General features: G+C 41.4%; 9 protein-coding genes across 15 annotated transcripts; 3 read left to right on the forward strand and 6 right to left on the reverse strand.

Moving 5' to 3' along the window:
• The first annotated feature begins 6,602 nt into the window (after positions 1-6,602).
• Positions 6,603-7,622, forward strand: LOC131558769 (collagen alpha-1(I) chain-like). The gene has a single exon (XM_058806788.1). It carries the CDS (start codon positions 6,603-6,605, stop codon positions 7,620-7,622), a length of 1,020 nt encoding a protein of 339 aa, XP_058662771.1.
• PPFIA1 (PTPRF interacting protein alpha 1) lies at positions 7,427-60,743 on the forward strand. The gene is made up of 27 exons (XM_058807951.1): positions 7,427-8,176; positions 9,263-9,526; positions 28,182-28,283; positions 28,788-28,952; positions 29,770-29,844; positions 30,275-30,376; positions 30,626-30,847; positions 31,557-31,703; positions 32,241-32,375; positions 33,451-33,534; positions 34,041-34,172; positions 35,543-35,605; positions 36,606-36,685; positions 36,936-37,068; positions 37,700-37,923; positions 38,493-38,718; positions 41,920-42,071; positions 42,675-42,847; positions 42,971-43,064; positions 48,975-49,056; positions 49,165-49,365; positions 52,114-52,289; positions 52,373-52,470; positions 53,386-53,561; positions 54,063-54,131; positions 55,557-55,722; positions 58,347-60,743. The coding sequence occupies exons 2-27, from the start codon at positions 9,263-9,265 to the stop codon at positions 58,370-58,372; spliced, it is 3,567 nt and encodes a 1,188-aa protein (XP_058663934.1). The 5' UTR covers positions 7,427-8,176; the 3' UTR covers positions 58,373-60,743.
• Positions 60,744-62,398: 1,655 nt separating this feature from the next.
• On the forward strand, positions 62,399-82,960 carry CTTN (cortactin). Of its 5 annotated transcripts, XM_058807930.1 has the most exons (17): positions 62,399-62,484; positions 65,240-65,323; positions 65,577-65,650; positions 66,927-67,056; positions 69,602-69,712; positions 70,387-70,441; positions 70,950-71,060; positions 71,846-71,956; positions 72,232-72,342; positions 73,592-73,702; positions 75,324-75,379; positions 75,875-75,944; positions 76,434-76,582; positions 79,496-79,585; positions 79,677-79,866; positions 80,764-80,835; positions 81,125-82,960. In XM_058807930.1, the coding sequence occupies exons 2-17, from the start codon at positions 65,240-65,242 to the stop codon at positions 81,259-81,261; spliced, it is 1,662 nt and encodes a 553-aa protein (XP_058663913.1). In that variant the 5' UTR covers positions 62,399-62,484; the 3' UTR covers positions 81,262-82,960. The 5 variants fall into 5 exon arrangements, with proteins under 5 accessions (XP_058663913.1, XP_058663914.1, XP_058663915.1 ...); XM_058807931.1 differs by lacking the exon at positions 73,592-73,702; XM_058807932.1 differs by lacking the exon at positions 70,950-71,060.
• An 11,059-nt stretch (positions 82,961-94,019) lies between these two features.
• Positions 94,020-349,860, reverse strand: SHANK2 (SH3 and multiple ankyrin repeat domains 2). Of its 2 annotated transcripts, XM_058806933.1 has the most exons (26): positions 349,789-349,860; positions 337,592-337,811; positions 331,408-331,611; positions 329,742-329,813; positions 329,501-329,609; positions 329,102-329,253; positions 328,146-328,313; positions 325,949-326,065; positions 322,478-322,555; positions 306,196-306,262; positions 268,096-268,390; positions 266,991-267,003; positions 264,459-264,481; positions 263,480-263,631; positions 251,742-251,855; positions 221,169-221,244; positions 204,898-204,980; positions 203,127-203,251; positions 129,997-130,132; positions 128,158-128,238; positions 127,759-127,767; positions 125,000-125,020; positions 107,985-108,109; positions 107,368-107,500; positions 103,936-106,336; positions 94,020-95,217 (listed from the first exon to the last, which is right to left on the reverse strand). In XM_058806933.1, the coding sequence occupies exons 2-26, from the start codon at positions 337,793-337,795 to the stop codon at positions 94,644-94,646; spliced, it is 5,532 nt and encodes a 1,843-aa protein (XP_058662916.1). In that variant the 5' UTR covers positions 337,796-337,811; positions 349,789-349,860; the 3' UTR covers positions 94,020-94,643. The 2 variants fall into 2 exon arrangements, with proteins under 2 accessions (XP_058662916.1, XP_058662917.1); XM_058806934.1 differs by lacking the exons at positions 306,196-306,262; positions 322,478-322,555; positions 325,949-326,065; ... (5 more) ...; positions 337,592-337,811; positions 349,789-349,860 and adding an exon at positions 271,746-271,782.
• Positions 349,861-393,531: 43,671 nt separating this feature from the next.
• Positions 393,532-399,409, reverse strand: LOC131559479 (uncharacterized). Its single transcript, XM_058807830.1, has 4 exons — positions 399,193-399,409; positions 398,284-398,412; positions 393,732-393,958; positions 393,532-393,562 (listed from the first exon to the last, which is right to left on the reverse strand). The coding sequence occupies exons 1-4, from the start codon at positions 399,193-399,195 to the stop codon at positions 393,538-393,540; spliced, it is 384 nt and encodes a 127-aa protein (XP_058663813.1). The 5' UTR covers positions 399,196-399,409; the 3' UTR covers positions 393,532-393,537.
• Positions 399,410-401,196: 1,787 nt separating this feature from the next.
• Positions 401,197-436,005, reverse strand: LOC131558708 (golgin subfamily B member 1-like). Its single transcript, XM_058806683.1, has 30 exons — positions 435,917-436,005; positions 433,407-433,464; positions 432,607-432,750; positions 431,627-431,773; positions 430,436-430,558; positions 429,688-429,855; positions 429,268-429,453; positions 428,874-428,996; positions 428,617-428,730; positions 428,187-428,508; positions 427,735-427,844; positions 427,230-427,347; positions 427,048-427,139; positions 426,419-426,569; positions 422,847-422,956; positions 421,926-422,049; positions 420,946-421,076; positions 420,081-420,128; positions 419,672-419,781; positions 419,229-419,397; positions 418,702-418,806; positions 407,600-418,435; positions 407,164-407,315; positions 406,925-407,084; positions 405,514-405,666; positions 404,873-405,040; positions 403,905-404,002; positions 403,411-403,545; positions 402,689-402,803; positions 401,197-402,237 (listed from the first exon to the last, which is right to left on the reverse strand). Exons 2-30 carry the CDS (start codon positions 433,449-433,451, stop codon positions 402,079-402,081), a joined length of 14,616 nt encoding a protein of 4,871 aa, XP_058662666.1. The 5' UTR covers positions 433,452-433,464; positions 435,917-436,005; the 3' UTR covers positions 401,197-402,078.
• A 4,022-nt stretch (positions 436,006-440,027) lies between these two features.
• On the reverse strand, positions 440,028-446,644 carry CD59 (CD59 molecule (CD59 blood group)). Of its 2 annotated transcripts, none has more exons than XM_058806995.1 (4): positions 446,569-446,644; positions 444,292-444,369; positions 443,463-443,564; positions 440,028-441,606 (listed from the first exon to the last, which is right to left on the reverse strand). In XM_058806995.1, the coding sequence occupies exons 2-4, from the start codon at positions 444,353-444,355 to the stop codon at positions 441,413-441,415; spliced, it is 360 nt and encodes a 119-aa protein (XP_058662978.1). In that variant the 5' UTR covers positions 444,356-444,369; positions 446,569-446,644; the 3' UTR covers positions 440,028-441,412. The 2 variants fall into 2 exon arrangements, with proteins under 2 accessions (XP_058662978.1, XP_058662979.1); XM_058806996.1 differs by lacking the exon at positions 446,569-446,644 and adding an exon at positions 446,115-446,257.
• A 3,673-nt stretch (positions 446,645-450,317) lies between these two features.
• Positions 450,318-462,235, reverse strand: FBXO3 (F-box protein 3). Its single transcript, XM_058806676.1, has 11 exons — positions 462,091-462,235; positions 460,102-460,191; positions 459,495-459,658; positions 457,830-457,944; positions 455,686-455,890; positions 455,388-455,433; positions 454,216-454,300; positions 453,443-453,565; positions 452,934-453,049; positions 452,408-452,598; positions 450,318-451,351 (listed from the first exon to the last, which is right to left on the reverse strand). Exons 1-10 carry the CDS (start codon positions 462,198-462,200, stop codon positions 452,411-452,413), a joined length of 1,242 nt encoding a protein of 413 aa, XP_058662659.1. The 5' UTR covers positions 462,201-462,235; the 3' UTR covers positions 450,318-451,351; positions 452,408-452,410.
• Positions 462,236-470,381: 8,146 nt separating this feature from the next.
• On the reverse strand, positions 470,382-477,384 carry LMO2 (LIM domain only 2). The gene is made up of 4 exons (XM_058807056.1): positions 477,172-477,384; positions 476,894-477,071; positions 474,123-474,338; positions 470,382-471,325 (listed from the first exon to the last, which is right to left on the reverse strand). Exons 1-4 carry the CDS (start codon positions 477,176-477,178, stop codon positions 471,106-471,108), a joined length of 621 nt encoding a protein of 206 aa, XP_058663039.1. The 5' UTR covers positions 477,179-477,384; the 3' UTR covers positions 470,382-471,105.
• Between the last annotated feature and the right edge of the window lie 34,937 nt (positions 477,385-512,321).

Below are 512,321 nucleotides of genomic sequence, written 5' to 3' on the forward strand. Positions count from 1 at the left end.
ATGTCACTCTGCTGCTTCAGGCTGCTGGTAGGTGGTCTGAGCTGAGTGGTTACCATTAGCTGGCTTATACCTATGCTCATTTTCTGTGTCAGATCCTGACCTAGTAACCTTCTTCTCCAAGTGCCAAAGGAGAGATTTAGTCTGAAATGACCTGGTTGTCTAGGCGCAATTGCTACTAGTCAGAACAAGAAATAATATTGGGAACTGAACTCTGGCAGCCCTTTAATACACCATATCTATTGGCAAACAATTTCATCTGAGCCTTGGGCTCACCTTGAAACTGGAGATGGTTTTTGCCAAACACACTGTTGCCATTGCAAATGTCCACAGTTTTTGTAATCTTTATCTGTTGTAGTTTGCTTTATGACTTCATTCTGAGGCCAGCTTGGTTTTTAGTCACCATCTCAGCCAATTCATTTTAGCAAATTAATATTCCTAGTAAATACTGTGAAGACAGTGGGGAGTTCTAAAATGGTGAAAATAAACATTTTAACTCATGCATAAACTGGTGATTCACTGAAAGTGTTATTTACATTTTCATTTGCCTGTAAGCTGAAGCTAGTTGCACAAAAGTCCTTCAGCCTTGTCACAAACACATGATTTGGGACTACTACCTTCCCAACATTATTATCTTCACACACTGGTTAATGCTTCAATTCAGTGTGCATCTGAATAATGAAGGTGGTGATTGCTGCAAACAATTTCATGCAGGCAATGTGCATGTAATGAAAGGTATGTTATCACTTGAAATCTAGTCAGGTAAGGATTAAAAATAGGCTTAAGTACTATTTGAGGTCTCTTTATTTTTCAAATGCTTTTATCTACTTTACTACTCTACTAATAGTAGAGGACACTGAGTACATAGAAATTGTGATCCACATTGCTTAGTGCCTACTCCAAAGCCACTTGAAACAGCAGGAGCCTTTGCATAGCAGACAAAGCAGAAAAAAATTCCTTTTTTTCCCTTCAAACACTGATTTACAGGAACAGAAATGTTACTTCATGTGCAAATTCTTTTTGTAGTTGGACTGTTTATAAAGTTTATTAAATATATTATTAAAATAATGCAATCTTTTTATCTTTTTCTCTTACCAGGTCTCAAAACATTCTAAAAGCTGAAGCCTCAATATTGAAGTGATCCAGGTAGAACCTAATGGAAGGGAGAGGAGAGGAGAGGAGAGGAGAGGAGAGGAGAGGAGAGGAGAGGAGAGGAGAGGAGAGGAGAGGAGAGGAGAGGAGAGGAGAGGAGAGGAGAGGAGAGGAGAGGAGAGGAGGGGAGGAACTCAGTGGCTGTAGACTTCCCTCAGCAATCAACCTGTCTGTATACAGACAGGTATTACAATGCTGTTATAAAAATAACAGCATTATTTTCTCTTGGAATGAAGACAGGCTGAGGGATTTGGGATTGCTTATCCTGGAGAAGAAAAGTTTTGGGGAGACCTTAGAGCTCCTTGCAGTACCTAAAAGGCCTACAAGGGAGATGGAGAGAGACTTTGGGCGAGGGCATGGAGTGACAAGGGGGAATGGCCTTAAGCTGGAGGAGGTGGGTTTAGGTTAGATATAAGAAATAAATTCCTTGCTGAGAGGGTGATAAGGCACTGGCATGGGTTGCCTAGAGAGGTTATGGACTCCCCACCCCTGGAGGTGTCCAAGACCAGGCTGGACAGGGCTTGGAGCAGCCTGGGATAGTGGAAGGTGTCCCTGCCCATGACAGGGGGTTGGAACTGGATCATCTTTAAGGTCCCTTCTGACCCAAACCATTTTGTGTTTCTATGATTCTCTGCCCTGAGAGGCTGCCATGGCTCTGAAGCTCTAGGCTTCAGTCTTGCAAATCCAGTAATTGAATTGCAGACCAGTTAAAATTACTGAGACAGACAAACCGTGGGCTGCTAAATCCACAGCAATGAAGCCAGGACCAGCCCTGCTCATTTCTGTGGACAACCACATCCATTTCCCTTGCTTTCCTACAGCAGCAAGCTGTGCTGATCCCACACGTATCCAACAGCCAGGTTCATCTCTTGCTGCTTTAGACATCTGAGCACAGCTCCCACGGCAAGAGTGCAGCTGCCCTGGGCTCCCTCTGGAGCCAATGGGAACAGACAGGCACCTGGAGCAGGTGATTCATGGACCACACCAAAGGTCTGAATCACTCCTCCCATGGAGTGGCTCTCTTGCTCCACTGATTACAGAGGCAAGCCAGGGTAAATGGGTTCATGCTGTAGGTGGTCAGCCAGGTGGAATGTATCCAGACCTGCTCTAGGTAGGCAGGAGCTGCATTATCACAGCTGGTTCTGAATCCTTCAGTTTCTTCTTCCAATATTATTCACAGCTATGTCACATGGATATGGTCTTTCTGAAAAATACTATGTTTTTAAAAATGTTTAACTAAATAATGTGCAGCTCTATTGCCCTGAACTGAATGCACTTTTAGCTTGATACCTTTCATTGTAGCTATAAACTATTGGAAGACGTGCTGAAATCAGTCTACACGGAGGGAATGTACTATGTTTGAATTGGATATTAGGGGTGTACTTCATTTCTGATTGAAATAAATGATACCTGGCTTTAGAAATTCTTTCTAGCTCAAGGGGATTTCTGCTGCTGTAAATCCATACAGAAAAGACAGCAGGTGCAATAATTCTGAACTGCAGATTGCACAACTGAAGCTGAAACTAAGCTGAAAGCCTTTTCGAGTTCAGCAGGTTTGTACTTGAGTGAGAATGTGTGGTTTTGGTTGTGGGAGTGACAGCTAAATTTGAAAAACATTTATGGTCTTGACATAGGTATGATTCCCACTAAAACAAATTGTGTAAGTTCATCTGGTCTTTTAAGAGTCCTCCTCAGGTCTCCAGTTGCATTGTAGAGACTTTTCTCCAGTTGCATTGTAGAGACTTTTCTTCCTAAGTCCAGTCCAAAAACTCTCTTCAGTTTCAGAGCAGCCAATTCCCATTCGATTTACACCTCCCTGAATCCAGCACAGATCCGTGTAGACCCACATGAAATAAATAAAATGTTGATGTGAAGGACTGTGCTGTGTGAAGTGGTGGCTTCCATCGCCCAAGGGCTGACACATTTACTGGTGCACTTATCTTATACATAGGCATAGCCATTAATTACCTCTGTCCTCTTCTCCACAGGCCACCTTCCAGCCTCTTCCCTCTCATCCCTTCTCCCTCAGGCAAAGTGTCTCCTCTGTCTAGCAACCTCTGGAGACTTTTTTTTTATGGCAACAGAATGGTCCAGGTCACGTCTGTCTACTGACAAAAGGATAATCAGTGCTGCTGGCAAAAATCCTGTTCTTGTATCTATTCATGTCATTCTGAAATGCCTGAAATGTGTTCAAAATGCTGTCATTAAGTCATCTGTAAAGGACAAGGAGTAAATAAGGTACCATCAGCTCCACTGGGGAGGGGAGAAAAGACTGCGTGAGCGATCTCGGGCTATTTTCAGCAGAGGTTGTGTGCTGGTGTGGGGTGGCTGTGAGGCTCACCGAGGAAATTTGGGCACAAACGAAGCGTGGAGCCCTCAGTGGGCAGAGCAGAGCTGCGGTGGGCAGCAGGTGTTTGTCCTCAGAGCCCGCGGGCAGGGCAGCCCCGGCCCGACGCCACTGCTCACCCCAGCACGGGCTGGCAGGAAGAGCTGCCTGCTCTGCTGAGCTTGGATAAACATTAGGATCTAATTTATCATGTGACAGGAAAGGAAACCTTCCCCCCACCCCGTTTTTAACAGCCTTTGTTTGAATTTCAGCGTGTGGTTTTTGAGATGCAAAGAGTGGAGAGAGGTTTAACCTGGGTCTCTGGACTGATTGCTGTCAGCTGATGTATGTGGGGCTCTTTCCAGACACATCCACAAGTGTTACATCTCACTAAATGACATGGACAGGGAGCCAGACCTCTTGCTGAACTTACAAAAGAGACATCACACTCATTTAATTAAAAAGATCTGAGCTGCTGGTGCTCTTCATGTCGGATGGTATATCCTGGGTTACATGCCCAGGAAGAAAAAAAAAAGAAATGTTTTTCTTTGTACTACCAAGTAAATAGGACTGAGAAATATTTTGCTGTTTGCAGAGCCTGGGAGTTCTGGGAGTTATCATTCCACGTGTATTTAGTGCAGCAACAGAGCATTATGCAAAGATCTGGTTATTCACTTCTTTTCTCTAGAATTTCAAGTCCTGCCCTTGCCCGCTGATCTGGTCCCAGCTTTGGTGGACTGCACATGGGAGTAGCAATCAGCTTTAAAGTCAGGCCTTTCAAATATTTTTGGGGCACCTCAGAGACTCTGTATCCACAGTCTGTGTGGCATTCACAGAGTGTGGTACCTAAGGAAGGTATCTGCAGTGTGCCACATGGGAGGCACATTCCTTAGCTAGGATATCCTGGCTGTAGATTCCCTTCTGGACTAAGCTGTGCTTTTGGGCGTGAAAAGATACCTGGCTCTTTACAGTGCCCCCTTCTCGTGTAGCAGACATTTATATGCTCTGGGAACTCTGTTCCCACCTGAGGCTGAAACCCATTTCTCAAGAAAGTGCCTAACCACTGGCATTTCCACCCTCCTCTGAAACTGGTGTGCACAGTGATTTGAAGGTGACAGAGATAGAGGTGAGGCTGAGGAGGGTCTGCAGCTAAAACCTCCTGCCCCGTGGATGGGAAATCCAAACACGGATGTGAAGAGATGAGCACGCTGAATGCAAGTGTCTGTGCCTTGTTAACAAACTGGGTGAAGTGAAAATTAATTAAAGTGGAGTTCATCCATTTTTATTCTCAATTCAGGATTGTGTGCTAGGTTTTTGCTTTCATAATGAAGCAGGATTATAGCATGGTAGAAATCTTCATTTTTTGGTTTTAACTATTTAAGGACAAAACAAAACTTAGTTTCAAAAGAGAAACACATTCCAAGGCATCCTAGACTGAGAGAAAATGTTATTCCATGTTTTAGGATCTACATGAATACTGAGGTTAATTAATTTATTCCACATGACCTGGCTTTGAGATCAGTTAATTGGGCTGGATATATTGCAGTGTCCACTTTGAGAGAGATTATCAACTCTGTGCCCATTACAGTCTTTAACCTTTTGCCCTTTCATCCACAAAGTCTCCATTTGACTCACATGTTAAACACAAATCTAATCAGTCTTTCTACTAACATTATTAATTTTAATTTTTTCTGTGTGATGAGCTGAAGTGGAATGGTGTTTGTTCACACAGCCATGAACTCCACTTTATTTTCCAGCCTTGCTTTGGTACTGCTGGAGCAGGTTATTTTGAAAATGCTGCCCTGGCAGCTGCTTAGCCTGAAGTCTTCCACTGAAAATCTGGATCAAAGCTTATAAATAAAAGCATTTACCTATGTACATGTTAATTCATAGCAATTCATTTTGGAATCTTTTTGCTACTCTTCCTATATAGAAAAGTCAGACCTCAGTTTTTCAGACATTCAGCACGAAATCTGTGCTGATCTGTTTGGCAGAGCTCATGGTTTGAATGTGCCTCATCATATTTGGCTTTTTCCTCAAAGTTCCAGTTCCCATAGTCATGGGATTACATTAGAAACTTCAGGAGGAAAAACAAAAAAGTAATCTAGACTTCACGGCTGTACGGGAAAACTTAAAAAATGTGACTTGAATTCACTCTAAAGGCTCAGATACCAAAGGGAAAGAGCACAGTGTAGTAAACTTGTAAGGAATTTCCTATGTGGAAAAGGAAGATTGACCCATTAGTGATCCATTCTATCCAGTGCTAGGTGTCGAGATGTTGTGTTTACAAATTAATCCACATAATCCGGCCACAAATCTGCTAAACCTTCTGTGCAGGGACTGCTGCTTTTTGGCATGACTTGTCTCTGCCTAACTGGCCCTTGATGCCTTTTAGAGCTTTCCACTGTAAAGCAACAATAGGGTCCAAAATGCAAATACTTTATTCAGGGTGGTAGCACAAATGCAAAGAGAGGAAAGGGAGTTTTCTAAACTTTGCCTGGCAGACCTCAACTTCCAACCCATGGGCATGGTGAAGGCTCCAGAAGAGAGTAAAAGTTATAGAAATGCAAGTGGAAAAACACTTATATGGTGTTTTGGAAAAATAATAGTCAATGTAGCCAAACCCAGTTTCCTGTGGAGAACAGGCTATGTCAGAGAAGTCACCCCTCACTGTGCTGGGGACCTGGCAGCTCTGCTCCACAGGATCACAGAATGGGTTAGCTTGGAAAAGACCTCTGGGGCCATTGAGTCCATGACCAAACACCACGGTGTCACCCAGGCCATGGCAGTGAGTGCCACATCCAGCCTTTCCTTAGACATGCCCAGCGATGGTGACTCCAGCACCTGCGTGGGAGCTCATTCCAACATCTCATCAGCCTTTCTGTGAAGGAATTCTTCTTAATATCCATCCGAAACAACCCCTGGCAGCTCAAGACTATGTCCTCTTGCCCTGTCACTGGGAAAAGAGACCACCTTAGCCACAACCTCCTCTCAGGGAGCTGGATGGAGTGACAATGTCCCCTGCTTTCGTCCAGGCTGAGCCCCTTTCCCAGCCCCCTCAGCCTCTCCTGGCGCTTCAGACCCTTCCCCAGCTCCATTCCCTCCTCTGGACTCGCTCCAGCCCCTCATGGCCTGTCGAATGGAGGTGCCCAGAGCAGGTCCCGGCATCCGGGCTGGCCGAGGCACCGGGAACGGGCTGGGGCGGCCGGGCCCGCTGCGATCCCGCCCCGCCACAGGCAGGCCCCGGCACGGGCTGCGACTGCGGGGCCGCTCCAGCCCTGCCCTGTTCCAAGCCCTCAGCAAGGACGCCTCCCGCCCCGGGGCTCCGCTGCGGCTCTCCCGTCCTTTCCCCCGGGGCGGGCAGCGTGGGCGGCGGCGGTATCGCTCCCAGGGCACGCAGCGCAGAGCGGGGCTCGAACCCGGGTCCCCGGCGGCGGGGAGCGGGTCAGGAGCGGCCGCGCCGCCCCGCGCGGTGCATTGTGGGTGCCGCACTGATTTATGCGGGGCCGCGGAGCGCGCCGGGAGCGGCGGGAGGCGGTGGCGAGCGGGGCCGGGAGTGGCGGGACCGCGGCGGCGATCGCGGCTCTCCGGGGGTGCAGCGCTTCTGCCGCCCCCTGAGGCCGTGGCGGCACCGCCGGGCGGCCGGCACCAGCCACCCGGCCTCAGCCGACCCCGCGCCGGCCACCACGGACGTGGAGGCGGCGGGCGGAGCCGGGCCCGGCCCGAGGGGACCGTCCCGGCGCGGCTGAGCCGCCGCTCCGTAGGGGCCGGAGCCAGGCCGAGCTCGCCGGGGCCTCCGCGGCCGCGCTCGCTCCGCAGGGGCTGCGCGGGGCCCGGGCCGGCCGCGCCGCTGGGGCCTCCGGCGGGGAGCGAGCGAGGCGAGCAGCGAGGCCCGGCCCGGTGCTCTCCCTCCGGCGAGAGCCCCGCGTTCTCCGCCCGCAGCTTTGTTCGCCGGGCTCTGCGCAGGGAAGCGCAGCGGCGGGACCGGGCCGGTGCCCACGGAGCTGCCGGTCCTTTCTTTGCCCGCTCTCGGGTGCGGAGCATCGTCTGCGGGACTGGTGCGGAGAAAACAACAGGTCTCGCTCCGTGCTCGCCTTCCAAAGCGACGCCCGCGCCTTGCTCTTGGGATTATAAATGTTTGAACTAAGACGCAGGGAACTGGAAGGAGAGCTTCCCGTTGGAATTAATAGAAGAGAAAAGAAGGGAGGCTTTTCCAAATCCTCTACAAGAAAGCTCATGCTGTTTTCCCCTGCTGTCCGTACTCTGTTTAATAATGCGATTGTGACCTGAGTGGAATTTATGAGCGATGAACTGTTGAAGCTTGTTGCATCTCTGCATCGGACGACTTTGGGGTTTTTTTCGGTCAGCACATGATTCCTCTATCCCAGCTGTTGCAGGACCTGTGGGCCAGTAATAGAGGGATGGGAAGCTGAGACAGTTTATTTTCACATTCTTCTGTGCCGGGGACTTGGCGAGTTAGCTGAAGCTGCTGCATTTTACTGGATCTGCTCTTTCCTCGGCAGGTTTATTATTATTTTTTTTCATGTGCTTCGATTAAACAGTCATTGGACTGGATCTGGATGGGTGCTTTGCGATCCAAAGGGTTTTGGGGGATAACAGAAAACTGCTAAAACAGAGAAGAATTGGTGCTGCAGGAAACCTGGGGCCTGTTTTCCAAGCCTTTTCGTTTTACTGAGCAAGGTAAATAACGTAGTGGTGAACATTCAGGGCTTATCCTAATCATGTATGAAAATGTTACAAAGCACTTGAGGTTGTTCCAAGTCTTTAAAAGCATGGAGAGGACCCACTGTAAGGCTAAGAATGAGCTATTCTTTCAAAATTTCCAGATGTGAGTGTGAAATTTAAGGCTGAGAACAAAGTTTGTGGTACCTGAGAGGTTTGGGGAGCTGCTTTTCCTGATTTTGCCTTGCATTCTTCTAGGTTTGTGTTTTTGAGAGAGGTTGCCTGAACAGCTTTGTTGTTGGTTCAGTGATTATAGGAGTGAGTTTTTTCCATGGTTTTTAAATCTTCAATGCCTGAGCTCTGGTGGGGATCTGTGAGGGTCTCTCAAAGGTGCTCACTTCCAGTAGTGCAGTGCTCCCATTTGCATTGTTAACCAAATCCATCCTCTGCCTTTAATTACTTTTTGCTTACCTTTACTTTTGCTGTCCCCATTGACAGCTGCTACTACTTCATAATGAATTTTTTGCTTTTTATCTTCCTTTACATGTTTTTATCTCCTGAATTGGACTGTTTGGACTTACCACTCATTTAGCATACATCACTTTCACCACCATAAAACTTTTACAGCCAACACAAGCTCAAAGCACTGTTGTAGATACAATCTTTGTGCGTTTGAAGCAGTGGAAGAAGCAGATAATGTTTCCCAAAATGTGCAGTGTAATCATTTGCTGGGTGAAGTGTATAATTTTTGGTGTCAGGCTGCATGCCTTATCTTTGTTTTTTTTTTAAAAGATCTCAGCAGCAATTTACTCCTCACAAAAACATAAATCCATTAAAATGAAGTCGCAGTTTGAGACGTAGCCTGCAAAAATCTGGTTTTGCAAGAAGTCACAAGATTCTCATTATGAAGCAAAGCCTTGATTAAGTTGACTGTACCTTTTCTCCACTCTTAATGAAATAGTGGCAAACACCGAGGTGCTGGCAGCCTTTGCTGATGCTATCGTGGGGAGAGCTAAGTGGGTATTACGGGCAGCACTCAAAGTTCCTGTTTAGATCCGTTTGACCGAGATTTGTGGCCTTTGTTGTGTCTCTTTTTGTTTCAAGATGATGTGTGAGGTGATGCCAACCATCAGCGAGGCCGAGATTCCCGCCGGGGGAAATGGAGGCCACGGTTCAGGTTCCCCGCTGCAGTCGGATGCAGATTCCCACTTCGAGCAGTTGATGGTGTCCATGCTGGAGGAGAGGGATCGCCTGCTGGAGACGCTCCGCGAAACTCAGGAGACGCTCGCCCTCACCCAGGGCAAGCTGCATGAGGTTGGCCATGAGAGGGATTCCTTGCAGAGGCAGCTCAATACTGCTCTTCCACAGGTATGAGCGTTTGGGAAGGGCTTTGTCAATGATTTTTGTATTCTTTGTTGGCTTTTTGTATGTTTGATTTACTGAGGAGTCGAGTTGTCTCAGGGAAAGATGAATCTGTCCTGAAGGATCTTTTGGTGCTTGCTCACTTTGAGAAAGGTGCAGAGGCAAGGAAAGCAGGGAAGAGCAGCCCTTTCCCTCCAGTCTGCTTTCCCAGTTTCTGGAATTTCCTTGGCTTGGCATAAATGTGGAATGGTATCTACATCCTTTTGTGTAATAGAACTTGATGGACTTTTTTCTGCAACTAGTACTTTTTAATTGCTATTTCTTAATTGCCTGATTCATTCATGTACTTGAGAATTAATACCTGGTCTAGTGGGAGGTGTCCCTGCCACTAGAAACCACTTGGAACTGGTCTTTGAGTTTCCTCCCAACCCAAACCATTCTGGGATTCTGTGAATTCCATACCGACCATTCTGACTCCATTAAAGACTTTGATTTAAAGCCTTGAAGACTGCCTGTGAATGCATGCTGAGTTGTCATGGCAATATAGAAGTCTGAGTGTGTTGTTTAACCTCTTTAGTTATTTTTGAAAAGTTTGGATTTGGTTTTTTGAGGCTTTTTTTTGGTCGTGCTAGGAGTTCCTAATTAGTGCCTTGTGGAGAATGCACGTGGCCTGCAGTGCTGGTTTGTTACGTAAGGAGCATAGTTAGGAAAGGTGATTGGTGTCTGCAGAACTCGTTGGGTTTTATCCATTCCAGTTAAAAATAATACAACTGGACTTTGAACATGTTGAGAAGCATTTGGTTGTAGGCAAAGCAGGGGCTGCTTTGAGGTGTTGGTTAACTGTTGACAGCCTTGTGCTTTCTGGCATGGTGGTTGCTGTCCCAAGCGTGGCACAATGATGCTGTGACTTTTACAAATGTTCCCATATCCTTGAATGTTGTAATTACTGTTTATACCCTTTCAAACAGTGGTGTTAAATCCTCCTGTTTCACTGCTCTCATTACAATGTAATCACTGTATGACTCTCGGTATGGTAATTGGTGCTGGTAATTACTGAGGGGTGGAAATGAAAATGTTACATGTGTTAATCTGGTTCTGTTACAATGATGAAAATCAGAAAGGAGAAGTTTCTAACCTTTGCTGCTGTCCGTGTTAAATCATGTGCTGGAGGCAAACATCATTCTTTGGTTTTTTGTTGTAATAATTGTAGCTTCTCATCCTCTGTGTCAGGTCTGCTACATTAATGGAGGCCATTAACCACTTGCATGACCTGCAGACTGCTAGACCTGAGTTTGTGGCTGAGCAGAATCGTGTCAGCTCTCAACTCTGCTGTTCCCCTTTTGCCTTTTCAGTTCTCAGCTTTCCTTCCTAAATCTAGTAGGCTGCTTGCATGTAACCATCACTTTCTGAACATTTATGGAAAATTAGTAAACACTTCCCCTTTTCAAGAATGCTATAATTGCATGGTTTCTTGTGAAATCTTTTGGAAAAGCAAGTCAGTTGAGGAAGAAATTTTACTGCAATTTTATGTAAACGTACATCAGTGTATGGATTTTTGTAGACTGCTGTTGGAAAATACTCTTTTCATCCTGTGGAACTCTGCTGCTTTTGTCCCCAGTGGTGCTTAGCTCAAATGATGGTGGTGCTTTCAAAAATTAGAAATATTTTCATTATTGCTGATACATAGAAATAACTTCTGTATTGGGCAGTTTTTGTTGTTGTTATGGTAGAGTCAGTTACTTCATGGCTGCAAGTTTTTGATGAGGGGAAACAATATTTTCATTCTAATATGTGTTCGCTGTCAAAACTTTGTAGTGACGAATATTTGAAACTATTCAGACTTTTTTGTTAATTATTTCAAGCTAAGCATTCTTTTGAACTACTGCCTCAAATGCTCTGTTGTTAAGCTGTGAATTTCAAGGAGGGTAAAGTCTTTAAATTTAATAAAATAACAGCTGTGTTGTATTTTTTTCAGCAAAGAATGGATAGTAGTGTAGATTTAAATTTTTTTTTTGTCATAGTAGTTCTTTTCAGTTTAGTGGACCTGCAGGGTCAATTAAACTAATTGCACAAAGACCTGTGTAATTTCATTAATTGCTAAATCACTCTGTAAATAATACCAAAGTATTATTTCCTTCTCAGACTTGGATTGTTACAAGTCTTTGTAGTTGATTTTAGACTACTTTATCTTAACAGGTATTGGATTGAATTGTTTCTATGTGTACTTCTCCTGTTTTAGATCTTTAGCTGAACCAGCCAGTTTTAGACTGTTCTGATGACTGATGGCAAGTCCTGGTCTAAAAGCAGGAATGCCAGATTGATTTCTTCTGTACCAAAATGCCTCTTCTGGTTTTGCTATGAAGGCAGTCAATTTCTGATGGCATCCCTGTGCTTAATTCCTTACATTCACTGAGTTTTCTGTGTATAAGAAAGAAGCTCACACTGGTATATAAAATACACCATATATATATTTCAAAAGTAACTAACGGTGGATGTGATCAGTTTCCAAATGGCAGTATTTTCAAAATCAGGATTTGCACCTCTGAGATTCTAAAAGTAAATGCAGTTTTTTCCTGCAGCAGTGATGCACATTTCATGGTCACATTTCTTAGCTGGGAATTCAAGGCATTAAGGTTCTAGCTCCATAAACCTGGGACAATTATTTGGTTAAAAGCAACTTTTGTGGATGTCTAATTCACTGAGAGGAGTGTATTTAATCTTATATAGATGTGCTTTGTCTGTTACATTTACTTAAAGTAAATACTTAAGTAATTTACTTAAAGCTGACTTTTTCTGGGTTTTTAGTGTGGACAGCTGGAAGTGAAATACATCACCACTGCCTTGATAAAATAACTAGATTCTTGGCAATGCTCTTTGTTTTTTGGGAGTTTCCTCTATTACAGATTACCCTACTCAAACTGTACTCTGACCTTGGAAAACGAACTTGAGGAAATCAAAGTGCTGTGCTAGAACTTAATTTTATGCTTTCTAGAATTTTTCACAGAAAAAAAAAAAAAGAACATTAACTTTTTACTTGAAGAGCTTTATAACAAACACATTGTTGTAATTCTAATGATGGTCTTAGTGGATTTGATTATGCCCTTTATGTGCCTTTTAGAGTGCATTCTACAGAATTCAAGATTTGTGTGCTTCAAATTCATAAGTTAATCTGTAAAACTGCATTTGAAGGTTAAATTTTGGACCTAAGGTAGATGAGGCCCAAGTTACTTCACTTCTTTTAAAGTGTTGCAGGCCAGGGTTCATTTTGCTGATAGAATTTCACTTAGATGTTTTCTAAAACATGTTGCTTGTTTTGGATGGTGAAGACCAGAGTTTAATCTCCAGTGACTCTGGTGCTTATCACAAACAAAAGCACAGTCAGTGAATTCACAGCAGTTGTTATCAGGATGAAAATTTTAATATGTATGTTAATTTTATAAGCTAATAAATACAATACAAATATGAGGCAACACATATTAAGATCCATCTTAATCTTGCACCTCTGATCTTTTGGCCTTAAATTTATCATGCCTCATTTTTTTCTCTACAAGGTAAGCAAAATAGTAGGTTAAAGTAAAAGTTGCTTTCTACCCATTGTAAATATTTTATCACTACTTCACCCTTCAGTTCAAAATGGTGTGTGTCTGTTCATATTTCTATTCAGTGAAGTTCAGGTATGTCCCTGTACGGTGATGTTCCTTAGACAATCTCAGAAATACTCAATGCCTCACCTGTAAGAAATAACAAAACACTTGGCCCAAAGACTGCCCTGGCATTGTCTGGAAGTGATGGACTTAAGGATTTCATTGCTATTTTATGAATAGTGGTATTTGGATTTCCTCCAGACAAGTTTTGAGTAATACAGGATGTCGTAGATGTAGAAATGAGGCTTTGAATTGTACCTAATAAGAAGAACACAGTGGCAGAACACACAAAGACCTGGCCAGACTCTGCAGCAGCTGAAATTTCCTCAGCACTTCCGTGCAGCTCCATTTGCAGCATTCCCAGATGTTCAGCCCTGAGGTGCCATGGCTTGCACTTCTTACTCTGCTGCTGCTGACTTCTGAATAACAGCCATGAATGTCAGAGAGTGCCCAGGAATGCTGAAGTGCCATAGGCTTTCACATGGATGTCAGGGCAGGCACATCCTCCATTGCTCCCACCCAGTTCTGACAGCAGAGATGAACAGGACTCTTCCTGTTGCATTTTCAGACATCTATGTTGAGTTTCAGTTGCTAAATCATACTTGGCTCTTAGTAAATTACTGAACTGATTTGGCTTTACACTAGTTTGTCAGATGGAGATAGGAGTTAACATTCAGAATTCTTCACTGATTGTCAATAAATCTCAGCTTCCCTAGCATTTCTTTGTTTTCAAGACATAGAAACGGATACCTTTTGCTCCAAACCTTCAAAGTATGAATTTGTCTGAAATAATGCCCTGTGTTTGGGCAAAAAGGAGTAGCTCCACTTAAATGATGCAGAGGAGGATATTGAGCACTGAGTCTCCAGCACTGGTTCTGTGTTCTTGGTTTCTCATGTAGATGTGTTTGGGTTTGTTTATTGAAACATCCTACCCCTGCCCAGCAGACATCTGTTTGCCTATTGTTAGCAACTTGCTGTTTATACTGTGCTTTTAATTTAGGTTAAATTTAGGTTAATTTAGCTTGATGATAAATAGACCATTTAGCTAGATTAAATTTGGAATTCATTTTGGGTTTCCTTGTATTTGAGGGTGAATTTGACTGCTGTTAAGTTTGGGGTGAAATTTCCTGCTGCTTTACTGCTGAGTGGTGTCCCATTCCTATCCCTCCCCTTAACAAGAAGATTTGGTGAAGTCCGAAACTATTGTTTTTATTTCCCTTAGTTTATTTGTAGAAAGAAGGTTTTGGTGACTGCACAGAAATGCTTTTTATTTGTTTTGGTAGTGGATGAGGCCCTGAAACAGGAGCTAGTGATTTTTCCCTACTCTTGTGCTACTGTGGGCAGATGTCTGTCAGTGGGTTTATTAATGCTTGGCGTGCTCTAGTCCAACCTGCAGCCTAAAAACAGACTGGGTATGAGGTGGAAAGAACTATAATCAAAACAAAGTATTTAAAATATATATTTAGAACCAGGTGAACATCACATGTATACCCTCATCAGTTGCCTGTAGCCTCTGGTGCAAGAGGTAGTGTCTTTTGGTATTTAGAGAATTCTTCCTCTGTTACCTTTTATTTTTTTCCTCTGTTCTTTTATGAGAGTAACTAAAAAGTGCTTTGAAGATGTTTAGTTGCAAGACTTGAAGATTCAATGTTGCTACATAATTGCAATACCAGAAAAAAATCCCTTTTTCTTTTCTTTTTTTTTTTTAAGATAAATATGAATTAAGAACACAGTTCCCTACTCCCTTCCAAATTCTTAGGGTTTTAATGTCCACTGGCCTAAGACTTGGTTTCATCTTTTCTGTAATATATTTAGGAGAGTTGAATGTTGGTTTTATTCACTGTAGGTTTTGATCATGGAATTAGTAGGACACATTGTATTTTAATATATGCAGACCCCTTACAGTTAAAAGTGTTGTCAGAGATCTTGAATTTTTGGAGAGAACGTTTTAAGTGCCTATTAGTAATTGTTTTTCCCTCTCCCTGTGTTACCATTGCATCTCTTAACTGCATGAATGTGCTTCACAGTTGAATTTGGGGATTTATTTTTTAGTTTTCCATTTTTAAAGGAATATGACAGAGGTCTTTGTGTAAGCTGCTTGTGGCAATTTAGGCAGCTTAAGTCACTTAAAGTCTTTAAAGCTGACTGGTATCTGTTGACATATATTAGAAAATAATATAATCTCTTGTGTATATACATCTCAAGCTATAAATACTGAGAAGAGATAAATTTGTGTTGTGTGTGTCAGGTAATCTGGATGCTCATAACTTTCCAAGTGTCTTTTTCTAATAATCTTGCCTGTGGGTTCCCCAAGTGCCTGTGGGTTCCCCAAGTGTAAATGTAATGCAATTCCTGCCAGGAAAAATGTTTTCACATTCTCTGGGCTGAAAGAAAAATTATTATTTTGCTACTGAACTGAGTGAGTTTTTTATTCAACTTGACTTTTTCACAGAGGCACAGGGAAATCATGTTTCCACATTTTGGAAACTCCAGATGATTGTGTAGGAATCCATATCTGTAGGTCACTTGAGGAGATTGTTCTGGGAGTTTGGATATTTAGAATTGGAGGGGTGTGATTACAAATCCAATTTAATGCTCACTTTCATTGCGATGTGTTGTTTTCCTCTAAGCTGATGTGAGTAGTTGTTCCCTTGGTTTTTTTGCCCGTGACCTTTATCTGTTTCAGACTTGCCCTTTGGTTTCACATGGAATCAGCTCCTTTCCTTCTGATCAGCCTGGCAGGGCTCTGTGGCCTGCTCCTGCAGTGGCTGGGGCTGCTGCATTTTTCAAAGGAGAAGCTTTGTTGCTTAATCTCCTCTTTTGCTGTTCCACAGTGGCCTTGAACTTTGCTCATGTGTTTATGCTTCTGTCTACTGAGGATATGGTTTTTGGGGATGGTGATGCAGGTCTTAACAGCAATATAATTTTGGTTGGATCTGAAATGTGCCATGGCTGTTGATGGATACATATGAATTCCTGTAATTCATCTCTCTTCTGGTTATGTTTGCAGAAAGATAAATACCTAGAATTAGTCTTTTGTTTTACAAATTCTGTGAAGTGCACCAAAGTTCAAGTCCAGGCTGGATGGAGCTCTGGGCTGGTCTGGTGGAAGGTGTCCCTGCCCATGGCAGAGGTGAACTTTAAGGTCCCTTCCAACCCAAACCATTCTAGGATTCTGTGATTCCTTAATGAAAATGTCCTTACGTGAGCAGTATTGTGCATAATCTGATAGCTTCAGGACAGATTTTAAATAAGGACTTGTTTAAAGGGCTGCTTGGAAAAAAGCTTGAAAATTTTGATTTGTGACCTTTTGAGTTTTGTTAAGGAGAAAAAATAACTTCTTTTTAGAAAGTAAGCATTTTTTTCTTTGTTGTTATAGGAAAATGGGCAACTCTTGATTTTGTTTTTAAATCTAATTAACATTTTTTTCTTTTTTTTTCCTCTCTGTAGAGCAGTAATCTCTCTTTGGGCATTGTCTGAGTAATGGTGTGTTTTTCTTCTATTACTAGTACAAAGTAGAGTTGGGTATCTAATTGTAGAGAAATATTCTGAAGCACAGTGCTTGGTTTTTTTAATTCTACCTCTTACATAAATGCATATAAAATTTGGTTCTATACATTTAAAACATTGGTTTTGGAGGTGTATTTACCTTTTATATAGAATGGCAGGGTAGATTATGTGGTAAAAATGAGTAAAGCATGGAGATTGTTAAACACTGTACTGTTGAGAGAAGTGAGATTTTATTTTCCTACTTCAAATTTACAGAACAGTGCACAGTATAAGGATTTAATTATATAATCCCATGGAGCTGAGTAATTTACATAGTTAAAAAAGCCAAACAAAACAAAGCCACCTTAAGATGTGCAGTTTAAACAAAGAATTTCTGTGTTGGCCTGTACAGAGTTGAGACTGGCTTGATGTATGGTTGAAAGATCTGTGAATGTTCTTGTGAATAAACTGCCTTGATGAAGTCTATTGATCATTGTCTTCAATAATGACAGTGTCCACTGCTGAGAAATTTGGTTTATTTTGAATTACTTCAAAAGGAATTTTGGCCACCAAAAAGCTAAACAAACATTTTTCAATGTGGAGAGGCCTCATTCAATAATGAGGATCATAAATTCCTGGTTTTTTATTGGTGCTATATCCATGGTTATCTCCATAAATAGTGACCAATTTTATTAAGCTAGTTCTAAATTTCCAAGCACAGTGATGAAAAGGGAGGGAGAGATCTCAAAGTGAAATTGCTCATTTGCCTTACAGAATGTTTGATATGAAAGTTTTTTCACTGTGCAGCCTCAAATTGCCTTAAAAAAACAAAATTGGGCAAAAAGGGAGTTTTGTACACATGTGAAGGGACTGCCAGGGTTTAAACTGTGGATTTGTGGGTTTGAGTTGTGGATTCTCAATTGTCCTATGTGAGCCTGTCACAATTATTTAGCAATATATACTTTGCCAGTAGAATGTTGGGGTCAAAACTCATTTTCTTTGCATTCCTATCTGTAATTGGGAAACCTGTGAGCTAAACATGCTGGGAGTCATGGGACTCTGTCAACCTTGCTGAACTAATAGTACCAGAGCTAAATTCTGTTATTTGCTGTGCTTTTCACAGTAGCTTGTGCTTGTGGATTTGCTGTTCCCAGTGGGAAGCTGGACTCTGTAATTTTATATTCTTAAAGGCTCTCTTGTGTAGGGTATTTGAAGTCCTGGATGCATCTCATGCTTGAACCTCTTGCTTCTACTGGGATTTAAGGCATGGGCTGCTTTGGAAACCCAGCAGTAAAAGAAACTTCTGATCCAAATGAAACATTTAATGAACAGGATTCTCATGTTTGGAGTTCCTCAGTTAATCTAATTTGGACGTAAGGAATGGTGTTGCACTCAGGAGACCCAGGGCTGGAAGAGCAGAGCCCGTGTGGAGGGTGATATTGGATGTGTGGGTGGATCTGGTTGGGCTCTCCACATGTTTCTGCTTGTGTGAGGTGAACTCCCTTCAAAGCTCTCTATTTTCTGTACTACATTTGGGGGAATGACTAAAAGTTTGGTTTAGATAATTTCAGGGATGCCCTGGGATACCACTGTGAATCTTTTTGTTATTCTTAAGTAATCATACAGCATGATCACCTTTTTGTAGTTCATGGGAAAGAGCTTGGAAAGTCTTAACATTCTTGTAACCTTATGTTAAAGAGCACGAGGCAGGTGCATCCAGTAATTTATTTTCTAAAACATGCTGCTTGAGTTTTCAGAATGTCTTTGCAGGGTGTGGTTCCACACCATTATCTTCCAAAAGCTGAGTCTTTGTCTCAAGAAATCTGGAATTACTTTGCTTCATGTAAAATGGAAATGGAACAGCTTTTAGGGTTTTAGCTGTCCTTTTCCCCTCCCAGGGTCTCTTTTATGCTGATACTGACATTGGTGTAACTCTGACCCCGTTGGAGCTGCAGTTTGTGGAGACTGCATAACCCTCTCCTGAATTTTGTACAATGGTTATAAAAGATTAAGTCCTGGGAAGCAGAGGAGGAGAAACGGGCCAAGCATTTCTTTGTCTCAGTGGAGTAGGAGGCTGCAGGGCTTCCCTGTTGCATCATCTTTCCCTTGTTTTAGTCCAGTGTGGAACAGGAGCTTCACAGGTTCCCCACCAACCCATCTTTCACTTCAGCATTTGGTAGTGGTAACACCATACTGACAGCCTGCCCCTGTCTTTTATTCATTTATTTATTTTTCGATTATTTACGATTTATTGATTGATTGGTTTTTAAAAAAAAATATTTATTCTCTGCATTATAGCCTTGCTCATCTCCCTGGTTTCTTTCTACTGACTGCATTCAGGTATCAAGTTTAGAACTGTTCATTATGAATTTTTTTTTTGTTTGTGGCAGACACAAAAATGACTTTGAACTTTATTTAAAGCTTAACCCCTCCCCCTAAAACAGCCCTTCAATGTTTAATCTATGTTGCTGATTTTTTTCCTCGGCTTTTTTCTGTGTTTAGATAGCAGACGTGTCAGTTGTAGGACCCAGGATTGTGCTTTTTTTTGTGTGGACTTTGGAATTGCTTTGTTTTGGAGTATTTGCTAAAATGAAGCAACTTTTCCATGGAATGGTTCCGTATAATTTATTCAGAATATCACAGATTTGGACATATTTAGCTTCAGTTAGCCCAATAAATGCACTCAGCCTGTAAACTGGGGTGATAGAATACAGAGGAGTAGGGAAAAACAAAATGTGAAGAGCTGAAAGTTGAATTTCCTGCTGAAGGCACGTATCTGTCCTCAATGAGTATTACTTGCTTAAACAAGTTTGAAATTATAAGACTGAAGTGTTCATCACTTGGCAAAAATAATAAATACATATATATATATAATAGGAGAGCAGTGAGCGGGAGGTACATGCTGCTGCTTGTTTAATGAGGGTGGCTTGGCCAGCCTTATTCAGATATTCCCAAGCATTCCCTCTTAAGAGAGTGTGAAAAATGTACTTTTCAGCTGCTAGCCACAGAACTAAAGCTGGCAACCACAGGCCAAGATGAACGATTAGAATAGGGCAGGGCCTCAGCTGTTGCTCAGAGTTTTTGCAAGCAGGAGTATCTTGTCATTGAAATAGTTGTGCATGATAGGTCTTGTCCTGGGTCTGTTTGTAAAAAACTGTGCAGTGTTAGTCATGTAACGTGACTAGAATGTAGCATGTAGGGTTAAATAATTTTTAATTCATAAAAGTCATAGAAATTTAATATTTAATGCCAGCTGAGCTAGAATTGTGCTGTTTCTTGTAAGTGCAGTATGCTTAGAGTATATTTTTCTTGCCCAGGTAAACTTACAATTCAGTGTTGTTTACAACTTCAAAGATCTTGCTACAGCTGCTTAGTCTCCAGAATGGGGGTCCTAGGAAAATTAGAGAGCTTCTTAAATCTTCTCAGCACATCTTGAAGTTGTTCTACAGTTTGGCATCTCCAAGGAGGATTGCATGCTGTGCTGTCCAGCATGGAATCCCAGGAAATCTTCATCAGCTTTGTGTGAGGAGAGGACAAACTTCAGTGAAATCCCTCTACTCTCATATTAAAGATGGAGACTGCTTTTGGTCCCATACCTTGTCAAACTGGTAATGCAAGATTCTTGCTCTTTAATTAAGTACAAGTGTATTCTCCTTTTGCCATGGTGGGTATGGGTGTGGGTAGGTTTCTTCACTAACATGGACTCCAAAAATGGAGATGCCTAAAGCTACACCTAAGAAGTTGTGCTGCTGCTTTACTGTATTAGTTCCTCATCAAAATAGACTAGGCTGAGGGTGCAGGAATGTGGTAACTCTGATTGTGAAACCCTCAGAATTCATTGATTCAGTGTGTCACTGAGAGGCTGTTGTTTTTCAGACAACCCCCAAGTACTGTAGCCTTATTCTGTGTTAAGTTAAGCTGTTATTCTGGAAATCTTGGTGGTTGGAGTGGTACAGTATTGGCAAGGATTAGTTTATCAGCTTTTCTCAACAGTTACTGCTCTGCACAAAGTAGCCATCCCAAGTTGCAAAGCCCGTTTTTCAACGATGACTAAAGTTTTCCTGATGCATATTTTAGCTGATTTGGACATTTTTCCAAGGAAAACAAGCTCTGTATGCTTCTGAATGCTTTTGTTCCTTATCTGCCCTTTCAGGGGGCGTATTCCTGTACACTAAGGAGCAGCTAAGGTGGAACTCTTTGCATAGCCACACCACAGTGAAGTGATTGGAAGGTTTTCTGCTACTGTTGCATATGAATAGATGCCAAGTTTCATGCACGTCTGAAGGCTGCTTCTGTATTTCCTGTGCTTGCTCTTGTAATGCTTCAGCTTTTGAACTTCCTTACTGAGGAGATCCATGGTGTTGCCTGAATAGAGGCAACATTTCATAAGTATTTTTACAAAGACAAGTGAAGAAAATAGCTTCAAACTGGTATTTCAAGTCAGTGCTCAGTATGTTCTTTTCTTGTTAATCCTCTGTGCATGCTGCTAACTTGCAGGGTTTGCCCTCTCAGTTGAATATTTGGAGAATGCCCTGGGGGGAGAGCCAGGTACTTTGGGAGAGTTTTCACTGGTTGATTTGATACACATCTGTAGCTTTAAAAGGGGTTTAAAAGGCTGGCATAAAAACGGGTTGTGTCTGCTCTGGTTAATTGATCATCCTGTGTGATCTGCCCTGCTTTGAACAACCTGTGTTGATATGTTAAGGCTGGTGCAAAGATTAACAAACTATCTGGAGAAATTAGAGATTCTGAATGCTGTGATGATCCCAAGGCTGGTTACTCTACAGAAGATGCAGAACAAACTGCAGGTTATAACAGGAGTGACTGGATGAGGTTTTCTGACTTACTTAAACAACCTCATGTTGTCTTTCCTTATTTTCTCAGACTAGAGAGCAGTTGTAGGGTGCAGCTGGGGCTTGCCCACATCAGCTGCAAACAGGTTTGTAGGGACCATGTGTTGTGTCACATGTGTGACTTGTGCTCCCAGTGGTGGATGGATGCAGCTCTGGCTGTAATGGAGCAGCCTGGAAGGTTGCCCTTGGTCCCTTCAGTGCCAGGCATGGTGTGTGACCAGGGAATGCTGGCTCTCCAGTGCTGCACAAAGATCTGCTTTTGCACCAGGCTTTGCCCTGTCCTTGTGTACATAACAGCACAGTTCTGCTGGGTTTGGGGAAAATGAGTTGCAGGAGGCCAGGCAGGGAGGGCTCTGCTTGTCCAGGATGGACAGGCTGCAGTTAATGATTCCAGGGCTCTGAGCACAGGGGTTTGCAGGCTCCCACTCCAGACCTTGCTGCTGTGTGTGATGTCTGAGCAGGGATTTGTGTGGTGACAGGAAAACCCCTCATTCTCAGAGGAGCAAGAGGCTGGATCCAGGTTTGGGCTCCAGTTCTTTTACCCCCTGCACCCCAAACAGGCCATGTCTGGAATGTGTTGGTTGGATCAGGGAAGGGCAGTTACATGGAGCTGATGTGTTTCTAGCTCCCTTTTCCTGCTGCTCCTGCATTCTTTTTGCCAAGCTGCCCAATCCTACCTTTCCTCACTTAGGTTTCCTTGTGCTTCCGGAAGCTCCCAGCTCTGAAATCTGGATTTTTGTGCTTTGTAGTTTAAGCTCAGGGAACACTGTGCATAAATTTGGACAACTCACTCAGGATGGTAACTGGAAACTCACTTATTGCCATGAAGACTTGGGCTTGCTGTATAAGCTTTTCCATTTTGCCCTTGGGCACACGTTTGGTACCTGCTGGCTGTGAGTGAGGAGTCCTTTGGCTCTTGGCTTGTCAGATGCCAGGCAGTGGATTCTGCTTGCAGCTCCAAAGTGGGCTGGGAACAGCCAGAGTTTCATTCTAGAGCAGTAACATTATGCAACTGTAAACACGTTAAAACTTAATTGCCTGTTTAGGACTGAGCAGCGTTAATGACAAAGCCTAGATAGGTCAGTCCAAGGGGGACACTTGAAGCAGACCTGCTAAAAAAAAAAGGATGGAATGGTAAGAACTGACTCAGGTTTAGTATTGATCACTGGCTGGCAGCAATATTCACTTGGGTGTTTTCATGCAGTTCTTGACAGAGGAGAACAAAATAGGTTTTTTTTCGAAGAAAATACAGATTTTTGAGAGTTAACCAAAAGTGGTATTAAACCTTTTCTATATCTCAGTGCCACTAGTTAGAAGGGGAGAATTTTTTTAGACCAAAAAGAAACCTGAACCTCTGTTTTGGTGCTTGTGTGTTTTGAGTTATAAAACATCTTATGCATACACAGAAATAGGAAAGGAGGCCAATACACTAATTATGTAATGAGCTCCAGTGTGTTCTCACTCTGGTGGGTAGTTAGCTCCACTTGGAAAAACAGCTACTTTGAGACTGAAAAGCCTTCCAGTGTTCCAAAACACAAGATTTTGTCATATCCATGTTTTAGTATTACTTGAAGTATTCTCTTACACTCCCCTTTAAGTTCTGGGGGTTTTAAGAACAAAAGATAAACTTGCTTCATATAATTAATTATATTAATGTTTGAAATAAGTTTTATGTTTCTAGCTTAGTCATTTCAGCTGCTCAATACTTACTGGAAATTATTTTCATGATGTGAAAAGGAAAATATTTTTCTTTGCACACTCCATGCTTATTTTTCTCTTTCCCATTAGCAAATGCCAGAGATATGGAAAGGTTGAAAGCAATGTGTTTTACTACATGGAACAGGCAAAGCATAATCTGTGTTGGTGTGTGACTGTGTTTTTTTCCAAGGTTGGATTTAATGGTGAAAACAAGTCAGTTCTCCTCAGTTTTAACTCTCAATATCCTTGAACTGTTTCATAATTTTATAGTTCTGATTCTTAGCCTAAAAAATCCCAAAACAAACCTGTGACTTTATAGGTATGAAAATTTGCTTGCTAGGAACTTCCAAATATATTGGGACTCTCGGTCACTGTGTGCTACTTAAACCCCTTGGATTTAAAGTGAATTGAGTGTGAAATACCCTAGAAAAAAACCTAGATATTTAAGTTTTCTTTCTTTGTTTGTTTTTTTAACTGTATATTTGCCATTTCCATGCAGTCATCATTTGGAATAATTGTGATTTATATGTAGTGCAAACATCATGATGGAAACTTCTCTCAGATCCCATTGGTTTTCACCCCTGATGTCCTGCACTTCCCCCAGTTGTTCTTTTCCTGCTCTCTTCAGATTTGTGAGTGGCATGCTTGATATTCAGTCTGCAGACCAGAATGAGAACAGTAAGCCAAAATATCACTTGCAGATTAAACAGATAAATTCCAATCAATATTTGAGTCAGAGATGTTCCTAAAGATGTAACAGTCACAACTTCATCTTCTATTGCCTGAAGTTACTACTTTACAGCATTTAATATTTGATGGATTCAAAATATTTCTCTTTTTTATTGCATATATTTTCATAATTTGTATAAATTTTCTGGCCATGTGATTGCGTGTAATTCATGATTATTTGTGCACTTGAGTGATGATGCATTTTCTTGTGGAATAAGGTTTTTTTTGTTTGACCAAATTCCAAACAAATTTAGTTATTTATAGAGCATCCCTAATACACAACTTATATTAACAGACTTTCAGGAATTACCTCTGTTTCTTTCAAGTGTTCCCCTAGGTTAAATACTATCTTCCTGTCATGTAGCATTTATTGGTCTGTGATGTGCTGTCTGTGAGACCTATGAATTATGTTTGTAATGAGCATGAAGGGAACCTGTTCTCTGAAAGCTGGAATGTTCCTGGATTGGGATCTTGGAGTTCCCAAGTGTGTCAGCTCAGCCCGGCTTGACAGCTCAGCCCTAATGGATCCAGCTTTTGGAAGGATGTTTATATTGTGGCATCTAAATACTGAAGGTTGAAGGTCAGCTCTGAAGGTTGAGGTAGAAGAAATGCTCTTGCTTTAAAAATCCTGGAGCTTGGGGACAAAAAAAAACAAACCCCAAAAAATGAATTACTGAGCAAGAACCAACTTACTTGCTCAATGGGACTTTTTGTTGAGAATATTTATTTCTGGCAGTGATGTGTTTGGAATGATTCAGTTGGGTCAGAAAGTTACTTTCTTCAGTAAACATTTCAGTTTAGTGTAGAGTATGGGTGTTTGCCAGAATGTTCTAATCAGCAGGGAGTATTTCCCTGTAAATTCAGCACTCTCCCACCGATCCATGTGAGGGCTCTGAAGTGCTCATTGTGAGTTCCATTCTTGTCAGTCCCCAGTGCTGTGTATTTATTATTTTGATGGCAGCCAGAGACTGAGCAGAACTTCATTCTGCTGCTCTCAGTCCTCTCAATTAGAGAAAAGTGACACAGCTTTGTGGACAAGTGGGAAAGTCTCTCAGGATTCTTTCCTTTTTCTTTTAATTCTTTCTGTACATTCATCCAATGCCAAGGAAGAAATTGAGACAACTGGAATTTTTTTGAGATGATAAAGGTGCAAATAGTTTCTCTGCTTTTGAACTGCTTAAGGAAATCACAGATTGTCTCCCATTGAAGGTAAGTATTAAAACTAGAAAGGACATGTCTTTTGGCAATGTCAGCTGAAACTAAGGACATTCAAATGTTCTTTCTTAGGCAGCTCACGGGACTCAAAGCAGCTCTATTATGTCAAAACAAACAGCACTGGAGGTGTTATGCAATGGCAGCAATCCCTGGCAGTGTGTTTATGCAGCAGCAATATAAATTCCTGTGTGCACTCTTGCTCTGGGTCATCTGACAGTGTGATGGTTCATGTCACAATTGGGATCTATTTGTGCCACAATTTATATTTGCACAGGAGTATGCAATGGACTGGAACTCTGTGTCCTGTAACCATCTGAGGAGTGAATAGCTTTTCTTGAAATACACAGCTGGTTTTCACGTGGGGAAGCTCATACAGATAAAAGATATCCATATATTGATGCTATGCAGCGATTTGAAGTTGAAAAAGGATGATGGGACAGTGTCTGGTAGTCCTTGCTGTGCTCTTCATCCTGTTCTCAAGACTTGAGATAGAGGCAGGAAAAATATAAAACTTCAGGCCAGTGTAATCTGGAGAATTGGCAATTTTTAAATGTTGATGCTGGCATTTGTAGGGTTTTAAAAATTACTCTTCTTATATTATTATTAATTTGGAAGGGGAACCACACCAAGAAATACCAAGCTCTTCTCAGTATTACATAATAATCTAATCTGTACAGATAAGTGGGGACTGCCCTTGAAAAATGGAAGCTTTGGTTTCTGGTTTACCTGAGCTCCTGTGAGAGCAAAAGGGGAATGTGCTGCCAATTCCCTGGGAGTCTTGGAAGCTCCCACAGGTGGGATGTTGAAGGTGCAGGAAAAGCTTGGGTGTGAAGGAGCACTCTGATGGGAAAGCTCATGATAGAGTCAGTATTTCTGTCAGCTCCAGTGAAGCTTGAAGTAGGTTTTTCCTCTCTTGGTTTACCTTGCACTCAGGACTCTTTTGTAACTTGTTTTGTGTGTGTAAAAGTTCTGGTAGCTGTATTTACAGACCAGGTTGTTTTGGAAGTATTTCCTAGCCATTTTGAAAATAATAGGCCTTTTTTTTTTTTTTTAAGAATGCAATTGAAATACTGCAGTGAAATGTTTATATGAATGTAATAATTGTGTTAGAGAAATAAAATAATTTACAGTTAAAAGGAAAATAAATGAAGATGCTTTGCAGTTTTTTGCTGATTAAGCAGGGGGACTGAAACTTTTTTCCAATGAGCAGGATTTGATTTAGGAAGAGGGATTATAGGGATGGATTCTGCATCTGTGGTGGTTGTATTGCTGTCTTTTTCACAGCAACTTTTAAAAGCTTGATATATTAGTAATTCCAGAGTTCACTCCAGGTGTATATTGTGCAATGTATTTTTGTATTTCCAGTCATGTGTATATTTTAGAATAAGGTTTACCAAATGATTATTGGAAATTGCAGTGTCTTTTGACCGTGTCTGCTTATTTTAGCTGCATGTTAGAATTTGCAGATGTGCTTTGTATAATTAATTGGTTGATGTGGCCTTTTGTTTTTAAGCATGTGCATTCTGTCACTTTGAATTTTGCTGCAGAACAGCTCCATCTTAAGCTTTCACTTCATATGCAGCTGCTGGCTGATAAGCAGTGTGTCTTGCAGAGTTTGGAAAAAGCAGAGAAGCAGCAATTGTGTCTCCACTTAGCTGGATATTTGTGTTCACCTTGTCCTGCTAATCACCAGTTCAGCTGTACAAATCCATTGTTTATTAGGCAAGGATCTTGTTTATGAGTGTTTTCCTTATTTTGGAGAACAGAAAGGAGTGTTAATTACTAGCATTTTGATGTTTTCTTATCCAAATGCTCCTGGTGTGTTCACTGGCCACTGGAGTGACTGAAGCATATTTATTTTCTCATTGTAAGTTGCATTGACAAGACATGAGGGTTGCTTTCTTGCAAGGCTCTTTTCTAAAAGGTGGACTTATTCACATTCACACTGTCAATTCTCATTTCTAGTGCAGTTCAGATTACAATTTAAATTTTTCCAGGGTGCATTAAGTTATGCTTTGGGTTTGCTTCTAAATGTGGTGTATAGTTGTACCTCTTGTTCTATTCAGAGTATGCTCCCTGAGTTAACAGAACATTTAAATGTCTTTTTTATTAAGTTAAGTTTTATATTATTTTATTTTTAGTGTGGCTGTTGATAGAGAGGGGAAATGGTTTAGGCTGCAGTGGCTCTTGCAGATATTAGTACAATCATTTCCTGACAGAAACCCCTGACTGTAGGAGGATATTCTTCCATACTGACTGTGTTCACTGCAGTAATAAGCATGCAGAAAGTGATGTGAGTTAGCTCCACTCCTGTTCTTTGTTGACACTTCACTCTGTACTGTTTCACTTTGGTTGGGCTTTGTTTGGTGAAATCTTTATTGAATTTGAAGGATGAGCCTTGTGAGGGCTTTGAGCCCCTGGGCTCACCTTTCAGAAAATTCTGATTCTAATCCTCAGAGATTTCTGGCAGAACTGTAGGGAAAGGACTGCTTCATTCCCTTTTGTGAGATTGGAAGGAAGGCTTGAATGAAATTCCTGTATTTAGCTGTAATGTGGTATATGTTAGAATTATTCATTGTTGCTCACAATTAAATACTGACTTGAAATAAGTCATGTTTGTTGGTTTCCTTATTTTGCTGTGCTTAGTGCTCTGTTTTTTCATGTCTCCCTCAGCAGTTGTTAAAAAAAACAACAAACCAAAACTCACAAAATTAACAACTCTTTGAAACTATAACAAAGCATGTTACAAATATGTTTTTCCTTTAGCTTACCAGGGAAACCCCAAGTCAAGGCAAGTATATTGCCTCCAGACACAAGTTTTCAAAGTCCTGGTCAAACATCATTTGTCTTTACAGCTGGCAGCAGAAAGGTTTTAAATGTTTGAGCTGAAGGTGGCTCAGTATGACTATACAGTTGTATTGGCTTTGCACATCTGAAATGAATGCTTCAAGGAACTGTCAAGTGTTCATATGAATCCACTCTCACTGTGTGCTGATATTTGATGTGCTTATACTTCTGTCTGGTTTGTTCCAGGAATTTGCAGCGCTCACAAAAGAGCTGAATGTATGCAGGGAGCAGCTGCTTGAAAGGGAAGAAGAAATTGCTGAACTGAAAGCAGAAAGGAATAACACAAGGGTCAGTTCCTTGTCTTCTCCAAGCTTACCATTCTTAAAGCATCCAGCTACAGGGAGGAAAACAAATGTTGAATTTGAAAAGCTAGAAGTATTTTTTCCCCTGATACTTGTACATGAATCCCCATGGAAGTGCAGATGTGTGTGTGTTGATCAAGAGGGTTTGGCAGCTTGTGCACAGCTCCAAGTGCTGCTGTGCAGAATCAGGAAAAGCTTGTAAGACTGCACTGCTATCTGCCATCCAGATTTCTTGTTGTTAAAGTTTTGTAATCCTGCAGCTCTGGGATCAGAGGAGCAGAGTGGGCAGGTTGTGGTGATGTGTTTGAGCAGCTCACACTGCTAATACAGCTGAAATGTTAAAAACAGTCCTTACACTCCATACAATATCCTTTGTCTCTGAAATTTGATATTTATAACTCTACACTTGCTGTTCTAGGAGGCAGAGTTTTCTGCAGCTGTACAAAACAGGAATAAACATTATTCCTTTCTGTTTTTCCTTTTGCTTTAGCTATTACTGGAACACTTGGAGTGTCTTGTCTCCAGGCATGAGCGATCCCTCAGGATGACTGTTGTGAAGAGGCAAGCTCAGTCTCCAGCAGGAGTTTCTAGTGAAGTAGAAGTTCTCAAAGCACTAAAATCCTTATTTGAGCACCACAAAGCCCTTGATGAAAAGGTAATGAAGTATTGTACCTAACACCTTTTCATCCTCTTTCCTTTGTGTGGGCCAGCCAGTTTTTGTACTGGAATTGTAGAAATCTCTGCAGTGTAACTACATTGGAAAATGCTCTCCTAAATTAAGGTGCTGCACTTAACTAAAGCAAGGTGCTGTGGTTTATTCAAGCACTTCATTAACTGTGTTAATGTAAACTCAGCATGGTTCAGGAGCAGCATATTTGCTGTAGGAATGCACACAGCTGCTTACCTATACAACATCAGGATTTATCCTTTTGATTATCTAATAAAAGAAATAGACTAGAGAGGAATCTGCTTACACTGGGATAGAAATCTGAATTAAAAGAACTCCTCCCTTCAGTTGTGCCTGATATTAACAGCAGGATATGCAACCGCTTAAGTTCACTGTAAATTTTGTTGCCAACTTCCAGTTTACCTGTCTTTGTGACCCTTGTATATAAAATCTGGCAAATAATTTTAAGTGGAATTTTACTTGTTCTTTCATGTTGTAAATGAGCAAACACTGTCTGTGCCTTGCAGAAGGACAAGCAAATTCTGGCTATGTTTAGCTCTTTAGTGCCTAAACATACAGTTCATGTTGCTTATGATAGAAAAAAGGAAAAGCTAGATTATAAAAGAAACATTATTTGGTTATTTTTTTGGTAGCATGTGTTGTAATTAGGACTGACTCCAGATTAAGAAGGTTTCTAAGTGTAATGGAAACAGTGTCATTTATTGTCTGTAAAGGCATGGCATCAAGTAAAATTGATTTTTTTTTGACTTGAATGATTTCAAGTAATTTGAAATTACCCTTTCAGGTAAGGGAGAGATTACGAGTAGCACTTGAAAGGTGTAGCTTATTGGAAGAAGAACTAGGTACTACACATAAAGAGGTAAGTTTGTCTTAAAAGAAGACTTCATGTGTCCGTTGTGGGTGTTTCAGTCAATATTTGTACAGAGTAATTTATTAAGTTTCACTTTCACTTCTTCCTTTTGATTTCTTGCCAGATGGAATAATTGTTAAGTTTTAACTTAGCTGCTTTGAAAGAGCAGGAGAGGAAAAAAACCAAACCCTCAACCTCCTGATACCCTCTCTGCCCCCAAAAAACCCCAACCAAACCAACAAAAAGAGTTCCTGTGCCTTTAAAATAAGGGTTTGCAGTGGCATAAGGTATTTGAGTGCTTGTGCCAGATTTTATTAATACATACCTGGCAGTAGAATCAGTAATTGTTGTTTTGCTCCTTTGCTTTTGCAGCTCTTCCTTATATTATTAGTGAAAAAGGAATTGGCTTGAAACATGTGTCTGTAAACTTTTCTTTCAGTTAATGATTCTGAAAGAGCAAAATAATCAGAAGAAAACACTTCCAGATGGGATGCTGGATATAAATCATGAACAGGAAAATACACCAACTACAAATGGGAAGGTACAGCTATTTACTTGGCTTAGCAGACACGTGGGTTTTGATCATTAACTATAACATTTTAATTTTAAACCATAATGAAATATTTTTGTATGATCATCTAGTTAAAAAATCATAGTTACTGAAATTTCAGCTTTTGCAGACTGTTCAATAATAAAATAATCTTTGCGGAGGGATGCTTACAGGTGAGTAACAATTTGTTTTTCAATCTAATTTGCATCATGCTAATACACTTTTTTTCCTGTTTAATAGAGATCCTCTGATGGTTCATTATGCCACGATGAAAACCTTGCTAAAGTGATTGAACTCCAAGACATCATAGATAAGCAAAACAAAGAGCAGACACAAATGAAAGAACGCCTCACTGCTTTGTCCAGCAGAGTAACAGAGCTGGAAGAAGATCTAGACACAGCAAGGAAAGACTTAATCAAATCTGAAGAAATGAACACAAAGTTACAGAGGGATGTACGAGAGGTGAGGAAGGAACTGTCAGGATTTGGGGAGTCACAAATGCCATTTTCATAAAATTTTAGTTTCACTGGTGCTCAGTTGAACCTTTGTTTTTGAAAGTCTTTGGTTTGATAGATGAGAAGAAAATGTTTTTTTAGGACATGATGGGTATCTGGTTTTTGTTTAGAAGACCAAAGGGTCCCATTGTCCACTTAAAAAAATCTGTCTTCAGGATAAACCTATAACTAACTAGATATTTCATTAATAGATTGGAATTTAGCATTGCCAACTTCAGCATGTTCTGGAAGAGATGCTTGATCCTGTCATACATGCTTAGCTTATTACTCTTGCTTCCTTTTCTAAAAGATGCACTTGGTTGAGGAATCCCTTTAATTTCAGTGGTGTGGTTGACAGTTCCTGTCACTGCTGAATCCCTAATTGCCAGGGTCCCACATATCCTTTTTAGAGAGCAAGGGAGCATAATTAAATCCCAGAATTCTCTGACCACCCCAGCAAGTCAAGATTTGCTCTCTGTGTGCCATTGGAAAGTAGCAGATCTGTGGTGTAAGGTAATAAAGACCAGTGTTTTTTAATCATTAACTGTTTTAAAAAGTCATTTCTTTCCACTTCATTTTCTACTGAGAAAAATAACCTGATTAAAAAAAATTTTTTTGAAATTATTTTATTTGAAATTATCTCTCACATTCTGACTTGTGTTGTGTGTCCTGCCCAGACTCTGGCCCAGAAGGAGGACATGGAGGAGAGGATCACCACTCTGGAGAAACGCTACCTCGCTGCACAACGTGAAGCTACATCCGTGCACGACCTCAATGATAAACTTGAAAATGAAATTGCCACTAAAGACTCCATGCACCGACAGGTTGTGCTTTCAAATGAGATGAAGTACATTTTGCTCAGCGTAAAGCTAATGGAGATAATTAATGTTCATGCTGTGCTCAAGCACTTTGCTTTTAGGGAGATAAATATCAGCTGTAATGTGCTGTTATTAGTGATTGTTTTTCAGGAGCTGGAGTCCTACATTGCAGAGATTTTTACCCTGGGAATAAAGATGAGACAGCTTTACTGGGAAGGGGAAATGGTTTTGAGAAATTTAGTGCACTTTATCTTGGGCAGCAGGGCTGTTGTCCCTATTAATTGTGGATTTTAAAGTTACTGCGTGTGTATCCAAGCATCTTTAGTTTTGTGGGTGAAAATTACTCATTCTGAGCTAAACTTTTAAGATTTGAATAGCATGTAGTGGTTTTTACAAACTATTGCCTTAGTGGGAGAGGAAGTTTGAGAAATGCTTGACATAAAATAGTCCAGCTTCATAAGCCAGAAATGGCTGTTTAGCCAACCACTTTCTAACTAATCATTTCTCTAACCCTCAACACTTGCTGGCCATGACCCTGTGCAGAGTGAAGATAAGAACAGGCAACTGCAAGAGCGACTGGAACTGGCTGAGCAAAAGCTGCAGCAGACCCTGAGAAAAGCTGAGACATTGCCAGAGGTGGAGGCTGAGCTGGCACAGAGAGTGGCAGCGCTTACAAAGGTGAGGTGGTGGCACAGTGTCCTCCAGACTCCCTCCTCCACTGGTGTCCCACTGCAGGAAATCTGTTCCTAGTGTTGGTTTGGTTACATTTGATTTCCAGTTTTCCAAATTTTTTACAGAAAATGTTATTTCCTACTTTTTTTTCCATTCATCTCTCTGAAGACACTCTGATTTACTTTCTTTTTTTTTTTAATTTTTAATCTGTTTTTAAGTTTGTGCTCTTTGGAACTTAAGTGGGTTTTCTGTTAACTCTTCTACATCATAAAAATATCTCCCTGAATTATTATTTTGGTACTTTTTATTAAAATTATTCAATAATAGGCATAGAGTCTTCTCAACATGAACCTAAATTTCTCACACTGCTAAGTGAAGCAAGTGGGGAGAGAGAGAAGTTGTGGTACTATCAAATACCAGGATTTTTAGAGGGCTGCAAATGGAGTAATGAAATCTAAAGCATTATATTTAGTTAACTACAAATGAGCCTTTTCAAGTATGTGTGTGCATGTTTTCTTTCAAAGCCTTAGTTTCATTTTTTTTTCCCTGTTATCTTTCCTGTCCCTAACTGGCTCTGTAGTCTGACCTTTTGTCTCCTGGGAGCTCTGCTGCTAAAGATGCTAAAGTTTTGGAACTTGCCACCAAGCTTAGGAAGGTAGAATTTGTATCTTAGTCCTTGTCTCTGCTTGCTGCTTTCTGCTTTGCCATGATTACTAACAAAGGGTCCCATCGTCCAGGCTAGTGAGGAGAAGCTGAAAATGCACTCAGTCTTGACTTTTTTTTTTTTTTTGTTTTATTTCTTGGGGATATGAATGAACTTTGCTGTTGCAAGCTTGTTTGCAAATAGTTGTAGTTGATTCATGATGGTACTTAGGGGTGAGAGGTTTCATCATTTTGCCACTTCCCATCTGAACTCTTGCTAGGTCCTTTTGGTGACAGAAAAACATCTGTTCTGCATTGTCCTTTATCATAAATGGCAGTTGTGCAAAGCATGTTAGAAATATTCCTGTGCCTCAGTGTTTCTGTGCTTTTGGAGCCTATAAAACCCACCCAAATTCTAATTTTGCTCACAAATTGACAGGCTGAGGAGAGACACGGCAATATCGAGGAGCGGCTGAGACAGATGGAGGCACAGCTTGAAGAGAAGAATCAAGAACTGCAAAGGGTACTGCACATCATTTTGACAAATATAAAAAGCTGAAAGCAAGAACCTAATCCTCTTTGTTTCTCAGCTTTCAAATAAAGCTAGAGTTTAGGCTGGCTGCTAGTGAGTCACTGTACTGTGGCTAACCTTAAATCTCAAGGAGAATGTGCTGAAAGTCTCCAATAAAAGTTTGAAGAAACTTGGTGAATTAAATGACCATGGAAAAATTGGTTCCTGGGTTACAGATAATGGAATCCATTCTGAATTGTGCCTTTTAATTTTTTTTTTTTAATGTAGGCTTGGATTTTTGAACTTCTGATCTTGGGTCACTTATTGAAGACTGAAGTGTCCCTTAGATTCCCTTTACAGAGCCCTGGAGGCACATGCAGTGTTCCTCTGCATGTGTGAAAATATTGCTGTTAAAAAAAATGCATTTGGATTAAAGAAAGATTGCTGCCTTCATAACCTGGAAATTGTTAGAGATATTGCAAATCTGAAGTTTTTTCAGCAGCTTCTTTGTATCTCAGGCTAGACAGAGAGAGAAGATGAATGAAGAGCATAATAAACGTTTGTCAGAAACTGTTGATAAGCTCCTGTCTGAATCCAATGAAAGGCTTCAGCTTCATCTCAAGGAGAGGATGGCTGCCCTGGAAGACAAGGTAACATTCCAGTAATGAATGTGTAATTCTGTCATGATTCGTGCCTTTTGCAACATGTCCAAAACTTCAGCAAATAAACACAAACCCCTTATTAGTAAGTAGTTGCTGTTAAGGCTCTTTTTTAGTGTGGATTTTGAAAAATCTTAAAAATAATTTTTGAGATTGTCCCTGGGCACTGCACAGTGGTGTTGAGAAGGCAGCTTTTAAGAAGCTTTGTCCTTTATTTGACTGGTGCAGATTGTATAAATAGGCTCATCCAGTGTAATACAGGAAGCCTAAAGCATTGGAACTTTGACCTTTCCAGTTCAGTTTCTTTGTTTCCCACTGCTTTTGGCTGTACCAATTCCTCTGAAGTCGTTGTGGGATTCCTGCAATTTGCTTTTCTTCTCAGGTAGCTCATTTTGGGACTGGTTATATGCATGTAAATGAGCTTTTCCTGCAGTGTCAGTGCATATATTGGAGCTTTCCCTGCACTCAATTCATCTCTTCTGACACACTTTTCACTCCTTCTCTTCCCTTCTGCTTTTGGATCTAGATCCTTTTGGATTATTCTTCCATGCACAGCTTGAAGTTAGATCCCTTATTCTTCATCCAGCAAAGCCATGTCTTCTGAAGTGACACTTTGCTTGGTGCTGACTTTGAGTTGCTTGGTCTTGGATTAAAATATATTTGGTTTCTTTTACCAGAGGGTGAAATGACCATCTGGGGAAATGTTTCAGGAAAAGCTGAGTGTCTTTGGTTTTAAAGTCATGGCAATAAAATGCTTTGGAACACAAATGGTGTTTCCAGACTTGTACTGAATGTTTGCTTCCTCTTCCTTCATGCATAATGTTTGAATAATAGGCGATGTCTCAGGGTTGACCCTGACTCCCTCTTATCTTCCAAACCATAACTACATTTGCAAATAATGAGGAAAATCTACTTGTCCTTTACTGTAGTTAACAGCTTCTAGAAAAGTGTTCTTATTGAGACTTCCAGCTCGTTCTTTTATGCTAAGTTGGGAAGAAATATTCAGGTAACATTAAGACTTTGTTCTGATCATGTGCTCTTTCTTGAATTACTTTGAATGATTCCATAATTATTTCCTTTTTTCACTAGTTAGACTGTGAAATGGAGCTTTAAAAGGCTGCTATTGCTATTAAAGATTTATGGAACCAGTCCTATTACTAAATCCATTATTTAGCAGGCTGTACACCTGGAAGGATGAACCTTCAACTATAATCAAAGTGAAATGATGGAAGCAATCAAGGATGTGTAATTTAAGATGCATTTGTGTAGTGGTGACTGCATTTTTTTTGATAGTCATCATGGTTATGGTTTAAAAGTGTAAAGCTTCTGAGAAACTTAATTTGTGATGCCTTTAATTTCAGAATTCACTTCTACGAGAAATTGAAAATGCAAAAAAACAAATAGAAGAACTTCAGCATGAAAAGGTAAACTGCATTTCTGAAATATTATCTTGGAACTTAATTGCTGCCTTGCCACATAGCAGGATCAGATTTTAATTCCTCATAAAACTTAACATTTCCTGCTCTGTTTAAGAGAAAGGAGTTGTTATTGCTTATTTTATGGTATTGTGTGCCACAGTTTTAGGGGGACTTTATAGATAATACATAACCTTTTAGTCCAAGACTTAACACACTTTTAAATATGTGAAGGGCCCGGATATGTTGGCAATTGGCCAAAGTTTGGAGGTTGTGTAGAATTTTTATACTGTTGTACATGTGACCTTGAACAGCAAAACCAAATGAGAAATACTTTTAATGTTGGGTATTTTGCCATAAGGTGTTCTCAAGGCATTGAATATCACAAAATGCTTGTGCAACTGCTAACATTTTTTTAAGAGTTTTAAGAGCTGTGGAGCAAAGGGAGAAATACTTATTAGTCTTGGCTGCTCCTCAGTAATAGCAGCTTGTATTCTGCTTGTCCTGGAAATGACAAGTCCCTCATTACAAATGTTTACTATCAGCCACTTTTTATTTTATTTAGGCTTTTGTTGGTTTCATATTCATGTATTTCTCTGCTGTTAAATTCAGACTTTCTAGAGCATGTAAAAATGTCCAAGTTAAAAGTGAATGCTTTTAGATGCTACTGTGCAGAAAGCTTGAACAAATCTTCTTTCTCATCATCACTTAATTATAATTAAACTTAGTAGCATCTGAACTAATAGCTGTTTTTAAAATACATATTGTCATTACCAGAGTCAGGGTAGAGAGGCAGCAGAATTATTCTGGGATGCCCTTTTGTGACAATGCTGTATTGTGTGTAGCAAAACCAATGTTTAAATAGGTAAAGCCTGTATCTTAAAATCTGTTGTTTCCGACTTTCAGAGAAATTAGATAAAAAGCCTAGATGTGAGTTTATAAATTTGTATTTGACACTAATTTTTTTTTTAAAAAGCATATGATATATTTTTTCTATTTATTTTTCCAGGATCAACTTGTATTAAATGTTGATGCATTGAGGGCTGAAAACGACCAAGTGAGGCTCAGAGCCACATCAATTCATCATAGGTACCAGCAGAAGTTTGTTTTTTTCCTATTTTCTTTAAAGTCACTGTGCTAAATACTATCTTGTAGATTATAAATGAAAATATTTCAGTCATAGCTATAAATTCAGTTTTATAGAGCATGTAAAATAATTTTTATACTGCTTAAAAACAACTGGCAGTGGTGGGACAAGAGAAATCCTTTTGGGTGATTTTTTTTTTTTTTTTGCTTCTTTCTCCCTTGGTAAAGATGAAGTGTTTGCTTTGTGTTGCAGCAGAGCAGATTTCAGATTCCCTGTGCCATCCTCCTCTGTGGGGGACAGTCACACAGACTCCTACAGCTCCTCCTCCGTGCTGAGGCGGCCCCAGAAGGGGCGGCTGGCTGCTCTCAGGGACGAGCCATCCAAGGTGAGGAGGGAAAACACAGATAACACAGATTTGTTCAGTGCATGAGCCTAATCAGGTGGGAGGAGGTTTTAGAGTTGGGAGCACCTGGCAAAAAACTCCCGAGTTTTATAGATCCTGTTTTACCAACTCATGAACAGCTGCTGGTACTTTTAATTGTTAGCAAATAGTTGCAAGATTGTGGTTTGGAGCTCCTATTTATTTTTTTTTTTAATTTTTTTTTTTTTTTTTTTTTTTTTAATTTTGACAAGCCTGTAAAGCACAATTTGAAGCAGTCCTACTTTTGTGTCTGTACACTCTAATCTAACACATTACTGTTCTGCAAGCAGTTTCCATTTCCTTTCAGGATGCATGAGTGCCCATTATATAAAACTGATTCCATAGTTCCCATGGAATTGATAGCAAAATTCTACTGCAATTAAATGTGTGTTCTGCATCTTGCAGTTAAATTAAGTTTAAAGCTTCCTACATTATAGCTTTTTTTTTTACATTTCTCTAAACATTGCTGTCTTGATGGATGCATTCAGCATGTAAGTGGACTTACATAAATGATTTTAAACATCTTGATAAGTAGTAGAGATGTCACGTTTTTTCCATTAGAGCTTGGATTTATTTCTTTAATGGATTCTTGTAGGTTCAGACCCTGAATGAGCAGGATTGGGAGCGGGCCCAGCAAGCCAGTGTGTTGGCAAACGTGGCACAAGCATTTGAGAGTGATGTGGATGTGTCTGACATGGAGGACGACAGGGAGACCATTTTCAGCTCAGTCGATCTGCTGTCACCAAGCGGTCAGGCTGATGCTCAGACTTTGGCCATAATGCTGCAGGAACAGTTGGATGCAATCAACAAAGAGATCAGGTATGGGCTGTCTGCTGTGCAACTTTGGATAAAAATATGCTGAGAAATGGTAATTTCCCCACATTTTTCTGCTAAGTGCTGCTTCTGTTTGCGTGGTCCTTTGTGGTATTTTCTGGGGTCCCCTGATGAGGGGAGGAATGATGAATTTGACTCCATGTTCTTAGAAGACTAATTATTTTATGATGGGGGCACTATAGGATGGGGGCACTATATGAAATTATACAATATGAATAGAGAAAGGGTGCAGACAGAAGGCTACAAAGAATGATAATGAAAATTCATGACTCCTGCCAGAGTCCTGACACAGCCGTTACCCCATGATTGGTGATTAAATTAAAACAATCACACGAAACCAATCAAACAACCACCTGTTGGATAAACAATCTCCAAACCACATTCCAAAGCAGCAAAACACAGGAGAAGCAAATGAGATAATGTCATTTTCATTTTTCTCTGAGGCTTCTCAGCTTCCCAGGAGAAGAACTCCTGGCAGAGGGATTTGTAAGAAAATGTGACGATGACAGTCCCTGTTGGAATGTCACATCGCTGTGAGGCTGTTTTTCCCTCAGGCTGATCCAGGAGGAGAAGGAGAACACGGAGCAGCGCGCGGAGGAGATCGAGAGCCGCGTGGGCAGCGGCAGCCTGGAGGCGCACGGCCGGTTCCGCTCGCTGGGCTCGGTGGCGCTCGGCGGGGCCCTGGCCGGCTCCTCCCCGCCCGGCAGCGGCCGCTCCACGCCGCGCCGCGTCCCGCACAGCCCCGCCCGGGAGGCGGACAGGCTGGGCATCATGACTCTGGTGGGTAACCACGCAGGCTCCTCCTCGGAGCGCTCCTGTTCTCTAGGAGATGCGCTGTTCTTTCCTCTCCTGCTTACTCAGCTGTATTTTTCCTTTCTCTAGGTTTTTCTACTGCTTCCTTTCAACTTCTATAAAAAGTGTAAGATACATAATGATTAGGAAAAACGTTCAGAGCTCGAGTCTATTATTTGGTCAACATCTCGTGCCTAAGTATTTATTCCTTCTGTTGTTATGGTCTTTCTTCAGACTCCTCTTTCTACAAGAAATAATGTTTTCTTTTCAACCACTTTCTCCATCTGCTTTAAACTTTATTTTTAGCAGTCCAGTATTCCAGTAAACACTCAGCCAGAAAGTGATTTGCATATTAATCTTGAAGACTGGGATGGTATCACTGCTGTTTGAATATTAATGAGTGCTAGTGTCCTGTTTTAAGCTATTAAAGCCTGATAGGTAAAGGAAATACCTGTTAGACCTTGTGGTTGATAAAGTAGTTTAGTCTTAGGTGTTGAGAGAGTAGAGAAAGATGTTTTCCTTCTTTTGACATTCCTATGACTGCTGAGGAAGATTAATCCTTCTAGGAGCTGTTTTATGCATGTAAACACATCTGTAAAATTAAGATACAAATCTCCCCCCTTCTTGTTTTATATAAATGTTAAATAAAACGAACAGTTAAAACCAAGTATTTCAGCTAGGTAGTTTTGCTGACGTCATAAAATTAATGTGCACATACACCAAGAAGTATTTTTTCATAAAAGGGAATAATTTTGCCTTCTTTGCATTAAAATAAAAATAATTGTACTAGCTCTAGCCATATGTCTATGGGCAAGCAGTCTTCTAAAACAAAAAACTATCAAAATTCAGATTGTGAAGTGTTTCATCTTCGAACATTTCACAATTATTAGTTAAGCTAAATACTTCTCATGCAGAAAACCATATACAAATTTAAGTAGCTCTTTTCCCCAAAACTAGATCAGGAGAATTGTGTCTGGTCTGAAATCCAATGCAATTGAAGAAAGTGAACTGTAATTAAGTTCCCTTTAGGTCCTAATTGTGCATTGAAGTCACTTGATCTGGTGTTTGTGCTGTATTTGATGAGTTTTGTACCTGGCAATGATTTGCGAAAGCTTGAAATCAAGAATTAGAGAACAAGAGCTTTCTAGAAACTTTAGGAAGAGCTATCATGGATTATTAGACTGAGTTCTGCCATGTCTTCCAACGTTTTAAAAGAGAGTTGCATTAGGTTTTGATCATGTAGGCAAATTAGTTTAATGCCAGTGGTTATGCAGCTCAGTCAGTTGAAAGCCCCTCATGATTAAAAAGCATCAACATGATAAATGGTGAAGCCTACAGCTCTCTTGAGCAGTCCTTGTGGGCAGTTCATTCCATGTGGTGAACACTTTCATTTTTATGCTCATCAGATTTAATGGATGAAAGATCCAGTAATGGTAAAATGAGTCTGCAGTGCCTTGTCAAGAACTTGAGGAGGAACTAGATCATCCTTAAAAGTCCCTTCTGTGATTCAGTGAACTTATGGTTTAGTAATGTAGTACTCTACAGTCAGATTGAACAAAACTTTCCATATTAATGCTGCAAAATTTACATGTATTCTAAATAAAAAACAATTAAATGTTATCCTTTGTGGGAGGGGAAACAACATCTCTCCCCGCTGTCCCACTTCAAAGGGGACCAACTTTATTTTTGGTTACAGGCTTTTTAAATAATGAGAGCTATTAAACAAATTATCTAAATTTAACTTTTGTCAGCATCAGTCTGAATAAGCTGTTTGTGTAACTCTTGCTCTGTGCACTGGCAGAGGTGAGCACTCCCTGGGGAGTGAGCTACAGTGGATGGAGGATAAAATAAAAGTGGTGGTGAATTCCTGCTCAAACATTCCAGCACTGGAAAGCTGGAAAAAGAACAGAATTCTGTTACTGTATAGAAATTGGCTATTGTTGGCACTCTTTGACATTATTAAAGTCTTGGCTGCTTTTTGTGCAGTGTAGGAAACAGCTGCAGGAATCCCAGGGTTGTGAGGAGGGATGAGTGCAGATGATTTATTAAGGCTCCTATAGCTGACCTGGAGGTTCAAAGCAAGTTCTCACCTTTTCAAAGCAACACCTTGCAACCCCCACACTTTACTGGGGTTTTTTGCTGCACATATTTTGTGCTAACACACATCTCTGGTACTTTTGTAGATAACCAACTAAGTGTTTATTTTTTGCTTCCTTTTCCTCACTTCAGGGATACATTTACTAATCTGTGATTTAAGGAGTACTTCATACCCAGTATCTCTCTGTGCCATTGTTGTAATTGTTATTGATATTCTCCCCAAGGTGTTTTGTCTGTACTAGTTGTCTTAGTCTGTGCTACAGTTTACAATAAATACAGCTTTTCCAAATTTCTTTTCTTTGCATGCATCTGTCAGCCTAGTGATTTAAGGAAACACCGTAGAAAGGTAAAAATCTTTAGTTTATTTCATGGTGTGCCCCTCCATCTCCCTCCCTGTCCCCAAACTCATTAGTGGATAACAGGAACATAAAGCATTTGCAGGGTAGCTCTGAAACAAAACAAGATTATGGTTTATCATTTTAGCCTAAGTGTGGGTTTGTTTTGTGGGTTTTTGTGTTTGTTTGCCTGTTTTTGCTGGTGTGGAGGACTGCTGTGCTGCTTTCTGTTTGCAATCACTGCTTTGTAGTCTTCATGCATCAGTGCTGAATTTTAAAAGCTGTCAGTGCACACAGAAGTTAGTCTTTCTGTTACTCAAACTTTTGTAGCCACAGGTGTGTAGAAACTGACTTCACAGAGTCAATGATCTTGCTAATAATTCTTTCCACAGGTCTCTTTAGTTTTTCTGTCTTTGCACTTGCTTGAACTGGGGACAGGTATATTTATTTTATGGTGCTGAACTGGGGACAGGTATATTCATTTTATGGTGCTGAAGGCATTACTTTAGTTCTTAGCCCTATAAATGAATAAGAGATAAGTGCTACTTTCTCATTTCATGAATTTAGTAATTTGTCACTGAAGGTAACAAGAAATTCAGAAAGAAATCAAGCAAAAAATAGGCAACTGCAGAATGGTAAGGGCAAGAGTGATCCTTTGGCACTAAAATAAGATTCTTCCTTTCACTGTTTTGTGTAGTGTTGGTATTGCCTTCATGTTTTGGCATTGCCCCTGAAGTTTTCCTTCCTTTCCCATCAGTCTCCAGCTTCCAGAGAAGAGGTACGAGATGACAAAACCACCATAAAATGTGAGACATCGCCGCCTTCCTCACCCCGCTCCTTGCGCCTGGACAGAGTCCAGAAGGGAGCTCTGCACACTGTGAGCCACGAAGATATCAGGGACATCAGGAAGTAAGTGAGCTGGGAATCACTCACACCTACCAGCAATTCAGTGTTCCAGCATCAGGGTAAAACCCCAAACTGCAGAGCTGTTCAGCCTGTAGGATTTTAGTCTGAGTGTTCAAGTGTTTCTCAAAGTCAGGAGTGTGAACACATAAATGGGTGACTGTTACATAAACGTTAGGAATGTAGATTTTGCTAATGCTTGGAAGTGGCTTCATGGGAATACTTTTGGTACTCAAAGTCTGTATTAAGTCATCTTCATGCTTGGGATATGAAAAATGTAACTGTTAACTCTTGAAGTGTTTATTTAGCTATAAATTGAGAAGTAACTTGCAAAATTGCCACTTTGATTGACAGATCTTTTCAAAGTACTCTTTTCAAAGTACCTAAGTATCTGAGATGGATTCCACTCAAGTATTTTGAATTTTGTCTGCCCCTTTCAGCCAAGAACTTGTGCCATCAACATTTCTTTTCATAATTCATAAAATTAAATTAAATTAAATGTCTTTAGTGAGCTACTGAACTTCTATTAACTTGCACAGAACCCTGAACTTATCTGTGATGAATTTGCTGTACATGGGCTCCTTTATGATTTTTTTTTTTTGGGTACAGTTCAACAGGTTCACAAGATGGCCAAACCAGTAATCCCAGTAGCAGTAACAGCAGCCAAGATTCCCTTCACAAAGCCCCCAAAAAGAAGGGGATCAAATCCTCCATTGGCCGCCTGTTTGGCAAGAAGGAAAAGGGACGACCTGGACAGGGAAGCAAGGAAGCTCTGGGACAAGGTTGGTTTGCTTTTTCTTACACAGTCAGAGAGATGGCCCTGGGGCTTGTGTTTTACACATTCCTGATCAGTAATATTACAAAGCATTAAATTGAGAGTGACTTGAGTTTGGGGTTTTTCATAGGTGGCCTGGGAGAAGCAGATGGTTCCTCTCAGGATGCATTAGGCCTCAGCAAACTTGGAGGTCAGGCAGAGAAAAACAGGAAAATGCAGAAAAAGTAAGTTATCAAATATTTTTAAGACTGTGTTATTCGTGTGTTGCTTTGTTTAAAAATGCTGTGGTTTTATTTTTTAGTTTGGTTTTGGGGGATTTTTGCCTAATATGATGCTATGGCTAATAAGCCTCTGTAGATCTTATCTTTTTTTTACTATTTTTCCAGAACATTAATAGCAGCATAGGTCATGGTAAATTTGAAAGGAATTTAAGCTGAAAACTTACAATTGGACTGCTGTAATGAAGAAATTTGGAGATAGAAGTGGACTCTTAACAAATTCCCCCTAAATTTATTATATTTCATACCTGCATTGGGAGGTATTAAATGTAATAAATTATAAATACCTTTAATTCATATGGGAGATTTCCCAAAGTTGTCCTTGGCTGTTTTTTGCTCCAGATTGTGGAGGAAGGGAAGCACAAGATGCTGTGGGCAGACATCCTTCCCTGTGTATGAATTTGCCAGCTCCTTTCTCTCTCCCTTTGTATTGCAGCTGCGGGCAACTTCTCTCTTCACTAATATTTTCACTTCTGTTTAAGATTGTCTGTTGAAATCTTTTTCTTTGCACCACATTGCCCTGGTTTCTTCAATTTTTTTTTTAATCAGTTGTGAATATTTCCTTTTTTATGGCACCTTGTATGCAGTTACCCTTTCCTAGTCAAGAGAATTTTTTCACTCTATCCCAGAAAACCTTTAGTTGGCTGCTCACCTTTGGAGTTTCTGTTTGCATGCTTTGTTGTTTCCAGACTTGAAACAGATGAAGCAAAGACTAATCATAGGTGAAAAAGAGACTAATCATAGGTGAAAAAGAGATATTGCTACGGGTAGAAATTCTGACTTGATGCTTATATGGGAATACAGGAAACACTCAAATAAGTAGGATCAGGCATTCCTTGCATTTTTTCTTTCAATGCTGAGCCATATACCTTAAACTTCTGCTGCTTCTGTTCAGCTGTGAAAAAACTGATGAAGGTCAGACTTTCCTTGCTTTCTGAAGACAGACAGTAAATGTTGAAAAGCAAGGGTGCTAATTTTCCCTTTGAGAGGGATTTCTTGCAGTACCTAAGTTCTATTAACTAATAAGAATAATGCCTGGTGGCTGCTAATGAAAACCAGCAGTGTGTTGGTTTGAAAATTCAGAATGGAATGTGGGTTTGTTTGGATAACAGAAAGCTCAGCTGTTTTTCTTCAGACTGCTGCTCTGAAGGCAATCATATATTATTATGATCTGGTATTTTCCCTTTTCTACAGTGCTTTAAAGTCATACCACATCTTGGTTGAATAAATAGTTTTAGTCTGGTCATATCTAAGGAGTGGTAAGGTCTGTTCTTTGAGCAATATAGGTATTTCTCAATACCAGCCACAAGTTTCATTCTCAAGTGAAATAATCCATACTGTCTTGCTTTAAGAAATGCAAGAAGTGCAGTTGCAGATAAATCATGGCTTTCCTTGTAAACATTCTGCTTTTCAAAAATGTGCTGGTATTACTTAAAGTATAATTTATGGCTGCGTGTTGCAGATTGCTTAAAAGGCAGCTGTCTCTATGAAACAAATGAAAACTTTTAGTTTGGAATTGCCTTCTTAGCTCTTCCAAAGCCCCTCTCCATCTCTTCCACAGCCCAGTTAGGTACTGGAAGGGGCTTTAAGGTCTCCCTGGAACCTTCTGTTTTCTACCACTCAATGAAATTAAAACAATCTAGATCTATCATTTGAACAATCCCAAGTAAGATGCTGTCATGCCATTGTTCAGAATCCTGAGGGGTGTTCTGAACATGGGAAGCAATATTATCACAAGGGGTCAAAGATCCCTTGCTGCCTCCTTGAGATGCTCCTTATCAAAAAGAAAAAGTGGCAGAGCTGCTCTGAATTGCTTTTCACTCTGATATTGGAGGAGGGTGGGTTAAAACACATTCTGCCTGGCTGTTTGCTTACAAAACCTTGTATTCAGCAAAAAGAATTCCAGCTACCTGAATGCTTGGAACAACAAGAGCTCATTCTATTTATAGCTGTCTCTAATCCCTATTTGCTCATTTATCTTTCTGATTTCTGCTTGCATGTGCACAAACAGGCTGAGGGCAGTGTTCATTGTCTGCTAACAAAAATGTATTTATAGTTACAGAATTAAATTACAGTACACATTATTTGTCTGGTTTTGTATGCCTTTGAGTTCAGTTTAATCCTAGTTTTATATTTGTTTTTCATTATTTTATTTTCCTTTTGTTTACCATTTGATGTGGTAGTGCAAAATCAGGGTAAGTTTGTATTTGTTTTTATTTAGGATTGTTGTGCAAGTATGATAAAACTAGTTTGGATTTTTTAGCAATATATTAAAACCTTTATCCTTTCTTCAAAAAAGTCTCATCATGAGAGGAAATACTAGATTCAAAAGAATATATTATGAAAATGTGTTGCTGAAATAAATCCAGTGTCACCTAGTTCAGTGTGAAAGCTAGTTTGTGTCTTGTCTAAATCTGCATGGTGTGAGCTTTTACAGTAATATTAAACCCTCTTAGATTAGTTTTGTAATCTGGGATTTGAAAGCTGTTTAGCAATAGTAGGTATTTGTGTTTCCAAGGTAGATGTATTTCTGTAAAAGTGTTGTTTGGTGTTTACTAAACCCAAGTGGTTGATAGTGCTGTGTTCATCTCCTGTGTGAGCTGTGGTAGTGACAGTGTTTGCCACAACTGTGTTTGTGCTTTTCTGGCTACAGCACCAGCTTAGTACTGTATTCACCAAAAAGGAAGGCAACCCTAAATTTAAGAGAACTCTCACACACAAAGCACTTACTGCATCCCTGAACTCAGTCTGGAATAGGGATATTAACTTTCCCCTGATGCTCTGCCTATTTCCATCTCATGTTTTACAACTGTTGCTTCTCAGTTTTTACACCCTGAAGCTCTGTCACTTCCATCACTATCACTCTCTTCCCCACACTGCAGTGTTTACTGTTTCTGAACTTCTTCCAAATCAGTCCTCTTCAGTTCTGTCCAAGAAATCTGGGATGCAGCATCCCCCTCTGGCTTTGACTCTGCATGTATCCATTTCCATGCTGTCCCAATCCAGTGGCCAGGTGATCCAGGCTGCTTTATTTTCCCTGTGGGGTGAGCATGTGCTCCCCTGCCAGGAGCCCTTCTGAGCACAGCTACTTCACACAGTCTGTGCACTCTCTGCTGCCCCAGGCACCACCTGCAGCTTTGCCATCATTTCTCACTCCCTGTGACCACAGCTTTTGTCCTCCCAGCTGCTGTGAGATGCCTCTGGAATGTGTCTTAACAGTGAGCCTTCCCCCCTTGCAGCAGCATGTTTGGGCTCCTGTTCCAAGGGAAGCTCAGCCAGGTTTTTTATTAAGTCTCCAGACATCTCTCCCTTGGTTTTGTCACCCAGGAGTTATTCCAGTAGCCAGCTACTCTTTTGGCTCTCTTTTATCCCTCACAGAGCCAGGTTTGTACCAGCTGTTAACGCTGCTGACACCACTGCAATATTTTTTTCCTCACAAAGATTCTGGATTTGGCTCCTATTTCCTAACTGGTGTAAATAATGGTTGGGCTGTGAGACTCAGTTGTGATCTCTCAGGGATCTATCTGATCACATTTTACTGGAATGCAGTGAGTGTCTTGAAGTTTGAAGGGAGTAGTGGGAAAAGAGAACGTCTCTGCTGTAGGAAGAAAACATCAGTGCATCATTTGCAGATGAAACAGCAGCTGCTTCTGAATCTTCCTATGAGATGTTTTGTGCCTGGGCTACATCTTGAGCTTTGGGGTTAAGGATTTCCTGTGCAAGCAAATTTTTAATCTCTCACTGCATATGAACAAATTCTGCAATTAATTTTCCGCTTCATGGTTGCTTTCCTCTTGGATCCATTGAATAATTTCTGCATAAACTCAGCTAATAAACATTTTTTCTTTGTTTGTTTTTATTTTTATGTGTTTTCTTCCATCACACAATTATTTTCTTCCTACATTACCACCATGAGTTTCAAGTTGGCATCATAACCTCTCCTTAAATTTTTAATGTATTCCTTGTATTTTGCTTCAAAGGATTCACTGTTTCATGGTTACCATGGAGTATACAATGAGACTTACAGAGCTACCAGAAATGACACTGATATTCTCTGAACTCCACACAATACAACCACCAAAAAGGAAGGCCTAGACACCAATTTAGAAGCTAAAGTATTTGAAGAAACTTTGTGTTCCTTTCTGGCAAATACAGTATTAAGCACTTTATTCTGTTCTTACCAAACAGTGTTTCATATGATCTTATAAATTTATTTTTCTAATTTTTAAATCTTAAACAACAAAGAGAAGCAGAACAAAATGTGTTCAGGGCTAATTAATTGTAGAGTGAATGTAACGTATTCCACAGTAGCAGGGAAATAGCTGATCCTTTATTCCACATTCAGAAATATGTGTCTTTTTGAAAAGTACAAATATGTCTAAGCTTTTATAGTCTTTTTTGGTAGGGAAATTGAGCTGCTGACTGCTGAACACTGTTCCACCTTAATGGATGGATCCCAAAATGGTACCTGAATGATTATTTGTAACCAGTTGTCTGGCCGTGCCTTCCTTCCTCCCCCTTTCCCATTCCTGGGAAGCACATTTAATTAGCACAAATTACTGGGAGGTTCTCCCAGAGCAATAGGAATTTATTGGTGTGCAGGTGATAAAGCAGTTGCTAGTATATTTATTGCTTCATTATTTCTTTTTAATATTTAGTTACCTCCCAATATAACATGAGGATCCCAAATATGTCTAAAAGAGCTGAATGCTGCATTTCCATTTTGTAGGAGTAGCAAAACAGCTCCTTGTCTGTCAGTAATCACTCTTCAAGGTGCCTTGTATATTTTAATACCTATAACTTCTAAAACTGTTATTACCTTAGATCTCTCCAGTGAGACAGTTCAAAAGGCAAGGAGATTTTAATTGATTGAAATAGTGAGAAAATGGTAAATACATAATGCAAGGTCTTGACTCAGTAATATTGCTGCATATCTTAATTCTACACTTGCAGGCATGAATAAAGAACAGTAAAATCAGTCTAATTAGGTGCAGTTGTTTTTTCACATTTTCAAAGGAGAATGAGTGGAGATTTAACCATATATAACTGGCTTTCAAGGGCAGTGTAAAAATGCTTTTTTTAGGCTTTCTCCATGTTTTTAGCCAGGCATATCCAAGCAGCATTGCATACTTATACCCACAGTGCTAGTTTTTGTCCTTTGGTTTATTAAACATTTTTGGCAGCTATTTATAGGGACCTTGTGAGCTTCCATTGTCTCTGGGAGCTGAATTGTCGATATGAAACTTCAGGCGCTTCTGTTTCAGCACAACAAAGGAAATGGTGTCATCAGGGGAGATGAAAGCTGAGTTTCAGTACACAGCCTGTCAGGATAGAATTGCCAAACACAACTCTGGTTGTGTGAAGCTGTGCCAGACGTTCTGACAGGCTGATGTTCACCAGTGGAATGGTCACTGTCCCAGTGTCCAGCCCTGACAGCTTGATGGACAGGCGTGTCGGATGTGCTCATGTGTGGCCACAGGTTTCAAATCTGCACATGCTGAGGAGAAATGACTGCTTTGGTTCAGCTTTGCTGGGCAGAAAACTGAGCAGCTGAGAATCTGCCTGCCAAATAAGCCTGACATCTTCACTTTGGGCTGGAAGTGTCAGTAGTGACTTCAGAAACTGGGTTCTGAAAGGCAAGATCTACATCTCTGCTGCTCTCAGATTTCCTGCCCAGCTCAGCTTTCATCCCTACATAGTCCCTGTACATGTGCTGTACCTGCCTGAGGAGGTGTGTCATATAAGGCTGGCTGGGAAAGGAATGAGTTAATTATTGGAAAGAAGATAGTGAAGTGAATGCAGTGCTGGAATTGTAGCATCCATTATTATAACTAATGACTGTTTCTGTAATTGTAGGCACGAGTTGCTGGAGGAAGCCAGAAGACAAGGTTTGCCTTTTGCACAGTGGGATGGGCCCACTGTGGTGGTGTGGCTGGAGGTGAGTGCTCCTCCCAAAATGAATAAAAAGCCCCCTCAATGTAAAGCCTGTGTGGGTTTGGAGGCAGGAATGTTTTCCACATCCTGTTTACTTCCCTGTGTGTTGCAGCTGTGGGTGGGGATGCCAGCCTGGTACGTGGCTGCCTGCCGAGCCAATGTGAAGAGCGGTGCTATCATGTCAGCGCTGTCTGACACGGAAATCCAGCGGGAAATCGGCATCAGCAATCCCCTGCACAGGCTCAAGCTCCGCCTGGCCATCCAGGAAATCATGTCCCTAACCAGCCCCTCTGCCCCTCCCACCTCAAGGACGGTAAGGAAACGTACTTGTGCACAATAAACAGCTAGAATTTCCCCATGCTTGACTGTAAACTTAGAACTGAACTTGTATTAAGAATTTCTGGAAAGGAACACTTTATTTAAATATAGGCTGTTCCTTCCTTTCATGGAAATTAACTAAAGGGATAGCTGCAATTTACTTTCTTGAGGAACAGAGAAGTTTATTTCAGTCTAAGTATGTAATGCAAAGTATTTAGAGTATGTGTTATTTTGGCCTCCAGAGAATTTAAAATACAGCTGAAGTCTACAAGTGTGTACAGAAATTTGTAGGCTAGTCGGAGGCTCTTTTAATGTAGCTGTAAAGCCATTAACTCCAAATAATGCAGACTACGTGATCTAGGAGGCACCTGTCTCTCTCTAGTAAATTTAGGCACTTAGTGGGAATTTTCTCTTCTGAGTCTGCCTGCTCTGCAGTCTAAAGTTATTCCTGGGGCTATGTGCTAGGCTACAAATGTATTTTTCGGTTTAGAGCAGAGCTGAGTGTTTACCCATTAATGAAATCCTGTCAGCTGTTTCTGCTGCTCAGTTTTGTTAATATCTGTGAAGGAAGTTGATCCCTGTGAGTAGGCTTTTATTGCATGCCATGACTGTCAGTAGCTGTAGCTGACCTAGAGACCATTGCTTTGCCCATGCCTGCTCCTTACATGTACCGATTGCTTATCTGTTCTGCAACCTCTCCTCTTTGTTACTGCTTTCCTTTCACTGGATGGGATTGATTCCCTGTGGGCTCATGTTAGACCACGGGAAATGTCTGGGTAACACATGAAGAGATGGAAAATCTTACAGCCACACAACAAACGGTTAGTTTACAGTGTTGCCACTTCTCTTCCTTAGAGTGCTTTTTCCACTTCTTGAACATTTGAATCAAGTACCTTTTGGTCTTTTTTTTTCTTTTTTCTTTTTTTTGTTTCCTTCAAATTAATGCGCTAAAATTCTGGATCATTGCTTCTTCTAACTATTAACCTTGCAATCTGCATCTTGATAGCTTTTTTCCCAGAAGGGAGGAAGAAAAAATCAATGTTGATAAGATTGTAAACAAAACTCTAATCTGTAAAATGGAGCTCTGACTTGATTGACAAATAGACAAATTGAAATATTGGTGCAGAAATTTCTTCTCTCCAGAGAACTTAATCAGTAGATGGGGTTTGCAACTTCTCATAAGTGCCTTGTGTATAATTTTTTACATTGCATGATGCTTGGTTTATCTAGATTTTTTTGGTATGCAGTAGATTTAGAGTCTTGCAGTGCACCATTAACTTTGACCTCCTTACTAAACTTAACCACTAATATGTGTGTGTTCTTTTGCTTTCCTAACCACCTAACAGGAAGATGAGGAGGGAAGCTGGGCTCAGGTTGGAAACTTTATCTCATATTACAGACTGTATGTAAACTGTCACAATCATTAGAGCATGAAAGAATCTGTTTTTCCTTTAGGCCAGCATCTTTTAATGATTCTGGGTGTGACCTGGGGATTGGGAGAGGGGGAAACTGCAGCCTTATCTCTCTACAATGCACACTTGGGAAATACATGTGATTTAAATATTTTAATGTTTTGGTTGGGGGTAGCTCTCTGAGGAAGCCAGAATTCCAAGAGGAATATCTGCTCTGTGTAAAATGTCCCTGTCCAACCCAGCCACCATCCCAGGTGTGCCACAAGGTACCCTGGGCCTGGATGGTTAAGTAGATTTCTATGCACTTATTCTGTAATTCCCCTTGACTGATTGTTTTGCCTTAAAGTGGTGGCAAATCCTTAATTGTATTCTCAGACATTGATGTAGCTGAGTATGTATACAGGGATAGAAAGGTAACTTGGGATTTACCCATGATCCATATCTTTGCACAGTGTGGACTCTTCTTTCTTGGCTGCTCTCCAGCTTAAAGCTGGTTTAAGTCCCAGTAACTACATCTCAGCTACTCATTTGTTGATTGTCAGTGATAACAAGTCCAGAGTAAGGAGCTCTTTCACTTGGCTTGGAGAGGTGCATTTCCTTGTGGCCTTGCTCCTTTCTGGAAGGTGCTTCCTTTAGAGGAGAAATAAAACTTTTGCCTTTTAACAGAAAAATCTGAATTATTATGCTTTTGAAAAAAGGAGCTCCCTGGTTTTGTTGCCCAAGGAGTGATTAGATGTATGATTACAAACTCTTATTTTTATAGATGTTTTCTCTAAAAAAATGCCTGGTGATTTGCAGATCAAAACTGTAATGAGAAAAATCTCTTTTAGGATAAAGACTAGCATTTAGAATGGCTTGTTCTTTGGTAACAGGGTTTTATCAGTTTCTGAAAACAGCTAACTGTATATAAAAAGGCCCGCAGTTATTTTTCTGATATGTTTTCTTTATAAAGTCACCAGAAAAATAAGATTCCCCCTAGTTTTCAAGGGCGAGAGTATTTACAACATCTCAACACAATGAAATTCTATGGCTTTTGCTGTCCAACCATGTAGATTAGTCTTTCTTTAAAATTTTATTAGCTCTTGCATATTTTGTCATGCCATTTCTTGATATAAATTGAGGCAGTTTTACTTGCTGATGTGAATATCTGCACTTGCTTTTCTCCATGAGGATGACTTCTTTGGAAAACACACACGTAGTATTCAGTATTCTGATGTGCTTATCTTTACAGGCTAAGAATCAAATAAGCAATTTCTTTAAACTGTGCTGTCTAAAACAGCTTTTCTTTTCTCATGTCAATAAGCATGTCCCTTAATTTTTTTTCAAACCAGACACTAGCCTATGGTGACATGAACCACGAGTGGATTGGCAATGAGTGGCTGCCAAGCCTGGGGCTCCCTCAGTACCGCAGCTACTTCATGGAATGTCTGGTGGATGCTCGCATGCTGGACCACTTAACCAAGAAAGACCTGCGTGGGCAGCTGAAAATGGTGGACAGCTTTCACAGGTAACGAGGCTGAAGATGGAGACCTCACCCACAGTTAAGTGATTCCATTATCTCTAAATATTTTTTTTCTCTGCTCCAAACAGGAACAGTTTTCAGTGTGGAATTATGTGCCTCCGAAGACTGAATTATGATCGAAAAGAACTGGAAAGAAAAAGAGAAGAAAGCCAGAATGAAATTAAGGGTTAGTGCATTGTCCTCACCTCAGTCTGATTCTGCCATGTTTTCACTGATCAGCCTCAAAGATCCATAAACAAAGAACAGGCTTTAGAGGGTGGAACCATTTATAAAATAACAAGTGTTAAATGCACAAGGCGTGTCTAGATGTAGGCCCTGAATGATAAACCACATCATTAAATCACTTACTTATGCTACAAATGTGAACATTTTGGAAACTCATACTGCTCTGAAGTTTGAAATGAAATGTTTTAGGAGAATGAGAGTTAAGAACATGTTTGGGGAGGGATGTCCTTATTTTCTTCTTTTCCCCCTGTTTTGACATAACTTTACATCTGCATAATTTTATTGTTGCTTGTGGTTAGTAAATTTTATTGCCCAGCAGTTGATGAAAAAATATCCAAGTGACTTAGGTAATTGTATCTTCCAGATTCATGATGATTCTGGTACAAGAGAGAAGGAGTAAGAGAAAGTAGGGTGGGAATTCATGATTTTCCAAGATTTGCTGTAGTAATTTTGTTCCCTGCTTAATATCAGAAGCATTTTCTGATATCCGAGTCTAAAATCTTGCTTAGAAGGTTCTGTCCCTGCTCTTTCCCTTTCCTTTCAAATCATGGATAACCTTTTGGTGGTTAACTTGGTAATTGTGCCTGAGATCATTCCCAGGAGTCACAACTGATTGGCAGCAAGCAAGCCAGGGTTGTGGCTGGTGTGTTGTTTTTCACCTCCCAAATGGAATGGGTGCATCTCTTGCATATAGAGAATTGCTCCTTGGAATATTTAAGTTATGGTGTGAAATGTCTTCCAGCAGACTTGTAATATGTTTACTTTCCACTTCAATCATCCAGTTCATGACTGTGGATGATTTGGCTCAAAGAAGAGGTGTTGTAATGAGTCTGGCACTATGTTTTTGCCTCCCCAGATGTCCTGGTGTGGAGCAATGAGAGGATGATCCAATGGGTGGTGTCCATTGGCCTTAAGGAATACGCCAATAACCTGCAGGAGAGCGGCGTTCACGGCGCGCTTGTGGCCTTAGATGAATCCTTTGATTACAATGCATTGGCTCTCCTGCTGCAAATCCCCACTCAAAACACACAGGTAACCAAGGATGAGGCACCTTAGGCCTCCTAGGAAGGTTAAAAATGGATGCAAAGTTGTCCATTGTCACACGCGACAAAAACTTAAAATCATGCTTTTCTGATGGTTTTCTAGTTGTTAATAACAATTCTTATTGATAAATTTGCTTGGGAAAAAAATTGCTTGAATATTTTCTTCACAGCCCATCTTCACAACAATAGTGTGAAACTCATCATTTTTGTTTGCCAGTTTTTACTCTGAAATAATTAAGTTAGAGGCAGAGTCATGAACTTTCATATCACAAATAGAGGACAGCTGTTAAGTTTTCCTTAAATTTTTAATAAGTTACAAATTAAATTGTAACTTTTCAAGTACTGACTTTTCAAGTATGAAGCATGTTTATTAATCTGATAAGAAAGCACTAAACAATTTGGGTCCTATTAAGTTTTTAAAATCATTATAAGTTACTAATTACTAATCTTTTGGAATCAACTTCCATTTCTTTCGTACCACAAACTTCAGGCTCGTGCTGTTCTGGAGAGGGAATTCAATAACCTCCTTGCTATGGGCACTGACAGAAGACTTGATGAAGTAAGTTACTTGAGTTGTTGACCCATTTTATGGTTCTGGAAACTTTATCAGAACTGCTCAGTGAAAGAATTTAGCCTGAACCTCTTCAAGCTTTTGACAGAACAATGACAGAAACTTTAATTTGAAACTCCTTGTCTCTGAGGGTTTCTAAATACAGCAGCGTTTTGTGTATTTTGGTAAGATGACTTTGAATATGAAAGTATTGGGAAGATTTGCAAGTTTGGTTTACTAGCCCGTCTAATAGCAGCACTTTGGGCTGAATCCTCTTGATCTAAAATATGTGAAAATTAGTGACCAGCATTGCAATGAGCAAGCTGTGATAGAGAAAGGCACTTTATCCTAAAGAGCAGTATTTCAAAGAGCTTTGAGTGCTTTCAAGAAATCTTCTGTTAATTGTGATTCATACTGGTGCAGAAGACCACCAGGTGTGTTTACACATCAAAGTAATTTTTGTTGGGCAGTCTGTGATTTTATTGTATAACTGCATTGAAATGAGTGTAAAACTAAGTGTGAAGCTATTCTGTGCACCAACATCATAGAGGAGAGAGTGTTTCATCTTTAACCTTTTAGGTTGCTCAGGTTCAAGCTGATGTTACTTCCCCAGGAGAGCCTTAATTAAGTCCATGCTGCTTCATCCTTGGTGCTGATGAGATTTGATGTGGTAGCACATGTAGGCAAAAGTGTTGCAGATTAAGGCTGAAGTGACAAAACCCTTCTGTGGTTAACCAGCTCAGGAAACCAGTCTCAGAAACATTGGTGCTGGGATGAGGAAGAGGACAGGGGAAGCTCCTGACAGCTCTGTTCCCTTGTGCATCTCTACCAAGGTTTTAACAACCCATCAGAAAGCATTGATGGTTTTCTAAAGTATTTTCCTTGGAGATTTCAAACTGCAAAAGGAGCTTTAAGGCAACAGATGTTTGCTCTGTTCTAGTAGCACAGGGCAGTTTGATCATGAAGATCTCTCCAAATAATGGAGACACTTATCTCCTAATTGTACAAGGGAATAAATCTGAGCATTGAAAGGATTTAGCTGGTTCTAAATGGGAAGCTGGCAAATGGAGCTGCCCAGTGGATACATTTGCATTGACACAATACATTCTCTACCAAAGATGTTTTTGGAAGTGTATTTAAATGTATTTACTAAGTGTAGCATTATGTTTCTGAGGTGGAAATATTGCTTGAAAGATGCAGATATATTAATGGGGGAAGGAAAATGCACTTGGGTAATTAAATTACATTTACCCAAGTGCTTAAGGAAAGCCTTGCTTGGCAATGCAGTATTTAATACACTTACTTTTTATTTCCTCACAATTGCCTTCTTCAGTGGTGATACATTTACTTAAGTTTGTCAGTAATCCTTTTAATGTCAGTAACAATCCCCAATAACACTTTTTGCACTGCTAATGTTGTTTGTCAATATGACAGGATGATGATAAGAGCTTTAGGAGAGCACCTTCGTGGAGAAAGAAGTTTAGACCAAAGGACATAAGAGGTTTAGCTGCTGGATCAGCAGAGACTCTTCCTGCAAATTTCAGAGTTACAACCTCAATGTCTTCACCCTCTATGCAGCCAAAGAAGATGCAGATTGATGGTATTGATTTTGTATAATTTTAAGCATGACATTCTTTATTTTTTGCCTGAAATTCCAGGGGAATTAAGTCCAAATGACCTTTTTGCTGCATAAAAGCATCTGCCTTGTGCATGGTTGTTTTTATAACACTGTATTTAACCATAGGGTGCTTTGTCATTTCAGGAAGCTGTACTAGAGGTGAAGTTTCTATTTTACATCACTGGAGTAACAAAATGAGAATCATAGCTAGAAATAAATGTAATTTAGGAAAGTAAAATGATAGCTTAGTAGGAGTCTTTTAATCACACAATGCAGAATTTTTGATTAGCAGCAATTAGACCAATATGAACCCCACTTCTGAAATGCAATAAAATGCATTCAAAAATGATGTGAGTAAACCCCCTCAGATAATTTTGAGATGAGTAAAACTTCAGTAACAGGTGCATTACCCCCCCTGCAGTGATCACTTCATTATTGACCAGATTTGAAATCACTGTTTTATTCATTGCTGTGTACTTAATGATCTTTGGGTATATGTGTTCACACACAGATATGAGTTAAAAAAAACCCAAACCAACAAAAGCAGACCCCAAAAATCCCCAATGGAATTGGAGGTTGATCACCTGTCACATGAGAGATCTTGTCTGTTTAAAAACTGTACCTGTAGCAACATAAGAACCAATTTTGGCTTGAATTTAGTTTACAAAAGATACACAGAAGCAAATATGAAATGTTTTTTTATTGGAACAGACAGAGTGAGAACACAATCTGTTAAAGTTGCCTCAGGTTCTGAAAACTCTTATTTATTCATAAAGCTCAAAAAACCAATTTTTGCATCTGATGCTACTGTCAGTATGCTCTTCTAAATTTTAGGTACTGTCACTAGCACAAAATATTTACCAAAATTCATGTGGAAAATTCTGTAAATGAAAGTAGATTAAGCCTTTACCATGTAAAACCACTTTCTTTTTGAAATATTAGATATTTACAAACTACATAAAGTAGTAAATAACTTAAAAAATCACCTTTGCCAATTTCTCTGTGCTAATTGGCAAGCAGATTTTTTTAGAATACATTTTGTTAGCCTATGGAGCAAGAAGTGGTTAATATACAAACTGTGAAATAAATTCTGCTTTTCTAACTTGTAACCTTAGAGTTGGGTGAGTACCAAAGCTGTAATCACCATTGCTGTGGAGGGGTTTTTTTTGTTTGGAAAACTAACATGCATGCTGTGTTCTGCATGTCTTCCCATGCTTCTTGGAATAGGCAGTGTATCAGGAACACAAAGATTGGATTCTGCCACAGTAAGGACCTACTCCTGTTAAAGCCTTCTCCTGGTGAGTAAAGCTGATAGGAATAACACTGAAGCAGCTATTTGTGCAATAAAGCAGCAGGGATTTTCCTACAGTGGTTTTACACACTTAGAAAATAGTCCAGGTTTTCAGGGTAGGTCATTCTATTGGAAATCCCAAGTTTATTTCCTACAGTAAGACTGAGTGTTGAAATACTGGGTTTTGTCAGAAATGTGTTCCTGTGAGGTTTTTAAAACAGCTTCAAAAAGGACCTGTGCTAAACAGTCCTGTAAAAAGTGTTGAAATCAAGGCTGGATGAAGCACAGCTAGTGGAAGTGGGGAGGGAGGGAAGAGACTAAATTAGGGATGAAAAAATCCAGTGTGTGACACTGCAGCTCAGATTGCTGATTTCTCACAGTCTTTGCTTGATCAGAGCTGTCCCACTAAAACATGCTTCAGTACTGAATTGTTACTGGGATAATTGCACTTTCCCAGTTCCTGGACACTCCATACCCCTGTGATTGCTTGGGCTGGCTGCTTGGATTTAGCTACCTGCAGCCTCAATCTGGGGAGCAGTGCTGTTGATGTGTTGTAACACAAAATCCATGTATTCTGGCTTCTGAAAGGGCTGTAGTCCTGTCTTTCTCCAGGATCTGGAATGTTTCTGCAGCAGCCTCTGCTGTATTTTCTCATGGCACAGTACTTCTCTCATTTTGCAAGCAAGCCCAAAATTTTTTTTTTTTTTAAATTACAATGAATTTTAAAAAATCAACTCAGTGGCTCTTTCCCCCTCACTGATATCTTTCATGGACTGTAAATTGCCTGTCCTTCTCTGCTTGCACTGTCTTTCTTCTTACTGGTAGCATCCCTTCCAATTCATGTATTTGCTTCCTCAAATTCAGAACCTTTTGCATGTATGAGTTGAGTTCTAAAGAGTTTTTACATGTGAACTGCTGACAGAGGAAACTCCTGCACGTAGCAGCTGAGACCACATGAGTGTCAGTTCATACATAATCTCAGGGGCTCTCTTTAAAGTATTTTTAGTTGCAAGAAACTGAAGTTTTAAGTCTTTCCCCCAGATTCTCCTCCCCGGTTCAGGATTTTCTGTAGTCAGGTGATGTGGGATGGAAATCCTCGAGGCAGAAACATTTGCCCTCATTGCTTTATTTGCATTGCAGCTGGAGATTGCAGGAGGCAATAAAATGATATCCAGCATGGCATGGCAGTAATTCAGTGCATCACTGCTGAGCTGTTTGTGACAATCTTGGAATGCAATGGTGGTTAAAACCTGCTAATGGAATCTTCTGTGTTTTTTTTCTTTTTGTGTGTTGTTTTTGTTTGTTGTTTTTGCAGTTTACCCACACTATTTCTACCGGTGATATGCAGCATTTTGAACATTTGGAACCCTTAACCTGTTAATACTTGTTAAATGGACACTTTGAGATATTTTATTACAGAGTTTTTAATTAGCAAATAAATTCATGAGTACTATAGAGAAAATATTTTAGAACCTAAATGTTTCTTATATTTATGTGACTTGTCATTTATATAGTTACTTACTTTTTCTGTTTCTATTCAGTCTACAAATCAAATCATTGCTGATTTTTTATTCTAATTTTAGTCTTTCCAGCTGAATGTACTGTAATGCTTGTATGTATATGTCCCTATGAGCAATATAGGGTTTTTGTAAATTATGCAGTAACTGTAATTATCATTGTTTTTTAATAATGAAACTGAAGGTGAAAAGGATTTTAATACCTTTGTAAAAGTATCACGACACCGAGCAGTATATATTTTGTCTTTTGGAGCGCTTAGCTTAGATCTGAAAACAAGTCCAGCTTTTTTTCAGGTGAGCCTTTGTTGACGTAGGAGGGACGGTACTCGAGTGTTGTTCTCCTCAGAGCTGTACCTTTCCACACAGAGGATGTGTCAAGTAGTGGCAATTTGTCTTTATTTAAAGTGGAAGTGGTTGGAAAAGCTGGGAGGAACTCCTCAGCCTGCAGGACGCGTTGCAGGAGCGATTGCCTCAGTGCTCACACCCTCTGCTGTGTTTGTGCAGCGCCTCTGCGCAGTGACTCAAAACAAGCCATAAACCGAGGACTCTTTTTGTTTTTGCTTTTCCTTCCCTGAGGAAGACAGACTTCATAATGATTCCTGGTTGTGAGCCACAGGCCACAGAGAGGTTTTTTTTTTTTGTCCTAGACCTTTTTGCTTGAAAACACTTGGTGGAAAGATGCTGGTGGAACCAGTTTTAATGGACCAATCCTAAAGCACTGCAGCCTCCTGTCAAATGAGTAGTGAAAGATGAAGGTACAATGGGCTGAAAACTAAAGCAGTGCATCTTCTAATAAAGGCCTTACTTTTCTTATGTAAGTCATCCTATGTGTTTTGTAAACTTGTTCTAAAGACTTGTCTGGACTTTAATTTGGATGGTTGTAGCCATTTTGGACTGTATGAGTAGAAAATGTATCTGACACTTGTAAATGGCATATTAAAAAGCCAGCAAGAATCTGTTCAGATGGTGCATTATTTATTATGCAACAATATATATAGCATGTCTTTTTTCTTATTGTTTTCCACTTTTAACTTGCTTGTAAAACTGAAATTCATTGTTACTGTTCTGTTTTTCTATTAATCTTTTGTGTATTTTCAGATTATGTAACAATATGTACAGTCTACTTTTGAACTATTTTTATCACAGTATTATTTATTGCTTTCAATAAAGTACTGATGCATTTCCACTGCCAATAAAACACTATGGAAAAGCTAAGATCTAATTGTATGCAGGCAGAAACTTTGCAGTGAGTGGATATTGTCAATAAAGCATCTTAATGATTGTTTGCTGCCCTGTAGATCTGGTTTCAAATGATGACCTTTTTCCAGGAGCAAAAATATTCAGTTAGATGATGTGACATTTTCTTTGGAATTGTTCGAGTTCACATGCATTAATATCAGTTTTCTGGAAAAAAAAAACTGCTTTATTGCCTACTTCTACTCATCTTTAGAGCTATGATTTGCTTTTTAAAATAATAAACCAGACCTGACACACAACTTCAGTGTATTCTGGTCCACATGGTGAAAATGGAAATGCTGTCCTAGACAGCAGCAATGGTTGCTTTGGTAATAAAATGAAATCTTGGCCATAGTGATATTTGAGGAGAAACATAGGAGTTGAGGGAACCAGTGCAAAATGGGGTCACAATAGGGCTGTTCATGTCAATGTTGATATATTTGTAAACCATTTCATTGAGTAGAAGACAGAGGAATAAAGTTGCAGAATGATGAAAGGAGTAGTAAAGCATATTTCATCATGTCCTCCAGATCAACAGCAGGACGTGGAAGGCCTGGAGAAACACTGCCATGGATGATCTAAACCTTGTTCAGTGGTGCATCTCTGTTTGTCTGGCTTGTCTGTACGAGTTGCTGTCTGTCCATTTGCAGTCTCTTTTATATTCTCAGAGAATCTATCTTTCTAGAAAAAAACTCTAAAATGGAACTGCAGAAGGAAATCCTGACTCACTGCTCAGCTAAACTTTGCTGTTTAGAGAAACCTTGCCTAGGCGTTGCTGGTCACTGATGTGAGTGATAGTAGGTGTTCAAAGTCATGTATTGTTGCTTCTCAAAAGTGAAACCAATGCGGGATAGACTTGTAAAATGTGAACAGAAAATGCGTTTATTATTTTGAGGCTGTAAAACGTTAACTGTTATGGAACAATGGAACTGACATGAGAGGTAGAATAAATGAGTGAAATGGCAAAAGCTTTCACAAACTGGCAAAAAAACCTGTGTGTGGTGACTTCCTTCTGAGTTACACAGCAGAGCTGTGCTGGAGAGATCAGAAAAACTTGTCTTGCTCAGTTTTAATAACTCCCACACACCCTGCTGAAAGAAAACTGCACATGGAAAAGGCACCTGGGTCTGTTACAGTAAGCTTTAGGTAGTGCTTGATTAGATACAACATTTTGTAAATTGCCAAATGTCTTTAAAAGCTTTAGTTGGAAAGAGGGCTGTAAAAAATAAACTATGCATCCTATCTGCATGCTTCAGAATTATCTGAGTGAACTTTAAACTTGCAATTTTTGCATGTTTAAAGGACAGAGACTCTCAAAACAGATGTTTTAACTCTGTCTTTTAAACTGCTGTAGCAGTGTCTTCTTTTGTGGACAGTAGTGATTTATCATGCCAAGATTTGGAGAACAGGTTAATTAGTTCAAAGCAGAATTTATTTTTGGGGGTTAGTAGGCTAAAAATTGAGAGGGAGTGGCAGCAAAATTAATTTTCAGGTAAATAAAAATTGACACTATATGTTTGAGGGTGGTACTGTTAAAAGGAACTAAAGTGTCACTTTGCCTTTAAAAGGAAAGTTTTTCACTTCCCACTGTCAGGGTTATAGCTTTGGTGCACAAGTTACTCTACATTTTGTTAATTTCATTGTTTGTTAATTTCATTGTTTGTTAATAGTAGGGGACTTAGGAGGGAAAGGGCAATTGTAGTTACCTGGGGTGGCAGTACCTTTTGATTTTACAGGAGATGTTGGAACAGATGGGTGAAAAGTGATACATAAATGTGGCTGGTATTTCTACCTGTACATGGAGGGACAGGTGAAGACTCCAAAAAGACACAGAAGAGACAGACAGAAGAGACAGAAGTAATCCCTAAAGGATTGAAGTTCTCTGTACGTGTGTTCTCCTCTAGCAGACAGAGTTTTCAGAATAAATTCAGCCCTTTTCAAATATACTGTATCCAGTTTTTGGGATAAATCACACTGCATGTAATCCAGGAAAAAGTAATGGACCTATTTATGGCATGAACTGGCTACATTCAGAATTAAGTTGTTCTTGTGTTCACCTGGATTTTTTATCATCTTGCCCTCTATTACAGCTTGAATTTGTGTGTTTATCTGTAGAAACAGCGTTCCTTGGGGTCTTCCCCTCCTTCAGAAGACGCGAACAAACCATCACCTCATTCCACAGTGTTTTAAACCCCCGCAGTTCCCATTTTGGCATCCGTTTCATTTGGATCGGATCCCGGCCACGGGGGAACCTTTTGCCCGCTGATAAAAAGCGATGAAAACCCCTGGGGATGAAGTAGACGCGACTTCCAAAACATGACGGTGCGAAAGTGAGTGCTAAAAAAAAAAGAAGGATGTTCTCAACTGCACCAGCAACTCCCCTGTGGCCATTTTAAAACTACTGATGCTGCATTTTTTGAAAGGGGGGACGGAGCAGCTCCAGAAATAAGCATTTATGATAGAAATAAGCATTTATGATGGTCGGGGCGGCTCGCAGGCCGCGGGGGAGGCGGTGTTCCCGGGGGCAGCGGGCCCCTCCCGGCGGGGCGGAGCGGAGCCCGTCCCGCTCCCACCTGGAGCCGGGAAGAGGAAGTGGGAGCTCGGGAGAAGCGGAAATTGCAGCAGCAGCAGCCGCCGCCAGCCCGGGAAGCACCGGCGGGGAGCCAGCACCGAGGAGGAGGAGGCGGCGGCAGAGGCAGAGTAAGCGCGGCGGGGCCGAAGGGCAGCCGGGCCGGGAGCTGCGGGCACGGCCGGGCAGCGCAAGGCAGAGCCGGGGGGCGTCGCGGCTCCGTGTCCTTTTTTTTTCTTTAAAAAAAAAATAATTTAAACTCCAAAGCTGGGAACTTGAGGACAAGCGGCAGGATCTTCCCACAGCGCAGGGAAGAGCCCCCGGCCGCGGTGCCAGGCTCAGGCCGTGGGGCCCGGCCGGCCTGGGAGCTGCTCCCGGCTCCCCTCACATCTCCCGGCTCCCCTGGGCGCTGCTGCCCCGAGCCCGTCCCTAGGCCCGGGCAGCGGGGAGGTGCCCAGGCTGCCGCTGAAGGTGCTGGGTAGGATGATGTGTGCCTGATTAGTCATAGCAGCGCCGGCCAGCGCATACATCCCAGGCATATATATTTAGCTTGGGTTTGTGTTCGAACCGTAGCGTTCGCTCCTTCCTTCAGGAATCGTGACCACGTGAGCCAGTGAGTCATGAATAGATCGTGTTTCTCCTCGTTCTGCCCTGGAATCGGTGCTGGAATAGCAGGCGGAAATTGGGCTGATTCCTCTGGCTGCGGGCTGGGAGCCCCGGCCGCTGGGGCTGCTCTGCTCCTTGTGGAATCCACAGAGTGAATTCCACCGCTTTGCTCTGTGAAATTCACAGAGTGCGGGGCTGAGCTGTGGAGCATTGGAAAATGTTGGCTTTTGTGGGCATGATTTGTAGAGAATCGTGGTGGGTGCTGGATTTTGCACGGGGGTGCGTGTGAAATCCTTCTTCCCTGTGCTATTGTTTGTGAGAGCTTGAGGAGGAAGCAGTGAAACCTAGACTGAAGGATGCAGCTTTTGTTCTTTCACATGTCCAAGCACAGCTGAATGAACAAAATACATACGTCAAGTGAGCTTAAGAAACGAGTACTTGAGGGGAAAAAAAGTTGTGTTTGGCACAAAGCAAATAGAAATTCATCATACACAGCACCCGAGTCAGCTCTCATCACTTGAATTCCATTCCTAGACATCCTTCACAGCGTGGTGGAGCACATAAGGATGGATACGGAACATCCCCCTTAGGAGAAGTTAGAAATAACTTGGACCCGTGTTGAATTTCATTATTGAGCTGGTTGGGTTCTGCTTTCCAAGGCTTTTGGGGTTTTTTTGGTGAGAGATGGATTTTAGTAGGAAAGAGTAGGACAATCAGACACAATCATGTGAGAGAAGGCTTTAGACAGAGTATTTTAAGGATGACATTAAACCACCTGTGCTGGGTTATAAACTCATAGTCTCAGAAGCTTTTTGGATATGAGGTACTATTATAAAGGTTAGTTCCTTAACTGCCAGAGGAATTGGAGATGGAAGACCTCAAAAAACATGAAGGGAAATGTGCTAATACTGTTAGTATGTCACCTGCTCTGCTTTTACACCCTCCTTCCTGGCTACTCCAGCATTTGCTACCCTGATGTTTGACTGTCAGTTTTCTGGCTGCTCTCACTCACATTACCAGTCCTGAAATTTCTGAAATGCTCCATAAAAGTGGCTCATCAGCTCGTTCCGCCAGGCTGCAGAACGAGCCTGACAGAATAAGCTGTGGACTTTACCCAGGGATTATTAGTTATGCATTTAAGAGGAAGTGAGTTTTCATCCCACCCACTGAATTATGCTTGTGTGAATTAAATAGCCTATGATAATTATCTTTGTAATCTGTTTTTAATTAGAAGGATAAAGGTAAGCGGACAGAATGCTGGTATGTTAAAAAACTGAACTCTAGTTGAATAGCAAAGAAAAAATAAAATAATTTCTCTGAAGTGTATTCTGAAAAAGCTGGGAGAACAGGTAGCTTGTAGTTTGATGTTTCACTTTTGCTTTCTAGAATGTATTTGTTTTGATTTATGTAGAATAAAGGGTGTAAAATCCAGCCAGTAGCACCAGGAAGATCAGGAATTCTGCTAACTAGCTGAACTGTTAGTTAAAAGCATTAACTTGATAATGGGGGAATAAAGTTTCCAGAAACTGAGAGGCCCCAAATCATTAACCTCTTGAAAGTGCTGGGTGTCGTTTCTAGAAGCCATTGTTTGCTTTTTTTGTGAATCTTGCTTCCTGCAGTCGCCCTCTGTTTCCCCTGGAAGCCAGACAAGGTGCTGGGTTTGTGAGCACCGTGTCTCACTGGGGATTACCAAGGAGCAGAGCTCCTGTTCTCTGTTGTTGTTGGAGTTGTGTGCAAATTCTTAGAGTTGTTGGGATTTCTCTCACCCTGCTGGAACTCCCTGCATGGCAGAGGAGGTTGTGCAGGTGTAATGCAGGTGAAGAACAATGTTGTGCTCATCACTTATAACGCCTGGGGGGGAAAATAAATCACCTATTCCTACACCTTAATTGTAGGCACAGGATCCAGAATTAGCAGCAGTCTTTGGAAGTGCATGTTGGCTTGGAAACCTGTGTGAGCAGAAGTCTTTGAGTGCAGTGACTGCACCAAAGGCACACATTAATTTGAGCAAAGAAAGGTGACTTTGTTCTTTTGAAACAGCAATTGCTCCTAATCTTTTTACAGTGCAAATGGGAGAGTTAAACAGGTTTGTAAGGCAGCTTGAGAAGACAGCCTGAGCTCCAGTGGTCAAACCTGTTTTCACTGCAAGCACAGCTTTTGGTCATGTGGTTAAATAGCATGCTTTATTGGGAATTTTGGATTGCATCTCCTGTGTCAGCTCCTGCAGGAATCACACGAGCTGGCAGGTGAGTGACCCTGCTTCTCCTGCTGGTGTTGCAGATGTGGAAGGCTACTGCAGGCCACACCGTGACTGTCAGCCAGGATGATGGAGCTGATGACTGGGAGACAGATCCAGACTTTGTGGTATGGCTTTGGGGTTTGCTGATCCACCAGGAACTTGTTCTGGGACAGTTCCAGAGGCGCTCTGGGCTGGGGGACGTGGCTTGGCCAAATAAACTGCCAGGAGTGTGTCCCTGGAGTGGAGGGGAGGTGAAGCTGCTGTTCCAGCACCTGTGGCCTCAGTGACTGCTGGAAGCTTTTGCTGTGAGCTCTGAGGTGTGTGTGCCTGGTGATTGCTTTGGGTTTTTAACTCTCTGTTGGTGTGTGTCCTCCACAGAATGATGTGAGTGAGAAGGAGCAGCGCTGGGGAGCCAAAACCGTCAATGGGTCCGGCCACCAGGAGCACATCAAGTAAAGCATTTCTTGTGAAGTGTATTAACAGGCACAGTCCCTGGCAACTTTTAATGTGATCTCAGTTACTTGTGTCTTCATAATTAAAACAAGAGTCCCTGTAAGAAGATTGATTGTTTGCCAGATGGCTGGTCTTTCAAATCTGTCTGTCTTCAGAGCTGAAATTAGAGCAGAAGTATGGTGCAGGGACCCTTAAATCTTTCTTTGTCACTGGAAATGTGGTTTTTCCTGCCTCTGTATCTGAAAAAGGGTTTTTTGTGCTGTTTTGGTGCAAGAGCAAGTAGTGCCAGGGGAGAAGCTGAGGGATCTGAGCAGTTTCAGTTTGATACTTTAAGGAAACGTTTTGTCCCTTAATTCTTACACTTTGATTAGAAAACTGCTACAACCAAACTCATAAAAACCCTTGCAAAGTAACAAACTGAGCTCTCTGATGGAAAAGGAAATAAGTGCATCACAGAGGCATATGTGAAACAGAAATGATGCATCTCTTCTGAATCCTGTATTTCTTACAGAAAGTGTCTAGAACAGAACTTTAAAGCAGTTTTAGGAAATGTGTGATGTTGCAAACAGAGGAGACTGAACTCTGGTTACTTCAGGGATCAGTGTTGCTCTGCTCTATTCTGAGGGCAGTGGGAATTCCTGCTGGCTGAATTACACCTGAGGGAGTTCAAAACTCATGTGGGAAGTGCTTAAAGTGCAGATTACACCTTGGGTTACTCTTCTTTTTATAGCCTGCACTGCCCTCAGTTCAATTCTGTACATTTTAAGGGATCACCTTGGGAAGAGGAGGTGCAAGTTTCCTTACGTCTTTATTTTGCAGTACAGTGCTGTCTAGAATGCTGTGTTAGAATTAGCCCTGATACTACAGGGACTGTGTGATGAGATGATGCCTGTTCTGAAAAGTTGCCATCCAGATAGAAAGTAGAAGAATTGGGAAGAATTTAAATTAGGACACAAGGAAAAAACCAATATGTTTCAGGCTCAAATCAATTCTAGGTAAAGGATTGCTAAAATAGCAAAATTCCCTTCCACATTCTTCTTAAAACCAGCAGTTTCTTTTCTTTTCTTAAACAACATTTTGCAGTGGGACAAATCCAATGTCTCAGAATATGAGGAAATGTTTCATATACTGAAAAAATGGGAAGGGCTTGAAAAATCCAAGTGATCCAGCTTCTCATTAAGATGACAGTTTTGTCAGCTTTATATTTTTGCATCTTTTTGAAGTTGCTTGCTGAAACCTCCTTACTAAAAGTTGCTGCTTTGTTGTCTTTTAAAGTATTCATCAGCTGAGGGAGAATGTATTCCAAGAGCACCAGAACCTCAAAGAGAGGGAGCTGCAAACAGGACCAAAAGCTTCCCATGGCTACGGGGGGAAGTTTGGCGTGGAACAGGATCGCATGGATAAAGTAAGTGTGGATGGGGATGGGGCTTCCTTGGGATGGAGGGAGCAGGGAAAGGAGAAGCCTGGCCAGCAGCACTCCCTGTGTGAGCTGAGCTTGTCCCAGCTTTGCTCTGGGCTGTGCACTGGCCCCACGTGGTTTTGATTGATGCCAGGTCTGGAGATGATTCCCTTGGAGTCGGGATTCAAGTTTTTAAATTTATGTTTCTAAATGAACAAAGGGCTTGGTGCATTAATAAATCCAGTATGATCTTTTTATTTGGATGCTGGGCCAGCTCTTCTATGCATATAGATAGAGACTGCCAAAAAAATGAAAAAAGGATGTGCTGCTGCATTAAAATCAGAGTGCAGCTCTTGTGAACAAACTGTGAACAGTGACAAAGAATGCAAGTATTTAAAATACAGTACTTCAATCAGATGGTAGTTTTTTATATAAGGAGTTGATGGCTGCTTATGTTACACTGTGAAATTCTAATTCTTAGTATAACTCCTTTAGTCATGTGATAAATAGGCATATCAACTTCTGGCTGCTTTCTTTCATGAGCTCTGCTAGAATAAGAGTCAAAACATTTCTAAATCAGAAAGTTTTCTTACTTTGTTTTCTGTATTCTTGGTAACTTGACGGCCTTAAATTTTTGCTGGATTCTCATATTCCAGAGTTAATTGCTGTCCAGTTCTCAGCAGGCCAACCTTTGAATCTGAGAAAAGGAATTGCTGAGCAGATTCAGGCCTGTTCTGCTGCTGCTCTCTAGTGTCAGCAGTTTATCCCTCACCTGTGTCTGTGGGAGAATGAAAAAGGAACAAAAGTCAGCAGTGTTTCCCATAGGCCAGAATTAATCGTGGGGAAAAACATGCTGGTCATGCCCATGTGAGTGATGCTGGTGGCAGGAGGTGTTCACAATTTCTGTTTGTAACGAATCTTTCTCCCTTGTAACTGTAGTTCTGAAGCCTTGTGGCTGAGATGTCTCCTTTGCAGGTATCTGTGCAGGTGTGCTGCTCCTAAAGCTTGGCTTTAAAGCTTGGCCATTCAATCAGGGTTGCTGTAGCATTGTCATGCTGCAGGGTTTTGCTGCATTTAGGGCAAAACCTTGGTTCTGAGTTAAAATGAACATTTCCATCACTCTGTGTGCCATACCTCCTGAGCTGGTGTAAAATGTACAGAAAAGTTATGAGGGTGTTTGACTCTGAAATACAGATTACCAAAAAGTGTATTTTTCTAAGGGGGGTTTTGTTGTAATGTTTGGTATTTGGTGAAATGCAGGAAGTCCTCGTACCACCAAGAAAACACCACACTTATACCTCAGTTGGTGTAACAAAAGGGAGATCAGGTAAAACCACATAAAACCTAAAATTTTCAGAGCTTCATATTTTTCATAAATGTAATGGGAAGAAAAAAGGGAGGTGGGAGCCTTTTCTGACACATTTCACAGCTACTGTACTACAGAACACCTGAAAAATGGACAGGAGCGTGGTTGTTTCAGTCAGGAAAAGAAGGAAGCTTTTTTAATGCTTTTGAGCTAAAGTAGTGTCCTGGTATTGCCATCCTTGATCTGTTACCTGGCAATGACTTCATCCTTTGCTTCCCAACCTGCTGGGAATGTTGCCTCCAGCCCCTGTGTGGAAGAAAAAGAGCAAACAGTGTAAAATCCAAGGTGTGCAGACACCTTGTGTCCTCAAATTAATTCACCTTGGCCCAGCTGCCTGGCACAGATGATGCAGTGTTGGGTTACTGGTGAGTTGCAGGTTGCTCTGGCCAGTTGCCAGTGTTGGCACTGGGCAAGGAAAAAACATTTTTACTCGAGGTGTGAGGCTCCAGCATCAATAGCAGGAGCTGGAAGGGCTCCCCAGCACTAGGTCAGTGTAACACTAGCAAGGGCTGTGTGGAGGCACTTCCAGGTGTGTAATTTCATATCCCTGTGTCCTGCCAGTGGGATGGATGGAGCTCAGCCTCTGTTCAGCTCAGCTTCTGGGGTCAGGATGCAGGGCTGGATGCCTTTGGCACAGGTGTGGATGCATCTCCTCATGTTCAACACCATTTTGCATGTGAGGAAGATGCCTAATTGTGATTTATGCAGGAGACTTGGGTGCCTCCCTAAACCAATGGCAGCTGGCTCTGGTTGTATTTGTATTGTTGTACAAAAATATTGTTGTATTTGTTGCAGTCCCCTGTCAGCTAAAACAGATCCCTGAATAAACACAAGGCTGTGTGTTTCACCTGAAACTCACTTCAAATTCTGCATGAATACCATCAAGACTCCCTCTGTACCTGTCTTGTTTTCATTCCTGTGCTTTTGAAGTGCAAATGCAGGGCATAAAATAGTTCCCATAAAATGCAGTCACTTCCCTTGCCTAGGCTGGATTGGTAGCATGGCAGCGTCCGTGTGGAGACTTCCCAAGTGAGCAGGAATTTCCAGGGAAGTTGGTTTCAGCAGGAGGAGTGGCAGTGGTGCATGTTGGTAACAAAACTCACCCTCCAGTTGCTTGGTGCAGTGTTTTGTCTGACACACAGGACTGTGTAGAACTGCTCTCTGAACTGCACCAATTTCTTGCAGTCAGCTGTTGGACATGAATACCAATCCAAACTCTCTAAGCATTGCTCCCAAGTGGATTCAGTGAAAGGGTTTGGTGGCAAGTTTGGAGTACAAACCGACAGAGTTGACCAGGTGAGTGATTTCATCTCCTCCTGCAGCCACCCACAGTGGTTGGTTTTTTTCCTTTTGTACATAAAACTGCAGAATTCCAGTGCCTTAGGATGCTGGTGTGGGCTGCTCTTCCTGCTCTTTTTGAAGTTTAGCAGAAGCTAACACTGACTGTTAGGGAGATAAATTGCTGTTTAAAGCAGAGTAGAAAAAAGCCCTCATGGGAAATTGAGATGAATTGAAAAGAAACCCTAAAAGAGATGTTAAAATATACTTTTTTGTGTTCTTTGACAAGGTCAGTATGAACACTGTAGAATGTTTGGGAATGGTTTGTCCTGTATCACAGCATGAGCTACTGGCCAGGATATCTTGTTCCAAGACTGTGTAACAATCCCTGCATGGAAATGCTGGATTTCTGTCATACTGAGTTGCTGGACCTGGCAAGGCCAGGCTGGAGTGTGCTGCTGGCACAATTTGCCTTGGCAAGGGAGGGCAAAACCCTGGCCATGAACACATGCACTGAATTGCCTGGAAATGAATATGGCCCATAAGTTAGAGGTATTTGTACTCCCAATCCAGAAGGTCAGAGCAGTATGGAGAGACACAGGAACTTACTGTACTCTGTGTCAACTGAGGTGCATGCAGTTTTTCTCCTAATGCCTAACACTGTCACAGTTGTCATTTTATTTCTCTTCCAGTCAGCTGTTGGGTTTGAATATCAGGGCAAAACTGAGAAGCATCCCTCCCAAAAAGGTAAAGTGGGGAGGTGTCACTTCGGTGGGCACATCTTCTATAAAAAACAGAGTAGATTCTTTCACTGTGGGGGAAGTACCTCCTTTAGTGGGACCTCTGCATGACATTCCCAATGAATCAAATAGTGGGTTTGGTGGAACAGAGGAGGAAAAAATGAATTTCCTAGCAGTTTCATAAGTTGATGAGGTTTTAAGACACAGAAATAGTGGAGTCAGGAGTCTAATTTTTCTTTCTGAAGTGAGGTTCAGGGGCATGTCAGGAGGACTGGGAGTTGTTCTTTGCTGTATTGCACCCTGTTGGAAATAGGGAAAAAAATTAAAGGGAACCATCATAAGCTGTAGGACTATTGCTTATCTTATGTTTAAAATTAAACTGAATTTTATGTGCTAAAGCCCTCATAATGCTTGAGTTCTGAAATAACTTGTTTTTCCCCTCAATTGCTAGGCTATGCTGTATCCATGACAAGTTGCTTTCATGCTGTTTTTATTGTGCTTTACTCTCAATGCAGACTACTCAAGTGGTTTTGGTGGAAAATACGGAGTACAGGCTGACAGAGTGGACAAGAGTGCAGTGGGGTTTGATTACCAGGGGAAAACTGAGAAACACGACTCCCAGAAGGGTGAATAGTGAATAATAACATGTGTTAGCAGGCTCCTTCCCTAGTGCTGTAGGCACTGCCCATAGCCCATGTTGTAGAATACTCGTGTTTTACACCTCTTGCACTCCTCACCTGCTGAAAGGTAATGCTGGGTAAAATTTATGTTGCTGAAAACCTCAGCTTCTGGGGAAAAAAAGGCCAAAAAATCTGCCTGGTTTTAAGGGATAGTCTAGGGCACACAAGTTTGTCTGGGGGTTTTTTACAGCTCCTTTTGAAAAGCTGTAAATCAAAGTAGTCAGACTGTGAGCAGCCTAATCACCACAGAGAAGTGCTTCTAAAAGAATCAACTGTTGTGGATTAAAACACTTAACAGTGTTTATCTAATCAAAAATGGACCATTTTATGGAAAAATGGTGACACTTCTACCATCTGTTTTCTGTTTGTCCCAAAGAAATGTTTGAACTCTAGAAACACTGACAAGGAGCAGGGGGTGTTTTAAAGCATCCAGGCTGTTGCTGATGTGGGTTTTGAAGTTCACTTCCCCATAAGTGTCTTCAGAATTTTACCAAGGAGTCAGGCAGCTGAACTGCTGGCGTTGCCCAGCAAAATGCTGTTTTATTTTCCATCCTGGAGAATGTGTTCTGAAGGATTTCTGACTTCAGTGTCTGAAATCAAGTTTAGCTGTGGGTGTCAGTGCTTCTTTTAAAACACAGTGCAGTGCTAGCAGCCCTGATTGTCACAGTTTCTCAAGGTGATGGTGTTGTTGCTGAACACTTACAAACAAAACTCTTCCCTCTTATCTCTAGATTATTCCAAGGGCTTTGGAGGTAAATACGGTGTTGACAAGGACAAAGTGGATAAAAGTGCTGTTGGCTTTGAATATCAAGGCAAAACGGAAAAACATGAATCACAGAAAGGTTTTTATCATCTTCTTTAAAAATAGTAGCTCTGATCCTTTTAAACCTGGGAAAAATACTTTGGGGGTTTTTTTGGGTGGGAGTTTTTAGTTTGTTTGGGGTTTGTTTTTGTGGTAAATGTGTGTTTACCCCATGTGTGTGCAGATTTTGGATACCTTTAAATAAGTGAATGTATTATTAACAGGGCAGTTAATCCCCTAACATATTCCTGGGTTTTTTTACTAAATGCCATTTGCAGCTACGAATTGCAATAATGCTTTCTGAAAACTTCACAGATTATGTAAAGGGCTTTGGAGGCAAGTTTGGCGTGCAGACAGACAGACAAGACAAGTGTGCCCTTGGCTGGGACCACCAGGAGAAGGTGCAGCTGCACGAGTCCCAGAAAGGTACCTCAGCCCTCAGCCCCTTGCTGTCCTTGCTGCCTGCCCTCGTTTTGGCCTCCTGTTGCCTGTGTGAGCCCTGCCCTGGTGTCTTTGGGCACAGCCCACAGGAGCTGACATGGGGCTCCTTTCCTGTGTCCGGTTTTGCTGTTGTTGGGTGAACTGGGTGCTGCAGAGCAGCTTTGGCACAGCTGACACCCAGCCCCTCAAAGTCCAGGCTCAGGACTAAATTTTCCCTTTATGGGCCTGCAAGTGTGCTGGATTATTTTCTTTTTTTCAGTTGAGCTGTGCAAACCACAGGTTAGGAATTCCTTTCCGCAAATAAATTTTCCCGTCTGAATTCTGTTGTGTATATCCCTATTTCCATGCAGGAAGAGTCTAAAATCAATTGCTGATCATTTTTGTGGCCTGTGGGCTACCTGTTCCTGTGAAATATTTGGTTCACAGTAAAAATCCAACTTCCTGTAAAATGCAGCTATTGCTCCTCAGCCCTCTGCCTGTCACTGCTCTTGACTTAATGAAATAAATATTTTTTTAAGTGATGAAATTAATATTGTTCTGTTGGGTGCTCCAGCAGATTTGTTTTGAGATGATTACCTGAATCTCTTTTTTTCTGTGCCATCCCTCATTTTATAGTACATATATATATTTATATAAATAATTATATATATAGATGTAGATGGCTGCTCCCTAGGCAGCAGTAGGGAATGATCAGCTCTTAGCTGAAATCTTTTCTCCCTCAAGCTATGTGGCAGCAGGAACATTCCTCTTTCCTTTAAGGAGTATCTGGGGGGTGGTCTCTGTGGAGCCCATCTTCACACCTCTTTAAAAGTCAGCTCTCTGTACAAATGTTAACCACCCTGATGAGGGAAGCTCATTTGATTCTCTTGTACTGTTTTGGTGGTTTTTTTGTTTGTTCTCTTGTATCTGTTGTTGTTTTGTTTGGATGAACAAATTACCTGTGTACCTGTGTTCATACCTTTGATCAAGTGCAAGTGCATTATGCAGTATGGATGAAAAATGTTGAGAAATGTTTTTTTTCTGTGACTTCAGAATGGTGTTCTTATATCTGATAAATCACCTCAAGTTGAGACTTTTTTCAATTTACTTTTGCAGAAGTGTCTTGATGTATTTCTTTTTTTTCACCATCCAAAATTGCTGATAATTGAAATTATTGCAAAAATTATTTTGAGTGTCTCTGACTGAAGTTTGTTTCCCTGCCTTGGTTTTAACGTATCCCGTGTGGCTTTTTCAGACTATAAGAGTGGTTTCGGAGGGAAATTTGGTGTACAGACAGAAAGGCAGGACCCATCTGCTGTGGGGTTTGATTACAAGGAGAAACTAGCCAAGCATGAATCTCAACAAGGCACCGTTTTCACTTGTTACTTTCTTACCAGTGCAGCCACTTCTCACACAGTCTGAAATAGTTCTCTGAGTAGATCAATGCCAGGAATGTGCAGACACACTATTGCGCTTCTGTTCTTCCATGATCCAGCTCTTTTCTTTATTTAAAATATTACCTCAAGCAAGCCTGTATTCAAGAAACACTCAGTGTTTAGTCAACAGCTCTGCAAAGTCCTCAATTAGTTATAGCTGTACATGCAGGGGAATAATGACATTATTGTTAGTATGATGTTAATGAAATCAGATTTATAGACTAAACATAAAGTTTTGCCTGGGTAAATTCGTGGAAAAATATTCAGATAACAACCATGCACGTAACCATTAACAAGAAATGGGCTGTGGCAAGATCATTTAAAAATGATTGTAGTCTTTGAAAGAAGTAGGGAATGTTTGTTCTTGGGTGAGCAAATGCTGTTATAATGCTCTGTTTATTCATTGTGAAATAGTTGGGGTGCAACCCATGAATTCCTGGTTTTCCATTATCTTAAAGTGAGGAGTCTGGAGCGGGAAAATGTAAGTGTAGTATATTTATTCTGGCTGAAAATACCTCCAAAGCTGAAGAAAATGAGGTTGTTCATTGATAGCTGGCATTTCCCTGTGCTCTAGTGACACATATTCAGACTTTCAGAGCCCCAGTGCAAGCACTGCAATGGCTGGCAGGGAGAGCCAGTGGTTTGGGGGCTGAGAGGAGAAGGGATGGATTCCAGGGATGGATAGGAAACATGGGCAGTGTAAGGGCACATTCCTACAGCTTACACACACCACAAAGAGGGCTTTTTCCAGTCACACACTCTTGCTGCTGCTGTTGTGCTGCTCTGGTGCTCCTCAGACGTTCCCATGAGAGCAGGAACCCCCTTTTGTCTGGGTTTGTTGGTTGTTTTTATCAGTGTCACTGGGAGTGAATTTGGGAGTGTGACAAGTGCTGAGGGCAGCAGCAGCTGGGGGGAAGAGTGTGCAGCTCAGGGCTGGTATGGGATAGCACAGCCACCTCTGCTGGTGAGTTGCTTAGGCAGCTAAAGCTGGCCTGTGTAATTTCCCCTTTCTGTGTGTAGAGCAGGAGTTGCCACCAACGGCTTTAATGTTCACCAGCTGAGTATCTCAACCAAAACCACTGGAAAGAGAAAATTGTTACATTTTCCTGCCATTCACAAAGAGGGAAAAAAAAGCCAAAACCAAAACACCTCTGTGGTCACTGAAGACTCCTTTGAGCAAAGCAAAATGGCTCAGGCTCCCTGGTCCCTGCAGAGGGCTCAGAATTGGTGCTGTCAAAGGCTGTGTTACAGAAGTGATGCATCAGGAGGGCTCCTCCCTTACTCCTTGCTTGATACCTGTTCTATCCTCAGCTCTGTGTTCACTCAGGGAGTGCATGTGGCCCACAGTCTGTCTTTGCTGCTCTTCCTGAGGGCTCCTGGGTTTCTGTGTCTCTCTGCATCATGGCCAAGTTGCATTTTCTCTGGTGGCTGTCACTGTGGCTCTGCATGAGGCTGAAATGGCTCTTTGCACCTGAGGTGGCTTTTGCATTTGGCAGCAAGGGGGGAGGGATACCCAACTGCCTGCTCTGACCTTTTTTCTCCTGCTTTCAGATTATTCCAAAGGATTTGGAGGCAAGTATGGTGTCCAGAAGGATCGGATGGACAAGGTAAGTTGCTTCAAAGAGCCATGACTTCTGACCATGAGGCAGAACAGCCTGTTTAGATCTGCATTGCTCAGCTCTCTATTTCTGGACACTTCTCCAGTCTAAGGGCAGAGTTTTGTGCTTTTCTAAGCCTTTAAGAAGCAAATTTATACACACAGAGCTGATGCCAGCTTATGTGGATTAGATCAGCAACAGCTACACAATGTATTTTTATTGCCTTCTTTTTAGTTCTGATGAGTCACTCATAAACTTTTTTATTTTTAATTAATAGGATTTTGATGTGTTCAGAACTGCCCCTTAAGATTAATTCTTCCCAGCTTGACTTACAGAAAGGATTATTCTGTTTGTAAAGTTTTGATCCTTCCTGATTTGGTTTTGATGTTCTGCTAAAAGCCTTAGGGACAGTACCACAGTAAAATATCTCAGGTTGAGGCTGTGTGAATATCCTCATGAATTTGTGGGGGTTTTTACATGTATCCTTTTTGTCCTTACTGATAGAATGCAGCAACTTTTGAAGATATTGAGAAACCATCATCAACTTATCAGAAGACCAAGCCAGTAGAAGCTGGTAAGGCATTGGCCCCAAATCCTTTCTTTGGAGGTGATTATGTCTGGATTATTGATGTAGCAGTGCTGAGTAAAGGTCATCCAGACAGAACTGCTGTATTTGCAGCTCTTTAGCGCCTCAGATATTCTCCTACTTCCATTAGAGGTGGTTTTGCTTTGTTCCAGTTTGTTTTTTTCTCTTGAGACTCATCAGAGTTAAGGAAGGGAGAATAAAAAGCGTGAGAATAAGGAAGAATAATTGTGTAGGGTAATGGTGGGGCCTGTACCATGAAGGAGAGGAGGGAGAAGCATTACAGAGGATTTTTGGAGGAGAAATGAGATGTGCAAGAAGTTTGAGCTGGGAAGGGAGAGGAAGAAAGAGGGATGGAAGGATTTTCCTGACTGAACTATAAACTCAGAGGGCAGAAAAGCAGAAATTTGTAGCAAAAACTCATTCCAGGCTACTTTTTATAGAACCATGATTTGACTTGAGTTCTTTCCCCTGTTACAGTTGCCAATAAGACAAGCAGCATCCGAGCTAACTTTGAGAACCTGGCCAAGGAGAAGGAGCAGGAGGACCGAAGGAAGGCAGAGGCTGAGAGAGCCCAGAGAATGGCCAGGGAGAAGCAGGAGCAGGAGGAGGCTCGGAGGAAACTGGAGGTCAGTAACATTCAAATCCCATTGGAGCAGCCTGCTTTCAGTGCGGTGCTGGGAGAGAAGGGAGTCTTTGAGAAAAGGCTCCTTCTTCCCAGCTGGCCTTTAAAGCTCCAGCTGTGTGTTTGTGCCTGTGCTTCAGCTGTGTCTGACTCCAGCCTGGCCTTTTCCTCCTGTCCTTCTGCCTTTTGGCAGTCCCACATTCCCTTTGGGCACAGAGGAGCTCATGAGGGGAGAGCTCTGGGGTCCCCAAAATCCCCAAAATGTGAAAGCTGGTGATGCTGTTCCTTTGGGATCAGTGTTTTGGGAGATGGAGGTGGTATAACACACAGCCAGGAAATCAGGAGAAGATAATCTTCCAAATGTCAATTGAATCTTAGTAAGGGAATTAAAAAAATTGACTTTGCATTGGTATGGTAAAAGCTTCATGATTTTTGTGTTATTCATAAGCAATATAATTCCAGGACATGTTTAGTCAGAATCTGTATCTTATCTGCCTTATGGAATTTGCATATTTGTTTGTATTAGTTTGTGTTACAGGAGACTAAGGCTTGATGCAATTAATTTGTTTTAAGAGTACAAAAGACTGCCTGGTAGGCTCTCTTCCTCTAAAGAGATTGCTTTTTAAATTTTCTTATTTTTCCTTGTTTCCCCCTTTTCTCTCAACTTATCACCTATTTTCCCTTCTGGCCCCACGCTGTGCAGTGTGAGCATATGTTCACTGCAGAAATGTGTCACGAGCTGAATGGGAGCTCATCCTCTGTGCATCATTCTCATGCTGCCTGTCCTCCACGTGGACTTTTAGTACCTTCCCCAAACACTCCTGGGGTTTCTTTACTGTGCTGGAGAAAAGCTGGGAGAGGAAGAGGTCATGGAATGGTTTGGATTGGAAGGGACCTTAATTGCTTTGTCTTTTTTTTGTTTAATTACTTTGTTATCTCAGTAATTATGTTATTTCTCTGCTGGTATTTTTGCTGTGAGTGTGGGTTAAATCCAAGCCATTTTGCTGGATTTTTCTTGTGCTTCATCAAAGATTCTGTTGCCTGGACACATTTGAAGTTTTTTTCCCCCAAAGCTGGTATTTAGATTTCCCTGTAACCAGATGATTAATGTTCTTACAGCCTGAACATCGCCACGGTTAATTGTGGGATTCTGCAGACACAGAGAGAGGGGGATGAGGTTGAGGGGAGCTGAAATGGCTCTGCTGGCACTGCCCCTTGCTCCCAAGCAGAGCAGGAGAAGGGCAGAGATGTGATCCACAGCATCCACAGAGAGTGCCAAGGGCAGGGATGGGCTCTGACTGGAGTGAACTTTATTTCTGTCACTGAACTTCTTCACTTCCAGAGCATATGTGGGCATACAGCCTCCCACAATGGGAGTGTACATATGGACTGCATTCCTTCCAGAGCCCTGGTTGGTGGCAATCCTTGTTCTGGTTTGCTTTTCACAAATGTCACACAGGCAAAGAGTGCTCAGGGAGCTCTTCTTTGATGCCTGGGTTGAGTCAGTGCTGCCTCATGATTTCACTGTGCTCTGCTGCCTTGCAAAAAGAGGCAGGATGCTCTTTCACATGGAGCATTTCACTATGGAACAAAACCCAGCCTGAGGGAAACCATGCAATTTAAATGTTTTATGGCAATTACATTGTGTCTATCCTAAACTATAATCTGGACTGCAGACCCATTTCCTAGGAGAAATTAGTCAAACTGTTGCCACATTTACTATCATTAATGGATTGATGCTGCTTAATTTGTCCCCAAACTTATGTTTGACTTCTAATACTCACTTTGTTGGTGCCTTTTTATCTTTTCATCTCTAGGATTTAAAAGTGAGGGAGGGTTTGCATCAGGAGAGACTTTTCCCAGAAAGCACAGCACTGAGCTTTGGATTGTCTTCAAAGCTGGCTCTGCTCTCAAGACACACTTTGCTTTCTTTGTTGGATACATATTTTTTTTGAGCTGTGACAAGCAAAGGAAAGGAAGAATTTTTTGCGAGAGTCCTACCACTACACCTCTGTACTGCCATCTCCTGAGAATCCTCTGGGGTGTTAGAGCTTGATGGGCCTAAACTACTGGAGTGCACAGATTCCCATTGCACACATCCTCTCCTCCTTTTTTTCAATGAAAAAGACAGTTTGGCCCTGGATTCATGGTTTACTTTTCACCTGTGGTAAAGAGAGGCAAAATGGAAGTTACCTATGAAATAGTTACCTTGTTTTGTGTCACATTAGCAACACAGGATTTCTTGCATTTCCATGTCCTGCCTCTCTAATGAGTGGCTTTCCAATGATTGTGCAATTGCCCTCACTGGTGGGATGGCACTTGAGAGAAGCATGAAGCACTTGAGTGCCAGAACAGATCCATGTTCTTTGTGTCTCAGAACACAAAAGCAGTACTGCTTTTATTTCTACCACATTTCTTAATTCCTCTGAACATTGGAATCCTGACTGTCACTGTACAGGGCCCACTTTTGTCTGAGCTGTTCAGTCCTTTGCCTTGGCAGGGTGTTTTGCAGACCTGCTGGAGCTTCACAGCCATTTCTCACCAAAGGCCGTTCATCAGTTGTGCCCCCAGAACACGTGTGGGCTTCAGGTTCTTTAAACTCAGCCTGAAATGGGACACGAGGCCCAGCCAGCTGATGAGCAGAATGAATACACTGAGCACCAAAGCCCTGCAGTTCCTCTGGAGATGGGCCAGACAACTCTGGGGCTGTTCTTAAACACAGACATGCATATGTGCCATGGGGGTTTTGTTTCTTGCCTTTTTTTCCTTCTGCTGTGCTGCATTTCTCAGCCCAGTCCTGTGACCTTGAGCAGTTCATTGCAGGATGTATTGCCTGTCCTTCGTTCTGAAGGGTTGTTTCTTGGTCCCCTCATCAGTGGCTGAGCTGCACTGAAGTTTTCCTTTCTCCTGGGTTTAGGAGCAAGCCAAAGCCAAGAAGCAGACCCCACCACCCTCTCCTGTGGTGCAGGTGGCAGAGCAGAAGGCGCCCTCCAGCCCGGTCTATGAGGTTTGCTGGGATTCCTTTGGGATGTGGGCTTTGATCCTGATCCTGTGATCTCCTCACAAAGCCCTGACAGAGCTCCCCTGTCTCCCTGCAGGATGCAGTTTCCTACGAGGCAGGGTCAGCCTACAAGAGCTCCAGCCCCTCCTACCCTGCTGCCCAGGAGCCAGAGGCTGGCTACAAAGCGGCACAGCCCGAATACCAGGAGGCAGTGAGCCAGAGGGAGGCAGAGTACGAGCCTGAGACTGTCTATGAGGTGGCAGGAGCAGCAGACCACTACCAAGCAGGTTTGTGTCTCACAGCAAGCCCTTTGGAGAGGGATTGTTTCCTTGTGCAAGAGCTTAATGAGCAGCTGTCCTGATAGCACGCTGTCCTGGTTTGCTGAACTCTCAGTCCAGTGAGACTTTCTACATTCCCCACCAGCAAACTTTAATTAGGAAATTAATAAATGGCTGCAGCAAGGTGTTGAAGTTAGTTAACTTTTGTGAGATGATGTTGGAGTAATTACAGTGCTCTCCAGGGTCTCAGTTCAAAAAGAAATTCAGGGGTAACCATTCCCACCCTGCGGAATGTAGCTCAACATGAGAAGAAAGCACTGAGCTAGAGATTAAACGTGCTGCACCAGGAAAAAAATCCAATCAACAATTCTTGGAGTTTGATATTGAAGTGTTGGGTTCTGTTCCTGTGAGGGAGTGGAGTAGGGATCTCTGAAGCTGCAAGAGTAAGATTCTTTTGAATTCCTGTTTTTTTTTTTCTCGCCTCTTCCAGTTATTAAATGAGCTGTGAAGGATGAAACTGCTCTGGTACAAAAACCTGGGAATTTTAAGCAGGCACCTTTCTGCCCCCCCAGCATACCACCACTTGTATTAATTATTGTCTTACACAGTGATCTTGAGCTCAGCTGTCCTGTCACATTTTACAGAAGCAGTACAGGGCTGATTGGTTTTATGTAGTCCCATACTCAGTGTCTCCTGTAAATGCTTCTTTTCATGCTTCAGTTGTGTGTGATTGAGGGAGTAAGTCCATGCAGAAGGAATGTCAGCACTGCTGAAACCTAGCATGGGCTGTTGCCTGCTTCCTGTGTGGGTTAGCAGTGCAACTGAAGGAGCAGCACCTCAGAAAAAAACTGAGGGTGGAAATGTACTTCATGTTTTAATTGTTCTCCCCTCTCCTCCTCTCTTCAGAAGAAAACACGTATGATGAGTATGAAAATGAACTTGGGATCACAGCCATAGCCCTTTATGATTACCAAGCTGGTGAGCAAACCTCTTGTTTTCACCCTTTGGCTTTGAAAACTCTACTCTGCATGAGATAAATCTGGATTTTTCCTTTGCCTTTCTATGTCTCTTGTGGTGGCAAATGAAAAGTCAGGGATTTGGGGGTTTAACAAGAGCGCAGATTGCAAATTTCCGGGTGCGTGTTGCAAATTACCGGGCGCTATTTGTGGGGCTGGTGGCAATTTCCAAAAGGCTCCTCCAGCCCGGTGCTGGGGCTTGGTGAGCACTTGGCAGGGTGGGTGCTGACCCCGTTGGGCTCTCCCTGCAGCGGGTGACGACGAGATCTCCTTCGACCCCGACGACATCATCACCAACATCGAGATGATCGACGACGGCTGGTGGCGCGGGGTCTGCAAGGGCCGCTACGGCCTCTTCCCCGCCAACTACGTGGAGCTCCGGCAGTAGGCACCCCTGCTGCTGCTCATGCCTTAATTCCCCAGCCCACACACCACTGCTCACACTACAGACACACCACGAGGCTTTCCCGAGGATGGAGGGGGTATATGCATATGGCTTTTATATTTAATACTTTGCTGATGCTTTTTAAAACACTTAGGCCACAGAAATCGCTAATATATTGTAACTGCTGTGTCTTTCACCGAGGCTCTTGGGATTTATTTTCATCTGGGAATGTTTCTTCTCTGCCAAATTAGCCAAGCCTTTTGGAGGACAGGTAGCTGTCTGCTGTAATATTGCATGTTTTACTCCTAAGTGAGCAGATTTAGTCAAGTGTTCGAGTCTAGTTAGTCTTCCACGAAGCGTTTGCAGCTGAGAAGGTCATGGCTATGCAGGCTGTTTGCATTTCCACCAAGTGGAGAGGACTGGGGAGGTGCAGAGTTGGTGATTTTTCTTATTTTCCTTTTTTTCCTTTTCTTTTTTTTCCTTTTCTTTTTTTCTCTCCTTTTTTGTTTTCTTTTCCAGATAGTGCTTGAAAAAAATGAAGAAAATGTTTTACAATTGCAGTTAATCAAATACTGCCCAATATTTATGGAATATTAATGTCATGAAGGAAACAGTCTGGTACTTTTTCCTTCTCCTTTAAAGTGGAGTTTCTTTGGCTCTTAAATTAATTTTTTTTTCTTCTTTGTTAATTATTGTTTCTTGGTCCTGCTCCTCCTGCTCATGTTATCCCAGAGGAGGGCTGCAAACTCTCTAGCACTGATTGTCCCAAATTCCTTCACCCTTTTGTTTTTGCTTCACCCTCCTCTTTTCCCAGAGGGAAAACTTGGAAAAGTTACTGTGCAAGTGTTAAGTCACCCAAAGAGATTCCTGCTTGTTCAGAAGGAAACTGGCATCCAGATCTTCAGGAATATTCCCATTGCTTTAAATGGGAGGAAAAGGCAGGAGGGGGGGGATTGCAGTTGTGTTCTGTGTGCAGTGCATCCCTGCTCACACAAGGAAGGAAGGAAGGAAGGGCCTGCTGTGCAGTAGTGACATTTTATGGAACCATTTTCAAGTCAAGGAATGTTAATGATTGGATTGGAAACCCATGTAAATGATCCCCATTTTTAAACCAGACAAGAGACTGTTTTTTTTGTATGTTCAAGAGAAACTGCCAGTACTGTTCTACTAAACAACACAATTAAACCTTGGTTTGGTTTTTGGGGTTTTTCTTGCCAAAACTGAAATTCCTGTCACTGTAGAAAGCTGACCACTGCAGATTTAGGGTCCCTACCAAAGATAGCAAGTTGCATCCAATAGTGCACATGTTCAGTGTCTGTACTGTCTGTTTCCACCTTCTGATCAAAAGGAAAATGTCAAATCTGGTGTAGAAGCCAAGAGAGAAGGCAAAGACTTCTTATCAGATCTCAGTTTGGACCAATGGAATATGGAAGGCCTGTACAAAATGGTGAATTGTACAGAGTGTCAAGGGAGAAGGCATCATGTTGAACCCGTTCTTGGATGGTTGGGACAATCCTTCATGAATGTCACATGTGTGTCATGATTATTACTATTTTTTTCTCCTTTCCATGGTCTCATATCTGTGTTGTATTTGCATTACTAGGGTTGGGTTTTATATGCAGTTTATTTTATCCAATTTTAGAACACCTCATAGGGATATGATTTTTGTAAATTAAATATTCAATAAACTTTTTGAACCATTTGCATGGAATATTTTTTTTTCATTTTCTTTTGAAAAATCTCAGCATCAGGCTTTTGTTTTACGTGCTTGTTACTTCTGCTAAAAACACCAGAGGGCTGCAGGGTTTGTGGCTGCTCCTGGATTTTGGGAATGCTGGTGGCATCGGGGCACTGGCTGCTCTTGCAAACAGAGATATGGGTTACATCAAATAAACTTTTCCATCCCTTTAAAGCTGTTCTGCTCTTGTTCCTGGCAGGGTGGGTTGTTCCCAAGACTTTGCTCCTCTCAGTCCTGCCAGCAGGAAGGTCCTGCCTTGCTGTCCAGATTTTACCATTCCAACCCTGAACTTCTCTGGGAATCTGGTGCTTGATGCACTGCTGGAAATGTCGAGGAAGAAAATCCCAGCAGCCTTTTTTGGATTCTGTAGTGGTGCTGATGATTAATGCTAGTTGCTGTTCATGGATTGCCTCACCTGCTGGAGAAGGCTGCAATGGAGTGGAGAAATTCTGTCATGAGACACCCATGGCTGTCCAATCTGCTGATCTGCTGCTGGCTGTTGATTTTTGATTTAAATAGATTTTCAATAGCAAGAATCAATCAAACTGGGTTGCTTTTTTTTTTTTTTTTTTTTTTTTTTTTTACTTTTACCCAAGGAAGGAGGAGCAGGAGTCAGGAGAAATCACCAAGTGAAGCTCAGGGAGCACTCCCAAGTGCTGGTTTGGCTTTGCAAATGCAGACTTGAAGCCACCTGTGGTTTTCTGAGACAATCCAGTCTGCACCAGGAGCTTTTCCAGTGCAGCCTTTGGATGTTGAATGCTCCAGGTCAGCTCCTGCTGGGGTGCAGTTCAGGAACTCCTCCCCTTGCTGCAGGTGTTTCCTTGTCAGAAAGGGATGTGGAGCCCCCAAAACTCAGGCTGCAGTCCCGTCCATATCTATCAACAGGATGCTCGTGGTGTGGAGCTGGATTTGTACTAAATTTGAAGAAGCTGCTTCAAATTCCTCTCACGTTGAGCACGTTTCTACAGGAGCTGCTGCAGAGTCCCTTGGTGAAGGACAAAGTGAGACATTAATCCCTGGGCAGAGGAAAAGAGCAAGAATTGATCGATCTGGAGGCCAAGTGTAGAGTACTGCCCTGGATCACTTCCAAAAAGGGAATTTGGATTGATCAAAGCAGCTTCACTTGATAGATCTGTCCCAGGATCCGGGAAGCTGGGACAGAAAAAGAGGCACAGCATCTTCCCTTGCTTGGGAAGGGCCTCATGCAGCCTGAAAGGAGGAGTGTGGTGCTTTGCTGCAGCTTCCCCAAAAACAGGGTCTAATGGCCAGGTGGAGTCAGGCAAAATTGATTAAATAATTAGGTAGCCAAAAATTTTAAGTCATGCATTTCAGCTGTTTCTACCAGAATTCCCACTTAAAAAAAAAAAGAGAAAATGATCCTTAGAGAGTTGGGCTTATGTGACTTCCCAGGCCAGTGATTGCAGTTCCTGATGCCAGGTTTTGGCTTCTGGAAGTTCCAGCCAGCAAAAGTGCACTGTGACAGGGATTGTGCAAGATTTGTTAATTCTCTGGCCTGCAAACCCCACTGCACAATCCTAAGTGAGGAATGAACATCAGGCTAGGAGCGAGTCAGGAGCTGGGGCATCACTAGGAACGTTATTTATTTGGGTTTTCTTTTAGGAGGTTTAGGAAGGCCTAGAGAAGCTTTGGAGAAACTCTGTATTTTGCTTTCCTGCCTGCCCAGTGCCACGATTATTGCCACCAGTAATTATTGGCCTTTTTTTGAAAGCAAAGCACAGCCAGAGTGACCATGGGTAGGTCAGTAGGAGTACAAAGACATTCCCAAACAGCTTTTTGTTGGATCTTGGCTGGGAATCAGCCCTGGCTGAAGCTTTGGAAGGGAGGGAGCTGCTCCCTGCCAGATCCAGAGCCAGGATCAGCTCTTTGTTCCGTGGGTGGGTTCACCCTGCCAGCACCACTCGGAGCTCTCCTGTGTCACCCCAGGGCCAGGGACAGCCAGGGGAGACAGGGGAGCTTCCTCTGCGGGCCAAGGAGAGGGCAGGAAGGTCAGCCCTGGAGCCAGGGCTCCTTTCCCATGGGCTGGCTGTCCTTTCCCTGCTCATTCCCTTTCCCATGGGCTGGCTGTCCTTTCCCTGCTCATTCCCTTTCCCATGGGCTGGTTGTCCTTTCCCTGCTCATTCCCTCTGCAGGGTGTGCTCATTCCATCAGGTGCACATTGACACTTGTTGGCATTGGTGGCACACCCCTGCTCCTCTGTGCCAGGCAGCCCTGGACACTGGCGCAGCCCAGCCTGGGAAGGAGCTCAAGCTCAAGCTCAATTATTATTGAAATTATGTAGAATTATTACATTATTTAAAAGCCACATAGGTGTAGCACTTGGGGGCATGGTTTGATGGAGGGCTTGGCAGCTCTTGGATGATCTTAGAGGACTTTTCCAACCTAAACAATTTTCTGATTATTCGCAGGCACACAGAGTGCTACTACAGTTCCTGGAAAAATACAAGCTGCCATCTTACCCTCAATTCATCTGTGTGGCAGCTACAAAATAAATTAAAATTCCTCATTAACCGAGCCTCTAATGGCTCTGCCTCCCCTGTGTTTGCACAATAGTGCAGAAAACTTTCATGTGGTCAGCAAAGCGCTGATAAAAATAAAGGCCATCAAAATCTCAGACTCAAACACAGCCTGGGAGTATTGCAAGGTGATAACAAGATTTCTCTATTGAATATTGGGTGTTATTTCCAGTGCAAGCTGGAAACAGATCCTCCAGTGAGTTCATTCTGTGTTCCTCTGCTTTTAAAACTGTATTGCTGCTAATTTGCACTGGAATCACCTTTTCCTTCTGTAAAGCCCAGATATCAGTCTTGGCCTTTGGCTTTTGTAGCTGGTAACTGCAAACAAATCCAAATGTTCTTGTGTTAATGTTGGATATCATGAGGGAAAATATGGAATTTCATCTATCCTCCAGGAAGAACAAGAGATCAGTCAGGAAAAGGAAGGTGTCCTGAGTATTAAAAAAAAAAAAAAAAAAAAAAAAAAAAGACAGTGATACAGCAAAAATATTCAACAGTTCTGAAACTTAAACCCCAGATAAACCAGGCCTTGCTTCTGTGGGAGGTTTTATTTGTGCCCCTTTTACAGTGCAGGGATAAAACCAAGCCTTCTAATAAACCCAAGAACCTCAAATAATGAGATAAAACTTGTGTTTTCAGTAGTGCAAGTAAGCAATATAATGAAATATTTGGCACAATCCACTGGTGTCCTGACAGGTGGCCCTGTTGTCCTTTAGGGGACAGTGAATCATCCATAACCACACATTTGTTTCTGGGGTTTTTCCAATGAATATTGGTTTTGCCTTTCAAATCTCTGAAGTTCTTCACAGGGTTTCTTGCTGTGGTTAATTAGACAGTTTTTTCCCAGTCTGATGGAACATCCTTACTTTAGAACATTTCCTTTATCTGTTATTTATTAATGTCAAAAAAGAAAAAGGAAATGCATGTGTTTTGCTAAAAATTTTAGATGTTATAGAAACTGCTATAAATTTTCTGGTGTCCTTGCAGACAAGGACAATGAATAAATCCCCCAATGCTCTTTAGCTGTTTTCTTTCTTTCTTTAAAAAATAGAAAAAGAACAAAACAAGCCATGAAAACAAACAGGTAGGTAAGGACTAAATGGCACTTGTTAGCAGGAATATTGGGGCTTGTGCAACCTTGAATTTAATCTCTAAGGAGCTGCAGATCACTGTTTTATTTTATTTGTTTTATAGCATCTATTTTGTGCTGACAAGACCATGGAAATTTTATCTTTCCTGAAGAAACTTTTGCCCCTTTTCCCTGGAGTTCTTTAATGCTGCAGCCAGGCTTTAAGTTTGGCATATTTTAGGTGCAACGTCCCAGGTTTTCTTTCTCTGCTCCAGAGCTTGGTTTGGTGCTTCAGTAGTAATCTAATAGTTCTCTATAGAATCCTAAACCCCTGGAATGGTCTGGGCTGGGAGGGACCTTCAAACCCCTCTCATTCCCCTTCCCTGCCATGGCAGGGACAGTTTCCACCAGCCCAGGGGAGGCACCTGGGCTCCCTCCACCCCGTTTGTCTCAGCCCACAGCTCTGGCAGAAGAGCTCACAGGAAGGTGCCCAGGATCCGCTGTGTGCCACAAGGAATAAATCCCGGGCTGTTTCCTACAGGACCTCCCAGCACAGCCCCATTCTCCTCCCCATTTGGGCTCCCTCCTGGTTTGCAGCCTGAATCCCTCCCCAGCTGGGGCCAGGTCATTCCAGAGCCAGCATTCCCTTAGGTCACCCCCTTCCCTGGCAGTTCACCCTTCACGGGAGGGGAAAAATCAGACAGCTCCTTCCAGCCTCCCATCTTGGGGTTAAACAGAGCGAGTCCTTCCCAGCCCTGCTCCAAGCCCTGCTCCCAGCTCATTCCCACCCTCCAGCTGTGGGCTGACATCTACAGAGGTTTATTCCTTGGGATAAGGAATTTCCATGCCCTTTTTTGTGGCTGGGTATTGTGCATGTCTCTGCCAAGCCAAATTTCTCTTCTTCCCTGTCCCCTTTGACAGAGCGGTCCCGTGGGATTCCTGGCAGGATTCTCCACTCCCTGCATGTGCTACAAACAAATTTTCCCTGTTCCCGTGGCTCTGGGCTTTCCAGCAGGTTTTCCCTGGGATAAACCAGCCTGGCCAGCAGCACAGACAGACAGCACCCAGAGGAGGAGCTCTGCTGGGGGTGGCTCTGTCCCCAGGGGTGGCAGAACAGCACCAAGGTCAGAGGCTGGACCTGTGCCCACGGGACAGAGCCAAAGGTGTGTCCAGGGTCTGCTCCAAATTTGCCTCTGCAAGAAAACTCTTTTCCTAGAAACTGAAAACTAGCTTCAGGGAGTCACCTGCCCTTGCTTTGTGCCCTCTCCGTGATGCAGCAAATGAGACATTTCAGATGGCCTCGGGTGAAGGGTGCACCTGCGAATGTTCTGTTTCTGGGGCACTGAGAGTCTGACAGGTCAGCCAGCTGAGCCTACAGAATGCAGCACACACTAAAGCTGACACCCACTGCTTTGGAAGGAAAGAAAACTGCTGAGACAGAGCAAATGGAGATGGGATGCAGCACAGCTTGGAAAAGAATTCTAAACACAGTAGTATTTCTCTGCACTATTTGACTATGCCCAGATAAAAATGAAGTGATTGTTGTTCACTTGTCCGCACTGCGACAAGTAAATGGTAAGTGATAAATACATCAATAACAGAAATGAGGAAATGAGAAGGGAGCTCTGTCTCAGTCCCCTTTCTGTCGGATCTCTTGGAGCTCTCACCTCGCCCTTGGCACTGCAGGTCTGACCCCAAAGGAGACCCCAGGCTGCAGCACAGGGTCACAACAAAAGGACAGAAGAATGACAGAGCCCCGGCAGTTCCTCACTCGGGATTTTCCAGGGGTGGATTGGGTGGGAAGAGCCAGGCTTGGCCATTCCCTGCACCCAGCAGGGAATGCTCAGAGACATTCAGGTAACAGGAGAACACCAGTGGAAAAGAACCCATTAAAACATGAGGTAGATTTTGAGGTTTCTGTATATTGTATTCTCTTCAGATTTCCAAAGCAAACAGGTACACGGCGACATTGATTCCAGTACAGGTTTAAGCACATGCAACACTGGTGTCCTATCTGTACATTGGTTTCTAAGGCTGCCCAAGGACCTTTACATTGAAAGCGTACAAGAACTCACACACACGTGCACGGATTCCTCCTGGCATCAGTCCTGAAGAAAAAAACAACTGGAATTTTATTGGAGAAACCAAACTTCAGCACTGCAAGCGCATCAGGGAAATCCCCCCCAGCTGTTCTGAACTGCTTCCTAACCTCAAAACTCACTTTTTTGTTTTTTTCACAATTTGGAACTGAACAGGCTGTTGTTCATCAAGTTGTAGTGTCAGAAATGGTTCAAAACAGTCCAAGGTTTACAGTACTGGAGACAAAACCTATATTCCCATTAAAAACCATGCCGGATGCAAATGAAGTATCACATGGAGATGCTGACGTTCAAAACAGAAAACTGAGAAAACATAAGCACAGAGAGACCAGAAAACACATTAAAGACTTCTCATTCATGTATAATTTGTGTAATTATACAGTCAGCCTTTCTGTAAAATACTAAAGGCCTAAATACTCAGGCCAACCTAAATAACAACAATACAAAATTTTCTAAAACGGCTTCTTGTAGAAAGAATGACAGTAGTTGAAAGTAAATAAATAAATAAATAAATATTTTTAAAGGTCTGATATTGCTCTGAGACAGTGTCCATCAGGTTCCACTAGATGTCAGTGGCACAGAACCAGTTTGTGGCAGACTTAATGGCATCAAGTCCGCTTGGTTTATTTATTTATCATCGATATCTCGTCTGTGAAACACAGCCCATGTCAATTGCACCACCCACCCAGGATTTATGGCAGTGAACTGAACCCAAAATAACAGTCTCATCTCATTTCTTTTCCCCCTCTTTCTTGCCTGATTTGAATAGAAGACTTGAAATCAGGCTCCCAATGCCAAAACTGTGGCGAGATAAGGTCTGAGTCACTGCAGCTCCTCAGCGTTTCCTAAAGCAGCGACACGGAGCTCACTCCAACCCCAGCACTCTCTGTTTGTCAGGTACTGAACACCTTGAAGATAAAGCTTTTTATGTGAAATACAGTGTAGCTGATCCAGGTGGAAAATTATAAGGCACGTACAATTTTTTTTGTTGTTTGTTTTTCTCTTTTTTTTAAAAAAACCACACATTCTGAAGCGTTGTTACAATCGTGCTACTCTGGGTGGCCCAGCCAAGGACAGAGGGGATGAAAATCCACGAAATGCAGGAAAATACAGGAAAAAAAAATACAGAAAAAAATACAGAAACCAAAGAATAAAGCAGAACACATTGATACAATGTACACAATGACAGCAATGATCAACTTTTCTCATTTCTTTGGCCAACAAGCAGTGACAATTGCAAAGCATTCTTTGTTTTCTTTGTTTTGCACTGGAAATACCTGACTTTATTTGGATACACAGATGTTTGCCACAATACCTGAAATAAGTAAATTTTAAAAAAAAAACCCAAACAGGCTGGTTCTAGTTTATGTTTTTAACAAAACAAAGCTGCCAAGTAATTGTTGTTGGGAAATCATGAGAGAAATAATAACAGGGAGCTACAAAAATGATGAGCTAGAACGACAGCTGAGAAGAGATTCATAGTTAAGGAACGTATGAAACCAAATGGCAACGGTTATAGGCATTTATTCCAATATCTTAGAAAATAAAAATAAAAAATACTCTTCATTGCATCACCATTTAAAGACAGAAAAACAAATCTTTAACTCAAGCCAAAAGAAGATGAGAATTGTTTCCTCGTTTTTTGTTTTCTTTTTGTTTGGTTGTTTTGGTTTTTTTTCCCCCATTTGCAGCCTTGTTTATTCACAGTACAAACAGAGCCCGCTGGTACAGATTTCAAAGTCACAAGATGCACAAAGTCGGACAAGGAGCTGTTCCCTCCTCCCCTCTGCACAGCTGCTCTGCCCCAGAGAAAACCCAGCCCCAGATGAAAACAAAATCCCTAAACCCCCTCTTCTCAGCGCCTGTGAAATCGCAGAGCAGCAGCAGCACTGCAGCTCGGGACAAAGAACATTCCACACCTTTAGGAATTCCACCTTAAGGCAAAAAAAAAAAAAAAAAAAAAAAAAAAAAAAAAGTAAAATGGGGTAATGCGGTTTTCTACCTGTCCCCTTGAAAGTTTCCTGCTTTTCCAGATTTCAAGCGTGACCCCTGAAATTCAGTAAATGAACAGAACAACATCAAGCATAAGGAATGCTTTAACAAAAAAAAAAAAAAAAGGAATAAAGAGGAAATGCTGTTCCCAACAATAAATCAATACATTTCCCTTAGTTCTATCTACATTTCTACATTTTGTTAAAGCATTTTATGCGTTTTCAATAACAAATTGCAAATATTTTTGGCAACTTTTTTTCTTTTTCTTTTTTAATAAAAATCCAGACAGTGTTCTCTGTTTGCAATCAGAACCACACCCTTAGTGCAATATTATATTTATTTCTTACAGTAATTTTGGTTGCCATACAAGAGTATTAAGGATTGGGGAAAAGTGCAAGTTACAGGAGCTTGATTTTTTCTTTTTTAATCAGTCAAAATAAGAGGAATTAAAGCACAAAAATTACAGCAACATAGATAACGTGAACACAAGTTGTTACACAAACTATAGCGAGAAACATATTAGTATCTAGAAAAGAAAAGAAAAAATGTAATGGAAAAATTATCAATATTTGTGGCTCATACACATAATCATCGCCAGATCAACTGGGTAATGCTTTCTAAGAACTGAGAGGAAAAGAAAAAAAAATCACTATTTTTTTATTAACTTAAGTACCACAAATAATTAACTTCTTTGTGATATGTAAATTCTGTAAATCAACAGTCACATCTAGTCATTTTATAATATATGAATTAAACTTAAAATGTTCTCAGACACCTAGGGCAAGGAGTCTGTGCAGTTATACACAATTTACATCTTGTAAGATTTTGGTATTGTATACACAAATATTACAGAAACTAGGCATGTAAATGCAATTTATTTAAATTACAGTATATAAACAAAAGTTGATCCTAAAACCCAGAATATCATAGATCTCTAATGACTTTGTTTTTCACTATCAGAGTAGCATGAAAGAAATGGGTCTTCTCTCCTCCCCCCTGGTGAAAATACTCGGAGGCCACGGCGTTATCTGTTACTATTGCTTTCTTTTTTTTGTTTCAAACCACCCCTCAGAGCTGGAGACCGAACTCGACTTGGCAGAGGTGCATTCTGGTGCTCCAAGGAGGTCCCCTCAGGTCTCCTTACCTGTTTGCTTCACAGGACACAAGGTGAAAAATAAAACTATTCCCTTTCAGCTCTTTCACCTGCTCCTTTTCGCACCTGCCCTTGGAGTACCTGAAGAGATGCCCGAGCAGGAGCCACACCTGTGTGAGGAAGGGACGGTCCCACCCGGGAGTCACTGGGTGTGTCAGCCTTGCTCAGGGCAAGTTCAGCCAACAGGAAGGTTGTGATCCAAAAAAAGCAGCTTTAAAAGTCAACTTCTACGGTTTTGTTTTTTTTTTTTTTTTTTTTAGTTTTACTACTGTATTTATTTCCTAACGTATTTCTGGCACGTGTTATAGAGGTAATAGCAACTGTACCCAAAGAAACAAACAAAAAAAAAAATTAAAAAAAAAAAAAAAGAGAGAGCATGGCATCAGTGGTTTATTTACTGAATTCTGTTGTATCACCAAATGGAAGACAAAAGATGGCTAAATTACCTTTTCTTTTTTTTTTTTTTTTCTTTTTTTCACTTCTTAAAGTGTGTGATGGCCTCAAGTTGCCTGCATCGACCTATCTGAGTGGAACTGCCATTTTCTACACCTCCCATGGAAAAACTCAGCACTCCTCGACAGGAAAACAGACTCAGTGCTTCGTTTTAATGTCAAGGTTCCTTGGAACTCCTCAAATACAAACAGAGCGCAGTAACAGATGTTAAGTCAAAAGATTTGCTGTTCCATAAAGGGGGCAGGAGGCTTAAATAAGTTGATTTTTATGAGTTTCCAATGTGTTGGTAACTGTAACCACTTTTGAAGAAATATTCATCCTCCTCTGTAGAAGTTCTAGCAAAGATAGAAAATATAACACAGCTCTGCTGGTTCAGATGCATCCAAATGAGGTTGATTTTAAAAAGGTCAAGACTTTATAATTATTCCACAGAAATAGTAGTAAACCACAAAAAGTTTTTTTTTTCTTCTTTTTTTTTTTTTTTTGTTTGTTTTTTTTTTCTGTTTTTAACTTCCTAGCACTGAAGTGGCACAAAGGCTGCCCAGTAGACCAGCCACTTATTTTCTTAAAATATTGTGCTTATAAACTATCTGTACAACTATTTAAACTTGCAGTAAAGAAAGACATTTAAAATGCTAAACTTTATGTACTCATACTAGGGCTGTTGCAGACCTAATTAGACACTTGTTTGTGAGCAAAAAATAATCACAATAATAAAAAAATTAGAGATAGGCTGGACCATATCAAGGACCATATCAAGGAAAGAAAGTTCAGGTACCTTGCAAAATGTAAGGGAACCTGAAAGTTTGGTAGGGAGGCAGTTTAGCCATCCACACCCAATTTACCCACCTTGAACATCTTGAATATTCTGTCCAGAAAGCCCTACAAAACTCACAGATATTCAGAGGTGTTAATTTCAAAGGGGAGTTCAAACATGCAGAGAGAGACTTGTTAACTTGAAAGTTGAAAAAAATAATAATAATAATAATTTTTTTTTAAAAAAACAAAGCCGTGTAAAGCAGCCATGGGTGTTTCTCCCCTGCTAACAGAAGTCTCCCGGAAAGTTCTGTCTGCCCCGCTCCCAGCCCCGGGTTCTGGCAGGGTGCTCCCACCTCTCGTGCCAAGGAATGGGCTGGGGGCCAGTGCCCGGCCCTGGGTCCTTGTTCAGAGCGAGTTCCTGCCAGCAGTGACAAAAGGAGAGCCTGGATCCCTCCCCGGCCCTCGCACCCCGAGACACTCGGCAGCTCTTTCCAGCTTGGCATCACCTCTCTGCCTCCTCTCAAGGATCTGAAGCATTTCCATCCTAACAGGCTGAAATCCCTCTCTCACTTCAGATCCTGGCACACTTCCCACTGACTTCAATGGGAACATTCATCTCTCTTCTCTTTCCTTCTCAGCCTGCTGTTCAAAATACCCAGGCACTTACCACTCACTGAATTAAGCAGCACCTCCCAGGGCTCAGCCTCTCTCAGTGTCTCACTGTCAAGTCCCAAAGCTGTGCCCAAAGTTTGTCCTGGCTCGTGGAGTTCATATTTTGACTCAGCATCAGCTGAGCTGGTTGAGAACTGGGGGGAGGTCTCAGGTTCAAACTGGCTTCACTTTGCTGTACCTCTAAGTGTGGTCCCTCCTCAGCCTTTACTCAACGTCTGCACCGTCCTGCAGGCCACGTCAATGGAGCGTGCACTGCACTTGTTCTGCCACCTTGGAAGAGTGCTAAATACCACTGCAGAAATAAAGAAATACTAGGTAAAACAGAGCAAGGTTACCATTGGACTGACCCCAGCAGAACAACCAGCTTCACTGCCAACAGATCAGGGAGCTATGCCAGTAAAAAAAGAGGAATATGAACTCCTGTGCCTGCCTCAAAATCCCTGCTATGGATAAAACTGGGTTTGAGTGGTAATGGAGCAACCTGTCCTCTTAAAATGAACAAAGGGCTGGGGAAGGCAGCCTGCTTGGAGACTGAATGTCAAGAAGAGAATAAAATAAAATGCATTTTCTTTTTCTGTCAATAAAAGAAACCCTGAAATGTTTGCCATTTTAAAAGAAAATCATCACGCCACGCTCCCGGCCAAGGGCAGTATCAAGAGTTTTAAAGTTAACAATTGTCTCTCTCTCACATCTCCCCACAGCTTTGAAATAAAATGGCCCCACTTCTTCAGCATCTTTAGGTTTGTGTTTGGGCATGTAGCAGACAGTCTACATCTCCTGAGTACCAGGAATTCATCTGTTTTCCCCCTCCCCCCCAATTTTGCTGGCACTCGCAGACAGACAAGGCATTTGGGGTATGTCAGTACCAGCCCATCTCTAGTTATCAACAGAAGGTTGTGAGGCAAGATAGCTATTCTTATCTGTCCAGCAGCTGCTTCAAAGCTCTTTCTATGTTCATTCTGTGCCCAACTCTAGTCACTCCAAGGTCTATCAGATCTTCCTTCTGTAGATTTGGTAAATGTGTGCCATCTATTTCATTGTCCATAAATGTTTCTTTATGTTCACCTAAGTTTAGACTTTCCAACCAATCTGCCACATCTGGTTTAGTCCACAGGTGGACAGGCTTAGTTGTAAAAGGCTTATTTGAGATTGGCTGTTGTAATATGGAGGGAGAAGGAGACCTGCTGCGCCCTGTGGTCAAGCCAAATAAGTCCCCAGAAGGGGGCTGGCTGGGTAGGCTAAATACATCGGACAGAGTTGGAGAAGGAGATGAGGCTGAAGCAGAAGCAGTCAGAGGAGCAGGCAGGATGTCTTTATTAATCTCTGTTGGTGAAACCACAGGGCTGGGAGCGTGCCTCGCTCCTGAGGTCCTGCTGTCATAGTCTGGGGACCTGCTCTGCAGTGTGATCGGCTGGCTGGCTCCGGGTCGGACAGTGAAAGTGATTGTTGTACTTCGTGTACCTGAGACAGTACTCATGACTTCCGTGCTCCTGCAAGGGCAAACACACAGGCACAGTTAGAGCTGCTGGCCACCAGCACGGCCCCACCAGCACGTGGTCATTACAGCATGGGAATCATCGAGGAGTTTCACATTTTAACCAAAAGTACAAAAGCAGTATAATTGACTCTTTCCCAGAAAACCAGCACTAATGGTAAGCCATTGTTAAGTTAAAGTTAAAGACAAATCATTTGCTTATGAGCAGTCCAGGAAAAAACACCTTCCAGAGCACACATTCTCTCCCTTCTTAATACCTGTTCCCAAATTAACTCCTGGTTAAATGAGAAGTGCTGAGTGGAACAAGCACATGAGCATTTTGTACTCTCAGCAAAGCACAACCAGGAGTCAACCTTCCCTTTGCTACATGGAGGGTTGGAAACTTTCAGTTCTGGCTTTACAAACACTTGATATAGATACTTTCTACTAGATATAGATACCAAATACAAGATATAGTACTTTCCTGTCTTGTAAATACAAGAAATTAAGGTTTTGTATTTACACCCATATACATAACATAGCCAATAATAGTAGTGGTGGAAAGTTTCAGGAGCACTGGATTTTGGATCTTTGGGCTTTCACTCAATTAATTTTGCAGAATGTTTTTAATTTATAGAACAAGCTGCTCTTATTTCCCTTTCTATCCATGCTTTAAACATAAAAGAGTTCTTCTAAGGTGCCTAAAACATCTCAGTGTCTATTTCCTTCCACACAGAAATTACACTCTGGCAGTTTCACCACAAAATTAAGGAGACAAAATTCTTTTTCCTGTGCATGACTGGAGGTGGTGTAGCTGGGGTCAAGTTCTGCCTAAAGAAAATGAGTTTGAGATTAGGACTGAAGCAGGCATGAACCTCACTGAGAGGCTCGCTCTGATGCCCAGCCTGACAGGGTGGGGGAAGGAACACGACCCTCTGCTTCTGCCTGCTGGCTACAGAAGCAAATTTAGAAGGTTTGGGTCTGTTCATGTCATCAAAGGCTTGACCCCACAGCCCTCACTCCCATGGGAAGAGCCTGCTGGTCAGCATGCACACTTCAGGATGCTCCACAGAGCCCTTGCATGCCTGGAGCTCCAGGGTTCTTCACTTCAGAAACAACCTGCCAACTGGGAAAACCTTCAGACAACTAATTTAAAGCCCTTGCAGACCAAAGGACGGGTTTATTTATCCTGGGAGCAATGCCATGGAGTCCAGAGGACCATGTGGCTGATGCTGTACTGAGATTTGCAGTGCAGACCCTGACAGAAGCCCTCTGTCTCTGAGTTCTGTTTTTGAGTGCCACAGTGTCCCCAGGCCTGGCCTGTCCTGCCTGGGCAGGACTGAGGATGCCTTGGGTGCATGATGTCAGATGGAAATGCTCCCATTAATCCAGCACAGCATTAACTCTGCACTGCTGTGCAGAAAAGAACTCAGGGAGATGAAGGAAAAGCGGGGTAATGGCAACATGGGGCACTGCTACAAATGGGTTATTAATCCCTGTCTCCCCCAGTGCAGCCCTGAGCTGGAGACAGCGATTCCCTGGCTGGTGCTGCCTGTGGAGAGCCCTGAGAGTGTTCCCTGAGTCACCCCTGGGGCTCTGGCCCTTCACACCAGCCCAGAGCCCAGGGAGGTGCAGCTCTGCCACGCTCACAGCTCAGCAGGTCCCCTTCAAATAAAGCTCCCTGCCATGAGGAGAGCACTGAGAATCACTTTTGGGAGAGCCCACATCTAATTCACACCAACATTCCCACTGATTTCCCACAGGCTGCTCCACGGATTTCAATGGGAACAAGGGGATCTCTTTGGAAGATTGGTACTTCACTTAAAACCCAGTAGGAGCAATGCTTCCAGCACTTATGGCTTTGTAATTTAACACAGAAAGGAAACACTTGGCAAGGTTTTGAGTGTTCCCTGTGATGTTTTTGGCACCTAATGGCTCCCATTGTCTTCCAAGGCTGGAGCTAAGCATTCTTATAAATAAAAAGTCTGTGGCAAGAGACTATTAAATTCTACTAACCAAGGGGAACAAGTTATTTCCACCCCCTTTACCTCAGCACTAGCAGTCTCACACTCATTACTAAGGCATGATATAACTTAAAACCAAAAAAGCCTTCTTTGAAAAAGACTGGGGTAGTGCTATCCTAGTGATGGCAAGAATGAGTTTTGTATAAATAGGGAAATGAATCCCTGATCTTTACCTGCAATCACCCTTCTACTTAACTTTCCTGTCTTGCAAATACTAGAAATTAGGGTTTTGTATTTGCACCCATTGTGGCAGGATCAAATGGATGATGAAAATACAGCTTCTTTTATTCCAGATGATGAAAGATAATTTTTACTGCTTGACTGACAGCTCCAGGCTCAGTGCTTTGCAACTCACTTTTGCTGCTTCTCCTTCAGACTGCTCCTCTTAAAGACTCCCTGCCCAGCCTTGCTCAGGAAATTAAATAAAGGATGTTAAGACAGAATAAACAAACCCCCCAGAAGTAAACTCTGTGCTCTCATTTGAAGTATTCCTTGGCTGGTGTTCCCTAATTTTCTCAGCCCCATGGGCAAGAATAGCCAGGGTGAGCAAAGCATCCCAGGCATCCTGGTCCTTTGCTTCCTGTCAGCCTGGATCAAAGCATTGGCCTCACATGGCTGCAAGCAGCAGCAGGAGAACTGAGAGCATCTTGATTTTTCCAAGCCAGAGGTTCAGGGCTGATGATTATTAAAACAAAACTCTGAGATAGTGATGAGATTTTTTTAGCTGATTGCAGATGTTTCAACACCAACTCAGTTCAGAGCCATGTGAGTGCTCAGATCTCATGGCATGGGCACAGCCCTGGTGGAGCTCAGGGAAGTCTGCCAGGCTTTCAGTTCCATGCCTTTCCCTCCAAGATTACTTTCCCATGTTCTTTTCCCCCTTTTCCACCTGCCCTATCAACTCCACTCTTTTGTGCTGCTCTGCGATTGTAATCCAAGGGGAAAAAAAACCAACAAACCTAAGTATATTTATGTAACTCCTATGCATCCTAAATTATTATTTATGACATCTCTCATGTGATCTGGGGTGCAGACACAGCCTTGAAACCATCATCTGTCTTGCATTTTATGGTTGGTTGGCAGCCTGGTCAATAAGGAGGGAGCAGGTTCCAGCTGGAGAGCAGGCAGGGTTTGTTTTGTTACGGGGTTTCTGGATCTTTAATCATTTTTAATCATAATTTCTTATGCCTTATTTGATCATCTGTTATCCTAAACATGTCAAATCCATATTAAACCTGCCAAACCCCAAACTTCATTTTAAGAAAAAGGTGAAAAGTCAGATAATTATTTTAAATAAATGTTGCTCTGTTGGAATCAGCATATGGTGGTAATTTATAAACATTTGCTGCTGTGAGCCTGCACTGATTGCACTGCCCATTATGTTGCTTCATATTAAAATCAAAATATATAACCTATATGTCACAACCACATGGCCTCCAAGTACAAAAGCCATCAGCACAGCTTGTAGCCAAAAAATTCTTTTAAATTTTAAATTATATTTGCAAGATTCAAATTTACTGTTAACTTAATATCAGAGGCAAATCAGTGCAGCAGCTCCCATGGAAAAATAAAAACCCGATATGATTCTCAGCTCCTGGGAGCTGTTTTAGCCTAGAACTTTCCAGAACACTTGCTGGTTCTGACACAGCTTTTCCATTGTATCAAAGGAAAACACCTTAAAAACCAAGAGGAGTAATAAGTGAAGTCACTGTATAGGGGCGCTGCTGCAAGAAATTAAATTCTTACAGATCTTGGAGGATGCACAAATCCCAGAATTTGCCTTCACCTCTTAAATTTTTACTTTGTTGTCAGAGGCAATTTGCATGGCAGGAAAGTGAGGGAAGAATTGTGTGTTTTGGGGGCAGGTGAAGAGCAAGGGCTGACGCGATGACTGGCAGGATGCAGAGCTCCTCACAGGGGCGTTGTTTTATTCTGGGGAGAAGAATGGAGAGCTGCTCGGTGTCTGCTGCCAGTGAGGCACAGTCAGGGAGGTCTGTGGGAGTCTGTCTGTGCAGGAGCAGGAGCTTCCATGTGAAATGTCTGGAAAGCAGCAGGAAGGGGATGGTGCCAGGCCAGCAGGCAGCCTCAGCCCTCTCTGCTTGGATAACTGCAGGGGAAAGGGAAGCTGGAAGGAGAACCGCAGGAATTCCACATCTTTCGAGGACAAGACGACTACACAGGCTGGTTTGTCTTTACTTTTGGCCTCACACAGGTGTGTAAAACTGTATTAATCATCCCTCCCCACCCCTCCACCTCCCAAAATCTGGCAGAATCTGGCCATATCTGAAAAGTCCTGCCCCTAGTTTAGGTGCTCAGACACATTCAGGAATCTGGTCTTATGTGCTCATGTTACCAACACATTTTCTGAGAACTCCTCTGATGAGTGTGGCTTTTATTTCACCTTGAGATGACATCCTAGGTCCCATTTTAGGATGGCTACCATTTCTGGATTAGGATGATCTAATCCACACTGCACTGTGAGAAACACAGTCACCACCAAAGTCACTGAAATGCAATAACAATGGGTGAGCATCAGAAAGCAGCAGAATGTACAACACAGAATAGTCCATGCTTTATGGTTGGCACTTACTTCATGGCACTTCAGCATGGCCCTCCTCTGACAACAGCAGTCATGACAGCAAATAAAAATGACAAAATGGAATGACTGAAACACTGCAGAAATCACTGACAAAGCAAGCAATCCTGTGAAATTGGCTGGCAAACAGTTAATGATGTGAAATGAGTCTAATGGGAGAGCAGCAAGTGAAAAATCAAGGCACTTATGTCATCCTCTGCCAAACCCAGACATCCTTTACCATAAAACCAAACACAGGACCACTCTCTGTAAAGGACTCACCACTAAATTCTGTTCTGCCTTACCTGCTTGTGGAAAAATAAAAGGAACTTCTTCAAATATTCATGAAAAAAAACTAATTCATTGATGGCCAAAATGACTGGCTAGTTTCACTTTAAAAACTTGTTCTCCCAGCACAGTGTGGGTTTATCTTCCTAGAGGACTCAATTCCACAGCATCCTCCATAACTCCCACATTTATGATGAGTATTTCCCACCACCAGCAGTCATGCCAACGTGCCCCAGAGGCCATGGGATTGTGCAAACACAGCTGGACAAATACAGAAAAACTGCGTTTCTCCCTCTGGCCAAGCCATGTATCATTTTTGTGTGGTGCTGGTGGAGAGCAGCAGGAGCTGCTGTTCCTTACCCCTTATCAGTGCTCCAGAGGCATGAGGGAGGGAGGATGCTGTGTTCCCTGGGGCTGAGCTGTGTGTCCCTGGCAGCCCCCAGGTTTATCCTGCCTCAGGCCCTGCTCTGAAAGTGAAAGCCCTGCTCTGCTTCTTTCATCATCTGCCCTGTTCTTTCATCAGCTCCTTATAAAAGCCAGGGGCCTCTCAAGTGGATTTATAGCACTGCTGCATTTATTGTGGTTGACACGTCCTGTCCTCCTCGCCTGCTGGAGGACATGGATAAACCAGATTAAAACCTCTGTCACCACAACTGATGGCCATAATTCCTCAAAGTAAATGGTGGCCAAAACTGGGAGTGGGATCTGGAGCTCTCTTCCTGAACCTTGTGATCAAACCTTTTAATTACACTTCAGTTAGTACAGAGTAAGCAAGGGCATCCTCTCACTTCTTCCTCTTTTCCCTTCTCCTGCTGGGCTCCTCTTTCCTATCCCACAGGCTGGCCACTACTACTGAGGATGGAGGAGCAGATGGTTTCCAGCCAAGTGTTTCCACACTCTATTTAAAAATCTTGAAGCTCGGTGTCTCCATAAGAACCATGGGAAAACTATAAATACACCATGGAAAATGATTGATAAACCAAGATGCAGAGAATAAAAGCAAGTTTAGGGTAGTTTCAATGTAATAATTCAGAAATGCTGTTCAGGACCGTAGAATCATCTCTCCCTAATCCCCATTTATCAAAAACACACAAAGAAGGTGTTTTTATGGGTTACTGCAGCCAGTCATTACCCCACTGTCTGTAGTTTAATTCACCCCTGTGCCACCCTAACAGGGCAATTGCCTTCAGTGAATCCCAGTTTTGCATCTACTGGCTGTGCCAAGAGAATTCCTAGTGGGATTTAGGATTCCAACCTGGCCCATAATCCCGTGTATGGCCCCATAAGCAGATACATATTTTTAATTTCATCAGGCTGCCTGTGCTGCGAACACCGCCCAAGCGAGCCTGTGAATGCTCTTCCTATTTATAACCCTTCCCAATCCTTCTCCTTGGCTGAAGGATAGGAACAGGCCCACTTATTATCACTGCTCTGTTTGCAGAGCTAACAAGTTGTTCTTTAATTTAGCAGAATCCCTGATTTTTATGAGCCAAAATTCCTTGGTCCCTTTCTAATGCTACCTCACAGGGAAGGGCTGCAAGATCAACAATTGGTTGTCCTAAGCTTTAGATTATTAGGGGGAAAAAAATACCAAGGAACTCCAGGAATTTTACCTTTGAAATTTAAACATTAGCTTTTACACTTGAAATTTTCACAAGGTGGTATTCCTTGGTCATAATATTTGACAGCTTTGCAAAAAAACTGTGTCAGTCGTGCAGTTGGGCTAGAAAGGCTGTAATTTATTTAACTTTCAGAGAGATAAAGCTGGAGTAAAAGCAGTGAAAAAAACCCAAGGGGCTTCTGATTCCACAAGTGAACATCTCCACTTCCATCTCTCTGCCTTACCCTGGTTGAGATGAAAAGACTCTGCCTGCAGCACCTTTTCAAACACACTTAAAGCATCTGTAGATTGCTGGCTCTCTTCTGCTGTCTCCTGGATTATTATCTGCTTAAAAAATAAATCCTTTCCTGGTGGTTTTAGCAGCTTCAATCCAGCTCATAATTAAGAAGCAATCACATCAGTGTGGAAAATGGCAGGAAACAGAACCCAGCCCTCTTGTCTCCTGCTCCCACTGGGAATGCTGTGGAGGTGTCATTTTCTCCCACAGCCAAAGGACAGCCAAGAGTTTTGCTGCTCTTTGCCACTGCCACCTCATCCCATTTATGCCCTCATTGCTCTTTGGGCTCTGCTACATCCCAGATCCTCTCTCCAGCTTGCAAAGACGAGTGTTTGTGTTTACTTTTCAGGGAAGAAGCAGGATTTCAGCCCCACTGAAATAATGCTTTGGGTGGGGTTCCCCCACCACAGTTGAGCCTCTATGTTCCATAATGAAGATGCAGTAATTTGCCAAAGCTGAGTTTGAAAAATTAAAAAACCTCAAGGGCAGAAAAAACCCAACATAAATTTGTAACACTAAGTCAGCTCTTCCTCTAAAAGGTAACATATGGGGCTACTTCTGCTTACATAACAGTTTGCTTTTCTCTAGTGAAGTATAGTTTTTCAAGTTTTCCGCACCCTTTACACCTTTAAAAATGTATTTTCACAGAAAAAAAAAATTCAGTTTACTTCTACTTTTCATTTTGCTCTCAGTAATGAGAGTTCTTTTACATATTTACAGTGCATTGTAGTCCGTAGCCTTGGTTATTTTCTAATAAAATAGGGATGCTAAAGATCTCCACTGTAACCTGGAAATACCTTTCAGTTTAAAAATAAAAGCTGATAAATAATGTTATACACATGAAGCTACAGACAACATGTTCATGGGGCTTAACAAGAAACATGATCAACATCTAGCAAAAATAATGTGGGTTTTTTTCATGTCTGAAAGCTTTTCCTGCAGACCCAACTCAATTTCTTCTCCGTTTAGTCAAGTGCCACTGAGAGGAATTCCAGAATTTCTATGTTTTATTCCCATTTCTCAATTCTAAAAATTGAATTCCCTCACTGTCACCAGTTTGATGACTTCCATCCTGCAGGAAATAATATCTAACTGTGTGATGCCAAGGCTGTGGATCACACTGTTTTCTGAATGAGCAATCTTTGCAATCAGCAGAGACACCTTCCCTTAAAAACAAATTATCTTCATGCTTGCAAAGTACATCAGCTTTCCAAAGCTGATGCTATTTATTAACCACCAGATTAATTCTAATAACATTTACTTAGGTGGCATGTTTTTAAAAAAATCTAAGCCAGCATGGTGGTTTTGCAAGAAGAAATACCTCAGTCTCCTAATGAAACAAATAAAATTAGCTTTCTATTTTTAATAATTGTGGATTTCAGGATATTATGTCCACATTCCATACAGATGTGGTTTAGTAATAACATGGACAGTGCAAAGTGATTTTTAATGAGCAATTCTCTGAAATACTTTATGATTAAGTAGATTAGGAGAGGTCTCTCAGTATGAATCAAATGAGACCACACAGTGAATGCAAAGCAACCCTTGGCAAAAACACTTTTTACCTGTTTGAAGCCAAAACACCTCATAGGACTGAGGAAAAATTAAATTATCACCCCATTTTAAAAGGGAAGAAACTAAAGAGAAAAAAAATTGAAGAGAGAAAAAAAATTAAAGAGAAATCTAAGAAATTCACATCAAAACAACAGAAAGATATGTGCAAAACTTGAAGTTGAAGGCTGAGAAAGCTCTTGTCCTACCGTGTAGGCAACACAAATGTTGACAGTGTAAGAAATCCTTGTTTGACACAGATTATTCGTTAAGCAAATACAGAGTACACTCCTCTTTTATCTATGTGATTTACAGGAGAAGTTAGAAAAGAGATGGCAAAAAAAAAAAAAAAAAAAGATCAAGCCTTTTTGGAAAATGATTTGGTTAATTACTTTTACCTTGTACTGAGACTTGCAGTTTTCGTTCCAGTTGGCGACTCCAATCCCTCCCCTGGCTTTGAGGATTTCTCTCTGTTCATTTGCTGGAGTATTGAGTTCAATTCACTAATGACATTAGCCTTGGGGCCTGAGAGAATCGGGCTTTTCACCTCCGGCACGTCCCCCCAAAGCTTGGATGTCCTTTGGGGGACAGCTTTCGCCAGGTTGGGCTGGGCACTGATGGGAGGCGGGGGCGGAGCGGGAGGAGGGATCACAAAGCTGTCTACAGTTTCCTCGATCAGCGCGTCCTTGTAAAGTGCATTGCTTTTGTTGATTATGGGCTTCATTTTTGGCTTAGGAGGTACTGGGGGTTTGTCCACCAGAAATGTTTGCCCATCTGCATAGACTGTACAAGTATCCACGTTCTCCCCCCCTTCTGAGGATAAGGTAGAGATGCTGGACACCGTTGAGATAGTGCTGGTTGTCTCTAGGTGATGGTCACTGCTGCTCCGACTGTCGACCTCCTCAATGCCAGAGTCGGCGACGTTGTCGAAGCTGTCGGGGGGTGGCAGGAAGGATGCAGGCAAACAGTTTGAGAGACCCGCTTGCTTTTTGCCGTCCAAGGAGTTTGCTGGCTGGCTGGGCGAAGGGGTGCCGTTCTTCCTCTGCGCCATCAGGTCTGTCAGCGCCGAGCCGGGCACCGCGCGGTCGTCGGGGATGTCGAAGCTGTTGGCAAACTCCAAGGGAGGGGGCAGCGGCTCAGTGAACAGGAACTCCTCGTCGATGTCCACCGAGGCCAGGGGCGGCGGGGGGATGCGGAAAGGCAGGATGACAGGGTCGTCCACAGAGCTGGCGGCCACGATGGTTTTGCATGGAGAAGCTGGGGCCTCGGGCGCGGCAGGGACGCTCAGCTCACTCTCCGCTTCCTCGCTGCCCTCCGGCCTCTCCGGCGGGGAGTTCTCAGGGCTCGGCTCCATCTCAGCTCCCTTTTCCTCCTCATCCTCGGGCATATCATCTGACTTCGCCGTATCCACTGTGTGCACCATCAACAAGCCAGCTGATTTTTGCTGCGAGGTATCCACAATGTTTATCAACATGTTCTTCTTCTCCTCAGCTTTCTTTTCTTTCCCTGCATCCATCTCGTACTTGTTCTCAGTCTCCTGCCGTCTCAACAGGCCGCGGGTATTTTGCCTGGTGACAGTGGCAGTAACAGGAAAAGTCGTTTCCATGTTGGGTCTCAGCTTGGTGTCGATGTAAAGCGGTTTGTTAAGGTCGGTTTTGACTGCGTCCCCTTTGCCTGGAATCTGCTGTGTCTGCTCTTTCATGGCTCTGTCCCTGGCAGAGAGTGCAAGGGCAAGTGGAGAGTTTGGATCCAACAGCTTCCCTGTGACCGGGTGGACGTAGCTATCCGAGCTGGGAGCACTCGTGGGCTTGGCTGCCCCCATGCTGTTGTCAGTGCCTTTCGTTTTGGACGGAGCGTTCAATGTCCTTGAGTCGCTCTGGCTGCTGGGCTCGCTGCTGTTAAAAAGGTTTTCAGGGGGCTCCCTGGGGGTGGGGATCGGAGATGGCGACATGAGCTGTCTGAAACCATCCTCGCCGCTGAACATCGCCTCCTCGGTGAACTTGGACTGCCTCATCCGTGGTGTCGGTGGGGTCAATCCAACGTCCTCGTCTCCCAGGTCTGTGGAGAGGAAGGCTGGGGAATTGCGCCTCGCCTCCAGCCTCTTTTCCCTGTCCCTCACGGCCCCTGCGATGGCTGCTGCGAACGGGCTGCTGACTCCCAGGCTGTCGTCAGGCCGGAGCTGTCCGGGCTGCTCCGAAGACTGGGGATCGATCTCCATGCTGCTCCCTTGGCTGCTTTTCCCGCTGCTGCTGGTGGATGGCTCTTTGACGATGATGGTTGGGATTGGAATAGAGCAGGTCTTTTCTGGACTGTCCTCCACGTTGGATTGTTTCACCAGCATCCCCTTCCTCCTGGCTGGCTTGGCCGGCACGTAAACGGCTTTGCTAGCGATCTTCCCGACCTCGGAATAGGGGTTTTCTGGCATCTGGCCCCTCTTGCTCCTGAAATTGGCCTGAGCTGCGGCACTCCGGTTGTACAGGTCTTCCGAGTCCAGGGAGTACCGGTCCAGCTCCCGCCGGTAATAGATCCCTTTGTCCCTGATCATCGTCCCCACGCTCTCGGGCCGAACCAAAGAGATTTTTGCACCTGAATTCTGGTTAAATGGAGGTTTGATTGTTCCGTAGCTCCGGGAGGTCAGGGATTTGGGGGAGTTGTACAGAGAGGGGGAAGGTGGCGGTGGTGAGGGAGGTAATGACTGTGGTGGCGGTGGGATATCTTCAGAGGTGTCAGGCATGGAAAGACTCCTGGTAAACTTCAGCATAGGAGGGGCCAGAAACTGCCGCTCTTCCTCCGTTATTCCTGAAAAATCAGAGAGTGCTTTTAAAACATTGCCACATCCACCAGGATCCCTCACAATTTCTCCATCCAACCCAAAATTCCAGGGTGCATTCCCCATGGAATGGGGAGTATGCAAAATTCCAAAAGAGGCCTTTAGGTTGATTCCCATCATAATCATTCTTTCCTGTTGGACATCCCAGGTGCCAGGATTGAAAGGGATGTTATGGAATTTTAATTACACTGATGCATAAGCAAATGTTTGGGGTTTTTGTATCATTAAGGTGGCTGTAGAAAAGCACATTTTCTTTGAAAACTATTGAACAGGGAAGATATTCTGTGCAGAGGAGCTGCTTCTGCCTTGCTCCAGTACTCTACAATGCATATAATAGAACAACTCAGAAACTTAATGAATTTTTAAATGCAATTAAAATTTAGCAAGGGGACTGTGAAGATCCTATTGGGAAAAAACCCCATCATGTTGCATTTCAAAAGATGACATTATATGGCTTTTAACATAAATAAACTGGGTAATACTGGGATAGTTTTGATGCTAATTTTACATCAGCATAATGCATTTCTAAATTGATAAAAGTCACTGCTAAAATTACTAACAAGAACAAAGAAAGCCAAATTTGGTGTGCTCTTTGTTTCTTTGTTGTAAAAACATCTATTGACATCATTTCACATGAAAGAAAAGGTGAATTTTAGTCCATTTGATCAACAGGATGTCTTTGTAAACTACACAGCATTACAATGCTTTCACCTCAATAACAAGGGAAAAAAAGGATCATATTTTGCCCTAACATTTTGCAAAAGGTTTGTACTGATCTCTTTTTTTTTTGTCCTTGTTGGAAGGAACATTCTAAAGAAAATAACCAAATTATAATTCCATACTTGCCAAATGTGGAAATCACATCACCTTACACACAAACTTCTTTTCTCATGAGCTTTGTAAAAAGATTAAACAGCAACTCACTGGGGTAAAGATGTTGGAGGAACACACTTTAGGAAAGAACCAAAGTTACTAAAAGTATGCCATTAATGAACAAAACCATACAAGAGAGGCATTTTACCTATAGATTTTTGTCTTCTCATTGTACCCCGAGGTATACCCAGAAAAGGACCTTGAGGGCTCCCTGGGACAGTGGGTGTCATCACAGCAATACCCTGTCTCTCATACATGGACTACAAAAGAGCAAACAGAAACCCCAACAGCATTAAAGCATGAAAGTCTCTCCCATGTGGAAATAATGCCTTATCCATTACCCCTTTCACTGAGAATTCTTATGGAAAAGAATGAATCTGGGGTTATTTGTGGGGAGGAGGCGGAGAGAAAGGGAAGGCTGGGCTTTGTTTAGACACTCATGAAAGGACAGCAGCTGTAAGTGGAGTGTGTTGATATTATTTACAAGGCAACAGCTTAAGGTGGGTTATGGAAAAGTATGTCCAAAATGCAACAAAACCATATTTTAATTTTTTTTTACCTGCAAAGTTTTGTAAGATTAAATTCTGCACTTGAATGATGCAATTTCAGAGTTCTGGCATTTAATTTTTAGTACGTGCTATAGTATTAATGTCAATTATTCCCTTACAAAGCATTGGGCATTATTTAATCAAGGAATTAGATACATAAGTAGGAATAAAGCAGTGCTTCGTGGCTCCCACTCACATTCATATCTGAAGGAAAACATCTACTAGAAGGCCGCTGTTTTATAGTTGCCACTCTGGAGTCCACAGTTGCATTGTCTGCAATTCTTGATGGCTTGGAAACTGGCACTATTTCATCCACCTTATCTGTAATATAAAAGCATTCAGTAAAATAAATATCACTTGTTCAAAGAACTGGAAAAGTTAAGTATTGCAAGGTCAAAGGAAGAGATTTACTTTTCAAAAAATGCAAAGAAAAAGTTTTTTTGGCATTTTAACAAGGCAACGCTTGAGCATCATAAGTCGTGCAAGCCGAGCACTTTTTATTGCTGCTACATAACATGCATGCTTTAGTTTTAAGCCTGCATGCATTTAATGTTTACTTAGTGTGACTCGAAAAACAATCCTCTTCTTCAAACCTTCAAAATGTGAAGGGAGAATATCTATATAGAAATGGAAAGAAGACCTTTAGAAATAGTGAATCCGTAGAGCACTGTTTCAAATAGAGATAAGCAGACTGTACTTAGTCATCAGAATTTTCAGTGATATTTTGGACAATAACAAGTACTCCAGAAGTGCTCTTTCATGCCTATGCTCCTTAAATAATAACATCCTGATTTGTTCACACTCTTGGACTTGTAGGCTAGCACTGCTAACTGAATCCTTTGTTTAAATTAAACTTTTATATGCATTTCTGTTGCTTTGGTTTTATAAAAATTTCTTTTAATAACTGGACAGTTTGGGAATGCATTTAGTCATGGTCAGAAGTAGACCGAAAATAGGCAAAGTCCAAATCTGAATGAGAACTTCAACATTTGGATTTGGGACTCTGATCTACTGCATGATGTGATGGTAAAATACAGGGATAAGTTCAATCAGGATATTCCAAAGCTGAGTGCTGGTGTTAGCCCCGTCTCCAACTTTGGTCACAAACAAGGTTCATCAGCATTAAATACAAAATGCTACTCCCTCACATGGAAGACCTCGAAGTACAGTATAATCCACTAATTATTGCCTGACAGCTCCTTTGTTCGCCCCTTCTACTGCTATGAAACCAAGGCACAAAGAAATTAAATCACTAGCCCAAGCCACCAAGAGAGTTTGAGTTTGGAATCTCTACTAGAATCCAAACTGGAATCACACCAACACCTTTCCTTGCTACACCTTCCACTGCATTTGCTTGCCTGCATCATGTTAATTTAGAGTCTTTTCCTTTGAAGTTTCACCAAAACTAGGATTAGTTTCATAGCCTGTGGCATTTCTGTGAGTGGAACACCTCAGCCTGGCTCCTAGGCTTCCACAACATGAGTCAGAGCAATGCTACTTTTCAGCAATTAGCTCCATCTCCCAGTTAATTGTTTATTTGCCAAACAAGGATAGTTACTTCATTAGGATACTGCAGACTTGAAAAATCCCCAGGGTTTTGGTGACCTAGAGCTGGTGTTACTACCCCAAGTATTGTATTTAGGGATTTAAATTTTACCTCTCGCTGGAGAGCAGCACACTCAGAACCCTGGATATTGATATGGATGGGAAAAAGGCAGGAGGAAAAGAGCTTTTGATCCCTCTAAACAGTAGATCTGGCTGATGCAAGGATGATATTTTAAACAGGAGAAGAAGAGAGGGAAGAACTTTTAGCCTTCGGGTTAGGAAGAAGGTTGTCCTAGAAGTGGGTATTTCAGTGTCACAGGGGGTCAGGGAGCAGGCAGGAAAGGAAAGGCTGAGCAGCACCAGTAGGCTAAACACTGCTGAGAACTGTCTCACAAGAGTAGTGTTGATGTTTCTTTTCAACTGAAGTTAGCATTCAAGTCTTTTCATTGGTCTGCTTTTTTTTTTTTTTTTTTTTTTTTTTTTTTTTTTTTTTTTTTGTGGGGTTTAAATCATCCAGTGGAAGGAGAAAAGGAAAAAAATTCTTAAAATTGTCACATGTATTCAAAAATAAAAAAAACAAGTTTGTGTCACATTTCATAAGGCTTTTCATAAGGGGATCTATCACCAAGAGCTTCAACTGGGCAGAGATTTCCTCTTAAGGCTCTCCCACCCTTGTTCTCATCCCAGAAGCCAAACAACTAATCTTTGGGATACAGAAAGAAGGAAGCCTTGGAAACTGAAGCACTCAAAATCTGCACATAAGAAATAGAAATACACCACGTAAGAAGTGATCCCCTTTATTTTGAACAGACACATGTAGCCAGATACCCATTCAGACAACAAAAAGCTACAGGGAAAAAGTGATGAGGCCATGACAGACACTTGGAAAAGCATGAAAATTTTTGTTGGGGATGAAACATACATACCCTCCAACTGCACTGATTTTGCTAGACAATCCTAAAAGTCAGATCCTAATTTTGGATCTGACCAAAATATCAGTTGGTACCCATTCTTAAAACCATGAGGGGAAAAAAAATCCCTGTTTTTTTTTTTGTGAGTTTATTGCAGGTTTCTTGTATGTAGAGAGGTTTTCAGTCCTTCTCACCCTAGAGCTGCTCCCATTTGCCACATTTAGCCAAAGCATCCAGAAATGGGAGAGGAGGGTGGGTTAAAGCTTGAGCTGCTTTGCAAGGAACCCTTTAGGGCTTCCAATGGCAGCACTGCACAGCTTTCTCTTGCTCTACTGTCTTTGGATCAGAAAGCAAAGGTAGAGTGGAACTTGTCATTTTGGAGCTACTACAACAAAAAATGTGAGGCCACAGAAGCAGCCAGCACGTGGAGACTGATCCTAAATGGCGGCAGCTACATGGCGGGTCCTGTGGGAAATGTCAAAATCTGAACGCCTGGCCACAACTGCCCAATCCTGCTGGAGTGAAAGCATGACATGAAACAAAAACATCCTCACTGCCCTATCAAACGTGCTCTTGAGGCTGAGGAAATGGACTGTCTGAACCACAGCTAGCCTCACTCAGACTCACCCCAGAGAAAGAAGACGTGGTGGGCCAAACCTCCACTCGCCTGTGCCTTGACAGCACCAGAGAGCAAACCCCTCCTGCATCCGAACCACACATTCCAAATATACTCCTACTGGAATCATTTGTCAGGCTCACTAATTAGTTCTCCTCCCAGTCTCCTTGTGAGCTCAAATTCTCTACAGCATGCATTTCTCATACCACCAAGAGGGGAGGCTCACAAGCTTGTGTTGGAAATTCTCTGAGGATAACTTTACAAATAACCCTGACAAAAGAGAGAGAAGAAAGTCACAAAACGGATGCAAAAATTGGCACCTGCTGTGAGGTGTGTAGACAGTGTGGCCCAAAGAAGCCTGCCTCCAATGGGATTTTTTAAAGGAATGCAGCTGGATGAAGGTCAAAAGGAAGGAATGTGGGAAAAGCCTGCACTGGAGGTTGGCCATGCAAGCTGCATTTCCTCCTTGAACCAGTTGTTAAGCAGAGTACAGCCACAAGCACACACGCACACACACTTTTACAGGAGAAGTTTGTGGCTGGCTGGTAGAGTAACAAACTCTGATCTGCTCTGCCTCACTGGAAGACAGGGAAGAAGAGTCTATGTCTCACTAGCCAAAGAGCATGGCTCGGTTGTAGTCACAGAAGAGGATTTTTAAGCCTACGATTATTCCCTGGCATTTTCCATAGAAACTGCTCTGCACCTTCCCGAGAAGTTGCAACGGCTTGTTGAGAGTCAAACACAGGAGCCATGCTACACCTGTGAGAACCTGTCCCCACTGCTCCAGGGCCTCCTGGGAGCAGCATCCTTCCAGAGAACTGTCAGGGATACCACATGTAAAAGCCAGTCTGATGCCTCTGCATGCATATAGCAATTTGAGTGCCACTATATTAAATTCCCCCGAGAGAGGCAGCACCAACAGATATAAAGTAATTTATTGCCAAAGTGCATTTCCATCTGCCCTGTTGGGTTACCAATGGGACCCATGCCCTGCTCAGGGTGCCAGCCCTCAGGAAATTGGATGGCCTAAAGGCACAGAAAGTAGTTGTGTTTTATCAAGATGCAGATCTCGTCTCTGATGAAAAGCTCTTAATCACAGACAGAGTAGCACAGTACCCAACAGCATGTCATGACTTTTACATTCTCAAGAGCTCTGGCTGCTAGGCAAGTTGCTTTTTTCTTTTTTTTTTTTCTTTTTCTTTAATAATTATTATCTGCGATAATTACAGGGGACAGTCTCCTCCTAATAGATTTGTTGCAGGAGATGGCTCTTATCCCCATAGAACACATTGCTTAGTGACTCCTGTTCCGAATACCCAGACTCTCTCAGAGGAAAAAGTATAATGCTGCCCATCAAGCCACCAGATCCATCATCAAATGAACTTTGAAAACGAGAGTCAGGTGCCCAGATAGATCTGGTGGCACATCACTACACAGCCCCCAAAAAGAGAAATATGAGGTATGATCCTGGCAACATTACTTATTGTACGACATAGCCAAGACACGTGGATTAGCTCCACCGAGGGTCTTAGGAAGTGAGCTGGTGAGACCCACAGAGGATAAGAATGGTCATGATCCAATACAGGCTATACCCCAACACCTCAGGCTGGCATGCCAGAAACACCAGGCAAAGACTGATCGAACACAGTTTGGGAGGCGAGTATTGCCAAGACCTCTATACTTACCACCAAGTCCCGCGTGCTTGCTCAGAGGGGGTGGGATAATGGAGAAAGAAAACTCAAAAAACAGCTGCCTCAAGAAATGACTTGTATTTGTAAGAAAAGCAATGAATGCCTGGCACAGAGTAAAAAAATGCTCATATGAAGTTAAAGTGAAAGAACAGAGGCAAATGTTCTTCAAATACCAGCAGCACACATCGTTAACAGTGCAAATATAAACTACAAAATGTTAGACTAATCTAGTCAGCCAGAATACAATGTTAGCCAATGTAGGAAATGGTTGAACTCTGCCACCGATGGCCTTATGGCTAAGAATTAAAAGGACAGGCACATTAAAAAAAACCTCTAAAAATCCTATGGAGTGGTTATTTTTTCTTCCCTCCCCCTTTTGCCTGGCGTGGAGGCATGGGCAGCGAGGCCCTCTCGGTTATGGCTCTCTGCAGCCGGCCACTGCGACAAGGCAGGGTGGCCTGCGGCGGGTCGCGAGAGTCGCTCGTCCCTTCAGCCCCTGGTAAGCACACAGTGGAGGATGCCACTGCGTCCTCACCAGTCCATGTCGAGGCACACGTCAACTCGACATGGGGGGTGGCTCTTTGGGAGATGCGCGTTTCGAGGACCTGCGTCCTCGGCTGCTTGAGGAAAGCTAAAATCTCTGACAGGTAGTTATGGATGGCTCTTGTGGAGGTAGCCACAATGCCCAGCTGCAGCTCCATACGGCCCATGGACTGGGACATGAGACCCATGGACTGTGCATGCTCCCTCTTGATATTTTCCAGCAGCTGCACAATCCTACTGTTGGTTTCCATCAACAGCTTCTCTCCCTCTGTTAGCTGGGGCTGCCCTCTCCAACCCCGATCCCTAGGGACAGGCTCAACACCGCAGCGCTCTTCATTCATTTCATCATTTCCCTCCTCCTCAGGAGAGTCACTTTCAAACTGAGGAGTCCTACTGAGTGACTGATCCCCGGGAGACTGTATGTCCATGGTGCACTCTGGAGTCCGCGCCGGTGTTTGAAATCCCTCAAAATCCTCCCCAACGTTGCTGTGCGTTTCAGATGAGGACAGCGGCCACTGCCAGCTCTCTGTGGTCCTGGCTGGCGAGTCTTCGTCAGAGGCAGGCACCGAGGATTCCTGTTCTTCAGCCGGCGTGGACAGCGAGCTCCCTCGGTGATGGCTGGCTTGCCCCGAGGATCCAGGAACCTCCCCATCTTGCTCCCCAGTGACATCTGGCAATCAAATAGAGGAGCAACAACCACTGTATCTGAGGCCAGGCAGATGGAGGTATCTACATGCATTGGACAACACATAGAAATAAGCCAGTTGGGAAGCCAGAGTGTATGTGTTTGGGCAAACGGAAGGGCGGACTAAAGTTTAGTGACTGCATTGGGCACGTGGCAATTGGCGTCATTAAGCACTTTTGGTCTCAGTGCACACTGTCCTGTACCCAGAACACACACAGCCCTGCTGCATCCCAAGGCAGGAGCTACCAAATTCCCCTCAGCGTGACTGTGACAGGAAATGTCAGTGAACCTAGTGAGAAGCTCACCTATGCACTGCAGTGGTGTCAGTCAGAAATCCCTGGGACGAGCTCAGGGCCAAGGGTCCAATTGAGCTTCCTGGGGTGCCAGATGTGCTCCACCACTGGCTGAGGGCAGCCCTTTGTTGCTCTGAAGCACTGCTGGCTATCTTCACTTTTGTCCGACGTCTCACGTCACCCCACCCAAAATCTCTCCCAAATAACTGCTGCAGCGTGACGGTGGCCGTCCGTGGGGTTATCCCGTGAGCAATGCCCTCCCCAACATTTGCCAGATTCTCCTTGCTCTCTTCTCCAAACAGTAGGAAATGCTATCTGAGGGCATTGCTCGCCGGGATCTCTTTGTCTCCTGCAAATGAACTGAGTTTTGCCCTCCCCTGGCTACCTCTTCCCTTGCCTGAGGGTGCGTGGTGGAAATCTGGGTGCAAGTGCTTCCCCATGGCAACTCTAGAGAAAAATGCCCTCCCAAAGAGCAGGAAAGGCTCAGGCTTTTGCACCCACAGGAATCACCAGCTCACAACAGAGTGTGATCTACCCAGCTCTGTCCCGCACCTCTCTGCATTATGTGAGGCTGTGGCCAGGACTCTGTACATTTTCTGTTACTTCAGATAAAAAAATGAGCCCACTTCTTTTTTTTTAAATTTTTTTTTTCTTTGAGGGGAGCCAATTTGGTCATGAGAAATCACTCTGGGGCAGTGTGGCTGAAGGAGGCAGCCCAAAGCCCAAAGGCCAAAGCCCAAAGGCCAAAGTCCTGCATTCCCCACGCTCAGGCAAGGGACAGCTGAGAGAAGCACTGCTCTCTGTAGGGTTGTGACCCAACCAGGCTGCTGCTGGTCTCACCACAGTGGCCTGAGTGCCAGATCAGTGCTATGCCTACTCTCTGGCATCCCAGCCTTGAAAAAAGCTTTTTGGTTTTTTTTTTTTAAGGATTAATTTCTGCTTTATGAAATACTGCTCTGCAGACCTCAGTGGAAGCTGTAAGCTTATATCTTATATCTTATATCAAGGTGTTGCTGAGGTCATGTTAAACCACACTTTTGGTTCTGTTTATGAATCAGGGCAGGGTTTTGTTTGATTTTTTTAATTATTATTTTATGCGAAATATAATGAAATGAAAAGCTTTTTCTGACAGACCCTAGGATCCCTCCTCCTATATCTCAATCCCTGTCTACCACAGTGTGGTACTCATTATTTCTACACCTGTCTGCCTACAATATTATGGTGCTCTAAAAGGGATTCTGTGTGACTTCATTGAATCATGACTTTTAAGTGCTAAAATAATGGATATTATTCGTGTATTTAGCATATTCACTACTTCAAAGTATTCACATTCAAAGTATTCATATTCTCTCTGCGTCTGGCTGGACTGTCCAGTTGCATGTTTTATGGAAAGTGAAGATGAAATTGTATTTGTAAAAGGCATGAGCTCCTTATGGAAATGAATTCTAGGGACAAACTATCATGCAATCATTGGCTCTTCCACTCCATGGAGGTTTGAAAGGGACTATATCTCACCCTAACTAAGAACTGGTTCTTTCTTGGATATTCTTCTCCTGCTTTGTCTAATACAGCCATAGCTGCATTCCTTCATTAGCAAAGCTGTCTTAACAACTACAGTGTAGGATCATGAAATGATTTCTCAGCATTTTCCTATTTGAGTACACATGAAAAAAAAAAAAGAACAAAAAAACAGGGGACCTAATTTTACCACACAAAGCAAACACACACTTCAATTAAAGTCTATGGAATCAGAGTGAGGTAAGGGATCATAAATACTCATTCTGGTAGAGCTACTGGTCATACTGAATGTCTTGGCATTTCTTTTGACATGTCAACAGAAAATTCTCCATATTTAAAAACCCATTTAGCTGGCAAGTGTTCTAAACAGAGCCCACCTAACAACTGGTAAGTAGTAGAAACAAACTATACTGGAAGTCAAAAACAGAAGCAAAATGAAATCAATAACCTCCAAACTCCACACTGATTAATGAGTACTTCTGTAAATGGTATCACTGTCTAATTTCTTCAGACTCAGAGGGACCAGAATACCTTTGTTATTTGTGCATGACTACACATTTGCCAGAGGCAAATTGCCAGAGAAAAATTTCTCTGAAAAATCGCAGTAATAAATTTTTGCAAAATTCCTTCTGTCCTATCAAATGTTACCACTTGCCATTCTCCCAATCAGTCTTTTCAGCCTTTCAGAGCTGAAAGAACAGCATCTGGCAATCGGTGACCAATGACACAAATGACAAAAAAGCAAAAAGTCTGTGAAAACTCCTAGGCAGAAGGTTAATTGTGGAAACTCTTGGCGAATACTTCTGAATAATGAATACATGCACAGGCTTTAGGTTAGGTTGGTAAACTTGGCTGGCAATGAGAAGGAGGAACAACCATCACTGTTATTATTTGTAACAAGGAGTTCAGCACCTCTCAGCAACTCAGGTTTCTGGAAGCTTTGGGAAGCATTGCCATGGGCATGGGGAACCGAGGGTGTGTTACAGGCATGGCCCTCCACAAACTTTCCTTCACTAAGGAGCAATCATGGGAAAATTGCTTGGAGGCCACTGGCTGACACCACCTGGATGAACATGTGAGTCTCTGCCCAAGAAACCCATTCCTTGGTGGCCAAAAGTCACCCTGAATTCTGGGTGGATCTTGGTCAGGTTGGTTACACCAGTGCCTAGGCTGGGGCTGTGGGAGAGGTGTGCCAGGCACAGCAGGGGCACTGCAAAGCTGGCTTCAGCCAGAAACCATCCTTATGTTGGAACAGCTGTCAGGGTGACCTCAACTAACTGCTTTTAACTCCTTAGAAAAGGGGCCACTTCCAAAAAAAGAGAAAGAGAAGGCCACTATAATGTGAAGTCAAAATTGGCCATGGATCAAAGCATGCACCAACATGGCTGACCTCACCTTGTTAATTTGCTTTAAAAAGAAGAAGTCTCTTTCTTTTCAAGCTTTAAATAGAGTGGGTACAAAGAAGCACAGCTGGCTTCCTTGGGTGTGAATCAAAGGGAAGAGGTCAGATTCCCTGATCTTTCTAGCAATTTCCACCTGACACACCATTCCTACATGCAGCATTTTGCTCACAGTGATAGATATGACTTACAGGCAAAATAGGTCACTTCTGTCTTTTCCAGGTATCTTTATACCAAGTGATAGCAGCCATCAGACCTGCAGCCTCCAAGGTTCATGTTCCTAACCTCATGTCCCTTGCTCTGCTGGGGCAGGACTTCCGTCTCCATCCTTAAATGGCTGAGGAAGGGACTCAGGGAGGAGCATGCAAATGTGCTAAAGGGAGCAGAAACATCTGGAAGCCAGTGACCCACTGCACTTCAGCTTTAGTGTTTGATCACTGTGGGTACTGTGCAGCTGTTTCCAAAAGCCTCCTGGGATTCACAGGTTTCTGAAGGCTGTTTTTTGTTTTACCTCAGTGACTCTGCTGTGTTTAAGGAAAAAAAAAAAGAGATCTGCTATTGAGGGGTTCCATGCAATAGGAACTGGTGAGCCTCCACCAAAGTCCTGGCTATCTCCCTTTCTCCCCTGTTGGACAGGTTCTCTGTTTCTGCAGAGGAGCAGAATCTGCCAGACAGATTCTCTGTTCCTGCTGCCTATGCAGGTGATTCCCCTGGGCTGACACAGAGCCTGGTCTGACGTGGTGGATCAGCAGGTGCTCCTGGAGGCCACAGGAGAGCTGCTCTAGGTGTGCCTGCAGGGGAGAGTTGTGGTTTGCCCCATCCTGCCCTGAGCATGCTGATCAAAGCCAAGTTTATTCCAGCCTTTAGGTACATGAATATGTCCATTATTTTGGAGCACTGCTATTCCGTGCTATTCCTTGCACAACAACGTTCATCACCACTGAGAGTCCTTTGTGTTGGTCATTAGGCATTTTTAGGATTGTAGCAATTACTGGGTTGAGATACACAGAGAATTACTGAGTGGTTGATTCTGCTGCAGGGGTAGAGGACTGAGACAGAGGCCAAGAACAGAGCAGGGCTTTGGATATACACAAACTTTAGAGACATCAGAAGTATTTCTTTAACTTTTGGTCACTGAAGAACATTTGAGATTTATGCCTGTGTTGTGCCTTACCTGCCACTTGGACTGGCAGCTGATCCCTCCCCTGAGATGTGCTGCTCTCTTTAAGAAGCCCTCCTTTTGAAATCCCACCATTCCTGTTTCACCTCTGCTACCGGGTCGTTGCCTTTTCTTTCCATTATCTTTCCTTTTCAGCCTGCCCCCCAGCGGAGCTGCACGGGAGGGCTGGGGCAGGCACCGTCTCTTCCTGCTGACAGACAGGTGGCTGGAGATGTCCCTTGGCCACAACAAGGGGGCCAGGAGCCCAACAACAGCGGGAACACAGCGGGGGAGCCTCCCGGGCCCTGCCTCTGCTGCTCTGGACCTGGGCCTCTGTCTGTATCTCAGCATCCCTCCTGGGGTGGGTGCATTTCTCAAACTGCTTAGGTACCAAGGTGATAGGTGCCTTGTAAATACCTAAGATAGATACAGACAGAAACTGTACCAGGCGCATTATGCAACACTTCAGACAATGCCAATGGCACCTCGGTGCTGTAGGATCACCCACCTGGTCCAGCATCTGCAGGCAAATACTGGGCACATGCATTTTTCCTTTGGAAAAGTGATGGGAACACAGGACATTCATTCTTCCTTGGTGGCAACAGGTTTGGGCACGCAGCCCTGAGTGTCAGGCACTGCACATGCAAGGGTTTTGTTCCATCGCCTCCCCTAAATACGAGTGTGCAGGTTTGGTTTAATTTCCTTCGTTGACCAATAAAATTTGCTTCCTTGTCAATAATCTGCAAAAACGGGTTACAGGAGCTGCACCAAAACTAAAGGGGTGGTCTTCACATGTGCCCATTTGAAATGCCTTTTAAATATGGCTGTGGTGCTGCTTTCATCTTTTGGATTCATTTTTTTATCCCAATTTATTTTATTTTTAACTACAAGTAGTTTGTTTTTAGCATGATGACCAGGAGTGATTATGTATATAATTAAGTTTCCATGTCTGGGGGGAAAAAAAGAACAGCATCTAAATCAAATAGGTGCAATTATTTGCACTGCATTCCTTTTAGGTTTTTGGCACTTCCCATATATATGCCAAAGGCCTTGCCCTGCTTAATTTGTAAAAGAATAGCTGGGAAGTAACTGGATAAAAACTTCAGGGGGAATGTCTGTGGGTGGGAGAGCTACTAAATGACAATTTGGGCAAACAGTGGGTCTGGGGATCTGGGCAAGGCTTTCAGAGAAGCAGATGGACAAAAATTCTGGACCACCTTCCCAATGCTAATGGGCAGGTGAGAACCCACTGATTTCAAAAGAGAGCTTGGTCAGAGCACAGGAGTTCATTGATAAAGTTGCTTGGCACAGAAGCAATTTCACCTGACAGCATCCCTGGGGGAAAAACAGGCGATTCATGTTTGGTTAAAATGGTTAAAAATGGATCTGTGCCTGCTGAGAACAAATGGCTTTCTTTCCAGCTCTTCAAACAGGATCAGATGTGTAAAAATTCATCAAAGACCAAAAGTAGGTAAAGTATAACAAGGCCTTCAACACATCACTGAGTATTTAAAGACTAGCCTTAGCTGAAGCATGGATTCAGAGTAAGAACATTAAAGGTAAAGTTCAAAATCCAAATTAGTTGTTTATGATCAAAATTAGAGGAAAGAAACAACAAGTTCAGCCTACAGCTATTTCCTGTAAATATATAGTTAAAAATATACAGAAATGGAATGACCTGAGTTTTCATGTGGACAATTAGGCTAATCCTCATCAATCTGCCACCACTATATTTTAATCTGGAATTGCCTTTTTCCAGCCCCACCCCAAATTAACAATTTGCAGGATTGTGCTTGAATCACAATGCCCAAAGCACACATTTAACCATACTGCAAACAACAGGCAGAGAATATTATTTTAGCAGTCAGTAAAATGAGGAAATAATAAAAGCGCTTTGCAATAGAGTCAAACACAAAAGGCACTTAAAACACTTTCCTTCTATGAAAATGAACTAAAAATAATTGTCTGTTCTCTGGGATACTGTAAATTCTACAAAGTACTCTAAAATTAAATAAAATAATCAAATATATAAAATAAATATATAAAAACAAAACATAAAAACTTTAGTTACTAAAATTAATCATTTAACATTGAGTATCTATAAACATCATTACATGATTTATGAAAATGCTCTGTAGGTATTCACAATAAAGAGCTCTCAAAACTTTCTTGAAGGAAAGCCTTATTTGTGTTTCTAGGGCTGAAAATAGCTTCACATTATTACACAAGTCACATTTACACATTATAACCACACCATCAAAAGTAATTTTTAAGGAAGGCAGAAAACGGATATGTTCAATTTCTTTCTAGAGATATAATTTTCAAGTACCAGCTCTTTAACAGCATGTTCATCATTAAGGAAATAATGATACAGGCATTTAAAATACACCTGCAATGCTGAAGCCTTGCAATTCAGCCTACCTTGAAAGAGGAATGGTCATTGTCTAACAGTGGTTTCTGTTCAAGAACAAAAACAAAGCAGAGAATATAGTCAATACCCACTCCTACCCTGCAAGCCAGGTGGAATTTAAATGGCAACTTGATGTTCTGTTTAAGAGACAGCATTTGAAAATTTGGCCTAGTCACAAAAGAAAGGCAACCAAATCAAAGAAACTAAAAAGAAAGTGGAGGATCTAAGACACTTACAGCATTCTCTGGTCTTACACTTAACTCTCACGCTTCCACACCGAGGGGAAAAACCAAACAAACTATGAGGAATTATCTAAAACAATTTATTTTTAATTAGATCAAAATTAATTAACATGGGTATGTGAACATTTGAAGGAAAAAGGAAAAAAATAGCAGCAAAGGGAGTTTTGAGATGAGGGAGATAAGTCCTTCATCTCCCTGGCTCCTGAAAAAGAGAGAGAACACATTAAAAGTGCTGAAAGAGTTTTCCACTGCCCTAACTGCCATATTGGGAAACACATGCAATTTTAACTGTTCCTCAAGCCCTCATGATTTTGAATACATGCTTAGATATTAAATTGATAATATCTGAGCATAGTCACACTCACATAAACCAACGTATTTAATGTGTCTCTTTGAAATGCCACAAACCCCACATTTTCTGTAACACTTACAATTCCTTTTCCAACTTCTTTTGTACCATTGTGTTGTTTGGCTGATGCAGAAAGGTTTTGAAAACCTTTTCAATTACAGTCCTGTAGTAAGAAAAACAAGTATCATGACAGGGCACTACATCTCAAGAATAAGCTTATAAATTCAAAATAATAACGGTGTAGATGGGAATACCCATACAGACTCAAGCAGCCTCTACTCGGGATTCCCAGTGTTTCCAAAATGTTAAAGCATTTCATGAAAGGTAAATCCTGGTCTGAAGAACTCTTTAGTACCAGGAGTTACCTGTTAAGTCTGGATTCTGTGGCACAAATTGCTAATCAGCACGTTGTCAAGTTATTTTTTTGTGGAAAACACAGGTTTAGCATTGTTCCCTTTTTGAAACATGCCAATTTTCAATGCTTTGCTCTCACAAAGTGTTTTACAAGTACTTCTATTATAGCCATGGTCCTAATCCTACACTTACACTGCTGTGGACTCCCCAAGTTACACTACAAGCCGTAAAATCTGCAGCCCTGCTGCACCAGCCATAAATGGGGCTGGCATTTCTTCACACAGACTTGACAAATTCCACCCAGAGTCACTGCTTTCTGCCTGAGATAAATGACAACCCGATGACAACCTCTTCCTCATTACTACACTGCCACTTCATTAGAATTTCAAATATGTAATGTGAATCAATTACTTACAAGGGATAACCTTCAAGAATTCTTCATGAAGCCTGATGCCTTTTGCTCTCATCTTCTGAAACAGTGTCTGGCGGAGATCTGAAAACCTTCTTCCTGCAGAGAAGTGCTGCAGGTGCTGGGAGCTACCTCAGGAGCTGCCGTGGTGAGTGCTGTAAAAGTTGCTTTGGTGGTATTCCCATTGTTCCCTGCAGACAAATCTCCATCATCAACTCCACCACAGTGAAATAAAGAGAGTGAGTTTTGAACCCAGACGGCTTTGGGAGTGGTCTCTTCAAACAGAACAGAACACTGTGAGCTAATCCACTGCTTGGCATTCATTTATATGTATTTGCTCTGCAATTTCATTGTTTCAGATGCCATTGGAAGGTGCCACCTTTGAAACAATGGACAACAGGAATGGGATGAAGTGGGAATGCTTATTGCAGACAGAGCTAATAATATTTCTTTTGAATGCCATCAACTGATATTTTTCTATTCAAATGCCGGTCAGACTTGATGCCAGGTAACAATATTCTGTGTTGATGATACCACAGTTACTGTGTATCTGTGAGGTGGTGATAGAATCTAAACCCTTCAAAGGAGAAAATCCTTTATTTGTAGTTGGCACTGCAGCCCACACCAAAGCCCAAAGACCAGGACCAACACACATACTTTATCAGTATATGGTATATATCAATATTTTATATTGATTACCATATCAAATCTAAGAACAAACAGCACCACCCCAGCTCACAACTGACACCCATGTGACACTGCCAGCAGATTATTTACTAATGCAGAAGGATTATTTGTCATTTCCATTTCGCTGTGGAAATTTAACCTGCTCTGTTCTTCACTTTGTCCTTTCTCTTAGAGGATTTTATATTAGGTATTTTAAAATTCAACACTGTCCACTTCAGCTTTCACTGAAAATCCAAAATTACTCACTAAATCAAACCCATTTCCTGGCAGCAAAGAAAGCTGAGGAGCAGGAAACTTTTAAATCATGTATCTAGACATTTACAGATCTTAGCTTATGGATGTGTTCCTTAAGGATCATATAATTTTCAAATTCTCCCCCCACAAGGAGTTATTCATAAGTCAAAGCAAAAACTGAAGGAAAAGCCATTTAAAACCAAGCTCTCCACCAGCTGCATAAACTTATTATGAACAGAGTTAAAGTTTTAAAATACTAATTTTGAAGCTCTAATGACACCTATTTTTCTGTCAATGATGAAAATTATGACCTCAAATTTTTGCCTTAATCTTTCATTTTCAGAGTGTTTTCAAACCTTCATTTCAATTTGCTGCAGGAATATCCTGGTTACTGTTCAGTATTAATGGAATCACATTTTAAGTGCTGCCTCCAACAAGTTGCTGCTACAACTCTTGATTTACACATTGCCATAACTTACTCATACAACGGTTCTTGGAAAACTACAAGGCACAGGAAAGAAGAACACCTCTCCCCCCATCCCAGGTATCCCACAAAATCCAGAAAGTAATTTGGAAACACAACCCTTCCACACACACATTTCAAGGTTGGAAGCTACCTCTGAGTCAGGCAACTACTGCAAGCAGAAAGTCAGTGTCACAGATGAAGTTAAATTTTAGTTAAATTCATGCTATGTAACTGCAGTAAAATGACAGAACTGCCTATGCCATGCTGATCCAAACCTAAGGATTTTATCACATTTTTACACCCAAATACCCTATCTTCTATTCTGAGTATCAAAAAATACAGCCTATGTCCTGTCCTGCCCTGCCTTTCCCCTGCTTTCCCAATGAACCAGAACTCATCTCCAGAGATAATCAACAAGACCAGTCAGACAAGAACCACAGAAGCCATTATTGTTATCTTAATGCCTCCCTCATCTCTGACCCAGAAAACTGAATTTGTGGTTGACAGAAGACTCTACACAGCAACACAAAGATTTTTTTTTATATGCTGCCAAAACATATTTTTCAGTAGCAATGTGGTTTATTCTGTCATAATCTCTGAACAGAGAATGGCAAATATCCCTAGCTGGAACCTCTGCTAACCACCTGAAAGGAGGTCAGGAAAGAGCAGGAAAATAAAAGAGTGGAAAATAACCCAATTCCATCCTATTAAATGTCAAAAAGGAAAAGCTTCCCTGCTGAGAGAAGACACTGCCTACAGCCTAGATTTCCTTTCCATGACACTGAACCTCATCCAAGAGCAGGACACAGCCTGTTTTTCACCAGCTACCACCCAGGGGCTCAGGGAAGTGGGAGACTCTTCCTTGGGCCAGGCTCCATGAGAAGGTGGAAATGAACAGCCCCTGCTCGGGAGAGCTCACAATCTAGGGAAGCAAAATGACGCACAGGAGCATGGAAAAAGTACAGCTCAACACAAACAAACTCTCTGTACACAAAAATACATTCATGAAAACTGTTAAAATAGCACTGCTATTTCTACCTGCCCCCCTGCCTCGCCATCAGTGCTGGGATGATTGCTCAGTGGGGATCTAGGGAAGGTGGGTCTTTGGGAGAGATTTCAAGGAGAAGGTGGTAGGTGGCCTCATGAATCAGTCCAGGGAGGGCACTCCATGCATACAGGACAGCGTGGAAGATGTTCTACCAGACAGAGCAGCATTTCTGAGGGTGAGAAGCTCAGGTGTGGTGTGCAAGATCCCTGATTCCTGAGCCAGACACAGTGTGGGCGTGGGAGAACGTGTGGCCACTGGGGACACGAGCGGGTCACTAATGTGGGGCTGCACTGGGGGGGTCACTGGCCACTAATTCTCTGTGGCTGCCACTCAGCACAGGAACTGTGAGGAGATGAGATGGAAGGGGTTGGAGAAGAGTCGGGTACAGAGAAGGAAAAAAAAGGCAAGGTGAAGGAAAGGAGACAAAAGGAAGAAATGCAGGGGATATTTTCGAATGTGGTCTTCTGTTTGAGTTTCTTAAGTGTGTTTGCAATTTATTAACTAAATAACTAAAAAAACATATACAATAATTAATGTACATTTGACACCATAAAATAAACTGGACCATATGCCAACATTTACATTGTTATTATCCTTCACTATGGAAAGGTGAGAAACAGGTTAAACAAGAGACAAAATGCTTCCCCTTACCCTTCTTCTTCCGTACTGAAGCTTGGAAATAGAAAGGGAAGGAACTGTGAATCAATTCTGAAGGTAATTTTTTATATGCTAAATCCTCGTCTGTTATTTTGAGTGCAAACATTATCCTTCCCTCTAAGATGTCAGTCTCTCCCTGCTCATCTCTGCTAAACAGGTATCTTTCAAACCACAGTAGATAAAATCTGCTTTTGCCAAGCTGTTTATCAGGGTTTATGAGGATTTTCTCCCCTGCAGTTATTAGGGATACATGCAGAATTTTTTTTCTAAGTTCTTTTTTAAAAGCAGTAATTGGGGCAGCTTATTGATACCAGGGCTGTCAAACTATGACAACATCAGGCATTCCCAAATCTTTGCAGATTGAAATGGAAAGGAATCATTAGCACACTGCCATCTTTTGGATTAATTAATTTCAAAGAGAACAGCTCAGATGGTCAGCTCTGTATTGTGAAGAACAGAATAGCTCAAAACATGTCAATAAATCTGTAAGTAGGGTTCAGAGCCAGGTAAAGGAAGTGACTCTAATGACTGCAAGATGGATCATTAAAAAAAAAAAATTATGTTTACCTTAGCTAGAAGATATTACAAAACTATGCATTCTAAGGGAAAACAAATGGGGATTTTCTATTTACATTTTTCTTCTACTACATAACAAGGGACAGTCAATAAAATTAAATGCATCACATTCAAAACCAATAAAAAGGAAATACATCTGTACACAGCACATAATTAGCCCGTGGGATTCTTTGTCACTAGACATTATTGAGACCACGAGCTTCTCCAGCTCAGGAAAAAGGGTTACACATAGGTATTGATGAGAACATCCACAGTGCTCATTTATAGGTTCTTCCTATTTGCTTTGCCCATATATGGCATGAAAGGAATGCTCATTAATTAGAGAGTTTAATGGTTATAAAAATGTGGGTGTTCTCATAGCTCTCACAGATGTCCAATATATACACAAATACATAGAGGGGTATATAAATTATAGATAAATACACACATACAAGCTGTGTTTTATGTTAGGAGACAACTTTTAACTGATGATAGGGAGAACACTTTCCCTGTGGAAGCTTGTTCACTTGCTGTGCAATGTAAGAATTCTTGTCCCTTCTGATAATAGCCCTTTTCCAGGACAAATATGAAAATAGGTAGACCACAGATGTTCTTTGGAACAGCAGTCACTTTGTTTGCTAAGGTGGCAAGTGTTCAGAGTGTCACAGGAGTGGCATTTACAGACTTTTTTAGGAAGAAAGCAAATTTCTGCCACTACTACAGCTTTCTCAGGGCACAAACACCTCTGGAACATGGCACAGGACTATTTCTCAGAACAGAAAACTCCTGCCACTGCAATGTCTGCCCCATCTGGATAAAGGCATGAATGGGAAATGCGCTTAAAAATGGAAATTTGTCCCTTGGCTGCTTGTTAAAGGAGTTGTAGTGGTTTCTGCCACTTGGTGAGGACAAAGAGCAGAGCAAGGGCCACAGCTGGAGCAGGGGTGTGGGAAAGCTAAAATAGGACGGTCTCCACTGGGGAAATTATTATTAACAAGCTATTCTCCTCTAGGAAAGTGCTGCTTCTGCTTTAAGATCAATATCTCCTGTGGAGGATTAAAAAGTCAGAGAAATAGAAGAACATCCTCAGCTTGAAAGCAATTGGCAGAAGAGGATAACAAAGGGGCAAAAATGGTGCTTAAGTATTGCTGTCCCCTTGGGAAACGTGGTTGATAAACCAGCAAAGTTTTACAAGCTCTCAGCACTCCATGAAAGAAAAGCAAATGAAAAACACCCAGACCCACAAAGTGTGCTCCAGAAATAATATTTTACATTTTAATCCTGGAAGAAAAATGATGGAGCATTCACAAGCTGATGATACCTTGAGTTAAGCTCCTAAACTTCCTTGTACATAAAACCCAAATTTTCTGAGACTTGCTGGAGCTAAATACTCAGACTGGGGTGGTTTTTTTTGGTCTTCATTTGGTTGTTAGACCATAGAGAAGACACGACCTACTTCAGCACCACTTTGCTGGGAGACTTCCCACTGGAGTTACGTGACTTGACTCACTAAAGATGGATGGGGTCCATCTGCCCCAAAAAACACTGACTTACAGGGGAAAAAAAGGGGCCACAAGGCTATGATTCCTTTCAGTTGGCCTTCTGATGAGTCCATGTCAGGAAAACCCCAAGATGATAAAATTAACTATTTAATTGTAGAATTACATGGGAAAATGGTTTTATTGTGTGGATTATTATCAGCTATTACTCTGCAGTGAGGGACGTGGTTTGGTTTCATACCTATTTCTCACTTGCTAAACACACTGTTTTACTGTTATAGCCACATAGAAATATGCACTGGGCTTTTCTCTTTTTAGATATGATTTATTCATATTTCCATGTCTTAGTCTAGCTGCAGAAATTCTACCTTTTAATGACCTAACAGATTAAAACCAGGAAGAAAAGGACAATTACCTTCCTCATTTCTAGAAAATGAATACAAATTCCTGAAGAATTATGCATATCTAGAATGTGGATGATCAAGCAAAGGAATCTACAACCACATTTCTCAAAACTAGCAAATAAAAGACTGAATGCTCAATAATTTTTATTACCAGTAGTGAGAGGAATTAAGTTTATATCATGCACAGAAGTCAAAGTGATATCATAATATGCACTTTTTCAGATCAAATGAAACAAGTTGAAGTTGAAGCTGCTTTAACACTGTCAGCTTTTAATAACAGCTTCTGGCAGCTTACCTTTATCCACTAATGAGAGGCCACAGAAATTTAAAATAAAACAATATTAGATGAACTGAAAATTTAGAAAGCAAAGCTAACAAAACATGATACAGCATTATTTTCTTTTGTTCTTTTCTGTTTTTTTTTTCTTTTTTGGTAGAGGTGCCAAACTTTGATGATGCATAAAATGTATCAACATTCCCTTGCGCAGCAGTAAAGGCACAAGTCTCCACAAAAATCATTCATGCGAGTCATGCACATTTTGAACTCTCCAAAGATGCAGCATTCTTAAAACCTCCTCTGCTCTAGACACTGTACACACTGTGCAGCTCCCTTCATCAATTTCACACAGAGACATATAGATAGATATTTACATCTCCACCAAGCCAGCATGCTTGCCAAAAAACACTTTCTTACCAAGCTCTTCAAGCTCTGAGGTCATGGACTTAGAGCGCAGGGTCAGTGCAGTGGTTGGAGCTCGCTTAGGAGGTGGTGGGGCTGTGCATGGGACAGAAAAACACACAGGTGTCAGCCAAAACACACCCTCTGGAAGCCCTGTGCTCACAGCCACAGCTCCACAGCCATTTAAAAGAATAAGCTCCATGAAATAAGGCGAGAATAAATACCTACATGTGGAGGAAAAAGCCCTGAGATGCTTTTCATGGACTGAATTTCTCCACTGTTTCTGGCTCTAGCGTAGGTTGCTTGACACATCCGCAAGCTTTTATGTAACAGGATACATAGAAACATTTAAAGCTAAATAACTGTGCACTTCTGTTTCCCAGCAGGAAAAGGACTTTCTAGAGAAAGGACCTCGCAGCAGTGGTGCCCCTCTGAGAAACATGCAAGGCTAAAAACCTCCTGGGCACCAGCCAATCTCTGGCAGATGAATTTAATCTTTGAAGAGACTGTTCAATCTGAGAAATACAGGAAAGAACATTCAAATGGATCTGAATTGTTAAGGTCACTCTAAGGGAAATGGGTGATCCTCAGAATATATAAGGTCTTAAAATATCCAGGCAATAATCTAGCACAGAAACTACCATCTGTGCTTTAGTATCCTGGTAACAAATATTTCTGGTGGTCAGAAAAGATAATCTCATTCCAACCCCTCTGCCACAGGCAGGGGCACCTTCCACTGTCCCAGGTTGCTCAAAGTCCCATCCATCCTAGCCCTGGACACTTCCAGGAGTGGAGCAGCCACAGCTCCTCTGGGCACCCTGTGCCAGGGCCTCATCACCCCCACAGCAAAGAATTTCCCACTAATATTTAGCCTAAACCTGCTGCCTTTCAGTTTAAAGCATTGCCTCTTGTCCTGTCACTACATTTTAGGTCAACATGATACATACCAAAAGGCAGAGGCAAAAAGGTTTAAAATGTGTGAACAGTATTTCCATCAAGCCAAATATAATGCAGGACCATGCTGGGACATGATTTAGTTTAATACAGCCTTTCCCCTCCACCCCACAAGCTGGTCTCACTCATTTTTGCTTTTTAATTATCACTGTTTTTAATAAGCAGTGGATGTGAAAAGCACTTCCAGCAGAGACAGAAAGTTTTAATTTGGTGGAGCAGGAGGGATCCTGCAGTGCCAGCCCCTCACCTGCCCCGTGCTGAAGAGCCAGGTGTGAGTGAGTGAGAGCTCAGGGCACTTTGGCAGCAACAGGAACTTTCAGCAACGTGCTGCAGCTGCAAGGAGCATCAGGGAGCAGCAGCAATCTCTCCTGCTTAATGATAATTATGGGGGCCTAATGACTTCCCAGCATAGCTGGGAAACCAAACCCTGGGGCATCTAAGGTGAAGGAAACAGTGTAAATTCCTTTTTTGTTTCCTCTTTTTTTTTTTTTTTTTTTTGGTGAAGTTTTCATGGTGGTTTTTTTGGATGGGTGTGTGAGAAACACTGTTAAACTACCCTATTTCAAGGACATTTGAGATTAATAAAAGGTCATCTCTTCTTAGTGCTTTTCCTCTCTCACTAGTGCAAGAAATTTTTCAACAAGATCCTCAAACATATACATGTGAAAAACTCATAAAGATTAATACCAAGCATAATGAGAGAATGTTGCTCTTTAGGCCACATGTTAACATCTAACCCAACAGAATTAAATCACTCCAAATTAAACAAGAGCAGGGCATTTCAAATTTGAGAAGCAAAGTCTAACAAATCAGAATTTAGAAAACAGCAATTTCATGCACATATTTGGTTTTCTGTGAAGGAAGAGCAGAAGAGTCCATTAGGAAGAGAGAAAAATGTACCTTTCTTCCTTGCTGTGTCATCGGGATCAAGATTCCTGGTTACTGTGACAACCTTCAGCACGAGGTGATTGCCCCCCTGTCGAATCATGTTCACCACCTGCCTGTGGCCAACTTTCACTACATTCTCATTATTAACCTGCAGAAAAAGGACCAAAAATGTAGAAAATTTTTGTTCCATCATTTTTATAAAAAGAGCGTGGAAGGAACAGATAGAATGTCTAGTTACTACCTTTTAATGAAAATATGTATTTAAGGAACAGTGCATAGCTGATGTGATGATCAGAAAACAAAACTATTCCTTTGGGAAATGCACACGTAAATAAATTCAATGTAAATAAATTCAACCAAATCCTGCCCTTTACATTTTATTTACAATTACTAGATTTTTTCCTTCTGCAAGTTTCTGGAAGGATCTCCTGTCCTGGAAGCAAAGGCAACAAGGCCATAGGAAGCCCAAAGAGTGTCCATGGAAAAAGAAAAGTTAAATGCATGAAGAGTTAAATACATGAAGTCCTGAGCAGTTACTGTGGTCATGACAATTAAACTTCCAACTGCACTGCACTGCAACATTTAGCTTAGGGGAAAAAAAATAATAAAAAAAAAAATCTATATATTCTCAGTAATTTCTAGTGCGAAATCATCCTTTTTGCTGGATTTGTCTTTCCATAATATCAATTATTAGACATAGAAGAAAGCAGAGGCATAAAAGCTGTAAATAAGCACAGCTAAAAGTAATTTATTTATTCATTCAATCTATAAGGAGTCACTGAAAGTTATCTGAAATTTGAATGATGACAACATGTAAGACTGAAGTGCTGCCTGTGCTATTTGAACATAAAAGATATTGAGGAATGGAGGAAGAGCTGCTGCCAGGATACATGCTGGGAAGTTGATCTCTCTCCAAAATTCCACTGACTCAGTAATATTTCACTGAGATCACTCAATGCCTCCCAAAATGAACAGTCATTTTCAAAGTAAGTGTTTTTAGCCTCCTCTATTTATTCTGAGGCTGAGCACCTCACACTCTGAAGGATTTACAGTTCAGAGCAGAGTCTCTCATTAAATATTATTGCTGTTTAGCAGAACAAACAGCACGAGCCGCCCCACTCCAACCTGAAATCATTTTCCCATCCATTGTCTGGAAGGAAAACCTTCCCTTTTTTCAGGCTTCAGCTGAGCCAAAATGCATTTTAATGAGGCAGTGCATTGGTAAACCATCTTTTCAGCAGAGTGCTGCAGTGGGGAGCCTCCAGGACGAGCTGTGTGCTCTGTGCCTGAGCTCAGGGTGCTTTTGGAGATGCTTTTTTGGTTCCAGGCACTGTGACGTAGGTGGAACACATGCTGAACATCCAGACCTGTTGAGCAGGCAAAGACGAAGTTCTCTCATTCTGTAGGTGGAGGGTATAAAAGAATATTGATTTAAATAGGACTCTTGCTGGTTTCCTTTATTTTACACCTCCTTAGCATCTGGTATTTAATTCCAAGAGATATTTATTTAGCTGGACCAATGGCATCTAAATTTAATCTGTCTAAAATACTGAAGCAAACGGCGTTATCCATTTACTTCTGAATTCCTTCCAGTATTAAAGCCTCAACCAGGTAATTCTTTTTTTTAAAAAAATCATGTAATTAAGAATTATGGAATGCTTCCACTCTATTTTTACTGGAATTAATTTTCAAGCTTGGAAGCCAGTAAGGATTACCATGTAATCCCTAATGCTGTCAAAAAATAGAGCCCTCCAAATAAATCAAAAGTCAATATTAATCAAACACATGTACACTTCACTAGTGTAAAGTGATAAATGTGTAATATGATAAACAGCTTATGCAGCATCCCATCTGTTCCCATCGTTCTGTGCAATGATATTTAACATTTAGAGCAGGAGCAAATATATACAACACATTTTTTTAAAGCTGCCTCAGAAACAGAACCTGTAAATGACTGTTTATAGCAGCTTTGTTGAAAAGGCACAGTTACAAAAGCTGGGACTGAAAAGATTGATCTGAAAATAAATAAAATAAAAATATTGATAGGAGAGCTGGAGGTTCTTTAACCCAGAGTCCTATGGAAATACTAGGGAACAAAAGAACCATGGAACCAGCAGAGCAGAACCTCATCTTCACAGTTTTTAGCACCTCAGGGGGTAAAACTGGAGCATGCTTACAAAGTAATAACTTGGGAATTGTCAATAGCTTATAAGGGACATTATTTCTTTTACCCTTCTTCAATATTTCATCCAGAAGCCAAAAGTCTGCAGGAAGGGTTGTTAAGCAGTGAGACACCAGAGTTCAAGCAGGTTTGTCTGACAGTTTTAGTTCGATTTATTCAGCAAAACTTTTCCAGGTGTGAGTAATTTGAGGCAAATCTCTCTCCACTTCCACTTCAAGCTTTGGCAAGGGGGAATTTGTAAACCTGTAAAGCAGGTATCTGTTCCAACTGTGCCAATTCATGTCATAATCACCTGTGTTCTCTGTATGAAATGTAATATAAACTCTTTAAAACACTCAAAAACTATTTTTTTGTTTTAGCAGCTAGGTGTTTGGCAGGAAGCTCTAGAAATAAAGAGTAAAGTTGTTTTGCAGGCATAAATTTATGTCTTTCCCTCTTTTTCAACCCAATCTTTCTGCATATTTTCTGCAATCTTTCACTGCAAAACCTGAGGTTGTTATTTTCCTCCTACAATTCCACAAAACATTTTTCTGCCATGTCCTTTGCAAATAAGTGAAAATAGATAATAGAAATAGACATGTGAGGAGGCTGGGTCTATGCTACGTCAATGAAATCTGGTCATGCAAGAAACAAAATCTAAGGAAAACTGTCCTTTGGGACACCTCACAATTTCAACAACTCTCCTCTATCCACTCTGGACTCTTGGGAAAAAACCTCAGAATTCTGTATTTTTGAAAATCATCCTTTATTATCATCTGGTTACTGGGTGGTGGGATGGAAATTACTTTGAGAGAATTAATTGATGAAGTAATATGATCTCATGAATGTCTTTAAAAATAGTCTAAACAGGCTGAATAACTTCTTTTCCCCTGGAATGCAGTTATGCAATAGGTTGAAAAATAATAGAATATAATAAAATGTAATATAATATACTACAATATAATAGAATGTAATTTAATATACTACAATGCAATGCAATGCAATATCACATCACATCATATCATGTCATATCATATCATATCATAGTAAAATAACCTGCACATTGTAAGCTGGCAGATGCATGAGCTAGAACACATTCACCAGAGCATCCTTCCTGTAGGAAGGTGCAAAAGGAAAAAAATAACCACTACCAGAGAAATAGACTTTTGCAGACTTCGTTCTATTAATTAAAAAAAAATAATCTTGGTTTCTTCAATGCATCATCCTAATCCTTCCATTACCAAAACATTCCCTCAGTGGAAAAAGCAGTCAATCATTTTTAACTGCAATTAAGTAAACAGAACTCCATCTTTATGCTTGGGCTGCCCATTGCAGAATGGTTGAAGTTGGGAATCACATCCTCCCAGAAGAAGCCTCTCAGAAGTTCTTCCTTATCCACTGAACTACTTGGAAAAAAAAGCCCAACAAACCCCCAAACCCGTTACACACACTTACAACCCCTGCCTACACACTTTTTAAAATTCACCCTTTTTGATAAATATTTCACACACACAAACCCAATCACAATTTGTACCAGCGAAAATAAATAGCTCCCAAGTGATTTTGCAGGCTCAAATGATGCTTCTGCATTTCAAGTAACCACAGATCTGTGCACGTGGCCCTGCCTGTCAGCAGCCAGTAAGAGTTTCCCATCTGGAGACTCAAATGTGAGAGGAAGAAAGACACAGTGACCCAGAGACTTCTGGGGAAGTGATTTGTGCTCTCAGTGCCAACCCAGGGGTCACCCACTGAAAACCAGCAAAGGCTTGTGGTGTTTGTGGCCATACTGGGAGGGGCTGGAGCAGCATTTAGCACAAACCAGCACAAATGTCCCAGATTTGCACCTGAAAAGCATATTTTACGTCAAAAACTCTATTACTTGATCCTCTAAATTCATTCGAAAGCTGGATTTAAGGGGCTCATGGGCAACACAAGGGTACATAGTGAATCCAGAAAAGTTTCTGTGAAAGTAAATTTGAACAAATTCTGTTGGCAGCAAACTTCTTACTGAGCATCCCAGGAAAGGCCTGAATGCAAAAATAACCACAGATTCAAAGGAGGAGCCAAGTTAAAAAGGTCCAAAGCCAAAAGATGCTTTGGTATCCAAAGCCAAAAGATGCTTTTGTGCAATGACATTTTATATGCTTACAAGATACACTTCATCACAATTGATATCAAGATTCACTGTCTCAAAAAGTTAGCACATGGTTTTAACCTGTGTCTTAGATTAAAATAGAAAGCAATAATATGATATATAAATGAGTCCAATAATAGAAATTAATATGTGAATTTGTCTATGCAAACCCAATTATTCCCATCCCACCACAGAAGCTTAAATAGAGAGAAGCAAATGGCTTCAGTCCACCAGGCTCCAACTATTCATTTATTTCAACAGTTTCTGAAACAGACCTTGAAGAGTCTCTGGAAAATTCCTGATGATTTTCTAACACAAATGGGAAGTTTGTTTACATTCTGATCTCCCACATAAAACATCACTGATTCCCACGGGTGTTTGACCATATCCCATTTAATCTACTCTGGTGTAAAAGATGCTTCAGAGGCTTCATGAACTCTGTTGATCTAAAAGGTGCTTGAAAAAGAAAATAAAAAAGAAAAACAACAAAAAGCTTCACAGAAGCAGGGATACAAGAATGTGGAAATTCCAGCTGTCATCTTGCATTAATGATGTTTTTGCAGTAATCCACTTGCTCAAGATTTGCCTGCCCTGGTGGCCCTACTGCAATGGCATGATGCAAAGATGAAGCCAGTGAGCTGGAATTGGACTAGGTGATCAAAGGAGGCAACTTCCCACCTGAATCCTGTAATTTATGGGGTTTCTCCAGAAGAAGAAATATTATAAGGAGGATTTTGACAGCCTTTCAGAAAAAAAAGTACAGATGAATTAAGGGAAAACCATCAAAATATGCGTAGCCTTGCTACAGTGTCTTGGCATCAACTCCAATATTGGGGCACACAAATAAGAGATAAGATGCCTGAAAGAAAACACCCTGTGGAGAGACAATGTGCTGAAGTTCTGGATTCCATCCTGTCACCACCTTTGCCCCTGCTGGCACATGGGGAATGTTGTGCCTTCCCTGCCTCAGCTCTCGTGGCAAAGGGAGATGGCACTGCCTGGTGCTCCAGCAGGACAGGCTGGAGCCTGCTGGAGCCTGGGATCTGCAGGGCTGCCCCAGCCAGGCAAAGACTTTTCCCTGGGCTGATCCAGCAGTGGCAGAAATGCTGAGGGATGTGGTCTCTGCCTGGAGACAGCAGAGCTGTCGAGGAAGGGCTCAGCCACTCCATCCCCACGAGTCGCACCAAAGCTGCAGTTGTGCTCAGGAATATCTATTTCTGAGAGAGGCACTGGAAGGAAGAGGCATCTCAGATCATAAACTCCAGACTCCTTGGTTGTCATGGCAACTGCATCACAAAATTTGTTTCTTAACATTTAGCCAAGCTCCATCTTGGAACTTCTCAGTTTTCCTGTCCCTGCTATTCCTGTTAGGCCCAGAACCTATGAGAATAAGTGCGATTTTTTTGTAATTTCTCTCCTGGGTGTATCCAGTTTGCATTATTTTTTTCCTGTGTAAAGCTACCAAAAGCATAAATAGACTTTATTTTCCCCTTACTTTCCCAGCATTCTACAAACATACGTGGGAGTAATGTCTTGCCTTGGTTAAACACATGTTTTAATAATATGACAGAGTTGAAAACCTGAATGGAGCATAACAGCAGTCAGTCCTTCAAAGACCTTGTTAATTTTTTAAAAATGTGTCTAACTTAAGTCAAACCAGCCTATAAAGACGGTCATACATTCATCTGTGTTTCACCCAGCTAAGACTGACCCCATGCCAGTGTCTGACTTCCCTCAAGGGAAATGCACAACTTGTTTTTTTCTAATAAGTACAAACTCACTGGATTACTTTGGGATCAAAACTGATAGCCCAAAAAAGCAGCTGGGTCAAGGGCTGCTTTTCCTCTCTTATCCATGGCATGATCTAAAAGGTAGGACTATGTTAAATTAGCACTCTTATCTAAAATTTTGGATTTTGCATACTTATATCTAACCTGAAAGCTGTTGCAAGTAAGTGACTTCCATCCTCATGAGACTACACAGAACATTTAAACATCATTCAATTCCTTGGACCCTGTCCTATTAAAAATAATGGCCTCCATTAATTAGTACCTGTTCCTGTTTTGAATCTTTTGGTTTAAGTCACATTTCATTGGAGAGGTTCAATTAACTTTATTGCAGTTGATTGAATTGCAGTGTTCTGCAATCAATTAAGTGGCACTTAAGATGAATTTGTCCAATGTCTGCCAGGTGCAAGAGGTGGAAGCTTCTCATGTTTGAACTTCTCTCAGGGAAAAAAATATCCAATGAGCCGGGCACATCTGTTTTGCTTCTTTTTTGCTTAAAATAAACTCACTGAGGATAAGTTGATAACTATTTTTTCCCCACATTCCAATGCTCAAAAAAAAATGTACTAGCTTAAAATTCTGTGAAATGAAAAAGAAGTTTGAAGTGCAACAGAGAGTACCTTTACATTATTCATCTTGTGAACATGCCTCTTATACTGAATTTGTTCTCATAGCCTATAAATTATGGTACATAGACAGCACCAAAAATAGGGTACCAAAAATAGCAAACTAGAGGTCACCCATATGGTAAAGAAACCTCTCTAGCATGTCTGCCCTTCACAGATGAAAGCATGCACGACAATCCAAAACTGCTCCACCGCTGCAACCAGAGCTGCTTCCATCTCATTCTCCTGGCAAATCCAGTCATCCTTCTCTGCTGGGGGTTGCTCCAAGGTGGAGGAAAGAAGGGGAAAGGGGAAAGGGGAAAGGGGAAAGGGGAAAGGGAAAAGGGAAAAGGGAAAAGGGAAAAGGGAAAAGGGAAAAGGGAAAAGGGAAAAGGGAAAAGGGAAAAGGGAAAAGGGAAAAGGGAAGGGAAGGGAAGGGAAGGGAAGGGAAGGGAAGGGAAGGGAAGGGAAGGGAAGGGAAGGGAAGGGAAGGGAAGGGAAGGGAAGGGAAGGGACCCAAGCTGCTCATTCAAGCAGTGGGAAAACAAACTCCCAGCCCTGCATGCTCCTCTGCTGCCCAGCCACCCACATCCCAGTTTGCTGCTCCCCCTGCGCAGTAGCTGATGCTTCATGAAACCCTTCTGATAAATTGACTCCAGAGGGGAAAAAATAATCAAAACTTGACAGGATAATTTTGCTCTGGGTCACAGACTGTCACTGTGATCTGAGAGCTTGGCCAGCTCAGGGCAGCAGAGCAGGTGTTTTTTCGGCCCCTGTTGCTCCCGTCAGCTCCTCTGGGACAGCTCCTCCAGGGCAGCAGCAAGAACAGGACCCCTTTGGGCAGAGTGCATGTCCAAGCCAGGCCCATCCCTGGAGCCGCTCCATCCCCTCCTGTGCTGCTGTGTGGGACGGGAATGGGGAGCAGAGGGAGCTGAGGCAGCACTGCCATTCCCGCTGTGCCCTCGGAACAGCGCCCACCTGCACTCCCTGCCCCCAAAGGGATGGAGTGCTTCAGACCCCCACAAAACAATTCCCACCCCAACGCTGGAGGAAAACAGGAGGCTGTGTTCCACCCTAAAAATATCATATTTTTTCAAATGGGGAGTTGCAGTGCTGTTATGCAAGCACAGGGAGGACAATGGATCTTTATTTGAATTCTGAATGAACCACTTGATAAGTATTTACAGGAGGTAGAAGCTCTCAGGCTGAGCCCTTCTATTTTTAAAGCTGTGCATACCTACACTAAAGACCATTAGGCAGAGAATTCTAAAATATGGATCAAAATATAGATCTCTTTATGAGCATTAATAATACAGCCCAATATTCATTTACATTAGGTAAGCACCCTAAGTCAGGCAACACAATTTAAAATTAAACCCTGTACATGGAATATAAACTGCCTGGTTTTGTACATTTCAATGATTTTCTGTTAAAACGTTCCCAGAGATTACACAGATATATTGACAGAAAGTGTTGTCATCATGTGTTGATAATCTATATTTCCTCCTCCCACATACAGTCACTTTCCAGAAAATGCATCTGCTCTAAGAACAATATTAAAAAAAATGTATTGCTCATGCATCCCTCTTTATGCAGGAAAGTCTAATCTTAGAGCAGATGGAGATAATTCTTTCTTAAAGCCATGTTAGTTTTAACAAGGCTGCCTTAAACTTGGAATCCCTTGGAAGATTAATTTGGAGGCCATGGGAATGAGGACTGAAGTCTGGGCCTGAGCAGTGTCTAAGCACATACAGAATAATCAAACTCACATAAAAAATGTTTTCTGCGTTAGATCAGAATGAAGAAATACCCATCAGTCAGCTGGTGATGTGCAAGTGTCCTATTTCAATTTAGAAAATTACTGATTGCACCAACCATACTGCAGCTTTGTGTGTGTTTTATGTCAGACTTCCCACATTGGAGATAAACCCCAAAAAGAGATATCAGGGGTGGCGCCATTGCACAGCACAGTTACATGGAAATGTTTAGTTTAAAGCAACCTCAAAAGAGCATCCAAATCTATAGGCACAATTGTAATGTAAAACAGACAGGAGACACAAATACCGTGTTACACAACATTAACTCAACAAAAGCAGCCAAAGACAACTTTCACAGCTCTTTTTAAAGAAAACAAACTTGTTTATAAGAGAAACTTCATTAATTCATAATAAGGCTTTTTGTTACCACTTCAAACAAGCAACGTTCTAATTTACGTATTCTCCACACAGAATAACCACTTTTTATCTTCTCAGGCAAGAGTACAAGTGCAAAAAGCTCCTCTGTTAAGAGGGAATGATTTATTTTGGTGAGTGAACAAGCATCAGAGGAGGATAACAGCAGATTCCTCAGAGCATTTTGTCACAGCGAATAAGAATCATCGACAAACCTTTCATTAGGTTTGATTTTATTTGTAAATAATTTGGAAATAAAAATCTATTTTGGGACGATCTGGTGACTCACAGAGCACGAGGCGATTTCCTGCCCTTTAAAGAGGCCCCACCTTGGCTGCAGAGAGCTCCAGTCCTGAGGGAACCCCCTCCCAGCCAAAGGCAGAGGCAGTGGAGCAGGGCTTTGCCTTCTGCACTGCTCCCAGCCATAGCAGCCAGAGATGCTGCAGCCTCTCCTTCGGGGACATTTGCTCCACAGTCTGGTTCTGTATCCAAGCAAAGCTTTGGAAACTCCTTTGGAGACACTTCCTGCCTTCAAGTGGCCAGAAGGAAGCCAAACCTGTCACCTGCTTCCTTTCAGCACCCGGAGCCAGCAGCACCATGGTCAGCTGGGGGATGCTGGGGGTGAGTCTGTGCTGTTGCACACTGACATTTAATTCCATTTAATTTAATTTCATTTCCCTCAAGAGCTGCACAACCTCGTGCCAACAGAGCAGCTCAGCAGAAGAGTCTTGTGGAGATAAGCATGCCCCAAACCTGAGCACAGGCACCAAAGAGAGGGGGACAAACAAAGCACGAATGCCAAACAAAGCCCAAGCAAGGACAACATAACAGGATTTTCAGTCAGAAAGCAGCAGCTTCATTTGTACCAACAGTAATTTTAGAATCACTTGAAAACATGTCCAAAATCACAATTTTGCAGACTTTTTCTCCTGCCACCTAAATTTTCTCTGCAACCCAACTCCCAATATTAACAAACAGCAAAGCCCCACTGAGTTTGATTCTATGCAAAATATTTTGGAATGTGAACTAAGTCTTAAGCACACAAGGAAAGATCAGAAAAATAACATAGCTTGTTAAGAAGAGCAGAAAGAGATGGTACTGCTCCACACCAAAGGGCAGAAATGCTATGTGCTTCCAAAACTAAGGGAGGGGAACTTCGATTTGAACACCAAATGTTATGGAAATCCCTTATAATTCAAATTAAATTTGTATCTCGGTGTTGCAGAATGGAGTTTAAATGTTAACCAAGCTCTTAGGCTAAAGTTTAAAATTTGGAGGCCCTGTAGAAAGAGCTAATATATCCCACAAAGTTGGAATTGTCAAAAGCTGTGTCAGGGTCACTTGGATACTGCCCTTGAAGGCTGAGCTCAGGGAGACCCAGGAGCCCAAATTCCCGAGGTGCTCACCAACCTGCCTCCCCCTGCACAGCAGATTAAACCACCCCAGGTGTTGGAATTACTCCTGCGAGCCCCTCATGTGCCAAAACTTCATCCTAAATCCCCATCCCAGGAGGGCCAGGGACAGCAATGGATGGAATGTCAGACAGATGGAATGTCACCCACCTCATCCAGCCCCTCCTGAGCCCTGACTCTCTGCTGGGCTACCAAATCCTACCTGGCCAGCACCTCCAAGGGCACTCCCACTGCAGGATTTGGGAAGCAGCAAAGGCTGGGGACCATTTCCAGGACTGGGTGGGCGCAGCTGCCGTGCTTTGGAGCCTGACTCCATCTGTGTGAGAGCACATTGCTCCCTGCCAGCGGCCACACATCCCCCCAGAGAACCTGGAGTACTTGAATTTCCCAGCCTGTGTGAATTCTACATGCTGCAGATAAACCTGGGAAAAAGAACTTTGCATTTTGCCAAACATGTACCAGGTAACCCTGTTGGAGGTTACCAATTTCATTTCCCAGCTAGCAGGAGCAATTCCTTTAGTGCCACGTTGCTCACATGGAGACTGAGCTGTGAGAAGGAGGCAGCTTCTAATGTATAAATTTTAGATGACTTTAAGGTAGTGATTGATTCTCCTTGAGTGCCATCCTCTTTTTTATTCCAGCCTCTGAGCTCTTTGCCTAATTGCCCAAATTGCAGTAGCATCACATCAGATTTCTCTCCAAATACCTTGACCTAAATCAGCTTTGTCCCAGTTACTGGCATCGACAAGTCTGGCAATGGCAGAGGGATAATTTCAGTGCATCCTAATATGCTTTTTATTGATTTCCAGGTGGGTTTTTTTTAGACTACAAGAAAGACAGCCATGAAAGACATGATTTAGATTCTGGAGTCTGACTAAGGCAACATAAAAGCTTCAGCTCCAGGAAACATTCTAAAAAGCAACCTTAGTGTGTGCTACTCACTCCTACTGCTGCGTCCCCCAAATCCTGCACAGGCAGCACTCCTGGAATTGCACAAATCCAGGGCAGAATGTCTTCTGCCACTGGCTTTGATTGGTGCATGACTGTCAGCCTTCAGAGCATCTTCCTGCAGAACGCAAGGAATGCCTGATCCACGACCAAAGCTCCCGACAGTCTCTGAAATTAAAACTATTTTTAGCCACCCTAAATATATGCTGTCTGAAACAGTTAAGTGAGCCATTGTTGCTAATACATAGATCCTTTCACACACATATAGAGTACATGCTTATCACCCAGAGCACATTCCTTACTGAGGGAGCACAATTTTGTCCAGAGGAATGGAGAAAAATAGAAGTGTGTGCACTAGAAATAACTCTGCTAAAAGGCATGGGGACAGAAAAAAGCTGGGGGGTACCAGGGAAGGACTTTAAAAACAAATAAATAAATCAATCGGGCAGAAAAAAAGATGCCATTAATTAGTCCTTCTAATTTCTAAGTGGGGAAGAGCAGCTCTAACCTGATCGAGACTTTACCGACTCCATCAGATGGCCAATGTTGGTACAACAGGCAAGGGCTACTTAAAAATAAAACAAAAGCACGAAGGACTGGGAAAATCATCCTTTTAAGCACAAATTGACTCCAGTTTAAATGTTTCCTCAGCAGAAAGCTTTAAAGCATTTTGCTTATGTCTACATGGCAGTTCTTGCTCAGAAGGAAAGGGCTGGAAGTTTTATGCTCCTGGAGAGACTGAATCTCATTGTTTAATTCAGGAATTGGCTGACTAGTTTTTCCAACACTGGAAAAACTAATTTTTAAAATTCACCAGGGTTTGTATGCCAAAGTTAGAGCAAATAATTTGGGTTTCCTGTTTTTCTGTGCTATTCCTGTGGGCCTGGTGGCTGCTTGTTTGGGAATTCCTGATCTCTGTGGACAGAGATATTTTCAAATAACTCAGGTCCAGAGTTATTTTCAAAGAGAAAAGAAAAGTGTCTCACAGAGCAGTACTTAGAAATTGAGGATATGGAAGAAAGTAGCAGCAACTCTCTGGAAAGTTTTCCTGCATCTATGGCATAGGCATGTGTAGGAAGCTGTGTGGATGCAAGAACTCTAAAAACAGACATTTTGTCACTTTGGTTAGAGATCAAAGACCTAGAAAACAGGATGCAGCCTCCTCAAAGTATCAGATTCTCAAGTTACTATCTAATATATTTCCATCATTCCACAAAAATAAGTAATTTTATCATAAAATCCCAGCACTATGGAATGGTTTGGGATGGAAGAGACCTTTAGAGTCCAAGCCCTCCTGCCATGGGCATGGACATCCTTCAGTAGGTTCAGGAGTTCCTTCCCATAAACCCAAACCTTAGGACAGAAGCAAATAAATGTCTCTGTTGCAGATAAAATAAAGCAAATCTATTGGAACTTTAGAAACCAAGCCAAGATTGCATCTTAGAACTCTATCATTACCTATCTGCACCAAGATTAAACTGATAATAGCTCCAGAATAGACAGGATCTTGGGGTTAGTTGCTTAGCAATTGAAACCTCTCTTTCAGAATCCAAAGGAGGCCTAACAGCACCTTTTGTGATTATAACTTGAAGTTCTCCTTCCTGACAGTGCAGCTGTGATGTTCTTAGCTACAAATCAATCACCTAAACCTTTACTTTATTTTGATAACACAGCTCCTGCTATGCATGGGAAATATTTTCCTGTCTGCCTGGATTCTGAGCTCTAAGAGCATTTCATCAGAACCCTAATTTGGTGCCATTAAAGTCTATTCCCACTGAGGGTGGCTCAGCTTTTCTGCACTGAGACACTTCACAAATTCTAGATCACCCTTGCCAGGCAGGAATGTGACAAATACAAATCTTTTCCACCCACTTCAGTAAAATCAACTAAATAATCAGTGAAACAGGGATGGAGCAAGAATTAGGATCTCATTCATCCTTTAACTATGGAAAAGGTTTCTGATAACACTGAGGAGTTAAGCCACTGACAAAGCATAACTCAGAACTTGGACAGAGCCTGTTCTTTTCAGCCAGAAAGGCACATGCCCAAACAAGTGAGTGAAATGGATAAATTTTACAAGCCAAGAAGGAAGGATGGGTTGCTGACTGTGATAAGAAATCAAGATAAGTTTCCTCCATCTGAAAAGACACAAAATTATCTTTTATTTTTCAAACCAGTGTGGTCCAAGTCAGATATTTTATGGTTTTGCTTCTTGTTTTGTCTTCTAAGCAGAAAATGCAGTATAATTTTGAATTTTTTTATTCAGGTCTGGAGTACTGAATTCATCACAGCTCCAGCCAAAACATTAGCAAAGTTCTCTTAAATATTTCCATTGTGGAATCCTAATTATCAGCTGTGGCTTCAATTGCCTTCTTTGCTCTCCCTGGAAAAGTGACATTCATTTTGCCTTGAAGCATGTGCTGTTTTTATATTTTCCTCTCCATGCCTTTGAAAATGAGGACCACCTCTTTCCACAGCTCATGGGCAGCTTCTCTCTCCCTGCTACTGCAGCATCCCACCTTGGGTTAATGAAGAATGCCCTCACTTAACTATGCATAACTGGATTTATTTCTCCTTTTTTTTTTTTTTTGGCCTCACCCTGGGGTTATCACATAATTTATCAAGAAGAGATGAAGTATTTTGTTTGACATAGCTGCAGCCCATCTGGAAGGTTGCAGGAGATGTAATGTGGCCGAGAGCGATTATTTCATCCCGCACCATGACAGCCAGCAAGAAGCAGCAAACAACAACAACAAAAAACCTCACTGTGAATTATATAGGTGCAGAACTTTCACTGTAAAAGCTGGATTAGTTAAAAGCTTCCTAGATAATACTTAGTCACAGAAAGAATAAACTCTGGTTACTTATTTCCTTCCCTTTGTCATGCAGCAAGGCACAGATTAAAAAGACAGACACAGGGAGGCCAGGCACTTTGAGGGCTCGCCAGTATTTTGATTAGTGACCAAAGTCAGTGAACTGCACTTTGTCTTGTCTTTTATGTAAGAATAAGGATGAGTCATGCAAGACTAAAATAAACACCTTCTTAGAGGCAGCCTTGCTAATAATAGCAGCTACATCTTTAGTCCTCCCCAGCTGAAACTACTCTATTACTAAAGCAGTAGTATGGAGCAGAGCATGCTCAGGGAGGAATTCTACCTCTGCTGCCTGCACCTTCCTGTCTGATGGCATCAAAACAGACAACTCAGAGCAGACACTTCCTCTGGGCTTGTGTGGCACAGTTTGGCAGCAGGGAGGGCTGGGTGGGTGGCTGCTGTGAACATGAGAACTTGCTGGAAAGTTCTGCTGCAGCCAATGGCAGGATGGGCTCCATGCTGGCCATGGCCAGGCCCACCAGCAACAGTGCGAGCACCTGAGTGAGAAAAAGTGAGAGAAAAAGCTCTGCAGGCCCCCAGGTCAGGGGAGGAGGAGAGGCAGGAGGTGCTCCAGATGCCAGAGGCACTGCGTCCCTGTAGCCCATGGAGGTCCAAAGGGAAGCAGAGATGCAGCTGCTGCCTGTGGAGGAGCCCAGGGGAGGCTGTGACCCCACAGAAGTGAGAGGAACAGTGGATTTGTCTCCACAAACATGCTGTGGGTCTGCTAGATACAACTAGCACTGGGAGATAAAAGAAATAATGGGAAGGATGCCACTGATTGATGAATGGAAAAAGGATATTTGCTTTTACAAATAAACTTTAGGTTTGCTGATAAATGAAATTAGACATTGAAAGATGAAAGAAACGATGGGGAAGAAAAACCCCTAAATTTGTAAGAATTAAAATTTTAAAGGGAGGGTTATACCTTAGAGGGAAATCTTCAGTATCAGTAGTTTTGGGAAGTCTGTACCTCTCAAGTACCCCAGCCAATGGGGAAAGAGAGAAGGGAAATGCAGCTGGGAAATTGGGATAAAAAGGGAGGCTGCATCCTCCAAAAATCTGAGAGATCCTAGGAGAATGCTCCATGGCCTCACCCTTTATTCAAATGAAGTCAAAGGACTCCTCAGTCTCCTTTTTGGACGTGAATCTCTGGTGTTTGTGGATTAATTTTCCTAACAGAAGTCTCCTGCAATCCTGCAGGAGATCCATGCTGGAGTGATCTGCTCCTGAAGGACTCACCCCAAGGACGGGACCCACATGGGCTGGGGCAGTCTGGGAAGAACTGCAGCCCATGGGAAGGACTGATGCTGGAGAAGTTCATGGAGGATTCTCCTCCCCTCCCTGGAGCAGGGAGAGGTGTGAGGAGTCCAGCCACTGAGGAGGAAGGAGCACCAGTGACCACATGTGATGGACTGGCCACAGCCCCCAGTCCCATCCCACTGTGGGGGAAAATCAGGAGGAAGCTGAGCCTGACAAGAAGGGAGGGGTGCAGGGGAAGGAGTTTTAAAATCTGTTTTGCATTTCTCATTACCCCAACTTGAGCTGCTATAAATTAAATTAATTTTTCTCCACATCAAGACTGTTTTGCCAGTGGCAGTATCTGGTGAGGGATCTCTCTCCGTCTTTATCACAGCCCAGGAGGTTTGTGGGGTATTTTCTCTCCCTGAAACACTGGTAGATCCATGAACTCTGCATGCCACTGATACCAAAGGGAAGCTCAATTTCTGACTAGAAAACAGGAATACTTCCTATTCCTAAAACATAAATCATATCTGCAAACTATTCTGTACAAAGAGAAAATATTTTCAACGTATGCATCCCATAATAAACACATGAATTATATTTTGAAACTTTGAGGAAACTATTAAACCATTACATGTCTTTCAGGTGCCATTGGGTAGGAAGGAGTTTAACCATTTTTGTGGAGAAAATTCAAAAATTTGCTATTTCTCAGGTGCAGAACACCAGCCAAGGAAAAAACCTTTCCACAGCACAACAAAGCCCAATAAACCCAAGGAAAGGAAAACTTCCCTGAGTTACAACTGCACCATGAGGAACTCTTCCCACTTATCCCAACAGGCAGGCTCTTCCTGCTTGAACGTGCCTCAACAACTGCACTGGATTTATGTTTCCCTGGAATTAAACAGTTTTCAGGTGCTCTCAAGCCTTCCAACCTCTCCACAACAACAATCACCTCCTGTTCTTTCACCTGAGCAGTTAAAACAGCTGCTGGACAATGAGCCTGATATATTGCTGGTTATCCTTTGAGACATTATGGACAAGAATCTTGTTCTGGGTTGGATCAGCCCTCTGTACAGGGAAGACTTATCCCAGTTACAGCCTACCTCTGCAGCAGAGCTGTTTTATTTCAAGATGGTCAGAATGATAATTATTTTAAGCACATTTGATAATTGTTCAAGGGGGGAGAGCAATTTTTAGAAAAACTAGAGAATGCCCTGCAGGTTCAACACAACTGATCTTTCATTTATAAGCCTCAAACTGTCAGGTCACTGAATATTGTCCTTCAAAACTGACAACCAAGACTGGCTCCTATTAGAAAAACGTTGTTGGTGGCTTCTCCAAGACTTAAAAATCCCATTTAGCTTCTCATTTCCTTTGTTAAGTTCTTTTAATTACGAAGCCAAGCTTGGAAAGGCCAAACAACAACAGATTCTTCTGTGGTTCTCACAGTCCTCTGGCATTAGGAACATATGTCAGTTGTGTTTTATCAGACACCAAAGGAACATAATCTTGCTTCTTGGGCACTTCTGAATTATTTCTGGCAGAGAGGCATTGAGATTAGAAAGGGAATAGTCTTGGCAGCAGGAGCAGTTTCTCTGCAGCCTTTAAACCATGCTCCCCTTTCCCTCACACTTAGAAAATATTCCAAGTTTCCATATATTTATATAAAACTTGATTCTCCTAAGTTAATTAACTAAGTCAGTGCAGTGAGTTCATAGGTTATTAGAAACTTTTTCACAATATAAGTCTGGATCAAATGGCAATATTCCAGTGGAGCACTACCAGGTGTGCTCTCAGGGAGGCACCTGCATGGCACAAAGGAGTGGGGATTGTATTCCTGGTCCTGCCTTTCCAAATGGCTCTCCCAGCACACCATATGCTCCACACACAGTATCCCACATGGATGCTTAAAGGGTTCATTAACTCCTCAAACCCAGATTTCTGAGGGTCTGGACAGCTCATACCTTTGTAAAAGAGGGAGGGAGAAGTAAGAGCCAAAACCTAAATTAGGGGAAAGGGAGTTAAATTAAGATGTGTGCAGGGATGGTGGGGAGCAGCTCAGAGTTCCTTCCTTTGGATCCAGGGCTCCAGGACTGTCTTGTTCCATTGAAATAATCATCTGTACACAAATGACATTTTAAAACAGCTTCACTCTTGTGACACCAGGCACAACTTTGGAGGCTTTGCTTTGCTCAGAGTTGCAGACTGCATTAGTCATAACATGACTAATGGACTAAGGCTTAACCTTTAAAGGAGCAAATCCATGGCCCACTAACATTTTTGGAGGGAAAAATTTCATAACATCCCAACAGCCGGAACAATCCATCAGGGCCTCTCCAGTTCTCCTTTTTGCTTTATTCTTTGGAGGCACCACTGTCTGCTTTGCCATCCTGGCATTTTTCTCCTGCCTCAACACAGGGTTGTGATGAATAATATTCATTCCCTCCCTCCCTGGGTGTGGGGTCAGATTAATGCTGCATGGAACATCTAAAGATTGATGAATGGGATCCTGGAAACTCTTCCTTCAGGACCTGTGCTCAAATCCTACTGCATTTGGAGGTGGAAGATCATCATGCAAGCTGTCCAACAGAGGTGGAAACAAGAGCTGAAAAATCTAGGAGGAATCAAGCCAAGAGCTTTCCCTGATGTACACATGGAGCACAGAAGGACCTCTAGTCTTCCTCATGCAAATGAATTGAAAATTGCATTTCAGGAAAAACCCCACAAATTTGTTGGAATACAAGTAAAAAAATCCCTTGGTGGATGGCAGGAAAAGAGAGCAAAATTTGTAATGCAGATTTCTGCCTCCTTCTATTGTCATCTAAAATTTTGCTGGTGTTATTTGACCTCTTTTCCAGCTTTTCTCTGGAAGAACAGATGGAAGTCAAGTGAAAAACGTGGAAAGGAACAGCACAGTCTTGTACCCCTCTGAGAACAACAAACAAGTGGTAGAAATTGAAATATTTTCTTTCCTTAGCAATGATTTTTTAATAGATCTTTCCTCAGACACACCCTTTTCTCCACAGCCCCTGTAACTGATAAACCAAAGAAGACAGCTTCCATTAGAACATTTCCTAAATTTCCTTAATATTTTTTTTACCTTGTCACTGACCCAGTGATAAAAAGCTCTGACATTTCACACTGAGGAAGGCACAGATGATCTATAATCCATTTTTAACCTCCCTCTCTGCAGCATCTGGACAATTATTATCCATATTAGAAGCCTCTGGAGTCAAAAAACTAACAGAATGTATCTAATCCATGAAAAAATAATAAAAATACCTATCCCCTGAAGTATTGATCCAGAATTCTGTAAAGTCTGTGGCTCTGAAAGATGAAAAACGTGAGAGATCATCCATTCCAGAAGAACATCTTAAGATGCTCAAGGGGGAATGGCTTCAAGCTGGCATTGGGTGGGCTCAGATTGGATATTGGGAAGAAATCCTTCCTGTGAGTTTGGCAGGCCCTGGCACAGGGTGTCCATGGAAGCTGTGGCTGCCCCTGGATCCCTGGAAATGTCCGAGGCCAGGTTGGACCTCACTGATGTGAGCCTGTTGTGGATCCAGGAGCATTTATCAGCCTTTTCCTGCTTGTCCTGCTTATCCTGCATCTCATGGATTCATCTGATCAAAACCTTCAGCTATTTCTGAGCTGATTTTAATGGGTGATTCTGTCTCTGCCCTAATAATGCCAATGATGGTGCTCCTTTCATCTGAAGCAGCGAGATAACTTCATTAATAACTCAGCATGATGTCATCCCTACATTCCCTCTGCCTGTAGCATTTTTAGACCCTTGTGATCTAAATTTTCTTCTAAGGCTGGCCCCTACTTTTGTAAAAAAAAAAAACACTTAGAAATTTTCTGCAAAAGGTTGAATAATTTTTAAAGTTATTTCTCTTTCAGCTCCCCAGACTTTGAAGCAAGAGGGGCTAGAGGGGATATCAAAATTATTTTTTGAAAATCCAGCCCTTAGAACATACAGATAAGATATAATATACATAAGATATATATATATACAGATATACTTAATCTGTAAATTGTGGGCATAAAACTCAAGTTATTTCCCAGAAACACAAAAGGGATCAGGAGGGCAAAAGTACAGCAACCTCTTCTTAGAGGAGCAAGGAGAAGTTTTGAGGGTCAAAGCACATTAAAAAATTGAAGTCTGTTACTCCAATTAGTGTCTGTGCAGTGGATAGACTGGATAGAAATACAGATTTTCTGGAAGTGTCAGAGGTCTGATTTTGACTGCCATCACATTAGGAGGAAATACAAGAAAACACTGTTCAAGTGTGTCAAAGCAAGCCCGCAGATTATAAAATACCATGTATTTATTTGTACCCCATCTCTTGAATATTATTACAGACCAGTCCTTGTTTCCCACTACAGCACATTTGACTTGTTAAACCCCACTTTAGTTAGAAATTAATGACAGCAGCTACAGCAAAGCATGTCATATCAACTTGGCTACATCAGCTTCCACCACAGGAAAGTGAAGGTGTCATTTACAACAGATTAAAAAAAGACTGAAGTCCCTGAGGTATTGACTTAGGAAGTAACTGAAATAATTTGCAGCTTTGTTTCATCTTCTTCCAGAATATGACTTAATCCTCTTTGCAGATAATTCTCCATTTACCAAGCAAGAAAAATTGCAGATAATTCTCAATTTACCAAGCAGGAAACATTTGAGACCAGGATTATGCAAAATGTGCCTTGGACCACAACAACTTTATTTTCCAAAAGGCACAACTGAATCCAGACCTTCATGGAAACCCAGAAAATATCCAGGTCAGAACTTTTTTGATGGGAATACTTCTGACCTATCTAAATGGCCAGTTACAGGTATGTGCATTTGCCTATTACTGTTTTCAAATATCTGATACCTACTTCAGTTCAGCATTCAAGTAAAAAGGTCAGAAGAAACATCAAGGGAATGTTTGTAGAGACAAATTCACTCAGAGAACCAAGTCAGAGAAGGAATTTATTCCACAATTTCTTGCAGTATATTAAGTAAATAATTTATTAGCTTGAAATTATGAATACCTTGAAAATAAAAAAATATAATGAAATTATAATCAAAAGGATTTTGTTTGGGTTTTTCAGCTAATGAATTCTTAAAAATAAAAACAACAATATAATATTGTCTAGCTAGATTTACTTGGCCTACAGTGATACAGTAATGCTGCATTTACTAAACTCTGCTGGGGAAGGAACAAAAAATTGGAACTTTCCCATGTTGATGAATAAAGTCAGAGATATTCTGCTGAATAAATTGACAGAAATGCAAATAACAGCAGGATTTGCATGAAGGGAACCCTCCTGTGCAAGCACCAAAATGTAAATTTTAGGCTTACTGAATACACAATAATTTCATCATACAGACCTGAATTATAATTATTTTTAAGCAAGAAAGTTCACCTAGTTATTGATATGTTAGGTAGTCATTAGAAGCTGATCATTCTCTTGTGAGTTGAAGTTTGCTAATCCTCTTTTTTAACTAATCTAAATTTAATGAGTGATGGCAAGAAAGAGTCAATAAGAGCTAAAAATAAACTAACAGCAAAAAATTAATGAGGCAATGATTTATTTATCTTCATGCTGATGAAGGTGTGTGGAAAAACATTGAAAAAAGCAGCATTTTTGTGGGTCAGTAGCCAAACCAGTATGTGGCCAGTCAAATAGCCCTGGGTTCTCTTTCAGCATGGAATATTGCAGACTGATTATATTTCAGCAGAGCAAAGAATCCAGCTGGTGTATTTTGATTATCCATTTTAATTCAGAAACAGAGAACAAGCTTGGCTTGCTCAACACTTCTTTGATAACTGTGTACCTGTATCTCTATTTAAAAAAATCCCAATTTTTGCAAATTTTTTATATGATGTAAATCTACAGAATTCATATGTCTGCATCACAGAATCATGGAATGGCTTGGGTTGCAAGGGACCTTGGAGCTCAATTAATTCCCACCTATAATTATAATATATATTAGCATTCCAAGAGGATGATGGCAATATTCAGTAATTATTCTTTTCTCTGTTAGCAGTCAGGAAAAAGTTAAAACTAGTACTGAAACCAAATGCTAAGTGCATGACTGAAGCCTTAAGCAAGCAGCTATTAGCTACTGCTATCAGCAAAATAATCCCCTGCTGAATGCTGTTAATTAGAGCAAACAGTAAAACCATGGGAAAATGGAAATGCTCATCTTTGTCACAACAGGCTGCAGTTTCCTTCAGCAATGGTCAGAATCTGGGCCACACACTGAAGCTCCTCACCACTTAGCATTTTCCAGGAGGAGCTGGAAAATCCAGCAGGTGATTCCCCAAACCGTGATGGTTCCCCACTATCACCTGGGTAACCAGGACCTGTGAGCACAAGGATGAACATATCCAAGCTTCCTTTCAAATCCATCAATAGTTAATGGCACCTCTGGCACCCCGTGTGTGGGTTTGAAATTACCCCCACATAAACCAGAGTGCTTCTTTGGTAACACAGACTTTAAAAAACTTCCATTATCCAAAAAGTCTTGGAGAATCATGGGATCATTTAGGCTGGAAAAGACCTCAAGATCACTGAGTCCAAACCTTAGCCTGGCACAAATATTCTCTCTGTTTTCCTCAAAATGTGGGGTTCAGTCATTTTAGGTGCATTGGCTTCTCCAGAAGAACCTCCCTAGGCCATTTTTCAATGCAGTGGCAAGGAAAAAAATCCGTTTTCTACTCAAAACCTCCTTCTGAGATAAGCTGAGTCCAAGGAAGGAGCCCCACCTGACTCTGTCAACACACAAATGCTGAAAGCAGCAGATCTGAGAGAGAAAACAGAGGTCACCCAGCACAAGGGAAAGGGCAGCATAAGAGACAGAATGCAAAAATACAGATGGTCACGAGTGAAAAATACTCAGAGAAGCAGTAAAAGCTGAAGGTTGCTCAGAGGACAAAGCAGAAATGCACAGACAGAGGAAGAAAAGCTCTAAAGTGAGGCAGGAATTCAGCCAGAGCTGCCCAAGGGTCAGCAGAGATCTGGCCACAGGAATTTATCACAGAGATGGGAGGCAAAGAGACAGAAAACCTCTGAGAAGAACATAAAGCCACAACTGCTCATTCTGGATACGAGTCAAGGGCTAGAAAATATGCCAGTCAAGATAAAGGGGAGAAGATTTCTGAATATTTGGAGGTGAAAAACAAAGGTGTTGGTTGGTTGTGAAAAAAAGAGCAGAGTTATCAGGACAAAAATATTGACGACACACAGAATTGCTTGAAGAAAAAGACAAAAGACACATTCAATTTGCAGTGGGAAGCTGATTGCATCTCCCCAAGTGAGGATTCAATCCAAGTGACAAAGGCAAAATTGAATATTATTCTGTAACTGCAGCATGTGAATTATTTTAGAGATGTCAATAAAGCAAAGAGTAAACACCAGCAGAGAACATGGGTGTAAAAAAGATACACTGAAATGGAGGGGATTCAAGCAGCGATAACATCTTTCATTTTTGATATTGATTTTTTTCCTCCTGAATCTTATTAAATTAATACTATTGGTCACAAGACATTGATCTTTAGAATCAAAGCAAAAAAAGCTTGAAGTCCATGTGAGGCAGAGGGAGACACAGCATTGGTTTCTTGAGCCCTGGTGTAATGAACACATTTCAAACTGCATTCATTTATTAAATGGAATAAAATAGATTTTTTTTGGTCAAGATTAAGGTCAAGGTAAAATACTAGTGAGATGCAAAGCAGTGATTTAGTGATATTTTGGCAGGAACTCAGCACTAACTTCTAAAATCCAGATCTATAGAAAAATATCTGGGATATAGAATAGTGTGCCATACCTTTATATTGGCATCAGTAGAGGTAAATTTGGGAAATGGGTTATAACAGCCCATGCTGTCAATCCCTCCATCACCCATGGACATCTTTTCCCTTAGTTGATTTAAACAAGAACCTCTCTAAAAAGGCAAATGCAGACAGAACGACCAAAGCCATTTTAGTTTTTGAGATGGGCAATCTATTTTAAGGACTGTGACTTTCTCTCCTAAATTTAATAATTCCTCTATTCATCATCTTAGCAGGATAGTTCCAGGAGAGTCTGTACTTAAAAATTGCTTATATAGAAATCCACAGGGTCTAAAGGGGACTTTCTCCTTTGAGGTCTGCTCTCCCAACAGTCTGAATTTAATATTCCATGCAAAGTGCCACAGGTCACTGTAATTTTCCTTTCCCAAAGCTGCTGCATAGAACATTATTTTATCTGATGCTTAGAGCCTGGTAGATTCACTTAAACAGAGATCAGTCTAATAACAAAAGGCCTAATGCAGAAAACCAGTTTCCAGCACTAAATACAGATATATTTACTCCAGATATATGGATTTTATCCAGATATATGTATTTTTCATCATTCCTATTCTTATCTATGCCTAATGAAGACTTCAATACATCTTAATTTGTGTTGGAAGAAAACAGAAAATAATATATTATTTTTTGTGGAGTCATCTTGCCCATTGGAACTGGAAAGCACCATGGTAACATGATAAAATACTTGGGGTCCTATTTTCCTTCCCAAATTCCCTCTACTCTAAAACCAATTGATATTCCTGTTGCTGACCCCATGGTATCTGTAAAACAGAATTCAGAGTATTTCATTTCATGTTGACATGACTGTGTCTAATAACTGAAGGTTCTTTAATCCCCCAGAATATGTCAAATGCTTGAGAAACCATCTGATGTCTGGAACAAATGAAAAATATCCTGGTCTCATTTCCTGCCAAGCAATGAACTCCAGCTCTCTGGCAACAGCACCACCAGGTTCAGCATTTCCCCCTGGCTCCCAAAGCTCCCAATCTGCAGAGCTTGCTCTCGTTCAGGAGTGTTGCTTGTTAGGAGGGAATCATGGGCAATTCCTTAAAATCAGAGATAAAAATGCCACAGAACATCAGCGAGCACTTCAACTCCTCTACTGTAATCACAGAATAGTTCACATAAATTTCATTATCTTTATTACTCCTGAAATCACCAAACTGTCTGAAGAGCACTTAAAATATAATTTAAGAAAGGGAGAGGTAGCAATCACTCTCTCACAGCAAACGTGGTCCTTTTAGAATTATTTTTCACCTCAGAAAAGGTGAGATTTTCTGTACAACATACATTTCAGCTGCACTCCATGATCCTGATGGGTTCCTTTCAATTTAGTATATTCTATGATTCTGGGATTTGTAGCAAAAATAATTTTTGCTTCAGCGAAATCATAGAGATACAAGCCATTAAAAAAGCCATGTAAAAATGAAGCTGTGAATTAGTCAGATGTGGAAAAGTAGAAAAGCCCCATTATCCATCCCAGCCAGAGTTTTTCTTCAGAGACAACACTCAGCCTTCCAATTCCTAGCAATACCAGGAAACAAAATTGCTTCTCTAGAAGTATTCACTAAAATATTCCTTCACTTCTACTGTTTATTGATTAAAGTTCCTGTTGCAGTCTAATTTTTTCCAGCACAAGTATTGCTGCCTCATAGCTCAGCAGCTGCCCCGACTGCCTTATCCAGGGGTTTCTCCTCTGCTGCAGGGCTTTTGTCTGGCCAAGTCAGAGGAGCCCCCCAAGGAGGAATCATCTCAGTGGCTCAATCAGAAATGAGTTTGGAGAGGCAGGTAATGATTGGGATTAAATTCATTCCTGCTTACAGGCTCAAAATACATTTTAGGCTCATTCGAGTTAAAGAATGAGTAAAAGAAAGGGATTCAATATTTTATAAGTGTATCAAGGCCCCAAGAAAACCCAAAAAGGTTTCTATTTTTGTGTGCTGTTGTTAATGTTTTAAGAAGTTCAGTTCAGCCTAATATCTCACATGCCAAGGAGATGGAGAAAACGCCACCTCTGCAACAACTTCCTGCTCCTAACAACTTTGTGCAGCCGTTAAGGACTTCCCACAATTTTGTTCTCTAAAACCTGACGCAAAAGCAGAGCACAACAATAAACTTGTTTATTTACAGCTCCAGTGACAATGAACAACTGAATGTTGCTCAATAGCAAGAAAATATTTAATGTTCTGTTTCATCTCTTGTGCTGCTCTTTCTTTCTCCAGCTCAGCCCTGCATCTCTATGACAATCACTACACAAACCACATCATCCTGCAGCCCACACAGGCAGTTAACAATTTATCCCTGTTGTCTCCATCACATCCACTTAGGAGAGCAGCAATCATTCCTGCTTTAAGGCTCTGCTAATATGAATAATTAATTTAATCCCTTAAGTCCCAACACCAGTGTCCACTGTCCCTTTAATTACTTGGACAAACAGATTGGGATCTTTTCTGTGCCTTTTATGCCACATATCTTTTACTGGAATCAAAGAAACAGTCAGAATATTCCCCATTAAATGTAAGTTAGCAGTGAATCATGTCACAGTCCTCCACATCACACACTGCACTGTGAAATTCCAGATATGTCTCAGCTGCTCCACCAGCACCTGCTGAATGTATACTTGATGATCACTTGGGGGTTCAGCCCTGTTAAAAACTCTGCTGCTCTTCTTGTTAGGTCTGCATAAAATCCCACACAGAACATGGACAATTCAACCTCCAGAAAAATCAATCCAGGTTTTACTTGAATTCAGCTTTTTTGCCCTCATTCTCCCTTCCAATGGAAAGATTGAAGCTGTTCCTCAGACTCCCCTCAAACACCAACCTGTCATCTGTCACTGGACACCTTGCCTGGCTTTCAGGCTGACACTGGGATTTCCTTTAAACTCGGGGCCACATGATGTCTCAAAGGGCTCACCTTCACAAAAAGAGAGAATATCCTGTGGTTGGTTTAGCCAAGGTCCCCAAACAGAGGCACAAAAGAAACCTAGGATTCAGATTATCACAGCTCAGGGAAGAAATGATGTGAGCCTAAAGCTGAATTTCAGTACAAGCAAAGCACCTTTGATTATCTCATTATTGGACCATGATTGCATGGGAAACATTTTGTGCCAGGAATAGCACAACAACAGCATGAGTAATTCAAACTCCTCTCCTGAAGTTAATATTTAACCTGAAAAATTCACTGTAATCCACAGAAATTCACAACAAATCCAAAAGGGCTACTTTGTCTCACAAAGAAAGAATTAAGGCATGAGCTGTCTTTTTTTGTTATTTACAGAAAAAGCAGAAACATTCCATTAGATCATTTATGGGCTTTAACTGGGATAAACCATGATGCGTCCTGAAAGGACTCTCAAAGATTCCAAATAGGAGAATTACAGTTTTCTATTCATTATGTCTCCCCAGCTCACAGAAGCTGCAAATATTATGCTTTCTCACATCTTACTGCCAAAGCTGAACCCCAGGTTAAGTGGATACAGCTTTCTTTAAGAGCTATGCCGGATCAACACTAAAAATTGTATAAACCTAATCCCAAGAGCATGTGTTTTATATGATTTATAAGCTTTGTTTGTGTTTATAACAAATCACTGCAAATTTTTAAAAAACCTCTTATTTTGCACTTATTTTTGCACTAAAAGCAGGACATATGTGTGATGTTGTTATATGATACACATCAATAGCTAATTAAGTCAGCCACATATATTTCATTGTTTAACACTGCAGGTGGTCTGAACAAATCATTTCCAGCTCACATTCCAGAGCCTTGTAGCAGAACTGGGATCTTCATTTCTCCATATGCATTTCCCTGTTCCCCCTCAGAGCTCCACTACAAGTGTCAGTCCCTTTTGAGGGCACTAAGAACTTCCTTTCTTTCATGTATAGGATGATCTGACAGAAAATCTAAAAGAAGTGAAAGAATAAATAATAAATCAGGCTGCCTGAGGCCTCTGAAAGACAGGGTCAGCCTATGCATGGAACAATCCCAGTTCCTCCCATGTCAGTTCAGGGTTTGATTTTCTGTTAATAACTCTGTGGATTTGTGACAGACTAAGAGCATAAAGAGGTCAGTGTGTTACAAACAAGCTGTGAATTGACTTTGTTTGATCATCTAAATATAACCACAATAAATACCTGACAATGAGGTAAAATCATCTGAAAAATCCAATGCACTAAGTGCAGAAATTAATGAACATGCAAAATTCACTTTGTCTGTCACACCTCGACTTCTGTGGAGCCAGGATCCCATCTCTGCACTTTCAGTGACAGGTATTAACCCGGGATCCACGGATTTAGTTGGGTAAAGAACCATTAAAAGGGATGAACTGAGAAGAAAGCCACTTTTGCCACTAATCACCCTATACTCACTGTCAGGAATGCAGAATTTTAAAGATTAATTTGATTTCCAGCAAAATTTTCCCCTGTGCATGTAATCAGCATGGCACAATTCAGGTACATTCATTGGAAGATGGAACGAGGAAGCAAAAAGGAGCTGGGACAACAACTTTTTAAAAGGCGTCATTGATCTTGTTATTTCACCCGGGACAAAACCAGTGGCTTTAAAGCAAGGTGCACAATAAAAGAGGACTGGTATTTACATTTATAAGCACAGGGTGCTTGTGAAGCAGTGACAGTCAGCCCACAGACTTACTCACTTTGCTTAAACAACTGGGAGAGAGATAAGGAAAGTCAGAAAAAAAAGACTTTGGCAGAAAGCATTCTACAAAGAAGCCACATCTGAAAAATCCAGGAGTCACCAGGGATTTCTTGATAGAAAACCCCATATATCCTACAGGAGCTATATAGATTTAAGGGTTTGGCCTGAAAAAATACTATTTTTTTCTGAACTTTCTTCTAAGAGTTTCTAAATAATCTGCAAGAATACCTCCAGTGAAGCTAAATAGGGAATTTAACATTTTATGGTCCCAAACACTTTCTGAGTGTGTGCCAACACACAATAAAGAAAGCCAAGCCCATCAGAAATTACTATTCTCTCTTTTTCTGGGTTAGTACTCCAGCTATTCAAATTTATACACTCATTGTGGTTTATCACAGACTATTATGGCGCAGAAGGGCAAACATAAACTGCATTGATTACCTCACAGTATTGATAGGCAGAGTCAGCAGAAGCTGACAGTGAAAAGGTAATTGGGGCAGTGATGAACCTCACTGTCATGTCTGCCTAGAAATACCTTGCTATAGTATATTAAGAAAACCAAAATTATCTTTCTTTTCAGAACTAGATTCACTTGATTATCCTTTTTTTTTTTTCTTTTTTTTTTTTTTTTCTTTTTTTTTTGCCAGGCCAAGAATTAAAACCCCACAAAATAACCAAAATCAGACTGACTGGGAAAGAAAATCCTACACAAAGGCCAGTTTTGCTGCTGTTGAAATTTTGCAAGGACTTCTTGGTTAGTTATTCCCTGAGGAACCTGTTAGGAACAGGGATTATGAACAGTGAGGACAAGTACCAAAAGGGAATTGGAAAGCCTGCCACTCTTACCAAGAAGAAGACTAAGAAAAATAAGGATCTTGGCTGTTACAGAAAACAATGTTCAGTAAAATATTTCCCTGTGCCAGCTCCAAAAATGATGCACACAGAGAGGCCAAGTGGCTGCTGCCCATCTTTACCCCCCAAGAAAATGTAGTACTTTGGGTCTCCATCATCAAACCAACCACCAGTTTTTATGAAATTGGTAGGAATCTTATGACTAATGACTTAAATATAATGACTAGATCTTATGACTAACGATTATATCTAATGACTTCTGGCTCTGTCACATTTGCATTAAATTAACCAATGTGTTGAAAGCAGGGAGGAGGCTGGGTAGTGATAAATGGCTGAGCAGGCAGACATGGAGCCTGCAAAATTTGTCCCCCAGGAAGCCAGGCTAAAAATAATAAAAAAAAACAAAAAAAACCAAAAAAAAAAAAAAAAAAAAAAAAAAAAAAAAAAAAAAAACCCCACTAACTAGGTGAACAATCAATTTATTTTAAGTTTCTCTGGCAACCATTTCCCTCCAGAGCAGACAACAACTCCCCAGTTGAAGTGTGTGAGCAAACAAAGTTCAATTTACAGCAGTTCCATATCAGCAGGAATTAAGCCAACCTGCTATTTATGAGCCTTTCCACCCTTCCTCATTGCACAGAGTGTCTTACACGGTGCATCCCAAATCCTTTCTCTGCTGAAGTAGGACACAGATGGAAATGGGAAATCTGGACCCTGCTGGAGAAGCTGCTGCAGTGGAATTGCACTTTGGAGACTGGGTAGAGATTATTGGAGGTGGAAAAACACGTTTGGGATGCAGGGCACAGGACTTGTAATGAAGAAAAGATGTTTTCCACTTACCAGCAAACCCTGGCTACGCATTTATCTCTCATACACTGCATTTCATTTGTTCATACTGTCACAGAATTGGGAATGTTGGAAAAGGGCTTTAAGCTCAAATCAAAATGGGTCCTTTGGAATATCTGAATCTACCTGTGAAATTGTAATTCTAATGTAAAACTTAACTAAAATTTTATCTAAATGAAGTAAATTCCAATATTGATGCTTAAAAGAAAACAAAACAAAGAAGTGGAAGGATCTAGATAAAAAAATACTCTGTAGACATCCTCAGTAAGCCTGAATAAAAAGCAGACTCTCTTTTTGCATGAGGAATCTCAGGCATTAAAAATTTAGACGGGAAGCAGAGCAAGAGACTTTCTGTGCAGAGAACTGAACATTGGAGTCTGTTTCTCCAAGGTGATTTGCTCACCAGAGCTCTCCTGTGATGGAAGGCTGTTTCCCCAGGCCTCCATGTGACAAATGCCACAAAACCCCCACTTTTCAGTGGGTATTTACCACGTTTCCTCTGAACCTACAAAAGACGCTCCATGGTCCTGCCTGGTGTTCATTAACACACCAGGAGAGACTCTGGGGACAGACCAAGTGAATGGTGGAAAACTGGGAGGAAGAATGCAGATGTGGGGGAGGCCTCCCACGAAACATGTGGAGGAGCTAATGGCATCGTTAGCACCAAATTAAATGGAGTTTTAATGAGCATTTTCCCCACAGGAGAAAAGGCAATAAAAATGCTGCTTGCTACAAGTAGGAACTATGTGAAGGGAGACTTTTCTGAATCTCTGAGACACGGTTTGTGTCAATGGAATCTTTTAGTAAAATGCCATGATATAAATACTCAGTATTCTGTAATCTGCCAGATTTCTTCACCACCCAGAAGCACAACTTTTTATCTCAATCTCTCCCTGTGAAGGGGCTGGTAAAACAAACATTTGAGATCTATTGTACCATATTCAAAGTCAGGTTGAAAATTGGGGTTTGGATTACATAGCTGAAGGCTTAATTTTTTAAAAATATTATTACTTGGAATTCTAAGCATCAAAAAATCCTTAGTCAGCTATTTAACCCCAAATTTAAAAGAGGAGTCACCAAACTAAAGCAACTTCTCTCCAAAAGTAGTGATAGAACCGACATTAGTTCAGATTGGTTGGATGAAGGACAGAAGGGGGGGGCATTGCTACTGAATTTTTCTCCTGCTGATTTACCTGTGGCTGAGAAAGGAAACTGTGAGATGATCTGTTTTTGGCATGGAAAAGGGATTTAAGTAGTGTCTCAATGCCAGAAATTCAAAAGATACCTACAAGAAGAGTGGCCAAAAATAGCACACTCTAGATGATATTAAGCACTTGGCCCTATCCATGTAGACCTTCCATTAACTGGTTTCTTCAGAATTGAATTTATACTTCGAAGGATTAGATTTTCAGGTTGCCATTTTAGCACAGTTAAGTTTTCTAATATTAATGGCCATAAATTAAATCTGGTTCAGTTCAAAATCTAGTTATGTATTTAATTTCATTAACTTCCTGGCACGGAAAATGTACCCAGACAATTAGATGCTCTGGACACTTGTAACAAACAGCAACATTTAAAAGTGTTTCCTAAAAAAGTCCTGTCTCTTTCCCCAAAACCAAGAGAGTTTAATATTTTTTCCTGGTGCCTTTTCCTATTTATCTCTTTGCTCCAGAACCACAAAGAGTAAAGATGGATGGAGCCAATCCCCGTGTAGTTCTTAGATTTGTCTTGCAGCCTCTTTCCTTTTTATTTTGCTTATTTGAATGAATTAAGTTAAACTTGCATGCAGCTGAGTAGAAGCCCAATCATTTTATGTCTATTCTATTGTAAATTATTAATTCTTGTGACTTATTAATGCATATTCAATGCAGAAACCTTTAGATGCTGAATAAACATTCTGCAGCTGGAACAAGATTTTAAATGCTGCTTTTCTTTAAATGCAAAACAAAAATATCAGTTTCCATGTGGTATAGGAGCTGTGGCATAGTAACAATGGCCTCTTTTTGTGTTTATCTGATTCTCATCTATCTAGGCAAAAAAAAAATAAAAATCACATTACTTGATTTCTTTTGTGAATTAGAGATACATAATTAATCTGCAAATCCATTCGAAGCACTGTGATTTAAAAACACACCCAAGGCACTGGGTGAGACAAATGTTTCAGTAAATTCTGGCCCCTGGACTGTCAGGTAACAGACCCTGGTTGGGAGGCAACCATGCAGAATCCAAACCTGGAGTTCCTATTCTGGCTTGGCAGCACCACAACTTTTAAAGGGAAGTTGTTGTGCTTTCAGTCTTCTTTTGCTCAGAATAATCTGGTTGCACTGATAAGACACTGGAGTTTTAAAATTCACCAAAGAGAGGAAAAATATCAAAGTGATCTCTACAAATTCTACCTTCTGGAGTTAGATTGGTTTTATCCCATATTTAATAAAAAGATTACAACCATCTCTGTGTTTAACACTCCTCTGGCACAACTAGGCCAGTTTTTAAGCTGCTGGAAAACCAAGATAAAGCATTTTAAAATCATAACAGTGGAGAGCTATCATAGAACGTGACGAGAGTAATAAGTGGTGGTACCAGTGTGGCAGAGAAAGGTCACATTTCTTCAGATGGAGAGGAAAAGCACGCACGTACCACTTCAGATGTACATTATTTATTGTTATTGAGGGTGGTTAAGTGAATCAACATGTAGAGCAGGCCAGGCCAGATGCAGGAAAACATAGCACAAGAGATTGCAGCTGCTGCTTATTCACAAAGCAGCATGCAGGTGCTTTTTAGCTAAAATTCTAAAATTCCCTTTTAATTTGGAAGTGATCTTGGCTCAAAGCACTCAGGGACAGCATCTGTACACAGACAACACCCATGCCAATTGCCTCCTGTGAACTCAACCACTTGCCTGGGCTGGTGCTGCAAAATGCACCTTTCATATTTAAAATATCTGCTTTTAAAACCCTCTGTTTTGAAGCAGAGCATCAAAACCTGCAGCACTGAGTTTTACTACAACTGCTGGGCTTAAACACACGCACTGAGAAGGAAAAGGCTCCTTTCTCAACCTTCCCCCTGCAAGGTTATCCCAGACAGGGCAGTGAGACACCTTCAAGCTTGAATTTTTGGGAGATTTGATGACCACTGTATCACACACACCTAAGAGAGGATTCCTTTAAGGTCTCATCTAAAAGAGTTGGGAATAAATGTGCTTTTGTCCCCTCCTGTTGCATCTTCCACTTGCTCAGACTTCAGGAAAAATGAAAACCAGTGCAAACTCCCATAGACCTGAAGCTGTGTTAAAAAAAGGACCCTGGATTGCCTGTCATACACTTTTGCTTCTACTCACATAACATGTGAATTACATCCACACTTCTGATAGCAGGAGAAAGGAAAGGCTGGTTATGAAGGAAAAATTGGGACATGGAAGAGCTTATTTTTCATTTAATAGGATGCTCTGAACACTGCAATTTCTGCTTCAGCATCCTTTTAACCTTCAAATAAAGAAAATTATTAGTGGATTATTACTATTCCTCCCTCCCTCCCTCTTCCCTCAGAGATGCTACTTTGCAGCTATATTCTATATATTATTTCTAGTATGTGAACACATCCACACACCTCAGAGCCTGAGCTCCAAGCTTTCCTTCAAGGCCTTCAGTTCATTTTCATGCCAAGTTGTTTCATTAGGTACAGTTTCATCCCTCCTTGGGGCAAGGACATACCTCCCTGACATCCACAAAAAAGCTTGGAATTAGTCTCCATTTTTTTCTTACCTTTTGGGCTGGAAACTATCACCCTGGAATTAGTAATATTGGGAATTAGTAATACTCCTCAACCAAGGTGATTGAATGAGTGAGAAGCAGGAGTGGGTTTCACAGAAGTTTCACCAGAATCCCAGAATCATTTAGGTTGGAAAGGCCCTCTGAGATCCAGGAATCCAACCATTAACCCAGCACTGAACCCCAATTCTGTGCCTATTAACTAAAAAGGCACAGATGAGTTCCAGTGTGTCCTCTCAGGGCTGTTGGAGTTTTAAGGTATTTTTCCTGCTTCCAGAAGGAAATTTTTTAACATGCATTGTGATTCTGTGCAAGGAAAGATTACTAACTCAGAGAGACCTGATGAATTATTTAAATCTGTTCTGAAAACAACTCAGTCCATCAGCATTTAGGCAGATAAATATAACACAGGACATTTTTGTAGCTTCACCAACCCTGTGAAGTGACCAAGCACTAAAAGCACCTCCCAGCTTTCAAATACCAATATTTAATAGCAGTTTTTAATATGTTTATTCTAGCTAACACAACACTGGGCTGAGAGTCAGTAGACAGTAAAAAAACTCATCTGCATTTATATGATTTCTCAGTTTCATGATGTGCAAAGCACTGGGCTGCACTTCTCCAGTGGCACTGATTGAATAAAATTCCTGCAACTTCACCACACAAGCCAGAACATGTGCCTTGACTTTCAGATGTGCATCCCCTCTCAGAGGCAGGAAGCAATTACTTCTATTTCTTCCCTTTCAATACCACACTTGCATCTGCATAATGCAGTTCTGGAACAGATTATTGAAATTCCTTGACACAGCAGCAGCAAGCACACAGGCTGGTTTGGGCTCAGCCTCTCCTGCTGATCCCACATGCCTGTAATTACACAGGAACCATAATTAACCTGCTGGGAAAGATCAGGGATCTTTCAGATTCCCATTCTGCATTTTCCTGGTTTACCCCAGGCTGCTGTCAATCTTGTCACACTGCACAGGTCCAGGAAGAGTCAACAGCCACAAAACTCAAGGGGTGAGGAGGTGAACACCAGAGGAAAAAAAGGAAAAGGAAGCATTCTGTACATAGAGGATATCCTCTAGCTGGTAAATGTTCTCAAGATCTGGGTTTGGAAGCAGACTTTCAGCACTTTTTGATAACCAGCTCGATAATCTCAGAGATAAGAAATCTTATGACCTTTAAATATTTGTCATTTAGAGCTGAAGGGAGAAATTTAAGGCCACAGCAGCCACATTTATCAACCTAATAAAAGCACCTGAAAGGAGCTGCAATATAAAATTTACAGCCAAAACACACAAATGGCAAAAAAATACCATTTCAATCAGAAAGGTTCTTGGCAGCTAGTATCTAATTTGGGGTATTCAGCCAGCTTTTTATGAGCCTATATTTCATTTTGTCACAGGATTTTCCAAATTGAAAATGGTGAAGAGATCATTTAACATACTACAACAGAAAAAATTCTTGATATTGTTGTTGATTCAACAGTATACTGGACCCCTGCCAAGACCAGAAGCTATATTCAATTAGTTTAGGAACATATGTCTTCATGTGTTGGAAAGAACTGGGGTGCAATTAAATTCACAAAAATTATTCAGCAGATGGAATCAAATTAATGTGTTCCTGTGTCTCATGTTCACAGAATTGTGTTTATTTTTTGCTTTAAAAAACCCCCAAAACAACCAAAAAACAGCCATAAACCTAATAATTATAAATATATATATATATTATGTCTTTCTGTTGAGATGCAAAGATGAGGATCAGAAGTTGTTTTGAACACAAGGAATAAATTGGTATGGTCTGTATTTCCTCAATTCCAATGTGCACAGCATTATATATATATATATACACACACACACACATATATATATATATATATATATATACACATCTGTATACAATTCCAACGTGTAGAGCATTTCTAGCCAGGGGAAGCAACAAGTAAAAGTCTTTTGAAATGTGCAGGAATAAAGATAATAAAGTTATGCATGGATTGAAACCCTGCCCCACTCCAGGGTTTTTGCAGCTTAAAGTATTTTAAAATACCCTCAGCATTCAGACCACTATGCTTCACCTGGGACCAGAAAACTGATTAAAATAATTAAGGATAAATTAAGGATGTGTGGCCGCATCCTCAGAAAATAAAAGCAGTGTGTGTCTACTCCAAGTCTGGAGCACGTGAGGAGAGTGAAATGCAGATGGCTGAAGCTCCCCGAGTTTACTCAGAGTTTAAAACCCTTTTGACAAGCTCTGTTGAAGTCTACTGAAGCAGGAGGTGAAGCAGTGCAGCAGAAGCTGGTGAAGGAGCAGACAAAAGAGGAGCAGTGAGTCACCCCTTTTAGAGCATTGAAAGAAAGCGCAGTGTCCCACTCTTCCCGATGGGAATCAGCCAGCCTGAGAGGGAGAGAGGCAAACCAGCAGAGCAGACAATCTCTCTCAGTCAGAGCTCCGGCTTGCTGACATTCCAAGAGGAGGCTGAAAGCCGGGAAAGTGAATTCCCAGTCTGATAGCAGGGACATTTTCATCCGGGGGAGCAGGGGATGGTCAGCTCTGACTGAAGGAGACCGGGCTGCACTGCACAGGTCCTTCTGCTCAGCTGAGCTCCTGAAGGAACAGGAAGCACACCTGAAAGTCTCTACTTTTATTGCTGATAGGTAAATAGATGATCACAGAAGTGAAATATGTCTGTTAGTGAGTTCCAGACTGTGGGGAGGCCCCTGCTGGCAGCAGGAGGGACCTAAAAACCCTTTCAGGAGTGCTCTGAGGGCTTGTGGGTTTAGCGTTGCTTACATTGAAAGCATATTTTCAGGTAAAAAAAGGGGGAAAAAAATTAAAAGGTTTTTTTATAGCACAGACCAAGCAACTCGTAGGCCTTTTCTCAGAATGCAGACTGAGAAAAAGAGGGCATTAGGCAGGGCAGAAACTGAGCTGTTTTATGAGGAATTGCTGCTCCCCAGGTTCTGCAGCTGCAGCCCCCCCAGTATCTCCAGCTCCAAAATCTGCCCAGCCACCACCCAGTTTGTAATTCTCATCACTGGGGCACAGCCTTGACCAGTGCCCTGTAACTCTTCCATATCCACCTATCCAGCTGGCAATTCCTTTGTATTTGCCCTGCATGATGAGTTTTTCTCCATCTGAGCAAAATCCTCTCAATTTCACATTAGCCAAAATTTAATGAGCAAACATCTAATAATATCTTCTAATCATGGCACAAAATCATTAATCTCTATCCATCCTGAAAATTGTATTTTGTTCACAGCTGCTTGTAGTTGACCCCTTAGCCATCTTCCTGTGTAATTTTTTTCCACCTTCAATAATCATTTCCCCTGGAATGCTAAAGTAATATTTTGCTTTAAACCAAACAGATTGACTCTCCTGCATTAATCTTGTTTTAAAAAACAGCTAATCTCTGCCATTAGTCTTCCCAAACCAGCATGAAAAAAAATCCATTTATACCAGTTCCTGTTTGCTTCCCATCCATTTTCAGGTTCCCACCTATCATTTTTTAAATGCTGGTTAAAACTTCCCACAGGATTGACCATCAGAAAACCAGCAGCTGCCTCACATTTTCTCTTTCTGAGCACAGATGTCATGTTCACCACTCATCTCTCCTGCTGGCCCACACTCTGACTCCTGTGAAACCCAAGCAGCACAAATGCAGTTTACCAGCTCTGTGCTTGGCTGCCAGGCTCATTTTCAGCAGGCACCTGATCACCCACATGCACCACGTGAACGCCATGGAACACTGGCACAAAGCACTCCTTTTTCTCCCCACACTCACAGAACAAGTGGTCCTACATGTTTGGAGAGGTATGAATGTGTTACATGTACCTCAAATATCAACAGGAATGAACATTTTTTAAAATTTCCCCACAAATCCTACAGATGTCCACAGCCTCCATTGCTGAGTTTCTAATTTTAAATGTACTTTGCACCTTTAATTTTGATGCCTGATAATCCTGCAGGGCAATATTTAGTCTCCACAGAAAGCTGCCATCTCTTCCTCAAGAAAATAAAATATCCCAAGTCTCTGCTAGCAGTATCATTCTTTTACAACTACATTCAAAACCATTTCACAACTCCAAGTTATTTCTCCAGAGGAATCCCACTGAAGTTCACCTAAGCTGCAATGGCTTGGAGCATTTTTCACACCGTGTCATACCTGTTCCAGCAAGACTCTGGCTGTACCACTTGTTCCAGCAGTAATAACAATAAATTGCCTCTTTTCTATTCCTCAAACACAGGCTTGTATTGCCTCCTTTAGATGTCAACACTGCTGTGTAGGTTTTCTCCTAACAAATCTATCTCCCCTTGCCAGGAGCCCCCACTGACTCAGATCTCTCAGGTGGTTCTAAGCCTGTAAAGTGATCCTCAAAACATTTCCAGCTCCCTGTGACTCTGATGCTGGACATATTTAATGAGTTCCCTCTTCTCATCTCCGTGAATTGGTCATTCTTTCCTTCCACACACCAGGTGCTTCTGGTTTTTCCATCTCATTTTTTATAGGAGCAGGACTATTCCATGTGCTCCACAACCAAACACAGCAGCAGCAGCTGCTCTGGAATTCCCACACAGTGGAATCTCCCTGTGCCATTCAAGTGTTTATCCCTGACCAGGAAGAGGAGAAAATGGAGGAACGCTTTCTTTGCACATCTCCTGGTCTGTCAAAACAGTTGCTCTGCCTGCCAGCACTCGCTACCTTCACGACTGGCAGATTTCGCTGGTGTCAGCGAGACCCAAAAGCCACCAACTGCTTGGGAAAAAAAAAAATTTAAAAAAAAAGTATGAATGGAAAGGAGGTTCACAATGGCAAAACAAATTCTTGTATTTTGCCATCATGTTGAGGCCCATGCAGGAAATCCATGGCTCTGGTACACTTTTAGAAGACCTGTCAGAGGACTGAGGGAAAAGCCCTGCAGGGACTGCAGCTCTCTCTTTGTCCAGGCCCCGGGAAAATGAGGCAAGAGGCTGGGAGAGATCCCAAATACAGACTAAACTGCTCTCTGCCATTTTTCTTAGCTGCCGTTTCAGCCTCTGAAGATACTTCATGCCAAATTTTATCCCAGGCAGTTTCTCATTCTAGAGTCATATTCTTTGCTTATTCTCCATTCCTAAGACATTTTAGCACAGGCTTAGCCTCCATCTTCTGCCAAGTCCCAGTCCTCCCAGTTTATCCTCAGTCCCATTTATCTTCTACACTTACCCCTACTTCCTTTTCTTGGTTGTGTGAGCATTTCACCTGCTCTACTGCTCGTGATGCATCCCATTTCTCTTTATCCATTCTTCCTCTTTCTTCCCCTCATTCAGGCTCTCTCCTTCCTTAACTCTCCCCTCCATACAGATATGGTTCCTGGGTTATCCCTGTTTCTCTCCAGTTCCTGTCCCTGTTCCATGGCTGTTCATAAGGCCATGCTTCAGCCCAGCCTGCTTCCTGACTCCAGGGGTACCCACCATCCTTATTAGCACTGGAGAAAAATCTCTGGGATTTCCACCAGATTTTGGAAAGTCAGCTGAGGAAGCAAGTGCAGTTAGAGAAGTGACAAACAGAACCAAACACAGCACATAATTTGGGCATGTTTTCAGAAGAAAACTTCTTTCTCAAAAGCACAGGAGCACTATCATCTTTCTAACCAAATCTCACCAGAATAAGAAAAAAAAACAACAAAAGGAGGAAAGCCAACTAAAGTAGAAAACATCAGCTCAGCTTCAGCAAGTGCTTAATAACTTAAGCAAAGTTTCTAATAGTGGCAAGTATCTGACAACAGTTTTATCCCAAGCAGTAGAAGCATTTTTATTATCACAGAATGATTTAAGCTGGAAGGGCCCTTCAAGATCATCAAGTCTCAAACCCCCAGCATGGGCAGGGATGACATCCACCAGACCAGGTTGCTCAGGAACCCATCTAAGCTGGCCTTATCTTCTAATCAGGCTTAAGTAAATATTAGTTGTGATTGTACAACATCCATGAGCCATTTCAGTGCCTGAGAATCTCACCACAGAATTTATTAGAGGATGAGCAGTAAGGAAAATGCAACTTGGTTTTTTCCTGCATCCCAAGCACTGAAATAGCCACATTGCCTAAGAGAGTAAAGCACATCCCTAATTAACTGAGAGAACATAATTACCTGCTTAATATACTTCCAATGAATATTTGTAAAGCCACAAGAAAGCAGCTTCTTTATAAATTACAATCTGACCTGTTACTTGATGGTCCTTCAGGAAAAAAGGTGGAGAGGTTTTTGGCATATTCATGGAAGATATTTAATATTTGCTGTTTTCAACTTACCCCCAATTTACTTAGCATGTGTTACTCCATTATGATTTAATTTGGACAAGAAAACTGCATGGCTGCTCAAGCAGTAAATTTAAAGTGTAAATGGATTCTTGGCTGCCAATGGCCCAGTTTCTGCTTCTGTTTCCATAGAAACCCATGTAGGAGTGGCAAGGAGGCATCACTTAAAATATGAACTTAAGGGTTTACTTCTCCCTTTTTCCTCCCTCTCATCTCCAAGCAAATGGGAGGTAGTTTAAATTTTCAACCCCTTCTTTCTCACCCTTTGGTTTTACTCCTGTAAGCATATGAAGCAATAATCCCACTGGCCAGCAATTTCCTCTGCTAAATTACAGATTCTGGGTTGCAGGAAGTGTGTACTTGGAACAGGAGGAGGAATGCCACACTCTCACACACCTCACACGTTTGGTACTGTGCCACAAACTGTTTCTGTCCAATGAAATTCATCCTGATGAAGGGATGTAAATATAGAAGGTAGAAAAATCATCTTTAAAATGAGATGTACAACACTAAGCCTGCATAAGAGGAAACTGTGACTCCTCAGGACAGATGCTACACACAGCTAAATTCATCTGCTAGGTTAATAATAATCCCCTCATTTATTAACCATCACTCTCACAAAACTTTCAACCCAATGTTAGATTTATGAATACCTGTGACGAGTCCCAAATGCAATGTATTTCCTACACGAATATGTCCTGTAATAAAAATATCATTTCAGCAACAAAAAACTTTAATGAGTTTGTTCATAAGAACTGGTTAAAGCCCTCAGAATGAGTGATAGAGACAAATGGGACCTGAAGCATGATTTCATGTTAAGTAAAATACAAAGATATAGAGATAGGCAGTGTGTCTCAATCCCACCTCTGGGGTTTTTTTATTGCCATCAAGATCCAGTGCACACATTCTGAGCCTGCTTTGGGCTTCACTTCAGCACTGAAACTTTTCAGGCTCTTGCAGAAATGAGCCCCACATGAGAAAAGCAAAGAACCAAATCCCTCCTCCCCTGAACCAAGGCAGCTCAGGCAGGGAGACAGAGGAGGAACCAGTGAAGAAGTGAAGGCCACCATCCCCTCATCCTCCTCAGTAGGTCCTTTCCTACTCCCTAAACACATTTTTTCCTCCTTTCCAGAGAATTCTAACACAGTAACCTACCCCGACATAAAATCCATGAGGGTTTGCAAACTTTCCTTCCAGAAACTCAGGGGGGGAACTCAGTCACAGGGCACGAACCCCTCTTCACATTTACTCCACAGCAGATGTCTGGAGTCTGAGCCACTGGTCTTCCATAAAAAGCACTTGCAAATAAAAACCTTATCTTTTCCTGCTGGTGTTCTTTGGTGGGCAACAAGGCCAGAATCTTTCTTCTCCCAGCATCAAAAAAATTTAAAAAAAGAAAGCAGCAACCAAGGGGACATAATTTCAGAAGCTAATTAAGCTTGCTCTCCAGAACACATATGCCTTGTTATCATCAAACCTGCTGCCACATGGAAAAAGGAACAACTTGAGAAGGAAAGAAATAAATGAAATGTACATTTTCTTTACATGATCCACATTGTTCTTGAAGCCTGATCTCCCTGTTAGACACGTGTTTGCAAAGGATGAATTACATTTATGGCTCTAAGAAAAGCCGTGGCTTACACCTTGCCTGCCCATTTAAAAAAAAAGGACAGAAACAAATCTTAGTCGCATTTCTCAATATTGTATAGATTTGTGTTGCAACAACATAATATTTTTTGATTCACAGAATCATTTTATCATAAAGCAGCCCGACTGTTCAGCTGAGAGCAGGATTTCTAACTATGTTTTGCCTGAGAATTCCAAGACACCTAAATCTTATGCAGACTAATGGTAAGGATGTATTTATAAATTGCCTTTGGATATTTATTTTTATTTATGCAGTGCCTGTGGTACTTCACAATTAAAGTAAGTGGGGCATCAAAACCTATTGGGGTATGAGGGAATAATTATGCATCAGAATCTAAGGAAGCCAATTAAGCTGCAAACATCCTTCAGAATAAATCCCTGATGCTCCCAGACAAACAGGCTTCTTCCATATTTGTGCAGCCCAAATGAGACAAACAATCCATTGGAAAAATCCTTGAGATGCCATGGCCTATAATGCAGCTCAAGCTAACAACATAACTGACTGTTCAACATAAAAGGCGCTTTCTAAAATTTTGGCTAATCTCCAGGTGCTACTTGTTGGCTCTTCTGCTGCTCAGCTGTAAGATAATGACTGTGACAAGTATTTTTTCTTACATCACTAGTCCTAAATAACACAGAGTTGTACAAATCCCTTCCTGTTGGATCCATGCTAATCACAGTGAGGGCTTTGTTGTACCTATTTACAAGCACAGCAAATTTTCTGGTGGCACCTCTAAGGCTCAGGAGGCTTAAAAGGCTGATTGCTGCATTTGGATGTAACATTTTCCTTGGCTCCTGCATGTAACAGAGGGAAAAATGTCCTTTGAATAAAAAGCCACTCTCCACCTCAGATCTAGAACTGAAGGATTCCAAATCTCACCCATCAGCAATTTGCAACTCTATCCAAAGGTTAGATGATAAAGCAGAAAATTTAATATATTTGAAGAAAATACAGTAGTAGGGTATTTATTATCTCATATATCCATCCTACACATTTATTAAAGTGAATTCCACTGGTTTATAAGCTGGGTCCTACATGAAGCTATGCTGAATACCTCACACTGATCACTGAAATCAGGGTTTTTTTGCTAAAAATACTTTGGTGGATACAATAAAATGAGAATTATAATTTTGGTGCTCTTACACAAAGGTTATGACTCATTCATTAAAATATTTAAATTAGCAAGCCTACTGCTAGCTAAGATGGCAGATGCTAACACAGCCAAAGACTCAACACTCTGCATTATGTATGACTAACAAATCTTTGTGTAGAATGATGTGTAAATATTTCATACCAAGCAAATAGGCTTTGTGGAAAGTAGCATGATCTGAAACACACACAGATCCCATCCCAAGTGTATTTAAAATACCCCTGATTATGTCACACTGGCAGGGAAGAACCAGCTCACACACACTGAGTTCAATTCACCATAAATGAGGATTTTTGCCATCCACTGGGACTGAAATTGAGCTTCCATACTGAAATTCCTGTTTGCATCTCTGATTTTGAATCTCTACTGCTATTTGTGTTCTGAAAAAAATACCAAAAAGTATAATATGAGCAGTAAGTCATCTAAGAACTTTACATACCCTCAGGAATGCAGATATAAACCAACAGGTCAATAATCAATGTCCAGATATGAGCAGAACTTCAGATAATTCTTTCCATAATTTATTTTTAAATTTGATGGTATGAAAATACAGACTGCTTCATATGAGACCTTCAAATTTACCGCTTGGTTTTTACACTTTTAAGCTTTTCCTGCCCTCATTCTTTCCCACAAAAAATAAAAGCATTTTGAGTTCAGGGAAGGCTTTCCTGCACGCTCCAGTTCACACTCCATTACCTCCTGCACAGAGATAGAAACACAAACCTCTGTTAAACCTATTGGAACAGCAGCACAGGGCAGACTTTAATCTACCACTTATTTACCACTGAGCTGCACTTTCCCTAAAAATTCTTCCATGATCTTCTAATTTCCAGTTTAATTTTGCATGTGTTCCATTACAGGGTTCACAGCGCCAGTGCCACGTCAGCAGAGCCCCTTCAGCAGAGAGATGGGAAATGCTGATAAGAGGAGCTTTTCTGCTGGCTCTGGAGCATCATCTCTGAGCAAACAGCTCAGACTCACTGAGCAAACAAAAGCTCCTTCACGTCAGCAAAGTGGCCACTGCAGCAAAAGTGTGGCTGCTGCATCAATGTCAAGTGAGGGGCAGGACTGTCCCTGTCCGTCTGCTGTGGCCACAGCATGAGGATGCTGAAGGACAGAGGAGAAAATACTGAATTTATTCTGCGGAACACCTTTGACACCACAACGGGCACAGGAGCACCACGCCAGCAGCAGGAGTTTCCTATTCAAATTCGAGGCTCACCCAAGAATTAATGCTGGTGTTTCTACACTCGCTGAGAAACAAGGCTTGGAGCTCAAGCTAATGTCACAACAGTTTTACAAATGTCTTGGATGTGTGGAAGAAGAATCTGGGGTTTTAACAACATCACATGAACAATCCAAACCTCAGCCACTTGAGAATGCTATTTTTTCCAAAACCAAGCTCTTAATGTCTTTCTTTTAAACTACTAGTCACTGAACTAAAGCAAAAAGCCACCACAAGAAGAAATGCCATAATCCATTAACAGAAGTGCATTTCAATAATGTCCCCTACCTCTCAATTTCCCATAAAATGGCAAATAATTGTGGGAAACAAAAATAATAACAAGTTCTCATGAAAAGACCAAGAAAATATACTAAAATGCAGACCAATATTAAATGGCATCTCCAGGATCCAAGGAAAGGTCTGTAAGGTATTTTCCTAGGAAAAAAAGTTATTCTGGAAATACTTGTTTATATTTCCCCCCCCCTTTTTTCTATTAGGTGTCAAAAAGCTTTCTGTTCCTGTGAAATGATTTAAGTCAGACTTCTTGGTAATAGGAGAAGCAGAGCTCTTAGCTTCAAAATCTAGGCTATAATATTCCAGAGAAGTCACATGAAATTATGCAGCTGAGTGGAACTATTACTGCCACAGTAGCAGTCAGGTTCTAAGAAATGGATATTAGAAGTAAGCATTTCATTGTCAGCTTCAGCTTTGGGAAATCTGAAGTACCTGACACATGAAGGAATGTTTGATTCCTTTCCTTGGATTAGAAACCTGCTTTAGAGATGGTCTGTATGTTCCTCTGGGCTCCATGCCTACTTAGCTTTTATCAATAAAATCACTACAAAACCCACCTTCAGCTCTAGTAGTTATCCCCCAAAGAAAGAAAAAGTCTGATTTTTTTTTTCATTCAGCAGTGAAGAAAGTTGTCCCAGATGCCTCTGTTTCCTCCATCCTTCCCTTCCTGCAGCAAATATCTCACTCCAGGACACAGAGACAAGTTGTTTTCCCCTAACACTTGGCAAAATGTTAGAAAAGACAAGACCCCTGAACACAGACCACACCTGCCTCAGGGAACAAGTGTGAAACCAACCCAAAAAACCCAGCAATGAAATTCAAACCTGCCTCTGACTGCTGGAAGGAAAAGCTGCCAATTTAAGCTTCCAACACAGTTCCTTTCCCTACAGAAAAATATGAGGCTCAAAAGCTGCAAGGAAATGAATCCCCACAGCTTCAATACAGCAAATAAATGAAGTTTCCCAAAACTCAGCTCCAGACCAATGTCCTGACATTCACTGCTGCTGCTGTGTAAGGTGATGCATGAAACCTGAAGATGCCAATCCTACAAATTCTGCTCTTGCTGAAATTTTTGTTTCCTTAGAAAGCAAAGGCTTGTCTTCCCACCCATTGAAAGATGTTTCTAAGCCATGAATAACATAAATCTTCCCCCCCCCCAAAAAATAACTGTGCAGCCTCTTCAGAGGCTGTAGAGCATCTATTACAAGAAATATCAATCCAGATTGCCTGTTGACTCATTACACAAACCAGGTATCAAGATGATCACCAGCAGTGCAGGTGAGGGAAGAGTAGATGCTGCCAGAGTTACTTCCTCATGTTCAAGATGTACTCAATCATCTGTATTTAGCAGTCTAAATTAAGCCTTTTGCATGTTCCATTTGGAAAACAAGGGTTTTTTTATAAGGAATGACAACAGAAACATTCCAAAACCTCCACATGCAAAACACTCTGTGCATGAACAGAATGTAAAACCTCCCCTGAAAGCAGCACATCATCGATAAAATTACAGTGCTACCTCTTTTTTAGAATCCTTCTAGTCAGTTACAGATAACCATGGAAAGGTCTAGATTTTCAGAAAAGTGGTTTTGCTCCTGTAGCAATTAGTAGGAAACACAATACTTGTAAAATTAGTGTTAAAATGGAGCCGGTGGTGTCTAACTCTGGCAAGCTTCAGTTTAACTAAGGCAGCCATAAAGCTTTGAAGACAGCTTTCCCTTTCAGCTTGTTTGATAAAAATGTGGCAGATCAAAGGTTTCCCCTGTCATTATCTATATCCAGAATATCCACTTTACACCACACCTACAACGAAAACACACTCTGGAAACAATAATCATTTGTTTGCTGCTAACTTCAGCTTTAGGTCAGGCCTTTGTACACTGAATTACCATTAATTTCTCCAGTTATGTGCCATCACTTAATCAAGGTTCACTGCTGCTGCACAGGCATGTACAGAGTATTCAGAAAATACTAGAGGTAGGAGTAAAGAGACAAAAATCTGCGTTGCTATAGCTAAAATATGTGCAGTCTAGAACCACCTCCACTAGGTACCATCCTACTCCTCCAAACTGGAAATATTCAAAGTGTCTTCTCACTCTGTCAAGCTGCACATTCCAATCCCCAGCAAGACTCGAAAGGCAGGTCCATGGGGTCAGCTCCTTCCATCCCCAGCTAGTTACTATCAACACTTTTAGCCACTATCTGCATCTCCCCACATTTAATCCATTTAAAACTCTACTACAAACTGCTGCTCAGGCTTGCTTAAGGATCAAGCCAGCCAAGCTTTGCTAAACATATGCAAGTCTTCAATGGACATATGGTTACTTTAGAAATGCAGCTGGGGCTGTGCTTCAATACATCATCATCTCTAGAAAGCCCTGACAAAAATTAAACATTCAATGACATTTCTGCTTAGGCACAGGTAAAACTAGAGAGCAGAAGAACATAATCATCACCTTTTTCACTGTAAAGCAGTAATGTGAGCACAAATTATCGTCAGCATCCGAATGCTAAAATGTTATTTACCCTGGAAATGGGAATGGAAGCAAACTGGGAAGGCTGTTAAGTAGACTCAGATTTTCAGCCCTCAAACATTATTAAATCCTACCAGCTGTCTCAAGGAACATGCATGTTCTCTCCTGAGAACTTGACATGCTGGAGACTGGGATGCTGTCAGACCACAATCAAAAAGCAAAAATGCTTTCCTACAATTACAGATGAATTTAAACCCTGCAATTTGTGTTGTCTACAACATGTATTGCTTTCTCTGATATATATGTATGCACACGTGGATATAGGAGTGTACTTAAAGACCTATATAAATTATGTTTACCCGAATAAATCAATCCCTTGGTCTGTCTGTCTATCAACCCATCCACATTTTATCAAACATCTCTAGGCAGGAAAGCACCAAAGAAATGCATTTAAAAGCTTGATATACTACAGTGATGGGGGAAAAAATTCAATGTTCATCCCACCAGGTAGTGAATTAAATGCAAGAATCACAATAGCATTCTAATGTTTAAAATAGAATCCAGAAGACTTTCCCTTCTGCCAAACAAGCCAGTGAAAACAAATGAGCTACCCCCAAATCACAGCTTGGGACATGCAAGATTTAACATTATATGATTATTTTTTTGGTGCAAAGAAACCTAAAAAACCCAACAGTTCTTTTTCTGGAAATAGAAACTCTTTTATCACCCGTGTTTTAAATGTGACATATTTTGAAGGGCTGTTATTCCTTAAATAAAGACAGCCTAAAATAATGTCAAAACCAGGGGCTAACAACTGTGGAAATCACAAGTTAAAACTGCTTGAGCATGTGTAGTTTTCCATGGGTGACACCTTTCACTTCTATTTCTTTGGTGTTGTTATTAGGTTGGGATAAGGTCAAAGTCAATACTCAAGGAAAGAACTGCATTTCACACCAAAGGTGGGAAGCGATTCTTTGTGTTATGTGCTGGATGTGGATAAAGGAAATCACATTAAATCCCAAAGTTAAATAATGTGTTTTTAGGCCAACAGAAGACATTTGGTAGAAGTCAAGATCTTTATGAATAAATCTCATTCCAGGCAGCTCACAGTAATATCTATAAAAACAAGTTACAATTTGTATATCCTTAACCACCTACTTAGTTAAGTCCTTCATAGCTGAATGCAGTAAAAGGCAGCCTTTATATTCTTTTAACTTTATTTTTGTGTGCTTCAGCACTGTAAATTCATAATCACAAAGATTAGGAGAACAGGCAGTATAGCAAAGAATACTGTGTCAATTTTATACACTTTTGTATGGAATGGTAATTACAGCCACACAAAATGGTGAAATCCCCTGTTTAGGTCTGAGTCAAGGCTATACCAATGCATTCAGGCACTGCTGTCCTCTGAAAGCGACCTAAAAAGCTTAATTGAACAGTAACAGATGTAACCAGTTGTTCTGTTACATAACTGAATAGAATAAGGAAAAACATCTGCATAAAATGGCAAAGCATTCCAGTTTGGGGGAAGAAAAGGGCAAGAGTTCAGAAGGCTGAAGGTAAGTCATTGTCTCTCAGGAGACTGTGTTCTACCTGCTTGAGCTAACGAGTTAGCAAGATTTGTAGAAATCACCACGAGGAGCCAGAGCTTCGTCCCATCTCCCCTGGACTTCTTTTTCAATGGTTTTCCCCTTGTTCACCCTCAGTCTGGAGTCACTGATTGTTCCAGGAGTTGCATTTAAAGAGGTTTTGAGATTCACCCATGGACCTGTCCCTTCTATGGCCTCCAAGCTTGTGATTCCAGCCTGCAATGATCTGAGGCCTCGTGTGATGTGGATAAGGTGGATTTAGGCAAGCACCAAACCAAAACTGGAGCCTGCAGGGTATCTGCCCTGAGGAGCACGTGGTTCCCAGGTTACAGAGCCAGCACATCCCAGAACTGTCCTGCCACCTGCTCATTGCCACCTGTGCTGCTTCCAACAGGGCCCTGACCTGCGCTAGCTGCACCATGAACAATTCAGTGGCTCTGATTTTTTGCATTCTGGAAAAAACCCCAAACCAACACTCTTAATTCCAAATCTTTTAGTAAAAGCATTTAGAGTCACAGAGTTGATGGGCTTGGGAGGGACCCTCAAGACCATCCAGACCCAGCCCTTTGAGAACATACAGGGCTGATGCTCAACAAGACTCAAAGCTTTTGCAGTATTAAAACCAGGAAGAGAATTCAGGCCTGGCTTGAGAAGCTGAGCTGAACCTGAGGATTTCACTTAGCCTCAGTCACTGTGAGTGAGATCAGCACCAGCTCAATGCACGAGGCTCCTTGGGAGGGCAAATGTCAGCACAAGCTGACACTGCAGCTGCTCCTTCTTTAAGCGGTCTCCAGCCACACACGGTCAGGGAGAGGGAAAATTCTCCAGCCAAGCCAGAGCACAGAGAGCAGCCAGAGGGAATGAGCAATGCTGTGCTATTCCTGCCTTTTTGTTTCTTTTGGAGGGCAATGATCAGGTGTTGGTGTCCTTCCAAAGGCACACAGGATTAAAGCCATGACACTTTTAGTAGTTGTGCTGCCATATTGCAGTATAAGCACAAAATTCCCTTGGGAATGTCATCCTACCCATGTGCAAATAAAGAGGAAAAAAGAAAACCAGAGCAGACCTTTCTTCCCTCTCCCCCCCTTATTTTTTATCAGCTACTGTGGTTTTAAACTTCAGCTGCTATAATTTTAAAAATATTATTTTAAAAAATGCAAAAGTTTAGAGAGAATTCCTCCAATTAGCTCACAGGAGTCAACATTTGTGTTCTAGGGAAACAGAAGGGTTTGTGGTTTGGAATTTTTTTAACTATGAAAAGCCACAGCTCAAGTGTTACAATTTTTATTACATTCTTGAGTCCAGGACAGTTGAAGACTAAAGAAAATCTTGTGCCTACTGAGGCCCAGAATATCTTTCCATTAGTGCTTGAACACTCTCCTTCGAGTGAGCAGTTAGTCCTGAGGGCTTTAAGAGGATATTTATGCTCAGGTATCAGCAATTCATCAGCTATTCTATTTGGAATAATCATCTTGCCTATTTACAAAAGCAATGAGTTAAGCTGTATTTCCTGGGAACGCAGCAGAAACAAACAGCAGGAAGTTTCCATACTCAAAAATCCCTGACTGTGCCACAGAGCTAAAAAATTATATTTTAGTCTGCATAACCAGAGAAAAACCTAACAACAGCTGTCTCCAGATATTCTGGCCCCACTGATCTCCTGCCTTGCCATCTTGAACCCTCACCTTCTGTTGCAATGTGCTGCCCCTCTGCTATTTTTGCTTCAGAGCTGAGGTATGAACCTTTTTTTGGGGGGAGAGGGGGCAAGAAGAAAGCCCAATCCCATATTCATCTGTATTTACAACTCCATATTTAATTTTTCTTTGAAGAACTCTTGTAACCTTGCTGAGGTATGGGGTGGAACAAGCTGTCTATCAACAAGAGCTGTTTTCCCTTTTACACCTTTATCATTACACAGCCTCTTGCCATGATTGCTGGGATATCTTTCCTGAGAAAAGAGACTCAATTGCTTCCTCCACTGAGCCTGAAAGAAGGAAACCTGCACAACTCTAAAATCTCTTTCTGAATTTTCTTAAGGACCCTGGTCTTTACTAGCAGGAATTACTGTCTTTTAAAAAGAATTTCAGAAAAAAAACAACCCTGATTTGATTTGGCAGGGGAATTACTTTTCAGGGTTAATTACTCTGGCAACAGATTTAAATAGATAACCATCCATTTAGCAGATTTAATGACTAAAAAGAACTCTTTTGTTGAAAGATGACAGGGAGGATTTTGCCTTATTGCAGTTCCAAGTATTACCAGTAAGTTAACTGGGAAAATAGCTGGGTTGTCACTCCAGTTTGGCAAAAATTAAAAAAAAAGTAGAAAAAAGCACCAGGATCACCATTACAGGATCACCAAACTAATTAGAACTGTGAAGGACAGCAAGCACTGGGTAACCTGGTGGCAAACATCACTGAGCAAAGCAAAAAGAGCTCAGGCAAAGGGGCAGGGAGGGCTGGGGGTGGGAACAGCACAGGGAACACACTCCAACCCAACCCAGCCTCCAAGGAGAAGAGAGACCCCAGATCTCTCCTGACACTGGGACCTCTCGTGTGAGATGGGCCTGAGGGACACGTCCCTGCTCTGCTCTCCCTCCTCTCCCTGCCTGCTGTAGCAGCTCAGAGCAGCAGCTCCATGGATACCTCAGGTTTTAGCTCTTCTATTTTTCAGATTCTGCACTGCTTTAATGTGTACTTCTGAGTTTTATATTAGGGGATGGTAAGCTAAATGACAGAGTAGGGAGACAAAACAATTCCTTCTCTAGCTGGGGACCAAGGACAACCAATACAAGTTTCAGGCCCAAGAGGACAAACAACCTGGACTGAAGAGAGAAAAACAAGCAGGATGGGACTTCATAATCTAAAGCTGTAATTGGACAATTAACTCCAATATGCAAATGGGCCAGAACTTATAAAAGTGAGAGACTCTGTGAGAGGTTGTCCATTTTGTGACCATTTTGTGTTCACCTGGAGCGTAGCCCTGGCTGGGCTCTTGTGCTGCCCAAGGTGGATCCATTGAGGCTTTCTAATGAATTCCTACTTTATTCTTTAACTCTGTCCAGCCTCTGTTCTAGGTCAGCCTTCACAAGGCATCAGTTTCTGATGACCAAGAGCCTGTCACACATGCCAGTCCCCAGCCCGCATTCACGGCGGTGTCCAACCTCAGGGAACATTTCCAGGTTCTCCCAGGGAATCCCCCCACAGGAGTATTTTCAGTGCACACACCTCAAAAGGCCGTCCTTGCTGCAGCTCGTGCTCAGGAGGGAGTTATCCTGAGTGAGAGGGCAGGCTCAGGAGCAGAGTGTGTCAAACACTCTGGGCTTTGTTCCCCTCGTGAGGGTCAGGCTTGAGCACCGAGTGAGCATCAGCTCTTAGCACAGACACAACCAAGGGAGGATTCTCCAAGGAAAGCGCAATTTTCACCTTAATCCAATTTAAAATGTGGCTTGAGACACGTTCTAAGAGAGCCCCATTTGCTGCCTGCCTCCACCTCAGTGTATTTCAACACAAAATGCATTAAAACAAAGCAGGCATTGGACCACAGGCAGCCAAATAAAATCCTGCTGGGTAGGATAGGATGGTGCTCTGTTTTAGAAAGAAAATATGGGATGCTCCTGCACTCTAGGTTCTCATGGAAAATCTAATTCCTCAGGTAACCCAAGCAGAACACTGGGAACTCTGCCTTTTAAGAGGGCACATCTGGTCTACAAAAGAAGCTTAATCCAGGAGTTATAGGGTAAAACAAACCGAGGTCACCTGTGCAAAATATTTTTTCACTATGTAAAAACTTGTTCAGAGTAACCAGGAGGTTGGAACTTGCATTGTGCATTTAACAGAGCACAAGCTGAAACTAAAAATTAGAGGCGTGTAAATCTCAGCGATATATTTATTTGGGAAAAATACCCAACAACTAGTAATATAGAATTTGAAATAACTATGGTCCTTGGCAGCTCTATGTACTGATCAGGTTAAAAGTAATATCTTACACCATTCTCAACAAGTATCCTTTTACATAAGAAGCAGAAGTTCATTGTTTGACACTTCTGACTGCTTCATCTGATCCTCCCAAAATCTATTTCTTTTTAGAGCTGTGCTTTTTCTTTTCCTTATGCATGTTAAATCTAATAAAAAAATAATTTGATATTTATGAGGAAAAATACCATCAAATCAGGCTTCTGTTGAACTCAGCTACTTTCTCCAGCTCCCTAATAACTATATATAATGCAATAATCATAGGGACTTCATTTGATAGTGGCCGATAATATGATAAAACTAAAATAATTATTAGTGTTAGTGATTGGGAGAATGTAATTAAACCTCTGGATATTTGATCAGATTACCAAAAGAAAGGTAAAGCTCATTCAAATAATATTTATTTAAGTTTGCTTCCTACTGCTATGATATGATGGATGTTGAGTTAAGGCTGTATACATCTGCTCCTGGTCTGCATTCAGATTTAAGGAAGAAAACAAAAATAAAAATGCTTATCAGCATGGAAAAAGCACATCCCATATAATCCCAAGCATGGCCAATATAAACACAAGATTTACATAGCATAATAGTCCCTTACAAATTTTTGTGCTATTTATTCCATTCAAATTATGGAATAAGCATGTCAAAAATAGGGCCTGTCCATTCTCTGAGCAGCCAACGTGACCAAGCCCTGTGTTTGGGAGGGAATGATGGAAAAGATCCCTGAAGGTCCTGGGCCCCCTCCCCACGGCAGCTGGCAGTGCTCTGGGGAGGTGGAAGGGAGAAGAATACAAACAGCCTTGTTCCTGTCACATTCCCCCGGAGCCAAGCTGAAACACAAAGCGAAAGGTGCAGCCTTCCCAGAGGTGTTACAAGTGTGGGAGGCAAACTTTCTAAAAATTAAGGCACTAGATACTAAATAACAGGCTGCACACAGAAAACCAGCGACAAATCCCACTTGTTCATTAAGTGCAGGCTAATTTCAGATCTTGCAAGTGACTTATGGATAGGTCACGTATGTAAGCGCTTACAAAGGACTTCAAATTGATTTTTTCAGCTGGGCTTGGCTATCAACACTTCCCGTACGCCTTGGAGACATTTGTCTTTCACTTCAGGCTACAACCACATTTTGGTCTAAGATCCCACATTTGCTACCCCAAAAGTCTCTTCTCAATTCTTCAGTGGCTGTGGGCCTCCTGTCACCTTGTTGTCAGCAGTTCCCACTTCAACTGCTGTTCACTGAGAGAGTAAAATCATCCAAATGTACTTTGCTAAAGCAAAACTTTCAAAATACACCATGAACTTTTGTGGTCTTTGCCTTCTCCAGTGTGTGGATACAAAAATGTAGGTTCTGGTGAGAAACTTCTATTTCATCCAGGAAAAGCTCTACGAGGTAAAACAGGGTAAATAAAGTTGTTACTACACTGCCTGTCATTGTATGGCTCATCTAAAAATGGTTATTCCACTCCAAAGTTGTGCTGATGACCTCATATACAAATGAAATATCTGCCCTAATATTGTCACAGACCAAGAGCAGCCAACACACAAACCTCAGAGCTCTGAAATAATAATATTGGCCCCTTTGCCCAGCTAATTATGCAGTTAAATGAATCATTTTTTGTCTTCTTCAGTTCCTTTTACACGGAAAACCGGAAAAGAAAAGCCTTATAAGTTCAAGATACATCTAATTTTATTTCTTTTAAAAAGATCTAAGCAGACAAAGCATACACATGCACATAAACTCCAAAATGAGTCACATAAAGCCCATAGAGTTCATACAGCAAGGAGCTTAATTGAATTAATGGGACAACTTCGCCTTCTGCATTTCTGATGTTGAAACAGAAAAAGCTGAGTGTTGAAAAGTAGGAAAAAGATGGAGTACTCAAAGCAAATGCCACAGTACAAGTGTTTCTAGATTATTTCTAGTCACTAATATCTATGAGGGAGAAAAAAACTGAGGCAAACACTGTGTACTCTGTGCCACCAGTGAATTGCATTAAAACTGTAAAACAAATGCTGTTTAACATTAAAAATCCTGATAAAATATGATTTTAACAGATATTTAAACTTCTGATAAAGTATCTCTGCCAACCACTGAACTCAAGTGGTGTCTTGCAGTTATCTTTTATGAGGTAGGATATTGCTTATTAATTAGGTTTAATAATTTTTTACACATTTTTTACTATAGTAGTATTTTCTAAAAAATATTACTTTTTAAATGCCTTCAGTGAGAAATAGTATATTCACAGCTAATGTGACCCCGGTGATAACAGTTTGCTCTGCATTTCACAATTTCACTCAATTGCAAAATTGGTGCTCTTTCAACAAGAGATGTCTATCAGTTGCAATATTTAAAAATCACACCAGGAAAATTTAAATTACAGCAGGAAGCTGAACCTGATATTAACCTAGATCTGCTTTGTGAAAAAACACATGAAAATAATTATGGATGGTATACAGATAATCCTACCTTTCAAGATATTAATTTTTGAGGGTGTTTTTGAATAGTGAAATTTAATTTCATAGATGACTAATTAAAAGAGGAGACATTCAGAAAGTACCTGGAAATCAAGAGTTTGTCTCTGAAAAGCTGAGAAATTTATGTGAATAAATAGAAACTCAGTCAACAGAACAGTAAAATAATCAGAATTCGACTACATCACGTACCACTAAAACAAGTGGTCTGTGTGGAAAAAAATCACTGTTTGCTATGAAACTGGTGGTGAAAGCTGAGAGTCCAAAAGGAAATCATAGAATCACAGGATGATTTGGGTTGGGAGAGGCCTTTAAAGCTCATCCAGTTCCACCCCTGCCATGGGCAGGACACCTTCCACTATCCCAGGGCGCTCCAAGCCCCTTCCAAACTGCCCTTGGACACTTCCAGGGATGGAAGCAGCCCCAGCTCCTCTGGGAAATCCATTCCAGGGCCTCCCCAACATCCCAGCAAAAACTTTCTCCATCACAACTACTCTGAACTGAACCTCTTTTAGTTCAAAATCATCCCCCACTAAGAAATCTGTCCACATCTTTCCATCAGCTCCAGTGAAGCATTGGAAGGGCACAGTAGGGGCTCCCTGGGGCTGTCTCCTCCTCAGGCTGAGCAAGCCCAGCTCCCCCCAAGCCTGCTGCTGAGGGACACTCATCCATTTGGTGACAGCTCCATTCCCAGTGTGGGGGTGAAGCAGGGAAGGAGAGAAGCAGGGGGCTCCAGCTTGGCAGCACCTTCTCCATCGCTCCCTGCAGGAAGCACCAGTGCAGGAGAGGAGCACGTTTGAGTTTCCCCACTGCTCCCTGCAGTGCCAGCCCTGGAGGGGCCCCAGAGCTCCCCCCATCCCTCACAGCAAGGCTTGGGGCACCCCAGGAGCCAGCAGCTTTCCCTCTCCTGCTGCTACCTGAGCTAGAGAGAATGAACTGCCTTTTTTCCTGCGGTACACAGAAAATATTCCAGAGGAAGAAAAGGAGAAAGCTTCATCTGTATTCACAGAAAGAGAATATATATATCTATCTCATATTCTCAGGTGCCACATCCACACAGCTTTTAAATCCCTCCAGGCATGGGGACTCCACCACTGCCCTGGGCAGCCTGGACCAGGGCTGGACCATCCTTTAGTGAAGAAAATTTTCCAAATATCCAACCTAAACTTCTCTTGGCATAGCTTGAGGCCATTTCCCCTCAAATGTGATGGGATCATCTTGAAAACATGGATAGTTCCAATGTACTGCGAATGCACCAAATGCTGACTGTGTGCCATTTATGTTGCAATAAAAAATGAACAGAATAATAAAAAAGGAGAATAATAATAATAATACATTTGTACTGAATAATAATATTAATTATGGTCTGCAAGAGGCTAATCACAGGAGCTAGTACTCATGAAGGTCTGTCAGCACATTGATGTTTTTGCAGCATGATCTGCCACATTCTCCTACCCAGAATCTTTTACTTCCTTTTAGAAAATTCCAGCTGGAGAAGGTAATTAAATCTGCGATATAAACATGTTTCAGTGAGTTTGTTGGGTTGAGTTATTCAGATCACTAAAGCAGTACCTCTGGTTTAAATAGCTCTGATGAGTGACAGTACAGAAAGTGTCTGTAAAATGGGAGAGAGTCATCTGTGTGGTCACTAACACAACTCATTCACTGGAGACTTTTCAGAATTTAGGACGCAAAAAAGGGAATAAATGAGGAAAAACAAGGCAAACCTTACAATGCATGTCCCAGCATCATCCACAAGCCTGACAATTTAGGCCTGGGGAAAAGAAACAGTGGCAAGCTAACAACCAAAAAGCAAGTTCATGTTTGTTCCCTTTCCTCTCCTCTCTTTACAGCTCTTCATGCCCCCTAAGAAAAGATTCAAGCTTTTAATCTCAAAACACTTTTCAAAATTATAATATCCCAAATCAACAGTCAAACAAATGGCTACACAAATCATACCATAAAAAGAAAAAAAATCCTCTTAGGTTACTAGGTTCTGTAGCAAGAATTTCATAGATTACAGTTCCTTTCCACAAAGAATTCCAAATATTCTGCTGGAATTAAACTGGGGAGAGTGGATTGCTACATTCCTGCAGCTTTTAAACCATTGGAATGGGTCCTAAATGGAACATAATACAAAATGTTCCATTAGCAAATAACAAAATTATGAGCTTTTTCAGAAGGACAAGGACTGCAAATATACATTATTACCTTTTAAAAGAAGATGTTTCCTACATATATTGCTAGTTTTGCAATTTGATAAAGCAGCTGGGGAGAAATAATATTAAACATATAAATCTTCTTTCCTTGTTGTATATTGATTGCAGGGAATTAGATTCAATCTACAGCTACTTTGTTTTGGTTTTGAGAGCTTGTTTGGAGTCAGTTGGCTGCAAAAACACCATTTTGCCAAGCCCCACTGGCACAGACAGGGGAGCGGAGTCGCTGAATGCGTGAAGAGTTATTTTGGCAGAATGACTGACGTGGGCAGCCGGCGGCCCAACCCCATCTCCCACCCGCAGGGATTGCTGCTTCCTGCTGGCAAGGGCCACCTCCAAGGCAGCTGGAGCCTTTTCCAGCGGGGGGCAGGAGCCGAGGCTGGGTGGGAAGGGGTGCAGGGCTGCCTGAGCACCCCTGTCCCCGCCGGGCTCCGTATCCTGGCTGCACATCCCGGTATTCCTCCCAGTTGCTTGGAGACAGTTGCTGTGCTACAAGTCAACTGGAGCTGTAAAACAGCACCACGGGCACAGATTGGTGATACTCTGTCAGGGGGGATCTTGTACTTGCTGACTGCTCGCAGCTCTCTCCTTGCTCTTGAAGGTGCAGAGATTTAGGAGGGAATGACTCAGGAAGGTTTCTGTCCTCACTGATACATTTGTGATCCGTGTTTAATACCAAATTATACCTTCTGAAACTGCAGTGATCATTTCCCAGTGTTGAATTTTGCTCACAGTATTTTTCTAGTTGCATGAGAAAATGTGGAGATTGTCATTATACAGGACGAAGGAAATATTTCATACACTTGCTCAATAAATAAAAGGCATATTTTACAAATTAGTAGCTGCGTTTTGTTCTTGCTCAGTATTAGGATATATGAAATACATTTCCCTGTTATGCATATGCATCTATACCATGTGCCAGAGCTACCTGATGTGAAACATGAGGAATTTAATTTACTGTCACCCTTCCTGTCCCTTAGCACCTTATCCTCACTAAAATTTCTGACATCTTTGGCACTTTGCATGCATGTATTTTAAGCCAACCATGAAATAGAGGCAGAAATACATTTAACAAACAGAAAGCAGAAATACCAGGATCCCTGAGTCCTCTGCAAAGCTGCTTTCCAGCTGGTCAGCCCCAGCACATCCTGGTGCCCAGGGGGATTCCTCCCCAGGTGCACTTCCTTTGACATGCTCAACACTGGCATCTCCTGCTCTTCTAGTTAAGCTCCAAATGCTTTACTGGTTTTGAATTATGCCCAAGATCTTGTATCTGATCATTGCTGTACCAATTTAACAGGACAACTCACAGAGCACAGCCCTCAAAAACTGTGCTGCTTTTGCCTGTATTTTGAAATAAGTCCATTTATCTCTACCCTTTATTTCTTATCTCAAGAGGTCCTTTTTCTCTTCCTACACAATAAGCTGGTTTTCAAGCACATCTTTCCCAATGTCCAAATGAAAGCTGAGACTGCCAAGGCAGTTACTCATACAACCATCAATTTATTCCAAAAACATCATTTCCCATTCTGGAATCATTAAAGTTGGGAAAGACCTTCAAGAGCATCAAGTCCAACCTTCGACTGAACACTGCCATGCCTCTGAACCATATAATGCTAAATTTTGGCTCCTAAAGGCTGGTGGGTTTTTTAATCCTTTTTAAGCAATTCTAATCTTTCTGACACCAGCACCAGCTCCCCAGCTGTGGGAACATTCCTAACTCAGTCCTCAGGTTGTTTCTCTAAGTGTCCTCAGGAAGCAGCCATATCCCAAACTCCCCCATAGATGGACTATGACTAAGAAGTCTCTGTGGTTTCCATCAATAACATTCCCTTTCAACACTGCTGCCTTTTAAAGGTCCATCATCCTTCAGGTCTGCTGACCTCTAGCAGACCTCCCTGTTTCTGGCACATTTGAAAGAAAACATCTATCATCAGATTTTTATGCCTTTGGCTACTTCTTCCCTGAAATCTATTTTGGTGAGCCATACATCAGACTTTTAACTCTGCAGAGTTCAAGTCTTTGCTCCCTTGTTCATATTTCCAGTTTTAAACTAAGGCTTCCTAATTCTTAGTGACACTGTTTAGAAGCCATTTAACAGCACTGTCTTTTTGGTGGCTGCACTCCTAATAGACAAAAAATAAGGAAGGAAAAAAAAATTGCCTATTTTTTGTTTTAAAAGGTGTCTAAGGCAGGCTATGTAGAAGGATGCTAAATTTCCAGTCTCAGAGCAAATAAAAATACTTGGAGAACCAAAGAGAAATCCTGTTTAGCTCAATTCAGAAGATTGCTTTCATTTTGCAAATCAGGTATTGCTCTGGAATTGTTAAATTTTTCATCCTTGAGCTTGTTGTAGCAAGGTTTATCCTGCCACATGCTGGGTCAGGCTTTCTGCAGAGCCATCAATCCACATAAAGTGTATCCAGACAGCTCCTTGGACACCAACCCAGGACAATTTTGAGAGCTCTCAGGAGCTGACCTGTGTCTCTCACTAAACTGATGAGGCAGCACTTCTCTGTGAAGCCAATTCTTTGAAGAAATATTTCTTTTTTTTTTTTTTTTTTTTTGCTACTTTTCCACATCACAGAGACCACCAATTCAATCCTCCTAGAATGGATGGCTTGGAGCAGCCAAATTTCTTTTCAGACCAAGCAAACCCAGTGCAATTTATCCAAAAGGCCATTGATGGAATTAGGATATTTTAGTGACAAACTGAGTCACAAATGCACGATTCCCAACCGTTAATTTATTAGGTCATATAACAGAGAAGGAATTTGATGGTAACATTATAACACAGCTGTTTTATTTCTGAGGTGGAACGAGGCCAAGGATTGGATAATTGTGCTGCTTCAATTAGTGGTGAGTAGAGAGCTGGTGAAGTGGCATTGTTTGCTGCCAGGCAGGAAGCCCAGGGAAGCTCATTAAGCAGCCCGAGGATGGGAAGGGCTGGGGGGGCTGATCCTCAACAGGCCAGGGCAGCACAGCAACAGCAGGGACCTTCCTTTCCCTGCACACTGAGCACAGTCAGCCTAAAATCTGCATTTCCCAGAAAAAAACCTGCACCTTCCAGCCAAAAGACATTGGGCAAAATTGTCTGCGCCTATGTAGAGATCTCAAAGAATCGTGGAATGGTTTGGGATGGAAGGGATCTTAAAGGTCATTTAGTTCCAACTCCCCTGCCACGAGGGAGACACTTCCACTAGACCAGGAATCTGATGAAGATTCTCATACTCAGCATCTGTGGTCCTCTGTCCATTTCCCTGGCAATTCAATCCCATGTGCTTCTCCTTTTATTTTCATTTCCCTGCATTAGAAGTGTTTATTCATCCTTCCTCTGCCCCACCTTTATCCAAATACAGTCAGTCCTCTCCCCACAGCAGTGATGTGCTGTCAATATTTTAATAATGCTACCATAACCCAGCTGTCCCCAGCCCCCAGCTCCTGGGGCAGGATTAGGGTCCTCTGGAAATCACTCCCTACAGAAGTTGGGAAGGTTTTTGCCTCAGCCAAGGAAAAAAAGCTCACAGTGCTGTATTATATTGCCACTGCAAATCTCTCCCTTGTAGGAGCCAGACAAGGATGGAGAAAAGTTGTCAGCATTAACCACCACAGTTGCCATTCTTATCTGACCTTGGGAGTGAAGGGGAACAGGGGAAAACAACGAATCACTCTCTGTATTTTTCTAACTGCTGGAAAAAAATTGTCAGAGGGAGAATCATATCATTTTCCTTTTTTATATTCTCACCTCCTTAGAAAGCTTATTCATATCCCTGTCTCTATTTAGGCTTCCTAACACGTACTCATTGGTGCATTTGCGGAGGGGCACAGGGAAAAGGGGGGTAGGGGAGGCTCTGCTCCCCAAAATCACCCTCCTGGCTGGCTGAGAAATCAAAGGGTTAACAGTATTATTATTATCATTCCTCACCACTTGCATTACTCAGAAAAATCCCAGCAGGCTGCCAAAGCTGCCACAAAACATGAACAGCCTGAAGAGATGGATACATATGGTGGCTGAGGCAGCTCCAGCCAGCTCAGGCTCCCACTGCCACGAGGGATCTCAGAGAAAAGGGATCTCTCCAGACCACACAGCCCCAGGAATGCCTGGAAAACGTGACAGCCCTTCAGGGAGTTGGACTGGCATTGTTCTTCCAGCTCTCCCAGTGTTGCTGGGTTCTGAAGTTTATTTTGGGATTGAAGTGAGATGCAGAATTTGGACATCGCTGCTTGAACCATGGGGTTATCTGCAGTCCCTGACAGAGGAATCCGAGGAGACATCTGGCACTAACATCAGGATGACAAGGCATGGAGCACTGAGAATGTTACAAATACAATCAATGGCTTCACCTTTTTAAGAATTCCTCCAAAAGTGAGGAATCTAAGTAACCAAAATAATTTTTAAAAGATTGGCCAGGCTTCCCGGATGTTGGAAAATGCTGGATTTATGCTTTTTCCCACAAATAAACAATATGTTACCAGCCTAACTCCCATTTTTTACTGTTGATAATCTCTGAGTGATTCAGTGCCTTGATACAAAGCCATAAATCTGACAATTTTCAAACGTTCAATTTTTCAAATCATGTACTGCCATTGCCCTCCTACTGGTATTTATGTGGAAACACATGGACTGGATTTATCCAGCCCAACTTATATTCCTGCCCACAGTGTCCTCTGAGCATTTGTGTCTCTATCCTGGGACAACCAGTCCCTTATTTTGTGCCCAGCTGTGACCTGAAGTCCTTAACACAAATAATTTCTACAAAATTTCTGAAGGAAAAAGAAAATCACTATTTTGATTTGCTTAGCTCTGAGTCTTTATTCCTTCTGGAAATAAGTTGCCATGCAATTTCTACCTGGCACAGTAAGTTTAGTAAACATCACGTTTTAAATGAGGTTCTGTAATTCCAAGTCTAAGTCTAAGCTTCTTCCTTCAACCACTCCTAATATATCCTAAAATCCCAAGAGAGCCATTCAGCAAAGGTGTTGTTATCTTGCAAATACAAAGTTGATCCTCAGGCTGATATCTTAAATCTTTATTCTGCATCACAAAACATCCCAGTCTGTTAAATCATTGGATCAAAATGTCTCAGCAGGCTGATAGAAAAAAAACCAATTTGTAATCACTTTTTTCCCCATTTTCTTGTTTTCTCCCCACCTCTTTCAACTTTTGAGATTACATATGTAAGAGTTTTCCTTCCCGATTTATTTTTGCTCATTAGCAAGAAGATTGACAAATGAAGAGAAGCATGCTGGGATTACATTTCATCTATTTTTGGTCTCTCTGCCTGTTTGATAGCAGCTCATCCACTACTTGGAGGTTTTCTTACTCCAAATCAGAATGAAACACTCAAAGCTGAACTTATCAAAAGATGAGCAGAGGGCAGCAAGACTGGATCTTACAAAATCTTGTAAAATCAACCCCTTCTTGTGCTAGAAGCAGACAGGGCTTGCAGGGAGCAGGAGCATCCTTTGGGATTGGGTTATTGAGCCTAAGCTTGCACACATCACTCCAAACTCCACATTAAGCAAATTCTCAAGTCCACAGACCAAAGATCTCATTTTATATTTAGTATATGAAGGACCAGATGGGCAGGAACCTTCCCACAAGTACAGACCAAGTGAGTTTTTAATGTCTGTCACTGTAACAGGGCAGTTTTTAGAGTAAACTGAGAGATTTCTGTGTGCACGGGAGAGAACAGGAACCAACGTGAATCAAAACTAATTAAAATAATAATTCAAAAGAGACACTTCTCCCAAAGACACTAATGCAGAACAATAAAGACATTGCTGTGCAAACATGGCATATTTTATTGAAGACAGCATTTCTTTACTTAGATCCCTATGGACTGGAAACCAAAATCCAAAGCGGGAAGAAAAAATGTTCCTTGTCTATAGAATATGATAAAATTGAGATATTAGAAGGGAAAAAAACAAAGCCAAAAAAAGACCAAAAGCAAAAAACAACAAACCCCTGATATTCTCACATGGAGACAAATAAGTAAGAAAAATAGTTTTCTAAATGTGAATTTGCACATTCATGCCAATTTGAAAGTTAAAGCTTAGAACAGGTCATACATCTCCCAGAACTGCTGTCATGTCACTGATCTGTGCTGATTATGAGTAACTGTGTTAAAACTATCTGGGTGGATAATTGCCTGGCAGCAGCAGTTTTGCATATAAGATTGTCACTAAAAAAAAAAAAAAATTAAAAATAAACAACTTTTACATCTTACTACATCAAAAGGTCTTTAGGAATATGTAAATTGGATTAATGAAATTCATTTGTACATTAAAAGCAGCAAAACAGAAAATATAAAACTGCTTAAAATATCAAATGTTTTTTAATATTCAGAGAGTCAAGCTGAAGCTTCAATAGTAATCCAGCAATTAGATATGGGTTAGAGTATGCAAATGGAGGAGGAATTTCACTCATTAAAAATTCCTCTGTAATGTCAGGAAGGTGGCAATATTCCTGTGTGGAAAACCTATTCTTGGTGACTTTTAGAACAGTGTCAAATATCGTACCAGTTCCATTTTTATGTTCAAAACCCTTCCTTCTTTTCTAAGGTTAAAGACAGGAATTTACCCATTACATAATCCCTTCAGAAGTGGAAAAACCTACCCAAACAATCTTCCTATTCCAGCAACAGTTAATATTAACATTAAAAGATCCTAATCTACCCTAAGTGAATCAAACCTTCATTTCAATCTGCCTTGAAAAAGGACAAGAAAAAGTCAGTGCCTGAATGACAAGATTTAGTGTAGCTGCTTTAGGAGCATTTGAGTAGTTCAGAGAGGATCCAGCCACAGCTGGAAGGAAGATTCACCCACCATGGGAATGTTCTGAATCCAGCTTTTCCAGTTCCAGTGAGGCAGCTGAAACACGAGCACTTGGATAAGGCAACTGCAGAAAGCTGGAAATGCCTCACAGAATCCTAAACCCCTGCAAGTTATCCCAACTTCTTTGCAAGGACAGAACCAGAGAATGGTTTAGGTTGGAAAAACCCTCAAAGATCACCGAGTCCAACCACTAACACAACACTGCCAAGGCCACCACTCACCCACGTCCCAAGTGTCACCTCCACACGGCTTTTAAATCCCTCCAGCAATGGTGGCTCCACCACTGCCCTGTTCCAGGCCCTTCTTTCTGGGGAGATATTTTGCCTCATATCCAATCTAAACCCACCCTGGTCCAACTTGAGGCCTATTCTCTCTTGTCCTGTCCCTTGGGGGAAGGGGCAGTGGCAGTCATAGCCTTCAAATGGCAGCAGTTGCCCAATTTGGCATTATTTGCTATGATTCAAAGCACAAGCAATTTTCTTTACTGTCAGAGCTGCCAAAGAGAAGCACCAGGTCTCAGGCCTGAGGTTTTCACACCTTTACACATGGAACAAGACCCTTCCAGAGAAAACCACCTTGATCAATCCCTTGGGGAGACCAAATAGGAATGAGTTCAGGCACCCAGGTTTGGGGCCATACCATGAGAAAGGAGCAAAAGGACCAAAGTTCTGAACAGCACTTCTGCAGAGGTATGCTTGGGATACAAAAAAACAGGAAAAAAAATTGCAGGAAAAGGAGAGTTGGAGATGAATATTCCTAGTCTTTGAGTCTTGGATGACAGCTGCCTCCATCATTTCCAGCTCGGAAGAACCACCACTTTTTTGGTGTGCACATGATTTTTATTAAATATCTCCAAACTATTCTAAAATTGCACAGGGAATTATGCAAACAAAAGACCTACTCCCAGACAAAACCCATCTTCAATTTCATTCCCAGTTCTATCTGGTTTTGTACAAGCCAGCTCCAAAATAGGCACAGTCAATAAGGTATATTTTGATACAAAAAACCCAAGAAACTTCCACAAAATTATTACAATGGATGTTTTGCTAGTCACTTAAAAACAATTTCCTCTTTAATTTAGGAGTTAAAGTGAGCAATAATCATCCCCAGTGTAAACAAATACACCAGATGCAGTTAACAACTCACAAGCCTGTCAGCAATGACCATGGCTTCTCACAAATCTATCTGGTGCTGAGAAGTCACAGGTCGAGTCCATTAAAAACAATAGCAGTTGTTTGGAGAACAATTCTGGAAGAAGGAATTGCAGTAAAAAATACCAGAGAGAATGATGTGGTGAAATAAAGGATTCTTGGATTTTGCTGCTTGTATTTTTTTCAAATAAAATACAACATCACCAACACAAGACTTTTGTACCTGCTCTGTAGATTTTTGTATGATATTTGTCCAGAACCAACCCTTTTGGTAACAGGCTGTAAATAAACCCTTCCATTACTTCTTTTTATGAACCTCTATGCTTTCAAATTTTGTCTTCAGCAACAAATAAAGGAACACTTGGCTATGTACTCTTATCCTATCATCCTACGCACTCATTCTTGAGAAACATCCATGCGTTTGCTAGGACAATTTCCAGTGCTCTGATCAGCAAAGCTCTCAGAGAGCTTCAAGTGCAGCCACATCCAGAACCCAAAACCCAGGGGTCACCACTTGGCCATGAAGACAACACAGGAGAGTCTATTTTGACCATAGAAAAATTATGTTTTTCTAACAAGTGAAAACTTTCTACCACAAGATGAGAAGAAGAAATCCACCTCCCCAGACAGCTGCCAGAATATATGAGGCAAAAATGAGGTAATGATAAATGATTATTATTCTTCACTGTCGTATACAAGAGTCTCTGAAGATTGCCATCAGTGGCACAACAGGATGTAAAATGTTATTTCTAATCTGATTGATTTTAAAGTACATTTCAATTTGCTTATTGGATGAATTTGCTGAGCCATACAGTTACAAGGCATTGGAAATGCTTTGAAGGAAGAGAAAAAAAACTAGGCAGGGATTCCTTGGAAAGCCACCTTCTCCCTTACTGGTGTCCTGCAGAGCTGCACAGTAATTTCAGAGGAGCACAGCAGCTCTGAGTGGGATGGCCACCCTTTATTGGGATAACTCCAACACTGAATATCCCCATGTATTTACCATTAGCCATCTTAGCAGGAGAACAGCAATGGGGATGGAAGCCTTCTCCTGCCTTTTTTAAAGTAATTAATGGATTAAATCTGAACCCAGTCTTCTGTAGAGGACACATGCTAGAGATTGGATATAAAAGGAATTTTAATCAAAGGAATGCAGAGCTTCTGCTAGATCAGACCCAAAAGTTCAGAATGTCTTCAAATCAAGTGTTTCTGCAGTTCTTCGCACCCACACAGAAGCCGTGGGGAGCCTGCTGTGTGTACCAACATTGGGGATTTATTTAACCCCTCTGAAATCTCAAGAACAGTTTAGGAACCTCATTCCACAGTAAAGGTTAAAAGGGGATGACACTGAGGAAATCCAACCAAAAATCCTTAAATAAATACAGTACATGTCCACCTACAGAGTTCTCATTTGCTTTTTCTGATTTGGAGATAATAGCAAAGATATACTTTCCTAGTAGGGGTCCATGAGTGAAGCTATTTTTTCAGAAAACTTGAATTTTTGGGGTAGGGAAGGTTACTGCTCATGAAGCCTATGATGATCAGATGTTCCTACTCTTCCTTTTAACCTCTGCACAGACTTGTGGCTCATGAAACACAGCAGGTGAACTGAGCATTTCAGTGCCAGCCAAATTGATTTGCAGCCTCAGAACAGGAAAAAGATAGCTGTCCATAAACAAAGGAAGAAACCATGACACACACACGTGATAGTATTTCTCCTGCTTGTAAGATGCATGCACCTCCCCTAGAAAAAGGAAAAACAAAGAAAATAAAGAAGGAAAAATTCCATATTTTTAGATTAGTTCTGTCCTCAGCAATACGAGTTTGCCACTTCATTCTCCACCATTTGAAACAATTCATCTGCTTTCCCTCACCTGCAGTTTTGCAGGTTGTAGCATGATCCTGCAATTAAAAGAAATGGTATTTTCTCCCCTTAAATACCAGGCACAAGTAGTGTTTTTCATATAGCTCCAATCCAGCAACCAGGTTTCCATAGTATCCAGAGACTAAAAAAAGCCAACGGCCTTCAGGGAAATTAATTTTAATAGAATGTCTTGTGGTAATTGCCCAACCACACCACAAAAATGGCATTTATTTATTTGGTGTTAGTTTTAATACTTAACCCCAACACCTGAGAGCTGGAAATGGAAGAGATGCATTAGTCCTGTGCTATTTGAAGAGAGGCTGGACAGATTTCTGCACGAGTGAAGACCATCCAGAGCTGAGCTTTATGTGAATCACAGGATGGCCAAGGTGGCTGGATGCCACTGGATGGCTTCTAGGTTGCCAAGAACTGGCTATTTATACTAAGCAGCTCAACTTTATACAAATTTGCTATTTTTAGAGGATTCTGTAGTAGGAATTTGGGGAAACAGTGGTTTTCTTATTCACTAGGAGTCAGAAAGCTCCCTGTGGATATCTCCACACTCCACATGCAGTCCCACGAGCTTTGGCAGAATCCCTCAGGATAGGAATGTCAGGAAATTCTGCTAAAACTCTGCAGCATCCAGGCCAAAATGCCTTAAAACTGAAAATGGAGAACTGAATGGACACAGAGTCAGTTCTGCACGTTGCTGCTGTTATCATCACAATTCCTAGCAAATCCTCATCTCTAAGAAGCATAAAAATGAGTTCTGAGTTTCAAAGAGCTATTTGTTGAATTTTGGGGAACCAGAAGCCCAGTATACACCTCATGGAGAGTCAAGGCTAAAGGAAAATGCTTCTCAGTTCTGCTCACAGTCTAGAAAGCAAAGAGCTTTCATTTTTATCTGTTCTCTGTTCTTATTTTTAAGCATATTACTTGCTTGTATGTGAATAACAGATCCTTTAAGAACCAAATTATTTTTTGTCTGCCCATTTCCATCTAGGTCAAAAAGAAAACAGTCTTAATAATGTATTTTAAAAATTAACCAAGATTTGTTCCTCTTTTTAATGAGCACACTGATCACTTCCTATGGGTTAGAGGATACATGGGAAAAACAGAAAATAACAATCAGAAACAGCTATTTACAGTGGGTTTGTGCACATCCAAAGCACTCTGAGGGCACAACAATGTCATGAAGGTGCCACCATCCACTAAAAACAAATTAAGAAAAAAAACAAGCAAACCCAAACCCTCAGTTACCGAATTTAAGTGAAGAGAAAGTAAAACACTTCTCCATTAAGTGAAAAAATTAATTCCCCCAGTCAGATGCTGCACAGATACACCAGGCTGTTCCACACTTGTACCACAGCTGCTCTTTTTCCAAGAGCCCATTGTCCCAGTCCTCCAGTACATCTGTAGCTAGGAGAATTCCAAAAGCAAAACAGGAAGAAAGGTTTTTTTTGAGTCTGAGAGCTTGCATTTTAGGCAGTGTTAGGGGCTTCCTGGTGCTTAATAGACATAAGTTACAGATGTCACCAAGAGGATGATGAGTAACTGGTTAACAGAAATCAGATTTTTCCTCTAATGGTTGGTTAAATCAAACTGTGTGCCATTTAAATACACAGATTCAAAAACAGTGGTGCCCAGCCTGGTGCTATGTACGTACCTAAAGAATCCTAGAATGGTTTTCGTTGGAAGGAACCAAAGCCCATTCAGTTCCAAGCCCCTGCCCTGGCTAGGAACTCCCTCTCCAGGAGCTCCAACACTGCTGCTGCAGCTTTGGCAAGCCCCTCATCATTAAAAAGAGGTTTGTAGAGTTGGTCCAAGCCCAGAGTAGGTGCTGTCTAGGAACAGAGCAGCTCCCAGCCTGGCTGTTCTCCTGCCAAACAGGAGGCTCCCTGGCTGGGCAGGAGCAGCAGCCAAGCTGGCAACAAAAAAATCCTCCTGCAAGACACTGAACCAACGTGGACCTGCCTCTGCTGGTCCCCCAGAAAGGCCTAGGAGTGAGAGCTAAAATCCAGCCCCCAGAAATGTACTGAGAACGTTGGCTTTGCTTTCTTCCTCCTACACACAGCGCTCTTATTAAGCACTGCATGGAGCTGGCGTCCACAGTGCTGGGAGGAGAGGAGCAAACGTTCAGCTGCAACGTGGGAATCCTGGTTCTTACAGAGCCATTAACAAAGCCTCCACTTATTTCCAAGAGAGAAAAAAGTATTATGGTTCTCATGAGTCTGCCCATGAGGGAAAAAAAAAAAAAAAATTAGATTTCTGTCTGGTGGTAGAAGCAAGCAGAGTTCACACTAGAAATAAGAGAAAACACACCCAGAGGGTAATTAATGAAGATTATCAAAGGATGGGAAGGTTTCTCTCTTGCTACAAGGATTGGAATCAGTAATAGCAGGCTTTGTAAAACCACTAATTCACCCCACCACTGAATACCAATGCAAGGCATAACATTGCTAAAAATATTAATAATTACTAGAGTTTAAGCTACAACAATAAAGTCCAAAGTTTGCTTCTTACAGCTGTTTTCAAGTTTGCATAAAGTGCTTACTGGAATAAACCCAGTAACCTATTCCTAAAAAGGCTTCATTTGTTTATGAAGGTTTTTTTTAAAAATATTTCAGATTTTTTAAATGTCTATTGCTGCTTCTTACATGCAGTCAGAGGACAGATATCTTTAATACAATGATAAAATAATGCTGTAATAAATTTTTTTCCACCCAAAACCAGTTAAAGAAAAGTTTGCACTAGTAAATTGTATAAGCTTTTGAGGATGAAGCAATGCAGGCAGTTATACTACAGATATTTTGCATGTTTTAGCACAGGTACCAGTTCTGCAGCAAAATGATGACATTTCTTCATATACCATCTCTGGTTTTCAGCCTCAAATTAAACCTTGAATTTTGCCCTTTTGTTTTTATTTTTTAAATGAATAATTCACCAGGTTTATCTAGTTTACACATTAACTGGAATGTAAATAAGCAGCTATGCTATTCCAAAGACAATAACATTTCAATTTCTCTAGAAAAATAAGAGATTTTATGGCACAATAATGCAAACTGCAATGCCTCATTTAGAGAACAAATGCATTGTTCTGGTAAAATATTGCAGAATTAACTTGGCTTTCTGAGTATTGATAGTGTAACATTACTGTTTGTGTGACAGGGAAAATCCCCATGAGCCACATCAGGCAACACCTGCAGAACAGCTGCACACTCATGGGGACAAGAAGAACAGAGAGTTAGTAATCCACTGGGGGTTAATTTTAAAAGACATTCTATATCCTACCACACTAAAACCCTCCACAAAACTCTATTCTGAGGTAAAACAGGCCTTCCTGTTTAATGGGTTTCTTTACTCAAAAATTGTTAGACTTGTTTATGTCACCAAAGCAAATCTCTAACACAACCCCACCTTAAGTCATGTCTCAAGGCAGAATTCACTGAATTTTTCCAAACTTGAACAGTTATAGTCTAGAAATCCAGTCACTGATGAGTTATTAATGACCTACAAAGGAATTAGTGATGGTTGTAATTTTTAAACCCCTTTCTAATGCAGACTGCAGTATTTAGCACTTGGCCTAATATGTTGCTTTACTTTTATCTATCTTTTTAATCAGGCTGATATCAAGATTCAAGAAAACATCAACTAAAATAGTGAAAAATAACACATAGAGCAAGCTGTAAAATGTCAGCTATAACAACCAAATCATAACCATCCCTGTTTTCTGACTGTTCATCAAAGCTAAGGGAAAAAAAAAAATCACATTGCATTGGCATCTCTTAAATTGCTTATGAAAATTCAGATCTATTGACAGCTGCCTCTGCCTCACTCCTTCAGCTCTGAAACTACTCCTGCACTTTTCCAGTACATTTGCCCTGTGCTCTATCCAGGAAAGCCACTACACACTTTACAATTTTTATCACAAAAACCACGGCTGGGTTTGAAGCAAGGAGGAGACAAACCACACACTGTCAGAAATTTCCATGGAGACTCTGTGAGCACTGTTTCCAAGGGCAAGTATAATGCTCATCTCTGAAGTCTCATGTTAAAATTAGTTGTACAGGTTGGACAAATCAGGAGCTGCACATTTGATAAAAACTCAGTCATATGATACAATGCCAGCTGTTCCAGGTTATTCCTACTCCATTTATCTGCTGGAGCAAAACAGAACCTTTTCTTTCTTTTTTGTATCAATCTTTTATTTGTTCTGCTCCACATATATCAACCCCAAACATGAATTATTATAGTGCCTCACAGCTGATACTGAAGGTTTCCCTCCTCCAGAAGACTCCAGACCATAACTGCACACAAAGAAATGATGGCCTGTCCTCCTGCCCTTGTGCTCTGCAAAGAAAGGATCTATCTCCCTGTCAAACCTGTCTTTCCATAGTGAGGTTCCCCTCATCTCCATTACCCTGAACCACCAAACCTCCTGAAGCAAGAATGAAGCATCTGCTCTGCCTCTCATTTTGCCCCCTGCCAAACTGAGCTCTCCCCTCCCTCACACCCAGCGCCTGCCACAAGTGTTAAAAATAGCACTAATTAGGATCCTGGTTGCCCATTAACTCTTTTATTATCCATGTGGCATTTATGATAAATGCCTGATATTACTTACAAATGTTTGAGGTGGCACTTACAGCAGCATAAACTTCAGGGTCATGGGAGAAATAATTTAGCAGCAAGGCAAGCTGACTACACCAGGGCACAGGGCATACAACCACTTGCTGGCGTGTAAATTCAAATCTTTTAGTTCAACACAACAGACAAAGTAGCTTGGCATTCCTGGAAGTGCAGGTGGACTTCTATTTCAACAGCCTTTTGCATCACTGTAAATACCTCTAAAGGTGGCTTTCTCCATCCAGCCAGGGCTGTGCACTGCATGTTGGCCATAAAACAGAATAAAAATCCTGCCTTTCTCCAACAGAAAAGTGTCCTGCAGCAGCCAAGTTGTCACTTCTCAGGATTATCACATCCTCTTAATTAAGTTGCAAAATTCAGAACGGAATAACCCCGATGAACATAAATTACACAGAAATGGATTTGATTTGCATGTAATAATGGCTTCTTTCAGAATTAATTACAAATATGCTGGAGTATGGATTAACGTCCTCCTGATTCAGCACTGTATGTGCATGTTTAGCTGCTCTTCTAAGCTAAGGCTAGGAGTAAATTGTCTAGACAATTAATTATAATTCTTCTCTCATTTGCCAAAAAAACAGTAAAGCTTTGTGCAGAATCAGCTACCCAGCCTTCTTCCACCCCTTCAGAGATCTTTAAAAAATCCATGAGCATATTTGTCATTCCATAATGAATTAAATTGCACATTGCTCACCATCAATTCTATCTGTGCAGTCTGCCAGTACAGACTCTTCATGCTTCCCTTGGATTAAAAGCCCAACAAGAAACCCACCTCTAAAAACACAGCCTTGTTTCAAACCCCACCTAAGAGGGACAGGGAGAGCTTTGGCAGGATCCCTGCCCAGGGATCGCAGCAGTTCCATTTGTAAGCTGGTCTCTAACGCTGAACGCTGCTCCTTAAGTAAACAAACAGCAAGGGAAATGTGCTTGAAGACAGAGATAAAAATGCATATCTATTTACTTTAGAAGCCTGCAAAGCCTGTTCTTTCACGGCTACAGCGTGAGGAAGTGGTGTAACTATTTAAATTCAATCACCATGGGAGTTCAAGGCACACTCCAAAAAAAGCTGCGTGTTGTACCCTCTCCTGCATGCAAAAGCCAGCTCTGCAGAAATAAACATTGTAACACCAGAAGTATTTTACCAAACCATACATGGGCCTGAAGATCAAGACATCAAATAATGTTAAATCAATAGATCTTACAGACAGGGTTTGACCAATCCATCCCAAAGACCTATTTTCAGTACCCAATTTCACAGAAGCACAGCATCCCTTTGTTGGTCATGAAGAGGTTGTGGGGGAAAGAAGAAGAAAAATCCCAAATCATGATTTTGCTGTAAACTGGTCAGCAACACTCAAAAGGTGAACCAACTTTTTAAACAATACCTAAAACACCAACAAAAAAATCCTCCAAAATATCAAACATGAAGATATTTTTGGCACGAATGAACAATTTAAATATACCCTTTTTATTAAGTAATTTATACAGCAATAACATTCATTGCCTATTTTTTTGTGTTTCAGTGTAGTGTTGGAAAAATTCAATTTCAAGCCAAGTAATTTGCTTTATTCTCCATAGTTACTAAACGCCACTGGACCATGGATATTTCTGAGAGCAGAAACAATTGCATAAAAAGTCATTAATTTTGATTACTCCCTAAAAATATTTAGAAGAAACCACAACTGATAGCCCACAGTAAATATTGAAATTCATCTAAATTTCAATAACTGGAAGAAGAGTAGAACCTCCCAGATATCTCAGAGTGTATTCCCAAAGGACAAAAAGAGCAACCAGAAAATTCCCAGTCAGCCTGACCATTGTTCTCTGTCACTGCTTTCCTGAACGCTGCATGAAGTTTTAAATGGATCAAGTGAAGCACATCACTGGTGTTAGCCCACAGGACTTGCTGCCCAGAGGCATCCCACACTTTTTCCAGAGTCAATTCTCCACCAGGAACATTACTATTACCCCAACAGAGCACTGAGAATCAAATTTCAGGATCTCCTACCTCGATCAAAAAGTCTCCAGTTCTCAGGCCAGCTTGCCATGCTACTCCCCCTTCATCCACAGATTCCAAGTACTGCAAAGCAGGAAAGGCTGGAGTTGGGGTGAATTCTTCAATTGGTGTGTCAGCTTTAAAAATAAATACCACATTAAAAAAAGAAAGTTATGGAGTGCTTGCAAATATCACTTGACTACAGGCCTATCATTGGCCATTCCAATTTAGGGTTAAAAAATGGTGGGTGCTGGAAGTGAGAGGGATGTGCCTCACGGGAGATCAGGATGCTGGGAACAGAGTGCAACCCCCTGGAATAGCAATCCACAGGTCTTCCTTCCAGAGGGGGAAATACCTGCTCCTTTCCTGGCACAAACCAAATCAAGTTGCACCAGGCAATAGCTGGGTTGTGATATTCCAGGATATTCAGTATTGGCTCAAGTAACCCCTTTGTGTGCCTGGCAGAATGCTGTAACTCTGGCAACATCCACCTAAAAATGAATTATGTGCTGGAGCCAGGAGAGAGCATCTGGCCAAACTAGGGGGATGGGATGGGTGGCAAAGCATGAAAAAAAAAAAAAAAAAAAATCAACCAGATTTTTTTTTTTTCCCTCCTAAATTTAGATGTGCATAACAAAGAAGAGACCACTTTTTAGGAGAGGAGGCACAGCTGACCCTGTGACAGCCCTGCCTGCCCCTCTGTGTCACGTACACACACAGGCAGAAAAGTCTTTGGGTCTTTCACCTGAGCTGCCCCCGCTGCTACAGAAAAAATCTGGGGGAAACCACTGGGATCAGCCAGAGGGAGTGAGCCCTGCTCAAAGCACTGATAACCCACACCAACACTCAGAGATAAGGCAGTGCCTTGGGCTTCCCTGCTTCAACTCCAGACATTTCATTTGGCTAAAAAACTGGCAAAGCTTTCCCAGCCCTGCAAATCCACAGTGGCACCGGTCTAGGTTTAGGGGTGGGGAACAGGGAAAGCAAAAGCCATGTCCCAAGAATGAAGACATGGAATAATTTTCATGCTCAAGCAAGGCAAGGGAGAACCCATGTGAAATGAGGGGGAGCAAGAGATGGGACATACCATCACACACATATATTCTTTTTTAAAATACAAAGGGAGCAAACTGCACTGCAAGTTAAAAAGCAAAGCATTAAATAGAATGCCTTTTTTAACTGGTACAAATGCCACTGTGATGGATTTTAGCCTACGGAGAAGTGCCGTGCAGCTTAACATATGAACAGCTTTTAAAATGAGCACACTACAGGCCATGCAACATACGTGTAGCTTCTCAAGATATAAAAAAAGATCATATTTTCATACTAAAACTGCACCAATGTCACCTTGCAGAAGATCCACACCTATTTTAAACAAAACATGCCTCTCATGTCTACTCCTATTCACAGCCCTATTCAATCAGGCTGGTGTTTGAAATAAAGCAGCAGTTTTTATGAGGAAAGCAGGTTTCCCCACAGTTAAGTAAACTGCACAGCAGAACAGATTAATGGCAAAATACTACATCCACCAGCATGAGAAAAACACAGGCAAAACTTTCTCCCCCCAAAACGATTATGCAGCGCTTCTCCCATGTAAAAATGCAAACTGCTTCAGAGAGAAGGCACCGAAATCCATCGGAGTAGTATAGCATACAGAGAATCCTGTTGTCTAGCAACCAAGTGCACCAGGAATAATTCCTGCTTATATTCTGAGATGTATAAATTTCTTCATGCCACTGCACATCACACACACACACACTCACACACACACAGAAGCACATACCTTTTGCCCCTCTGAGCACAAATCCAAATCCTTCATTGTCTTTTTTCTGCAGGACCACTGCCTTTTCTTCTATTATGCAGTCACTGTAGAGAGAATTCCGAGGATAGCGACCATTATTACATCCCTTCATCACCACTGTAGTAGCTGCTCCTCCAGTGTGCAGGTTCATCATCATCACAGCCCGTTAATCAAATAATATTGCAGTAACCAAGCATGGGAAAATATAGAACAAATAGCAGCGAGGGGAAGACAAAGACTAAGCTGGATGGTAAAAGAGAACATGACAAAGCAACTTAAAATGAATAAAAAAGGCAGAGAGGAAAAAGAAAGAAGAAGAAATCATGCATGGTGGTTTGTGTTCTATATGAATGACTGGATGAACATGTGATCATGTAATCTGTGGGCTAGCTAGGACTCTAAAAGGAAAAAAAGTAAGTGAACTAAACGACAGTATCATTAATAAACTCCTCAATCGTGGATGTACCAGATGCATCTTCTAGTGAAGCCAAAATGAAACCAACCAGAAGAAAAATGAGGCAGCATTTTAAATTTAAAGATAATAAATTATGATTTTCTATTAGCTAACTAAAAGGCACAAATATATTCTGAAAGCTATGCCTTGCATCAAAAGCCCTTTTTCAATCCTATTGAATGTTGCATGCTGCAAGAATCCCACATGATCATCTGACAGCCTACAATGCTAACAACGTGCAGCTGCCTTGGCGTCATCAAGCACAAATTTCCACAGCATCAAGAATCTGCATAATTGAAATAGTAACAAGGCATGCACAAGCAGGAAAACACATTTTCTAAGGAATATTTCCTGTCTCCTGATAAACAATTAATATTATAAAACAAGGAGATGGTATAAAGGGCTATTTATGTAAGCAGTATTCCCTTAAAGAGAAAGTAGCCTTAGGAATCTCACTGTCATTGGCTAAGATAAAAGTAGAAGGTAGATGAAGAAAATGCACAAAATGCACATTAAAATGGGACCTTTCAGATACAGGGAACGATCCGTAAAAGCCTTAAGGTGTTCAATATCTTTCATTAAACATGTAGCTACTAAAAATAAGCTCAAAGCAAAAAAAGAAAAAAAAGGAAAAATTTTCAATGCACTTTTAGGTAGAATTGTACAGCATGAGTTGCAGGGGTTAAGTTCATGAATTGTCAGCATTGCAAACTATGCTGCTTTAAAATACCTACAGAACTAGTTCAGATAGAAAGGAGTAAGAGCAAGTTTGCTTTCCTTAATTTTTTACTAGCCAACTTCTGTTCCCACTGGTCTGGTACAGAATCCAGAGCAGTAAATGCAAGGAGAGAATGGATCTGCTTCAGGGCCATTAATAATCCCCAGGGGGAGGAGGAAACTAAATAAAGAGAAATTGTTGTGACCTTTTTATTTAAAGCTCTGAACAAAGAGCGGGGTGATGATATCAGGACACCAATGGACAGCCTCCAAACTCCAGATTCTTCATGCATCACAGACCATCCTTTTGGTGCCTTTCCAACTCTGCAGGATGAAACTTCCCATGGCTGCTGAAGCAATGATGTAAGATTGCCTTCCAAATTGCAGAGTGTTTAACACTACACATGAATTCAAGCTGCCACAGCAGTGACTTTGTGGGCAAGAGATGGTTTCCATCAGCACCCACAGCTTTTGTATTCTCATCTTATTGTAATTTACTTTGTCTTTCAGACATTTCCTGTTCTTACAGTTAAACTTCTGCTTCTTGAGAAAGCCCAACACCCTGCTCAGGGATATCAGGATGGGATGGAATATGTAGCTCTCAGAGCCCACTGAAGCTCTCCATCAACATCCTGCTGTTCTAGAAACTGACTGCTCCTGCCAGTGCATTGGCTGATTTCCCTCATTTCACCACCACGTTCTCAAGGTGGGTCCCTGTACTTATCCACTGAAGAGTCAACAGTGTTACTTTTTTTAATACTTGGTCAAATTAATAAAACCCATTCCCTTCAAGTTTCCTTGTAATTAATCAATAGCTTAATAGAGCTTAGAAGGCAACTTCTGAGATGCTAATTATAGCAAGAGTTTGGTTCAAAGAACCCCCTCGTGTCCCCTCCCTAAATCCCACCCTTGTGTCAGTTCATTTCCATACAGAATTCAGAAGTTTATCAGCTCAGCAAACTCAGGATCAATTCTCCTGACCTACATCAAAAAAAAAAGTCAAGTCAGGCTCACTTCATCCTAATGTACAGATACCCTTAAGGTATAAAAACCACCTGATTTTCTTCTCATGTACAGCACATCCATTCCATAAAGTACCCAGTTTTATACTTCAGTTCATGTACTCAAAGTGGGGATGCAAAATTGCCAACATTTTACAAAATTATGTGCAAGGGGGAGGTGAGAGGGAAGGGAGGGAGAAGCACAACATGGTTCTTGGTGAGAAAACACACAAACTGATTTCTATTATTTGACAAATACAACTTTCTAATATAGAGTTGCAGTCATAAAGAGAACAGCATCACAGCCTGGAAAGTAAAAGGATAGGCTTGAAAAAAATCAGATGCACAGCATTTCTTCTCATTTACGCTCCCTAGAAGTAGGGAACCTGCAAAAATCCTATGGCTTGAGTAGCTTAAACTTATTCAAGCAACCACAGAAAGCAAATTGATTCTCCCCACACACCTCAGTGCTGCAGAGCAAAGAACCAGCACCAGGAAAAAGGGGGAAGACAAACAAGCACACAAAAAAATGAACTGAATTTACAACCTGGACACCCTTTCTCCCAGAAAATTTGCATTCCCAAGAAAAGGAAGCAGAAGAGGGGCAGGGTTTAACCTCTGACTCTTTGCAGTGCTGCTTTTTGCTGGCTTTGCCATGCCAGGGCTCTCTGTGCCAGCCAGGGTGGACTCTCCACTGAAGGTCTGCTCACAGTCCACCTGCTCCTGGCAGGAAAAGTGGTGCCAAATGTAAAACTAGGTCAAAATTTCTCCCCATGAGCCTTCTTGGCAGCGTCTCTTTGATCCTGGAGGTGTTGTAAATACTCAGCAGCAGAACACAGGGTACAGCAACCAGTGACAAATGAAGGTGGCATTACATTAGGAGCTGCTCTGAGGCCTGAGCTCAAGCAAGAAGAGGAATTTCTTCCCAGGCTCTTTCAGTAAAATGCACAGTTCTGTGTGAGGCCAGGCAGTCCCCGTTATCCGTGATATGCCAAATTTCAATAAGTAAAATCCCCGAAGTCCATTTCTGTCCCATCCCAAACAAAATTCAAAGGCTTCCATTTCAGAGATGAGTCCTCAGAATATGACCAGTTCCATATGATGGTAATAAAATGAGTAATTCTAAAATCAATAGCTCGTTATTTAAATAGGGCAAACGCTGCTTTGACTTTGGGCTGTGTGAGGCCAAGATTCATTGCAGGCAAAGTTAAATGCAAAAGGCATCCTACCAAGTGCAGGACATTTCTGTGTGGAGCACAATCATAAAACTTCAGGTCAAAATAACAGTCAATGTAAATCTCTGCTTTACTCAAGCAGTAGACATTAGAAAACATGCTTATTCATCAGCTCATGTAGTTTCCTTAACAACCTAAGGCTCAAGAAGTGTGCAGAGGTGTACAAATTTCCATAATTTTACAGACTGACCAATGCAGAAAGGGAAATAGAAGGATTTGCCTGTAGTCAGACAGATATGTGAGTTTTGAACTCAGCACTGTTCCACATAACAACCATCATTTGTGTGGGCTTTTCTAAACAGCAGGAATTTCTGCTTTGCTAACAGCCCATTAGGATAATATCTGAGGAAGGAAGGAGAAATGTCAAGTCTTCCATAAAGACCTGTATGAAGAAAATAAAGGTTGGAGTGCAGGTTCCTGCTGGAGGCAGGCCCACAAAACCTGGCTTCCTGTTCTCATCAGGGATAACTACACCCTATCTTAAGGCATGACTTATTCCACAAACTAAAATACTAAATTACAGAGGTGGAGGCTATCAGGACTACAGGATGTGTTTAGGCAAGTTTGTATCAAGTGTTTCATTGCTGATTTCAATCTGAAAAACAGCAAGTAGAAGACAATCCATTGAAAATTATCACCATTATCGGGAAACAAAAGTGGCTATTTGGTATATTGTCAGTCTCCCTCTAAGGAGAGGAAAAAATGAATTATTTCCCTGATGCCCTGGAAACATAACCCAACCTTTTTAGCTTCAGCAGCCCACAAGCCCTTCAGTAAGGACTTGCTTTCCCCTTGAGTGAGAAGTGGACCTTGCTCTCTCCAGGTTCACTTCTTTCAGCTGGCCAAGTGAATCTAAATCTCTTAATCAGCCCTTTTTCTTCTCCTCAGCATTCTTGCAATTGCCATCTCTTTGAAAGATCTACTGAGTTCACAAGTAGATACATCCTAGAAGAATAAAGTGTTCTGCCAGGTGCAATAAAAGGATATCTAAATCATTCCATAAATTTATATGCAATGTCTGGAAACAGTCACACTAATTCCTTCCAGGACAAGATGGCCAATTTATGGTGGTTATGCTGAAGCCAGAGAAGGGCATTTGGGAAATCTGTTCAACAGGAGGAGTGCATTATCCAACAGTGCATTATCCAACAGTCAATCCCTGTTAAAGGCACATCAAAAATATTCTTTCCCTTTTTTTGGGAAGTAACCTGTGCTGATACCACATAAGATGGAAATTATGTCTACAGCAAACCTTATTGTAGGATATAGCAACCTTTCAGTAGGAAAACATTTCCTGTTACTGCTGGAAGGGGTCAACCTTACAATTTATAGTCAACTACTCTAATGGCTTCAGGAAAATTGGCTAATCTTACTAATTAAGGCCTTCAAGATTAATGAAGACACTTTCTGTGATTGCTCAAGTTTCCCAGGCATCAATCATCCACTTTTAGGTCTCACAGAAGAGCTCCCACAGCTCTCCTGTGTCAGGCAGAGTAGCAATCATCACTTGCTCAAGAGGCAGCAGCTCCAGCAGCGAGTGGGTTCTGTGCACAGCAGACAGGGAAATACACAGCCTGTCCCTAAAAAACCCACTGGCAGCCCAAACAGAAACAGTGGGATGCAGCCAACTAAAGAGTGAAACTCACAGGGACCTCTCCCTTCACAGCATCCTAGGATCCCAGAACTGGGGGATTGGCCCACTCTGTACAGCTGAGCAATGCTCATGTCTTATATGACAAATTCAATGATTTTCCTTTAGAACACATGTTTACCTGGAAGTTTATAGCAAGCTGTGTTTGGGAGGAAGAAAATATTTCCAATAGATGGGTCAGTGCCTCAGCACTTTCCTCACGGCAGACAGAACCTAGCATTAAAATAGAAATACTGGAGAGCAGCAAATTTTAAATTGATAAATTCCTTACTGGGCAGCTGAAGAGACCAGTCCAAGGAGTATAATCATGGTACAATAATTAAAATATGACAGAGAAGGGATGAAGAGAATCACTTAGAACTAAAAATTCTCCAAGTCATTCTGCTATTTCATTAAAAACCCTGGAAAATCAGGGCTGCATATGGAAGTGCAGCATGGAGCAAAATGTTTAGTACTACCTATGGACTCAGCTTCACAGGTGCTCCCAAAGAAATCCAAGAGCAGAAACTTCACAGGCACAGACAAACAGACAATAATTGGTTGTGTGCCAGTGCCTGACTGGCACAGCTGGCACTCCAACAAAAACCCAGAGAAGACAGACAAGATCACCATCCCCCTGCTTGCACTGTGTTCCTCTCTGGCTTTATAATTTCTGGCAAACAATTTCAAATTGCAACAGAAAGGACATGGTCTAATTTCTCCTTGGTAAACTTGGCATAGCTGTGACTTCCTCAGCTGGCCATGATCAAGCCAGACAAAAGAACAGGAAATAAAGGATGCTCCAGCAATACTCCTGGAACCTCCCCATATCCATGTATTTGTATTTCCAATCTCCTGTAGCAGTGCTGTTTCTCCAGAGCTAGTAAACATCTTGTAGAGCTCTTTGATCATGAGAACAGCAAGGCTGCAGATTTTGCTTTGAAATCTGCTGATGAAAGAGGAATATGTCAAACTGTGGCTGTTTTAAAGACATGGGCATATTCTCCAGTTCTGGATCTGTACTGCACACTGAGGGAATCACGGGCTCCAGTAAAACCTCACAGCACATCTTCCACCTAAAAAAGGTGTTTCATTCACACTTCTAAACAAGGAATCAAGCCATCTTTATTGGATTTTGAATACTTGATACCCTGGGTAAAAAAAGAGCAGTTCTTCACTAAGTCCCCAAACCCACACTAATGTCAGCCAGGAAGGGATTCAGTAAGAAGTAGGAAGTCAGAAAGATGGTGCTGCTTAAAAAATCAAAAATCAATCATCATTTCAAGAAGCAACCTATCTTAAAGAGACTAACAGTGCTATACACTTCAGTGAGTTTATGCTACAAAACTTTACCAAAAAATATAGGCTTAAAAGAGAAATATTGAATTTCACAACAGAACTGCACAGTAGTTGCACAATTTCTTTATGTAGGGCCAAGGAGAAACTTTGTCTCTCTCTCTCCCCCCCAGTCCACATTCCTTTACTCAGATTTTAATTATGCTTATTATCATGCTATCTAAAGTAATACTTTCAAAATAAATTGATTTGGCTATTGGTACTTGTAGGTTGTTTCGTGGTTGCACCTTAAGCTGCTGAAACTGCAACAAGTAAAATATTGATACAGCAAACCAGGAAGTCACCTTCCTGGAAAGAGAAATCATCCAGTAAAAGTCTGATTCTCTATTATGTAGGAATCTCAGGAAAGGATATGAAGGCAATAAAAAAAGTCAGTGGTAAGTTCATAATCCTAAGCAAATGTATATATAGGGCATATATGTACCATATCCATGTATGAATGTATTTATACACATTCACAAAAACCCAAGTATTTTAGTCTTTTTTAAGAGAAATGTTATTATTCTTTCACATGTGCACTAGTAGAGAGAAAACAAAAAATCACTGTGAGTGAGGAAAGTGGCAAAATTAACTTTAAAATAAAAGCTTAATTTCTCTGTATTAATTGATTTCATTTCTCTTTTAAAAATAAGAAGTCATTTCAAACATCACACATGACCAAGTGAAAAATCAGACATGCAGGCTATGGAACAGGAGAGTTTTATAGCCCAGAGTCCCTCAAACCCCTTCACACAAATGTTCCACCTAGCACAGGAATGTTTTGGGTTCCAACACACTCCACTTGCACCTGATACTTATCAGCAGTTTTCAGTTTTATTTATCAAGCATTTGAGCAATGTGAGCCTGGACTGTGGAAATATTAATATTCATTGCTAATACGATGAGCCTTGGGCAAACAGGCTGTCCAAACACTCACATATGTTTAGGTTACCAGGATATTTATCTAATAAACACTTCACTGTTTAGGTTTGTATTTTCCTACCCCAAACCAGCTGCAGTTCCACCCTCAGATGTTACCATCAAACCACAGAGAAACAGGAATTTTCTCCCTAATCATCTTAACATATTTAGATAAAAGGAAAATTAAATATAGATGTTAAATCCACTGGGTTTTAATCTTTTTTTTAAATTCATAATTTTCCTGCTGTTTTTGCTCAAATTGGTCATTATTATCACAGACAACCTTGGTACTAAGGAGAGGAACATGTTCAGGGTTATCAAACAGGACAAGTGACAAAGGCAGAACAAGGGAAGTGACTTGAATCACACCTTGGGTTTAAAAGAAAATAAACAGAAAGTGTTCTATTAACACTTTTTAAATGTGCTACAAGCCCTTTAAGGTAGCAGTTTGACATTGGAAGTCTTTAAAACAATTATTAAACTCACGGTACATTTTGGTATCATAACTCCACTTGCTGCAAGAGAGTCTAAACAAAAATAAGCTACAAAATAGGGGAAAGAAACTGGTGATTTCAGGACAGGTGCCAAATATTAGTTTCAGATTAGTTTTAAGGGATCCCTCAAGTTTTCCATCCCATCCTGTTTGCTACGATGAGCAAGAGGAATTATCACCCTCCTGTCCTGCATTCCTTGGAAAATAAACACAGTCCTGACCACAAGGAGTGTGAATAGCCCTGCCTGTACATTCAGCTTTATAGATGAAACTATTTCACTTACAAGTCTGCATTGTACAGAAGAGCAGTGATTAAATCAATGTTAAACACACTGCAAATTTTTATGACAAAAAATGTTATACTTTTAGTATATAACTTACAAGTAAGTTTGAATTTCTGTCTCAAAACAAATGAGGTCTCACCAATGGCATAAAGTTTTTCTGAAAACATCTTTATTCCTTCTCCAAGAGCTTTAAAACTACAGTGTGGAGTGAGAAACTTTGATTTTCTAGTATTTTGCACTAAAGAGCTGAAAAGGTGACATGAATTTTTTACATATCCCTTTAAAAATCCTGACTAATCACATTATTTCACAGTCTCATTAACATCAGAAAGGAGGTGGCAACTCTACCTTATTTTCTGAAATATATTCTCCCTCTCCATATCTCTAATTGCAGTAAGCTCTTGAGTTATTTTAAGTCTACTCCAAATTTTGCTTACCTGCAAGACAAAATGTCCATCTTAACAGCTCTCCTGCCTCCCAACACCATTATTTTCAGCAATTCTGTCCAAGCATGGCCAGTTTAGCCCAAAATGCTGGTAGCAGTGAAAAAATCACTGACTTTACAATTTTATTTAAATTGGTCATGACTTCTCTTAATTATGTGAATGTTGAACTGGAATCTGTCTTTATTGCCCCCTTGCCTTTCACATTCAGCTCATTGGTTACACAGATATGAATTCCTGGGAATATGAAGCTTTCTCTTTTTGTGTACTGGAGACAAGGTAAAAATATTTGTTTATCATTTCAGATGCATAGATTTTAATGTATTTCAGAGTTTATGGTGCTGGAAGTGGTTGCAGTAGAGGTATAAACCACCTCTGCCATAGGTGCAACTGCTCCAGGTTAGGACATGCTGGTCTAAAGGATCCCACAAACTACTCAGTGTCAGCCCTGGCTTTCAACTGGAGCGCCAAACTCTTAATTCTGTTATCTGGGCCCTATAAAAAATTAGAGAAATTAGAAGGCACACGGCTAACAGGATTTTTTCCTCCTAATGATGCAATAGCCTCTTTTTCTTAGTGCACATATTCAACACTTACTATTCCTCTGCTCAGAACCTTGCCACGAACTCAGTTTTGTGTAACACTTATCCCTCAAAGCCAAGCTTTTGTTGATACATTTTAGTGCTTGTCAGACATCATCTCTCCAAAAACAGGCTGACATTTTGTGTCAGAGAGAGCAGGGAGCCCCAGCAGCATCACCAGCCACTCAATTGGTGCATCTGCCAATCATTGCCATGGAGCAGCCCCTAACATCCACGAGGATGGAGAGAGCACCTGCTCCTGGCTTGGGGAAAGAGGAACACTTTCAAAGGGCTTGGATAAAGCCCTGCTCTGTCCAGCAGGCTCCTGGCATTCAGCAGCAGCTCAGGCTGTGGATTTAAGTCTGACACACACAGGACTCAGCCCAGACCTCCTTCAGTCCAGGTGAATGCTCCACCACCAGCTACTGTCTGCTCTTTAGCTGCTCCCTCTTTGTTGGGTTCAATTCCATTTCTTAAAGAAACACAGCTCCAGCACATCTGGTTTGTCCCAGGAGGAACAAGGCACCCTCCTCCCACACCTTCCTTTTGCACCACCAAAGAGACTGAGCAAGAAAATCCACCCCTTTCCAATTTTGGATCATTTCAGCTTTCAAGAGGAACAAAACACATTTGCTGCCTGCCAGCCACCCTGAGAATGTTGCCTCATAGATCAAATTCTCCAAATGCAACAAATATTTGTGAAAATCTGCGTGGAAAGAGAGGGTGAGATGGGGGAAGCGTGGTTTAGATCACTCCCACTGGAGGCAAGCCCACAGTGCGAGTTCACCAGTTATTTGTTCCATTTGGGGCTGCCAACTGCATCATTCCCAACCAGAGGCACCATATGGAGCCTTTGCTCATCTGGTGATGAGGTGACAGCATGGCAGCCAAAGTTGCCCTGGGGCAGGGAATTAAATCATCACAGGGGCTGGGACACAGGAATGGAAAACACCCATTATTAGAAACCTAATCATCCTCCTTTCTCCCCCCTCCCCAAAAAAATCCCACTTCAATCTCCTGTTTTCCTCTGCTCTAAACATGAGACTCCTGTTTCTAACCAACCTCAAAAAGTTGTTCTGCATCTCCACTCCTTTTTCTTTTCTTTTTTTTCATTTTCTCTATTCTAATTTAAAGAATAAAATCCACTTTATTCCCCCTCATGCACAGGACACAGGCTGCTGCTTTCAGTGGTGACATTTAAATCCATGCTGTCCTCCAGCATCCGGCCGGAGGAGTTGCAGAGGAAATCCTGCTGAGCCTGGAGTACCAATTGCTGTGCAGGAAATGGCACAGCCCCCAAATCCCAGCCCTTGCAAGCAGCAGCTTCTCTACCCCAGGCACATAGTTAAGTCTGGACTAGCACTAGAGGTAGATCCTAAAAGTTTTTCAGAAAGAGCATTCTAATTCTACATTTGGAAAAGGCTGTATATTTTTTCCCCCCTCAGCTCTTGAGCTCTCTTTGCTAACACTTATCGCTAAAAATTTAGGCCAACATCTAGCCCAGAAAATGCATTTTAGTCATTAGTTACCAAACCATTAGCTGTTAAAAGCTGGAATCTTACTGAAGTGGGTTGAGCAAACTTCACTGTTAAGGCTGCAAACAACTTAAAAATGCACTTAGAAGCTAATGGAAACTTTTATCACTCACGGTAGTGTTTTGCATCTTACCATAATTGTATTAGACTTTAATAGTGCAATTACAGTACAGGTTTAGATGGAGAGGCACCACAATTCAGATGCACACACACACACCCTTTCTACCTCCTATTTCAGCAATTCCTTTCAATATTTGCTGTAGCCACCAGCACAAAAAGCTCCATCGTAGCATCACACAGCAGCAGGGGAGGCAAAGTGCAAAGTTGTTTATTAGCAACCAAAGGAATTTCCATTAGAAAATGAATAATTGTAAATTAAAAACTTCACATTTTACATCTCCACCTGCTCCATAGAGGCCACAATGCGTTAATTATTGCTTAAATACATATGTAATTCTTCAAATTGCATCAAATTATCCTCTTCAAGTCAATGAGGCACAAGGTATTAAAATTGCGCTACCCTTGACTTTCTGCCTCATATTAAGAGCAGCTCAGTGCTGTCAGGCTGTTATACTCACAGTTAATTAATTAATTCAGAACAGACAACAAAGGCAAGTCCAACAAAATAACTTTAGGCATCAAGGTGAGATTACATGCACACAAAACATTTTACATACTTTTTCCCCCTACAATTTGGTTGGTGCTGACCATTCTCTGTGCCCAAAAGAACCATGATATCACATCTGCAGAGATTTTAAATTATTAAAATTTCAGAGAGCTTTCAGATGTAACCACATCACTCTCTCACAGGGTTATATTTAATTACAATGATGAGCATACTCAGATATTTTTGTTACCATTTTCTAGGCAAAAACTGAGCTATGTGTATAGGTAAAAAAGTTAAGTGCTGCTGGTTTTACTTATTTCCACCAGAGGAAACCAAGGACTATGTTTAAAATATATGCCTGCAGGTAAAATCAGCTGTAAAATCACTTTCCACTTATTATCAATGTGTCAATCCCAGATTGTGGATTTATTGTTAAGAGTGAGCAGCACCATTTTAATCTCCTTATTCCCATTTCCTTCAAGAGGTCTCCTGAACAGTACAAACTTCCCAGGAAACATTAGTATAATGGAACTGGTGATATCCAACAGAAAACAAACAAAATAGCAGTTCACAAAATCCTAGAATGGTTTGGGTTGAAAGGGACCTTAAGGACCATTCAGTTCCAATCCCATATCATCTAGTTCTTACTCCAATTCAGACAATCCCATTTATTTTCCATATAACAACACTGCTCTCACTGTTCTACCTGGGGCAGAATCAACATGAAAATGTGGGAAGCAGGATATAAAATATAACAACAGCTCTTATACCTTCTCTCTCAATGTTTGTAAGGATCTATTTGCCAGGATTTGGTGGATTGCTGCCAGGCAAGCAGCACTCAGCAAGCACATAAGCCAAATTCTCCACCCCAGGGACACAGGGCCACCATAACCAAGGAGAAAATCCCTTTGCTCCCCATCAGTTTTACATTCCTCACCACTTGCAACAGGCAGAATTCCACTAAAACTTTCCATCTGTTTTAAATCTATATTTTATTATTTTAGAATCTATATTTAAAGAGATGAGCAACTGCATTTCTCCAGAGGGAGGATTATTTATGTGAAATATCCACATGAAACCAGATGAAAGTATTTCTGCATAGGACTGAAAGCTCCCACTAAAATAGATGTGGAACACACCTAATGCTTAAACCACCAAGACAGTCCCACTTACATCACAACTTTGGGACAAAGGTATGCAACAGGCACATTCTGTGGGCTAAAAAATTAAAAATATAACCAAGCTCTCTACAGCGTGCTGAGCTGCAGGGGCCCACAGCTTCAGCTGTGCCAAGGAGTGTCTCTGAGCTGCTCAGGAATAAATCTTATGCTGCTCTATCCAACACCACAGATGACAACAGCAACAGAGAATGGCCTGGAAAGAACTTCTGAGAAGAATCTCCATTTTTTATTAGGTGTTTGTATGTAAATTGGCTTTTGAAGAGCTGCTCCTATGAGCTTCTACACTCGTGGGACATGGATGTTGCCACCTGACTCTAAGTAGGGACAGTAGGATGAATGAATTAAGCCATTAATTAAGTTTTCTTACAGATTACACTATCCTGTTTTCCTCTTGGTCTTCCTCCACAAAAACAGAACAAAAACCATAAGGCAAATCAATTTGGTCCTGTCATCAATGTGGTGGCAACCAACCTTTGGGAAAGGTTATTTGTCATCACATCCTCTCCTGTGAGCTCCTGAATGCTGCTGGAGCCGTGGGACGTCAAAGAAAGGCACCAGGAAAACTTCTGCCATGCAGGGGTGGAACCAGTTAAAGAGTCTGGAGAAACCCCCCCTGTGAAAGTCAATAACTCTGCGGGGAAAGACACAGAACAGGCAGGAGACCTCCCATTCATGTGCAGATTTGATTACACTGGTGTTGGCATTCAGTTGTGTATTGACTTTTCCTGCTGCCCTGTTCTGCTGGGTGTGGGAGATGATGCAATGAATGCAGCAGGAAAAGTTTCCACTGTCGTGTCCTAAAGTTCCCAAATTCATGGGGACAATGGATCATGTTTTCCACCACACCAAATTTATCACTTTTACATAGCACCACACTATGTCTCATATAATTTATGTCTCCAGAGTATAAAACTAAGTTATCACTGTATTAACAGTCTCTTTCCATTTAAAAGGGTGATAACATTTTATATTTGAAATTAACAACTAATTAATTCCACATATCTTCCTGACTGAACAATCCACTGTCCTATCTTGAAAGAATTAATCAATTCCCTCACTTCAGTTAAAAAGCAGATAAAAAATGGTAATTTCTAAAGGTTTACCTTAGCTTTAAGTTTTTAAAAAATAATTTTATTTTTTTTAATCCAAAAATCCATTCTATGCCTTAGCAATACTTTCTACTATTAAACTGGAATTCAACCTTGATAAATTAACTTATTTATACCCTACAAATAATTTCATTTGAATTAACTGCTGACAAATGCAGGGAAGATAGAGAACCTCAGAGATGTGGCAGAGCAGTTCTGCATTATCTCTGTGCAGTTTCAGGAGCAGTTTCTGCTCTTTAGGACAAGGAGTGGGCATTTAAACTGAAAGAGGATAGACATTAAGAAGAAATTCTTCCCTTTTGAGGGCATGTCATCAGCATTTAAAACAGATAATACACCAGACCTAGTAGTTTCAAATAATACATTATATTTGTATGATATTTAGTGACTATTTGCATGGGCAAGCAAGTCTCAGTGCCTTTCTCCACATTACTAAGCATCCTCCCCATTTTCCCAAAGTTAATGTATGGATAACTGATCTCTTATGCAAAGCTGAAATAGGATTTAATGAACCTCCATTACTCAAGCTGCACATTTTCCTCAAGATGAAAAATGCCATGTACAATGTATTTTCCTGCATGTGAATAAGCCCATTAATATAGATTTCTGAACAGAGTGTTTCTACTCAGCAATTTTTGCCCTTTGGGAGGGAGAAGGAAAGGGAGAAGGGAGCAGACACTTCCCCTCACTCCCCCACACAGTCTCTGGAAAGGAACTGGATCAGCTTTGTTGGTACTTTGGATTCAGAGCTGTTCTTAGCACAGAGGCACAATTGCCTTCTGACAAATGTTTATGAAACCTTTGCTGCCAGCATTAAATCTGTTCTAACGTATTCTACCCCGACTTTGATACGAAACGGTAACAGAGAAAGTAATCAAAGCAATACAAATCTGGCAATACCAAAAATTGCTCTCACTTTCACACCTTGTTTGCCTCTTTGAATAATTCCCCTCCCTGAAGAAGCCCTTGTGAGGAATTAAATCTGGATGTACTACCAAGAGACATTAATCTCCAGACTGGTTCTGAAATGCAAATTCTTCTTGCTTTAGCAGCAATGCACAAGCACCAGTGAAATCACCATTCAGAGGTACAAAAAGCTGATTTGCAGCCTCAGTCAGGTACCTGAAACACAACTTGGTGTGTTATTGGTTTCTTTAGTTTTCTTGGTGTTACTTTACAAAAAGCCTAGATTTACCATTCTCTACTGAAAATATGTCTTGAACAAGTCTACTTTTCCACTGTATTTCTTAGAATTTCATATCAATTCTGCCTTCTCCTATCTTTTCCTCTCAATTTCCACTATTACCCTCCCAAATGGATCCACTGGGTCTTGGATTCTCTGTGGAAACTCAAGGAGAGTTTTCTTCCCAACCTTGTCAGAACTCTGCTGCTGCCCCTCTCTCTACTCAGACAATTAATAGATATCAACTGCAGACACACTTCATAACTAATTTGTATAAGGCTGTACAAAAGTTCATTTTTTTCCTGATTATCTCTCCTGCTCAGTCCTGAATCAGGTAAGATACATTTTTTGAGAGCTTTACTGTTGCACTGGACAAACCCAATACCTCTGGAAAAAAACTCAAAACAATACAGAAATAAACCAACAACCCCCAACCCCCCCCAAAAAAAGGTGGAAAGGAAGGTTTTGATGGAATTGACATTTTCTAATGAAAAAAAATATTTTGTTAGAAAGTAGCAGGAGGTTTCCAAGTGGAATTATTTCATATCTCTGAGGCAACATGCAGCAGATACAGCTTCTCTCTTTTGCAGGAACAACCCTATCCATTCACAGTGAAATACAGAGACAAGGATATGGATTTTGTAGGCTAATGATCACTCAAAGAACCTTGCAAAAAGCCAGCTCCTCTCACTGCAGATGTCCCTGGTAACCACTGAGTCTGCTCTGCAAAGCTGGTCTCAGAGCATGGGCTCACAGCTTCTCTTGACAACTTTGCCACCATCAGACTCCCCCAGTCAATCACATCATGTCCAGCTGGGAACTCCCTCCCCAAATTCTCCAACTCACATAGAAGCTATGTCTGAACCTCAGAACAAAGTCTAAGATCACAGAACAAAACCAACAGTTGCCATATTTTTATTTTATTTAGTATTGTGTCACATGAAACTCTGTCATTGCTTTACACATTTCAGAGATTTTCTCCTACAGTAAATGTGGTTTCCTTGCAAACAAGCAAAAAAACCAAACCCAAGCTGCAATTGGACACTCAGGAGAAAAGCATGATAATTTCAGTGTGCCACCAAAACTTCCTCAAAAAGACAACAAAAGCTAACTGAGGTTTTGTGTTTTGAAGATCATCCTTTCTACCAGCAGTCACCTGTATGTTCAAGGTATATCCATGGGGGAGAAGAACCTGCTTAAAATCATGAATTCTCCACAAATAAATAATCTGATTCCTCATTTCCAGCAGCTTCAGTTCTACTCAGCTTCCAAAGTTACTGTTCAGAACAACAAATCTCTTTCACCACTCCCAAAACAAAACAGTGAAACTCATGATTTCACTGCTCCCGAATTTTCTACACCCATCCCATATGAACAAAGAAAACTGCAATAAAAACCAATTTAAAAGTAAAATGGTACCCTCAGAAGTTCTGTTTAGTGATCTGCTTCCCTCTTCCCCTCCAAAGCCTAAACCAAAAGTAACAATTAAATAAAACCAGGGAAGGTTTTGTAAACAGATTGCAACCGAAAGGAAAAATTCTTACCTTGAAGCATCAAAGCTGTCATAGGATCCAACAGTGTAGTGTCTAAACAGCTTCTTTGTTCTATCTGCTCGTGTTTCTGCACAGAGAAAAAAGAATTTTCAATACTTCTGTATTTCTTTATATTCCCTCACAGTGAATAAATCTAGTTTCAAGGCATTTTGGAAAAAATGTTGGCTTTGGAGATATTCTTTATGGCATCAGATACATCAAGTGAATAAGGAGAACTTCTTGGAGATCATGAATCATATCATTCACAAGTTTTAAAGCTCCACTCACATTCTCAGTAGCAAAAACTTTTGTGTCCAATATTTGGGTCTTTTATAGCTAAGAGGCAAAATAGAAGAAGAAAGAATGAAAGAAGAAAAATCTGCAATAGATGTCAGAAAGGTTGGGAAAATAGCCAGAATATGCAAATCAATATTTTTTTTTGCCTAACTACAGTCTGGTCCTCCAATGAAATCACCTTTGGTTTGGCAAAGAGACATCAGAAATCAGATGGGAAATTTTCTGGTTTAGATTATGACCATCAAAGTCTCATCTGCACAGCTGAGGGACTCTCTGTGGAAGGACAGCCTGACACAATCCCAACAGATTTTATTGATTCTCCAGGCCAGCCAGAGCCCCCAAGGCACAGCACCTCTGTGGCACAGCTTTTAAGGGTGGTACAAATGACTGAGATTGGTGCTGTCTAATGACCAAGGGCAAGCCTGCAGAGAGAAAAAGAACCTCAGAGCAGGATGGAAGGGCTTTGAACACAGCCAAAGAGCAGGAGAAAGTCCTGGGAGGCAGACCTTGGGAGGAAGGGTGGGAAAAATGCCTATTTCCATGCTTTGACCAGTGCAGCTGACATGTAACTGGAGCATGCCCCCAGCTGGAGGCATAAATACAAATACATCCATAATACAGAGAAATTCCAGCTGGATATGCACTTGAAGGTTGCAGCTGGCTAAAAGAGTAAGAAAGTTGTTTCTTCAGAGCTGTGCAGCAATTGGCAAGGCCCAAGAAAAACAGTACTACAAAAAACCAAAAATATTTACATTTATATATATTATGTGGAGACCAGCCAGCCTCCATCCTACAGGATGGCCAGAGAGGGAGAAAATTCCTATTATAATATGAACTCTACTTGATAATTTAGTTTATTTTGTCCCTTTGTCACTCACCTACAACCTGTATTTTCTGCCTAAAAGGCCTTTCCTTTACCCAAAATTCCTGCTCCTACTGCACAAATTGCAGTCTGTTCCCCAGCAAGCAACATTCTTTTTTTCATGCCACTCTAAAAATCATAAACCTGGAGTCCACTTTGAGTTTCCCCCTGGCCTGTTCTCAGAAGTCCATCAGAAATTATTACAAGAAATAAATTATGATAAAGAACATTTTGAAATCTTAAAGCAACTGCTTGAGCCTTAAGGAGCCAGATGTTCCCCCTGCAGAATCTGTTTTCTATAGCATGATATTTCAGTGCTATAAGGAACACAAAGTGGGTGGGAGGGATGGGAAGGCACAGCAAAACAGAGAGCTTTGTTCAGCTCCTCAGGACTGCAGAGCCAGCACTCTCAGATGCAGCTTAGGTCTGCTCCCCTCTGCTTCCCCCCACTCCTCCGGGTGCAGTCAGGGATTATTTGGGAAAACAGAAGCCTTGCAAGGTGCTGAACTCGAGGCTAAGTGGCAGCTTCCCAGGCTGCTGTGTTAAGCTCCCTAATTACCCTCTTTCCCTCACCTCACACAGGTCCCAGGCTGCCCTATTACACAGCACAAGCACAGACACCCAGGAGCAGGGGGGAACACCAGGAATCTGCCATCAGAATGAACTGGGACTGAAAAAGGAAAAGGATTCCGTTCTCTGACTTGACAAAAGAACACAAAGAACCCATAGGCAAATGCCTAACAAATGCTGTTCTGAATTCAAGCCAAATATAGCACAGTAACACTGTTATAGATATATTTGCACCACAGGGTTAGCTCCAGGTTTCCCTGGATTTGTACCCATTCTTATGTCCCAGGTTTTCTTAAGACCAGAACTCTTTATCAGAATGCTTTGAAGCAAGTTAGGACCACCTAGCACTGACAACCCTATCATTATTTAAGAAGCTTTTACCCACAGAATCTTTTGAGGATTTCTTCTTATACTTGGTTGCAGACAGATTAGAAAGACGAGCAAGAAGATATGGACATGAAGGTCTAGAAACACATTACTTAGCAGTTTTATTTTAATAAAGTCAATTATTTCAATAATACTGCATTCTTACTGAGAGAAATATCTGTAACCACAGATGAAAAGTCACTACCTCACATTGGATCAGTTCAAAAAGTTTTTCTAAGAGGTAGAACAAAATACCAGGGTTTGCAAAAACGGTTCAGTTTCCTTTACATTGACAAAAGACAGAAACGTTGGGCTATCACTTGAAATTTTTACATCTCTTGAGAAGCCCATATTTTACCAGAGTAAATACCATAAGAACACAACATTTTTTTTCCTGGTCCATTTTCCATTGAAGCCTGTGGAACTGCAGCAGAAATAAGCTGTGTGCCCTTGGCAATAGTGGCAATCAAAATAATAAAGCTCCAGCTGTTGCTTTATTAGAATCATTTATTGTTGCAGACATCTCAGTAAGCAACAGGCTCAAACCCTGCCCTTCCAGAATGTCATTTATAGAGTTCAAAGAGGGGTGAGCACTGAGAAAGTGCAGGTGGAAAACATTTCCTCCTTTCTCTACCTCAGAAGCAGTGAGGGCTTTCCTCCAAATAAACATAGGACTTTGTGTAGATTCTCAGTCTCATAAGTGACCACAGGACTCCAAGAGATCTTGCAGACATTATCAAAAGCTGAAAGATCACTGCTATGAAGAGCAAGAGATAAGTTTTGGACTCTAAACCACTCCTATTAGGCCACTCATGCCCTATTTCAGCCCACATCACAATTGTGAGCCTGTTCCAGCAGCCAGCCCGACTCCCACCCTGACACTCCTGCTTGGACTAGGCTGCTCACATATTTGATATTGCTTTGGAAGGTAAAGCACTAGGAGGGGTGTAGCAATGTATTGACAAGGTCTAGGCCACTGTGTGCCCCAGCAAACCCTTCCTAGCTATTCTCATCAACACTCTCTGGAATTCATCAAGGTTACTAAGACATGAATTGTGCTAAATTAAAAAAGAAGAGGCTGAGAAACAGAATACCAAGACCAGAAGAACTAGATAAGAGAGACAGAGAACTAGACAACAGAGAGCTGTGAAACAGCTGGACTGAAACCAATCACATACTCTGTGATTGAAGAAGTGCATGCAGAACACATGAACAAGATAGAGACATCAGTCAAGAGATGCGTGATCAGCGTGTGCAGTAAAGTTAGAATGTATAAACAAGTACATAATATAAACAATAAACAGTTTCTACTTAATCATATTAGTTAGTTATCCAAGAGTCCCGATTTCCACAGAGGGGGAAAAATCCCAAAGCAACTGTCTCCACTCCTTGTCCCCTCCCTGCTGCTCCTCGCAGGGCATTTCGGTGCCGTGTTTCCAAGGAAACCGCGCAGGATGCTCTGCCAGCAGGGATGCTGCCAGAGCTGCCAGCACTCTAGGAAAGGTTCTGAGCCACCAGCATGGCCACAGGATGAACAGAGGAAACAGGAGTGCAACAGCCAGAATTTGTGCTGTGATACTAGGAGGCAAGAGAGCAGCAGGCTCTCCCCAGATACCACTGGCATTTTTATCCCCACCCCAAAACATGCAGCTTTTCCTTCTGCCTTCCCTCTTCCCCAGTGACAGCCCTGGGAGATGTTTCACTCCCAACAGACATTTATAGATGCTCTCTGCCAGAGCACAGCTCTCTGCAGGTACAACACCCAAAACACTGGCAGAGTTAAAGGCCCTCTCTCTGCACCTTCCCCTTCCTGGGGGAAAAACCCTTTCCCAGCCATTTATGCTGGGGGTTAGACCAGGAGTTATTCAAAGATGAGGAAAGATAAAATCAGCAGATATTCACTATTCAAGGACACTTGTGCTGGTTTGCAACAACACAGGGCCCCTATCTTAAGAGTTTTTCCTTAAATTGATCCAAACTTGGCCATGAGAAAAAGTTCATGGGATTGAAAACACCACTAAGAAGAGCACGAATTATTCTATCCCAAGTACGTTGCCATCTTATTGCAGGGGTTCCATACTGTTGTCTCCTTATCACAACAGTTTCACACCTTCTTGGTGTTTCTCATGGACAGCTCCTCAGAGCACTGACTCCTCCTTCTTCACAAAGCAGCCAACTGACTCCAGTTCCTCTCTCACCCAGCCACCCCATTCTTTTATAGCATCTTCTTCTCATTGGTTACAGCCATGGCCTGTTAAAGTCAGGCCTGCTCCTAATCTTTGATAATTGGCCCAGCTGAAACTCCTTAGGGGTGAGATTACTTTCTGCACTATCTTTATTTTCTTATATTCTATCCCCCTACACCATGTATATCCAAAATCTCTGCCATACTAAATGATGCTCTAGAAAATAATCACATTAAAAGATAAAAATATTCTTCATACCACAAACTATGAAGTCTAAGTAACTTATTTTACTTATTCCTGTTTCTCGTCAGAAAATGGAGATATATCAAAACTAGATTGTCTATTAGATATGGTAAATTAAAATGGTGATAAGTGAGAAGATTTTTCCAGCCTATGATATAATTGTTTTACAAGACATTTCTTATTGCTTTCTTTGAGCATTTCATTTGAGCCATAGGAAAGATGAAGTTCAGGGATCCTCCTCCAAATCACACAGAGCAAAATTATGGATTCTAAAAATGTCCCAAAAATGGGATGAAGAAATAGAAATGGAGAATTTCCCTATTACCTGTTTGATCATTGATTCTGATAAAGGGTTATAAAAACTCATGAAAGTGAGATCTGCAGGTATGTACCGCCCAAGAATTCAGAAGAAACTACAATTATCTTTTTCACATCTTTGCAAATTGGTGGTAAAAAACATTGATGCTTCATTTGAAGGGATAAACTGTGAGGACCAAGAGAAAAGAAGCATATGATGAAGGCATTATAAATGGTAAATTAATGAAAACCTTTAATTCATGGCTCACTTTCTTCTCTTTCAGTTTGTGGATGTTTTGGGGTTTTTTTTTAAGTCCTAGTGTTTAGTTGATGTGATGTTTTCAACCAATTTTTTTTCAGTTAAAGCCGAGAAATAGCAAATCTTATGTGGTTTTTGAAGTTTTTCAGATTTGAGAATAAGCATAAAAATGTCTCAAGGACAACTTGAGTGGAATAGCAAATCCTTGGACATTCTTCTGCCTTTCCTTTTTTTCCCCCCCCTACTAAATCTTATTTTCAGAAAAAGAAAGGAAGACAGTGTTGATTCCCTCCTTCATCCTTAGAGGAAGATTAGCTAGAATACAGTGAATTCTTTTACCCACAAAGGATGCTGAAATGGCTGATCAATGGAGTGAATCAGCAAGTTTGTTTGCAAGGGAAACCTTAAAACTGAAAAATGCAACCTGGACCTGCTGGAGAGGCAGTTATGGAAGAACAATGTTCCCCGTGTCATCAGTTTTCCCTTTCATTTAAAAAAAAGATTACTTACACCTGAAAAATAAAACCCCAGCAAGTAGTTGTGCAAAGCATTTGCTTCTTACTGGCCTAACAACTTTACCAGCTCTTAGTACAATTGTGGGATTCTGCAGCTCTTCCCTCATTTGCAGAATACTTTCAAAACGTGGTAATGGTTGCATGATCTCACCCTGAGTTCTCCTGTTGGGTTTCTGAGGGTCTCCACTCCCTCTGCCTCTCATTTCCAACCCATCCATGGCAGCTCTGTGCCCATGGCCTCAGCTACTGCAAAGGATTAAGCCACTCTGTCTGGGACAGGCACAGACACAGCCCTGGGTGGTCTCATAAAAGGAAATTCATCAGCAGAGGACAGATTTTTCCCCCTCTTTGCTTTACAGAGTTAAATGCATCTTAAAGCAAAAGAGTGAAGAACTCATAAAAAGCTGGATGCTGGCCTTAGAGTTTCTAGCAGCTGAATATGGCTTTGGTCCACGTGCACCTAGTTTGATCTTTGCTGAAATACCCAGCTTTTACCAAGTCAGGCCAAAACTTGTGGCCTGACAATATGTGTATCTGCCTCATAAGAACCAGCTCTCCACGTCAACCCCAAAGTGCTCCTGCACACATAAATAAAGGCATCTTGTTTTTCAGATTCAGGGAGAACAAAGAAGTCTTGATGAGCTGCCTGCTGGCACTGTCATCTGTTGCAAATGTTATTTATCCTGAAGGTCAGGGTGGTTTGTTCACTTGCAAAGCTCAGGTGGTGTAATGTTCCAGCTCCTTAGAGCTGACTCAGGGTATGAATGTTTTTAATCATAACACCGTATTTCACATTTTTCATCCTCCCAGCAAATAGTTCAAATATTGCCTGCAAATATCAGTGTTCTTACTGATGGCAGCAGCATAACCCAGAATAATGGCCTGTAGCAAAGGGTAGGTGCCAGGTGAAACCTGGCTTAATGACTGCCTTGACAGAGAGTTTGCATTAAATTTAGGGAAATTCCATTAGAGGTTTGTGAAGGAGCTCTGCAGTTGCTTGTGTGGCAGGAGCTGTGGTCTGCTCAGCATGACAGGGATTGTTCCTACCTGAGACATGTTTACAGCCCCACAAAGACAACCAACTGCTTGGGAGAAGGTCATTGAGCACTCTGAGTTGGAAAGAACAGATGGGGAATTATTTTGGGCTGAGTAAGGAAAAACAGGCCCTGGAAAGCCATTCTTCTATTCAATTTCAAAAATCATTAATTTTCATGTACAGCAAGTTTCAGCAAGAGTTATTATGGACTTTTATCATCAATGGTGATACAAATGTTTCCCCTCAATTTCCTCCCTTACAAGAAGCTCCATTCAAGTCTAAATCTTCACCAGCTGTACTCAGGATCAATGACCTGTCAAATTCTCTGCCTTCAATAATAGATAAAATTTTGAATACATAAGAAGCTGCTGAACATGGGAAATACGTGGGAAGTTCCTAGAACCTCACCATCTTTTTCACCATAGCACTGCCTCTTGTTTTTCCTCTGCCTTGATTGTGCGTGTGGACTCCTCAATCTGATTTTCACTGTGGATAGCACAGTGAAAATGACCAAACCCAACAACAGAGGAACACTTCACAACTTCCACTGTAAGGGCCTCAGAATAACTTCTAATTTAATGGTATAACTCCAATCACAGCAAACAAATAGCTCAGAGCAGGATGGTGCTGAGCAATCTGATACCCAGGTTTACACAGGACCAGGGAGGGGAAGATGAGGGTGGAACAGGGAACTGTGGATGTGGAAGTGCCCTGCTCACCAGGAAGAATTCCTGCCTTGCCATGCTGTTGCAAGTGTCTAAAATATAACATTCAACTACAAATCCAAAAATGCAAAAGAAAAATTACTAAAACACCACATCACTTTTAGCAGGAGTACCAGACTTTAGCAACTGAACTTGTGGTGCTGTATCAGAACATATACATATGGTTAGGTATAGATGTAATAAAATAAATAACATATATAAAAAATCAAAATCATTTATAGATATGGTTAGATGTACTTTGCATTGATGACTGCCAAGGAACACATGATTCAGAGCCAGGCCACAGGATAATTAATTTTCAAACAGAAGAAGCTATTACCATTGGTTTGAGAGCTTACTCCTAGAGAACCTACACCAGTACTCCAAATAATTAGGATGATTGCAGCAGGAAAGGTGCCAAATCCAAGAATATTCCTACCTTTTAAAAAGGATGGTACACACTTGTCCTTACAGCATTGTGTAGACACATAAGGGCAATTACTTTAAATGAATGCATTTGAAAATCCATGTTGCAACCTTAAACACTTCTGAAATTACAAAAAAATTGCTGAGAATGCTGAGAATCAAGTTTTCTAAGAAAGCACTAAAAATCAGATATTATATGTTAGGCAGTGCGTATAAAGATTGCACCAGATATTGAGGAAAGCAACAGTACTGTGCAAAGTCTTTAGAAGCAATTATATTTTCCATGGAAAATGTAATTTGATGGAGGTCCTATAAAACCTTTCCATTCCTGCCACTAGCACTTCAAAACTCAGTGATCCTTCATTAAAGCTCTGCACAACACCTCCAAAATGAGCTTCATTCTTGGACTTGGACTTTCCAGCCAGTTTCTCACCAGCTTACCTGGGGTTTGGGTGCTTCTGCATCATCACAGAGAAAAACACCCAGACATTTCATTTCAAAATGTACTCCTTCAACCACACTCAAAAAGTTGAAGCCTATCAAGGAATGCAGGATTTGACAAGCGCTCCAGATTGCTACACAAAACATTGCTGCTACACAAAATGCCCTTTGCAACAAAAACCCCAAACCAAGCTGACCACAAGCAAGCAAGCCTTATTTTACACCAGGCTCAAAGCCCACATCCCTTCAGCTCCATGCTGTACCAGGAGGGTTTTTTTTTCCCTGCTGCAAGTTTCCATGGAAATGCATCAGTCACTAATCTAAATAAGTGCGGCTGAAGGACGCCTGAAAACCTGGAGCAATTACGCATGCCATTAGAGGAACAGAATATGATTCAGCCCAGCTATTAGAAATGTGCCACAGCTATCATTTCTATATTTTGTTGCAGTGTTCTAAAAACAATACTGCTTTATATATTTTTTTTAAACCCACTCTTTTGCTGCTTATGAGAGGGACAAAAAAAAAAACCCAGAAAATGCAGTGAAAATACTTCTCACGTAACAAGCACACAATGAAGTCAGACAGTAAATGTTGCAAAACACAAACAGAGGTGATGCCACACATTTGTTTTGCCATGAAAATCCACAGGACCTGAAAACTTCTCTCTGGTCAAAGAGACTTCACTTGAGTCATTTTGATGAGTAATAAGCCAGTGAAAGCTTTGATTTGCATTAAAGGGCTAATGAGCCTTAAAACAATTGATGTGAATATAATTTCTGATCAATACAATAGCAGACATCTATGTGCAACCACAGCACACAGCTCAGGCACAGCTGGGTCTCTACTGATCATAGAGCTACAGGATCATGGAATCATTACAGTTGGAAAGGCCCTCTGAGATCACTGAGTAAAACTGTTATCCCAGCACTGCCAAGGCCACCACTAAGCCATGTCTGTCCCCAGGTGCCACATCCACGTGGCTGTTAAATATCTCGGGCTCCACCAATGCCTGGAAACTCTTCCCATGAATAAATTCTTCCTAATATCCAAACTGAACCTACCCTGGCGCTACTTGAGGCTGTTTCTTCTTGTCCTGTCCCTGTTCCCTGGGAGCAGATCCTGATCCCACCTGGCTGGCCCCTCCTGTGGGGGCCAGAAGGTCCCCGTGGAGCCTCCTTTTCCCCAGCTTGAACCATCCCCCCCTCACCAAGCTCCTTCAGGCACTTCTGATACTCCAGACCTTTCCCAAGCCCCATTCCCACTGCTTTGGACTCAACCTCACATCCCACAGGAAAATTTCAAAAGCTGTGGAACAGGGACTGTGCTAGTGATTCTGAACAAATGTTTTTAGAGTTATTTCAGACTATCTGAACTTGGTGTTACCACCCTGTTATTTTTCCAGTCCCCCTTACTTTTGAAGAATGAGCCGATAAAACACTGAAAAAACCACAGCTTTCAAATTCTAATGACAATTTTGTCAAATTCTGCTTGACTGTGTCACATTTTGCAGAAAATGTCTCCCAAGTGGTTGGCATTCCATATAAAAAAAGGAGGTGGCTGAATGAACAGTGCTGTTCCAAAGTCTGGAGCACACACTGGAGATGGGCTGTCTGTGCTACCTGTGTGTACACCAGCCATGGGCAACCCCCGTGCCAAATCTACTTGAAATTAATGCAATTTCTGCCAACAGACATTGCAATTAGACCTCAAACAGGAGAAACTGAGGAGGAGGAAACACACTTGTGCAGGAAAAGGCCTCTCAAATGATTAATGTGGTATTTCTAGACTGCAGCTGAGCACTCTCCATCTATACTGGGAACATCTACTAAAGGAAGCACTCAGGAGTCTGAGAACTGGAGGTTTTACCTGCCTGGGGCTCTCCTTGCTGAAACCAAGCTACCACTGGAAATAAAGTCTAATTAATTAGATTCAAATTCATAGACTGTAAAAACCAAAACAAGGCAGGCAAAAAGCAGAGGAGACATAAGTAGACATTAAGAACACTAAAAGATCATACTAAAAATCAGCCTGAAATATATATATATATATATATAATATATTATCCTTTCTGTTAGCTTCTGGTTTGTTAGTTCTTACAATTTCACCTAATGCCTTTTCTTCATCTGCTGAAGTCTTCACAAAAAGGAGCAGAAAGTAGGTCTTCCTTTTCAAATCTGACAATCTTTTATCTACACCTCAAGCCAGGCCCTTTCAAGTTTCATTTTTCACCACTTAGTTGACTCTAGATTAAGGATTTATTTTAAATGTGACAGTAACATTGTTTTCAAAGTTAAGATTTTTGAGTTCTTCTATGACAGAAACTGAAGAAGTTTTATTTATAATACACTTTGAAACTCTCATGAATGGATCACTAGAAAATTAGATGGCTTTTAATTGTGCACTGCTTAAATTGAAGGGTGGTTTGTCTTGTTTTCCCCCAAATCCAGTGAAGGTTTAAAAAACCTAGTATATTACACATTTTTTGAATAATATCCGAACATGCACTTGTAGCAATGCAAGTGTTACAAAAATTAATCAAAATTCAAATCATGCAATTAGGATGAAATTGCCTAAATAGAATTGAAAATCAACCCTGAAATGGATCACATAAAAGACCAGATTATTGCTGAGGGTCAACATTCATGAAATTTCTCCTCAGAAAAGCTTTGCAATTCAGAGAATGAGGTACCTGAGGCACAGGGAGTGCAAACAGCCTCCCAGAGACCACAGCAAACACCGAAGGCAGGCAATAAACCTGGATTAAAGTCATGCAGCTGAAAAAGCACCTGAGCTTTAAGCTTGTAAATTCAATGATAAAAATGTACATTTGTTTGATTGTTACAGAAATGTCAAAACCCATTTCCAAGGTGCCCAAAGGTTACAAAAGCAGGAATGGCAAAATAAACTTGTAATTTCTAGATGTTTTCCGCAAGCCTAAATTACTAATTCTTGGAAGCAAGCGGTGATATGGAAATGGATTCTCCTAAGACTGACATATTCCTGAAACTCCACTATGTGCCCAGCTTAATGCCTATAAACTAATAAGAAAAAAGGAATCATGCTGCATCTTTGTACTTATGAGATTTGTAAAATGTTATAACTGAAGAAATCAAATAGTCTGGGTGCTATTTAAAGAGAAATTATGTAAAAAGCTTGAACTTCTCAACTGACATACAAAACCTCCCAAAATCACTCTCAAACTTGCAAAGTGAAATTGTAAAAATACAGCCTTGACCTGATAGAAGCTTTTATATTGTGGACTTTGTGACCTCTCAGATTTGAATGGAAAAAGGTAAATAAAGAGAAGTGGGAGAGATTTTTAATTTGAGAATTTTTGTTTTGCAAAAAAAAAAACAAAACCAAAAAGTGTCTCAAAGATGGGATGCACTTAATTGAGATCTCTACTTAGCAGGTTTATTCCTTTCTAAAAATGTAATTGAGTGTATTAAGCCCACCTGGATTAGCCATCTCTCTGTGCTTGATAATCACATTCCCACCTTCTCCTCCTGCTCCCTCTCCTTTATCTCCTTCTCACATATAAATTGCATCTCAGCATATCCAAACTTAATCCACAAAGAGGCCATGCAAATCTAATCCTCCAAATATATCATTAAAAAATCCCATTTCATTATTTACCCTAATCCTGCACACAGACAGCACAAGACATAATCACCTCCCAGTGACAATGACTTGCACAGCTTGAAGAGTTCTTTGGACACAGGAAGTTCCCACTGGTTAAACAATCACTCATGCATCACTGTCTAATTACTCTTCACAGGACTGCTAGGGCACCTCAATTTATTGTCGTACACCACCACCATTTCAGGAGAAAATGGACAAAACTGCTTTTAGATAATCTCCTTCCTCATCACATAACTTGAACTTGACAACTTGTCACCTCAAGAACATCATAATGTCAAAATTTTAAGATGATATTGTTTAAAAGAAGAGGCCTCATCTAGAAGTGGGTAACAGGAATGTGGCAGATAAAGGTAGATTTGCTATTCACAGTGTGGGATTTAGAGTTAACTGCAGTTCTGCCAGCTTTAGATGTATTTTGATTTGCTTTGTTGGCCTGTAATCACAAAAATCAATTGCAATGTTGTGTGTTGACAGCAGCAGCCCAGCTCCACTGAGGTGTTTTCAGTACTGGGAATCAGGGTGCTCCTCCCAGAACCAAAATATGAATAACACTGATTTTTTGAAGATTTTTCTCCACAAAATGTCATAAACTGAAATACTGCTGGCACACATCAATTTCTAATCCTGTCTCTAGATACAAAACACTCAAAATAGGTAGGAACTAAAACAACCTGCCTTCCACCCAGGGGTATTATAGGTAAAACCATCAATCCATTTTAACAGTGTTTACTTTACTAAAAACACTTTAAAGATCTGAGGGGTTCTTTTTCCCCCAGATGTTGTGCTAAATGCCATCTGCTTTATTCCTGGAGGAATAAATGCCACGATACGTTTTGCATTGAGATAAAGCGAAGCAGGGTGGTCATTAGCCAAAAAAATCAGAGAAATGAAGAGTTTCCTGAATACATAATTAGGGATCTAATGAAATGGACTTCTTCAGCCAAAAAGTCAGGAGATTAGAAAGCAGAGAAAGGCAAAAAAAAAAAAAAAGGCTTCATCAGCTTTGGGGAAAGTACAAAATTTAGAGAGGAGAAAAGCACCCTCTAAATTATATAAATTGAATGTAATTTAAATGTATATTTTTGATTGATGAAAAATCCCAGAGGACACTTCCCAGGCCAAAGTCTCTCCTGTTTTATTTTGATTCTATTTTCAAAACTATACTTATGGATCTATTTTCTTTCCTTCCATTATCAGAGCTAAGAAATACTTTTCCAAACTAAACTTTGATCGAAATTTTGCTCACTGGAATTTTTGCTCCACTGCACAAATCAACATTTCAAGCTGCCCTCCTCTGTAAAGGCATTTACTAAAGACATTTTAGCAAACTACCACGCAGACCTAACTTTTGGCATTCTCAATATCCTGAAGCAGCAAGAACCACTTGGAATAAGCAACAGCAATTAGAGATGATGAGATCTCCTGTCATATCCACACATCAATCTGGAAGCAGAATTTAGCTCAAGATTTATTCAGCTCTGCATTCTGCAGCTGCAGCCACAGACACAACCTCAGAATGTGATTCCTCCCCTGATCACAAGCGAGGTTACAGACACTGGGAAGCCCAAAATGATGCCTTTGATCACCAGAGACGTCAAAGACACTCCCAAGATAATAGAAGGTGATTTTGTGTTATTTCTGCCCAGTCAAGCACAGCAGTGATAAGGTGATATCCCATTCCAATCTGTTTCATGGTTTCACCCAGTCAAAGCTTGTGTCACTTTCTTCCACACTTTTTTAAAGGATTTCTGCAGCAGCTCTTCATTTGCAGAGTTATTTGCCCACTGCACAACATCCTGCATGGCCATTAAGTAGCTATTAGAGTTGTGTACTTTACTTTGGCATTTATGTTGCACATAAAAAGATTAAAGGACCATCAACCACTCTCTTTTCATTTAATTATTTCTACTCCACTGACTGTATTTCCAGTACATTATGCAAAGTGATGGAATCCTACTACATTTAAAAACATATTTATTGCTAGTGGACAAGACTATAAAAAAATAACACACAACTGTTTATTTTACACCACTACAATACAGATTTGCTCTGAGTGCTTCCCAGCACACAAGAGTTTTCTCTGATTATCTCTTCCATGATTTGTCACACATATACAATCTATAACTGGGTAAAACCCACAGAAGTCATCCACTCACACCTTCACACACAGAAGCTGTTGGAAACAACTGCAGCAGCAAAGTTCATGTGAATTCTCACTTTTACACCATCCCTCTGGTATAAGACATTTATTCAACATTTACTCAATTTCTCCCAGACATTCTTTGGCCTCATCCTCAGTGGCTCCTTGGAAATAGTTGTATTTTTGCCACATTTTCTCCAAAGACACAGGAGAAGGACAAGCCACAGTCACTGTCAAAAAATCCTGAATGTTATCAAAATCTCCCTTCAACCTGCCCATACTTGAGCCCCTGTGTGTCCACTAACACTGTTAGAGCACCTTAAGCAGCTTATCAGAGCTTTTTGCCTCTGACACCTTCTGTGTTTCAGGAAAACAAGCAACTCCCTTGGCTTTATTTTTAAAAAAGTGTCTCCGAGTGCACTCCATTCACACAAGGGGGAGTGATCGTAGGCTCCTTGAAAGGGGCTGGGAGTGAAGCAAACAGGAGGGAAGAAGGCAACAGGAGTTATATTTAACAGGTTTAGAACTCACACTCTTCTACACCAATAAAGCTCTGCCTTTTTTATTTTAAATGAACGTATTTTTGTGCTATTACTTTTCAAATAGTTTGCATGTCACAGTTGAGACACCCATGATACACAGAGTATCACCACACAATTTCAGAAAGCATCAACCCACCCAGAGTAACACCTCACCACAGCAGAAGGCTCCAGGTCGGGCCCATCCAGAGTAACATCCTCTCACCTGAGAAGGCTGCAGGGGTCTGCCCTTCCTGTTCCTTAGCCTCAACCTTTCATCCCCTCCTGTTGATGCCCTGCCCCTGTGTGCCCTCTGCTCCCTTTGGGGTTGCTCAGTGCCCCTGGGCACTCCCTGGCTCATTGCTGTCAGTGCTGCTCACCTGCTGCTCACAGCTGCAGCCAATTTAGGGATGAAAACTCAGCCCAGCCCCACTCCCAATCACCACAAACTGTGTGCCTAAATTTGCACACTGCTGGGGCAACAAATCTGTCCTGTAGGTAAGATAAAAAACCAGCATCTGTTCCCTGCCATGACAAACGAGAGAACTGAATCAATGGGAGGTCTCTTATACTGCTGACAAGGAGCATCATGGATACAAATCCAAGGGAAAGGGAAACAGGCAGCTGACACCATTGCCAAAGGATTCAACTTCTTTGGGAAGAGTGCAAGAGGAGATTTTTAACAGCACAGGCCATTTATTGAGTGAGAACAGTGATTCCTGTTCTAAGGATCATCCTATAAGGAATTCAGATGAAAACACTGGGTAATGTGTGAGTGACAGATCCTTCCTGTTGTGTGAGAAGCAAGAAAATAAAAAAAGAAAAAGAACCAAAACAAGCTCTAGACATACAGACAATCATTTGGGAGAAGTCTGCAAGAAGAACTTTTCTCAAATACATTTAGAAAGTTATTATCACGATTTTACAGAACAGCTACAGATAGGAAAAATAAAGTGTCAATAGCTTGGAGGACTCTAAATAAAAATGCAAGCCATCCTGACTTTGGTTGACATGGAAATGTTTAATAAACACTTTATTGCATTCACATCCCATCTCTGATAGTCACGCTGTATCTTCTTTGGTTTAAGAGGACTGCCACCTACTGAATTACCCTCACCTTCAGCTGGTTTTAGGAAAGAGATCAATATTACCTTCAAATCAAGAGAATTTGGATGGCAGCTTTTATGTTTTTCTATGTAAAAATATAAAAAGGTATCTTAATATGTAAGGATTAGAGTGCTGGACACATTCTTCTTTGCTGCAGAAGTTGTTTTGGTTTTAACCTGGAAATCCTTGCTGGTATCTGATGAATGGTTGCTTTCAGTTTTAAGTGTTTTCAAGGTATGATTTTATCTGGAATATTTCCAAGTGATTGACCATCATCTGTAAGGAGTGTGGAAAAAAACCCCACAAATGACAGATTCCTAGATCTGCATTCATACACAATCCAAAAATTTCCACAAATATTACCTAGAAAAGTATTGCAAAATGTTTACACATAATAGAATTCAAGAGAAACCCCACTGCTCAGAAAGTACAAAAAAATACAGAAAAAGTTTCCTTCCCCACCATCTCCTGCTGCCTGGGCATGTCCTTTCTTAGGTTTTTATACCCAGGCAGAAATAAGAGTGAACTGAAACGAGGCTGAGCACAAATGAAATGTTAGAGATGATTTTTTCCCTAAATTCTATACCCAAAGATGCCATCTAGTGACCACCTCCTGAATGCAGGGCCAGCTCCCGAAAACGCAGCTCAGAGCCCACGTTACACACCAGCTGAGGGGCATGTCCATCGCTGTGTGCGTGAGAGAAGCAGAAGGGTGACATCCTTAGCCAGGGGGGTTTTATTCACGGACATTCCTTTGTCACTGTCACATTTTCTGGAAAAATCCCCTTGCCCAAGATTCTTCTCCTGGGAAGCTGAGAAACCTCAGAGAAAAATGAAAATAATAATTATCTGATTGCTTCTAGTGTGCTTTGCTGCTTTGGAATGTGGTTTGGAGATTGTTTGTCCAGCATGTGAATTGTTTTTACTTGATGACAATCACCATCCAGCTGTGTTGGGAACTCTGAGGAGTCAGCCATGAGTTTTTAAGTAGTTCAACCTTCTGTCTGTATCCTTTCTCTATTCTTTAGTATAGATTAGTACAGCATTCTTTAATATAATATAATATCATAAAATATTAAATTAGCCTTCTAAGAACATGGAGTCAGATTCACTAATTCGTCATCCCACATCTGTCACTCCTTGCGTGCTCCAATCTCTCCATTCCGGCTGTCCCAAGAACATTTCTGGCAGACTCTGTGTGCATCCCCAAACAGCACAACACAGACATTCACTGTTCCCCACCATTTCCTAGCCAGGGAAGGTCCTGTCTGCTCTTGCTACCCATACATATTAATTTTGATTTACTTGGAAAAAAGTTATTTTTGGCTGGCAGACGACAGGATCAGAGCACAGGCTCTGGCAGCACTCAGAACAAGGCTGGGAGAGAAGGATGCTAATCCTGAATTTTGGTGAGCCAGGAATGTGGGACCAAGTCAAAGAAAAACACCTCACTAGGGACGGCTCTCTGGAAAATTTGAGCCCAGTCTGACAGCCAAGAGAAACTCCTCCAAAGCCCTGGCACCCTTGATGATATTGGCTGTTAGGAAATGTAGGAAAAGCTTTTGCACAGTAACAGGTGCAGGGTGGTGACCTTATCCTGAATTTAAACAAGGCCCACACAAGAGCTGTACACACACAGAGCATCCAGACATCAAATCAGAGAGTGAGATTCAAGTTTGGGTTGTATCTTTTTAAAATTCTGCTGCTGTAGGGCAGGGTAATTGATTTTCCGTAAGGAAAAAGGTGCAATCAGCACGTTCAGGATGTAGGAAGGCTTTTGAATATTGATACCCCAGATAAAGATACCAGGGCAGTCCAATTTATTGAGCTTCCAAACAGATGCTTGGGGTTTTAGGATACTAATGGAATGAATTGATTTGTGTAACACAATATATTAACTTCAAGAAACCCTGACTTAAACATTGTCATCAAACCATTAGATGGCTCATCAAATGCATTTAATCAAAATTCAGAATATGTTCTTGTTTCTGAGATGCTGAAAAACATTAAGCACCAGGTCATGTATTATGCACATTTGGAAGATGGTCTATAGGGTATCTTTTACTTTTTTTGCTTTAGAATAGCTCAGCAAGAAAATCAGGGGAAAAACCAACAAGGAAGAGAAAAATCAATACAAATCATTGGTGTTTTCATATTCATGTGAAAGTCTGATCATGTAAGCAAAATTAATATTGCAAAATAAGTTAAAACCTGATTTAGGGCATCAAAAATTAATGCTTCAAATATACATGGTAAGTACACACATCACAGGAGGAAAAACACAATATTGTATACTGCAGGTTTCAGAAAAAAACCTTTTAAATGTATCTCTGCAAGACCAAGACTTTCCTCAAAAAAACCCCAAAAAATAAAAACAAACAAAAAACCCTTTAAAAACAGTGTACCTTTAAAATTAAACCTGTAAAAGTATCTTCTATCAGCAGTGATGCAATTTTAAGTGTCCTAATGCTTTGAAGCAGCCACATTTCAACAAAAATGCAGAAAATAGCCCCAGAAAAACAACCAGTTTCCAGGAGATCATTGGTCTCTTACATTTATGAATAGCAATAATGTTATATCATAACTCTTCATATGTGTTTGGGAAAACATTAAACTCTCACATATTTTAGGGGGTGAGTGAAATGGGTTCCTTATTTTCATGCTCCTTCAAGCAACATATTTGCAACCTTTACTTTAAAGCTTGACTACAGGAGACTAAATGGACAAATTTAATTTACTCTAAAGGTATGAAGTTAGAATAGATTAAAAAAAAAAAAAGAGAGAGAATGACAGGGATTGTAGCAGTTTAAATTCACACCTGCAGTTCAAACTACTTTTCAAGCCAATCACAACCTTTTAGTGACCCAACACTCTTGGTCATCCCAGTCTGTGTCTGCCAAACCTGATAGGGCTGGGTGTGGGCATGCCAGCCTGGGAATTAAATAATATTCAGGCATTAATCACTTCAAGCTGATTGATTTCCATTCAAAACTTTCTGTTGTTGTGGTCAGTGTGGTTTCTCTGTGCTTTGAAGTGAGAGCTGACAATCAAACCATAAATCTGCTCCTTAGTGACAGGCTGCAAACTCCAGAGTCTGCACTATAAAAGGATTTTTCAGAGTTAAGTTCTGGTTTAAAACACAAAACAACCACTGTTCCCCAAATGCTTTCCAGAACAGGATTCCAGCCATCAGGGATAAGTGGTATTTGAAGCATACCCATTTCAGTGCCCGAGTAATCTGTTTGAGCCATCTGAAACAGGAGGATTATTAAGGGAAAATCCTTGTCAGGGTGAATCCTGTTAGGAAGCCCAGATCCTGTTCCCTGTGTGCATGGCAGTACCTGTGATCCTGCTGCCAACTATTTTCCTTCTATTCTACCAACATCTTGGACTATTGGAGGCTTTTTCAAGCTTGTCCCTCATAAATGACACGACAACTTGAAATTTATCCCTGCTTATAGTTGTACTGGAAAACACTGGGAGAATCCCAAAATTACATGTGCTTAATGACATATGAAACACTTCATCAATATTGTTTCCATATAACACAACCTAAGAAACTGGACAGTGTTTTTTAAGGAAAATTCTTAATAACGTTTGATTCTGAGCAGATCTGATGGTAGATTTTACATGTTGCCTTATTTGTAACTCGGGTCAATCCAAAAGAAGGATAATCAAGTATTTACTGATTCTTTACCTTTAAAGATTCAGTAATACATCTTAAATTGGATCAAAACAGCCTTGCAAGAACTTTCTGAAGTGCTTGGCTGATTAACTTAAGTATTTCCACTTAACTTTTAAATGTGATGAGTTGCAGCATCCTCCAAAGTAAGGTCAGCACTTCAAAAAATTCTAAATATTTAGTTTTGAACAAGAATATTTATGATACATTTCAGTCTTCCAGTTCTATCAACAGGGTGTTGATCGAAAACCTCACTGACTCTCCAAATACAGGAACGAGGGTGTAGTTCAACTCATTAGAGTTCAACTGAAGGATTTTTTATATTCAGAACTGAACACTAAAACATCTATCAAAATGAATACTTAAAAACATCTTGGTAGAGGTAAAGCTTCTCATTAAATAATCAGTATCACCTGCATTTATTAGCCTGCTAATAAGACACATGCTAATAAACTCAACACCTGTTTAATGAGGAAAAGTTCAGTAATATTTAACAGTTCTCTTTCTCAGACACAGAATGATTAAATGCAAGTTTGGGTTCAAGGTTACTTAGACTTTAGACACAGCAGTCACTGTTTTAGGAACAATTTGTGGAGATTTTTGCACACAGGCTAACCTCAAAAAATTTAAACATTTATATCATTATGTTATGGTACGTATATTATATTATATTATATTATATTATATTATATTATATTATATTATATTATATTATATTATATTATATTATATTATATTATATTATATTATATTATATTATATCGTATAATCACAATAGAAAATATATAATACATATGTATAATTTTATCATATGTATATTATATATATATTATAATATATATTTTTATATAGTTATATATATAAATTTTTTTTCCCCCAGGTCAGTGGCAGCATTAAAAGCAAGGTTGAAAGCACAGAAAGAGAGAAGCTGGAGGTGGTGGCACAGCCAAGCTCCAGCAGCACCTGCAGCCCCTCTGTCCCCAGGTGTGTGCTCCTCCCTGCTGATCAGGCTCACAGACCCTTCCCACCCCAAGGCACTCATAACTCTTGGCAAGGTCTGGGGCTGAATGGGCTGTCTGTCCTTCCCAGCACTGAGCAATCTGCTCTGGGGGAGTGAGCACCTGAGGACAGCCACTCCTATGAATAGCAGAATTTCCTCCCTGTGCTGCAGCAGCAGCATCCCACTGCTGGGCTGCTCAGGAAACACAAAAAGTGCATTATCCACCAGGGCAATGATGTATCACCCCTCTGAAAAGCATTTCCACCTCCCTGCTCTCCTTGCCCCCAATAAACAAGACATCTGGAGGAAAATAATAGTTTCCTTTTTCATCTGTCCACCTGCTGCCCAGAATACAGGTAATGTTTCACCAGCTCACCCGGAAAATGGGAATTCATTTATAAGCAAAGCATTAAAACCAGTGAGGAAGACTAATATAAGGGGTTCAAGAGTCCATTTGAAAACAAACTACACCCTTAAGATTTCTTTGCTAAAAAGGAAACAAGATTCTTTAATTTGCTTTTCTCCGGGGCAAGCTCTTAGCAAAAATTGGTAACATTAGAAACATCCTCTGCTCCTTCAAATGAAGCAATTCTGGCATTATTTCTTCTGACAATCTTTTGTTTGCTGCAGGTAGCTGCGTCTTATCCTTGGGCATAAAATCTTAGCATGAAAACTTGGGGATTTTGGGAAGGTGTCTTGAATTTTCCTATCTATATTTGCATTTTTCTCTCAAACAGTGGCCCAGGGCCTCAAAGTCTCCTATGAGATCAGTCCAAAGGAGAGATTTGATCCTGGCAACATGAAAGAAAAAGTGTAATCTATAAAGATTTACAGTCAGGAATGTAACTATTTTCATTCTTTTTAAAGTCTTGACTAACAAATGTTAATATAACTTTTAAAAAATAACTTTATAACTTACCTGACAAACAATATTTGATATAAAGACATGTTATATTTCATTTCCTCAAACTACTAATGTGTTTGTTATACAGGGTACCCAATACAATTACTTTCATTATTTTCAGGAGAGCAGCCAAAATACAGAACTATTTTCAATGTCTCTCTAGACAGCACTAAACTAATTCTTGATGTGTGCAAAACATAACTGCAAGCATGGAACAAAGACTTAGTGATTGTTGTATAATTAGAGTTGAACCCTTGGCTATAAAAAAAAAAAAGACCCAAACCAATACATTGAAGTGCTTTTTGCTTGTAAGTATGCACAAAATCAGTTTGACTTTTACAGCCACATTTTATATTTGTGAATTTTGGACTGACTGGAGGGTTGAGAAAGTTGATGGACATTTTCCATTTCAATTCAGAAAGCAAAGCCCAAGTTTCAGACTCATCTACAAACACAAACACACTTTTGTATGTAAATAACATAACCAAGTTACACCACCATTTAAAATTCAATCCATTTTGTGAGTTCACAATTGGGAACATTCACTCAGGTCTGTCTGTTTTACCTGGAGACCAAGAATCTATTTCTGACCCCAGAGTATCCTTTTAGTAGTGATCTATAACAAAATGAGCTGAGCTCTCCAGCAAGGGAGGGAAGCAGAAAGCAGAGCCATGATTCCAGAACAGAATATGGATTATCTGATAGCTGCTCTGTTCAGGCATCATTTTCCTGATCACCTCCAGCACTGCCATTACTTTAAGCAGTTGCTCCATCATCTTCCTTAAATTAAGAAGAATTTGATCTCAGTTAACTGGGGAGAGTTTCAAAGAGTTTTCAGCCTCTGTTGTCAGGCCTTTTATCTGAGCCATTAAAAATCAGAAGGGGAAAAAAGCCCCAATGTGTCATTTAGTGCAGCAGAAAAAGATGACTTCTCAACACTTTTGGAATATGTACAGATCTAAGGCTTGCCTTGCTTTTTTTTTTTTTTTCAAAGTTACTTTTAAAAGTGTGAGGTCATTCAAAATGTAATGAGTTAGATTAATTAGGCCATTATATTTAATTCTGATAGACAGCCAGAATGATTTGAACAGAAGTTGTGTTCTGATATAAATAATATTTACACAGGTGCATCAGAGAATCCTGGTTAAACAGAATTTCAGAGGGAAAAAATGGATGTTAAATCAAAGTAAAAGCTATTGCTACTGTCATTTAAGATACTTAGAGAAAGCAAAAAGATCAACTATAGTTGATCATAGGCTCATAAGATACTACAAAGTATCACTAATTAAAAAAAAAAAAATAAAAACAAAAAAAAAACCAAAAACCCCAAAAACCTATTAGTGTAGAGATGCTATAATTAAAATATATATTCTTTGTGAAATTTGAAAAGCTCCAGAATTCCAGGACGTAAAAGCTCCAGATTTCTGTCTACTAACAGTCATTAAGATCTGCCAGGTTTGTTAAAATTTGAGAGGCTCAAAACAGATATGAATGGCTTGAAAAAAACATGTTATAGGAGTAGTTTCCACAAGAACAACTGGGAATCAAAAATTAGATATTACTCCTAGGTTTTTAGCATGTTGCAGAACAGGGCTGCTCAAATTCTGCCACAAGCTGAAGTATTCTCTCTTAAACCAATAATTGAGCTTAAATTCCCCAGGAGGCTCCATCATTTCATAAATCATTCACTTCGTAGCTTTAACTTTTTGGTGCTTCTGCAGTAATTTGTAACATTAGACATCTCTGATGTCTCTATCTGCTCTCAACTTGAAAATATTCCATGGGCTGTGATTTTGAACAGAAAATGGGAATGCATCACTGGAAGTAAAAGGAATAAACCATCATAGTAACTCCTTTCCTGAGACATCCCTCAGAGTTTGCACTTCTTTGATCCTCTGTGGTGTGACAGATGATTTCTTGAGGAAAAAAAAGTGCAGAAAGAACCAGAAGAGGAAAAACTCCCCACCTGCATGTCCGATTTCACACAGCAGCAATCCCAGATGTACTGGAAATGTTGAGTTTCCTACCATGTAACTCTCATTTTATATTGCGATGCATTTTATTTTTAGCCTATTTCAATGCTTTGGAGAGTTGTGCTGCTCCCTTCCAGCTGATTAGAGTTATTCCTAAGTGGCTCTTAGCAAGCATGGAAATGGGAGTGAAAGGGATGAAGTACATGTCACCTGAGCAGCCCAGACAGTAAAATAATATGAATTAAAAATTCCTTATTCAGAGATAATTATGCAGACAGGCTTACATTCTCTACAAGCTCTAGACATGGGCTTGCTTTTTTTTTTTTTTAATTTGAATAATTTTGTTTGATGCTTTCGTTTTATACTGCTCTCAAAACCTTGGCAAATGATGAAATTATTATCATGGAATCCTTTCTTTTACTCTTCCTTCAAACCAGACCTGCATCATTATTTGAGAAATGGGTCGACTCAGTGTTCCCAAGGATTTCTAACAAATACTCCTGTTAGAGTAGGAAATCTCTATTGCTTCTTGCTCAGAAGATGAAGACTAAAAGAAGAAAAGGCTTTTGAAGGCACCTTTGGCCAGGGAGCACGCCCTGCAGGTTGAGTGGGAAGCAGATGGCTCCCCCCCATAGGCAGCCTGCAGATAAAAACAGCTCTCCAGTCACCTCTGCCTCCCCCTTCCCTTTATTATTGAGTGATGATTCATTCCAGAGCCTTTTCCCAAACTGCTGTTTGTCATCACTGGGAGCACAAATGCCTCGCTCAGCAAAGCTAAAGTGCAGAAACTTGCTGAGGTTCATTCTTTGAATTTCATCACTTGAGACAAAAAAGTGGGGTTGATTTACATCCTCAGCTACAGAGAGTTGTCAGAATTAGTTGATTATTACTGCACCAAGCTTTGTGGGCTGCCTTGCCAGCACCTCACATCTAGTTCTTTGCATAGATTTTTTTTCTTTTTTTTGGTTGCAGTATAGTTTTCCCACTGATTGATGGAGGAGAATGCATTTTAAGCAAAAATATGGTATATGGCATATTCCTGATCTTTCTAAAGGATAAATCAGAAACAGAGTATCTTTGTCTATGATCACTGTGTTGTCATCCATTCCCAATTTTTTTTAATGACAGATCTGTCCATGGGAAATATCATGTGGCAGAAAATCACTCCTCAAAAGATGAAATTGTTCAGAATCCCATAAGCCAGGTGGCTGGTTGTGCAAAACACAGAAGCAAGGCAGGAAAGAGTATTTCAGAGGTCAGAGCTTGGATGACATCCCTCAGAGCAGGAGGACTGACTGAACAGTCAGCTTGGGCTCTGGGTACCAGGGTTACAACGGGATAACTTTCAGAGCCTGACTGGGATTAAAAATTCAATATAATATAATACATATAATAAAAATTAATATAATAAACATAATATAATAAAAAGTGATATGATATGATATATGTTATGATATGATGTGATGTAATATAATGTAATATAATATAATATAATATAATATACATAATTAATATAATATATATAACATAATTAATATAATGTAAATAGGTGTAATATTCATCCCTTGAGCTTTAAACCCATTTGAAATGGCTGCCTTTGTATCTGCATCCCAGAAGAATTTTTCAACGACAAGTGAGGCAATCTTGCCTTTTCAATTTGATTTTAATTTGGCTTTATACTCTCTTGGCCATATTGAGTCCAGCCTGCACTGTTGAGTGAGAACTTATTTCCCAGCTTTCAGAATTCTTCTCTCCTTACACTACTGCCATGATGATGTTTGTGATTAACTTTCCCAACAAAAATATCTTTCCCTCACATATATAAATTTCTTTTATACTTCCTCTATTTAGTCCTTCCAGCTGCAGCAATATTTTGTCCTTAACTGCTGCTGCTCACACCAAACAGTTCAAGTTGCACAATAATTCTGTCACAGGTACACAGGCAACCTTCTACTCAAGGTGAAATCTTGTGGAAGGAGAATTTATCAAAAATTTTTATCAAAACCCTTGAGGTGCTCATTTGGTGAGATACCATCTCCTCTGTCTCATTGAAACCCACCTATTTCTAGTGGTTTCCAAAGTTATTTGTGTTTAGAATTTTTCAGAGTGCTAATAATCACCACAACATTTCTATTTATTCTTCAGTCGCCTTTCTGCCTAAAATTAGGCAGAATTGATCATAACAAACCAGGAATAATTTGTTAAACAGGATTTTGCTAATCTGGGTCATTTATAAAAGGTGGGCCATTTAGGCTGGATGAAAAGAGGGGTTTTATTTGCTTTTTTCCCCCTCCACTGCTGTGTTTAACACAGAATCATAGAGTCAATTACATGGGATAAGGCACTGGTTTTACATATGGATATCTATTATGTCTAGGCAGCAAATTTGGGAAAGCAAGACTCCTGTCCTTCTGGAAGGCCAGTACAGATGTCAGCTCCTCAATCCACAGTAAAGCATTTTTCCTTCTTGCAGGAAGGCAAATCCATTTTCTAGCAGCCTGGCTGGCTCGACTGCCTGGGAAGGTGTTGTGCTAATTATAAAAAGGGATGTTGGAAATGAGGAACAAATGTGGTTTTACTGAACGCACGGGGCGTTGAAAACTAAGAATGTGGAAAACAGAAAATTCTCTGCTTCAGAAACAGCAAAAGGATTCATTTTATTAACACAGCTTGGACTTGTTTGGTAACTTCTGGGATCGAGAGGGAATGCTGGACAAGGATTGCTGCAGTTTCTGCTTTTAACAGCTGTGTACAGTTACATAGGTAAAAAAGAAATTTCAAGGGAACTCTGCTATTCCTGGATAATCTGTCACTACGTTTTCAAGTTGCTGGAAACTCAGGAATAAGGGATACCAAACAAAAGCACAGGCACTGTGCTCAGGAAGGGACTGGAGGTGGCACTCAGCCTGGCTGACAGGATGGTCTCAGTGATCACTGAGGTCATAGAATCACACAGGATCACAGAATGACTGGGTTGGAAGAGACCAACCCATGCCCTGACACCTCAACTGAGCCACGGCACCAGGTGCCACATCCAGCCTTCTCCTAAACACATCCAGGGATGGTGACTCCACCACCTCCTGGGGCAGACCATTCCAGTACTTTATCACTCTTTCCATAAAAAACCTTTTCCTAACATCCAACCTTTATTTCCCTTGGTGCAGCTTGAGACTGTGTCCTCTGGTTCTGTCAGTGCTGCCTGGAGAAAGAGACCAACCCCACCTGAGCACAGCCACCTTTCAGGGAGCTGTAGAGAGTGATAAGGTCACCTCTGAGTCTCCTTTTCTCCAGGCTGAGCACCCCCAGCTCCCTCAGTGGTTCCTCACAGGGTTTGTGTTCCCAGCCCCTCTCCAGCCTCGTTGCCTCCTCTGGACACGCTCCAGCGTCTCAATGTCCTTCCCAACCTGAGGGCCCAGAACTGGACACAGCACTCCAGGTGTGGCCTCACCAGTGCAGAGTACAGGGGAAGAATGACCTCCCTGCTCCTGCTGGCCACACCATTCCTGATCCAGGCCTTTCCTGGCACAAATATCCCATGCCTCTGTGCCACCTTGGAGCTTAAAAGGCAGCGTGGAGCCTGGCAGAGCCTGCTGTGACACTAGAGGTCAGCACGGGCACAGCTCCATGGGCAGAGCAGAGCTGGGAATGTGCCCTGCCAGAGCTGCCCCCGGGACTGGCACAGATCTGATCCTGCCTGGAAAAAGGAGAGCTGCTCATGGTCACTGCAGCCACGTGCCTGCATCAGATCTAATCTGAAATAAACTCCCAGCACTCCTACAGCTACTAATAACATGTATCCCAAGGGCACAGGATAGAAAGAGGCACAAAGGAGGCCATGGAATGAAAACTCATCCTAAGAAAATATAAAAAATGAGGCTGGAACTCAAGGAAAGATGCACTGAGGAGGCCAAGAGTTGAAAGACAGCAAGAATCTCTCAGACATGCTGAGTCTGCCTTTATATCAGCATCATTGGTAAAATCTGGGAGTTCTCCAGGCACTTTAGGGAGGGAGGAACAATAAATGATAAAGTTGGAATGTAGCTAAAGATAACTTCCAGCCTGAAAATGAATATTTCACCTCAATTGTGGGCAATCAGATAGCCCTGAATTCTGAAGGATGTGGAGCATAAAATCACAAGTGTAATAGAAAGCATTTATGTAGTAAGTCTCTCAAGTTCATGTAATACCTTATGATGGAAGAAAAGCAAACAGAAACATATAAATTAAAGCAGGAGAAACATTTTTTCAACTTACCCAGAACATTTTAGAAAAAAAATTTAAAAAAACAAAAAAACCTTTAACATATTTCGGAATAGAAAGACATTTCAAAATGGAATTGGCTCATTTCTGAATAACACGAGATAACTGTCAATGCAGAAAGAGTAAATATGTGACATTTGTATTCTCTGTTTGAGAAGGTAAAATGCAAGATAAGATAATGTGCCAATCTCATCTGAGGGAATATTTCTACTCTCAGAATAATTCTGCAGAATGTTAAAAACTGGCTACAAAATGCCAAAAACTGGCACTTTTTAGAACAAGGTAGCACAAACGTCTTGTTTGTAAGAATTTATTAAAAGCAGAAAAAAGAATTTAGCAGACCACAATAATGATTTTCTTTTCTTTGTTGTTCTTTTTCCATTGGATCTTAAAATGTCAAGGGAACTTAAAACTGGAAAGCAGCAGGTCCTGTGCTGGTGCCATTAGAGGGCAAATGAGACAACCTGGATAACTGGGAGCCCATAGACCTGGCATTGACCCTAGCAAAATAATGGAGCAATTCCTACAAGTCTCAATTAATGGAGGATAAAAGAAAGGAAGTAGAATTAATGCCAGTCAATATGATTTTCTTTGGAAAACAGAACCTGCCAAGCTGGCATGGTATCTTTGAGGAGAACACAGGAACCAGGTGCTGTTCTGTCCTGCCCACTCCCAGAGAACAGTTGGGATTGCAATAAAGTTCCCTAAAAATGGAACTTTCCTTAGAAGGGAGATTATACATCAGCCTGACATGAAACACCTGCCCAGCAGTTTTACTGGGCCTGGAGTGTTTAATTGGAGTTTGTTTTTTCCAAGAACTATTCCTCTTTCCTTCACTCATGGCGTGCAAATGACAAGCCTCTATTAAACACAATTGTTCAAACTTAATGGCAAAGGGAAGCTGCTGGAAGAAATGTTCCTAAATCTTGTTGAGGGGAAAGAACTGTTGCTGTGGTGCTGGTATGGAAAAAGCTGAGTCTGAGCTTCATTTCCTCCACATTTAAATGATCTACTTTCTAAACCATTATCATAAGAAGTTCTGCTGCTTTGCAAAGACCACGATGCAAATTCTTGCAAGAGGCACAAGTTTGTGATGTTTCTCAGCTGATGTTCTTTCAGCAATCCCAACAGACCTAATTTAATTTCTAATCATTTCACCATGCCTAACACATTTTTCTAAATTACTTCTTCATTTTTACTCAGAGGGAATACTGGCTGATTTTTGCTTATAAAGCTTTTCCCTTTCATTCCCATTGTTTCCTATGCAGAGGGAATGCACAGAGCAATTCTGTGATCAGCTGCTTTCACTCCATGCCATATTTCAATAATAATATGGCACATACTGTGCATTCCATATATTTCATTTCCCTCCCAGCTCCAGCCTCTATCACATTACTCACAGAAGCACTGAACCTCATTCTGGGTGCAGGACATTTTTTGAGACAGCCCAGCAAAATATGGGAGTACACAAGTTCACTGCCAGAGTAAATGTGTCCCTTTTGTTCCTATTTAATTACATTTTCATCCTTTTTAGAGTAGAAGAATGGCATATTTAAAGCCTTAAGCTATGTTAACATTAATATTCCCACTGTACCATAAGCAAACAGGAAAACAATCAGAAAGAAGGCAATAGTTATAAATTACAGTAAATGTCTGGTGCTTTGCCAGACACATGGCATAAGTCTTCATAATTTCATGTCAGAAAATTTGTAACATGCTTCTGTTTATATTCTTTTCTTGCTTCCAGCTTTCATAATCCTTTTGTTCCTCTTGTGACAATTCTTTTCTTAATTTTTGTGTTCCTTTGAATGATCAAAGACATTCTTGCTCGAAAAACAGTCATCATCTATTAAGACAATCCTGTCACATACTGAATTTACCTCCTGAAGAAATTCTCAAGGAAGTCTTTAAGGATTTGTAACAAACACTTTTGGTTACTCTCTCTTCAAAACCACTAAAAAGATGTAAAACTTCTTTCTTATCTTTAAACTTCACTTCATGCCCTCAGAATTTTCTACAGATCTGGAGACAAATGATAGCTCAAATTTAATGCAGGGTTACTGTTCCTACACAGGGCAATTCCAGCCTCAATCTTCCTTTTGTTTAATTCATCGCTATCTCTAAATTCTGACTTTTCTCAAGCCCTTTGAAGAGCTACAGAACTGTTCTCCCTCTATTTTCAGAGCCTGGATCCATTCTCTCCAAATATTAGATCAGGTTTTCCCTCCTCCTCTTTTCCCCTCCCAAAAGGGAGATAGAAAAGGAAGCACAACCTCTCCACACAGGGAAAAGAAAAAAGAAAAGTATACCTTGCAGTTGATAATGACATGCATAAAAGAAAAACATCTGTAAATGAATGATACAATGCATAAATTTTAGTGTATCATCTGTGCAATGCCAGAAGTTCTTAATCAATACAACAGAGATCTAAAAACACATCAATAGATGATTTCAGACTTCATACACTCCTGGAGAACATTAATTATATTCTCAGAGCTCATTTATAATGAGCTTTTAATTAGAGAGGATGTCCTCACATCTTAATTCTTAAAAGCAGAGAAATGATGAGATGGTAGGTAATTCTTAAAATAACCTGCTTTAATGTAGATTTAATTTCTTTTATTATACCAGGACTATAAAGGCTCCTTGCTTAAAGTTACCTGTGGCAATACACATGTGTGATAAAGGAGCATTCCATTTCCTTTGTCATCAGCAGGGACGGGTATGGGATATCCCACTAAAGGATGCCTCCTCCAGCATTCAGGGAAAGGGCAACAGGGCTGTGAACAAGAGCTAAATGCATTGTATGACTCCCTCAGGCTGGGAGATGACTGGCCAGGTTTTATTCCCTTATTTATTTGTCTCTTAGACATTCTTCCACTCTTTAGAAAATAAAAAACAACATAATCCTACACAAAATGTCTGCATACAGCTCTGTGTAAAGGCTGTGGTACTTCCCAGCATAGTTCCTCATGAGAAAGTCTGCTTGCTTGGACAGTAAATACAATCAATAAACCTACCTGTATTTTTTAGCTCAGCAGCTCAGCTTTATCCAATTCTCCCATTTCTAGCAGTGCACAAAGGCCCTGATGTGTCTGTTGGGTCAGACACATAGCATCTGTCACATTAGGGTTCAACAGGGGCTTGATGTGATTACCTGGTTTGCTTTCATTTGGTTTGCACTGAACTTCTTCCACACACTCTGCAGGAAACCAGCCAATATGTCCCCGGGTGCTGCCTTCCCAGAATCCGCCTTCTCCGATGCTCAGCACTAAACAGGGCAGACACAGGCAGTGTTACACTTTGCCTCCTCACACAAATACACAATTCTTGCATTACACCTTCAGAAAACTAGCAAACACTGTGCAATAACTAATGCTGGTACCCCCAAAATGGACACAGAGTAACTTTTAAGCAGGACCATCTCTACTCAGTCTTTGTAACCACTCCCCAATTTATTTTTTTATACCAGAAGTTTCCTTGTTTCCATTTTCAGTGTTCTCACTGCTGGATTAATCAAGGATAAATACATGGTAATACCACTACCAAAAAAACCCACTGTCTTGTCTGCTGAAATGAAGTGCTGAACACATTGTCAAATTGCACCCACACTGAAATGGATTTTAATAATACATATTTTGAAATCTCCTGTTTTTCCTGCCTCCTAAGGAAACATGTTATTTGATTTAGTGGGTAGCTCCAGGGATTTGCAATGCAGGTTGAGTAATGTGATTTAAGGGTTTGAATACACAGCAAACACTTGAACCTCCCATAGGTGAGATCTACAATGGAGATGCCTTTTGAAACATTTCAATGATCTTTCTCTCTATAGAAGAAAACAACAATATGGAGGAGAACGATTTGTCAATAGGAGAAGAGGCTTTTATCTGGCACTTCTAATTATCTTGATATTAACTCTAGGACTCAGAAAGGATTGTGACAAAGCCTGCAGAGCAAGAATTGTATAAGTAAGCAACTGGAGGTGAATTATGGTGATGGAAGGGCCCTAAAAATACTTGCTATGGTGTTTAAATTATTATTATAGAAGTTCCTGCAAACCACTATATGTTTACTATATATTAGAGGACTATAAATGTACTGCTAGAAAGATGCTGTACATTAATATTGAGACAAAGGTCTCAACAAAACCAGGTTGATTGGGAATCTGGATCAGACACACAGCACAGGTGCTCAGAGCTTCCCAAAATCAGCCCAGCTCCATCCACCGAGTGCCAGCTCAGCCTCAATGCCCCTGCTGAAATCAAGGCTAACCAGCCCAAATCCATCTCTCTGCTGAGGGATTCCAGTGCCTGGGATCTTGCCTCTGCAGGGTATCTCAGTGCACAGGGACATAAAGGAGAGCTGCTTTGATGGTCTTCAATACCAGCACTTCTGGCACTGTTAAAACCTTGCCAGACTTTAAAACCCTGGTCCCTGCCTGGCTGCAATTGAACTCGGGATCAGCGCAGCTGCTGTGACTCAGGGGCACTGAAGCTGAACTTGATTTGCACTAGTACTAAGTAGGATGAAAATTAAATTAATCAGAGCTGCAAAAAAAACCAATTCTTGGTAAGGTGAAAGCAGTCTGGTTTGAGACACCAGGAGCTGTAAAACTGCATTGGAAAGTAAATGTTTACCAGGGTTTTATTAATGCAATACTCAGCTATTTGTGGTATCACTTACAGAGCATGGCCATCTATTAACAGAGGCATTTGACAGCAAAATGTTTATAAATATGTCACTTTTAAGCCTTTTAATATAGTATATTCCAAGAGAGAGATGCCATGAACTGCACATTTCCACACCACCACAGTGAAAAGAACATACTAAGTCCCAGGAAATATCCATTAAAGAAAAGTCCTACACCTGGAGGGGTCCCAAATGCACAATTTGTCAAGCACCTTTCTGACATATATGAGAAAACCTATAACCTATAACTTCTATAAACCTAGCAAGTTATGGGATACTGGGGGAGGGCACTGACCTTGGATGACACCAAAATTCTACACTGAAAATAGAGCTGAATTTAAAAATGCTAGCATGTCTTTTAAAAAAATATAAACATGGGGCATAATTAATAAAAAAAAATGCTACTGTATTTTAACAACAGGTGTTGTTAAAAATATTTAAAGCCTGTGCACATTAACTAACACACATTGTCCAGCTGATAATTCAGTGTTACATAAAACATCATCCATCCAATATAAATGGGGAATTCAGCAGCTTCCAATACATTTTTAGCAATGTAACAGCTGCTCACAAAAGAAAGCATTTCTTAGATATGAGATAAGGAACCAGGAAAAGTTAATAACCTATATATAAATATATATTAGAATCATTGTAGAATCCAACTGTACAGTGGTTTAATTTCTGTCATAAAAGAGAGTGTAGGACTCCAGCCAAAAGAAATTTCCAAATGTGAGACAGTGGGAGTCCTATTGTTGCCAATAATTAGCTTTTTTTTTTTTGAGAGGAGTTTTCAGCACTGAATCTCAGTCCTGGATTTCACTCCACAAACTGGCAAGATGCTCAGAACAAAAACTACTTAGATGTTGAGACAGACTTTCCTAATGTGGTATTTTATTAATCTGTCAGATCTGCTGACACTCCCAATTCCAGCTCTAGAAAGAGAGAGGCACTGTAAGGACGAAGTTGGGCATTTCAAACCCATGGAGTGATTTCATGTGTTTATGGCAGTAGCAGCTGATGCAAATCAACACATTTGGGAAATGGAATTTGCCTTGGAACACTGTCTGTGAGTGCAGGGTAAAAAGGGATTCCTACAGAGCAGAATCAGACCCACTTTAGCCCATTATTATATGAATTATTGAGTATTAGCCATCACTAATAGCCAGAGCAAAGGAAAAACACATGTAGTCCTGCCTGAAGACATAACATCCATGGAAAAGAAATGGAAGGGTGAAATAAGTGCTGCTGGAATGCAGGCAGCCTTCAGCATTCTGGGAAAAACTTCCTGCTGGGGGCCAGGAGAAGGAGGAAAAGCCAGAGGAAGGAGGAAAATCCTGCTGGAGCTGCAAGAGGCACAAAGATGACACAAGAGGCAAGTGAGGGACAGCCCTAGGTTCAGCTGATGTGCAGACAGACAAATTGCTGTGGATGTGGGGGACAAGCTCATATTCCAATGCAGAAGTTGAGCCCTAGATAGTTCTGCATCCCCTAAAACCTTGCAATGATCTTCCTCCCCCTCACATGGTGCCATTAATCAGAAATTCTGCAGCATGAGCCAAGGCTATAATAAAGTACAGATCTATAAAAACTGGCAACACTTCACTCACTCCAAAGTGGGGAATTTAAAGAATAAATAGAAAAATGTAATTTATCTGTTGTACCCATGAATGGTTTTTTTAGAATGAGGTCTTCATTTCTATCTTTGCTCTCCCAACACTGTTTAAGAGATTCACTGTAACAGATAATTTGTTATCACCAAGAGATTTTCAAATCAATGTTTTCCCTGCTGAAGGACATAACAATGGTAAATGAAAGGACAACTTTCCCAAAATTAATAATAAGGCTTTCTAATTTCCAGTGGTTTTCACTTTTCTTTTGGTAAAATCAAAAGGTGTGGTTGCTATGGCAAAACCAGGTCAGATGCTCTTCACACACAACCTGAATTACAAAAAGAATCTGCTGTTGTAAGAGTGAAATAAAGGTTCTTGTAACATCAGGTATCCTGAGACATCTTTTCACAACAAAAGTGTGGTTTAAAAGAGGAGTTGTGTCCAATTATATGAACAAAACTGCAAAGCAAAATTGGATAAGCACCAAACAAGTGAGTAACAGGAAAACATGGATAGGCAGGTGACAATCAGGAGCTTGTATTTTATTGTCTTTAAAGCGTTGTACTTAAAATCAGCGAGATTCTGCCAGAAAATTAAATATGTAGAATATTTTACAAGATTATATATTATAAAATTAATAGAATAGAGCATAGAATGCTTTGTCTCTTACAAATTTAAGTCTATTGGCAATGTATCTATTGTAATTGATATGAATATAGCATTCTAATCTCAAACAGATTAACTACTCAATATACCATCAAAATATTTTTAATCAAAAGAACACAGAACACGTATCCTCCCACATTACAGCTCCCTCCATGCCCCAACAAGAAATGAAAATGTTTTTTCCAAACAAATTATGGTGACTACTTTTTCTAAATTCCTTGTGATACTGAAAGGCCCAGGAGCAAATTCTTCCAGGCAGCCTTATTTGCAAAAATGTCAAGGAAATTTAAAGCCAAAATGAGGCCAATGTCTTTACAGCTGTTACAGCCTGTACCTAAAATGTCTTTGTAATATCTAAATCAATTTTTAGTGCTTGGATAAACTGCATTCTTCTTTATTGGGAAAATAAATAATCATATGGATTGGGAATGAGAGACCATATTTGGGGAAAAAAGAACATTTCTGTAACCAGCAGGAAAAAAAAGAAAAATCAACAGAATGAAAGTAAAGTATAAAGTTGGAAATCCATTGAAAAGAAAAATTAACAGCTGAACCAGCCTGTGCTGATGTAAAAACTCTGGGTTTGTGTCCCAAGGTAAAATTTCTCTAAATTTTCTTCTTTGAAATACAGGAGATTTTTAATTTTTAATTGGTAGAGGCCTGACTTTTTTCTCCCAGAAATAATTAACATTGTGATTTAGGCTTTTCCCTTGCTGTAATGTCTGTTGTCTGATGTAAATTTTCAGAATTATTTGTCTTTGGCAGGAGAGCTTCCAAACGACAGACAGGAATGCAGGAATACTTATTGGAGGCTGTGGTGTCTCATTCCTGGATGTGTCCAAAGCAGGGCATTGGGACTGGATGACCCTTAAGGTCCATCCCAATCCCTAAAAACACCCTGGATTTCCGTGATTCTTTGGTGCAAACAGACTTTCCATACAACATGATGATGGTCAGCACGAGTTACAGCTTCATCATGCTCTCTGTTAAAAACAGGAATTTTTCTGACTCTGGCTCCTGACAGCAATCCCTCCCTGCCTCAGTGAGGGATGCTGAGCAGGATCTGCCTGTTTTGTCTCCTGGTTCTGGCTCCCAGAGATGTCCTTAAGGGAGCCTGACAGAGCCTGAGGTCAGAGCAGCAGTGTGGGGAGGAGCTCAGTGCCCCTGACCCTGCTGCCAGGCACAGGGAGGGTTCCAGCACACACACACAGACCTTCCTGGGCACTCCACCCACAGCCTGGAAGTATCTGCAGTTAATGACTCTGGCTAATTGACCTGAGCCGTCACACTGGGCTGTGGCCCTACAGACATTCCTGGTGGTGGAGAAGGAAATGCAGCAGTTCCTTCCCAGCTTGAGTTATGGGAGCTGACCACATTAGGGAGATAACACAGAGATCCTGACTTAAAACAGCTCCTCACCTTTTCTCACCTCTGCTTTCCCAGGAAAGAAACAGTGCAAGCAAGCACTTCAGGAGAAGAACCTCGGGGTGAGAAGATGACTGGGGCAACTAACAGAGCAACCACTCCCTACATCAAACCTACAAACACAATAAGCTGCATGTAATCCTCTAAATCTGAGGAAATATGGCTCAGTTGAAATAGAACTGAGCTGTGCTGTTCAACATTTGGCCCTCTGTGGGAGCTTTTCCCCCCTTGCCATAGTTTCCATGAAGATCACCTTTTCCCTGTTATTTATGTGTCTGTGAAATAGTTTTGAGATAGTGAGGGCGAGATGAAAACAGCGTGAGAAATCAATCTGCACTGATTTGGGTTTTGCAGAAATCCAGCCTCTGATCCCCAACTCTGTTGAGGAAGGTGCAGTGAGAGTCAAGTTTGCCCTTCTCCATAGTGATGCCCAAACTTGAAATCAGGGAAATTCAGAGAGAATTAATAGAGAAGGGGGCCCAAGCTGTTGGGAAGGATGAAAGTTTGACAAGAAAGTCTCACAGATACGTGTGCTTAGCAGAAAGATTTTTGAATGTAGAGTCTGATGAAGGAATAGAGATGGAAGCAAGTTTTGATATAGAAGAAAAGAATTGCTGAGCCAGTCTTACTGGAAAACCAAGGAGGCAAAAGGTGTGTTAGTTAGAAGGGGTTTTCATGGCTTAGAGCAAAGGATAAACTCACCTCAAACAAGATGTTTTTAACAAGCAGAAAGAGAGCACAGGCAAACAAGTCAGCAAAGTTACAAGTAGAAAAATGGTCTCAGAATTTTACACTGCAAGAAAACTGAATAATAACTTCTAGCTTAAACTGTAATGTGCTAACTTTTAGTGATTGGAGAACAGTAACATGAATATGGTAATTATAGTAGTTATGATAGGCTATAGATAAAAGTTAAGGTATAGATTGGTTCTACTGTATTAAGATGCTCAGCAAAGAAAAGTATGTAATGCAATGGAAGCAAAACCAAAGGGTCTCCAGGCCTGCCTGCAGCTGGAGCTGAGAACTGGAGGCACAGGCTCTGTCACCCATGACCCTGGACTGCTGGAACATCTTGGATGGAATAAACTGCATTTTAGACAGCCGCCTGGAGTCCCACATCCCTCATTTAGGCTCTTTCACCAAACCAACCAAGATGCAGAGCCTGGAGTGTTGCATTGCACCACACTGGTGCACTCCCAGCTCCTCTCTGACTCCTGGTGCTCCTGTCCCCTGAATAATCCAGGCCAGTTGCTGACTACTCAAGCAAGGATGTGTCAAAGTAGCCAAGCATGATGACAGGGGATTTGTGGATGCTTTTACCTCCTGATCCCTTCCCATGGCCTCTGACAGCAAAGGGAACTCTCCTGCTGGAGCAGAAGCAAGTCTGTCTGCATTTTGACAGCACCACTCTGTCCTGCTCTTCAGGCACAAGCAGCTTGAAGGAATGAGTTAGGATAGGACCTGTGGTGAGCCATAATTTATCATGGCAGGAGCTGAAATCAAACCATTCAAGTCAGGAGACAGAAAGGAAGCAAAACAGACCAGTGAACCTGGCTAAGATGAATATTCTGTTTCACATTCATTTCATCCTTCATGTGGAAGAGCAGCTGAACAATACCTTGCAAACCTCTTATGTTCAATTTTGCTGCCACACTTACCCACACAAGGTACAAAATGCTCTTGAAGAAACAGAACAGCCTTTCTGAGGCTCTTCCCTTCCCAGTATTTTGTTTACTAATCTAACAAGTGCAAAAGCCCAGGAGACCAACTTTCCTCCTGCCCGCAAGCATTGTCTGTTGGCAATATCTTTGAGCACAGCAGGGGTTTAATAATCTTTCTTTTTCAAAATGACTTACAAGTGGATTTCACAAGAAATGAAAATGTTAGCGATATATTTGGATTGCCCTGCTGGCTGAGATCACGCTGAAATAAAAGCAGAGTCACAAGGGTCAATATTTCTGCTGCACAGAGCCACTGGCTTCCTGCCCACAGCAGATGCTTGAGCTGCTGCTGCTGAGTTACTCCTGCTCCTCTGACCCCGAGGAATGGAGCTGAGAGCTGCATTTGGGTTACCACAACCCTGTTGGGATGTGCCTGCACCACAGGTATTCTCAGAGGCTCATGGAAGTCTGTTGGAGCATATTTGAGATGCTGAAATAACTCCCTGTTTTTCCATACAATGGGCACTAGAAAAGGCTGAGAGAGCTGTGGCAGGGCAGCCTGGAAAGAAGAAGGATCTGGGGAGATCACGACAAACAAAGCTGTGAGCAGGGTGAGACTTCAAATGCTCTCAAAGTATTCGAAGCAGGTGGGTTTTTTTCTTTCTAAATCAGTAAAGGATGGTTCATGTGCATTTTAGGTATGTTTTAATATAACCCAGACTCTGAAAATAATTCTGATTTTTTTTATTTTTGAAGTGGCCAGAGCCTGTCTGCACATGGAACTCAGACTTGTTACCTTCCCAAAAACCTTCTCTATTGCTTTATCTTCATGGACAAGAAAACTGCTAATTTGCTCACAAAGAATTGTTTGAGCATTGCATTCTGAGTTTTGCCATCAAAGAGACCACTCAATTTCCACTGCAAGAATTCAATTTAGGAAGACAAAAGCTGATTCAAATTCATTTTGCAGATATTTTATACATGTTTGTGTGCATTTGGATTGCGGCAGATTTATTGCTATGGACTTTCAGATAAAGAAGGAAGAAAGAAAAAAATATATAAAAACAAATTATTAGAACTGTTTAGTGAGGAATCAAACTAGATCTCCTTTATTTATGTGAAAACATAAGATTAGGGCAATTCTGGTATAAATAAAGATATCAGATTTATTTTTGCAAGCAGCCATGGCTCCTCTTTCATGAGTGGCAGACACACAAATGATGTCAGTGTGTATGACTAACAACTAAAAATACAGCAGGTATTTTTGTACAGGCTACGTAATATCCTATGAATACCAGACCATTCTGTTTAGTTTACATTTCTTTGAACCTTGCCCATTCACAGATTTCTCTGAGCAGTTTCCTTGTATCACACACTGTGAACTATTGTCACTGATGCACTTCTACCAGTTTTAGAAAGAAAAAAACCAACAAATCCTGCTTCATCTCCATCTGATGAAAACATCTGATTTTTCATCAAGACCTTAGGAATTCATCCCTCTCTGTGACCCTTCTAATTCTGCCAAGTTAAAAAAGAAAATCCATAAAAACATTTCCCAAGTAATCCCTTTCTCTAATATGTTGTTCTGGGTTTTTATCCCTGCAATAAATGCCTTGCTACATCTTTGCTGTGATTAGTCTCATGGGATGTACTCGTGATGAGCATTTCCCTGGGGTCAGCCTGAACACGGGGCACAATCTCTCTGCCAGTGCCAGGCCACGTTTGAATTCCCCAAAACAACCCAAGAGCCAGGATCTGGGCATCAGTGTCCTACACAGAGCAGTGCAGTCACCAAGCTGGCAGAGGAGAGGGGCCAAGACAAAGCTTTTCCATCTCTCAGTGACAGTAGGATGTTTCCAAAGTGAAGGAAAAATTGAATTCCATGAGGTTTAATATTCTCCCATTTCCTCCAAGTACTGTTCAGAGCAAGTTGCTAAACCCCAAACAGGCTGAGCCATGGTCTTGCTAAGTCTGTAAAAGACAGGAAATACATCCAGTACCAAGAATTCATGCTCAGGAAGAGGAAAAAATGCAGGATCTCCTTATAGTCAGCAGTTCTGGCACTCCCACAGCACTGAGGACTCTGAGTTCTACTGCCTGTGCTTTTAGAGGATGGAGAGGGAGCCCATCCTGCTCACATGGAGTAATTTTTTTTTAAATCACAGAATCCTGGAATAGTTTAGGTTGGAAGGGACCTTCAAGATCATCTTGTTCCAGCCTTCTCCCAGTGAAAGGGTAACTTTCCACTATCCCAGATTGCTCCAAGCTGTGTCCAGCCAGCCTTGGACACTTCTAGGGATGAGGCAGCCACAGCTTCTCTGGGCCACCTTTGCTACGGCTTCACCCCCTCTCAGGGAAGAATTTCTTCCTCAAATCTAGTCTAAATCTACCATCTTTCAGTTCAAAGCCATAGCTCCTTGTCCTATCACTACACTTATTGTCTAGCAATAATTACATTTTGACTGAAACAGGGACGGGAATCTAGATTTAATTGGACCTGGGTTTTTGGCACAAAAAGTTTGAGCAGCTTCTTGGATACTGTTACACAACAGAGACCTCTTTAAAGCACCACTGTCTTCCCTGCACTCTTTGTTCTCTCCATGACCTTGCCGTGTTCATTCTGACATATTTTTTGCTGCAGCTGAGGAATCATTGACATGGTAACACGAAATAGGATTTGATCTTGTTCTGGAAGTTTTTCCTTTGATTAGCTCTGGGAGCTTGTCACACACTGTTCCAGCCCTGCCATGCAAACAGCCTTAAATTACATTTCACAAGGTTTCATCCTTGGGAGTAACACTGACAATCCCTGTGCACACTTGTTCTTTCCCCAAACCCTCCCCAAAAGCAGGCTGACATGTGTAGAAACTTCACCAGACTTTGCTGCAGCAAAGTTCTCTAAAATGCTTCAAAACAAATGGACCTGCAAAAACTCTGCCAGATTTCAATTTAATGTGCAAATCAGATACTTGAAGCTGAAAAAATAATCCCTGCAGGAATGATTTGATGTAGGATGGGCACATCCCCCTTTTAATGGCAGTAATAATTAATGAGTTACTTTCAATAAACTTAAATTTTCCCCACAAAGAAAAAACCCCAGGCACAATTCCATTTTTTATTTCAGCATTTAGAGTGCCCCCCAAAAGCATTGGTCTCCATATAGGCTACAGTATTTTATGAAAACATGAAAAGTGGACTAATTCCTTCCTGCAATGTTTTCCAGTGACTGTTGCCGTAACTTAGAACCAAGGCTCCAAAATTAATTTTTCAAAAACATTAAACATTTCATTGAAATTTAAATCCTTTATTCTGGGATTATTTTTGCATATAATAGTATCAAACCTAAGGTAAATCACCTGCCAGATAGGGAATGCCTCTAAAATATTCAGCATTCCAGGCAACCTGTTGCAGTGTTTCCTCTTTTGCCAGGAAACACAATTTCTGTCTTGTCTTTTCCCAGAGTTGTCTTATTCTAGTGAGAAGAATCTGTGTGGCTGTTATTTCATCCTCTACATAAACAGAATATTCCTGCATCCTTAAATCCAAGAGGACAATTGAACATCTCTGTGTCCAACACCTGCCATGGAGCAGCCACTCATTCCTTGTCATTGACACCTGCCAGACCTCTATGAACACTGAGCGGAGAAAGTTATTTAGTACCCCCAAAATTTCATCCTAGCTCTTGTGCACCATGAGATCATAATCACTGCTTCCTACCTGATCAGGGAACAACCTTGAGAACTGTAAAATTATCTTCTCAGCCCTACAGCCTCTAAGTTTAACCTTCTCCCTTCGTCCTTGCATTTAAAATTAACTTTGCATGTTTTACCTTTAAGTGCAACACTCTTCAAATTTCTGTCTTACATCTTCTGAGGGCTGGAGTTAACAGAAATTATTAATCTCAAAAATGCTTCAGAATCAGTACATCCAAAAATAAAAATGCAAAAATACCTTCTAATGGCTCCCTGTATTTTTTTCCCATTTGCAGGCTCAAGGGAGGAGGTATTTGAAGTCTTCCTTTGTGAGATAAGTAGCTCCCTTTGCAAGAAAATTTGCAGCTGCTTTACACTTTTATTTAGGACACTGAATTTATTCCCTTTTGTTTGATTTCCATAACTGTTGTTTGATTTGTATGGGTCCAAGACAAAGTCTCTTTTATTCTGTTTTACCTGGATGTGCAAAACCACAGCCTCACACCTCACTCTGGGGAAGGTGAGTCCTGTACACCCTATCTCCCTTTTTTTCAGCTGTACCTGGATGTATTGACTGCCTTCAAAGCAGTAACAAAGCCTGACCTTCATTTAAACCTGGTCTTAGCATGCAATTGCAGTACTGAACAGAAATTTCACATGCACCACCACACTTCCTCCAAAATTATATTTACAGGAGGTTCTCCCTACCCACTTACCCCAAGTCCCATGAGGGGACATTTTCTACTTAAGCAATTAAATGTTCCTGGAGGAAAGGGCCTGAAGCAGAGCTGACCTTACCCCCATTCCCTTCCTGAGCTTTTTAGATAGCTGACAGGTTTACAACCCCTTAAAGCCCTGGAGCAGTGCCTCTGGAATGGCTCCAGCAGCAAATTCCGTGTCCTGGGTAAGAGAAAATGGTGCTATTACTGCACAGAGTTGTGAGTTGTGGCAGCACTTTGAAGGCAGTTAAAGTGGCAGCTAAATATGCATTGGTTACAAAACAAAACCAGGAGCAAAATACCTTGCAAAGAAACAAATGCATAAGAGTACTTTCACCATATAGGTTATTTCCACCCTTGTAAAAGAGAATTTTTACATAAAATTCCCACCTAGCAGGAGAAAAGTTTTATTCCAAATGAATTAGGTGCTCACCTTTGACTCTATCTCCTTTGTGCAGGTGAATTTCCCCTTCCCCTTGAGGTTGATATGGCTTTACAACAATAAAAAGTCTCCCAGGGACAGCGCTGTAGAGCTTCCTTTTGGGACCCTGATAATCCAAGGCAGACAGAGTATCTTTGTTGGCACTGGGACTGTAAACGGCACTGGAAATTGAAATGAAAAATCATTAACAGCTTATTCAAAAGGGGAAAGTTAATAATTTACAATCACATTAGCAAGATTAAATTAAGCAGTGAATAACAAAACTGTCTCCCAGTAAGACATCAAACCCTGCAGAAAAAATACCAAACAGGAGCTCTTAAGGGTTGAAATCTTTCAGTATGAAACATGATCAATATTCACCTGACCATAATGGCCTAGAACAGAAAACACACGACATTAAAGCTTTTAGTTTTTCCGCAAATTAAACTTGCACATTCCTAGGCTCTAATTAAATTCAAAATTTATATGCCCATCATACATTCCCAGCATGTCAATTTGTCAGAGGGACTTGAAAATGTCTGTATTTACAATTCTTGGGAATGGATATTTTTGTAACACAGAGTGAACAAGTGAGATCACTGAATTATTAACTAAATGGACTGAATAATCAAGTTACTTCCTCACTCCAAGGCCCAAGGTTAAACTTAGATCTGCACAAAGCCTGGTACTTGTGGTTAACATTTTCCAAATGATCATTTCTTCTGGATGGCAATCACCAGCTCATTCAGTGACTCCAGAATGTGCCCAGGAGAGCCACAGGTCACCACAAACTCACAGTCATGGTGTATAAAAAAAGGAATTGTGGAAAGGTGGTGAACAATGCATAAGATCACTCTTAAACCTGTGGAAAAATGAGTGAACTGTCAAAAAGATATGAAAAGAGAAAGAGGCAAATACTAAAGAGGGTTGGAAACCTATAGGATAGATCATAACAAACTTGCAATACACTAGCAGTCAACTTCAAAAAAACCCCAAAGCATAAAAACTTGCAGTCTTAACCAAAGTCTAGAAAAGGAAAATATTCATGAGAAGGAGTAATCTTAATGGACTTTGATAGGGAAAAGTTAGGCTACCAAAGGAAGAAAGGTGATTTAGTGGTGGTTTGGCATTATAACACTCTGCTTGCCTTTATGTAAGAAAGCATCTCAAACTGCTTTAAGCAAAATGAAATACAAGGGCTGGGGTCTGCTGAGTTTTCACCTTTTTTTTTTAACCAGTCTCCTACCAAAATGGGAGCCAGTAAGTCAATAGGTACAGAAGTCTGATACAAACCCACACCTATTGGATCTTTCCTATCAGGAACACTCCTGTTTTCCTGCAGTAACCTCTTCACCATTTGGAATTGCATGCCCCTTTCACCATGCTTTGTTCTATTACTGGGAAGGGATGCTGCTTATGGTAAGCCCCACTCAGGAGTTTAGAAGTGAGCTCTGCTTGCATGTCTGTGATGGAGTTTGCACCAGAAACCTCAGCCAATTCTCACAGTTGTTTAAAGGAAGCCTGGAAAAGATGACATTCAGATTTCAGTTCTTTTGCTCCATTCCTTTTTCCTTATAAGTGGAGGAACAGTCATCACCATAAAAAAAAAAGAAATTCAGCTCTATAAACTATAGCTACACATCTGATTTCCACTTGTATCAAGCTGTGTTTCTGCCTAGTCTGGTGGCAGCTATTCCCAGTGTTATCTCCCAGCATCTACTTTAACTGTGAGCACAGAAGATACATTCATTTTCTCCCTCACTGAAAGAGAAAAGGGAAATGGCACATTAAACCCACACAAGGAATGCAGAACTTCTTAGGCAACAGGCTCACTAATGGAAATCAAGGCTGCAACGTGGGGTGCAGGACTTTTTAAAAAGAGATTTTTCCTTTGCCTTGCTTGTCCCCAGCATGGGCTCCAAGCCCGGCAAGTGCCATGCCAGGAAGGAGCAGGAGGAGGATGCGGAGATTTCAAGAGAGGTGTAGACATGTTTCCCTCTCAGCCAGATGAAGGTGGCCATCCTTGGCAGCTCAGCCCTCACTGAGGCTGTGCTGGCACCTCATTCACTCATTTCTGTGGGGTAAGTTCCACACAAAGGCTGTCTCTTTCCTTTCTTTCCCAGCTTCCCCCTCCCAACCACTTTGCTGTGAAGAGCAACAGCCTTGTGAGAATCAAGAACAGTTTGATTTGAAAGGGACCTTTAAGACCACCCAGCGCCACTCCCTGCCATGGGCAGGGACACCTTTCACTGGACCAGGTTGTTCCAGCCTGGCCTTGAACAATTCCAGGGATGGGGCAGCCACAGCTTCTCTGGGAATTCTGTTCCAGTGACTCGCCACCCTCTCAGGAAAGAATTTCTTCCTAATATCCAATCTAAATCTCTCCTCTTTCAGTTTGAGATGACAGAACACCTGAGCCACATGGGCTGCAAAGGTCACATGAGCCCCTTCCAGCATGGCTTTCCAGCACCTCTCCACAGCACAAATCCCACAGATCCCATTAACCCTTTGTCACAGTCTGACCTTCTCCATCACTGTGCCCCTTCTGGCTGCTTCTGCTCCACAACCCAACCTCCTTCCCTGACAAAAAGGGCTTTCCCATCCCAGGGGAGCAACAGCTTCATGGTGACTGTTATTATTTGCAAATAATAAGCAGACACAGCAACAGTTCCCACTTTTAGCTAACAGTAAGTAGGTGGTCATGCAGTTAAACAAAATCTGTGAGGAAAGTGTCATATAAGGTGCCATTTCTGACTGCAAAATGGGCCTGTGGTAAGAAAAGGCATTATTTGCAGGAGAAATTATATATATAAATCCATCTAGTTGTCTTTAAATTTATAGAGCCTCCAGCTCTCTTCTCGGTACTTGTACGTACTCTGGACTTCTCTGAAACAAGTTTTGCGGGCACAGAAGGAACTCTGCAGCTGGGTAGCAGCTTCAGCAGTTGTGATGCTGATGCACTAAGAGAAAGACCAAAATTTTATATCCACAAACTCTCAGGGATTAAATCTGTTCCCATTGTCACCTGAGCTACTTTTCAGAAAGGGAAGAGGAAAGTGGTTGAACAGAGTCAAAGCAAGTAAATGTTTGCTTAATCAAAAAGAATTTCTAATTGTTACCCCCAGCTCAAAGGATTGTTTATACTTCTAGAATTTAAAGCATGTTATCCCAGGAATATTGATGAAAATGGATTTTTATCCAATCAGCTAAAATAATCATTGACTCTAAGGTAGAACCTCCCTCCCTGCTGACATCAGCAGAATCCAGAGGAACAGAAGAACAGTCATTCTCTGAACAGAACCTCATAGTCTCTTCACTTAACTCATCATCCAGTTGAAGCCTCATTACAGACTAATCTTGAGCTGTTACTGGGCTCTGTGAGGAAATGCCACCCAATTTATACCCAAATGAGCTTTTGCCATTATTGTAACATACAACAAAGCAAGATGAGCTTGCTTTGCTGCATGAAACCACTGGCATATGGAATCTGCATCCTCTTCCCTTTAATTTCACTCCTTCTTACATGCCAGACAACTCTGTCTCACAATTCACCAGATCCCCCCTGCCCAGCAGTATTGTTTCCATCACAAACAGTGCCTGGCAGTTTGGCCAGGGAGAGCAGAGGAACAGGCAGGGTAACAGAGGCAGTGTCAGCTGCATAACATTTTGTTTTACTGACTTGAAAACTCCACTGAACATCCCTTACACCTACAAACAGCAGAGAGAAACCAACAGCTGCATTTCTTGACAATGCCCAGTTCCTTTTCTACTCTGAACAGCAGACATATATATATATACACACACATATATTAGGAAACAGGACAGACAAAGCCTGATTTTCAAATGAGGAGTGTTTGGCCAACATGTGTGAGCTCTGGTTCTCTCCAGCAGCTCTCATCTCTGATGCCTCCCAGCCTTTTTACAGCGTTTTAACTCTTTGTCCTGGTGCAGCTCCATCTCTTTCACATTTGGCAGGAGTTCCTGAGTCCAGGGCAGTGCCTTTTCAAAGCTGCAGCCCCCATAAGTGATCAAAACTCAGCCCTCCACTTTTTCCATGGCTTACAAAACCTGCATGACTCTAATTAGTCGGGATTTGCTCTCCAGTGGGACAGAGCTGCAGGATATTTGCCCAGAATGCCTGCTAGAACACATTACTCCTTCTATTTCACTCTTTGGTTCAGCATACACCTACAGAAGAGAGAACCTAAACAGCCTCTGCTCCATCAGCCATGAGCAGCTCCAACACAGGTTCCAGGCATGACCAACAGTTCTGGGAAGGGACCAGTTATCCCAGGAACAGTTTGCTTCACTGTTATAGACAATCCTTAGTTCAACTATGGGAGGATGTGCAGAGCCAGCACCTTGAGCTGGAAGTGCAAAGTGTGTTAAGTCACTGCTGAACTTGAAAGTCTGTCTGGCTGCTGGAGCTCTGTGAGGAAACAGCTGGCTTTGGGGCTTCCACTTAAAATATTTACACTTGGGCACGGTCCACTGTGCTGAGAATGAATAACTATACATTCTGGAGAGTGCAAATAACATAAAGGAATGTGGCAAGCCAGCATGGTGCCTTTGCCTCTAGGGGTACCTCATACTGTGAAACAGCCAGAGCTCACCTGATGTGCCTGTGCTGCTGCCTCTTGGCATCCTCTCCCAGCCTGTTGAGGGACGGCGAGCGGCTCCGGGAGGACGGAGTGTAACTCCCCACAGTTTTTACAGTTCCATTGGGATTATTCTGCATCTGTTGGAGCAGGTGAGGGGAAAGGCTGCGGTGTGAAGAGGCAGAGGAGGAGGCTGACCACTCGGGGAGGTTGTTGATGTTCAGGTTGTTGTCGCTGTTGGAGCGGAGCAGGATCCGGGGGGCTGCCAAGGTGCTGGGAGGCCTCCTCCTCCTGTTGGAGTAGGTGGGAGCCTCCCTAAAGGGCACTGTGCAAAGAGAGACATGGAGGGTGAGCTCAGATGATTTCACATTTGTGTGTGTTTACCACCACATGCAACATATGGCATTATTTCTTCTGCAGAGACAGAAACTCCACCTTGCCAGCAGAGCTGATCAAATTATCCTTAGAACATCATTAAATCAAAAACAACAGAGCAACATGAACCTGTTTGATGGCTTGAATACATGGTGAGGCAACACCAGTGCCCTGAGCCTGCTGAGCACTCTGAACTGTGCTCTAGGAAATGGGAAACACCTCATTATTGCCAAGTTTGAGGCTCAGAAAGTTTATTTCCCTGCTGTGTTGTCACATTCAGTCAGAAAGGCACACAACAGGGCTGCCTAGCAGAATTCCTGCTGCATGGACTTGCAGTTTCCATCCCCCAGCTGGTACTCAAACTGTTCCAGGCCTAAGTTCAAGTTCAGGCCTAACCTGAAATCTGTGAACAGTCACCTTATCCCCATCTTGCAGGTTAAAAATCGAGGACACAGCTTGCTGTCCTGGCAGAACTCTATTACACTGCTGCAATCCCCAGGCATTCCCCTCTTTCTAATCCTGGCATTCCTACCACATCCATTACTATGGTATATAGAGCATATCACCCCAGGGTAATACACTGGCTCCATCACGTGCCACGTCCCTGGGGGAACACCAGGATATCCAAAAGCTCCAAGAAACTCCTTAATGGAAGAGCCACAACACAAAACAAAGCAAGGGCGACACAAATCTCACTCAGAGCAGAGGGTCCAGCCCTCCACGTGTGCTCCTGGTTCACACAAGCATTTACACCATCTTCCACATCTCCTTTTCCCACTCCGGTGGGTCAGTTTGTCCCAAGTGCAACTTAGAAGGCAAATTCCCTCATAAAAAAGCAACCAGTTATCAGCAGATGGGATAGCATTTCCTGCCCTGTCATAAAGGAATTGACCCCAAAACCTCATGCTGGCCTTGATCCCCATTATTGCAACTGCCCTCATTAATTTCTCTCAGTGGAGCTCGCGGGGTCACAGGATCTGAGCCAAAGTGCACAGATTTACATCCAAAAAGTCACAGTGGCAGAACTAACAAAATGCAGCCAGGCACTATCCTGAGGGCTTCACTGAGCTGTTGTAATTCTCAAAGAAAAAAATCATATGTAAATTGGGAAAGAAGACCCACAAAATATCATTCTTTATGTCTAAAGTGCCAGTAAGTGCCATTTATAAAGAGCCAGAAATGTCTATTCATTCAATACCCTTCAAAACCACACAAAAAACCAGAATAAGAATGTCTGTCATACTGTGCAAGTAAATAAATTCACATAAATATGAATATAGATAGGAATCAATCTGTCCTGCCTTGAAATAGAGCCTTTAATTGAGAACAAAGCAAAATTTAAGGTTTCAGTGCAAAACTGAGAGCATATTTATAGCATAAAATAGAGATGGAACTGCGAGTAAAAGAATGGTTTGTATCATTTTCACCAGAGTCAGTTTATGATTACAGTTTATCAATTACAATTCTGAATATTTTACAATAACATCCTTTGTATTTCCAGTGAGCTGAAACTTCCTCTAGTAAACAACTCAACAACCTCTGAACAACGAAACACGGGAACAGCATGCACAGAAAGGGCTTCAATTCATTCCCATGCTTCCTTTGAAATAAGGGAAATAGCCTTTAAAATCTTTGAATGGGAGACAGCACACAAGTTCAAAGCTTATGCTGGAAACTAGAAGAAACTCTGGATAATCTTCCTGACATTTCAAGTTTTTTCCCATTCCATATTTCTTTAAGGTTTCAAAGCAGCCGAGGGTGTCATGAGAGCACCTTGGTGCTTCAGGTGTCACAGTGAAAGCCCCAGTTAGTGCTAACTTCCAGCAAACTCACAGCATTTATCTCCAAAACTGGCACATACAGACCCTTAGGTTGATGTGTGGGGCAGAGATGCGACATTTCTACATTCCTTTTATTTTCAACATTTGAAATACAGCTCCAGAAAGCACTTCATTGAAGGTGGGGATCTTTCCCAGGTACAACAAAGCATAATTCAGTCAAGGGGAAAACACACAAACTGAGTACAGGGGATATTTGGCACACTCAGGTTTGCTACCAAAAGCTCCAATGCTGTTCCCCCAGCTCACCAAAGTTTGCCTTGGATTCAGTAAAAATTGGGTCTGACCTTTAAATTTCAATTTCTCATTAAGCTGACAGCAGCCTGCCCAGCCCTTCTAGCCACAGGCTGAGAAAACAAAATCCTGCCAGCGTTTGGGGGTGTTTACTGGGACTCTGGAGAGGATTGTGGAGTCTCTGCTGGTGGCAGGGGGAGGGAGGACAAGGACAGGGTGCCAGGGCACGGTGACAGCACGGACACAGAGCTGCAGAACACATCTGTACTGACAGATTGGAGAAGCCACCCTCAGGCACCAGAGGAAAGGAAATCTTCTTCCCTTACACACCTCAGGAGCATTTTACAAGCCCATTTAAGAGTTTAGCTTTTGTTTTGCTATTAATGCTCTATTCTTGAGGAGAGAACTACGAGCAAAATTAGCCTTTACTACAGGAAATAAACAGGGAAGGGGACAACTAATTACACCAATTGATGCGTGTCTAACACAAATCTTTTATAGAAAGAGTTAAAAATAAGCATTTCTGTGCCTGAAGTGATTAATATTCCACCCAACTGTTTCTTTTCCTCAGCAATCTGCAAACTGTAAGTGGGTGGGTATTTTTTTAGCTACTTCTTATCGGCATTATTTATATTATTTTCACAATTAAAAAACAGAACTACAACAAAAAATGATGAAATGCAAATGTCCATGCTCTAGTCCCTGTTGGACTCTGCTTTCCCCTAATATTTCACCACGTTTCAGAACTGCAAGAATAACTGTGGCAAAACTTGTTTGGGAAAAACACTTAATATAAAATGACATGAAAATGCCTGAACCAATTCCATGCCCCAAAAGTTTAAATTTATCATCCCTAAAAGCATACTTGAAAGTACCACATAATCCTTCCTCCAGCTCTCTGAATTCTATTCCTGGCACTTCATACATCTGAAGGTGCAATTCAGCACCATTCACTGACAAAATTCACCTAGGAAAATCCTTCCATGTCTCCAAATGCATTTCTTAGGGAACAAAAACATTTTTATAACTACTTGATTCTTTAGAGAAAATCCTAAAAGGAATAAAGTCACATCCAGCTTTAATAACCACTTGCCTAAACGGACTAACATCAAATAATGTTGAGAAAGAAATCGCAGGAATTGATTAATTATAGAGTCACTAAGCTCATCATATTAAATGTACACAAGAAAACACCAGTCTGAAACATCAAAGTGTTCTGCTTTCATCGCTTACCTTCTTTCTTTGTGAAGGCATTTAACAAAGACTTCATTTTCCCTTTTTACTTTAGCAGCAATCCCCTCATTATATAACCTTTGCAGGCAAAAAAGAGGCAAAAAAAGATTAAAAAAAATAAAAAATAATAATATTTGAAAAAAAAAACCACCAACAATCAAGCTACCCAATTTCTATGTGTTCAGGCTGGCTGCACCCTGACATAAGCAGCAGGTTTCTGGGCACTGTGGAATTGCGAGCATAGCTGGGCATGCAGTACCCAGCGTTCTGGTGACAAAGCCCACCCCACATTCTGTCTGTCAGCTGGGAGCCAACTGTGCACAGACTGGAGCTGCTCAAAAAAAAAAAAAAAAAAGGGAAGAAGGAAAAAAAAAAAAAAAAAAGAAAAGCGCTCCCGCTATCTCTCGCAGCATTAGTCATGTGAACCTGCCGCCGCCACAGCCCCGCAGAGCAGACGCGGCTCCCGCTCCCGGCACCGGAGCTGCGGGGCAACATTCCCCCATTGCCCTGCCCAGGCGGGAGAGGGGCTGGGGCAGCTGCGGCTGGGCACGGGAGAGCCGGCCAGGGCTGGGAGCTGCCGGGGACCTGCCTTTGGCTCGCAGCTTGCACAGCTGCCTCTCGGTGCTCAGAGCATCCCACTGTTTATTCGCTTGTTGCTATTTACGTGTTTGTTGCTGTTTACTCACTTTTTGCTATTCCTTTTCCCTATCTGTTTCCTTTTCACTATTTCTTTTCCCCCATCGATTTCCCCCTCTGCTCTTCACTTTTTGCCATTTATTCCCTTTCCCCTATTTATTTATTTATTTATTTGTTTAATTATTTATTTATTTATTCCGAAGGACCAATCTGAGGAGAAGCACCAATCGCCCCAAGCTTCACACAATGACCACGTTAAGGATGGAGCCAGACCTGCCACTACATAGAATCTCTCACCTATATTCTAGTTTGAAACAGAAGGAATGATTTTGCTGTATTCCAGTTTCAAACAGAGGGGATGATACAAGCACAATTATTCTCCCCTCCCCTTCCATCGCTCTGGAATAAAACAGAATTTCTTTTTGGACTTCAGAGCACGAGTATTCTTACTTCAGAGTAAGAACACCAAAAAAAAATCGACGAAGCTCGTTTGGTAACTTCAATGCAGATGCCAGGAAATACAAGATATAACCAGAGAAGTTTGGAAAGTCTTAATTCTGAATGAAAAAGAAACCCAGGGATGACTGTGCTTGGCAGTGCAAACATACTTCCAGAGGAAGAGCAGATAACTGAAACAGGCATATAGGAAGGAGGGGGAGGTGCTAAAAATCACAAAAATTTTAAGCAGATCTACTTAAACCTATGATGCAAAGATTCCAAAGGATAAGAAATTCATGGTCTAATAAAAAAGAGCAAACTACATTAAAAAATTGCCTTTTAGTAATATAAACTATATAACAGGTAATAAATATTTATTCTATTTCAGGCTTCTTCACTCATCACTAATACATCTATTTGGAAAATCAAGGGGTTTTTACTGAGAAAACTGCTTCAAGAAAGATAGAAAATAAATTACCTAAATGGATTTAATATCTGTGTGCATAGTGATCTCACAGTTAACATGGAACTGAAAAGAATTATTAAGCATAAATAAATTTAACAGTTTAAACTTAATTTAACATCACAGTGTTTAATTTACAAAGAAAATAATATCTCCCTAATATAATTTTACATTTGGTTTAATTTATTTTTGAAAGCAACTATCCTTAGCAGGTGGAACTCTTACCAGAGGAAAAGGACATAGCACATGTGCAGGATTAAACATTTTTATTTGACAGGAAAAAAACCTTCTTCATGACTTCTAATAGATGCAAGGCTTCCTAAAGAATAACTTTGAACTTTAATTCATTAACTTATAAATATGTGCATTAATTAGCTCCACAGAAGAATCAATATAATTTCCAGAACAAGAACTGCTCCACCAGGGCTGTGCCACTAATTTGAATTATAACCCTGTGTGGGTTCCATTTTCTAATATCTTCATCCAATCCCCTGATTATATTTGGGGCTGCAAAACACAAAGGAACTAGGAGTGTTAATGGAACCCTTAAACTGCTTTTTCCTTTCTCTGGGTGGAAAGCAGTGACAGCCCAGGCCCCCAAGGACAGAAATTAGGCCAGGGAAGGGTTAACTCAATCCTGCTCATTCCTGTCTGTTCATATACAGTAAAATAAAAACAGACAGGCAACTGTAGTCAATCAAAATCAATCCCAGGGGGGATTTTTATTAGATTCTCGCCAGAGCTGTAACATTTCATCATCTGGAGGTTTCTAATCAGTGTTATAAAAACATCCAAAATATGAAAGTCACTTGAAATTATTAAATTTTGTGGAAATGGTGGGAACTCTTTCAGACCTACACCATCAGAGAGATCACCTGATGAGTGATCATTTTATTCCATTTAACTGTCTGTCTTTTCCCCAACGTGGGAAATGCAATTTCTTCCTACATGGCAGAGCCTCCTGCAATAACCACTATTGTACAATGGAAAATGTGACAATCAAGGAAGTCAGTGAACACTTGCAGCTGCAGTTTTTGAGCTTCTCTCATTTTCACTAATAGCATATTAGAATTTGTTTATTTTAACAGAAGTCCCAAATTCTGCGGTGCTGGCAAATTAAAAAAGAAAATATTCCAGCAGCTTCCACTCCTTCCTGAAAGATTTCTGCCTCACAACTGTAGCCTCGGTATTATCACCTCAGGACAAAAACTTAATAATTTGACTGTGCCCATACCCAAGCATTATATAACCCACAAGCCATTAGCATCCTTAATCTAAAAATCATGAGGAACCTTCCAAACAGAGGTGAGGTAAACCCTCATTTCCCTGCTCCTTTGGTAGGTGCTCAGAAAAACGTGTGGGAGCTCTGCATGTCCATGACTCTGAAAGAAAAAAGCCACCTTAAACAGAAACTAAACATTCTCAGGTTAATTTTGATGAACCTTTCTTGTGCATTTCTAACACCAGTTTTTATGGGTGTTTAAATCCATAACCCCCATTAGAAATCTATGGAAAATCAGTGCCTTACACACTCTTGAGGATCTATTTTTAGGTACTTAGATGCCCAATGTCTTATTTAATCATCTCTCCAACACACCTTTAGGGTCCAAGGCTTCTTAGATAATGGTCAACCACAGCTGTGATTGCCATGATTTATTCTTTCCTGATTTTGTCCATTTTGGAGCTCCTGTCAGAAAAATCCCTCTAGCTGGTACATACATGTAGGTTCTTGTTAAAAATTCAGTCCTTAGCATATAGAAATGCATTTCTCTGCACCATAAAACAGGCTTCCCGTATGCTAAGCCACCAAATGGGGAGTTAGACAAGAAAAGAGAGATTCAAATATAGACTGTAAAGAACATAAAGGCTCTTGGGGAGGAAAAAAAACACCCAACCTAGGCTGCTACAGTGCTTCTAGATGACTGACTTATTCCAGAAAGCCAGAAGGTGGTCATGAACCCAGGCAGGGGTGACAGATTCAGAAGGACTCCACCTCAGAGCAACAACTGAACCGATTTTATAAAGCGAAGTGCTTGGGGTTTTTGTTAATTTTTTCTGAATAAAAAATCTGTGGAGCTTTCTCAGGGAGCTGCAGTTAAAGCAGCACAGAGAGAGAAGCATCTGAGCCCACTGAAATGCTGCTGGGAGAGCCCAGCCTGGGCTGACCTGCTGTTATATCTCTGTCAGCAGCATCTTAGCACCCAGCTACCCATGGTATCAACCAGCTCTTGGCAGCAGCCTTGGGGCACTCAGCCTGAGCTCAGGGGTAGAACAGGGGCAGGAGACTGTGAGTAGGAGAGGACAGCAGAGGGATGGCTCAGGAACAGATGGCAGGAGTTATCAATTAGAAAAAAAAGCAAAAAATAGCAGTGGGAGCTGCACAGCCATGTGCCAGACACCCCTTCCATCACCCGGCACCGCCGCTCCAGGCTGTGCTCGCTGTGACAAGGGCCAAGGAACCCAGAACCTGCCCAGAACTTCCTGGAAAACCAACAACAAGGACTTGGAAAGGCTCTGGGCTCAGGCACAGCTCTGGGGATGGCTTAATCACAGGCAATTTCTTGCTTGGTGGAGAGATCTGGCCACAGAATTCTGCAGAAAACACTTTAGTCATTTTAATAACAAAGCATAGGAGGTGTATGTGTTTGATGGCACAACCCAAATTAATTTAAAAGTTGATGAATCCACAGTTGCCACATATAAATTACATTAAAAATCACAGGAAGTGAAAATCAATCCTTTTTTTCTTTTTCTTTTTCTTTTTTTTTTGCCATATTCAGTTGATATAAATTATCCCTCACTAAGATTACAGCAGCAATGCAAGGAAAGCACTCAAAAAGCTGAATGTGCCTGAGAAGGGAAACCAGTTCACCTCAGGGCTTTACTTGCAGATGCTCACACATCAAGGAGAGACAGAGGATCTTCTTGTTAGATTACATTCAAAAATTGCTAAGTATTGCTTCAAAACTTGCTACATGTCAGAGCAAATGTCTGACATCTCTCTGAGAGGTTGGAAGGTACTAAGTGGAGAAATTATGATCCAGAAGAGTTTGAATAAGATTCAAAAAGAAAAATTACCAGGCTCAATGTGGCAATACTTGCAAATATCTGAAGCTCTGCCTGAGGCAATACAGATACATAGATCAGAATTTACCTGAGAATAGAGATAAAACCTCTGTCCCCAAGGATGAGAGATGGCTTTGTGTGAGGAATCTGGGTCAGGGGTGCAGAGAGATGTGAACAATAGAAGGTTAAAAGGTGGGGAAATGAAACCCTCCAATTCTCTGGGAAAGACTGGAATCGGGGAGGAAACAATGGCCAATAATGAAGGAAAAGTCTTGCAAGTAGCAGCTTGAAGAGAGAGAGAAAAGCAAAAGCAGTGACAGAAAGCTCTGATAGCTGAAGGGGAATTCAAAAACAAGATTGAAATCTATCAGCAATGTGGAAGCAAGCAGCCAATCTGAATAAAATATGGCTGGCTGGCTTTCATTCTAACAGGTATATTGCTATAAAAGAAGCAACTTATCCAAATAAAGCCATGTATTTTCTGTAGTTCTGGAGAACATTCTCCCTGGAATGGGAAGACCAGCTCTGACAAGGCTTTCTCAAGATTTTATGCTCCCAGAGCACTCACAGCCCCGCATTTCTATAATTTCTGTTTGCGTTGAAAGTAACATCCACTCTTACTCTGAATAATACAAATAACTTCAATAAATATTTTTGCACTCTGATAACAAAGAGTTTTCTCTACTGGCCATGAAGACAAGGAAAAATAGAATCTTTTAAAAAGTAAATAGTTTTTGTGAACTCTTTCAGAAAAAAGGCAATAGGTGATTTGCAGTCAATAAAACACAAAACTACTTGTCGTAATTGATTTCTTTAAATATGAACTGGGCTTATTTCAAAGTGTGTTTTTCATCAGCAAATAGAACTCCTCCAGAGTGGTTCATCTTTACACAGCAGCAAACTCTGAGTAACCAGCTCCTTACAAGTGTCCTTGAAGCAATAGATGAACAACTTGCAGAGTATTTGGACAGAAGGATCCATTTAGCTCAGACAATCAACTTGAACTGAAAGCAGTCAGTTGTGAACCCCTGAAGCTGCATTCTTTTACTTCCAACAAGAAGAGAGAAAATAGGAATGAAATATAATTATATCCCACTACAAATTCTTATGCTCTCTAAAAAAGCTGGTGAAAGGATGGTGCAATTTTCCCCACTAATAACACACTGAGAAATCTTGTCCTGATGCAGCATCACTCGGAAGGACTGAAGTACACAACAAATTAATTTCATTCCTGGCATTATGTATACATTGAGTTGGGAAAAAATATCACTTAACATCCGGGGGCTGTGCATATCCCAACCCAAGTAGTTTATGCTGGGGAAAAAAAATAACAAAGCCATGTCATTCAGAGAGAGTTTCATGGCTGGTGGCTCCTGTAACAAAGACTCTTCCCCTAAATCTGACACTCATGGGCCTCGGATGCAGCATCTGAATTTGTGGCTGCAGCCCAATGTCACAGAGGAGAACAAGGACAAATGCAACTACACAAGATGCTGAGCAAATTATCTGCACCAATATTGGGCTGCACCACGCATCCATGTCCTGGTGTTGTACAGAAAACAATCTAATTTTGCCTTGGTGTAACTTTCTTCCTACCAGAAGCTCTGCATGAATTCCTTAAATCATTATGTTGTTCCAGGCTTTATTCAGTGATTTGATTTCACTGCTTTAATCTAAGTGTGAACCTCTTTAGTAAATAGTGGGACAAAGCATCTGTGCTTCCAAAAGTGTTGGTGGATCATGTCAGTTTTATTTAGAATAACACCATTTTCATAACTGAAAAGTGTATATTGCTCTCAATGGAACAAAAAAAAAAAAGATTGGACTCTTGTAGAGGTTTCAAAATATATAACTGGTCAGATGTTAAAGTTCATGCATGAGTGTGAGTGTGCCAAGGCAGGTAGGGTAAGAAAACAGCAAAGAAAGAAATTCATAATATTTTCTTTTAGCTCCAGCTCCTTCTTCTTCTCCAGCTCTTAAGTCCTGGTGTGCTTGACTGCCATTTTTCAATCTCATTTCCCCTTCTTCTCATTGCTACAGTTGCCTTTCACTGCTTCCCTCACCAATTCACTAAGGACAATCTTCCTGCCACCCAGATCCAACAGGAAATAAATGGCATATAAGAGCAGGCCAGGAGAGAGAATTTCTAGAAGATACCACATCATGGCAAAGTTACATAAAGTTGGCAACAAGACAAAAGGATGGGGATAGAAGAGGAGCTGGACACAAGAAAACAGCAACTAGAAGAGGAAGATTCATGGGAGGTTGCAACATTTAAATGCATTAACAAGAGTGGAAATAAGCCAAAGTTTAATTGTGAAGAGAGAAGGGAACGATCAAGCAGTAAATACAACATTACTGTAAATTTTTACTGGTTTATTGCACTTTGGGGGGAATCCTTCCATGGAGTAAGGAATACAGCATTTTACTGAGGAGACTGAGCTGGGCTTGAGCTGTCAGCAAAGGAACTGAAACTTTGGGAGCTTTTCCCTCTGCTGGCTGGCTTCCCACAGGTACTGCCACTTTATGATGTATTTAATGACAAAAACCTGCATTGCCACTTTCATTCTCATTTTACAGCAGAGCCCATTTTTATCCTGGCAGAAGCATTGGTAAGCCAGAAACTAAGCACCAAGAGAACTGAATTATTGACTCTGCAGCCTCCTTGAAGCCCAGGAATCTGCAAGAAGTGAGAAGAGAATTTAGGGAGAGAATCCTGGTGGGGGTTGTGGGTGTAGAAAGCAAAAAGCATTTCTGTGATTGTAGATTTTCAAATGTGGAGCTAGTGAGACCTGTCATTATGGCACCCCACATTATCCTCAGCACAGTTATTCCCCTCTTACCTAAGTGACTTTCAAGAATTACTCCTCTGCTCTTATTCTCATCATCTCAATTCCAAAATGGACCTAAGAACCAAGTAATTCACACTGACACTTCTGAGAAAAGGCACATTTGGGTTACCTGAGCAGATAGTCTCCCACTACAAACTTCCAGTTGTCTTTTCTGCTAAAGATGGGAGATACACAACCATTCACCCCACCAAAATATCTTCTCTCCTAAATAGGGGATTGCAAGCTCTATCCAAAGTCATGTTATTAAGAAGGATCTTTAAAAGATAAAACCCAATAATTTAAGCTGATAATTGTCTTGCTATCCTTAGCTCCATTTAGACATTTGGTGTTAAATAGAAACTAAAACATTGCTGACTTATTCATTAAAATAACAGTATTTTAAATTGTATTAGTAGCCTACATTTCTTCATCTCAAAAATAACTGCTAATGAATCATGCTGGTACCACTAAGACAGGATAAAAAAAGCCTGCATCCGCTGAGGCAGGGGGTTATCTCTGTACAAATATGTAGGTGTCTGCAGCATTTATAATGTTCTCAGTGCTGAATCCCATTGAGAAAGGAAAGCTTGCTCACTGAAGGGGTTCTGAGGTGGATTAATGATTTAAGTGATGTCACAATACTCTCCCTACTTCTGCTTCAAGACATCATCACGTGTTTTACGATATTTGAAAATGTTGAGGAAAGATTTCTTTTCCCATCCTGTTTCTTGATGCTTCCAGCAGATTAAGTTTCGCACTGGCAGCTGGGTTTAGATTTTATGTAACAAGAAAACAAAAAAGGGCTGTTGTTAAATAGGTTAGTAAGTCAGAGCAGGTAAATAAGATCAGTTGAAAGAATAAAGAAGGTGCAGGCTTTAAAACCATCATCAAAAAGTAATTTTATGAATAAACTATTTCAGAAGCAGTGTCATCTATTCTTATGTTCCTGGCATAAATCTGATGTTCATTAATTCAGTGGAAAATGCATGGCTGACATCCAAGACATTAGTATGAAGAGAGAAGAGTTCTGGATATTATTTGGCAGTCCCACCCCCGGACATCATGACTACTACAATGAAATTTGACTTCCGTGTTCAAGTTTCAAAATAACTCTGTTTTCTTCCGGACAAGAACTGATGCAAATAGTGCTAATGCACATCCCTTAAAAAGAATGGGATCAGAGAAAGGAGAGGAATTGTATGAATATGGGAACTGCATTGTGTTGCCCTCTACTAAGTCATGGCATCCCAGATGCAGATTCTTGATGGCTCTGAGTAGCTGCAGAATTTGTGTTTAGGAGAGGAATCATTCTCACTTTGGTGTCACCTGTACACTGGTGACATCTGTGTGACTATTCCATGTGTCCAGCAGCACTTCCACTGAAGGAAGGATCATTTGGCATCAGCCACCTAGGATCCAGTCTGTGGCCATCTACAGAAGCACACCTAATTTAAGATGATGACTGCACTCACAAATTCAAGGGCACAATTCAGGCATTAAATGTTTCAGGAACAAAACCACATATCTTTATAAACAAAAATAAGTGCATGAAGAATACACTGTGTATCCAGAGAAAAAAGTGGATAAGACAGAAAACATAAAACAGGGTGACATCAAATATGCATTTCAGATACTACATTAGGAAGCTTCAGCTGAGGAGTGAATTCAAATCACTTGCAATATTTTTTGTTTGCTAGAGCCCTAAACCAAAGGAAATAGCCAGCCCTCAGCTCCACCAGCAGACACCAGAGGGTTTCTCTAGGAACAATCCTGCAGGAATTCTGATCAGCTTTGTCTTCTGAGGAGCCACTGCTACAAACAGAGAGGTGACCAGAGAATCCAGGACACCTCTGTTACAGCAGGGGACAGAAACACAGAGATTATTCTCATTCCCTGTGTCAAGTTCCCAGTGGGGGTCAGGAAAAGCCTAAAGTCATTCTCTCAGCTGGGTGATGATGGGTGGAGGGTGGTAAAACAGTATAAAAATTTAAAAGCTGAGGAAAACTTCTATAGAATCCCCTCAAGTAAATTTTCCATGGAATTTTAAGATATCTTTCCTGGCCAAGAATTTGGCAAGAAATTTAGAGATGACTCACCCTAAGACCCCCTGGCTAGGACCATGCTTCACTTTATGTTGGGAAGGAACATCAAAGGTATTATTAGCAGAAAAGGAGAAGAAATAAATAGGCCTCACAGGACACATCTGAGATCAAGAAATAAAGTACAAGTGGAGGTGGAAGGACTGAAAGACAGGAAGAAAATACACCAAAACTCCAGTGATTCCCAGCAAATCTGGGAGCTATAATCTGGAGGAGGTTCCAGAGGAGCAAATGAAGATGGGTTGCTGCTGTCAGCTGCTCGGGAATGCCACTGCTCCATGACTCAGGGAATGTCAGCAGCACACGGGAGACAGAGTGTGCTGCACGAGGGAGGGAGGTGCAAGCCCTGAAACCTGACTCAGGGTCTGAGCACCAGGCACCACTTCAAGGATTAATCAAACCAGCCAAAAGCAATGCAGGAAATAGTGAAGATGCAGGAGTAAGCAGTGATTTACATTTATGTAGGAGACTATGAAAAGGAAAGGCTCTGAAGATCCAGTGAGGGAGTCACAGAGTCCTGACACTGGGACAGAGGCACCTCTTACTCTGTGGGTTGTTAAGCAATAAATAAAGGAAAGACACAGCTGTTTAAATTCTAGCCCCAGTAAAGGGGATTTGTTTTTTTACTCTGGACTCAATGGGGACTGGAATTTCAGTCAGGAAATAAAGAACCCTGTGAATGACACAAGCCAGGACTACTCCAGACCCAGAGAAATGGACCTTTGTAGGATAGCTGGAAGAGACTACAGGAGATTTTCTGGTCATTAACTGCCAGGAGTGGACAGTCCTGTCTGCAATAGGTATTGCTGAGTGGTAAACAACATCAGAAACAAACCACACGGTCTCTCCCTTTACCAACACCTTACTCTGCCTCAGTGTGCATTTGGGTTTTGAATCTCACTAAGTGAGCCTCCCTGACCTTCTTCTCTGTTCCTTAAAGGAAGAACTGTCAGGGATTTTGTTGCTATCCACTATTACAGCTGGGAAAACCTTTGTAATTCTAATTGATCTTTCTTATCTCTTCTGCCACTCTCCATTACAGGAAAAAGGAGAGGGGGAAGCAGCTGTCTCCTAACTACAACCATTTTATTGGCTTTTACACCCTGACATCTCTCAGTATTCTGCATTTTCAGTGCATACCCAGAGCAGGTGATGCCTAAAGTCAGGGACAGGACAAACCTCCCAACACAGCACTGTAAATGCCAGGTGAGAAACACATCCTCACTAATGGGGAGCTCTGCAAAGAAAGGACATGCAAACACACACAGGAGGAAAGCAGAAGAGAAAAGAAGCCTCAGGGTCTAGGGACTGTGTTCCCAGTGACAAATAGACCCCATAAGCATTTAACTGCAGGCAAAGGTAGTGTAAGAGCAGAAAGTTCAGGAAACAGGCTGGCAGAAAATAACACCATTGCTCCAGAAATGAAGGAACTGAGGAAGGACACTGTGAGGGGAGGGCTGAAGTAGTTAAACAGGAGTCTAAGCCTTACTATGAGACAAAATTTAGGGAACAGTTTGAAACAACCCAGAAATAAATGGAAAAGGAGATAGGATATCAAAACAAGACAGCAATTTAATACTGAAGGTGATAATCACAGATGGGTATTTCTGAGCAAACAGGCACAGGCACACATCAGGGACAGAAATCACCACTGTGCCCAGAGCAAACAGGCACAGGAAATGGTGCCTGTTCCAGTAGGCTTCAGGAACTTTCCAAAACACAGCACACTGAGGAAAAGCTCCTAACTAGCAGAAGGAAGACTTACCTAGCTTGACACTACATGCTAGGAGCTCCCAGGGAACACGGGAGGATCCCAGCAGGCTGATCACACTGCAGGATGACATCCTCAGCTACTCCTGCCAAGAGCAGGATGATCTAAAGCAGCAATTTTTGCATGCAGTCATGCAAGGCACACACAGCCAGCGGGACTTTCAAGCATGACCACAGCAGAAATTTCTTTGGATAATAAAGACCTCTAAGGTCCTCAAGCTAGTATGGGAATAAAGTGATGAAAGGAATGAGAACAAGTATTATAAAACAACTTTAGGGCTTGATTCCTTCAAGAACAGAGTAATTTTTTTTAGGAAGGCACTTACTCATTACTAATCTACAGGCATTAAAAATTAGTGTCCTTAATAAGCTGGGAAGGACATTCAAATATTTAGAAGAGTACAAGTACTAAGTAATTCATGTAAGTAACAAAAGCACTTTAGTGCTAGAGCAAAATCCAGCAAGCACTGCTGTGTGTATTCCCAGACCAAGGAACAAAAGGGAACATGGCTCATGTGTGAATTCTGGATTCACTGCTGGAGGAGTTCTCTAGGTCCACTTAATTGAATTCTGAAAGATAAACTTTACTGGAGCACAGGCCTAAAAACAATTTTAAAAACCCCAAACATTCTAAAATGTACTTTTTTTACAGCACCAACTACCTGTACAGATCTGGCATTTCTCTGCCTCTCATCACATGGTGCTTAATTGTAGTTAAATTCATTCGTTTTATTCATTGCTTAGATTTTTCATTATATTGTTACACACACAAAACCTCCCACATTATTTGTGCTTGGTGACCCCTCAAAGCATCATCATTCAGCACTCAAAAGGACTGGGATTCTCTCCATATGTATTTAAACGCAGTTTGATTAAATAAATATATTTCATTTGCAGAATATTGCAGGAGGACTGGAAAGAAAGAAAAAACAATTAAATTGTACCCTATGGAAAAATACCCACTTCTTCATTTTTCTTGAAAGTGTCCAGATCTACACTAAGAAAATTCTTCCACAAATTCATCTTGGAAAAACCAACATTTTTGCTCACTGTGGTTTGAATATTCTGTCCAGTTACATGTCTCTGTGAAAGCCATCATTAGATCATTTTCTGTCCCATAGCAACCACTTTGTTTTCTCAGGGAAATAAAATATTTTCGCCTCCTCAGGCAATACCTTTCTCTGCGTGGTTCCCTAAATTAAGCTGTTTGTAATCCAAAGCTAACATCCCAATTTACACTGGTCCTCTCAAGGATTTATATCTATGGATGTGGAGAATAAACTGCTTGCCAGAGGCTTTTCTAACTCTATATATGTGTGCATGTCCACAGCAAGAGTTAAAATTTCACATTTTATATAGAAAGCCTTTATATAGAATGCCTTTTAAAAATAAAGTTTTTCTTTTTTTTAAATAAGCATTTCCTTATTTTAAAATTACAGATTCAAGTTATTAATTTACATCATTAAACAATTATCTGGAACAGAGTGACGGAAAGAAGAAAGAGGTATTGTTTTAACAGTCTGAAGGTGCAATGATAATTTATATCTGAATTTACTGAGTGATAGGAAGGTAAATAAGCCACCAGAGACTTTCAAGCCACTTGAGAGGATCTTCCTGTAGCTGTCAGAGGTGTCATGGTAATCCATAAACTTCAGGGCTCCTGGCCACAGCCACCAGTTCTCTAACAAAGGTTCTCAGTTCTTTAACCCAGCCTTCTGTGGAGCTGACTTTGTCTTTAAAAGGATTTTTTAATTATTAAATCACACTAAAGTGACTATACCTCTTTTAAATAATTCACTGATGCTGTTTCACTGTGCAAGTCACTGCTGAAATTCCCTACAGGCATTACACAGAAGCAAAATGGAGAGAAAGGCAGAGTGGAGTAAAAACCACCAAAGCAGTGGCAAAAAAACCCACAGAAGAAGAATTTGTACCACCCTGTGACTTGCTGTGACCACCTGGGAGCTTGGCTGCTGTCCTGAATGTGGTCTCCATTCAAGCATAAAAGGAATACCATGAAAAAAAGACTTCAAAAAAATTTTTTTTTAATTTGGTAATCCTATTACATCTTTCTATGGCATCAAAATGTCATTTATTTAAATTTTAAACAACGAGGGGCACTGGAACATGCAAAAAGTCTTCCAGAGGAAAACTGAAATGAGAGATGGAAGGCTAAACAGGATGCAAACACCCACCCAAAACTCTGTAAGAAGAGAGTAAGAAAAAAAAAAAAAGACTTAACTGGCCGTTGTACTACTCCAGCTCTTTAGGAAATGTCATTTCTCCACCCAAATTCTGAAAAAATAAACACTGAGAAGGTTAAAAAGGTTTAAAAAAAGCCAAATGGATTGGTGAAATGTGTCCATCTCCAGACAAGGTTTTCAAACCAGTATAGAAGGAAGGCTGGTAGGAATCAGTTTGTTCTCATGGTACAATTTCAAATTTTTTGTCATCAAGCTTTAATGCAAGGCAAAGACATTATCTGAGCAGCATTTCAATGATGATGCAACGTGATGGGTGCATTGCATAATGTCACAGGATATCAGAAGATGTGTCCCGGTGTAACCTCCCTCGCTCCCAGGGAGAAGCTCCTGAAAATGCAGGAGGCTCTTCACAGCTTGGGAGCCGTCACTGGGAAGTTGTCACTTGTTTTCAATAACTGAGCAGGATTTGTCACTACCCAGCCTCAGTGGGGCCAAATTCTTCCTTATGAAACTGAGCCTCCATTGGCTTCTGCCAGGCTCATCCTTCTCCTTCCATTTGTTACAATTCCTGGCTCCCGGGCACGGAAAAGAAGGGGACAAAATCCACTCCAGGCAAGTGCTGTGCTCCTTCCTTTGGGGGCTGACTCAAAGCTGTGCTAATTAAACCAGGGCTCCAATCCCATCAGTCAGGGATGCCTGGGACAGGGGGACACTTCAGTCACTGTGTCCTGAGACAGGGAGGGCTGATCCAAGAGCTTGCTGGGCTCAGGGAACTGCTAAACCACCAGCTAAGTCAAGCCTAGATCAGCTCAAAGCAGGCAAGCAAATATAAATTAGTGGAAGCAGGACTAGCAATTTTGCAGATTGGTTTTCTAACCTGTTTTGCATTTTTCATTTTCAGTGTTTTGTATTAATTTCTCTGCACATTCATCCTTTTAAGAACTAGATGAGCTCTCAATGCCCTTTCTTAGAGATGAAAGGTGATGCCACACACTGCGTGTTTATGAACAATTTATCAGTTAAAGATGGAGCAGAATTAGAAAGCCCTGAGATTTTAATTCGTTGTTAAGTAATTGTCATGGCAGCTTCTGACAAGAACAGAAAAATGTCATAAAACTAGGCAGAGCTTAGCAGTCAAGATAATTTCCACCTTCTAATAAAACCAAAGCAGGTACACCTATACATTCCTTTACAAAGCCTGTAACCATGGTAGGAAAAGCAGCACAATTTATTCTGACAACCTGTAATTCCTCCTTATGCCACAGTTTAAATAAAATTTTTAAAAATCTGCAGGGCCACTACATTATAACTTTAAACCAAGAAACACAAAACCTAATCAAACAGCATTGAAAACTTCATCTTAGCTGGGGCTCAGGGGGCAAGGCTTCAAACATTCCTGTTACAGCACAGCACCACTTTGGCTGAAATAACATTAAATGCCTTGAAAATACATTGGGGAAGAGCAGAGAAGGAAGTTCTAAGGGGATTTATGAAAAAACGATGGCAGGAGCTTGGGGATTGACTACCAGGTCTCCAGGATGGAGAACAGCTTCCCACCTTGGGCAAAGGGCAGAGGACACTGCACAGGAATTCAGAGGGTCAACAAACTGAGATATTTTCATTATAATGCTGATTTCACCAAACTCTTCTTCAGACTTCCCTCATCTTGACCAAAATCAAGAAAAGTGCTATTTGAAATATCTAAACAGCTCTGAGTGGGTCAAGGCTGCAGAAGCAAATTAAAAGCAGTCACCCCTATCAATACTGGAGCTTCCAGGCACTGTCACTCTTCATGAACAACAGTCCAAAGGAATCTACATCCTGGCAATTTCCTATAACACTGTGGAACTAACACTGAGAAATTATTTTTCTTTCAGGCATAAGAGTGGCAAGCAATAATAATTAAATTTTTTCTAACTGAATGTCTCTCCCCATTTTAAGTGACTTCTTTCCAAACAATAAAGAAGCAATTTAAACTGTAATACAGAACAGTTATCCCATATGATTTATTCCTCCAAAATGTACTGTACAAGCATCAAGGAAAACAAGGAATCTGAATCATGTCTTACACTCATGATGGAAAGCATACTAGCTAATTCATCTCTGCTGATTTTAAAAGTTTATTTGGGTTTTAAGAGAACTCTTTAGTGGGGCTTTTGATGCTCCAACATGCATTTAAATCCTGGAAATAATTCCTTTGATCCAGAATCAAACACTCCGTCCCACTCACTTCTGAAACTCAGATTCACAAAGTCATACAGTAGATTTAAAGTGTCAGAAGAGCAAATACCTCTAAAACTACACAAAGTGTGTTTAACATTCCCTTTATGCTTTTGATAATACTCAGCACACTGAGAAATCTCAGATTTCCTCTTCTATTTTAGAGAATTGGAAGGATTTTCTTCCAAGTTTTCAGAACTTAATTACTCTAAAATGGCTTCTGTCACTCACTGCACCATGAAAAATGGATATGCACATTCCCAGATGTCTGGACACATGTCTATGGAAAAGTGGGTTCGCTGTAGGCATACCACAGGAACTCTTTATGTAAGCTTTCCTCATCTAAAATGGTTTTGATAAACATTTTACAGAAATAAATTTGAGCCTGTATATTCTACAGCCATGTTCTCTGTAATTCTGCATGGCTTGTGCACACACCTTGCAAAACCAGAGCAGCATCAAGACCATTGGCTCAATTAAATTCCAAAGCTGGGATGATCAAAAGGAATTCCATGCCCAAATTCAGCTGACTTTGAGGGGAAAAAAAAAGGAGGGTTTTTTTTAATAATTAAAAAAAATTCAGCCTACAGTGTTCAGTGAAATTTGGAGTCATTGCAAATCACATTAAAACATCAATACGCTAAAACAAAGTAAAATAAATCTGTATATTAAGAATAACCTTTTTCATTAAATGAGACTGGAAAAAAATCCTATCTATATTAATGGAAATAAAACATTCCCTTTTTATGCAGAAGTTTTCCAACAACAGCTGTCCTTTTTCTGCTTCACATTTACTGGTTTTCCCAGATAAAAAGGAAGGTAGGACCACATGGAGCAGCCTACCTGCACACAGAATCCTTGCTGAAGTGTCATCTGCAAGAAAACTGGGAGACAAGGTGCTCAACTGCATTATTTTTCCTTAACAACCTAAATATCCAGTACTCCTCGCAGTAACACCACTTTAAAAAAAGAGAGTGTTTAGTCTCAAACATCTCAAGAAGTCACAGCCCCTTTGGCACAGGGACTGGGGACATGCAGCATTTAATTGCTTCATGAGATAAATAATTTTGTATATATTTGTGCAATTTAAAACATTTAAGGAAGATTATTCTATTAATCACAATGAATACACTAAACCCACTTTATTCCATCCATCTGGCCAAGGTTCTCAAGGCCATATATTGAGTTCAGAGTCATTCTGAGCCCAAAATTTTTAATACAATCATAGAATGGCTTGGGTTGAAAGGAATTTTCAAGATCATCTTGTTTCATGCCCCTCCCATGGGCAGGGACACATTCAACAAGCCCCGTCCAACCTGGCCTGGAATGCTTCCAGGGATGGGGCAGCCACAGCTTCCCTGGGCAACCTGTGCCAGGGCCTCAGGGCCCTCACAGGGAGGAGTTTCTTCCTAGAAATTCTCTTTACTTACCAGCAAGTTTAGCTCAAGTCAACAGATTATGGGTGTGTGAAGCCTTTCCTTTTGGGAAAGCTGTATACTCCTGAAGTATTCCATGTTTCTTTGTTTTACCTTTACCAGGAACAAGAGCACCAAAATCAGACTTTTCTACTATTGCCCCCAAACAGAAAAATGACCATGGTTTAACCCTTACCTGACAGCAATGGATTCCAGGGACTTCTACTTGGATATGGGAAGCTGGGTCCTTTAAGAAGGGCAAAGGAACGAAGGCAACATCAAAAAGAAGTTAGGTGTCAGAATTCCATGTTAGGGGGAGAATTTGAAAGCAGAAATCCATAAAAGCAAAGCTCTTCTGATGGCACGATTTGAAAATGGAAAAGTGGACAGAACAAACATTTAGAGGAGATGAGGAAGAAACTTCACTTCCTCTTAGTTCCTCCTGCTCTGCTGTCCCTGTCATTCTAAGCATGAAATGAGGAAATGACAATGAGGGACTGGAAGAGCATTAAATGGGATTAAGGCTGGCACAGGAAGGTGGCACAGGACTTGGGAGCCTGGAATATCTTAGTGATATACGTGGAGCCAACACTGCTTTGAGTGACAAATGGGCAGGTCAGGGAGCAACATTTGCAGTGGGGGACAAGACACCAGCACCACCCCCCGCCCTGGAAGTGCAGCAGCACCGGCACAAAAAGAGCTCGCAAAGCACGTGCTGGAATTATTCCAAACTTAAATCACAACCTCAGCATCATTCCCCTCTGTTTCTTCTCTGTTATTCTTTGGTTGGCTTTTCAGAATTCATATTTTACAGCCCAAAACCAGCCCGAGTATTTTCTCTGAAATTTTCAGCATCAAATACTGTAAGAAGTTCACAAAGCACTTGTTGGACTGGTTTTAAATATTTATTGCATTCTGTTATTGTAGCTATTAATCTGCATCTGCTTTTTAAGCAGCTGCACTATTCAGTGCCTAGTTTACTATGCAGCCCTTACAGTTTCACACTCCTTGAATCTTTTATCTTATAAAACATCAGGCTAAGCTGAGTTTGAAAGCACATTTGAAACATACTTTGCTCCACTTCATGTCTGGATGTCTGTAATTCCAAGGAATATTGTTACAGCTGGGGAGTTTGGAAGAGTTCTAGTTTAGAAGACTGTTTTGTTCAGTTATTTTAGGAAGCTCTTTTTAGCCACACTCCACAGGACTCTCACATTGAACACCATTATCTGAAGTATTTATTATGTTTAAAGCAGCCCTGGAAGGTTTCACATTTCACTGTTCCAATTAAATACTTTGTTTAGAACGGCCCATAAGTTTCAGAGTTTTGATATTTTAGGGATCCAATTATGATCTTGAATAAATGCCCTATAAATACAATCTAACCACAAGCAAACAAGGACAACTATTGTGCTTTAATTTTCTAGATATCTGGAGCATCAAAGGGTGTTTCTCCAATAAGCTGAAAAAGAAGAAAATATCTGCATAATCCAGGACTTAAACAAGTGTACAGTAAAGTACTTAAATGCCCCTTAATAAAGGAAAAATTTGAAGATGTTTTTCTAATAAGTGGATCATGGTGGGTTGAAGTGTTACTTCAATTATTACAGCATTTACTGTATTTAGCTCTACCTCTGTGAAACATTCCACATGTTACACACAAGAATTGCCTCTGTCTGTGCCCCAGGGCTGCTAGAGCAGGAAAGGATACTCCAAATTATCCCTCTGGGACACACTGAAGAGCAAGAAAGGAGTGAGAAGGCATCAGTGTTCTGAGCTGACAGGCGTGACAGAGAAATAAATTTTAAAAAACACTGTTCCTGATAGTTTCCAGGAAGCTCAAGCAGCAGGTACAACAATGTGGCATTGAAATCTTGAGGGGGAGTCTCAAGGAAAATAAGCTTGTACTGGAAAATTGGCAACTGGTTTTTTCATTCAAATAACAGGTAGTCAAGGGGAAAAGAAGAGAAAAAGCAAACGTTGCCAATATTTTGGCACTTGTAGGAGTTCTCCAAAAAAAGCATATCTAGGTTCTCTCCAGCTTTAACCTGAGAAAGAAATGCACATTAATGCTGCAAAGGAGCTGACACTTTTAATCTGCAGCCCACTCAGCCAAGGAACATCCACTTATACACCCTCATGCATTATTCACCAAGAAAATTGAAATAATCTACCCGTGGTTAAGCAGCTCGGAAGCAAATGCAAATGAAGGGAAAGCAGCTGAGAACGAGGATCATTCACAACTCCTGACACTCCTCCACAAGACTGGAGCCTCCCGTGGGAGCAGCCAAATCATTACAACCCAAATCCCCACGTCTGTGCCTGGGAATTGTCCTGGTGCCATAAGCACTGACCTGTGGCCATGCTTGGAAAACGAACTTGCTCACTTTTTATTCCAGTAGATTCTCACTCCTTGGCAATGAAGGTGTGTCCTTAGGCACACACCTGAGAAAGTCTGTATTATTATTATTATTATTATCATCATCATCATCATCCCATAAAGATAATTCTAGCACTGGCTACCATCCTCTTCATTCCATATCTGACTTGTGAAACTTTGGGCATGCAATATAAAGTTATATAAAAGAAAATCTCCAGCGAGGGAAGAAGCTGTTGCTGTCACCACCTTCCTTTTTAGTACTGAGATTTAATGGGAAATATCTTAGGCCATGATTTACAGCAATTATTTTTTTATCTTTAGGAATATACATGAAGATCAGAAGGAATAAATTAATTTTTTGCCTCCATCCCAGTCAGCTGTTTTGAAGCTCTCCATCATTACTTACAGGCTAATGTAAACAGGAGAGAGATGAATAATTCTGGTAAGTTTATACAAATTACTCTAGATAAATTCTCCATGAAATCTACATAAATCTTATATTATGAAGTATTTCCATGTGCCTGAATTTATTATCATCTAAGTGGTTGTAAGTACTCAGGTGGTTGTAAACTCCATGCATTAATGTTTTCTTCATCAGAATTCAATAGTTTTAACCCCTCTGGTTTTAAGGCAAACCATTACAGCTTTGTTTGTGCTTAATTCTTCCCCACAGATCTTCCACAGCAAAGAAGTTCTCAATTCAATGGAGTTGCCTACTCTAGATCTGATTTCAAAATGAAATTAGAAAATGACAGATAGCAGAAAACTTTCCTGTCATAACCATAAAACTATGAAGTGTAAAATAATGCATAAAAAAATTAAATAGGCCTCACTCCAGGTAACAAAAATATCCATTAGGGTTATATATTTTTCAGTCCTTTCAGAAATATATTTGACTATCAGAAGGCCTAAAGAAAAAAAAATCTTAAATTTCAGACATTTATAGGTACGATTAGAAAAAATGTGTTCCTACACACAGAATTTGTGATGAAAAACTGCTCCAGCAAGAATTTGGTGAGTATAATTGTATTTCCCTTCATGGATTTTGAGTTAAAGTCCCTGTGTTGTAGTAATTCTGCAGCAACAGATACAACTCAGCCAAGGGAAACAGGAGCCCAGGACAGAGCGAACAGGGCTGGGCCCTTCTTTATGGAAAGTAACCAAGACATTTTTAATATTCATACAATCCAGACCAGAACTGCTATGGGGCCTTTTGGAAAATTTCCACAGAAATCTCCACTTTGCCCCAGGAAGCCCAAGCACATTCCCATGGAATGTTATCTCTAATTTGGTCCTTCAGAGGTGATGCTTTCACTAGAGTTATAATAAATATTCCACAGACTGGAGGTATTTCCTTGCCAAAAATTGCTCCTAAATTTCAGATCAACTGAAAGACTAAAAAATCATTTGCAATAAGCTATTTATTATGTCACTGGTACATTGTAAACACATCCTTAAAATTAAACTGATCATTCATTTAGGTTGAATAATTAAAAATCTCCTCTGCTTCAATTGCTGACCCAAGATACAAAGCAGTGACATCCCAGATATACAGGAGCTGAAATATGTACCTAAGTATTTTGCAAATTCTTCAGAACTCTCTTCACATTTCAACTAAAATGACCTTATCCCAAATTTTATGCAGAACAGAAAGAAAAGCAGAGAGAGATCCGAATTTGATTCCAAGCTTCATGTGGAACCAGTGCTAATTACACAGATTTTTTTTCAACATGTCTGCAGGGAAAAGAAAACAACACAAAAAGGTAGCCCTAATAGTTTATTTTATACACATGTAAATCTTGGCTCTGTGTGTTTAGTTTTATGTGATTAAATGATATTGAGCTTTGCAGAAAATATTCTTTATCTAATGAAAAAAGACTGATCTGGATTTGATCACTGTAAAAGCCACCCATTCTCATTTTGCCACATCAGGAGTAAAAAAAATCTAAATTGTTATTTAACACCATACCAAAGCTATTTGTTAAGGACATCCAGCAGAGGTGACCTTGCATTCTCAAAGTCAAATTTCAGGAGTATTGACCCCCCCCCCCCCAAAAAAAAATAGAAAACACTTGCTAGAATTCTGAGATTTCCTTACCATGATACAATACTTGCCTGACCTTCCCTTATTGCCTGGGAGAAATTCAACCAGAATGGGGAATTTAATCCTCCACATTATATATTTTAATGACTCATTGTTTTCCTATTTCTTTCTAGCTCCTGCAAAGCTTAATAGACTTGAGCATGATTATTAAAATGCTGCAAATAAAAAAGAATTTTTAAAACCTTGAAGTATTAAAAAAAAGTGGAGATGCAGTAAAGGACATTCTAAAATTGGAGCCCATTTTGTTGGGGATGGGAGCAAAGTGTCTGAGCCATATGCTGGTGTAACACAGGCAAACTGGATACAAGCTTATGTCATTGCAACTTGCTCCTTCAGAAAGCAGCTATGGCAGAAATAATCCCCAAAGTTTACATTTCTATTTACATGCAGCTCCAGATCAGCACCAACATTTGGATATCAGAGTCCATTAGAGTTCATCTTCCTGGGTCTAGAACACGCTGTTACCAAATAATAAATATAAATAAATGGGTACTAAACAACTCCTTACACCCAGTTTACTCAATTATTTTTTCAGTTGAACAGAAGACCAGAAGAGAAGCAGATTTTTTTAAATCTGCACAGTTATCTTTCAGACGGCACAGGACACAGTCCAGCAGCTGCCAGAGAAAAAAGAAAAGATTTTGTGGTTTTTCTTCTTCAGGAGGAAACCCAAACACACCCTAAGATAAGGCCCCGGCCTAAATCCGCAATAATTTCAGTGGCTTTTATCCAGATTTACACTTCTTTAATGCAGAACTCGATTTGCCACTTGCATAACAGAGTTCAGACACCAGAAAAACTCCCCCTGTCATTTGAACTTTCTCTCTCCTCAGCTGGCACAGAACAAACTGCAACTGGTGATTTGGACACAGCCATGGGTGGACAGAAACACAAACTGTGTTTGGATAATCCCACAGTGCAGGGTTTTTATTAATCAGAAATAAGAAAATAAAAGTAAAATAACAAACAAATCTCAAAATCTGTTAAGTCTATGATGTGACCAAAAATTTTTTCCCAAGCACTATTCCCTCCAAATCTCTGGACATGATAGAAATTATGTTTAACTGCATAAAATTTCTGCCAGTACATAACTTCGAAATGTACTTTCTAAGATAAGAGCCTGGACTTCACAGAGGATGACAAGCAATTTTAGTCCACAGGGAATTTGACTCAACTAGATCATCTCTTACTTAAAAGAAAAACACCACAAAAAAATCCTTTGGTGCAGGCATGTGGAGAGAAAGCTCCACCAGCATTGGAGGCAGAGTGGCTTCAAGCTTCAGTTTTTGTCAGGAAAGATGATGAAAGGGAAAACCTCATCCCACCATCATGAGAAAATTTCTGTCCTCCCACTATGCCCAGACAAAGCAGCAATGAAGCCCTTTCCTCCTACTCCCCCCACCCAAAAAGGTGACAAAAAGGAAAACACAGTCCTGTGTTAAAAACCTAAAGCATGTCCTATATTAGCAATCAAGCTAATGAAATTTGCTTTCACTTAGTTGAAATAAACAATATCAGAGTATCCTTTTTTTTTTTCTTTTCTCTTGGTTAACTTTACACATAAGAATTTTCCTTTGTTGCTGATAAGATGTCTGAATAAACATTGCTATGCTAATGAATCAAAAGATCAAAAATACTCCGTCCTAAGCACAGAGTGGAAAGGAATAAAGTCACCAGACTCTTGGGATCACTTTTAACTACTTTTAATTCCTAAACTCCAATCTCAATGTCACAGACCTTGCAAAATGTGGAAGTTCCTGGATCCAGTCAAAAAAGCGTTAGCAAAAGAAAAAGAGTTGTAGCTTTGGATCAGTCAAACTCTGAAAAGGTGGCAGAGATTACCCTGCACAGGGCTGGAATTCAGCCTTGCTCTCTTTTAGGATGGGGGAATGGTTTTTGTTATCCCAATTATCTTAGGGTTTTGTATAGAATTGCTTGAGGGAAGCAAAAATCAACATATGCAGAAATCATTTTGCAGCTTCCTCGGATGCAAGAAAGGGGAATCTTACAGGGGAACAGAAGCTGGATAACCCAGCAAAGAACTGGGAGAGCACAGAGGTACAATACAGAACAGAGCTGGCACTGGCAGAAGTGAAAGAAAAATGAGGGAAGGTGACAAGAAAAAGAAACAGGAAAGAAAACACAATTAAATGGCAAAGTGATCCAAAACAGGCAAGATGCAACCAACTGAAAAAAATTATAATATCTTTATTTGGGGGGAAATTAGTAGTTAGACAAATGCAGGATTTGAGTGTGAGGTGCTGAATAAAAGGCTCTGGATGTTACAGCTGATCACAGGCTGATTGTGGGATGCTGGGGCAGGCCAATGACCTCATTCCAAGCATTCCTCAAGCCACCTTGATGCTGTCAGGCTACACCAGCAACCTCCCAGTTGTGAAGTTTTCAGAATGAAAAATTAAACACAGTCCAAAACTAAGCTCAGGACTTCCAGTCCGTGGCCTCCAATGTGCTGCCTCTGAGTATGTGTAAAAAACTTCTGGTATTGTCCTCAAATCTTTTCTTGGTCCCAGCTCAAGGAACTTTTTCTTGCCTTTTTGCTCCACTGCAGGTCATTGCAAGTGATTCTTTGCTGGCTTTTTGGGTTTCCACCCCAGGAAAATCAACTTTGCCATGGAGCAGGACCACAGTGCTTGCCCCTGCAGCCAGGTCAGTGCCAGAGTCCCTGTGTGGGTCACAAAGGAGCAGAGCATCTCCTTTCCTCCCTCCAAGATCCCTACCTCCTGATTATTTTAAGAAAAGGGATCCCCTGGTAGGGTTTAAGCACAACCCCTTCGAGTAGATCAGGGAGAAAGAGGGCATCAGGCTCCTCAGCATCTCACATTCTTCAGGTAACTGCTTAATACTGAATGCTGAATAGAATTGCCCTGGAACACCTCTGGATAAGGGGGGGCATTTCTGAGCCATAGTACTTGAGAATCCTTTATTCAAAGGCATTTTTTATGGAATTATCTGGAAATAGTCAATTGACTGCTGAAATACAGCTAAGAAAATGTACCATTCTATTTGCTATTTTATTTATTTTTATATGCATCATTTCCTGCCTTTAATTTTAATTCCATACCCTCTAAGAAATGCAATCTCACAGATCTTCCCCTTCATCTTCCTGTAATAATATCATAGCAGTTTTCTCTAGCTATTTACAATCTCTTCGTTTCCTTCACAGCTTTTCCAAGCCATGGAATGAAGAATTATGTAAAAATAGGCCACAAGAAACCAGACACACTTGATCTGCACAGCAAAAATAGAGCTCTTTAGCACCTGGCATTCTCAAGAGTGGTAATGAAGCTGGCAAAATAAGCCAGGCTTTGACCCAAAATAAAAACCTTAGCCCTGAGAAGAAGGCTAAATTTCAACTAACACAAAAAATCTGTCTTTTGATTTCTTGCAAGGTGTGACCCCAGACATCTGGACAAGAAGAGAGATTGGGCTGACCATAGGAGGGAAATGAAGGAAGAGGACAAGCAGCACACATGAAAACATTAATTTTAGCCTGTCATAATCCCTGAGGGCAAATTACAAAAACCCCCTATGCCTTCAATCCCAGGAGTGCTCATGGCTGAGGGGGAAGTCAAAAGAAAGGAAAAGGACTCAAAGGACAAATCAACAAGCCTGCACTTGTGAGGGTTTTTTCAGGAGCAACAAATAAATTCTTCAGGATAAATAACTGATCTGTGTTGAATTACAGATTTGATGAGGCACATTTAAAACTGAAAACGCATCACAGAGTTTATGTTAAATTTTGCTACCTCAGATGTTCCAACGAGATGTAAGAGGCTGTTTCCCAAGATGAAAATGCTATAATGTGAAAGATTATGCAGAGAGAATGCAAGCTTATCAAGTAATGGGGCTTTTGGTAAGAGAACACATAGGAGGAGGAACCAAATCCGGACTTCTGGAGTCAGCAGAAGTACGTAACAGAAACCAGAGATACCTCTACATATACACAGATAATACAATCTTAATGCTGTAAATCTTCAATTCAATAAATCTTTTGTTGTTTTCATTCAGCAAGGATTTCACCCAATTAGAGCCACTTGGTTGATATTTACTTTTCAACTTTTTCTGAATCAAGGCACGATCATAATTTTGTCTTTTATGAACAATTCTGAACAATTACTTCAGCAACACCACCTAGAAAATGGAAGAAAACAGGCTTTTGGCTTCAATATCAGAAATTATGAAGATGCATAGAATGGAAAAGTAAAAAAAAATCAAAGCAGAATGGAGATTAGCTAAGGGAACAACCTTGTTGGACACCCTGATGTATCCCAGGCCATGCAAGGCATCCAGCAGTGAAATTAAATGGGAGAAATAAAAACCTCCAAACACCAGCTCATTAAAAGGGAGAGGGAGTGACATAAAAGGTTCAAGTACCATCATTAGGTTTGGATTCCCTGGATTCTCTGTCCAAGATCCTAAGCAGACCTGATTTAAATACTCAGTGTTTACTCTGAAAATGTCTTCCACAGTGTGACAAGACCTTGACTGCAGAAGCTGCATCTTACCCTGAACTCCACAGGAAAGACTCAGAGCCAGCCCAGGAGATTGAGATATAAATGGAGTGACAGCAGCAGCGTGAAATATTGTGAGCAGTGTGAAATATTACACTCATTACAAAGCCCTGTGCTCCAAAGCCTGTCCCTTTATCAAGCCTCATCTAGAATTTGACAACAAACAGGCTCCTGGGATGATACTATTTCCTTTTAAAGAGGCTGAATATTATTGGATCAATTTTCACAAAATTATGACAGTAATATCTTGTTATTAAAATGAGAGTATTTATAAGGCATTACAACAAACTTCTTCAGTGAAGCTTTACTTTTTAAATTGTCAAACCATTGTATACTGAACAGAAAACATAACTTCATTTCTATAAATAATGGAGTTTGACTGAAAACTGATATGTTGAGCTGTTAAAAATTATGTCAATATAAATTCAGCATAATAGAAAGAGTAGTTGCAAGTAAGGAAGTCAATGTAAATAAATACAAACAGGGATTAGCAATTATATAGTCCAATATTAAAAACTGAATAGTCCAACTTAAGCCTTTTCAAGTTTACTTGAACCAATCTAAAAGTCAGATAGTAGCCTTGAAATCATGCAAATATTTAGTTTTATAGCCATAGGAAGGGGTTTTTTTAAATACAAATATTTGTTTCATACAATTGGAAAATTAATAAAATTACATCTATATTTGGAAGGCTTTCCTGATCCAATTTTTCCATGCATGTTCCTGCCTTCTCCAAATGGGAGTTATATTGAACCTAATTCTTTTCCACAAAGCAATGATGGCACATAAAAATCCACATACTCACAAGTTACAAACCCAATCCTGTGCCATCAGTCACAACTTCATGGTCTACTTTTAGCCTAATTACAGAAAGGAAATTATTGGGTGCATAAAGAGATTTGTGATGAAGCGCTCAGCATAAGGAGCTACCTTACACTCAGAGTTTTGTGGGGTTTAATTTTCCCTTCTCTTCTGTTTTTTCTTTTGGGATTTTTAGGTTTTTGGGGCAGGTTTTGGGGTATTTGGTGAGGCTCATTTATGTTGGGAAGCATAGGAATTTTCTTCAGGAATCATTCCTGACTATTTTCCTGACTATTTTTAACATTCTCTATTTTCCCTTTTTTTTTTTTTTTAAGTAGCATTTATTTCATGTGCTTTCATCTCCTTTTTCTGTGTTCTCACCATTGTAAATGGAAAGAAATAGAGAGCCCTGGGAGCCTCCACACATCTCTTTCCCCACTTGTCCTACCTCTATTTTTGACCTGGCTCCGCTGTTAGAAATCCTGCATGGCATTTGACACCATCTTAGAGAGCTCTTGAGGCTCATGTGGAAAAATGATTCAAAGAAAACACATTAACTTTTGAGGAATACCAGAACACTCTGGGAGGCTCTTCAAACACTTTGCCTTCTGTAGGATCCTTTACTGGGCAGCCTGATATCTCAGAGCTGCATTGACACATCCCTTATCTCAGCAACCGTTGGTTTCCTAATATCCTAATTTTGGTGTGGCCATCCAAACCCTCCTGTTTTGTTACACTGAGACCCAGACATCTATAGATATAGATATAATATCTGATTGAAATGCACAGATCACATACTTCCAATAGGCACAGCCTCTTTAAAAGGCACAATTACAGCAAATTTAGGGATACTGATTTTAGAGGAGCCTGAGAAAAGTTGGCAGAGAGTGTCTCAGATAATGCTGATCAAACTGCAGTAGAAATAACCCCCATCATAAATGTGGTGGTTTCCTAGCTCTCATTTTCTTCTCCAATATTCCAGCTCTGAGTCGCTCAGGAAAGAAAATGTGGCACTGACACAGCACAGTTGAGGAGTTTCAGCCTCACTCAGGGTCCAGCTGCAGCAGCCAGAGAGCCAGAGTGATTTCAGAAACATATGCCTGTTCTAAGAAGGGGTGATAACTCCAGAACAACAAAAGGATCCAGCCCCATCAGATCACAAGATCAGGACACAGTTTCCCAAATCCCATTTACAGTATTGCAGATCTTTAACAAAACATAATGTTTTTCCTGGTTCTAATCCAGTTCAAACAGGAGTTAGTTAATATAAAAGCTGTAATCTGCAATGAGAAGGTCAGACAGCATGATCATATAAACCTCTTCCTGTTTTGTCATCTCTGGCCTGTAAAACTGAAACAGAGGTGACTGAACAAACTCCAGGACAGAGATAAACTCAAAAGTGCTATTTTCTTTTTACAACCCCTCAGCCAAAGGCAACTCCTTAACTAATTCTAGCTTCCCTTGCATCCCAAAGACATCCTGGTGTAGGATCAGCCACCAGGCTGAATCAGAAAGCAGATTCTGAGGGATGGGTCATCTGCTGACCATTTCCAGTGCTTCCAAGGGGTGTTGCTGGGATCAAAGGATGCAGCTGCCAGGCTGAACAATACTGTGAGTTTCACTCACAGGGATTAACTGAAAATCATGATTGGAAGTTCCAGTTTGGCTGAAATATTAGTTCAGAATTGCAGCATTTGAGGGCTTTGGGGTACTTGCACTGCTGTCTGCTCCCAGCTTGACCCTTGGCTGCACAGTGAGCTCAATGGCACTATCCTTTTATGGATTCCACCAGCATTTTGAGGACAGTACAATCCATATAATTAGTTTTTGTAAAGCAAGAAATTAACCTGATTTATTTGATAACTTGTTTGAAATACAAAAGTACATTTCATTTTTGTCCCTGTCATAGCCACTGTCACCGGGATCTTCAAATCACTTTTTCTACTTGTGTTTTATGACTTTATTTCTTTTTCTAATTCTGTGACTTACACTAGTTCTGACCATGGCCTCTGATTTTATTTTCCTGTACAGTCCCTCATGGGGGTCAAGACAGTGAAAACTATTTAAAAAAAAAAACACCAAGGGGAAAAAAGCCACTATTAGTGAAAGGATGGTGTCTTAGCCAGCGAAAACCCTTAAAGGGCTTGGGAAAGGTTTCTGACCCAACTCTGAGGAAACAGCTCTGATGCCAGCAATGCTGCTGAAAACAGCCCATTCCAACTGCTGGACACAATGGTCCCAGCCTGGAAGGTGCAGAGAAGGTGAGAGACATTTCTGCTGAGGAGCAGCCATGGGCTGGCAGCTGGCTGGAAGCCAGATTTGGGGGAGGCAGGAGCTACAGGCCCTGGAAACACTTCCAGCCCTTTGGATCTGGGTGTAAAGATTGGGGCAAGGCTCAAACACAGAGCAATCCCCCCTTCCTTTCCCCTGCCACCCTCCCAGGCACCTGCAGGGGATGTGCCAGCGTGGCCTGCAGCCACTGCTCAGCCCAGAGTTCTGCCTGGGACCAAATCTAGCTCAAGGGCCCTGGGAGCAGCCTGGGATCCCTTCAGTGGGTTATTTTTGGCTCGAGTGCCAGGCTCTTCTGGTTCAGTCTGTAAAATAAAGCCTAGGCAGTCGTGGCCCACCTGGCAGGTGGCAAGGACAGGCTGGTCCCCAAGAGCAGCCAGAGCATTCTGCAATCAGCTGTACTCAAAGCAGCACTTACACATGGCACCAGCTCCCTGCTCGCCTTCCTGCTCAGAATTTCAAGTAAGCCTCAGAAATGGCCACACCAGAGAACTTGCACACCTCAGCCTGCAGTCCTTGTTATATGCACAGAATACACCCAAGTTCAATGACCAAGAGCAACCAGCTTCTTGATGAAGTTTAAACTTTGAAATAAAGCAAATTACTGTATTGGTTTTGCACCAATGCACACACAGAAATAACTAACTTGTGATCAAAGGGAAAAGGAAAAGCATGGTAAGTTTTTCAAGCTCTGCCCTACATTTCAGTATGTAATTACATTAACACACAATTCCCAGTTTTCCAATTTGTTTGCTGCCACATAGCAAGACTGAGTACAGGAAATTCTATTTCTTGCAACCATTCAGAGGAAAACAGAGAAATAATAGCAACAGATTTATTTCATACCAATCAGTATTTGTTTGCTTGTAACCCAGCCTAAACATCATTAATGCAAAGGAGTGTTTTTTCTACGAACACAGAAGTAATTATTTGTTTAGGACAGATATGTGAAAGAAATTGCAAAAGGAACACAGGATTATGATATTCTACCACAAAATATGCACTTAAAACGTGGGAAATTCACACCTCAGTGGTTTTGCCACCCAGATTACATAGATATCATTCTTCTTCCATGTTAAATGCTCACTAACCTTTGAAACAGGTAATGCTACTCCCAAATGACAGCTGCACAGGGCTACAATAGATTTTTCTGTCCCTTTTGCTTCTATTAAATAACAAGTGATAAAAATAGAACAAGTCACTGCACGCTGCTGACAGTTTCGTAGATTTTCCTTTTGCTTTGCTGCCTTTTCCTCTTTCTTATGTTATCTGTCTCAATCTGTTTTCCCTCAGCTTGAGGAGTATTCTGCAGGCATTTGATTGATGAAAATCAAAATTACTGAACCATTCCCCAAACCCAAATAAATAAGTAAACAAACAGAATATTCCTTAGGCTGGCCAGCATTTAATAGCAACACTTGCAGCTGAAAAACCAAGATTGCTGACCTCAATCACTCTCATCTAATTAAAGAAAATTAGTTAGAAAAGCAGTTCTACCACAAACCTGCTAATATCCTCGTGTTCCAAAATACCTGTTCTGCTTATTCCACAATAAAATACACATTCCTTATGTTTACAGTCACAATGCCAGTTTAAAAACCCACATTTTTACTCATACTTGAAAAATGTTTAATTTCAAAGCAATTTCTCTTTGTGGAATGTGTCTACAGACTGTATTAGCAGATTTTCAAAATTATCAAAATAAAAACACCCATGTGAAAGCACAGACAAACCATCACACACACACATCTCTCTGCATAATTATAGAGGAATACAGGAACTCTGACTTGAAGCCTAGCAACAGTATCCAAGTATTAGTTAGTCTGCTAATCAACTACCAAAAACTCACACACCAGCTCAATGTGCTTCATTTTCCTAAAGCAAACAACAAACCAGACAAAAGAATCCTATCAATTCTGGCTCCAGAGCTGCTGAAGGACAAGATGCACAATAGAAAACAAACCTTGTTCACTTGAAGAAGAACAACCCATGTCATTTACTCCGTCTGAAAATTCATCCCATCACAAAGAACCAAGGCAAAAGAGAGATTTAAAAATAGGTTATCCAAGTCAAAGGATTATCAGCTTGCAACATACTTAATATCTGCATATCTGTATGTAATGAAAGCTTCAAAATTCTTACATATATGATTGGGTTTTGTACCTCCATCCTATAGAAGCCATAGTAAATTCTGTACAGCAAATGCTTCCTAAATCTGCTGTGCTCATTTACTCACAGACAGCTGCAGGCTGGCTGAAAACAATCAGGGATTAACTTTTCTATTCATCACATCTTTTAATCCATTACTTTCTCTTAGTTTGCAATAAATAAATGCATAAAGTTAAATAAATTATAAATGTGCTATGGTTAGTTAAAAGAAAAAAGAAGTTTAAAAGGGACACTATTACTATTATTATTAAATATTTTTAATGGTGTGCAACTGCTGTACATCAGGGGTATGTGTAAGGTCTTCCTCAAAGCAGAAAAGAAGAGGCAACAATAGTCACTGAGCTGGGATACACTTCTGGGTCCCAAAGACTTCCAAAATAACCAATAATTAAAATATGCTACTCTGGTGCTATTATTCTTCAAAACAAAAAAAAACAAACTAATTTGGGGGTATGATGAATTGAAATAGTCTGAGAAGCCACACTGAGCATTTCATACTGCTTGTAAAACGAGTTTCTAAGTACCTTATGGTAATAGGGTTTCTTGCTTTATGAAAAATACTATTGTAATTTGTTTCAAATAGGATTACATTTTAAATGATATGGCAATTTCTATCGACCTTCCAAACATTTGCCATGAAAACAAAAGGGATTCCCTCATAAAAGAGAAATACAATGAAATCTGGATCTTGTTTTTAATCCTTTGTGGGCATCTCTTTTTTTCTGTCCTTGGATTCCTTTTTCTTTGCTGTTTGATTCATTCTTACAAAACAGCCTCATCCCAGTCCAGAGTAAGAACTTTGCTGGTAGAATCAGCCAGGGGGGTTTTATTGGACTAAAGCCACAGGAATCCCTTGCAAGCCTTTTTCTTTATAGGTTTATTCACATTACTCCATGGGACGTTATTCTCACCTTTTTTGGCTCTAAAATATTTTTTATATTTTTCTTCTTTTTCCAGAACAGCTGGAAGTCTTATGATTATTACAAACAAGCTAATTTTATATATGCCTAATTTTCACATCCATCTGATGTGAAAGTGCTTTACAATTAAATTAAAAGAATAAGGAAGAACAATCTTGGTGGGATTTGATCTGTAGGAGAAATATTTAGCGGCTCTGATGTAAACCAGAATTTTCTATTTCTAAAACAGAGTCTAAAATAATTACAAAGTGCAAAGAGATTTGGATTATTAAATGAACTTAAAATAATAACAAGTTTTAATGAATGGGTTTGATATCAAAATTCAGAATCTAACCAAAAATACACTTTTTGAGAGATGTGTGATTAAAAGTTTCTCAAGAGACTTGACAGTATGAATAGTCTTCATCTTCCTGAGGATACTTCCCAAGCTCTTCACTATTTCTTCCCCCTCTGCTGCCTCTAAGGAGGTGCATTACTCAAGTGATAAATTTTGGAATGCATCCAAAATTATAGGAACACAGTGGGTAACCAGACAAGCACAAGAAGCAAAAGCCAACTTGCTGAAGCTGAAATGCTGACATCACTCTGCACATTCATCATCACAGCAGCTCTCAGGTTTTCTGCTCAGGATTTGGTTCTTTGATTTACTCTTCTTTTTTCTCCACTGGGAGACACTCCAAAAATAGACATTTCAACAACTTCATTTTTCATAGGTAATAAAACTTAAAAGACAAATGTTCAGCGCAATTAAATTAGGTGGGAGGAAATAAAATAATGTAATGTTTACTCTTTAAGACAAATCTATTAATTTAAACAGTCATGCTCAAGCCACCATCTTGCAAAAATGGCAAGTAAATAATGGCAGCACCAATATTTCTATTTTTCAGTGGCAAAGATGGAGGCATCAGAAAAATTTGGAGAATCTTCCCATAGGAAGTATTTTCTAAGAACTTTTCTAGAAATCACCAAATCCTACAAAAATACCCCGTTACCCATATGTAAATATAAACAACAATAAGATGCTCAACCTAATAAGAATAACATGTTCATTTTTAATTCATGCTTTACAGATTATAATAAATATAGATTGATGAAGAATTCTTACACGGAAAGGAACCATCCCCATCATCCCAGGAAAAAAAAAAAAACAACCCTTCCAGACTGTCTCTGAACCTTTATGCAGAAGTTATGACTTTGGTGCATTTTGCCCTCAGTTTTCTCAGTGCACATTGCAAGAGCTGAAAGTGCTACAAGACCTTACATTACCACAGAACCTTCAACCATATCTCTGCAGATCATATGCAACAAGGAAGGGAAAGGAAAATCAGTCCTTAATCCACATCCTTGGTTTTATATTTCATGTGAGCTGGCCTCATTTGCCATGTAAATGAAATACTCAAGTCAGAGATTTGCCACGCTGAGTTAAATCAGTGCAGGTGAGTACACAGAGCCTCCTGCTGCAAAAGAAATGCCTTTTTTTGTTCAACTTCAGGATATTTTGTCTGGAACTTAAATTAACTTGAATTAAAGCATTTTAACCCATTTTGTTAAACTGTATTAGGCATCACTTGTATCAAACTGGCTTTTATTTTAATGGCAAATTCCTCTGTATAAAAAGATATTGAAAGAGCCTCCAATTTTTTGTCAGGGGTCCTTAAGGCCCTTAATCCCACCAAACTCAGTGAGAGGGAACATTTTCATGGATATGAGGAGCTGGCTTCTACCATATATTCATTTCATTATAGAGAAGCACCTTTCTCCATTTTCATCTTTTGATCAATTATTCCTATTTGGGAGCTGCTTTAGGCAAGGCAAAAACAACTTGCAAGAGTCAATCTGGAAGGGATGTGGATGTGTATTTAGTTTATTACAAACTGATTTATACTTAGAAAGCACCTACCACTTACCACATTTTCCTCTTCAGAGTATATTTTTGAAAATATTTCAGCTTTTTCCCCAACTGCATTTTTTTACAAGAGTTACTTTTCAAACCTCCCTGAAATGTCAGCAGCCCTGTGGTTGTACCTCACATAGAATCAGTTTTAACATCTTTGCAAAACCCTGGCACAAACAAGCACAATTTATTTTCAGAGTCTGTAAATATTTTGCTTACCAATATCAGCTTCCCTGTGATTCTTGATGTATTCAGCAAGCTCAAAATTTCCCGCTATTATAGCCACCTAAAGGGTTGTAAAACAGGCACAATTAATATGTTGTCATCACTTGCCAAGAAGGAAAACATGTCACATCACTGACAAACATCAGGCAAAGATATTTTCATTTCACTAAGTGGAGCAATTCTGTTACTTTCATTCTGCAATACAGATATTGGTAGCTGAAACACCAATACAACACTGAAACAGCAAGAAATGAGATCTTAATCTGTTGTAAGAGCACTGCCAGTCCCCCAGCTGCCCATTTCCCAGGAATGCTGGCATGGTGGCAGTCTCAGGAGGCTGCTGGAAGAGCTGCTGCTCTTCACGTGGTGGCAGTCCAAGGCAGCAGTGAACATTAAGCACAGCATCCCCAAAGCTCTGGGAGCTGTACTGGTGTGTGGGGAATGCTGCAGGAGAGACACATTGAAGACATTATCTCCCTTTAATTGCTCCTGCCTCGCTCCTTACCTGAGCAATAAAAACAGGAGCTGAAATGCAAAGTACGCGAGAGAGACAAGGACCAAGAGCTACCAATATTCAGGTACAACTAAGACACCAAAAATAAACTGAAAGAGAGAGACTGGCAAAGTTTATGCATATGCATAGAGTTTAAAATGTCTAAATACATTGAGTTCTAAATTAATAATTTTCTTTTTCATTTATTTCCTGATTGTTGAACACAGATCTGAATTCTCATTTCAATAGACTTAAAAAGAAAAACATCTCTAACGGGTGTGAGGGAAGCAATTCAATTTTGCCTTTGCTGGCTTCTCCCTTTTCCTTCTTCTCCTCTTTTTGCCCTGAATACCAAGGAATTGTCTTTTCTGGCCCCATTTTGCAGCTCTGACAGATCCTGTTCTCTAGTAGCACTGCAGATTTCCTGATGTATGTGCAAGGCATAAGCTGGGCTGGCCTTTCTCATAGAAATGTCTGCATCTACAGGGTGCAGCTTAAAAAAATAGAAAAAAAAAAAAACTTGTTGTAGGATTCTCTTGGATATAGGACTGTCTCCAAGAGTGTCAGATATGAGAAATTATTAAAAACTCCATGCAAATTTCTGAGCTGATGACCAAGAAAAATTATTTGCTGTTTTGTGCATCTCCACATATGAAGAATGATGCAAAGGAAGACTTAAATGCTGCAATGGTCTAAAGGAGTGTAGGAAGTACAGTTAATGTCAGCAGTATCTTGGCATGTAACAAGCGTAAGATTTTGTTTCTGCACTCAGCCTGGGAAATTGAATGGGCAACTTCATTTACCAGTAACCAAAACAAACTAATGCAGAAATCCCTGAAATTGAAGACTACACCCCAGCTGTGGCTGCCCCATCCCTGGCAGTGTCCAAGGCCAGGTTGGATGGGGCTGGGGATAGTGAAAGGTGTCCCTGCCCATGGCAAGGAGTGGATCTGGGTGACTTTAAGGTCCTTCCCAACTCAAACCATTCTGGGATTCTGTGATCAGGGAGGTTGGACACAAGTGCACACCTCAACACCATCCATCTTAAAATTACTATTTTAAACACTGGTATGCCAACCTTTATTCCAGAAGCCCCTCCAGACAGAAACAGTTTCTCAGCATGGATGACACATCAGAACCTGGACCCCAGCCTCCTCTGTGCAGCCCTGAAATGCAGCCCATGAGTTTCCCTGGCAAACAGCACTAGGAAACCAACAGCAAAGCTGTACCAATCTTCTCTCTTTAACTTCCAATTCTGCAGCCTGGCTGGCTCCAGGTTCATAACAGCAACATTTGTGCACAGCTCTGAGGTTTTCTCTGCATTGTAAGCAAGTGGTAATACTTCTCTCTGATGTTACCCCTAATTAGCAGTAAAATTCCAGCAAGAGGTGGAATTCAGCAGCGACAGGCAGCTTGCTAGACAGCAACCATGGTACTCAAATGAAAGAATTTTTGATACCAAGCAGATTTTAAACCTCAAGTATAAACATGCTCTTTAAGTGATAAACACATTTTATTACTTAGGAAAAAAAGAGAGAAAGATATTTCCAGATAACTAAGAGACAGCTTGACAGGGAATTGTTCCTGTATTTGCTTATGAACCAAGCAGCAGATTCAGCAAGCTCAAGGAGCCATTTTTCTCAATTTAATTCACTTCAATGCGCTAAAAACAGTATGTAAAATCCTTACAGCAAAATGAAGGAAAGATATGTTAAGATCTAAGGAAAGCAAGGAAAAGTTAAAAAGTACAAATATTTCTTGGCATAACATCAATGCACTTCACTTGAATTTGATGGGTAAAATGTGTGGGAGAAAATGAAGTCAGAGCAAAATCAGAAAGACACAAAATTATTCTCATTCAACTTGTACAGTTACAAGCCACAAAGCATGGCAACCTTAGCCCTTTTTCCATACAAACATGTCTTAAACCAAAATTATCGTGAGTTCACATGAAAATATAAATGTGAATAACACATTAGGACAAGTGGATGGTCTTCACAAGATCCAGAGTCAGAATCAAGTGAAAGTGGTAGAAATTCTCTCCTTGATCAAGTACCTAAATCAGAGACCAACTGAAGCTCTATATTTGTACTAAATTTCTTTGTACTTTGGAAAAAAATAGTAATGCAGCACGTTGGCAGAAAATACTAGAGTTTGATTCTCTCCATGCTTCATAATTTACATGGTTTTAAATAGCCATAGTTTGCTTTTCAGGATGTTCTGTAGACAAGTGCTAGATTTAAAATTAAGAGGTTATGGCAGGAAAGAAGGTTTTGTTTGAGTTTTCTTTTGATCACAAGATATCTCCTCTTGGCAGTGAAAAAGTAGCACAGCCAGCAAAACTGCAGCAAAAGTTGCTTCCAATTCTAGTAGGAACTGGATTCCAGTCATCAAAATGCATCACGTGCGTGTTTACAGACACGAAATATCGCCATGAAAGGGCTTTACAACTAGAGGCTATCTACCAACTCTTTTATGCTGAAGCTTCAAAAACTGCAGCTTTTCTAAAACTGCATATGCAGCAGTCTTGCCATAATTCAGGTTCTTACATTCCTGCAGCAAATGTCCTTTCATGTCATCCTTTTGACATTTATCTCACATCAAAAGTCTGCGTGTCCTCAGTAACATTACTCTGCAAACCTGATAAAACCTGGTTCTGCATCTTGTAGGAAATAAAAGCATCACTCACACACAATTTGCACTAAAACCTGCTTTGTGCTTTGCCATGATTTTAAAGGATGTCTTCACTTTGCATCCAGAATCAGAAAGAGTTCACCTGCAGGGTCCCAGTATGGTGTCAATCAAAGCCCAGCAGAAAATCCTGACTCAGTAATTCAGTGCTTTTAAACCCAAACCAGGATTTTTGTCGGCTGCAGACAAAAATTGCATTTGGTTGGGAGCCCTGCCACATTCTACTGTACAGAAAGCAGAAATTATCTTGTTGGGGTTTTTTTAATCAGCATTAGAGGCAATTTTATGAGTGACAGTAACCAAAGTGAATCACTTATCAGCTCCCTCCCAAGCTTAATTGACCCCACTAAGGCTGTTAACATGGGTACCTAATTATTACCAAATTACCTTTGATAACACTGATATGTGGCCTGGGTAAGTCTGCCACAGGGAAACAAGCAGAGAGTAAAGCTAAGCAGGAAGATGGATCTTGGTAGGAGGCAACTGATATAGAATAAAAAGAGGATAAAACCATGCTGTGAACAGTGGTACCTCCTCCTATTCCCACAATGATCTGCCTCCAGCACAACAAAACCTAATGGAATGCCCAAACCAGGTCCCAGCTGGGACACCCTGAAGCACAAAGCCATGAGTGAACAACTCACCGGGCAGAGCCAGGAGCTGGCTGTCACTCAGGGTGTGTAACAGGGAGCTTGACCAGAAATGTTGTGTTTACAGAGACATTTCCTGTGCTTGGGGAGAAGCAGAGCTGTCACAGACACCCCAGTGTCTCACAGACAGATGTTTCTCTCAAACGATGCAAGGTTCCAGGCCCTCACTGCTTGCCACGGCAGGCAGTGCCAGATGCTCCCCTGCCAAGCCAGGGAAGAAGGGAAGGAGTTTGATCGACACTTGGCCAGTTGCTAGGGGTGGTAACCAAGGGACAGCTCAGCCGGGTGGAAACCGGAATGAATGAAGCAGCTGCAAGGCAGGGACTGGCAGGGAACAGGCAGGAGGTGGGAGCATCCCAGCACTCCTACTCCAGCACTGGGCAAGGAGCAACACCTTCAACACTGGCACCTTCACAAGTGGGCCCCTGCTCCTGACAGATCAGTCTCACCCCTGGCTTTCTGATATTCACAGTCAGAAAAAATCCCTCTGGATAAATGTCACAGACATGTTTTATGAAAAATCCTTTCCTTAGGATTTTTTCTCCTGAGAAGCTGAGAGGCCTCAGGAACAAAATGTAAACATTGATTATCTGCTGCTGTGGATGCAACAGGTGCATCTGGGATTGGTCTCATGTGGTTGTTTCTAATTAATGGCCAATCACAGCCCAGCTGTCCAGACTGTCTCAGTCAGTCACAAGCCTTTGTTATCACTCCTTTTCTATTCTTAGCCAGCCTTCTGATGAAATCCTTTCTTCTATTCTTTTATTATAGTTTTAATATAACATATATAATAAAATAATAAATCAAGCCTTCTAAAACACAGAGTCAGATCCTCATCTCTTCCCTGGTCCTAGGACCACTGTGAACACCACCACAGATAAAGGCACTGTTTAAATTGCCTTTCAGGAGTAAATTCAGAAATTAAATATTTGAGACATATTTAAGGTACTGCTTTTTCTGAATCATGTTCTCCAAAGAAAGTTTAAATCACAGCCAATAAAAGTACTTTGTGTAAACAGTGAAACTGCCCAGATGTCCTGTTACAGGTTTCAGTGTGACAGAGTTTCACAGTGTTTTCAGACTCTGCATCAGACAGAAGTAGCACTGACTCACCACCATCTCTCTGTTTAGCCACATAAATGCAGTTCTAAAGATATCAATTTACTTACAGTCAAGTATTTACATTTTTTATGGGAATTAATGCAGTTTTTCGTTCCTTTTGGGAAATTAGAAGTTGTATTTACACTTTACCTGGCACTAACCTTTCACAACTGGTATTTTCCTGCTCTTGAAATGTATCACAGATAACAATTATATTAAATTAGAGCATGATTTTGTAGCCTGTTAACAAATAAAACTTCAGAGCTTTATGGGCTAGCCCCTGAAAGGCAAACACCACAGCTAAATTACATTACCACTCTAGGGAACAAACTGTTCCACCCAAGGAGAAAGAACAGAAAAAAGACAAACTAAAGCTGTCGTCTCTCAAACCAAGACAAAGAACTTTGACAAACTTTTTGTGTGGGACTGAAGAGAGCCTCTTGGTCCATTTATGTTCCCCTCAGTCCAGGCTTCTGCATTTCTGCCGCACATGCTTACATTTGAGAGAACCAAAGCTCTGAACTGCAGAGCCTTTGGAGGGAGCAGAGGGAGCTGCTGGCCTGGAGCTGCCATTCACAGTGAGCACATAAAACATCACCACTCGCCACCTGCTTTTTGTGCCCCTGCTCTTCTCATCCAGACAACTTCCCTTTCCTGAGGAAAGTGCATTTCATTATTCTTTCCTTCAGGGCTGATGTTTCACCTTTCTCTTGTCTCTGCCAGCCAGAAGTGTTTATTAAATGATGGCTTTTCCAGAAAGCTTGGATTGGCAGTAAGCTCAGGCATGGTGCTGTATATTAAAGGAGGTAACTCCAGCCCAGAACAAAATGTGAATTACATTAGTGCAAATGCAGATGGACAGACAGGACACTGAGGTAAATCTTCCTTACAGGTTCCTGTCTTCAGTGGGAACCACATGAAAGAGGTCACACAACCCCGTGAATAAGACTGTAACCATCAGACTCCAGAAACTGCCTTCCACTTCAACCACAGGCTCACAAAACCACAAATTATTTCTCATTCTAGCAAGGATTATGTTATTTTAAAAATGAAAAAAACACCACTCAAGCAGTCACAGCCATCACACAACAGGATTGAATATCAGCAGAGGCACGTGAGAAATTAACAGAAGGGAATTTAGAAGGAAGTGTTGGAATCACTTCCTTAATTAAAAGACTTTCAGAAATGCTCTTCCACATATCATAATCAGGATGTGTTTGCTTAGTATTAAAAATACATAACCACTTTCCAATAACCACAGCTTTTGGAGATGACACCTCTTTAATCTGATACAAAAATCCAATGCTGTTTACAGTGGGGCAATGGAAAGGTAACATAGCTAAACTTCAATGTATTTATTCTCTACCGTGTCTTCTGGAAAGAAAAGCTCTCCCTAATAAAGCCAAGAGGTACTTGGAGTCTAAAGCCACTTTGAATTTAGTCCCAGCACACCATCAAGCCCACAGCAGTCATCCCCAAGGACATCAGGAAGTTAAATTTAGGTTGTTAAGTGCCAAGACCCTGTTCCCATGCGTGCCCGTGTAGGACACGGCAGCGGGAGGCTCCATCCCTGATAAATGGTGACACAAAAGAACCCAGCACACCCAGCAGACTCAAACAAATCCCGTCCTAAATGGATCTGCATTAGCTGCTCTCATGTAGCGTGTGGATTTTATAACTCTCTCAGCGGGACAGATGGAGTTCAGTTTGGAAAAGCAGGAAGCAATCTGTGTTCCGAATTTCTTTCCCATAGGTGTGGGATGGAAATGTATCGATCACCTACTGTTGGTTCCTTATGCAATTCCAGGAGCCTGCACTTGAAGAGATGTTTATTGATTCAAAGAGCACCACAAGTACCTGGAACTCAAGAGTCCTTAGGAAAGGCATTCTCTTGTAACGTCTGAGCAAAACGTGAAAATGTGGAAAACACTGTTCTGAGCTCAAACCACAATGCACACCTCAGGTGTTTGCCATCAGAATGTTAAGAATTCCAAATGGGTCTTTCTCTGAACCAGCTGGAAAATCCTACACAATTGCCACAACCATTATAACCTAACACAGAACTGCTGGACAATCATGAATTCCTTATTTCACTTCACAAAAATCAAAGGGCAAAGTTTCACCCCACATTTTGTAGTTCCATGGACTGCAGTTGATTTTTGACTTTGAGGCTACGACACAGCAAAATAAAAGTAGCAGAAGCTTCTTGGCTCGTCTCATTAAAAAATAAAACCAAACACTTGATTAATATTCTATTAATATCATTAATTCCCTGTCTTTATCTAACAGTGCTGCTGAATACATAGAATATGAATGACATAAAACATGACCTCAAGGAGATACATATTCTTGCCTTATGGAGACACACATCTACACTTCAAAACTATATTAAAAAATAATTCTGAAGCTGAGATGTAATACATCTATTTAGAAATTTGTCAGAAGCAAATCACTACTTTAGGAAGTTCATTGTTGTGCAGTATTTTGTACATTTAATAAAACAATAATGCTTTTGTTGAAAACAGATCAGAACTGAAAGGTTTTCTTTTATAAAATAAAGTTAATTTTATCCATTTGAAGTTCCCTTTCAGGTGTAACATTTTCAAAATCAGGCAAAACTCACTGATGTAAGGTACGATAGAATAAAGAAGAGCAGTAAAATTGAATTTATTTTCTTTAAATAATAGCCAGTAAAGGTTTATATTAATTGCAGAAATAACCCACATTCTCTACCAGGACAATAAAATGCTGACAATTTTCCTACATTACTTTATAGTAATGTTATGAAGAAATACAAGTGAAAAAAATCATATTCAGCATTTTTCTGCATGCTTCTTTCCTGGACAGAAGAGAACTCAACATTTTTTTAATTATATAATGTAATACAAGCTCAATATTATGCATTTTGAAAGGAATTAACTGTGTATATTAATAGATCTGATGTCCAGTAGATGGCAAAATATCAGCAACCACCACCTTTAATCTTGGCACTGGATTCATTCAAACCCCAAAGTAATTTTTTTTCTTTTTGTTTCCAATATCCACTTTCTATTTCATTGGAGAGCAGGATTAGCTTTACCTTTTGGATGTTTTCTGTCTATTATCTGCTTGAAAGACAATTTCATCTTCGTCAGGTCTCGATACAACAAAGCACAATAATGTTACTATCCTTTAAATAGTCCTTTGAAGACAGTTTCTTCACCACTGATTTTTTTTTTCCTCCAAGAGCATTCTGCTGCTACTGTTCCCAAATTTGCCAGCACATGTTAGCATACTGTGTACTAAAATCTCTTAGCAACAATATCTTAGTGTCTAACATTTCCCTTCTTCCAACTATGATTCACGGAGCCATCTGTAGTCAGATATTGACATGCAGCATCCTAAAATAGGCACCTTACATTTGCTCAACAACTAGTTTTAGCATCTGAAAATATAAATTGTGGGGAGAGGGCCAATATTTCTGTGAGGCTCCTCAGCATTCCCTGGATCATTTCAGCACTGTTTAAACAAAGGCTCGCCACGAGCGCTTCGCCTCAATATCGAGGGCAAAGTATTCGCGCTTTTCCAAACGCCAGCACCGCTTACGTAACCCTCTGAGCAATCCCAGGCTTCCCTGGTGAGGACCCCCTCACACTGCTACTCAGGCTGTTTTTAATAGTAATCAAAGACCAGGTTTTCAAGCTCCGAGATCCAAGCGTTCTTCACACCCTTGGAAGCCTCAGGCTCATGGGAAGCATCCCACGATAGGTAGGACAAGGTCAGTGTCCCAGCTGGGTGAAGACAAAGGGACTTCTGCTGTAGGAAATGCAACAATATCCCACACTCAGGAAGAAAATTTACAACCACAGCCTCTCAAGCACTGCTTTTGCCTCCCAAAACTCTTAGCAAGCTTGCCCTCAGAAAATACAGCATCTTCTTTTCAGCTGCAGCAAGTTAACTCTTAACAGCAAAGACTGCGTAACCCAAGTTATTCGTGGCAATGTGCTGTGCAGCTCTGTACAACTTAAAAGAATAGCGCTGCACTAAAAATGTTAATTAAATAGGAACAGGAAATGTTAATTAAAAATAATCATATTCAGTAGAATATATTACATAGGAAGAGTTGATAGTATGGCTTTGGAACTGTCTCAGGTGTGAGGAACACACTTTCACCCCAGCGAAATCAGTGGGATTTCATCCACTTCAAAGGAATAGAGATTTTACCCTAAATACTTTTCAGCAATTAATATTTTAAAAACAAGCAAACACACAACAACGTGCAGCCAAATACAGCTGGACTCTATCAAAAAAAAGTATGCTGCAAGCATAATAGCACTGGCACATTTTCCTTGCTAAAATGCTGGGTTTGCTTGCAAGAGATTTGACAGCCCCCATGGGTCTTCTGGAATACACTCAGTAGCCATGAAGCTGTGCCAGGGCTGAGCAAATTCCAGTCAGAATATGAGGAAGGCAATCACTCTGAATGACCTCTTTTCTGGCTCTTTTAGGTCCTGCAGCGTTGTCTTCACAGGACTGGACAGCGCCTAAAATGCCTGCAGGCATCTTTGTTCATTCTCCAGTCTTCCTTACTAAGATTTAAAAGGCAGAACCTGTGTTTTATTCTCCATTGTCCTTTCACGAATACACACAACTGCATTCTTAAAATCTAACCACTCTTCATGAATTAGCCATGACTGAATACCTCCAGATTAAAACTAAGCCTGCATGGACACCAAGATAAAAAAATGTAAGTCCTTTCCTCACAACATGGGAGCAAATCACTTCTAAATCATATCCTCCCTAGGCTTTGAAATGCAAACTTAACTCCTAGGACAAAAGGAGTCGTTGTTATGCAAGAACCAGCTTGACAGGAAGTGTTGAACTGAATACACCAGCAAGTCGAGCAGAGTTACAAGGAAACATGTCAGGAAGCCTAAAAAGGAACACGCAGGCAAATCCAATCCCAGGCACAACTTCACTGCTTCACGACATTCTTTTATTTCCCCCTATTTCTTGCAAGAAGAAGTAACTCAGATTTTTAAGTTCTCCTACTTTGTTCAGGCTGTATTGAGCCTCCTCCATGGTCACGGCCTCTATTGAGAAATATTATGTTTCTATTTATTCTAAAAGTAGAGGAAAAAGCCTTCCATCTTCTTCCTGCTTCTCTGCTGAAATGCCACCCAGCAAGTTATCCTCAAGCAAGATGCATTTTCCTGCACTCGTGTTTTAATAATTAAAACAAAGCAGAAAAAGCCAAGTGTGATACACACACACATTTACAATTACAGACTCATTCCTCAGGAAAATCTAGCTCAAGCTGGAAAGAGCCATCAAAAGCCAGTTATTACATAATCCTTATTACTGCTACATGGGCAAGCAGCGGTTCCAAAGGAGCATTTACTGAAAGCAGATAAAGCCAGGTTGCAGCATCAGATGAATCAGATAAGACACAGCCAGCAACAAAATTGACTTAATTTTCTTCGTCCCCTCCAATAATATGCTAAATCAAAAAGCCATGAAATGCAATCTTCTCCAGCTGAACTCTCCTAGAAAAAGGCTGAGAACGTGTGTTATTTGCTAGTTTTTGTTTTCCTTGGTGCTACAGGAAACATTGGTCTCAGGAGAATTCAGCTCAAGGGTTTATAGGTCTGTGCTGCTGTCGAGTGAAGTCTTCCACCTTGCCAGGCAGCCTTACCTCATGGAAAAGCCAAAACCCACCATGTTAGCAGCTTCTTCCCAGAACACTTTCAGAAAAAAAGTCTTCCTACTCACAGCAGACAGACACTTCCCACTATTTCACAGCAGAAACTTTCAGGGATTCAGCTCTGCAAACACTTAATAATATAGTGTTGCTTCAACTGCTAAACCAAATGGCTGGAAATCCTTTTGGAAAGCTCTTAGGATAAAATGCATCGGTGAACAAGACACTGTGATTATTTTACCTAATACATTTGGTGGCTCCATTCCAAACTCTGTGGGTTAACTACAATAAAACCTTTGGAAACAGCAGTCTAGCAATAGTCCATGCCAATAACATACTCTGATGGAGATGAGATTGCCAACTGCATGCCAGGAATGCTCCCTCCAAATGGCAGTGGAAGAAGATGCTAAGTCTGTCCTTCAGGCACAGATTCTACATTTCTATAAGGAGCAAGAACTTGGATGTAGCCAGAAGATAATGCTGGGTAGCCTGTTTTGAAATACAAAAGCAGGAGATGATGCCACACAGCACTCAACCATCGTAACTCCAAGCATGAATCCATTCCTGCAGGCCTCAAGTGCCCACGAGTCCCACTCACAGATTATTTTATCTCCCAGACAAACTGAATGGTCTTAACATCTCAAAACAACGTGATTTAAATTAGGATTATACAAATCCCCACTGCCTCTTGTACCTTCACCCACGACAACTAACTGTGTCTGAATCACACTCAAGCCTTTCTTACTTTAAGGCAAGAGCTGGTGGTGAACCTTACATTTTACTTTATTTGTCCCCTTTTGTAACTTCTGAACTTTTTTCTGGTGGGATAACAGATTGGCTTCTAGCTACCTCAGAGAGTGCACTTTTCCCAAAGAAATTGGACTGCCTGTGGCAACACATGAGGCATGTCAGCTGGACAGGCCTGACTAAGCACAGAGAGAATGGGGAAAAGGGGAAAAGAGGGGTCTTGGATCATTTACATGGAACACAACACAACAGATGGTCACATGGAGACTCCTCCAGAGTTTGCTTTTGGTTAAAAAAATGAAGACACATCCTGCAGTTAAGTATTTTTAGCGTCTCCAAGCATGGCAATATTTTGCTTTTCTCAATAAAAGGTAATCATGCAATTTCATTCTTTTATGCTTTACTTCCATTTGGCTGCTTTTCTGAAAAATGACAGGGTTAAAACTAAAGTCAGAAGGGACCAGCCAGCACTAAGAAAACCATCCCTGAGTCAGGAGGAATCAATTTTACTCTATTTTGTATCCATATGTATTTTTATGCTCCTGTATCTCCTAATAGTCTCAGGAATATTTCATTTGCCACTACTTCCCCTAATATCAATTTCCACCCTTTCAGTTATTCCCCTTCCTTTTAATTATTATTTTTATTTTAATTATGTGTTTTTAAGAAATTGTGCTGAGTGCACCAACATATATAAAGACTCACATACATTTTTGATTTTTAAAGGAAAAAATCCATCGTTTGTTCTGGGGTGGTCACTTGTATAGATTTATATCTTTTTCTAAGTATGAGTAAGTTCCATTATTTGACTGAAATCAGGAAAAAAGCTGGAAAAAGCTTGAAGTCTGGCTAAAGGCAGAATGCATCATGAGCTCATAGCTGTATTTTTTGCCAACTATACCCACTATTCAGTGATTCATTGTTCACACAGGTGCTTCACAAAAGGAATTAAGATGGAAATAAATATGTGGAAAAAGCAAAGTCTTTGTATAATTCAAGTGCTCCATGAACACAATGGTTCCATACTTGAACATCATGACAGGAAGCATTATTTTATATTTGTGATGATGCCTTTCTGAGGCACCTGATGAAGATTTGGGGTTTAAAATTAGCTAGTCACACCCTTTCCAAAAGAAAAAAACCTGAGAAGAACTTTTTGTCCTTCATCTGTAATTTTCACCCAAGAGAGGGAAATTTAAAATGCCAATAATCTAAATCTAAACTGGGCTTTGGGAAGCCATTCTAGTGAGGCGCTGGAAATGCCCAGTTGTGTCTGTGTTCCCCGCAGCCAGCTCAGCTTCCAAATCCATGGGTTTAGTTCCTACTCCTGTTTTTGGAGCCCCTGTGTCTGAGTCAGTCTGGAAACCAGTTCCCACTGCCAGGTTGTTAACATGCACACAGGGCAATAAAAGAAAATAAAACTTAACACCACAACATAACACAACAGGGGAGAGAGCTCAAGGAGGGGTGGGTCAGCAGAGCTTTTCAGTGTGAGGAAAACAACACATGTTTTCCCTCGCCCAGGCTCCAAAAGAACTGAATCATTTTGTTTTTCCAAATAACAGAGAGAGCAGGCATGAAAAAATTCAGTTCAAATGATTCAAACCTGGCAAAAAAAAAAAAAAAAAAGTGAGCAATTGAAAATAGAGGCAGGGCCAACACACTGAAAGGAGCAATTCTACCTGCAGTGGAGCTGGAAGATTGCTGTTCCTCCTGCAATCCATGGGATGTAGGGCACATGGATTATTCAGGCTGGTCTGGGACAGCAAAGGCCAATTATTAGGGACACCTGAGACACAAACCATTCTCAGGTACAACTCTGCCCTTAAAAGGTGGCACTAAATGCCACCTCAGAATAGCTGCTCTGTACATGGAAACACATTTGTTGTAAAAACACTGACTAATTATTAGCACTATTAGCTAAAATAGTATTTTATTGCCCATTTGAATTATTCATATGGAGCTGCTGATCACTAAAAGAGAAAGACCTGATAAACAAGGTGTAGGGTCATTTTAACTTACTTCATTTCAACAGCTTGTAAATACTGCTAAACTCAGATTGCTGAGCTATTGGATTAATATTTGCTAGATAGGCAATGAATTATTTTACATTAACGTAGAAGCACAAGAAATGTGTGGAAAACCAAGTAACTGTGGACAGCAATGGGATACCATGGCTTTTCTGAAAGGCTGTTTCTGGAGGTTTTACTAATAAAATAAAACTAATAAAATAGCATGTAAGTTACTTAGATGGCCCTGCCAAGATGGGCTGAGTAAGTGATTAATAAACAGAACTGGCAATATAATATAACGATGTGGCACAAGTTTCATCTCACCTCAAATTGCTAAATATGAAAGACAGGAAAATTTCTGCTGACTCCATGTTCTGCAGACTTTCAGCAATGGGTGACATCAGCTGTACCCAACACCAATTGCTGACTCTATGCAACCCAGGAATGGGTCAGGATGAAACACATCCCTGCAAAGGCAGCTAACACAAGGTTAGGTGCTTAACAGGGAAATACAGCCAAGCTTTTTGTGTGTCCTCAACACCTGGTAATGCCATTCCAATGCTAACTCTGCTGGACACTGAAAAGGCAAAAAGGACACCCAGATCCCAGGTAGGGGGGGTGTGGGATCCCTGAATTAAGCGGCACAGAATTCAGCTCAGATTATTTTTACTTCCTGTCATCTAGTGTATCTATGCTTGTTTTAACAAGCCCTGTGATTTGGTGAGAAATGAGCACGTGCACATTTATTCTTTTGGTTGCAAAATTGCACCGCATTCATTGGACACTGATGCCTGATACAAACTCTGCCACTAATTTTCATCAAAAGAAACAAAGCCTTGGCAGGCCTTGAAAACAGGACACAAATTTATCTACAAATGTCTGGATCCTGCTGTTTCTACAGAATAGTCCAGCTTTCATATCATCAATTTTCTGAGCAGCAACTCCAAAGAATCATCCTTTTAATGTTTCTGAGAAAGGGACATAATGGAAGTGACTCAAAGGAATAGATGCTGCAGCTACAACCACTCTCATTATGTACATATGAGATGCCTCAATGTTCCTGCCTGCTGATTACAGGAGCAAACATTTTTAGTATGCAAAATCCTATTAACTCAAGGGGATTCTGCATAATTTTATAACAGCTCCACTTGTGGTGTTTGATCAACTGGGTCAGCAACAGACAGATGGCAAAGAATTAATTCTCTAAGGCTGCTTTATTGCAGGGCTGGCATTGGGGTTTCCTCCACTCACTCCACTGGGATAAAACAGAACTTTTTCTATATTCCCTATACCTTTTTCTCTTCTAAGAGCAAGAATGTTGGAGCTGTCAGCACAAAGAGGAAGACAAATGAAAACTCTTCTGTGTGACATTTACTCTCTCCTATAAAATCCTAAACCAAAAAGGAAAGTTAACTTCAAAAACATAAAGTAACACAATAATCCAAGAGATTACTCTGGAACACATCCCTCCAATAATTAGGGTTTTCTGTTGCTCCACTGATCACTTCATAATTCTGAGGTGCAGAGAAAAGTATTAGCCAGTACTTTGTGAATTTGTGCTTAGCATGTATTTAGATGGAAAATTATTAGCAGTCTGAAAATGGTGTCTAAGATTAAATCATTAATGCACCATTTCCCCAGTTTGAGGAAAGTGGTCCCAAAAGTAAACAATAATCTGGCTGGGACTTATAAACAGAACTCTTAAGCTTATGAGATGCACAACTTAGGCCCAGAAAACCTTCAAAACATGGAGGGAATTAAACTGATAGAGAAATATTTGGCTGAGGTTTTTTTGAAAGCCCTGTAACTACACAAACTTGGAGGAGTTAACTCAGAGACTCACATGGATCCAGCAAAAATTCCAACTGTTTCACTTGTCAAAGCATTGTCCCTTGAATCCTCTGCCAGCATTATCCAAAGTGAATCAAAAGGCAATGGGGAAGACACACCAAGGAAAGACAAATCAGGATTTCTTTTAGTTGAAAAACCCCTTGGTTTGGAGAAACAGCCCCATTCTGTTTCACCACAGCACAGTTCCTGTTAATGTCACTGTGTCATCATTCTTCCAGAAGCACTGATTTTTGTAACTTGAAAAAAATTCTTCTGGCTTTTGTTTGTTGTTTGTTTTTTTTTTTTTTTCCTGTGTTTTTTTCTTTTAATATTACAGCTTCCATCCTGATTTCTCACATCACTTTGCATTAGGAATGTTTCTCTGACATCCAAGCTAATTAAGCCTGCTTCAGAAATAAGGGCCTGAGGTTGTCAGCCATACCTCACAACCCTTTGGACAAACAATTCTCCTCCATTTGGATTTTTAACTAGGCTTACTGGAAGTGCTTTCATATCAGAAAATGGAGACAAAATTTTGACTAATCAAAAGCAAGACTTCCATTTTCTTTTGGAGATAACAGATGGCAGCTTCAGCCTCTAACGCTGACAGTGCACTAGGTCAATCCCATGCCTGAAACTTAGCCCATCTCTTTGGCCTCACATCCAAGGAAGGATGAGTTTCTTTTTGGCTAAATCAAGAGGAGGCAAGCAACCCAAAGTGCTCAGACAATCCTTGGACCACTCTTAAACAAATCTTGGATCTTTCTTACATGATACCGGAGATCAGTAAAGAGCAAGGCACATCTGACTGCAGGAAACCAAGGATTTCATCTTCTGCCACCAACAGCTCACAGAATTCTCAAACTCATTAACAGTGTCACCTAAGGGTGTGTTCCTCTCATTCCTAATTATTCCAGGATATCTCCACTTAGTGAATTAGATAAAAACCAAAGTCTTCACTCACTTCCACACCTGTGTTTAGCCTTGTACGGTGTGACTCCTCCCCCAAACCCAAGTTCATTTGATGTTTTCTTCCCAATATTTCAGGGGGAAGAGGTATTTCCTTTTTTACCTGAAATGGAGACTGGCTGTTGTAATTCTTGATCTCCTTGTTGGCTCCCCGGAACAGCAGCACCCTTGCACAGCTCTCCTGAAAATGATGGAAAAGAAAACTTGTTCATAAAGATCCTTTGACACTAAGAAGACTGTGGATGCTAAGAGGTTATGAGGTGGTTGGTCTATATTTTCATGATAAAAATAAACCAAATAAATTATCTGAGAACTTAAATTGTTAAAACAGCATTTTAAAAATGACAGGGCTTCAGGTGTTTTGCAGTATATTAGAAACACTAGGCAAGTGTAAAGAAACATGCAGGAATACAACTAGTAAATACCTTATTAAATTTCTAAGCAACTGTACTGACAAAGTTCCATATTTGACAAATCAAATTTTTCACAAATTTGACTCCCATATGGGGTTTTTGCCTACATTGTTGCAAAAACAGTATTGTTCACAGAACTGGGATGAATTATATCCTTCCCTCCTGCTAAAAGTTAAACAAAGCAGTTTTACCACTTATTTTGTTGGGGACTTTTTTCAACCTGTCCTCAATATTAAATGTATGATTATTTTTTTCACAGTACACATGAAATTCTTTGATCTGCCCATACACTCTACACTGACCAGCCTTATTGCCTCTCTTTTCCCCTAAAAAATGCTAGGAGTTACAGCACTAGGAGCAAAATTTGGCTTCAGATCCTCCAAACTGAGAAAATCTGCGAAGGAAATGACTTAAAAACAATTTAATTTGGCCAATACAATGCATTGGTTAAATCATTGCTCTCCATAGCTGTTAAATATGACTGCCCACAATCTGGTAGAAATTCTTGGAGGTTCTGAGTGGATTCTCAGAATTTTTGATGATTCCTGTATGGACACTGTTTCTTACTTGTCATCTTTAATGTTTATCTTATTCACATTTCAAATCAATTCACATTTCAAAAGAGTTTTATATTCCCTCATTGCAAACATTGTTCTTAATTTTCTTGTGCTTTCTGTGTTGTCTTGATACGCTATGCTATGGAGTTCTACCTAATGAGGTATTTGGATGTGCTACCCTTCACTTTGAACAGCAAATTTGCAGTCATAGAAGAGAAAGTACATAATTTAGGTATTTTAGTGACAGAAATGAAGCTTATTTACTAGACTCTGAGTCACAGGTTAATTTGCAGAAATTATGATTGAAAATCATTACTGTCATTGTGCTTTCTAATTTCTCACGATGGATTCTTGGTCCCATTAAGTCTCCCCATCACAGGGCTGCCCTAAATGTATCTGGAAAGGAGGTTATCCTACCTTTTCCTCAACTGAAAAACAACAGAATGGATCAAGATGGTAAATTAACAATTATCTCTTAGATTATAATTTTTAATGATATACAATTAACTGAGATAGAGAAAATGCAACCAAAGTGCAAATTGCTGTGCAAGCAAATGAGACTATCTCTAAACAATTGATCAATGCCCAATTTTAATCAAGAACTTGAAGATATAATAATTATATTGAACAATATACTGTATTTATTGGGTGATTATTCATTTGTTTATCAGAATAAATCACCCAACATTACAACATCAAAAGAATTATACATTCAAAAACTCTCTACAAATTTAACTCAGCTGCCTGCAGTGTAACAAAAACATGCAAAGGGATTTATTAATTAAATGATTGTGACTCGAAAGCTTTTGCCAAAAGTTGTCAAAGAGCTGTTCAACATTAAAAAAAAATGGGTTAAGTATTGCATTTGTTTGTTTATTTATTTTTATTCTTTTGAATATTCTTATTCTTTTTTATTCTTGCTGAATTTTAACTTTTGAAACAAACAGAAGCAATATTAACTTCACATTTGCTCCTTTTTGTTTCCTCCCCATCTGTCAGATTGTATTTAATTTTAATACTACAACAGCCTTCATCTCAGATCCAGTCCTCCCAGTGAAAGAGGGCACATTTCATCCCAGAAAAAAACAGACTTACTGCATGGCCATGGAATAACTTCCAAAACCAAGAGTTTATTCAGATCAGGACTTCGGTGACATCCAGGAAAACAAATTTACCAACTTCAGAAAGTAAGCAAAGAAAATTCCCCAGGGAAACGGGAAGGGAAGATCAAACGGGTAACGACTCCATCTACAGGAATCTGGAGGTAACAGGGGTACTGCCGTCCTTCCCATCCTCTCCAGCTGGAAAAGGCAGCACCGTTCCTTCCACATGAACCAGTAACAACTTTCCATTAAAAAAAAAATGCACTGGCAAAATCAGCACAGGTTAAGGTTCACAGCACTCCAAGGGAAACTCTGTATTTGCACATACCTGATGAAGGAAAACAGAAGGACAACAGTGCAGGCAGAATATGTTGAAGTTCTATTCACCAAGCCAAGCTTAGTGACTGTGTAATATTTGAAAATTTGTAGATGCAGTTTCAATTAGAGTCCAAGTCTCCTGCAGAATAACTTCTACTGAGGTCAGGAAAACACATCTGTTCATGGAAAATGCTGTAATTCTACAGGATTTCTCTAATTCCCACCTCATACTGCATAAACTTTGCTAAAAGTGTATGGTCTTGAAAAATGTCCAATTATCTCCAAATTTTTTTTTTTAAGCTGAGGGCATTTTAGACCTAATTGAGGAATCTGTCTTGACAAGACTTTAGAAAAAAAAATAAGATGGTAATTTAATTAAGAAGCAGATCCTTTAACAGATGTTACACTGTTTACAGTCACATCTCATGCTTTCCAAATTCAATGAAATATTCCATGTGCTGAATTTTAACTTAGTTCTAAAACTCATCCCCTCCCCATTCTATCTCTGCAAAGAGAGTATAAAATGCTACCAAATCAAAAGATTCTGGTACTTGTAAATGACTACACAAGTTGTAGACAAAGAATCCAGTACCTTCTGTATAGAGACAATTCCACAGTATTTTGTAACTCTTTCTTATTTAATTCTAAGTTAAATTATAGACTTACAGCAATAAATTCTGTACAGGAAACAAATACCTAGATATTAATCAAACCCAAAAAAGCTGGTAAAGCATAATGTTTTATTGTTTAATATCCCTACTCTTTCTACCTACAATGAGCAGCCTTATTTGTAATCAGTGAATGAAACAGCACTAAAATAATTTCAACTATGTTCTTTCCAGATTGCAAGATCATTTTTTAATACCTGAAGCACTTCATTGCACATAAAATAATGTAGTGATAGGATGAAGGGGAAAGGCTTCAAACTGAAAGAGAGCAGGTTTAGTTCAGATATTGGGAGAGAATTCCCCCCTGAGAGGGAGGTGAAGTCCTGGGGAAGTTGTGGATGGCTCATCCCTGGAATGTTCAAAGCTAGGTTGGATGGTGTTTGGAGCGATGAGGTGTAGTGGAAGGGCATTGCAACTGGATGATCTTCAAGTTCCCTTCCAAGGCAACCCATCCTGTGATTCTGTGAGCTCCCAGCTGCTGCTGGGGACATTTCTGTCCCTGCAGGGGCTCTCACCTGGTTGTAGAGGGCACAGATGTGCAGGGCCGTGTTCCCCGAGGCGTTCTGCGCGCACATGTCAGCGCCGTAGAACAGGAGGTGCTCCAGGTGTTGGACGTGGCCGTACCTGCAAGCCTGGGCAGGGATAAATCAATATTCTGGTTATTACACCAAAGGCTAGGCAAGATTTTCAGCAGAGAAGGTGCTGTTTTTACTGAGGGTCTAATTTTTAGAATCACACCTGGTTCTCTGATGGGAGCACAGATACCTAGATGTGCATTCCTGCCCCAATTCCAATGTGGGTGCTTCAGGTACAGCAATCCTGTGCTTGAGCTTAACCATCTAAATATTTTGGGAATGGCAGCCCAAGGGATCAGGAAAATACTGCCTTTGGAACTTTTTATCCACTAATATTCAGGACTCAAATGTGACAAGTTGTTGTCCTGCTACACTCCGGAACGCTGCCCACCAGATGGCACTGAAGATGACCAAATTGCCAGAGCTTTTTCCTCAAACTGCTTAGAGGCCTTAGAAAGAAAATCTGGCCAAAATCCAAGTAAATCTTCTTGGTTCTGTGATGTCAAACAGACACACAACATACACAAGACACTGCTCCAAAACAGGGGGAAATCTTCAAGAGTTACTTTATCTGTCACACAAATAAAAGTTTCAACCCTGGATTTTTGGAAATAAGCCTCTATGAAGAAGATTCATAGAAATTAGAAGCTTTCCTGATTAGCAAATAAGCTTTAGAAAAATCACAGTGATTCTAGTCCATGGCCTCTTTTACTTGACATCCTTCTCCTCTATGGCCCACTGACCAAGCATCTCCCAATTTTTAATGTTTTGAACTTTGTGGTATCTTAGATCAGCATCATTCCTACATCGAATAATCAGAACTTAAGGTAAGACACACAGGTATAGAAATCCACTCAGTCACTCCTGAATTCAGTGGGAGGTACAGACTGACACACCTGGCCTGGATCTACAATTTGGAAGAGAAAAGTTAAGTGGACTGCTCAGGGCACAAATTAACTCCCCATCCTTCTCATTTCATTGAGGAATGTTTGAATTATTGATTAGTCAAAACAGATTACTTCTAACCCGGATGTAAACATTGATTTATTTAGGATTACAACCAACACAGGGAGTTTGGAAAGCTCTATTTCATTATGAGAAATAATAACCCTATGTGTATGAGGCTAGTGTTTAAAAAGAGGGACATTTTCTCTGTATTTTTATGGAGTCCAGATAGGGCAATACTTTGATCTAGACAATCCATTTCCTCCATATCCTCAGAAAATATGGTAAAAAATTAATTCCTTTCTTTTCCCCTACTCTAGAGATGGATCCAAACAACCTTGACCTAGACCCACTTAGTGAAAAAGCTCCAATTCCTGCCCAAATGGGTGCCAAAGCTACCTCCCATTTCTTTCCAAGAAAAGAAAAAATCTGTGTACTAAAGAATTTAGTGCACAGAAAATAAATTGAGTCAAGATGACCCAGGCAGACCTGTAAGGTTGATTACTTGTATCTTTATCTCATATTGCAGCAGTTCCAATTTTTGTAGTTCTCCAAACTCATCCATACAGAGACATGACAAAGTAGCAGCAATGACATTGGGACTGTTAGAATCTTTGAACTCTGTATATTACTGAGTTTATCCCTGTGCAAAGGGAAATCAATAAAGCATTTTTACACAACTGCTGGATAGCATTCAGGCATTTCTGGAGAGGACAGGGAGAGGCTGATGGACCCCAGCAGCAGGATCCTCAACCCAAACCTTCCTGTGAAGTTCAGCAGAGACAAAGGGAAAACAGCCTGACAAACACAGAAGGAGCATTACCAAGGACACTGACACTGGCATCTAACCAAAAGAAAGAGCTACATGTTCCTACTGAAGTGCCACATACAAGAATCTAAACTTCCAAGAGTTCATGGCATAAATATGATGAGTGCAATTTCTGCATCAAAATCCACAGTAACCAGAGGATTTCAAAGTTACAGAGCACCACTAGAATAGTTTTATACTTCTTAGTCACCATAGCAGGATGCAAAGTGAATAAATAAAAACAAGTAGAAAAAGCAGATAGAAAAAAGAAGAAATTTCATACTTGAATGTGCAGGGACTTCAAAATAGCGCTTAACCCTAGAACAACCATGAACAACTTCCTCATGCAAGTCCAACTCCAAACAAAAAGCAAATCTTTCCTACCTGATGAATTTCCTGCCATCCATTTTCATCCTTGCAGCTGACTGTAGCATGTTCATGGAGCAAGAGCTCACAGCAGAAAGGGTCCCCTCCCACCACGGCTGTGTGGTACAGCGGGGTCAGGCCACAGCTGTCCTTGTAGTTGGGAGATGCTCCCAGCTCTAAAAGGGTCTGAAAGCAATCACAGACTGTGAAAAATAGATTTGGGAGGGACTTCCACAAAAAGGGTCTTTACCTGAAAAAGTATGTATAAGGTTGATCATTGACATAACATTTTTGCTCAAATATTTATCAGCTGCTAAGTGTGGGCCACAGCACAGACTAAGTTAAGCAAGAAATGACCTTGGGTGAATTAAGATCTAAAGGAATCTATGGGGATGGCACAGGAAGGAGTGGCAATGTCCAGTTTCCATCCTCTCACTAGGTTCAGATATGTCAGCTCTGTAAATGTTGCATCACCTTTGCAACACGTTCACCTTCAGTTCCAAGGTGCTTTACCAAAAATGTCATGCAATTTAAATATCTGTCAAAAGGAAATAAGCAAAACCCATAAATCTAAGACTTCATCTAGACCATCAGAGTGAATTAAGAATAGCTGTTAAAATACAGAAGAAAACAGAAGACATTGTGTTAAAGCATAATGTGTAATCCATGCCACCGGAAGCTGCTTTCAAAGAATTAAGAAACAATAAATGCTATTCCTATTTCCTCAGACAGATCTCAGTGTATCAATGAATAAGCTTAAATTTCACCACTTTTCTTCCTACCAGGAAAAGATAGATCAGAAATTAAAAGGCTCCTTATTGAAGGCTAAGATTTGAAAGCTACAAGAAAGCACTAGAACAAGCACATCCTAAAGGATCCATGGAGGACAACACAGTAATTAACTGAAAACAGTCTCACTTATGCCTTTTTTTTTTTAACTAGATAACACATAATTTGCTCCTGAAAGTGTTTACCTTGAGGGCTACTTGGTTCTTGGCTCTGGCTGCTTTGTGCAGGGCTGTCATTCCATCTTTGGCTCTGAAGTCTAAATGTGCTCCTCCATTTTTCAGGGCTTTTATCACTTCTACTGTGTTGTCAAGCTGAGCTGCCAAAGTTAGGGGTGTTTCTAAGAAAGAGAAGAGGATCTACTTGGAAAAAGGTGAGCAAAATTATAAAATAAATTTAAGTTACTTTATAAAATAAAGTTTAAAATACTGTTATAAAATTATCAATTATCTCCTTTGGACAGCAAAGCCATACAGATTGCACAGGCTCAGAGTTGTGAAGGAATGTGTGAGATTCACCCTGTTAATCAATTTAAGTTTAACTAACTCAAGGTACTCCTGTATGCTGCTTAGTTTAGTTGTTCTGACCTCCACTTTCTAAGTCATGATAGTTTGGGTCCAGTCCTCGGTCCAACATCTTGGTCATTTTTTCCACAGAGAGATGGTGGACATGATCCATAAACTTTTTCAAATTGGCCTGAAACAAAGAGCAAAAAATTAATCATCCTCTGATTTCAAAAATAAAATTTTTACTAAAAATGAAACATTTTTTCAACTGATGTCAACACCCACTGTGGGTAATTGCAACTCCTGCAGGACATTGGGATACCTTGGTGTGAAGCTTGGCCAGCTGCTTTTCATCAAGGTTGAACTGTCTGTACACTCTTTTCTTGTAGCGAAACTGAGGGAAGAAGAGAAGAAGAAATTTTAAAACTTAGACTTAAAATTCATAATATCAATTTCTGATCTTACCAGGAAGTACCACCCACTGTGATGGTAGATTCAGGCAAAGTTTTAGAAATAGGTACAGTATTTCATATAGTTTTACATCATTTAAGCAAAATTCATATCTTGTACGAATACAAGAGATCAGTGGAGGTGTGTGAGAAATGAGATCAGCCTCTAGAATCTACAGAAGTAAGGAAGAATTACACTGAAAAGCACTTTTCCCCAAGGATTCCTGTGCACTTTCATTTATAGTCTCAGGCAGAAAGCTGGTAAGGCATGTTAAATAAAAAAATATCGATTTCAAAATTGCAGCTTAGCATTTCTGAAATATAAAACCAAAAAAAGTACACCTGAAAATCCCTTAGTGTAATGTAAGGGGAACTTGCACATGGGAATAGTTCTGATGTTGAACAGGACTGGTTTGTGAATGAAATTCTGAGGATTGTCTCTTTTTGGCTGAAAGTCAGTCCCATTTTATCCTGAGCAGCTTGGGTGCAGTGGCAAGACCTGTAGCAAATGTCATGGGGGTTTCCATAGCTATAATTTACCACTCTCTCATTGTCCCATGCAGAATTCCAGGAATGCAGCCTGTCTGTTGGACAAGGGACTGCACTGAATGAGGCTTTAACACCAGCATTCCACAAAATCACTTTTAACACCTCAATTGCTGCAGTCAACACTCATGAAAAACAACAACACACAAAGTGTCTGTTTAATTTCCTTACAGCTGTAATGTGATCATCAATGACTGAAACTATGAAATAAACTCCTGGAAAAGGGAAGACCTGAAGCCTTCTCAGGACCTTGATTTTTTTCTCATGGATTTGTGTTATAGTGGAGTAAGTCTATTAACCACACATTATTAATGGTTGATCTGCCACCATACAGGCAATATCAAAATTAATTAAACGCCAGTTTCATGCCCCAGTTTGCTGCTGTGTTGCATGATCTGGCTCTGCTCCAAGTTTGTTCAGCACCATGAAAATTCTGCCCAGCGTATCCCCAACTGCAGAGCCTCTGCAGGAGCAACAGAGAGGGGGAAATCCCAGCACACACCCTCTCCTCCCTTACTGCTGTCCCAGGAGGAAACAGAGGCAACCTGTGCACTCTGAAGGATGGCACAGAGGGAACCAGGTGGGGGTTAAAAAAGGCTGCACTGAGACAGAAACTTCTCTCTGGGAGAAGGCAAAGGCTGGTTATCCAGCAACTACTGCACTGCTATTGCAAACCTCATCACAGATCCAACAGCTTCACCTAGAGACTTACATTTCTGTATTAAATCACTAAATAAGACACATGTCCTGTGTCCTCAGCAAAGGAAAACTCCAAAATCCACTGTCCCAGAAGTGCTGACTCTGCAACTTTTTGGGGATGGACCAGCTCCATGAGCAGGGAATGCCAGCACTTCTGGGAGCAAGGGTTCAAGCTCAGACTTGCTGATAAGCACTTCTCAGATGTAATTCAGGTGCATGTACACACCTCAAATACAGATTTCTGCACAGTTTGTATCAGAATAGAAATGCTTCAGATGCCAGATCTAAAAATACCTCGAGTGAAGGAACTCCTTTATTGACTGGCTGTGGGTATTCCCTCAGAAGTCTTTCCTCATCCAAAAACTTCCCATCTCTCCCATTGCTTGCAGGCTGGAACAGTCCATAATTCAGGACATCTTTCAAACTCTGGTTCAAAGTGCACAAAATCCGCTGCTTTGCAACCCACACTGAAGCTTCCGGGTTAAACCGAATGCATTTCTGCAAAGAGAAATTATGTTAAGGAACCCAATTAGTGAAAAAAATCTCAAAAGTGTCTTAGATTCTAAAATTTACAAATATCATGACTAATAGGAATATGCATAATAAATACACAGACTCCATGACAAAACATTGCTGAACAAGAATTCTATTTCAGCTGTGTATTGATAATACCTAATGCACAAGTACTGTGAAAACACAGGACATTACAAGTCCTTCCACAAAGCTCAGGGAACACACACATCCTTCCTCAGAGAGAGAGCACCCTCATGGAAAACCTGTTCAAAAGGGATGTTACAAGGTGTTTAACTATCCACTTGATTCTTGGCTGTTCCAGTATCAGTTAGATCCACAAGGATATCACCAAAAACTGGTATTCAGGCAAGAATTCTACTTCCCTTTTAGCTACATTTATCTGAGGGTAAGTTTATGGGAGGAATGATATAACATGGAGCAAATGACTTGAAAACCTTAACAAACTCCTGCAGTTCCCTGCTTCTTACCAAGCTGGAATTCAGGGATTGAGGAGTTCAGGGATTTTGCCTGCACTGCAGTCACTGGTTCCAAGGTACCAGCAGATGGCAATGCCCAGAAAGCAATTTGGTGCCTCTGATGTGCATCCTGAGCACACAGTGCTGTTTCTGCTTTAATCCTTTACAGCCTTCAACATAAAATGAAATGTTAGACTTTGTCACAAGGCTGGCTAGGAAGCAGCTTTCATTTCCCTGACTTTATTTTTCAAGATGTTTTGTGAAAAGTTTTGTGGCTTTATATGCTGAAGGGAAGGAGAGAGGGATACAAAGTAGATTGTAATAAGTATTTTCCTCCCCAAACATCCCAGTAGGTACAGCATTGGCTTAGCAACAAGGCAAATCTGTTTGAAATCCCTGTGTTCCTTCTGAACCTCACTCACTCCACGACTCCTACATGGATTCAAACTTCAATACAAGATTCAGACTCAAACATCAGCAATTCTCAGCAAAACTGTCAGTTACTAGATGTGCAATGAGCCTAACTTTTAACATTACCCACACATCTGAAAGATTTCAGTGAGTGTTATTCAAATGAGAAGATAATGTTGAAATTACATGTATTTTTTTCTCCAAGGAAATTCTTTCTTACATGAAACAAACTAATTTTGGACTTGTATGACACTGTTTTGATTTTAAAAATACAAAGCAGTTACTTCTGATCACAGTTTAATTAAGTCTACTGATTTTTAATGCACCTGGAGAATCCAACATATTCAATTTTGTTCAGGCTATACTTGTGTTCTCTCTGTTTTTGATGTCAGGCAAATATTTCACAAACTAATTCAGTGAGAGCTCTAGCTCTTCCAGTGATTCATAAGAAACAAAAGCGGGCTTATTGTAAAAAAAACTGATTCCATTAGCAATTTAGAATGAAATAAGATCAGTTATATAAAAAGTAAATTGATAACTGGAGAATTTTTTTGCTACCAAAATGTTTCAGGCTGGGAAAAGTGAAACTAGTGAGAAAAGTGATTATTTATGCTTTCCATGAAGCCAGGCAGGATAGAAGTGGAGCTGTTACCACTCTCTCAGAGGCAGGTGCTGACCATGAGGATAAAAAGAACCACTCAGATGCTGCATAAGGTGCATTTTCCATCAGCCTGCCCCTGGAACAACTGCACTGTGTTGCCTCTGTGTCCTCCTGGCAGCTCTCCAGGCAGGGAGCACCACAGCCACCCCCTCTATCCTGCAGACAAGTCATTACTTACTGCCACACTCTGTATCCCGAGGAAACATCAGCTCAGTCACAGCAGGACTCACACACAGGCTGTTCCAGTTATGAAATAAGGAACAATTCATCAGGCACACGTGGCGTGGTGGCCACAAGGAAAGGAGGCACCAGCAGAGGCAAAAAAAAAAGGACAACTTTTCCTAATCTTCAATGGCAAGAAAAAATATTAAAGAATAGAGCTCTTTCAGTGACAAGGAACTACAGAAACACATGAAACAAAGATGTTTTGCAGTGACAGATACATTCACTGTAAAAAACCACAAAGAAGAGCCAAAAAAAAAAAAAAAAAGCCCTGAGTGGCTCAAAGTCACTGTCAAAACCACAGCAGGCCCCTCAAAAGTAAGTGTAGCAGCAAGACAGCATGTCAGCACTGGCTGCTGAGATGCAAGGCCTGTGTTTGGGATGTGAAAGCTCCTTGGATCACAGCAGACACGGTCAGTTATAATCTTGCATTCCTGCACACTGGTGAGAGCAAGTCACTGAGTGAAGGGCAGGATGGGAAGCCAGGGAAAACACAACTCCCCCAGCTGAAGGGAAGAGATTAATTCAGCAGGAATAATGCTTATCATACAGAATGTCTGAGGGATAATATTTATCTGCTTAAAATCAATCAGCAAACACATCTTTCTGCTCAGCTGTCAATCACACAAACTGCTGTGAACTGAGGGACATGACAAAATGGTTTGTACTGCTGCCTGTACTGCAGGATATCAAAATATTAATTATTCCTTTCAATGGGAGATGTTGATATTAAAGATGAGACAGCCAAAAAATGGGAAACACAAATGAGAGTTTTGAGGCATTGAAAGAAAAGGGAGCAAGTCCCACATTTTGGTTTGTGCTGTGTTCAGCTTGATTCTCTGCTGCAACACTGCTCTCCTTCATCAGGCTGCACTCAGGAAACACAGAATTCATGAGAGGACAGGTCAGAAAAACCAGTCCGGCCAGGCTGTCAGCAGATCACCTGCCCACATCAAGGGCATGTGAACAGATACCAGCAGCACAAAAATTCTCTTATCAAACTGAAGATAAAACGAGGAAGAGCAAACAGAAAGCAGCAAGGAACTATCAGGCACAAAGTGGGATACAGAAGAATACTTGAGAAAAGTTGCAAAAGAAAATCTGGAGTATCTATGAGGCAGCACAGTCTGGAAACAAGTGAAATTGGAGGCATCCCAAGGAAAAATGGGACTCAAGCTGCAGTTGTCACAACTGGGTTCCTACTTTTTTTAAAGGTAAAAAGTGCACAAAGTAAACAAAGTGTTTTATCTGAGAAGCAAAAACAGTGTAGGAAAATATTCTTAATCCTAAAACCCAACAAATAACTTAAAGAAAGGATACAAAAGTATAAAAAGAAACACAGAAACAGAACACCAAGAAGGGGCTCCAACCTAAGCTGTTGCTATACCAAACTGCAACTTACCAAACAATATTTTGCATAGAAAGCCTAATATCATTTGAAAAACACCAAACCCAGGGGAGGGAGGAATCAGTAAATGCTCATTATTGCAGTGGAGCAGCGAAACAGATGGGCAGAAAGTATCTCAGAGAAGTCTTCAGCCAACTCAAACCCATCTCAGGCTCAGAATTTAATAAAATGTATGGATTTGAGCATTTTGACTTTAAACATAACCCAGGGGGAGCACAAGTACAGGGTAAAACAAGAGTAGAACAAGCACCTTGTGTTGATAATAAATTGATTAAAACATTCCTTAAAACCACTGGCTGACAGAAGTGTTCTCAGTGTCTGTGGCAAAGAGCAATTCTAAGCACAAAACACCATTGCTGTCAGAATATCAAGGTAAAGGAGATTTCCTTGACAACAGCTCCTGAAGAACCAGACTGATTTCACTTAGAGGCAGCATCACTTGGGATTAGTTCCTACATAGGCTGGAAAAGGAAATGGATACAAGATGACTGGGCCTGGATTCAGACCAAATATTATATGCCAGATAACACAGCTGTTTTACCCATGCTACTTGAGACTGGAGGGCTTTCCATGCTCTCCATTCCCTCAGGAATTTTACTGAGCTCAGAAAATCTTTTAGTTATTCATTTAAATATTCTCCACCCTCCTGTGAGAAGGATGACACTTATTGAATACAGGTCAAGCACAGAGGCAATGAGAAATTCCCATTTCTACCAAGTCGTGTTTCAGTAAATTGGGTTATCACCCAAAGTGAGAAGGAGACAAAAAAAATAAGTGACACAAGAACTGAAAAGCAATTGTTCTTAAGGGCTCTGTATGAACTTGTCAAGGTTCACATTGTCTTCTAAGTTTCAAATGAGAATAAAAGAGCAACAAGACAGACTTCCTACAACGTGTGGTAATTTATAAAGCTTTCCATGGCAGCACAGCCTACTCGTGGTGCTTGGTGCTCATCTCATACCTGCAGTGGAATAAAGGCAGTTTGTACCACAGCCACTGCACACGAGCAAACTTCATTTCCTGGGAGCTTGGCTTTAAAGCTTCCCAGTGGGCTGAATTTTATCTAAACCCCTAAACTTATCTTCCTTAGAATAAATATAGTCTTGATCATGCTCCCTAAAAAAACAAAAAAAAAGCAGAAAACTAAATTATGTTATTTCATGCTTCTTTGATTAAACAGACTAATTTTAAACACCTCATGTGTTAAATTAAGTATAATTATACAGGAAATGGGGCCTATGCTTGCTCTGGCTTGTGGCTGTACAACAGCTCAAACTCTTCACTACATTTAATCCACCAATATTTCTGTTTGCTAACCTGAATCCAGGTTTCACTTTCCTGCACAAGGAGTTTGTGGGCTGATAAATTAAATAAGAAATACATCAGCTGCTTTAGAATCACTTAATTCAGTTACTTTTCATGAAGAGTTTATTGAAAAAGAAAAAGAAATACAAAAAGTAAAGCAATAAAAATGCACAAATGATAAAATTAATTTTTAAATCTGTCTTGATAATGTCAATAAATAACTTATTACTGATTTAAAACCAGAGTAATTAAATGAGAGGACTTCAGGAAGCTACTATCCCTGTGGTTTTAACAGCAGAGTAAACATAACAGAAAAGCTGGAGTTTCTATTCCATTTTCATGGATCTGTTCATTGACAGGGTCACAGATAGAGCAAGCTGGTAAGATGATCAAAAACGAGCTCCAGAACCACACCTGAGGGCACACTGTCAAAACAGCTTTTCCCTGTCAGGCTGCATCCAGCCCATCTCTATCACCCTAAAAATGAACTTAATTAAGAAGAAAGGAAAGGTTTCATGAGCTAGATCTTGAACAGCAGCAGGGCATGGTGTAGCTCTTACATGTCAGCACAGAGTGATGTACGTGGCTCACATCCATGGAATGGATGATAATCTTGGAAATTTCAAAAGGCTAGTGCCACCACTGAAAATCCTGACAGCAGCATTCAAGGAGACCCAGGATAATTCAGATAATTAATAGCAAACTCAGACAAATTGTGGTTCTGGATTGAATCAATCTCTCCCAAGACCTTTTCCAGCATGACACTGTTATTCCTATCACAGCACTAGTGTTGGTTTCTCTGGCTGGAAGGTTCAGAAATGACACCCTGTAGTAAAGGCACAGCAGCAAAGGAGGAAAGAAAGGTTTATTTGTGCTTTTTTTCCTCATCTTTACACTCTAAAAGCCACAGGCTCTCTAAAAGGGATGTCTTTTGTGAGGCAGGTTGACAGAGAAAGACAACAAATATAGTAAAGAGAAGTTGATGACCTCTTGCAGGACCCCAGTCTAGAGTCAATCACAAACTATTTCAGGAGAAAAGAAACTAGAGAAGCCATATATATATATATATATATATATATATATATATATATATATATATATATATATATATATATATATATATGAGGCTTTCATAGAGTTAACATGTGATTTTTTTATAAAGCTATGGATTCCTAAGTCTCTTTCTTTTACCCAAAATCTCTGAATGCAGATCAGAGAGATATTTTGCTTTATGAACATGGCTTTCATCAGGTCAACACACTAAATTCTCTTGGAAGGGATGGTGCCTTTACTTGAGGCAATCAGTCAGATAACCCACTGGGGTACAAAGCATAGGCATTAAAACAAAACATGAATTTTTTCTGTAATATGTCAAAATCAAAAAAAGAAAGTAAAAATAGGGAACAGATGTAGTTGCAGGTTGAAGCCAGCAAAGCTAATCATTAATTTCACTTTGTTTGATTGCAGTGCACTCTGCCTTACCGTTTGCTGCAAGTCAGGTATGATAATTCGAATCACTAAAGTATTGCTCTGACTGTCTTCCATTCTGCTGCTTGGCTTTTCTGCAGTTGCTCTAATTGTGTCATAAATAGTTTCTTCTTTGGAGCTGTCTGATTCAGACTCAACAGAATAGTCAGAGTAGCTTTGTGCCATTTCATCTTCACTTGATGTAGGGCTACGAGGCATGTTAAAGTTTTTTATCCTGCCAATACAAAGGAGAAAAAGAAAAAAATAAGTTACAGTTCAAGTCTTCAAAATTAATCAGCTGCATTTTTTTTTTCTTCTTGGAAATAACATGCATTTAACAAGGAAGTTTTATGGTTTATCCCTCTTTTATTTCTTTCTGTCAGTTATGTGGGTAGGCAGAGAGTAAAGGAAATAAATCTGGCTACCAATTTACTAGAGAAGAGGAAGGGCAGGAGAAGGAAAAAAGAGTAGTAAAGAAGATGACCTTCCTTCCCAGGCACACCCAGGCTCCCCAAGGATCCAGAAAAAATCAGCACAATTACCCAGTCCTGTGATAACCAGCACTGCTGTAAACTGTACTAAGAGCTAGGTCTGGCTTTGAAGCTTCCTCCTCCCAGTGAAAAGACATTTCAGGGAATTAATGTAAATGCTAAACTAACATCATCCTGTAAATCAAGAATCTGCACAGGTGAGGCTTTCATAGAAGTCAGTATTCTCAAATAGTGGAACCAACAAAAAAACAAAATCCTATAGGGATCCAGACAGACAGAGATGCTGCTCTGTGGTTTGTGGCTCACACAACATCCTTTTAAACCAACACCACTCAAATCTGCCCATTACACATACTCTGAGTTTAGAAGCAGTTTTAACCTGTGATATAGCTTAGGCTAAAATGAAAGTCATGTTTATTCCAGACTAAAAACATTTGTAATCAGGGGTCTCACACTAAGAACAGCAGAACATTTTCCTTCTGGGCTTTTCCACCTACAAGAGCAAACGAATATTGTGGTTTTGTCCCACAAACTCAAAGCTGCTCCAGGATATGAAAATTATTATTCTGTGGACAAATGGAGGAAAACATTTACAGTGGAAAAAACTGAAAAGACCAACAATAAACTCTGCAGTGCTTGGACATCATATAACTTAAGAGATTTAGGAGGCCAGAAAAATGTATTATTATTTTCCTTTTTTTCCTGTGAGTAATCCTCCAAGACAATTTCTCTGCATTTTAATGCAAAATAAAAATTCAGTTAGAAGAAAAATAAAATAAGAATGAATGAAAGAAAGAAAGAATGAACCAAACAAGCAATTCCACTGCCAGGTCACATTTAAAAAGAGCCAGTAAAGCAAAAGTGAAACATGGAAGGGTGAAGTGACTTGATCACTCAAACCAGGTGAGTGTACTGAGGTATCCAAGTACACATTTTCTATACTGATGTCTCAGCCAGATCAGCCCTAGTAAACAAGTCAAACAACAGCAAGGGATAAAAGAGCATTTTTTACACCGTGTCTAACGCTTCAGTTTAAGTCATTCCCTCTTCACTGCCGGTCACTGTCCCAGCAGTGACTCCAGAGCAGGGACCAAAGGCTGCCACTGTCATTTCCCATTTTAGGTGCCCATAGGTTGGCTGGGCAGCGGAGAGCCAGGCCTGGGGCTGGAGGTCAAGGACAAGCACTCCCACAGCACATCACACCACACCCCCACATCATCAAGCCTTATTGTTGCTTCTGATGAAGGATAATTCTAGTGTTATTACCCTCAGCTATAATTACTAATGAAGACAAAACCAGTGCATTCAGAAACCTGAAAGCAAGCCAGTTCACAGCAGCTTAATGGAAGGCTCTATTTACAAAGGAAAACTCTGCAGGGAGTATTTCATTTTTTGCTGCTTCAGTGAACTGTAGATTAATGCTGCTCTCCAAAGCACCTTAAGTCAATAAAAAGCATAAACATTTCTGTGGTTTCTCTATTTGTCTGCCACTGCTAAAACATGTGAACCCAAAATACAGCAGGGCAATACACAGAATTTAAGGGCATAAGAGGTACAGGCCAGTGAGTGCGAGCAGAAAGACATAAAGACCATCACATGATTTGTCTGTCCCTAAAGCCATCTGAGAGTGCAACACATTCCAGGGCAGTGGATTTGACAGAGAGCAGTAAACTGCAGTTATACAGCAGCCAAATAAGAGCTGGGTTAGGAGGAAAAAACTTCCCCAGGTTTTGGCAAGTGGACTTTCATGCAAAAACTACCCAGGAATATCTCATTCTATAATAAGAAAGGAAAATGTCCAGCTGAAAAACCAGCATCCAGGAATCAAGCCTTTAAGTTTAATAAATACTGGGACAAAAAACTTCTTGGAGACTTGTCAACAAGGCATAAGACACCTGATCTTCTGGAAAATAATGCACAAGTCAGCATGGAAAGGATAATGAGAGTCTGTATCCACAGTAGCAAGATGAACAGGATATGGGCCCCAGCAGCACAGCTGGGAAACAGATCATTCAAACACCACTTTTTAAACAAGACTGAATACTGGAGAAACAGGTAATTTGTTGGCTTAAGATTTGTGGAAATGGAAGATCTCACCACTTCTTAACCAGAGCCACTGGCTACCACAGCTCCCACAGAGAAGCTGTTATCTTTTAGGAACTGTTTCACTTTTGTCCCAAGGATATTCTAAAAGATTTTTCCACAACCAAACTTACTACATCAGGAAAAAAAGGAAAGTAGCCTGGCTTACTAATTAATGCTTGTATAACCCATGAAAATATTGCATCCCAGCTTCCTAATTCCTACCTGGCAATTAATTGGTTCAACACAGCTGAAACATACATTAGGTTTATCATGGTTGTCTGGGATGCCTTCTTCCTTTTCTTAAAAAAAAAGAAACAAAGCAATAGATCATAGGATTCCTACAGTTAAACTGATTGTGTTTTGTTTGTGGCTGCTTTTGGTGTAGAGGAGTGCTGACAAGATTCTCTGTAAATTAATAAAAGCAGATGTCATTATCTTGGCAATAAGCATACAACGAAAAGTGTCACACCAACAGGGTTTGTTCCAGCTCACATTGTCTGTCCGTGTTTCTCAACTCCTGGGCACTGAGCGTGCCCCAGCTCCAGGCACTGTCCTGCCCTGGCCTCTGCACATCCCTAAGCAAAGCAAGCTTGAGCTGCAGCTGGTTGTGCACCCATTTTGACAGAGGAAGGCCACAAGGAAGCAGGAAGATGAGAGAGTGAAAGGATGGCTTCATGCTCCCCTTGTCACTGGACTCCTCCCCCAGCCCGCTGCCCTTTAGCTCGGTGGGAGCAGCAGGATGTGCACCAGCCTCTGGGGCTGTGGCCAGGTGATGTTCCTCAGACCAACAGGCAGAGGAAAGGAGCAGAGCTCAGACTGCTGCCTTCCCTTTACAGATTCTATTTTTAGATTGACTGTTTTCCAGTCCAGCCCATAGCTTTCACAAAATCTGCTGGAATTTCTTATTCTGCCACTGCACCATTAAGGAGAATTTCAAACAGTCCAAACCATGACCATCAAACTCCCTTTTTCTCTAAAAAATGTTTTTTAAAAACCCTACAAGGACATAGCAAAAGGCTGGAATTAAACAGTGCACAGGTTACCAAATGGGAAAAAATTCAACTCCCAGAGCTCACTCTCAGGGTGAAAGGTGTGCTCCAGAGAGTGCAAACAGACACAGCAGGGGAAAAACCAAGAGCAGCAACAGATTAATCTGTTCTTTGGGGCCTTAAGGTTGTTGAACATCACACAAAAGGAATTTAATAAATATACATGTTTATATTAATTTGTAAGTAAGATATTTTAACTTGATGTGAGAGGGTTTGAAATATCATCAATAGAGAGACATACCAGACAGGAGATCTTCATTGAACATCCAGGTATTTTCAGATAAATTCACTATAAAAACCACATTTTAAAATCTTCAGCTTACTTATGGCTCTGTGTGATTTTTGTTGACCCTGCAAAGTACCAAACCCTCCTGGTCTTGTTTGTCCCTAAAACACAGCTGAGGTCTAAGCACCAAATGCCTTGTCCAAGGCCAGGTCTCAGAGCAAGGTTTCAAATCCAGGGGTCACTGACTCCTAGTCAAGATAAGACCAATCTATTTTTGTATAAACATTCATTTGCACGATAGCAGCCCTGTTGCCTGCAGAGGGAAGCCCTCCAGACTGCTGCAGTGAGGCCAGTTGCAAACCTACCTGTGGGAATATCTGGGACACCGAGTGGCCATTGTCACAGGCTGAGTAATGCCATGAACCAGACTGTGAGAAAAGTTTGCTGGGAAAGGAACAGTCACTGCTAGAAAAAGGTATTTAGTCATTAACTCTGAAGGAAAACTATTCAGGAAAAGGATTTGTGTGTAAAACCTGCCAGAGCTCCCAACACTTGGATTCTGTGGCTTTATTCAGGATTATACATATCAGCTCAAGAACCAGCTTGATGAGGTGCTAAATTAAAATGCTGGAGAAGATCAAGCATTTTCTTTTCTAATTATAATAATATTAAAACAAAAATGCACTTCAGACAGAGCTGAAGGTGGGGGGGTTGAGTCCCAGCACACCATGCATTTCACACCTCCCTCTGGTTGGGCAGAAAAGGTCATGCAGAGGAAAATTTGAATTGAAGACCAATTCCAAAGGGCAATTTGCAATTTGATGGGTTCAAGCTCCCTCTGCACTCCAACTTTAAAGCTGGCAGTAACCAGCATTGCCTCCCAAAAACCAAGTCCACCCTTCTTCTCACCCCAGAGCACTCCACCCTTGTCCCCAGTGAAGCAAAACAAAGCACTGATCCAGGTCAAACTCCAGCTCTTTTTTTTTTTCGTTTGAGAGGTTAGTTTCCAAACCCATCATGCCTCTGAAGTGGATCACTATGCAAATGTTTGCAGAAGCAGCAGGAGAAGGATGGCACAGGGCCAGAAGTGAACTGCCAGGGCTTGAAAAGGGCAGAAGCACTTCATCCAAAGTCAGCATTAATGTTTGCCAGCACGGAATGGACCTGGGACACCACTGCTGAGTGACAGGAAAGAGATCTCCACAAACAGAGGCACCTGATTAACCCCAAGGGAAATGTTATCAGCACTCAAATTCCACAACTCCAGCCAGGGCACAGACACCAAACCCAGCCAGGCAAAGGCAAAACCTAAAAGAAAATATCTACAAGAAGAAAGCCGGAACATGCACAAGGAGTGCTAAACAATCCACAGCAAAACCTCAGGGAGACAAAGCACTTGCAGCTCCCTTGTTCTCCCAGCTCCACCAGACAGGAACAACTCCCCTAATTACAGCTTTATTCCCCATTCAGCTGTCCCTCACTTAAATTCACTTCCTGGTGATTATGTATTTTTGATCTTTCTGTTAAATAACTGAAACACCCAGATAAATATTTTAGAAGATGAGTGCTGACACAAATATTACAGTACTAGAATGATGAGCAAAAATTCCTCCTGTACTTTTCTTTGAAGCTGTTGTTTATCAGTGGGGCATCTCATGCTTCCAATATGAATTATTGATTGGAAATCAATATCAAAATCAGTGGTCATATCCATTGATTCTCATCAGCACCATCAGGAGATTGTTTTCAATGCCCTGTTAAAGAGCAGATTTAAGCAGCCTTTGATTTCATTGCTGGGTGACCAGCACAAGAGTCAAATTGTTTTGCAAAAGGGCTCAAGAGCGAGACTTCACCCCACCTTTTATTTTTTAAGGAAACAAAGAAGAAAATTGTGTGAAGAAATTGTCAAACCTGCCACTTATTTCTGAGTTCTCTTGTTCATGCCTATTTGCACAGACTTGTTAAGAAGCAGCTCAGTCCCATTAACTTTTGGTATTTAGAGTTTAAATGCCAACATCATATGATTAAAGTGGGTCTGTAAGCAGGTAATTTTTTTTAATTTTAGTATTTTTAAACATAGATACTTCCCCATTATCACTGCTGCACACACACAAAAATCTACACCAACAGCCTATTCCTGCAAATACAGGGTAGTTTGGAGTTCCTTTCGTTACCAAGCAGCTTTGGAAGCTAAATTTCCCCTTTGTTCTCTGTCTCTTCTACTTAGCATTTATTTCCCCTGTAAACTATTCAGCTGGTCATGTTATCTCCATGGAAAGGCTGAAGTTCAGCCAGGCAGATGTAAAGAGACATTTTGGGCAAGGATAAGTACAGAGAATACCAGAGACAAGCAAATTCTGCTGAATGAGGAAAGCTGGAAGACGGGCAAAGAAGCAGATGTAGAAAAAGCTTTTGAACATCTGAAGTGGAATTTCAACGTGAAAAACATTTGAAGTAAGATTTCAACATGAGAAAACAGAACCTGCCGGCAAGAAGAGGAAGCAGGTGTAAAGATTTAGGACAGGGTGGAGAAGTAAAATTGGTTAGAATGGATACAAAAATGATTCAAACACATTAATAGGGGAAACATAGCAAGTATTTATAAATGTTAACCAGCACAGGGAACTTTGCAGTAAAGGCCAACTCCCAGTGGCAATATAAGTTCTTAAGTGGCTTCTTTTAAGCACCTGCAAGGTTTCCAGAACAATTCTGGCTGACCTTTAAATAAAGGTCCTTCTTCCTGACAAGGAATTAGGCCCAGCCCCGTGAGCCCCACAGAGCTGCCTTCCAGGCTCTGCTCATTTCTACAGCTGCTTTTAGCATGGCCTCTAGTTTTCACATTTATTATAACTTCTGCTTTCCAACAGATAGACAACAGTGCTCCTAAGACATTATTTAAATACTCCTTGCAGTGGAAACTACAGTTTACTTCTGGCAAAATAATAATCACTTTGAAGTATTAAATAAAATCTTTACAGGAATTGCATGCACTTAGCTGTAAAAGCAACATTCAGTTTGAAAATTCAGCTGTTTAGTATGTATTGATCCAGAATTCTAAACCACTTAAAACAAATGACAAACAAACAAAAAAGCTAAATAAGTAGCAGCTAAATAACTAATTCAAATAGGGTGGAAAGCAACAAAATGTTTTCAGAATGCACCAAGCATATTGTCCCAGATATACAACTTGACTTGCACCCAAAAAGTGAGATGTCTTCTTGGACTCAACACTGTATTCCTGAGCAAAACAACAGTCAAGGTACGACAAGACAACTTGAAACATGGAAAAATTATGCAGTTCTGGATCAAGAAAGGCATTTCTTCATAACACGACAGCTTTTACATAAAATATCACAAAGAAATTCTTTACTGTGAAAGTGGGGAGGCACTGATTGCCCAGAGCAGCTATGGGTGCCCCATCCTGGAAGTTTTCTATGACAAAATAGGCTGCAGATTCACTAACTGAAAAATTCCCCTTCACGTATCCAAACCAAGAATGCTACAATGGGAGCAGTTACAACATGTTCTTGAAGTAATACTGAAGTAACTACACCACTTCAATTTTTAATAGTCTGTTTCTAAGAAAATAGATTAACTGGTCATTTTGGGGTGCCCACCAAATTTTCTTACCAAATACGGCAAGGCATTTTATTTTCCAGCCTTTCTGCTGCCAGCCTCTGCTTGCACTTAGCTATATAAATATCAAAAAGATTATGATATGTTGGAAGGAAAAGGACATAAGAGAATTTAAAAAGATTTACAAAAGGAGTCTGAGAAGAAAAAAACAAAGTTTGTTGAACATATTTACCTCAATTTCACATCCCTGATGGACAAAGCAGCTTTGTTGCTTGTTAATTTGCATTTGATGTTTATCAACCTCTTTCCTCTTTACCCATAGAACATTTTTTTCTGATAATTCAAATACAAACAGAATAAAATGTTAACAGAGAAGTACTGCTGGTGTCTTGTTATGTAGATTAGATCAAGCTTTGAATGTAGATAAAGCAGATTTCCTCTCCTCCTTGCACACAGGTTAGCATTTAGAGCTTGCTATGAAGTTTAACCTGAATTTTCCTCAGATGTGATCCTGGTGGGGGCTACTGTGTCATTTGATTTGCTGTGTTGACAGAAATAGTCTCATTGTTTGCTTTAGTTTAATCAATGGAATAACATGCCAGTTAAAAAAAAGCAAAACTTCAAATAGATGCTCTGTTTTTCTTATAAAAGGATGAGTTATCTTTGGTTGAGAACAGGCACAACAAATAAAATCAATTACCCTTTCTCCTTGTGTATGCTGAGGGGTTTGTTTCTCAGTTAATTTCAACGAATTCATTTTTATTTCAACTCAGCAGGACACACCTGCTGAGGTTTGCAGGTGTCAGCAGGTGGGATCTGGGGGCACAGAGCTCAGACTCCCCAGGTGGGCAGTTCCAGGCCAGTCTCCTGCCAAAAGCCTGCAGGGGGAGATTTTCCCTGACCTCCACAGCAGCTTCATTTCTTCCCTTAGTCCCGGGGGAAGCCACAAACCAACGGTGACCCAGAAAGGGAGGAGGAGGAGGAGGAGCAGGGCAGGTGAGCAGCTCTTGGTGTAGCCAAACTCCAGAGCAGGCACAGCCCCGTGCCCTGTCCTCAGCATCCCTCTGCCCATCTGTGTCTGTCTGCAGCAAATAGCCCTGGTTCCCAGATGGTCTCCAGGCTTCCCTTAATTGCAGAAAAACTTCCCTGACTTCTTCGTTTCTCAGAGGTAATTATGAAAAAGGAGCTCTGCTGACCTTAGCTGCATCTTCCCCAGCTATTTTCCAACCCAAGCTAAGAATATTTTGGGCTTTATACTCCAGCCTGTGCTCATGGCACAACCAAGGACATTCTTTAGGGTTGTGCAGGTGGAGGATGATGATGACAGAGTGGAGAAAATATTTGCAGGCTTAGAAAGGTTAAATGATCTGCCAAACTGACCCAGGCAGCACAGTGACTCCATAGAATAACTGAGAAAAATTATTTTCTTGACCTTTGAGATTTTTTTATTCAATTCATTATACAGATAAACTCATTTTTACCAAATTATAGCCAGCCAAAAATTACACAATCAACCCAATTAAAATGATTAAAAGAGACAGTTTCCTCATTGACTACCAAGGTTTAATTATTACCTTCAGTAAACAGCTCAAGAAATGAAGTATCACTTCTTAGGCAAGAAGAAAACAGAATGAGACCCATGTTTGTGGCCATTAGGCAAAAGAAGGGAAACAAAAAATAGAAAGAATGTTATTCTGTGAAAATACAGATTCATAAACTCTTCCAGGTTTTGCTATTTAAATGCCAGGTTTAGTTTGGAATTTAGTATTAAGAATAAATAGCATGCTAAATCACGCTGGGTTATCTGCTCACAATACCTTTAATTTAGAGGCAGCTTAGGATAACAACAAAGCTGTTTTTCTGAAGTAGCCCTCTCTCAATGCAGAACCAAAATAAAATCAGCCTCCCTGAACACAACAACCTGGATTCTTTGCTGTGCCTTAGACTCAGAGAATCACCAAGTCATTTGTGTCACAGGGGGCTCTAGAGGTCTTTATTTCAACCTCTTGCCCTCAGAGAATTCCAGCAATGAGATCTGCTTGGGCTGTCCATGCTTTTATCCAGGCCTGCTGGACAATCTCCCTGAAGCCAGCTCTTTTCCAGCCTTACCTGTCCTTGTAGGACAACACTCCAGCTCCCTTTTTCTTGGTGGCCCTCCACAGAACCTGCTCCAGTTTTTCCATATCTTTCCTGTACTGTGGTGGGTCCAAAACTGGGCACAAGGTGCAAGATGAGGTCTGTAGAGTGCCAAGTCACAGCTGGCACCATACACTTCTGGTGGCTGTGTAACTTAGTTTATAGTGGAGATTCAAGCAAATTTCAGCATCACCTCAATTTCTGGACTCATTTATACCCCTTCACAGTGATTTCTTAAAAAGTGTTTTTTCTACCTGTCTGTGTAGGTCTCTAATTCAGTCCCAGGTAACATAAGGCCTCAAACGAGACTGTTGGAGAACCAGAAATACTTTAAACAGATTTATTTCTAATTGACTAGATTTCATGTTGATTGTACTCCTGGAAGTCCTGATTAAGTGAATTCATTACCATTTATAATTTCTTGACAGCACACTTTGGAGATTCCAGCCATAGAAATTATCACAGTCTAATCAAGATATGCAAACTGAATATAAAAGCATTTACAAAAAAAAAAAAAACATAAATAAAAGTTGATTGACTCAGGATAGAAAATAATCCTAATAAGAAAACCAGGATCATTTGCACTGCAGGCATACTACTACCAGTTTCTCCCATGGAGAAAATATGTAGAAAAAGATTTAATAAAATGTTTCAAAGGAGCAGCTGCTGAGAGAGGATTTGACAGAACCTTTGTGAAGGACACCCACGTGTGACCATCACTTCCTAGGAATGACAGGCAGTGCTGCCCAGGAACACTGTGCTTGGAAGGGCTCCTGGGTTTCTATAAAACTGGGGGCTGGGCTGACCCTGTAAAGAAGCATTTTAAAATATTTGCTATTAGGTTTTGTGTCTGCTTAATGTTCTCCCACAGCTTTTATGTAGCCTCCCTCACAGCTGGTTTTGGGCTGGTTTTTTTTCACACTTGCCAGCACTATTTGCCTCACCTCAAAAGTTTTCTGCAGTTCTTAATAAACCCAAACTTCTCCTCTTGGTTTTTCCATCACACATGGAAAGCAACCACTTACATATCAGCTGAATTTTCTTACATGCTTCCTAAAGGAGGCTTATATAAAAGAAAGAGAGTGTCTTTTTCCACAGGCAGGACAAGGAGGAATGGTTTTAAACTGAAAGAGAGGAGATTTAGATCAGGAAGAAATTCTTTACTCAGGAGCTGGTGAGGCCCTGGCACAGGGTGCCCAGAGAAGCTGTGGCTGCTCCTGGATGCCTGGAAGTGCCCAAGGCCAGGTTGTACAGGGCCTGGAGCACCCTGGGATAGTGGAAGGTGTCCCTGCAAACTGTAACATTTCAGCCAATAGAACACAGTTATTCCCATCAACTCAACACACTGTCAAACACAACACCTAAAATCCAAATTTGCACACCTGTTTCTGCACCCCTCTCTTTAGGTTGGTGTGCTTATCTTTGATGGGGCCCTACCACAGAAGCAAACAGTCAATTATTAAATGCCCTGATAAGCTAGAAATTCATTAGGCTGAGCTTTGAAGCACACACATTTTTAAAATCTTCCTCCTTTTCCATTTTTACATACTAGTGATCCAAATTACACTGCTTCATGTCACCACACAATTTACAGCAACCCACCTGACACATTTCACATAATTTTTGTATTTTCATTCTCCTTCCAGTGCTCATCCCAAGGCACTGTTAGGACTCACCATCCAGTCCTTGATCTGTGTTCATAAATGCACATTGACACAGACACCTGCAGCAGCCAGTGCAAAAAAAAGGCACCTTCAGTTCCTCTTATCACAGAGAAAATGAGTTTTTTAGTTTTCAGATCATACAGAAGCATCATGCTTCACCAAAAGGAAACCTAAGTTTCAATCAGTGTCCTTTTTGTTCTAGTTTTCTGATCTCTGAATTTCATGTTTCAATTTCTGTTGTAATGATTGAAATGGAAGCCAAGAAAGTTATGTTACTTCAAGAAATTGTTCTCATAAGAAGTTCTCTGTCATCTCCAGAGCACTGCCAAAACTTTTGGGACTGTGTTTTGAAAGAATCAGAATAGCAAAGATAAAGACATTTATAACAAATGTAGGGACTTGAAGTCTTTATTAATAGGAAAGACTGAAAATTTAGGTAAGGTAAGAGATAAAAGAAATATGATTGTGCTGTATCACAAGAGGCTCAAGTCCATCAGTTCTCACCTAACTGTACAAAATCCAAGAAATTCTTCATCCAGTCCTAACATCAGCTGCAAATTTGCATGGACCCCATTAATAAATTACCCCTAGATGAAAACAGGGTGGGTGTCATGTCTAACACAAGAACTATGATAATTTCATCCATCTGCTAGTTCATATTTCAGGTACTTTGGGGAGGAGGAGGATAAAAGTCAACCAGACCTTTCAGCCATCTTCACTCCAGGCTGAAGTTCAACTGCAAATTCCTCTGCTCTGAGATCATTTTTGTAACCCACCCACCCCCATAAAGCAGAAGGAGGAACAATTTCATTTCTGGAGATCAAGAAAGTTTTGGAAGCATTTTTGATCACTTGTTAGTTGAAAAACTCACCTTTGCAGCATCCAGCACAACCCACAGGTGAGTCCTGGGCTGTAACTGCAGCTTTGCCCACGTGACACAAATAATTCAAACATTTTGTCTTCAAAACCAGCTTGGCACACTTACCTGTCAACACAGGTGACAGCAACAGTGACAAGATGATCATCAGAATCTAGTTCTCTTTCATCTCAGATTCCTGAACAAAACACAGAAAGATATAAAGATTTATAGCTGAAGAAAGAAATTAAGTGACTTAATGGCCACCTTATTTAAATGTTAGAAGGCAGAAACGCTCAAGGAGATTTTCTTTTTCCACAAAGAAGATTTTGATAGGAAAAGGAGAGAGGAATTTTACTATATTGCAAATTCCCAAAGTATTCCTCATACTGTAATATAAATATTATGCATAGCTTTGCAGGGGCAGAGCCTGCCATGGCTTCACTCACTCCAGATGCCTCTGGCTCATGAAGTCAGCACTGAGACAAAAATAGGCTCTTCTGGTTATTAAGAAAGACATTTCAGGCCAGATCTGACAGAAGGTGAAAGGTGCTGCTCTGCTGCTCCCCACAAACATCTTCTTGATTTAAGTCTTGCCAGAGCTCTGAGCATGCCAAGAATGTGCATCTGCTGAACAGCCCAAGTACAAGCAGCAAAACGCTGGGTTTTGCCACCCCAGGCCTGCCTGAGACCCTGAAATTTGGGTCTGCTGTCTGCAGGCCCCCAAGGGGATTCCCCAAGTCAGAAACATGTGCTGAGCATCCCAGTCCAGCTCTGGGCACAGCATGCATCCAATATCCATATCCAGCTGTGCTCCCAAGTGTGCATGACTGCCTTCATTGATGGTTAGAAGTTCATGCTGAACAAAATTCTTTCCTGTTATGTATTTTATTTTCCTCTTCTTACAGATCTAAATGGAAGGGGAAAAACAGGTATTCCCATTGCAACAGAAAGTTTGACTAACTCTATTTTTTGCTGTACTGTGCTGTATGGCTCTCCATCAGAAAATACTGCTGAATTATTATAGTTTCAGCATATTTAAGCCCATTCTTTAATTTAGACTTTGACACAGTTCACTATAAACAAACATTCCTATCTAAAATGTTCTGAGTAGGAAGAAAATACTTGCATATCTGTCTCCAGCACCTGTGTGATTCTGCTCTTTCAGCAGCAACAAAAGGAACTATTAAAGGACATTTCCCCCACTGAATTACTGTATTTTGTACCAGTGTCAGCTGTGTTTGAGATTAAGCCTGGTAGGTTTTGCATTTTTAGGGTGGGAGATAAAAATGTGATTTCCATGACCACGGGGGCTACAGGAAAGGTTGGTAAAAAAGTTTAGCAGCTGTTTCTCACAAGGCAAAAACAAGGCAAGGAAAGAAGTCAGCAGGTTGAAAAGAAACCAAAATAAACTGACCTAACCGGTTTCTTAATCTGAGATGGGATAAACTGCTTCTACTTTTGAACGGTCTTTTATGCACACCAGCTTTCAGTTTCTAAAGGGATCCAGAGAGAGGAAGAATAACCTGGGATTGTAGATATCAGAGAGAAAACTTTCCAAAAGTGCTCTCAAACGCTGACACATATTCCAAGACCAGGCTCTGTTGCCTCTAGGAAAAATTTACATCTGGTCAGACTGAATAAAGCTAAGAGCACAGCAACAGCTTGCACTTGATAGTGGAAGAGAGGGGGATTCCAGAAGCTGGTTCTGTGTGGAGGCCAAACTCCTCTTATCCAGCAGCGTGGTTCCACTTTGCATTTTGGACGCTGACTTGTTTTTCACTGTGCTGCCCAGAGCTAACCCTAAGGATAAGCAAATCTCTTGAAAACCCATGGCTTGCCAAGAGATGGGGAAAGCTCTTTAAATGAGAGTATTTATATACTGCAAATTCACAGGAAAATGAAAATAAATTGTGCCAATCCTGACTTCTTGATGAGACTGAGTATGTTACACAGTGGAGAAAGGCACTGACACTGGAACAGTGAGCAACTGGCCTCTCTGCTATTTCTGCAATAAGATTCCCTTAACACCCACAGGTAGACAAAAACCAAGTCCCCTCCCAGATCCTGCTTTTCCCTCTCCTCAAGCACAGGATCAGGGGAGCAGAAGCTCCTCATTGTCACAGAACCTCCAATGCATCCCTAAATAAATCTCTATGCTGTGAAAGTCTCAATTACTGCACATCCCCAGCACTTCCCCCTGCAGGAGGATTCCCTTCCAGACATCACTTCCATGTGTGGCTGGACAAGAGAGCAGGGCCATGCACAGGCTCATCTCCCTGGAAAAACACCAACCATGACAGGCAAGGTGCTTTTCCCTCTGTAGGAGCTCCACTGGGGGGGGGTCTCTCCTACACCTAAGCACCCATTTCCAACATGTTTGTAGGAATGTAACACCTTCAGGGATTTCTGATCCTTTAAAAACTTTGGCTGAAGTTGAGCAGTAAATTCCAGAGCCATTGGAAAGTGGCAGGAGATGGACAAGGAAGGGAGGAAAGGCTGACAGCACAGTCACACAAGCCACTTTCCTGATCAAATCCATCTCTAAAATGCCAGGGTGACTCCAAGCCACCCCAAACAAACGGTGCAGTTTGATTTCCACCCGATTCAGTGCTGAGCACTGAAGGGATGTGACATTTTTGAAGAGTGCACTGTAGCAGTGGTAACTCGGTTCAGGGAGCAGCAGAGCTGCAGCCATGCAGTATTTATAGGCCTCCTCCTCAGCTCCTTCTCCCTGCTCTTTGCCCCCAGGCAAATCAGCTGGGATGCTGCCTCCCAAGCCCAGCTGCTGCCGCTGCTGGAGGAAAGCCCTTGCTGTACCACTGTGCTGGAGAGAAAACACTCCCAAAAGATCTGACAGAGGGCAAACCTTCCCCCACGTCTGGCAAAATGAGAAAACATTGCAAAAACTGTGTGAATTTTAGCAAGAGGAATGAAAACACCAAGATTTTCCCATTCCTTTTTTCACAGTTTAAAGAATCCCCAAGCAGGAAGGTAACCTTGTTTGGGGGTGTTTCTCTAGGCCCAGGTGCACACCTGGGAAAGTACAAGTTACTAACCAAAAATAAATTCAACTACAAGCATGCACTTCTTCTGGCTCACACAAACAAGTCCACAAAAACCATACAGCCCATCAGCAACCTCGAGTGGGTATTTCTGTCCAATTTCTTAATTCTCTTCCACTGCCAGAGAATTCCCAGGTTCTGTTTCTGAGCTGGCTCCCAGCTGACCAGCCAGCTTATCTGCACAGATGCCTGCACAGCCACAGAGAAACAGCAATCCCTGATAATTTATGAGGATGGCACAGAAAGGGGATACACTGAAACACTCAAAAATGAAGCACTTGGGAGCATTCAGTGACAGGATGAGCATGCCTAAATTAATACAACTTCAAATGGCACACTTCATTCACTTAACCCTGACTTTTCTCAACACAAACACTCACAGCATCCTGTTCTCTCTGTTGTCAGGTACATAAAAATGTCATCCACCTTTTTAGTGGCACATAGGCTCATGTTTTTCCTAGCAGCCTATAAAACCAAAGGTAATTTATACCTGATGTCTAGGAATGTGAATACCAGTAGAGTTCATTTGACTACAGAACACTTGACACCATCCATTTTAGTTAAAACCCTGCTAAAACAGGGCAGCTATGCTGCATGGAAGCCCTGGCTGCTGCTTTAACAGGAAACTCATGGAATTTACAGGGAGCTGAAGGTACTTTGCACTGTCAGGCTGCGGGCAGTCCATTAGTTGAGCAATTTTCAGAGACTCCCAGATGTCTTTAGCACTAATAGACCCCAAACTCACACACTGAATTCTCTACTTTCCCCCCCAGATTAAATTGAGAGCTCAAATACTGAGGGAAGCACTAAGAGCAAGGCTTGTGTCTCCAGCACATGATGGATTCAAATCCTGCCTGGGAGAGATGTAATAACTTAACCTGATTTGATTCCAGCTCAGCAAAGAAGGAGGCAATGAGCTGAAAAATGAGTGTAGCAAGGGAAGAGCTACCTGAGATTTTGGGAGGCTACTCTCAGCTAATCCTGCAATTATGTAAAGCCAGTGCAAACAAAACCTGGTCATGAGGTGGAAATGTGAACAGAATCAGGAAAACTGTTCAAAGAAGTGAAAAAATAGTAATTTTCATCAGGAGACACCGTATTTGGGCACATATTTAAAATTCTGAACAGAATTCCACATGGACTTTTTCAGAACTAAATATGAAGTCTACAGCTGCTCAAACACTTGCTGGAATGAACTCACATATTTGTGTCTCTCATTGGTGTTTTTTCTATGCTCCACTAATCTTTTTTTCCTCAGCAGCCTAAACATAATGGCCTAAATGCTTGTATAGTGTGTGGCAGCAAAGAATGATCTTCAGAAACACCAGATGCTTTGTGCCTCCAGATTATTCACTGTTTATGGCAGCAAGTTCAAGCTAGCAGCAAAAAACTAAATACCAAAATGTAATTCCTGTCCAAATCCCAACAACATGCACTGCTAATTTCATATATATTAAAGAGAAAGAATCTCCCAGATATTTCTTGTTTGAAGGCACTTAAAGCCACAACATGTAAAGAATAATATAATTCCACATAAGTCTAGCATCAGATCCTGCATTTTGGCTGTCTGATCAGAGTAGGTTAAAAATCCATTTCCAATATGGAAAGAAAAATCCCTCCTTCCTATGCTTTTTTAAATATAAAATGGCAATATACTTAAAGGAGTATGGACTACTGCAAATTATCAGCAATAAGTGATTTTTGAAAGAAAAATGTGCCCTCAGTTCATGGCTCATAATTATTTCATTTCCCAAATACTGCAAAAACCCCTGATAACTGCTAAATAATATAAGCTCTCCAACGAGCCAGAAGGTGCTCACCTCAGATGTAATTTTTCATGTAGCTCCTCAGCTCTGTCCAACTCAATGAATTCAATCCTAAATTTTGCACTGAACATTTTCTGGTCTTTTATTCTATGAGATAGTGAACTTTGAAACTCAGATACCCAGGAAAACTTGTACCCATGTCCTACCTACCCTAAAAGTGGATGCTGAGCCTTAGCCCAAAGGAAAGCCTGTTAATTGTATGTATCAAAAAAAAGGCAGGCTGCTGGTTTTTCAGACTTCAGCACCTTCCAAGGGTTGTAAATGTTAACAGCTGATGACCAAAAAGAAAAAAATACTTCCACAAAGTGAATGAAGCCCATAGGTTCTGATTACCTAAAAGGGAGAAACAGCCTGAATTCAGTCCCAGTAGCAGAATTCTGTGTTTGCTGTGTTTTTAGCAGTCCAGATGGCTCTGTTTTATTTACATGTCCCATCTAAACAATCACTGCTGCATTGTGGCAACACTTGTCACTGTTGTTACAACAGGAGGGAGATCTCTTCCCTCAGTTATAAATCACAAATCACGGAGGGCAGCTGCAGCCTCTGCTTCTTTATCATCCCCTTCAAGACAGGAATTTCAGTGAAAGATGGGAATCTATTAACTTTGCTGGCTGAGCTATGCTAAGTGGAGAGAGATGAAAGATGGAGTAATGAGAGGGAGAGAGCCCAGCATCGTGACTGACCTGTGCAAGGACAGCCCTGGTGTCCTGCTCACAAATGAATTATTCAGCTGCCAGGTCTTGCTGCACTGAAACTCCACTGAAACACTCAGGTCAACCCAGCCCCATCCTGTTCAGTTTCTTGGCAACACATTCAGGCTGGTGAAAGTGGACAGATTGCTCATTTTGGGGGTACTGGGTTAAAAAACTGTTTGTATCACTAGCAGTACTTAAGTGAAAGAGAAATGCAAGCTAAAGTGCAATATATTGCACTTCAAAGTGCAATATTCTGAATAATTTTCAAATAAGTACATCAATCTCTCCGGGAAGATTAAACTGTTCTTACTAAAGCTACTACAGTAGTCATCTCAACAATAAAGAAAACATCTGTGGTAATCTAAAATTTGGTGAAGGTCTAGCAAGGAAACCGCCATGTACATAACAAGCTGCAAAGGTTAAGAGCTGCAGCAGTGTGATCTCAAGAAATGCATCAGGCCTAATTAAGCTGATGGTGCATGAGCTCTCCATGGAGAAAATTATAAGCAAAACAAATAAAAAAGGGAAAAACCACAAACATCTTAAAAATTGTGCAAGTTACTTGTCAAAATTCAGTTTCTCCCAGATCAACAAGATCTGGACATGGACCCCCTTATCCAGTCCAAACTGAGACAGGATTCTCTTCTCTCCCTCAGGAGTACAAATAGTAACAACCAAGGTTCAAGGAAACTGGAAGCACAACAAATGGAATAATACAAAGGGCTCCACAACTCAGAAATTCATAAGCATTTTGGACAGCCACATGCAGGTAATGCATTAAGATAACAATCTTGGTTTAAAACAACCAGGTATAAATGCTGAGTCTCCTTAACAACCCAGGGAAGCCAGTGCTCCCAGGCAAATAAAGGGATGGTAGAAAAGAGAATGAAACTGGCAGATGTACACAAATCTCAATGGAGAGCTCAAGCTGGACCAATAAAACCCATGCCAATCAAGCAAATTATGCAACACTGATTTACTTTTGCTGAAAACACACTGAAATGCTCATTACAGGAGAATTACAGCTGGAAAAGAAACCCCCAGGAAGGCAGCTCCTGACATTTGATGTACACAACACCTGACTCCAGCTGTCTCCAGTGGAGCAGCCATGAGACACGGCTGTGTCACACCAGCTGCCCCTCACTGGGCACAGCGTCCCCCCGGGACTGTCACCCACGCTGCTGTCACATCCCAAGTGCTGGGAGATGAGCTTGGCACCAGTTTGCCAGCCCTGCCCTGAGGCTCTGGGTGCTGAATTGAAGGTCTGCTGCCCTGGGCTATGGGGAGAAGTGAAGAACATTGTCCCTCCTCTAAGTCCCCACACAGTGAAAGGTCATTTCCCAATAGCAGCAGAGCATCCAAGCCACAGATACCAACTCCTTACTCACATAACATAGTGCAGCAGAGTTCTGCCAGGCATCCATTTATTTGTTTGGATTTTCCAGTAAGGATCTACTGCACAGAACACCACCTATTCTTCCCACAGGGGGTTTATTTAGCCCCGGATCCCCACTCACTGTATCAATGTCATTTAAGGTCTTCCATTTGCACTAACTTGGCACTGCCTAGAGTACACAGAGTGTAAACACAAAGTACATTTTTCCTCTCACTTTCAAACATGGGTCACTCTGTCTTTGGTCATGTGTTTCTTCTATTCAGTTTGTTCCCTGCCCTGGTACAGGTTAGTCAGTCTTGCCCTTGTGACTTAGTTTTGTTAGCCACAAAGTTGTTTGTTTAAGCCCATAAAAACGATGAAATAATACAATACTAAGAAAATGGATGCCCCAAAAATTAAGGTATTAAAGAAGTCACACACAGCTATAAAAAGTCACTCAGCTATTACAGAGCAGCTATACAAACGTGGAGATTGCTGTATGGAACTCTGACCTTCCACAATGAAAAATTAAATGTTAATACACCCCTAAGCAATATATGGCCATGCAGCCTGCAAAGTGAATTCAAATATTCAATGTACATGGGGTAGCAGCAGCCTCTGAGCAATCATTACCTTGAGAAACAGAATGGTTCTATTCAAATACAACCTCAGAGAGAAACAGCCCTTCCCTTCCTCACCCAGAAAACACAAGGTGTGTGTCTGTCAGGAACAAAGCAAAACTAATGTGCACCGTGTCACCCTGACCTGAGACACAATCACAAGGTGCACCACAGGAAAAAAAAGAGAGAAAGTCCCTGCAGGACTTCAAAGAGCACAGTTGTGTGTGTGAAATACATGAACACTCACTTGCTAAAAGATGAATAAGGCTTCCATTAAGCAATTCTTTAATTTCCAGGTGACAGAGAATGCTTTCCTGGTTATGTGAAAGAAAGAAAGAATAGCAGGGAGCACAGAATAGCTGCAAAAGCCATTACTAGCAATAATCCAGAGTAAGATCTCAGCAGCCTGACCATCCTAGGGGGTTCCTGGGAGTGCTCTTCCTCCAAGGAACAGCTCTGGGTCCTACAGGGAAGGAACCAGGAGCTGTCTGTGGAGCTGCAGCAAATAGCAAAACTGACATCGCTCTCTGAACATTTCCAACTCAACTTCCAACAAGGTTAGTGAGAAATCTGAAGGGAGGAGAGAAGCTGGCAACAGGGAGCAGCAGGAGAGAGATGACTGGGCAAGGAAAAGGCAATTTGAATAGAAAGCTGATTAACATGAAGTGTCATATGAAGTGAATTGGGCAAAACCAATTCCAAACACACAGCATTGGAAATGGAGCTGATTATTCCCAATCCAGAAAGACAGTGTTGTGCAAGAGTCAGTTTGTGAATGCCATGCTGCATTCACAGGAATAACTGGGATATTGGGGAGCAAATAAAGAACAAAGTCAAAGACATTAAGTCATGATATAGGTATGTGAAACTCAGGCCCTGGCCCTACTCTTTTCCTATCTGGACAGCAGTGTGGTGTGAGTGGCTGCATCTCCAGGGCACCACAGCTCCTACCAGCCATATCCTTATATTTTTCCTACTGGCATCAGGAACATGATGGCATTACCAGCCCCAGACAAACTGGGAGATCCTTCAGAGGACAAAACACACAAGCACCTTGTGTGCCTCATTAATGCTGCTAAACACAATAGGAAGCAACCTGCCATCACTTAGTGCAAACAGGAGGAGCTGTTAATAGCCTATTAGCAGCACAATTAGCAAACTGGATATCCCTGCTCATTATCCTTCTATTTGCAGACAATATTTTGAACAGATTAGAACACAACCTTATCAGTAGGAGTCCCACCCGAGAAGTAATACTTTCAATTAACAGCTTACCAAGTTTCCCCATAACACACTGAGGTTAATTTGAGTTCCTAGAAGCTCTGAAAACCAAGTATCCATCAAGATTTAACAGCATATGTCACAGTTCAGACAGCCACAATACACCAAGCGTCACCACACAATTTCAGAAGGCTTTAAGCATCTGCACACCCAGAGTAACACCTCACCACAGCAGAAGGTGTCAGGCACCTGCCCATCCAGAGTAACACCCTGCCATTTCAGAAGGCTGCAGGCATCGGCCCTTCTTGTTTGTTAGCCCAGCCTTTTATCCCCTCCTGTTGATGCCCTGCCCCTGTGTGCCCTCTGCTCCCTTTGGCGGTTGGGCAGTGCCCCCAGGCACTCCCTGGCTCATGGCAGTCAGTGCTGCTCACCTGCTGCTCACAGCTGTGCCATTGGGGATGAGACTCAGCCACAGCCCCCCTTGCAATTCCCACAAACTGTGTGCCTACAATTGAGACATCATTTCATAGAGAGAAAATAAAAAAAATCAATTTCGCTTTTCCCCAAATAAAACCCAACTTCTAAGAGTGTCCCAGGACCATTTGTGCTGGCAGTGCTTTGCTGAGGTTTTTGTTCCCACAGTGAGCAGAGAAGAGCAAGGCTGAGGAGGGGACACTCCCCAGTTCAGCAGCGCTCAGGTGCACAGAGGTCTGGGCTTACCCCAGTCCTGCTCAGACAGCAGCAGTGGGAATCTCTTTGTGCTGTTCCAAGAGGACTCTTACCCTTATTAAAAGCTTTGTCTTTGTAGTCCCATTCTGCAAAGCCCACACAGTACAACATCCACCATGCAAAAATGTCCCTTATCCATTCTAAACCAAATTTTAAACCCAAATTTAAACTACAAATTCCAGCTTACATCTCTCATGGTGCAGAGCTCAACGAACAATGGTTCCCAACTTAATCCACCACCTTCATGATATTGCAGCATATTTGCCCTATATAGGGCAAATATAACTTTAATGCAAAAGCCTTAATAAGTCAAATAAGACTTTAAGGAAAGTCTTTACTTAAGCATCAGGTACTAATCCAATATGGACTTTAAAAAATAAAAAAACTGAACAATTTTCACTCATATTGACTGCACTTTATAAACTGCTTTATACACAGCAGTTGAAGTGGGTTGGGGTTTTTTCCTTGGGAAAAAGTGCATGTCAGCGCTGTGTATGTGACAAACTAAAGCCTAACTTAAATATTTTTTTGCCATAATAAAATTTATCATAAATAGTTACTTACTGAGAGATTGCAATAGAATAGACTGTTTACAAAAAAAAAAAAAAAAAAAAAAAGGCAAAATATAAAAATGAAATAAATCCAGATTTCAAACTGAAAAGCTAAAACTACCATGTAGGTCAAGCAGGTTTTTAATTTTAAAAAGTTGACAGACTGGAGAGAAGCTGAAATACAGAACAGCAATTTCATAAACAATTCAGCTGTAGCTACGTGCTCAGAGGGTTAGGAAGGAAACAAATGAAAACAGCAATTGCAGCAACATTGTGGAGCAAGGCTTGGGTTAATGATTACACTGATATGGAGTATAAATTATGAAAAGTTTTTATTTAGATTACACTTCACAGGACCATTTCACACTTCCAGCTGACCAGCAAGGAAATGCTGATATCTGAAGATCTCAGTAGGATATTATTTTCAGTTTAAGTTAAAAATTATAGACTCTTAGTATCAATAAATATCAATTAAATGAATATACTACTGCACATGTCATTTTGTACTATACAATATCTGCCACACTGAATAGAAGTCATGAGCATGAGCAAACTGTATCCAAAAAATTCAACATGCATTTTCTCCTAAACAGAGACAAACTGCTGCATTCAGTATAATTTCCACAGTATTTTATTCTATCTGGTTTGGCAAGTAAGGCAGCTTTGCAAAAAAGGGAGCAATACATAATTTGATGAGTTTAATTTTGTGAAGTTTTGTACTTTCTTTGTCAATCTGAAGTCTCATGGGAGGAAAGTTTCAGAGTCATCCTCAAAGTTTTAGTCCAGCTTTGTTGACAAAAGAGAAAGTCATATCAAACAGGTGGATTACCACAGGAGAGAAAATTTCAAGGAAATGTTTAAGTTTTGAGTGAAGCTTTGAAAAAGGCTCCTTTTTCTCTTTTGTGCTGTGAAACATAAGAAGGTGTTTATTTCAGGAACTCATTAAAAATGAAGATCACATCCCCTATAGAAGGGGAAGTGCAAAAGCTACCAGTCACCAACACTGTGATACACAGACATTTGGGATTAAAAACACAATCCCCTGGAAAACAAAGAAGCAGAGCCCCATGATCCAGCTCCATGGGATATCAGGCACTGCACTGACACTGCACAGCTGTGTGGAAAATATCACTCTCCTCAGGAGAAAAATGGGGTTATTGGGATAGCATAGGGAGGGAACAGAAAAGAGAAGAGAAAAGCAAAATACTGCCTTGGACTGCTTTTTTGTGGTATGAATCTTTTTGGGACCTTGGCATATTTTCTTCCATGTGGTGTTTAAAGGCATTAACTCTGCATTAACACTTGCAGTTTTTAAGTCTGAATATTGGCATAAATAACCAAGTTCAGCAGAGCTGCTGGCACCAGCTGAGGACCTCCAAGTAGGGAAAATAAACACTTTTGTTTCTCAAATGTTTTCCCTGGGTTGTGAAGTATAAAAATTTCACTTGGCTTTATCCTGCACGTTCAGTTTCCTTGACTGACAAGCAAAGGGGCATTCACAGTGAAACAGTTTTCAGACCTGACTGTACAAGTGCAAAGGCCAGAGGAAAAAAGCAGAATTTGCCAAAAGTTAAGCTGCTCCATGATAACATGTTCAAATATTCATTTAGGGTGATCTTTACCATCAAGTAGATACTATACTGATGGCAAAGTGGTGTGCGTTTGCCCTCTATAACACATGAAAAAGTGTGAGCTCGGTTCAGTTTTGCAGAAAACAGGGAAAAACAGCACCCACAGGTGTGAGACAAGTCCTGTGGGGTGAGAGGCCAGGAGGGACATGCAGTGCTGGCCCTGAAGTGGCTTTTCCCCCTGTGAGAAGCCTCTGTGCCCCCTGTGAGCTCACCTCTGTACCCACGAGCGGAGCGGTTCCGAAGGCACCCACGAGGCCACGCCTGCTCCTCTGTCCTGGTGGGATGGCTCCAGTGGGGACAGAATGGATCCAAGGGGATGGAACAGGGCTGGAAGCAAAGAGCAGGGAAAGCATTACATTTCTGTGACCTGCTGACTTCCCAAGCAGCTTTCAGGCCTATTTCAGAGAGATGGCAAGAACAACAGCTCCATTCCTTCCCTCAGGAACCTACAGCTGGCACATCCTGCTTGTCCTAATAGGAATTACATCCTTATAACCTGCAGCAGACAGGAAGACAAGCCTGTCTACCAAAAAACTGCCATTCCACTTGAAACTTTTCATCTTTACCAGGTCTGACCCAAAGACAGTAACAAAGGGTAGGTGAGCAGCAGCAGTAGGAATGGGTATCATGTGGCTTATGTTTTTCAGGCTGTAGCATGCTTCAGAAAACCCTATCCCAGTATTTCCTGGAGAGGATAGAAATTGTCCAGTCCACTGCACTGATGGCAGCATCATTAAAGTAATGCACAGAAACAAAACTCATAGCAATGTGCTACACCCAGTGCTGTCCTAGGAGAATGTTGTCTAATTGGATAGAGATCATCTCAGAAGCCAGGATGCCTTCCTACAGCCAGGGTCCTTTGGAGTGTGCTCCAGAAGCTGCTGTCAGGAGCAATGGCCACTGACATCAGCACACGCCAGGCTGAATTAAGGGTGGAAGTGCTGAGCCTGCTCCAGCAGTGCCATGCTCTGGGGGCTCTGAGGGGAAAGCAGCTGGCCTGAAAGTCCTGCTGGAGGATTTCCACCGGCCACTCACCTGCTGGGTTTGAATTTACTCTCTCTGGAAGTATCTAAGCTGTAAGGACATGCCCTAGAGGTAATCCAGAGGCTGGCAATTGGCACAGGTTTTAATACATTTTATTTTCTATCAGATCTGGGGAGGAGGTGACCAGCAGGGGCAGCTGTCCCATTCTTCCCCATCTGCAGCGTGGGACTGGGAAAGACTCAGGTTGGAATGTTCGGTGCTGGAGGAACTCAGCACACTGGATTTTGATGAATTAGAAAACATCTCCATGTGTGACAGTAAAACATTTGAAAATAGCAGGGAGATGGAAACATTTGAAAATAGCAGGCAGTTTTGGTGCCTTAACCAAAACTCAGCATGGTTCCCAGTGACACAGCCTGGTCACATCACTCTCTTTCCCTGGAAAAGCTGCTTTCAAAATATATGAGGGACATCAACATAATTCACTAGCAGGCCACTGCACATCACAGTTTCTGCCATCAGCCCTCATTTAATATTGGTTTCATGGGATCTGTGCTCAGGCTTTTCTCATCACTAAAGCTTCTCCTTGTACCCAGAAAAGTCTTATTCCAAATTCTTTCATTGCGTGCCTTGTTTAATTGAAGATTCTGGTTAAAAATTATGTTGGAGCTGGCATATAAACACACCATCAGTGACACCTCAAGTTACCAAGATGTAGGTCCAGCTTTCTTAGTACAAAATTTTGAGACAAGACTTTTGAAATATTTCCCAAGATGGGGAGAATGTTTTACACCTAAGGCAACATCAGAGATTTGCAGGGGCAAAATTGACTGACTGTGACTTTTACAGCTTAATGAAGAAAGAGAGCACCAATTCAATCAGAAATGCAGGAAGCCAAAAGGCTGTATTTGGAGTAAAGCCAAATTTGGGAAAGCATTTTATATTTGTTACATGGTTGGGAAACAGAGACATCAGTTTTCCACTAGAAGCAGAGATTCTTTTACCAGCATGATTAAATATGTGGTGGTTTAAGGACTTTTTCTAATACTTGTTGCCTTTTCCACTGCAAACACTTTATCCCTGTTTATGAATAACTCTTGGTCATTTCTTTCCATCTCTACTTCTCTTTCTCTTTAATATGTGCCCTCTTTCTTCCTTCTCCTCCCCTGCATTTTTCCCTCAGTATTCTGGCTGGGCTTCTTTCCAGCTGCTACCACCAGCTATGAGAAATGACCCAGGAACAGATCTCCCTACCAGACACAGCAATGTGAAAGTATCATCTGCAGAATTCAAACTATTCAAGATGCACAGTCTCTTCTCACATCCACAGGTAAAATTCATTACAGTGGAATGGTTGGATGATTTGGAATATTTATATTGAAGCAATAATGCAAATTAAAGGAGCAATATCTTGATAAGACATCAGATTAATGACTGTTGAATGTATTCTCTGTTACACTCTGGTGATTGAACTTTAAAGTTTAAGATTCTGGTTTCACAGCTTCAGAGTTTAACAAACTGCTTTTCTGAGGTTCACTTTCAAAATTTACTCAGACAGAGTAAACATCCTCTGTTTGTAATTGACAGGATGTTAGTCCCAGAAGTGTATTTCCAACTGCATCTCATTACAATTCTCTCATGTTGTCACTGCTGATATTTTTTCAGTAAAGTTTAATTAAACAAAAGCACTCATGCACTGTGAGTGAAATTGCAGTGACGAGCTAGTGTATGAGGTGAAGTGTAATGGTGCTACCAAAACCCAGATCAGCCATGTTTAGAACCCAAATACAGGAATTTCAAGGCTCCATTTCTGACAGTGAGTCGGGTCAGTCCCACCCTTTGTCTGGGCACAGCCAGCCTGGCCAGTCGCGCTGTGTTTTGGAGAGGAGCGAGCTCAGCACGTGGGAGGGAGCTGTGCCTTTTGGCCCTGGGGATGGAGCAGAGCCACTGGCCTATTTTGCTGAACTGTGGAGGCAGTCACAGTCTCTGGTGCCTGTGAGATGGTGCTGGCACAACGCTGACTGCACAGCTCAGCACCCCCTCACTGAGCATCCCATTGCTCAACCATGCACAGCTACCGAGATCCTCCTGGGTGCTCCCAGTGTCCTGAGCACAACGCACATTCCTCACAGGCTACAGCAGGAGAGCCCACGCTCAGGAGGGAGCACGGGTGCACTGTCCTCTCCTGCTTCTTCTCATCACAGCGTCCTAACTGGCTTCTAAAAAATTGTTTGTTTGGGGTTTTTTTCTAAGTGGGACATCATACACCTCTGATTTTTAACACGCAATTCATTAGAAGCAGTGTTGAGTGTGAAATATATCTCAGGCTTGGGTCCTAGCATAGAAACCAAAATGCTTTTTCAAAAACCCAGGAACTTCAAGCTGATCCAGAGTCTGCCATACGTTTTATCTTGCTATTTAGATCCTTTTTTTGTATCAACAGAAGTGCTGCACACTGTTTTCCCCTCCTTCCTGAAAGAAGGGACATGTTCAAGCTGCTCCACTGAACAGCAGTGGCACTTTCTGTTTGCTCCCAAGAGATTTGGTGCTTGTAACCGCAGTGTAACACATCCACAGCACACGGGGTTTGCAGCACCGCTGTTAATCCCGTTTCCAAAGCTTTCCCAGAGAGGGAGAGCCCTTACACGCTGTGGCATCTGATCCAGGGTAACCCTGCGCTGGCTCCCAGACTCACTGACTCGAAGGCAGCCTATTAAAGCAAGCCCCGAGTTCTGGGCAAGCCCTGCACAGCAAAGGCACATTCCAGGCCCTGGGTTTGGAACGGGAACTCAACCTCCTCTGCTCATCCTGGAGTGCGCAGCGGCTCCTCCGTCAGACGGGCGCACTCAGCCCCCGTGAGGCGGCCGTGACGGCCCCTCCGCCGGAGCCCGGGAATGCTCCTTCCCAGCACCCCTGGCATCAGGCAAACCTCGCTCCTTACACTGCTGGCAGAGCGCCCGCGCCGTATCCCGGGTGCCGCTGCTCCACAGACACTCCCAGCCGGATCCTCCGGCTCACACACAAAGCTCTGTGCCAGGGAAACCCAAATCCAGGGCCGGCCACGCTGCCAGCCCGGCTCAAAGGGACGCTGCTTGCTCCTGGGTTCCCTGGATTCCTCGAAATCTGCAAGCTCCCATCCACACTCCTCTGGAATTTCTGGAATGTGTTAGATGCTCTGCTCATTAATGATCACAGTGAGTTCAGTGGTGGCAAAATGAGTGTACAGTGAGTATACACCACACCAACTTCGCTCGTTTTTCATTTTGAAACTTTCTGCTGAGTATGAAGACTGAGTATTTCTGCCTTCAGTATGAAGACTGAAGAAAGAAACTGATTACAAAAATTACTATAAACATATTTTTTAATTTATTGTTCTTCCCTGGATGGAATGGAAAACAAAAAACAAAGCAGAAAGTGAACAGCAGTGCTGAAAGCAGTTTATGTTCTCAGAATTGGTGGTTTGCGAATTCCAGGTGTAACTTCTCAGGCAGGCAGGAAAATTGGGTTTCAGAAAACACTGATTTTAGAATGAGGGTGTTTTTTGGAAGTTAATGACATGCAAATCATTATGCATGTATTTACATTTTTGATTAGGACAAGATTGAGAAGTTAGAAAATAGAGCAGTGATTCTCCTGTAGGTCTCAGCAAAGCTGTTTCAGGTCTGCCAGAGCTGTGAATAACTAACACAGATGAAATAAGCAGAGGTCACAAAGAGGAAAGGATTAAAAGGCTGAAGATAAATAACTTCTCTCCACTCTCCTCACCTAGGAGTTCATGCTATCTAGGGTGCCTACTTTTTTAATTAATGGAAAACTAGTTTGATGGGAAGGCCTACGTCATGCTGGGGCTCTGAGGGGCTTCTCTGGAAACTCGGAGTTCTCTGACACTGAGAACGCTCCTCCAGCCCCCAGCAGAACAGGAGCACTGAAACTCAACCCTCACACGGAAACTGAAGACAGAAATTTGATCGAGCCAGTGCAGTCTCTTGCATAATTCACTTTCTTTGGAGCACTCCTGGCTGGGCTGGGGAAGGAACACCCCAATTCTCAGCCTTCCTCTGACTAGACACTTCCTAGAGCTGCAGGACCCCTCCCTCAGATGGATTTTCATGGGCTCTGAATTCTAGTTTACAGCAGAACACCTAGAAAAGGTGTGCAGGAGTAACACCACTTCTGGCTTCCCAACCTGAATTCAGCTACTACTTTTTGCAACTTTAACTCTTCCAGGCTAACCCACTGTGGCTAGAGAAGAAACCCCAAAGTTGCTTTGTAGTTTGTAGTTTCTGTACCTGCCTGCCCAAAATTATTGCAAGTGTCTGATATATGTAAGTGCTCATACCTGCTAGATGTAAGATCATATGGGCCATCAAATTTGGAACTGGGAACAAGTGGTAGCATCCAGCAACAAATCCAAACGTTCACCAACAGGTACCCCAGCTCACAGAGTGTACCTGCAACTTTTAAACAGCACGGGAACCTAGAAAGGGTGGACCCATACTTCACCCTTCTCTTGCTGTTTCACATCTAAACCGGTGCATCATAGAGTTATAGAATGGTCTGGATTGAAAAGGACTTTAAAGATCATAGCCGCAGGCCTCAAGAAGAAAGTAGGAGAGATTAAAAGTATTATCAATTACCACCTCTAGCCTGAAGAATTTCTCCAAATAACACACAAAAAGAAAAGACCCACCACCCAATTATTTATTGATTCACCAGAGAGTTGAGGTACTGTAAAACCTGCATTAAGGTCTCACTCTGCTGAATTGCACTCCAGCCCAGTAACCGACCCAGATTCTGATTGTTTTAATGTGTTATTGTGTTTTTAATGTAAGCAAGGGAGAGCCATTCTCTTTCACAGTTAAGTCACAACCTTGATCCACAAATAGCTTTAAACAAAGATAGTTTGTTTTCAAAGACTTCTTTTTTCTCCTGCCCTGGCAGAGAGTCCCTTCAACAAGGCAGGTTATTCTGAGAGGACTTAAACAGAGCCAAGGCTATGGGAGGAAGGGAAGATAGAAAAAAGGCAAGGATGTAAAAACTTTGGGAGAAGAATCTTTTCACCAATGCATTCAGTCACTGGCAGGGAGGTTGTGTGACTTATCCTGTGTTAAAGAGCAAGGCCTGATTCAATTTCCCCCTGCTTTTACTACTGCAGGCTGCCCTTAGGAAGTACCTTCCTGCTATCCACACTCATATTCCCCTCTCCTACATCACCCTGCTGCTCGGTCCTACAAACAGCATATGGGCAGCTCTCTCTTCCTCACATCCTCCCTTATTCCCTGCCCTCTCCCCTCAGTGTGAAGAAGCCGGGACGCCCTTGTGCCCCCCTCAGGCTTCCCGCCTGCCCCACTGTGAGCGCCGGGTCCACCTGCACCGGCCCGGCCGGGCCTCACCGCGCCCCCTCCCCTCACCGCGCCCCCTCCCCTCACGGCCACCATCCCATCCCCATCCCCTCACGGCCACCATCCCATCCCGTCACGGCCCCCTCCCCATCCCCTCACCGACCCCTCCCCTCACGGCCCCCTCCCCATCCCCTCACCGACCCCTCCCCATCCCTTCATCTCCACCTCCCCATCCCCTCATCATCCCATCCTCACCCCCTCACGGCCACCTCCCCAGCCCCTCACTGTCCCATGCCCATCCCCTCACCATCCCACCCCCATCCCCTCACCACCCCATCTCCATCCCTTCATCTCCACCTGTCCATCCCCTCACCGCCCCATCTCCACCTGCCTATCCCTTCATCTCCACCTGCCCATCCCCTCACCGCCCCATCTCCATCCCCATCCCTTCACCGCCCCATCCCCACTCGGCAGCCGGGGCAGGAGGCGCCGCTTGCCTGGAAGGATCAGCCGGACCTCCCGCCTCAGCCGCGGGCTGGGGATGCGCCTCCGAAACTCCGCCGCGGCGCTCGGGAGCCCTTCAGGGGTCCCGCGGCCGCCGCCCCTCCCCTCACGCCCCGCTTCACCTGCAAGGGGGGCACAGCGCCGGTCCCTCGGACCGGGCAGCGCCGCGACGCCCCCGGCACCGGCCGCCGCTACCGCCGCCGCCTGCTCCGGTTCTCCCGGGCTCGTTGGGGCCGCGTTTCCCGGGGGGCCGGTCCGGGGAGCCGCCCCCCGGCTCGCCCTGGTAGCGCCCGCCTCGCCGCCCGGGCCGCCCCCTGCGCCCGCCGCCCTCAGCGGCCGCTCCCGCCCAGGGCCCCGTCCCCGCCCCGGCCGTGCCCGCTCCGGGCCGCGGGCCGGGGGTACCTGCGCGGCCGGCGGAGCGCCGAGGACAGTCACAGCCCGGCCCTCAGCCAGCGCCGGTGCCCGCACACTCCATTTCTTGGGTTGTTTTTTCAAATCCTGCTGCCCCGGGACCGGCCCGAGCGCGCTCAGCTGGGCGGGAGCATCCCGCGCATCCCGCACGGGGCGGCTGTCAGAGGCTCCGCTGCCGCGGCTGCTGAGGGTGAGCGGCTCCGACAGAAACTTCTCCCGACACCCCGGCTTCCCGAGGAATGGAAGGCGCCGGGCTCAACTCAAGCGTGCGGGGGGCACGGTTGTGGAGCCGGGGGTGATCCCGGCTGGAGATGCGGGCAGGGATGTGCGGGTCCCGCACGCTGCGGCTGCTCCGCCTATGCTGTTGCTGCCGGCTCCCCGCATCTTCCGAACCGTCCCGCAGCTGCTTCCAGGGGCAGCCACGGCTCGGCAGGGCAGCCCAAAGCGCCGCAGGATGTCACGGCATGCCCTGGATCTCACACACCCCTTCCCAGCTATGATCTCTGCCCCAGCACTGGAAGGACTGGGAGAACCACGATCCTTGGTGGATGCAACAAAGTTAGGACAATGGCAAAAAGTCCTCCTCAAAATATCTTGGACTCTTTTTATCCTCAAAGAACTCGAACTTTAAATCAATAATGCCATTTAGAGCAAATCTCAAGTTACTCCACACAAGAATATGGATTTCAGGCTACTTGAAGGTGTCAACTCAATGACCCTCAATGACCCTCAGTACATTTTTTTCCATATAAATGATTTCAAACTGCATAGAAGACAAAATGCATATAAAATCTTCAGTAACTCACTTTTGGACTTCCTGAACTGCTTTGTGCAGCTACCAAACTTTTTACTATGGCATTAACAAGTAATGTCCTTGAAAGGGGGAATATTCTTTAATATATACACAGCAACCATGTTACCTCATTAATATTAATGAACATTCCGCCATGAAAATAATTTTCATGCAAGACGACCTGTGCCCATAGGTGCATTCACTGGCAAAGTTCACACATCATTCTCCCTTCTGGTTGCAAGTCTCTGATGAAACATGAAGGTTTTAGATATAGTGAAGGATACTGGGAATGCCAAGCTCTCAAAATGCAACATCCTATGGGAAATTAAAAGCAAACAGAACTGAGGAGAATTAAGCAAGCAGACAAACCAAAAGAAGACTATTTGGCTTGAATGGGAATTTTCTACCTCTTCTGAGCTGATTTACCCATGCCTACATTTTGCTTTTTAAATTTTAAAGCAACTGAACATTTGCTCTGTCAGTCGAGAAAAAATGGACTTACTTAAACTCATGTTAGATCCCCTGGGGATATCACAGGGAAAATAGGACAGCAATGCTAGGGAGAAAATTTTCATCTACAGCATCTTTTACAATTAAAAACTTGCAAACAGTGAACAGCAACAAAAGGGGGGGGTACCATACAAAACAGATTTTTCATTAATTTTTATGCTTTAATTCAAAACTAAGTATTGTAGCCAATGACCAGTGTACAAAAAGTGGAAACAAAAAATATTTTTATCGACATCTAATTAATCAAATTCTATATGAATAGGCTCAAAGTATGACCAAACTAAACAGCACACATCTTTGCCATGCCTGAGATGAAAGAGAAACTCAGCATCCTTCAGGTACATTCTAAATACTGCTGGCACACAAATCTGCAACCCCTACATTTTGACTGTTATGTCTAAAACTTTCCCTTGTTAAAAGGCCAGAGCTTTATCTATAATTAAATAAATTTTCAGTTTCCAGATGTGTAGGTTTGGTCCTTTTAAAAAACATTATGGTGACCCTCAGGAGCTTCTTGAGCCAAGAAAACCAGGGCAAAGCAGCCATCCCCAACTACAATCAGTTGCCTGAAAAACTCAAAAGTTTGGAATTAGGAAATTCTGTCTGTGACATTTCATCCTTCAGAAAAAGGAGGTGGAGCAAGAGCAAATCTCCATATTTCATAGGAATTACACTGTGCAGCTCCAGGGGACTTCCTTCCATGGGTACAGCTGATTATTAATTACACCATCCTGGAGAATGAACACTTTGTAGGCTGAGAGGGGCAGGTGGGGTGAAATCCATGGGTCTTATTCATAGCAAAGGAAGTTTCAAGGACTTTTTAACCTCTCATTGTTTCAGATTAATGACCTGGTTTCAGTGCATTCTGGTAATTTCAAATGTAAGTCCAGCATTAGAATTATTATAAGATTTTTAAAACAGTCAAACAGACTCTGCATCAGCTGAATTGAAAAGAAATTGAGGTAGAACTAAAGCAATAATGTGCCTGACTCCAAATTCAGATTTTTTGTATAAGAGGTAAAAAGTTAAATATTTTGTTTAAAAAAAAAAATACTACCTACATGTTTCTTGGCATTTCATAAGTTTCCAAGCTTATGAACTCTTATACAAGATCTAGTTGTATAAATTAGGAGGGATTTTATTTAGCATTTTTTGCATATTTTCTGAACCCCTTAAAATGTACTCTCATGGGCAAATTAAATCTTTCAAATAATTTTGGAGGATGCTTTTGCTTACAAGACAAGGTCTCAACCCTCTCACTCTTAAGGCTCTTTACCACTGAATTCCCAATCCTTTTCTATTTTTCCTTTTTATTTTTCCTTTTTTGTTCAATACTGTCTGACTTCCTAAGCCCTTTTAAGGAGGGATGTTTTGACATCTTTATCCCATTATTGTACTTTGCTTCCATACTTCTTCAGTAATTATTTTACCCCTTCTATTCAGACATGGTTTATCAATTGGCCTTAATAAGCCAGTTTATTAAGCTTAAACCAATATAAAGTTAAATTAATGCAGACTTTCTTTCCTTGTGTCTGTGAATAGATTCCTCCAGCAGTTCTTTATGTTCTTCAAGAATAATAGAAGTCATTAAAAGCACCAGCTAGACACAGATCTGGAAGAGGTGTTAAATACATGAATGTCTCCTGATGTAAGATTATCGTGCCCTTTAAGATAATAAGGCATTTAAATATTAAAAAAACTTTGTGTCAAGTTTTACCAGGTCCCTTGCTCTCCAAGATAAAATGCTTTTTTAAATTAATGACTGACAAGGAAAGAAATCTATTCCTTTTCCATTACAGATAAAATACCATGGAGTCATTTGTTGCAAGTTTCTTGCTATTTAAAAAAGAGAATGAAAGGCTTCCCTAACTTCCCCTCCTTACCTCGTTCACATTGAAGAAAATAATTCTTCTACAAATTAGTATAAAAGCAAAAAAGTATTACTATGCAGCAAAAATTAACCAATAAATCATCTCAATTTCCTGTACCAAAAGTTTGGGTGCTTTTCTTTTCCCTTCTGACAGTTTTGTGATTTGGCTCTTCTGATTTCCAAGGTTAATTCATTTCCCCCTCAGGTTACAAGCACGATGACACAGTGACACTGAATTATTTTAAGAGCTTGGCCTGTTGGACATCAACCCTCCAAACTACTGGTGCCTATCCAGTGTCTGCAGTGCTCTGGTTGCTCCATTGCCACTCCTTTTCCAAGGACAACAAGCCACAGAAATAGGATTGGCTTTGCAACGTGTGGAAAGAATTTTACACATCAGTTTCAAAGGCATTTTGCTCAATCTGAAGCCCTGGAGGAGGAGGAGTGGTTTAATCCAGAGCTGGGCCCCCCTCCTCCTCTTCCTTCTCTTCCCTGCAGCTCCCTCCTGAGCCCGGGCCAGGGCAGCTGCACCGCAGCCACCCCAGCCATCCCTCCACATCAGCACAGCCTCCTCCTGCTAGAAATGCAGCTTTTAAAGAATCTCCTCACTTTCATTGTTGTGTGCAGCAGATGTTGTGCTCCTGTGCCTCTGCTTCACTCCATCCTCTGAAAGCCTCTAATCAATGGGATTTCCTGTCTGAACTAATTGAAATCAATGAGAACAATAGAACACAGCAAAGGAAAACTGGAATTTAAATATGGTACCCCTGGCTTTTGCTGAATGTTCTCCATCTTACTTCTGTGCTTTACTGTATCTGGGCAGTAATAAAACTGGAAGACAGCAGTCATCCATGCACTCAGAAATAATCAGAGAAGCAGCTCATTTACCAGACTTTTGGCTGAGGACAAAGCTGAGGGAGTGCAGATGACCAAAGAAGATTCATCAGAGGTGTGTGTCACAAACACAAAAACAAGTGTTACTCACCATGTTCAAATGCATAGAATTTCTCTGCCTATAAAATAGGTATCATTTTTTAAAATATTCTTCTCAAAGGAATTTAGCATTTAACTCTCACATGAACTATGCCAAAATGAAGCATCTTACACAAAATGTAAATTACAGACTTAGAGTGCAAGGAACTGAGGAAAAGACTGAAACATACTGCAGATTATTCCTGTTTCCACACATTAGCAGGCCTGTCTTAGGAATTAACATAACAGATATGCAAGGTTAATTAAGTTGGCATCCACAATTACCTCACCCTTACACCAAAGCCAACTGCAGATATCTGAGATTCAAAGGTGCTGGAATGGACAGAGCCCTTTTGAATCTGAGGGATCCCTGCACAAGGTGAGTTTAGGAAAAAAGCAGGAGAGGTGTTTGGAGCCTGTGGCCCCAAATTCAGCCTGGCTCTGCTGCTTCAGACCAGATCCACAATAAAAGCTTAAAAAAATGCAAATTCCATATTCTGGCTGATCTCAGTGTTGCCCCAGCATATGTGGGAAAATCTGTGTTTAAATTGGGGTTTAAGAGATGTGCTCAGTGCTTTGCATATGCTTATGTGCAAATTTCTGGGTAGGAATGGACAAGTGCTTCCTGAAATGCTTTAATGAAAACCAGATCAAATCAGGACATTTCACGCACAGAGGTTTCAGTGGGGGTCTGCACTCATAGCTAAGCAGTCATTGCAGCAATTTCCAAAGATTCCAAGGAAAGAATTTAAAAGGAAAGTCAAGAGGCATCTTTTTAATGCTTTTAGAGGGATTTCAAGCAACTTCAGATGACAACATTTTTATCCACTGCACTCCTGTTCTCTTATCAAGCCATAGCTAATTAGCTGTAGGCTGCCCTGCTGCTAACTCAGGCAACAAACCACTAGTGACTTGAGCAGATGTTCTCCTTTTCCTGCCAATAGGAATAGTTACTAACATTTTCTCTTTACATATTAAGGTTTGCCATCTCAAAACTTACTCCTCAGGATCAGGACTATGCCACATTTAACCACTCACAGCCATAAATACCCATTTGCTAAGGCTGATGTTTGCTTGGAAGTTACACAACAAAATTCTGACAGAGCTAAGTTACACAAAATGGGAATTACATGGACTCCACATCTTTAAAAATTAGAGCTTATTGAAGTTTGTTGTTAAAAGATGGAGTTCATCAAACCCATGAGGGCTCTCTGCTGTCAAGTTGAACATGCACTTCATCTTCATGGAACTTGTCTCTGCCAAAAGAGGAGGCTGCTCAGCAAGGGGAGGAGATGCTCCCTGCTAAAGCCATCTTTTATTATGCAGGAATATCATCTACACTTTGTAAACAAAGCAAAGCACTACTCTCTTCTAGCCAGCATTCACCAACCAGCACCTCAGGGACATCTCAGCAACCTTTGGAAAACAAGAGCAGAAAAACTAATTTTTTAAGGTTAAATGTCAATGATTGGCCAATCATTAATGACTTGAATTTATTTACATTGAATTTCCAAAGTTCATAAATACCTTCAGTGCCAAGTTTATTTTCCTCATATATCTGGTAAAATAGAGATGGAGAAACTTCCCCAAGGGCATGAGTTAGTCACAGTGAATTAAGAATTCATAAATCCTGCTTCTTGCTAAATCCAAATTGTGTTCCCTCTTATATTAGTTGGAAGTTTCTGAACTGTAGTTAATGCTGCCAGGTGCTAGGTAAGCTTAGACTTTATTGCCTCTCAGCCTCTTGCAAACTGCAAATCAATTTCAATAAATGAAATCTATGTGACTACTGTCTGATGGCTGGCACCTCACAGAGACCCAGGACAAAAAGAAGGGACATGAAACTGACATTCTTTTTCTTTCTTGATTTTTCTTTTGTCCTTCATTTGAATTGGCAACACAGGCCACAGTGGCTGGTAGAGTAAGAGTTCTGTCTGTGGATTACAAGGGTTAGAAGATCACAGGAACCTGTTTTCCTTCTCACTGCAGTGGTGGAGGAACTCACACATGCTTACACACTCAGTAAAGGGGCAGGTAACTCAGTAATTTAAATAGCCATGTATTAAGTATACAATTAGAACTTTTTGGCTAATCTGTTTTATTTGTTGCTGGGGAAGGCTGGGTGTGTGTAACCATTACTGGGCAGCAAGTCCCCCAGATCTGCTGATTTGTCACTTTGAGTATCTGACTACACACTGTTGCATAGATAAAAGTGCAAAACAGTGACACATTCAACAGCTGGGGATAAGAGCACTCCACCTGTAGTCTCACATCTCTCAGAAGGTAAACAGAGCAGTCATGTCCAAGCCTTGTAATATTTAGAAAGTCAGACACAGCCTCACTACATCAGGCTGCCATCCAGTTCATGTAAATTTTACTGAAATCAAAGGATTTTGTGTAGAAAGACGTGATTGGTGCTGTGACCTGATTTTGAGAGACAGCAAGCACCCAGACCTGCCTTTGGCTCCACAAACAGCTGCAAATGTTCATCATGCCAGACAGGGAAGCCATTAGCCTTTCAGCATCCTGGTATTTCAGATCGTTTAGATAGATTTACCCAGAGGAAATTACTGTAGCTATTAATTTATGTTCACTTCCTCACACGTAGGGGGAACATATGAAAGTCAAGTTGTCTCTGCTGCTGCCAATAAAAGCCATGCATTCAAAGATCAAGGACTTTGTGGTCTTGCTGGCCCAAGCCCTTCATGCCTTGTCAGCTCCCTGTCCTCAGTGGAAGACCACCAGTTAATGGATTTAACCTTTCCATCAGTGAGAAATAACAGATCAGCTTGTCAAAGATGAGTTACACTGAGGCCATGGACGTCCCCTTTCTCCTTCATTTCTTTTTACAGTCATTACATCTAATTCCCTTCACCACTGTTTTCCTTGGTTTCATCAAAACCACAGCTATTCAAGCAAGTAAAAGGCAGCTTAAAAGAGCAAAGTTGCAGCTGCTCACAGGGCTCTGTGCCCTCTGAAACTCAGCTCCCACACGTGCCAGCTTCAAAATGTCACCAACCATCTCCTGGAGACACCTTGGCAACCTCTGCCAGCTCCTGACTCCAGCAGCAGGTTAAGCCAAATGATCATTTAATAACTTATTTTTCCAAGGTAACGTAAAGAAAGAGCAAAATCACTCAGTGTCAAAATAAATCTCTGGGCGTGGAATGACTGAAAACAAAAATTAATTGTTATTTCTCTGCATTCCATGCATTTCCTGCAAATGAAAGTGTTTGTACATAACATGAACAGTCCTATACTGGCAGGAAATTCTCCAGTCCTATACTGGCAGAAAATATGGGGGTGTCAAAAGAGAATCAGAGGCCTGCACTGAAAAATTCCAGGAGCAACAGCCCCACAATTTCAGCTTGGCTCATATATCCAGGAAAACCCCCAAGACAGCACAGTGACAAAACCCCAACTGTAAGCAGTGAGAAACTAAAATATTTAGGAAATGAAGAAGTCAGGACAAGAAACTGCTAAAAACTTCCTTTTCTGTGACACTCAGGCTCCTGGAACTATCCCAAATGGATGAAAATGGGAAATCTGAAACACAGGCAAGGCAAATTCAGTCAGTGATTTTTGTAGCTTTGACAGTAGAAACATTGAAGTGAAATGAATTATTTTATTTATTATTTACAAACAAGTTTCCCCTGGAACAAGCAGAGTTGAAATACAAGTTTTCAGGTCCACACACAGCATTCTGCTCCTGGCAGTGTCAGCTGGGTTTCAGAGCTATGAAACAGAAACCCAAATGTCCCAGGCTCCAGGGCTGCTCTGGGAATGGGACAATTCTCCAATTTTATCCAAAGTTGAAGGGATTTGCCATAACAGGCAAATTTTGATGCCACAACTGGCTGTAGAGTGGATTTGTGTCAAGCTCAGCAACCCCTCCATGGACCCAAAGATTTTGTTTAGTTGCCTGTAGAGAATATTTCTCTTTTTCAGGAAAAGGAAAGTCCCAGAGGAGGTTGGAAGGACAAACAATGCTAAAACCAAAATTATGATGGGGACTGCTAAAGATCTTATCCCATAATACAGTGAAGTAATGGACCTGTGTAAGAACATTTCCAAAAGGGCAAACTGAAAATGAACTGACCTCTTAATGTTTATTTTACAGTCCTAAAGAGTGATTTACTGCTGTTTAAAAACTACATAGGAGCAGAGCCAGCACAGGATGAACCTGAAACTATCAAAGCATCAGAACACCAATTCAATACTGCACATATTCAAAGTATCCCACAACAGAACAGAATAACAGAGTGGTTTGGTGTCATTGAACTCCTTGCAATTAGTACAAGAAAAATGGGCATGCTAGTGTTTTATGGATTTATTTTTTACCTAGTTTTGTCACAGAAGATGATCTGCCACTGCAGAGTCTCAGTTTTCCATAGAATTCAATACTGACTTGCAGGAACCCATTATGTTTTTAGCCTCTTTGATGGAAAATACCAATATTAATTAGTACTTTGATGCTAATTACCATTTAAACTGAACTGCAACTATTAGGATATTAAAGGCAAGGTAAATTATTACATAATTTATGGGATAGGGTAAGACCTTAAGTTTAGTTTGGCTTTTAATTTTCCATACCTGGTGACTTCAGTGACAGAAAAAACATTCCTTCTCTCAGAGGCCATCTGAGGACAAACTGATGTAGAGCAAAGTAACATTTACAGCTTCCCATGAGGATTTATTTACATGACATCAATCCTTTGAGCCAATGATGCAGGCAATTCTTTGTGGGGTTTTGGTTTTTTACCAAAAATACCTTTTTTTTTCTTCTTTTTTTCCTTTTTTTTGGGGGGGTGGGGGGAGGTAGCAGTTGATTTGCTCTTTTATATGTTTTGCATAATCACACATTCCAGTCCTGCCTCTTCTCATCCCATTTAAAATGGGGGTTTTTTTCCTACTACTTTCAAAGGCAATAAAATTGACCCTACCTTTAGGGAGGACAGGAGTCAACCCCAGCTTCAGGAAACAGAGAAGGAGCTGCTGACAGAAGATTTCTCAGCACCAAAAGCCTCCCAAAAGAATTGGGAAAGTCTTCCAGAAGAATTGGGAACTGGAAAACTGCCTGCTATCAAAAGTTGGCTGCAGTTATCAGCAACACCTTGAATTTTCTAATCTGAGAGATCCATAACATCTACTTACAAAAAAAAAAAAAAAAAATCCACAAAGCATAGGCAGCCCCAGCATTTTGCAACTCATTTCACTATTCCTTGAAAAAGCATGTCAGTTCTCCCTAGCAATGTTTCCAGCAGGAATCCAGACAAAACACAACCAACACATTCAATGGGATTAAACTTTTCTGCTTTTCCACCACTCATCCATAATGGCAGTGACATGGAACTTGCATAACCCCATCTGAATCATGTTATGCTATCTCTGGGCTTGTCACTGAGCATTTTCTGAGTGTAATTTTACATTTCATGGCAGTGCTGGGTTAGCAGGTGGACTTGGTGATATCAGAGGTCTTTTCCAATCTGAACTGTTCTATGATTGCTGAGAATCCCATTGTCCTGGAAGTAAGATGGAGTGAGTGAGCTGTGGAACCCACCCAGGGAAACCTGGCAAACACCAGCCTTTGACTTCAGTGAATTCCCCCAGATATTTTCCACCCTGAGTTTCCTGCTTGATTAGGGGTTCTGAATGGGAAACACTCTGCATTAACTTACCTAACCTCCTATTTGTTTGATTTATAACATTTACAACCCACTTAATGCCACTGCATAAATACATAACATTACTGCTATTTTTTTCCCTGAGTCATGTTGTGAAGCTGAAGAACCTCCTGCTTGACTTCACAGTGATGTGGTCTGAAAGCAGAAAGGGAGCATGAAAGAGGAAAACAATGTAGTTTTGCTCCAATGGTTGCTCCTGCTATAAAACATACATAAACCTTTTGCAATCTCATACAGTTTTTATTGCCCCCAGAAAAAAAACCCCATCCTGTTACACATATTGGCTGTTCTAGAACTAACAGTGCATGGAGCGGGCTGATTTCCCTTTAGGAATGCACTTGGTCACTGGGAAAAGAAGGAAAGCTGAGGAAGAAAACTTGAACCTGAGCATGGAATCATTTTAGATCACACTCAGAGCAACCTGGCTTGTAACAAACTGCAGAAGGCAGTTTGTGATTTTGTGATATTCTGTGGTGCTGAGCATTCATCAGGTTTTTTGGAGAGCCTCAGCCCACTGCTAGGCCTGAGGGAGCAGGACAGCCAAGGGATTGCTACAGAGACAGATTCCCTGGAGTGCAGAGATGCACAGCTGGATGTCCCAGGTGTGAGGTGAGCACAGGGATGGACAAACAGCCTGTGCACCAGCCCTGCCCTCCAGGAGCACAGGGATGGACAAACACAGGGATGGACAAACAGCCTGTGCACCAGCCCTGCCCTCCAGGAGCACAGGGATGGACAAACAGCCTGTGCACCAGCCCTGCCCTCCAGGAGCACAGGGATGGACAAACACAGGGATGGACAAACAGCCTGTGCACCAGCCCTGCCCTCCAGGAGCACAGGGATGGACAAACAGCCTGTGCACCAGCCCTGCCCTCCAGGACCAAGGAGATGCCTGGGACAGCCCCAAAGAGATTTTGGGAGGACAGCAGAAACCCCCCAAGGGCTCCCCCCACTGCTGGAGGCAAGGACACTCCAGGGAAGGAAGAGGATTGTGCAGGAGAGAGGATGGGACATTCCAGTGGCACTGGCAGGAATGAATCCAAGCATGACTGTGAAGTGACAGGTGATTTCCAGGGCCATCTCACCAGTGAGCCCCTGAACTTCCCCTTAGCAGCTCATCCAAGCTGAAACTTGTCCCTAAGTGAGGAGTCACAAACAGGCTGTCACACTCTGGGGCTGTTCCTTCCCGCAGCACCAAGCCCAGTGGGCTGGAGCAAGAAATGTAATACCAAAATATCCAGGGAGGAAGAAGATGAAGCCCCAAAACAGCTGCTGAAATTAAAATTTGCCCCAAATCTTCAATATTAAAGAAGGAAAAAATAAAAGAAGCATAGGCCCTACCTCTGCAAGGCAGCACTGCACACATACATAGAATCAGAGAGCTTAATTTTTTAGGGATTTCTTATTTTGCCTTGGGAGTCCTGGCATGGGCAGAACTTCTCTGCCATATTCTCCAGGAACTGATCTCATTTCTGTTTTTCCTTTTCATGCTTCAGGAATTTGTTGATCAAGAGGATTGTCCAGCCCTGGCACAGCTGTCCAGGGCAGCAGTGGAGTTGCCATTCCTGGAGAGAATTAAAATCCCTGTGGATGTTGCCCCTGGGGATGTGGTTTAATGGTGCCCTTGGCAGTTCTGGGTTGGTGGTAGGATTTGATAATCTTAGAGGTCTTTTCCAACCTAAATGAGTCTTTGAATTATGAGCTTAAAGACAAACCAGACGCTACAACTCATCACCCAAATTTGTGCCGCTAAATCTGCTCTCCAAGTTCAACACTCAAGTTATCCTTCCAGGGAATTTTATTTCTAACTGGGTACCAGGCAATGTCATGGCCACTTTAAATTCAAATGTATGACTATTGTTTAAAAACAAATGGAAAATGTGTGGATGCAAATATTTGAACAAAGAACTGCTCTGTTTTTCTCCAATCAAGAAGCAGGCACTACATACAATGTATCTGGCCAACTGCATTCAAATAATAGCTCAAATCTTGAATATTCATGACTGATGAATAATCATCACGTTGAAAAAAAAATTACAGAATGCATTTCAGAGCAGTTCTGTAGAGTAAGAGCAAGAAAATTCAGCAGGGAGAAATTCTATCTAACTTCCAGAGTCAGAGTTTTCTACACTGCAGAATTTCTCTGATTTGCTATTTGCAATTCAATTTAACAACTAACTGCCCTCACTTCAGGTTCCCAAGCAATTTCCCTCTTTCCCTGTCCCTTCCCTTGGGATCACTACCTTAATTAAAAGTAACTTGCAGTATCTTCCCAATAAAGGACAGTAACAGGTCAGTAAATAAAAGCATAGAATTATATATAAGGATATACACAGCTTTTAAAGCTTTTCCCCTCTTTAGGGGTTGCCTAGAACTGAGTAGAGTCACAGGGATTCCATTTACATTACAAAATTATAACAATTTTAAAATACCAGGGTTTGTGTTCTCAAATCATAAAATTTCCACTATGTTCCTTCAGAACAAACTGAGTTTTAGACTAGAAACATTCTCTTTTTATTTAATTCTGTTTTTCACTCTTAATCAATGGGGTTTTTTGTGTCATTGCCCACTGCAGATTGTTCTGAACAGCTTGAAAATGTGCTTTGACTTATTCCAAGGATATAGAAGATAAAACTAAGTTCACCATTAAAAAATAATTATAACAATTTGATGTTGCTTTTGATCTTAAAGACTTTATCTGACTGACTGACTCTTTAAAATCTCCAGCTGAAATCTGTAAGGGAGGCAGTGAAGAAAAGAAATCTGGTGACCAAGCAAATATCTTGGCATCAGCAGGCAGCTGAATCAACCAGAAATCAACTCTGCTAAAGCTAATGAAGCATCTCCCTTGCACTCTTTAGGGGCCTAAAATCAGATTTTAAAGATAACTTGCAGTTCACATTCAAACTGCCCTATAGGTAACAAACTGAAAAACATCCTGCAAACCCAGCTGGGAGTATTTCTGTGTCTCACCAGATGTTCATCTGCCCAAGTACTTGCCCAAGTAAAACATGGCAATGTTCAGGCATGTAAAAATATTCCATTAGTCAATTTAATCCAGCTGTCTTGCAAATTCTCCTTAGTTACAGATATTCCTTTATAAATCCTGTTGGTATCAGCTTGAACACCTGTTTTATCCCAACTGGCAGATTTAATTGGGAGAATTTATAGGATGGTCAGTGCTGGGTCTCACACACAGGCAGCAGCAAGGTAGGGCATTTTTGTCTTAATCCCAAGTTTTTTTCTTGCAGGTCTTCACACAAAATGCCAGGATAAAACTGGTAGAGTTGTTCACAGGAAGAAATTAAATGCAATTTCATTTTCTGTGACCTTTATTTTGTGCCTGTTGGCAGGTCATTGAAGGGTCTGGGAGAGTTTGGCTCATACCAGCTGGGATTTTTAGGGCCACAGTACCAGTGAGAACAGGACACATCCATCCTCCTCCATCACCAGAGTTACTCTAGCTTCAGATCTAAAGCCTCATCTTAGTTATGGTCTCATCTCAGAGTTTTCCTTCATTATCAGCACAGCAGAGCCCAGTTTTCTGTCTGTTTTAAAGTAATCATTTATTTTTTAAATGGTCCTGTAAAGACTACTTAGGCCTGTATGGGATGTATAGTTTGCATGCTGCTCAAAATGTTTTATATTTGGTAAAAGTTAATAACAGCAAAGTGGATTAAAAGCAAAAGCAGCAGGAAAAACAATTCCCTAAGAGTGCTGTTTGTTTCTATAATTCTATAATTCACATCAAGTCTCTTATTAAGTCAAACTGAATTGTATCTGTTTATTAATTTTACATGTGTTGGATCCAACAGTGATTTCAAGTTCTATAGTTAAATTTGTGTTATAAAACTGGGATGTGGGATACCATTAAAACTGACACTAAATTCTTGTCAGCATGACAGAAAATTTAAAATCTTGTCTAATTTTCATCAACATTGTCCTTGCAGTAAATTAGAGTGATGAGGGAAATGCAATCATATGCTTTGATTGCTACAAGGCTCAGAGTACTTTTTTTTCAATTTGTTTTTTTTTAATAGCTGCATTTATGGCTAAAAATGTCAATAAATTGCCTTTTTGCTTACAAAACATATCACAGTTAAAAAGCTTAGAAATTTTTCCCTACTGAAAAATTCTCACTGGCTGTCACAAAGAAATGTTGAAGGCAGGCAGCCAACAAGACTGTTCTAATTCTTTTGTCCCCATTTCTCAAAATATCAAAATGATGTTACGTGCCTTGTTGTCCCAGATTGTCTGTCTGTGGATTGCAGGGCAGAACAGCCCATTTTATGATAACCCAGAAATAAGGAGCTAAACACTCCCCTTGACTGCCATCCCCACGCTCCTGACAGCAGCTGGGTGTGCTGCAGTGACAGGGCCTGGGCTGGATGAGCTCTGGAGGAAATATGGGAAATATGGGAAATATGGGAAATATTTGCTGCACCTTAGATACTCACAGTGCCCCAAGAGTGCTGAGCATCACCCAGCATCATTAAAGATAAAGTGAGCTTATGAACAGAGGCACAGAATTCTCTGGAACCAGATTGGGTTTCCTCAGGGTCTGGCACAGCCCCAGCCAGGTACAACATCATCATGATGTGTTATCTGTGCTCAGCACAGCCTTCACAGCAGTTATCCCTTCTGTCCCAGTGCTAGGGTTGTAAACCAGTGCTGACTGTTTCAAGTGTCTTCTGCACCACAGCACACTCCCCAGCCACCTGCAGTTACTGAAATGCCATATGTATATTATATATATATATATATACACATTTCAATATGTGCATAGCCAGGCCTCAGAACAGGCTGCCCAGGGCAGTGCTGGAGTCCCCATGCCTGGAGGGATTTAAAATCTACGTGGATGTGGCACATGGGCTAATGGTGGGCTTGGCAGTTCTGTGTGAATGCCTGGACTTGCTGATTTCAAAGGGTTTTTTCCAACTTAAATTATTCTGTAAATATAACAATCATATATATTATATTGTATTACACTTTCCTATATATTGCACCCACTTGAAAACAAACAAGGAAGGGCTTTGTGCTGCCAGGTTGGATCCCTGGAACACTTCACACCCTTAAATAATTCAGGGTCTCCACTTTCACATCCTCAGAGACAGGGCTGGGATGTGGGTATCAGTTGCTTCATGTGCTGTGAACAGTGGCAAGGTGGAGTTCTGACTCAGCCACCCATCATGGGGTGAGCATTGAGAAATTTGGGCAATCTGCCCCAAAACAAAAGCCTGCTCCTGTAGGCACAACTCCTCCATGCAAATTAATAACTTGAAGCTTGGTGACCCAGCACTTCTGACTTAAAGTTGATTTTCCCCAGGCATAAAAGCAACGCAGACAGGACAAAGCCTCAGGCTGTGAGGGAAAGCATAACACAGTTATTTCCTGCAATACCCAGAGTCAACGTGCTGCAAATGCCAACATCTGCAAGGCTGGTGACTCTTGTGGAGCATGACCACACATTATGAGTTTGAAGGCTTCCAAAGGGAACAAAAATTGAAGTTAAAGTGCCTTAAAAGTGCCATCAGAACCCCTACATTGCCCATCCCTCCCAGAAGCAAACCCATAAACAAAGATCAATAAACAAACTCATTTTAGAGCAGATTAAATCACTGCAAAGTGTTTTTCAACCAAATTCCCAACCATGTCTTTAAAGCCTTCAAAGGACCCAGTTAATTATTCCCTATCTCCTATTGCCCTTTCTTCCATCAAGTCTCCTTTTAAGTGAGACATCCCTCCCCTTGGCCACAGGGTCTTGGAAGTGGCTCTGGAGATCCCTTTCCTGCCTATCCAAATCTTTTTTATGTTCCTGGGCTGAAAGTGGAGCTTCTTCTACTCTGATTTCTTCCAACACTCATCTGAATGCTCAATTTGCCTGCTGTGAGGAGCCTGCTGATTCCAATCTTCCTTATTCCAGGGACACAGATGCATTTCCCCATCTCTGCTCTGCTGTTCCCCATTGATGTGAAGGGGGTGTCACTTTTCTCACTTCCTACATATTGGAAAACAAATTCCCACGTGCCAGTGGTTGCTGAAGCCCCACAAGTGCTGCAGCTCACTTGATTCCCTGTTATTAATGTGCTCATCAGGGAGGATGCAGCCAGAAGAATGGAAATCAGGCACCTCCCGTGGCTTTCAAGTGAAACATGAATGTAGCACACAGGAAAGCATCCTTCTCCAAGTGCCTCTCTCTGCCTGGCACAGACAACCAGGGAGGGCATGGAAATGGAATCAAATAACTGCATCCAAAGCCAGAGCTGCTTTGATGCATGAAACAAGGCAGAATTTCAAAGACCATTCACACATTTAGTGGCAGGTGTGTGCTGCTGCTGCTGCTTATTAGAAAAGTCCCCAGCTGCTTTCTGTGAATTGAGCTCGGGGAGCCGGCGCGTTCCAGTTCCAATCTACATTCTGGGACAGGTAGCAGAGACCAATTAATCATGAGAACTCCCTTGGATGGTCTCACCTTCTTTTGTCTTTGAACAGCACGAGGGAAAACAAAAATGGGTCATCAGTGCCTTAGCAAGAGGCTACAACACCCTTTCCTTGAGAGATGTTACACTTTCAGCACAGATGTGAGGCGCAGGGAGCAGCAAGGAGCTGCTCAGTGCCAGAGCACTCCATCTGTGGGTGGGCACTGTTTGTCTGCACAGGCAACACCAAAACACTGTTTTATAGCAAGGACATTGCAGAGAAGGGGATTTGGGCAGTCAAGGTGAAGGCCAAATGCCACACAGGATGTGCTTCCAGGCAAGGAGCAACAGGTAGATGAGAAAAGCAGGTTTGTGGGTAAATAAAGCAGACAAAAAAAAAGAAGTAGAAATGGAAGAAAATTGTCCCACAAGGCATAAAACTTCATTATCCTTCACTTGGTTTACACAAAGAGAGTGAGGAGGGGCTGCACACAAAACCAAGGGGGAGGAGAGGCAAAGAAATGACAACTCAAGCTCTGACTTGGCAGAAATCAGCCCAAGCTGTGCAGCTGGAACAGAAGGAAGAGATTCCTTGGGACTGACAGAACAGCAGGATGAAACCTGTGCTACATTTATTAGAGAGAGCAGGAAGAATAGGAAAAGGGAAAAAAAAAAAAAAAAAGAAACCAGACAGCTCTACAAGGATGATTTGAATAATAAAAATAGCAGAAGATAGTTGGCATAGATCACTTAGCAAATTATACCTAAATTGCAGCATGGATTTACCCACAGATCTCCCACTGCCTCGCTGAGGAAGCAACAATAACAGGAAAGGTTTGACAGAGAGAAAATCTGCAGGTATAATTACATGGCCTGCAGGAAACATTGTTATTTATATACATATTTATATCTATATGAATATAAAACCAGCTGGAGATGAAACATCAACAGGGGAGCAACTACCACAATCAAACCCCAGCCAGTGCAATAGCAAAGAACAGGAAAAAATTAAAAGAGATGTTACATCACAGGACAGGAGTAAAGAGTCTTGAATCACAAGGCAGATTCTGCATTATTCCCAGGAAAACAGCTGGGAATGTGTGTGGGCAAGAACCCCAAGAGAGGAGATGTTTTGTGCTTCCCTCCAAACACTTAAAAAGAAAAAAAGAAAATAAAATTAGGTTTTGAGCAGATGGCATTTGGAGCCTCAAATTTTAAGGCTGAAAGTTTTGATGAATTATCCTGACTTCATGCAGGAGGCAGTGCCAAGGAATCTCACCCAGTAATTCCTGGCTGAACAACCACATATCTAGGAAAAACACTTAGTCTCAATTTAAATACTTCACCAAATTCTCTATGTCCATAGGTTAATTGTCCTGATGGTTAATTACTCTCAGCCAGACTGAACTACTCTGGCTCCAGTTCCCAAACTCTGGGGTTTGGTGCATTTTGCTTCATTTCAGAGCTCTCTGCAATCCTCTCCCTGAAGGTTCTACAGTTTTTCTCCAAGTTCCCTCACCTTGGAGCAGGTTGGGCTTCTTTAGTTCCTCATTACTGATGATGATTTTGAGATTCCAAATCATTCCATAATACCTGGAATCTTTTTTTTTTTTCCTAATTTTTCCACGTTTCTATTTGTTTTTTCTCCACATAAGCTAGACACAATTTACTAGCCAATGCCTAATCACACACAGTGATAAATCTCATTAAAAACAAATACAAATCAAAGCAATTGCATCTTAATATGAACCAGAAGTCAGGTCTGAATTCTACAATCTGACTTCTAGTAGAGTTAACCCTGATTCAGGTTTTTTTCCTGACTTTTTACACTTAATCAGAAGAGAATCTGGGGCAACTGCACAGCTCTGATTAGAGCAAGGGAAAAAAAATGGACAACACAGGAGGTTCAAGAGAGGATAACTGAGATAATAGTGCCTCTAAATGACAGCAAAAGAAGGTTAAACATGCTGTGGAAAAGAGAAAATTAACAGAAGACCTCACTGAAATACCAAATACCCTTAGGGAATAGAAAGGATGCATTTTAGTGGACTGGCAATTTAATAGAGAACTGTGCAAGCATGATTAATTAATTAACATCTGTATTAGTTAATGACTAAAAGCTCTCTGTTAATGCTGAGCTGTAGTAGGAGGAAAAACAAAAACAGCAGAGAACTTTGTATGTTGTAATGCAGAAGTTTAACAAGTGAGATTGATTTTTGTTATAATAAAAGAGCTCTTTGTTTGGAGAGATAAAGTTTAGTCTGACTTAACCTAGCAGTTAATTAATAAAACCATGACACCATTATGATTGATAAATGATGTATAATTGAGTAGACTTTAGCAGGATACCTCTGTAGGAAAGAAAGGTTGCTGCCAACTGTTTTTATTTCAGTTCTATTGACCATGACAAATCCCAGGGCTTTAAATATGATGCCAATCTAATTTTAGCTTCTGAGAATCAGCTTCCAAATGAATATCTTGGACAGCAAAGCCAATAGAAATCATTTAGCCACTAATTCTTTTGTGCTTGGAGTTTTTGTTTGTTTTATTTTTGGGGTGGTTTTTGTTCTTGTTTTTTTGTTTGTTTTTTAATCCATGAGATTTCAGCAATGAAATTGAAAAAAATTAAAAAATAAGAAAGGAAAGTGGTTCAGTTTTCCTGGCAGCAGCCCAGGGTTCTCACAATGAACTCCGGCAGGTTTTGGTTAAGCCTCTTAAGATTCCGGTGCTTGGGGAATGGCAATAATCTCCCCAGCACTCAGAAGTGTCTTTGGAAGCTCCTTTTGGACACTTCACTTTTTGCAGGGAGTACCATTTGAAGCAGTGCTCATTTTGAAATGCTTCCCAATTTAAATACAACTCCCACAGTAACCTTGATACTGCTTTTGCCAGGGCACAGAAGCCCAGGAGCAGCAGCACTTCACTGCCTTGATGTTTTGCTGGGACAGAGCACAGAAAGTCACAAAGAAAAGAATCAGAAGCAAATGCCAAGAGTGCATTGCCCTGACAATAAAATCATGATTAAACTGTTACACCCATTTTTAGCTCTATTTACAGCAAAATTCCCTTGCATGGATACAGTTCACTAATAAAACCAGGGGAGAAAGCTTTTCTCATGGAGATTTGACAATTCCTCCCAGTAAAGTCTCTGACATCTGTTAAGAAGCCTTCAGTCCAGGTTCATAAAGCACAAAATAAATCCTCACTGGATACACAGTCTAGGCTGAATGTTGTTCCCTTCCTCAGGCTACCCTCCTGCTGAGGTCAAAGCTTTCTTGGAGGAGACTGTAAAGATTTAATGCAAGAACATTTTTTAGTGCAAAAAATAGAAATTTGGCTCATTTATTGCACCATTTTTGTGTGACTATGACATCCCCTGGCAGTTAGTGGGGAGGAAAACTGGTCCAACAAGCAGCTCAATAACCTGCAGTGTCTCAGAGCCCTGAATGTATGTAAGCTCTTATTCCAACAAACTTTACCAACATATTTGCCCAGTGTGAGCCTCAGAGTGATACTTGGCTAAGAAATAGTTTTGAGAGAGGAAAAGAAGTCATTCAAAGCAAGCAATAAAGTCAGAGGTGTTTACTGCTATTCCTCCTTTTCCTAATAAACAGAACTGAAAGCAGCACTGGTCAAAGTTACTTTGCACTTGTAAAAGAGGCAAAGCAATAACAGATGAGGAAAGAAATTAGACTGGAAGAGACCTTTGGAGTTCATGCTCCTCATGTACTACTAAAGAGTTTTCTTGAGGAATTGCTCCTTAATCTTCCTAAAGACTGAGACAAGGCTGATTGACCGTGATTCCCATCCTCATTTTTCCTGCCATACTAGTTAATTCACAAGAATTTATTGCAAAAGGTTATAAATCCCTCAGGTGAATGATGCAAGAGTACTGCTCCAAGCCTACAGACAGAGGTGTTACTGAATTTTGGCCACAGAAGAGAACTCCTGTCCCTCAGCACACACCACACCCCCTCTCCTGATGCTGAAGCTCCACGAAACAAGAGGGCAATGCAATAAAATCCTGCCAATGGAAGGGGCAGCCAACACCCCCCTGGTATCTCCCTTTGCTTGGCATCAGCTGTGGTGGTTGCCAGGACCATCCATGAGACAATTCCACTCACTAACCCATCTGAAAGCTAATTAGTCAACATGGAACAAAAGCAGCCCTTTTGTTTGGCCAGGACAGGCAGAAGGAATGGCAGCAGAGCTGAAGGGGGAGGAAAAGCCCCTGCCCTGCTGATGGCAGCAAGCCAGCAGCTCAGCTTGGAAGGCTGGGAAACTGCAGCCTCAAAACCCTGAGGATCCTAAAATAGCTCTCTAAAGCAAATGTTAGCCCAAAGGGCTATCATTTTAGGCACAGAAAAATAATCTTTTAAATAATTTTAAAGTGGTCAGATGAGGGAACTTTAATCCTTCTCTAGTACTGATGAAAATGAATGATGCATCCAAGTTTCTAACCTGCTTTTCAGACATGAACCACAGGGCCAGACAGAAGCTGGTTTGTCAAGCTGATGCACACAATTTTGCTGTCAGGAATGCCACTTAAATATTAACCAGCAGCCTTCCTAGCCTGAGCACATCCAGAGCAGAGGAGAAGTGGTTTATTTGTCCTGCATGGAATTTGAAGTAAAACTTCATCCAAATGAAATCATGCTCATGGTGCCATCTGGGTTTATTCCAGAAGGATTAACATTCTGGATTGTTTTATTTTGGGGAAAAGGCTCAGTGAGGATTGTGACTTTGAGGCTGCAGTATGTAGAGACTCCAGGAGGTGATGTACTTGTGTTTTAAACTGCATTTCTTTGTGAGGGATTTTTATTTCTAATTCTCTTCTCCAAGAGCTGTTTCCCAGACTTCAGAAGCAGGTCTCTCTGCTGAGTTTTATATTTTGTAAAATCTGTAACTTCACCATTCAGAAGATTTTCCCCTAAATTGATCCCTGCTCTTCTCAAACTCCCCTCTCAGCCTCTGTCCTTTCTCCCAGTGACATCAGCTGTTGTCTAGGAAACCCATCTTTGTGTTCTCCCAGCATCCCAGCCCCGATAATGAGAGAAATCCCAGAAATCCCTTTGCATCTCTGGGTCACATCACATTCATTCAGCAGCTCTGGGGGGGAGCCAAGCAGCTGATTTAGGGAGCAATCTGCACAGCAAAATGCTCTTTACAGGACAGGCAGAGAGAAGGAGCTCCCAGAAGGAAATCCTTCCTGACAATCCCCAACAGAGGCTGGCTGGACAGGGAATTCCACACATTCAAGTTGATCTCTCATCTTGGGCATTTCAGAGAGCACTGGAAGCCAGGACTGCCTGAAATTCTTATCTGATTTAATTAGAGGCTTCCATGCCTTTTAAGAACATTGTTTTTTCTGGGCCAGATAGGAAATCAATTAAGAGTAAATCTGCTAAATTCACAGACTGATCATGAACAGCTCTCTAGAAAACTGCTCAATATGAGCACCAACTTCAGTGAAACCATGTGTTACTTCTTGGCTAAGAAGAGTTATTTGCCAACAGCTTTCTTTTTTTCTTTTTTTTCTTTTTTTTTTTCTTTTTTTTTTTTTTTTTTTTTTTTTTTTTTGCTGCAGGGCTGCAACAATGAAGCAATCTAAGGTTTATACATAAATACAAACACAGGCACATAAAATGTACAGAAGACACAGCTGGAAGAAGCCATGAGGAATAATCTTGCTACTCCCAATTCAAGGAATAATCAGCTTTGGTTCTGTCTCAGACTGCTCTAAAAAATGGCCTTTAGGATGGATGCTCTGTGAGGACCAAAAGTGAAAAGGCACCCAGAGATTGTGTAAAAGCAAAAGGGAGAGTGCTCATTCTATCCCAAAAGAGAGCAGATACCAAAAAACATGGTAACAGAGAGCAGGAATGAATGAATTTCAAATAATTCCTTTTAACATAAGTAGATTATTTGTTGTCCATACCTACTGACACCGTCTCCATGATTTTTTAATGATTTACCACACTCCTGCTCCCTTGCTCCAGGGAAAGCGAGCCTGCATTAAAATGATAATAAAAAAAAAGCCCTAATCCTGGTGATTTATAGTGTCTTACTGAGTTGTGCAAATGATCCACTGTCCTCAGAATATTAAAGCTATTTGCCATTCAAACCCAGATCCGATTTTCACAGAGGACCTCTCCCATTAATTGAAGGTTAGATCAATATCACTGTTTGTAGTGTATTTGAAATACATGCCAGGAGACATTTCCATATTAAAATTCAACAACATATTACACTGACAAACTCGTTCTTGCCTGAGGCCAACCTTAAACAGGAGATATTTTACCCTGTTAATCTCATTCTCCTCCACAGCAGCTCCTCATGTCGCTGGGCTCAGCTTCCACCTTCACAAATTTAATTCACCTCAAAGCTTGCACCTTTCACTGCTTGTTGTCACCACGTTACAGTTCTGGCCTTCGTGCCAGGAGTGTTGTTTTCTGGAATGTCCTGTTAAACCAGCACAGAGGGATGTGGAAGTTGGGTGATTTTCACTACTCTGTGTTTTGCACACTGGTCAGTGTGATGGAGACTCAGCCACACTGTCACACTCTAGACAAGGTTCTGCACCCTGCCCAGACTTTCTGGCTGTAGATTTGCAGAGAAATCAAGAGCTTTACTGAAAATGGATGCAGGCAAAACAGAATTTCAGCATTTCAGAGTTACAGCAACTGCTAATCAATCAAGTGGGACCCAGATCTTGCTCTCACCTTGCCCTGCAGCGCAGCCAGCCCCGTGTCTCAGCCTGCAGTGAGGGCAGGCAGCCTGGATGACCTCAGGGGCCTCTTCTATCCCTATTAAGAAGGGAAGTGCACTGGGAGTGGAATCAGAAATGTGAATGTTGCCCACTATAACCTTTTTTAATTGTCTCAGGTGTATTTTCCACTCCTCTAGTTGGATGGGAATGCACAATCGGGAGGCCCAGGTAATGAGATCTGCAGGCTCCGCTTTTTACATGAAATGCTCATCAGGATCATCCATTATTAACCTCTGCAGCAAAAGATCACCAGGCCTTTTTCCTCTTTCATTAAAAGTTTGCCAGAATGAAAAAGGGGTCAGTTTATCCCAAGCATGGTGTCCTCAGTGACCTCAAGAAGTTTTCCACCAAGGTGATTTGCTCTCACCACTATATATTTTTCTCTTTCCTCCCTATTCTGTACACATGAGGTAAAGCCAATGTCATTGCTTCTTTGAAGCCCCAATTAACATGACCAACAACCATTTTAATGAATGGTTAATGATTAGTTTCAGGATTTTACATTTTCATTTTGTGTCTCGAAAACACTAATCCTTTTTAAAAAACATATTTTCTTGTATCTAGAGATTCTTAACTGTGAGCAAAGCTCTAATAGAGAGTTCATCAACTCCAAGAAAATTTCACCACAGACGGAACATCTAACTTGGAAGCAAAAATGGAGGGAAACCTCCCCAGAAGAAACCTTCAAATTGCTTTCTGTATTTTGTGAGTGAACACCAAGACCTTTGACATAACTGATGACAAGTGTCTCCCTCAGATCTGGTAGCACTTACCAGGAAAACATCCCTGATGGGAAATGCAGAATTGAATTGCAGAGTTAGAGGAGGCTGAAGGCTCAGCAATCACTTCCAAAACTCCCATTTAAAATCTCAGTGGATTTTATAAATTGCATCCCCAGAAGCCATTGCACCTGGGCTGGTTTATATGTAAGGTAACCTTCATGTGGATGCATGCTTTCCTCTACAATTTACTCCTAAGAAAAGAAGGTGTTTCTCCTTAGAAAAAAAATGTGTGAGTGGGAATGCCTGTTTCTTCTTGTATTGGATAGATTTTTCTCCCATTTAGAAAGAATAACATTCAAATGATGATGACAATTTTTCCTTGTTAAAGCAATTCCAAGAATTAATGGAAATTCATTACCAAATTAAAAAGAAGCAACCATGGAAGTAACAAAATAGTTTGTATAAAACAAAAATTAAAATTTGAAAACCTAAAGAACATCCTTCACCATTAATACTGAAACAAGGGCAAAGTAAATTCTTGGCAAATTGAATGGAATTTTGCTTTCATCCTGTGGGGACTGCAAATGTAACTTGGTTGCAGAGACCTGAGGACCAGGGTTGGTGCTCTTGACCACCACACCTACAAGAAGTCAAGATTGAAATGCAACTAATGATGCTCAGGCAGGTGATAAGGCCAGCTCATAGTGCTATCCCTACATATAAGGTGATTTATTAAAAACCTGAGCAGTCATACAAACTGAAATCAGAATAATAAAATGCACTCAGAGGCTGAGGAAAATGATTTCCATTTGCTTGAAAGACATGGATACTGGAAGTTTGAGCTGACTGCTGTTCAAAAGTGGGAGTGAAGGTAAGATCAATCTCTCTCACTTTTAGGTAGCTAAAGAAGAACTTTGAAAAACCCCTTTTTGACAGATTTTGCAGCTTTTGTCATTAAGAGACCATTTGAATAAGGAAAAATCACCTCAAGATGGAACTGGCAGAAATAAAAATATTTAAAAATCACCTTAATCTTCATTGTACTTGGAGGCAAACTGTCCTCTCCTTCTGCACATGATCCCAAATCCCAGGATACACATGGTGGGTCCTCCAGAGAAGACATTTTTCCCACAGAAATCCTCATGGAAATCAATATCACATCCCACAATACCATTTAGAGTGGTTTCATGGATACCTGTGCATTCCAGCCCTGAGTGGAAAGAAGTTTCAACACATTATTTCTCTCTTCATCCCCTCCTTTTTCCTGCTGTTAAAAGGAGAGGAAGGCTCACTAGTCCAAGCTGTCTCCCTGAGAAAACTCCAGGAAAAAGCTGTGTGAGGCTAGGAGAGCAAGGACAAGGATAGCACCTTCCACTCACCTCCTCGGGAAGCTCAGCAAGGGGATTATACCAGCAAAATACTCCTGGGCATCAGCACCATCCATTGCCAATGGTGAATTCCTTCCCCTGTCCATCAGGAAGCTCCAGGCCCTTTTCAAGAGAGGAGGAGGAGGCAGAGTTGCTGTTTCATTTTCCCAATCCAATGCCACATAACATGAAGTCCATGTTTTCCACTCAAAATGAACAAGGCATTTCTGATACCAAGCCTGCACACAAATAGTTGGATTTTAGACACATATTGCTGGCACATGGAACATCTCCAAAAGGATTTGGAAAGAAGAGTTGGAAAAGCTTTAGGAACTATACTTAACACAAACTGAAGGGACAGTCAGTTTTGGGGTTTTTTTAAATGAATGCTGACAGTTACTGCTCCTGGATCCCCTCCTGAACTGTGGTTCTTCTGTGAACACCATGTCATGCTTTCTTTGGGATTTCATTTAAAAGGAAAATCAGTCAAGCCAGTGGATACCTTTCCATTAACCCAGAAAATATTAATTGGAGATGACACCCTAGGATAAATTCTTTTACACTGATGGCAAGGCTGCAGCAATGCAAGGCTTTTACATATACAAAAACACACACACAAACTCCAATACTGAATTTCAGAAGTTAATGCCTTCACCAATAAAGTTAACTTTTAATGAAAAGTATGCTTTCAGATAAAGAACACATAAATTACCAATAATGCATAATTACTGTAATTAATTTAATGCCATCAGTAATAAACAACAAGCCTTTAAACCATCTTGAAACCCAGATTTATCACTGCAGAGTAATGACAGAGAAGCAGCCCCAGACACGTCTCCTGTAGGAGCTCTTCCTCCGCTTTGTTGGAAACTGGGCTGCTCTGAGGGTCTGCTGCTGCATTTTATCCCCAGCTGTATTCCCTCCCAGCCACTCCTGCTGCCAAGCTCACAACTTAATTAATTTATTTACACTGTTGCTAGATGGATGCATAATCTTCCAATTAAATATACACCAAAAGTGGGCACCAATTGAAGAGCAGAGCCACATCTCCTTTTCCCCAGGTGATTATATACCTGTATTCTGTATTTAAATCACACTTATCCCTGACTAAATTTACCATGTGGACTTTTGGCCCAAAGCCATAAGTTTTTTAAATACAGCCTGAGTAATGTATTTTTTATTATATTACTTTCAGTAAGTAATATCTTAATTATATGAAATATTAATATATTTTGATACATGGAATATATTTTATAACATAAAATAATTTCTTTTTAAAATTTTTATTCATCTTTTTACAGACATATTAAAATATACAGAAAGCATGCAAAAGTAAATCTGCCAAACTCACATCACCAAATTGAACCAAATTCAATGGGTTGGTTGGGTGTTTATTCTCTTTTGAGCTAATTTTTTTTCTGACCCAACACAAAACATCAGGATAGTTTTAAGGGTAAACTTATTTGAAGAATATTCTAAAAACAAGTATTATATCCTAGATACAAGTATTATTATTCCCCAAAATGAACTTAAATGGAAAAGAGATCTTCTCTAAATTTGAAGCACCTACAATATCAACATCTGTTCAGAGCTGGAGTTATTAATTAAAATCACCAGCTGTTTGAAACAATTCAGCTCTATATCAGTCTTCTAAGGAAAAGAAATAATCAAATGTTTCCAGAACAGGGCTTTGGGATGCCAGGCCATCCTTCATTTGAAGGTTAGGAATACAAACGTAGGAAGAAGTTGAATAAACCAGAAAGCAATTATGTGAAAGTTAAAAAATATATATCAATAAATCAGATGTAAGAAGAAAATTCCTGCTATTTCAGGCAGGAAATAAATAAGGGAAGAGAAGGAAAACTCTGTGCTTACATAACTCCCAAAGTGCAGGTGGTTTCAGGAGTGAGGAACAGACCTGAAGCCATAAAGCAGGAGACTGCCTAAAACTGAGGCACTTCCCAGGTTTTCCCTCAAAACCAGGCACACTCAGGCCCTGCACAGCCCATTAAACCTGATCTAGGGATAACCAAAGTGTTAATGGATAGCAATACTCTACAAGAACCAAAACAATCCAGTGTTGATTTTATAGGTCGTGAGAATGAAATGTGAGCAGCAAGCACACTGGCAAAGAGAAAATACTGAGGAGAAACATCCCAAATGATCCCAGCATTTCTATTAAACATTTACATTGTCACCAGTGCCAGAAAACTGGGTCCCCACACCTTCCCTGCCATCCACTGTCAGCTCCTGGCAACAAATGCCCAGGGATGGACCATGGCCTGTGCTCTTTTCCAGCTGGAATATTGTGAATTGAAGCACAGGAGAGTAGGAATGCTCCATCCCATGGCTGCCTGTGCTCCCCCTCCATTCCCACAGCCCCCTGTGCATCCCACACTATCATTGCAGTCATTTGCAATGAAGGGATGGGATCTTTTCAGGTTAAGAACAATTTATTGTTCAGATAAATCAGTCTTAGAGGCTGCGAGACTTTAAAGGAATAAGCCAATGGCTATAGCTCAAGGGTAGTCACAAGTTTCTTGGCTATAAGGCAATATATAACTTTCTAACCTAATAGACAGTTGTTACAGGGTTGATTTTGTTTTTCTAACCTGTCACCTTTACTTCCTTTGCTGCACTGTGGATACTTTTGTCTAATAGGCTCTGTCTCACATGCACACATACACTTCTGTTATCACTTCTTAACTCTTAGCTTATTCTAAACAACCACACCCCTACATTATAAACCCTTCATCATCTTATCAATACACTTGCTTACTTACTTAAAGCATATTCTTACAACCATAGAAGCATATGTTTATGATTTTTCTGCTTAATGTTTGTGTATTGTATTTTTACATCAATCTAAGTTTCTCCCAAGGCTGCAAATTAAACACTTCAATGTCTGTGGAAGTTTCTATTTTTCTGATTCCCACACTGCACCATTCCCACTGCTGCTCCCCCTCACACACCCAGCCTCAGCCTTTGGGGACCCCCCTTTTGTACCCTGTGGATGGTTGGGCACTGCACTGCTGCGCTTTTGTCCCGTTTTTGGCACATTACCCAGGAATTCTCTTGTTTCATCCACACCCTGGTGCTTTCAGCAGTAGGATTTCCAAGCGCTGGGAAGAAATTTGTGGCTTGAATCAAAATCACACAAGGATCCAAATCACCCTTTTTTTCATATTTGGAGTTATCACAATAGTTATCAACTCTATTTCTTGTCCCTTCCCTACCAGTCTGGGCTAGGGAGCCACTTCCACAAGTAATTCCTCCATCCAAGAGACAAAAAGAAAGAAAGCTTGAGCTGCAAGAGCCCATTTAGTACCTGACCATTGTTTGAGTTACAGCACTACCTGAGACCTCCACCCTAAAAATAATCACACTACAGGAAAGTGTGATTTTTGCACCTTTTTAACCTTCCTTAATTCCTTCTTCTAAGTAATTTCAGATGGGCTGCTCTTGCATCCAGAATTCCCAGAGAAGGAACAGGCACTGGTGTGTGCTGTGCACAGGACAATTGCCAGATGCAGATGAGGGAACATAAAATATGGGCCTACAATTTGATTTTCATTTTTTTTCCTACAGGAAAATGTTATTTCTTGCTGAATGCAGACAGCAGGAAAATTCTGAGGAAGAAAAACATAATGGGATGTAGTTAGAAAAGTGTGCTTGCAGCAAGCAGGGAGAGAATGAAATCCAAGTACTGTGCTCCCATCTAGTGGAATGAGTGGGCAAATTATTTCCAAATATCAACTGGGGAACTCCCAGTGCTCCTGGAGGAGCTTTGGTCTGTTCATTTGGAACAGCTTGGGTCCGTATCCAGCTTGGATATGGCACAGTAACTGAGTTCAGATACCTGGGTTATAACTGCACCTCGTCCTAGCAAGCAGAGCACAGAGCAACCCAGCCCTGTATCTCCCTTTCAGCAGCATTTTCTTCAGGAGAACAGTACCAGAAGCATTTCCCTGTGGAGCTTCCCCCAAAACAGTCCAGTTTTTTCTACATGCAGAGCCAGATACTTTCCAAAGAGATCAAGACACTTGGAATATTTAAGATATTAAATATTTGCAGCTTTTCCCACGAGCACACCTTGTTGCATGGCCCTGGAACTGGCATTTCCCCCAGAGCTCATTGCACAGTGCTAAGGAAGTGGTGCTGAATGGGATAAAGATGCCTTCTGACTACCCAGACATGAAATGTTAACTTTTAGCAACAGAAAAGCATGCTTTAAAAAAAAAAATAAAAATCCCCCTCTCAAAGGATCAGTATAGGGATAGGAAATCCCAGACTGTCCTTTCCTCTGGAAGTGACAGAGAATGTCACAGGGAATGTGAGATGTGGGCACAACCCATCCTCTTGCTCATGTAGGTCAGTTCTAATGAGAGAAAATAACCCTCAGGCTTTGTTCCCAATTTCAGGAATTTAATATTTCTCCAATTCACCTCTGATGAATTGCAAGCTGTATTTTTTTTTAAACTTTAGCTTCTATCACTGTTTTGCCTCAGTAGGAACTTCATGACTGCCAAGTATGTGTAAATATAAAAACAAATAAAACACCCACCTTTCCCACTTCATCCCAGTTAATGATGATTCCACACTCAGTGGGATGTTCCAGTGTCAGGATGCCTCTTTTACTCTGTGCTTCATCCCCTACATTGCTGTATTTTTGACCCATTCCAACCATAACACCCTGCAAAGGACATTATTCTAATATTAGTGCAGTTTGTCAGGAACATCAGGGACAAAATACCATTTTGAATCTAAAACTTCCTGTGAAATACTGTTCCTGCTCCTGCCCTCACAGAATGCCCCCCCAAAACATGTAAGGAACTAAAATATGAATTTCTGGGTAACCACTTTGTAATAATTCCTTCCAGAAACCCTACAGAAAGACCAAGGCAGCTGCAAAAATTAAAAAAGTGCTGCTTGTGCAAGGAGCCCAGGCAAGGTGAGCATCAGCAAACTCATGGTTCTCCACAAGGAATGGGTCCTCTGGCATTGCACAAAGGAAAAAAGGGAAGGAATTGGAGGTGGAAAAGATGCTATTTCTCTAGATTCACTTATTTGGTGTCTCTCTCTGTCTAAGCAATTCCACTGTTTTGCCTTTTAACAGTGAGGTTCCCCTTGGTCTAAGTCAAATGGTTTTGAAAAACTCATTAATATAAAGGGGAGAGAGATCATCTAAAAGGAAAATCACTTATGAAATACTGATTTTACTAAGTTTATCACATTTGCATTAGGAAGTCTGTCATGATTGCCCTAAATAACATCACAACATATGAGGTAAAATGTTATTCATCACACAGAACTTCAGGGGAGAGTTTTGACAGCCCAGAAAAATCAAAATCTGACTCATGATATGAATACATTCCAACAGGGGGAGCTTTCTTCCCTAAAACACATTCATATCATTAAAACACAACATTTTTGGGAAAGAATAAACCTAACCAGCAAAGTCAATGGATCTTACCATGCATGTGAAGCGTCCACATCAATTCCCACTTGAATAGGATTTCACAAAGCAAATTAATCAGGATATTGGCAGCCTTTTGTTTCTTCCAGAGGGGAAATCTCCTGCTGCAGCCCCCAGGGTCCTGTGATCCTGTTAATTAGCCTTGTGACCCATAGGCAAGCTCAGCCACAGGACACACACTCAGCTCTACTGAGACCTAGACATAAATCCCACCTCTCCCAAGGGGAAATTATCTTCTAGAAAGTTCCTTTGCTTAAAATAATTTAATTGTATGCACATACCAGCTGTAACATTAGTAGTTAATAGTAAATAAACCACCAAAAACATCTGTTACTTCAAAGACTGCAGTTTTCCTTCATAGAACATTGAAATTTGCTGGGGTTTTTTGTTTGTTCTTTTCTTTTTTGAGGGTGATCATCAATCTCAAACAACCAACTAAAAATAACCCCCAGCAAGAGTTTTGGGGAAGCATTTGCCATGTGTTTTTGAGTGGCAGCCACTCTGTAATGCAGAGAGCTCACTGCAGGACCTATTCCATATTAGTAAGTGGCAAACACTTTAGCAAAGTGCCTGTTCTGGGAAAAAGAACAGGAGGCAGCTGGCACAGCAACACCTCAGCTTCAGGAGCTGGCCAACACCTCCAAGTCCTGGTGTCCCTGAAATTCATGGCAAAACCCTCCCCAAGGGCAAGCCCCACTATGGATCCCTGGGCAATTTTTAGGACCTCTTCAGGCAGTTGATAGAAGAGAAAGATTTTATTTTCCCTTCTTTGGCAACTTCACTCTGTAAGGAAAGTTACTTCAGAAATGGGAAAGGAATGAAAAGCAGCACTTGTCCAGCAAAGTTCTTGTCCCCAACAAGGCAGAAATTGATTTTATCACACAAATTTGGAAAGAGCTTTAATGTGGGAATCATCTGTGGGAATGTTTATCCCTTAGTTCTAGTTGCTGGTAGATTTGAATATTCATTCACATTGCCATTAATTATTTTCTCTAAAAACCCTTTGGACTGCAATAAACCCATTATTTACCAGCAGTATCCAACATTACAGCACTGCACCCATACTCTGGCTCCAACATCACAAACCAGAGGGAAATTCAGGTCTCAAATACATCAGGAATTGCATCACCTGAGACACTGGAATTTGAAGGTAGAGAATTTTAAACAAATTTTCTCAATTTGCTTGATCTCAGACCAAGCGAAGCCAAGCATTTAAATCATGAACTGTAGCAGCAGGAGCACAGTCTCAGGGCAATACTTACCCAGGAAAAGCTGCTCCCTAAATGACATGAGCTCACCTCCCAGGACATTTTTATCAGCCTCTGGAACGGAGTTCACAGGATATCCACATTTGTCAAGCCATTTGACTTTTTTCCCAGTTTGTGCTTATCACAGTGACAGCACAAAGGCCTGAAGAAAGCAGGACAGAATTTCAAACACCTCTGGATCCTTCCCACTCACTGAGCTCAGGACAGAGGGTTGTTTTCTCTCCCTCCAGGTTAAAAATCCCTCATACTGGATGGGTAAGACTGGAAGGACTGAAGGGCCACTGTTGCCTTTGGAAAACATTCTGCTTCAATATAACATAATTAGCTAAGAAAAGCTCATTATCATTTTGCTAACATCCATTTTCAGGCTGGGAAGGGATTATCAGTACTCATGTTCCCACTGCAGCTGGTGTTCATGAGTTGTCTCAGTATTTGGGTGACACCAGGGCTGAACACAGGGACTGAATCAGCCACTCAAAGGAGATGAACCATCACTATTTTTAGAAAATAAATTATAGCAGAGTATATTTGATTTATATAAAAATCCACACCTTTACCAGACTAAGAAATATTAAAGACCATCAAAAGAAGGTAGTTTACAGTATTTACCTGCAGCAGTAACTACCTCTTTAGCAGATAAATCACTTCACTAAAATATCTCCAAGTCAACCTTGGCTCTGCTCATCAGTAAAACCAATGGAATCCTTCCTTTTCCATATTCACTGGGTTTTCCTTTTCCCACAAGATTCTTAGCTGAATTTATTGGTTTGTACCATGAAGCTGAAACATGTAAAATATGTAGGGTTGTGTCTTTAGAAGCTTGAATTTCATGTGTTCTGCAGCTGAGAACCATTCTGCCTCCAAAACAGGCAGTAACTAAGCTCCACCAAGAAAAGTGCAAGTAAATTTAAAAAATAGTGAACCCTCCACAAGTTATAAAAACTAAAAAATTACAAAAAGAATATAAGAAGTTGGAAATATTTATGTCACCTCAATTGTGAATTTTTACTGAATCTTTAATTATTGGCTTACCTCATTACCACACACAGATCTGTGCATCTTGATTTCTTTACAAACTTAATGGGAAAGAACCTTCTTAATTCTTTTATTTTCAGCCAAGAAAAAAGAAAAACCACCTAACCAACCAAAGAAAATCAAAAATACAGTAGTTCTTCCTTTATTGCACTCCATAAAACTTCTTGTTATAATCAAGAAGCCAATATACAGTAATAGTTTGATATTCCTTTAGAATTTATAGTTTAACTCTTAAAATAAAATTTGTATAGAAAAGATATCATTTACAACCCATTTAGTAGTAATCCACCATTATGTACCCACAAACGATATTAAATAACTTGTATGCAGCAGTTTCCTTATAGGGCAGAGGGGAATATTTTCTCCTTACAAATATAATATCCCACTGTAAAAGAGCAATTCAAGTCAACTTTGGAGCGAGTGTGATATGCAGGAGTTTCACTGGAGAAGCTCGAGGTTGGGTGCAGTGTCCCAGGGATTTGTAGGACTGTGTCCAGTGCACAGCAGAGAGCAGCATGTGAGGAGCCTCGGGGCTGGCACTGCCCACAGGGAAAGGAGCCTCCCAGGGAGGGCAGGGCATTCAGAGCACACCAGCGAGGCACAGGACAACAAGGAGGTGTAGTGTGACCAGGTAGGTGAGGAATAAATAGCGGGACTTGGCTCGCGCCGTCAGCAGCTTGGAGCAGTAGAGGCTTCGCCCCCGGAGCCAGCGGCGCAAGGAAATGGCTCCTCCTTTCATCTGGGGAAGAGACAGAAGTCACCAGAGGAAGAATCAGGAACACAAACCAGCTTTCTGGATTTCTGAGGCACTACAAACCTTTTGTCTCTGACACAGCAACCGACTCCAAACACAACCAATGCCAAATACCAAAGCATAAATGAAACGCCCCAAACCCAGCACTAATGAGAGGAAAAGATAAATCCAAGCTGTGAATTATGCAACTCCACACACCAACATGCATATTGCATTTTGGGCATGCATAATGAAATGCAGACACAGTTTATTTAATGGCCACACATGTAGTATAAATAAGATTACATACATTTTTAACCTGGACATATGCAGTGTTTTCTGGCATGGTTACCACAGCTGCTGGTCTTGGACTCACAGCCCCCACAGAAAGAAATTAAGGATGTTTTCCCATCACCTTTAAGGAGCTGAGGGTTTTTAAAGGCTTTCATTCCCTTACCTTTCTCACAACAACATGTTCACTGGGATTGATAATTAAGGCTTCCCTCTCCTCCTCATCTTCCATCTGGACAGTGTAGTCACTGGGGACAGACCTGTAACTGCCTACTTCAAATCTAGAAAAAAATTCAAGGCACAGAGACATGCACTGAATTATCTCCTCTTTTAAGTACTGAATTGACACAAAAGCCATTATTTTGCATACTTAAAACGACTAAGGGAAGGTGCCCACAAAATGCTGACTCACTTTATGCTGCCAGGTCTTTTTCCGTCTCTATTTACAATCTACTCTCAAGGTGCTTCATTTATTCAGAATTAATCTCCACCATCACCAGCTGACTGAACAGTGATTTTCAGGTGATGGTGGTGAGGGACCCTTTATTTATGCAGGTGCATAACAATATTTTCAATCTACCCAGTGGCTCTGCTAAAGCTGTTATATGGAAATTGTTTTCCTAACCTGGAAAAAAAGAAATAGCACCGACTACTAACAGATGAAATTAAATAAAGAAAAAAAATCCCAAAGCCTATAACACTTTCTTGATCTAGTGATTAACTTAGTTTTTTAACACACGGATTTTCACTACTTCAGGCACTGTGGGCTCACACACAGGTTTGTTTATTATTATTAGAAGCAGAATCTCAAAAAAATCAAAGACCCACAGGAAAACCTCTCACTAATCTCACCAAAAATAAAAGGCAAACAAATAGTCTGTGTTTTACCTGTTACTTCTCTCCTCAGAGAGTCCAAGAGCCTCTTCTGCAGCTTCTCTCCTCCTCCTCTCCTCTGCCAGTGTTTCTGTGAGCTGGGAGAGACTCTGCTGCACTGACTCATACTGCTGCTCAGACTCTGCAAGCCTGGGACAAAATAAAATCTGAAATCAATGTTTCATAGACTTAAAGAATTATTTACTTGTTCTTTTTTTAATTAGGAGATCTTCCTTTTAGTGACAGACTTAATTATAATGAGATGCTTCAGCTTAAATATTGCAATAAAGCCACCAATAATCAGTATTTTTATGTACAGATACAAACCACAAGTATTACCAGATGATAACAATTCAAGAATATGGCTTATGATTCATGTAATCCACTGCAAATCCACTCCTTCTCCATCTTCACACAAATGCCTCAGAGGGATAGAAAAGCATTACTTTCACACTCACAACACAGCTGTCAGGAAAATAATATTGCTAATACATGCTCTGAGTCCTGACCTTTTCCTGAGCTCATTTAGCTCCATATTGTCTGTCTCCACAATAATCCCAGATCTCTCCCGTGGTGCTCCAGGGGGAACTTCTGCTCTGGTTTCATCCTAGAAAATATTAAGGGGAAAAAAAACCAAACAAGTGACCATTTTTCTACTTGCCAAGTCTTTATTTCAATTACAGAAGCCATAAGCACCACAAAACAGTGGAACAGATAATTATTTGTGCCACTTAATGTTTTCATTTCCATCTCTCAACAATGTCTGAGGGGAAAAGAAATGCATCTACACATGAACAACTCCAGAAGCAAGACAGTTATTAATTTATTCTTAATTTACAGTTTTTGTTTGGATTCCAAACAAGAACTGGTTTTATTTCCATTTATGGAGAGCAACAGTTGTTTTCTGTATGTATTCATATGCTATTTCAGGGTGTTCTCTTAAAGATTGTTAATGAATAACTAAGGCAGTACAGGAAAGCTTTTTAAGAATAAAGGAATAATGATGAATCATAAAGGACTGGGTTGGAAGGGATCTTAAAAATCATCAAGGTCCAACCCCAAATAATAATCTTACAGATGTGTATGAGGTGTTGGCAAAGGGTACTGAAATGCTGAGCTGGTGATGTAGATCTCACTTCTGAAAATATTACTCAAGCATTGTAAAGTGATCTACAACTGATGTGAAATTATCACTAAATTTCCTGATCCACTGAGCAGTGATCATCCAGTTATCTCTGCCAGCTGCAGACCAACTCAAAAAAGATGTTTCAAACCAAAAAACACAGAAAACAGCTTCCTTAAATGAGAAGTCAAATTAGAGCAGCTTAACAACAACAAGGACAGTTATCTTCAGTCATGGGCCAGAAAAGTACTGGGTCACTGCAACAAAAAGCACTATTTCATTTTTAGCAAGAAAACCAGAAAAGTGTAAGCACAGAAGAAAGAAACCAAAGAACCTTTCCATGTATCTGTTTACCTGGACTGCACCTTGGAAAGCTGTCACTTGCATTGCCTGATATTCCCTCTCCAGCCTCACGTAACGATTTTGCAGATCAGTGTAATGGAGCTGGTTGTCCCTCAGAGTCTGGGAAAGAGTCTTCAGCTGGGCAGACAAGACAGCATTCTCTTCTGCTGATTGCACAACCTGAGAGAAATTCACATCCAAGTCATTAAAATTAGCTCTCCCAGGAAATCCCTGCAGATTTGAGACCTGCTGTTTCAAAATTGCATCCACTTTTTGGCAAGCTCATATTTCAGTTGGGATTTAAGATGTTTTATGGGCAGAGGAAATAATGAAAGCTGAGCAGTGATTTCCCCTGCCATCAGTACACCTAAAGCAGAAGCTGAAATCTTGTTCCAGCTAAGAGAGACACCTGTTTCTGTCTCTAAAGAAAAACATTTGACTGTGAGTAGAAGTTCAGAGAGTCAAACAAACCTCTTAGAAAAACACCAAGTCAGGAAAGCCTGGTAGAAAAAGCCCTGACATTTAATTATCTATGTTTCAAAGTAAAATACCATTCAATCATGCAAGATACCACCACTCGAGCAATATTCCAACATGAGGCCAGCCCAGATTCACATGAGCTTTTCAGGATCAGGGCTGCTGTTCGGAGCTACCTTGGAATTCATCTGCTGGAAGTGCAGGTCCTTCTGCTGCATCTCCTGGAGGCAGCGCTGCAGCTCAGCCTGCAGCTGGTTCCTCTCAGCCAGGACATGTTTGATTTCCTCTGCTCCATCTGCACTTCCAACAAGGGAGGCAGTTTCCAAAGCCTTAAAAATATCAGGATATTCAGGGTAAATGGTGCAGGAGTTCTCTAAATAATCCACAGCCCCAACACCAAATATACCCTACAGAATTCCCTTTTCACATTATTTTCTTCTCACAACTTAATACCACATTTGAAAGACATTTTAAATACAAGATTTTTTACACATATATATAGTGTTAATATTTGCATTGAAAAAAAATTACCACAAAAAGGCAACCCAATCTAATTTTTATTTTGCAAATAATGTGAAGCACAAAAATAAAAGGGGAAAAATAGCAAAATATTAATATAGAATACCTTTCAAAAATTATTTTCAAGCTAATAAAATCTTGTATTCATGACTCGTAAAACAACTGTTTTGTAAATATTAAGTTAAAGCCAAAAGAATTCATTTTGAAAAGAAAAAATGTTATTACCAATTTTCAGCTTTGGCCTTCTTTATCTCTGGCAGCTCAACATTTTGATATTAATCTCTAATAAGGGAGGGATATGTGCCATCTCTAATGCTTTATGGAATCTATTCACCCATACAATCATGAAATAAAAGGTTTTTACCACATAAAATACTCCACTACCCACAGACATTACTGGCCAATAGCTCTTACTCATGATTGTAATCACAGAAAATGAACAGCATACAAACTTCAACTAAAATGCTGGTTTTAATGAAATTAAAATGAATACTGCTTCCTTCATTTGGCACAGAAAAGGTAAATAAGAATACTATTCTAAAATAGCACTTTGCTTGAATCCTTCATGACAGTCCACAAAACAGCATTTGCCAGCCTGGGTGTCAGCTGCTGCCTTTCTAAACCCAGGATTTTGTTCCTGGCAGAAGCCAGCTCCAGCTGCTTCAGGGAAAGGACAGGAACACTTCCATTCCCCTTTCTCCCCCAGTTAGTCCTAGTCCAATCTGCAGTAACATGGATTTAGGCTCTGAAGGATGAACTTCATTAACTTCATTAACCTCTCTGCATCAACTATACAAACTGTGAAACCTACTGTCCATGTAAACCACCAACTCTTTAATCCTCTTAAAAAGCCTGTCCCTGAAAATGGGTTATAGCCATAATAAACCTGAAAGAAATAAACCCATTTAATTTTTTTCAACTTCTTCCTTCTATATTCTGGATTTAACCAATTTAAGACAACAATTTACAGAATTACTACAGACTGCTCTTTGGAGAAGCAGGCTGCAAATTTCAGACAGTAAGCTGCTACCTTCTACTTTACACTCCTGCTACATTCCATTTTGTTACCTTGACTGGGTAAGTGCTGCCAGCAGGGAGTGCCTTCTTCCCAGTCATGTCCTGCTGCAGCCTCTGGAGCTCTGCAATCTGCCGGTCCTTCTCAGCCACCGTGATCTGACACTGATTCCTCAGTGCCTGGGACTCAGAGAGGAGCAGGTTCTTTTCCATTCTGAACATAAAACACCAGATGTTAAATAATTCTATATTCTATACAAATCAATGAAGAGTATAAAGCTGCACTGTTATACCTTAGTCCAGCCAGCTCATTCTGGTACGATGTGATCTCTCTCTCTGTTTCTGCCTGGAAGGCTTTTGTCTGATGCAAAGCCTTCTCCAGATCATCAACCTTGGTCTTCAGTTTGGATATTTCAACAGCTGCAAGGTTGGCTCCTTCTTTAGCCTAGGTTTAATAAACATCATTAGTGAACTGGAATGAAAACTACATGGGTGAAGTTTGATTAAAACTAAAATTCTAATTATAGATGAAGGCTTTCCCTATTTGCTTTGTTTAACAGATTAATTACCTTAACTCCCAAAACTGTAAACACACCTTCTCTGGGCACACAGTGAGCTTAGCACTCACACAATCCACAAAGTTAAACTCCAGAATCCAACATGCCTCTGAGCATTTTCTGCACAAAGAATAAAATAAATCACAGAGCCATGTGGCTAATTACAACTTACCAAAGTTTCCCCATTGTTCTGAGGCACATCCAAACTATTTTTAACAGTGATTTTCTCATTGATGCTGCTGCAATCAATGGGAAACGAAGCTGTGCCCTGGTGAGCTTCAGAAGTTACCTTCTGATGGCTGAGCTCCTGCAGCAATTTGTCTCGGTCATCCTGGAGACTGGCCATGGCCTTGGCAAACGCTTCCATCTGCTGGGCATAACTCCCACACTCGGCTGAGAGCCTGCTCACCTCCAGCTCCCGAGTGACCAAAGTCCTGCAGACACTTCCAAAGTCGTCAGCCACCCGGGCAAGGCTAACCTGGCCTGCAGCATCAAGGACATCCCCATGCACCAGAGAGTTTTCTTTGAGGATACTAATGAGATGGGATTTAAATCCCTCCAATTCAGCTGCAAGTTCATCTGCTTTTTTTCTTTCTGTCTTGAGCTCAGAGGTGTATTTGCTCTGAAGAACTCTGAAGTCCTCTATGATTCGATCTCTGTCATTCTGCAGAGCACTCATTGCCTTCCCAAAGGCCTCATTTTGGGATCTCAACTCCCTGTTTTGAGACTGAACTTCAAGCAGCATCTTCTCTGCAGAAGCATCAGTTTTATCTCCATCCTCAAGTGTCAAAAGAGTCCCACCGTATTCCTCATCTGCATTTCTGCCTCTGGATTTCTGGAGCTCCTGAACCTTTTTCTGAAGCTGTCCTCCATGCTGCCCATTGGATTCTTTTTTCTGAATACTCTCACTACTTAGCAGCTTCTCTCCAGACTCCGAAACAAGTTTCTCTTTGTTTAGTGATGCAACTAGAGATTCTAAATCATTTACTTTAGATGCCAATTTTTTATTCTCTTGCTCCAAAGTCACAGCAGCCTCCTTCTGCAGTTCAGTGGAAAGCTGCAGCTCTTTTATTTGTTTTTGAAGATCATATTTTTCATGCTCAAGGCTTTTAATACACTCCAGTTTCTGCTTAAGTAAGTCCTTCAGCTGATGGTCTTTCAGAGATAGAACCTGGTTTAGATCTTCCCTGTATTTTATCAGCTGTGCACTCAGCATTGCATTTTCAGAATGTAGATCATCAATCCGATTGAGGAGGACCCTTAACTCCTGTTTCAAAGAATTAGTCTCACTTGCATTGCCAAGCAGGAGACTGTCCCTCTGGTTTAAGACATCCTGGTGAAGATGTTCCAGCTCCTTGTATCTGGTAAAAAGATCATCCCTGTCATTCTGGAGAGATGACATGGATTTTTTAAAGGCATCTATTTCACTGGCAATCACAGCCTTCTCCTGACCTGCTTTTTCTGCTTTCACCTGGAGACTTCTCAGCTCGTTTTCCAGCCTCTGACAGGACTCCTCAGCTTGTTGTTTCTCCATCTGCAGAGACCCTACCTGAAGTTCATACTCTTTGATCTGATTCCTATGTTGAGTCTGTACCTGAATCAGATAGTCTGAAATTTCATCTCCTTTTGAAGAAATGAGTAAGGAAATTTCTTTGTCTTTATTATTTAGCATGACCTTCATTTGCTCAGAAATGGTGATCTGCTTTTGCAATTCAGCATTCATTTTTTCCTTCTCTGCTAGAAGCTCTTGCAATTCTTGCTCCTGTCTTGTAAAATTACTTTCCAGAGCTTTTATCTCTCTTCCTGCACTCTTACTATTCTCTATGAGATGATTTAGAGAATTATTTTCTTTCAAAAGTGCTTGCAAAGCTTCTTCTTTGGACTGAAGAACACTCTCCAGCTCTTGCTGTCTGTTAAAAAAGAAGGTATTTTCTTCCTTTATCCTGCAGAGCTCTTCATAGCGCTGCATATCAACAGATTTTTGCCTCAAGTACAGTTCATCCTTTGTTTCCTCTACCACAGAGTATTTGATATTTAGTTCTTGAATCTGAGTAATTTTATCTTTCAATTCATCTTGCAAGGCTGCTATTCTTTTGTTACTGTCTTCCAGCTGTTTCTCCTTGTTTTGGATGGCCTCTTTGAACTGCATTTCCCAGGTTTTCATCTCGGTGATGACCCTGTCCCTGTCATCCTGGAGGGAGGACATGCACTTTGTGAAAGCAGCCAGGCGTGCCAGAGCTGCGTTCAGCTCTGCCTGCAGCTGCTTGTTCTGAGAGTCCTTGGTGCTGACCTCCCCCTGCAATCCCTGGACCTCACCCATCACCCGATCCTTTTCTCTCTGGAGTGCACTGTGTCTTTCCTCCAGGCTCGAAATTTCACTTTTGTGAAGCAATTTCAGCTGCTGGAGATGAAATTCCAATTCTCTCTCGTATCCTCTCTTTTGAAGCTGCAGTTCATCTCCCTTCTTCTGAAGTTCTTTCCTCCAGTTTAGATTCTCATCTTTAAGCCTGTCCACTTCCCTTTTTGATTGATCCAACAGGTTCACCTGGGCAGTAAGCTTCCCCTTGAGATGAAGTATTTTGTCATTTGATTCTGCCAGCTTTTCTGATGCATTACTTAAGTCCTTTTCAAATTTTTCATTTTTTGACTGTGACAATTTCACAGATCTTTCCAAATCCAGGATCAGCTCCTGGAACTTTATAGAATCCTTTTGCAATTGGTTGATCTCTTGCTGTTTCTCCTTTAAGAGTTCTTGCAATTCTTTTGTTTTGTTCTTAGTCCCATTATTATCCCTCTGAGCACTTTTCACCTTTTCCTCAAATATCTTTACAAGATGGAGCTGCTGCTCTTCCTTTTCTCTAACAGCATTCGATTTTTCTGCCTTTAACTCTTCCAGCTGCTGTAACAGCAAGTTATTCTGTACCTGTGCTGATTTCATCCTATCAGTAAGATGATCAACTTTTTTTACATGATTAAGCAATTCTGTCTCAAGAAATTCTCTCTCACTCTTTACTTTGTAAGAACTTTCTTGTACATTTTCTAATTCTTCCTGTAACAGGCATTTGTCATCCTCTAAAATCTTAACTTTTTCATTTAGACTAACAATTTCTTGTGTTAAACTTTTAAATTCCGTGTCCAGCTTTGTTAGACAATGAGTTTTGTGCAGCAAAGATTTCTCAGTTTCTTGTGCTTTTTCTGAAATTAATTCTCTTTCTTGTTCTAGGACAAGCACAGCTTGTTCTTTTTCAGAGAGTTTATTCTTTAACACATTAATGTCCTTTAACAGTGATTCATTCTCACATAATGCGTCACTGATTTTGGATTGCGTATCATTTTGGTACACTTCCATTTGAACCTGTAGCTCTCCCAGTGCAGCTTTGGTTACAGTGATGTTATTATGAAGGACATCATTCTCATTCTGAATTTTCTCTAAAGCCTGCTTTAGGTTTTCAGAGGTTTGTTTCAGCTGCTCATTCTCCTCCATCAGCTGATGGTTCTGCTCAGTGAGCTCACACAGACGATCCTGGTGTTCCTGCATCCTGGCCTCCTGCTCACGGATCTGCCTTTCTGCTTTGCTCTGTAACTCCTCCACCTCCATCTTCTTGGATTCACTGAGTTGTTTCAGCTGGTTCTTAACAACTTCATTTTCATCAAGGAGATTTTTTAAATGCTTCTGCAGAGCCTCCTTTTCAGATTGTCCTTCCCTGAGTCTTTGAACAGCCTCTTGCTTCTCTTTCCTACTGACATCAATGACTTGCCTCATATCTGCCACTTTACCACTGATGTTCTCATACGCCTGAAGAAGCGATTCATACTCCTGCTTTAATTCACTGTGTTTAGCCTTCCATCCTGTCAATTCAACTGTCTGAGAATCTTTTAAGGTATTTAATTGGAAAGAAAAGGCCTCTTTTTCCTGAACTATGGACTCCATGGTGGATTTCAGACTTTCACACGCTGCAGTGAGGTTTTCATTTTCGGTCAGCAGCCTCGCATTTTCCGAAGCAAGGCTCTCCTCTCCGGACAACGGAGCCACAGCACTTGAACTCTGCTTTTCTCTGCCAAGCTCTAACAAGTGCTCCAGCATTCCTGTCTTGTTCATTAGTTCTTCTCTTTCCAACATCAGCTGATCAATCTGCTCCTTTAGAGATTTATTTTCTCTCAGGGCTTCTTTACGTGATATTAAAGCTGCCTGTAATTTCCTTTGGAGGCGTTCTCTGGATCTATCTTCTGTTACAGCTCTTTGCTCTTGGGCCTTGGAATCATTTAAATCTGCAGGTTTTGCCAGTGGCTCTTCCACTGTTTGCATTTTTTTCTGGATTTCACATTCTGTTGCTTCTCTCAGTTTAGTTTTCCCAGAGTAATCAGCCTCTGATAGTTGATGAGCAGTGACTTTTCTTTCCAAATTCTCTTGAAGGGAATTACTTTCTGAACCAACCTCTCCCAATTCCTTTTCAGTCACATTTCCTTCCTTAAGCTCTTTGCCCAACACCACAGGTTTACTCATCTCAGCTTTCTCACGCAGCATCGATAGCTCTGCCACAAGATTTTTGTTTTCTTCACTGAAATGTTCTACCTCCTTTTTCATCTTAATTAGTTCCAAATTGGACTTTTCCAAAGAGCTGAGAAGTTCCTCTTTTTCACTCTTGAGGTCTTCAAAGGCTGTTTTGTAATGGTGGGCTTCTTCCTGGCCCTCCTTTATGGCTTTGTTTAATAATTCTTTTTCCAGACCAAGTTTCTCTTTTAAATCCGTAAGTGAACATCTCAGTGCTTCTATTTCCTCATTTTTTCCTGCAACCTCCTGCTTAGCTTCAATTTGTGACCTCTGCAGCTCCTCCTGGCTCATCCTGTAATCCTCTTCACTTTTTTTAATAAGTGCTTTTTTCTCATCATTCACATGTTCAAGCACTGCCTTGAGCTCTACAGTTTCAGTCTGATGTGCTTTCAGCTTTTTCTGCAGATGCTTTATGTCCTCCAACAAGCTGCCCTGACATTGCTCCTCCTGTCTCAAAGGCTTTAAACTGTTTGTTTCTTCTTTATCATCACCGAATTCAACCAGTATTTTTCTCAGCTCTTTCCTTAACATCTCTGTTTCCTCCTGAAGTTTTGCATAATCACTTCTTAGTTCTTCTAGCTCAATGTTTTCACTTGGCACCAAAGTGACTGTGTTTTCTGACCCTTTCAAGGATGCAATGTGAACCTTGTTTCTTGGTTTGTCTGATTCCAGACTCCTTGGGTCAGCTTGCTCTTCTCCCAGCAGTGCCTTGGATGGAACCAGCTCCTTCCATTCTAACTGATTAAAGCCCAGTTCTTTACTTTTTGTTTGGAGAACTTCCCAGAGTGCTTTATGCTCTTGCCTGAGCTGCTCAAGGTGGGTTTTTTGATCATCAAAATCTGCTGCCAGTTTCAGGTGCTCCTCCCTTTCCTGCTGGAATTTTTTCATATCTTCTTTCATGAACAAAAGCTCCCTCTGTAAAGCTTCTTTTTCTTTTTGTAATTGATTCATGGCATTAACGTCATTGCTGGGATTCAGACACTCATTCCCAGCTCCAACACCTGAACAAGGCTCTTCTAAACTGCAATCTTTCAACAATTCTTCCTTCTTTTTAAGTTCAGACTTCACCTCTTCAAGAGTCAAGAGCAACTGAGAATGTTCCTCTTGATATGCCCTTGCTCTTTGATCAAGCATGGATTGCAGATGAGCAAGCATAGAGTCCTTCTCCCCTAAAGATTTTAGGTTCTGCTCACAAACATTTTGTTTTTCAGCTATGGCATCATTGAGTTCTGCAATATTGTGCTGAAGTTCCTCTAAATAGGATGCTCTTGAAGATAAGGTTTTGGTCAGATCACTTATCTTGGCATCTTTTTCTACAAGTTGCTGTTTCAAAGTTTCAAGATGAGACTCAAAATCATTATTTTGTCCTTCAATTAGTTTCAGTTTGTCTGTTAACTCATTAACTTGCTTCAACAGGTCCTCTGCTTTTTTCTGCTCTTTTTCTATTTCTTCCTGTCCACTCTTTTCTAATTTCCCAACTTTTTGCATCAGATCTCTTCTTACTATCAATGCTGCTTGAAGCTTCTTTTTCAGATTCTCTTTTTCCTTTCCCATTTTCTCAAGATTACACTTCATCTCCTCTTTTTCATTCATTAAATCTTTAACCTCAGCTTCTCTACTGCTTAACATAACCTGGTTATGTTCCAGTTCTTTCTTACAATCTCCAAGTTCCTGCAATACTCGGTTTAGCTCTGCCACTGAACTATTATGAACAGCTTCAAGGTCTTCAAGTTTGGCATTTAACATACTTCTCTCTTCAGAAAAATTCAGCATTTCATTAGACAATGATTCCATGACCTGGGTAACAGAAGAGTCTTTTTCTTTCATTTGCTGGCTTAAACCAGAAATTAAATCCTTCTGCTGATTGACCTGGGATGTTAAGTTTTTGATGAGGTGATCTTTTCCCCCCATTTCTTCAAGGAGATTTGCTACTTTTTTACCTTCAACCTGCAGCTTTTCTTGACTAGCTCTTACCATTTCTTCTGATTTATTCATCTTGTCCTGAAGAAATTCCACCTGCTTATTTATTTCTGTCAAAGACTCCTCCCTTTCTTTCAGGAGACACTCTTGTTTGCCTACTGTCTCCTTGAGTGAGACCATTTCTTTTGACAGACATTCCATTTCAGACATGTATTTGCCTTTCATCTTTTCCATGTCACTCTGCAGCACTTCCTTCTGCTTCTCAAGCGACTCCATACTTCTTAATTCATCTTTCATGCTGTCTATTTCTTTCTGTTTTTCTAGAAGTGCCAGTTGCAAACTTTCTCCTTCTGCTTCTTTGCTCAGAATAGCAGTTACCAGAGTGGAGAATTTTTCCAACTGAGTTTTACTATCGGTTGGCTGCAGTTCAGAATCTGACATTTGTGCCTTCTCTTCTTTACTTAAAAGCCTACTACTAAGTAATGGAGATAAGCTCTGAGTTAATTGCTCTTTTATAAGATCCAGCTCTTGCTGCAAAGACTGGATTTTGCTATCTTTTGATTTCATTTCACTTTCTAAACTGCTCAATTGCTCAGTAAGATCATTATTTTGTGAATTTGCCCTGTCAAGTTCTGTCACCCACTTGTTTTCTGACTCAAGCAGACTTAGTTCAAGAGTTTGACATTTAAGTTCTAAATTAGAAAGTTCTTCACCCTTCACACTAACCTGCATCTGTAACTTCTCTTTTTCAGTCTTCATCTGGAGTTTGACAGCATCTATCTGCATCCTTGAATAATTTTCACTGGTTTCTAGTTTTTCATGGATTTCCCGGAGTTCTTCCAGTTTCTTTTGCAAATCAGTCTGAGATGCAGTAAGTTGTGTGTTTTCAGCCATCAGTTTACCAACATCATCTTGCAACAGTGCTTTTTCTTTCTCTAAAGACTCCACTTGACACTGCAGACTATTTATTAAAAGTGTGTTATCATGGCAGTCTTGAGATGATTTGGAATTTAAGTTGTTGAACTCCAACTTCAAACATTCCAATTTCTCAGCCTGTTCAGCGCACGTCACACGCAGAGATTCCACAGCCAAGTCTTTCTGCTGGAGTTCTTGTTCCCGGGTATTTATTTGGTCTAGTGCTTTTTGGTGCTCATTTTTAAGAGAGTCAAGCTCAACAGTCAAAGAATCAATTTTTTTCTGATGATTATCAAGCTTCCTGTTCTTTTCCTGAAATTCCTCACTGAGGTTTTTCATGGCTGTTCCACTTTCTTCTAATTTGGATCTGAGAACATCAATCTCACTAGAGAGAGCATTAACATTGCTCTCTGCCAACTGTACACTGGCATCTTTTTCCTTTAAGGAATTAAGCAGTCCAGCAATAACTTCATCTTTGTGCTCAAGAGCAACGTTCAACTCTGTTCTCAGGTCGTACTGTGCTGCAATTTTCTCCTGAAGAGATAAAAAGGCATTTTCTTTCTCATGGACTAGCTCTTTAGAGTTTTGTAGTTCTTGTGTAAGTTCATGGACCTGACTTTGGAGTTGAGAAATTAAATGCGTCTTCTCTTCATCTTTTTTTGCTTTCTCCGTCAGAGTTTCGAGGAGACTTTTGTTTTCTGTAAGAGATGATTCCTTTTCTGATAAGGACTGGTCCATCTCAATTATTACATTCTTCTGATGCTCTATTTCTTTTTGGAAATTATCTTTCATTTCCTGCAGCTCCACTATCTGTTTCTTTAAGACACCACACTCAGCCTCTTTCTCTTGAAGCTGCATCTTTAAATTCTCACTGAATGATGAAATACTGTTGATGGCTGATTCTTTTTCTGAAACAAGTACTTTTAGCTGTTCTGCTTCAGAGGCTAAAAGCTGTAACTGCTTCTCCTGCACAACACAAGAATCCTGTAGGGCAGAAAGCTGTGCTTCTAAACCAAGGCATTCATCCACCTTTTCTTTCAAAGATGCATCTTTCTTTGCAACTGAGTCATTCAACTGGGATGCTTGTTCTGTCATGTTTTTAAGCTGACTTTGAAGGTTAGAAATAACCTCCATATTCTCAGACAGTTGAACCCTAAGTACATCAGACTCCTCAGATTTATCTTTTAATAACTTAAATTCTTGGGCTTGCCTCTTAAATTCATTTTCTTTTGCCTGCATTGTGTGTCTGAGCTCCTCAGCTTCAAAGTTCAGGGTTTGTATTTGGTGCTGGAGATCTGCAATGAATTCCACGTATCGCTCTTCTCCTGCCACTTTATCTTTCATTTCCTTAATCAAAGCCTCCTTTTCAGAAAGGAGACTTTCTTTTTCCTCAAAAGTAATTTTTAAGTTTTCTTTCTCCATCACCAGGCTGTCAATTTGGTCCTTCAAATCTAAAATACTATGACTTTGTTGGGACAGGTGTGAAGATAAAGCAGCTACTTCCTCTGACTTTTTGTTTACCGTAACACTAATTGTCTCTATGTCTGCTTTCAATTTTTTATTTTCTAGAGCTGATGTTTCTGCTTGGTGCCTTGCTGAAGCAACTTCAGACTGGAGACATTTACATTCATGTGACTTCTCATTCAATAACCTTGAAAAGTCCTCCTTTTCATGCCTAAGCACCTCCATTTCTTTGCTTAATAGTTGAAGCTGATTATTTAACCCTGTATTTTCTTCTATTTTTTCAAATATTTGCCTCTGAAACTTCTCAAGTTCTGAACCCTGACTTTTCACAGCCAGGTCTCTTTCCTCTACCAACTGAGTTAATTTAATCCTTTCATCTTTAAGATTTTTTATTTCATCCTGCAATTCTACAACACAAAGCTTACTCTCCTCCATTTCCTTATGCAATGAATCATTTTGAAGATTTTTCTCTTCTAGAGACTTGTTTGCAGTTTCAAAATCCAAAGTTATGCTTTGAATTTGTTCCTGCAGGAGCAAATTCTTTTCCTTGCTATGGCTGAGCTCCTGGATTAGACCACTGCATTCAGATAATTTATTATTTAACATTTCTTCTTTTTTTATTTCTTCATCTCTAACCTCCTTCAGCTGAATGAGCAGTGATTGCACTTGTTCATGCAACTGTTGGCTCTGTTCCTTGCTTTCAGACAACTGCTCAGCCAGCACATTACATTCCTTTGTTTTCTCCCCCAGCTGTTCTGCAACTGAACTTTCCTTTTGCTTGGCAACTACTGACAGTTGTTCAATCTCTTTTGCCAGAGCGTTTTTATCACAATTTAGTACTGAAAGAGTTTTTTCGTACTCAGCAGTGCTAACAGATAACTTGTTCTCCAATTCTGTCACAGCCTGGATTTTCTTTAACAACTCACACTCTTTTACATCCAGGAGTTTGGACAAATTCTCATTTTCTCTGATTAGCTGTTCCTTTTCATTTTCCATTGTACCTATACTTTTTTTCAGATATTCATTTGCTTTTATTTGCTCTGCCAATTTTTCTTGTTTCCCTTCAAGATCTGCCTGCAATTGGTTATTAGCTGAAGCTTTCTCCTGTGTCTCTATCTCCCATTTTTTAATTTGTTTATGCATTCCATTTAATTGGTCATTAAGTTCTTGGCAACACGCTTCTTTGGCTTTCAGATCCCCAATTAATTTAAGTTTAGTCTCTTCATTCTGCTTCTCCAAAGCCCCAAGTTTCTGCTCTAATGAAACAATGAGCTCTTGTTTCTCTTGCAACTCTTTTTCAGCTGTTTCCTTATGATCAGTATGTTCTGTGAGCTTTCTGGATAATTCAGCCAACTCTTCATCTTTTCTAGTATTTTCCAAAACCAGTTTGTTGTATGAATCTTTAATTGACTTTAACTCATTTTCCAATGTCTGTGCCTTGCTTTCTTTCTCTTTAAGCAAACAGTTCCATTTTTCCTTCAAAGCACTGTTTTCCTCAAGCTGAGATTTCAAATGTTCCATTTCTTTTCTTTGTTTATCCTCTGTTTCTTGCAGCTTTTCAGATGATTTAGTAATTTGCTCTTTCAGCAGAGCAATTTGTGACTCACACTCCGTGATCTTGTTATGGTACGCAACATTGCTGGCCTTGATTTCGGAGCGGAGATCCTTAATTGTCACACTGTTCTCAGTGCCCTGCCTGATTAACTCCTCGTTTTCTTTGGTTTTAGCTTCATTCTCAGCTCTAGCTCTCTCCAGCTCCATTCTCATGGCCTCACTCTGCTCAGAAAGGGCAGACATCTTCACGCTGGCATCTCTCACATCAGCTGTCTGCACTTCCTTCAGCAAATGCATTTCCCTTTCAGCCTTTGATAAAGCCTCTTCCAAACCTCGCATCTCCTCCTCTTTGCATTGCACTTGATGCTTCAGGATCATAACCTGCTCAGAATATTCTGTCATGTTCAGAGACAGGACAGACATCTCCTTGTCTTTTTCTGACAGTGCTTCTTTCAGATTATCAATTTCTCTTTCACGTTTCTGCAGATCTTGAATGAGTTGAGACCTCTCCTCCAAATGGCTTGAATTCAACTTGTCAAGCTCTTCATTTGTCTGGTCCAGGTCCAGCTGCATGGACTCCACCACGCTGTCTTGTTTCAACGTCTAAACAGTAAGAAAATATTGTTACAAGAATGCTCCAAAGACCTTTTAAAGGGAGAAGCTACACCCCACACGTAGGACAAGCATTTGAGGCAATCAGCCTGTACCCAATGTAAAGTCACAAGATGCTCTTCTTTAGATTGTTTTAGCAAACAGAAAGCTCAGTGTATGAAATTTAAAGCAGCTCATGCTGTCACTTTTGCTGACACTTAAATGGGCCATGAAAAATGAACACAGAATTTCTTCTCTTATAAATTGTTATAAATTACCTTTTCTTTCAGTGTAGCGACTCTTTCCGTGAGATCACTGATGGCTGTTTTCTGCTCAACGTTCTCCACTTCATACAGACTGCATTTCTTTAAGGCTTCATTCAGCTTAGCATTAAAAGTAATAGTTCGTGTGATAGAAATACATAGAATTCTATTAAAATTGTGATGTTACCAGTTATAGTATTGAGTTTACACAACAGTGAAGTTTATACTTTTAAATTCATAACCAAAAACTTAATCACCCCACTAAAATGTAAATATTTTCATGCAAAGCTGTGTTGGGTCTAAGAAATTCTTACACCAAACTTTAAGAATGAACAAAATTAAATTACTTAACTTACTTAATTGTACTTACTTACAAAATTAAATTTCTTAACAAACTTAACTAAATAAACAAAACTATAAAGACAAAGTACAAACTTTCAGACTGGGAAAACAGCAATAATTCTGTTGGGACACAAATCGAAAGTTATGGTTAAAGCTCATCAGTTCTAATAAGTGAAGTAGTAACTATAATTTTAGCTTACTTTTTGCTCAACATGCACAAACTTCTCCCCGAGCTCTTTGTTCAGAATATCCTTTTCTTGAAGCTGCTTCCTCAAAGTTTCAACTTGTTCCAGCTTTTCTGTTGTGCTTGCCAGTTTTTGTTCTCTTTCTCCAAGTGAATTTTCAAGGAAACTATTTCTGTCACTCAATCTGAAAAGAAAATACATATTTAGACATGTTGAAAACAAAGCTTGCATTAAGTTTTCTAAGCTTACTAACCTCAAACAAAGAGAACCATTATTTTTACACTGTCCACTTAAACTTTGAAGTACAAAAATAACACAACTGGAAATAGAAACATGAGCCAAGTAATTGTTTTTATGAGAAAAAAAGTGTTTTGAGAGACTATATGCCTAACCAGAATTTGAAGTTTAAAGCAGAGAAAGCCAATGGTGCGTGGTGTTGTAAAGAACCTTGGTTTTACCCTTTAAGCTGCTCATTCAAGCCAGAGATTAGAATCTGATGCTTTTCCACATCTCGCATTTGTTGGTTGCGCAATTGGGTGAGTTGAGTTTGCAAACGCTCATTTTCATTCTGCAAAAAAGCAATGATGAAGAGCATTATCACAACCAGAGAAGCATGAGAGAGCTTCACTTCACTTTGTTCACACAGCCTTTTGGAGGTTTCAAACACAGCACAAATCTCTCCTACTCTAGTCAGATCCACTGCACCAATTCAAAAATAAAACCACCAAAAGAAAAAAAAAAATCGTACAACAGCAACCAACAACCAAAAGCAAAACACATCCAGAATCAACAGCAAGTAGGACAAATGTGGCAAACTTGTCACCATTCATGAACAGAAGGCGGCATTTTGGAGGAGACAGAACACACCTGCACTGCCCTCAACAGCTGCCCTTCTTCCTCAACACCAAACGTTACCTGTATTGAAAGGCTTTGTTACAAGAGTCTCAATAATTAATGTAAGCTTGTCTCTCATCTTAAAACCAGTCATTCTTTTTTATACACGTGCAACTTAACAGATAAAGAACTGTGAGTAATGCACCAAGAGTATGAGTACAACATCAGTTGTGTCACTTAAGTGAAAATATGGTTCCCAAATTACCACAGTAATTTGTCAGTCAGGCAATACTAAAAATAACTTTTCCTTTTAAAAGAACTCTACTGTTCTTTGTGGGGCCTTCAGTGAATGGTTTTAAAATATAACTGTCTAGATCATATCTGGAGTTTAGATTGCATGTGTATTCATTTATATAAAATTATGGATCATTTTTATATAAGCAGTTTCTTCTCTAAAAATGTGTACATATATATAAAAAATTAAATTTAAAAAATTTTAAAAATTTAATACACTCTTACAGAAAAGAAACTTAAGCGATATAAGGAGTGGGAAATTCAAACGAGTCATAACCAAATCTAATTGTGGACTTTCTGGCAAAGACTTCACAAAGAATTATGAAAATCATGTTGTCTTTTTACTAAGTTTCTAGAACAAATAAAGCTTAATCCTAATCATAATTCTCCACATGCTGAACAAAAGCAACAGTCTTCAGCCTCAAAGCATAATACAGGATGTGCAAACTCTCTGAGAACATAATTAATGAGCGTAAATTGGATTTCAGCCATTTTTTGTCAGCTGCCAATTGATGGGTTTAGCTTACTGTAGGCTGTGATATAAAGAACATAAACTCGGAATGATTCTCTTGCATCATGAGAGTTACACAACTCCAAAGCTCACCTGGAGAGCCTCCATTCTACCTTGAAGCTGAAATCTGTCTTCCAAATCCTGACAACGCTCTTCCAGAAAAAGTATTTGTTCCTGCAGTTGGTTTCTTTCCAATTCCAGCTCTTCAACCACACTCCGTAAACCTACTCAGGTCAAAGAAGGAAAATTCTTTCAAGAGAAGTCCACCAAAATTCCCAAAGTCTAGAAATGGCTGCAGCTCTTTATTCAAAGTTCTCATCAGTGTTGGGCACAAACAAATCTCACCTATTTTCTAGTGGGAATGCCTGAGGCTCTACATCCCCAAAATTTAGATGGCAAAAGTACCCTTAACACAGTTGGAAAACCAAAATAAGTTGCAGAGCTCATGAACTCAGAGGACCTAGCAGATAAATTCAAATATTGAGCCACCACTATTGTGGCTCAGCCAGTAGTGTGGCTCACGTTACATTAACCACAAGTTGATCAGGTGCTTGCAGGATCACACCTTAAGTAATTATTAATAAACTGGTCTGGACTGACAATTTGTAAGTGAGCCCATTCCATCCTAACAATAAGAGGTATTTGCAATCTTTACCATTAATATAAAATCATCAGCATTAAAAACTGAGAATTGTATTTTTAAATTAAGCAGCAATGGAACGGAATTCTGGTTTGCAACATAACTGTGATATAAACTGGAAACACATTCACAGGAGCAACTCATAACTTAAAAGAAACACATGATCTTGCCACATGGGATATTTGATGGGCATCAAAGCTCATCCAATTCCAGTGCTCAGCCATACTGATGCTGTACTTGTGAGCCAGAACTAGGCAGTTCATCCAGCACGCACATGCTTGGAAATGAAAAGGAAGAAAACAAAAGCCAAAAAAATCCAACAGAGATTAGAATACACCACAAATGGGCTGTTAGCTGAATTTGAAAACAAAAATAGACACAAAACGCAGATGCTGTGTGCATGCTTTCATCAACTGTCTAGTCGCTATCACACCTGCATTGGGTGAAGGGTACTCTGGCCACCAACCTCCCATGTTTTCTCCTTCAGCTGAGTCAGTGCTATCCAAGGTGACATTCAGTTCTTGGAAGCATTGTTTGCCATCGAAGGGGAATTCTTCCTACACACAAAACATGAGAAGGAAGCTTAACTTAAAGAAGGAAGCAAGCAGGGGTAAGATAATTCAGCTACTAAAACCACAGTTTCAATCCAAAATCCCAAAACTCAGCACTGATTCAGGCACTTAAATGCAAGTATGTGGGATTGCTGTGAACTAGAGAGGCCTGCCCAGCTTCCAGATATTATTTCCAGAAAAGCCAAGTCTCCCACAGGTTCTTTAAGACACCTGCAAGCTTTTAAAATCACCCTTGGCTATCTGAGAAGCTAATGGAAAACAATGTTTGGATATCTTAATTAATGCCCTGATTTCTGAAGTTGAGTCCTCTGAAGCATCAGTTAACTAATTATCTTCTTCCAACAGTCTGTTAATGGGACAATGACATCCTAATTCTTAAAAAAGTTACCATTTTTTCATGCAAGGTACACCACCACCTACCTAGAAGTCCACCTGAATGAAGTGGCACTAATTATTCAGTAAAGTTCCACCAGCAAAGAGATTTGTAAAGATTTTATAGGAGCTAAAAACAGCCTTAACATCTGAAGCATGCACATGGCTTCAGGCATGGGAATTAGTCCAGAGAGAACCTTGTGATTTTTCAGTGGAAAGGAGTAAGAGGTGTGAGAATTTCTCATATTCTTGCTCTGAACATGACCATTAAATTTACCAATGTTTTCAGTTCCAACCTCTGTTCCTAAGCTCCTAATGTTTTAAAGACTAAAGCACCACATGAATAACAGTACTTTCCACAGTTTTGTTAACAGACAGGTAAAAATAAACTCACATCTCTTTGAACCTACCTGCAGCTTCCTGCTGGTCTGACTGCCTTTCCTTCTTGCCTGCTGCAGCCTGCCCACTCCTTGAACTGTGGCCAGTTCCTCCTCCAGCTCCTGCTGCCCTGAGACTATGGCTGGATCGGAGCAGCCAGGAAAGAACCAGTCATCCTCAATCAGTTTTGTGCCACAGGAAAGCATTTACATTTATATCAGACACTACTACATGAAAAGAGACCAGGGACAGGGTGAAGTCCCTACAAATGACTGACAGGAACAAGATTAAAGATTAAAATCCACTGTGTTCACCTTGTGATTTCCCTCCAACATTGCTATGCAGAACATAACATAAAGTCTGAGTATCTCACTAAGAAGAAGCAAATCAAAGTCTAACTTCACTTCTTCATCAGCTCTAAAGGAAGACTTTATACAGGAGGGTGGAAAGGGTGAGGTTATACCATGCTAAGAAGGAAAGCCAATCAATTAAAATGCCAAATTACATCTCAATTCAATTTACCAGGTTCAAATATATCTAATTTGTATGATAAAAACCACAGCTTTTTCAGCTGATGACTTTTTAATCTCAACAATCACATCCATTTTTATAAAAACTTGAATTTTAGTACAAGCTCTAAAGCCAGATCATTTGAGGAAGTCACAAGCACATGTTATACTGGCATCAAACCATCTTATCATAAATTAGTAACATCATTCTTTTCAGGACAAATACAGATACAGAATCACTAGTAAATAAACACACTGACTAAACTGAGAATATGAAAGCTTAGGTATGCATCCTGTTCATTGTTAGAAATGATTTGTCATCTGAAGTGCATTCCCATCTGTTTTGTGATACAACAAAACACATTTGGGGTAAAGATTAGGAAACAACACATTCCATGCAAAGCAGACACAACAGCACAGCCAGGGAAAGGGAGGGCAAGTACAGGTGGCTCCATATTTTAATTGAAAGTTACATTAATTGGATAATTAGGAATTTGGCCTTCAGTTTAACCACATGAATCCACAGTTGTCCTCACAGCACACAAAACTCAGAGAATTTATGTCGATGCATCTGCAAGGTCAACACTAGGAACGATTTGGAGATTCAGCCCTACAAGAAATACCTTCCTTTCATTTGAGTTGGCCAAGGATTACTTACACCACAGATCTCCTTAACTCACAATTCTGTAGCACCTGCTAGATTAAAATTCTTCCTGTAATATTCCAAAATTACACTCCTAATGTCTTGACAGAAAAGATTAGTGGGGAAAAAAACTAAAGAAAAAAACAATGACCCTTTTCAAGTGGGATTGATAAATTGGATTATACTTCTGATTTCAATTACACTTTGGCTTCTTACACTGTCAGTTCATAAGTGTTTTAAACACCCTTGTGTATTTTCTGGATTTTACACTTTTTTTTATCATTCTACCTACTTTTTCAAGGCTGTAAAATTAAATACCAAATTTTGATCACAGGTCTTAAACCTCTGTTGACAGGAACTGCCAGTTAAGGGGTTCAAAGAATAAAATCTATTCTAGGTAAAAATTTAACCCCTCTTCTGACACTCTAATATAGGAACCCAACATATTTAGGTTCCTAAATATCTAATGATGAAAAAAACAATGAAATTACAACTGTCACAAGAATAATGGAAGGACAGAAACTGGAGCTTTAGAATGATTTAGCACACTCAGAAGTGATAAAACACTTACAGTTAAACTGAGCATTGCTTTAAGAACAATTAGTAAGTAAATACATTTTCTAATGTTTTATAGCAGCTTAGGAAGCTTTTCATTTGCAATTATCTAAGATAAAAACCTGAAAAACTTCCCAGAACACCTTTTTTCAGATATGCTCTGCATATAACAAATGATGTGTCTGTACTTCCCTGAGTCACTACTGATGCTACATATTACTTACACATGGCTTAAAATATTGGCAGCTAATATTAATGCATGCAAGTTCAGCAATGTATGGGAAGGAACATTATTTTTTTTTAATACTACTGAATTTCAGATAGTAGTAAGAACTAATTTGATTCTTACTTAGTCACAACCACTTGTGGCAAGCCAAGAAATTAGTCTCTAGATAAAACATAAATATGGAGTCAGCTGTTACTAGAGTGAAAAAATGAAGATGATTTCATTAATATAAAAGAAGAAAACAGGTAGTGCAAGGCAGGAGAAACTCGAGTTAAAACCCAGAAGTTGTTACACACATTGCTAAAATCCACAAACCATCAATGGCAAACCTTGCAAGGTACTGTTGGCAATTTTCTCCACAAGAAGCAAGAGCAGGAGAAATCAGCAACAGCACATTGCAGGGAGCCATTGCTGCAGGAACCTGCATGCACAAAACTGATGGGAAACTGCTCTCCCTGGCTGCCCAGATCGCAGTGAGGGTAGGAGTGGAGGGGGAAGGGACGCTCAGGGCTCACCAGGTGGAACGGCAGGAAAAAAGGAACAGAAAGATCATGCTACTCCCAAGGGGAAAAAAAAATGCAAAATTAAACCTGGACTGAGGCAGAGGAAATTTCACAAGTGTTATTAATATTGCATGTGGCTCTGTGGCCAGCACAGATGTGCCAACAGGTAGATTTGATGGAGGGGTATTATTCCCTTTCAATAGCAAAGCATAAATCCTTCAAACAGAAGAGACGTGATCTTTAAAACATTTCTGTGCTTACACACTGAACTTTCAAATGGATCATGGAAATGAAAAACAATTCAGCTGCAGATTGAAAAGAGAAGGCTCAAATTAACTAACAGGATTAATTATGATGGGAGGTCCTGTGCATTAAAACCTGCCATTATTCCCCATGCTAGGGGGGACAAAAATGGCAATTTAGTTCAGATGGCATGGAAAGAGCAGTAAAAGCTATCTAAAATTTAACCAGACTTTCATAAGTTTTAATAGAAGCTACTTCAGTTTCTCATCAGCTGATTAATTAATAATTTAGCAAGCTCTAAAACCTGACATTACTTGAAATGCTATTTTCTATAGGTAATTTGATATTTTTAACCACCTCCAAGCCACTGCCAGTGAGCATTATTCAGTTGGTCTATACAAGTGGCACCTACTAACAGATCACTAAATATCCTAAACAGAATTAATCAGAAGTTTCCTAAAGAGAAACTCCAAGTCAGGCACATTTTGCTTAAGCACCACCTCCATTCCTCTAATTCAAACCAACACTATAGTCCCCCACACTTTCACCAGTTCTCTATGCAGGCAGCTTTAATATTTCAATGGGGAACTATTTATCATTGATAATTTTTTTTTATCATTTTTATCATTTATCATATGCACACAATAAGCCTGTCAAGCAGTCTTACAAAGCAGCAGCTCAAATGGCAAACAAACAGCACATCTACTTAATAAAAATTATATAAAACAAGATGAATATATGAAAAACAAACTCGAGGGAACAGGAAAAAGCAGAAATTGCACACTTCAGCAATTTCACTAACTATACATATTTTATGACTACAGAAATGAGTCATGGTGGTGTGCTATCAATTTGTTCTGAAGCACAACAGACACACACAGATCTATAAAAACAGGATTGTTGGCCTGGAAATAAAATAATTCACCTTCTCTCTCCTCCTCAATCTGAGCCATTCTCAAGGCCATGGCAGATTTCTCTTCTCGGACTTGATCCCGGGACTCCTCTGATTCTGGGACAGTTTCCTGCCATTCCAAGAGATGACTCTGCAGTTCATCCACACTGCCTGACTCACTGGCCTAACAAGAGAAATTCTGTATTAAAATAAATTTACCACACCTCTCTGCAAATGTAAATACGTTGTAAGTTGGCAAACCAACATAATTCATCATTTAACTTAAATAAAAATCTATGAAATTGGTAAATGCAGATTGTAGATATTGTAGACTATGTGAAAAACAAGTCCTATGAATTCATAAAGTATTAAAAATATTTTGCCTACAAAATAACAGCCACACTTTGATGACTCAGATTAAACATAACTAAATGAACAGCAAACTGCTTGGAAAAATGTAATTTAAAGTGTGTGCAAAGTAGGTAGAAATCAATCTTTTTGAGTAATTCAAAACCTGTCATCGTGTTCTCCAACTGAACAGCCACTGACAATTCCATCTATCAATAAATTAATTCTCAGCTCCAAAATCCAGCTGACACACTTTTCAAAGTCTAATTAGCACCATTAATCAATAACTCATGCAAATCAATTTTCAAGTCAACCTGTGAAGCTGCTCTCTTTGTAACTTGGTCAAGATCAGCCTGCAGCTTCCTCTGCTGCTCTTCATAGAGCTCGAGCTTTTTCAGCAGTTCTGCTACAAAAACAACAAATTTGGTTAATGAGGACACAAATAATTTATTTTTATTTCTTTACTTTGGATCATCTGCAAAAGATTTTCTGTTACCATTCTGAGTTCCAATCTCATGCAATGACTGAAGTTTTGACTGTAATTCTTCATTTTCAACTTCTAATTCTGACACACGATTGCTTAAGGCAGATACATCATTGTTTTTTGATGAAAACTGAAAGAAAATACAGTTATGGGGGTTTAAAACACAGCAAATCACAGCAAAGTCCTTTTTTTTTTTTCATATTCTTTAGTAGTATGTATAATAGTTGTTTTTCTAATATTTAAAGTGCAATACAGCAGCTCTCTCTAACAAATTTACTCCTGAATGCTGGTAACACAATTTGTACTATTTTTTATTTAAACTACATCTTGTATCAACACTTTATGTCCATTCCATTTTCATACCTTAATTCAGGTTTGAATAAAATTAAAAATAATTTACCTTACAGTAAACTATCTTAATATTCTATTTATGCCACAGTTGACTTTCTCCCAATCAAAACTCCAAGCACATTAGTTGGAGAAAGACACACAGCCTTAAACACAAAGCTACACATACATTTTTCAGTTCATCCTCCAGCTGTTTGATCCTTGATTTAGACCAAGCCTTCATTTTCAAAAACTTGGCTTCAGATTTGCTGGCCTCTTCTGTTTTCAATTTCACTTGGACTAAGAAACAAGAAGCAGGAATTATTTTAAACTGTAGACAGATTATTAATACAAACCTTGTGTGTAATTCCTTTAGCAACCGGAAGTTACACACACAAGACAACATTTACAGAAAAACATAAGACTTGGACACAGTGACAAATTTACAGCTTGTGATTATCTAGGTAATCCTCTAACCCTCATTACTATAGTACTTGATCCCTTTAATTACTGTGGCAATAACATTCCATCAAGTTTCATGTAGTTCTAATTGCACTAAGTATGAAATTGGCTCAAAAGACATTGAAGTCTGGGGCAAAGAAACCTTTAATACTGTCAGTGACAACTGTTTAAATAGGATACCTTCCAATTCTTCCATCTTCTCTTTGGTTATAGATTCCAGATCTTTGACTTCTTTGGAGTTACTCAGTCCACCAGCACTCAACTCTGCCACTTGTTTCTGAAGCTGAACCAGGGCCTGGTCTTTCTCTTGCAGCTCAGTTTCATGTTTCTCTTGAATTTCATGCAGTTCAGCATTGTATTTCGCCTTAACTTTTGTCATTTCAAGCTCATGTTTCTCCATCATGTCTTTTAATTGGGCTCTCATTACATGTTTCTCAGCATCCAGTTTAGACTGGAGGTTTTCTTTTTCAGACAGCAGGCGTTTCAGGTTGTCATTGTTCTCCTGTTAAAAGAAAAAAACAGCACAAAAAACATTTATCATTTCAATGCAAAGTATTTTCCGACCATTGTCAAACATTATATCTGTACTCCTACTCATGGCACTTCTTACTTTCAATTGCTGGTCCTTGGCATCCAGCTCCTTTTGCAAGACATCAATCACCTGTGTCCTTCCCAGCATGACTTCTTCCTTTTCATGGAGCTTCTGTTTCAAAGCCTTTAGCAGCTACCAAAAATAAAAAGTTAAATAATCCAGCAATCTACAAAAGACTTATTTTTATTCTCCCAACCAGACACTTGAACTGTGTCACAGAGTTTAGTAATTACATGACTCCCAATTCAGGCTGCTGAGTTTCCAGAGCAACATACCTGTTCTAGGTCAGCACTTGCATCAGATTTAGCAGCTAATCTAAAAAGCTCCTGCTCATGTTTTTCTCTCTGTGCTTCCAGCTCCTTTTCCTTTTCCTGGATAATATTTTGAAACACACGTATCTAGAACCAAAAAGAAAATAAATATGAAACCAGCCAACAAACTATTGTAAAACCACACTGAACTGTCTAACTAAAGGTACAGAAAGATAGTGGATTCCAAATTAACTCTGAATTTTGCTTCCAGTAACATTAAATACATTAATTAGTCACTTATGTTCATTCCTAGCAAGTTTCTAACAACTAAGCCCAAACGGCATCCTCCTCCTCAAACATTTGTATTCTACTTTTCCCAAGAACTGGACATAACTTTTGGAATCCTGCATTTACTTACATTTTCCATGTATTTAGCTTCTTTTCCTTGGAAATGTTCTCTTTCCTTGCTTTGAATGTTTTTCAGACTCTCGATCTGCTCCTGGAACAAGCTGCATTTTTCCTCACTGTCTCCCACCTTCTTGGTGAGGTTCTGCACCAGGATCTCCATGCTTTGCAGGGATGACTCTTTAGCTGCCAGCTGGTTCTTTACAATGCAAACCAAAAGACAATTAGCAGAAAAATGATACAGCAATCATGAAGCCTCTCCCTGGTAAGAACAAAATAAGCAAGTAAATATATATAAATTAAGATAGTCAGTAAAGAATTTTTATTCATATGAATTAACTGTATTTCAGTGAGGGACTGACTACATTTCATATCAAATTCATTGGTTCCTTGAAAGCTCTACAGAGATTTTATAACTGAGCTGCTAACATACCTTCAATTCCTCATTGGGCAGGAATATTTCATTGGCAGCATCACTGGATCCACAGGCCACCTGCAAATCCCTGATGTAAGCATCCCTTTCAGCCAGCCTCTTCTCCTTCTCTGCCAGCATGGCATCCATGTCAGCCCCACGGCCGCGCTGCGCCTCCAGCTCAGCATCCTGGGGTGAAAAGGCAGAATTGCTTGTGCTCTGTGCTTCCACCTCCAGCACAGAATGGTCTGCATCATTTCCTTACTGCCTGAGTTAAGAGTACTCCAAAAATTACAATCAGATATACAACTGGTTCTGTTTGAAATGTAATCATTATTTACTGAACTTTTCCCTCAAACTCTGCAGCATTCCCATTCCTGCCACCATCCCCAGGGAAGTTATGTCCAAAAAACACCACAACATGAAATCTGCCCTTGCCTACATTTTCTCCTGTTGTGACTTATTTTTTCAATGAGTAAAACTGAAGCAAAGCAGTACTTTTGTTCAAAATGCAAGATTTAAATACAACATTGACCCACAGAGCTCATCTTCATGTATCCTTCTCCATTCATCCAGGATTCCCTGCTCACTGAGGGCACAATGACAGAATTCCCACTGCCCTTGCTGAGGCTGTAACATAACAATTCCTCAACAGAAAACTCCCAGAATGGCTCTTCAGTAGCACAGAATTAAATATCTACTTAAATAAACATATTCAAACATAATCCTACACCACAAAGGTAAGAAGTCATGTCACACAAAACACCACCTTTTTCTGTAACTCTTCATTTTTTTGTGTGATCTGGGATTCCAGCTCTTCAATTCTCCTTCTCAGCACTAATATTTTCCCTCTATTTGCTGCAGCATTTTCCTGGTCTCCATCTTTTGATGCCTGCAAAAACAGGAAGGTTTGTATTCCATGAACAGGTAACTCCTGGATTCTGTACCTCTACTTAGTCTGATAATATGGATGAAAAAAGCAGACTTTACTCACAGACCCTGTTTCAGTTCTCTTCTATATTTCATATTCCATGTAGAAGCTGGTACAGAATTTCTATTAAGCTTATAAAAGTCTTTGTATTAAAATTATTCATGATAATTACTGCTAAAAAGTGGACTGGAAGGAGATTAACTTTCTCCAGCAATTGAAACTCAGATAATCTGGCAAGTGTAGTCCATATGTACCAGAGGGAAAACAGGACTACTGGGGGAAAAATGTAAATTCAACCATTCCTAAGCATGTCTTTAAACAGAATTTCCCCAGCTGTAATTGCTGTTTTATAGAAATTATCTGCCATTACAAGAAACCAATTGCTAAGCATGTTTTGTCAGCCAAAAAAAGATCAGAAGAATAAATAGTTACTGCACATTTTTACGGAAAACTAGAGACTGTAACAAACTGATTGTTACCTTTCCCTTCCAGCACAGCTTTAATGTACAAATTTCCCTGAAAAACTGAAGCCTCACTAAAGTTATTTTAGAAGCTATAATGTCCTACTCTGAACAAATACAAGTCTACTTGCACAACTGTGTTACTCCAAACAGATCTGAGACTCTCTTGTTAACAGTAAAACACCTGTCACTTTCCAGCATTTAATTTACATTTTGCTAGTAAGGAGAGTTACACATTTCCTAAGGAACAAGACAGGTTTTGTTTTTATTTCTTCTCCAAAACTTATCTGCCTGATTTATATGTGTCAAAACTTAGAGGCGCTAATAGGATGAAGGATTGAGAAATTTTTACTAAAACAATTCGAAGGGAATGTGCAATTTTCTGGACTTCTACTGACAAATAAAAGAATTAAATAGAAACACAGATGAACTGACAGCACCCGCTCAGTCTACCTTGATCCTAACCTGACTCAGCTCAAAATCGGAATTTCCCCATTGAGTCCAGCATGGAAAACATCCCACAGCACCCTGGAAATTGTATCTGCTTCCAAATATGAGAACACCTTACCTTTTTTGGTTCTGCTTTGGCCTCTAAGCCTCCTGCCACTGGTAACTGCTTCTTCAGTTCTTCCAGCTGCGAGGTTAATGATGCAACCTTGGCTTTGTTCTGCAGCTTCAGCTTGGAAATTTTGGCATCAGCAGATTCCTTCTCCTCCTACAAACATCAAAGTCAGGACAGACTAAATTAGCTACATGGACAACTGCCTCCTTCAATTCTTCCATTAAAAAAAAATGAAAGAGGGAGAAATCTGAAGTGATTAACAAAAAATATCTTCCCTGAAGAGACATTCCAATGTTTCATTTTCATTCTTTAAATATTCTTTATCTAAACTTTCTGCACATGATGATTATTACCGTATGGAATTCAAAACCTTATTATATAAATTTCCCTTTTTTTTTTCACAGCAATAGAAATTCTAGGCTTGACTTCATAATGAGAAGAATTATCTTTTCATAAAAAAACAGGAATTATTTCTTCATAAAAATACAAGAATTTTTTTCATAAAAAAACAAGAATTATTTTATCATAAAAAATACAAATATTTTTTCATTAAAAAATATAAAATACATTACCAAATGCAAAAAGACAGACACGTTCATGAAAGTGTAAAAGCTTTTTTTTTTTTTTTTTGAGAACTCAATATACAATGAGTTTTAAAACATGCAGTATTTTAACACTTGGCTGTTCACATCCACAGATAAAAAGGGCAGAAAGAAATCTCTCCTAGGAAGAGATCAACCTTTATGACTTTTTCTAAAAGAGTAACAAGCCCCCAAAAAAGCCTTCAAGATATTAGATATAAATTCCTTCTAGCTCAGTCCTGGGACAGAACACACGCTGGGAACAAGCAGCAATGTCCAGAGCCCAGAACAGCTCCTAGTGACCATCCCAGAGCTGCTGTAACAGACCAGAATCTTGCAAAACATGACAAAAAGGACTGAAGGGGGATTTTCACAATGGTTATGACATGAACACGTGCTCAGTACCTTCAGCTGAAGATCTTTGCTCCGCAGCTCAGCATCCTTCTCCCTGACAAGCTCCTTGAGCTGTGCCAGCAGCTGCTCGGTGCTCGTCAGCTGCTCCGTCAGATCCGTCACCGCCGCGCTCCCCACGTCCCCGGAGCCCGCAGCCTGCAGAGACAGGGAATGCTCAGCCTGGGGACATCCAGGGTGCCCCCCTAAAGCCCTAAAGTGCAGGCACACTGCACTGCCCCTCACATGCCTGCGCCTTGTGTCCCACTTCACTACAACAGCCAGCAATGCTAAAGCTTCCATGGGTCATATATACTTACAGCAGGCTGGTTTTAGCAGGCCACATGGAATTCTAAACGTTATGAGCTGCCTTAGCAAGCTTGGCTTGAAATGCAGCAAAACCACCCAAGCATTCTAGGTATGAACACCTGAACTTCCTCATTCCCTTGATTTGTGTTGTGACAGCCAGCAGTGCTGCTAAATAAAATAAATACCCATAAAATATTGATATTGAATCTACTCTACCCAAAGATACCCTGAGGATGGAGCTTATGTAACTCCTACAGATGTTTTCCTAAGGCAGGATAAGCAGAGTGGGGACAGGCACAACAGCTGTGGAAGGCACAGAGATTAAACATCAAGGAGATAAGAAACCAGGACACAACCTGACTCTTAGAGCCCTAGAACTGTCATGGTAAAACCAGTCAAACAACTGCTTTATAAAAGAGAAAATACATATAGTTAGTGTATAAAAAATGAAATATTCTCTGTGTCAGAGAGTCTATAAAGGATATTAATAGTAATTCAGTACTTACTGCTGTTTTGGAAGGAGAATCATCTCCACTACCCCATTTCCACATAGTTCCACGATGGCTACAGAAAAATAAATGAAATAATACCTCTGTCAGTATCAGAGACTCCAATAACTGTAATTAATTCATACTTCTGTGTACCTCATTGTGAAATGCTTGAGAGTGATTTGCTCAGTTGTGACAGCACCTCTGATCTCCACTATAGCACCAGTTGTGGAGAAATAACACTTCTCATTATGTACAAAATATGCATAACGTGCCTTTTCTAAAGACTGCCAGTCAGTAAAATGCCAATACTTCCAAAAATAATCCAGAGAAGTCTTTAAAGAGTAAATGCTATGGAGTATTATTCTGCACAGCTGCCTCTCCAACATATAAATAGAAGACACAAACCACATATAGTTTGCTAATATTTAACCTGACCTTAAACACTGCCTGTCCCTGCAGGAAAGCAGGGATTACATCGACACAGATTTCTAAAAAAATCACACATTAAGGCTAAAACCATTAAATAACATCAAACTGCTTGAATTGCTGTGACTGCTGCTTATCTGAAAAGCACAACCAGCACTGCACCTGCTCAGCAATTGTCACTCTCAATTAGCAACACCCAGAGGAAAGTCAAGTGTCCTTCCCATTCTTATTAGAGACTTGTGAACCATACATGCACAGAGCAGGCCTGAGTGTGGAAAGCAGGTCATAGTGAGCACCAGCACACAGCTTATCTCTGAAAGAATGCAGCCTGATAGCAGGGGCTGCCTTCAAAGCAGTTCACCACTCCAAAGCTTAACCAGGAGCCACAGACTGCAACCCACATCACCTACAACTCCAGACTGGATCCTCCTAAGGATCTCTCTTAAATCAAATTAAAATCAAACAAGCCATGGATGTGGGGATGGGAATTGCAGAACCTGTAAGTAAACCTCTCCTCTCACAACTACTGCAGAGCTGTAACACCAAAGCTGTTCCCAGTGAAAAGCTCACTGCCAGGCACACCAAAGGGTTACCCCAGCTACAGAGAGGCCAGAATGACTCACTACATGGAACACGGTGGGGCATTTGTAAATATTTCAGCTCATTCCCAGCTCTGACTGACAGAATCATTTTGCTGGTCTCACCTGCCAGCATTTCCACCCAAATACCTCAACTGCTCCTTCCTAGTGTTTTTTTATTTACATCAGTGACACCAACCACTGACAAGTTTTCCAAATCAAGTTGGGAAACAAAACTGATCAGGCTCTTCCTACCCAGCATGAAATCAACCAAGGATGGGTTTTGCTTTTTTTCTGGGGTACAGAAAAATTAAAGCCACAATCTTTAGTTAAAGCTGCAATCCCTCAACTCTTGAACTCTTTTAGTTAAAGCTGCAATCCCTCAACTCTTTATCTTCCACAACTTCCACAAGACACAACAGATGCTGCTTAATTTTACAAAACAACTTTCTCTTAATGCTCAAAACTACAACTGAGGTTTCAGCTCTGATCACAACAGAATGTTACCAAAAAGAAAAGCCCCAGTGGCAGCTTTGCCTTCCTAAATCATCCCCTACCAGCTGCAGCCAAATCCAGCTAAAAAAAAAACCCTAATCTCACATTATTCATCTGGGCACTTTCCAGCCTCCTCAGTGCCCTGAGTCAGAGAGCACAGGGCCCAGCACCAGGGGCACATGACAGATTTGGGCAGCAGCTCATTCCAGCCCTCCCTACTGAGGAAGGTGATGGAGTCCCCTCCCTCCTCCCTGCCACAGGCCTACAGCACAAAAACAAACTGTGTAATAGCTCAGCTAAACCTAATATTATTTTAAACGCATTGTCCGAAACAATTTGGTGTTGGCAACATATCTGCTGAAAGAAAACCATTTTTATTTGTTTTCTCCTAGTAACTGCTCACTTTTGCTTTTACCCACCAAGATGCTGGTTCTTTTGCAGAACAAATGAAATTTGTTTTCAGGAGATCTGTGCCACATATGAACTAAAAGCTCCTGGCCAAAATCTGCACGAACATACAACACACAGCACAAACTGAAGCAGTGTTAAGCAAACCACACACAAACACGCCCTGTAAAATACATTGAGACATCATATAGCCATTACTTGCACCTGTTATAAACACGATCTCTTAGTCACACTGACCACATTTAAATGTTAATCTGAATTGTTACTTATTTTCAATACTAAAGATATTATAGATAAATATTTTTAATACAAGGGAAGCACTATTTTGTATGAGTGACCCAGTGGAGAAACCGCAGATCAGAGCAGTGCAGGTGCACGAGGGGCGTAGAGAACTCCAAGGAGTCATTTCCACCCTTTGCCACATTTCCACCCTTTCCCACATTCCCAGCCCCTCCTGCCCGGCTCCATCAGCGCCCGGCAATGGGAGTGAGCGACCCCCCCGCCTCCGCCGCCTTCCCCCTCAGGGCTTCCGCGGGGCGGGCTCGCACCGGCCGAGGCCCGGGCAGGCCTGCCGGCGCAGGGCAGGGGTTTTACCGTGGCCGCGATGTCCGCACTCACCTGCGGGGCGGCGGAGGGGCGGCCGCGGCCCCCGAGCCCGCCGAGCCCCCTCAGCCCCGACGCGGCCCCGTCGCCGCCGCCTCTGCGGCCCCGAGCCCCGGCCCCGCCCGGCGGGAGCGGCCCCGCCCCCTGGCAGCGCCCCCTGGCGGCGCGGAGGAGCGCCCGCCTCCCTCACGGCGCTGCGGGCCGGAGGCCGCCGGAGCTCCCCGAATTCCCAAACTTTTTTCCCATTTTTCCTGAGGAGGCGGGGAGCTACAAGCCAGACATGCTTCTCCCTACACATTGCCACGTATTTATTAACTGCTCAGCTGTGCCCGCGCCTCACCACCACCCTCACAGGAGATAATTTCTTCCTGATGTCTACTCCAAACTCGCCTTCCTTCAATTTAAAGCCCTTACCCCAAGGCCTTTGTTCCAGCTTAGACTCTCCTTTAGTTTGTTACATTTAGACATGAGCAATGCCAAAGTCTCCAGTAAAATTCCACCAGCTCAGTACATTGCAGTGTATAATGTAATTAAGAGACATTTATAAACAAAACATTTTCATACTAGAAAAACTGGCTGCTGTAATATTAGGAAAGGGAGTTTTCATAACAATAGTTGTATTGATCTCACTGTCAGGGAGAGGAATGGATTGAAAATCCTTTTTCTAAGCAGAAAAAAAAAGAAAACCACCTCCAGCTTGCTGTAGGGTAAAAGATGCAGGTACAAAAGGAAGCTGTGCTTCATATCTGACAGCGGCAGCATTGATATTCTGCATTTTGTAATCTTTTAGATAGCCCTTTTATCTGTGTGCAAACTACAGATTTCTAGAGATATCTGGCACTGGGTTCTGGGCTACAGCCCCACCACTCCCCAGACAAGCATCACTTCATCCCACAGAACAGAGAATAAACCTCAACTCACAGGATCCTACAGCATTACCATGGCTGGGAGCAGGAAAGAAGAAACCCATCAGACTTTAAAAGTCATTTGATTTCAAGATGTGGCTGTGTCATTTTAATCTCTTTAATCTTTTCCTGGTGCAACACTCTTAACATTGTTCCTATCAGATGTGAGCTAAACGGTGACACTGTGCATGTTCTCACCCAAGCCCTGAGCATTAAGGAACATGACACATGATGATGATGGGTGCCTGAAGATCCCTGCAAGACTTTAGAATCTCTGGAAATAGGAGTCTGAGATGGAGTGAACTCCAGAACCACAGGTTTGCATGTGGCACAGAGCCCTCCTTGGAGAATGCTCTGGAGAATAAGGTTTCTGTGGTTTGCAGCAGTCTCCAAAACCAATTCCATTGTGAATCTGACCACAACATCCATCCTCTCAACCTGTACCCTTCGGGATTTTATCCCCATCCTGCAGTGTCTCCATAGCTTTTTTCCAAACCTGCCCCACAGCATCATCTCTGAATACCTGTGACAGAGGAGAAAACAGCAGCGCAGCTGCTGCACTCCCATCCCTACCTACCAAAATGGTGTGAGGGGATGGTTTGAATTGTTTGAATTGAATTGAATCAGGCACCAAACCAACCCTGTGCAGTGAGGAATGGTGGAGCTGTCATTCCTGAGCAGCACTAGTGTGCCATGAATAACTCAGCTGGACTCACAAGGTGCTGGGCTATGGGTTCAGAAACATCTAAATCAATTCAAGACTGCTTATCCCTTACATCCCTTACATAGAACCAACACTGGATCGCATGCAGAGATTTCCTTGTCTGGGAGGGGAACTTTGCTCCAAACCCTTTTGTTTTTATTCATTCCACTTAGGAGGAAGAAACTACAAGTATTTTTAATTTGCCCTTTCCTAGGCTCCAGGACAGTTTTCCCTATGCTGTAAGTTGTCCTACCCATAAAAATAATATCATCTACTGGTCTTCATTTTATCCCAATGTATAAATTATTCTTGGAAAGGTAGGAGGGGAGATGACAACACACTTCTTTTGGAGATCTCACAGCCAATCAGTCGCTCCCTTCTCCCCCTCCAAAATGCAGGATGGTGTTAGCACTGTGCTGATAGTGCAATATTCACCTTGTGTGGAGTCAGAAAGTGCAGGGTGTTTGTTTCTGCCTCAGTAAACATGGGGATCTCACAGACAAGGCTTTCTTGGATGTTTAGGCCCAGCCAAACCCCCCTGCTGTGATGCCAGCTTAGGACTGACTGTATTTACCAGTGAGATCCAAGCCCTTGGAGACACACAGAGATTCAGACACATTAAACTCTCTTCCAGCTGGAGGAACACCACTGTAGTTCACTGCATTTAATATTCATATTTCAGCAGTATCCAGATGCCCCAGTTAGTGCAACAGTGAGGTACTTAATGTGCAGCTCTCTGCTGGGACTATTGTGTTATCTTAGCTACTCCTTTTTACGAAATAAAGCTGCTGACTGGTCAGCCTCCTCATTCCTCTCACACCAAAAAGCTGTGGGAGAAAACTGCTTGCTCTGCCTGTCAGTTTTTTCCCATGAATCTGCTTCTTTTCACAATTTCCTGCATCCTGAAATAACATGGGGACATCCCACGTCATTTTGAGAAAGGTAAAACTAGAGAAGGATTTCACACAGGATAAAGCCAAATTCTTCTCAACCAGGTGTATCAGCCCCACATTCCTACCAGTACCAGGAGGCTCCCAAGCTCTCTCCATGCCCAAGTTCAAGGCAAAGGACACTTGGTTACCACAGTGAGGACTTGGAGCAGGAATTCATGCTCAAAACAGACCACAAGAATGAATTGCCTGCTGCTGAAGCTTCCATTTGTTACCTTCTCCTTCTTGTTCCTATATAACTTGTGTGTGCCCCCCAAAAAAGAGACTGCTGGTTATGAGAAGTACATGTAGGGAAGGGTATTCTTGGATGATCAGATGATCATTAGTACATAAATGATGTGTAGTGGCACAAAAAGCACATTCAAAGGAGAGAGTTTTGGTCATGCCACTAATGCAGAACAGAGCAAACCACTCAGATAATGGCAAAATAAAACCAAAGAAACTCTAACAACAGTGACAAGTTACCCAGCACTCACTGCAGGGGGCAACAGACACCTCTGCACAGCAGCTCACCCGAGTTATTCTGAGTAATCCTGGGGCTTAGAGGACACAGCTGAACCACACACAGTGTCCGGCTGATGCTCCCACGGAGGGAGGCCCAAAGCCAGGAGTCCCTGGGTTTCAGGCACCACTTTGTGACACCCACCCCAAAACTGGGAATCACCCCAGAAAACAGCTTTGCAGAGGACTTGGGAGTCCTGGTAGAACAAATTTCAATATTTTAATACTTGAGCCAAAGTTTTCACGTCCCTCTTGGTTTTAATGGTCCTTTTTGTGGACTGGCCAGCAAACCTGGGCATAACACAGCAGCAACAGGGGAGAAATGCCAAAGTTCAAGGAGCAGCCACTGTTCAATAAGCAGCAGGAGAGCTCAGCAGTCAGCACAGCCAGACTCAGAAAATGCAAATCTTACAGGAATTAAATCACGTTCTGGTTGATCTTTACAAAAAGAAAGTAACACATTTAAAACACAAGAACTTGTTGCTTAGGCTGCCTCTAGAAGAGAAACAAAGAAGTATAATTTAGACAAAGTGTTCAAGGCTATCAAAAAAGAAATAGTAAAAATGATTGCTTGAAGATTAGACTCACAAAATACAGAGCTTCTTTTTGCACTTAACAAAAAAGGAGAATATTTTATGTATGCAGGCCATACGGCAATGAAACAAGTTTAAAAGTACCATCAAAAAGGAGACATTGACAATATAATAGAGAAAAAATGCTGCCATCAGGATGATTTAAGCATAAGGAATCTATCACCTTGTCCAACAAAAGATACCTCTCTGCTGCAAACCTTCCCCCAATTTATACTGAGTCAGTGCTTTAATACTTTTTCACCAGAAATGAGCCTGAGTTTGACAAATGGTGCTGCAGCAATGGAAAAAGTCATTGTGCAGAAATTGCTGTCTTCCAGTGTCTGTTTTTAATGAGGTGGGAAATAAAAATAAGGAAGGAGAGTCTGCTTGGAACCTGCTGAGTCTCTGATGGGAAGCATGGATGCACCTCCCATGGAAACAACTGGAATCCTACCCAGCTGTAAATACCAATAAATCACCACATACTCCACATTCTTCTTTTTTGACATTTTTATTTATCAAAGACAGGACAACTTCTGTATTTAGAGTGATGGGAGAGATCCCAGGACACTTTCATAGCTACAATAAACTCAACCAAAAGGTACATTGTGGATTACATCAGGGATTTGGAACAACACCCTTGTTGTCACTGGTGTCACGAGCACAAGTGAGGGTCCTCAGGAAGAGGATATCCCATTGGCAATGGACACAACTCTGGCAGGGATATGCCAGCAGCTCCAGAAGAAGAAAAAGGAAGATCTGGCATCCCACCTGACTGAGAGGGTCCCCAGGTACCAGACACTGTCCCAAGGTCTGTCTCCACCACGGAGCAGAGCAATATAAGTATTTCAGGATTTGACCTCTCACACCTACAGATGGAGCAGGTATTGTTCATGCTATATAAATACACACCTATACTGTGCATTGCCATTTATGGAAAGAAAGTTCTGCAAGATTTTAATAATCTTAGGTGGAAGCTTGAAGGGTTAAGTTTACATGTCACTGTTTTCAACAAAACCCAAAAGCTAACTAGGTGAGGAAGTAACCTACATGTGCCATTTCAACTCCTCAGCATTTTATGATTGATTTTCAGTATACCAATAAATACTCAATGCAAAGCACATGCTCACTTAAAATCCTAAGCATGGGTAATGTATGAGGAAAATCCAAAAAGAAGCTATCACATGTTGTCTACATGCTCACAGAAATATGTATATATTTTAAAAAAAAGAGAAGTGTTTCTCACTTACAGCAATATTTTGGTTTTGGCTTAAGAAATGTTGATGCCTTCTCCCAAAATAACAGCACTTGACAAGGTTATATCATTGGCTTGTAGAAAAAAAAAACCAAAAAAAACAGGTACAGTGATGGGAACAAAGTGTTTACATGACTTGAAACTGAATATTTCCATATTCATCACAAAGACTGCAGCAAGGTACAGTTATGGTCCAACACTTCTTGTGTTGAGGGCAAATCCACTGCTTGGTTTGTGACAAGGAGGATCCAAAGCAAAACAAATCAAAACCCACAGAAATGCCAACCAAAAATAATGACAGTTTATGGGACAGGAAAAAAATGACAGTTTCCAGCAGAAAAGCTGTAGTGTTCCTTCTCCTTCACATCACCCACCGGAGTTTGCCCAGGCTCTCCACAAGGTAACATGACTTCCCTAGAGCTGATATTCCCCATGAGCAGGGGGACAGATTAAAACACCCACTAAGTGGTAACAGCACACAGAACAGAACAGACAGAACCTTGAGAAACAAAATTACACAGGAATATTTCTGCCTATGGACTGGAGCTGAAAATATGCTATATAGAAAAGAGTTAATGGTTTTGTGTAACTTCATCTTGAAAGAACAGTTTACAAATCAGGATTATTACAGGAGCATCCATAACATGGCCATTACAGAAGCAATACTGAAGGCTGCTTTGTTAACCCCAGTAATTGCACTCTCATTGCACAGGTCGTGTTGGCAGCAAAAGAATTCAAAATTATCCAACAGGAAGGAATCAGCAATTTCATTCACATTGCACTGGGATGTCTTCCAGCAGGAGAAAGTTCTCAATTTACCTATGGAACAAAAAAAATTAAACAGATTAAGAGAGCATTGACAGTAACACCGTTTTTGGTACTGAGAGAGAAGCAGTGCTTCGACTGCCACTGTTAGGGAATGAAACTGTGAGGAGAAGGCAAAGCTCAATCTGTGTCAGGGGCCATGGTGTAAACACAGAAATTGGATGGAGGCCTTGTGCTCTGTGTTGCCATGGCATCAGGGGGCAGTGGAGGGAGGCAGAAGCTGCATGGTCTGGTTCTGTGACTCCACACCCAGAAATGCTGCACAGATCCAGCACAAACCTCCTAGCAAGAAATATTCTGTGCAAAGAGTGCAAGGTCTGACCACAGTCCCACCCACAGCACTCTGCACAGCAGTGGCTAATAAGGTACAAAATGTACCTCCAATTTCGTAGCAGACTGGAAATGAGAATTTGATGTGAAATTTCAGGGACAGATCACTGGGCTTGGCCTCTCACCCGCCCCCCCCCCAGAAGAGACACTTTTTGTGAAGTCTTGTGTCTTGCAGTTCATGGGCCATTTGTGCCCCCAGCATCAGCCCTATGGTTTTGTTTGTGCCACAGCCATGCACTTCCTTTTTTAAGTTCAAGTGCTTAGAAGTGTCCTGTCAACGGAAGGAGACCAGGACATTAATTAGATCATCACAGGCCTAATTTTATTGATCAGTACAACAGGTTAAATATAGTTTATAATGAGCTTCATACATATTGCAAAAGTTGAGCTCAGGATTGGTTAGTTACATATCAGCAACTACGCTTACTTCTGCATTCTTATGGTTCTACTTTTGATACTTTCTACATATTCTCAGGGAGAATCTCTCTTCCCTATCTTCATGTTGCAGCAAGGGCATTCTGTCCTTGCCTGTCATTGGTCACTGACTGCTGACTTCTCCTTTCAGCTTACTGACTGCTGACTTCCCTCTCTCAGCTTGACCAGCGGCATTATGTCAGTATGGCCTTTTTCAGCTAACTAATTATTAATAAATCTCTCCACAGTGTCCAAATTTGCTTTCACTAGAAATTTAGCAGTGTGTATCCAATTTACCCACTGGGAAATACAGGGTGGATCCTGAGTGATACCTGGCATCACCAGCCAGCTCAGCTTGCATTCACAGAACCATCTGGGCTGAACAAGACCTCTGAGAGTATCAATCTTTAACCCAGCACTGCCAAGCCCTCCACTAACCCATGTCCCCAGGTGCCACATCCACATGGCCTTTAAATCCCTCCAGGGATGGGGACTCCAGCAGTGCCCTGACAGCCTGAGCCAGCACTTGGCAGGGCTCTCAGTGAAGCATGTGCAGAAGACAGAGCTGGAAGAGTAGACAGATATAAGGGTGGTAAAACACTGGCACAGGCTGCCAAGGGGGGTGGTGGATGTCCCATCCCTGGAAACATTCAAGGCCAGACTCTGAGCAACCTGATCTAGTTAAAGATGTCCATCCTCAGACACAAATCACTTCACTCTCAGGAAAAGAGAATTTATTTTAATAGTGTCAATTCATAAACAACTGAGCCATTCATCTGCAGCTTTATTTTGTGGGCTACACATCCTTTACCTGTTTTCATAGACTAACAGTTTGTATTTGAAACTCAATGCTGTCTTTATTTTTTTCCAGCTCCCTTGTGTGGGTTTTTGTTTGCTTGCTTTTTTTTTTTAATCTGGACGTATAGCTACAACTCATATCTAAATCATTACATTATTGCTTGGATATAAGCATGACCTTCAAGAGTATTTGCAAGTTCCTTTTGAGTGTGGCTGAGATATGCATGCTAGGGCCAGATTAGAGGTGTCCAGGCAATGAAAGCTGATCCAAGTTGGTTTATTTTAGGTCTGTGGGACACTGTACATACCAAATTTTAACTGCAAGCAAGTGTCTTCAGTCGCTAAGCAGGTGCTGTTGGTCCTGCACAGGGTAGGGCTGTTGTCACAGTGGTAACATCTTAAGGCAGAACCTAAGACAACAAGGGTTTATCTTCACTGAGTATTAAACTACTGAGACAGCAGCAGCATTAAAAAGGAAAAGAAAAAAAAAAAAAGAAGAATCACTTATCTGCATCTAATTGTCACTAAGCATATGCCTGGTTATTAAGCTTAAGACTTCAGCTAAAATTGTTAAACTCAAGACTTCAGTTAAAATTGACAAGCTTATGTCAGAGCACCAATTGAGGCTGGCAATTTTGATAAGCACATTTTGAAGCATGTATTTATGTCACTTTTAAAAACACCATTATATGCCTGCAGAACAAGATGTTCATTTGCTCCTTTTATCTGCTCTTGAAGACTGCCTTTTCCAGGCAATGACAGATACTTGCAGCTGAGTCTTTTTCTATCAATTTTTTAAAATCCATTTCCTTTCCCTCTCATACTACACACTAGTTTCCAATTCACACAAGAGGAATCCCATTTTCCAGCAGCAAAACACCAGTTTTCTGTTGTGTTAAGCAGCACCACATCCTACCCCTGATTCTCTCTCCTGAGAATCTCCTGTTCTGATTGTTTTGACCCAAGACAATCAGAACAGAAACTGAGCCCTGCTTCGATGGTTACTGACATTCCCCACAGTGGTATTAACTAATCCAGGCCTTTCTCACTGTTTTTCCTCCCTCTGGCATTTTTTTTCCAGGATTTTCTCAGCCTCTGCCATAACATTAAACCACTAAGTCCCTCTCTTCTACTCACCAGAGCCACAAAAAGCAATCAGAACAATGCAGGTGGTCAGCAGGATGCAGTTCATCTTGGTCATGCTTCTTCCCTAATCTGAGGGCATAAAGAGGTAATAGAAGTTTATTCTATTTAAAAGCAAAGTGCCCGGTGATGAACTAAGGTTTCAAGATTCGTTTCAGTATAAAACTGAAAGCACAGTCCAGGAAAAACAGGGAAACACAAGAGAGAAAAATAACTGCACTTTCCAAGAGAGGATTTTTATTCTGAGAACAGGATTTTTATTCTCAGAACTGACATTTGAGCCCTGACAGGCTCAGATGGGTCTCCTCTCTGATTACACCATTCAACAGGCCTCCCAACTTCTCACAGCTACAAATGCACCTAACAAAAAGAAAGGTCTCAAATGCTTTTTCTCTTTTAGCAATTCCCCGGTAACCCTGGAGCCAGACTGCTCTCCTTTCTCCTCTCTCACGGGGTTGCAAGAGGTTTGGCTGCTCTGCAGAAGCTTTTGCCTCTCCTCTCCCAAAATTTCTCCCTCTCACTGAGGGACTGACACAGGCAGTAACTCAGCAAGTGCCTGCAGCAGTGGCTCAGGTCTCCATGGCTGCTGCAATCTGTAGGCAGCAGCGAGATGGGAAGGTCAGGAATTTTTTTAACATAGGCAGCTCCAAAGCAGGAGTTCTCAGACTGATTTCTGCACACAGGCTCTGCACTACAATCACAGCTCCTGCTGAAAAACCTCTGCTACTGCAGGGGGGGATGTTTTGAGGAGGCATCAAGCGGACACAGCAGGGAGAGAGGGACCTCACTTGTGCTCGAAGGACATGATTTGTGTTTGTCTTTAAAGCCCAAGTGGCATTCAAAGTTCCAAAATATTAAAGGTATTCAGATAACAAGTTTTACATCCAATAAAATGGTAGTAAAACTGTCACTGCTCTTAATTCTGCCTGCAACTGTAAGATTTTAACATGGCAGACCTTAACCATTTTAGGATGGAGCTTTTTCCTCCCAGGACACTGATTGTGGACTTGACAAAATGGGTTCACAGCAAAAAATATATTTAAACACTTCTCAACCTTAAGTTTAGCTAATTTTTCTACTGACAAAAAATCCCAAAACTCATCAAACAAAAAACTCAAACCTATCCAAAAGAACCTTAAGAAAACTCATTCAATTACTAAAAAAAAAAACCACAACCTGCTCTCTTTTTTCTCCCCTCTATATGACTTACTGTTGAGCAGAGGGGAAACTATAAAAAACAAAACCATAATGTGCAAGATGAGCTTATTTTCTGGGCTAAACAACTTTGCAAGAAGCCTTTCAAAGCCAGAGGGTTGTTCCACAGTGATGGAGATCTACAGCAACTCTGTTCAGTCTGGTAGTTACAGCAAGAGCCCTTCTGGACAGCAAACAGAACCGCCCTGGGAATCTCTCCATCTTCCAGGAGTCCTCAGTCACCCATGTGTCAGCAGACAAAAACAGCTTTGCCTTTTAGCAACACCAAGTCATGACCAGCATAAATATAAGGCAGATGAATAAAAATCATCAGAGCCAGCAAAAGATCAGTAATTCAATGCATCTGTTTCTGGGAAAATAATTGTTGTGTGTTTTCAGAAATGTGTAATCAGGAAATTCCAACCTTTGAAAAGCAAATACTATATCTAAAAACAGCAATTCACAATGTGGCTTAGAAGAAATTAAAGAAGAAAACGCCTCCTAAACTGAATTTTCTAAATTATTCGTATCACCCGGCCCATCTCAATGACAGGAAACAGCAACTGTCACAGCGTGGAAGGCTCAGTGCCCGGTAGTGAAACAGAATTTCTCTGCAGTCCCACCTGGGAGGAGGCAGGCGGACAAGACCCGCTGCTGCTGTCACCGCCGATGCCAGCGTGGGGGGAAAGGGGAGAGGGCAGGGGGAAGTGGACCAGGAGCGGCATCCCCGCGGGGAGCGGCTCAGCCCGTGCCGGTACCGGTGCCGGTGCCTCCTGGCCGCGTTCCACCGCCCAGCGCGGCCGCTCCGTGCCTCGGCCCCGCAGCGCAGCGCAGCGCAGTGCGGTGCGGCCGCCCGCAGTGACTCAGGGCACGGCCCCGGCCCGAGCCCACCTGCCCCGGGCCGGGCACACACTCCCACCCCACCGCCCCCCGCTGCTCCCGGGAAACGCCGCCGCTCTCCCGCTCTCTGCCCCTGCTCTCCGCCGCAGCGGGACCTGCGCGCTCCCCCCGCCGCCACCGCTTGGCCTCGCCGGGCTCCCGGCGCTGCCGCCGCTGCTCCGCGCTGGTGCCGCTCACCTTCCGCGGGCAAATCCTGCCGTGCGCGGCGAGCGGCGATGCGGAGCGAGGCTGCCTCAGCCGGCGCTGCTCTCCCGGCGGTGCCGCCTCCGGGGCGGGGCGGGAGCCGCGGAGGGAGCCGAGGCGGGAGAAGCGCTCCCGAGGGCCGAGCGGCGGCAGGGTGGTCTCGGCCGGGAAGGGGTCCAGGAACGCTTGTGCCACCCTCCCTCACGCGTCATGTGGCCATCGCCGCTTTGGGGTTGGAAGGGAACTTCAGGACCATTCGTTCCTGCCATGGGCAGGCGTGAAAAGTGCATGTTACATGGCTCTACGCAGATATTTACTATATGTATTATGGTGTATTGAGTAGTGTCCTTTAAACATTTACCATACTCTTAAAAGGTAGTTTTGTAATTGTGAAAAATGTGTATTTTATGATTGGCTTTTTGTAAATATTAAAATTAATATTAGTATGGTAAATGTAGTTTTATAGCTGGGAGAAACACGTATTTTATGATTGGCTTTTCGCAAATATTAAAATGAATATTATATGTGTTGTGTTAGAAAGTAACACCGTATTAATTCCTTTAAGTAGTGTGTTAAATATAGTTTTAGGTTATAACAATGTTAAAATAGAAACTATATAGATGGGATATATTTTTAAGAGGGGAATGAGGTACTTGCAACAGATAGCAGCCACAGGACACAAATCTTTCAGAGAAAGAGAATTTATTGCTCCATTATCAGAAGAAACGAACTTCTTCCTGCCTCGCTCAGCTCTCAGGATTAAGAGGAAGACCTTGACACTGACCAGACAGAATCCTGTGTTTGAATGGAATTTATGCACCATGTATGAGATGTATGAACATGCAACAGGCTGTTGCTTTTAAGGGTTAATCCTCTGTTTACGGGGGTCCTTTTTTGGGCTTATTTTGAAAGAGGTACCTGGACTGCCCATAACTCTTTGTTTTTATTGTTTCGTATTGTCCCAAAACCTTATTGTCCAAATTTTTATTATTCTAATTTTACTACTATTTTTGTAACCATTTTATTACTATTAACTTTTGACATTTTAAAAACAAGTGATTGGCATTTTTCACAGCAGGGACACCTTCCACTATCCCAGGTTGCTCCGAGCTCCATCCAACCTGGCCTTGAGCACTTCAAGGATGGCCACAGCTTCTCTGGGAAACTTGTGTCAGGGCCTCACCATGCTCTGATGAAATAATTTCTCCCCAATATCCCATCTAAATCCACCCCATCACTTAAAGTCCATTCCCTTTGCTCTGTCACCCCAGGCTCTTGTCCAAGGTCCCTCTCCAGCTTCCTTGGAGGCCCTTGGAGATACCGGAAGGTGCTCTAAGGTCTCCCCAGATACCTCACGGTATGAATTAAGAGAAAAATGAAAACAGTGAAGGGTTTTAGAACACACAAAGGACAAACCAGGAGTGGAAAGTGGCACACTGCTCCACAGGTACCTGAATCTAGATTTAAACATTCACAACCCAGGAAAGCATTGAACAGCAATAGAAATGAGGACCCAAAAATTATTTTACTAATACTTAAATGCATGCTATCTAGAAAAAAAAAAAAAAGGTTCAGTGCTGACTTGAGGACAATATGAAATACCTGTAAAACTACCAGTTATATTTAAAAAGGATTCTTAGATTTATTTTTATCCCACCTAAACTGTCTATTTATTTACTAAACCTAAAGCAAATCCTAAATCACTCAGAACTTACATCAGATTCTCTTGGTGTGTTGATTATCAGTCAGCTCACTATATTATTTTCTGTCTAAAAGATTTTGCCTCTGTTTAAGCCATAAATAAAAAAGAGATGTAAGAGTAAGATGCTTGTGGATTATTTGATGCAGCTTATTAAATGAGAATCCCCTCAATTAATATGATAGGAAAAAAAACCCATATTCATTCACTTAGCTGAGGAACTGGGATCAAGGAACTTCAGCCACTGCTGAACACTTACCAGTTTTCCTTCCCCAAAATCTGGCAAGAGTCCTCCAACAGAGCACACATTTATCTGTATCATCACAGTTAAACAGTATTTCAAACTTGACCTGAACTTTGCACCTTAAATTCTTTGCATAACTTTTGAGAAATTAAACAATGACAGAAAAACAATAACACCAGAACACTAGAATAACTTGCACAGCAACTCTCAGTTAGGCTTTTCTATTTCACTGGCTGGCACACCACTTGTTTTTCTCTCTGTGATGCAGTGATGGCAAAGAAATCATGGCCAAAGGTGCCCTCCATGAAACCATTCAGCCAGCAAAATCCCACAAAAATGTTGAAGGAATCCTAAAGAACAATTATAAAGAGACTTTCAGGATAGGGACAGAAGAAGGAGCAGAGCAGGCACATGTTTGTGTTGGATGTAGCAGGGTTTCACCACAAGCTCAGCCACGGGTGTTCAACAAAGCTGGTTTTAGCTGGCCAGGTCAAGTCCTAACCAAGCACTAGAGCCAGATGTGAGCCAGGAGAAGGTGGCAGAGCTTCAGCTGAGCCTGCAGGAGGGTGGCTGAAGGGAAGGACATTGCTGTGATTCCAGTGACTACAGGACATGTTGGGCAGCTGGAGTGAGTGACCCTGCCCCACACCTGTGCTCACCCAGAGCAGTGAGGTGCTGTCTGTGGCACGGGGACCTCGACTCCGCTCTCTCCTGCTGCTCAGTGAACATTCCCACAGTCCCGCAGTGCTGCCACACATCACCAACTCCTTTGTTTTCCATTTCACACTGACTCCATGATTCATACCTCTTGGGAGGGGTGAGGAGCCCCTGGCTTCAGCCCCACTTCAAATGTACATCATGAGGAGCTGCAGCACCGCTGGCAGCTCCAGGCAACACACCCTGTTCTGAAATAGCTGCCTGAAGCAAAGCAACACCCTCTGGCCTGCTACACACACACACTGGGCTCAGGGCAGGAGCAGCAATCCCTCCATTCCCTGCCTGGCTGCCTCCTCACTCCAGACCCCTCTGCCACCAGCTGTGCCCAGAGCCGAGGCCTCAAACCCTGGCACGGCAGCGCTCAGGGGCTGAAAGCACAGCACTGTCCTGGACCTTGACTTCTCCCACAGACAGCAAGAATTCCAGCTCAGAACCACTCCCCTAAAATGTGTGAAATTGCCAAGAGTTAGCAGTGATTATTGTGTAGAGTCCCATGCCCTTGAGCTGATTCCACTGCACTGGAACATCGAGATCCTGGGAGGAAACTTCCCAAGAACAGCCTCCAACCATGAGGGTTTATCTGTGCCTGGAAACACACAGTGCACTGACAGCCCTGCAGTAAGTTCTAGTTCCACTAAAACCTTCTTGTACTGATCCTTGGCCAAACTTGTGGAAATTTCTTACCCCTCACAGCTAATAGTGTGGTAATCCTCAAAAATCCTCGTGTTTTGGAAGCATTCCAGCAACTCAGTGTTTTGAGGGACAACACAAGCTGGTTTAGTTTCTGGAGATGTTTCACCTAATGACTGTTGTTGTAGGGATCAGACTCAATATTTGTTTTTCCACCGTGTGCCACTGTGGAAAATGCATCAGGAAAAGCTCTGAGCACATGAAGAATCCAATACCTGGACTTGCAAAAAAAAGAGAAATCTGGAAATTAGTCAATAATGGAAAATTTGAGTTGGAACCACAATATACCAGTCTACTCATAAACCTACAATATATGGTTGTCAAAAGAAAGAACTGACTACACCAGTGCTAGTCACAAAATTATTGCTCAAGTTTTGGCAAAAACAGTCCCACTTAGCACTTGAGAACAAAAGAGGCAGTTGTTTATTAATGACAACAGAAACAAAAAAAGATAAAGCAAACAGATACTTCTTTAAATATAAATCTTCTAGCCATCTGCTGTTCTGCCAGCCTCCTATTTATTTTTTTCTTTTTTATTGAGTTACAAAAATTCATCCAGGGCTCAGGAAAACATGATACATAACATAAATTTGTCACCTATGACAACAGCAAACATCATGTAACAGAAAAAAAAACTCAAAACATATTTACAAATCCATACTCTGTAGTCACTGAGAAATTCCTTACTTAACGAGTGGCAGATTATGCATGGACACTACATTCCCAGAGGCATTCTCCAGTCAGAGTCACTTAGCATAAAATCCAACTGACAAATAGATTGTCTATAAATAAGGCCAGTTTCACTCCTAATTTATACATTTTGATGACCAGAATTTTTTGCTATTACTATGTTAATAAAAAAAAATAGCATAACAGCACCTAATCTCACCCAAATGGGATATTCAGACCAAACTGCAGGTTTCATTCTTAGCAGCAGTTATCCAGAGCAGAAACTCACGAGAAAGGACAACAGGATACACCCTTCTAATGCTTTGTACAAACCAAATCCCTACACCATATTTGCAGTATGATCATAAGAAGGCAATATTTTAAAAATGTGAGATATGAGTACCTTGGACTATCAAGCTGTTTCACACTTCAGAAAAAGTAAACAAAGCCCAAACACCTTCCTCTTCCCCCACTTCCAAACCAAGGAAATAGAAGTTATACTCTTAATGAATATGAGAACTGGCACCAACATTCATGCTAGTTGCCCTGATGTGCAACAGAGTTCATTTACAACAGTCAGAGATATTCCTATGCACTAGCCCTGAAGAGTCCAGCTTACACAAACTGTTTGGGCAGAAATCCCAATGGCAGTATCCAGAGGGTACAGGAATGTCCAACACTGTATGTGGATCTCAGGAGTCATCAATGCCTGTGGAATCTTCATCTTCATCCACTGCAGATTCACTGGGATTTGCTGCCTGATACAAAACACACTCAGGGTTAAATAAAATCTTCCCTTCAGGTTAATTTTAAGAAAGCACTAACAATTGCCTAGAAAAATCTGGGCTGCATTATCACACCCATTAGCTGAAGCAGACATTGTGATCTATGTCCTAAAACCAAGGTTAATTTGCAACAGAGGTCATTTTGCTAAACTACTTGACCTTTCACTCCCTAAGGATCCACTGGGTTTCAATATTCCATACCTAAATTATGTAAAGCCACAGTTCAGTAGCTCAGCTGCACCCATTTTCTTGGTGGTTTAGGCTGTCTTTTACTAAAGTAACTTAAAAAGAAAAGGGTCATGACTACTTTTAAAATAGGAGTGGAGCAACAGAGAACAGCAAATTACTTTCCCAATCTACTGAAGGGAAGGAAGTTAGGAAGGCAGTTACAATTCCCAAAAATGTGAGCAAGAGCTGTCATTTTCTGTTAGAAGCACGACATCTGCTGGCACCTACTATTAGAGCCACTGGGAATGAGTGTCTGAAATCCTGGGATAAACCTGTCACAGTGTGCAAGCAGCTGCTTGCTCCTGAGGAAAGCTCACAGCTCCTCAGTGCTTGCACTAATGCTGGGGATAAAATAAATCAAGAGCTCTTCTCTAAATATGTCAAAGAAAAAGGAGAAATTATATAATTAACCCACAATCTCCAAACTAAAACTACATTGCAATTAACAGCAATTGAAGTATCTTGGTGATTTGCAAAGTCATTAAGTGACTTCATAAAATGCACTTTCAGCAAGAACTAATGCACATCATAGGCTCTACAGTTTTTAAACTGTCATTAACTAGAGCATGTCTGAATAGAGAGCTACATTATTATGGCTGCAATTAATGAGTGTGCTCCCACCAAGGAGGGAGCTCTGAAACCCAAGCAGTTCATGCAATGCCATGCTTGCAGGCACCAGTGAGGAGCTCTGAATCGTGGGGAATGTTTTGTATGGAATCAGCAACACAAACACTATTCAGCACTGTAATTGTAATTTTTATCATTTTGGGGTTTGTTTTACCCAACTGCATCTCTGCTTACCATTCATGCTGTGGACACCTTGAATGCTGGACACACCATATGAAACCTAGGGATTGTGACATTAAAGAATCTGTCCTTGTTGTAGAGGCAGTGGAAAGTGTAGTAGCCCTCCATGTATCCAGAGGTTGTGGTAAACGTGGTACAGCTGGTGTACTCGTAGACCTTCCCTGGGCTGATAACTGGGAACTCTCCTGTGGGTAAAATATCACATCACAATGGTAAGGACTGATGGAGAGCTAACATTTAGCAGTTGCTAAAGAGTTGCACTCCACAACAGACTCAGGCAGATCACTTTGTATTCCAGTGGATGCATAAACTGATGCTCAGCAATTAGTGATATTACAAAAACTGGAGAGGGTTAAGCAGAAGGATGTTCAGATACCCCTTACAAACTTGAAAGCCAAAACAGAGGGACACATCTCTTTTTCTCTGACTTTGATACAAAGCCCACAACCCAACAAACAGGCAATAACAGAATTTTAATAACAAGAACATTAAATACTCTCTCCAGTAATTTTTCACTTACCAACTACTCCAGGACCTTGAACTTCTTCCACATCACCTTTGGCATTTGTTATTCTCCAGTATCGACTCTCCAGCTGGCAGGCATTCTCAGGAAGGGCATCTTTGGACATTTCAATTCTAGAAGCCAAAGAACATAACACAGTCCTTTCAAGAAATGTTTTAGTGCCCTTGGGATCACCAAGCAGACTGGGAAAAGAAAACACCCACTAAAATGGCCCAAATCAGTTGGCAGGATCCATCTCCATGCTTCAGTATCTTTTACCCTTTTCTAAATCACAAGAGCTGCTTGCAACTGCTTTCCCCTACCCATTACTGTATTTTAGCAATTACCAATTTGACTGGTACTTTGTGTACCTGACCAAGTAATGATCAGGATTATTTTATTGAAAAGTACAGCATATTGTGCACCTCCTGTTCATTTCAGGACATTTGTGAATGCTGTGCATAAATTTGTTTTGAACATCCCACAGGTCTACCTTGCATTGTAAGAATAAATTCAGTTATTTTTACCTGATTCTGTAAGTGAAGAAATAATGTGGTGGATGTACAGAGCTGAGTTCAGGTAGAAAAGAGGTGGACACAGACACAGTGATATCTTCTGTGGTAGCAACACAATCTTTATCATGCACATACCTGCAGAGAGGAGAGCATTAACTCTGCAGACAGCTCTGCACACTCAATACACAAAACTAAACACAAAAAGTGGTTCATTATTAATAATTAATATTAATAAAAACATTTCTTTAAATAGGGATGTGTCATTATAAAAAGAAAACAACCCAGAAACTCTAGCAGCAAATTTATTTACAGATCCAAGGACTTGGTTCTACAGCATTCCAGTTTGACAGAATTAAAGTTCTTGATTGTATTTAGAAGAAATTGCAAGTGCATGAAGATTCAAACACCAGAACAAGTCCTGCTCATTTACATATTCAAGAGACCAATTAGCTGAAACATTTGTTTTTTTAGTAACTCTGAACAGTCCTGCAGCAAAACCACACTCATGGCACACAGAATAAATATCATGTTGTTTGCTAAACTTCAGGTAACTTATAATGCAAAATTCTGGTCCCATTAATGCAATCTGAAGATTCTGGTTAAAAAAAATAAAGTTGCTTTAAGCATTCTGATTTACATGTTCATTTTCAGTAGTTTCACGGGCTTTCTCCTCTCCCCACCACCAGTTTTTGTATCAGATACCTGAAACTACTTGGGGAGAGGTAAACATGCAGAGAAGCAGCACCAAAACCTGGCACTGAGGTTACAAATCCCAGTCACAATACCTGAAAATCTGGTCTCTGATGATAGGATAACCTCCAGTGACAACTTTGTTTACATAAGATGTAAACCATTCCAAGTAAGATGTACCTAGATGGCAAGGAAGGAAAACATTCCTAAGGATGGGCAAATTTACCACTAAGCACATTTACAGTGAATACTTCAAGGAAAAAGTTTAAAGCTTTGATTATTTTTATTAAAAACTCTCAGGCTTATTGAGATGACTCAGTCAATATTCCAGATCATTCTACCAACAAGGATCATTTGGAGAAACCAATTAAGAACTGAAGAGTTCAGGGTGCACCCTCCAGAAATGACACAGCCAACAAAGAATCTCTTCACTAAGTATTTAACATCATAATCAGGGTCTCATCACTTGGATTCCATATGGAAACCTTCTAAGGAATACTGCAGCATTTCCTCACCTTTAAAAGAGGGATAAATCAGAGATACACTCTGCACTCCTCTACAAGCTCAGAAGACTAAGGCTGTATGCCATTCTGGGATTTTGTACACTTGTAGCCATTGTCTGAGAGCAGCTTTTCACACACCCACAGCCATTATTATGGAACAGCTTGATTGCTAAGCACACTCTCAAGCTGTCACATTTAATTCTCAAAGAAGAGTTTTACAGGCCAGCTTTCTGCACAAGAATTTCTCAGCCATAAATCTTCCAAGCATTGCAATATACAGTTCAATAGAAAAGCAGAGAGTTCAACTGTTTGTCAATATTACTGATTCAAAACTGGATTGAAGCTGAGCTACCAAGAAATTATTATCCTTGCCTTCCCTGACGTGTTATCAAGTACTCCCACTCCTGCTAGATTAAGTGTACTTACCCCTTCTTCCTTAGAGCATGAGCTGTGTGTGCTGTCCCCTTTGATCTTTTGGAATGCTAAGGGACTCCAAGTTTATTATTCTCCTTTCTATCACTAATCCACAAAATGCAAACCTTGTATAAAGTATACTGTGTATAAAGTAAACCTTGTATAAAGCTCTGAAAGGAGGAAGTGAATCTATTTACCTGCCACCTTTAAAATGCTAAGAGAAATGCTGTGCATGGAATTTCCCCTCCACCCCATGGTAAACCAAGATTAAGCCAAGTGGAACATTTCTAAATATGTTGGATGATCCCACACTGACTATTTTATTTTGAATATTTAATCTGAAGTGTTACCTGTAATGAACATAACAATAGTAGATGGATTGCGAGCCATTTGCTCCTAAAAGGGAAAGAAGGTTAAGGACATATTAGAGAGCATTGGACTTTCAAGGTTACAATTTAAATATCACTTTCCCTATCCTCACTAAACCTGAAGTCTTGACACATCACTGTAGTCCCAGTCAGATCCTCAGACATGTAAAACTCACAGTGCTCCCATGACCACAGAATTTACAGCTTCAACTTCCCACAAGGCTCCTGCACTACCAATCAGCACAGAGGTACTGTGGGAACACAAACACATCTTCCTTACTGGGCACTGGTAGAAGATCTCGTATTTGTTGCGTCCCTCCACGCTCTCCAGGGCCATGTACTGGCTGAGGCCAGTGTGGATGCAGAAGGTCAGGGGCAGGCACTGCTTGAGCCCCAGCCTCTGCTGGAAGCCCCCGGCCGCCGTGTCGATGTCCAGCAGGTCCTCGGAGCGGTAGTGGTTGGACAGGGCCATGCTGCCCATCAGCCTGCAACAGCAGAAACAGGGAACACCAACATCACTCACAAGGCAAAGCTGCCTGGTCATCTTTTGGAAACTGCTTCTTTCAATGCTCTGGATGGATATGAGACTGAGCTGAAATCTGTAGCCATGATATCTTCTGAAAAATCCCTTCCTTAGGGTTTTTTCTCCTGAGAAGCTGAGAGGCCTCAGGAACAAAATGTAAACAATGATTATCTGCTGCTGTGGAATGCAACAGGTGCAGCTGTGATTGGTCTCATGTGGTTGTTTCTAATTAATGGCCAATCACAGCCCAGCTGTACAGACTGTCTCGGTCAGTCACAAGCCTTTGTTATCACTCCTTTTCTATTCTTAGCCAGCCTTCTGATGAAACCCTTTCTTCTGTTCTTTTAGTATAGTTTTAATATAATATATATCATAAAATAATAAATCAAGCCTTCTAAAACATGGAGTCAACATTCTCATCTCCTCCCTCATCCTGGGACCCCTGCAAACACCATCACAGAAATCCAAGTTGAACATCCACATGCTGCACCAGGTTATTAGTTCACATCAGCCAAACCTGAGTGTACATTCCACACCCACACTCCCAGCTGGGAACACCAGGGAAAGGCAAATGAGATGCAAATTCCTGCAGATGCTGTTATGAAAGCAGTGACTCAGGTGCAAGCTGCCACATGTCAGCATGCTAAAAGCTGATCCTATCCTGGGCAACAGGTTCCATTCCTCTTTCTCCTTAGGAAGTCTGGCCTGGAATTAGTATGTTCTACAGAAGCTGTGCCAACATGCCAACACAGAAACCTGAAGCACCTAACAAGGACAAGTCCCACATAGTTTCTGTTTCTGATCTAACAACCTGCTGCACAAACTTCCACTGCCTACCCCTCATCTTCCCAGTATTCATCCCCCGTGGGACCACACCTTCCCCTGGAAACCTTTCTCCAAGCTGGAAGACTTCCCCAGAGCTTTCTGTCTGCTCCTGCAGCCCCTCCATAGCCACATCATTACAGTGGAGGCTTTTTGGGAGTGAAACAGTGGAAGAGAGGGTGCAAATGGCTGCGGAACACCATTTGAAATCTACAGAACTAGGGCACCTATCTCCTCTCTAAAAAATTTTGAAGTGTCTTCTAGAAAACAGAACTAGAAATCATCCTTATGGTTTCATAAAATAGTTTCCTGTATCCCTTCTGCACATAAAACACTCAAATTGGAGAAAGCTGCACCTTCTTTATGAGTGAAGGTTTCAGCAGAGCAGTATTTGTGCACTCCTCCCTACAGACATTGCAAAGATTTGCTGCAGTTTTCCATCTTTTGCTTCTGTTTGCAGCACTTCATCAGGTGCTTCAAGCACCTAATTTTTCTACAGCAGAAATACCAGAAACTTTGGTCATCAGCCTTCTAACCTTAATGTAAAAAGGAGTTTGTCACTGTAGAAACTGCATAAAATATTAAAATCTTCTACTGAGGAAACTTAATTTGCAGAACTGAAAATTTGATTCTACCTTAATATGACTAACTGGTTTCAAGTCATTCCCTAACCATTTTAAAGAATAAAATAATTACTAAAGAATGAAGATTAAAGAGTGCAAGGGGCTAATTTATTTCTGTAATACAAAGCCAAACTTCAGGGGAGCAACTTGCAGTGCTATGATTAAAAGTCTAACAGCTGGAAGTTTAGAGTTGTTGCAAAAAACTGACAAGGGTTCTCATTAGGAAAAGGGGAAGTGGAAAAATAATTTGAGCAATTAGAAAACCACACTGGGCTTCCAATTACTTCCAAGATTAGAAGACAGCCAATTCTGGAAGTGTCACTTAAGCAGTGACTCAGTCACAATACATTTAAATGCTTCATTTATCCTGTTCTGGGGACATTTCACCTTTTAATAAGTGAAGTGTCTAAGAAATACAAAAGGAATTAATACTTGGTAAGTAGTTTCAGTCCTTACCCTGGAACAACCAACTTCTGCCCATTATGGATACGGAAGGAGCACCGATAGTCATCAGGGAGCTTGCAGCGGATTTGTGCCTCCACAGCATCCAGATCCTCCTCCCTCACACTCTCTGGAAAACAAAGGATGGTGCAGGCATTTCAAACACAAAGCATGGAATCTGTAAATGCCCTCATCCAACCAGTGTGGACTCAAGTCAGTATCTGGTGGTTTCACTGTGTGCTGGGTGGTACACAGTGAGTATTGCATAGATGTGAAAGGAAAGTGATGACTCTAATTGATTATTTAATACAGCACCAATCTCAGTGCAGTGCAACCTCCACAGGCCTGAAAGCAGCAAATGTTTATTAATGGAATGAACCTTTCCCTCACAACACTGCCACAACTGAGTCCCAGTTACAGCTCTCAATCTCTATTGACTTCACTCTTCCATCACCCTAAGGGTTGCTTCTTTCAGTTTCCACTTCCATCAGTGACACAAATGCTGGCTGCAGCCCCCATTCACCTGGAATCTGAAGCAATAAATGGGTTGTAAAAGGGGGATTTTCAAGTCAATAACACAAAGGGGTGGAGAAGAACTATTCTTACATTTCCACATGCACTTCAGGGGCGTTCCAACACCCTCACTTCCAGCAAAAATTGGTCTGATCCAACCCATTTTCTTAAAGCCCTTTTCATAATCATTATCTGTTTCATTAACAGGACATAACTCATGGAAACAGTATCCCTTACAAATGATATGAAAAAGGCCTAAATTTTATCCAAAACCTGCCATCATTATGTAAGAGTGGAAATTGGTAATTTGAAATTTGTTTTTGTTTTTCCATACATAAATAAAAGCATCACATTCTGTCTTGAAAAATACTTAGCAAAATGTAAGGATCCAGCACTATCCAAGCAAACCAAGAAAATACAAAATTTAAATGGGAAGGAGATAATCTGTCTCTTAATATTGTCTCTTAAGAGATCATTTGTCTCTTAATTTCACAGATCAGGTTAAATTAGACATCATGGTTTAAAAGTCAGCTTCATACAGAAAACTGAAATGCAGTTGAAAATGTAAAAGCTTTTTTGTCCCCTATACCAGAAAAGCCAAAACTCACTGTAGCTGTGATTTACGACCTAGAACACAGGAAGTACTTCAAGGATTAAAATAGAAACTGAAACTGAAAACAGAATCTAGGAGGGGAGTAAAAACAGAAAGGAAAAAATAATGTTCCAACACTGGGCCACTGTAAGACCTACAGAAAAAAATAAAACTCAACAACATTCTTTTTGTCTGGCTTCGGATTAGAACATCTACTTTCATGTGGAAGTGCTTTAATGAGTTCTTATGAAAACCTCACAAATAAAATCCCACGAGCAGGTCCTCAAAGCAATGGAGTTACCACACTAAAAAAATAACAAACAATAGGACAGAGCAGCCTAGAAGTGTGATAAAGACAGAGCAGTCACTAGAAAAAAAATCACCTTGATTTCAGAGAATCTTTGGATCAGTAGGAACTGGGCAAGGACTCTGCCTGGTTTGCAAGGAAGGGAGAGCACATCTACCTGACTTTCAGGACTCTGCTAATTAAAGCACACACCTTGCATGAAAGCAGCATGAGGCCTAATAACAGGCAGGGCTGGGTGAACCAAGCTACTGCCAGGTGTGCCAGGTACCTTTCAGAGAGCTGATCATGCGCGGGCACCACTGCCCCAGGTACTGCTCCAGGTCATCCCAGGCCTTTTTCAGCGTGGCATAGTAGTGGATGTACCTTCCCAAATCAGAGTAGGTGCTGATGAAGATGGCTCTCCAGCTCTGGTTCCGTCTGCTTTTTTCCTCCCTGAGGGCACATGGAGAAAATGTGTTCAAATGGCAGCTTGAAGAGACTTCTAAACCCAAGGAGTTGGTATTTGTTACTTGGCAGGAACGGGATGCATAACATTAACCCAGGAACACTCTGTGCCATGTAAAGCTACACAAACTCAATTAATTCCAGCATCTATTCAACAGCAAGTTGGAACAGAATTAGGAAACATTTGGGCTACTTAGGGGAAAATTTAGAAACAATACTCCCTCACACAGAGTGCCTTCTGAACAGAGCTCTGTCTGGTAGTGAACCTCAGAGCTGGTGAAAAGCTAATTCACATCCTTCATTACTCAGCTTTTCTCAGCTATGCAGAAGCTGAGAGTATGAGCTGGGTGTAAGATGGACTGAAAATCAGCTGAACATCTTTTAGAAATTTATTGTCATAGGAAAAAAAAGCTTAAAACAATCCCACTTACTCTGAAATGAGCCAGTATTTTTTGCAGTGTCTTTTCCACAGTGGGTCATGGCTTGATAGCTGATTTAATCTTCTATTCAAATAGCAGCAACTATAAATATAAAATCATTAAATGTGATTGCAGCAAAACAAACAGGCAGAAATGCTGTATCACGCATCACATTCTCATAGAAAAAATGCAGAGTTTGAAAATGATTTGGCTGTCCTTTAAGAGCTGTGCTTACAATGGTTAAAGCTCTTCATCACAGTTGTGTAAGTCATGAACTACTTTTCCACACACTTAAAGAACTGGCAGCAATTAAGTACTTTTGTAAAGCAGGTCACCCTGCAGACCTACACCAGAGTAAACAGTGCCTGAACGATTCCAGCATGACTCCACTCCACCAGTGGAAAGCATTCCAGTAGCACAAGATGCTATGATTTAAATCCCTTTTTATCTGGATGGTCAGGCTCTGCCCCATCTTTTCCACAGTAAGCTACAGAAACCATGTGCAGTTTGAGTATTACAAACTTACTTTCCTCTTTAAATTGTTTAAATAACAAACTTTGAAGAAAGTCTCCAAAAGACACCATCAGTTCAGATGTGGCAACATCACTTCCTCTGGTAGCTTGTTCTACAGTGCCGGGTGTGTGTTTCAAAGACTGTCATTAACCCCAAATGAGGACACCAAACAAGGTCCCAGTTATTGCTTTTGGGGGTTTTATAAACTAAACTGGAATTGTATTAGTATCTCAAAATCAACCTCAACAAAGTGATTCTCCCATATTCCCTGACATCACCCCTTCCATCCACATCCCCACCAACACATTCAATTCACACCTGGCTGTGCAAAAATTTCATGACATGGCGACATGGGGATTTTTTATATTTTTAGGGGTGGGGAACTGAAATATCCCAATGGAAAAAAGCCCTTGCAGAAATCTATTGTACTGGTGTTTATCAACCAAGCCTGTAATTTCTGGAAGGGAGTAAGTCACAGCACCACAGAAACATGGGACTTCAAACATGATAAAAGTGAAATTCAAGCCATTCTCACTAATTACACAAACAATGGAGAAGTTGGCATGTGATCAAATATCTAAGGGCCACCGTAACAACTGTTATCATTTTTGTCTATGCTTAATGTCTTTTTTGCTGATATCCTAACAGAATTCTCCCTGATATCCTTGTCATTCTTGACTAATATTTATTAGGGGTAATAAAAAACCAAAATTCCCACATTTCTGGTAATACTCTGTTTTCTTCTTATGCTTATTCCTCACTATTTGATTAAACACTGTGATTTCAATCACTGCCAAACCTTGCACCTGCCTGCTGAGGTTTTACCCAAAACCACACTTCATCTCCACATGATTCATAACCCTTCAGCCCAAGAGGCACCTGCCACTTTCATCCAAGTTTTTTTTTTCCCTTGAAAAGTCACCCTGTTTCATTTCGTTTGGTTTTCCTCAAACCGTAGAATACATTTACTAGCAGCAAGACCACCCTTTGTTGGCCCGTTGAAACACAAGCTTCGGGGAAATACTGATTTCCCAAATTTACTTACTGCTTCCTTTAGGTACAAACACATAATGAGGAGAGAGAAACAGATTCATTGAATGGTTTGGGTTGGAAGGGACCTTATAGATCATTAAGTTCTCCTATCATAGGCAGCGACACTTTCCACTATCCCGGGCTGCTCCAAACCCCGTCCAACCTGGCCTTGGACACTTCCAGGCATGGGGCAGCCACAGCTTCCCTGGGCAGCCTGTGCCAGGGCCTCAGCACCTTCTCAGTAGGAGGGAACATTTCATTTTGTTAGAAAGATGACGGTAAAAGAGGAGAAAGCCCGGTGCTGCTGGAAGGGAAAGGTGCTCAGACCGTGTCCTCCCCTCAGCGCTTCCTCCAGAGGCAGGCAAGCCCTTTCCCCGCACAGCCCGGGGAGCTCCGCCCGCCGCGCCCCTGCCATGCCCCCGGGCCGCCCATGCCATCCCCACGGGCTGCCCGTACCTCACCAGATCCCGGTAGTCGAGGAAGCTGAGGATGAGCAGCAGCGGGTCGGTGGGGAGCAGCTCCAGGCTCAGGCTCGGGGAGAGCTCCATGTCCGGGGGCGCCGCCATCTTGCGAGACGTCCTCGGGACGCGCCGCCCATCACGCCGCGCTCCGCGCCGCCCGAGCAGCGCCTCCCGGGGGCGGCGGCTCCGCGGCGTCCTCGGAGCTGGCAAATCAGCCCTCTGAGCTGGGAAATCAGCCCTCCGAAGTGCCAAATGAGCCCTCGGAGCTCCCAAATCTGCCCTCAGAAGTGCCAAATGTGCTCTCGGAGCTGCCAAATGTGCCCTCAGAGCTGACAAATCTGCCTTCGGAACTCAGCGCTCAAAACTCTGAATTCAGCCCTCAGAACTCCCAAATCTGCCCTCAAGAGCTCAGCCCTCAAACTCTGAAATCAACCCTCAAGAACTCCCGAATTCAGCCCTCAGAACTCCTCACTCAGCCTTCAACACCCTGAACCAGAACTCATCTCTCTGCCCTCAGAACTCAGTCCTTAAAATTGAGAACACGGCCCTCAGAATTTTGCCCTCAGAACTCGGTCCTGGGTCTCCTGAAATTCAATTTATGTGCCAAGGGGTTTTGGTCAGGGAATGGCCTGCTTTTCAAAAGATTAGCTTCTTAATGATCTAAATGGACAATAATAAGTGAGCAAGACTGGGAAAATAAATCTTACTGAGTTGAATATCATCAAAACAAAGCAAAAAAATGTTGCATGTTCAGGATCACGTTTTATAGGAAAAGAACACTCAATGTGCAACAGCTGCACAAGCAATAGACGCTACTCTTTTAATGCCCCTCACCTTTAGTGAGTTAAATATTCTTATTTGAAAGAAGGAGTTATTTCTTCAGCATGATTTTATGCTAGAAATTATTTTCTTTTCTCTCTTCTTTTTCAGGTATCAGTAGGATTTTCATGAAATAATTCATTGTCCTAGCAACACTGCTCAAATAAGAACATGAAAGGAACAAGGGGGTGGTTTTATGACTACACTATTGCTAGCTGTTGGGGAGATTTTTGTCCTTTATAATTTCTATAATTGCAAAGTTTCCTGTAGAGAAGAAAACACAATAGCAAAAGTATATTTGAAACGCAAATAAAATGATATTACTTGTGTTTGTCCTTGAGTTTGTGGCCCATAAAAATCTAATAATGCAGAGCCAAGAGAAGGTCCATCATTCTTTATGTCTTTCAGGTTTTGCCAAAAGCCTGGAGAGTTTTGCTTCTAGCACTTGCATAGATCCAAGCTGTTGCTCAAGGGCTTAGGCAGTGGCGAAGATGGAGGTGGAGGATCTATAGGAATTAGTTCTAAAAATTGATTATCACCCCTGGTCAGGCTAGAGGCTCCTCAAGTGCAGAAAAGGCTGGCAATAGATGTCCTAACCATTATTTAAACAAAAACATAGTAAAACAGAAATATCTGTTGCTGAGACTGAAGGAAAAAAAAAAACAAAAAGCAAGCAACCAATCAAAACCAAACAGAACCAAAAGCCAACATAAACCCATTTGAAATTGTAGTATTTCAATGTTTTACCTACAGCAGCCTTTGCATCCTCCATCAAGTAACTGACAGCTGCAGAAACTGTGACACCAGTAAGCTATCATGGAATTTTCCTAGCTCAGCCTAGACATAAAAGTTCTTTTCCACTTCAATAATGGAGCCTAATTTTTCTTCCATGATGACTGGCCATGGAGCCCAAATGGCCAAATAGATCAGAGGTACTCATCAGGCTGGAAACTGCTCAGATTGCTCTGCATGTCCAGTGTTTAATCTGTGAGAGATGTTGAGGCTTTTATCATCCTTCATTTCTTTTTACTTCTTGAAAATCTAATGAAATGACACACTGGGGATCTTCACCGAGTGCTGAGCATGTCTGGAAATTCAGCTAATGTGCTAAAGTTTTGGGGAATAGCCTGCTCTTCACAAGAGCAGCTTTTTAGTGCTCTAAATGGACAATAATAGGTGGGCAAAACTGAGACTTTGAGGGGAGGAGGCAGCTTGGGGAATTGGTAGCAAGAAAGAAGCTGAGGTCCAGAAAATTTGTGTTGTTATTATGCTGTGCTTACTGGGTTTGTTCTTTGCTGTAGCAAAGATGCAATAAGGTCAGGGCTTCACAGAAATAGCCAGGCAGTGACCTTGGCTTGGAAATCTGATCATGTGAAATTAACCAGAACACAAAGAGTGACTGTAATAAAGAGCCTAGAAGGAGCAGGGTAGGAGAATTCAGAATGAGAGCTGTATGATCCTGAGGTGACTCCAGTGAACCACACAAACATAAAGACAGTTCAGCAGGCCTTTGAACAGAGGGAGATTTACATATGAACTGATAACAAATCACATCTTCAGGCTTCACAAGAGTGAATCTCAGATGAGATGTGAGAGATGACAGGGAGGGAGCAGAGCCAGAACTTCACGGAAATGTCTACATGAATAAACTAGGTATTGCATGGGAGCTTGTTGGACATTTTAGTAACAAATGGTATCTCTGATAGAGTGCAGCTTCAAGCTGCCTTCTGACACAATGAAACCACAGCTGAAAAAATCCCTGCCTTGTTACAGCCACATACACCCAGGATAAACCAACAAAACCCTCCCAAACCTCACACAGTGGTAAATTCGCCTTGGCAACTCCACAGTCAAATGAAGTCAAGGGATGTTGTCGTTATATTGCAAAGGTTCCACATTGCTAGAGTTTTGTACCTCCTTGATGTTTCTCATAGGCAGCTCCTCCAAGCACTAACTCACCCTTCTTCTTGCAGTAACCAACTGACTCCAGAACCCTCAACCAACCAACCCACTCTTTTATAACACTGTTATTATCAGCTACAGCTGTGGCCTGTTAAAATCAGGCCTGCTCTTAATCTTTAATAATTAACCCAGCTGCAAGTCTTTAGGGGGCAAGATTACTTTCTATACTACCTTTATTTACTTATATTCTATCCCCCTACAGGGGGAAACTCCAAGAATCAATCAATGGACTTCATCTGGTGCTTACAAAGCAACTGGAGTCTACTCCAAGCTTTCTTCCTTCTGGACCATCTGCCACATGGATGCTTTTGCCTGCATCAGTTGCCTGAGGTTATCAAAAACTCTGCATCAAGGTGGCTTCAGGCTTGCCTTTGGGTATTAGCAAATCTTTTTGTCTCAGATTCTTAGCTCCAAAACGGGTTTGAAATATTAATGTATGTTTGGAGAGCTTGGAATCCCACTTGGAGAGCAATGTTGATAGACTGCTCTTTTTTCCTCAGATCAAAGATTCCATGTTGACACAAACCATAGCCAAGTTTTATTCTTTCACAGCCTAGCTTAGCTCCAAGTTGGTTTTCAATTCATATAATCCTCTCACATAAATCAAATAAAAGATACTACTACAAATGGAAACATTACCTGGGAATGTATGAAAAGTAAAGTTTATTTACTTTAGAGAGCATGGATGGCATAGAAAGGCATGCTTCTTGCCTCAGGAGTATTTCTAATTTCACACAATTCCAGTGGTTTCACTGTGTGTGATTCCCAGTCCATGATGTGGTTCATGGCCTAAGGGATGTGTGAAAGACCCCACTGAAAGGGGCTGCAGGAATATTTCATGATCCCATGGAAAGTGCCAAGACCTGCTTGCTTTGTGTGGGAGCTCAGGAGATCTTCCTTTACCTGAGGAACATAGAGAAGAATGAGGCATCCCTATAGAAAACTGCTATTGAGCCTTTCCTGACCTGAAAAAACCCCACATGTGCATGACCCAGATAGCAGCTCACTTTCCAGCTGCACACACTGTTCTTAGGTCATTAGCTGAGATTGTTAATGAGACAGGCATTCGGTCATGGCTACAGTGTGGGGATTTTGGCTACTGACTCCTCGAGCCAGAGCACATTCATCAGAGCATGCAACAACAACTGACTGAAGTGCTGAGCTGCATTTGGAGAGGTAACACACAGATAAAAGCCTCCAGAAGCCCTTTGCAATTCCCTTAGTCATCCATTCCCACTGAAAGCTTCTCTTTGGGAGTTTCCAGGAGGCCTGGTGCGACCTTTGGTCGTCCTTTTGGTCAGAGCTCTTATCTGTGCAGCGCAGACCCGGCCTCTTTCTGCTTGCACTCCTCCAGAGCGGTTGTTACGGGATAAACAAGCGGCGTTTGCTGATGCACGCTCCCTTATCAGCTGGACAGCACGCTTCTCCTGCATGGAGGGTCACGCTCGCTGCTGGGCCAACTCCAGGAATTCCAGGGCGGCTGCATCACTGTTCATCACAGCCATGGGCTGCAGAAAATCACAGCCACCACGTGGTGGGGCCTTATCTTAGAGCCCACCAGGAGTTTCCCGGTGTTGCAAAGCATCTTTAGGTTGATAATTGCAGGTCTTGGATCTTTTTAGTGAGATAGCAACATGATAAGCGCTGGTTTGGGGAGCTGTCACGATGCCAGACTGAAGGCTATGTGCCTTATTGAAGGAGAATTTCACTTTTATTGTGTTTCTTTAAAATAAATAGGTAAAGCATTTCTGTATCTCAAAACCAGATCAGAACTGTTATGAAACTCATTGGTAAAGTTGTCTGAGATGAGATGCAAGACACATCTGGGGAGAGGAGAAAACCAAAACCCTATGAATTTTTACCAACCAGCCCAAGTCACAGCCCTGAAGAGGAAACATCTCAGGAATCACATGAAAAGTAGGTGGTACAGAGCTACTGCACTACAGAAGGAGTTATTTCTCTTGGGTCACAGCTTTCAAAAGTTATTTCTCTCTCAACACTGCAGAGCAACAGATTTCCATCACCCTAGTCGCTTCCTGTTACAACATTCCTTGTTGCCTCTCCTCCAGTTCAGCACCTCCATGGGAATCAACCTTCTTTCAGTCCATTCCCAGGCTTTGCTGCCTTATGCCAAGCTGTAAATGTAACCAGAATATGCCAGATACAGAGCAGAGGTAATCATGGAGCACTTAGCAAAAGGTGCGCTCAATTTTTCATTAAAAAAAGAAGCATCTCTTCACTGAAACCTCTTTAAAAAATCAAAAATTGTCATGCACAGCCTGCTATGGGGCAGGGCTTGTGGCTTAAAACAGGAGCCAGACATACAATAATGCATTAATTAATGCTTGTGAGGCACTTGAAAATGGCACATGGTGTATTCTCCTGCAAACCACGTTGATTAATTACCATCAGTGATCTGCTGCTTTGTTAGAACCTTTCTGAGATGTGCCTTCTCATTAGCCTGGTACAAAGCAACCCTCAGCAGGAGGGAACAACTTGCTTCAAACACGGTTCAACTTTCTGCCAGTTTAATCTTCATCTCACTGACAGACTTCTGAATCTTAATTTAATTATAGTGCCTTAAATGTTTTTGATAGCATATCTCAATCTCTCAGTTCTGTCTTCTTATGCTTTTTTAAGTTGTTGTGGGACAGAGGAATAGATAATTTTTCCAGTGTCCATTAAATTTCCCTTTGCCTCCAGTGCAGTATGTGCTCCATAAAAGAGATGAACCTGCTGCAAGTGAAATAAGCTGATGCTGCAGTGTCTTTTTAGGGCAACAAAAATCTTTATAGATTATTTTCCCGAGTGCCATGAATCTCCTTCAAAGCCTTAAGTCACTGATACCAATTAATAAACTTAATAGTCTCATTTTCAATTCACATTCATGTCGTACAGAGCGTGTGCTCTGGCAGATGCTTAAAAGCTTTGCCTTTCAGAGATGAAATGTTACCTTGTGTGTGAGGTGGGGGTGATTCAGGAGCAGAAGGACCCGTTAAAGTGCAGCACCTGAGGCCTCCTTGTTTTCTGAATTTACAGTCTCAGGCTGGCAGTCGTATAAATGAGTGATGCTCTCTGATGTTCTCTTCCAAGCAGGCAACGAAATTGGCAGGGAGTCTTGGGTTTTGTGCTGATGTGTCCAGAATTCAAATAATTTCATTCTCGGCTATAATGACAATTGGAGGCAGAGTATTACCTTGAGAAAAGAGAAGGGAGAGATGGCTTCTGGATCCTGGATTGAATTAACAAGAGATTCCCATTTACTCTCTCCACTGAAAACTCTATTATGCAGGGCTCTTATTGCCCTTATTCAAGGGCAGGGAATTAAAAAAGTGATATCGATGGTAATGCTCTCATCTTCCTGCCATGACACTGAATAATGGGGACAAAGAAGGGGAATCTTGACGGATGATACGCCTTTTAAAATACTGCTGATAGCGGAAACGCAGAAAGGACGTCGCCTTTGAGTATCAGTGATGAAGTCATATTCAGATTTTTGTGCTCTTTGCTTAAGATTTTAAATCAGCCCTGCTTTCCTTTTTGCTGTTGTTTTTGGAACATTTTATTTTCTTGTTTTTGCAGCAGAGAGTCCTTACTGTAAGGAACATAATGGAGATGAGGTAAAGTGTTGCTTATACTAATTCCAAGAGAAATCTGCTCTCTCTTCTCCTAGACTCAGAGAGCAAGCATTGGGAATTTGTTATGGAAAAGTCCAGCAACAGATTGGTATCGTTATTTGGGGAGACCAATACTACTGCTCAGGTGGAGGCTCTTCTGCCACTTTCAGTTTAAGCTCTTTCTGAAGTTACATGGACTAAATAAACCTGGTGGTCTTATAAAAAATTATACCCAACACTGGTGGTAATTTAAAAAAAATATGTAAAGGACCCTTCCTTTACAAATACATACATTTAGGTCTAAAAAATATATTTCCCTGTGTAAACTAGACCTTACACAAAATAATGAGTGTGTTCGCATTAGAAACTTTTATGGACTAAGTGAGAACATCTCCATTCTATGAGTGGGTAAATGAGAAGCAAAATATTGAACTACCTGGCCAAAAGTCACTTTCTGACGTGAGAACAAAACACAGGTCTTGGTCTACTTTGTGCAAATCTACAAGGTCTCCCTGAGCTATTAACACTCTTTCCTGATCTCAGCCCAGATGTAAATGAGGCCTCTTGCCCTCAATTTTTTCAGTCAAAGGTTCTGTGAGGTGAAATAATGAAAATCAGGCCTGTTATGGCTCACACTCTGTGTATGTGTGACACGACCTGGAGAACCATTGTGCACCTCTCCCCTGCCTCAGCATCCTGGCTACACCCACCAAGCTTTGTAAATGAGCTCATTCATGACTTTAGGCACTGTTTCTTGCTGGACAGAATGTTTGCAAGGAGCCACTGTCAATGAAGAGAGCTGATAGCTGTATTTTCCTTGCCTTTCCTTTCCTCTGCTGGCAGGAATTCAGGCTAATAATTATAATTATAATTATAATCCGCCTGTGGCCTCCAGAGGTCAGCACATCACCGGAAAATAGCTAAATATCAGCGCCCTCAAACTATACTGTCCAAGTTGTTCTCATTAGGTGCAGTTTCCAGTTTCACTGATAACAAGATTTAAAGGGTTTGCTCCCAACTCTCCTTGTGACAGCAAAAGCCAGAAAAGAGCTCTCAGAATATGCATTGTAAAATGCAGAAGGTTGTCACTGATCAGGGGCTGGCACATCCCCTGGGTGATGAGTTTATTGAGAACAGTCAAGAGGATTTCCACAGGTTGAAGCTGCTTTTCCTGATGTGTCAGTAGTGATGGAGTGAATGGACCTGCCAAGCACCTTCTGGGTGGGTGCCAGACTTGCTCAGTTGTGGGAAAAGCTTTAATTTTTAGTGCCTTTCAGCACAACTTGAGTTGTAGTCCCACTCTCAGAAAGAAAATCAGAGATGAGAAATAGGAGTTTATCAGAGGCATGAAACAGCTTTCAGGCAAGAAGAAACTTAAGACTATTCACCTCAGGAAAAATAAGTTGGAGAGAATATATCATAGAATCATGGAATGGTTTGAGTTGGAAGGGACCTTAAAAATGACTGAAATTAATTCTTTCTAAATAGGTTTATTGGCTCTCATGATATTATCCTGGCTTCCCTAATCCAGAGCAAAATCTGGAAGAGCTACCTTTCTAAAAGACCCAAATTTTACATGATTCCAAGATCGGATAGATGCAATCTGTTGCAAAACACCCAGAACCAGCCTCAAAACATCCTCATAAACACCAAAGAGCCTTGGTGACACACAACACTGATTTCTCCTATTTCTTAGCATGAAGAGCACAAGATTTACTGAACCCTCGGTGTTCTCACATTTGTGCTTTGAAACAAAACCTGAAGTGGATCCAGCTGTAGGCAAAGAGTAGAAACCCAGCTACCAAAAAATAAAATTAATGATATAAACAAAAAAAATCCAGCACAATTAAAAAAAAAAAAAAAAAGAAAAAAGAAAGAACAACACTCAAATCTTTCATTATTTTTATTAAAGCTGCAGAGTCTTACTACACACAACAAATATTTTATTGATATAATCTAAGTTAATAAAATAGTTGAACAACTCTTTAGATTTATATTTGTATAGAAATGATCTGGGGAACATCTCATCTTGAGACAGCAGTGCCCGAAAGCAACTATTCAGCAGGGTTTTTTAAAAGAAGAGTTTGGGACTAGAGGATGCACTGTTCATTCTCAAAGGAAAAAGAAAAAATCCATGCAAAAATAACTCCCACCCAAAGTGTGAGGCCATATGGAATGACCACGTGAGGGATGGCTCTTTCCTTCCTTCGTCACGCCTACTGTGGGAGCTTGTCATCTAAACTCAGCAATGAAAACAAGACAGAAAGAAAACTGAATTGCACAATCCTAGTCTGCAGGTGACAACGTCATAACATGTCTTTACAGAAGTCCCTACTCTGCTCCAGTTGGGAGGATGGGTTGTGGTGCTGTGTCTGTCCCCAGCTGCCAGCTGGTGTCAGTTACTGTCCGTGCTGCGAACACGAGTCAGTCTAGCTACTATTGCTTTGCTCTCCCTCCTTCACCTGGGTGTAGTTTACATTCTAGGTAGTGCTGCCTGCCGAGGGCTGACCGTGGCGTTCCCCCCCGTTCCAAAGCCCACAGCCCAAGGGAAGATCTCCTGGCTGCAGCCGGGCCCGGGAGGTGTCTGTCCCAGAGCGCCAGGCGCGTCCGTGCTAGATCATGCCGTTGATCTTAGTCCACTCGTAGATGTCCTGCTCGCAGACGATGTCCGAGTTGATGAGCAGGTACCTGTCCCCCACGCAGAAGTGCTTCTGGCAGGCGGCACACTTGAAGCACTCGAGGTGATAGACCTTGTCCTTCACCCGCATGGTCATCTCGTAGGCGCGGATCCGCTTCTCGCAGGAGGCGCACAGCCCGTCCTGGCCAAAGAGCCTGCAGCGACAGCACAGAGTCAGCACGGCTCCCTGGCTGGGCAAAACCAGTCAAAACCAGGCAAACACCCCTGATCCATTAGGACAAGTGCTGACTTAGAGAGAGGTCGCGTGGGAAACTGCCCAGAAGAGCTGGAAACTTTGCAACACCAAAAATTGAAACAGAAAATCCAAGGTTTTCAGCTTGGATAAAATCACAGAATGGGTTGCGTTGGAAGGAAATTTAAAGTCCATCCTGTGCCACCCCCTGCCATGGGCAGGGACACCTTCCACTAGCACACGTTGCTCCAAGCCCCATCCAACCTGGCCTTGGACATTTCCAGGGATGGGGCAGCCACAGCTTCTCTGGGCAACTTGTGCCAGGGCCTCAGCACCCTCCCAGGGAAGAATTTCTTCCTTAATATCCAAACTAAATCTACTCAAATCTATCAATAGAATTGGCTTCTCTGACCTTATTCTGAATTGGAGGAGCAAAGGTTTCCCAGAACACTGCATGAAGTTGTGCCATATTAACACTTCCACTTCTGTGATCCACAGAAATTACCTTTTGCTCATAATTTTTGCCTTTCTTAAACTGTTGCCCTATAATTTACAGCAAGGAGTTGGGATAAGCCATGGTCTGAGGCTCTCCTGCCTTTTGTCTGTGTCTCCACATTGGAAATTCTTTCAAGCATTTCTATATCCATGAAGACACTCCTGGTCCTGAAGTCACTCCTGAAGGACACATTCAGAGACCTCCTAGATAGCTATGAGACAGTTTCATGCTGTGGACTGCTCTGTAATCCATGTGGAGAAACACTGCTGAGGTCCTCATGACATTGTCTATAAAAAGGAGACTCTAATGAATGCCCTGCAGAGTTTAAGTCAAATCAGTAATAAAGAAGCATGACTATATTGATTATTTTATTTTTAAAAGGGACAAATGTTACAAGTGATGTATTCATTGAGTTTGACTTCCAAACTTCCATACTAATTCTGGAAGGAGTTTTTCCACCTCCTGCACATCTCCTGCATGTGCTGTGCCTGATTTAAATCATCTTCTGAACTGGAAAAAAGATGTCTGGTAAATTAAGAGACATTTAAGGAGAAAGAATATCATTCCTTTTGTCTACCAGGAGATGTCAGTGTTTACTTCTGCCCATTGAAAGTAACGCTAAGGTTACAAAAAGGTTGCCAAATTTTTCATTAATGAGGGACGATATCTATTGCATTATTAAATAAATAAAAACGTTGGATTGCACTGCAAGAAAATGCATTAATTGTATTGCCATACTTCCTGTTGCTTCCATTTTAAGATGAAAAGTATCTGGGAAGTGTAATTAACACCGGATCACTGCTGGATTTACAAGTGGTCCCATTAGCAGAACTCAGTCCTTAATTTCTGCTCAGCAAAATTCCATCAGCAAAGCCCAGGGACAGCATAATTAGGAAGTCCACTGAGATTTTGGTTTCACTTTTATTGGCAGGTAAATTAGCCTTCAGTAAAAAAGCTGGAAATATACCAAATATCATTATTCTGTTCCACAAACCTCCTGACACATTAGGAATCCATTAGAAGAAATGGAACACAACCAGCACAGCAAAGATCAATACATTTTAATCAAGAATGTAAAGATCATTTGTTGTCAATTTTTTGTGAAATATCTTAGTCTCCAATTAATCCTTTACTTACAAATTTGGGCAAAGCAGGCAGGCAGAGAGTTATTGATGAAAACACCCATAACAAGCGTATTTGTAGGATCTGATTCTGCAAAATGCGCAAATTCTTGCTTATTCAGCACCAGGCTTAAGAATGCCAAACCCTAAATGATCTTTCACCTCTTACCTGGGCATAAACACCTTTAAGCTCCAAGACAATTCTGGGAGAAGCAGAAAACTCCTTAAAACCATTCAGGGGAACCTGTTCATTGCCAGCTTAGTGGGAGATTGCTGGAATTCAGCCCCTTTTCCCAATTTCTGCTTGCCAGAATGCCACACTGACCCTTCACCTGGAGCTGTGGGGTTAGACGTGTGCAGAATGACAGATGCCAACAACTCCTAGTCCTGGGAGTTCTTTCTGTATTCTTCACATTATCAAGTAATTCTGGTTTTTCCACAGTGTGTAGCACTGCTTTCTCTTCCATTAAAAATGCTTTTTTCCCCCCAAACTTTAAAAGATTTATCTATAAACAACTCTGTGTTGTTTATCTAAGCAACACAGATAATCTCTAGCTTTATCTATAACTTACTGAAGAATCCCAGCAATACTAAAAGCATCTGCATATGAATCCCAAAAATATGAGGACAGGCTGAGGGAGCTGGGGCTATGCACTCTGGAGAAGGTTCTGGGGAGACCTTAGAGCCCCTTCCGGTGCTTTAAGGGGTTCCAGGAGAGTTGGAGACAGACTTTGGACAAGGGATGGAGGAATGGGACAAGGGGAATGGCTTTAAAGTGACAGAGGGTGTGTTTAGCTGGAATATTGGGAAGGAATTTTTCCTGAGGTGAGGCCCTGGCACAGGGTGCCCAGAGAAGCTGTGGATGCCCCATCCCTGGAAGGCCAGGTTGGAGGGGAATTGGAACAACCTGTCCTAGTGGAAGGTGTCTCTGCCTGTGGCAGGGGCTGAAAGGAGAGGAGCTGAAATGTCCCTTTCCAGACCAAATATTCCAGGCATTCTAGGACAGGAGCCCATACTGCAAACCTGAGCTTGCAGACGCTGCCAGGCTCCGAGAGCCATTCCAAAGGAATTCCTCAATCCCAGCTGTGCTCAGTAAAACGGGAAGGAGGCAGGAAGGGTGTGAGGAGCAGTGGGATGCCTACCTGAGGTAGTCCCTCCTGCAGAGCTTCCTGCCCAGCTTGTAGTAGAGGCGCCGGCCCACCTCGCCGAGGCGGCAGCCGCACAGGTCGCAGCTGAGGCAGTCCTCGTGCCAGTACTGGTCGATGGCCTTGAGGAAATAGCGGTCCCCGATGTTCTGCTGGCACCCCCCGCATGTCAGCAGCGACGGGGGGATCTGCAGCACCTCATCCACCGGCTCCCTGAGGGGGTGACACACACCTGGGCTGAGGGGAACCCACTCCCAGAGCGTCCACGCGAGGAGGAGGAAAAGCAAAACGAGTCCCAAGCTCAGACAGGTTCGGACAGGGAGGGTGGTGTCCCCGTTATTGCTCGTTTTCAGAAGGACTAAGAAAGGCACCCAAGGGATTTCACACTTTCCATTGGGAAATGGAAATTTGGAGACTAAATTTGACAGTGTCACTTGTCAGAACAGCACAAAATGGATAAACACTACCGCTGATTGTGTTGCCCGACTGGTTTAAGTCTCACTGCTGATTTTAATAAAGCCAGCATTTTACCTCATGTTGCTGCAGGACTTCTTTTTCCCTTAGCCGAGGACATGAATCCCCTGGGATGGGTTTATGCCAACATACCCCAATTATCTGGGATTTACACATCCATGAGTGAAAGGAGGCACAAATCTTTATTGTGATATTAGCACTGACTCTTTAAGCACCTATTTTGTTCCTTTTCCTAAAAAGTTTGGAGAGCTAGGATAATTCTGGTAAAAAAAGTGAGAATTTTCTTCTAAGTATTTCTGTGTCTTTTAGGGTAATTTCACAACTTAAAAAAAAAAAAAAGAAAAAGAGCAAAAAATTTAAAAGATCAGTGCCTGAACTCTGTTTTGTAATGTTCTGGGATTCACCTAAATGCCAGAGAGGTAAATAAAACAATCTACTGGATCTATCCCTTAAGCACTTGCTTCATTTCAAACCTGTGGCTAGTAGAGTGGACCCTAAATTTTTTCATTTTATTGGATTAGTGCTCCAGCACAGAGTCCCTGAGCAATTTGCTGCTGTCATTGGTCTGTCCTCCCCTGGGCTGCTGGGGGCAGAGGAGACCTGCACTGATGAAGAAGCTCTGCTCCCAGTTTCCAGCAGGCAACAGGAAAAAAATTGTATTGCTCCTGCTTATTTACTGGATCAGCAGTTTTCTGGGCAAAAATTACTTTCTTCAGCAGGGAGGAACGACCTCTGGTCAAAAACTTCTGGGCTGAGAAAGTGATCCTGCAGTTTTTATTTAGGCAAGCTGAGCCCTGAGATATTATCTGGTTCTGTTCTGCTCTGGTTTCTCCCTTCTAAGTTTAAACTGCTGTGCCCTGCAAGCTATGTCGTAACACCCCTCTCCTGCCAGCTCACCATCCTGTGAGTTTTCATTAAAATCATGGGGAACACATGATTAGGCCCTGCTTTTTCCAAATTTTTCTTTTTGGGCCGCATGCTCCCTTTCCTAACACGTGGGCTCCACGCTGACAACTTCTGAGAGCTTTCCAGTAGAAGGAAGCACACGTCATTATCCTTCATTATCCATTTTTTGAAACTTTGGAGTGTACCCCGAAATGTTTCATCTGAGGGGTGTTTGGGAGTCCCAAGCCAGGTTTCTCTGAGAGCCCTGACTCGGGAACATCCCAACGGATGTTTATGCAGAGCAGCATTCCTGGTTAACGCATTAGGCTTTTGATGTCCACCCATTCCTAAGCCAGCACTTAAGCCACCAGAACACAAGGCAGGTAAATAAATAAAGATTAAAAAAAACTTTGTAGATGAAAGCTGGACATCATTAGGAGCTGGGATTAGTGTTTCTTAAAAAAAAAAACAGCATAGAGGAAAATGTAACGTAAAACATCATGGAATGAAGTGATTTAACCCCCAAAAGCAGCAGCAGTTCCCATGTGCTCGTTCCGGGCTCCAAGCGATGGCATTTTTAGTATCTGACAGGAAACAAACCACGAATGACTCAATTTACTGAGAGAGATGTTTTAAGCGTTATCTGGAAACGGAGATTTTATAATTTATTTCATTTTTTCTTCTCTTTTACCGCGATCCCAGACAAGCCTAAGTGCAGTTAATTAGCCCGTTCAGGGCTGAAGTGGCCCTGGGTCTGTGCTGGGTTACCATCCCTGGTGTGCAGCAGGGATGGGACAGCGGGAGCAGAGCCCGGGAGAAAGCCTGGATCTGGACACGGAAGCCCAGGGAGGGAAATTCTCATCTCCTACATCCCGTCCATCAAGTCTGTCTACATGCTCTTAGCAGAACACCCAGCCCCCACCAAGCTTTCTACGAGCTTTTGGAAGTTGCATTACGAAAACGTGGAAGTTGGGCACCCGCAGCTAACAGCCCTGACCTTTCACTGATGGGCTGCAGCGGCTCGGGCAGATCGGGGACGGGGCGGAGAGGGTCCCTCGGCATGGAAAACCTGCAAGCTCGGGAAGCGGGATGCTCTGTCTCTCGCGGCGGGATGAGCGAGTGGGAGATGCCCTGCCCGGGGGAATTGCGCCTCTCTGCTCCCGGCTGCTCCTTCCCACAACTCGGGGGGCTCTCCCCAGGCTCCCGCACACCGCCAGCCCGCGGGGCCGGGGCAGCCCGGTGTCCGGGGCGGGGGAGCGCGGTGGGAGCGGCGAGGCTGCCGCCGAAGCCCTCCGGGGCTGCCGGGCACACAATGCCGGCGGCGGCTCCGTCGGGGAGGACGGGCGGCACCGGGAGGCGCCCGGGGACGATGGCGAGCGGGGCACCGGGCGGAGAAAGCGCGCACTTACTCGGAAGGATCGAGGCTTTTCCTCTCGATGGCCGATGACATTGGCAGGGCCGGTTCCTTTGTGGCGTGCCGGTGGTGGGCTCTGCCCCCGCCGCCCCCGCAGAGGCTGTCTGCTCGCGGAGCCTTGTCGCCAGCCGCGCTGCCCCGCCGCCCCGCGATGACATTCACAGCATTTCCTCCTGCAGCACCGAGACACAGAGACACACGCGGGGGCTGGGGCTGCGCTCCGGCCCCGCGCGGCCCCCCCCGGCCCCGCACGGCCCCCCCGGCCCCGCTGACCTCCCATCCCCGCCGCGCTCCCCCCGCGCCCCGCACGGCGGGGCCGCTCCCGCTCCCGCGGCGGGCGGGGGGCGGCGGGCGCGGCCGCCACCGCGGCTCCTCCGCGCTCAGCGGCTCCGCGCGGGCAGCTCCGCACACGCTCCGCGCCCGGGCGGCAGCGCCGAGAGCGGCGGCGGCCGCATCCCCGCGATTATTATTACTCCGTGGCTCAGCCCCGGCTCTCTGGTTTCATTTCCTTTTTCCTGATCACGATTCAAATACAATAGAAGGAAATCACACTTAAAGAGACAGCTGCCCGTTTCTTAACTGCACTCCTGGGGATTCGGCAATACAAACAGCAGCATCACGACTCGCTGGGTTCCTTAAAGAGACAGAGCGGGGCTCCCCAGAGCCAGGGCTGGGGGCTGCCGAGGCGCTCTCACGTTATTATTATTATTCCCCTACTAACGCTGTCTCTATGCGCAGGCAGGTGGGCGACCTGAGAATGATCCCGAGAGCTGGAAAAAAAATAAGCGCCTGGTTGCGGATTGTGCCGCCTTCCCAGCCGCACAGAGAGCGGCACTCACCATCCCTCTGCTCGCCCTCTCCCTCTCTGACACCAACATGCACATGCCCACACGCACCCATGGGTTTGTGCGGCGCTCGCAGAGCCACAGGTAAAGATCCCGAGCATTATTTGTCCGCCCGGAGTTCAAACCGGTCAGCTCAGTTGTGCCTCATTTATAGCCCCGAGTGAACATTCGCTTCCAGACACCCCCGGATTCCTGGCAAACCGTGTAACAAATTTACACCCCGGCACGGCGTGATGCTAATGAGCTATAAAAGCCGGCGAGTACCGAGTATCGATCTGTAATTAATCCAAGAGATGCCAAAGACGGGGAAAGTCTTGCCTGAATATGTCTATTTTCCCTGCCACCCTTCCTCCTCTCCATCAGCACATCCCGGAAAGGACTGATTTACAGCGCCGGAGTGAAAACTATTGCAGCAATCCGAGCCTTTGCCAAGCTCTGGGGCATTAGACGCTGGCCCTTGCTGAGGCAGAGTTCTGGATGAGATGAGCAGCTTGCCCTGTTAATTCCTTTAAAAACAGTAAAGAAATATCTGTAATAAAGTCCCAGAGAGTAGTAGTAGCAGCAATATTTCGCTTCTATATTAATTCCCAGAAGAGAAATGTGTTTGATGTCTATTTTTATGACTACATTCGCCTTTTTTTCCCAGCTTTTTGGCAGCTGGGGATATAATATCTGCAATACATTAATGATCCCGATCCAAAGATTAGTAATGTCAGCAGAAGGACTGTTATTCCTTTCAAGGGGCTTTGAACCAAGCTCTTGAAATACTTTAGAGCTATCACTGGTCATTAGAACACATCTTTCTAATTCTTTAAACACATTATCTCCAATGTATTTTAAGCTATTACAGCAGGACAGTCACTCTCATTTCTGTTGAAGGAAAAGGCTCTTTTGTTAGGTTTTCACAGACAGGACTGAATTATATGATGACTATTTAATTTCTGGGATGTTTATCCTGTGATCAGCAAAGTAAAATAAATGTAAATCTTGCCAGAAGACTGAATAACTAAACTATTGCAAGACTCCATGGGAAGAAAAAATCTGCCAGGAACTTCACTTGGTTAAAAAAGAATCAGAAATTTAATTAAAGATGGCTCAAAAACATTCAGAAGGACATCAAACATGTTTTAAAATACCCAAGACATTTATATGAGCTTGCTTCCTCCATTGTCTCAAAGTTTAAAAAAATATAAACTCTTAAAATATAGAAGGCAAAGTTTCCCTGATGATCAGGGTACTCATATTCTGATCAACTCCTGATGGAATAATGTGAACAGTTCCATAATGCCAGTAAATGTTCTGATCTCAGAAGTTGTGCACACATTGCAGACACGCTGACCTGCTGCCCCTCTTCTATTTATTTTCCCAAAATTCACAGGAAATTAATATATTTAAGACCTCTGTGCCTTTGTGCATCTAAAAGAGTTCAAAAGTTTTGGTGAGGGACAAAAGTATCAACATTGGCACATAAGGAATTACTTAATTCCTTAGAAAAACAACATCAAAATGAGCACTTAGAATACACAGCCGCCAACGGTTATTGGGAAAAAACAATTTTTGAGGTTTTGCAATTCCTTGCTTTGCTCAGACCACCTCAGGTCTGGCAGGTAATGAGATATTTCTCATATTCATAGTTGAGCACAAGCACTGATGGACAGACCAGGAACATTCCCTGCATTGCCAGATCGATCCCTTCACCTGCAGAAAAGCTTTTCTGCATGAAACCAGTGGAATAATGTGCAACACCGAAGCTGAAGAGGACAATTTGTATGTGCTTCACTTTTTCAGTCAGATCAAGAACAAAATTTCCCAGATGAAGTCAGATCTTTAAGCACAGAACTCGTGATGGTGCTGGGATCACTCTATGGGCCTGCAAGTACCATCTGTCTCCTCATCTAAAGTAATTTTAATTAAAACTGTGAGATTATTTCTTGTTTTCTCTGAGTCCTGTGAAGGAGAGATGCCAGGCAAAGTCATGAGCAAAGAAAAGTGGAAAAAAACCCTGGATTTGTAGCTAAAAGCTCATCAAGAAAGTCCTCAGAATGCTGACCAAGAGCTGCATCTTCAAACACCTCTGAGGAATAAAGCCATACACCTTTTTGGAACAATTCCATTTTCATTTATTTTGTTTACATATAATAAACTCTTGCTCTGGACAGTGAAATTTGGCCTTTCCAGCTGAGGATTTTCTGTCCCAGCAGAACAGATGACCAGTAATCAAGAAGGACTTCTTTTTCTTCACCTTGAGCAAGTCCCTTAATACCACTTTGCCTCAATTTTCCCATCTGCAAATGTTTACTTTCCTCAGCAGAATTGGCTGTTGATTTACTTTTGCCTCCTGCTGAATAAGGTTCCCAAAGACAAAGCGTTATTCAGCGCTGGAATTGGTGGTGCCGACATTTCCTGCCCAGGCACAAAAAGACCAGCACTATTTTTAGTGAGGGCTTTTCTTTCCATTGTTTCTTTCTCTGTGAAGCTGGATTTTCCAGTGCTCTTTAGTGTGGCTTTTTGTGTGTGCGTGTGTGTTCATTGATTGGAAATCCTCAGGGATGAGTTTTTGGTTTCAATTAACTTTTATTAATAAAGATCACGCTATAGACTAATTATTGGAGCATGGCTGGGTCAAATCTACATTTAGCATTTGGGGCTTGGAATAATGTGCCATGAATAAGTCAGCTGGACTTTTCTGGATATTTCTCAATAAGAATTCGATGCAAAGCTTCATTATTTCTGTGAGTGGTGTAATCTAAAAAATAGCTCAATGTGTCTGTTTCCAAAGAAACATCCTCTCTTGCACTCAGGGAGTATTTTCAGCTTGGTTTTGGAAGGCCAAAATATCATTATCACCACTCAGCCTCAGGTTGTTCCTACCTTTATTCCCTTGGTATATCCCAGCTTTATCCCCCCTATAGCTTATGGATACCATTGAGCTATTTCAGGTCACCCTCATTTAGAGAAGTCTGTGTTCAGTAAGATTAACTTTGCTGCCCTCAATAGCCAGTAATGCTGGTTGCCTAAAAATGCAGTTTATGAAGATTGAAGTCTCTGCATAGATGGAAGAATTAAATCTCGGTGACTGTGGCCTAGATTTTCAGTTAATGCTTTCTGTGGGAGGGAAAAGTCAGGACCGTGACTAAAGGTGAACAATTAACACGAGAGGCGGCACAAAGGAATCAGGATTTCTGTAATTTGGGCTGTCTTCTGCTGCTGAGCCACCATTTGGTGATAGAATCACTGCTCCACTCCAATCCACCTATCTGCAAGAATCCTTCTCTTTCCCACTACACACTGGACTGAAGCCTTGGCCTGCTAGCCCCTGAGGTGAGGCTCTGAAGTAATGGAAATTTTGGGTTGGTTTAGCTTTTTTCAACCCAAATTTGACCCCACAGAAGAAGATCCTTGTTCTCTCTTAAAGAACACAGAATATTTGAGGAGGAATTTGGAGGCTGGAACTAGGGGATCTCTAAGGCCCCTTCCAAGCCAAAGCATTCTGTGATTGCATGATTCTGTGTAAACCAGCTGCTGCCAAGGAGGTGGGACTGTGCCACTGGAGAACCAATGCTGTCAACATATAATGAGTATAATGACTATCAATAGTTACTCATATCACCACCAAGTGTCATATTAATGGCATCAAGGGCACCACATAATTCAAAGGGAAAAAAAAGTATTTGTACCCTTTTCATGAACCTGGAAATTTTGTTTCAGCCACAAAGTTCTGTTCTGGTCTGTGTGCTCTCCACAAGTGCTGTTTTGATTTTGTTGGGTTTTTTTGTTTCATATCAAACCCTCCTCATCATTCTCTCAATTAGCACATTTTCTAATCTCCCTGAGGACAGAGGTGGATGGAGAGGATGAGGAGTTGTCACTGAGTGATGACCACACGCACTGACTTGAACACGCTTTGGAGGTTTTTGGTGAAGTGTGACTCAGAGAACTTACAGACTTCTGACCAAGGACACACTTCTCTTTTTGGGGCTCAACCCTTCCTTTGAACTGGAAGAAAACAAACCAGAACAATAAAAACCACACTCAGGGTGAGGTTTGACCTGGGACTGTGAGGTCCAGACGTTAGATAAGGATCCTGGTGCACAGAGAGCTCTGGGCAGTTACAAAGTTTTGTTTTGTTTTGTTTTGCTTTGCCTTATTTTCTCCCACAAGCAGCAAAGCTGAGAGAAATAAAACCACCCAACCCAGCAGCTGTGGTTATAGCCCAGAGAAATCTTCAACTACAGATCACATCAGGGATGATGAAAAGTTAGTTACAGGCAGTCAGATGAAGGGATATTTCACTGCAAAAACGTGAAAGGTCCCCCTCCCCATTTCCTCCCTCTTCTTTTATTGATTTCTCTTGCTGCCCTGCACGCAAGCCAGATCCAATTACTCTGTCATGGTTTTCATAAGGCTACTGCTCTACAGCACAGTCCTCTCAAGTAATTCCCTCTTTTTCCATGGTAAATACTCTCTCCTATGCTGATGCATGGGAATGACCCCAGTAGGGCACTGGGGAGAGTTTTGACTTTGGCATTAAACATCTCATCCCAACCCATTCATGTCAAGGGAGAGACCCACCAATACTTCCAAGTTTAGAAAATAAATGGTGACTTGGGAATGCAATTCCCTCAGGGAAAATTTAAGAGGGAGTCATAGACAACCAGAGACTGTAGCTCAGGCTCTCCTGTGTATATATACAGACACAGATATGTATATATATTTATATATTCATGGGGTTGGGGTTTTTTTACACATTTCTAGGTAGTATGTATATAAGTATGCATTTGTGAACACAGAGACACTTGCAGACTTGCAGGTCTTCATCTTATGCTCCTTTCCAAGCTGTTTCCCAGGTGAAGGAGTTTTTCCAGATTACAGGCTCTAGTCAACACACTCCTTCATGTTACCACCAGGTAGATTCAGTAACCTTGGCACTAGCCAGCAATATTGCCAGGAAATCTGACATCATTCCAGGAACCCATCAGTCTTCTCATTCCCCCATGGAACGTCGTTATCTCTGTTCTTAATTCCTTCTAGGGTTGAACATGCAATGAAGCAATATTTCCTAATTAAATGTATTAGGAGGTGGATTTAATGAGGAAGTCTGGTGCCACCTGGTTCACATGGGGCAGGGAGACAGCGAGAACTCCTGCTGAGTGGCTCCCCCATCCCATTGCAAAGGCAAATCCCTAAGGATCCCTGGCCTGGGGACAGTGGAATCACGGAATCATGGAGTGGTTTGGCTTGGAAGGGACCTGGAAGGACGATCTCGTTCCAGCCCCCTGCCGTGCACAATAAGGTGCTGACACTTCATGTGCAAGCACCGTGGACCTTTGCAGAAAAACCAGCCAGAAGAAAAACAAACAGCTCGATTCACTATTGTTCCAGCAGCCCCAATTAAAGCTGCAGCTCAGAGGAGCCGCGCTCACCGCAGCCTGCAATATCAGCGCTCGCTTCCCACGTTCCCTGTGGAAATTCATCCGACACGTCTCACGCCCTGAGTCTGCCCAAGTTCCATCCACAGACCTGTGTGCTGGGGCTCTTCACATCCCTAATTCCCTTCCTTCACTGGCCTACCCTCTGCTGAAGAAATTTCATCACTTGGGAATGCCTGATGCAACCTTTAAATTCCTTCTAATTTTTTTCCTACCTGACAAGGCCCTGTCCCAAGCATACCAGCCACCTAATTACTAACCTTGACCTTGGGGGAAAAAAAAAAAGGCAGCAGAGTACATTTAATAACAACCCCAGTGAGCTGAGACGGCTTTACAATTATGTTGCATAATGTAGTCATGAGGAGAGGGTTACCAGGGAGATAATGGTAAACATCAGCCTTAATTCTGTCTGAAAAATAATTGGAGTGGTCTCCTTTTGTGGCTGGGGGAGAGGAGAAAATTGGATGGGTACATTTCCAGTTACTGCAGATGTTAGTGGAATATGCTGCACTCCACCACTGAGGGAATTATTAGCTGCCTCTGGATGCCATGGGTATGAGCTGTCTGGCTCCCTCCCCACACACAGAAGTCTGTGGAGAAGTGTCATTTCAGGGAGAAATGAGCATTGGTTTCAGCACAACTGGGGTCTCTCCATGCTGTTACTGCATCTCTTCACAGTGACCCTATCAAAATTATGTTTGTTGGAGTATTCATCAGTCCTGACACATTTTTTAAATAGACAGTCTCTGCGAAGTCCTCCTGCTGCAATCCTCACACCTCTCTCTCTGCACCAGGAGCCCTGGGCTCGCCTCTGGAGCCCCTGCACAGCTGTCAGCAGTGCCATGCTCTGCTCTGGCAGGACGTGGGGAGGGCAGGGCTGTGCCAAAGCAGGAGAGCTGGGATGCTGAGCAGTTTGCTGGCAGAGCATCCCATCCTGTCCCACCCCATCTGGTCACCACCCACTGCTGAGCTTTCTTCTCTCGTGTATGGACCAGGTGTCACTGGGCCTCTCTCAGGTGGGAATAAGCCCAGAAGAAGAAAAATATTAACTTGGAGGGCACCCTTCCCTGGAGTTCTCCTTTCTGCTTTCTAAGCCCCTTTGGGGACCTTTTCACTGATGTCACCACCCAGAAGTTTCAGCTTCTCTTCCTGGTCGTCAGGAACAACAAGGAAGCCCTGGATATGCTTCCCTGCATTTTGTGCCCCAGCCAGAGCCTGCAGCTGAGGCCAGGTGCCTCCCACCCTGCCTGGGCTACAGCTCTCTCTGCACTGAGTCCATCAGCCTTTATTTATACTTAGAGCAGGCATTTAATTCCAAAACCACAGGGGCTGAGCACTCTCAGATTAACTCGTGGTTTCAATTCCCCTTTAACTGGGCTGTAGTCACCTCAGCACAGTGACAGGTAGGTGCAGCAGCTCCTATCACACACTCCCTATCAGCCAGCCTTCCAGCCACGGCTAAAGGTGGAATTATTCAGCATCCCCTATTAATATTTAAGTGAAGGCAGTGTTACACAGCTGCCTGTGTTTTTCAGCGTCTGTCAGCTCTGCTGCTGCTTTGCAGAGGATTTGGAGGAGCAGGGGCTGGCACAGGAGGTCCTGGCTGCTGGATCCCAGCAGTGCCGTGGGCAGCACTGGGAGCTCTGGGGTATGAAGTGAGAGAATCAGGATCAGTGGACAAACCTATGGTGGGCAAATGGTTTCCAGTGCTCGCGGCTCTCACACCTCAGGGGCAGAACGAGATGGTCTTTAATGTCCCTCCCCACCTGAACCATTCTATGATTCTCTGGAGCTCAAAGACACAGACAGCCCATTTTGGCAGAGCAGCCAGGCCAGCCTTTCCTGGTGGCACTGGAGCAATGTGTTCCCTGCTGGAGCTTTCCAGCAGCACAGCCCAGCTCGGCTCTGCCGGCTGTGAGACCCCAGCCCCGCCGGGCTCGGAGCGCATCCAGCGCTCCCCCCTCGGCTCCTCGGCAGAGCTCTCCTGATGTCAAGCCACACTTGTTGGCACAAACACATCCTTTAGAGCTGCTTTCTACTACCCAATTAGAAGGCTGTCAGCAGCACGGCCATCACTCCTCCTGCAGCTTCTGACAAGCCTGGACACCGCTGCTGAAGATTAAAGGAGCCTGTCCTTTGTGTTACCAGCGGCTGTGTGCTGGCCAGAAGCTAATTCCCCTTGCCAATGGATGTGCATGTGGAACAGCTAATGGGCTCTGCGAGCCTGCCTCCCTTCCTTGTGAAGAGGAACACATGCACTGAAGTACTGAGTTGTTTAAAACCCATTTCTCCCACCAAGCTGAGAGCGAGTTGCCGTTCCTGAGAGCAGGGGACTCTGGGGGTGGAGGTGTTCTCAGTAGTTACAGCAGTTCAGGAATTCTCAATTCTTTTTAATGATTCATTTAGCGGCTCCACACATCCTCTGAGACTGAGGAATGGGTGGGTGATGCTCTCACCTCCAGACTGCTGGCTCAGAGCTGCTCTGGGCTCTTTGGTGTGAAATGGGTTGAGTGACAATCCCGTACATTAACTTTACCACCCAACATAAAGATTACTGGGTGGCACAAAAGAAATGTTGCTTTAATCTCCTGCAGCAGCACAGAGGAGCTCAGGATTTGTCAGGTGCTGGCAGCAGGAGTGATGGTTTGGTGGGGAACCTGGCCTCAACAGCATCCCAGGCTGCATCTGAGGCTGCACTTGGCCCATTAACTTCCAAATTCTGGCTGCATTATGATGGAATATGTAGAGCTGAAACAAAACTAAAATAATTGATCCCATCAAACTTAAATCCCATCAAACTCCCCAAGAATTGGAAAAAGCATATACAGAGTACTCAAAGCCCATAAATTCATTTAACATCAGATAAAGTCCTCCTACTCCATTGGTGTAAATCTGGAGTAATTCCACTGAAATATAATAAGGTCAGGGGAGTTGACTAGCATTAAACTGGCATCGTTGAAAATAATTTTTTAGCTATAAAGAATGAAAGATAAATGCTCTTTGAATTCCTGACCCCACTGTGAAAATGAAATAGAAGATGTGGGAACTCTTTGAAACTGATAGAAATGTCTCTGTCTCAGATCTCCCTCCGTTAATCAAAACAAGGCACTGTAATCAGCCCCAATTCTGGGTCTATCTCTAAGGAACAAAGTGAGCTCAGAGAATTAAATCATTTAACACATTATTTCCTTCCTCATTTCAGCGCCGATTGAGTTTCTTGCACAATTTCTGCCCCTCCTGCTGCTGCGGGGCAGGACAGTCCCCAGCATCCCTGTTGACTGGAGGGATTTCTGCTTTGGGAACTTCTCCTTCAGGCTCAGAGATGTCTTCCCAGCCTTCCTTAGGTCTGATTTCCTATTTCCTTTACTACCTGCTGAGTAGGAAACTTAGGACAGACCTAAATGGGAATATTTGCCCGTGCTGTTACACTGCCCCAGCAAAATCCTGACTGTGCAGCCACAGCTTAGATCTGGGAATAATTTAGGCTGGAAAAACCCTCTAAGACTGTTCCCCCAGCACTGCCAAGGCCACCACTAAACTGTGTCCCCAAGTGCCACATGCACACAGCTCTTAAATCCCTCCAGAAACTCCAGCCCTGCCCTGGCAGATGTTCTCCAGCATCTTCTCGAGGAGTTTCTTGCTGCCTTCCTCGGGTGAAACAAAATCCAGTGGTGCTCCCCACAGCAGAGTAGGGCAGAAATGACAGGCTTTAAGCTTACTCTAAGCTTATGTTTGAGGAAAGGCTGAATTATGATCTTTTTTTTTCAAGATAGCACAAGTAGAATCACCAGACTCCTAGAATAACATTCTCTACGCTGAATTGATAAACCTTGCTTAGGGTTTTTTTAGATTTTAGATTTGCTTTATGGATTTGCAGTTTCAGTCAAATAAGATTTTTATCAATTGTTCAGAGAATATTCTAAAGATATTTTTGTTGTTTTACATAATAGGAGATGTAATAATTGCATAACCAGTGGGCTGGGCAGAGGAAAAATCTTTCCCAGGTGGGATCAGTGCCCTAAGATTGCACTGGCAATATGAACAATAGGATGGTTTGCAATCTCAGCAACACTTTCTGTGTTTTCTTCCCACCATCCTGTGGCTCTTTTAGAATGAAAGACCATTCTTGTAGAATTAATGGCTATTTGAGTCATTATATATCCATGGAAAATACATATCTTTAATTAGAAAGGTGGGATTGGCTTTGCTTCCAGAGGGAAGTGTCCACTGAGATCCTACAGATACATTCTGCACTATTGCTTTTCTCTGACGTGTTGAAAGTTTTTATCAGGCTTTGTCCACTAATTGATTTTTTTTCCCCCGTTTCACAACTTTCTATGTTTTTGAAACCACAGCAAAACAATGAGCTCGAATTTCTGGCCAGACGAAAATCACCCTTCTCAGGAAAACTTGGGTGGTTGGACTTGATGATCCTAATTTTCCAACCTAGCTGATTCTATCATTTTTTATGACTCTAAAAGCACCCACTGTAGTTTTCTAACTATTTCTATTTCCAATAGATTTCCTGTTAGCTGTGCCTGCAGGAAATAAGTGCCCAGTAAAAAGGCACTGGCTCTTAACTAAAGCACTCTGCATCCCACGGCTGGGAACGAGCCCTGATGCTCAATTGACAACTCACTTCCTCCCCGCTGTCGTTTGGGGAAAGTGTCAAGGAGAAAAACTGTCGGGAGGGGAATGAGGCTGAGAGCTGGGTGCCGGGCTGGCGGGGTTTCCTGCAGAGCTGCCTGCGCACAGATGGTTCCTGCGATAGCTCCTCACGGCCACCACGGCCGCTCCGGGGCCTCGGGGCTCAGCCTGGACAAGAGAAGGCTCTGGGGACACCTTAGGGCCTCCCAGGGCCTAAAGGGGCTCCAGGGGTGCTGGACATCAGACAAAGGCCTGGAGGGACAGGACAAGGGGGAATGGCTTCACACTGACAGGGGGCAGGGTTAGGTTGGGCAGAAATCCTGCCCTGTCCAGATGGACAGGCCCTGGCACAGGTTGCCCAAGTGGGTGGTCTCAGAAACAAAAATTCTGGATGCTCAGATGGCTCATAAGTAAGTCCATATCTTGCAAGCCTTTCCTTTTAAAAGGATTCGTGGGCTTACAGCAATTTTGGAGAAAAGATTTACAGCAATATTGGAGATACAGGAGAGCGTCTGACCAAAATCAGCACCAGTCAGCTCATCTCGAGATGTTCATAGAATCCTGGAATGGTTTGGACCAGAAAGGACCTTCAAGTCCATTTCATGCCAACCTTCTGCTGTGGGCAGGGACACCTTCCATGACCTAGATTGTTCAGTTTATATACATATACATATATATATATATATATATATATATATATAATTTGAAAGGTGGGATTCTCTTTGCTCCCACAGGGGAGTGTCCACTGAGGTTCTACAGGTATATTCTGCACTATTGCTTTTCTCTGCTGTGTTGAAAGTTTTTATCAGGCTTTGTTCACTAATTGATTTTAGTGGGACTGGTGAACATCTGACCACTATTCACCAATACTATTTCAGCTTTAATAAGTTTGGGGGGGTTATGAAATTACTTCCTAGGTCAGTGTGGGCAAAGTTTAGTGCTTAGGCCGGAAAAGTTTAGTTGTTCTCTCAGTTACTCCTCTGGTAACTCAGCCATAGAATTTATCTTGATATTCCTTCAGCAAGTGCATTTTCCATTAACTTTAGGACAGACGTGGTGGTGTGTACTGAAAAGCTCAAAAACTAATCTAAAACCAGAAAATCAACCTTGATTTTCATGGTAGGGGGGGAAAGAAGCCACAGCCTTACTGGGTATGGCTCCAGCAAGGAATCCTGCATTCTTTCTGAAAGCCTGATTTTAATTCATTCCAAAGGTTTATTTTGTGTGAGTATGAATGACTGTGTGGTTGATTGAGAGATGGAAGGACAGACTCACATCTACCATGGATAACCTCTCCACACTTCCTTGGCCAATGTTTACCTTAATCACCTCCTGCTTGTACTGGCTCAAATCTCGCCCAGCTTACAAAAAACTTGGGGCAGATGGAATTTCCAGCAGATCTCTCTAAGCACACATTTATAATAAATCACAACACTCATTTTTTCACCTCCCTTCTCTGAAATTTTTAGTTTTCTAACAAGCTGCCTGTTTCCCTTTAATTACACAGACAAACCCCCACCTCCAACATCCACCCTGGATTCTTTTACAACCACAATATTTATTGCTAACTGACCCATGGAACTTATTCAGCATATAACCCTCTTTTTTTTCCTTTTTGACCACAATCCATTTCCCCCATGTGCATGTTTCTCTGGCTCCCTGTATCTCATCCCATCCCATTAGCTCTCAGTGCTGAATAGCCTGTTCCAGGACATCAAACTTTAATTTAAACAGAAGATGATCAATAAGCTTAGCAAATTGCCTATGGCAACATCAGCAGTTTGAATCAAAGGGTTTTATAGGTAATTTAAAGGGCATCCTCACTCACCCCCACCATGTGGTAGCTACCTCTTGCTTGCTTTGCCAAGAACAGCTCACTTGGCTGAACACAAGGAAGAAGAGCTTCTCCTCCACAGCTGAGCTGAGAAATGGCACAGAGCATCCATTCTGGATGCTTTTGAAAGTGTGCTTTGAAACCACAAAAGCCAGGGCATCTCAGGAGGGGAAATAAAAGCCTAACTCATGAGACTTGTTAAAAAACCCTGACAAATCAGAGCCTAGAATCAACATCAGCACTAAAGAAACAGAGATGTAAAAGGAAAACACCCACACTCCTCTGTGGTGCTGGGGCTTGGGACCACCATGTTTTCACCTGAGGGAGAAGAAACCATCATTTAATCTTTCCCTAAAATCTTTGCAGTTTGATTTCCAGACATGTGGGCAGCCTTTGGCCTGACACCTGGAATCACAGAATAACAGAATGGTTTAGCTTTGAAGGGACCTTTAAGAACATGTCTTTAAAGACATCCTCATTCCAACCTCCCTGCCATGGGACACCTCCACTATCCCAGGTTGCTCCAAGCCCTGTCCAACCTGTCCTTGAGCACTTCCTAGGATGGGGAAACCACAGCTTCTCTGGGCACACTGTGCCAGGGCCTCACCACCTTCACCACCTCTCTCATTTTAAAACCATTCCCTATTCTCCCATCACTCCATGACCTTGGGGGAAAAAAAAAAGATGATCTTCTTCAGGATCCTTGAAATCTTGTGGCAGGAAAGGGAATTCTTTGGGCAGTGGGTAGCAGCAGCAATTGTGTCTGGCCTGTTTCAGACACACAAACATTATTTAGGAGCACAAGGGGCACAAAAGGCCTTGTGAGAGGGGATATATGGCTCTAAAGGCACTTAGCTGGCTCGGGGTCGGAAATTACACAATGGATGTTGAAATGTTGGCTTGTTGAAAAGTTGTCATTCGAGTAATGGATGCTTTATTTCCTGTTTTTGCTGAAAGCTAAAGCGAAACATAATTAGCAAGCGAGAAAGCAACCTTGGCAGCCAAACAAAAAAAGCACATTTTGGGCGCCTGAGCCAATTAAAATTGTTTATGTAGCTCATGAACAATATTTTCCTCCAAATCATTAAAACAGAGAATTCATCATAACACAGGCAGGCCTGGTGCTCCCAGCCCTGCTCCTGTGCCAGGCTGTCAGCTCCCAAGGATGGACTGAGGGCACACTGTGATGTCCAGGATGATTTCAGGGATCAGAGAGTGGCTGGAAGAGGAACGCTCTGCTTCCATTTATTTTGGTTTTGGGATAATCCTGCACACGGGAGAACTTTAATTTGCCTTGGAGATTGGAATGCCTATTAATTATAAATTAAAAATCTCTTTTTTCAGCCCTTTTTCTCTCTAAAATCAGAGTTGAAGAACCCCCCACTATTCTTTTTAGTACTTGAATCCATGCCCTGCTTGATTCTCACGTGGATGCCCAGAAATTGTTTCTGATGATGTAAGGTCTGGCTTCCCTTCTCACTGCATGAGAAAATAATCCTTTAGGAAAGAAACAGTGGATGGACAAATATTCCTGCTCTTTAGGATGATGCCCATCTGCTCCCCTTGTAACAAATCATTGTGCTTTCCATGTGAATTCTCAGCTTTCATTCCTGGAGGTGAGGTCATATAACGTGAAATATTTTAGTGCATTTTTATGAATTGGCCCATTTTTATGTTTGACTTGCTTCTGAAAAAAAATTAAAAATCTGGTTGTGAAAATTATCATCCCCCCTTCAATAAAAATTACACACGTCCTGAAATAAAAAGCAAAAGAGGGAATGAGTTGATACAGAGGAGGAAAAATTTCTCTCACCAAGCAGTAAAGATTAAGTGCATACACTCAACAAATTAGTGCTGTGCCAAGACATGCCCAAAGCTGTGTTTTTCTGTAAATTTGTTTTGCTTGTAACTTTTGTTTTTGCTTGCTGCCTATTTCTGGCTGTGTTTGGTGCGTGTGTGTTTATGTTACCGAGCGTCGCCCGCTTTGTTCCGAGACCTTCCCAAGGAAAAATGGGCTGGGCGTGACGTGCCCTGGGAATGTTCTCCAAACAAAGCCCTGGGTGGGTGTTCAGGCTGTTTGGACTTGCCCTTGGTGCAAAGCTGAGAGCACTTTGTGAGTGGATTCATGGATGGAAGCTGCTAGGAGCAGAAATCCTGGGCTCAGGCTCTGATCCCCACGGGGCCAGAGGGATAAAAAAGCTCCATGTTGTTTACAGAGCAGAAGTTCTTGTGCTTAAACACAGGTCATGGATCCAAAATCCTGGAATGGTTTGGGTTGGAAAGAACCTTAAACCTCATCTTGTCCAACCCCTTGCATTGAGCAGGGACATCTTCAACTAGACCAGGCTATTCAGAGTCCCATCCAACCTTGCCTTGACTGCTCCCAGGGATGGAGCATCCACCACCTCTGTGGGCAACCTGTGCCAGAGCCTCACCATCCTCCCAGGGAAAAGTCCATAAATACACAAACCTGGGTGAGGGGAGGAATTAACCACATGAGCAGAAACAACAAAGGCAAGGTCATCCTGGCAAGAGTCACTGTGGAGGACACCAGGCACTGCTGGAGCCATCGTGGCACTTTTGCAAGCACACCAGCAAAAAAAAAAAAACTAACAGTGAAATTTAACATTTTCCCTTTGTAAGAGCGCTGAGCATAAAATGAGTAACAAAACATGATGTGCATGGTCTTACCTGATCAAACAAGATACTTTTCTCCATGAAATCTATTAGCCCTGAGTGGGTTTTCTTTGACAAATGCCTCTCACTGAAACTGCCTGTGATGGGGTAGAGAAAGGAGCAGCCAGGTAAGGCCATGATATCCTACAACCCATTTGGAATGAAACAATTGCTTGCCTCAAAGGCAACATTTTGGTCAAATCATTGCTGTTGTGAAGTTGTGGGTTTGGTGTTGCTGTCATTGTGGCATTAATACACTGAGAAATTCAGACAGTTTATCAGCATCCATTAAGGAATGGGAGGAAATTAGGACAAAAGCCTGTTGTTTATTCAAGGTTGTGTTTTATTTATCCTCTGGCTTTTAAAAGCCTCTTATTTTATGTGCCTTCTGGGCACACAGGCTTTAGTTTAAAAACATCACCACTAAAACAAACAACCAAACTGACAAAAGTCGTTTTGGGGAGAGCAGCTGAGATGTAAAAGCAGCTCAGCACTCCAAGTACCCCTTGAGGTAAAAACTCTGCTGAGGTCTGAAGGACCATGACCCCTGGATCAGACCAAATGGGGAAATCGTGACTCCTGGCAAAGCAGATGTTCCTGTTTGGGCTCTTCAGACTTTTATCTGTGAGTGCTGAGCAGCCCAGGCTCCTGCCAGGGAGGTTGGGAGGTTGTGGGGGATGTGATCACATCCCTGTGTGTCCAGATTCCAGCTCATCCAGAGGCTCAGTTAACCAGTGAGGGCTTCCATGCTTAATAGAGGGGGAAAAGCTGACAGGAAAAGCAGCGACCAAAGGACAAATATTTCTATTTCTGGGGACACATGATAAGCATAGAACGTTGGGACCTTTCTTGCTGATACCAACTGATTTTCCAGCCTCTTCTCTGACAGCTCAAGGCTCATGTATTGTCTTTTTTGTTACCCATGGTTAAACTCACCAAACAGCAAAGTATTGAAGCATTCCAGAATGGTCTATTGACAGAATTTTTTTGTTTTCTGCCTTATCCCTTCCTTTTCTCATCCACCAGGAATTTTCATAAGTTCTCTGCTGAGGGCAGACTCAGCTGAGCAGGAAGATCTGTTAAAATGTTCCTCCAGGAGAATTTGTTCTCACAGATTTCACAGCTTCTCCTTCACCACCACCCCACATCCCCTGACCACCTCACCAGGGTGGGACCCTGAAATCCTCCCCTGAGGTCCAGAAATATGGAAAATCCTTTCTGACCTGCCTTCCCTTTGCTCCCTGGCCATCTCTCCCAGTTGGATTCTGTATTATTACCAAATTCAATATTTCTGCTTCCTTTTGTAGCTCATGCTGAGCTCTGTAACCCAGATGCAAGTACTGTGCACGCTTGTGGGTGTGTGGATGGATGGATGGATGGATGGATGGATGGATGGATGGACGGATGGAGGTCCTGATCAATGAAATTATATTGATGTAGCTCCTGATGAATGAAATTAATTCATCTTACCACTTTGGACAGGGTTAAAAGGCCATTATGGCAAGTAGTTGTGTAAGAGAACCAACGTTACACCCACCACTGCTCCTGGGGGTATTCACAAGTGTTGGGGAACACCTATTTTCCAAGGGAGGTAACCTGAATGGGAATAAAGAGCAGGAAGGGTGTCACCCAAGGATCTTCATCATTTTTCTACTCTAGGGCAGTTCTCCCCCCTTGACTAGCATTGCTCCCAAAGTGGAGGGTGCACTCAGGGAAGGGATGGCACCACTCTGCAAACTTTGTAAGGAAGGCCCCCCCTTCCCCATACTTGCACACACCAAGAGCTTTTTATGTCCTGTTGAGGAAACACAGCAATGTTTGGAGAAGCCAAACAGGGAGGCAAAGAGGAACCAGAGTTCTTTTAAAACACTTTGGCTACCAAAAAAAAAAAGTCCTACGCTGCTTTTTCTCTGGGCTCGGCGGGGAGGGAGCAGCAGCCAATTGCATTATAGCACTGCTGATTACTTATGATTCCCTTCCTGTGAGGACAGGCCCTGATGTGTTGTTTTTTGATAACACTGGCTCCTTTAGAGCAATAACCCTGGTACAGTTTCCTGCCTAATCGGAGAGCAATTACTGCGCCTCAAAAGGGAAAACGTTGAGAAGGGCCCGGGCTGAGTTTGGGAGTGATAACAGGAACCTTTTCTTGCTGAGCCATGGTTGGACTTGAGCTCATTCGAGCATCTCCCATGACAATACCTGACAAAACTCATATGGAAAGGAGAGGCTGAGGGCTATTCTTGTCTGCCATGTTCCACTAGGATCAGATCCCCAGGTGCTTGAGTGGCTGGGAAGTGTTGATGCCCATCACTTGTGAGAGAACATGGAATCTTTTCCTCTAGGCCCTGACTGAATTTTCTGTAGTTTAGGAGTGAACAGTTCTGCTGTTACTGATTTCTGACCTGTGTTAATTGGCCTGGTGGCCTTGGCGTGGTGGTTGCTGGTGGCAGGTGACCGTGTCCAGAAGGAGAAGGCTGCACTGCCATGGTTTGCAGAGGTGTAATTTGTTTTGGCAAATTAATTTGCCAAGCCTCTATGGGAACAAAAATCAAAGTTTTAAGGGGTTGACAGACTATTCCAGCAGAGTGGTCTGCCAAAGACACTGGTTTTGAAAAGTGACTGGCAAGTGACATATTTTAGGGGGAAAAAGTAGCTTCTGCTTAGACTGCTGGTGTATTTCTGCTGCTCTGCTGCTTTCTTTAGGACTCACAGCCTCAGGCATTTCCACCTAAGGCTGAGGCTGTGCTTTGGACCTCCTCTGTGAGAAGTCCCTGGCTACAAAGGGTGTGTGCCTGTGGCAGAGAAGTGCTATCGCCCTGGAGTCGAGCAGGGAGAGGAAATGACTCAGTCATCAAAAGGCCCTCCTTCCTCAGGGAACTGTCCTTAATCAGTATTATCCCGTTACAATAATACCATTTCAGAAGGACTGGGAACCAGAGCACTTGCGTAGCCATGTAAACTGCTTCCTGTATTTGCCAAACAAAACAACATTCAGCAATTAATAGAATTTAGCTATTAGTGCTGCCATGATAAAACAACAACCCTGGCTGTTCATCCTGCAAAACATTTGGTGCAATCCCTCCCCCAGGAAAAGTCCTTTTCTTTTGGCTCTGTGTTACCTGCTGCTCCAGGAGAGAATAAATAAGAATAAACAAGATTTGTGGCATTTCGTTTGGCTGAAAGTGTCATAGCTATGGAAATTGTCCTCATTACCCTTGCAAGAGCTACTGCAAAGCTTCCTCCTGGGATGCCCTGATTAGTCATTGCTTTAGTATTAAGCTGGGATACTTTGTGCTGCTTGCCAGGGATCCTGTGCAATCTCTACCTTTTGGTAGAGATAATAGGCAGCTCCCAAAACTGGCAGCGGAGGCGCGGGAATGAAGCGGTGGCTCCTTGGGAGCTCCGGGAGGGAGCGTTGCAGGGCCACGATTAACTCTGATTAGACACAGCCACAGCTGGGCAGCAGCTCGGCAACAAATGGCCCCCTTTGTTCTCCTTGGGTTTGACAGGAGGGCAGCTCATGGTGACAAGGAAGGGCCACTGTGCCCTGCTCTGCCCTGGCCAGTGTCACAGGGCCTCAAGGCCAACCTCCACTAAGGGTCTAGCTGGGAAGGGACCTTAGAGATCACCCTGGGCCAGGGACACCTCCCACTATAGTGCTCCTTCCAACCTGGCCTTGCACACTTCCAGGGATGGGGCAACCACAGCTTCTCTGGGCAACCTGTGCCAGCACCCTCACAGGGAAGGATTTCTTCCCAATATCCAATTTGAACTCACCCTCTCTCGTTTTAAAACCACTCCCCCTTCTCCCATCACTCCATACCCTTGCTCTAAGTCCCTCTCTGAAAAACACGAATGAAAAACATCCTTGCATGAATTAATTTGGATGTGGGAATTTTCAAATATGTAAAGGAATCACCAGTGACATATGAAAAACCTACTGAGTGAAATTTGAAAGCTGCCTTTTTCTTTTTTTTTTTCTGACAACGCATTAAAAAAAAAAAAATATCACTCAGCAAGAGATTTGACAAAAAAGAATAATTCAGGATGCTCAGTTACCCAGGATGACTTCACCAGTGTGGGCTTTACTCCTGAGAATGAATTAGCTGATAACCAAACAGACTGGGCATGGGCATTTCCACATGCTTTGCTTCTAAGCCATTGCAAATGCAGAAGGATTAGAATAAGGATAGAGCAGAGGAAGAGAATGTGGCTCTTTGCTCTTCTTGGAAATGGGGTCTACAAACTTTTAGCATCTGCCTCCACTGGTTTCTGGTTATTGGGGATGATCAAGATTGAATGCTGGGTCCTCTCATCACAGGGACTGGTCAGAAAAAAGCTTTCCTTGAAGTATTCTGTACACAAGATGTGTGCTGAGCCAAAAAAAAACAAACCTCACTCCATGTCTGAATTCCAACTGCAGAGCAAAAAGAGAGAGAAAGATGGTACTGACATACCCCAGGTGAGACATGACTAATCACAAGAAGTGACAAAAATAAATCATTTTCATAGAACTGCCAGCGAGGGGCCAGAGCTCCTGCTGAGCCACCACCCTTTACCTGACTTTGAGTCAGAACTCGACAGAAACAGAGGTTAAAATTCTTCTCTGCCTTGGATAAGGTGGCTTGGGAATGCAGCAATGGATTTTGGGAGCATTTGGGATGCTGCCTAAATCACTGAAATCAAAGGGTTCTTTCCGCTGGCTTTCTGTTAGAAAATAAACCTGATTTGGGGAGAAGGGATTGTCTTTAAAGGACTCAGGAGATATTAATTCAGCTCTTGGCTGTGCCAGAGGTTCCCAGGGTGTTCTTGGGAAGAGTGCCTTGTGTGCCTCTGGAAGTTTTCCACTTGCACAGTGGAATGGTGCTGCCTCCTTCCCAGCACCTTCTGCCTGCCTTGTCCTTGGGAAGGGTTTGTGTAGGATCCACCCCAGACCTGGGTTTGCACAGCATCCATCACACTGCAGTCCCTGCTGAGGGGGGATCACAAAGGACACTGCAATGAATGACTTGGTGGGAAGAACATCAAATAGGAAATATTATTTATAAAATGAGTGGTTCAACCAGACAAAAAGAAATAGAATATTTTGTACTGAACGAAGCCTTAATTTTAAATTCTTGAGTCATTCTGGGCTCACTTGCTGGAGATAAAAAATAAGAGACAAATCAAACTGAAAGAGGAGAAATTTTGGTAAGAAGTTAGGAAGAATTTTTACCTGTGAGGTGGGGAGGCCCTGGCACAGGATGCCCAGAGAAGCTGTGGCTGTCCCACCCATGGAAGTGTCCAAGGCCAGGCTGGATGGGGCTTGGAGCACCCTGAGACAGTGGGAGATGTCCCTGCCCATGGCAGGGGGTGGGAATGGGGTGAGCTTTAAGGTCTCTTCCAACCCAAAGCAGTCTGTGCCTCCGTTAGCCATAAACCTGTGCAGCACATCCCTCATTTCTAGGCTGAATTTCTATATTATCCAAAAAATCTAAATCCTCAACCTCCTTCACACAGCTTCTGAGTCAGTAATTAACAACAGCAGTGCCAGCAAGCCTGGAGGGAGGTTGTTCCTAACAAGCAGCAAGCACATTTTAAGTGAACAGTGAAATTTTGGGAGAGCTGTTTGTTCAGATTCGCCCTCTTCATTAGAGTATCAGAAATAACATCCTTATTTCTGCATCTCCCACCATTCTCCCCTACTCAGCTTCACCAGCCTAATTGGGATAGGAGCCCTTTTTCCCCTCTAATTTTACTCTCCATGCATCCCGTAGATACATTATGGTGCATAATAAATCCTGAGCAACAGGGATCCAAGTGTGCTTAATGTCTGCAATCACCCAAGGCAGATTTGCTTTGTTTATTGTGGCAACTGATCAGGAAAATCTTCTTTTAGGATAATAATGTTACCTCAGAAAGAGCTGAGGCACAATAAATCAAAAAAACCTTGGCAATACAAAGGGGGAAAAAAACAGTTGGCATGCTTGGGTAAAAGATACAAGCCCAGGTGGGTAACTACTGCACTGAGCATGATACAAAGCCAGGCTTTCCTGGGAGCAAAATGATGTTTGGCAGGATAGCAACAGAGGAAAAAAATAACATTTTTCCAGCTTTATTGGCAAAGATTACAAAGGGTCAGATCCATCATGCCTTTGTTAGACCAAGTCCATGGAGACTTTCCTTGACACAACCAGATCTATCAAAAGAGGAAGAAAACACAGTTAGCTGTCAGCACTAAGGGATTCTTGTCAGGTTCCCCCAAATTACTTGGAAAATATCTTTCCTTCAATTCTAGACTTGTCCCGGGGTATTAAACATCTGCTCACTTGTAGAAATACTTGAAAGATTAGTGGGAGATAAAACTGAGAATAAAATAAAAGGTTTTCCAGGCAGACTGATAACGTGTACACTCATCCAGTAAAACAGATCTCCTCCCTGTGGTCTGTGACACAGCAGGGAAGGGACTCAGGTGAAATTTGTCACCTGGACCATGAGCCAACTCCTCCCTTGCTCCCTGAATTTCTTCATACATCTATAATCATCCATGATTTTATGATATACCAGCACAGCAGTCTGCAGAGGCTTCAGCTCTCAGGTGTTTACCTATCATAACAGCCACACCACAAAAAAACCAGCTGCTAGCCTAAAACCTCTGCAGATGAAAACCTAGTCCTAAAAAACTCCCAAAAAAGTGCAAAAATTTGGGTAGAACTCAATAGGACTGTGCAAAACCTCTTGGATGTTTATGTCCCTGAGTGGTTCCAGGTCAGCAGCACACCAATAAGCAGAACAGCAGTTTCTATATTCAAAACTGAGAATTTCAGAGAACTGAGAACACTCAGAGCATTTCCATGGGGGGGTATTTAAGCAAGGTAAAATATATGTTGTGGATTGGCCCAGAGGGAGTGGGCCATGGTAAGATGGGATGGCTGCTTGCCCATCAGCTATCCAAACTGGCCCCCCTGAAGGCTGTGGGTACCAGGGAGGATGGGAGCTCCAGAGGATGGATGGGAGTTGTTCCCACTGGATCCCAGCTGGGGAAAGCTGGGAGGAAATCAGCTCTGTGTATGGTATTCCCTCGAGCTCCTTCCTCAGAGGGTAAAAAGCTTTTGAAGAGGGATGGTGGGAGGATGAAAAGATATTTCTGGCACACAAAAGATATTTCTCCTCAGTGCTGAAGGAAACTGCTGGAAGAGAACCCACTGTCCTGAAAGTGTAGCGACAGAAATCCCTAGAAATTGATAAAAAAAAGAGAGCAGGCTCCCAAACTAAAGTGATTTCAGCTTTTATTATAAGAAAAAGGAAGGCCTAAAGCAAGGGGGCCTGCGGGCAAGCAAGAGCATTCCTGTCGAGGATGCTGCAACACTGATGCTGGGGCTTCTTTTCAGCAGTGATGTCCCCGATGTCCCAGACGGAGCGGCACGGATTCAGTGGGTCAGAAGCCCCTTTTAATCTGTTTTTTGCCCTTTTGGATTGGTTTCTTTTTGGATCCTTCATTTGCATGAAGGTTTAAGGCGCTGGATTCGCCCATTACAGTTCTGTCCCGGCTGGCTCATTTTGCTTGGGAGATGATGCACTTTCCTTAGGTCTATTATGGTATGTTGAGTGCCGTATTTCTTATAACTACCCTTTTACAATATAACAACCAAACTAACAGTGTCAGGGTCTCTAGCTTGTCAGAGTGACCCCAAGAAATGTTAAAAAGTCTTTTTTCCCAGCCTGGCATTTGAAGAAGGAGTCAGGGCTCTTCATTTCTCGGTCTCAAGGTTGTTTATTGAATTTTATCTACAAAATTCTTTCTCCTATCCTGCCAAGGTCCGCTCAGCAAGACAGTCTGAAGCATTCTCCCTGCCCCAGGGGTGTTGTTATGTCTTTATACTAAAAACTACCTATACAATGTTTACAGTTGCTTTCCAATACCTATCACCTATGTTAGATAGTGAGCTTCTACTCTAAACCAATCTAAAAGTGCCAACATCACAGCAGAAGATGGAGGCCAAGAAGAAGAAGAAGAAAAGCTGGACACGCTCAGATCCCTCCATTGCCCCCCTGAATCCCCATTCTAAAAACCCCAAAATCTACTTTTTCACCTTGTGATAAACTCACTATCATTCTACTTAATTTGTCACGGCTTGCAGATCTTCACCTAAGGCTGGTAACTTGTTCCACGGGTCACAATCAAAACCACAGGCATCTTGCTCTCTGTGCCAGGATCTCTGAGCCCCCTGGCAGGGGTCTTGGCTGCTCCAGGACAGCCAGAGGGATGTCCTGGGTTCTGACATAACAGTACATAACGATCTATAAACTATTTCACAACAGTTTCTAACCTATTTTTAACAGAAATCAGCAATTCTGCTGGCCCAGACCCCCGGGCCCCAGCCGAGGCCATCCGTGCAGGATCGGCCGCTCCCCGCGGCCCTGAGGGAGCTGATAAAGGCGTTTCAGGCTGGAAAGGCAGGCAGGGCACGGAGCTGCTGCCGGGCTGCTCTGCAGGGCGGTGATAATGGGGGCTCGGCCGGCCCTCCTGGCCGGTCCCGGGGCGAAGGAAGGGGAAAGGCGGTGCGGTCAGGCCGAGCCCACCGGGCCCGGGCCGCGCTTATCGGCGCGCCCAGAGGCACGGGCCCCCCTCACAGGGGCGTGTAAAACACCCTGCGGAGCGATAGCAACGGCACCGACCGGGAAACAGCCCCCGAAAACAGCTAAAACCAACATTTTCAGCGCTGCTTGTTTTATTTCCTGCTCCTTTTTTTTTTTTTACACATTTTTCTTTAAAACCTGAAGGCACCTCTGAGGGTATCGTACCCTCTGAGGGTAATCGTGTTTTTCCGTACACTCTCCTATCACACATCACGTTATGTGTCACATCTATATTTCACACTGACAGGAGAAAAGGGAAGTGTACAAAATGTCCTGAGCTCTGGGAGACCCAAATCCTTGCTCAGCAAGTGCTGATCACATCCACCTCAGCAGCAGGGGCTCAGAGCTCACCCAAGGTGCCCACATGGATAGAATAAATATGGGGAGTTCTAAAAAGGAGAATATGGGTGGGGGGAAGACAAGGGGAAAATGAAAATGGAAGTATGTGGAGGGACACAGTGGAGAGAAAAGCCAAGGAATGTGATATTCTATTTAATTAAAGTCCAAAGTGTAGCTGGAACACAAAGAAGCCACATGGTTTGCTGTCACAGGAGTAATGGAGTACATCTGTTTTCATCAGCCCTGCTTATAAGAACAATAAACAGAAGGACTTTAAACTCAAGGTTTAAATATCTAATATAGCTATCAATTAAAATCTAGTGTTAATTTTTTTTTTTTTCCCAATAAAAGGCAGGTGACAATGCCAATGGGTGGGTTTAGACTGGATATTGGGTAGAAATTCTTCCCTATAAGGGTGGTGTGATCCCGGCACAGGTTGCCCAGAGAAGCATTCAAGGCCAGGCTGGATGGGACTTGGAGCAATCCAGGATAGTGGGGGGTGTCCCTGACCATGGCAGGGATAGAACAAGATGATTTTCATGTTCCCTTTGAACCCAAACCCTTCTGTGACTCCAGGATCCTGTGACCCCATGGTTGCATGTTGAACAAGAAGGATCAGACCCAGCACATCTTTGTGCATGAAAGACTCCACAACACTACAATAAAAGAGTTACCAGGTTGTGAGGCAGTGCGGAGCCCAGATTTAGCCAGGATCATAGGAACACCAGAGCAGTGAATGAGTTAAAAACAAGAAAGGCTGTGGAACAGGTACAAAAATAACACCACTACAAACACTTTTGGAAGTGAGAGACTCGCAGGTGCCTGGCTGAAGGCAATCCTTGCCTCAATCCTGGCAAAAGGTGGCTCTGCTGATCAAAATAATTATGGAGGTGAAAGTTTATTGTCAGTGCAGAGGAAAAAAAACTCTGCAAAAATCATAGCCAACAGATCAGAGCAAGCTTTAGAGGGAGTGGTGAGAGAAAAGCGATGTGGCTTCAGATCAGGATGAAGTTGCATCAATCAGATATGCAGATTTTTACAGTTTATAGGGGGGAAAAATAAGGAAGAACAGAGTTTAAAAGTGCTTGTTATTTTCCTTGATGCTATAAAGACATTTTATTTGGAGGGAGCCATTAGGGAACAGAGCAAAAACGATACAGCAATTCAGACAAGCACATTGGGAGGACAAATGTTGGGGACTCCTGCAGTGCTGCAGGAATTGGGGAAAATTAAGCAACTGGTTCAATCCAAGGCTAATATGAAACAAAGAACAAGGAATGTTCCAGCACTTCCATCGTGCACTTCCAATGGACATTAGGGTGGTAAATGAGTGGGAGCATGTGACAGTGGAAGATCTAAACTTCACATTATGCAAATGGCATTGCAGAATTGCCAGAGAAATGAGGGAACGTTGGTTCTCTTTGCTAACTGGCAAAATTGCTGCAGTCATCTTGAGGTTTAAAATCTGTTGGGAAGACAGAGAAAGCATTTCTGCCTTGGAAAGAAGAGGGATTTTTGTGTAAATATGCCTGGGGAGTTTAATTGGTGCTAAGGAGAAGGAGGAAAGAAGTACAAAGATTTGCTTAGCCAAGAGCTTAAAACATGAAAGCATCAATGTGCTGAAAGGGAGCTCTAACACTATAGGCTCCCACTAAGCACAGGCTGTACACATCAATTTTATCTTTAAGGGACCTGGCTGAGGGAACAGCAAAGACATTCCTGCACCCACACAGGGCTGAATGGATCCCCCAGCCCCATGGCTGGACCTTCCTGCCTCCTGGACTGCCAGGAATTTGTCAAAGCTCTAGACAAGGGTGTTAAACAACTCCTGTGCCTGCAGAGAAAAAAAAAAAAAGAGCTAGGAAAGAAGACCTATTAAAGTCTCTGCCTTGGCCAAATTCCAACTCAATTAATTACAATCCTCCTTATAACATTCCCCCTGAAGTTCCAGCAGGATAATACATCCTACCATGCGTGCCCTGTGAGGCTGGAGGAGGCAGAGCTCACCACCGATGGGTACCACGGGTGCTGCACACAGCCCAGGTGTCAGCTCGGGACTGGGGAGGCCCTGGACCCCTGGAAAATGGGAAGTGTGAAGGTGATGAAACCATGGAAAACCAGCAGCAGCCAGTTTGCTGTAAAATGTCCTGCTGGACGATTTATTTTTTTGGTGGATGTTCTCATGAAACCTCGCTTCTGCCTTCTAGTGGGGAAAAGACAGGAGAGCAGGGCAGGAGTGAGAATTCCTGAAGGGAAAATTAGCTTTGGGTTCCTCAACATCATTATGAACAAGAGTCCAGCAGAAATGTGGTTTTTCACTTGTAACATGTTGTGCTCTCTTCTCACCCCGACTCCATGGATTACAAGGGTACAAACCCCTCTGGAAACTGCACTCCAAAGAGGAAGGACAAAGTGCAGCAGTCATGGCACTGAAAGGCTCCATGGATTTTTTAATTCTCCGTGGAGGTCCCAGTAGGAATCTTAGGATTATGGAATGGTTTGGCTTGATGGGATCTTAAAGAAGATCTTGTTCCAGCCTCCTGCCCTGGGCAGGACACCTCCCACTACTCCAGCCTCCAAGCTGTGTCCAGCCTGGCCTTGGACACTTCCAGGGATGGGGCAGCCACAGCTTCTCTGGGCAGCCTGCTCCAGTTTAAGCCAAAACTCTTCATAGGATGATGAATTTTACAAATAATTTTAAATTGTATCAGCACTGAGTTAATAAAATGGCATTGCTTACTCATCCTTGGAATATTCAATCCAGACCTTCTTCCAAGAAAACTGAAACAAAAATTTCACCTTTCTCTAACACTTCCAAGATTATTTTTTCCTAACAGCCATCTCTGATGTGCTGTTGGCCACTAGAGATGTATACACTCGGTGGGAATAATCACAGAAAAACGCTAAATAATCGAGAATTGCTTCCTTTCTTTCATCACCAGCAGAAGCCAGAACTGAGACGTCTCCCTGAATCTCCTTCAAACCACCGTGACTGTCCCGTGGTGTCCCTCGGAAAAATCCTGGAGCTGAAGGGATGAGCTAAAAATGGAGCTTTAAAGCAGTTCTTGAACGCTCTCTAGTGGTTAAAGAGCAACTCCTACTAATGGCACCTTCCATCACCTTCTCAATTTTAATCAATAAATCACTCACTGTGACTCATGCCTCTCAGAGATAAAAAGCTTTTAAAATTAAGGTTCTAATTATTGTTGTAATTATAGTAAGATTTTATTACAATTTATTCTTAGGCACTGGAGTGGTGCTTTTCACTATGCAAAGTGTAGAGAGAGCTTAACATCAGTCCTGTGCATCAAAATAACATTTACCTTTTTGAATAACCAACAATTTTCATCCAAACTCTGTGATTCCCCACTGGAAATTCATCCTATCCACAACTATGAATATTTCCATGCCCATTTTCCCACTTATTCCAGGATTACTGATGGCCACTCAAGGTCTTCACAGAAGCTCTGAATGTATGTCACAGAAAAATGCTAATTTTTCATTTCACAGCAGAAAACAAAGTTGAGAAAGAACTGGGTGACCCAGTTATGGAAATCTGGCAGCTCCCAGACCAAAGGACAGATTAAAGCAAGAAATATGCCACAGACAGCAATGACAAAATCCTGGTGTTGGGTTGGAATAATTAATAGATCACAGGCCCATGTCCACAGAAATATTTGCATGGAGCATTATTTACATACCTTTTCAATGTTTAATTGCAACTTGTCCAGCAAAAACAAACAACCTGCTTCACAGACACACGTTATTTGAATGTTTGCTTTTATTTTTGTCTGCTATCTGCTTACTTGAAGCCTGTGCCTTCTTGTTTGCCTGCCTTCCTCCCCACGGCTGCTTCCTTCATCATCAGTTTAAACACCAGGCTACTTTCCATGAAGATTGGGAAATCACTCCAGTAACAATCTTTCACAAGACATCCTGGGTCTGTAAGGATTGTATCCCCAATATTTATTCCAAATCCCACGTTTTCCACCAAGCCCTCTTGTCCTTAAACAGATGTGGGGAATAAAACAAAGCTCAGTGGTGGCTCTGTGAGCAGCTCCCAAACTTCATGTTTGCCAGGAAAACTTTCTGTTAGCCAGCAAATTGCACTCCCTGCTAATTTTTCATGACATTTCCCAGCCTGACAACAATTTCTCGCTTATTAAATCATTAGAATAGGGTGCCATTAATTTTACTTTCCAATTAGATAATTGTTCTGCCATTGCAATTGTCAGAGTGTAACATGTTATTACTGAAATGTTTTAGTTACTAATGCCAGTGAATCAAAATTACACATTGTTTTAAGGTTTGTCTTCTTTTACCTTTAAATCTTTCATTGCTCCTCAGCAAGGTGTGCTCCAGCTTCCCCAGGGACTGTTGTTCCCAAATTTCTCATTTCCTCTGCTGCAGTGGGATCTTACCCTGTGTTTGCAGATACATGGTGAATAATCTTAGAGCTCCTGAAACACATTTATGATCCATTTATCACTGGGGTGCTGGGGAATAGAATTGCCCAGTGGACTTGAAGAGTTTGGACTTCAAGTAAAAAACTGTTGAAGCACAGGCAAAAATTAAGAATAAATCTGAATTTATGTAGGTGATCTCCTCACCTGCTTTCACATTATTTTTATGGCTTGGGGGACTGTGCTTTGGCCATTTTTTGGTCCATTTGAGGCTTCTTTCACACAGAAGCATTTTCCGTTCTTTGGTGGAAGTTTTAGTGCAAGAATTCTTTAGTTCAGCTTCCCTGGGATGGACATGGCCTAGAGGAACACAAATTTATTTCTCTGAGAGTGCTGAACACACAGGAAGGAAAAGGGCAGCAGTGCCAGTGGGCACTCCTGGAGCCAGCACACATGGAAAAGGCAGCTGTCACACCAACAGATTCTTTAATTTTGGTTCTGGGATCAGTCTTCCTCAAAATAGCCCAGCTGAGCCTCCAGTACTGACTGGAGTGTGAGAATTGCCAGCCCTTCCTTGCTCTCCTCTGGGCTGGAGGTGTTTTATCCTGGGGGGGTAAAGGCTTTCTGCATTCCTCATGCCAGTATTTATTGAGAGATGTAATTCTGTTCACTGTGGGGAAATGACATCTCTGTTATCACTTTATCTGCTAAACATGGGTAGGCTCTGCCATCTCACAGATAGGCAGAAAAATACTCACAGCCAATACGTTATCAACCTTAAAATACACCTGACTTACAGGAGAAATCCTCAGAACCTCCAAAAGACAGGAGACTCAGGCTTAAATATGATGGGAAGAAAATGGTAAAACATCCTGTGATTGTCTTCCCTCCTGCTCCATGGTTACCTTACCAAGATTGCTCAGTGGAACTGGAAGGTACAACCTGTACCTGCCCCTTCCTAAGGGTTGTTTACTTCCAGCCATGCTCACTAGGAACACTTTTATTCTCCACACCAAGGATATTTTGCAGAAGAGGTTTTAAGTATTTCCTGTCCCTTTCTGACCTGGCAAAGAGATATTGGGTTAAGAAATGTAAATTATATAATACAGCCTGAGCTAAGCAGGTCAGCACAAACAAGCACAGGAGCCAGACTGCAGAGTGGCATCCTCTCACCTCAGCTGTTTCTGGAGGAAACTTTGCTATTTTAAAGCTCTTAATAAGAGTTTTTCAACTGAGAAATAAAATTAAAGCAATAAATTGATGTGGCCACCTTCAAATTAAGCTGTGTACTTGGGTCTTCCTAAATTAAGTTAGAGATGCTCTACCTTTATTTATTAAATTACTTTATTAAACATCCAAACTGATTGGGGGAGAAGGAGGTAACAGGCAACATGAATTTGCCACAACCAAACTGTGCCAGGCTATTTCATTTCCCTCCACAGATGGACAGAGGAGAAGCAGAGAAAAATCAGAGGAAGATCTCCTGACTTCAGTAAGGTTTCTGCTGCTCTCTCCCACAACTCAGATGCAGCCTAAGAAATCAGGACCCAAATGAAAACCACAGTAAAGTGAGTGCAAAGCCACTCATGTAAAGAACAGTTTCCAGTCATTCCCTGTCAAAAGGAAAGGAGGTATCAAGAGAGGAATTTGCCCTATATCAGCTTTATGGATTCCCTAAAATAACTGGCTATTGCCAGTTATTCTTCACCTTCCAGTTTTACTTCTCCTTTACCTTTCTTATGAATGTGATGTGCAGGAAAATCCTGAGGTGCACCTTGGAGAATGCAAGGTTTGATTGGCAATTTTCAGGTGTTGTGAGCATGAATAATTTATGAATATAATTAGCAAAACCCATTGTTTTTTCTAATGACTGTGCTTGACCAAATCAGCTGAAGGGATGAAGGGCTCAGGCACAAAATTCCTGGGGGGCTGGATAAGAGGGCAGGCATTGGATCTGCTCATTTGTCAAGAACTATTTGGACTCCTTGATTCATAGAAAGAGCCATAGAAATAAAGATAAAATTATTCTATCCATAGAAATAAAGGTAAAAGGTTGGTACTAGGCACATCATGAGCCCCATGTTACCCATTCCATCTGCAGTAAAACCTGGCCCTTGGCAGCACCTTTGCTTTTCAATTATTGACTTTCATGATACATTTCTGCACTGGGTTGAATATTCTCTCAGTAAGAGCCATTTTTTTACTCCACAGTTACTCAGCACATCTCTTTGAAAAAAAAAAAGAAAGTAATATTTTCCAAGGTGATTACAATTTTGGGATGACAATCTCTGTAGATGTTCTCCAGAATTAAAGATCTAAGACAGTCAGACTATGATCAGCCTAAATTTGACTCACAGCCTTGTGATACTCTCCTTTAAATGGCTGTGATACACTAAAGTGGCTGAAAAAAAAAACCAAACCCAAATTGAACAGAAGATTGTTATTTAAGAGGATGCTTTACTTGAGGCTGCAGCATTTGTAACAGTATTTCCCTGAGCAGTAAGGAAATAAAGACAGAATTAATTACTTGATCTAATTTACAAATACAAAAAGATGACTGAAAGAGTAAATGAGAGGGAGGACAGGCATAAACATCCTGGAGAGTGTGGTAAGCTGGGCCCATCCAAATTAGCTAAGTCAGGCAAATATAAAGCCCTGGGCAGTTTTGGGCTGCTTTTCAGAGCTCCTTTGGCATGTGTGACCAACCTCCTCCCTTCCTGTGCCAGGGCTTTGTCCATAAACCAAGGCTTGATCTGCTTTGCATGAAGTCTGTGGAGCAAAGGAGTGTCCCAGCCTGGTTCTGCAGCTGGTGACTTCAGTAAACAATTGCTTTGTGGAAGGGAAGAACTGAAAAAGAAATACCTTTTGTAAGGATTTTCCATTCATGGCTATGCAGGGAAATCTATCATTTAGTAGCATTTAATCAATTTTTCCCGGCATTGGATTGGAATTATGTTAGTTTTAACTAATTATACTATTAGATTTAATTTCATCTCCTTTGAACTCAAATACCTTCTGAATTTTTTACTGATTTTTCTCCTAAAACATCAATGTTTAACATTTCTGATAAAAACCTTGTATTTTAATCTTATTCAGACAAAACAAAAAACATACACTGAGCTTTCAATCCTTATTCAGAGTAGTTTATTTTGTCTGGGTCTCATTTCATTATGAAAGCTAGCCAGCCTGTGGGCTGAGATAGAATGGGAATTTCTCTCCTTTGAGCAAATTCCTGTGGAAAAAGGAAACCTAAACAAAAACAAAGCAATACCTTTCTAAAACAGCCCAATAAGCAGGAGAAGCCCCAGCTTTTGAAATGTGCAGACTGGGCCCCCTCAAAACCTAACAACCACAATCCCTGTATAACAAATCCAGGAACTGGAAACTGAGGCTGATCCTTTCCATTTTCTGTGCTCCAGAGGTGGAATGTTGTTGTCATTATATTGCAAATGTTCCACATTACCAGAGTTTCGTACCTCCTTGGTGTTTCTCGTAGGCAGCTCCTTCAAGCACTGACTCTTCCTTCTTCTCACAGCAGCCAACTGACTCCAGAAGCCCTCGACCAACAAATCCACTCTTTTATAGCACTCTTCTTACTATTGGCTACAGGTGTGGCCTGTTAAAATCAGGCCTGCTCCTAATCTTTAATAATTAACCCAGCTGCAACGCTTTTAGGGAGTAAGATTACTTTCTATACTACCTTTATTTTCTTATATTCTATCCCCCTACGGAATGGGATCTGCTTTTTAACTTAGGCTGTGGTTATCTCTAGAACCCGAGAGAACACTGGCAATGCTGAAATCCCATAACATTCCATGAGCTCAGGCAGGGAACTTCTTGGTGAATAGGCCTGTGATAACGTGCAGGAAGGAAATTTCATTTTAGTCTTATGGAGCCTATTAAAAAAAAAAAAAAAAAACAACTAAACCAAAACAAACCCTAAAAAACCCAAACAACCCAGCACAGAAAAAATGGAAGTTCTTAATTATGTTCATTTCATTATATAGTTCAGGATAATTCTAAGTATGACCAGGCAGTAGATGTGGTGATTAAGGAGAGAGCCCTGAGTTGGCCAGAGTTCCTGGTTTGGGGAAGTTGGGAAAGTTGGGAACAGATCAGCAGGGTGGAAAAGCTGGTGAGCTTTGGACAAGTGGGGAACCAGAAGATGGAAGGACACAGGGAAGGGATGCCAGGTTTGGGAAGACAGGAGCACATCTCTGTTTGTGTGCTTTGATTACCGGCAGGAAGGGTCAGAGCCTGGCAGAGCTGCAGAGAGGGACACACAGCTCATCCTGGGGATCACAACCTGGTGTTGGTTTTCTTAGTTTTTACAGAGTCAGCACAACTAAGAGGCACTTTAAAAGATTTTATTCTATTATCAGTCTTGATGAATAGTGAGACACAAGAGATGTAAAACTCAACACTATTCTATCAAAAGCTAACTTATTTCTTGGTTACAATACTTTATACATGTTTTTTCAGCTCATTAGTTTTGTTACACAATGTCATTACTACTTCTAACACTAATCACCTATATTTTTTCTCCACGTGGTCTTGCTACAGTGCATCTTTCACAGTTCTAATGCTCTAAAATACCTAGTCTTTTTATAAGGCTATATTTTGAAACTTGTTGAAACTTGGTTTTAGTTTAATTTCTCTCTCAACAATGTAATTTCTATTCTATGGCTTTCTTAAGTTAGCACACTTTATCTTAGTCTTTGTATACAGATGCACAAGACTGTCTGAGCTTTCTGTCAGGTTTTGAGAATTCTTTACAAATCCATTGCCCACAGCCAGGACATCACTTTTGCTTGGAAATGGTTTTTAAGGCATTTGGGAGAGGGGGGAAGGTGTAATTTTTCCTTTTTCTTTTCCACTTGGAGTAGGACAAGGGGGTGGAGGAGTAGTAGTACTTCCCTGTAGGATTTTCCCCAGAGGGAGTGGCAAGGCTTGGCTTGGTCAAAAGTCCCCAAGCAAAGGGGAGCAAAGAGAGCAAAAAGGGAAGAAATCTGAGATGGGAAGGATCAGGAATGTGACTTCCCTCATCTTGAGCAGCTCTGTGTTCTAAAGGTTCATATTTGTGGCAGTGCTTCTGCTGGCGGGACTTTCTCTGCTCTCAGCCCTTTCCTTGGGGACTGAACAAATGTGACTCCAAACCCAGCAGCTCCAGAGCTGACCTTCATTTTACAGAGCTCCCAAACACGAAATGCAGGGATACTTATCTCTGAGGAATGGAAATGCTCAGACCCACATGCTGATTACAAGCCTGTCACACTGGAAGCTGCCAGGATGGAGTTTACCCACAGCTCAGCAACGCTTCCTCCAAGCAAAGGTCTCAGCTCTTCCTGGGGATTCTGCAGGCTTTTCCTCTGCCAGGTGATCAATACTGTTGGCACAGAAGGATGAGGAATTTGTGGTTGCTGTTTCTACAGGAATGGTGGGAAAGGAATGGGGATCAATAATCCCCAGCAAGAGCTGCCTGAAATGATGAGCATGTTAAGCAGTAAGAAATATTCCAGGAGCTGAGACTGGCTGTGTGATCTCATGCAGTGACTGCTCTCAAGAGCAGATTTTAACTTCCTTTATTTATTTATTTATTTTATTTTATTCCTTTTTAACTTTCTTTATTTCTGAAACCATCAACATTTGCTACCTCATGTTCCACTTCTCCATGAAGAACAAACACCTCAAAAGGTTCTGAGCACAAACTCTGTCAGAGCTTGGCTGAAAAATCTGCCTAAGCTGTGCCCAGAACTTATGGAGAATTGCAATGGCAATGTGAGGGAAAAGGAGAAATGAATAGGAATGGATGAGACAATTCCATTTTATTTTAAACCATTGGATTTTGTGGTCAAAAAGCCTCAAGTGCTTCACATGTTGACAGAAAAACTGCGTTTTGCTTGGGGAAAAAAGGTCATTTCAGCCCCCATGTATGGGGCTTGGAGAAGTACATCCAAAGAAATTAAATCTTGTAAATACAATGGAATTAAGAAAATACAGTAGTATTACCAAAGTCTTTTTGTTGAACAGTGAAAAGGACTTTCAACAATTGAAGATTTTGTTTTATGCATCATTTATTCAACTGAAATAATTAGGCTGGGTGATTTATTACATTTTCCATAACCTGTTATGCAAAATGAAGTGATTTGTAAAGCAAATATCTAATACAAAATGACAAAGCATTGAGCTGCTCCAGAAAATGCAGAGATACATGGAAAGCAGAAGCACAAGGAGCAATATTTACAGTTGGAATGGAGAGGGAGAACTGCCCATCGAGTGAGCAGTTTCGTTCTGGATTATCAGCTTGAATTAACTCCTGGGGAGCAAGAACCAGGATGGAAACAAGGGCAAGGACTTGGTGAGGAAGGGCCATGAGACATCTCCCTTATGGTGATGGGAACCGTCAGGTTGGCCCAGTTGTTCAAGGAACTGGGCTTTTTCCTTTTTTCCAATGTCACTGACTGTGTGGATCCACGAATAAGGAGAGCAAAGAAAAAAACCCAACAATTAAAAAAACAACGGTACAAATACAGTCTCAAATTGTTTATTTTAACCAAAATTTCCTACGTCCATGTGCAAATACTGTTAACTGGGTTTTCAGGGATTTCTGTTCCCAAAGTCCCATTAATTC

Source organism: Ammospiza caudacuta, chromosome 6 (genome assembly GCF_027887145.1).
Source record: "Ammospiza caudacuta isolate bAmmCau1 chromosome 6, bAmmCau1.pri, whole genome shotgun sequence".
NCBI classification, from domain to species: Eukaryota; Metazoa; Chordata; class Aves; order Passeriformes; family Passerellidae; genus Ammospiza; species Ammospiza caudacuta.

Coding starts and splice junctions, on each gene's coding strand:
- SHANK2 (XM_058806933.1), bottom strand. CDS start 337,795: ATGCCTCGTAGCCCTACATCAAGTGAAGATGAAATGGCACAAAGCTAC. Junction 106,337..107,367: donor TAAAATGCCTCTCTTGTATG/GTTTTGTTCATT, acceptor CTGATTTTTCAG/GAATAACGGAGGAAGAGCGG. Junction 95,218..103,935: donor ACTGCAAGTCTCAGTACAAG/GTAAAAGTAATT, acceptor TTGCCCTTGCAG/GAGCACGGAAGTCATGAGTA.
- LOC131558769 (XM_058806788.1), top strand. CDS start 6,603: ATGGCCTGTCGAATGGAGGTGCCCAGAGCAGGTCCCGGCATCCGGGCT.
- CTTN (XM_058807930.1), top strand. CDS start 65,240: ATGTGGAAGGCTACTGCAGGCCACACCGTGACTGTCAGCCAGGATGAT. Junction 67,057..69,601: donor AACAGGATCGCATGGATAAA/GTAAGTGTGGAT, acceptor AATTTCTTGCAG/TCAGCTGTTGGACATGAATA. Junction 69,713..70,386: donor AAACCGACAGAGTTGACCAG/GTGAGTGATTTC, acceptor TTTCTCTTCCAG/TCAGCTGTTGGGTTTGAATA.
- LOC131559479 (XM_058807830.1), bottom strand. Junction 393,959..398,283: donor ACTGGGATGAAGTGGGAAAG/GTGGGTGTTTTA, acceptor ATTTGTGTGCAG/GCTTGGTATCAGAAATGCCT. Junction 393,563..393,731: donor TTGCTGAGCTTCCCGAGGAG/GTGAGTGGAAGG, acceptor CTTTCCACTCAG/GGCTGGAATGCACAGGTATC.
- LMO2 (XM_058807056.1), bottom strand. Junction 474,339..476,893: donor AAAAGCCTCGATCCTTCCGA/GTAAGTGCGCGC, acceptor TCACCCCCTCAG/GGAGCCGGTGGATGAGGTGC. Junction 471,326..474,122: donor TGCAGGAGGGACTACCTCAG/GTAGGCATCCCA, acceptor CTGTCGCTGCAG/GCTCTTTGGCCAGGACGGGC.
- PPFIA1 (XM_058807951.1), top strand. CDS start 9,263: ATGATGTGTGAGGTGATGCCAACCATCAGCGAGGCCGAGATTCCCGCC. Junction 37,924..38,492: donor GCAATCAACAAAGAGATCAG/GTATGGGCTGTC, acceptor TTTTTCCCTCAG/GCTGATCCAGGAGGAGAAGG. Junction 54,132..55,556: donor CTGACAGAAGACTTGATGAA/GTAAGTTACTTG, acceptor TCAATATGACAG/GATGATGATAAGAGCTTTAG.
- FBXO3 (XM_058806676.1), bottom strand. CDS start 462,200: ATGGCGGCGCCCCCGGACATGGAGCTCTCCCCGAGCCTGAGCCTGGAG. Junction 460,192..462,090: donor GACTACCGGGATCTGGTGAG/GTACGGGCAGCC, acceptor TTATATTTATAG/TTGCTGCTATTTGAATAGAA. Junction 453,566..454,215: donor ATCAGAGACCAGATTTTCAG/GTATTGTGACTG, acceptor TCCTCTCTGCAG/GTATGTGCATGATAAAGATT.
- LOC131558708 (XM_058806683.1), bottom strand. CDS start 433,451: ATGTGGAAATGGGGTAGTGGAGATGATTCTCCTTCCAAAACAGCA. Junction 428,731..428,873: donor CAAGTGCTGACCTAGAACAG/GTATGTTGCTCT, acceptor TATTTTTGGTAG/CTGCTAAAGGCTTTGAAACA. Junction 405,667..406,924: donor GCAGCACTTACCCAGTCAAG/GTAACAAAATGG, acceptor GATATTTTTAAG/GCTTTGGAAACTGCCTCCCT.
- CD59 (XM_058806995.1), bottom strand. CDS start 444,355: ATGACCAAGATGAACTGCATCCTGCTGACCACCTGCATTGTTCTGATT. Junction 443,565..444,291: donor GATTGCTTTTTGTGGCTCTG/GTGAGTAGAAGA, acceptor TTGTTGTCTTAG/GTTCTGCCTTAAGATGTTAC. Junction 441,607..443,462: donor TTGCTTGCAGTTAAAATTTG/GTATGTACAGTG, acceptor TTTGTTCCATAG/GTAAATTGAGAACTTTCTCC.